Here is a 485,892-nt window from a genome sequence, read left to right on the forward strand (position 1 = left end):
ACCATGTGTAGTTTGTTAAAGTTTGTGGATGATACTAAGATGAGTGGCAGAGAAAGGTGTGTAGAGGACTGTGAAATGTTGCAAAGGGACATAAATGGTTTAAGTGAGTAAGCAAAGCTCTGGCAGATGGAATACAACATTAATAAATGTGAAATCATCCAATAGAAATAACAGTAAAAAGGACTATTACTTGAATGGTAAGAAATTGCAACATGCCGCTGCGCAAAGGGACCTGGATGTCCTTGTGCATGAATCACAGAAGGTTGGTCTGCAGGTGCAACAGGTAATTCAGAATGCTAACTGAATTTTGCTCTTCGTTACTAAAGGGGTGGCACAGTGGCTAGCACTGCTGCCTCATAGTACCAGGCTCCCAGGTTCGATTCCAGCTTCGGGCAGCTGAATGTGTGGAGTTTGCACATTCTCCCCATGTCTGTGTGGGTTTTCTCTGGGTGCTCAGTTTCCTTCCACAGTCAAAAGATGTGCAGGTCAGGTGAATTGGCCATGCTAAATTGCCCATAGTGCTAGATGCATTAGTCAGAGGGAAATGGATCTGGGTGGGTTACTCTTCGGAGGGTTGGTGTGGACTTGTTGGGCCGAAGGGCCTGTTTCCACACTGTACGGAATCTAATCTAATCTAATCTTAAAAAAAGGAAGGATTGACTTTAAAAGCAGGGAGGTTATGTTGCAGCTGTATAGGGTGCTGGTGAGGCCACACTGGAGTACTATGTCCAGTTTTGGTCTCCTTTCTTGAGAAAGAATGTATTGACACTAGAAGGGGTGCAGAGGAGTTGAGGGGATTGGTTTATGAGGAGAGACTGAGTAGACTGGGATTATATTCATTGGAATTTAGAAGAATGAGGGAGGATCTTATAGAAACATATAAAGTTATGAAGGGAATAAATAGATAAGACAGAAGTAGAGAGGATGTTTTCACTGGCGTGTGAAACTAGGACAAGAGGGCATTGCCTCGTAGTTAGAGGAAGCAGATTTAGGACTGAATTTGAAAGGAACTTCTCCACCCAGAGGGTTGTGAATCTAAGGAATTGCCTGCCCAGTGAAGTGGTTAAGGCTTCCATAGTAAATATTTTTAAAGCTAAGATCATTTTTTTGAACAGTAAAGGATTTAGTGTTATGGTGTGAAGATGCGTAAGTGGAGCTGAGGTTACGAAAGGATCAGCCATGATCCTGTTGAATGGCGGAGCAGGCTCAAAGGGCCAGATGGCCTACTCCTGCTCCTAGTTCTTATGTTCTAACATCAAATTAATTACACTAAAGCAAAGTACAAGAACTATATTATACTAGACTACTGGAATTATTGCAATAATGACATTACAAACATAAGAAAGAAGCATTCAAACTTTTATCCGAGCAATAGCCTCACAGAGCGTTACAACTACAGTATAACATCACTCCATTGCCACTTGAAAGCAGCTTACTTAGCTGACATGTATACTTAGCTGTAATCATTTTTCATTGAGCAAATTGTTGCATATTCACTAGATACTATTTTCTCAAATCATAACAAGTATGGACTCATGCAGATAATCTAAAATTGCCATAACTCAGAGGAACATAGGGTTACTCTCTCATTAAAGAGAGAGAGAGACAGACAATTGGTGCTGAGTTTAACCTGACACTTTAACCATGCCTCGGGCAAGGGACGAAGTGAGAAAAGTGGGATCTTCACAGTAACCTCAGCCGGTACAGGAATCGAACCCCATGCTATTGATGTCCCTCTGCATGCAAACCAGCCATCTAGCTAACTGACCTAAACTATACCGACAGAATAATTGCCTCATTATTTGAGTTGAAGGCAATAAATTTGACTGAGATAAATAATAAAATTCAGTGCCGGTCCTGCTCCAAGCAGGAATAATTCCTACTCAGGACCATGGCCTTGTAAATTAAGAATGCCAAAATACTGTAGCACTTCGTCCCATCCCACCCCGCCCCGCTCCGCTCTTCCCACGACTCCCCCCCCCCCCCTCCCAACCAGTACACCCACCTTTAGTTCAGCTCTTGTAAATCTCCCCAAAAAGGTAAAATTTTAAACTTAAATATAGTCAGGTGATGCACAAAGTTAAAAATAACACAACACCAGGATATAGTCCAACAAGCTTAATTGGAAGCACGAGCTTGGAGGCTAGTGCTTCATCTCTGCTTTACTGTTGATCATAAGATCTAACCCATTGTTGCCTTAACACAACTAAGGAAGAGCAATGCATTTTTTGCTGGGTGTTCCTCTCAAGTTACTTATATGACCAAATACCCTCCAGCCCAAATAAAATCTCCATTTGCAGGTACAGGATAAATTTGCAGTTCATAAACTCAGCCAGTTTAACAGCCTTACTTTTTCTAGTATTATCTTTTATGTCTAAGTCTTCCTCTTGGTTTAGTTTCATTTGTAATATTTTATTTCTCATTTCACAATACAAACTCTGTACAAACTCTTCAACAGATGAGTCAAAAATAAGGGGAAACTCATTTAAAACTGAGATGTGTTGAAATTATTCTCAGAGGTACTGCATTTCTTGCTTTAACAACTCATGTTGTACAGCTAGCACTGTTGCAAGCTCAGGCAAAAAATCACTAGACTATGACGAGAAAAATATATAAACTCAGCCACATCTTTTAATTTGGGCATTGATTCCAGTCTCTAACTTTTCTTTCACTTGCCGTAGCTTTTTATTGCTTTTCAGGCCAAAGTGTGCTTTCTTGGATTTCAGGAAAGTACACTTTGTCCTTTTTACGTTCACATTGTGATCACTGAGTCTTTTTAACACCTCCCAAATACTTCAAATCCTTGTCCTTTGTTGCAGTTATGACCAGCACATCATCCTGATTGCATGATCGATGCAGTTATTCTTGTAAAATTTTATCCAGTGTAGTTTGGAAGATTTTTGGAGAATACTTCACACCAAGGGCAACTTTGTGTCAAAGTAGAACCCAATCAGTCCATCTATCCTGAGAGACTGCTGGCTCCTTTTATCCACATTGGGCTGTATAGAAGTGTAAGATAAATACAACTGCATCCTTGGATGTTGAAGGGAGTAGCTAGAGATACTAGACGCAAGCAATTTTCCAAGAATCCTTATATTCTGGGAAACCCTTGAGGATTGGTAAACTGCCAATGTAACACATATATTCAAAGGGGGAAGATGATGAAATACAGGTAACTATAGACCAGAGTTCAATATATGTTATTGGGGAAATTATCATCAACTAGGAGAAAATGAGGACTGCTGATTGTCTGAATGTTGTCCTAAGTCCACGCAGGAGCAGTCGGTTCTGTAGGCAGGCGCTGAGGAAAGAGATGTGGCTCTGGTAGCAAGTCTGCTTCAGGATGTGGCTGAAGAACTTCAGGGCAGAGGAGATGACCTGGGGGGTGCAGTAAGAAAGAGACTCACTGACATCCATGAAGAGGAGGAGGAGAACTTCAAGGTAGGCATCCTTGGAAGAGGCTTCGCAGTAAGGTTATAATCAACTAGGAGAAAGTGAGGACTGCAGATGTCCAGACTCCATGCAGGATCAATGAAGCCTTATGCCTGAAATGCTGACTCTCCTGTTCCTCGAATGCTGCCTGACCAGTTGTGCTTTTCCGGCACCACACTCTTCAACGATGAAAATATTATCAAGGATGTAATAGCACAGCATTTAGAAATACATAATATAATCAAGCAGAGTCAGCATGGTTTCATGAACAGAAATCATGTATGAGAAATTTATTAGAATCCTTTGAAGAGGTAGCAAGCAGGATAGATAGGGAGAACCTATGGATTTATTATATTTGGACTTCCAAAACACATTGATAAGGTACCACATGTTCAGCTACCTCATAAGAGCCCGTGGGAATCAAGAGTTATGGGGGAAAAGACAGGTAAGTGGAGTTGAGGATTATGAGATCAACTACAAGCTCATTGAATTCAGAACAGACTCGGTCAGACAAATGGCCTACTTCCACTACTATATCTAACTGTCTTATTGGTATAGTTTTGCCACCTGGTTTTAGAAATGTTTTATAATAAATAGATTATTTTTGAGTTAAAGGAACCTACTAAAAGTGTCTTTTATTCTGGATATTAGGATCAGAAAAGAAACAACTGATCATTTCAGTAACTAAATCAAAACATTTATATTAACATTGCAACTCAGTAGTCAGGCTTGATTACAAACGCATTCTGCCTACTCAGGTCATAACACCATTAACATGGAATCATTGAAATATCTTACTTCAACAATGGGTAAATTGAGGAATTGCCCGTATCAACCTTTCTAACAATTCACTTAAAGGAACTGTGCTTCTGAGCAAAGAAGGGCCTAAACTTAAGTCATAATATCAACTTAGCCAGATAGTAAAACCACAATAACTGACTTCCATGCCCTTAGATTGACCAGCAATATAACTAAGCAACTTGCCAGAGAACTAGATTGATCTCCAAGACAACAGGGTCTTCCTATCTGTGCAGATTAAGTACAACGGGTTTATATCCCCCAGATTTTAGAAGAATGAGAAGTGATCTCTTTGAAACATATAAAATTCTCAGAAGATTTGACAGGGCAAATTGGCTGTTTTCCTGACTTTGAAAATGTAGAATGGGGAGAGATGGTCTCATAGTCACAGAGTCATACAGCACAGAAACAGGTCCTTTGGCCCAACTCACCCATGCCAAACAAATTTCCTAAATTGAACCATTATCATTTGCCTGCATTTGGTCAATACCCCTTTAAAGCCTTCTTATCAATGTACCTGTCCAAATGTCTTTTAAATGTTGTATATAGTCTCCCAATAAGGAAGGAATCAGACATTTAAGATTCAGATGAAAACTTCTCCACTCAGAAACTTGTGAATGTCATTCTCTACCCCTAAAGTCTGCAGAAGCTCAGTCAATGAGCATAGCCAAGTTTGCAATCTGTAGATTTTGGATTTGAAGGAAATTTTGAATATTAGGATAGATCAAGAAACGTAGACTGGTGTCGAAGATAACCCAAGAGCCTAATGAATGATGGAACAAGCTCAAGGGCTGTATGATCTACTCCTGCTCTCATTCTTTATGTTGTCAATCACAGAATAATCTCACTTGGCTCTTTTTTTAAAATGGCAGATATTCCCTTGAGCAATCTAAGATTAATCACATTGCCTTAAAATAGCATAAGACCTTTATCTATTTAAATATTCATCAAGTTTATCTTTAAACCACACTGCTCTTTCTGCTCCTGGTGACAAACTCAAGCAAACCTTTCAGGAAACAAATGGCTTCTACGCCCTTTTCTCACTCTCTTACTGATAACTTTAAATTGATAACTCCTTATCATTGATTGTCTATCCAAATGCAATAACCTTTCCCTTTAGCCCTTCAAAATGTCTAAAATATCAATTAAGTTTTATCTTAACCATTTTTGTTTCAAAGTCAACATTCCTGTATCCTAAGTATTTCCTATAATATATGGTATAGTTTCCTGTCCCTGACATAATCCTTGAATCAATGCTGTATAATCGCTGTTTGTAAAATTCTTCTAAAATAGCATATCCAAAATTACACAGATGGTTTAATCATTACCTTGTACAAATTTATCATTACTTGTTTAATCTGGTACACTCACACTCTAATTATAAAACTCAAAATATTATGGCATTTTAATTTTTTTTAAAAGGACATTCACCTGCCTGTTTCAATTAGATCACCTTTCATTCTTCTAACTAAAGGTTATACATTTACAGTGTGAGATCACTCTGTTCACCTCCACCCTTACTTTTTTTTATTTCTCGATAGCTCCATGTCCTTCTCAGGTTCCTCACAATTTGACTTGCTGACCAGTAAACCCCGAATTTGTGCTCTCAGCAAATTGAGATTATGCTTTATTTTCACTAGCCCCCTCCTTCAGTCCAAAATAAGAACACAAGAGCACCCAGGATTGATCTTTAATGTACATTACTTTTAACCCTTCTTCAATCTGAACAATGCCCACTAACCCCGAAAAATGTGTTTCCTGTTAATCAATCAACATTTGAGCTTGCACAATATATTACACAAAGCCATTCTCTCTGCATATTCATAATGTCTCAGACTGCACAGTATACAGAGGAACCTCAATTATCCGGCATTCGATTATCCAAATTTCAGATTATCCGGCAAGATCGCAAGGTCCCGATGCTTGGCTGAACCAAGTTATCTGGCATTCAATTATCCGGAAGTCAATTAACCAAAGAAAATAGCTCCCGCTCGTGTCCTTCAGATAATCAAGGTTCCTCTGTATTTTGGACAATACGCAATGTCACAGATCATTGCGTAATGAACCTTGGGTTTTTGCTTACTAAAAGTGTAAAACAATGCCATAGAACATTTAGATCCTCAGTCGACATCATTCTGTATCACGAACATGGAACAGATAGTCTGTTACATCTAAAAATAAAGCAGAGCAAGTGTATAAATTATACACAAAATAAATTTAGAAACATATTATTTTGTAAAATAACTGATGACAAAAAGATTCCCAATGCTGTCATCAAATCTTATCTTTAGATTTTATCTAAGCACTGCTTTCACAGCCTGAGACAACTGGAGATCAGCCTCTGCTAACAAACATTCATCTTGCACCAATCATAACCAATTGCTGTCACAGTGGAGTGAAACCCATGGTGGTAGTCACCAGCAGTGTCTGGCTGTCTGAGGGGTATTCATGCTGGAGGCCAGTCCCTGGCCATTCAGCAGTCGGACATGTTATGGAAACAGGTTAAGGATCAAGTTGGCACAGAATAAGCTGGGGGTGGCTAGCCTGGTGGAATTCAGACATGTGTTATATTAATACATCTATGAACTACTTGAGAAACCACTTTAGGAAATTCTATTTTTTAAACGGTATCACAAATATATACAAATCTTATTACTACAAGTAATGAACACTTGGTTCATTAAATTTTATTCAAGCTGTCTCCAAGGCACAGAATTACACCTTTTATTTTAATTAGTGAAAGATGAATAACATACACTCGAATCTTGGCAGGATACGTTAAACCTACTGGTTATCAAGAAACAGGGACTGGAATTGGTAGCAGCTCTACTCTTGCACCTTAACAGAACTTAACTCTCCATTAAAGTCATGTTGTCAGTGGGTAGGATGTAAAGCTGGTGTTACACTTGACACATCCAGCACATTAGGTTAAAATTGTCCCCCATAATTTTTGTTGGAACAAAAAAATGGTTTAAAATGTTAATGAGTGCACAGGCTTTGTGTTATTAAAATCAACTAGGTGAAAGTGAGGACTGCAGATGCTGGAGATTAGAGGCAAGTGTGAGATGCTGGAAAAGTACAGCAGGCCTATTTTACATACATTTCAATGGATGGAAAGGCAAAGAATTAATTTTAAATAATCCCAACCTTTCAAACGAATGAACAGCAACAAGCATTCATATAACAACTTCAGAGCATTTGAAAATCCTGTCAGTTCACAGGATTGTAATTAGGCATGTACCAAAATCTTGGTCAAAGCAACAGGTTTTCAGGAGTATGTGAAAGGCAGACAAAGAAGTAGAGATTTATGAAGGGGATTTCAGAGCTTACTCCCTTGACAGGAGAAGATACAACATCCATTGGTCAAAAAATTAAAATGAAGTTTGAGACACCAGAACTTGAACAGAACAAATATCTTAGAGGTTTGGGGTTTGAAAGAGATAAGGACAGGTAAATGTAAAGAGGGATTTGAAAACAAAGATAATATTTTTAAAATGGAGGCATTGCTTATTGATCAATAGAGTGGGAGAACCCATCAGTCTATATCATTGACGTAATAATGCAGGTAGTTGGCTCAATCAAAATTCAGGGAACACAGTTGCAGTGGGTGAACAGGACTTTATTACTGTTGTGGCTCAGCTGGGGGAGCATTCTTGCCTCAGAATCCTAGGGCTTGATGACAAAAATTAAGGCTGACATTTCACTGCAGTATTGAGGGGCTATCAGATGTGCTGCCTTTTGGATAAGCTATTAAATCAAGATAACATCAAGCACCTGATAAGGTGGATTTATAAGGTCACACTATTTTGAAGAAAACAGGACAGTTATCCATAATGTCATAGAATCATCGTGTATAAACAGGTCCATTGAGTCTGTTCTGTCACAAATATACTAGCTACGCTGTTTCCCCCTTTTCTGCACCAGGTCCATAGCTTTGAATATTATAACACATCAAGTGCTCATCCAAGTACTTTTTAAAGGTTGAGGTTTTCCACCTCAACACAGGCAGTGCAATCCAGACCACACCACCACCAAGGATTATCCTCAAACCGCTTCTTACTTTAAAATTATGCCACCTAAATATCGGCAGTTTGACTAAGGAACACTGTTTTCTATTCACTCTGCTCTTCATAACCTTAAGACATCTTATCAGGTCCTCCTTTAACCTAACCTTTTTCAAAGAAAACAACCTGAGTTTATTTTCATAGCTGAAATACTCCATCCCACCAATCCTGATGAATCTCCTTTGCAACCCCTCCAATGTAATCACATCCTTTCTATCGTGTGAAGATTAGATAGGTCTGTACAGTCCTATCATGACCTCCCTGCTCTTATAATCTTTGTTGTGGTTCTGTTTGCCGAGCTGGAAGTTTTTGTTGCAAATGTTTCGTCCCCTGGCTTGGCAACATCATCAGTGCTTGGGAGCCTCCTGCGAAGCGCTTCTTTGATGTTTCCTCCGGTGTTTATAGTGGTCTGTCCCTGCAGCTTCCGGTTGTCAGTTTCAGCTGTCCGCTGTAGTGGTTGGTAAATTGGGTCCAGGTCGATGTGTTTGTTGATGGAGTTTGTGGATGAATGCCATGCCTCTAGGAATTCCCTGGCTGTTCTCTGTCTGGCTTGCCCTATGATAGTAGTGTTGTCCCAGTCGAATTCATATTGCTTGTTGTCTGCGTGTGTGGCTACTAAGGATAGCTGGTCATGTCGTTTCGTGGCTAGTTGATGTTCATGTATGCGGATTGTTAGCTATCTTCCTGTTTATCCTATATTGTGTTTAGTGCAGTCCTTGCATGGTATTTTGTACACTACATTCGTCTTGCTCATGTTGGGTATCGGGTCCTTCGTTCTGGTGAGTTGTTGTCTGAGCGTGGCTGTTGGTTTGTTATGAGTCCTAGGGGTCGCAGTAGTCTGGCTGTCAGTTCCGAGATGCTCCTGATGTATGCTCCTACCACACATTCTTCAGTCTGACTCGTCCATGCTGACTAGACATTCTAAATTAGTCTGGTTCCCATTTGCCAGCATTTGGTTGATATCCCTCCAAATACCTCCCATTCATGTACCCATGCAGATGCCTTTTAAATGTTGTAATTATACCAGTTTCCATCCTCATCCCGGCAGCCCACTTCACACACCCACTGTCCCCTTCATGAAAAACTTGCTCCTTCGGTCTCTCTATATCTTTGCCCTCTCAACCTAAACCTGTGTCCTCTAGTCTTGGACTTTTGTTCTTTCTTTCAAAGTATATCACCTCACACTTAGAGTCACAGAGATGTACAGCACAGAAACAGACCTTTCGGTCCAACCCATCCACGCCGACCAGATATCCCAACCCAATCTAGTCCCACCCGCCAATACCTGACCCGTATCCCTCCAAACCCTTCCTATTCATATAGCCATCCAGGTGCCTTTAAATGTTGTAATTGTATTAGCCTCCACCACTTCCTCTGCCAACTCATTCCATACACATACCACCCTCTGAGTGAAATAGTTGCCCCTTAAGTCTCTTATTTTTATATCTTTCTCCTCTCACCCTAAACCTATGCCCTCTAGTTCAGGACTCCCCCTTCTCAGGGAAAAGATTTTGCCTATCCATGCCCCTCATGATTTTGTAAACCTCTATAAGGGCACCCCTCAGCCTCCGAAGCTCCAGGGAAAACAGCCCTAGCCTATTCAACCTCTCCCTATAGCTCAAATCCTCCAACCCTGGCAACATCCTTGTAAACCTTTTCTGAACCCTTTCAAGTTTCAGAACATCTTTTTGATAGGAAGGAGACCAGAATTGCATGCAATATTCCAACAGTGGCCTAACCAATATCCTGTACAGCTGCAACATGACCTTCCAACTCCTGTACTCAATACTCTGACCAACAAAGGAAAGCATACCGAATGGCTTCTTCACTATCCTATCTACCTGCGACTCCACTTTCAAGGACTCTTTGTTCAGCAACACTTCCAAGGACCTTACCATTAAGTGGTCCTACTAAGATTTGCTTTCCCAAAATGCAGCACCTTACATTTATCTAAATTAAACTCCATCTGCCACTTATCAGGGTTAAATTCTATCTGCCACTGATCTGCCCATTTGATCAATCTGTTTATATCCTGCTGGAATCTAATATCTCCTTGTTCACCGTCGAGCAACCAGCCAATTTTTATGTCATCTGCAAACTTACATATCACCACCCCACATTCTCATTTACCTGTGTATCATTTATGAATATTGCAAACAATAAGGGACTGAGCACTGATCCCTGTGGTCTGCCACTACACACTGGAGTCCAGTCCCGCAAACAGCCTTTTACTACCACCCTCTGCCTCCTCTCACTCAGCCAATTTTGAATCCTATTTGCCAAGTGACCCTGGATCCCATGGGCTTTTAGTTTCTTTGTCAGCTTCCCATGTTGAATCTCATCGAAGACCTTTCCTGGCCTGGCCAACATTTATCTCTCATCCAAGAGATGTGGGCGGCACGGTGGCACAGTGGTTAGCACTGCTGCCTCACAGTGCCAGAGACCCGGGTTCAATTCCCGCCTCAGGCGACTGACTGTGTGGAGTTTGCATGTTCTCCCCGTGTCTGCGTGGGTTTCCTCCGGGTGCTCCGGTTTCCTCCCACAGTCCAAAGATGAATTGGCCATGCTAAATTGCCCGTAGTGTTAGGTAAGGGGTAAATGTAAGGGTATGGGTGGTTACGCTTCGGCGGGTCGGTGTGGACTTGTTGGGCCGAAGGGCCTGTTTCCACACTGTAATGTAATCTAAAAAAGAGGTCAATCAAGATCAATTAACTGGTTGTTATTACACTGCTGTTTGAGGGAGTTTATTGTGTGCAAGTTGGCTGCCATGTTTCCTAATGAAAAATGACTAAACTTCAAAAAGCACTTCATTAGCTGTAAAGCACTTTGAGATGTCAAATGGTCACAAAGAGCTCAAAAAGCTCTTTCTAACATCAGTACAAGTTCAAATCTGGGCAATAATGTTTGGATGCTTATAAGTTTAGATAAGAACACCAGAGATTGGCTAGTAGTGCATTGGAATAGATTAGATTTAGATTTAGATTAGATTACATTACAATGTGGAAACAGGCCCTTCGGCCCAACAAGTCCACACCGACCCGCCGAAGCGCAACCCACCCATACCCCTACATTTACCCCTTATCTAACACTACGGGCAATTTAGTATGGCCAATTCACCTGACCCTGCACATCTTTGGACTGTGGGAGGAAACCGGAGCACCCAGAGGAAACCCACGCAGACACGGGGAGAACGTGCAAACTCCACACAGTCAGTCGCCTGAGGCGGGAATTGAACCCGGGTCTCTGGCGCTGTGAGGCAGCAGTGCTAACCACTGTGCCACCATGCCGCCCACAAATAGACAAGCCTAAAAGTCAAAAAGACATGATGAGGGATGGAGCAGTAAATGAACTGAATAAATGGATGGCTGTATCTTAACTATAGGAGCTGCACTTTCTTTTCTCACCTGAGTTGCTTTATATTTTTTTTAACAGCATCTGGTTTGAATAAAAGATTTAATTTCTTCCTTTCACAAAAAACCTTCCTCCTACTTCTAGTTTTCACTCCCCTCACAGATACCCAATATTTATGAAATCTGGCTTGCACGTTAATGTGACCATTTTTGAAGCATGCTTAATAATAGCTCCTGCCTCTGTGCACAAGATAGAAATCCAGTTTGATTCTGTAGAGATTTTCATATCTGAAGGTGTTAACTGCTTGAACAAAGCACTTATCAACCTGCATTATTTGGGGACAAAGGGAAGATTCTCTTTGCTGAAGTTGATCTGACAAACTGAATCCGGGAAAAAGAATGTCATGATCACTGTTGTATTTAAAAACATGAAATGAGGGAACTGAGAAGGGATCATTCCAACTATAAATTTTTTTTCTAATTTCCTCCTCTAGATTGTAGGAACATGGCAAAGCACAGATTCAAGCTCTCCATTTCATTAATGTCCAAGACATCAGCTTGTTTGCTGCCGTTCATTCATTTTTCAATGTAATGGACACATTCTTAACTTGCTTGGGAATACCCAACTCGGGGCAGAAGAGATGGTCTTGCAATAAACATTCCATCGCCCTTAATTTGCTCTCAGGAATGGACACAAACAAGTACAACTTCCAAAATAAAGATAGAGTATAATTGCCCACAATACAATTCACATACCCCCATGATTTAGAAAGGAATCCTGCTGGTGCTCTATATAAAATTGTTGATCAAGTTATCTCCACTCTATCATCAATTCCTTCTGGTGCAGTCTGTTTCTTTTAAGTTTAATTTCTGGATTGTCTTTTCATCTGATTCACTAAATGTCTTTTACAAAGGGAAGCTGCCACTCTTACTTTGTGTGACTCCAGACCCATAGCAACATGCTTGACCCTTAAATGCCTGCTCATTAAGACATCGTATTTTGGTACTCCACTATGACAGTAATCTATATCCTTATGCAGAAAGACTGGACAGCAATCAGGCAGAGGCTAATACATGACAAGGAGCATTCATCATATATATATATATATATATATATATATATATATATATATACTGCAAGTCTAGTGGTAAGACAGACAAATGAATGCAGTGTCCTCTCCCAAGCAAAATGCCCAGCATTGAAGTGCTAGCAATAGGACAAGACAGGTCATTCATAAATGTACATGCTTGATATTGGACTACAAAAAATTGGAGTAGTCCATTTGGTCCATTCAGTCTGCTCTGCCATCAACATTATCATGGCTGACCTGATACTCTTCAACTTATTTTCCGGCCTTATCCCCATAACCCTTCAGGCAAAGCAGAAGACTTCCAGGAGGACAACTGAAATGCTTTAAGGATGTCCTCCAGATATCTATGAAGAGTTCAAACATCCCTGCTGACCCTTGGTCACGGATGCTTTTGGTTTATGACCAACAAAATGGAGAAAATCCATTTAAAAAGGCATGGAGTTTTTCTCAGGAACATTCAAAAGTGAAGTTGGGGCATTCAAAAGAGTGCACAAACCTCCAAACAACTACTACTCTGCATTTTATGCATTGGACTTATCAGCCATCTCAGAACCCATGACCAGAACCATCAAGTCATATCAATCCCAATGGGATGACTAAGAAGGAAAGCATTTACACAACACAAGTAGCAGGTAATGGAAAGTTCCAACAACGCAGATAAACTAACCATGAATCCTTGACAGTCAATTGCATTACCAACAGTCAACATCCTAGGGGGTTATCATCTACCAGAAAATGGACTAACCATATAAATATAGTGAATACGCGACCAAGTCAGTGGTTGGGATTCAGCAGTGAGCAAATCACTTCCTGACTCCAAGCTGGTCTAAAATCTACAAGGCACAAACCAGAAATATGACAGAATAGTCTCCACTTGACTGGATGTGTACAGCTCAAACAACAATTACGAAACTCAACATTATTCAAGACAAAGAGATCTTCTTGAATGCAATTTATCCACTATCTTCAACATTGACTCTTCACCACTGATGCACATTGATAAGTTTGTATCACCTACATAACGTACCACAGTAACTCCTTTGACAATACTTAACAAAACTAAAACCTCAACTACTTAGAAGGATTAGGACTGAAAACAGGGATTACCACTGCCTGCAAATTCCTCTCCAAACACCATTCTGACTTGGAACCATGGTGTCATCCTTTGTCCCTGCATCAATTATCCTAACAACACTATACCTCTGACTGCAACAGATGACCAGCAGCAGTTTGAAAAGGTAACTCGTGCTCTCCATCTTAAATATAATTTGGGATAAACAAAATCTGTTATTATCATCAACCCCCATAAAAGAATAAAACACAAATCTTAAAAATGTGTTCGAATCACTTCAAAGCCTTGAAATCTCTTAGTTGGGGACAGGACCCCAAATGGGGTTACAGATTGCAAATCTTGAGGAAGCATATATCATTATAGAGATGAGACTGCATTCTAACAGTTTTATGCTTTACCCGGCCCCTACCTCACAATCTTCTTTTGAAGAAGCTTTTGGCTTCCCATACATAACATTTCCCTCTTTTGCGATTTGTCAATTTTTGTTTAATTACACCTCAACAAAACATCTGCCTTAAAATTGTTGCACAAATGTGGTTATGTTCGAATAAAGCATTGGATACAAAAGTCAAAATATGTTCAATTACCTACCACTGTACCTACATCCCTGAATTTAATACAAACCCTCCTTTAGGTGAGGAAGTCAACACAAATTTACTGCTGACGTCCCATTAGAAACATGGAATTATACGATAGTTAAAGGATATTAACAACGAAAGTAAACTCTCTATTTTAAAAACTTGAATCCCCACATTATAATGTTTACATTTGAAACTTGTCTTTCCTTTAAGACACTTTTATAAAAGTAGGAACAACATTACCACCCTAACATCCGGGGATTATTCCCTTATCAACATGGCCGCCGCTGACCCCCCCCCACCCGGGCCTTCACCTCGAAACAGCGACTTTACCAACGCTCCCGGCAAACACCGCGCACCAAATAGCTACAGACCAATCGGAAAGAGGGAAGTGGGATTGGCGTGTTCTGATTGGATGGCGTTCACGGAAGCGCACTTTTTAAATGTGTAGCTGAGAGCGGCCGCGGGGCGCTTGCTGGAGCTTTGGGTTTTGGGGTGGTGGGTTTCGAGAGTCGCTAAGGAATCATCCGGACAGGTCTTCATCGAAAAGGATTCGCCAACTTTTCGTCTGCTTTGGTAAGATTGAGTCCAGGCCTGTCTTAATAAAAGAATTAGCTTTGAAGCCTCCCTGGGCTGAAATGGTTGATGGAGACTTTGGCCGCCTTTTGTATTGGATTGAACTGTGTTAAAATCAGGACTGCGATTAATCTGTAAATTAACAGCGCGAGATTTTCCCAGCTTAATTTACTACGTTGACACAATCATAGTAAAGTTTATTGACGAAGTTTGTATCTTTTTAAAGGCTGGGGTCTCGCTTTTGTGAGAAATATTCATTGTTTCCACCTTGGCTTACCCATAATATTCGCTCCATAATGATCCAGGAGTGATCTGCAGCCTGACTTTAAACATCTTTCGTCCGCTGTGAAAAATAAATTAGTATTCTCGAAAAATTATCCCTGCTGGAGTCATAAAGGATTTTTAAACTTGGTAGCAAAGTTTGTTTTCCATTCTCCCCAAAGTGACGTGTGTCCGTCTTTAAACAAAAATTTTGGCGGAGCCCCATTATAGCGAACTGTTTCATATGAAGTTTTGACATTTAACGGTGGAGTGGGTTTTAATTTTTGTTATATAATAGAAACTGCACCCAATTTACCCGAGATTTTAAATCTTCGAAGAAACTAGGATTAATCTTTGTTTGAAACCTAATGTTTCAAGCATAGTTTTTGTTTCAGTAAAACGAATGAAAACTGGGTTAGTGAAAAATAACGAAGTTTCTCAAAATAAAGTAGGAAGTTGTTACCCAAATGATGTTTTTCTGAAGGTTGTCGTTTAAGACCTTCTTTAGATCAGTGTCTATATGTGGAATTTAACTGCATACATGGTTTAGTTCAGCTCCTTTCTTTTAAAAAAAAAACTTACTTGCTCAAAAAGGAGGTAGTTAAATCACCCTGACCAGACGAATTACACCCCAGACTTCTGGAGGTGAGACATGGAGATTGTGTGGGTTTTTCAGGAATCACTTAACTAATTTCAGGAGAGTCGGAGAGGACTCTCCTTGAATTCGTGGCTAATCTAACACCCTTGTTTAGAAGGGAAGGAGGCAGAAAACAGGAAATTATAGGTCTGTTAACCTGAACCTCAGTTGGTGAGATTTTAGAGACCGTTATTAAAGATAAGTGCAGAGTCTTTGGAAGTACATGGTAAAAATCAGGCTGAGTCAGCATGGTTCATTCAGGGGAGATCACATCTGACAAATATTATAATTATTTAAGGAGGTAATGAGCAATTTAGAAAAAGGTGAACCTGTGGACATGATCTATTTGGATTTCCAGAAGGCCTTTGACAGGATGCAAGCACAGGAGACTGCTAAATAAGTTAAGACCCCATGGTAATAGGGTCTAGTTACTAGCATGGTTAGAGGATTGGCTAACTGATCAAAGGCAGACAGTAGTCTTTCTCAAGATTGCAGCTGGCAGCTAGTGGATGTTTGCAGGGGTCAGTGTTGGGACCCCAGCTACTCATGTTGTGTGTTAATGACGTGGGTGAATGAACCAAGGACATTGTTGCTAAATTTACAGATGACACAAAGATAATGGAGGGACAGTGGTGTTGAGGAAGTGGGAAGATTGCAGAAGGACTTGGACAGATTAGGAGCATGGGCAAAGAAGTGGCAAATGCAATACATTGTAGGAAAGTGTCAGATTGTGTACTTTAATAGGAAGAATAAAGACCAGACTATTTTGTATTGGTGGGGGAGGTTTCGCAATCTGAAGCACAACAGCCTTGAGAACCCTGAACGAGGATTCCTAAGGCTAACATGCAGGTTCATGATGGCAGTTAAGGCAAATGGAATTCCAGCCCTCTTCAAATGAATGCTGATATTCAAGAGCAGAGATGTACTGCTGAAGCTGTATAAGACTGCATTTGAAATGTTATGAGCAGTTTTGGGTCCTGTACCTAGGGAAGGGCATGCTGGCATCAGAGGGGGTCCAGAGGAGGTTTGCAAAAATGATCCCAGGATGAATGGCTTGTCATTGAGGGACAGTTGAGAACTCTGGTTCTGTACTTGATGGTAGTCATAAGAACGAGGGAGGATCTGTTTGCAATTTATAGAATATTGAGAGGCCTGGAGAGAGAGTGGAGGTGTAGAAGATGCTTCCAAAAGCAGAAGAGATTAGGACCCAGGGACGTGGCCTCAGTGTGAGGTGATGGCCTTTAGAGCTGAATTTCAGAAGGGTAGTGAATCTGTGGAACTCAATGCAACAAAAGGCTATGGAGGCCAAGTCTTTGAGTGTATTTAAGACTGAGGTAGGTTCTTGATTAGATGGGGAATCGAGGGTTATGGAGCAGTTGAGAAACATCAGCTAGATCGAATACTGGAGCAGACTCGATGGGCCAAATGGCCTAATTCTGTCCTATCTGAAAATGTATGGCTGGAAAAGTGCAGCAGGTCAGGCAGCATCCAAGGAACAGGAGAATTGACGTTTCGGGCATAAGCCCTTCTTCAGGAATGAGGAAAGTGTGCCCAGCAGGCTAAGATAAAAGATAGAGAGGAGGGACTTGGGGGAGAGGCATTGGGTATGCACCTTCCCCTGCAACCGCAAGAAATGCAAAACTTGCGCCCACACCTCCCCCTTACTTCCTTCCAAGGCCCCAAGGGATACTTCCATATCCGCCACAAATTCACCTGCACCTCCACACACATCATCTATTGCATCCGCTGCACCCGATGTGGCCTTCTCTATATTGGGGAGACAGGCCGCCTACTTGCGGAACGGTTCAGAGAACACCTCTGGGACACCCGGACCAACCAACCCAATCACCCCGTGGCTCAACACTTCAACTCCGCCTCCCACTTCACCAAGGACATGCAGGTCCTTGGACTCCTCCATCGCCAGACCATAGCAACACGACGGTTGGAGGAAGCGCGCCTCATCTTCTGCCTAGGAACCCTCCAACCAGAAGGGTTGAACTCAGATTTCTCCAGTTTCCTCATTTCCCCTCCCCTCACCTTGTCTCAGTCAAATCCCCCGAACTCAGCACCGCCTTCCTAACCTACAATCTTCTTCCTGACCTCTCCGCCCCCACCCCACTCCGGCCTATCACCCTCACCTTGACCTCCTTCCACCTATCGCATTTCCAACGCCCCTCCCCCAAGTCCCTCCTCCTACCTTTTATCTAAGCCTGCTGGGCACACTTTCCTCATTCCTGAAGAAGGGCTTATGCCCGAAACATCAATTCTCCTGTTCCTTGGATGCTGCCTGACCTGCGCTTTTCCAGCAACACATTTTCAGCTCTGATCTCCAGCATCTGCAGTCCTCACTTTCTCCCCTAATTCTGTCCTAATCTTGTGTTAAAAATACACAATTTTCAGGCCAGTAAGAAATGTGGAAATGAAACCCAACATTTCCAGAAGCTTGTGATTGTAAATGTTGAACATCTGATTGTAGTGTGATTACTGCTTGAATGCCTATTTGTAAGCAGACCTTTACAGAATCACCAGGTTCTCTAAAGTTCAAAAGAACTTTGCAATTAAGAAGTATCTGACTAAGTTGTTTGGTTATGCGTGTTGCAGTTAGTGTTAAAATTAAGGTATCTTGTATCTACAGTAAGATTTGGTGGATTTGTTTGCATTGTATTGTTGCAGTGAAATTGTTTAATGAGCAAAAAGAACTCCATTACAGTACAATTTGTTCATCTCACAAAGGAAGTCTCCAAAGAATCAACTAAATGCTCGGTTGAGAGGTTACCAAAAAATACACTTGAGTTTAGAGCCTTTCACAGCCACCAAATATCTCAATGTGCTTTGCAGCTAATGAACAGTAAGTATTTAAATACTGGGAGGACCGTAGTAGGCCTGAGACAGTGCTCTACTGAGGCAGAGAGATTTGTGGATATGTTGTCAATTAAGTGCGCTGTTTTATGGTTGGTTGGACAGTATCAAGCTCCTTGAGTATTGTTGAAGCTGAACTCCCCCACACAAGTGGGGAATGTTCCATCATATTCCTGACTTGACCCTTGTAGATGAAGGATAGGCTTTGGGAGTCAGGAAGTGAATTACTTGCTGCAGGACTTTGAGCCTCTGGCCTGCTCTTGAGCCACTATTTATATGGCTAGTCCAGTTCAGTTTCTGCTCAATGGTAACCCCAGGATGTTGATAGTGGGGAATTCATTGATGAAAATGCTGTTGAATATCCAGGGGCAGCAGCTAGATTGTTTCTTATTGGAGATGGTCATTGTCTGGTATTTGTGTAGCATGAATGTTACTTGCTACTTTCAACCCAACCCAAAATTTGACCATGGCCTATTTCAGTACCTGAAGAGTTGTGAATGGTGCTGAATGTTGTGCAAACATCCCCACTTCTAACCTTATGATGGTGGGAGAGTCATTAAGGCAGCTGAAGTTGGTTGGGCCGAGGGCACTGACTCAAAGAAACTTGGGTAGAAATGTCCTGGAGCTGAGATGACCGACCACCAACAACTGCCACCATCTTCCTTTTACCAGATATAACGCCAACCAGCAAAATTTTCCAACTGAGTCCCATTGACTCTAGTTTCGCGAGAGATCCATGGCGTCATAGTTGGTGAAATGTAACCTTGATGTTTTGGACTGTCACTTCCTCTCTCCTCTGGAATTCAGCTTTTCTGCTCATGTTTGCACTAACGTGTAAGGAGAGTGGGGTGCTGGAAAAGCACAGCAGGTCAGGCAGCATCCGAGGAGTAGGAGAATCAACGTTGTGGGGAAGAGCCCTTCATTGACCCCACTCTCGACTCTGATCTGAAGTTCTCACTTTCTCCTGTAATGAGATCAGGAGCTGAATGGCCCCAGTGGAACCCAACCTACTGTCAGTGAGTGGATATTTGCTGAGTCGATGACACTTGATAGCATTTGATGGCATCCTCAATCACTTTACTGATCAGCTGGACAGGATTTCTTTTTTGCTTCTTTGTGTATGGGATATATCTGGACAATGTTGTTGCGTAGATGTCAGTATTGTAGTTGTACTGGAACAACTTGGCTGGGGGGTGACACCAGTTCTGGTGCATGAGTCTTCAGTACTATTACTGTACTATTGTTTGGGCCTATAACTCTTGCAGTATCCAGTGCTTCTAACAGTTTCTTGATATTATGTGGAGCAGATTGAATTGGTCAAAACTGGTGTCAGATGCTGGGGACCTTCGAAGGATCATCCACTTGGCTCTTCTGGTTGAAGATTGTTATGAATGCTTCAGCCTTCTCTTTTGGATGTTTCTAATCTAATAATTCTTCTTTGGATGCTGCTTTTTTTTTTAAGAAAGGCACATGTTTGTGTCACAACACTAGGAAGAGCACTTCCTGCAAATGCTCAGATGCAATGACAGTTGCCTGTATTAAAATGAAAAGTCATTATAGAAAACCCAACATAGGGTTCTGTGGTGCAGTTGCATTAGAAGCCCAACTTCCACATTTGAGGTCTAGTCTATTTGCTATTGACTTGCATCTGGAACAGACAGCAGGGAGTGTAATGTGGAAGCAAAGAGCGCTGAGAAGCTGTGGGGTGGGAGTGGGCTGAGGTTTTGGTCTGCACAATGATACAAAGCTTTAGAAAGCTTTATAGGAGATTTTGCAAGGTTTGTGAAGATTTGTAGGTCAGGTTAAGGTTTCGGGTGTAGGTTTGCTCACTGAGCTGTAGGTTTGATATCCAGACGTTTCATTACCTGACTAGGTAACATCAGTGGCGACCTCCATGTGAAGCAAAGCTGCTGTCTCCTGCTTTCTATTTGTTTGTCCTGGCTGGGGTTCCTGGGGTTTGTGGTGATGTCATTTCCTGTTCGTTTTCTGAGGGGTTGATGGTATCTAGATCTGTGTGTTTGTTTATGGCATTGTGGTTGGAGTGCCAGGCCTCTAGGAATTCTCTGGCATGTCTTTGCTTAGCCTGTCCCAGGATAGATGTGTTGTCCCAGTCGAAATGGTGGTTTTTTTCACCCGTGTGTAGGGCTACAAGGGAGAGAGGGTCGTGTCTTTTTGTGGCTAGCTGGTGTTCGTGTATCCTGGTGGCTAACTTTCTTCCTGTTTGTCCTACATAGTGTTTGTGGCAGTCCTTGCACGGAAGTTTGTAGAGGAGGTTGGTTTTGTCCATGGGTTGTACTGGGTTTTTTAAGTTGTTAGTTTTTCTTTGAGAGTGTTGGTGGGTTTGTGCTACTAGGATTCCGAGGGGTCTTAGTAGTCTGGCTGTCATTTCTGAAAATTCAAAACAAAAATCCGCAGATTCCTCAAGAACAAACCACAACAAGCAGACCAAACACAGCCAGAAACCCTAACCACTTTACCATACATCAAAGTTGTTTCAGAAATGACTGCCAGACTACTAAGACCCCTCGGAATCCTAGTAGCACACAAACCCACCAACACACTCAAACAAAAACTAACAAACTTAAAAGACCCAGTACAACCCATGGACAAAACCAACTTCCGTGCAAGGACTGCCACAAACAGGAAGAAAGTTAGCCACCAGGATACATGAACACCAGCTAGCCACAAAAAGACATGACCCTCTCTCCCTCATAGCCCTACACACGGATGAAAAAAAACACCATTTCGACTGGGACAACACGTCTATCCTGGGACAGGTTAAGCAAAGACATGCCAGGGAATTCCTAGAGGCCTGGCACTCCAACCACAATGCCATAAACAAACACATAGATCTAGATATTATCTATCAACCCCTCAGAAAATGCACATGAAATGACATTACCACAAACCCTAGGAACCCCATCCAGGACAAACATATGAATAGAAAGCAGGAGACAACAGCTTCGCTTCACTTGGAGATCGTTCGAAGGTCCCCAGCATCTGACACCAGTTTTGACCAATTCAATCTGCTCCACATAATATCAAGAAACTGTTAGAAGCACTGGATACTGCAAGAGTTATAGGCCCAAACAATAGTACAGCAATAGTACTGAAGACTCATGCACCAGAACTGGTGTCACCCCCAGCCAAGATGTTACCTAGCCAGGTAATGAAACGTCTGGATATCAAACCTACAGCTCAGCGAGCAAACCTACACCCCTTTATAGGAGGTGCTGGCAGCTGCACTAGGAGAGAGTAGCAGCCAAAACCCTGAATCGTGAAGTGCATTCTCACACTGCACAAATGTTGCCTCACCAGTGGAAATATTCCAGCATTTTCTGTTCTTCCCAAGCTTTTCATCCTGTTCAGATGTGGCAGGCATTGCAGGGCTTGGAGAAATTCACAATCTTGAGATTGAATCTTCTGGAGCAAACAGTTACAGAATCTGCATGTCTGTACGGTAAATGTATGTTTTAAAATGTTTAGTCTTTTTGAAGATATTTCGCATTCTAATTATATACTATCTTTCATATTTTAAATTCCCACCAGCAAACCAAACAAAGCTGCCCGTGAACATGTCTTATTGTCCTTGCAACTTTTGACCGTGATGGCATTCAAAAACCTGTGTATATTTTCAAGCTTCTGAACTTTAGCTTTAGACTTCTGTGTTCCAGTCAGTTCAACTTTGCAATTTGCAATTATTTTGCCATTTAACTATTTGTTGTTAATGTGCTGAAAGGCTTTATAGGACAATGTCAGAACTGAAAAAATTATGACATCAAGAATAACTGAAAAGATAAGAGTTGACTCTTCTGGGGGAGAAAAAGAAAGCCGTAAGAGTTGAGCCAACAAGTAGTTTTTAAGATTAGAATCATAGAATCCCTACAGTGTGGAAACAAACCCTTCGGCACAACAAGTCTGCACTGATCCTCCAAAGAGTACCCCACCCAGACCCTTACCCTATTACTCCGTATTTTACCTCTTGACTAATACATCTAACCTACCACAAGCCTGAACTCTACAGGCAATTTAGTATGGCTAAGAGGTGGTGACCCTCAGGTTAAACCGTCATTAGTTGCCTCTGCTCTAATAAGAGTGAGTAACCCTATGGTCTGGTAACACTACGGTGACTTGACCTTACCGAGCCAACAAAAATGTATTGCATGTGGGGATAGTCTACAGATAAAGGATATAAGTGTAAGCTAGTCACTTTCTCTCAATAGAGAATTCAGAAGAAACCTATTTGCTCAGACCCTAATTGCTTTGTGTTGCATTTATTTTTACTGTCTATTGTTTAAATCTGGTTCTTTGCCTTCTCAAGCCTTCCACCAAGGGGAATTGTGCCCAGACCCATCACAATATTAAACATTTCTGTAAATCTTCTCTTAGTCTTTTATGAGGCGATGAAACCCAGTTTCTTCAATCTATTCCTATAACCAATATGAACCATTCACGAAAATGTTTTGTGACTTCATATCCTTGCTAACTGTGGTACCTAACACTGTATATTTCAGTTGAGGCCCAAAAAATGATTTGCTTATCACCTTCTTGCACCACAACCCACATCCTAGGTGTGCATTTTAAAAATCCATTAAAATTACCCTTCTATCAATTTTATTTTCTGAATACTCCTAGCTGCTGAAAATTGTCCTCAGCAAGCTGGGGTGATCCCTAAAGCCTTTAGCTTGTTGGTCAAAGTAATGCATGGCCATTTAATCATCGTTCCCTTTGTGATCCCACTAGTGACTGGACAAAATGCAGCTTTGTTCTCATTAGTGAGTACTTGCTTGTCTCAGCGGTGACCGTGAACACCCTCCATTCACTGATTTCTTTTGTCTTTGTATTTCTGTCCCTTTGTTTGTGTTTCTTTTACCTTTCCTATAACCAATCATGGCCTGTTCCAAGATTAAGTTACAAAAGGCTAACCTATTCTTCAATTCAATTTACCACCTTTGGTTCTAATCCCTTGTCTAACATCAGGTGGTATCTCTGTCCTAAAAGTTCCTTATTGTGCCAGAGTCTGCAATCTATCAGACCAGATCTTTCCAGATTCGTAGACTCCGACAACACTGAAACAGACACTTTGGTCCAACTTGTCCATGCTGACCAATTTTCCCAAACGAAATGAGTCCGATTTACCCGTGCTTGGCTCCACATCCTTCTAAACCTTTCTGATTCATGTACCTGTCCAAATGTCTGTTAAATGTTACAACTGTACCTGCATCTAACACCGCCTCTGACAGTTAGTTTGTTCCACATATGAACAACCCTCTCTGTGAAAATGTTGCCCCTCAGGTCCATTTTCAAATCTTTCTCATGTCAACTTCAAAACTAAAGGGCTAATTTTAAACTTCCATAGCCTAGGTAAAAGACCTTTTGCTATTCACCTTATCTACGTCCCCCATGACCTTGTAAATCTCTATAAGGTCACCCTTCAACCTCCTACATTCCAGTGAAAAAAAGTCCCAGCCTATCAAGCCTCTCTTTGTAACTCAAATTGTCCAGTCCGGGTAACATCCTTATAAATATTTTATGTACTCTCTCCAATTTAATAATATCTTTTGAGTGGCAGAAATGGCCCCAATCTTTCCCTTAACTGACTGCAATCTAATTTTATGTATATGGCCCTCTTCTCCCCACCCCCAAACCCCCTCCCGATTTCCCCACCAGGGAAGAGTTATTTTCTGAAACCTTGCAAATCCCTTCAAAACTTCTGTAGGGAAAAACCAAAAAGAACTGTTTAGGGACTTATTCTTTTAACTCATCTGCTGTTTTGAAAAGTAATACTCTTGCTGTGTAAATTGCTTTGGTACCTCATGCATGAAGAAAACTTACCCAAGCTTGGAAACAGCACATATTTGTACTGTAGGTGAACAGAGTGAGAAATTGCTAATATCAATTTTTTCTCTCGTGCAGTTCCTCTTGTAAACCAAAACTAAAAATGTCAGTCCCAAACTCTTCGAGCAAAAAAGAAGAAAAGGGCAAGAACATACAAGTGGTTGTACGATGCAGGTAAGAGAAACAAATATCTTGTGTTACAAACTGTGTGTGGTGTGACCTGAGTTGCAAAGGAAAGCTTGTCAAATCCTTTTTTTTTCCAAAAAGGTTTCCTTTTTTAGATGAAGCTAATTGTATTGAAAACTCCTGAGGAAAAATATCTTGTTTTGCTACTTCAGTTACGTGGTAAAGCAAACTTGTGGCTTAGTTAGCCATCTAAACATGTGTGTCCAAGATTTGACTCTGGCTTGGCTCGTGTCGAATTGGCTTCAGTTCAGTTGAGCATCAGAGGCTACAATTGGAATTTGCACTCCTGGACTGGGAAGGATTAATATGCTTCTGTAATCTGGCGAATGTCCTGAAGAGTTATATGTATGTACATAATTGAAGAAGGACTGAAACTCTTCGATACTCGAACTGTGATTAATCTAGAATGCTCTGTGTGTGCACTCAGTGGACACTTTGACCACAACAGAGGGAACCATGCTGCATTATAAGTAGGCGTCTTTCGGATGTCTACTGATAAAATAAATTACTCTGAAAATCTAAGCCCGTGCCTTTTTGGGAGATGTGAAGAGAAATCTCTGGGGAATTGGGGGTTGGTGGGAAGTGAAGATGAGAAGCCTCATGAGTATTGTTTACGAAGCTGTGAGTGAATAGTTTCTTCCCTTTGCAATAAAACAGCAAATGTTAAGAGACAGTTCTTTATAAATTTATCTGCCCTCAAATCTGAAAACAGCAATTAGGAAACTTAAGTTCAGGTAGGATAAAGTTGCCTACAGTCTGAAGGTCAGATTTTCACAGCAGTTTGGGCACCCATGGCTCTCGAGATATCTTGTTTGTATATATCTTTTCAGTTTTGTTGGACAACTAATTTTTTTTTTTGCAATTAAATACAGGATGAAATATGCAAAATGCATCATTTCACCTGATTAATTAATATTGTTATATGTAAAGGAGTCTTGAATTTCATTCTAATTTTAATTTTCTTCTCCACTTTTGACCCATCATCTTGTGTTATCTGTTTTCTTTATTCTGGCTTGCTGATGTTCTCTGCCCGTCATGAGTCTGATCTCCTTTTAGCAAGCCTTTAGTTTCTCCAGTTAATTTCAATCATGGGAGAGGAGATGCAGGAAAATGGTATTTCAAGCCTACCTACCAGGCATGATTTTATATTGATTCTTGTATTGCTTAAGCTTTTAGACTACTTATGATTTGAAAATTCTCATTTGTTTTGCTCTCATTCCTTAGCTGAAGTTGGTAGTTACTACTTTGAGCTGAATAATTTAAGCAGAAATTCAGCTGGTGTCTCATTGGGTTTTACTTCAGTGTTCTCTGTTTTTTTTTGCTATTTTTTGACCGAATTAGCAGTCCTCCTGTCCGAGACCTGATTTTAGGCTGTATGCCCTATGAACTGAACTTTTTTTTTAAAAGGTTTATACATTTCTTTCCTTTGAAGAAAGTTAGCCACTGTAAATATTAAAATGTTGTGCGGCATGTAATGTTTTCCACAGACCTTTCAGTTTAGCAGAGCGCAAGTCAAACTCCACCAGTGTGGTTGATTGTGACACTGTAAAGAAAGAAGTTAGTATACGTGCTTCCGGCCCAGGAGGTGAAAAGGCACCCAAAAAGTATACATTTGACATGGTAAGGACCTTGGTGTTTATCTCAAATACATAAAGCAACAGAATATCCATGAGTGAATGCTTAATAACGTATTTTTAACTCCAGGTATTTGGGCCCTGTGCAAAGCAAATTGACGTATATAAAAGCGTGGTATACCCCATCTTGGATGAAGTAATCATGGGATACAATTGTACCATTTTTGCGTAAGTTGAATCATTTTTCAATACCAATAGCAATAATGTAATCCATCTCATTTGCTTTAGGTGTTGCCTATGGATCACATTTATTTTCCCATTAACATGTTCATTTTTAGTTGATCTCCCAAGATCTCAGACAAAATGATTTTATACAAGATTTTCATGATTTGCACCACTTCTGCACCCCCCCCCCCCCCCCAACATTGCTCAGCTATCTGTCATGTACACTCATGTTCAAAGTTTTGAACCTAGCAGTGATCTTGCTTTTTGCACATTACAGGATGTGTTCCTGAAGAATCAATGATTATGAAAGTGAGCCATAAAAATTTACTTTGTTCACTGACTAATCATCAACCAATCAAAAATGATCACAGATGACCTTCACCAATGCGAATACCAGAAAACTGACCAAGAAAATCTCCTTTTCTCTTCCAAAGCTGCTACTTGCTGAGCACCAAAAAATTCCACTGTTCATTACTTTATTTTCCTTCTGTTTTCCACTGTTGAGTGATCATTGTATGTACATATGTAATACCCCAGCCCAATCCTGTCTTCACCAGTGAATCCTTGCCAACGTTTCCCTTCCTGACATTGCAGGTTGGATACACAGTATAACATGTCTACTGCTGTTCCAGCTGAGGTCAGCTAAGCTGGCTGTAAGCTAGGACCAGTCCAGACTTTGTGATCTGGAGATTAATCACTGCACGTGCTCTGAATGTTTGCTCCTGCTTTACAGTTGTGACTGTTCCTAAAATAGTTGTTAAATTGTTAAATATACTGTTAAATTTGGCTTAGGTATGGACAAACAGGTACTGGAAAAACCTTTACAATGGAAGGTGAAAGATCACAAAAGGAACAGTACACCTGGGAAGAAGTAAGTGGCAGATCCCTATAACGTTTAGTTTTGAAACTTATTTCTCCTTTTTTTGAGTAGTGGGCATTTGAAATTCTGTTAATACTTTTGGTAAAGCCACTATAAATTCATTCATTATTAATGAATGTCCATGACTTTATTTTTCCCTGACTAGTCGTGATGACGATTAAGAGAACTTGTGAAGTCAGCATGGTCATTTCGAACTGGCCTCATTTGAACAGAAGATAGCCAATTTCTTAGCAAATAAATGAATTTAAATTTCAAACGTTTCCATGTAAATGCAAGAATAAATATATAAATTATTACAAGATAGAAAACTTGCCTTTCTATAGGGCCTTTCACTGCTAATGATGTAGGGAAATGGCAACCAAACTCTTAACACGCAAGGTCAAAGTTATCAAGTGCGCATGGATGGTTGGTCCCTGTGCCATGAAGTATATAGCAAAAGTGAAGGTCTTGGAATGAGTAAATTGCCTTTTGACAATGTCCTGTGCTGTATTTGTGTGCTCAACTCTTAATTTACTGGGCAAGGGGAGAGGTCTTGGGTAATGATCATTGCTTGTTTTGTTAATAGGTTTCATTAATCCTATGTTCAAAATTACTTTTGTGTGCTAATTGAATTTAAGGCATGGTGGGATGAAATTAAGGGGTCAAATTTCTGCCATTTGAAGATTTGCTGCTGGAGTTTGCCTTTAGCAGTGAAAGAAATTGTAACTTGAAAACTGGCCTTTCATGGTGAACCTGTGTGTGTTGTTGACATGGTCAGACTGGATGATCTATTTGGGTCTTTCTGATTTTTCATTCCAGTCTGTTGATCCATAGGAAAACTATTTTGATAGAGATCTTGTGGATAAACTATTAAAATAAAGAGCTGTTGAATGAATGGTGCTGTTATTTGCTCTACTGGGTCACAGACCACAGCTGCCTGATTTCCTTGATCACTTTTTTATAAATAAATGAATCTGTAATTAATTGAAATAAGATTTGTTGGATTATTTTGGTGAAGGGTTTCCAACATTATAAACAGTTTTTATACATCAGAAGTACTCCATTTGCTTTTGAGTATGTTCTGAGGTACTGAAAGGTGTTATGTAACTTTTTTAAAAAAGTATGTAAACAGTATCTTTTATTAATCCCTTTGACATTAATTGATTTTTTTTACAATATTTCTGCTCTCTATAGGATCCTTTGGCTGGAATTATTCCACGCACACTGCATCAGATTTTTGAGAGGCTGGCATCACAAGGTGCTGAGTTCTCTGTGAAAGTTTCTTTGTTGGAAATTTATAATGAGGAGCTGTTTGACCTATTGAGCCCCATATCAGATGTTAGTGAGAGGCTGCAGATGTTTGATGATCCACGGAATAAGGTAGGGATTTTAGTAATTAAACTGTGCAATCATTGCCAAATTCGCAACAATATAATGCTTTAAGTAGATTGATCTTCTCTCCAGAATGTAGGTCTCGCTGAAATTTTTCATTTTTCTCTATCTGTGTGTGTCGCTCTCTCCTTGTGATATCTTAGAGGGGAGTTATTATTAAAGGACTTGAAGAAATTTCTGTCCATAACAAAGATGAAGTTTATCAAATTCTGGAGAGGGGAGCAGCAAAGAGAACAACTGCAGCAACTCTGATGAATGCGTACTCAAGGTATGGCTGTTTGAGTCTTGTCTGAACTTCATAGGAATAAATTTTGCGCAAAGGTCTTATGCTGCTGGATGGATCTTGCAATAGAAATAACTTTGCCAATTTTCTAACATTATACAACTGGACATGTTTCAGAAATTCTATTAATTTCAAATTTTGTTGGCTTTTCCTGTGTTACTGAATTTTGAGGTTTGGGTATTTGGAAAGCATTCAGTACCCAGGTTGAAAGCTGTACTAAGAATATCTTAATATTGCACAACAAACTGCTTGCATATTGCTACAACAGCCAAATTGAATCAGCAAAGGTCATGTATTCCAGAGAGTGCTGCTAAGGCAATAAGTAGTTGCAAACTTCCTTTAACTTTCGGTTTACCAACTTTATTTCAGTCGTTCCCACTCCGTTTTTTCCATTACAATCCATATGAAGGAGACGACACTTGATGGGGAGGAACTAGTAAAGATTGGCAAGTTGAATTTGGTGAGTCTCATTTTAAGCAATTTGGCTTTAAGGCTTATGTATTTCCTATGTTGTTGGTGTTGGTGGCACAGCCTCTAACTTGAATATGTAGGCTTCAAATAAACACCAATTTGTGAAATTGCTTTGCTTTGTTAAAATAAAAAGCTCATCAAGGTTTTGGTGGAGGTATTATCCCATGGCTGCCATATGGTAGGCATGTTTTTCCCCCACATATATTCCATTTGCAAAATAAGTCATCAATGATGCTGGAGACTTTGTTAAATTTTTAACATCCAGGGAGTGTTTAATTCCATTACTTCTGGATGTAGGTTTGCTCGCTGAGCTAGAAGGTGCGGTTTCAAACATTTCGTCACCATATTAGATAACGTCAGTGAGGTTCTGAACGAAACACTGGTGGTATGGCCTGCCTTTTATTTGTGTTGAGGTTTCCTTGGGTTGGTGATGTCATTTCCTGTTCTTTTTCTCAGGAGGTGGTAAGTGGGATCCAAGTCAGTGTTTGTTGATAGAGTTCCAGTTGGAATGCCATGCTTCTAGGAATTCTCGCACATGTCTGTTTGGCTTGGCCTAGGATGGATGTGTTGTCCCAGTCGAAGTAGTGTCCTTCCTCATCCGTATGTAAGGATACTAGTGAGAGAGGGTCATGTCTTTTTGTGGCTAGTTGATGTTCATGTATCCTAGCCACAAAAAGACAGACCTACTCTCACTGGTATTCTTTCTTACGGATGAGGAAGGGCACCACTTCAACTGGGGCAACACATCCATCCTAGGACAAGCTGAAAAGACATGTGTGAGAATTCCTAGAAGCGTGGCATTCCAACTGGAACTCGTATCAACAAACACATTGACTTGGATCGCATTCAAACCCCTGAGAAAAAGAACAGGAAATGACATCACCACCCCAAAGAAACCCAAGCATATAAATAGCAGGAATCATCAGCAGTGCTTTGTCTGGAGGCTGACTGAAGATGTTACCTGCGAAACGTCTGAAATGAACCTTCCAGCTCAGTTAGCAAACCTACATCTAGAATAGATACCTTTTTAAAAATGCAGCTAGAATAATGACCTTGGCACACTTATCATTGTTATCAGGCACATTGAATGTGCACCTGCAAGTACAGGTCCCAGCTTCCATCACTGATCTCTTTGCCAAGTCTCCTTCTGCTCTTTGGTGTCCAGTGGCGCACCACAATTCTGCAAAAGCCTCATGTTAGTAAGTACGTAATGGACAGAATTCCTAATTGACATTAACATCTGATGGCCTTGATGCAACTGTATTTAGTGTAACATCCCTTCAGGACTGAAGGGTTTAATTATTTCTCTGATCAAGTAGTCTGATGCTTATTGTTGAAGCTTGAATGATAAATGCTAGCTCTGGTGGGGTACACGATAAGTGAATTAAAATTGGGGACAAACTTCAGGAAAAAATGTGTTGAACATGATATTTTGACTTCTTTTTGAGGCTATATTACAGTTGTAATGATTTAAAATCAATTGCAGAAACTTTTAGCAAAAGAAAAATTAACTTATCCCATTAAACACTGCTTTGTTCAGTTCAGAAGCAACATTTAGACCAAATTGTCAAGTATAAGAATGTTTAATTCTATGAAGCATAAGCCAACAAGCCAAATCATCGGGCAAGATATTCCTCAATGGACGCGTTACACTGCAATATGCCATAAATTGTGCTCAGCCCAATTTGAAAAGGCAAAACTATCATTAGTCTGTAGTCAGAAAAAGTGAGCAAAGTCTTGACTGGATTCAATTATTTCTTGATTCTGCAAAGGTGGATCTTGCTGGAAGTGAGAATATTGGCCGATCCGGAGCTGTTGATAAAAGGGCTCGAGAGGCTGGCAACATCAACCAGTCATTGCTTACTCTTGGCAGAGTAATTACAGCTCTGGTGGAGAGAGCCCCTCATGTGCCATACAGGTAAAAACCAAATCCCAATTCAATAACTTTTAACTGTCAACGGAACCTCTCCAGGAGTTGCTTGTAAATCTAATGGGGATTTCTTGAGAGCAAGCCTTCTGGTGATTGATCTTTGATTGTAATGAGCAGAGTGTGATGCTGGAGGAGCACAGCAGTTCCGGCAGAATCCAAGCAGCAGTTTCAGCCATAAGCCCTTCATCAGGAATGAGGCCAGTAATTGTAATTTGATTACATTGACCGTGGTTTATGTAACCTGAACCTAGAGTATTGCAGTAATGTGCATTTGCTCTAAATATCTGGAAATAATGTCTTTGCACCAAAAATGTTAATGAGATCCTATTTTTATATTTGTGACTTGCGCCAACTAAATGTTGCATTGTTCTGTGACTGAACTTTTAATCATTTGAGTATTGTTGTAGAATGGATGTAACTCAAATATTTCAATGAAAAGTGAAGATGGATCAGAGACAGAAACTGTATAGATTCAGCTTGTTGAAAATACAGGCCTCCTGTTAGAAATGTTTTTTTAATTGGTCATTTGCAGTGTTTACAATACAGAATGGAGGAGGAAATAGGTTGCACAATTCGAGTTTTCTCAAATGGCTGTTTCTTTCTTCTGTATATTTTCAGGGAATCAAAGCTAACTAGGATCCTCCAGGACTCTCTGGGTGGACGGACTAAAACGTCTATCATTGCCACCATTTCCCCAGCTTCTGTGAATTTTGAAGTTAGTATAACCTATTTTTGTTGCAGTGATAGAGTGACAATTATTCCACGTAATGTAGGTTTTAATTCTGTTGTTCTTGTGTGCTGTTTGCCTCTGAAGTAGTTTTCTAATCAATTCATGGACATGTTATCTGCCCATAATATATGTTTAACTGGAACTGATAAGTTTGCATATAATCGACTAATCCAGTCCAAATGTCCCTAAATGATAGGAAACGGTCAGCACTCTGGAATATGCCTACCGAGCAAAGAACATTTTGAATAAACCTGAAGTCAACCAGAAACTCACCAAGAGGGCCCTGATTAAGGTATTCAGCATGCAGCATCTCACTAATGCAGTCTTATTGATTTACTCATGGTAGCGACATACAAGAGTAGTCACGCGGGATTTCCCTAAAACCATCAATTCAATGAGATTCTTATAATACTGGTTAAAAGGTAATGCCAGAATCTCCATTGTTTGATACTGAAAATTCTAATTTAGGGGTAACTTTAATCTGACAAAACTCTTAGTGGAAGTGGACAAGACTTTCTCCCTGTAATAGAGCTAATAGAGGTTGACGTCACAGTCAACCTCCTGGGATGAGTTCTGACCTCAGTAACTCTGAAGTTTGAATAACTGCAGAATTCTATGCCAAGCTGTGCAAGTGCAGAGCCGAGTGACAAACCTATCTGATCAGTGATTTTTATATGCACAGGAATGGCATCTCTTAAAAGATCCAGCATTAGAATACATTCATTGGCTTTTGCTTGTTTTTCCTGCAATCTTTTTAAAATGTAATGCACAATAATGCCCACAATCATTCTCTTTTGTGCTGTCAACTGCTCTTTTTTTTTTGAAGAGTTGTAAATGATTGAGTGCATCTGGTATAATTATATAATTGTGCGTTGCTTTTCAGGAGTACACTGAAGAGATTGAAAGACTGAAGCGGGATCTTGCTGCAGCACGTGAGAAAAATGGAGTGTACATGTCTGCAGAAAACTATGAGTGAGTATATCATCTGTAAGAACAGGTGCTGGGGCTCTGAAAAGCCATGGAAACGATACAAAACATCTGAGCTTTGACTTTTGGAATCTGGTATAATTTCAAATTTATGCAATGTCGGTTGGAGGTTTGCATTGCAATGTGCAATGGTTTCATCTCCCTTTTTAGTCAGATTGCCACATGCCATTATTTTCTTGCAAATAGTAGGTACTAAAGTATAAGTTTGGCATTGTTACTGACTCTACATATTGTACTGAATAATGCATTAAGACTGATCTGATGCTATCACTTTATCTTCAATGTGTAGATGTGGATAAATTCTTAATGTGTAACCGCAGCCATGGGGCTCGCTGCACTGTTACTGACAATATTGCAATTGGCCAGAGCAAGTTGCATTTCAAGTAAGGTGGTATCACCATCAGTTTGCTCAGTCTTGTACAAGATTTTAAAATGTCGAGGTTGATCCCATCCTCTTCTGGATGGAACTGAATTGTTCAAACTGATCTTCAGTATTTGGGAAATGGTCAATAGCATCCTGGAAAGAGATTGCCATTGTGATACTCTGTTTAAATATTTGATAGGGAACAGATGCTCTATATTCTGGAGCCATGATCTAACTACATATTTGATTTCTTCTTAGATTTATGCAAAGTAAGGTGGCTGCTCAGGAAGAGTTAATTACTGACTATGTGGAAAAGATTGCTGTCATGGAGGAGGAGCTGAAACAAGTAAGGAAACCCTATGAAATACTCTGGTCATAACCCGCTCCTATAAGAATGCAAGTTGTAAAGTAGCTAAACATATCCAGAGCAGCATCACTTAGTTAGATATCAAGTCACAAATGGAGGTATCACTTCATAACCAGAAGACTGAACAGAAGTGTATTTGAAGGAGAATGCACAGGTTTGTGGAGGGGATTCCACAATGTGGGGTCAAGGCAGTTGAAAGGCTGTCTACTGTTAGAACAATTGACATCAGAAATATCAAATACCAGAATTGGAGGAAATCCGAAATCTTGAACTCTTGTCTGGATTGGATAGGGTTACACAGATAACAAAGAGTAAGACTAGTAGGATTTGAAAACCGGGGTGAATATCTTATAATTTAAAGATTTTGCCAGAGCAGACTGTCGTTGGGTAAGTGGAATCAAATGTGACTCAGCAGCCAGTGGAGTTTTGAAAGACTGCCATTATAATGGGGCAGAAGGTGATGGGCTGACCTTGAAAAGGTTAAATAATCAAGAATAGAGTAACGAAGGTATGAATGATGGTTTCAACTGCAGCTCAGTTGAGGAGTTGTCTGTCAAATAACCTTATTAATGTGGAAATGAACACTGAACAATGAAGGATGATGGGTTCAGATACAAGCTCCAGGTATCCAACCATTTGTCTGTATGTCAGGCAGTTACTAGGAAGAAGGATGAGAACAGTTCGACAAAAGACAGTGACTTCGATCTTCCAAATATTTAGCTGCAGTAAGTTTCTTCAATACCAGGTGTTAAACAAATAGTTTGTCAGGCCACAGAGAGACTGAGAAAGATGGTGAGACAACTAGTTCTATTAGCATATGTTCAGAAACTTTTTCTGAATGAATATTGACGGGCAGCAAGGGGATGGGAAATATAATGGAGTTGAACACAGATCACTGGAATGCAGGTCTCCTTTCAAAAAAAAAGTTGAATTGACATCTTCAAAATATTGTAACCCTTTGCATACGTTAAAGGTTCACACAGCTTGTTTAAAGTGGGTGGTTGGTTAGGATAGGGAACTCAATAGCATCATGAACTTGCAAAGCTGCATTTTTCTCTTTCGATTCCCAGAGCCTGCACCCTGCAATTCCTTCCCTAAAACACTCCACTTCTTTTTTTGTTAAAGAATCTCTTTAAATCCTGGCCCTTAACCAAGCTTTTAGTCCCTTCTTCTATAATCTCCTTAAGGGGCTTGGTGATGTCAATGGTTGAGACTGTTTCTGGGAAGCACCAAGATATTTTGCTAAGTTAAGGACACAATTTGCCATAAAATATAGGAGTAGGCCATTTGGCCCGTTGACTCTGCTCTGCTATTCAAACATAACTAATGTTTCTGAACAAGCTCATTTGTTGTCTGATATGTCCGAATTATGCTTGGGGAGTCAACCCTGTTACTGTTATCCACAAGTGAGAGATGTTCAATCATTCCCTGATCGCAAACCTGTCTTTGTCTGTGGGCTACATAGAACATAGAACAGTACAGCACAACAGGCCCTTCAGCCCACTACGTTGTGCCAACCACTGATCCTCATGTATGCACCCTCAAATTTCTGTGACCATATGCATGTCCAGTAGTCTCTTTAATGTCCCCAATGACCTTGCTTCCACAACTGCTGCTGGCAACGCATTCCATGCTCTCTCAACTCTGTGTAAAGAACCTGCCTCTGACATCCCCTCTATACTTTCCTCCAACCAGCTTTAAAACTATGACCCCTCGTGTTTGTTATTTCTGCCCTGGGAAATAGTCTCTGGCTATCGACTCTATCTATGCCTCTCATTATCTTGTATACCTCAATTAGGTACCCTCTCCTCCTCCTTTTCTCCAATGAAAAAAGTCCGAGCTCAGTCAACCACTCCATAAGATAAGCCCTCCAGTCCAGGCAGCATCCTGGTAAACCTCCTCTGAACCCTCTCCAAAGCATCCACATCTTTCCTATAATAGGGCGACCAGAACTGGACGCAGTATTCCAAGTGCGGTCTAACCAAAGTTTTATAGAGCTGCAACAAGATCTCATGATTCTTAAACTCAATTTCCCTGTTAATGAAAGCCAAAACACCATATGCTTTCTTAACAACCCTGTCCACTTGGGTAGCCATTTTAAGGGATCTATGTACCTGCACACCAAGATCCCTCTGTTCCCCCACACTGCCAAGAATCCTATGCTTAATCCTGTACTCAGCTTTCAAATTCGACCTTCCAAAATGCATCACCTCGCATTTATCCAAGTTGAACTCCATCTGCCACCTCTCAGCCCATCTCTGCGTCCTGTCAATGTCCTGCTGCAGCCTACAACAGCCGTCTATACTGTGAACGACACCTCCAACCTTTGTGTCATCTGCAAACTTGCTGACCCATCCTTCAATCCCCTCATCCAAGTCATGAATAAAAATTACAAACAGTAGAGGCCCAAGGACAGAGCCCTGTGGAACACCACTCACCAAAGACTTCCAGGCAGAATATTTTCCTTCTACTACCACTCGCTGTCTTCTGTTGGCCAGCGAATTCTGTATCCAGACATTTAAGTTCCCCTGTATCCCATTCCTCCTGACCTTCTGAATGAGCCTACCATGGGGAACCTTATCAAATACCTTGAAGTCCATATGCACCACATCCACAGCTCGACCCTCATCAACCTTTCTAGTCACATCCTCAAAGAACTCGATAAGGTTTGTGAGGCATGACTTGCCCCTCTCAAAGCCGTGTTGACTGCATTTAATCAAGCCATGCTCTTCCAGATGGTCATAAATCCTATCCCTCAGAATCCTTTCTAACACCTTGCAGACGTGAGACGTACTGGTCTGTAATTGCCGGGGATTTCCCTATTTCCTTTCTTGGAGAGGAATTACATTTGCCTCTCTCCTGTCCTCAGGTACGACTCCAGTGGAGAGCGAGGATGAAAAGATCTTCGCAAGTGGCAAAGCAATTGCATTTCTCGTTTCCCAAAGCAGCCAAGGACAAATCTGGTCCGGGCCTGGCAGCTTGTCAATCTTAATGTTTGACAAAATTTTCAGCACATCAGCTTCCTCTATCTCTAACCATTCCAGCATGCACACCTGTTCTTCAAAGGTTTCATTCACTACAAAGTTCATTTCTTTCGTAAAGGTAGAAGTAAAAAACTCATTTAGGGCTTCCCCTACCTCCTCAGACTCCACACACGAATTCCCTATGCTATCCCTGATCGGGCCTACTCTTTCTTTGACCATTCTCTTATTCCTCACATAAGTGTAAAATGCCTTTGTGTTCTCCCTAATCCGTTCTGCCAAGCCTTTCTCGTGCCCCCTCCTGGCTCTCCTCCAACCATTTTTGAGCTCCTTCCTCACCTCCCTGTAATCCTGTAGAGCTGAGCTTGACCCTAGCTTCCTCCACCTTATGCCAGCTACCTTTTTCCTTTTGACGAGAAGCTCCACCGCTCTCGTCATCCAAGGTTCCTTTATCTTACCACTTCTTGCCTGTCTCAGAGGGACATATTTATTCATCACTTGCAACAACTGTTCCTTAAACAGTCTCCACATGTCTATAGTGCCTTTACCATGGAACAATTGCTCCCAGTCCATGCTTCTTAACTCATGTCTAATTGCATCATAGTTTCCTCTTCCCCAATTAAATATCCTCCCATTTTGCCTAATCCTCTCCTTCTCCATAGCTATGTAGAATGTGAGGCAGTTGTGGTCACTCACCAAAATGCTCTCCCACCACAAGATCTGATATCTGCCCTGGCTCGTTTCCGAGCACCGTCTAGAATGGCCTCTCCCCTCATCGGCCTGTCAACGTACTGAGTTAGGAAACCCTCCTAAACACACCTTACAAAAATAGCTCCATTCAAATCTTCTGCTCGAAGGAAGTTCCAATCAATATTGGAAAAGTTAGTCGCCCATTACAACAGCCCTACTACATCCACACCTTTTTCCAAAATCTGCCGACCTATGCTTTCTTCCATCTCCCTGCTGCTATAGGGGGGCCTGTAGTAAACCCCTAACGAGGTGACTGCTCCCTTGCTGTTCCTAATTTCCACCCATACTGACTCGGTAGGCAGATCTTTCTCGACAATGGAAACTTCTGTAGCTGTGATACCCTCTCTGATTAGATTCCCTGAAGTCACTGACTGGAATTTAGTGGAGAAAGCACACAGTATTGTAAAGTACAACTGGAACCTGCAGTGGTTGTAAAAAAGGAACTGCATGAACATTATATAGTTTTGTTGCTAAAGTGATTGATCAGTGATCAAGAAAGAATCCTAGTCAGGATCCACGCTTTTACTTCATTAAATAGGCTTTATGTCACATTTGCAAAATTTCACTTCAGGCCTTATTTGTTTAAAAGAAAAATAGCATCAATCACTAGGATTTTAAAAATATAATTCTTTATCATCTTGTGACATAAAAGGCTGGGTATTGAACTATTTACATCTATGTCTGTCTAATTTAGGATTTATCTGACCATTTAACTACTGTGCAATTTCTTAATACAATTGTAGTTTTCTTTTTAACTATTTGTTTCATTTCTAGATCAATGAGCTATTTATGGAAAACAAGAAGGAGCTTGAACACTGTGCATCTGAACTGCACCAGCGAGAGCAAGTACTTCAAGAGACCCAGCAAGACTTGGAGTTGACCAAAATAAAACTCTCTGAGGAAGAATTTATGTGTGATGCTCATGCCCACAGTGAAGAAAAGCTCTACAATACAGCCAATGAGGTAGGAGGCGGCTTGGTTTCCTCCTGCAATGTTATGACCAGCTTCTGCCGTAAGAGATTCTGTGATCATAGCGAGTTCACCTCATTACAAAACGTTTGAAGGCTCCATGATGCTAGGTGGTTTGGGGGTGTCTTATTCCCTTGAATTGCTCTTTTCACAAACAACTGTGCTCTGTAATGTAATCGTGTTTAGTAACATGCAACTTGCTAGACATAATCTTGGTTTGAAATAGGTCACTTCTGATTTATTTTTGAATTTTGTTTTGTAAAGTTAACTTCCTCCGTTGTATTTCAACTCCACCCACTTACGATTTTATTTGACTGTCAGCAAAACATTTTTGGGTTGAGCTACTTTTGCTCAATAGTGACTTTAAGTCCATTTATGCAGATGTAACTTAAATTTCAATGCTTTTCCAAAAGAAAAGTGATCAAAATAGATATGCACAGGTTGAAATGTACCTTGCAGTTGTTGCAGAAAACAGCATGGTAACATTTCAAAATCTGTTAGCCATTCTTTTTCATTTTGAGAAATGTCATGAACTCAAAGACATCCAGTAGGCAGGCTGGATGGCTGACGATATCAAATGTTAGAATTTCAAAAATACAGTCATAGAGACGTACAGCATGGAAACAGACCCTTCGGTCCAACCTGTCCATGCCGACCAGATATCCCAACCCAATCTAGCCCCACCTGTCAGCACCCGGCCCATATCTATCCAAACCCTTCCTATTCATAGACCCACCCAAATGCCTTTTAAATGCTGCAATTGTACCAGCCTCCACCACTTCCTCTGGCAGCTCATTCCATACACGCACCACCCCTCTGTGTGGGAACAAGACCAGACTGCTAATGTTATGACAAAAATAGAAATGAGTGAAACACTGCAGATTAAGCAGGATTTCTGACTAGCGAAACTGTTGGAATGTCCAATTTCTTCTGACCTTTTATCAGAAGCCTATTCACCGTTTCCTCTATGGTCCCAGATTCAAAAGCACAGGGTGATCACCTCCCGCTGCTACTGATGACAATCATTTAGTATCAAGGAAGTAAAAGGCGGTATTTTGAGTATATCTTCCCAGATGTCATGTCTGCCCTATGCCAGTTAACAATCTGTTTTCAACTTCACATCCAGCAATAAAGTTCTATCTTTAGACATTTTGTATAGTATGTCCATGGCATCAGAAATGAGCTTCCGTTTTAAAGCCTGTATAGAGCAGACGTGGGTGGTTTTCTTGAATGCATCAGAGAATTGTGCAACGCATGATATACTATTCTCTCTGTATTTAAGTTAACTCTACTGATTTAGTGTCTGAGCAATGATCTGTCAATGTATTTTCAGTCTGCATTTCAAAGGTAGGATACATGTTTCAGCATGTGATGCAGACCAGTAACTGCTTGTCAGTCTGAATATTGAGCTGAAATCAGTATTTGTTTCATAGCAGTCTTAAAATACATGGCAACCATTGTCTGTCAGCCTGACAAAATGCATTTTGTTTACAAAATTGTGCAACTTGCAGATTGGTATTAAAATCCTTTTGGTGGATTTCCATTAACCAGTTATTTGGGGAATTCACACTCCAAAGCACTTTGTCCCCACCCCAACCTTTTCTAAACACAAATTTAGATCTTGGGCCACCTGTCATAATGTCTGCCTACTAGATGCTTCCATATCAAATTATTGTTTAATTGCAAATGAAGCTCTGCGGGATGAGGTGATGTTGAAGGTGCTGCATAAAGCTGTGTATATGCTGGGCGTGCCACCACCAGTATATTACAAAGGGTGTCCATTTAGAGACAAATTCCTAAAGCAGCGACCAATCCCCCTCATACTGCCAGAAGTTCTGAAGAAATAGCTTCAAGTGGTCGCTGTGTAAATTTGAGGATTCTGGGTGGCCGGACAAAATATTAGAATCCCTACAGTATGGAAACAGCCGATTGAGTCCACACCGACCCTTAGTGTCTCACCCTGACCAATCCTATCCCTGTAATCCTGTGTTTCCCATGGCTAGCCCACCTGACATGTCCATCTTTGGACTGGGAGCAACTGGAGGAAACTGACACAGCCACTGGGACAATGTGTCAGACAGTCATCGCAAGGTGGAATCTTGTCTCTGGTGCTATGAGGCAGCAATACTGACCACTGAGCTGCCCTGTTGCTGCACATATGGAATCAACAATATTGCCAGGATGTACTTTACAGCACCAGGGGCTCTTCTCCCAATAGAAAGCTGTGACCTTATTTTAAAATGTGATATGGAACATTTGGAGTTAGGAGTTCCCTTTTCTCCTCCCCTGTCCCAGGTTGTGACTCCAGGCTGCCATCCCTTCTCACTTTCACCTTGGTACCTGTGGCAGAATCTTTCCTGGAGTCAGGAAGCTGAGGAGTGGTCGGACTGCTACTCTGCCTTTTTTTATCCCTCACCCCGTCACCACCACATTATCATGGCACCTAACATACAGCAGTGACCCCAGCCCTTCAATATAGCCTTCCATCTCCATAAAGGGCCCCATGCAGTCTGACTGTGCAGCAGAAGTTATCTGAACCCCCTTTGCTCTAAAGAGGCCATGATGCACAGGGACCGTTGGAGAAATGCTGCGCATAGAATGCAGTGATGTCAGCACGAGCAAAAGTGCTCCTCATATGTGAGGGCCTGCTGACACTGGCTCATCTGCGCAAGTACAGGGACCATGGTGTGTTCTGGATAATCACTTGGATCTCATAATAGCAAGTTATTTTGTTGATGTCAAATTCACATACACCATGAGGCTTTCTCCACCATCCCTCCATCCCCTCCCCAACTTATTTTAATTGTGTTCTTGTTTGTAAAGTCTTGCTTGTTTGTTTCAGTTGTTGCAAACGGTTGAAGACAGCACAAAGGATGTGTCAGGCCTCCATGCTAAGCTTGACCGCAAAAAGGTTGTTGAATTTCATAACTGCAAGGCGCAGGATGTCTTCATGAGGCAGATGAATGACTTTTTCGCTGAAATGCAAAAGAAAACTGATGAAACTCGTGCGAAGCAACAGGGAATGCTTGATTTCTATACCAAGTCAATTGGTAAGTTTCTAGGTTATTTCTCTTTTCCACTTTTTTTGGGAAGCAAAGCTGCAAATTTGTTTGAACATGCATGGAATGAATGGCTGATTTCAAGCTGACTGAAGATCAAATCATTTATCCTACTTTTCAGTAACTTCAGTTTAAAATAGTTGACTTAAAAGAGTAAACTCCTTGCTTTCCCTCTTCTCTTCCTTCCCCCTTCTCCCACCTCCAAACTTTTCAGTTTAAAATAGGCCCTCCAAATCTATTGAGGTAAATTGCATACTGACTGTACTATCATTTTGGCAATCTCACGTTTCCACCCTAAACTTAACCATGTATTGCAACAGGTCTCTTCAATGCAGGGGAAAATTATTTTCATACCAGTGATTCTCCAAAGATGCTGCTCAGTCAGTTATAGTGGACACAATCCCACTAGAAGAAAGTCAATAAAGTAATGAGGCGTGTAATATTTGGGTGTGCCTCCAGTGCAGTCACATGGTGTAACTGTTATGGTTTCTTGCTGGTTTAGAGATTGATCTTAGCTGAATCTTTAATTTAAAATTTTGTATTAAGAAAGAATCAAACTTTACAGTGCTCTGCTTAGAACCCTGCTTTGAGTGCTGTGTTCAGTTCAGATTACCATGACCCAAATTATTATTGAACCTGGTGATGAGAAAATTTACCAGTCCTCAAAGTTTGATCTCTTGTGATGGAGATCTGAGTTTTCAGGCAATTGTGAAAAATCTTGTCCTCTCTCGCTGACATTTGAGGAGGTTCCATCGGGTTGTGATGAGTTTTAAGTTAAATTACAACTTGAAACTTGTTTTAAGTTAAGACTCCAGGGCATGTATTTAAACTAACAGGAAAACTTAGTACTTTTCACTTACTTACAGCAGTGCATGCAATTGAAGTTTGGCAGAATAAAAGTGTTTTTTTTAAACAAATTACAGGTTTTGGTTGAAGTGTGAATCACAGTGCATATTTCCCTACTTTTGCACCAGTATCAGATGCTGTAATTGTAGAATCAAATATGATCCATTACAGCCCAATACTCTGATAACCTTGTTCATGAGCCAAATCAAATCTATATCCACCCTGTATCTGCACAAGCCTCTTTATTAAACCAACATTGAAGGCAGTGAATTAACTGTAGGTGATGGGTTGAATTTATTATTAGTATTTCCAAAGGGTGCTCATGTCAGCCACTAACTGGAGGAATCAACTCCTCTATGGGTGTCTGAGGCCCTCTAGTGGAGGGTTTTTGCCACTGCCACATTACACTGAGGCTGTAGTCCATGGAAATGTTCAAAAAGCTAAAACTGATTTTAAAATGGTAAGAAATAGGAACAGGCACAGATTATTCGGTCCCTCAGGCCTGCTGTGCCATTCAATAGGATCATGGCTGATCTGATGTTCCTCATGTCCACATTCCTGTGCTTTTCCTATAACCCTTGATTTCCCCCTACTGACCAAGAACCTATCTACCTCAGCTTTAATTTTACACAAGGATGTTGTCCCTACAGCTCTGTATGGGAAGGTGTTCCAAGGGCACGTGGCCTCAGAAGAAATTCCTTCTTCCCTCAGCCTTAAATTGGCACCCCTGTATTCTGAGACTATGCCCTCCGATCCAGGACACTCTCCCATGAGGGGAAATATCCTCTCAACAGATACCCTGTCAAGCCCGTTAAGATTCCTACATGTTTCAAATGAGATCATCCCTCATTCTTCAGTCCAGTGAGTTGAGTACCAACCAGTTTTAATCTTTGCTCGTAAGACAGTCCCTCCATATTGGAAATCATCCTAGTGAACCTTCTCCAAACTGCCTCCAATGAAATGATATCCTTAAATACGGGAATCAAAACTGCTCACAGTACTCCCGCTGTGGTCTCATCACTGGCTTGTACAACTGCAGTAAGACTTCCCTAAGCTCGTACTTCTCCACCCCCTGGGAATAATGACCAAATTCCATTAGCTTTCCTAATCACCTGCTGCACAGGTGTGCTAACTTTGTTTCACTTCAGGATATTTTCTATGTTTAATAGTCTGTTCTTTCGTTCTTCCTTTAAAAAATGAGCAATTCACATTTCACTGCACTTTATATTCCGTTTGCCAACGCTTTGCCTATTAGCCAATCAATATCTCTCTAAGTTGTTTGTGTCCCTCTGGCAATTAGTTATTTTTGTCATCTGCAAATTTGACTAAAAGACTGGAATGGATAAGTAGTTGTCCATTAGCCACTTCAATTTCTTGAATAAGTTTTTTTTTTGAAACTTCCAGGTGAACTCCTGAGTGCAAATGCCTCTGCATTTAGTTCTATTGCATCTGCAGTGGACACTTCTTTTGCATCTGTCAAGGAAGTAGTTTCTTCCGGGGTATCGCAAAGTCTTCAGGAATTGCTTAAGCAGGAGGCTATGAGTCAGCAGTCACTGAACACGATCCAGAAGGCCCTGGTAAGTTCAGGTGCATGGGGAAGGAGGGAAACCAAGTGTTTTGTCATGATGATTAATCCATTATGCAGGTAAAGGGTCTTTTCTCTATCCATCAGTTTCATATGTCCCACAGCACCTTTACATTTTGTATCTTGTAACAATTTTTTTTCTCTCCGTCCTCATTTCTCAAGGTTTCACATGGAAGCTGTGAGAAGTGCAAAGTTTAGTAGATTGTTTTCAGGGCTTTCTCTGTAATTTTAGTAAAATGAAGGAACAAAGATAATCACATGACCTGTTCTGCATTCTGCCTACCAGCAAGCCCGAGAAATTTAGTTTTGCTTATTTTAAGGTACAGCATGTTCGTCCCTGTAACTAATGACCCAAGCAGCTGACTGTTGGTGTCCAGATTCTGAGTTGTTAGGAATGTCATGTTTTGCTGATCGTTAAACTTTAACCTGTCTAAGTGCAAGGCAGCTATTTAGCATGTCTATTCAAGATCATCATCATTGAAATGGGCTTTGAGAGAGGGAAAGAACAAGGGTCCATGGGAAGCTTTAATAGGATCAGGTTGCAGGTTTTCCTAAAAGACCCTTGAAATCCATCAGACATGGTCGGTCTGCAAGAATCAAAGACTAAAGAGGCTATAGGCAGCAAGTTTGTATAGTTTGCTTCATAGGATGGTGGGAGGTGTGGTGGTGGTGCCTGTGCTCCGATTAAAAGGTGTTTGTGAGGGATTAAGGAAGCTGAAAGATTTGCTAGACTTAGGCTAGAGGGAGAGATTTTAAATGAGCCAACCCTGGGGAAAGTCAGTCGTGGGGTAAGTGGCAGTTTCTGGCCAGAAAAAGCACTGAGCATAACTTTGAATTTGTACCAAGTGAGTGTGGTGCATACTGTAAATGCAGTGTGGTTTATTACTTTGGAAGGGCAATGTTGGATTTTTAAATGTTACATGGGGTTCTTTTCTGTACTTGAGTATTGATTGCCTTCTCATGATGTTAAGTCCATGTTCCTTTCCATTTGGCATAAAGTTTTAAAATGTGACATTTTGACATGTGATCCTCTAATTAATGGAAGCTTAAATTTATTGTTTTATGCAATCTTTAGAGCTCACTTGAAAACAAAGATCCAGATCAGTTGCTGCTGGACACTCTACTTTCCTCAAGTGTACTTGTATATGAGCTGTGCTCAAATTGCCAGGCCTTTAGACCACAGTATCCCATTCACCTGTGATTAGTTTTGGTATTTAGGTTGTGATCAGGAACTCGTGCTCTAGACAGTTTACCTCTCCCAGTGTTCAGTTCAGTTCAAGACAATCTTGTGAGCATTAGTCTTTTCTACGTGTGAACTCAGAGGGTGACCATTTTGTCAGTGCCCTTTCTGTAGATCTCTACATTACATTTAATAAAGTAGCACCAGCGATTTTCTTTCACTAATGTGACCTGTTGATAGTTGCATGGAATTTGCAATGTCTGACTTGTATACTAAGTTTTGAGAAGATTTGTATGTTACTCAGGTTTTAAATCTTGGCTTCCAGACTTGCAGTTTTTGACTCAGGTCAAGCTGGCTGGGATTTCCTGGTTTAGTGAGGTGCGTTGTCATTAAGGTTGGGCACAAAGTTGCAATTTGCTTTTCTCCTGAATTGCAAATTACCTTTTGGACAAACGGCATTGTAAATGTGGGCATCTATTAATTTCTATAAACTGAAAGTTCATATAATTCCCAAACACTGAATACATTTTAAATTATTGATATTGCCTTATTTTTGGCAGGGATGAGCACTCATTTTGTTCATTTCAGCAGAAACCCTTACTACATTTTCAATAAAATGGGCTATGGGAGCAAGAGCTCAAGATTGAATCTTGCATTATCGGCTGAAATGGTGGTCTCCTGTGACGTGAAAGTTTGTTTCCAGATGTATTTGTGTTAACAAAGAGCAAACACCCTGCCAAAGATCCAAGTGGAGTCCTGTGCATTGTACATATTGTTGTCTGATGTTTGATTAACCAGCCTGTATAGGTGGGTCATCTGAAGAGGAGCCTTCTAGATTCATTTGTCAAGCAGTTAACTGTCATTTCAAAACCCATTGTGGATGTAAGTGGGGCAAGCAGCTTAAGAGGTGCTGTGAAATTTGCTCTTCGAGTTCAGGGAAAAATTCTATGTTAAAGTTTTTCATGTCTTTGCTTTTTGTTTTCAGGAGGAACATAAAATGGAAATGGAAAAAGTGCTTAAGAAGAATTTACAGCCCATTGTCATCTCTGTAGTGGAACTGAACAATTGTCTTAAACTGAATTTTCAGACCTTTTCTGGGATAGCTGAGAAGGTTACTAACATTTTCTGTCTAGTTGCATAAGTTTTCAAATGCATGCTGTCCCAAGATCTCTAACTGGTATATTAAACTTTATAATTTTTGGAATTAATTTGCCAAATACTCAGTAGATCTAACTGAGCTTTGACTAACAGATAATTGTGCAGTAGAAAACCCTTGATTTAAGGAGACAGAATAAGGTTGAAAGCAATTTTATTTGAAGTAAACGAGCAAGTATGAAACATTTTGTTTACGTTTTAACGCATTTTGTTAATCAGAAAATCTAACAATACTGAAGTGTAGTCTTGCAATTAATTAAAACTTATGCTCTGATGTTGCTGTTTAACTTGCTTGCCACACATTGAGTATTATGTGAATGTTTTGAATTGTTTCAGCTGGAAGCCATGAAAACAGATACTGACACCTTCTTCGGACAGCACAGCAAGATGCTTTGTAAAATGCAAGAAACCGCTTGTAATGCCCTGGGCAACATTCAAAATGAGAATGAAAAACTCAATCAAGTGGTGCAAAAGTCACAGCAAGAGCAGATGGAGGTTCTGTGAAACTTAATTGATTCTGAAAATATTTTGCTGCTGCTTTTTTTCCAATATATATTAATTGGATTATTTGACTCTTTTTGTAAATAGGGTATTTCAAAAGTCATCTCAAATCTACAGAGTCAGCTTGGTCAATTAGCCCAGCAAATTCAGCAGAGCCATAATAATATTCTAACACAAAATGGAAATATGCATCAGTCATTGACTCTGCTTCAAAATGATGTGCAGCTGTAAGTAACCAGATTTGCTGTTTGGTTATCAATTAAATATGCTGAAATGTACAAATTACTATCCTTTTGATTCTTGCATGTTTACTGAGGTTTTGATGCCTGCAATATAACTTTACATTGCACCAAAAGTCATACTTTTTTTTTAAACTCGGGCTTTGCTGTTTATTTTTAAGATAGAAAACAGTTTTGTATGGCTATCATTTTTATTTTTCCTTAGACAATCTGCAAAGGCTGTGGAGGATGCAGCTTCTCACCAAGGGAAACTCTTTACTTCTTTAAACGGCTTGGCAAATGAAATCCGAGAAGCATCCAGTGAGGGGTTCAAGGTTGCCGATCACTCTAATCTGAAGTGCCAACAGCTCAGTTCTGGTATGCTGACACTTTGCCAGGAAAGTAATCGATGGTGTGAATCAACAGTAGGCACTGTTGACTTGTTCAGTCAGGATCAACAGTGTTTCTTTAATGGCAACAAGAGAATGTTGGAGAACCATGAACAGGTATGTGTTTATAATTGTGACCATTTTGCATGTCTTAACAAACAGGATCTAGTGTGTTAATTGAATTAAGCAAACATCGAGTTATTCAAAAGGCTATCATCCACACAATATTTTTTAAGCTGAAGAAGTGAAGAGCTACTTTTATTTAGCATCGTGGGATGTTTCACTGAAACATTGAGATAAAATTTGACTCCCAGTCACACAGGGAGCTGCTGGCGCAGAAGATCAAAATACTTAGAGTTGCAGGTTTTAAAGAATGAGTTGAGCAGGGCAGGGAATTGAGTTTTGAGTTTTCAAGGCCCAGGCAACTGAAGGTACAGTGACCAATGGTAGAACATGAAAATAAGCGGCAGTAGAAGCGCCATATATAAAGAGCCTTGGAAGCTAAAAGAGATTACATTGTGAAATTAGAAAACACAATTCAGCACTTTAAACCAGTTGTTACTTAACATTGAGCCACAATGGATCATGGGAATCAATGCGAAAAATGTTTATCAGGACTCTGGAATGTCCCGAATACTTGTGAAATAAGAAGTCATTATTATAGATTATTATTCACACTGTAGATTATTATTCACACCTGGGGCGTGGGTAGTGAGATTTTGAACTTTCAAAACAGTGCGTTTGGGTTTAATTTAACACTTTATAAAATTGGAAACAGATTCTTATTCTCAAATTTTGTGGTCGTGCATTTTTTAAAGGCAGTCATTCACTTTCTCTTCAAAGGTGTACCCTGCCTTACTGCCTCTTAGAAAAATCAGAGATGCCTTTTTGGTCTGCCTCATCTGGTCCCTCTGCTGATTCTTCTAATTATAGTTGCAAGCTGGTAATCCTCAATGTAGAAAACTCCGGTGCTCCAGGGATTGCAATTTGATAATGACAGGAATTCACAACTCTAGTGCTGAGGAAGGTGTTGAAATATGGCACCAATTTCAACCTTTGACCAACCTTTGACCAATTTTGAATGTCAGTATCATGGAAGCAAATTGTCAATTTTTGCAAATAGCCACACTAATGGTAGGTAGGAGATTATCTTTATACTCCAGATGTATTTATTGGAATTTAAATTCCATCACTAGTTATGATGAGATTTGAGCCAATGTCCCCAGAGAATTAGTCTGGGCCTGTAGATTGCTAGTCCAGTTATATTAGTTGAAACTTTATTGCTGGAACAGCACAGCAGGTCAGGCAGCATCCAGGGAACAGGAGATTCGACGTTTCGGGCACAGGCCCTTCTTCAGGAATGAGCAGAGAGTCACTCTCTGCTCATTCCTGAAGAAGGGCCTGCGCCTGAAACATCGAATCTCCTGTTCCCTGGATGCTGCCTGACCTGCTGTGCTGTTCCAGTAATAAAGTTTCAACTTTGATCTCCAGCATCTGCAGACCTCACTTTCTCCTCGAACAGTCCAGTTATACTACCACTGTACTGCTAACACGTGCACCCAGTGTGGCCTTGCCAGCCATGCCATTCAAGGGCAATTCTGGCAATAAGTACTGCCTTGCTAGTGACAGTCTCATCCCAAGAAACATCGATATTGGTTTAACCAGCATTTCTTCACCTTGTTAATAATCAAGATTGTCCTTTCCCCTCACTTGTTAGAGAAACTGTGCATCAGTATTCTCGGTTGCACATTTATTGGTGAAATGTTTTGACTGAGACAGAAGCATTCTCTCCGGTCTGTTTCCTTGCCCATTCCGGAAGGCAGCTGCCTTTGCTACCCCTTAATTCATGGATTCTTCCTTTTCCTCTTTTGACATTCTTTTCACACTTTGTGTACCTTTTTATTGTTTTCCTTCCCTCAGTGCACACAATGGCTCTTGAGATGGAAAAAATCATTGTGTGCAAAAAATGAGAAGTTTGAAAAGATCAGAAATTCTAATCTCCATGATCGTGTGAATTTTTGTCCAACTGAACTGATAGCTAGGGAGCAAATTGAGTCTGCAGTGCTGATCAGGTGAAGTCAAATGACTTTTGACTCCGATATTATTCTCTTAAATGAAGCCGCTTGGGGCTTCATTTATGGTATGTGTTGTAGTGAGTTCATTCCGAACTTTTCAATTTTGTGGAAGGCTGAGTCAAATGTATGAATATGCAGTGCAGACAACACTTGGGAATTACTTTTTTGAAAAATTATTTAAAGCCAATTTTTAAAAATTGCAAAACTTAAGAACTTAAATATATTAAGTCTGGGTACTTGTGATTAATATGATACCATGTTTAATTAATAGAGTTGACAGTTTTCTAAATCCATGTCTACATTAAACTGCTCTTGAATGTTGACAGAATAAGTTACCTTCCATATCTTTGTTTCCCTTTCGGTAGACTGCCACTGAGAGTTGTGACACTCTAGTCAGGGACTTAACAGGACAGCTCAATGGACAATCTGTTACTGAGGCAGCAGCACTCTGCACTATCCGTGATCAGGTTAATAGTGACAAAGGTGTGATGATGCAGCATATAACAGAGTTGACTGAGAAAGCCGAGGCAGGACTAAACAATGTCCTAAACTACTTGAATGAACTCCAACAGGACATTCCAACAGGTATGATCAACCACTTTGTATAAAGAAGCGGGCAGGATGATGGAAATGCATATATTTGAGGTTGTTCAATGGTACATTGCAAATAGTGTGTATATTTAACCTAACCAATGAATGAATTAACTGCTTTTTAACTGACTAGTAATCCTACCTTCAATGTTAGAATTCATTTTAGAAATAAGTCTAACTAAATTCCTATGCAAACTAGAGGGTAAACTTTCACTGGCGAGCAGCTAAATTGCTTCCCCCATGTGAATAAAATATGCCTTCCAACTGTACTAAAAAGCTGGTGTGGAGCAGTAACAAATTGCCACAACTTTTCTGAACTGCATATTTTTATAAAGTTGCATGCTAGATTTAGCAAGTAGTTCATAAGCCATTGACATATAGATATTTAAAACTGAAGACTTGGAATTTGATATTGCCTTCTCTCCATCTTGAAATGAATTGCTTTGATTTCTACAATATGCTTAGTCACACCTAAACAAATATTACAGATGAATGGCCGTTTGGTGGCTTTGATAGAGGTTAGGGCATCAGGAGAATTTCCTATTTGACAATATTTCTCTGGCACCTTTTACTTCAGATCATCAGCGATGATGGTTTCTTTGGCCATTCAAAGATAACGCACTGTTCCGATTATGTCACTCCAGCCCTGGAAAGTGTCCTGAACTGACTGGGTGGTGATTGTTTTCTCAATTGAGCCCTATTGAAATTGCATGGAAAAAACAAGAACTATTTCATTTTTTTAACATCATATTTAAGATTTTGTCTTTTCCTAGCATTAGCATTTTAAAAGCTGTCCTCCATCTCTGCAGTACAGACCAGGAAGGTACTAGAAAGTAACTTGAGTACTCCTGTACTGAGAGCAAATATGCTGTTTTTGACACATTTCCATGGTATTAGGGATGGATTGATTAATTGTGTTCCCAACCCTGCTGACTATGCAGCAGTTAGTACTGGAAAGGTGGAGACTATGCATTTGCCTGATTATTGGTCACTGGAGGAAGTACTGAATATTGTCTGCTGGTTTTTAGTCAGAATTGTATGGAAGGTAAAGCATTTTATTCTAGATTTCAGCTGAAATTTTGGGTTTTTCCTGAAGATAATTATTTTGATTTTTCAGGCACCACTCCTCAGCGCAGAGAATATATTTACCCACGAGCCTTTCTGAGAACAGAGCCACGGGATGTCTTGGTTGCTCAGTACAAAGCAGAGCAACAGCAGCTTCAGAGTTCTCTGAATGCTGTCCTGTCCATTCAAGAGGAACCGGTTTGTGAGCAGGTGTGTCTGATTGGTTTAGCTCTTTTGAATGGGTTAACTGAAAAATATCTAAAACTATCTCTACACTTTCCAAACATTGCATGTCAGCAGTGCATTAGACTTTAGACATATATTCTAATAATTTTATTCTAATGTGTGGTAGTGGTGCAAAAGCAAGTGCTTAATCTGAAGTTAAGATCCAGCTGAATTGGATACTATAGTTGGCTGAAGCTTTTCTTGTGCCAAACTTGTCCTTCCCCTTTTTTTTTAACCTGAAGGTACGAACTCTTTGTTGAGATACAGAGTGCCATGCAGACCATGACACTTAATCAGATGTATCCCTTGACTCCAGAGTGTTGACCCAGACTGTACTTGAAGCTATGCCTAATTTCAGAATAGAAATAGAGGCTTCAAAGGTGGTGTCACAGCAGCAGTTTGCCCTCCCTGGTTCTCTAGCCTGTTTCCTGCTGCTGCCATCTCCGCATATGCTGCAATTTTTAATCGACTAAGGAGGATTGACTGAAATTAATCTCGTAAGCTAAAGACGAATTACACGACCGAACAAGCACATCTTTTAAAATCAACTGGTTTATATGGCTGGTTATCAATTCATTAAATTACCAAAGATGGTTTTTGTCAGAAAGTGAAACTGTTTTTTATGGTGACTTCTCTTGGTCACAGGAGCCAGATTCTCTCTAAACTTAAAATGATTCGGGCATCTGTCGCTGAGGTTTTCCTTCTCTTTAGTTAAATAGAAACTGACGCTGAGATGTACAAAACTAGGGGGTATAGGTTTAAGGTGAGAAGGGAAAAATTTTAAAAGGGACCTAAGGGGCAACTTCCTCAGGCAGAGGGTGGTGCATGTATGAAATGAACTGCCAGAGGAAGTGGTGGACGTTCGTACAATTACAGCATTTTAAAAGGCATCTGGATGGATATATGAATAGGAAGGGTTTAGAGGGATATGGACCAAATGCTGGCAAATGGACCAGATCATTTTAGGATATCTGGTTGGAATGGCTGAGGTGGACCAAAGGGTCTGTTTCCATACTGTACAACTGACTCTAAATACTTAACTGCAATAGCAAATCTAATCTGTTCTACACGTCATATCATCTGTTCTTTCTGTTGCTTGTGAAGGTATTTAAAAATGCTTACTGACAGAACAGACAACGATGTGAAGGAAAAGTAGTAGTGTTGAATAAAACCAGTTATTTAGCTGCAGCACCAAAGACAGCCTGTCTTGTCCATGTATATTATCCTTCCCAAACACAGTCTGTGGACCAGCTATTGTAATCTGAGAGCTGTGGGATACCAGACTGGGCTGATGGACTTGGGAATTTCATTCTGATTACATTATCCTGTAGTTCATTTACACCCCTTCGCTCACTTGTGTGACACCTCTCGCTATCTGAGAGCCCTTGGTGACATAGATATTTTCAGTATTTAAGTAAAAGATCATTGATGTGAAAACCTTTTCTCAGGCCTTTACAGAGTGCGGTACTGTTGAGACAGGATTCCTCAACACAGCTTGGCTTTTGTTGGCCTTCAAAAGCATATGACAATCCTGTTTGATGGCCACATTTAGTTTGTCCACAAGCTCTTGATGCATCGTGAGAAAAACTGGGTTAATGAAAATTGTCTCTCATCTGAAGGAGATGGCTGTTGTCTTTGACTTTTTAAACATTTAAGTACATGTCCATATTTTATGTGGGGAGGAAATTGCATGGTTAAAAATCATTAAACTATAATGTTGCAATCTATTTCTTTTATTTTATTGCCATTTTTAAACTGGGGTGCTGTCTGGTTGACATTTTAGGCACCATAGCACTGTGTCTAGAACAATGTTCATCTATTAGCCATTGCTATCAGAGTGGACTAACTGGTCATCCATTTCCATTGGTTGGAAACCTTGCTATGTGCACTGATTATTGCATTTACCTGTAAGGATTGGGGGTCATCTTTAAATTTTTTCTCTAATTATTCTAAAATTCTTGTGTGTGGTAAGTGCCTTACAAGTGAAAATTTATTCTTTCTAATCTGTGAGTAACTATAAAACCAAATTCTGTTTAACATTCAGGAGTCTGTGGAAAATGATAAAGCAAGCATCCAGAATGACAGCATTGCCAGTGAGAAGTTGAGTACTGAAGAGGATTTCTACGTAAATAGTGGTGGTGCCCCATTTTTCAAGGTAAATGAAAGTTGTCATTGAATTGTCATCACTTTCATGAGTGTAAAACAGATGAATGGTGAAATGGAGTGAAAATAAGAGTAGCAAGCAACTATTTTCTTTCATGGAAATTTTGTTTTTAACTACCACACAAGATTTATTTTGTCAGCTGAAAGCACATACTTTGGGTAAAGTCAGCAAAGTGAGTGCACATTGTATTCACCATTTCTCGATGCACTCCAAAAATGCATTTTAAGTCTCCACTGGAAGATAACATACTGTTATGGAACATTAAGGGGAAGTGACTGCATGATTGATTGGATTTCTCAAGTGACCATACAGAAACACAGATAATCTTCTGGAAACCTGAATTTGAGTCCCACCATATCAGATGTGGAATTTGAATTTAAAAATCAATTGGTTGCTTAAATAATGGCCAAGACACCACTGTTTTTATAGAAATAACCATCTGGCCATCTTTTAAAGAAGAAAAATTAGTCAGTATCTGGTCACGTGACTCTCCGGATCCACAGCAATATGGATGACTCAAATGTGGCCCAGCAAGCTACTCAGTTGTATCAGGCTGCTAAAAATCTCAAATGAAATTAAGAGGCCAGACAACCTGGCACCAAGCTAGACACCAATAATTACAATGGCATAAATACCCTTGTTGACCTGCAAATTCCTCCTTAGTAATACTGGGGTCTAATGCCAAATCTGGGATAACTGTGTCTCTAAGTGAAGCAATGACCTGAAACAGTTATACTCACAGAATTTTACTCTGCACAGGATATCTCAGACGACAACATCATCTCTGGGTATGTCCTGTACCACTGAGGGGCCCAGCAAAAGTGATGGCACAATGTATGTCATTGGGAGGGAGTTCTCAAAATTGACTCCAGGTGCCATAGTTTCATAGCATCAGGTTATGGGTATTGCAACCTGCTGATTTTATTGCATGCTGTGCACTTCCATCCCTGACTGATAAATCAGCACACCTTCATGTTCGGAACTATGTGGAGGAAGCACTGATGGTGGCAAGAGCACAGATTCTACCCTGGGTGAGGGATTTCCATGTCCAACTCCAAGATTGTTTCAGCAGCACCACTATTGACCAAGCTGCTTGAGTCCTAAAGCAATGTCAGGGTGGGTCTGCGACAAACCATGAGGGAACCAAGAAGAGGAGAAATATATACTTGACTTCATCCTCACCAGTCTGCTGGCCAGGTGGAACTTGAACTCAGGCCTCAAACTACACCAAAAAACCCCACAAGTTTCTCAGGATAGTATGTAGACTCAATTATCTTCAACTGTTCTTTTGATGCCCTTCCCTCAATCATCAGGTCAAATGTGGTGTTGTTCATTGCACAATTTTCAGCATTACTCATGACATTTCAGATATTGAGGCAGACAGTGTCCAAATGCAGCAAGACCTGGACAATATCCAGGCTTGACCTAACAAATGGCAAGTAGCACAAGTTCCAGACAATGACCATCTCCACCAAGTGAGAATCTAATCATTGCCTCTTGATTGTTAAAATCCTCTCCTAACCTCTTGGGACTTCGCATTGACAAAAAAAACTGAACTGGATTAGCTGTTTAATACAGTGGCTACAAGACCAGGTCAGAGATTAGGATTCCCAAAAAACGTGTCCAGCGTCTATAAAGCACAAGTCAGGAATGTGACAACGATTCAGGACAAAGCAGCCCACTTGAATGGTACCACATCAACAAATGCTTACTCTCTCCACCACCAACCCTTAGTCGCAGCAGTGTGAACCATCTACAAGATGCAATTCAGAAATTCACGAAGCTTCTTTAGATAGCATATTCCAAAACAATGACCACCTACATATTGAAGGGTGAGCACAGCAGATGCATGGGAACACCACCACTTGCATATTCCCTGGAAATATATTGTCATTCCTTCAGTGTCATTTGTCAAATTCCTGAAACTCCCATTCTTAGCTGCATTATATTGTGTGCGTGTACCAAATGGACTGCAGTGATTCAACAAGACAGCTCGCCATCACCAATAAAAGCTGACCCAGCTAGATCTGTCCACATTCCATGAATAAATAAAAATAACTGAATACAATTTTAAATGAATCATCTGGACAATGTTATTGATTTATTTTGCTTTTTTTAAAACAGTTTTTGTTTGCAATTTTATTTCAATATCACAAGTACAAGTCATAGGTGGATGTACTTTGACTCTGAAAGCCTTCAGATGATGTAACTTAGTACAAAATTGACTCAATTTGAGAGGTTCAAATATTGTTAAAGGAGCAGATGGGATGTTCCTTTAGTGACGGAAGTAAATCTTTTGTGTCTGATCCTACAAATCTATAATCTCACTTGTGTATTACCTGAGAGCCAAATATTGCTACATAAAATGCTTATTATTTAAATCTACTGTACTTCATCAGATTCAAAACACAAGGCTTGTATCTGTGTAAATGTATAAAATAGACCACTTTCAATATCTTTACACCAAAAGTCTCAGGCTAGTTTTTAAGTTCTGAGAATTAATTTATTCACCTGTTTACTTAATGTTCTAAATTTGTACTCCTTCCACTTTTTTTAGCATCAGAAAAGATACAAAAGAGACAAAGAAAACAAATCTGCTGTCAGTTTCGACAAATCAAAGTCTTTGGAAGAGAATCTAACCTTCTCAGCATCAAAATCAAAGTTGCCACTCAGAATACAAAATTAGTTCTTTCATTGTTTGTCATAACTTGTAATTTTAGTTAATCTTCATCTGGTTTAATTTTGTTTCAATTGTACATTGCTGTCTATAATTTTGTTTCATTGCTTTAAAACTCCAATGATCCAAGTATTGTTACTTGATCATTACTGTTTCTCTCCACATAGAATCTATTTGAAACACTTCTTTCAAATTATGTTCCATACTTCTCTCACTTAAATAATTGCTTAAAAACTTGTTCTAGCTCTGTAATGTCAAAATATGTATCTCTAATACTGGATAGCCTAACCTTTCATAGGCTTAATCCTAATGTATTTGGTTGTATATACTTCAAAATAAACTGCCATGCTGACTTGGAAACTATATTTTATACAACCGGTGTAAATTGCATTCCTTTGGAACTGCATGTTTTGTTGTTAAACATACAACTAATAAAGTTTTATAGGACCATGTTATTATTGCTACATTTTTCTCTTCCACTACTCCATCCCACCTTCCATAGGAAAAGAAAGTCACAAAGGCAACTCATAAGAGCAGACAGTCTTCCCAACTTTCTCTCGACTTTTGGAATAATCAAACTCCTTCTGAGCCAAATTTATTTAATGAGCTGAAATACCTGAAGCCAAACATTAGGAGCTTCAGTCGCTGTTTAGTCCACCATAGCTGTAGAGGGGACACGCACCAATGAAGTGCACAATTATTTGTTTTGCCACAAGGTGGGGAGGAGATGTGCTAATGTCACTGGACTGGTATTCCAGAGTACCAGAGTAATGGTCTGCAGGCATAGGTTTTAATCGCACCAGAACAAAAGGTGAAATTTGAGTTCAGTTGCCCTCTGAAATGACTTGGAACATAAACTATGCAGCCTTGCCAGTGATGCCCACATACCACACAAGAATAAAAGAATTTGTTTGTTGGGGCCATAGCAATGCAGTTCAACTTTACAGGATTATGGCTTGTGCTGGACCTATTTAGCAAGGGCCAAACTCCATTCAAAAGTATGTGATTTCACAGTTGCAGTTTGACGCAAGAAATTTGTTGGGAGCAGCTGTTTCCCATTCTCTGATCAAACTGGTGCCAATAAGTAGGAGTTGCTCAAAGGTTGGTTCAGATGGGGAGTTGAGATAGAAGGTGGATTGAACACCTCAACATGGAGATGATAAGTGAGGTGTAGTATGGATGCTTTCAATCAGTCTATAAGGTTTTGTCAGCCAATGCAAGGGAGTAATCTATGTTTGAACAGGCAGTTTTCTTTGGGGGACCATGGTCTAGTAATGATGTATGTATTGTCTTTAGATGTTCCCGGAAAAATAAATTTGTCACTAGTGTTACAACAGCTCAGCTAATAAAACCAAACACCCAGAAAAGCTCACCTCTCCTCATAATCTGTTAAAGTATGAATGACTAAGACCTCCAATGTTCCACTATTTAAGGAAAAATAATATCAATTTATTCCTTAACTCTAAATGTGGAACTTAAACAACAACTACTCACAACTCTTAGTCCACCTTTCTCTGAAAGGTTTGTTACCTGCCTCCAACTTTATAAACAATATGCTGTTCCAATAAAAACCCATATTAAAGTGACCAACTTAATTTCAAAACCGCATAGCAACTGTGGTCTCTGGTGTCGTCCTTCTTTCAGCTGAAGATCTCCCTGGGTTGTCATTCTTTTCCTGCAAAGATGTTTCATATGAAAAATGTACCTTTGGTAAAGTATCTTGAATGGCAGTCTCTCTTGATGGCAGTTATTTTTGATCTAGCTTTCAAACTGCCTGCCTCTTTTATCCTTCCAACATCGTATTGTCCCATTGGTTTGATATTGGCAGAACAATAAATTCAAAATTGATTGGGTTTTAGTATCCTGGGGCATAATTTAATGTTTAAATTTGAATCGTTGTCAAAACAGCAATCAACTTAAGCATCTATTTCACAGCCAAATGTTACATATCTTCAAAATTCTAGTACACTGAGACTGTTAGCTAGTCATTACAGGTGCTTGTCAGCTCTCAGTTCAGAACAGCATTCACTCGCTCTTAAAAGTACAGTACACACCTTCAACTTCACAACACTAACATCCCTCTCAGCTAAACTGGGATTGTGCTTCAACAGCAGATGACAACATGAAGCCCATGTAATGCTTACATTAAGAATCTGGTCAAGGCTACAGATGAATGGAGCTTGGATGACACAGCAGATGTCATCAACATAGATTAACTGCGGGACCTGAGTGTTAGCAAGTCATTTATGTGCAATGTTGAACAAGTCTGAAACTGATGCTGATCCCTACAGTAGACAATTGATCCCAGTGCACTTCTCCCTTGACCAATAAACACTAAATTGAAGAAGTGCTTCTACAACTGTACTAGATTGGATTGGAAGGATGCTGGACAGCACTAAGCAGAGGTCAGTGTGCCATCCTGTATCCCAGGCAGTTGAAAGGTCTGATATAGCACTATGACAGTCTTCACGCTCTTTAGAAGGCCTTTGTCAGCATTCAGTACAGCCCTTCTAAAAACCAGCTTGATTGACATTAAGGATACCTTCAGAGGTGTGCATCACTGGTAAGGCACTCAAAGGTCTTAAAACATGTAGAAAGTAGTGGACTCAGTTGAAAGATTTCTGTCAATGTGAGATTTTTATATAGGTTTTGCAGGTCTATGCTGCACCTTTTGGGATTAAGTTTGATCTGATGACCCTTTTGTAGAATTGAGCTAGACACAGAGAACAATTCATTTCCAATGTTCTGGTGCAACATTATCATATTCCACTATTTTGCAACACTTCAATATCCTTAATGCTCTCTCCACTTCTTTAAACTCTCTGGGATCTGGACCATCATGTTCTGTAAATTGCTAGTGCTTTCTGAGTGCATTTTACATTATCCATTCTATTTTTTTCTACTGGCATTCTTGATAAATGGTATAGGTGTCTGATTGGCAATTTAGTACATGTGAGTTTTTAAGACTCTGCCAAGGTGGTGATTCAGGCTCCAGCATGTCAGACTGGAAGAAGTGAACTATGCCCTGCTGCCATTTCTTCCCACTTGATGCGACAGGTAGCTTTGAAAGACTGAGGTGGTCAGCTCGACAGGCTCATCAAGTGATTCTTGTTCTTTTAGCAGTGTTATGCTTTCTGCATCAAAGCATGGAATGTAGATTGGTCAATAGGCAAGATGGATAACTTGAGAAGTAGCTTTGTGACAGAATTAGAAAAGCTCTTGTGAGATTCATCCACATGTCAATTACATTGATGTGGTCAAAGGTCATGCTGTATTTTGGTAAATCTGCTTTTCCAGATGTTCCATCTATATTGGGATGGATTGTGGATTTGCCCTATCACTGGCTAGTCTGATGTCTGATGACGTACCCTTTTCATAAATCAACATGATCACAAGTGGAAAGCAGATTACTGATTTTCAGTAATGTAGTTAATTTGTCCTCAGTATTCGATGCATATTCAAATAACATGACCCATATTTCTAATGCTAAATGACCTATGGTCACGACAGAAGAGAGACTAAAACTGCACAAACATTCAAGTGTGGTCTAACCAAGACACTCTAACTGCAGTAAAGTATCTTTGTCCCAACATTATCAAATTATCTTATAATAATGGCCAACATACAATTTGCTGTCCTAATTGCTTCTTGTACCTGTGTGTTAACTTTCAATGACTAATCAAAAAAGACATCCTAGTCCTGTGGAAGTTCCACACTTCTCAGTATTTCAGAATTTAAAGAAAATCTATATTTCTGTTTATCCTACTAAAGTGGATAACGTCACATTTTTCATCATTATCCTCTGTCCATCGATATTTTGCCCAATCACTTGGCCTCTCCAAATCCTTTTGAAGCATTGTCCTGCTCAAAACTCTCATTTCCACCTAGTCCCGTGTCTTCTGTAAATGTTAAAACGTTATATTTAATCCTTGCATCATTGATAGTGATAGATGGGACACAGCATTGATCCTTGTAACTCAAGTCACAGTCTACCAACATGGAAATGATTTGTTCCTGCTCTCTGTCCACTAACTTGTTCTCAATGCATGACAGTATATTCCATCAAATCCCATCAATGATCCTACAGGTGCTCTGTCCAGTATAGCCAGTGGGTGGGCATATTAATATCAGTCTTCCACTAGGCTTAATTTATTGTCTTGTGTTCTACACCATAAAGAGATGTGTTTGGGAGAGAGGTGAGAGAGAACAGCAATCAATTCTCTACCCAAAAAATGGCAAAGTGAACCAGTTCCTCAAGGCTACTGTCATATACATCGTATAAAACAATGGTTATAGAAGCAAAATAAGCTTAATGAGGAAAAAAAACCAATTGTTTTAAACAGTGCAAAGTAAAAGTTAAAAACCATCCTGCCTTTTATATATGTTCATCTGAGACCCTGGCTGCTCCCTCAGGTGGCCGCAAAAATGATTCTGAAGAGAAACACAGGCCAATGACTTCTCATTAGAATTCTCATCAGCTCTTAACTAAAATGTATTTCATCCCTAATTATCCTGTCTAGTATAATCTGGAGACGAGTGCTGAGAGGTAAATAACACCATATATTCATATATTTACATGATGCCGGCCGCCGGCGAGACTTGCCTGTCTTGCTCGATCCGTGGTTAAGGCATCGATCTACTACGTGTAAATATTGATTATTTGAATTATCTTTCCAAATTAATCATGTCATCCCTGTACCTGACAGTCTTGCGCTACTCTTCAAGTGGAGAATGTCCTGACCCTTAAATGCACTGATTATCACCTATTACACTGCTGTGGACGAACTGGTGAGAAAGGAAGGCATATCAGGAACCTAGGCTACCTTTAAGATCTGGCAATGAACTATGTCACTGGATAAATATCCTGATTTCTTAAAATGCGCATAAGAAAAAAAATTGAAGATTTTGATTTAAATTCGCGGTATTGTATAATTAATTCCATCATATAGTAAGCGTAATTACAATTTTAAAAGAGCATTTAAAGCGCATTTAGCATTTAAAACTACGCCACTTCGGAATATTCAATTGATTTGAATTTAGTTGATTTGATTTTAGTTGCGTGTTTTGAAAAATCTTGCTTAAGGACTCACAGTGAGTGTAAAACGAGGATAATTATTCTAGAAGGATTCTTTTATTGGGTGGGGATTGAACGACTGTTATTTGAATTAATCAGCCATCGATAAAATGAGTAGAGCTAAGCCCTTCCTATATGTGCGATCGGTGTGATATCGAGCTGTGAATAAAAATCTCTTATGTTCCAACGTTTGCTGCTGTAGGTGAGTTGACAGAAGACACCGCCAGTTACATGGTTGTTGAAAAATGTGTGCGATGTATTGATTTTTCTCTGCAATCCAAAACCGTTTAAACGTTATTACTAAATTCAATTAATTAAGAAGTGATCTCAGGTAACAAGAACATTTTGTCAGATGCAAGTTCGTAGATTGGGAATATTTAAACAGCAAACGGATTTTTAAATGGATATTGTCTGGGTGAGTTGAATGAGTACCTATACATTCCAGTAAAACCAATCAAATTGTTATAATAATTTATGACATCAATCTGTGAAAATGTCACTGCTTGAGATTGTAATGTCTCGAGTTAGTATTCAGACTCCGAAATGCACGTAAATAAATCTTCGCTCTCGATGCATATCTAAATAACTTAAATTAATAAAATGCATTGCTCCTCAATACATTTACTAAAGAATAGTAATTTTCTTATTTAGCACATGGGAAACTAACCACACAACATTCTATAATGACAATCCTTAATTTTATTTTGCAATGTCTAATAATAATTAATCATAGTGGCAATCCAATTGGGACGATTAATCTATCTAATTGTTTTTTGATAGAGAATGATATTCGATGTAAAGGTGTGTTTTGAGGAAAGGAACCGTTGGCTTGTCTCTGATATCCATTGAATTTGTTGTCACGATCCGCAGGGCTGAGCGAACCCAGGCAGATCCAACCTAATTTCACTTGGATCCGTCAGCGGCTTATTGTGTATCATTTGCTGGGCCTACGATTTTCAATGGGAACTATACCTGTTTGTATCAACAGCTTGGAATATATGCAGACTCAATCTTGTACACATCCCCCTTCCCACGAAGTGCACCTATGGTGACCTCCGTAATAACAGCTTGATCAGGCTTCAGTCTATGTGTGACATCTTTCAAGACAAATATATTTACGTGCAGAAGCCTCTCTCAATGGGGGAAAAATACTCGATAAAGTTACTGCTCTAAGCATTTTCTTGGCGGGACTGAAGCCTGATCAAGTGTTGACAATGCACAACAGTGGCCTCTCTGCATTTTACAACGCTTCACATGTTATATGGCCCCTAGCACTCTTCCATTCAGAATAGATTACAGTTATCTTTAAGAGGCTGATGCAACCCTCGTTTAAACACCGGCGTGTTTTACCAGTGGCGCCGTCCTGACCAACCATCGTTTGACCCACTAGAATCTTCAGTGCGAATATTCTCAGCTCTTTGATTTGGAAAGACTACAACATAATTTATTTTATCTGTCAAGAGCTGTTCTACGGGCAGGTGCCCATTACGGCGCCAACAAGCAGAGTCATTGAACAGTGAGTGTCTTATAGGGGTTTAAAGAGGCTCTCTTCAAAGTCATTCTTCATATCCAAACTTGTCATTCGAAGCAATATAAATTTATCCATATTTTATAAACATCAAATGACTGAAAATGACCGATGTTGAAAAGATTTGTAAAAGACCGGCTGTTTACAAAGTCCAATGCAGTGTAAAATAAACTCAAAATGTAGCCTTAAGGTGAGAGCCCCCTCTACAATATTAAAACATTGTTGCCAATTGTGTAAGAACGTCACTTATTTATTATACTGGCAGAATTCGATATCCGCTTTCCAGCATTACTGACCACCAACAATTATTCACCAGTTTGTGATTATATTAAGCGGTAATGCCCTGTTGAATGTCCTAACTCATTCGGGTCTCTACAACAGAAATTCGACCACGGGTCTTGGTACACTGAGGCCACTTGCAGCATGCCACCATTTCCAAAGCTAATGAACAGTTCCAATCAGGACAGATGGATCATCAATTCCTCCTGCATATAGCATTTCTCCAAAGATGTTTGCAACTCTCAGAATTTACATTTCAGAAGGGGACCATATATCATTATGTGAGGGTAAGGCTGAAAGGATTACAACAGATTTTTCATTTGCCAATCAGAACAATGCTGTTACTCTGGAGTTAACCAAAATTTGTTAATATCTTCAACTTTTCATAATGAATTCTTTCTGTTTTGTTTTCCTTCTCGAGTTACTGAGTTGAAATCGATTGAACACAGTTTATGTACAGTATTTACAAGTTCACCTCATGGAAAAATCAATGGGTGTACATATCTTGCTGCAGCAATAACTTACCTCCAGGTCTCCGTTTCGGCTTGCTCATGAAAGAAAACTATTCTTTAAATGCACTAGCATTTTGTTTTTGTGGTATGATCTCTAATCGTAACGTAGTTTATTGCTATATCGGACGGAAATTATGTTTGAAATAAATCATTTGATCGGTCAGAAAACGAGCCACTAGCGTCGGTTCTGAAAAGTTCTTGCTGTTGGTCACTGGAAGGATACAACTGAGCAGTTCGGCTAATTCGGTTCTGTTTTCAATCTGTTAATATTTGCAATCGTTATGATTCACCTCCAACAAAAAAACACACCCGTCATCACAAGACCAACAATTAGTTCAAAAGCAATTGTCGTCTGATATATTATTTGGGTCATTTGACGAATTAAATGATTTGATTGTATTTATCAATGCATTGTCTGATATAATCACTACAGAACACTCTACTCACTGAGACCTACAGTAATCGGTGATAATCACCAGATTGGACAATTAATATTAACTACATCAAACTAAAAGACAATGGCCAGGTTAAAGAAGTTCCAATGTTGTAACTTAATCGATTTAAAGTGGGTCAGAATAACCGTTTCAGTGTTAACCTAGATTAGTTTAGGATTTATAATCTTCAAGTTACAAGTGGGTCTGAGTATTGGGCAATTCAACGGTTCCACTATCGGATGGCTTATTCTGACCATCATGTTGATTTTCGAGATTATGTTCGTCATCTTTTTAAAAGAAAGCATAGGCACTGCCACCCACCAAATGATGCCACCCAGCTGCATCATTTTTCGATCTTATTTGCTTCTATTTGATTCCCTCCCGCCCCAGTTTTCAATATCAATCCACGCTGTAAACTCAGCCAACGAGCTCTTGAGAAAACAGATCTGAGTCGTGCAAACGGAATAAGTGTCCTTACACAATATACATTGAAGCGTGTTGCATTTTGCGTTCACAGTTTGAATAAAGCCATCATGCTGCGAAGGTGAAGTAATGTGTCAGAATGCTTCTAATCCCGAACTTGTGGCAGGATAATGAAGAAGCGGGTCCTGTTTAGGCCGTGGTTGTACTTTTTGAAATAAAGTCCAATTACTTAACTTGCGCCTTTTAATTTACTTATTGCCGTAACTGGGCCGAAACATTTTGTAATAAATGACAAACGATGGAAACAAACACATCACGATTTTGTCAGGTGATTAATGTGCAATATTTTAAATTATGAATTTCTGCTTCTTAGACTGGAATTACCTTACTCGTGTTTTAAGGATTATTATGTGAATAAGTAAATAAGAAAAAAAGTGAATTCACTGACTATAATGATAATTTGACCATTTTATGCTTGAAGTCTGAAGTCGCTCTTTTTCTGATATGTTTAAGAATCACGGAAATATGCTCGAACTCGCCTTGTGTATTTTGAACGTGTTTCTTGAGCAATAATTGAGCAGAATGCCGAAATTTTCAAAATGGCAATTCTCCTCGTGTAGACGTGTTTACTGGAAATAACCAAACAATTGTGTATTGGAATTCAGAAGTGTGAAGAGCGACTTTGCTATGCATTTTAAAATATCGCTATTTCACAACCATTCCTTGTAATATGCATTTTCCTTGAAGTATTACTAACTCTCTAATGGAGAAGTGAGAACACTGAAAATGTTGATTGGTTTGTGAGGTCTCACTCCCTGAAGTTAGCGGTCACTGTGAGCTCCAAGGTCGTTTATCATCAGCAGGCCAACGAGAATTGATAACAGTCATTGCAAAGCCTTCACTGTCAGCAACCAACACCGCCGATTGGCTTTGACACCAATTAGTTGCTCAGTTAGAGATGAGACGGTCTCTGTTTACGAAGAACACAAGATACAATTAACGTTAAGATTGTTGGGAATGAAATACTTAAAAGTCTTACAAAAAATGTTTGACAACCTTTTCCTTTAGCTGGGGATGCTGTACGTCTACTTTCCAATCCACTGTTGCAAGAATTTCTTGACCGGATTTGCTAAAGTATTCGGAATGGAAACGATATTCCAAGAGGTACTCCTATTAATGCTGATGATGCAGGCACAAGGTTTTTTTGTGTGTTACAAATGCTGGCTGAAAATTACAGCCTGCCGCCATCTACAGGGACAATGGATGTCAGGATTCTGCCAAACCACTATGAACTGGATGAACTCACTGTTTAGTTTTCACTAAAGGTGACCTTTTTGTTTTTGAGGTGAAACAGTTGCCAAGTGGAAGGTACTGCATTGTACAGATCGCTCATGTGTAGTTGACATAAGGGAACATTGTTAGTAAATAAGCGGTCTCTGTCACCCAAGCTGGCAGTAGCCTGGGTGTCTGTGTATATCTTCTGATTGTCTGCATACTTCGCTCTTCTGTTTACCTGCATTTTCATCTCCCTGTCACCTGAAGGTGGGTCCCTCACGGCGTCTGCGCATTGGGACGAAGGGGGCGGGCCGACAGGTCCGGGCACGAGCCCCGGACAGGCAGCCAATCAGCAAGCGGCCCGGGGAGGGGAAATTGAAACAGGCGCTGTCGCCCCGCCCAGGCCGATAGAAAGCTCCGGCGGGCCGGAGTGGGGGGGGGGGGGGGGAGCCTTGAGCCGCCTCTGAAAGAATCCCTGCACGAATATCGCGCCAGCTCCTGGAGCTGTGAGCTGCACAGGGAGCCTATCCTGAGCCGGACTCACAGCTCTGCACCTCACGGACACACAGGGCACTGGATCGGCGCCGTCATGCAATACCAGCAGCACCCCAGCTCCTCGGCGATGAGTGCGAACCTGCCTCTGTACGCGCCAACACCGATGCAGGCGGTGCACCCGACCCCATTCTACATCGACGACATCCTGGGACGCAACGGGGCTCCTCACCCGACCAGCGTGGCCCCCGGGCCGGCTCTGCCGTCCCCCAATTCCTCCTTCACCAGCATCGCTTCCCCGTACCGGACTCCCATCTACGAGCCAACTCCAATCCATCCCGCCTTCCACCACCCAGCGTTGACACCGTACGGTAGCAATGCCTTCAGCGGACCCCTGTACCCTTTTGCCAGGACTGTTAACGACTACACGCATGCATTCCTCCGACAGGACACTCTGGGTAAGAACCCGTTTCTGATTTCTTCTAGTTGCCAGCGAATGTTCTCCTGCGATGTTAAGTCTTCTTGGGAGTCGGTTCTGTTTTTGTTTTGCTCCAGGAATTGGGGGGAATTTCGCACTGGGTAGGGAGTTTTGATGGAGGTATTCGATCTTTCTCCTAGAGCGTGTTGTGTTCCTTTAGCTGTGCTGAAGGATTAAGAAAAGTGGGGACAATTCGAACAGCGGTTTTCGATCGCTGATTTAAATGTAAAGTTAAAATCCGTTTCCGTGACTGGGGCCATTTGGCGATTCAAGACCAGAGCTTGTGGAATGATACTTTCGAGTACAGTTATCGAAACGAACTGGTCCTACTTTCTGATGCCATGCAGTGAATATACAGCAATGCGAATACAGAGTGAAATCTCTCCCATTGAAAGAAACTAATAAAGCGGATCATATCTGAAGGTTGCTTTAGGGAGCTGAAAATGAAAATGAAAGAACTGCATTCGTATTTATTTTTTACACATTACTTCTACCAGGCATTGTCCCCTGGGAGAAAGGGATTGTCAGCGTGTTTTACTTAAAACCGAACCTAATATTCAGCCGTAGGACGTTGCATTTATTTTTAAGATTGTTGCCAAATTATGTTTTTGTAAAAGCCCGTTTGAAAAAAAAGCATTCGCTTGTGAACGTAACGAGCTTAACTTTTGTAAATCCGTTCATTATATCCAAATCGCACCTTGGGCTCATTCAACAGCTTGAGTTCTGTGTGGCTGACCTTTTTTCGTTCATACAGGAAGTCTTGAGCTCTCGATAGGAGTAAATCTGGTTACAGAACTGTTAAATGTTTTCCTCTCAGTCAGAAGCAGACTCTTCCCCGGGAGTCGTGCACACTGCTGATTATTTTATCGACATCCTCAATACAGACATATACAGGAAACACTCGGGTTCTGATAGCCGGGATACGTTTTTCTGATATTGTTCATTTCCTCTGTGTGGGATGTGACTTGATGGCAGCTAAAATAGCCAGTTGCTTCCTATTTTTTTTGTGGCTGCTTTGTAGCAATTGAAGCGGGGACTGACGCAAGCGAAACTCTCGGAAAAGAACAATTACGCGGAAATTAGGAGCATTTAATCGCGTTTTGATTCTCGCTAAAAGTCCATTTTTGAAGGCGCTAATTTAGCAAACTCGGCGACGCGGATGAGAATTTCGTTTTGTCGCCAGCAAATGGGCGTTTTCTGGGAATAAAGCAGTACGCATCAGAATAAATACAAAGTAATTTGATAAGCATTAAAAATCACATGATGAATTTATTTGACTTTAACTGGAATGTAAATAAAATTACACTGTTTTCTGGTTTATATTCAACTAGACAGAGTTGGGAGTGTACAGTAAACCAGCTGGTCTCCACACGTAGTTTAAAAACCTTCAGCACTTTTTAAAGATTACTTGTCCTATAATGAACTGTTATATAGAAACCATAAAACAGCCGAGCTCGGCTTCCTTGACTCATTTTTGTCAACGAGCAGAAGGAAATAACAGGCCTTTTGCAAGATAGACCAACAGGAAACACATTGACGGAAATGTTGCCATAGTCCTGAGTTGGTAGGTTTCACACAAACCTTCAGGTCTCGTATGAAATCAGTGTTTTATTGTGAGAAAGAAAGAGAGCCCAGACTTTTTAAGTGCCCTTGTCTTAACTTGCTTTTAGAACGTTTAAATTGACTGTCCAAGGGTCAACATGAATAACAACAAGTTTAATAGGTTATAAGAGACAAATAAAAATCAATTTATAGTCATATTTAGCATGTTATATGTTGGTTGTTTTATTTTAATAAAGGATAAATAATTCTGTATTTTCGCCTTCTGCTTACGTCTATATTTCAACATTAAACGAATATAAAAATCAATATTCATATAGTCCAAATAGTCTTGCTGGAATTCAGTATGTCTTGTTAAAACTGTGATTGATCAAATTAGCACTTGGCGTCATGACCAAATACATGTATTATCATTCTTATTGTTTCGGTTGATTATTTTCTCTTGCAGGTAAACCGTTGATATGGAGCCATTTTATTCAAAGGCCGCCGCACAAACGGAAAGGGGGGCAAGTTCGATTCTCAAACGATCAGACCATTGAACTGGAAAAGAAATTTGAGACCCAGAAATATCTCTCGCCTCCTGAACGAAAAAGACTCGCCAAGATGTTGCAATTGAGCGAGAGACAGGTACATGAACAACTGAAAGTGAAGCGATTGAAAAGTGTCCTGACCGAAAATATTTGATTGTTGGCAACTTACACAGACAGCGTGTCTGCATTTTAATAACGCAAATGTTCAATCATTTAAATATTTTTAATAAAAGTAATTGCTAATTTCACGCACAACCAAAACTAACTAGACTCCCCGCCTCCCACTATAATGTGGAATATTATCTCTTCAGATCTTTCCATTTATGAAGTACTTGCAACTGTTTTCAAAATATGACCCCACTGCATTTTTTCGATAATTTTAGTTGTGCCACATGTTTAATAATCACTTCATTTTCCTCATTCTGGAGGTTTTGCTAATTCTATTATATTATAAGCTTATTATAATTTGTTTTTTTAAAATGCAAGAACACTATATATCAATTCCAACGTATATCCCTGAAAGCAGCAGTCACGCTGAGTTACACTTACAGGAGATCGTGAGAAAACTACTTCCTTCACTAAAGCGCGCGGTGTTTTGATTTTGTTTTTCTGCAGGTAAAAACTTGGTTTCAGAATCGCAGAGCTAAATGGCGGCGGCTGAAACAGGTAACGGGGAGATGCTGCGCCTTCCTATTCTGTGTGGGGGAGAAAAGGTTTTCGTTGTCATGGCAATGAATGTTCCAATGAACTTATCTTTAATGTCGCAGCCTATTATATTTTGTGTGCGGAAGTCATTTGGAAGGCTGTTTAACCTCTTTACCTTGATTGAAAAGACAAATAGTCTTATTGGAATTCAGGATGAAGCACTGAAGCTGCACAAATGTTAAAAGCTTCTAATGTAGTTCCGATATCAATTATTTTGGCTGTTTCGCGTTCTCCGCGTTAACAGTCTATTAATTCTCTAGCAATCCCATATGTTGTTTGCCCAATTAATTCTTGCGAACCAGCCTAAATGTCGGCAAAGTATCCTGGCAATTCAAAGAACATTCATTGTTCCTGTGTTGAACGAGCACACCATACATTAACTTACACGCATTACAGTAATAGACGCGGCCGCTTCAATTTCCACCTTCAAACGTAGCCGGTTCGAGCAGAACCTGATAGAAACAGGCTACAACGTTTGCACCGCAACTGGGAACTTTGACCCGGTCTGTCAAACATGTACCTTTTCGCAACACGTCAGGAAGGACTCACTGTCCTCGTTTATCGGTCAGTTTTCAACAGGCTGCGGGGTCCGGTTCAGAGGGGAGCTCCAGATAGTTGATTCAAATCATGAAAACCAAGTCAAAAGAAATCTTTGCCCCGTCTTCACTGACAATTCAATATTTTGCCATTTAAACCTTATTCTACTCGTAACTCCAATTAAAAATGTACTTTTAATATTATTTGAAAACATTAACTTCAGTAGCCTCAAGACGACAAACCTATAATTTAACAGCCGAATAATTTAAGTGGCATAACCTGGACTGTTCACTCTTAATTGAGAACGGCACGGTGGCTCAGCTGTTAGCACTGGGGTCCCGAGATCGATTCCAGCCTCTGGCGACTGTGTCTGCGTGGGTTTCTTCCCACAGTCCCACAATGTCCAGGCGAGGTGGATTAGACATAACGCAGGCGTGGCGTTACAGGGATAGAGTACAGGTGGGTCTGGGATGCTCTTTGGAGGGTCGGTGTGGATTCGATGGGCCGAATGGCCTGCTTCTGCACTGTTGGGATTCTATGGAGAAACAAATTAGTCAAAGTTAACTTAAGTATCAAAACCAGGTTCTTAAAGGCCCTTACTCTGCTGACAGCTATTCCCTACGCTAGGGTAAGTATACACTACAATGGCATTCCTGATATAGTACAAATGCATTTTACCCAGTCCATTTGTAGTTGAATTAATTTTAGCACCGCATGGAGATTCCGTTTCTGTAAATGTGTTGACAATAACCTTATGTGGTATCTGCTAAAAATCTGAAATTGTTCTGTAAGTACGAGAAAATATTTTAAAATTATTTCCAAGTGATCAACTCTAGATAGATATTTTTAATCAAAATGTGCAGAGACACGTCACTGGAACATGTGCGCTTGTCACTGGGACAGTGCACCACAAGAGCCCTGGATTAAGGCTGTGTGTTAGGCTGCCAGACTTGTCTTTGCATGAGGCCAGCAGCCACGAAGCCTGATGAGATTCAAACTCATGCTCTCCTCAAATATTCATAGGAACAGTACTAGGCCATTCGACCAGCTCCAACATCAACTGTAGATAAGCTGACAATTATAATATAACCTTTCATCATTCAATGGCATTCCATCCCAGCCAAAGAGGAGAGAATTCATTTAAAACAAAGCCCCATTGAATTCACATTGGAGGCTCCCTAATGGCGGACTGCATAAATGTGACAGTGATGTAGGAACATGGAAGCAAGGCTGAAATTGCACTATTGCTTTGCTAAGACACCTTGCAATTATATAAGTAACTGTTACTTATGCAAGGATTGCTCTTCGAGTTGACCAACAAGAATTTTTCCTTTTTAATCCTCCTAACTCCACAGGACTATTAGGCAGTGCGGAGGGCCAGGCAAGTGATTCCGTGCCTGAGGGAGAGGAACTCATTCTGGCACATATGTTATTTGTTGCCTTAGCCCATTTGGCAGGATTATTTGTGTTGATTTTTCTACACAGCCCTTCTGAGAAGAAACCATCGATTTGGTTGATGTTACCAGCCTCTTAAGTTTCGGTGTGGCAAAGATTGCATATTGAGATAAATACAGAAAATGTTGGAAATACTCAGCTATGCTCGCAGTATCAGTGAAGAGGGAAACAGATTTAATGTTTCAAGTCGACGACTTTTAATCAAAATCATTGCAAGGTTTCCTGCTCATCCCTGTAGTACTAGGGGCCGCAAACTCACAATGCAACCTGACTATTATATACCAGGAACATGTCAGCGAATTGATTGATAACCTCAGTTGGATCAGAACATTTTTAGTGTCTGGCAATCAAAATGTGCATCAGAAAATGGGCGGGATTGTAACAATTTAAAGCAATCCTATTTGGATATTAATCACAAAGATATAAACAGTCCAGAAGCTTTACGCTCACGCTTCAACATATCAGTTGAACTGCTCTTGCAATTTTGCGCTCAATTTTTAACATTTATATAAATTAAGTAGAAATCTAGCGCATCTCTAACAAAAGGCAGTGGCCAAATGCATTATTTACATAATGGTAATGAATCGTCTAGACTATTTTAAATGTTGTAAAACGGCTATAAATCATGAACTTTCAGTACAGAAGTTGTCTCGACTATGTTACTCTTCATACGCTTAAGGTAAGAATAGAATTTTCTTTTAAAAATAAAAACAGGAAAATCCTCAAGGGGCCAAAAGAGAAGAATCGGAGAATTCTGATCAGTCCATCGAAAGCCAGTGCGAGAAGCGTCGAGAGAGCTGCCTGAGTCCGGATCTGAATAAAGCGGTGTTTTTGAACGGCTCGCAATGCTCGATCTCCCCGGCTTCTCAGCAAAATGAATCGGAAGTGTCAGAGGACAGCGATGAGGAGGTGGATATCGATGACGACAGGAGTACGTATCCTGCAAATGTATAATTGAACCCACTGGGACAAAATTCGGTTGGAGAATGGAAGGATAGTGGTTTATCCTTGCACTTTACTGGGAACCGGACTGATAGGTAGGATCAGTTTCCTACAACCTCAATAATGCAAAGAATGTATAAGGAGTGAGATTCAAAACATTTTTGTATGGATTAATGTTTAGTCAACAGACCCGTACTTGCGGAATCTAAATCCGATTCAATGAAGGATTGTTTTTAACTCGAAATAACACAGTCTTTTATGTATGTACAGTACATAATTTTTGTAATTCAAATATTTTAATACTCATGTACAGGACATGTTTTTGTTGTACTATTCAATTTTGTAAGAAAATTGTTAACTGCGAAAAAAAGGTCGAGTAATTTATACATCCAGCCAAAATAATGGCGTCTGTGAACTTAGTAGCTTTCAGTAAAAGTTTGTCAGTGGTGACATACCTCATACTCCAAAAGTATTGTGTATATTGTGTAAATATGTGTTTTGTTGACGTTCACATGACTAATAAATACAAAAAAAAACCATGAAGTTACTTATCAGTTCAAATGTGAACTTTATTATTCTGACTAAACCTATTTACTGCAGGTACCAGTTACCAAGAAGGTAAGACTTGTGGTCTTGTTCTTTCTTATACCTAGCAATAAACCTATGACATTGGAATATCATTTAGCTTTTGCATTAGTTTACCCACATTTTTATGTGTAGGTGTACATTATATATAGGAGATGGATAGATAGATCCAAAAGTAGACAGAAAAAGTGCATCGAACAGCAACCTAATGAATCAACACACATTTCCATTTAAATAATATTCCAATTATTTTTCAATTTAACAGCATTTCGCAGCATTGGATAAAAACAAGAGGGTGCAGGAAATAAATATTATAGATAAACTGTGCTCAGGTATTTAGTTTAGGAATTGGCCATGTGTCACTACCTTAATATGAGGAGGTTTGCTCTATTTAAAGTCCACAGCATTCACAATTTTTCGAACAGTAACATACATGTGTTGTTACCTTGCAGAATTACAATGCCAGTGAATCGTTTTAACTTCATTTTCTGTAATGTAAGGTAAATAATTTTTTTCTGTTGAAATGACATTAAATAGTATTATGTAGTATAAACTGGAATTTTGGAACATATATTTTTCAGTGCAGTCCAAATGTTTTTCTCATAAAGGCTGCATAGCAAAGCTGAATGATTTTGTTTGATTAGGTTGTCGGATATGAATATAGCTGTAAATTATCTTTGCTCTTTTCGCTCAAGCAACTTGTTTTATGATATAAGAATGGATTATACTAAAATCTAATTCGATTTAAAGTCAAAATCAAATGTTTTTTAAAATGTTCCCTAGTTAGAAATATGCTGCTCAGAATAGACCTGAAGTTAACAGCAATCTATTATTTTTAACTTGCATAATATGAAAAGAGCCACTAAAACTGAGAAATTATTGTTTAGTTAATTATCTGAATTTATTTAACTTAGCTAAATACTAAAAGTTTGCCCTAATTGAATGTCAGTTCAAATCTTGTCTGAAAATTGTCCGAAGGCATCATTTTGTTAAAATTTAAAAATACTTTTTCAGCTGTAATTTTATTTACATTGAAGGAAGGGTATGACAAATAAGCACTTTACAATTCCAGTTCAAATCACCTTGGCTCCAGTACATTGTTACATGAGTTGCTTAGAGCCATCTGAGGCCTCCTTGTTTTCAATTGCTTCATCATAAAGTCAAAAGTAGGAACGTTTGATGATGATTGCACTGCATTTAGTTCTTTTCATGACCCCTTAGGTAGTGAAACAGTCCCTGCCTATATTCATCAAGAACTGAACAAACTTTCAGACTACGGTCATAAGAAACATTAGTTACTCTCTGTAATACGAGAGAACCTAACCAATTTACCAAATCACTCAATAACATTATCATTGGTAAATCCCTTCCATCAGCAACTGGGATGGCATGGTGGCTCAGTGGTTAGCACTGCAGCTCACAGCTCCAGGGATCTGGGTTCGATTCCAGCCTCAGGCGACTGTCTGTGTGGAGTTTGCATATTCTCGCCGGGTCTGTGTGGGTCTCCTCCGGGTGCTCCGGTATCCTCCTACAGTCACAAGATGTGCAGGTTAGGTGGATTGGCCATGCTAAATTGTCCACAGTGTTAGGTGCATTAGTCAGGGGTAAACGTAGGGAAATGAGTTTGGGTGGGATACTCTTCGGAGGGTCGGTGTGTACTGGTTGGGCCGAAGGGCCTGTTTCCGCACTGTAGGTAATCTAATCTCTAATCATAATTGATCAGTAGCTTAACTAAACTAACTATAATAAAACTGTGACTAAAATATCACATCAGAGATTGGGTAATCTGTGAAAAGTGGCTCAATGTCTGATTGCCCAACCCTTTCCACCATATTTAAGGTACAAGTCAGAAATACAATGAAATTCTCTCCAATTGCCTGTATGAGTGCAGTTCTCAAAAATTTGAACACCATCCAAAACATAGCAGTCTCTTTCATCAATACTTTACCCACCACCTTCAGCATTCAATCTCTCCAACATTGGCACACCATCGTTGCTATGTATTCCACCTTCAAGATGCACTACAGCAGCTCACCATGTTTCCTTTGACAAGTCTCTTCTAAATGTACTATTACACATAGAAGTATAAGGGGAACAAATCTTCTCTGGTATAACCTCAATACTTTAGTATCATCCTTGTTTTATTTTGCACTTTCTCAAGTGCAATCATAACATGAAAGACAGAACTATACATGGTACTCCAAGTCTCTGTAGAACAGATGAACTGACAATCTGAAGAGACAGAGCCCTGAACCAAGGCATTATGGAAACTTAATATAATTTTGCTTCTTCAAGATTGGGAATAATGAGTTATGGTAAAATAATCCATTGTGGTGCCTACCTTAGTGTCCATTGTGCCCTGAAAACAAAAAGTCTAGTGGACCAGAAAGTTAAAAATATATTCTGCTTTGTTTGTGTTTAGCTGAATTTCCAATTGGGTCTTGGGTTGGTATCAGTTATCTCCTTTCAGAACCAGAAAGGAGCCCACTAATTAGGATAACATTATGTCATTTGGTTGCAGATATAATTTTCACATTGTTTGCACCTCCATAATTCCAGTTATGAACTTGCTCACAAACTGTAGCTATTACTTCAATTTAGATGCCAAATTCAAAGTACATTTATAAATTGACCAGTAGTTGCTAGTTGGTGCAGTGCTCTGTCCCAGAGGAACACCATGAAATGCAAAGATAAACTCCAGCTTTATTTCTTTTCACCATGAACTATCTTCTTAAATTGGCTTCCTCCGCTTTCACCTCCAAAATTCAGCATAAGAAGCATATGGATTTCTGTCTTGACCATTTTCCTTCTTTCCCAACTCCACGTGACCAAATTCCAATGAGGTTCCCCTCGACCTTTAAGTTGCCTTCTATTGTCTGTCCTCTTTAAGTTCAACCACAGCTCTACATTCTTCATCATCCTAAAGTACTTAATGCCATCAAAATTCACCCATTCCTGACTTCTTCAATGCAGAGTGTTGACAAATGCTTGCTGCTTTTGTGACAGCTGCAGTCATGAGTTTTGCTCATGCTAGTTCTCCATTCTTCTATAATATTACCCTGGGCAATGATTGTTTTGAAACCATAGCTATACAGGGTAGGACTGGTCAAGACACATGTAAAACATTTACATACATCTGCTGAATAGGCATGCAATGAGTTCTAATTTCTTTGATTATCAAATATGCTACAAGAATTGTATAAATTTCTCTAAAATAATAATTAATGTAGATGCTGATGCATGCTATTAGATTCTGAAATATTCTAATGCAATGTAATCTAGTATCCAGAGACCCAGTAATGCTCTGGGTACCTGAGTTTGAAACCCAATTGGGCAAATGGTGAGATTTGAATTCAATAAAAATCTGGAATTAAAAGTCTCATGATGGCTATGGAACCATTATTGATTGTCAGTGGGTCACTGGTGTTATTTAGGAATGGATCAGTGGTGCTGGAAGGCTTTTGCCCGAAACGTTGATTTTGCCTGTCTTCGGATGCTGCCTGAATTGCTGTGCTCTTCCAGCACCACTGATCCAGAATCTGATTTCCAGCATCTGCAGTCATTGTTTTTACCTTATTTAGGAATGGAAACTGCCATCCTCACCTGGTCTACAGACTCACAGAAACATTGTTGACTATTGACTTCCCTCTGAAATGGCCTAGCAAGCCACTCAGTTATATTAACCATTAGAAAGGAATTAAAGAAATGAAACTGAATGGACCACCTGGCCTCAACTAATGCTCCAGAAATAACAGTAGTAAATACAACTTATTGACCCTGCAAAGTCCTCCTTACTAACATCTGGGGCCAAAATTGAGAACTATCTCTCAGATTAGTCAAGCAACAGCCTGACATAAAATAAAGAATTACAGGTGCTAGAAATCTGAAACAAGCAAAAACAGAATTTGTTGAAGAAACTCAGCAGGTCTGGCAGAATATATGGAGACAAAAATGGTAGACTGGGTCTGCACTAGTTGGTGCGGGGCCCACCAAGAGAGAAAAACATAGAGAAATGCATCCTACCTGCCACAGATGCATCTGTGCATGACAGGACAGTAAAAGTGACCACCACACAGTCCTTGTGGAAACTCTTCAATCTTAGAGTACCTTACATGGTGTGTGGCACTATCATTGTGCTAAATGGAAAGGACTTTGACCAGATTTAGAAACTCAAGGCTGGGAATTCATGAGATACTGTGGGCCATCAGCAATAGCCAAAATGTATTCCAGCACAATGTGCAACCTCATGACCCAGTATATCCCCACTCTATTGTTACCATCTAGCAAAGGAATCAAAATAAACAAAATCAGAAATTGCTGGAGAAACTCAGCAGTTCAAGCAGCAGCCAAGGAGAGAAGATAGAGTTTAACATTTTTAGTCTGGTGACCATTCTTCAGAACTGATAGCTACAACGAAAAGACTGTATTTATGCTGATGTCAGGTTGTGTGGGAAGGAAGGCATTGGTGGAGATAGATGCCTGAGAAAGAGGGAGAAAAAGAGGTGGGCAGACAAAGGGATAGTTTATAGAAGGCAGAGAAGAAGAGAAGCTAGATAGGTGATAACAGATGACAATAGGTTCACTGTACTGAAAACAACCTATTTCATGACAGGACCTGGGTTGTGGAGGTGATTAATAGACACGAAAGGAGGTGATCATACTCTAAAATTGTGAAACTTGATATTGAACCCTGAAGGCTGCAAGCAGAAAATGAGGTGCTATTCCTCCAACTTGCATTGAGCCTTTGTAGTAGACCTGAATTAGGGAAACAATCCTGGTTCAATGGAAAGTGCAGGAGGGCATGCCAGGAGCAGCACCGGGCATATCTGAAAAAGAAATGTCAACCTGGTGAAGCTAGAAAACAGGACTGCCTGAGTGTTAAACAGTAACATCATCAAGTAACCAAGTGATTCCACAATGGACAGATCAGAACTAAGCTCTGCTATCTTGCCACATCCAGTCTTGAATTGTGATGGACAATTAAACAACTCAATGGTGGAGGAGGAGGCTCCACAAATATCCCCATCCTCAATGATGAGGGAGTCCAGCACACCAGTGCAAAAGATTAGGCTGAAGTATTCACACCAATCTTCAGCCAGAAGTACCAAGTAGGTGATTCACCCCAGCTTCCTTCAGAGGTCCCCAGCATCCTAGATGCCAGTCATCAGGTAATTTGATTCTCTTGATTTGCTATGAAGACAAGGTTGGAGGCACTGAATCCTGAAATGGCTATGGGCCTTGGCAATATTTGGCAATAGTACTGAAGACTTGTACTCCAGAACTCACTTTCTCCCCTAGCTACAATGTTTCAATACAAAAACAACATCGGCACCTATTTAACAATGCCAAAAATTGGCCATGTATATCCTGTACACATAAGGCAGGACATATCCAACCCAGCCAATTATTGTCCCATTAGTATACTTTTGATCATCAGAAAGTTGATCATCACCAGTTTTATCGAGCAGAACTTGCTAAGCAATTACCTGGTCCCTGAAGCTCAGTTTGTGTTCCCCAGAACCACTCATCTCTTGACCTCATTTCAGCCTTAGTTCAAGCATGAACAAAAAAAACTGAATTCCAGAGGTGAGGTGTGAGTGACTGTCCTTGACATCAAGGCTGCATTTGACCGAATGTGGCATTAAGGAGCCAAAGCAAAACTGGAGTCAATGGCTACCAGGGAGGAAACTCTCCATTGCTTGGTGTCATACCTGGCAAAATAAGAAAATGATTTTGATTGTTGGAGAAGAGCTCCAGGAGTTCCTTAGGAGAGTGTCCTCAGCCCAACCATCTTCAGATGCTTCATTAGTGACCTTCACTCCATCATAAGGTCAGAAGTGGGGATGTTTGCCATTGATTGTGCAATCTTCAACACTATTTGTGATTCCTCAGATACTGAAGCAGTCCATATTCAAATGTAATGAGATCTGGCTTGGGCTGACAAGTGGCAAGTAACGTTCATACAGCACGGTTAATGACAGGCAATAATCATTTCCAATAAGAGACAATCTAATTGTCACCCCTTGGTATTCAATTTTATCAGCGTTACTGAATACATCACTATCAACATCTTGGGGTTATCATTTACCAGAAATTGGACTGGCTTGGTCATATAAGTACTGAGGCTACAAGAGCAAATCAGGGTCTAGGAAATTCGCAGGTAGTAATTTTCCTCATGACTCCCAAAAGCTGTCCACTGTCTGCAAGGTACAAACCAAGAATGTGATGGAATAGTCTCCACATGCCTGGATGGGTGCAGCTCCAAAAACACTCAAGAAACATGACAGTATCCAGGACAAAGCAGCCCACTTGATTGGCACTGCTCCCACAGACATTCAGTACTTCCATCACTGAGGCTGATTAACATTAGTGTGTACCATTTGCAAGATGCACTGCAGAATTGCACTAAGGCTCTTTAGACAGCACCTTCAAATCTCACAACCATTACCAATTATAAGAACAAGCTTAGCACATGCATGGGCTCAGCACCGCAAATTCCTCTCCAAAGCACTCACCATGCCAACTTGGAAATATATTGCCATTCCTTTAGCATTGCTGAACTCCCTCCTTATTGTTGGTGCCCCTACACCAGATGAATTGCAGTAGTTAAAGAAGATAGCTCATCACCATCTTCTTAAAGGTTACTAGGAATTGACACAGCCAGCAATGCTGGGTTAATTTGAAAGAACTACCCAAAGGCCTTTTCCAGTCAGGGTATCATTCATCATCATAATTTGTTTGTGCACACAATGTTGTGGTGGAATTAGGATTACCAATACAGTTAAGAGTGGAGCAGAACCTTCAGGTAAATAAAGAGAAAAGCTATGCATAATGGAGAAGATGTCAAGCATAATTCTGGGGAACAGTAATCAGTTTTCGGAGTTATTCTGGAGCTCTTCACATGGCTCCCTCGTCTTAAGATTCTTCTTCATCCCTGCAAAGATATAGCTTCCACGTCATATGTGACATCTAATCACAATTGTCAAGACCATTTACCCTCAGATTTCAATATTTGCTAGCATTATAAGAAATCTCTCCACATCATGAATGAAGTACCTTTTCAGTTGATTGTTCTATACTTCTCTATTGCTATTTATCTCACTCCTGACTGCATTGCTATAGTGTCTAGCTTAGCACTTCTACAAGATTGTGCCTCAGTAAGTGAAGTGTGAAAAGATACTGCTTGCTAAATCTCAGTTAAAACCTTTGAGATGATGATGCGATATTGTGATTGTTGCTCTTTCTGAGCACAGGTCTGAGATGCCATAGCCGACATTTATTCCTCTTAGGAATATGAGTAATATGACTGTGTGGATTGTTTTGACACCTATATAGACATTGGTAGCTATATGGAATTGCTGTCATCTTCAAACCTGACAATATCATGCAGGCCAGTTATACATCTGTCCTTACTGTCAAGTTCTGTTTCAGCAAATCCATTCATCCGCAGGAGAATCAAGCTAAAGGCAATATTAAATATACAATCTTCTAGACTATGCAAGGTGAAGGAGATAGTAGAGCTCAGGATTGGAATGTCTTCTAAATGAGTATTCATAATGGACAATATTATTAGTATTAGAGAGTCTGCTATGGTCGGCTTTGCTGCAGATGGCTTTGGAGTGATTATATACTCCTTGGTGAATTGAGGAGTTTCAATGTCTTACATCAGAACTCCATTACATGTGCCACAAACTGGTGCAAACTGCCCAGTACATTACATTTTGCTTCTTACCATGAACCAAGAAGAATGAATTATTTGGTGAGCTTCGGGAAAGAAATGAGAATGTAGCATGGATGACAAATGCACAATAGAACACTTTCTATGGCCTTAAAGCCCTGATAATTATTGGCTGATTTAGATACAGCAAATGAGGCAATGACTCAAGCAGATTCTTGATTATTTTATAGAGATGTGACCCAGAAGTTTGGGGATGGAGTAGGATGGAACTTCTTCTTCCATCCAACTCTGTCTTAAAAATGGTCTTCTCCTGTAGAAATTATACAAGGAATAAGTAAAGGATTTTCACCCTATATCATACTTTAGGGCACTGACAATATTATGCAAGCTGACAAGAAAAGACATAATACTATTACACCAGAAAGATAAGTTATAAGGTAAGGAGAATGGAAAGAAAAGCATAAAGAATACTTTTTAAAATGTGCAACAACATGACTGTTTAAGGAAAGATAATGATAAAAGATCTTCCTTTGTCCTTAAAATAATGAGACATTAAGTGGAATTTTGTACCTTAGAACTGTTGAGATCATTAGCTGTGTTCTGCACTACTGCCAGATATTTCTGGTGTATTTTTGCACATTGTTATGGTAGATGTCCAAAATCTTTTCTGATTCTCTAGGACAATACACTCTGAGGAACAGGCTGTGGCTTTTCACCTGATCTTGATCCAACGTGATATCCTGTGCCCAATCCATTGGCATCCTGGTGAACCTGGAGACTGTTGTTCTTTCTCTCTCTACAGGCTAAGTGAAATATGCCTTTATACTGCTGCAGTGATTTGTACCAAACTAGGGTACAGTCAAATGCAACACATGCTCAATTCGAACCACATAATCCCGTTTAAAATTCATAATAAACTATGGTCAATTTTTAAAAATTATACAATAAATTTGAAATGTCTTTGAGATAATCAAAGAAATACAGTTACCCATTACCCCAAGGTGACTAAAAATGCTTTGATTTTAACTGGACATTAATGTCTTACCTCACTCTTTTAAAACACTACTGCTGGAATGTATATCAATAGGACCATAGACTGCTCTCTCATCTGAGAGAAACAACTGACAGTGGTTTAACCCAAGGGTCACCATGCTCCAGGTGAGGGGAAATGGTTAAGAAGGAGAATCCTTTATTATAATGTCAGCCAGTGTAAGACGTGAACCCAAGCTGTTGGTATGACTCGAAAAGCAAACCAGATGTCTAGCCAATAGGCTAACTGATACTCTTAAGTACATGTCTGTTCTTTGTTTTGCTAGTCTGTTCTAGAAGAAAATGAAATAGCTGCAAAAAGAGACACAGACAAAACAAAATGTTAACTCGCCTGCTCTAAGGGAGGTCTTTCACTTTCATTATAATTACTTGAAAACAATTTAGACAATTTCTAATTCCTTTAAAATGAGTCTTATAATTAACATCCTTCAATATGTTAGCTTTCAGATATTGGTGTACATAACGGAACCAAGTGAAGTACCTCAGATTAATGAATATCATTTAATTTTTATTTTGCTCCTGTACACTGTCAAACTAAATGGCTTCTTGTTACGAATAAAAATATTGTTATCAACACTTCTTTCTTTTGCATAATTTACATGCCTTCTTTTGATAAACATGTCTTTGAAACTTGCTATTTAATACAATTTTGATATACACATTGTCATTACAATGAATTACTTGGGGCAGGAACATCTTCATAAACATTTGATTTGATTTTATGTATGTACACAATTAGATGCAGGTACCAAAACAGTGGTGAAATTAGTGAAGAATCCATTTTTGCTCCTCTTGTTTTGGCACCGTCAGTGACATTGACAAATATTAATGATCCAAATATATAAACGTCGACAAAACGAGTTACAGTGGAATCTGAAACTAAGCAGAGACGCCCAATGCAGTGCACAGGGTTGAGTCAGCCCCACACCTCTTTAGCAATTTGTCAGGAGGCGCAGTGGTAGTGTCCCTCACTCTGAGCCAAGAGACCTAGGATTAAATCCCATTTGGAATAACATCTCGGAACAGATCCATTAAACACATCTCAGTTGAGCCATGGATGTTGATCTGATAATCAGCATAGGAGGACTGAGTTGTGGACAGGAAAGTAAAAGGCAATTGGGCACCTTTGGTAATAGTGTTCGTAGCTCTGAGCCAGGAGGCCTGAGTTTATGTCCCTAGAGGTGTGTAACAGCATCTCTAAACAAGTTAATTAGAAAATATCTAAAGCAAAGCGAAAATCCGTTAAAAATACGTAAACATTAAACAATTTTGCTCCTCGGGTCTTTTTTTTACCTTCCGCATGCATCATATATATAAGAAAACTACTAATACTACTGCTACGAATTCAGTTTTCCTGGAAATGTACAGTGCGTTCATGTCATCGTAGAAGCAGTGTTCTAAAACGGTGTGGATTGCAGAGACGAATGATTTATCAGTTCAATCCGATGTACAAAGCTGCTGCCTAATCTCTACAGTTTGAGCGAGAGCTCCTCGTGGGTGAATGAATGTGTTGTACCGTAGGGGATACAAATAGTAATGGAAATATTTTACTGTACGAGGTAGAGACACTGAAAGATATCTGACTCCGTGCGGAGCGCTTGGTACAGCTGCAAGGTTGACCGAATGCAACAAAATTAAAATTCATCAGGAATATGAAATGCTATCAGCATCTCACTTGATAAAGTTATCTTCACTGGTGTATTTTCTAAGGGCGAGACATCATCTAGAAACTAGATGCCAATTTTTAAAATGCAATCTCAGTATTTTGAATCTGACACATTTACTGTTCTGGTGAATAAAAACAAACCTCACCACGTCGCTAGCATTTGGGCATATCGACCTTGAGAAGTGCTGCTTCTTTATGACCAGTAATCGTTACTGAAGAAGAGAAAACTGATTTAATGGAAGACGAATCCGTCTTATTAGTCCACTTCACCCGTGCAGTGAAGTGTAAATAGTTTTAAGCGTCCAGGTGCGTCTGCTGTGAGTGCAGTATTTATTTCTGTTTTCCTGTATGGTCACCGAAGATTACCACTGTATTTTAATTTGGTTTTCGACAACAAAGGTGATTAAACAATTCTCAGCGTGTAGTTTGAGAAGCTATTCCGTTCCAGTATCAGAGACAATTGGTATTTATTTAGTTGTGGAGCACAAGCAGCGAAAAACAAATGCTGCTGCAAATCTGAAACAAAATCAGAGAATGATTCATAGAATCAAGAGCGAAAACACTACTTGAGAACATCCGGCAGGCCAGACTTTGGTACTATTTTGTGTAAAACAAGAACAGAGATGTACGACAGTAACAATGATGTCAGCTTTCATTTCAGAAAACAAAACATTTGATGGACTTGTTTTGTTGTATCTGAAACAGACTTGTCAAATTTGTAGAAAGTCTGGTCGTGATTGTCAGGACCAATGCAACAGGGACACATGCACACACGGGAAATTCAGTAATGTGTCACTGGGCCTGAGCGAGATTGGAAAATGCAAGTAATCTGCTTCCGAAGGGGGCGGATATCACTAGTAACGGATGGATGTAAAATCGCATTCACACAGAGCCGCAAAATGTATGGAAAAATGTCATCCTGCAATGTCTCACAATAAATGGATTGTTCGCTGCCTGTGTTATTCACCACAACGAGCACAAACTTTGTTCAAAAGTTGTGTTGAAGTGGCTGAGAGAGTACTGTTATCGGCCGACGGCACTCCCCATACTGTCATCGACCTTGAACAATTGCAGTTCTATTAACCACTCGGTCAATCCGACTGCGTTCCCAGAAGGAAAGAATGATCTAACTGGAGGGAAATATTAGCTCATCCTTTACAAAACAGATCGTTCCATGTATTAAGGTTTTTTATTACTGTTGAACTGCGGTGTTTGGAGAAGATTAGAATAAATTCGAGTAAGTACACCGCTGTAGGTTAAAAATTAATAGAATTACAAATATTATCTAATACACAAAGTTCGATTACTGATTAGTAAGGAGTAGTTGGACTTCAAAATGCCTATTGTTAATGTTGGATCTGACAGTAATGTGTACGGAACCTGGAATAACGTTATTTGTTTAGAATACTACCTAAAATGATGCAGTTATAACGCACGCCGTGCTCAGGAGAAACAACAACCAGCATTAGAAAAAATTCAAGTAACTATTGGTCACAATTCCACTAAGTGATGACATGCTCGGAGTACAATCTCATTTCCTAATGTCCGTCTTTAGACAGTTCAACTGGTGACTATGTTTTAGACGATGGATTGGATAGGGAAAAGCATTCCCTTCGCTGAAGATATAATCCCATATACAAGCTGCCGTTTTGGTAGTTTTGATTGCCAATATTTACAGATTTTGGTGGCAATATAAGACTGTTTTAGCATGCCCTGTTGTCTGTAGCTAACCAGATACTTGACAATAAAGCTAATTCTATTCCATTCTAACCAGATACTTGGTAAGACAATTTTTCTAACACACTGAGCAGGTAGATTCCTCGCGCCACGTGCCTCAGCCAAAGGGAACAAGAATCCAGTCGCTCAGTCTCATGTCAACTCACCTTATTAATGGTGGAGTAATAGTTCAGATTTCAAGAGACCAGGCAAGCATTTAAATTGTTACTTCATCCCTGTCGCTATAAAGCATAAACATCGTTTGAAGTTATGGCAATTACATAATTGGCATGTTAATTTCTCTAATTAATCGTTCATTTTCAAACACTAAAAAAAAGGTTAACCCATCTGACTTGCAGCATTCTGGAAAATATCCGCTAAGACTTGCACTAAGGTCTCCGCTATTTAGTTGCACATTTTGTTTTAGCAGAAACATTGTGCCTGGACCTAGGAGACTGACATTCCCCTCTGGCTCAATCCCAGCAACATTGATGTCTTCACTTTCAACTCCCGAAGCATTTATTCAGCAAATCTTCAGTATTGAATGCTCAGGAGATTGTCCATTACCAGTTTCCACTTTATTCGATTGAGGATTTTAGCCAGAGATGAAAAATCTAATTGTTAACTGCATGGCTCTTGCGTTGAAACGATGGGACACTCGGCTGCTACCTTCCACAAAATATACTTTAAGAGTTTATTCGCTTTATCGCAAAGGAGCACGAGCTGCTATATTCCTACGCAGCCCCTCGTTCCGATTCAAAATGTGGTCTTGAATTTCTTCCAGCTTCATTTTTCATTCTTCTGCCAATTCCAATGAACAACAAAGAGGTTACCAATGTAAAGGAACAACTACGTTTATTACATAGAAAGGAAAACAAATCCAGCTACATTACATTATACTGGTTGAAACAGTCTTATTGGAAATAAAGATTCAACTCATTTACCTTGCCGAACAACCTAATATATATTCAGATCTCAGTGAAAGTAACTCTTTAAGAGACACAGCGGTATTTTGTTTCTTTTCAGCAAACTTTTATATTCGCAATTCTTCAGTTAATATTTCTTCATGAAATGCTTAGACACACAACTGATAAGTCACACTCACCTGTTCCTTAAGGTAATACATCAAACAACATTGCAGATATCTTCCTGTCTGATATCTTTAAGAACTTTTCTCTTGCTAATTTCTAAGCCACTCAGGATATTTTATTTCTGCTGTGACTATTCTGGGGTCTACCTTGCTGATTTTACAGGTCCTCTCTCTCTGAATGAACCCCTTTTCTCTCTGAAAAGAAGCCTGCACACTCATTAGTGTCCTGTTTAGTTCTCTTTTTCTAAAAGGAAATTTTGTTTCTGTCTCTCCTTTTGTAATAGGACAGCCTATCTTTTCCCCATCTACCCTTGTTTTCTGAGATACTGAACTATTCACCGAAGGGGTTGATTAAACCCTCATTCAACTCAACATATTGTGTTGCACTACCATTGTGCTAAGGGGATATATTTTAAACAGTTCTAGCAATTCAGAACTGGGCATCTATGAGGCATTGTGGGCCATCAACAGCAGAAAAATTGTACTCAAACACAGTCTGAAATCTTATGATTCAGCATACCCCACACTCCACAATGACCATCATGCCAAGGGATCAGCCCTAGTCCAATGAAGAGAACAGGAGGGCATGCCAAAAGCTGCAACTGGTATATCTAAAACTGAGGCGTTAACCTGGTGAAGCTACAAAATCAGATTACCTGTGTGCCAAACAGCAGAAACAATGAGCAATAGACAAAGCTGAGTGATGCCACAGCCAACAGATCAGATCTAAAATCTGCTGTCCTGCCACATCCTGTTATGAATGGTGGTGGACAATTAAACAACTCATTGAAGGAGGAGACTGTAAACATATCTCCATGATAGAACAGCCGAGCATTTCAGTGCAAAAGAGAAGGCAGAAGTGCCAGGTGGACGATCCTTCCTCGAGAGATCACTAGCAACACAGATGCCAATCTTCAGCTAATTTGATTAATTCAGATCTCAAGAAATGGCTAAAAACACTGGATACTGCAAGGGCTATAGTCTCCTTTATTGTTCTGTTCCTCAGTTGGTTGCCATATACCTGTTGACAAGGCCTATGTCCTCATGATAGCAAGATTCTGCAGTATGCAGGATACCACAATATGTTTTGACACATGTTCTGTTATGTAGTGTTGGACTCCTGAAGTATGATCCAGATAGTAAAATGCTGTCCAGGGAATTGTACTCAGTTGTCTACTCAATCATATTTCATGGCTTTCTTATGTGTACATTGTCCATGTTTACATCATGACACATATGGTCAGCCCTTGTCATCCTTTAGTTTATGATGGTTCAAGTACAGAAGGTAGAAATACAAGTGACTGCTGCAAAATGAAGGCTTTGTGCTTGCTGTAAGAACACAGACATTAACCTACAGGAAATGTTGCTCACTATGGTCCTACACCAGCTGGACATCAATGGATTGACATTTCTTCTGACTATGACACATTTTAGAGCTGACCTGAGCTGTTGAAAAACAACGTTCGTGCAGTTAGCAATTCCCTGCTCTTTGGAGAAACTTGCTCATTATGCCATATGCTCATTCTGCCTGCTTCTCTTTGGAAGTGAGAAGGAATTGTTCTGTTGTAATTGCCAACAAGCATCAGTGCACTTCCTTATGTAACTGAGGACACCAACCTGAGAGATTTTGCAAACATTGCCTGCTGCTGTAGAAAAGCAGGGAGATGTAGAAATGTTAATTGCCATGGTCACCTTCACAGTTTCATGGGGCTGATTTCACCCTGTACTGAAGATGCAGCTGTGGTGCCAGTAAGTGGTAGGTTTCAATTGAGCATGTTCTTAGAGAAGTGAAGACATGTCACACACTGTTTATGGCTGAGACTGATGCAGAAGAATTGCTTCTCATACACCCTAGCCAGATATGCTTTCTTTCTGAAGGCTCTTCTCCTCCTCCTCCCTATTCCAGCATCTTGTCATGCTCCGTATCACCTCTCCTCATTCTCCCTGCCGTACTGTCGGCCAAAGGGAATTAAAATTACTATATCCATATGTGGGAGCAATCTGGTGAGCAAAAATGTTTGAAAGCAGCACAAGTTCTTCAGCACATCCTCATAAGCTTCAGTGACTTTAAAGAACAAACACACCACTGGACACTTTTACAAACTCTGAAACAGTCAATGCAAATAAATCAACAATTCGAAAATAATTGATGATCCCTTCAAATAATACTAGTGTGGGGGTCTATCAATGAATCCTGCACTGTCAAATTCCTGTGGTTAGCATTGACTAGAACCTAAACTGGAAGAAGCATATCAATCTTGTGACCACAGAACAGATCAGAGATGGTGAATTGTGCAACAGGATATTTACTTCCTGACTCTCCAAAATCTAACTAAATAAGTTGGATGTGAACGTGGGAGGTATAGTTAGTAAGTTTGCAGATGACACAAAAATTGGAGGTATAGCAGACAACGAAGATGGTTACCTCAAACTACAACAGGATCTTGATCAGATGGGCCAAAGAGCTGAGAAGAGGCAGATAGAGCTTAATTTAGATAAATGTCGGTGCTGCATTTTGGAAAGGCAAATCAGGGCAGGACTTATACACTTAATGGTAAGATCCTGGGGAGTGTTTCTGATCAAAGAGACCTTGGAGTGCAGGTTCATAGTTCTTTGAAAATGGAGATGCAGGTAGATAGGATAGTGAAGAAGGCGCTTGGTATGCTTTCCTTTATTGGTCAGAGCATTGAGTACAGGAGTTGAGAGGTCATGTTGCAGCTGTACAGAACATTGGTTAGGCCACTTTTGGAATATTGTGTGCAATTCTGGTCTCCCTCCTACCAGAAGGATGTTGTGAAACATGAAAGGGTTCAGAAAAGATTTACAAGGATGTTACCAGGGTTGGAGGATTTGAGCTACAGGGAGAGGCTGAACAGGCTGGGGCTGTTTTCCCTGGAGTGTTGGAGGCTGAAGGGTGATCTTATAGAGCTTTATAAAATCATAAGGGGCATTAATAGGGTAAACAGACAAGGTCTTTTCCCTGGGGTGGGGGAGCCCAGAACTAGAGGGCATAGGTTTAAGGTTAGAGGGGAAAATCTACAAGGGTCCTAAGGGGGCAACTTTGTCATGCAGAGGGTGGTGCATGTATGGAATGAGCTGCCAGAGGAAGTGGTGGTGGCTGATACAATTCCAGTGTTTAGAAGGCATCTGGATGAGTATATGAATAGGAAGGGTTTGGAGAGGTATGGGCCAAGTGTTGGCAAATAGGACTTGATTAGGTTAGGATATCTAGTCAGCATGGGTGAGTTGGACCAAAGAATCTGTTTCCGTGCTGTACATTTCTATGACTCTATGTAGAAGGTACAAGTCATGAGCATGATGGAATGCAATCCACTGTTCTGGATGACTGCCGCCCCTGAAATACTCAAGGATCTCGTGCCATCTCGCACAAAGTATCCCACTTGATCAGCATCCCATTCACCACTTTCTCCATCCAGTACGTAATGGCACAGATGCACTGCAGCAACTTGCCATGATAGCACCTTTCAAATTACACCTATCATTTAGAAGGACATGTGGAAAGATCACAGCCTTTAAGTTATCATCCAAGCCACACACTATCTTGAATTGGAACTATATTGCTATTCTTCACTGCTGTTTCTTTAACATCCTGAAACTTCCTCCCTAACTTATGCCATGTGAACTGCAGCAGTTTGAGAAGGTGGCTCACAATCACCTACCCAACAGTTTTTAAGCTTGGGCAATAAAGGGCTTACAAAGGGCTTATGTCCGAAACGTTGATTCTCCTGCTCCTTAGATGATGCCTGACCTGCTGTGCTTTTCCAGACCCACATTTTTCGACAATAATTACTGACCTTGCAATGTTATTCACATCGCATGAATGAATATATAATAAATAACTTGATGGAGCACATTAATTCTATTACTTCAACAAGCGTTCCTCTTTTAGTAGTCGCTCTGTTGTAACCTTTCTTGACCTAGCTTTTTTAGATGCTAATATGATTGGCTCAGATCTAAAGTCTTATGACCTTTTAAACTAAAATATAACTTCCTACAAGCACTTCCGCTTTTCCATATTGTCATTATGTTGAAACCAAGACAGATTAAATGCTTTCTCCCTCTTAATATTTTTCTCTTAAAATTGTGTGGCTTTTTGCCTTCTTCAGACTTTTCTTCCTCCTGCAAACTTTAGACTTGTATTAAAAAAACTTTGGTTTCATAAATTTTGAATTTCCAGATTTATCTTATCTCTTTTGCTGTTCTCAGCATCAACAATGTCTCACATTTTTTAAGTCTTTAAGTTGGTTTCTTAGTAAAGAGATCAAAGTCTAATTTATGTAATGCATATCAAGTGAATGAAACAAAGAAAAGAAAATAGAATGAAAAATAGAAAATGTTTAGGGTAGGTTATGTAGTGACTAAACTTTCAGTAGTCAAATGCAATTTTGAATTTCAGTGCTCTATAGGAGTAGACAGATTCTATGAATTCCCTCCATTCACAGTTCATGTGATAGCTGATATCGGAAATTGTTACTAAGGTCAGAACTTCCTAAATAATTCACTATCCATGTAGTTTTATGAGGAAGGTTGTGTTAGTATTGTCAATCCCTAACATTGAATTCTTTGCACAGTCCTGTACTGAGAACATCAAATTATAAAAGGTTTTGTGGAAGTACTGTAAATTGAATTGGAAACCATTTGGTGCTGGGTACAACTGCACGACCATATCAACTTTGACTTCTCAATCCGAAAGTTATCCATTTTAATAAAGATATCCTATAATTAAATGTAATTTTGCATTCAGTAATTGATGTTAAGTTTTCTACAATGCTTCAATTTCACTGTGGACCTTATTGGTAATTTAATCAAGCAATTCTTGCTATAACATTATCTTATTTTCTCATGCTTATTGGTTCTTAAATGAAACAAATTAATATTTTTTGCTGTTAGCTAGAGTTCCTTGCTGTCTTTCCACTTTGTCTCACATCCTATTGCAGTTATCTGTTTAAAAGTAATGGACAATTCAGGTGTTTCTGTGGAAGTGAGTACCATATTTCTTTTCCTAGAATTAAAATCTCTCTCGTGTTTAATGTCAATATCCAAAGATTGTCTCATTCTGAATGAAGGGATGATGGATTGTTTACACCAACTAACCAGACCTTTATCTCTATTTAGATATATTCCAGAGGTTTTATCTTCTGACCACCTGCTTGTCTAAAACAATCGAAAATGAATCGACTCCTTATCATCCAACTGGTGATTCTTGACTTTTAAACAAACCGATTTTTTCCTTCCAGCTACAATGTTTTATATAACTATTACATGATAATAGTTCAATAAAATTAAAATAAACAGTTTTCCTAATGCTCCTAGGCTAATCACAGTTGTGTCCTGGAGATTAATTTCAATTCCTGGAGACTCCAGGACATTGTTGGAAGGTTGACAACCCTACAATTGACAGATATTTAAAATCTATTAAAACGTCATGTTTATTTTAACTTTAATATGTGGTATAAAAAAGTACATTAGTGGCAGTTGAAGTCAAAATGGAGTGTATGAGGATGAATTAGTATTTGGCAAGCCTGAAAATATTCAATAATGGTTTAAGTATTTCCTGCTTTAGTAAACCTTTTCTAGGAAAAACAGGACAACTCCCTGATGCAAGAGACACTAGCCTCAAAACTGAGCTTGGATTATATTACCAACTTCAAATTGTAAATGTAAGCTCAAATCCACACAAAAATAAAGTTTCAAGTCCAAGAGGAAGTTCTGATTCCCTGGTCAGACTAGCCTCTTTTTTTGTCTCAAACAGAAATGAATAAGAAGATTTAGTTGGATGAGGGATTAAGTGAGGTGGCTCTGTAATGTAATGTGATATTGTTATCAGGTAACATTCATCAGATATGGGAACAATTTAGTATAAAACATTCAGTGGGTACAGTAATATGAAGAGATAATGCTGATTTGGATATGGAACTATAGCATTAACCTTATCTTATGCTTCACTTACAAGAAATTGGCTTACTTCCAAAACAGTAATTACCAATGTACCAGTATGATTAGCAGGTCGTAGATTTTAAATTTTAAGCCATATGTTGATGTTTACCAGTTATTTAACACACATGAAAACTAAGCAACTTTTTAAATACATGGTAACAATATAATAGCATTAACTACTCGTTAAAGGCTTAGTTATGTATTTTACAATACAAATAGTTAACCCATTAACTGCAGATTCTTGATCAAACCAGGTCATCTTCATAAGTTGGGGATAATGTAGACACTGGATCTTTGCAATTGGAAAAAAACAGATCTTGGGAATAATGCATCAGTCACCAATGTCACAGAATGATGTTGTTTGCTAGCTCGACACATTGAAACCATAGAGGGGGAGGCTAATTTGTGCAAAGTACCTGACAGCTTCCAATATGATGGAAGGAAACAGGAAGACCTCCTCTCAGAAGCTTCTTGCAACACCACAAGGATTGACTATTTTCGGGTGAGGTTGCTGGTTTGCACTTGAGCTGGGAATTGCGCTTAGTGTCTGGGAGCAAATACATTTGTAAATGGGACATCAAAGAATGAAACACGAGTGTGCACAAGTATATATTTAACTGACTTTACTAATTAATTGGTAAATACAATCTTTTTATTGTAGTTAGTGAGAATTTGTAAGAAGTGCACTGGCTATACTCAGTTACAAAGGTGAAAAGGTGTATCTGTAATGTGTTGCTGTTTCTGACTTCTTTTCATAGTGCTGCATAACATCAATTGAGCTTGATGTTGACTTTTTCATACAACATGGAAGCAAAAAGTATTTCAAACAGAAAGTGGAGAAGGAGTTAAAGGAAGTTAATCAGGCTAACACAAAGTGGAAAGTGGTTGTCCCACAAGGAACAGTGTTGGGACCACAATTAACCAGTTACAGAAATAATCTGGACTCAGAACGTGTTACTTGTCAAAAAACATGAGACCTCATCTTGAGTCCTGCTTGCAGTTTCACTTCCTATATCTACAAAACAATATAACACAAAAGGAGTATTTCAGTGAGGAGAGGAGGTCATTTAACAGATTTCTGGGATAAGATGGTTCTCTCAAGGACCTTATCATTGAAGCTTAGAGAAGTGAGAGGTGATCTTATTGAAACTTATATGATCCTGAGAGAATTTGACAGGATAGATGCTGCAAGGATACTTTCCTATGATAAGGTAAAAACATTGGTAAAAACAATGACTGCAGATGCTGGAAACCAGATCCTGGATTAGAGTGGTGCTGAAAAAGCACAGCAGGTCAGGCAGCATCTGCGAAGCAGGAAAATCAACGTTTTGGGCAAAAGCCCTTCATCAGGAATACTTTCCTATGATGAAGAGACTAGAATATAGTCTCTATATGGATATAACTTAAAAATCAGGATCTCACATTTAAGATGGAGATGAGAATAAATTCTCTCTCTCTCAGAGAGTCATGAGTCTGTTGAATTCTCTTCCCCCAAGAGCAATAGAGGCACAGTCATTGAATATTTTTAAGACAGATGGAAAAATTGGATTGATGTGAAAATTTAGCCATGATCTTATTGAATGGCCAAGCAGGCTCAGAGAACTACATGGTTGACTCCTGCTCCTTTTGTTCAATCTTCTAACATAACACAGAAACAGACAATTCAACCAGGTAGACTACATTGGTGTTAATGTTCAATCTGAGTTTCCTTCCATTCCCTTAACCACTTTATGGCCTGACTGTGTACCCCTCTATTCCAATTTCCCTCACATTTGCATAAGCACCCCATATTAGTGCCATCTGCTTCAACCATTCCATGTGCCATTGTGTTCAACAGTCTCACCATTCTCCTAACCCTCTGAATTTTAACCCAACATTTCTCCTCACCTTAGTCCTAAATGTCTGACCCCCTCATCTTGAGGATATGACCCTAGGTTCTCTAATGTGGGAAAAGAGCCTCTCAATGTCCATCTGTTTCAAAGAGATTACTTCTTATTAATTGAAATTCATTGACTCTGGTTCTGGTCATTCATCCCTCAGGGCTGGCTATCTATGTCATTCAACTGAGTGGACAATGGTCAGTCCAGGAGGGTCAGTCCACAAAAGGTCAAGGGAGGGGTGCTTATTAGGGAACGGTTCTATAGGAGGGAGGCTGGGGAACTTAATCATGGCCAGTGGAGGCAGAAGTCTGGGATGCAGAGGGAATTATAATTGTGAAGGGGGTAACTCAATATTAAAGGCTCGGATGGGGAAGATGGCAGAGTTTGGGAGGAAAGGGGTCATATGGGAGATAGTTTGTTGGTGGTGAACAACTCTCTCATTTCCAGCAGGGGACAGTGTACAACCAGGCCTGGCATGTTATCATGGGTAGAAGGTGGGAGAAGTAGACTCAGATAGAAGGGCTGGATGTGCACTTGGGGAGGTATGACACCTTGGGATTGACAGGGAGTGCTGTCAGAGAGGGGATATTAGATTAGATTAGATTCCCTAAAGTGTGTTGATGTTTGGGGATCACCTACACAGCAAGACAGAGCCTGGAACCCTGTCTGAGGAATGGCTGCTGTTATGTTACAGTGTTCTGTAAATCACAACTGCCTAATGGAAATGAAAATGGCCACAGCCACAACTGGAATGGTTAGAGTAAGTGTTTGTGAGAGAAAGAGCTGTGAGTTTGAGTGGTAAGGTTCTTCAAAGGGCAACACCAGTATACACATACCCAGTGAAGGTGAAACACATTTGCAAGCATTGCATTCCTTGTAACTCTTAGGCATTATCCTTCTGTGTGTAACCCAACCCCTTGAGCCAAGCCCTCCTAACCATTTCATGCAGGCAAATGGCTGAACTGCAGTGATGCCTGTGATACTGTCTGTGTACATGGAGAGATGGAGTCTGGTTGCCAAGGTTGCAGTCACCTGTAATTCACCCATTTCCACAGAAGTAATTCACTTCATAACTTTGTCTGTGGAACATTGTCTTGGGATAAGGATGGGTGGCTTTAGTGTGATAATGCTTTGGCTTTAAGAGGTGTGTTTTGTCCTGGTTTCTTTTACAAGACATTGGGGGACAGGTGATGTGCAGTCTCTGAGAAAGTAAACAACTTGTGAGACCCTGGGAGTTTCTTTTTAAAGTTGCAAAAATGGAAGTAGCCTGGATGGGTGTGGCCAGCTCTCACAGACCATGATTTCTAGTTATTTTATTATCTTTTACATTAAGCAGAAGCTGCTGGAGTTTTGAAGATGTAGAAGCTATTTTTTTTCCCCTTTCTCGGTTACAGCTAGAAGCTGGGGTTTCTCTTCCCACTGCGGGTGTTGCATGTGAGACAATTCAATTTCTCAATTTGCCTTTATGTCAAGGGGTGTGTTTATGGGATCTTACTATGTTGGAACAGTTAATTAGTAATAGTTACTGCATCTATTACACTGTTAAGTTTTCCAATAGCATTGTTATCCTAAGTTCTTCTTTCTTTTGTCGTATATTAACTATAGTGATTGAATAAATTATGTTTTGCTTAATGCCAAGTAGTTTGACCAGTTGAATCGCTTCTGAAACATAGCACTTTACATTTGCCTTTAAAACAATAAAAAGTTAGGGTCTAGGCTACCTTCTTAAAATATTTTGAAGGGGCCTTGTCTCATTTATAACATCAGAACTTTCAAAGTTGCACTTGTGGCTACACAATCACATAGATGATAGTCAAAACTGAACTTATAAATGTAAGAATTTATTCACAATCAAGTGCCACCCATGCCACTAGTCTGTTCTTAGAAGGTCTTTGTCTCCCTCCCATTACACCTCAGTGTCCCTGATTCACAGTTTAGGTGCAGGGACCCTGCTCTTTAATAGAACCTATTGGCCTTGGAACGTTGGTCAGCTGACCCCTACAGTGTTTGTGTCTGGAGGGCCCAGAAATGCTGAGGATGTCTTTGCCAGAGACAAGTGTATCCTTTCATGGCTTGGTTTCTCAGAGAGCTGAAAGGTGGCAGGGAGCATGGAATTGTAAGACCCTGCCAGCTCTGAAGTATCCTGTGAGAAGAGGTTCTGGATTAGAGTGGAAGAGCACAGCAGTTCAGGCAGCATCCAAGGAGCAGGAAAATTGACATTTCGGGCAAAAGCCCTTCAACAGGAATAGAGCCTTTTTCCTTTTATCCTGAGAGAAGTCTTCTGAGGAGGAGGGCTCTCCTTCTCTGGCTGGGTGCCTAGAGGCAGAACCTTGTCTCTCCCTACACTGCTTGACATTCCTCCAAACCAGGGAGACAGTGTTGACCTGGGTAGTGAACGTAGACCAGGCTGGCAAGGTTTGGGGTGACATGGTCACAGGAAGACATTCCTCCTGTGTCCACCCTGTCCACCAGGACCTTGAAGACATAGTGGAGCACCAATTTCCTCTTCTCTGTCATCACAACCCCCAAACTGTGTATAACTCTGAAATGCCAGTATTTGTCTGGTTACACAATGATGACTCTTCAGATGTGGCACCAACACCAGGGATGTGTCAGTATGTTTTGGGTTTCCCACTCAATGGTGAGAGCTTCCAGCCATAGTGAGAGGGAGAATTGGGATAGCATTTGACAAGAGGGACGCCACAGGGATGTGGTAGGTACTTAGTGAAGCAAATTTGTGATGATAGTGTGAGAACCTGTCATGAAACTCCCAAATATGGTAAGATGCAACTGTCTGTGTCTGAGCTTTGGCCTGCAATTTTTCTTTATTCAGTTTAATTGGTTATCTCACCTCATGTCCATGTATTAGATCAAAACGACTAAATCCTGTGGACTCATTTGGAATATCCCTAATTGCAAATAGTAACAAAGGAATCATTATCTCAATCATGAGGACATTCCTAATAATTAGCTCCAATCATGGTCTTCAAAGTTTGATGCCAAATTTCCAAAGCATCTTGAAATGATGGGTGATAAACGCAAATCGGTTTATTCAAAAACTAGTTGTAATTTATATGAATATTTGCAACAAAAGCATTTGAACTTTGTTCTGATTGCATTTCTTTGAGTGATCTTGCAAAAAGAAACTGAACTGATTTTGCAGTAATTTTTCCCAAAATGCACTGCTTCAGGAAACATTGCAGAAACAGCCATGATCAGATATTGGTTTCCATTCGTGGTTTTAGTTAGGGGTCCTATACAATACTCTACTTTATTAAGACCCTGCTAAATTGTTCTTTAAAAGGTGGCCTCAGAATTAAATGTGTGGGTTTAATTGATGGAACCCATTATTTGACATGTCTGGCAAAATTTGACCATCTTTATGCCAGCCAATAAAGGTCATTTAATATTTTAAACTGCATTTTTCTAATAGCTAAGTGATCTGCTTTGAAACTTCAGGAGCCACGAGTAAAATGCCATTGCTATTCTCAGGTGGGATGACCGCCTGATTGTGCACTGCCCACTCTTCACTGACTGGTATTTGAGGTGATCTCTATTTCCTCAGTTGGTTTTTGTGTTTCAAGTTGTAACACTCAGGCATTGTTTCTGATATCATTTTTGAGTCAGGTCAGAAGTCAGACGACACTAGGTGATAGTCCAACAGATTTATCTGAAATCAAAAGTTTTTGAAGCGTTTTCCCTTCATCAAATGATTTCAAATAAAGCTGTTGGACTATAACCTGGTGTCGTCTGACTCCTGACCTTGTCCACCCCAGTCCAACTCCAGCACTTCCACATCATCTTTGAGCAACTGCTTGGTATAATTCTTTGAATTCTGAATTCATTTGTTTCTTTCCTATTAAAGAAAATGGGTAAAATTTATCAGTCTCATTCTCTGTATCTTCACTCTTTTTAGTTAAATTTTTGAAAATCTTAACTGAAGCTGAATTTCCAAATCATTTCCCTGTTTTGTAGCCTCCTTTTCCAGTTTAATGCTATGACCCTGAGATCTGGTCACTACACAGTAAGGAAACAAATCAAGATGTTCCTCCTGTAACATCTGAATTGCTTTCTCCTCCATCAACATTGGTGAGGCCACTAATTTTGAATCGGCTAGAGTGTTTCTCAAAGTAAAGTCAACTCCTCCTGTAAGAATTTGTTTCGCTACTCCCATTACAACTTCTCCATTCATCAAGTCACCGTTTAACTCTGCATAAACCAACTGGTTTTTAACCTCCAATTAATATTTTTATTCTTCTGGAAGACAAATATATAATCAGCCAGTAACAGTGGTTGATACGCTCTAGTGTCTCTCAATATCCTTATTGGCTTACCATCTGTTTTTGAAAGAATAGAAAATATTTCTCCCTTTGAGATAGAATGTTCAGACTTTCCAGTGGTTTGATTCCCCTTGTAATAGTGAAAAGAAAATCTTCATGACTGCCCTGAGCCATCTGTCCCTTCTCAGTACATTCTAAAAAAAAGTTCTGTTTATGCTATCACTATAATTTTAATATTGATTTCCTTTCCTGACGCACTGTTTTCCGAAGGTTCCTTAGACATTTCTTGCACAGCAATTGGCTGTGGTAGGCCCAGTCTTATTATAAAGGAAACATGTTAATTTCTTCATATCACTTTTTGGTTTCAGCCTTTCCCCTTTATTACTTTGCCATCCTTGTCTGTTCTCTAAAACTAATGATTTGGAGATGCCAGTGTTGGACTGGGGTGTACAAAGTTAAAAATCACACCACACCAGGTTATAGTCCAACAGGTTTAATTGCAAGCACACTAGCTTTTGGAGCAACGCTCCTTCAAGAGAAGTTTTGTGATTTACACATGATTTACAGAAAAATAAAAATATTAATTGGAGGTGAAACTATCATGGTATTCGAACAGATGGAAGGCTCGTCAGACAATAAAGGTATTTTTCAATGTATAATTTCAGTTACATCACACTGTAAATTTTTGCTATAAATTCTGTGCCTTACAATTGTGTCCTCCACAACCACCTGATGAAGGAGCGGTGCTCCAAAAGCTAGTGTGCTTCCAATTAAACCTGTTGGACTATAACCTAGTGTTGCGTGATTTTTAACTCTAAAACTAATACCTCTTCCTTCCACAGATGTTTTTTATTCGTCATTTCCCTACCTGCAATTTTCTGTACAAGATATCAGAGGTGTCTGCCAGAGTTGCTGCTTGTTGGATCTTTAATACTTGACATTCATCCAGATATGTTTTTAATTTTGCAGAAATTCAATTTCTGAATTCTTCCATGTTGATAATTTCCCTTACATTCTCAAAATTTTCCCCTAGCTGCAGTGATCTGAACCAGTGGTCACACAGCATTTCTTTCTCCGATGCAAATTCTATAAATGTCCTATTGATAAACATCAGGTATAAATTCATAAGCATTCAGTTTTGCCTTTTTGACAGCTTTGTACTCTGCAAATTATTTTTTCTTATGAACAGGCTTACAAAGTCATTGTTGTACAACAATGGATAACATTAAGGTTCAAACCTCTGTTTGCCGCTTCACCTGTCCAGCTACTTTCTAACATGAGGTAAAATATCTTTCAGCTCCATCTTCTGTAGATTTAGGCACTAAAAGCATAGATTTGTACTTCAATCAAACTCCTCATTGGAATCAGAATCTTTATGGTATTACCTCCTTTTACCTTTCCTCTACACCTTTCAAACCAACTCATGTTTTCTAAGTTCCATATCCTCCCTTGCCATTTAAATTTTTCTTAAATCTATGTCCCTTTTAATACTCTCTCCTTTTTTTCTCACTTCCCATATTTCTGTGTTTTTCTTTTCAGTGGCTCAGTGGTTAGCATTGCTGCCTCACAGCACCAGGGACCTGGATTCAATTCCAGCCTCGGGTGACTGTCTGTGTGGAGTTTGTGTGTTCTCCCCATGTCTGTGTAGGATTCCTCCGGGTGCTCTGGTTTCCTCCCACAGTCCAAAGATGTGCAGGTTAGGTGGATTGGCCAAGCTAAATTGCCCTTAGTGTCCAGCGATGTGCATGTTAGGTGGATTAGCCATGGGGAATGCAGGGTTGCCGGGTAACGGGGTGGGATGCTCTTCAGAGGGTCAGTGTGAACTTGATGGGCCGAATGGCCTGCTTCCACAATGCAGGGATCCTATGATTCAATTTCCATTACCCACAAATTATCTTCCAACTCAGGTATTTTAATTCCTAACTAAATCCTAGTTAACTTCACTGGTGGCATTCCAATTTTAGATTACCTTTCTTACAATTGCAAATGTCAGATAAGCACTTGAAGAATCTTATCCTTACAAGATCGTGCTTTTACTCTACTCTCAATTTTTATGTTAAATCTCTCATCTTTGCTTGAATCAAAGATGTAAAATGATTCACAGTTACATCTTTCACTTGCAGAAAATTCTTAACGAAATTCACTCCATCTTCAAACTCTCTTTCCTTTTTATTAATCTTCCTGATTTAATACAAATTCACTCTTTTTTATTCACCATTCCTATTTTCCTTTTCAATTTTTAAATCTCATTGCATCAAGAAATGAACTGTTGGTCCCACCATTTACTCAAGGTATGGATGGTTCATTACCCTTGCCACAAGGATTAGATCCTTATGCCAGAATAGAGAGCTCTGTCGGCCTCTGATATTGGTCCTCAGACCTCAGTAGTGTCTTTGGTAGGATGAAGAGTGAAACAAGACCATGCCATTTCTCATTCTGCAGCGGTCCTCAGATAAATGAAGGCCTGGGATAAGGTGGGAACAAATAGAATCTAAGAGGGATTAATGCTCTATGCTGAGAGATAGGGCCTGGGTGGAGTGGGGATGGGAGAGATTGAACCTTGTGGAGGGAGAAACTAGGGAATTGGTGGAAAGTTCCTATTCCTCTCAACTTGACATTCAGGCAAGTATTGGCTTTGATACTAGTTAGCATCATGTTGTACTTTGCAAGTTGAGCACATGGTAGATGCAGCAAGGCATCAGAAATCAGAACTAGGTCGGAAAGATGTGCAAGCAACAAGTTTAAGTGAACTCCTCTGTAGTTAAAATGTTCCTATTGTGCAGTCCTGCCACAATCTAGTTTAACAAATATAATGGGTGAATCATTTCACATTGGTAATATGTGCAAACTTCTTCACTGCTGTATTTAAGGTTCAGGAGACCATTTAATTGCAAAACCTGTAACTGCATGCCTGTTATTTTTAGATCCTAGTATGTAGCATCCATCGTATAATGCTCAATTGAATAGTGTAATTACTTTTATTATGAATTAAGAAATGAGAATGATTCCAACAGAGTTAAATTTTACAAATAACGGTTGTTCATTTCCTCTTCCTGGAACCTCTTGTTTTGTTTGTGTAAGGATTGGCAGAACAAATGAGTTTGTATTGGGACATGAAGTGAAACACTTTAAAATTTCTCTGTAAACCAGTTCTTTTCCTTTGTTTGCTTGTTGGCTATTTACTGTTGAATCAGCATCTATATGACCTTTACAGCACAACTTTGCTCTTGTCTTTGACTTTTTTATCAGAAATTTGACTTGAAAAAGGTTATCATTTAGCAGAAAGATAAACACAGAAGAGATTTTTGTTTAGCAGAATGTTAATGATTCGAAGACCTGCACTGAATCCAGTTTGAAAGTGTGTGAGTAATCCATTGTTTATGTACCAATATTTTGAGCCTTTCGGTTAGTGACCTTTGATAATCCGAACATTTTCTGACTTATAGTTGGGTGATGTACTTTTTAAAATTCTGTGACTGGCGTTTTTAATGAACTATCCTAATTTATTAAAATGCATTCAATTTAAATGGCACTCCAAATAATCGTGATTTGTCTTAAAAGAAAATTATCGATCTGATTTGCTGTATTGCTCTAAAACCTAAACAGTGTACTTAGCAAAGTTATCATAGGATTACATTATACAAAAGTAAAATCCCCTGTCTGCAAATTTAACAGACTATAAAATATCAATGAGAAATATTGATCAAAGTAATGTTCAAAGAGACTTGATACAATTTCCGTAAGTGTTCACATTGTCACACAACATAATTTCCCATTTAATGTAAGTGGAAGTCTTCAAGTACCCTCTTCAGCACTAGTTTAAAGTTGATTGGATTCTCACCTGAGAATGGCCATTTATGAAGAATCACTCTGCAGTAACGTCTTGAATGGAAAGTGCTGTTCAAAGATCAAAGTGAATTCAACTCTCAAACGTGTATTATTGATCACAGCATTACTGTAAATAAAATTGTACACAAAGGAATGGCTTTTCTAGACCTCACACTGAGTGTGTTTTTGGTGTAAATTATGTCGGGTGGATATCCCACCGTCGTCCTGTTCACCCCTGGCCCTTGCCCCATAAAAAAGAGTGTAAGGCACTCACTAACCCATCTACCCTTAGTCCTTGAAGATTTGAAACAATCAATTATTTCATAAAAGGGCCTCACTTTGACTCCATCTCCACAATTCCCTGGGTTGTGGATGGTGCGTAAGAGTGAGAAGAACATTTTATTATCCAAGATGGTGAAATGGTGAGAAGGAAGTTAGGAGTGTATCCTTAGAGGGTGTCCTTTACAACATCAAGAGCACTCTCCCTCTATGATCATAACCCCTTCTTTGTACCTCTCTGGTCTGGTCTCCAAATCCATCCCCCCCTCCCCATCCTTGCTGGGTGCCCAATACCTCTTGACACGAAACTTACAGAGTTTACATGGGTCTGGTCATGACATTTTTCATCCTGGGGCTTTCTCTAAGCAATCAAATTGACCAGCAACTGTCCAGGTAGACCTCCAGATTCCACTCTCCGCTTATTTATACTGTCCCCAGTTTTTATTGCTAAGGGGCAGCCTTATTTAAAGTCAGTTGTCTTAGCACTGGATTTTATTCTGGAAAAGGAAGGTTTCAAGCAGTTCACATCCCCTGACAATAAAGTCTAACCCGAGCTGCATGTGTCAAAGATCCCCTTCACCCATTACTGTCTATATGAAGTCTTGGAACAAAAAGGGATGGGGAGATTCTAGTAATTGTTTGAGTATAATACTTTAGAGGTTTTGGAAATGCAACTTCCACATACGTAGATCTTTAATTAATGTTAAAGACAAGTTTTTGCTACTGATTCTCCTTCAGCCACAGCAAGGAGTAGATTGGGCCAATTGCTGTATGGTATACATCCTCAAGATTGCTAAATATTCACCGGTATGATGTTTATAAGAAGTTCATTCAGACTTAGTTATATCAGGTCTCAGTAGACAAGATTGCCCTGATGAATTAGCATCTAGGTACCATTAGGACAGCCCGTGGGAGCTGACTGACAGGGGACAATGGGAAGTAATGTGCAACTATAGCACTTTCAGGATGCAACCACTACTTAAGGAATGCTGCAAAGTTTTTGCTGGGTGCAATCTGCAAGAGACTTTTCAGGAGATGGAGCAACTCTATTTCATGATACTTCTTCAGAAATCTTTGTGGAGAAACTGTGATAAAGAAAGATTTGATAATTCTATGTCCGCCGACTTAGCATGAAGCAATGGACAAGAGTCAATTCTCAATCTAATTGTTAAGAGAAATGGAAACAGATGAAAAAGAATCTTAACTGAAAAAAGAAATCTGCCAAAGTAAAGCCAACAAATATATAGTATCAGTCCAGAGGATTACGTGTGACACAGAAGCTTCTGCTCGCTTGATTAGACCATAACTGAGGCTGCATGTTAAAGCTTTCCAGAACAGCTGGTTCCAGACTACACATGCATGACCATACTGTAGCAGCGCATGCTTTGAACACCAGCTGTTACAATACCATTTTTATTTGTGAATATTGCAGCATAATGTTCCTGGTTGATAGATGTTCATTTACCCAATTGCAAACTGGGAAGTTGGTAATCACTTGAGATTCAGTATTTACGTGTTCTTTCAGCATCTTAACCACACTCTTCCTCTTGCAGGACAAGGCAGCACACCTCAGGAGGGAGCTAAGCTGATTCGATTTGTGACTTAATTTGTTGTTACATGTATCATGTTACAAAATACACCGAAAGGTGTTTTATAGTGTCACCACTCTCCAGCACCATCTTAAAACATGAAAAATAAACTCAAACATAGGATATAAAGGCAAAAAAAGAAGAAATAAAGAAAGCGTCCAACTTTTACAATTCTTCTTATTAAGTGCTCTGCCATTGGTCATGAGCCTGGTGGCCAGGCATGAGGCACCTTTGCCACACTGCTGCCATGAGAATGGAAGTCGTCACTCTTTGTGCCACATCATCTCCACTGACACCCTCACAATTGAGTTCTCACTGGACCTTGCCAACGCAGATGCCACAGATGCTGCACAGATGCTATTATGAATCAACTCAGGCCCACCTCACCAATGCCAGGTCTCATACTGGGCCCAAACTCACCTGTACCGCAGCCTCCATGAATCTGCACTGGACACAGACACCACTGGGAACCAAAGCTCGCCTCCACTGCAGTCAGCGCTGGGACTCCCTCATCGATGGAGATGTATCCAGGAACCTAAACTCATCCTCCAATACTGCGGTCACAAATCCACGCTTTGTCCCACTCGACTTCACCCTGGACCCCACTCCAGTCCTGATGGGACCCACTCTGATCTATGTTGGGCCCCAATCCAGTCTACGATGGGCCCCACTCCAGTCCACACTGAGCCCCACTCCAGTCCACGATGGGCCCACTCCAGTCCACGATGGGCCCACTCCAGTCTATGCTGGGCCCCAGTCCAGTCCACTCTGAGCCCCACTCCAGTCCACGATGGGCCCACTCCAGTCTATGCTGGGCCCCAGTCCTGTCCACCCTGAGCCCCACTCCAGTCCACGATGGGCCCCGCTCCAGTCTATGATGGGCCCCATCCCAGTCCACGTTGGACCCCTCTCCAGTCCACGATGAGCCCCACTCTAGTCCACGATGAGCCCCTCTCCAGTCTACGGTGAGCCCCTCTCCAGTCTATGATGAGCCCCACTCCAGTCCTCGATGGGCCCCGCTCCAGCCTACGATGGGCCTCATCCCAGTCCACGTTGGGCCCCACTCCAGTCCACGACGAGCCCCTCTCCGGTCTACGGTGAGCCCCTCTCCAGTCTATGATGAGCCCCACTCCAGTCCTCGATGGGCCCCGTTCCAGTCTACGATGGGCCCCATCCCAGTCCACGTTGGGCCCCACTCCAGTCCACGCTGAGCCCCACTCCAGTCCACGATGGGCCCACTCCAGTCTATGCTGGGCCCCACTCCAGTCCACCCTGAGCCCCACTCTAGTCCATGATGGGCCCCGCTCCAGTCTATGATGGGCCCCATCCCAGTCCACGTTGGGCCCCTCTCCAGTCCACGATGAGCCCCACTCCAGTCCATGATGAGCCCCTCTCCAGTCTACGGTGAGCCCCTCTCCAGTCTATGATAAGCCCCACTCCAGTCCTCGATGGGCCCCGCTCCAGTCTACGATGGGCCTCATCCCAATCCACGTTGGGCCCCACTCCAGTCCACGACGAGCCCCTCTCCGGTCTACGGTGAGCCCCTTTCCAGCCTATGATGGGCCCCACTCCAGTCCACAATGGGCTGACTTGCCGCCACGGATGCCTTTGCTATGACTGAGCTCTTCAATGAAAGATAAGTAAAATAAAGAGAAAAGAAGAAACATGAAATGGAAAAAAGAAGGAATTGAAAAAACAAAAAGAAAAGCAAGCGGAGCCGATGAGCTCCAGGCTCAGAGGTCCTTCTCCACTGCTATCTTAACGGAAGTTTGGTAGATTGCTTATAATGTGAGGAAATGTGACGTTGTCCACTTGTCCAGATTATTGCCTAAACGGTGAGAGAATGCAGTACTCTATGCTACAGAGAGATCTGGTATATCAATTCATGGCTCATGAACAGTTAATAAGCAGGTACAGAATAAGTGACCAAGACAACAAATGGAATGTTGGAGTTTATCGAAGGGGAATATGAAAGTAGGGAAATGTTGCTATAGCTGTCCGGGGCCACAGTGATATCGTATCTGGACTGAGCACTGCGTTGATCTTCCTACCTAAGAAATAATACAACTGCATTAGAAGCAGTCCAGAGAAGGTTTACTTGACTGTATCCTGGGATGAAGGGATTAGTTTGTAATAAAAGCTTGAATAAATTGGACCTGTATGCGCTAGCTTAGAAGCACACCTGCTGAAGGCTACTGTAATTTTACGCCTTTGAGTCAGCTAAAACAAGCCAATATATTGGTGCCTAAAGACACAGAATGCACAAATTAAGAATAATCTGGAGACCTCCCTGAATCTAGAATGAGGACTATCCTCTGCCTGTTGCATTTCACTCATTCATTTGTGTAGTTTTGAGCACAGCATTACAAGGCACACAGTTAGCTATGGGACAGTGAATTCAGAAAGATTACAGACAACATTCCCATATGTATTCTCATTTTCTGGCAGTGAACTGAATGAAACAACTAGATAAGTTAGTGGTACCCAAGAAGCTAGCAACTCCCAGGACTCAGTCCATCTGCATCAAGGTTTATTTACTTTGGGGTCTTAGACAGTCAATTTGAGGAGTGACATTGGGGGAAGCAGAGAGAATGAGTGAACAGAAATAGACAATAGGGAAGGGGTAATGAGGCTAACTTTTGAGGGCTATGTTAGCCTCCCTTAGCTGAACAATACTGGAATTGGACCTCTTGCGGTACGTATAAAAGAAAATTATTGCCTGAGTGCCAATATATCTTGCTTGTGTCAGTACGCCAAGCACTCTAGATGGAAGTGGTCATGTGTTTGGAAGATGCTGTTTGAGGATCTTTGGTGAAAAAATAATTCTGTTTCAGAATGTAGAACAGCCCAATACAAACTACTGTGCCGTGATGGACACTTCACAACCATATTAGTGCTCCAGTATTAGAGGCCCTGATCCTGGTTCCATGGTCCCTTCAACAGCACCTTCCAAACCTGTAGCCTCTACCACTTAGAAGGCAAGGGCACCAGAACTCTAACACCTGCATATTCCCCTCAAAGCCCTATACCATCCTTACATGTTATATTCCGGAAGTCACTTTCCAATAGCCTTTGGATGTGCCTACACCACAGGAACTGCAGCTGTTCAAAAGGTGGCTCACTACCATCTTCTGAAGGGCAACTGGGGATTGGCAATAAATGCTGACCTAGCAAGTGACAGCCACATCCCATGAAAGGATACGATCCGGCTGCGTATCTATTGTGAGGGCTCATTATTGACATTGAGCTCCAGCTTCAACAGGCTAGGTTATTAATTAGATAAACTCATTCAGTAGCACTTCATTGTCCTTCCACTCCTACACAGTTAAATGTACAAAATGACCAAATTCTCAGCAGCATTGTGAATGTTTGGAATGACCGAAGATAATTATTGCTTCTCAAAAATGACCTCACATTTAGTTCATCTAGTTCCCTATCAGATTATAGACATCCCAGTCAACACTGAATAGGCATCTCATTAACACCAGTAGTGCAGTGACCTAGCTCAAGGAAATACAACTCCAGTAGCCATTCACTGCCATCCTGAAACTGACCATCTCACTTATCACTGGTGAAGTGATGAGGAGATCACAATGCAGGACACATAAAGCACATGCTATCATCAAAGACGACAAGGTTCCAGTAATCATTGGAGGGAATTACATTTGGTGAATTTCATTTCATTGCATTAAGAATATTCTTGTTTAGATATAGAATAAAATTTTAGCAGATGAATGATTGGCATCTGTGACAATTGTTAGCTCAAAGGCTAATGTAAATGAAGATAGGTTGGCCAATACACCTAAGGTGACTGTTTTGTCCTTTAGGGGCTATAATATTTAGCTGAAATCATTCTTTATAAGAATTTGCTCTTTGACTCTAGCTATTGCAATGATAACAAGAAAAGCCCTTTAATTGATTATCAGTATATAGACTCTCACCTACAGCTGCCATTAGGGATGGATATAGATAGTTCAGCAATTAAATCTGGTTCAGATTCTTTTTCTCATCCTTTCCAGATTATGCAAACAGAATTTCCGTGGAATGCTAATCTCCACTGTGAACAATAATAGGCAATATCTCTAAAATTTACCAAAACAAATGCTGAAACAGTTCACTCTCACCAAAAACTCAATTAAACTTTTACATATAATCCAATTAAGTTGCAGTTCATTTAAACAAAGGCCTCTGCGCTGAATATGCCTGATTGATTAACATCGTCGTCGAGAGTATGTTGCTGGGAAAGCACAGCAGGTCAGGCAGCACCCGAGGAGCAGGAGAATCTCCAGCTCCTTGGATGCTGCCTGACCTGCTGTACTTTCCCAGCAAAACACTCTCGACTCTGATCTCTAGCATCCGCAGTCCTCACTTTCTCTTCCTGATTGATTAACGTGGCTGTTTTAAGAACACAATATATCTGCTACAAATACAATGGGAATTTGTGCCTGTACTGGTTCCATTGCAATTAATGATGAGGCGCCCACACCTATTTTTGCCAAGTATATCAACAGCCTTTCTGGAAGCCCAGCTAGAAAAAGGTTTGTGTTGCACAATGACTGCAGATCCAGTGAAACTAAACACCACCCAATTTCCTGGTGTCCAATCGTGCATTACATGCTGGCCATGCAGAATGGAATACACTCCTGAGACATCTTGCTTCTGCTTGCACATGTGGCCCTCCCACTTCCCCTCCATGTCTAGCAAAGTGGTTTCAGCATCACTCAACTGTGCAAGAGGTTCCGCAACAACTGGGGAAGTAGCGGGAGAGTTGGAACACAGAAATATATATATAGCTTGTTACAGATTTTAAAATAACTCCACACCGGCCAACAGAAGCAGCTTGAACACAAGCAATTGGTCATATTCAGCACACAGGAAGATGCTTGTGGTTGATGAGGGTCCATCATCTCAGCTCCAGGACATCTCTGCAGGAGTTCCTCAGGGTAGTGTCCTAAACCCAATCATCTTCAGCTGCTTCATCAATGACCTTCCCTCCATCATAAGGTCAAAAGTGGGGATGTTCATCTCTGATTGCACAATGTTCAGCAGCATTCATGATTCCTCAGATACTGAAGTAGTCCATGTTGAAATGCAACAAGACCTGGCCAATATTCAGCGTTGCTTTGACAAATGGCAAGCGGCAAGTAACAGTTATGCAACACAAATGTCAGGCAATGACCATCTTCAATAAGAGACAAGCTAACCACTGCTCATTGACATTCGGTGGTGTTATCAGCATTGAATCCCCCACTATCAACATCCTGGGGGGTACCGTTAACCAGAAACTCAACTGGACTTGCCATATAAATGCAGTGGCTACAAGAGAAGGTCAGAGGCTAGGAATACTGCAGTGAGCCACTCACCTCCTGACTCCTCAAAGCCTGTCTATCATTTACAAGGCACAAGTCAGGAATGTGATGGAATACTGCCCACTTATCTGGATGGGTGCAACTCCAACAGCACTCAAGAACCTTGACATTATCTAGGACAAAGGAGTCCACTTAATTCGACCCACATCCACAAGCATCTACCCATTCCACACTGATGCTCAGAAGCAACAATGTATACTATCTACAAAATGCAGTCCAGAAATTCCCCAAAGATCCTCAGACAGCACCTTCCAAACTCATTCCCTCCATGCGACTCACAATCCTGTTGTTCCTTCACTATCACTGGGTCAAAATCCTGGATATCCCTCCCTAAGATCATTGTGGGTCTACCTACACAAGGTGGACTGCAGTGGCTCAAGAAGGCAGCTCATCATTACCTTCTCAAGGACATCTAGGGATGAGCAATAAATGTTGGCCAGCCAGCAACACCCACTCTCCATGAGAGAATTTTTTTAAAAAGTACATTTTTAAAATAAGTTTTTTCATCTTCCTTCAACAATTCTGTTGATTGCTAGAGAAATTGCACAGATTTGAGCAGTGCTGAAGGTTGCTGCTAAGGACGTTTTGGGAAAATCTCATCCAATTAGGCTTCTGGAAACATTTCTTTGACTATCTCTTCCCGCACTCATGTTGTGGCAGTACCTCAGAGTGAAGGCATGTGATTTGCATTTCAGTTGTCATGTGACAAATTGGCCACTTTTCTGTAACAACATTCTGCCAGTTTCACCAGCTAAATTGGTGGCCGATTAATGGACCCCTAAATCAGAATCTTGATTTATGGAACAAAACGCTATCTGTTTGAAAAGAATTTTGTTTTCACAAATTGGTGCTATCTTATAGTCACTGTAAATATTGCTTATTTAAAAGGCTGGTGTGATTATACCATTTAAATGACACCTGGATGGGTATATGAATAGGAAGGGTTTAGAGGGATATGGGCCAAATGCTGGCACGTAGGATTAGGCCAGATTGGGATGTCTGGTGCGCACAAATGATTTGGACCGAAGGATCTGTTTCCATGCTGTATGATTTTATGACTCTATTATTGAAGAATTGTAATATTTGATTAAAGAAAGGTTGCAGTAAGTGTGCATACATCCATCTACGATTCTAAAATAATAGAGTCATAAAGTCATACAGCATGGAAACACATCCTTCGGTCCAAATCGTTTGTGCACACCAGACATCCCAATCTGATCGAGACCCATTTGCCAACATTTGGCCCATATTCCTCTAAACCCTTCCGATTCATATACCCATCCAGGTGTCATTTAAAGGTTATAAACATACCAGCCTTTTAAAGAAGCCTTTATCTTTATAAACTTGTTCTTTTTAAATAAAGGCTGAATTTAAACAATGTTATACTGAAGGAAATGATGATGACCCCTGTCTGATGCAGTTTCTGTTCTGTATCTCCCAATAAAAAATGAAACAAATATGTAATCTGTTGCCAACTTAATGTATTTAGCAACTGCTTGCTAAACAGCAACTTTTGGGGGATTATGTGCACCTTTTAATATTGAAAATTGTCCAAGATATAGTTGGATTTACATTTGAGTTTATGGGGACCAGAGTTCCCAAGTGGGTATTGTGTCCCTGCCACACAAGTGTTTAATTAAAAGGAGAGATGCTAGTGCAGTGGCAAGGTTATTGGACTAGTAATCTAGAACCTCAGGTTAATGTTCTGTGTTAAAGTCCGGTCATTGCAGATAATGAATTTTAAATTCAATAAGCATCTGGTATTAAAAGTTATCCTAATGATAATCATGTAACTACCAGTGAATGTTGTAGAAATCTATCTGGTGGAGTCCTCATCCATGAATCAGAAAAAACTAGCATCCAAGTTCAACAGGTAACAGGGACAACTAAAGGAATGTTGGCCTTCATTTCAAAGGGAATGGAGTGTAAATGTGTGGAGGTTTTGCTAGAACTATGCAAGGCACTCATCAGACTACAGCTGGAATACTGTGAACAGTTTTGGGCCCCTTATTTAAGGAAACATATCGTAGCTTTGGAGGCATACTTCCAAAGTATGTTCACTCGGCTGAGACCAGGTATGGACAAACTGTCTTATGAGGAAAGGTTAAGTAGTTTGGATCTATATTTGTTTGACCTTATTGAAACATAGAATATTTTTAGCAGAATAGATCAGGAAAGGTTGTTTCCCCTTGTGGGAAAGTCTAAGACTAGATGGCATAATCTCTGAATAAGGAGTCACATCTTTGTTACATAGATGTGGAAGAATTTCTTCTCCAAAGATTGTGAATCTGTGGAAGTTTTTTACCACAGAGGGCTGTTGTGGACTAGTACTATGTATATTCAATACATAAGAGAATCGAGGATAATGGACAAAAGGCAAGAAAGTGGAGTTGAGGATTGCTGGGATTCAGCCATAAGCTCATTGAATGACGGAGCAGACTTGATGGGCTGAAAGATCTACTTCTTCTCCTATGGCTTTGTGCTTGGGAAATCATGTCTCACAAACTTGTTTGAGTTTTTTGAAGAAGTAACAAAGAAGATTGATGAGGGTAGAGTAGTAGATGTGGTCTATATGGACTTCAGTAAGGCGTTCGACAAGGTTCCCCATGAGAGATTGATTAGCAAGGTTAGGTCTCATGGAATACAGGGAGAACTAGCCATTTGGATACAGAACTGGCTCAAAAGGAGAAGACAGAGGGTGGTGGTGGAGGATTGTTTTTCAGACTGGAGGCCTGTGACCAGTGGAGTGCCACAAGGATCGGTGCTGGGTCCTCTACCTTTTGTCATTTACATAAATGATTTGGATGTGCGCATAAGAGGTACAGTTAGTAAGTTTGCAGATGACACCAAAATTGGAGGTGTAGTGGACAGCGAAGAAGGTTACCTCAGATTACAACAGGATCTGGACCAGATGGGCCCATGGGCCGAGAAGTGGCAGATGGAGTTTAATTCAGATAAATGCGAGGTGCTGCATTTTGGGAAAGCAAATCTTAGCAGGACTTATACACTTAATGGTAAGGTCCTAGGGAGTGTTGCTGAACAAAGAGACCTTGGAGTGCAGGTTCATAGCTCCTTGAAAGTGGAGTCGCAGGTAGATAGGATAGTGAGGAAGGCATTTAGTATGCTTTCCTTTATTGGTCAAAGTATTGAGTACATGAGTTGGGAGGTCATGTTGCGGCTGTACAGGATATTGGTTAGGCCACTGTTGGAATATTGCGTGCAATTCTGATCTCCTTCCTATCGGAAAGATGTTGTGAAACTTGAAAGGGTTCAGAAAAGACTTACAAGGGTGTTGCCAGGGTTGGAGGATTTGAGATATAGGGAGAGACTGAATAGGCTGGGGCTGTTTTCCCTGAAGCATCGGAGGCTGAGGGGTGACCTTATAGAGGTTTACAAAATTATGAGTGGCATGGATAGGATAAATAGACAAAGTCTTTTCCCTGGGATCGGGGAGTCCAGAACTAGAGGGCATAGGTTTAGGGTGAGAGGGGAAAGATATAAAAAGGACCTAAGGGGCAACATTTTCACACAGAGGGTAGTACGCATATGGAATGAGCTGCCAGAGGATGTGGTGGAGGCTGGTACAATTGCAACATTTAAGAGGCATTTGGATGGGTATATGAATAGGAAGGGTTTGAAGGGATATGGGCCGGGTGCTGGCAGGTGGGACTAGATTGGGTTGGGATATCTGATCGGCATGGACAGGTTGGACCGAAGGGTCTGTTTCCATGCTGTATATCTCTATGACTATGACTCTATGATTCACTGATTTCCTTTCGGGAGGAAGTCCTGCTGGGCTAGCCTACGTGTGACACCAGACCCACAACAATCTGGTTGACTCTCAACTGATCTCCAGGCAATTAGGGATGGGCAATAAATGCTGACATAGCCAGCAACACCAGCATCCCATGAATGAATAAAAGAAAATTGAAATGTAGTATGTTGTGAAATGATTTATGTTATTAAGGTATTGGCTTATTTCATCATGCATTTCACTACAGGTTTGTGTTTTCATGGGAGGAGTGGTTGTTTCATTAGAATCAAAGATTGTTGAATGGTATTAGATGCAGGGCCTCAAGAATTCTGAGTCCAGCTGTTGTTCCAAGGTTAATAACAAAGGTGCAAGCAATGACAAAAATTGAGAAGCCGAGATTAAGATTGCTGTAAGTAAAATCTTGATGAAAAACATGTTCGTTGGAAGCTCTTGAAGGACATGAGTAGAAGACAAGGATATGATCTCAGGCAGTGGAGCTTGACAACTGAAAACACAATAGCCAACAAGGTTGGAGGTAGGGGTTGAACAATAGACTAGCGTCAGAGAAATAGAATTCCATGGGAGTGGTAGGACTGGGATACAGTATAGTGAATGGTGATGCCTAAATGGATTTGAACAGAGGGTAAGAATTTGTAAACTGAGTTACTGAGGGACCAGGAATTATGGACTTGGTGGAGAAGAATTTGATTTGAGATTGGAAAAAAGCAGCTTCATTTTAAATGAGCTGAAATGAGTGCAGCTTGGCCAGGGAAGCACTGAAATAATCTAAGTTAGCAACAGGAAAATGATGGCTGAGGGGTGTAGTGTATTGACAATTGCATTGTGCAGTTTGTTTAAGACCATCATGCACCCATGGGCGGCACGGTGGCACAGTGGTTAGCACTGCTGCCTCGCAGCGCCAGAGACCCGGGTTCAATTCCCGCCTCAGGCGACTGACTGTGTGGAGTTTGCACGTTCTCCCCGTGTCTGCGTGGGTTTCCTCCGGGTGCTCCGGTTTCCTCCCACAGTCCAAAGATATGCAGGTCAGGTGAATTGGCCATGCTAAATTGCCCCTAGTGTTAGGTAAAGGGGTAAATGTAGGGGTATGGGTGGGTTACGCTTCGGCGGGGCGGTGTGGACTTGTTGGGCCGAAGGGCCTGTTTCCACACTGTAAGTAATCTAATCTAATCCATGTACTAGCAGAAAGAGTTGTAATTCTGAATACGTTTGGCTGAATCTTGTTTCTTTTTAAGAACTTTTCAATGGCAACAAAGATGGTGAGGCAGAGAAAGCATCAGAATGAAGCTTTTGCAAGGTTTCACACATAGATCTTATCAAAACAACCATCCAAATAAAGCTTTGATCATTACAGAGAAGATTTTTGTTGTAGCGAATGGGTTCTCAGATCCTCAATCACTCAGTATGGCTAAATGGTTGATCAAGCTGGCATGGTCTTACCTTCAATCTATCACATTTATGTGCATCTAACACCATCGTCCATCGATGGCAAAATAAAAAAAGCTCTACTTCTCTACTGTGGTGGTTAAGAATTAGAAGATATCATGGAGACACATGCACCTGCATAAGACAAAAATGACAACGACTCTGCTAAAATGTACTGACAACATATTTCATGCCCAAGGAATCAACTATGTGTAAACCTCGTGATGCACTAGAAATGAAGCAAAAAAGACAATTAAACAACATTATATATGGCTGAGGCAATTAGTAAGCAATGTGATTTCAGTGATGTTGAGCATGCCAAAAGAGATACTAAAATACAAAAAATCAAAGACAGATGGTGATGGAAAACCTTAGTAGGCCGAGCAGCATCTGTGGTGAGAAAAACAATTAACATTTCAGATTCTTCATCAAAAAGATTTTGAGAGTTGTCAACACACAGTTCCAACAACTTACTTAGGATTATTTCCTCGATAAGTTCAATTTTCTTGAGTTTCTATTTCTCTTTCAATTTGTGTGTTCAGTAAATTCCAGGATGCTACTTATATCCTCTGGAGTAACGACTATTGCAAAATATCTGTTCAATTTATCTGCCATCTCTTTATACTCCATTACGAATGCCCCAGGCTCATTTTGTATAGGCCAAACACTTATTAACTAATTTCATTTTTAAACAACTGAGGAAAATTTTCTTCTCTCTTTTTATATTTTGGCTAACTTTCTCTTGTACTCTAATTTTTCCCTACTTCTCAATTTTTAATAATTCTGTTCAATTTTCTGACCTGCAACCTGCCATTACACAAATATAAGACTTTTTCTTTGAGTTTGATACTACCTTTGACTTTTCAGTTAACCACGAGTGGTAGGTCCATTCCCTAGGATTTCTCTTATTGCTTGGAATGTACCTACTCTGTGCTTTCTGGAATATTCCCTTAAATGTTTGCCACTGAAGGTTTGTGCTCTGGAACCAACTGTGCCCCTTACCAAGCTGTTCCAGTACAAACATCTATCCGACATCTACAGACATCTAGCTGGCATCTATCTGATAATATGCAAAATGATCCACATATGTCCTGCATATAAAAATTAGAACAAATCCAAACTGATAATTTACCTGCCCTTCCAATCTGCTCTTGATCATCATCAAAGTGATGGGCAAGAGTCAACAAAAGTGCTATCAAGCAGCACTTGCTTAGCAATAACATGCTCACTGATGTTCAGTTTAGGTACTACTGGGGCCAAACTGCTCCTGACCTCAATATAGCCCTGGTCCAAGCATGGATATTGAGCTGAACTCCAGAGATGAGTGAGTGACAGCTTTTGATATCAAGGCCAAATTTGACCGCGTATGGAATCAAGGAGTCCTATCAAAATTAGAATCAATGGGGATCAGGGAGAAAACTCTCTCTGGTTGGAGTCACACCTAGCACAAAAGAAGATGGTTGTGGCTTTTGTCAGTCACCTTAGTCCCGGGACATCTCTGAAGAAGTTCCTCAGGGTGGTGATTGTAACAAGGTTAGCCAGCTGAACCTCGGAGAATATGAGTTGCCTGATTGGGGCTGTTAATCTGGGAGTCCTGGTTGACAGATATTAGAATCATAGAATCCCTACGGTGTGGAAACCGGCCCTTCAGTCCAACAAATCCACACCAACCCTCTGAAGAGTAACCCACCCAAACCCATTGCCCTATTATATTATCCTATATTTACCCCTGACTAATGCACCTAACCTACACATCCCTGAACATTATGAGCAATTTAACATGGCCAATTCACCTATACTGCACATCTTTGGATTGCGGGAGGAAACTGGAGTACCCAGAGGGGACCTAGGCCCACATGGAGAGAATGTGCAACTCACACAGTTATCACCCAAGGCGGGAATTAAACCTGGGTCCCTGGCGCTGTGAGGCAGCAGTGCTAACCGTGCCACCCATAAACAGCAGTGTCAGAGATTCTGTTCACTCTGAGAGCTGGCTGTGTAGGAGTTGAATCAGTGTCAAGAACTCCCCATGTGTAAATAAAGGCTGACTTGGTGATGCAATACTGTGTGGAGTATCTGTGGAGTTATTTCAGTGCCCAAACAACTTCAGCTTCTTCAATAACGATGTTCCCACTATCATAAGGTCAGAAGTGGGATGTTTGCTAATTGGATAGCTATTGTTCAGCAGTACTTATGACTCCACAGATACTGAACCAGTCCATGATGATGGATGGATGATGGAGGTGTAATGCATTGAGCAGTGCGTGAGATTGGTGTTAGAGTGGATGAGATGTGGTATTTGAAGAATCATTCAATGACTTTGATGATTCATGTTATGTGATTGAACTTTTTGTGACAATTGCAGATGGCTTCTGAGGACTAGATTACTTACTTTCACTGCTGTGGCCATCTGCCCCTATGACCTTCATAGTGAATGCTGAGAGGACCATATGCAGCAAGATCAGGACAGCACCTAAGCTTGCGCTGATAATTGACAAGTTAATACTTACGCCACTCAAGTGCCAGGCAATAATCATCTCCAATGAAAGATAATCCATTCATTGTCCTTTTGTGTATAAGGGTGTTACCATTGCTGAATCCCTACAATCAACAATCCATACAATGATGTTACATTTACCAGAAACTGAACCAGTCATATAAATACTATGGCTACAAGAGCTGGTCAGAGGCTAGGAATTCTATGGAGAGTAACTCACTCCTTTTCTTCCCAATGCCTGCATCTACAAGACACAGGTTAGGATTGTGATGAAATATTCCTCATTTACCTGGAAGAGTATAGCTCCCATAACACTCAAGAACTTGACATCATCCAAGACAAAGCACAGCTTAATGGGAACCATATCCACCACCTTCAATATTCACTCCCTTCACGATCAATGCTCAGCAGTACATACTGTCTACAACATGTACTGCAGAAATTCTGCAAGATTTCTCCCACTGCTTTTCCCAAACCCCTGATTGCTACTATTTCAAAGGAAAGGGAGAGCAGATTCATGAGAACACCCTTAACCGCAAATTCCCCTCCAAGCCATTCAATACCCTGTCTTGGAACTATATCGTCATTCTTTCCCTAATCCTGAGTCAAAGTCTGAGAATTCCTTCTCTACACCCCAAAGACTGCACCAATTCAGGAAGGCAGCTGCCTACCACCTTTTCCAGAGCAAATGAGGATTATCAATAACTCTGCAACACTCACATCCCACGAACAAAAACAAGAAAGGTTCTCTGATGTAGACTGGAGGTCTTGTTCAAGGAAGTAGAAAGGAAGAGGTTTGTTTCCAGAGGGCCATGAGGTCCTCTAGGCATACACTACAAAAGGATTGGGAGCGGATGGCCAGAGGGGTCAAAGCAAGAACTCTGGCCTTCAGAATCCAACTGTAAACGTTACAGAAAATTCAATTAGCCAACCTGAATCAGCAAGATCAATGAATGCATCTTCAAATGCCATATCTCATCCATTGTAACATCAATCTCACACACTGGTCAATGCATCATACCTCCATTACACACCCATCAACAACCTCTAACAATCAAGACTTATACACATAATCAGCTCCTCGGCCTCACCTTCTCACAACTAAACTTGCTGCAAGGCTCACACCTACATTGCACAGGCTCTACCCACTTCCAGGTATTCAGAATAACTGACATATCACCCAAATCCACTGCAACATGCACTGATGCTTCACTTTCTTGAAGGATAGGATTATCCAAAACAGGAAGTAACAGCAAAGAACCAGCAAAGAAAGTGCAAAATTGCATGACCTGACTCGCTCAGTGGAGACTGTGCTGAATAACTAAGGCCATTGCTACCAGCACTGTTGAAACCATCCAGTATGATAGTATACTTATGCTTTATGCACCTTCTCGAATCCCACTTTAACCTCCACCTGTAATTTGGTATAATGTACAATTTCTGGATGGTTTGATGACTGTGGACCTCTTGCTTTCCACCCATCCTGTCTTGTCCTCATCTCAATCCTTCACAGCTGCAAGAGCTGCTACCTGATCTCACAGTCCAACCTGATAATGAAGAGCAGACATCTGATAAAGAAGCATCACCACTTGACCTGAAAGTTGCAGCCACCAACTCAAAGGTTGGCACTGTAAGATAAAAGCATCTTGACAATTGCCAAGATGGTGGGAATTCACCAACACAGTGCCTGTGCCTAGCCACTCACGAACTGCCTTTTAAGGGAGTGGAACCCTTTACAAAGTTTGTATATCACCCTATGTTAGTGACCCCCAAAACATCTCACCCCCACTGGCATCCTGCATCCCTCTGAACACTGGCCTGTCCTCACACATTGGGTCTCTGCACTTCCCTGATCCAGCAATGCACAGGAATGCTGATGATGTCACCTGCTCCAATCTGGAAAACTCCTGAGGAATCGAAATTGAGGGAGACATTGAGGTTGATAGCCACTGGGAGTGCTATCCTAAACTACTCACTTTCTAATCTGATACCTTTAAAAGGCCTTCTTGCAGATAATTTTAAGTTCAACTACGTGCCTTTAAGAGAGGGCATTAACAGGTCATGTGAGGCCCAAAAGTGTAGGTTGGGTGCGTAATCTTTGTTAGAAATTGACTGACGTAATGATCTAGAACTTCTGCATGCTTTTGGTGACTTGTCGGAATTTGCCATACGAAGCAATATTAGATTAGATTCCCTACAGTGTGGAAACAGGCCCTTTGGCCCAACAAGTCCACACTGACCCCTCTGAAGAGTAACCCATACCCCTCTGACTAATGCACCTAACACTATGGGTAATTTTGCATGGCCAACTCACCTGATCTGCACATCTTTGGACTGTGGGAGGAAACCCACACAGACACAGGGAGAATGTGCAAGCTCCACACAGACAGTTGACCAAGGCTGGAATTAAACCTGGGACCCTGGGGGCTATGAGGCAGCAGTGCTAACTACTGAGCCACCATGCTTTTGGCTCCTGTATTAAAACTGAGTTAAATAATATGGCCACTGGCTTTATTCTTTGAGGGTGGTTTTAGAACCTTGAACAGTTTTGCTGTTTTCCCTCTGCAATCATCTCTAACTGCACCCAGCAAATGTCATCAACTTTTCTGATTGCAAATGACCGAGCAAACTCCCTTTTATTCATCTTCATCTGTATCTTCATCTACCATGCCTTTGGGTTCTAGAATTCACTTCATAAAACTTTCTTCTGTCTCCTGCATTCTTACTACCTCATGTCTGTCCTTTCCCTTGTAAACTGTCTTTGGGATATTTGGTTTTGTGAAAGTGTTAGCTAAATTGGCATTGTCATTTAATTTGCATCAGGATTTCCAATTAATGATTACATTGGATTAATGACTCATTGAAAGCACTTTAAAAGCTAAAAAGTCACGACTGGAGGTGCTAAGGTGGTTATCAAATAGCTGCGAAAACTGTAAATAGACAGTGGTAATGTTAAGTAATTGATGGAAAAACACCACTCAGCTAATGTACACAGTCACAGAAACATTCTCCCAAGAGCCGCTGGTTTGTTAATTTTATTATGTGTTTTTCTAATTCAGCCTTGTTTGCAGTTATCAAAATAAAGAATTCAAGCAGAAAATTCTATAATTTTTTTAAGTGACAGAAGAACATGGCTGGTTCATCACAACACCAAGTGGAACTTGTCTAATTGCAGGACAAACAATGGTGTTAAGTGCACAGTGAATCAAAGCCTTACTTTTCCTTAGCTGCTTGTGGAATCTACTTTAGTGAAGGAGTTCCATTATTTGCAAATTACACCAGACTAATTGAATTAATGATATAGAGAGTGGGCCCTGACTGCCTGTCCAGGAGTGTAGAGGAAGTGGTTACTGTGACAACAGCTAATCAAATATTGACTAGATAGCTGGAATAGAAGCATGTAAGGATGACTGTATTTAATGCTTGACTGTGTTGATTGTTTAATTGAAGGTAAAACATTACGCTTCACTAGCCAATTACCTGATCCAAGTTTGCCTTATATTGTAGAATTTAATGATCACTAATCACAATCCTGGATGCACACAATTTCACTGAAGGGATTGTCAGAGACGAAAAATAGTTTGTAAGTAGTGAGGAAAATCATTAATCTTGATGGGCTTTTAGTAACAGTTCTTTCACACCTACGTAGTGACAACATTAATCAAACAAAAAATTTACTATCTAGAGCTCCTGACTATTGGCTCCATGAAAATTTACATAATGTCAGTTTATTCACAAATCTTAACACTGGGTTGACTCATATTGCCCTGTAGGATAGATCCACCAGAGGCCTTTATAACCAGTGAGCACCACAAGATATGCTTCATAGTTGAATTAATCTTTACACTATCAGTAACTTTTGCATTGAGGGAATTTTTTATTAAGGGAATATGGACTTGATTGTACACACAGAATGTGATTCCCTGAAAATGGTGTCAGGCTGGGATCTCAATCTCATCCTGCCATTTCCAGGTTCTGGTCTGGGTCGTTTGCAGTTAAGTGGGACAAGTGGGGAAACCTTTTGTAAATGCAAGAAAGTCTACTTTGTGGGAAGTGGTGGTGTAGTGGTAATGTCACTGGACTAACAATCCTGAACCCCAGGTCAATATTCCAGGGGTATGGGTTCAGATGCAAATATATTTAAAATATGAATTAAAAAGTCACCCTGATGGCACAGCCATTTTTATTTAATATTCTTTAGGGAAGCAAATCTGCTGTTCTTGCTTGGTTTGGCCAACATGAAATTCCAAATCTGTAGTTGACACTTAAATGCCCTGTAGATAATAAATGCTAGTCTAGTCTGAACACTACATGAACAAATTTAATTTTAAAAAAAGATTAGCTATCATATACAAATAGGTGTTTAGCTGCTGAGGTGTTTTACAGGGGTCAACCAGGCATGTGCACATTGGGAGCACTTCTTCACTGAATTGACAGGCTGGGAAACCTTAAACAGTGAAATCAAATAGCCATGCCCCTGGCAGGACCAGGTGAGGTCCCGTGAGAGCAGCCCCTTCTGAATGTGTGCTTTGAGGGGTGGAAAGGGGGTTGCTGGCTTTGTGGAAACCCCATTTCACTTGTTGTACACCTTGTTTTCCTGCTACCAGCCTTCGCAAAGTCATGGGCAAAGCTTCTGCAATTTGACCTTCCATCTCTGAAGAGGATCGAGGGGGAGTATAGCACCAAGAACTCTAGGAGCAACATGAATAACATCAACAGTCTTCACCCCAGCCACACATTGGATAAACAATTAGATTCAGCTGAGAAGAACTGAGGCCCCTGGCACAGGTTCTACAGATGGGGGATCAGCTTTGTCAAAGTGTCCAAGCATCAGTGCCTCAGGAGACTACGCTCTTTGTGGAGGTCATTACTAACATCTGCAGCCTCCTCAAACATGACCTTCTTTCAAGTGGACCAGCTGAATGGTTGCCAAGTAACCAGCTTTTCCTTGGGTTTGTGTGTTCTCTCACGAAATAGGAACAGACATAGACCATTCAGCCCCTCAGTAGGGCAAATGGTGGCTCAGAGATTAGCACTGCTGCCTCACAGTAACAGGGATGCAAGTTTGATTCCAGCCTTGGGCAATTGTTGAGTGGAGTTTGCATGATCCCTGTGTCTGCGTGGATTTCCTCCAAGTGCTCCAGTTTCCTCCCACAGTCCAAAGATATGCAGGTTAGGTGAATTGGTCATGCTAAATTGCCCCATAGTCTCCAGCAATTAGGTGGGTTAGCCATAACGAGTGCAGGATTACCTAGGTAGGATAGGGATCTAGGTTGGGGAGGGATGTTACTTGGAGGGTTGGTGGAGATGCAATTTGCTAAATGGCTTCTTTCTGCACTGTAGGGATTGTACAATCCCACTCCTCCATTCAATAAGATCATGGATTGTTTGTTTGCATTTTGAAGTTCACATTTCCATCTCCACTGTTAACCCTCGATTTCCCTGCCGACTAAGAATCAATTCTGAGGCAGAGAGTTCCAAATTCACATATTCCTCTAAGACAAAAAAAATCTTCTCATCTCTTCTGCAAGAAGAATAAGTCAGTAAGTACAACTGTTAGAAATTACATTATGGAAAGGAAGCAAGGACAGTATAGGAGGATGACTGTGGATGCAAGAGGACAGTGAACTTCAGTAGAGTGAGAGCATTGACTGTTCAGATGGGTGTAGGGGTGCTTGCAGAGACATTAATGAGCGAAGCTACAAGACGTGCTGTATGTCCATGCATGATGATATCTTCCTCCCTTCCTTCTAGATGTCCTTTATTCTCGGCCTCCGTTATTGGCCACTTCAGATGACTTTCTTCTTCTCTGGGAGCCTGGAAACTACCTGTCTGCCTCTGACATTAGGCCTTTAACTGCCTTTAATTGACTATCCATAACTTACAGATGAGGAAGCTTATCCCACCTCTGGGAAATAGATGGGGGCAATATGAAACCAGGCAGCTCACGTGCTGGCCAGTGGCTTGAATTTTCATCTCTGCATTCACCCCACCAGCATCACTCCACACCAGTCGCCAATAAAACCACCCAGTATTTCAGATCAAAGACCATGCACCATTTCTAATGAAAGCTCATTGACTTAATGCATTAGTTCTGTTTCTCTTATTACAAAAGCTGCCTGGCCTGCTGAGCATTTTCAGTAAGCCTTCCATTTTGGCTTGGTGGCATACTTTGTTTTATAACTCACAGATGAAGCACTTTAGGATGTTTCAATGTGCTAAAGTTTCTATATCAATACAAGTTGTTGTTGTTTTGGATTACATATCTGTGGTATTTTTCAAAGAATTGATATTTATTTTGTGAATAGTGATTATTGTAAGAATGGGTTTCGGAAGAGATGGTGGAAGCTGGACACTTAACTAGGACAGAGGTGTGCTATCCATGGGTTTAGGACCCACAGGTGTGGAAGTCCAATCCAGAAAGAGCTGTTGATTAGCTGGCAAATTTATTGGACAGCAGCACCACCAGGAAGTGGTGGTTGCTGTTGGTACAACACAAACCTGAGGCCGAGTACCATCACAGGATCTCAAGCCGGTTAAATGATGATGGGAAGGGAAATCATGGCAGAAGGGTGAGGCAGTAAGGGCAGGAGGCAAGTGCTCATGGGCACTGCACTTTCCAGTGTGGCTCCCCTTTCAGTGGGCACAGATCTGAGGTCCTATCAATGATCCTTTTAATCTCTGGTAACCTATTGTATGGTATAACTGGCGGGATCTTTACAAATTAACCAAAAATAGTCTAACACTTTTGTGTCTTTTTATTTCATTATTACATCAAACAGTGAATTAGATGCCATCATCTGATGCTGAACAGCTGTGGGATTCCATATGAGTGAACAGTAGTTAGAACTAAATATGATTATTGTTAACTAACCCAGAAAATTGTAGGAATACCATACTTTTGAACATTTTGAACTCTATTTGCTTAAAATGATTAAAGGAATGCTTTTCTATGATAAATGCTCCGCTTGTTAAAGTACACATTCTATTTTGATACAATGTTATCCAACTGCAGGTCACACAATTACATTTGTATTTATCAAACTCTTATTTTAGTCTCTGATTAATTCAATGGCTACAAATAAATACAAAAGCCAACCTCCACAGGTTAAAAGGGAGATATACAGATAATGTCACATTGTCACTGAGACCTGACAGCATTTCTGTTTTATCTATGCTAAACAAGCTGGGAAAATTTAATGGTTTATTTATATTCCTGGAGATTGTAAAACATTATGCCATTTTAAAATTTCTAAAATCTTTCCTGCCCAATGTTTTCGTTGCATTCTGTGCTTTTTCCTTATGTGCCTCTTACACCCCACGTAGACCATATGCTCTCTCTCTATTTCTCAGGGGAGATGCTTCAGTTCTATTGTTATTGTCCTGATGGACTGATCTCAGAAATGTACTGATTGAGTGCGGCATGAGCAACCATTGGGGAGTTTTAAATGTTGTCAAGTCCAAGCTCTTTCTTTTGTGCTCGTTCCCAGGAAACATATGTATTGACAAGATAGCTGTTCAGTGGTGAAACCCACTGTCAGCTGACACGGTGGATTATAAAGAAACCTCCTGTTCAGATGGGGAGGCTCATCAAGGCCACACCCTGCTGCCCAACTCCCTTGCCTTTAATTTGAGTTCAGAAAATTGACAGGGATATTTCCAAATCTAAATTTCACTTCTAAATACTTCACATCACATTTGCTCCACTTTATTCATTTGTGCGTCATTTGTTTTTACTCCTCGGGTCCTCAGTGGTCTGGGCTGTCCTTCTGTCAGCAGCCACAGATTCCTCATTGGTTCTGCAAGAGCTTCTGGTCTGTGATTGGCCAACAGCTTTCATTGAGTGGATATGTCGGGGGTCTTTAATCCAGGTGAAGGTCTAGTGGTGGTCTAATCACTGTCTGATTGGTATCAGATTGATTGGGGTTTCCCTGAAAGAGGCATCACAAGTCTCTGACCAGCCCTTAAGAGCAATCTCAGTTGTAAATGAACAATGACTCTGCCAGCTAACTTCTAATGGACCCACATGTGGACTGTAAATGACAACCCCTAAAGGGGCTGTTTAGGCAGCTAATTTCTCACTGACAATTCCTAATACATACCCTTCAGACCCAGAATACTAAACCCTTCCCCCTCTACTCCTCCATGCCCCCAACTTACCCTTTCAATTCACTCACCCTTACCAAACTCAAAGGGCTTTTGCCCGAAACGTCGATTTTACTGCTCCTCGGATGCTGCCTGAACTGCTGTGCTCTTCCAGCACCACTAATCCAGAATCTGGTTTCCAGCATCTGCAGTCACTGTTTTTACCCCCTTACCAAACTCAAGGCTAGTTCCTAATAATCTTAGTAATTTTGCCTAATTAGTCAATGTGACTTGTTTCTCTTGCTGTCACAGGATAGAGTCTAGCTGGGTCTAGGCCACCAAATTGAGTCAATGTTTCCTTTCTGGTCTGTCTGGCAGAGAAGCTGCTGGAATGAGGAGTAACTGTATAATTGTTCACTGAGTTTCTGAAGGAGTCACCTCTTCTCCTCCTGCACATTTATGGGCTTTGGTCATGGTGCCACTGATCTCTTGATTATTGTGCTAGGCTACAGCAAACAAATTTTTTTAAAAGCAGTGTCCACGCTTCTGAGCTCAATCAGCAAGGACGATTGCATCTTCCTCAATATGAATACTAACTGCACCCTTGAGATGGGGGGATCATGGCAGTGCTTAGTTCTGTTCAATATTGGTGAGTAAATTGAGGGATTTGATTAAGAGTTTAATTTGGTGGGTGTCTAGAGGGTGGCAATGACATTAATAGGACTAGAAAGGAGATATGAGTGAAAATTTCTGAACTTTTAGGAGCTAAAATACAAAGCAGAAACTCCAAGGCAATCATCTCTGGATTACTACCTGAGTTACAGACAAACTGGCATAGGGTAAATAAAATCATAACGCATGGTTCAGAGATTGGCGTGGTTGGAATGGGTTTCAGTTCACAGGGCACTGGAGTAGAAGAAGGGAATGGTTCCAGTGGGATGTGCTTCTGTGCTGGGATCTGTGTCCTGGTGATTTGAATAACTAGGGCTTTTAAACTAAGTGGGGGAGGAGGTGACAATTTGGGAAGGGGGAATTGTAGACTCAGAAAACAAGAGGATGGATAATGAGACCCAGAGTGGGACAGGAAGGGAACATAGAAAAACAGCAGTAGATAGAGCTAAAGGGGAAAAAATTGTAAAAGGGCAAACTTATGACTCTTTACTTGAATGGGTATAGTATTCAGAACCAAATAAATGAATTAATGGCCCACATACAGGCTACAGATCTTACAGCCAGTACAGAGACATGGTTATAAGGAGAAGAATGCTGGGGAGCTAAATACTGTATTCAGGAGTGTATGACTTTCTCAAGGGAAGTGAGGAAGGAAAGAGCAATGGAGTAGCATGGTCAATATGGGCTGGACCAAGTTAGACAGCAAGGAATAATCTTGGATTGGAAAACTGATAGAATTGACATGACAGAGGTAAAACATAAAACAGGGAAGAAAACGTTGGGAGGAACAGTCTATAGGCCCCCTAACTGTAGTTATATTGGTGGGACTGAGAATAGATCAGGAATTGATAGGGCATGTAACAAAAGCAGTACAGTAATCATGGGGTTGGAGATAGCATGGATAGAGGATTGGCTAACTAATAGAAGATGGAGTCATGACAAGGGGAGGCATTTTCAGCATGGCAACTTGTAACTTGTGGAGTGCCACAGGGATCAGTGTACTGGCCATGATTATCTATAATATATAGTAGTGACTTCGATGAGGAAAGTGAATGTACTATTGTCAAATTTGCAGATGGCACAAAAAAGTAAGTGGGAAAGCAAGTGATGAAGATGCCACAAAGAATCCACAAAGATACATAGGAAGGTGAAGCAAATGGGCAAAGACTTGGCAGATGGAATATGATGTTGGTAAATGTGAGGTTATGCACTTTAGCAGAAGCTGAATGTTAATTCGCTGGAGAAAGACTGCAGAAAGCTCCGGCACAGAGGGACTTGGGAATCCTTGTGCATGAATCACAAATGACTAGCAGACAAGTTCAGCAGGTAATAGGGAAGGCAAATGGAATGTTGGGCTTTACTTAAAGGGAGAGGAGTATAAATATAGGGAATTTGCTAAAATTATACAAGGCACTCATCAGACCACAGCTGGAATCCTGTAAACTGTCTTCAGCCTTTATCTAAGTGAACAGAGAGAAGACATATAGAAACATAGGACATAAGAAGCAAATTTTTTACAGAGAGGGTGATTCATGTGTGTAATGAATTTCCCAAGAAAGTGGTGGATGTGGGTACAATTATAATGTTAAAAAGACATTGGGATAGATACATGAATAGGAAAGGTTTGGAGGGATATGTGCCAGGATAGTGGATGTACTGATAGGAATCTTCCAAGAATCCTTAGATTCTTGGAAGATGGGGCTAGTTTAGTTTGGGATCATGTTCGGCATGGACTGGTTGGACTGAATGGTCTGTTTCCATGCTGCATGACTCTATGACTCTTATAGGCTCTTTTTGCTGGAGAAAAGAAGTCGGATCTGTCAGAAGCTCTTCACGCTGCTGGCCCATGACGGATCCCTTGTCTCAGATCTGGAGAGCATCATATCCAAACCTGAGCCTTTTACACTGTTCTGTTCTCTCTAGGTCCATCCAGCTAGCATGCTTGTAGGATTCTGTGGAAAGACCTGCCACAGGTTAGTCTGGGGGGTGCCAGGCATCTAGCTCTCATGCGTATAGAGGAGCTAAACAGCATCCTTGAGCTGTCTAGCTACATATGCCTGTGGCTGGATAGGCTGACCATGGCGTTCAGATTAGAGAGGTGCTGGAAAAGCACAGCAGGTCTGGCAGCATCCGAGGAGCAGGAAAATCAATGTTTCAGGCAAAAGCCCTTCATCAGGAATAGACCATGGAGTTCCACAAGGCATACTAGGACATCCTGGAGACCTACTCTCAGGTCCTAGAAGGATGTTTAGTGACTAGAGAAACAAATGTCCCTTTCTTGCCACAGCCTGTTAGACTAGTTGGGAAATGTTAGAAAGCTGAAAGAAGCACAGAAAATACTAAAGAAGCTCAGCAGATCTGGAAGCAACTGTGGAGAGAGAAAAACATTTAAATTTCAAGGCCAATATAACTCCTTATGGAACAGATCCAAAACATCCCTTGGGGTTGCATACCCCACAGTTTGAGCCATTTTGAGGAAATTCCTTTAGTGCCCTTCCATTTGGTGTGGAGGGAAATCTTGTACAGGTTGCGGCCACACAGCCTTCACTTCCTTACCATAGCCATCAGCTGGATACATCCTGGTGTTCCATCTTGTCGTCCAGTGATAATAGACACTCCCAGCGGGGTGCCCTAAATGTCAGAGTCCTCTCCCTTACCATTGAGGACCATAAATGCAATCATACAAGGTAATATATTCTAGCCCTCCCTTTTTTTTTAAAAGGCTTCTCTTACATTTTTGCTCATTTCTAAAATCACACTGTCTATGGACACACAGCGCAGAAAGAGGCGGGTCAAGTTGGAAGGCCTTCTCCTATGTCTGTCCAATGATCTGACCAAAGTGGCCATTTAGAGACCCAGGCTATGGAAGGGATCATTTCACCAAACTACTTGCCTCTATTCCTGGGTTATGTCTGCACTGATGTGATCCTGGAAAGGCAGTACAAAGTGTCTGCACAGATACGTCAGTCCTTCTGTCAACAGTGTGCACTGCTAAGGCTGGAGTCCATCACTCCCCAAATTGAAACGTTAAATGAATTTGTAAGTTTCATTTGTGCTTTGGATTTTTGTTACAGTCGCCTCCAAGGGGAGACACTTCTAAATTTTGTTGAACTTGAGCAATTTTATAAAACCATAAGGGGCATGGATAGACAAGGGCTTTTCCCTGGAATGGGGGTGCCCAGAACTAGAGGGCATAGATTTGGGGGTGAGGGGGAAAAATTTAAAAGGAAACTAAGGGACACCATTTTCATGCAAAGCGTGGTGCATGTATGAAATGAGCTGCCGAGGAAGTGGTGGATTTTGGTACAGTTATAACATTTAAAAAGCATCTTGATGGGTATATGATTAGAAAGGGTTTAGTGGACTATGGGCCAAGTGCTGGTAAATGGCACCAGATGACGTTAGGATATCTGGTCAGTATGGCCGAGTTGGACTGAAGGGTCTGTTTCCGTGGTGTATGTATGTATGACTCTATGACTAATTGGTTATTATTTAAGATAATAGAAAGGAGGATTGGTGGCTGCACAGTGCCCCTTATTTGGCACTACAATCTCTCATGCCATAGAATTCAACATGGAAGACCTCAGGCACCAGAGCACAAAGCTGCCTCTCAACAAATGTAAACCCAATGCCACAAATCCTTTGTGCACCACTAACATTATACTGAATTTTGAACACAATCTTAAAACTGTTTTAAACCAGTGAGTATTCAGAGCATGCAAATTGTTGCAAGGACAAACCATTAGACTGCGTGAGGTCAGGGCCAACATGCCATGAACATGCCACTGACTCTGTATGTCAGCCTAACTTCCGAAAATGAAAATGGCTGTGTTTGCTGACACCACGGGGCATGTGCAGTATACTCTAGGGAAATGTTTGTACGTGCACTCCTGAATGGGATTCTTTAAAAGTATCCATATACAGTCATAACTGGGTTGACTGCCAATGTGAAAAATGGCAGCCCTGTGAGCATTTGATTGGTGCCATTTTGATTTAAGTGTTGGGCCCAGCACATGAGGAATAGCAATGAGTGGTTTAGGCTGCTGACCCTGCGTTATTTGGAAGAGTCATTAATTTCCCACCCCACCCCAAATGTCACTGCTTAATTCATCAAAGAGATGCGATGGAAGTGGGTGGAGGTGGAGCTGCGGATATTGGAGTGTGGTCCAGACCACTGCACACAGGGGACAGGTAAGCATCAACCTAAAGGACTATCTCCTCAGCCAGGCCAGGGAAACAATGGAAATCACACAGGCACAGTGCCAATGCTCTGTTCATGCACAGTGCCACAGGCTTGAGCACGTGCCAGGTTATTGCCAATCGAAATCACACATGTTACTAATTCTGTCACCTGCATGCCATAGTTCCTGCTCTTGTGGGTCTCTAAAATAAGCCCCCTTTCCACAATTCAAGCTTCACTGTGAGAACCTTAATATTGTGCTGTCTATACCACAGTGAACAACTTCCTGGATACCCAGGCACAGCATTTAAAGGAGAAATATATTTCAGTTACCCTGAACTGTTTAAAGTTACAGACACTGAACATAAGGAAATCATGTTAATGTCAAATTTTCAGTTTCTATAATGCATTTGCTTCTGATATAAGTGGAGGATCCCTTTATCTTTCAGTTAAGAAAACTATTCACCAGTAGTTGAAACATTAACCTGTTTAGAAGGCTTTTAGTGTTAAGATGATTGCAATTAAGAAAACAGGCAATTTATTTTTTTCTCTCTATATGGAGTATTAGAAACAAACATTTCTAAATGTTGATGCTGTTTCATAGATCAATCGCAAGAACTCAGTCTTTGTTAGTTATGGAACCTTGTTCCTTCTTCACTAATTTTCTATTCCTCTTAAGCAACATTGATAAAGATATGACCTCTGTGTCATGAATCACAATTCAAACTTGGCTCTCCTAGATGAGCAGCCAGTGCTATATTAACATAGTCACTATCACCAAGTTCAAAATACATTTGAAAAAATATATAATTATACTTTCCAAAACTTGTACAAAACTTATACAATTTTCCAATTACCAATTCTCTAAATCAACTGAAAAACAAAACCTGAGGAAAGAAACAGATGGTGCAGTATTAATCTGCGACTATCAAACCTTTCTGTTGTCAAAGCAACTTTATCCTCTAATATAAACAGTGACTTATGTAAGCTATTAGTGAGGTGAGTATTGGTATTTTATGACTAGAACCAGATTTTTCTCAATCTTTTTCGTCAAAAGGATAATGTCACTGTAGTCAAGACATTCTTTTTTTTAATTGCAGTCAGTATATTTCACCACAAAAAGTTAATATCCAGCAAATAAAGTTTTGATAAATTATTTCCCCTTCATACTTTATATTATCATGCTAGTGATCAGCTGTTTCGAATTACAATTCAGCTTTTAATGGAAGGACTGCAGGAGGTGAATAGCTCAGTGATCAAATGTTCAATTGCCAGTGTAACTCACTGCTGGATAAAAAGGTCGTCTCGAGCTATTAATGTCCCGATCAGTTAGCAAGGACAATGATTTATACCACTGTTAACAAAAATATTTTCATTTATTAAGCTCTGGTGTAGTTTGCATTAACTCTATCCTGTTGACTCATATCCACTGTGAGTAAACTGAGACTGCCAAAAATTTCTGCTACTGATTATCCATAACAGCCATCAGTGAAGGATGGTGTTTAATGCCAAGCCCCAGGTTGGATTTTAACTCAAGGTCTCTAAAAAGTGAATAGTTGCAGTGTGCAGCCATATAGTCTTTGAGCTCTTATTGTTCTTATTCCTATCAAACATATCTGATATTTTTCAGAAGCTCAGTCACAAAATGAAGACCGAACAGCAGAGTTAAAACTACACTGACAAGTGAACAGACGTTGTTCACACCTATGATCTCCTTGAAAATGCATAACGTATGATTCAGTCAAATTACTTATTAAGTGTTTGTTAATATATTTGATGTCAGAAAGTGACACAGAGTTCTGTACATAAGCTGAAAGTGGGCAATGAAGCATAAAGTGAATGCATAGATTTTACTTCAGTAAATGACAGGAGATTCTTTTGTTGATTGTAGATTTAATGTAAAATTGAACATTTGACTCTCTGTGTTTCAAGCTACCAAACTGACCAAAGTTTGACATATTTTTAAAAGTAATTATTCAAAGCTTTGTTTTTCGTGATGCTCTTTGCTTTAATACAATGAGATAATAAAGATGCATTTACTGTGTCTTAATTGGACAATTTACAGAGTGATGATATACTGTACTTTATCAATGTTTCCTCTGTTTGCCATATATGACATTACAAGTATTGACAGGACTTTAAAAAACAGTAAAAGATACAGTATCTAGGTAAACATTCCCTTTCACTAATTTATCAAACCGACACTACATAATGGTGCCTGGTTACTCAAGGTCAACAGCTACATTCTTCAGTTGTTCGATTATTACAACACATTAACAAATGAGACTGTGAATTAATCAATCTAAACTTGTTCTCTCCCAGTGATTTGTTTAGTGAGAATGCCTTGCCTACCATGTATTTTGTCATTAACCTATAATTGCAATCTTTAATCTGTCCTAACATAAGGTACTCAGCAGGCTGTTACCTTGAGTGTCTCAAAGACATTTAACCTACAAATTAGGTGTACTACTTTAATGTTCAATTTGGCGTTTCTTAAACTCTTGCTTTAAGGAACATGCAAAATAGAAGACATATTTTCCTAATGATATAAACGTTGTAAGCTCAAACATTATGTTAAGTGTAAAGCTTGCACAGCAATTTAAGCATTTTCTAAATGCCTATTGACAATTAAAAATACTGTCTGTCAATGAAAGGGCAACCCTGAGTTTTGTAGATTTGCTTTCAGTTTCTTTCTCTTTGACTCCCAATGTCTCAATAAATGTATCAATTAAAATTGTGATTTCAACTCCTTCATTCAGTAAGAAGTTGTACCCCTCACCACAAGATCCAAATGTTTCTCATGTGATTTCATAGCTTTATTACTCTACCAAACATTTTCATGTTTTATGTAGAAAAGAACTGTGTGGCATTCATTCCAATTTTGCAGTCTAAACCTTTATTCACTTCCATGATTAGCACTTTGCTTTCTGTGTGGTAGAGAAAGTGGTGTTTGTGGTTGCCTTTCTAAAATTTAAGATGTTATCCCATGGAGATTGGCAGGTATTATTTTGATAATTTGACTATATTGCAATGATACATGTTGGATGTCCCATTTACCACAATAGAATCACAGAATCATAGAGTCCTACAGCACGGAGACAGGCCCTTTAGCCCAAAATGGTCCATGCCGATTAAAATGTCCATCCACGCTGGCTCCATTTCCCTGCATTTGGCCCATGTCTTTCTAATCCATTTCATATCCATGTATTTGTCCAAATGTCTTTTAAATGTTATTAATGTACCCCCCTTAACCATTTCTGCTGGCAGCTCATTCCATATGCGTACCACCCTCTGTGTAAAAATGTTGCCCCTCAGGTTCCCTTTTATTCTTTAGCCTCTAACCTTAAGCTGATGCCTTCCAGTCCTCAATTCCCCAACCCTGGGGAAAAAGACTGAGTGCATTCACCCTATTCATGCCTTTCATGATCTTATACACCTCTATAAGGGCTTAGAACTGGCAGACAGAGTTTAATTTAGATAAATGTGAGGTGCTGCATTTTGGGAAAGCAAATCTTAGTAGGACTTATACAGTTAATGGTAAGGTCCTAAGGGGTGCTGCTGAGCAAAGAGACCTTGGGGTGCAGGTTCATAGCTCCTTGAAAGTGGAGTCACAGGTAGATAGGATAGTGACGAAAGTGTTTGGTATGCTTTCCTTTATTGGTCAGAGTATTGAGTACATGAGTTGGTAGGTCATGTTGCGGCTGTACAGGACATTCGTTAGGCCACTGTTGGAATATTGCGTGCAATTCTGGTCTCCTTCCTATCAGAAAGATGTTGTGAACCTTGAAAGGGTTCAGAAAAGATTTACAAGGATGTTGCCAGTGTTGGAGGATTTGAGCTATAGGGAAAGGTTGAATAGGCTGGGGCTGTTTTCCCTGGAGCATCAGAGGCTGAGCAGTGACCTTATAGAGGTTTATATGAGGGAAATGGATAGGGTAAATAGACAAAGTCTTTTCCCTGGAGTCGGAGAGTCCAGAACTAGAGGGCATAGGTTTAGGGTGAGAGGGGAAAGATATAAAAGAGATCTAAGGGGCAACTTTTTCACACAGAGGGTGGTACATGTACGGAATGAACTGCCAAAGGAAGTGGTGGAGGCTGGTACAATTGCAACATTTAAAAGGCATCTGGATGGGTATATGAATAGGAAGGGTTTGGAGGGATATGGGCCAGGTGCTGGCAGGGGGGACTAGATTGGGTTGGGATATCTGGTCGACATGGACAAGTTGGACCGAAGAGTCTGTTTCTGTGCTGTACATCTTTTTAACTCTGTGACTCTATTAGGTCCCCTCTCAGTCTCCTACGCTCTAAAGAAAAAAATCCTAACTTGTCCAACCTCTCCCTAAAACTCAGATCATTGAGTCCAGGCAACATCCTTGTAAATTTCTTCTGCACTCTTTCCAGTTTAATAACATCCTTCCTTTAAGATGACCAAAACTGAACACAATATCGAAGTGCGGCCTCATCAACATCCTGTACAAATGCAACATAACTTCCCAATTTCTATATTCAATGAAGACCAGTATGGTGCCAAAAATCTTCTTTGCTGCCTTGTCTATCTTGACTGCACTTTCAGAGAATTGTGAACCTGAACTCCAAGGTCCCTCTGTTCCATTACAGTCCTTAAGGTCCTATCATTTACCATGAAACTACTACCTTGATATGACTTTCCAAAATGCAAGACTTCAAACTTTTTTTTAGATTAGATTCCCTACAGTGTGGAAACAGGCCCTTCGGCCCAACCAGTCCACACCGACCCGCCGAAGAGTAATCCACCCAGACCCATTTCTCCTCTGACTAATGCACCTAACACTATGGGCAATTTAGCATAGCCAATTCACCTGACTTGCACATCTTTGGACTGTGGGAGGAAACTGGAGCACCCGGAGGAAACCCACGCAGACACGTGGAGAATGTGCAAACTCCACACAGACAGTCACCCGAGGGTGGAATCGTACCTAGGACCCTGGTGCTGTGAGGCAGCGGTGCAGCTGTATTAAACTCCATTTGCCATTTCTCAACCCACTTCCCCAGCTGATCAAGGTCCTGCTGCAAGTTCTGATAACTTTTCTTACTGTCCACGATGCTGCCTATTTTAATGTCATCAGCAACCTTACTAATCATGACTTGTACATTCTCATCCAAATCATTGATATATAAAACAAACAGTAATGGGCCCAGCACCAAACTCTGAGGCATTCCACTAGTCACTGGCCTCCAATCCGACAAGCGTCCTTCCACTGTTACCTTCTATTTCTTACCATCAAGTCAATTGTGTATCCAATTTGCACCCTGGATTCATGCAATCTAACCTTCCAGAGCAGCCTACCATGTGGAATCTTATTGAAGACCTTGCTGAGATCTGTATAGATTACGTCAACCACCCTGCCCTCATCAACGTTTCTGGTCACTTCATCAAAGAACTCTAACAAATTTGTAAGGCATGATTTCCCACTCACATAGTCATGCTGACTATTCCTAATCAAACCCTGTCTACCCATGTATAGCTTATCCCTCAGAATCTTCCCAAGTAACTTACCTACGACAGATGTTATGCTTACAGGTCTATAGTTCTCAGACTTTTCTTTGTATCCCTTCTTAAATAAGGGCAAAATATTCACTACCCTTCAATCTTCCAACACCTCCTCTACTGTGATATGGACTGTCCCCAAGACATCACCACTGAATTCCCTAAGTTCCCATGTCTTTCTCCATGGTAAACATAGAGGAGAAATATTCATTGAGAACCCTACCCATCTCCTGCGGTTCTACACATACATAGAGTCATAGAGATGTACAGCATGGAAACAGACCCTTCGGTCCAACTTGTCCATGCCAACCAGATATCCCAACCCAATCTAGTCCCATCTGCCAGCACCCGGCCCAAATCTCTCCAAACCCTTCCTATTCATAAACCCATCCAAATGCCTCTTAAATGTTGCAATTGTACCAGCCTCCACCACATCCTCTGGCAGCTCATTCCATACATGTACCACCTTCTGCGTGAAAAAGTTGCCCCTTAGGTCTCTTTTATATCTTTCCCCTCTCACCGTAAACCTATGCCCTCTAGTTCTGGACTCCCCGATCCCAGGGAAAAGACTTTGCCTATTTATCCTATCCATGCCCCTCATAATTTTGTAAACCTCTATAAGGTCAGCCCTCAGTCTCTGTTCGCTTTGGTCCTTGAGGGGCCCTATTCTCTCTCTGCTTATTTTTTTTCCTTTAATAAAATTAAAGTACCTCTTTGGATTCACCCTAATCTTCTCAGCCAAGATTTTCTCATGTCCCATTTTCACCCTCCTGATTTCCTTTTTCAGTAAACTCCCGTATTCCCAATATACCTCAAGGGATTCCCTTGATCCCAGCTGCCTGTACCTGAGCCATGCCACCTTTTTTCACGTCAAAGCCTCAATATTTCTCGTCATCCAGGTTTCCTGATTCCTGCCAACCTTGCTCTTCATACACTAAGGAACATATTAACCTTGAAGTCTAGCTATCTCACTCTTAAAGACCTCCCAATTGCCAGAGGTCCCTTTGCTGCAAACAAATTGCTCCAATCAACCCTGCAAGCTCCTGTCTAATTCCATCAAAGCTCACCTTGCCCCAGTTCAGAACTTGAACCTGTGGACCAGTTTTATCCCTCTCTATAACTATTTTAAAATTAATAGAATTATGGTTGCTGGTCCCAAAGTGCTCCCCCACTGTCACCCCCATCACCTATCCTGTCCTATTTCCCAAGAGTAGGTCAGGTTTTGCCCCTTCCCAAGTAGGACATCTCATCTAAGCCCTTAATGCTCCGGCAGTCCCAGTCTGTGGTAGGAAAATTAAAATCCCCTACTATGACAACCTTATTGGTTTTGCAAGTCTCCCCAATCTCCCTGCATAATTGAATTGAACTGAATTTATTGTCAGGTCTACTGAGGCACAGTGAAAAGCTTTGTCTTGTCAGTAATTCAGGCAGATCGCAGAGTTAAGTAGCATAGATAAGTAAATAATAAATAAACAGCGGCAAAAACAAAAACACGGGTACAGGTGAACGTTAAGAGTTTGTGAGTCCATTCAGTATTCTACAGTAGGGTAGAAATTGTTTCAAAACCGGCTGGTGCCTGTGTTCAGGCTTCTGTACCTTCTCCCCGATGGTAAAGGTTGTAGAAAAACATTGCCAGGGTGGGATGGATCTTTGAGAATGCTGCCGTCTTTTCCTTGACAGCGAACCTGGTAGTTGGATTCTATAGATGGAAGGCTGGCCTTTGTGATTGTCCAGGCCCAATTCACCACTCTCTGTAACCGTCTCCGATCTTGAATGGTACAGTTACCATACCAGGTAGTGATACATCCAGACAGAATGCTCTCGATAGCGCACCTATAAAAGTTGCCAAGGGTATTCACCATCATGCCAAACTTCTTCAGCTGCCTGAGGAAGAAGAGATGTTGTTGGGCCTTTGTAGCCAGTGCGTCCACATGAAGAGTCTTAGAAAGTTTGTTGTGGATGACCACTCCCAGGAGCTTGACAGTCAATAATGAGTTCCTTGATTTTGCCCGCATTGAGAGCTAGGTTGCTGTCAGTGCACCATTTCTCCATTTCTTCCACCTCCCATCTGTAGTCTGTTTTGTCACCATCTGAGATTCGACCGACTATGGTGCTGTCATCAGCGAACTTGTAAATGGCATTAGTCTGGTATTTGGCGAGGCGGTCATGGGTATACAGTGAGTACAGTAGGGGGCTGAGTATGCACCCCTTGGGGGCTCCAGCGCTGAGTGTTGGTGAGGATGAAATATTGTCCCCAGTCTTCACTGATTGTGGCCTGTGGGTCAGGAAACTAAGGATCCAGTTGCAGAGAGTGGGGTTTAGTCCGAGATCACAAAGTTTAGTAATCAGTCTTGAGGGGATAATAGTGTTGAAGACTGAACTGTAGTCAATGAGTAGGATTCTTACTTAGCTGTTCTTCATGTCAAGATGTTCTAGGAAGGAGTGAAGGGCAAGTGATATGGCATCTGACATGGATCTGCTGGTCCATTACGCAAATTGGAGTGGGTCAAGAGTAGTAGCAGAACTTCGCATCGCAGCAGGAGCAGGACAGTCCTTTAACCTGCCCAACCCAGGTCATCAGGATTTCTTGGGGTGTTGGAAAGATTGTGGAGCCCCAAGAAACATTTAAAAATCGACTTACCTGTATTTTCAGCTGTCCAGAAATGCCTAAAAAGGGAGGAGCATCTGAGGCCAGGCCTGCAGCAGCCTCAGAGCAGATTACTCTCCAGGACTTGGTGAACCAGCTCTCGAAATCTCACGAGATGTTAGGGAAACAGATTGAAGAGAAGCTGGCTCCAGTCTCTCTCATGCTGCAGAAGCATGAGCAGCAGCTGGGAGGCCTGGAGAAGAGGATGGATGAGGTGGAACACAGGGTCACAGTGGTGGAAGCTGATGCCAGTTCATTTAAGGAAGAGATCCAAGCCCTGAAGACGCAGGTTCGTAATTTGCGTGACCAAGTGGATGATCTTGAAAACAGGGGCCGGAGAAAAAACATTCGGATCATCGGTCTGCCTGAAGGTAAGGAAGGTGAGCGGCTTGCGGAATTTGTTGAAGATTGGCTTCCGAAATTCCTTGACTTGGAGACTGGCATGAGAGGACTGAAGATAGAGGGGGCACACCGGGTCGCAGCACGGAGGTCGGGTCTGGGTCAACGCCCTCGTCCTTTCCTGGTGCGGTTCCATCATTACCGGAATAAGGAGAGAGCCATGGAGGCTTCCAGACTCTAGGGGAAGGATCCAAAGGCCCTAATTTACGAGGGGTCTAAGATCATGTTTTTTCAGGACTTTTCAGCGACGGTGATCCAGAAACGAAAATCGTACGATGGTGTCAAGAGAAGATTGAAGGAGCTTGGGATTCAGTACTCCCCGAGATATCCAGCAGTGCTTCGGATCACCTTAGATGGATCCATGCATCTCTTTGACACATCGGACAAGGCAAGAGACTTTGTGGACAAACTAACCTAAGTTAAACAATTGTAGTATGTATAAATATCATTGCTTGGGTATGTGTTTATCATTCTGTAAAAGAAATGGAGGAAATCCGGTTGGAGCTTTGTTTTTCCCTTCTTTTTACATCTCTTGATAATAATTTAGTTCAAACTATGTCTGGCGGTGGTTAAGATGTACATTTTAAATTTCTAAGTTAGGTCATACCAAAGGATGGGTGGGGTATTTATTCCCCTTTTTTTCATAAAAGAATTTTTTAAAATTCATATTGATATTCTATGGGGTATTTATTCTTTTTAGCATGTGCTTGCAATGCGGCTCTAGCTGGGAGAAGTGAAGGTGGTTGAGATGGTTAGATGCCTATTTGTGGGCAGTTCGGGACGGGTAGTTGCCCCCTCTGGGCAGGGGGTGAGTTCCCCTACTCAGCTCTATTGGCGCTTTATATGTTGGTTTGTTTTCTGGTTTTTGTTGTTTTTTTATTTTTAATAATTTTGTATGTTTGTTAAATGTAGTGGTTTTAGTTAATGTAGTTTTTATATTTGGTGGATCATGCGACACTAAGGCTCAGCAATTTTTGGTTCAGGTTCCTCCTCTCTGGAATTTAAATGTAATTGCAGAAGATTACGGTTAATGATTTGATTAAATGGTGTACCTGGAATATCAACGGAAGTCACTCACCAATTAAGAGGAAGAAGGTACTCTTGAGTCTTAGAAAGGAGAAGGTGGATATTGCTTTGTTACAGGAGACACATTTGGATGACAAGGAGCATCTGAAATTACAGCAGAATGGCTTTGACCGAGTTTATTTTTCATCATTTAATACAAGAAGTAGGGGAGTGGCTATATTGGTTAGGAAAAATCGCTCATTTAAATTGTTGGAATGTGTTAAAGACACATACGGGAGGTTTGTAATTCTTAAAGCCTTGATAAATGGGGAAGAATATGGCATTTTAAATGTTTATTGTCCCCCAGCTCATCCTCTTAAATTCTTGGTAGATGCTTTTTCTAAACTGATAAGTCTTAAGTCTCGGCACATCATTATAGGGGGAGATTTTAACTGCCTCATGGACGCCACAGTAAACAGGATGCCTAAAGGTCCCTCGATATCCACTGCACAAACTAAACAGTTATTGGGTTTGTGTGGGGAATTAGGGTTGGTGGACGTCTGAAGGTGTCTCCACCCTACAGGTAGGAATTTCACGTTTTTCTCCAATCCGCACAGTTGTCACACGAGGATTGATTTTGTTCTGACCCCTGCGGTAACCCTGGATCTGGTGGCATCCTGTACAATTGGTAATATTGCCATCTCTGATCATGCTCCACTGTACCTCATGGTTAAAATTAAGGATGTTACAGTGGATTCAAGGTACTGGCGAATGGACCCCTTTATTCTCATGGACAGCAAGTTTGTGGAGTATTTCTCTAGGGAATTTCAGGCATTCCTAGACATCAACATAGGCTCGATTGATAACTCATCTGTTCTCAGGGAAACTGCCAAAGCTTATGCCAGAGGGTTAGTTATTTCATATTCCACAAGTAGGAAGCGGCAGAAGGGTGAGGAGCAATGTCTCCTTGAAGAACGGTTGAAGGCAGCCGAGAAGGCCTAGTTTGACAGACCCTCGTTGGTCAAACTACAGAGGATTACGGCATTGCTGTCTGCACTAAATTCCGTGCTCACGCAGACGGCAAAGAAGGAGCTGGCTTTTGCAAAGCAAAGGTTATACGAGCATGGTGACAAGCCAGGCAAATACTTAGCATACCTTGCCAGAAAGAGAAGTGCCCCACAAACCATTACAGTGATTAGGGAAGGGTCTGGGAACCTAACACGTGATTCTAAAAAGACTAATATGGCGTTCCAGAGATTCTACTCTAAATTATATCAGTCTGAGAATTGTGAGGAGGGGCAGACCAAAATGGAATCCTTTTTTAGAGATCTGAAGCTCCCGGGTGTGGCTTCCGAACAACAGTCCTTTCTCAATGCCCCGTTATCAGAGCAAGAAGTGCAGGAAGCTGTGAGGCAGCTTCAGAGTGAAAAGGCGTCCGGTCCTGACGGACTTCCCAGTGAATTCTATAAGGAATTTATAAGTATACTGTCAGGCCCGATGCTGAATATGTTTAATGATTCATACAGTCATGTTTGTCTCCCACCATCTCTGAGAGAGGCCAATATTTCACTTATCCTTAAAAAAGGGAAGAATCCGGAAGAATGTGCTTCATACAGGCCCATCTTGCTCTTAAATGTGGACTTTAAGATCCTTTCTAAGGCTCTTGTGTTAAGGCTGGGGACTGTGTTACCTTCTATTATTAAAGAGGATCAACGGACTTCATAAAGGGTCGCAGATCTTCCAATAACGTTAGGAGGCTGCTTAACGTAATTCAAGCATGCCAACAGCAGTCAATACAGGGATTGGTGATTTCTTTAGATGCAGAGAAGGCATTTGACCGAGTTGAGTGGCCATACCTTTTCCATACTCTAGACCGGTTTTGTCTGGGTGAAGTTTTCATAAGATGGGTAAAGATTCTCTACAGTGTACCTCTCGCTGCGGTCATTATCCAACGGGGTATGATCAAGCAATTTTAATATTTCTAGGGGCAGCCGGCAGGGCTGTCCCCTTTCACCATTACTTTTTACGTTGGTGATTGAACCGTTGGCAGAGGCCATTCATGGGGATCTCAATATATCAGCTCCAGAAGTTGGGTCAAAATTACATAAGATCTCGCTGTATGCAGATGATGTTCTAATTTTCTTGACAAATCCAGCAGTTTCAGTGCCTTGCCTGATACAATGCATTCACGCGCTTGGCGCTTTTTCAGGGTATAAGATTAATTTTGCTAAATCAGAGGCTATGCCTATGGGTGGTCTATTGAGTGTGACTATAGATTCCCATTTAGGTGGTCACAGGGGGGTTGTGTGTATTTGGGCACATTCATTACTCCAGTTCTGGATTGGCTGTTCAAAGCCAATTTTACTCAATTATTTGAAAAAATTAAACAAGATCTCCAAAGATGGGAGGCACTTCCAGTCTCACGGTTGGGTCGGATAGTGCTTATTAAGATGAATATTCTCCCTCGTTTGCTATACCCTATACAGATGCTCCCCCTGATTTTCAATAAACAAACACTCAGGAGACTGGACAGTTGGTTCAGCTCCTTTACCTGGCACCATAAATGGCCCCTCATTAAATTAGCCAAACTGCAGTTGCCTCACAGATTGGGGGGAGTAGACCTTCCAGACATTAAAAATTACCAATTAAGCTCCCTTTTGACCTACGTAAGTGATTGGGTTTGTGGGGACCCTCTTTCAATATGGCTAGATATCGAAGTCTCCCAGGCAAGGTGCCCCCTTACCAGTTTGCTGTTTTTGGACAAGAGGAGGACAGTTAGGGAATATTGCCATAACCCAATAGTCATCAATACTGTTAAAGCATGGAGGGCAATTCTGCAGAGGGAAGGTAATATTGGTAAAACATCTTTGTTTACACCTTTAGTGGGTATGCTGAGTTTTCAACCAGGTATGATAGATTCAGGATTTAAACATTGGGCAGCTAGGGGTATATCTTGTATGGGTGATTTATTTGAGGGAGATGTAATGATGTCCTTCGATCCTGGAATTCCCTCCCTAATGGCATTGTGGGTCAACACACAGCAGATGGACTGCAGCAGTTCAAGAAAGCAGCTCACCACCACCTTCTCAAGGGCAATCAGGGATGGGCAATAATGTTGATCCAGCCAGCGATGCCACGTCCCACAAATGAATAAAAGAAAACCCAGGCCAACAGTGCAGGGTTATGGGTTTGAATTCCAACATGACGGAAGGTGAAATTTTAATTTACTAAAAATTTAGATTAAAAACAATTCACCAAGTATGACCATGTAACTACTGTCAATCGAACAAAAAGCCTTTTCGGTTCAGTAATGTTCTTTAGGAGGGAAATTTGCCATTGATTTCCAGACCCATTGTAATTTAATTGATTCTTAACTGCCCTCTGGGCAATTAGAGATGGGCAATAAATATTGGTCTAGTCAGCAATGTCTACATCCCACATTTAAATTTAAAAAATTGCAGAAAACAATATAAATGATTACAACTCACATGTGATTGAGTTAAAAGCTAAAACATATTTTACAAAAGCCATTGACACAGAAATTCCGATGGGGAAATGGTCATTGCAGCAGTATGGATTGGAATTGGACATTGGGACCATGCAGAAATTCCGATGCAGCTAACTGCGTGAATTGCGTGGGAAATTAAAATATCCTGAGGACAATTACCTGGAATCTGGAGGCTTCAAATTAGTCCCTTATAGCTAAAGCTTTCAGAAGGCTCCAACTCATTTAAGCTTAATAGTTACCCAGGAAAAGATCAACGGATTTAAAACTTGCTCTATTACCTGGGTATCTACTAAATTCACTATTGACTCTTAGTCCCAATCCCAATCGTACCAATGTAACAATGCCCCCAACTCCAAAAGAAAAACACGCCACACCCAACAGCCATCACCACACCCCACCCTACTTTCTCTCAGTAGCTCTCGAAGTGACTGTAGGATCTTCAAATCACAGATTTCCTGCTCCACTCCGGCTCCTGAATGTCTCTTCACTGCTTCAGAAGATAAGGTTTCTAATCAGGAAACTCTAGGGGAAAACTATCTAAAAATAAAGTCCTTTTTTTGGTTTGTGAGGATTGGAAGTAAGAAATTGGAAATACTGCAAATTCTGGATTTTTAAATTAGGTTTATTGATATAGATTGCTAATAACAAAGTAGGAGGCATTGTGGCGTAGTAATACATGGGAGCCAGAGGCTGTAGGTTCAAATACTACCTTGAGGTCCTCTGGGTCCCATCATATGACCAAGAGGATTGATTATCTATCCACAAATCCTTATGAGTCACCTATGGCTGGCAGTAAGAGTGGGAGAGATTCCTGGTCAATCAGATCCATATGTAAATGCAGTGCAATAGTAATCCCATATTAAAAGGCTCCATGACCAGGTTCTTACTGTGAGCAATCCTTATTCTGAGGGACTACCACATCCACTAATAGGGATATTTCAATTTAATTCCAATATATGTCTTTAATAGTTCATGATTTAGACATGCTTTCAAGAGCCAAAGGCTTTGATATGGTTAGAGATCTTTTGCAAATTAAATATAGCCAACTATATTATTGCGCTGTAGGATAAATCTATGACTAAATTTGAATTGAGTGGAGTGTGCATTTTTTAATTGAAGTGCCTCTTTATTAGCAAATAACTAATAGGCTTAAATTAATTTAAAATGCATCCACAAAAAAGAACCTGAGCTTTCAGTTGCCTGCCACTTCAACATACCATTGTGTTCCCTAGCCAGCATCACTGTCTCAGGCTTGCTGCAGTGCTCCAGTGAAACTTAGCGCAATCTTGAAGAACAGCACCTCCTTTTTCACTTGGGTACTCAACAGCCTTCTGGACTCAATATCGAGTTCAACAATTTTAGGGTTTCATCTTCTCCCAAGTCCTTAGCCCACCCCCCACATACCAAGTCTTGTTATCACATGGTCTGCTATTACATACCATCCATTGTTAGCCACTTCTAGTCCCTATTATCAGCTATTCATTCTCCCAGGCTGATCGTTTCCACACCCATTTGTCTGTCCAATTGATCTTCTCCCTTCTATCTTTGGGCTCTATCTCCACCTATCCTTTACTCCTTAATCCCTCTCCCCACTCTATCTTTCACATAAAAAGTAACTTTTTGCTAGTTACCATCAGTTCTGAAGAAGGGTCACTGGACCTGAAATATTAGCTTTGATTTCTCTCCACAGATACTGCCAGACCTGGTGAGTTTTTCCAGCAATTTCTCTTTTTGTTTCTGATTTCCAGCATCTGTAATTTTTTTTTGGTTTTCATTATGTTATTAGCTGGTGTTCTTGGACAGGATGAACAAGACCAGGGAATACAAAATGAATAGTAGGACCCTGGGAAGCACTGACGATTAGAGGGACCTTGGTATGCTTCTCCACCTTAAGGTAGCAGATCAAATAGATAAAGTAGTGAAGAAGGTATTTGGGATACTTGCCTTTATTAGCGGAGGCATAAAATTTAAGAGCAGGGAGGTTATGCTGGGCTTGTTAGTTAGGCCACAGCTAGAGTATTGTGCACAGTTCTGGATTCACATCATAGGAGGGATGTAATTGCACAGGAGAGGATGCAGATGAGATGTACCATGAGGTCATCTGGGCCAGAGAGTATTAACTATGAAGAGAGATTATATAGACTGGGTTTGCTTGCCTTTGAGCAGTGGAGACTGAAGGCCAACAAGACTGAGATGATTAAAATTATGAGGAGCAAAAACAGAGTTGACAGGAAGAAACATTTCCTGTTGTTGGAGGAATCAATGACCAGGGGCATACATTCAAGATACAGGGAAGGAGGTTTAGAGAAAATGTGAGGAAATTTCTTTTACTTGGAAATGGTGGGAATCTGGAACTCACTGTCTGTAAGGGCAGTAAAGGTAGAGACCCTCAAAACATTTAGGAAGTATTTAGATATACACATGTTGCACAAACCTGAAGTTCAAATCATGCTAAGCTTTCTCAGACTGCTTTCACTTATCATTAAGGTTGCATGTTAAAATTATTTAAAGTCTGTGAGATATGGATTGCAACAAGATACATGTAATTTAAAATAATACAAAATTGTAGCAAGTTAAACTGGTGAAAGTGCTTATTCTAATAGTCATAATGAAAAGGATCTAATGGTAGGTTTGAGTCTAGTTCTGGGCACTTGTATTTGAAAATCAACAGGGGATGGTTTACAAAAGTAGTAAATATGTGTTAAATGTGCGGCGATGAGATATTTGATCTCCATTTCAATATCTTACATATAGTAACTTACCTAAGTGCCTGATTCAAAATAAAAGTTTACTCTTTCTTCTACCTTTATATTTGAAATAATATTCTTATGTAGATTGTCATTCAATTGAAAATTGTCATGTAAGCATTCTCACTGAAGATTCTTATTCTGAAAAATAATGATTAGGTGTGTCTACTGAATTACTCTTTCTGTCTTTTAATGCCTCAATTAAAGGTTTAATTGGAAGGCTACACCTTTTCCCGAAGTTACTGTTTGGATTTGACAATTTAACACTATTTGAAGAGAAAGCTAATAATTGCACAAAGACAGAAAATTAGATCAGATAATTAGACAGATTATTTAAGAAAGCAAAGAATGACTAAAACATTACCGGGAAGCAGAACATCAGAGTACAAGGCAAAACTAGCTAGAAACATAAAAAACAAGAAGTAAAACAGTTCAATATATATTAAAAAAAGCATTATTACAATGAACATTGGCCATACAGAAAATAAGGCTGGAGCATTAATAATGGAAAATAAAGATATGGCAGATGAATTAAGCAGATGCTAATCAATTTTCACAACAGAGAAAGTGGTGTTTGCATCTTATAAATACTTGTAAATCAGGAAATAGAAGAGAGAAAGGAGCTCATGGAAATTACCCAGCAGATTAATGTCGCCGTGGGCTGACAAATGCTTGGGTCAGATGGTTCTGCAAAAGAAATGACTATTGAGATAGTTGATGCATCAGTTCTAATGTTCCAAAATTCCCTAGATTTGGTGAAGATTCTGTTAGATTGGAAAATAATGTATGTGACTCCTTTATTCAAAAAAGGAAATGGAAAGATGGAAACAGAAACCAGCCAGCTTTACATTTGTCATTGGTATGATGCTGAAAGCTATTATCAAAGATGGTATGACAGGGCCCTTCGAGAAGTATAAAATATCAGGCACAGTAAGTGTAGATTTGTCAAAGGGAAAGCATGTTCAACTAATGTATTGGAATTCTTTGAGGAAGTAATGTGTTGTGGATAAAGGGGAACCAATGGATGCACTGTACTTAGACTTCAGGAAAGCATTTGATAATGTATCACATCAAAGATTATTGAGGAAAATAGAAGATTAGCTAGTTACAGAAAGCAGAAGTAGGCATAAATGGCTTATTTTCTGGTTGGTTGTAATGTGCGGTCTGCCACAGCGGTCAGTACTTGGCCTCAACAGTTTACAATTTATATAAACGACTTGGATAGAGGGGCTGAAGGTATAATTGCCATGTTTATTGATAAAACTAAGATTGGTAGGAAAGTAAATTGTAAAGAGGAAGTAAAGACATTAAAGAGAGCTATATTAAAGTGAATGGGCAAAAATCTAGCAAATGGAGTATAATATTAAAAACAATGTGAAGTTGTCCATTTTGGAAGGAAGAATTAAAAAGAACCATCTAAGTAGTTAGAGATTACAGTGCTCTGAGAAGCAGAAAGATCTGGGAGTTATAGTGCAGGAATCACAGTAGGTTAGTATACGAGTAGAGCAAATAACAAGGAAAGCTAGTAGAATGTTATAGTTTATTGTAAAGAGGGATTGAATAAAAATATAAGGAGATAATGCTTCAATTTTACAGAGTGAAACATTTAGAGTTATGGACAGTATTGGTCTCCTTAGTTAAGGATAGATGTAAATGCACTGGAAGCCATTTCAGAGAAGGTTTACCACAGCATCTTAGAATCCCTACAGTGTAGAAGCAGGCCATTCAGCCCATCAAGTCCACACAGACCCTCCAAAAAGCATCCCACCCAGACCAATATCCTACTCTATCCCTATAACCCTGCATTTCTCATGGCTAATCCACCTAACCTGCACATCCCTAAATACTATGGGCAATTTAGCATGGCCAGTCAACCTAACCTGCACACCTTTGGACTGTGGGTGGAATCCAGAGCACCCAGAGGAAACCCATGCAGACACAGGGAGAATGTGCAAACTCCACACAGACCGTCACTCAAGGCTAGAATGGAGCATGGGTCCCTAGCTCTGTGAGACAGCAGTGCGAACCACTGAGCAATTGTGCTGCCCTTATTAGACTCATTCATGTAATTGGTACTTTGCCTTTTGAGGAACGATTTGATAGGCTAGGCTTGGATCCAATGGAATTTAGAAGAGCAAGAAACATATAAGATCTGAGAGATCTGGACAGGGTGGATGTGGAGACGATACTTCCTTTTTTGGAGGATAGAGACCGAAGGGCAACTGTGTAAAAATAAAGTGTTGCCTATTTAAGACCGGGATGAAGATAATTTTTTCTCACGGATGGTCTTGACAGTTTGAATTCTCTTCCTGAAAAAGCAGTGGAAGTAGAGTTTTTGAATATTTTCAAGGCAGAGGTGGACAGATTATTGTTAAACAAAGGAGTGAAACATTGCCAGGGATAAATAGGAATGTGAAATAATCAGAACAGTCATGATCTTATTGAATGGTAGAGCAGAATTCCACTTTCTACCTCATACCGATAACCCCAATGATGTAAATGCCTTAAACTAAATACAGTTTGTCTACTCTATGTATGTGCAATATATGCTATTTCCAATGATTATCAGTGCAGGTTAGTACTTTTCTTTAGCAGAAATTTACAAGGGGAATTCTATCTCGGTTATTTTTTAGAAAAATTAATTGAAGTCAAGCTGTAGGGCAAATTTCTAAAACTTGATTCAGATTAAATTTGTTTGGAAATTAATTGTAAACAGTGTGAGAGAAATTGTCTCAGTGCCTGAACAGTCTGGGCATTGGTGAGTCAGTTGGGAAAGTATGGTGCGGTGCTAAGGATCAGTAGCTGCAGTTAAAATGGTGGGCAGACAGGTCATGTAAAGTAGCAACATATTTATGAATGTGAGCTTTTATTTACAATGAAGTGACAGCTGTGCCACTTCTGTGCTCTCAGAAATAAAGGGCAACTCCTGACTGGCATTACACAACCTGGTGTCTAGCTGGGCTTTAAAAACGGCACCAGTGCTGGGAAGTCCAGAAGGACCTGGCTATGGAGAAACTTTGCCATTTCTGACTGGATGATATTGTGAGTGGGGAACTATAGTTGCATGGATCCTTACTAATGTGGTAAGCTCTGGGGAGTAATGCAAGAAAACACTCTAAGGCTCACAGAAAGAAACCCTCCATGAAACTCACTGAAATTGACACGTACCCAATTTCTAGTAAAATGTAGTCCTGAGTGTATTTGCAATGATAGACTATTCTGCTTCCATCTGTATTGCTGCTTTTGTTTTATGCTTACATGAAATTCAGAAAACCTATTAAAATGAGGAAGTGGGGAGAGAAAGAGTGGCTTCTTGGATCTTTGTGATTTTAAATCCACCTTAATGGGCTTCAAAAAACAAAGAAATGGAAAATTAAGAGAGTTTCTCATTGTCCATTCTTTTTAAACAACAGATTATGTAAACATTCCAATTACTGGAACCCGTATATGTGGTTGAGAAGTACACCGAATTGGAAAATGTTTGACCATGTGCTGTAATTCCTGCTTTAATCCTCTCCCTATTAGAAAATAAGGCCTTATACTTGACACCATTAAAGAAAGATGCGATGATATACGTGTCAAATGTAATGCCAAAATGTGTGCTGTAATCATGCAATTAAAAATGAACTAATAATATATTGATCAGTCATTTAATCTGAAAAAGAAACGCAGTACCTCCTGCAGGTAGTGATGCATATTATTACTTGGAACTGCTATTAATAAATAGCAAAATCACCAAATTGGCTGTTCTTCGATGTGTTGAAATAACATACTTTGCAAAAGGGTTCATTAAAGCACAACAGGACAGATTTTTTGGGGGGTACATTACTGAGGTGAATTGCAATATGAGACTTCATTGACCAGCTATTGACTCTTCACTTACCACAAGACAAATTTTGAACCTAGAACTGAGATTTGAGGTAAAAAGGAAGGAAATTAAACTTTCTCTAGCCTAAAATGAATAAACGTCAATTCTTGTTGTACTCAATTATTCCATGAACTTTACATATGAGAAATATTAACCTGAGTTTTATGTCAGTGTACCCAATAATAATATCAAACAAAATTTGGTCATGAAAAACTGGAAAAACTGCAGATGGTGGACGTCAGAAAAAAAAAGCAGAAATTGCTTGTAAGACTCAGCAGATTTAGCAGCATCTGTGGAGAGAAAGCAGAATTAATGACCCTCCTTCAGAACTCTCAAGATTTGGGAATATTTGTCTGCTCCCCAATGTTTATAAATGCACAAATGTATTTCTGTTAATCATGCTGCCTGTTATATATCAGTTCTCCACATCAAAGTGCAATGTGTTAATGTGAATCAGACCACAGCTCAAAAAAATGCAATCTGCTTGTGAATTCAAACAATCTATGTATTGATTACACATTAAAACAAGACCATAGAGCATATTTATTGTTTGCAATGTCACCTTTCCTGCATCACACTTCGGGAATCACAGTGTTTGGTTAACTGAAACAGAAGGAACAATTCTCAACTCTGTAACTATGAGCCCTCAGGACTTTTTATGAAAAAGTAGAAACAAAAACTGAGTCAACCTTTCAGTCAAGAATATCAACTTTTGTGTTGAAAACCTACTGGGAAAAATATCATAAGTCAAATGTGCTGATTTCCAAAGGTCTTTTGTTCTACATTTGCTGTCTCAAACTCAAATATATTAAAAATCCAGAAAAAAGGTTCTTACATTATGAAAACATAGAACTATTTGATGGGTTAGATTTTAAACTTGCCACTTAGGCAAAAAACTGAGAGTTGGCTGACATTATAAAAACCACATGATTTTCATTTCTACAGTGATGATGGCCAACACTAAACAACAACACTGTTGAAGCTCCATGAACAATGAATTATTATTGGTTTCATTCAAACCTGTAGAGCCATATGGACATTTCCTATTATTCACTAATGGCATTAAATGCCAACTATAAGTGCTAGTGAAAGTCATAGATCAGGAGACAAGATTTAGCACTGTTCTGATGTGATCAATATCTCTTATGTTTACCTCCGTCACCAATGGTGACCAAAGCCTTATCAAAGTTACACCTGCTACATGGGGTTTACTTCAATCATGAGGTCAGCAGACATTTCTTAATAATTACAATAGCACTTCACAGACGCACTTATCTGGCCTTCAGTAAAATACACTGAGAGCTGAAGCCTGCTTTCAGCTGAAACTTGTTCAGAGTGGATTGATTGTGTGACTGCAAAGCAATGCTAACAGGCCAGTTATGATTAATAACATCAGAATTGAGAGATCAATACTATTGATTGCTATAAAGGCTTGAGTATGGGACTTGTTCCAAAAACATATTAATGGCTAACTTAAATTTACATTTGATAGGGAACTATTCATAAACTTTTTACATTAAAATGTTTGCCTGCTTTATTGAAAACATGTTAAGGAGTCACAATTCTGCTGTTCTAAATTATTGAAAACAGCAACTTACTTTTAAAAATGTGTCATTTGAGTCTTAAGGACATTGTATGGGATGAGATAGATACTAAGTAGGAAGTAGGAAATTAGTCAGAAGAGGTCGGATTGGTACATTATCGTATAGATAAACCTGAAGAGGCTTATGCGGAAAGATGAAGATGAAGACTTCTTGAAGAAAATTCAAACGTGGTGTTTACTGATGGAAAACTCTGTCTTCAATGACCAAGATAGATGGGGATGTGCAACAAACCTGCATCAGTAGAGAAGATGCTATCTGCTGCATTAAGCTAGAGACTGTTACAGATAAGGTGGAAATCAGGCATGGGAGAGACCTGAAGCCAACAATGAGAATTCCAAAGTTAATAGATGAGGAGGCAGGGAGCTAGAAGGTCAGTGAGGATACATGATAATAAAAGAAATACTTTCACTTTTAAACCACCCTTTACAACCTTAGGGAGTCTCAACTAAGGTTCGTCAGAGCCCAATATCTTTGAAGTATAGTTAATGTTATGCTGTAGACAGTCAAATTGTGCACAACAAGATCTCACAAACTGCAAAGTAATATTGACCAGCTCATGGTGTGGCACGGTGGCTCAGTGGTTAGCACTGCTGTTTCATAGCACCAGGAACCTGGGTTTGATTCCAGCCTCGGGTGACTGTCTGTGTAGAGTTTGCATATTCTCCCCGTGTCTGCGTGGGTTTCCTTCCACAACCCAAAGGTGTGCAGGTCAGATGAATTGGCCATGTTAAAATTACCTATACTGTTAGGTGCATTAGTTAGGGGTAAATGTGGGGAATGGGTCTGGGTGGGTTACTCTTCAGAGTGTCAGTGTGGAGAAAGTGAGGACTGCAGATGCTGGCGATCAGAGCTGAAAATGTGTTGCTGGAAAAGCGCAGCAGGTCAGGCAGCATCCAGAGAACAGGAGAATCGACGTTTCGGGCATAAGCCTGAAGAAGGGCTTATGCTCAAAACGTCGATTCTCCTGTTCCCTGGATGCTGCCTGACCTGCTGCGCTTTTCCAGCAACACATTTTCAGAGTGTCAGTGTGGATTTGTTGAGCCAAAGGGCCTGTTTCCATACTGTAGGGAATCTAATCTAAAAAAATGGATTATTCATGGTGGTTTAAGGGAAAGTATTGGCAAGGGTATGGAGTCAAACTCTCCAGTTCTTCTTTGAATTAGTGTAATGGGATCTTTTATGTCCACCTGAGACTAGGCAGAACCTCGGCTTAATGTCTGATCCAAAACCCGGCATTTCTAACATTGCAGCACAACCTCTGTACAGAACTGCAATATCAATCTAAATTTTTAGTTCTGGTCTCTAGAGGAGGACTTGAAATGTCCTTTCTGTCTGGAAGTTTGCAAACAGCACACAATTATGGTGTGATTGTAAACATTGGCCTGTTGACCAGTTCTAGATGTTTGGATTGCTTTGTCATGTTCCTTCTAAAGTTAAAAGCATGTCCTTTGTATAAAAAAGATGGAGATTGTCATTTCTTCTCAGGCCAGTGATTGTTTCCAGGTGGACCCCAGATTTCCAAATCTCATGGAATAGTTGAAGCAAATCCCCCTGACATGGCAACTATGACCAATAGCTGATGGAGGGGTGCATGCTGCAATTCGAGGTTTTTTGCTTCCTGGTATCACAGGGATTTTTCCTTTCTGATTCTGCTATTCCATCTCCACTATTAACAGTTTCTAATGTTTGTGTTGGTTTAATGCTGTAGGTGATTGAGTAATGTACTGAACTATTTCCATTTTATTAACTATGATTCCATGAAGCAGTATAAAATGAACATACGGATGTGGTTTATTATTGTAAATTTGACCCAAGCAAACTTAAACTACTGCTCATAGTGGGTGGTGATTAAAAAAACAAAGAGCACAAGGTTGGAAAAACAACTGTTATATGATTTTTTTTCTATGATGTGTTTTCTTTATAAATGAAGACTTGGTTACATGAATGTACAATAGAATTACTTTAACAAACACCACATAAACCATGATCCAATGATCACAAGATAGGAACGCCTCATAACAAATAAGTGACACAAATGGTTTAGTGTGATAAAGCATAGTTCATAGATTATCATGTTGACGCAATTAATCCTCATGTTGCTGATATGAATGGTACGTTTTTATTGATCTTGACAGTACTGTCGTCTAGAACTGAAACCTATTAAAAGGCATAAATAGTGCACTGCTTTGAGTTCTTTATGAATTTTTTATTCTACCTACAAATATACGATAATAGTTTCTTACATATATGTTTCATTTTCAAATGAATGTTTCTTACGCTCATTTGAAAAATATGCGATCGTTACATTTGTCATCCAACATAAAATCTTGTTAAAAATAATTGCAAAAGTGAAAATATTTTTCTGATAGAGAGTTATTAATGCACAATGCACTATACTTTCTCAACAAAGCATCGTCTAGCTCCAGGATTTAAATACATAATCTATGTTGACACATCAGTGCAGTTCCAAGGGAGTGCTACTTCATCAGAAGTACTATCATTTAGCTAATCCATTAAATCAAGACAGTGTCTTTTCAACAGTTCAGGCAAATGTTAAAGATCCATTGGTTAATACAATAAAGAACTATTCTGGTGTCCAAAATAACATTCTTCCCTCAAGCAAAACCACCGAAGTAATAGTGGCTCATCCTCTTGTTGAAATTAGGTAAAATGGCTGCTGTGTTTGCCCAGCAATGTCAATACTTGTATTTTGTTTTATTCACTCATGGGAAATAGGCGTCACTGACTAGGCCAGCATTTATTGTTCATTCCTAATTGTCCAGAGGACAGTTTAAGAGTCAATCACATTGCTGTGGATCTGGAGTCAGATGTATGCCAGACCAGGTAAGGATGGCAGTTTCCTTCCCTAACGGACATTAGTGAACCAGATGGAGTCTTCCAACAATCGTCAATGGATTAATGGTCATCATTCGAATTCTATCATCTTAATTCCAGATATTTTTAACAATTAAAATTTTACCACCTGCCATAAGCAAGATTTGAACCTGGGTCCTCAAGACATTACCTAGGTCTCTGGGTTAATATTCTAGCTATAATACTCTTGGGCCAGTGCTCCCCTGACTAAATTCATTAGGAGGTTTGCAAGTGTGAAATGTAAATAAAAGACTTGTGTTACTCATTCAACTTTGAGCAATGCATTCATTTGCATGCTTGTGTGGTTTTCACTTCTCTGATTCAATTATCAGTTTAATGGCAGAATAGAATTCCTTTGTATTTATTCATGCATTTAGATGTTATCTTTTTGATTGTTATTATAACACTAAGTATATATGCTTAGTCTCAAATGGTAGGGCAGACTCAATGGGCTGAATGTCCTACGTCTGCTCCTATATCTTATGGTTTTATTATGGTGATCAGTTTGAGATCTATCATGTTTTCTCTTGAGTTTTGAGACATTGATGATCAGTATTTCATGTTACGTGGATAAATACTAAGAGCACAAATATCTCCTTTCTTGATGCAGTACGTTGAAATTTGAATAAGATCTATGGGTTGAAATTTATCAAATTCAGCTAAGTGTCAATTTCAGTGGGTTTCACAGAGAGTTTCTCTCCATGAACTCAAACATGTTTCTTAACAATTCTCCATTGCTCACTTCCTTATGTTTGGACCATGCCTCTATGGCACTGCATTCACACTATTGTGTGCTAACCAGTGCCAGAATTACTTGTCATTGCAGGATTTCCACTACCATTGCTATAACAGGTCAATCACTGCTAACCACAAAATAGTCCTTCACTGTCCATGTAGTGGGAGGGAAATGAAAAAGAGTAGTTTCTTAGGGGCTATAGGCAATATGGGAGCCTCTTCATTGGAAATACAAATGCAAAAGTATTGTTACTTTATGTCATCACTTGTCTGATCAATAGCTGTAAGAGTCAAGCTAAACATCCTTGGCACCATACTACATTATAACCCTTTCTACAGGACTCCTACATTTTTCTTTACTGCCCAGTGTTACAAAATGTTCTGTCATTGTTGAACATGGAAGCATAGGAACAGGGGTATGCCATTCAACCCCTGGGGCCTGTTCAATCATTCAATGAGATCATGGCTGATCTGTGGCTAACTCCATACACCAGTATCACATGTTGGAAAGCCTTCCATTAGTTGAAAATGTTCAGTTTTATTCAGCAACTGAAAAAAAACAAAAGAAGTTGCATTTTCTTCCGGGAACAAATAGATTTGCTTGCCTTTAATCAATTTCACAGTCAATGAATGATCATTGCACACAGCTTAATCAATTGGAAGAGGATGTCAGTTAAGCCCAATTTAGTTTGTTGCACCTTACATTACATCAATGTATCATGCTGACAATTGTATAATTTTTAAATTCATTTTTTGTGGGATGTGGACGTTGCTGGCTGGCCAGCATTTATTGCCTGTCTCTAGTTGCCTCCTTGAGAAGGTGGTGGTGAGCTGTCTTCTTGAACCACTGCAGTCCACCTGCTGTGTGTCCACCATAATGCAATTAGAGAGGGGATTCAAGGATTTTGACCCAGCAACAGTGAAGGAACAGTGATATAGTTCCAAGTCAGGATTGTGATTGGCTTGGAGAGGAACTTTCAGGGGGTGGTGTTCCCATGTATCTGCTGCCCTGTCCTTCTCAATGGAAGTGGTCATTGGTTTGCAATTTCTGCCTGAGGATCTTTGTGAATTTCTGCAACACATCTATCTTGTAGATTGTACAGATAGCTGCCATTGAGTGGTGGAGGGAGTGGATGTTTGTGGATGCAGAACCAATCAATGAGGCTGCTTTGTCCTGCATGGTGTCAAGCTTCTTGAGTGTTGTTGGAGCTGCATCCATCCAGGCAAGTGGGGAGTATTCCATCACACTCTGACTTGTGCTTTATCGATAATGGACAAGCTTTGGGGAGTCAGGAAGTGAGTTACTTGCTGCAGTTTTCCTAGCCATGCTCTTGTAGCCATGTATTGACATGACACTCACAATGTGTATGGTTTATGGTGCCCTACCCCTGGGAGAAGACAGCTATGTTGGCCATGCCTACTCCCATGCTGCAGCACTGACCTTGCACAGGGAAATGAGACAAAGCTTTGTGATCTGTCACAATACCCATGATGCATATAATAGCCATGATGCATTTGTAGGATGTGGATTGGAAGATCTCAGACAGGTCCCCAATGGTCCCTCAAAAGCAGCCAGTTGCATAAAAATTAAGTATAAGATGGCCATTGAGGTAGAATGGTCACCCACTCATTCAGGTCACAAGTAGATGATGCAGTTCTGTCACAGTGTCTTGGGACATCTTCAGTCTGGGGCATCCCTATTACTTGCACATCTGGATGAATTGGAATCAAGGACAGTACACTTTGAGTTTCCTGAACCTTCACCACATCCTGAGGCTACCTTCAGCTGTGACTGCTTTGTATAGAGGTGGTTCTGCAGCCAACAGAGGTTGCTAGCCCTTGGCTGGCACATTAATTGCTTTGTGATTTTTCCACATCATATTTGCACTGCATTCAGAATGATGATGCAAACTGCAACTGAATCTATTGGTGACAGGTCTAATGAATCCGTGTGGTATCATATCAAAAACAGACCAGGTCCTGAGCAGTCAGCATTACCTTCACACATCAATCTCTACATGCATCTTTTACAGAATGGACCTTATTCTGATGGATGCAGCACAAACTGCATCATGCAAGAACGTGGGGGGATTAAGCTTGATAGGATTACTGAAACCTTGACCTTGCATATAAGACTACTGGAGAAAATCAGCAGATCTGACAGCATCTACAGAGAGAAAGCAGAGTCAATGTTTCAGGTCCAGTGATCCTTCATTGTTCTGATCACTGCACACTCCGTGTGGAAATGAAATCCAACCTGTATCTTGAGGGTACTCTGTATCGTTTTGTACGGCACTGTCACTGTGCTAAATGGGACATATTTCAAACAGATCTAGTAACTCAAGACTGGGCATCCATGAGGTGTTATGGGCCATCAACAGCAGCAGAATTGTACTCCAGCACAATCTGCAACCTTATGGCCTGGCATATTCCCATTACCATCAAGCTAGGGGATCAATCCTGGTTCAATGGAGTGTGCAGGAGGGCATGCGAAGAGCAGCACCAGACGTACATGAAAATGAGGTTCCAGCCTGGTGAATCTACCAAACAGGATTACCTGCATGCCAAATAGAATAAGAAACAAGTTATAGACACAGCTAAGCAATCCCACAACCAACAGATCAGATCTAAGCTCTGCAGTCCTGCTGCATCCAGTCATGAATGGTGATGGACAATGAAACAACTCCATAAATAGTCCCATGCACAATGATGGAAGAGCCCAGTACATCAATGCAAAAGATAAGGCTGAAGATTTTGCAACAATCTTCAACAAGATCCATCTCAGCCTCCTCCAATGGTCCCCAGCATCACAGATACCAATCTTCAGCCATTTCAATTCACTCCGTGTGATACCAAGAAATGGTTGGATACATTGGATACTGAAAAGGCAATGGTCCTGATAATATTCTGGCAATAGTACTGAAGACTTGTGCTCCAGAACTTGCCACTTCCCTAGCCAAGTTATTCCAGTACAGAAAAAACACACGTGGGGTGGCAAGGTGGCTCAGTGGTTAGCACTGCTGCCTCACAGCACCAAGGTCCCAGGTTTGATTCCAGCCTTGGGCGACTGTCTGTGTGGAGTTTGCACATTCTCCCCATGTCTGCGCGGGTTTCCTTTGGGTGCTCCGGTTTCCTCCCACTGGCCAGGTAAATTGCCCATAGTGTTAGGTGCAATAGTCAGAGGGAAATTAGACTAGGTGGGTTACTCTTCGGAGGGTCGGTGTGGACTTGTTGGGCCAAAGGGCCTGTTTCCACACTGTAGGGAATCTATTCTAATCTAAAATCTCCCCAACAATATGAAGCATTACCCTGGTTTGTGCTGTACTTGAAAGGTAGGACAAATCTGACCCATCAGTAAAGAGATGGAAGGTATCATTGACAGTACTATCAAACAGCATCTACTCAGCAATAACCTGCTTAGTTTGGGTTCTCAGCTCCTGACCTCAATACAGCCTTGGTTCAAACATGGACATAAAAGCTGAATTTCAGAGGTGAGGTGAGAGTGTCGGTCCTTGACATCAAGGCCACATTCAAACTGAGTGTGGCATCAAGAGGTCCCAGCAAAACTGGAATCAATGGAAATGTGGGGCAAACTCTCTGCTGGTTGCAGTCATACCTGGCAATCTGGTTGTGGTAATTGGAGGTTAGTCTGCTGAGCTCCAGGATATCTCTGCAGGAGTTCCTCAGGGTAGTGCTCGAGGCCTAATCATCTGCTGCTGCTTCATCAATGACCTCCCCTCCATTATAAGGTCAGCAGTGGGGATGTTCATCATTGATTGCATGTTCACTGACTCCGCAGATTCTCCATGTTCAAAAGCAACATGATCTGGCCAACTAGTAACACCACAAAAATGCAAGGGAATGACCATCTCCAATAAGAGACAATGTAGCTATTTCCCCTTGACATTCAATGGTGTTACCATCACTGAATCTCCCACTATTAACATCCTGGGTGTTACCATTGACCAGAATGGATTTATCATATAAACACAAAACAGGTCAGAGATGAGGAAAACTTCAGAAAGTAACTCACCTCCTGACTCTCCAAAGCCTATCCACCATCTACAAGGCACAAGTCAGGAGTGTGATGGAATATTCTCTACTTGCCTGGATGAGTGCACGCTTGATTGACACCATATACACAAGCATCCACTCCCTGCTCAGGGGCAGCAGTGTGTACGAGATCTACAAGATAGAGACACTGCAGAAGTTCACCCAAGATTCTTAGGTAGTACCTTCAAAAACCTCATCACTTCCTGCATGAAGAATAAAGGCAGCAGATACTTGGGAACACTACCACCTCCACACTCCCCTCCAAACCATTCATTATCCTCATTTGGAAATATATCAATATTCCTTCATTGTTGCTGGGTCAAACTCCTCATGACATTTTGGGTCAACCTACAGCACTTGGTCTACAGCAGTTCAAGAAGACAGCTCACCACCACCTTCTCAAGGGTAACTAAGGATGGGCAATAAATGCCGGTCCACCCAACTGACCATGCCTGAGGGAATGAAAAAATCTTTCTGCTTGAAAACACATAACATTTGGCCTTAAACACTTGCTGTGTTGGAAACTACCATAGACCCACCAGTTTGTGGGTGAAGAAATTTCTCCTCATAATTCTTAAACTATGATTCCTGGATTCCCCCACCATCGGAATATCCTTCCCGCAACTAACCTGTCTAGTCCCCTGTTAGAATTTTACAGGTTTCTATGAGATCCCTTTTCAATCTTCCAAACTCTAGTAAATACAATCCCAACCAACTCAATCTCTCCCCATGCACCAACCCTGGCATCCCAGGAATCAATTTGGTTAACCTCCCCCTATAGCAAGAACATCTTTCCTCAGATAATGCCACCAAAACTGGACACAATATTCCATGTGGCCTCACCGCTGCACTGTATAATTGCTGCAAGAATTATTGTTCTTATTACCAAATCTTCTCACTATGAAGGCCAACGTAGAGTTTGCCTTCCTTGCTGCCTGCTGCACCTGCTTACTCTCAGCGACTGGTGCAAAAGGACACCCAGGTCTCATTGAACATTCTCTTCTCTCAATTTACATCCTTTAGAAATTAGTGCAGGATTTGCATTTGCTAGGGTTACAAATAAATTTATTTCACTCTCTGTGGAAGAACTTCAGACTCTGAGGTTTTTAAATCATATAATTGTTCAATACAAGTGATAGTTTTGTTTAAAATAGGCTCCATTGGTCCTGGTGTAATTAGTATGAGAAGACCCAAACTTCTTCTGACATAGCTTGTACATATGTAGATGTGGATATATGAATGGTGCATATATGAATCTTAAACAGATAATCTTTAAAACAGGACTGGGCAAGAAAAGACCATAAAAACAGAGTATTCCCCTTACCGGATTACTTACAACAGTTCAAAAGAAAGTAATGAAATGTATTGATGATGATGTATAAACTAGATACACAAATCTTAAGCGTTTTAATGTAGTTCTGCACTGATGATTGTTATTGCAAAAAGATAATTTGAGACAATGACATGAAAAACAAGATGGGTTTTGTAACATAGTAAAAGATTACCAGTATTATCCTGTTAACAGTCAATAGCATTGCCACCACTGACTTCTCCATTACCAACATCTTGGAGGTTACCATTGACCAGAACTGAAGTGAACTAGACATATAATTACTGTAGCTACAATAGCAGGCCAGACACTGGGAATTGTTCAATGAGTAACTCACCTCCTAATTCCTCAAAATCTGTTCACCACACAGGGAGTGTGATGGGATTTCCTCACTGTCTGGATGAGGCCAACTCCAACAACCCTCCAGAAGGTTGACAACATCCAGTACAAAGCAGCTCCTTTGATTGACATCCCATTTAACAACCTGAACACTCACTTCTTTCGCTAGTGATGCTCTGTAGCAGTAATATACTGTCAAGATGCACTGCAACAACTCACTAAGCCTCCTCCAACAGAACCTTCCAAATCCATGCCCTGTACCATGTAGAAGGACAAGGGCAGCAGGTGCATGGGAATACCATTACCTGCAAGCTCCCCTCCAAGTCACATAACCACCCTGACTTGGAACACATTGCTTTCCTTCTCTGTCACAGGGTCAAAATCCTGGAAGTCCTTCCTGAACAGCACTTTGGGTGTACTACACTAATTGGACTGCAATTCAAGGAAGCAGCTCATCATGATCTCCTCAAGGGCAATAAATGCTGGTCTAGCCATGGCATTCATATTCCATAAATGGATTAAACAAAGTTTTATAGATCTCCTGAATAGATCCTCAAAATAATAATTCAGTTATCATCCATTGGTAAATAATTCCAAGTAACTTCTTCAATTTCCTAATATATGTGTTCACCATTGTTTAATGAATGGCACATTTCCAACTCAATTATGGTTACTGATAATTATTAGGTGACACAGCACGAAAAACATTTGCTCCCACTTCACTTCCTCAGTTGCTGATTATGCTGGTAATCAATATTAAGTAAGAAATACTACCTGACAAAGCAAAAGCAAAGAAAGCATGTAAATTTGTGATGACATTGCTAGTTGGACCTATTTTAATTCACTCTTTCAGTATTTTAGAATGTGAATCTGAAAACCAAATGACATGGAAATTGGTAGGTTGGTAAATAGTGAAGGGGATAACAGTAGACCTGCAGAAGGATACCAATGGACCGATCAGCTGGGCAGAGCAGCGGCAAATGGAATACAACCCAAAATAAGTGTGAGATAATGCTTTTGGAGAGAGATAACAAGGTAAGGGCTTACACACTTAATGTTAGGAACCTAGAAAATTCTGAAGTTCAGAGGGACCTTGGTGTGCACATCCACAGGTCTGTGAAGATAGCAGGGCAGGTAGATAAGGTCAACTAGGAGAAAGTGAGGACCGCAGATGCTGGAGATCACAGCTGAAAAATGTGTTGCTGAAAAAGCACAGCAGGTCAGGCAGCATCGAAGGAGCAGGAGAATCGAAGGAGCAGGAGGCTTATGCCCGAAACAATTCTCCTGCTCCTTCGATGCTGCCTGACCTGCTGCGCTTTTCCAGCAACACATTTTTCAGGTAGATAAGGTGGTTAGATAGGCATGTGGGATACTTCCCTTTATTAGCCGAAGCATTTAATACAAGAGCAAGACATGCTGGAACTGTATAAAATGCTGATAAGGTCACAATCAGAGTAGAGTATGCAGTTCCGATCAGCATATCATTGAAAGGATGTGGTTACACTAGAAAGGATGTTGAAGGAATTACCAGGATGCTGTCTTGGCTGGAGGGTCTGAGTTATGAGAAAGGATTGGACAGGCTGGGATTGTTTACCTTGGAGAAGAGACAGTTGAAAGCTTGATAGAGATGTGTAGCATTATGAAGGGCATGGGCCTTGATTGTTAGGAAGATACTTTTGCTATTAGTAGAGGGATCAATAACCAGGAAGCATGGATTAATGAAAGAGGTAGAAGGGTAAGAGGAGAGTTTTTCACTCAGAGGGTGGTGGGAGTCTGGGAGTCACTGCTTGTCAGAGTAGCTGAGTTAGAAACCCCAATAACACTTACGCAGTGTTTAGATATTTAATTGCATTGCCATTGCTTCTAAGGCAATGGGCCAACAGCTGGAGAATGGAATGAATATAGTCAGTTCTTTAATGTCTGGCATGGGCACAGTGGGCTGAATGGGATCCTCCTGTGCTGTAAATGTCTATGAGTCTACGAAAAAGAAGACTGTTTATCGTCTAGTTTCAAAATGAGTTTGGTTTGTGTGATGATTCAAACAAGCAATGTTTCTGAAGTTCAAGTTTAAATCTATTCCTGAATCTGAAACATAACTTTCAAAAGGGCGGCACGGTGGCACAGTGGCACAGTGGTTAGCACTGCTGCCTCGCAGCGCCAGAGACCTGGGTTCAATTCCCGCCTCAGGCGACTGACTGTGTGGAGTTTGCACGTTCTCCCCGTGTCTGCGTGGGGGTGCTCCGGTTTCCTCCCACACTCCAAAGATGTGCAAGTCAGGTGAATTGGCCATGCTAAATTGCCCGTAGTGTTGGGTTAAGGGGTAAATGTAGGGGTGTGGGTGGGTTACGCTTCGGCGGGTCGGTGTGGACTTGTTGGGCCGAAGGGCCTGTTTCCACACTGTAAGTAATCTAATCTAATCTAAAAATAACACAAATTAGTTTTCTCTTTTGTTTTAATACGATAGTGAATACGTCAACTTGAATTTATCCAGACGCTCAATGTGGTCAATGGCAAGTCAGTTGGGAAAATATGTCAAGATCAAAAAGTGGGATTCTCAATGTTGAGAAAAGTTTGATTTTCTGCTCAAGGTTTGGTCAGTGATATGAGAATCTTCTTAGACAGCACTGAGAGGCTTATTAACATCTCATTACAGAATAACCCCCGTATCCATGGAATCATTTTCTGTGGTTTCAGTTGCCAGTGGTTTCCCGTGGCCCAAACATATAAAAGGGAACATTCCAGAACCAAGGACCAGGAGACTACCAGGAAGGTACATTTCCCATTTAAATGAATAGTTCTCTCCTCTCCATGGTTTTGGCCTTCCGTGGCAGATCCTGGAACATATCCCCGGCAGGTATGGGGGTCTACTGTACTACCGAATCTCATCTATATGCAGTTTTCCTAACCTCCAAGTCAGCAGAGAGGTAAGTCCCAACATGAAAGTCGGAGCGATTACCTGGTGTCTCCAGCTCACCTCGTGTTTCATTGGGCCTCCATTTGGCCAATGTTCCCCAAATCTCAGGGCATGCTCCATAAGCAGCAACCACCTGCATATCTCTTCCGTGGCTGGCATCGGACTTGCCCCATCCTTGCTACATTGTCATAGGCTACATCTCCATCTTATTTAGGAAGCAGTTCTCCAGTTTAATGTTGCACTTTGCAGCTCACTGACACCTTTGTGTTCAGGGCTAAACACTCATCATGCATCAGAACAGGGTACACCTCACAGCTCCTCACTTGCTTTCTTAGCAATTTTTTACTTTGTGCTGAATTAGATGCTCACAACATCTCTGCTCTGCCTTTACACACTTTGATGCCTCATTCAGAACTTACAGACACACAGTCCTCCTGTTGTGTCTTGCATTTTAGGTCAAACACAATGCAGACACGATACCAGGTTGGATTCTAGCAGTAATCAGTCAAGGGGATGGATATGATGTTGTCGTCCATGCTATGTACTGTCACAGCTACAGCAGGTGCCAGAAGCTTCTGTAACAATAATACTGAATGCACTGCAGCCAAATTGACCACTTCTCAGAGTGGAGTGGGAGTAGTGTCTCAATGAAGTTGAGGGGTTGGGGGTAGATACTGTGGTCAATAAGGGACTGTCACCATACTTAGTCAGGGACAGCATTCAAGCTCAATCTAAGGACCATCAGTCAGTCACTTGGGGCAGTGAGTGTGAGGAGTGGGCCACAGCCATTCCTACAGGCTTAGTGCAACCAGTCAGGGAGTTAATGACAAGCCAGTCAGGGGGTTAATGACAAGCCAGTCAGGGAGCTGCACAGGAATCAGTCAGCATTCTGGTCACTCACCAGTCATGGCTCTCTGTTCAAGTTACTTGGGAGATGGGCCATGGTCTTTCCTGGGGGTCTGTTCACAAAGCTCAAAGCAGGTTATGTTGAAGACCCTGTTTTATGTAGGCAAAAGGAGTTTGTACATACATTGCACCCTTTTTTCAAAAACTAGGGATCATAGACACAGCCCAACATTGCTGTTACCCTATGGTAATGCCCTCACCAATTGGAATCAATCTGCCTGATCTAAGAATTAAGATTGACAATTAACTGCTCTTACACTATTTCCATATCAATTATGGCCAAACCAATCAGCACCTTTGCCTCATGCTGCATAAAATAATGCTTTTGTTTTTCAAGTCTGCCTCTGTGTTCTAATTTTGATGAGTGAGTGCAAGATGAAAAATTTCAATTTCTAATGTCTTCCTAACAATATTTGAGTTCTGTATTCCCAAGCATTTCTTTAAATATTCACCAGGTCATTACAGACCAATCATAGATTAGATCCCTTATAGTATGGGAGCAGACCCTTTGGCCTAACAAGTCCACACCAACCCTCCTGAAGCGTTAACCCACCCAGACCCATTCCCCTACCCTATATTTACCCCTGACTAATCACCTAATACTATGGGCAATTTAGCATGGCCAATTCACCTGACCTGAACATCTTTGGACTGTGGGAGGAAACCTACATAGACAGAGGGAGAATGTGCAAACTCCACACAGACAGCCATCCAAGCCAGGAATTGAACCTGGGTCCCTGGCGCTGTAAAGCAGCAGTGCTAACCACTGAGCCACTATGCCAGCCCAGACAGGTCCTTGAAGCAGAAGTAATTCACAGGTAACCTTAAAAGTGTCCCCAGTGGGGCACAATTCACAAAGACAGTCCAAAATCTCACAGGCTGCATGAGGACTTGGAACTGATTTTTCTCTCACCTTGAACTGAAAAGATTTGACAATATAATCTTTAACGCAAAATAAAGCAAAGAACTATGGATACTGGAAATCTGAAATAAAAACAGAAATCGCAGGTCTGGCAGCATCTGTGGAAAGAAAGTGAGTCAACTTTTGGGTCCATTGACAGATGCATCTGCAGCTGGCATATTGCTGAGAATGAGGTCAAGAATGTTTTTCCCTCTTGTTGGTTCCTTCACCACATGTCACGGCCCCCAGTCTAGCAGCTATGTCCTTAGGACACAACCAGCTTGATCAGTAGTGCTGCTGCTGAGCCACTCTTCTTGGTGGACATTGAAATCCCCCACCCAGAGTACATTTTGCACCCTTGCCACCCTCAAATGTTGTTCAACATGGAGAAGTACTGATTCATCAGCCGAGGGAGGGCAGTATGTCATAATCAGCTGGAGATTCCCTTTCCCCTGTTTAACCTGAAGCTATGCCACTTCATAGGATCCAGAGTCAATGTTGAGGACTCCCAGGGCAACTCCCTCCAGCCTATGTACCACTTGCCGGTGGGACAGGACATACCCAGGGATGGTGAGGGTTGTATTTGGGACATTGTATATTATGATTCCGTGAATACGACTATGTCAGGCTGTTGCTTGACTCAGGTTTGTGTAAAGACTTGTAGTTCGGGTGCCAGTTGCCATATTTGTGGGTATGTTCACCGAGCTGGGAAGTTGATTTACAAATGTTCTGTCCCCTGTCTAGGTGACATCTTTGGAGTGTCTTGTCAAGCACTGCTGTACAGTGTCTTATGGAATTTATTTTGTTCCGTTCCTGCTGCTTCTGGTCACCGGATCCGGTTGTTCTTTGTAGTGGCTGGTATATTGGGTCTAGGTCCATGTGCATGTTAATGGAGTCCATGGATGAGTGCCATGCTTCTAGAAATTCTTTGGCTGTCCTCTGTTTAGCTTGTCCTATGATTGTTGTGTTGTCTCAGTTAAATTTGTGGTCCTTGTCATCTGCGTGTGGGACTACTAAGGTCAGCTGGTCGTGGTATTTAGTGGCTAGTTGGTGTTCATGGATGCAGATTGCTAGTTGTCGCCTGTTTGTCTTGACTAGTCTGTGAGAAGCCCTTCCGATCCCCAAGATGTTAATAAGGAGGTCTTTGCCTGGTCAGACAGGGTTTTTTTTGCCTTTGATGTTTCCGAAGCCTAGTTGATGCCAAGTTGGCAATCCAGTTTCATTTCTTTGTTGAGACTTCATAGTGATTGATACAACTGAGTCGCTTGCTAGGCCATTTCAGAGGGGAGTTGAGTTTCAATCACATTGCTGTGAGTCTGGAATCATGTGTAGTCAGACCAGGTGAGGATGGAAGATTTCCTTCCCTAAAGGACATTAGTGAAGCAAGTGTTTTTTTTCTGAAAACTGACGATGGTTTCATGGTCACCATTATTTCCTTCAGATCCTGGCAGCAAGCAGGATGCTCCTTGTACCTTTCCATTGTTAAACTAAATCTTAACAAAACTGAACATTCCACTAATGACGTGTGATTCACTTGACCCATTTCATTTTCCGGAGTCAGATCCAGCATTTTCAGCAGCAATTTCCCCCTAAGTGACATGTCCAGGGCAAATATCATCAACTGTGCAGGTCAGCACTGGACTGCCACTGCTTGACTGGATGTACAACAGCCTTTTAAAAATGGTACCAGTTCCAGAAACCCTGCAATGCCCTCGCAGTGATGAGTACTTCTACCGATGGAAAGTGGAAGAATTGGACCAGCATTGGATGCGAAGGGCACAGTATCTCGTTATTGAGATGAATTTGGAAAGACAGTGTAATGAAATTCACTAGGCCTATAGGAAAAAAACGTCAGTGAAACTTCATAAAAATGACATTGATATTGATTTCTGCTCAGATTCAGCCCATAAAGTACTGGCACTGGGGGTTTTTAATTCTCCTAAATTCAATTAAACAGCAATAGTTTTGATCTCAAGTCCGGAGAGATGCAAGAATTTCTAAAGTGAATTCAGGATGTTTCTCGAGATCATTATGTTTCGTCCAATTGGAAAGACAGTGAATAGACGGTAAGGTGAGCAGAAAATGGTATAAGTGAGAGAATTCAGTTCATAATGAAAGTAAAACTCAGGCTGAATATATCCAGCATATGGTGGCTTAGTGGTTAGCAGTTAGCAGTGTTGCCTCACACCACCAGGGACTTGGGTTCAATTCCAGCCTCGGGTGACTGTCTGTGTGGAGTTTGCACATTCTCCCTGTGTCTGCGTGGGTTTCCTCCGGGTGCTCTGGTTTCCTCCCACAGTCCAAAGATGTGCTGATTAGATGAATTGGCCATACTAAATTATCCATAGTGTTCATAGTAAGTTAGGTGCGTGTAGGGAAAATGGGTCTGGGTGGGTTATCCTTTGGAGGGTTGATGTGGACTTGTTGGGCCAAAGGGCCTGTTTCCACACAGTAGGGATTCCAGTTCAAAGGGAAGTAAGAAAGAATGACAGAGGAGCCTGGTAGCTGTTGACAGTTAGAAGATAATACAAAGGGTTTCCATAGGCTTATGAGTATTAAAAGGTTAGTAAGAAGATGAGTGGGGGTGATTAAGGACTAAAAAGGAGATCTATGATTAAAGAATAAGGATGTGGCTGAGGTACCGAATAAATAAATTTACCAAAGAAGAAGGTGCTGCAAAGTCATATTGAAAGAGGAAATAGCTGAAATACTGAATGTGTTAACAATTGATAAAGAGGAGGTATTGGAAATAAGAACAGAAACAGAAATGCAGCAGGCCTCTAGAGTGAAGCAGGGTTAATGTTTTGAGTCCAAGATGACTTTTCTTCAGGAATATTAATTATTAGAAAGGTTGGCTGCACCTAAAATTAAAAAGCCACCAGGATTAGATGGGATGCTTTAGAGGATGCTGAAGTTAGTAGGGGGAAATTGAAAACAAACTGGCCATGTATGGAGGCAGTGCTAACGTCACAGGATTAATAATCCATAATTCAGGTAAATGTTTTAGGCACATGGGTTTGAATGCAAACATAGCAGCTGGTGACATTTGAGTTCATTTAAAAGCTGGGATTATAAAGCTGGCTTTATGATGACCATGTAACCACTGTCAACTGTCATAAAAGCCCATTGGTTCTTTCATGTTCTTTAGGTAGGGAAATCTACCATCCTGACCTGGTCTGGTCTGCAAGTCACTCAAGGTCCACAGGAATGTGGTTGACTCTTAATTAAACTCAGGGGAGTATCCCGATAGACTTCAAGAGACCATAGATAGAGTGGTAGAACGGGTGGACATCTGGAAGATGAAACTTAATGCAAATGTGTGAGTAGATTTTTAAGGCAGATTCTGGAGCAGAGAAACCGAGTGATTTTTGTGCATAATTCGTTGAAGGTGGCAGGATAGGTTGAGAAAGTGGTCATTAAGACACATAAGATTCTGAGATTTATATTAAAAGCAAATGACGGTGATTCTTTGTTTGATTTCAATTCATGTGTTGTATCCAATTCTGGGCATGATGTTTCAGAAGGGCTTTAGACGGGTGAAATATCTAGAGATGGTGTGAAAAAGATTTATAAGAGACGGTCTGGGATGAGGAATTTCAATAATGTATCAGGGTTTGACCTCCTCAGAGAAGAGAAGATTGGGAGGAATATTGCTCAAAGAATTCAAAATCAAAAGGCAGCCAGACAGAATAGATAGAGTGAAAGATGTTTCCATTGGCAATAGAAATGAGAACCAGAGGACACTGATTTAAAGTTTCTAGCAAAATGAAAATAGATCAAATGGGGAAAATCCTTTTTATGCAGCAAGAGATTAGAACTCGGAATGCACTGCCTGAGAGACAGATTTGATCATGCTTTAAAAAGTACCTAAAGAGGGAAACTTTGCAGGGCTACAGGGAATAGGTGGGGAAATGGGTTAACGAGGCCAGTATGAGAGGCCAAATTACCTCCTTTGGTATTATAAGCTTTCCATGATTCAATGATTTGACATTCCCAGTTACCTGCTCCCACTTCCTTCAGAGGATTCCAGTACCATGTAACCCTTCACTTAACTGTAAATCCTTGGCATCTCTCACTGATACCTCCAGCACCACATTCAGAACCTTCTGCCTGCTCTGACATTTCATTTTTAATGGTTTAGAATTACAGCAGTAGCATTCAGCATTAATCACTTATAACTTAGCACGGGCTCTCTTCAAGGTGGGTACACTACCTTTACAAAGAGAAGGCTGACTGCACTGTTTGCATTATGCTGAGACAGCCATCAGTATTCGAGCTAATGTTATAGTCGGGTGAATTTGCATGCTGCCCACCTCAATGAGAAGTGTCATGCAACACTTGGATATAAAAGAGAAAGAGAGAGCTGAGAAGGAGGCAAAGCAGGAGTTGTGCTTTTTTTTAGTTCATTCATTCACTGGCTAAACCAGCACTTATTGCCCATCGCTGGCCATGCAGAGGGCAGTTATGAGTCAACCACGTTGCCGTGGGTCTGGAATCACAGATGAGGATGGTAGTTTCCTTCCTAAAGGGCATTAGGGAAACAGATTGATTTTTCCTGACATTTGACAATGGATTCATGGTCATCATTAGATTCTTAATTCCAGATATTTATTGGATTCAAATCTAAGTCCCTAGAACATTACCTGGGTCCCTGAATTAACAGTCCAGTGATAATATGACTGGGCCATTGCCTCCTCTTGATGGTGTATGATATGAGGGGAAGGGGTAGAATTTACTTTCGGTATTACATGACTGTGACCCCAGCCATATAACATTTGCCAACAACTGCTTTTGTGATGGTGCTATTTGAAAGTCTATCTGCATGTCCAGATGTACTGAAATAAGAAATCACTCCAGTTTCGAATGCCTGTGGAAAGTCTCGGGATTTTATGAGCTGAATTATATCTGTAAATGACACTTACAGACAATGCCAACTCCCATGAGTTTATTGTATCTGGATTTTCCCCAGGAGAATGTATGTGTAAGCAGCTTTCTTGTTCCAGCTGACTAACATCAATGATTGGCAGAGATGGAGGTCATTGTCTAAATGACTGGGATCTTTTCTAATTCTCTGTAACTTAAACAAATAGCCCATTTATCATTTTAGTTTTAACAGCTGAACCGCTCATGTTGCCTAGGGAGATTTGTGGAACAGGAAGTCAGGAGATCACATGTGCAATCTGATATACATGCATATCACTTTTGGTTATAACTTCTATTACATCACTTCTGGCTTTTGGTAGGCACTGAAGGAATTAGTTAACTTCTACCTTCAATACTTTCTACACCCTGTTTCTGCTGATAGTTTTTCAATCATCATGATTCTATCAAAGAACACATTTTAAATTTTAATCAAGAGAGTAAGTGCCAATCTTGTTTAGCACAGTATTCCAGTTCTAATCTTGGATCTGCTGTGGTCTCCTACATATGCATGCACACCAAGCTGCAAAAGTGAGTGGCTGCGAAATGCAAGGATTTTAAACTGTAATGTTTCACAGGCAGTTACTGATTCATATCATAAGCAGTCTTGTATTTATATTGGTGTAAAATCCTGTGTATTAAAAACAGTATAATTTAGTATATTGCCTCTCTACCTGATTTTGTTCCAAAAGGACGCTTCTTAAACCCTTACACTGCCTAAATTTTCAGTCATCCTTAGCACTTTTACGTGACTAGACATCATTTTTTGATTCAAAATGCTTCTGTTGAACACCTGGAAAGGTTTCAAGACTTTAAAGGTGCTATATAAATATAGATTGATTTGTAATTGTTAAAAAAAAGAACTGCCTAAATTCAGTGGGAAATATATGTATTGCCAATTTGAATTTTCTAGAAACGAACCTAAGGTTCGTGAGCATTTTAATGAGTATAATGGAACATCTTTTAATATTAATATTTTCAGTTAGCTATGAAAATGAGGTTCAATCTACACATTTTAGGTGCCCTTTTAACAGTGTATCAATAAAGAAACATGGAAGCATTTTATATCTTTTTTTAAAATTTGTGATAGGACGATAGCATGCGTACTTGTGACCAGGTATGTTCTATGTAGAAGGTTATTTGTACAGCCCCAAATTTCTAAAACCAAAGAAAAGTTATTATTAAAAGCTCATCAAACATCATAACAGAATTTAAAATGATGACAACATTCTCTTTTCAAAGAAATTTAAATGGAGTATGTTGTTAACAAAATAATAAGGCATATAACACATTTTATTTTTTCCTGTTTTGTTTGAAAATAGCCTAATGTGTAAATGAAAACAGGATACAGAAAATTCTGACTTAAACTGATTAACTAGATTTTTAACTTTCAGCTATAACTGCTGAATTTGACAGAATAAGCATCAAGTACTTAGCAAACATGAATTGAGGTTCCAAAATGCATTTAATCATTTTCACTCAGGAAGTTATTCTTGTGTGTATGTTTCCACAAATAATGTTATCAGAAAAACTCAAGGGTTTTAACAATGCTGTCTAATTTGACATGTTTCCTTTCTGCAATACCGAACACTGAAAAAACAAAGATGAAAATGTTAAGGGAACTCCCTCAGTTGGAACAAGCATGGTGCTGACAGAGATTTCTGATGTGATGTGCAGCAGTGTTATTGTGGACTAGGAATAGCATTGTTACTGGAAGGAAAGAATCCTTTTTTGTAAAATAACTCATGGTTTTCTTTTTTTTTGCTTCATGTTGTGTTTCATGTCAAAGATGTTGCTAGTTGTCTAGACTCAAGATATCTAGAAGTCAGTTACTTATTAATTAATTATAATACATATGAACAACATAAAACTAAGCACAACATTGAATTAAAGGGAAAAAAACTGGGAGAAATCAACAAATATGCATTTGATGGGGCTGTATTAGTCATTGACATTTTTTATTCACCTTACTGTTCCTTCCAGTGACATTTCTTATATTTACACTACATGTTCACCTACAAGATTATTACATAAATTTTGTTTTGAGTATGAAGCCATTCACAAATTAATATGATGAATGAACTCCCGTTCTATCAAAAAGATCTTGAGTTACTTTATAAACAATTCCCTACCACAGTTAACAGAAGCACCATAGCAGTGCTGTAGTCTTATAAGTGAGAAAAAGGAATGGGGTAGAGCATTCAATCCGACATTCCTCATATCCACTTTCCTGTCCTTTTTCCTTAAGCCTCGATTCCTCCACTGAACAAGAATTTATCTATCACAGCCTTAAATATGGACAAGTGCTCCGCCCTCACAGCTCTCTGTGGCAAAGAGTTCCAAAGACTTACAATCCTCTGAGAAAATAAATTCCTCCTCATCTCAGTTTTAAATTGGTTCCCTTTTATTCTGAGACTCTGCCTTCTGGTCCTGGAGTCTCCCATGAGAGGAAATATATTCTCAGCGTTTACCTGTCCAGCCCCTTATGAATTCTATATGTTTCAATTAGATCATCTTTCATTCTTCTAAACCCCAGTGAGTAGAGTCCCAACCTGTTTAACCTTTGCTCATAAGACAATCCCTCCATACTAGGGATCACCCTTGTGAACCTTCTCTGCACTGCCTTCAATGAAATGATATAATTTCTTAAATAAAGGGACCAAAGCTGCTCACTGTATATCATCAGTTGTTTCCGACCCCTTGAAACATCTGGTTTATGTTAATAAAAGTAGGAATTGTTATAATTAGTTAACAACACTTGCTGTTTCATACAATTTCTTGTTTAATCCCTATGTAGAATCCCACACTTGTTACTATACAATCCTTCTGGTGAGATGACTGATCTTACCCTCTTTAGATCTTGAACAGTAAAGCTTTCATGTTGTTTCTGTTGGTTGTGCTATTAATTGTTCATCACCTCACCACTCTCCTCTTTTTTAATTTTCTACTGCAACTACTTAGAACACATGACAACAGATAAAGACCTGCTTCTCACTGAAGGCCATTTCCCACTCACTGATTTTCTCCTGATTTGTGTTTATGTTCACCTCACTAATTGGTGACTTTACTTGGTGATCAGCCAGCACAGAGTATATGTCATTTTTCATTTTCAATGTTATCTCAGGAGAAGTTGAATTGGGCATCAATTTTTCTGCACCCTCCTCACTGCAGAGTAAATGAGGAAGGGCACTTATTGCACAGACTTTGATTCAGATAATTGTCAGATTCAGTTAATAATCGTGTACTGTGAGAGCAGTGTGTGCAATACAGAGTTTCTGATCAGAACTGGTGTCAATTGGAGCACAAGGCTGTGTGCTGCAAACCTACAGCTTTTTACTGTGCGTAGCTGTGGATTCAGGTAATGGGGGAATCTTCCCCTATTCACTAATAGAGTGAACTCCTGCAGCGCAAAGATTTAGCTCCATAGAACCTGTTACACCCATTTGATTAATTGAAAGAAATTCACTTCCTCAGATCTCTAGGAGCAACTCAGCAAATTCTAACACTTAATTTTGAGCTCCTCTTTTGAGGCTGCTGTGCACAAAATCCTGCGTAATGACAAGCAAATTATGACAGTACTCCTGTATTATTTCCATGCACTTTAAAAGTATTTCCTCTTGGTTGAGGTGGAATCATTCTACACCCCATCTGACAGATAAACATGCCAAATATAGAGAATACCTAATGATGCATCTACTGCTGGTTCATTCTTCAGGCAAGAGTTTTAGTCCAAGGAAACTTAGTCCCTTCATCTTTTACTTTAATTTTTGATGGTTTTGTCTACAGCTCATCCTTATGCTATCAAAGGGTTCAGGATGGAGCTAAACTTTCAATCACCAGCATTGGAACACTGTAATTGGACCATCTTGCTGCCAATCATGAAAACAATCTGTAAGTTGTGGGCACCAATTCCCTCTGGAAACTATAGCCTACAAAGTTGTAAGTTTAATCAACTGAGACTAACAGCTGTGGGAATCCCCATGAATTCCACTTGGAGGGGAGATTTCATTAATATCCAACTTGAAAATATGACCACATCCACAGCATTCTAATGTGTGGGTAAGTTTGATCATCACATTGTATGTTTTGTAATCCTTACACCTTTATAGTTTAGAAACCTTATTTCCCAGAACAGACTTCAGTTTAGAAAATCTCGGATGATAACCAAAACGATTATTACAAGCACCTTCAGTGAATTCATTTTCTCTGATGCATGTTGTTTTGCCTGACTGCTCATTCTAATTATCAGCCTTCATACATCTACTAGCCATGTTTCAGTTGAAATTTTATACCTCCTTCTCAGTTTACAATTGATAAAGTCTGTGTATCAAGGTGCATAGCACATCGTCTGTTATGGATATAAAAGTTGATTCATACAAATAATGCAAGTAACAGAAGTGCATGTATGATTTAGACATTTCAATGTAAACACATGTAATGCCAAACTAAATAAGATAGTTGAAACACACACATATGAAATGTACATCCATTTAATATTTATGAGAGTATAGAAAAACACATGTAAAGCACAATTTGAGGTGATGAAATGGATGGTTAGAAGTAGATTATTCGTTAAACAGTGATGACAGCTTGTATACAAAATTTGTAATATTACAACAACCCTAACTTCTCAAAGAATTTTTCCCTAGGTAATAATGAATGTATGGCATTGATTTCTTTTGAAATGTGATTTATGACAATCTCATTAATGAATGGCCAAAGGGTTACAGGGATAAGTATAGAGAAAGCAGATTAAACAAGCTATGGAATATTGTAGTTCCAGTTCTTGTGAGAACAACAGAAATTGGACTGTGGATTGGAACTAATTAGAATTGAATCATGAAATTATTCACAGGTTTTTGCCTGCTTACCTTTAGAGCTTGCAGGTAAAATCCAAATGCTTTTTCGTCTTGGAAGCTGAGCTCTTGATTATTCATCTCTCTTCAGAGATTAAAATGAAGTAGAGATGGATCATGACAATGCAAGTTGTAAGTAGTTTGTTGCAAATAGGGGCAGGCTTAATGGACTGGATTACCATTGTTTCTAAACCTCTTTAAGTCAAGAGTGTGCAGACACATGGTGAGAGCCCAACAAGTGCATGGTTGTACCACTACCATTTCTGCTTATGTCTTTTGCCCCCTCATTTGCAGGTATCGGTCTCTGGGATCAAGGCTGTGGAATTCCGTTTGAAGGCAATGTTTTCCTTCATCCTATTTCTCACCTCCACTACTGTCTTGAACTGAATTTTCCTGTATTGCCCCACATCTTCACATTCTTTACCCTTTTCATGGGTTTTTGTAGTCATATTAGTTACACTTAAACCAGTCCAGATGTCGTTAGCAATTTGATATATTAACTTTATTAGTGATAAGACATGCTGAACAGTAACAGTCTTCTGTGAAAGCAATTGTTTGCAAAATGTTATTGACAAAGCTAAAATACAGCACACTTGGGAGAGGAATTCAGGAATGTCGGCACTTGTTTCAAATCAACTAAAAAAACGTCCTAATGGGAACTAACACATAACTGTAGGTTATCTATAATGGCCAACTTTAGAACTTACCTTTTATTTGATAAAGCAGGCTGTCTGCCGACACAGCTTTAAATCTGGGCTATGAATACATTGGTAGGATTGATATCAGGCAGTTCTATACAAGAGTGGTCTCTCCAGACAGTTGGTCTATAAAACACGTTTCATTTTATACAACATGTTCTCAGCGCTGCCTACCTTCAAGGTAAAATTTTAATTGTTCAGTGCTTTTGATATTAGAGAGAAAAATGGGGAGATTTTTGCAAAGTGTTAAAATGTTTTTGTTTTCAAATATGTATCTTAATCTCGCTCAACAAAAATGTGAACGAGTGCATCTGTTACTAAGAGATTCAAAGTATATACAATCACTTCGACAACTTGCCCTGGCAATGTATAATTTGTACAAAGGCTGGCAAAGGGTCCTGAATGAACATTAACATTGTTTTACAACTTTGTTGTAAAATGAGGCAAATTGTTCAATCCTCTTTCCTTAAACATAAAATGAGTTAAATTATTCAATCCTCTTTTTTCTCACATAAGGTAAAAAGGTTATGCATTTTAAAAGTAAATGTAAAGAAGTTTGTGTCGAAATCTGTTTTAAAGTGCATTTCTCATTTAACCTGTTTTGTTTCAAAATAACTGAGTCATTTTTAATTTTCTCAAATTTGTACTTAATTTTATTGTATATTCCACATTTCATGACAAAAATAGAGCATCTCTTTCAAAGGATACATTTTAGCATTTAAATGAATTGGTTACTGGGGCTCTGCCACTGGTTAAAAGTAACATAACTGGTAGAATAATCAAGATGCTCAATTTAGAAGAGGAGCTAGCACAACCATTTTCCATTTCCAGTGCACATTTCAGAGTCTCATTAATATGAAAGGTAAAGCAGGTCACACTAAACATGGTGAGTCTCTGGCTCAACCTGGCTTCCTTAAACCTCTAAGTTCTGTACTTCCTTGCATTCCCTGTAAAGCCCATCAATGCTGAGCTTCCACACATGTTCCCAACCATCTCCACAAATTAGGATTTCATCTCCTTGTATTACTCCTTGACCTTTGTCATGTCCTCCCATTAAAACCTGGGTGTTGTGACTGTCAATGTGATCCTCCTTCCTCAGTAAGCTACACCCTTCAATGCACTATTTTCTCCCTCCCATAAATGTTGAGTTTCTCCCCTTCACAATTATTGTTTCCTCTGCAACCCAACATGCGTGTAGAACCAAGAACCAATAAAAAAATCATACTATCTAATTCCAATAACATGTTCAATCAAAATTTGCTACAATTGAAAGGAACAGTCTGGCACATGAAGCCTGCATAAAATAGATGTCTTACATAATAAGTATTGAAAATCTGTTCCAAAAAAAAGGTAATTCATGATTTGGGGCAAGAATTTAAAGCCAGCCTCCTGGTAAAAGCATGACTGTAAAAGATATTGGACCAGGCACCATAAGTGCTTAGGGTTCCAAGGAGACCAGTTGCTCTATTGCTCATCCATCGTCTGTTGCTGTCAACTGGTTTTATCTCACTATTTAAGGAAGCAAAGATTTGTTCTTCTTTAAACAGTCCTATCAATGGTGATATTTTCAAAAACTAATGACACCAGCTTCCAGTAAATAGCTAACATCCCACATGAAAGATAACAGGAGACTAAATCATTGTAGACTGATAGGGAGAGAATGGAGTATGGAACAGTAGGCTGACAAGTGCTCAGCCTTTGCTGACATCTGCCACTCTAAATAGCAGTGTCTGGGAGAGGAAAACACCTACTTAAAATAAATGGGTGATGCTGCTGTTAATCAAACAAAAAGCCAGTCATATGTATGGATTTAGTATTTGTATGTTATTACTGCTCATATCAATTCCTGGGCTTTATATTAGGTAAGAGGACTCATCTTTCATGTATTTCACAATATGTTACTGTGCTAAAAGGATTGATGTGTGTGGAATTAGACTGTCCCCATTTAAGGCCAGAAGGCGTGGATTGCTATTCTATATCCCAGGATTTTCTCTGCTTTGGGGTGACTGTGAGATCTTTCAAAAATAGCAGGCAGGTTGTGATTCTGGGACTCCATACAGCATTACTAAGGTTTCTGATTTTTCAGGATTGCCTTTTAAGGAAATGGATTTATTTGGGTTTCTAGCCTTCACCTCGCATTCCAAATTGATGGCCTCCATTGCATAGGTGGCCAATTTTCATGAAAATGCAAGTTTATTTTAAAGTTATGGTTCATGGCATCTTGTAGATGTTGTGAACCATATTTTCTATGAGGGAGCCTTATGAGAAGTACATTTAAAAAGTCGTCATACAAGACCAAGTTTCCTTCTCTGTGCCCCTGCCGTCCAACTCACTCCATATGACCCCTCATGTCCCCATGTCAAGCTATGCCTTTCAAACACCCCCTTTGGCGCCCCCCCCCATGCCCTCCATGCTTTCTAGAACCATTCAACCACCAGACTATACAAGTGACAATGGGATGTACAAAAGAGCTTTAAATATGGTTATTCATTACCTTCTACTAAAAACTGCTACCAGGCAATAAAAGTGTGAATCATCCCAACCCTTTCAAATATTAATTGCTGAAACTGCAAGCACTAAAAACTTCTTAACCACATGTAAATAACTACATGACAACAGAGATCAGGCAGCCAAAGCTATCAATCAAACAGGGCTACAGATGTTTAACAGTCCAATGGATGACTGGGTTCTCAGCCATGAATCCTTGGCTGAAGTCATAGATAACTGCACCTTGCATACTTTTGAAATCCAGGGAGATGCAAACAAAATGTGGATTCTCAAATCTTGATTGAAGAGTGAGAAAGAAAGTCTAAAGGCAACTTGTATCTGGGGAAATTCATGACCATGAATCATTGATTGATATGACATTCAAATAAGTACATCATAAGTCTTTGTTCATATTCCTATCCTACAACACACAATATAATTGACTTCACCAATCATGCAATCTATTGCAATCAACTAACCTCAATCATCATACCCAGCAATCAATGGTTTTCTCTCGAAAAACACAAGCTCAGGGGGTTACATAAAATAAAAAAAATTAATCAGATTATTTCTTGACTAGTTTTCAGTTGGGAGCTAAGAGGAATACAGAAAGTAGGGCAGCACGGTGGCATAGTGGTTAGCACTGCTGCCTCTCAGTGCCAGAGACCTGGGTTCAATTCCCACCTCAGGCGACTGACTGTGTGGAGTTTGCACGTTCTCCCCGTGTCTGCGTGGGTTTCCTCCGGGTGCTCCGGTTTCCTCCCACAGTCCAAAGATGTGCAGGTCAGGTGAATTGGCCATGCTAAATTGCCCGTAGTGTTAGGTAAGGGGTAAATGTAGGGGAATGGGTGGGTTGCGCATCGGCGGGTCAGTGTGGACTTGTTGGGCCGAAGGGCCTGTTTCCACACTGTAACGTAATGTAATCTAATCTAAAAAAAAAGTTCAGCAGGGAGTTATACAAACATATTAAAGTAGCGAAGAGGACTTAGGAATAAAAATTGGTTGCCAACATAAAGGAGCATGTAAATAATAAAAGGGTGGTGAAAGTGGTCATGATTAAAAAGGGGGTTTACAGATGAAGACAAGAGAAATGGCTAAAGTGTTAAATGAATACTTTGCTTCCATCATTATCAGGGAGAAAGATCTTGTGGAGATAATAGAGGAGGGACTCCTGTCACTGGAATGTTTTAAAGTTGATAAAGATGAAGTGTTGATTAGGTTATCAATACATCAAATTGACAAGATGCCAAGATTGGGTGAGCTGTAACAAAGCAGTGAGAGTGGAAATTACAGGGGCAGTGACCATAAGCTTTTGATTTTCCCTGGACTTGGCGGAGCTACCAGAGCACTGGAGAATTGTAGACTTTACAGCCCTATGCAATAGAAGTTGTAAGGATAAGCCCAGTAATGACAGGCAAGTCAGCTGAGCTTCAGTGCTGGGGAAACTTGTAGAAACAATTATTTGGGATAGAATTAATATGGAGAAAGGGTGGGTTGTTTAGTAAGAGCTAAGGGGAAATCATATCTGCTTCAGCTGCTGGGATTTCTCTGAAGGGTTTACAGAAAGGTACAATGACAGCAATAAAACTGAAAGAACTGCGGATGCTGTAAATCAGAAAAAACAGAAATTGCTGGAAAAGCTCAGCAGGTCTGGCAGCATCTGTGAGGAAAAATTAGAGTTAACATTTCGGGTCCGGTGACCCTTTTTCAGAACTGATGGCAATGTTATTGATGTGTACATGACTTTCAAATACCATTTGACACGACGCCACACAACAGACTTGTGAGAATAGAGATAGCTCTTGGAATAAAAGGAACATACTAACACAGGTTTAAAATTGGCTGAGTCATGGGAAGCTGAGCGTAATGGTCAACAGATTTTATTTTGGGCTGGAGGAAGATTGGTAGTGGAGTTCCACAGGAGCCACTATTGGACCTTTGCATTTTCCATTACATATTAACAATCACCTGGTGTGCAGATGTCAATTTCCAAGTTTGTGGATGGTTCAAATCTTGGAAGAATTTTAAATTATGAGGACATTTGTTTGAAGCTCCAAAAAAATTTGGACTTCTTTTTATTTTAAGTGATGTAGACATCCCTGGCTAGACCAATATTTATTGCACATCCTTAATTGTGTGAATATAGTTAAGAATCAGTCACATTGCTGTGGTTTGGCATCACATGTAAGCCAGACTGGATAGGTCTAAACTAGACAGGTTTTTATAACTATCATTACTATTGAACCAAACTCTTTTCAGCATAAATTTCACTAGCTGTCATGGTAGGATTTCATTGTGTCCCCTCAGGACCTTAGCCTGGAGATCTGGATTACTAGGCCCACAAATTGCTCCAGCACCTCCCCTGAATTGGTGGAATGCACAGATTTGGCAGCTGAAGTTTAAAGAGGAAAACTTTCTTTTTGGTAAGAAGACCATGGACGGACAATGTAAACGAGGGGTACAATTCTTAACTGGGTGCAAGAGCACAGGGACTTGGATGTACACTTTCATAAATCACTGAAGATGGCTGCATAGATGGAGACACAGTTGTTGGATTAGATTCCCTACAGTGTAGGAACAGGCCCTTTGGCCCAACAAGTCCACACTGGCCCTCCGAAGAGTAACCTCCCAGACCCATTTCTTTTTGACTAATGCACCTAACACTATGGACAATTTAGCATGGCCAATTCACCTGACCTGCACATCTTTGGACTGTGGGAGGAAACTGGAGCACCCGGAGGAAACCCACGCAGACACAGGGAGAATGTTCCCAAGGCTGGAATTGAACCCGGGTCCCTGGCTCTGTGAGGCAGCAGTGCTAACCACTGAGACCCCATGCTGCCCCTATAGGGAGAAACTATTCCCACCCGTAAAAAGATTAGGAATGAGGCAGCAAAAAATAAAGTGATTTTTAAATATGGCAAATTTGATATGAAAATACATTTTTTCTCACATGGCCTGGAGTGCACTGTGGTGGAGGCAGATTCAATTGAAGCATTTGAGAGGGCATTGAATGATGAATTAAAAGAAACGATGTGCATAGGTCTTGGAAAAAGGCAGGTGATTGTTACTAAATCATGATTTTTGCTGGAGGGACAGTCCAGTCATGATGGGCCAAATTTCATCCTTCAGCACCAATGCGATTCTGTGTCTCCATATTTGGATTAGTACCATTCCTTCCCCTTGTGCTTCCCCTCGATGTTAGTTTATGTGTATGCCCTCCACATGATAATCTACTCCACCTTCCAAATTATGGGAGAAGTGTACTGTTAGTTTGCTGCATACTAAGAAGATCCTCATGAGATGGTTGTGACCCAGTGCCTGTTTATAATGCATCATAAAATAACCCTGACTACTGCAATAAGTCAGATCTAATTCTGCCTTGGCACTTCTTTCCGCTGTCTGGTGCTGCTGGAATCCTTTGGACAGGCTGGCTGACCTGGATGGTTGAGACATTCCATCTGCATCTTCTCTTGCCATTTGTTGTCCACCAGCCATCCATTCAGGATGACCAGTGATACACCTGATACCACACCATTTAATGATCACTGTGGAAGCTGAAATCTGCCGTCAGGACACTCAGTTTGGTTCTCTTAATACATCCAAGTCAACACTGAGAGTCTTCAATGGAATAGAGCCCCAGATTTCAGTAGCTATAGATGTAACATTCATGAACAATGCAGCAATGCTACAGACTTATAACATCAATAGTGCCCTTAAAGGTGCCAATGGAGTTGACACTCATTTCATGCTGGTTTGTGGATCTTTTACATTCTGCTGCACTGATTTGGTTGTTCTCCTAATGTTGGAGCTTCATTTTTCTAGACTTTCAGAAATACCAAACAGGTTGCTTTACTCCAGCTGTGGCGCTTGCTTGCTTTTCTTGCTGAATCATTTCAGATTGGTCAGTGCTTTTTATTGCCTTGTGATTATAAACAACTTCTTTAAAATTATACAGCATTAAACAAAGGTTGGCTTTTCTGATACAAGTGGCTCAGCATGTCATTAGGCAATGCTTTTAACCACTGAGCTCTAGGAGGATGCTGTTTTAAAATAGTATTAGATGTCAAATAAACTTTGCAGCTCTTGCAGTGGGTTATTTAACAAAAGATAACTGGATGGTAACTTAGGCAGACAGAGCAGCCAGCTTCAGATTCAGTTCCTGAATAAAAATTAGTGAGGTGAACCTTAAAGTGGAAGGAAAGATGCATTAATTGGTTTCAGTAACTCTAGAGGGCTAAATCATCCAGATTTTCTATTCCTTACTGCTATCTATTAATAGTTGTTGGAAGGTGTGTGTATGTGTGTGGACTGTATTGTGTTAGATTATATTCTCTGTGATGTGAAGTGGTAAAATAGCCGACCAGCAGTGTTCCTGCTTCAGCCTGCAAGAGGAATGACCCAGCTGATGAAACATTGGCAAATGTCTTGTGATTGTGCACCTTACTAGGAAGTCACTGCCTTCAGGAGAGGAAGGGGAAATTAAAAAAAAATCCTAATAAATGCAAAATACAAATTCAACAATTGGAGGAAGCTTTAATGCATCAATCAAACCATCTGAAAAATAACTAATAAACTATTTAATGATCCTCCAAAAAAAGTTTCAATGTATTTTTTTCTTTCTAAATGAACCTTTTGAATGATCAACTGTTGGAAGGTAGATCTTTTCTAACCATTGATCCATATTATACACAAAGAGTTCTTGTTCTGTTTCCTCCACTATGCATTGTGCGCATAGATATTCCCTGTTGTATACCTCAGCAATATTAGAATCTAACAAAAGATTACAATCACAATGAACAAACAGTTTCAGAGCTGACTGTTAGTTATTAGGTGTAAAGACTGCTGTGATAGCACTGCTATAATAATGTTATATCGGGTATAAGAGATTACTGCAGTCATTGTTTCACCTTGTTGTATATAATGGGTCCATTATGAGCAGCCTCCACCCACCATCGAGCTCTACACTGTGTAACTATTCCCTGTACTTTTATACAACTTCTGTACTTTATATGGCAGTAACTCTGTTTCAGGGCACACATTAAATGCTGCACCTGGTGTCCTTCAACTTCCTGGAAGATTAAAAATTAAAAAGAGCAAAAGTCAATAGGCTTTTTTTGCTGCTGTTTCACGGATGGAATTAAAAGGCCACTTGACATGATTATCATATTTACCTAATGTCAGAAGCAGCTTAAAGCAAAGATGATGTTGTGGATTAATTATTTCCTTTAGTTGTAGAAGACAGCAAATGTATAAAAGTAACATTTAATAAATGGTAAAGCTCAATATTTCCATTAACTATCTACATGTCCCTTTCTGTGAGAACTGAGGGTTGAGGGGTGGTATGGAGGCACATAACAAAGTAATGCAAATGTTGAAGTGTGTGAAAAGAAAGACAAAAAACATTACTGTTTAGCTGCAGCAAACTAAATTTTGCCGTAGTTAGTGTACAGTTGTTTTCTCAAGAATACTTAAGATGATTGTACCAAGTTTTATTTAATGTGACTCTAGGAACACTTTGTCTTCTTTTTATTTTGCTTTCAATGCATTTGAAAGATCTACTTAATATTTTGTATCATCACGGACAGGTTTATTGCTTTCAGTTTACCTGTATGCTCCCTTTTTTACGCTAAACATCCTTATCACACAAAAACCAATGCTCCTGTATTTATTTTCTTATCCTGAGAAATGCACACATTATGTTTAATATTGTTGTATAAAATACTAAAATTAAAAATAAAAAGTACTAGTAATAGGAGTAAGCTAATCACCCCCTTGAGTCTGCTCTGGCTCAAGTTCACAATTTTTAAATTCTATGTATAAATGCTTGATTTTGGTTTCATTAAGGATCCCAATTGCTAGTTCAATGCAAAGCCTTCCTATCATTGCTAAAATTTACAAAAGATGTCAAAATTGAGAATGTTGCACAAAATGTAACTGTTAGTTAATGTTCTTGTGTTTGATGCTAATTATCTTCAGCAGAGAAATATGGTTTACTACTTCCTGAAACAACCGTATTAAAAGAAGGTTTTCAAAGTCCAGAGGCCTAGACGTAATTTCACAATATGTGCACAATGTCTGACTAATAACTGGATCTTAGTGGTTTTATGATGTGTTTTGCTCATCATCTATCAGGAGCTAGACCTTCATTACTGAAGCTGGTAGCTTGAGTTGGGAAATTTCCCGACTTGTAGACGGACCTCAATTTAAAGGGCCCCATTAGGACCCAATCCTCATGTGTTCTCTACACCAACTCATGCCACCATCCATTCCCCTTGATCCCTTAAATCCCAAATTCGTCCTCATACCCAATGCCCCTCCATAGCCACTTTAACAATACACACAATGGACACATCTCAGGAACCATGTGGAAATGCAAAAAAAACTTGTTTTGCTCTCAGCTGATGTTGATACTAGAGTCAAGTCAGATCCCAAAATCAAACATGGCTTGATAGACCATATTTTAATTTTTTACAGTTAGTTAACAATATGGTTAGTCACTGAAATATATTTACTCAAGGCTGTAAATGTTCTTTAACACCATAACGTAGGTTTATTATACAAATTAAACAAGTTACCATCAGAAAGATCTCAGCATAAAGATCAAAACAAAGTTTAACCTACATACCAAGATAAGACTCAAATTCAGAGAAGTTACCATGTAATCTCAACTCTTTAGATTTATACTGAAATAACTCCTTCTACACTCTTTTCTCTGGACTACAGTGACAATTTGCTGATTCTTCTTGTCTGTTGTCATGAAATTTTTCACAAATCTGAAGGCTGATACTTCCTCAAGACTACTAACTTGCAGTTTCTGTTCCAAGCTCACCTGAACGCCTGCTAAGAGAGAAACCATACTTTAATGATGAGTTCAACTTCAGCAATTTCTGAAGTGAACTGAGAAACTTTCATCTGAATTCAACCCTGGTGTTTTCTAAACTGAACTGTAAACAAAACAAATAGCCTTAAATGCATTTATACTGCTTATCATAAACTCAAAAGTAAAGACGTCTTTCCATTAATATCACATACCTCTATAGCCAAATGATCTTTGAGAAATGCTGGATGTATGTCATTGTTCCAGAATACCTTACTGACCATTTTCAAAACAAAACCTTAACAGATTCAACCCACATCAATTTATCTCGCTTTTCAAAAAAAAATATCAGTTTCCAAAATTAATCATCATTAATTACATTAATAATCTTTCATCACAAAATTCTAAGACACTAGTGGAACTCTCACTCCTACATTCTTACTAGCAATAAAATAGTCCCATTCATGAAATTCATTCAAAGATTTTAAATCCTGTGGGGTGTTCAAACTATTATGGAAACAAGAAATTTCTATTCAGAACCATATCAAAGCCACCAATAATTTCTTCCGGTCTGTTAAAAAAGTTCCAAGCTTTCAAGTATTCGTATTTATATTTTCTCATGAAAGACAGCATCCAAGAAAATTTGCACTATACCCTACTATTCCATCAAAATCGCTCTAATAATAGGGAGATCAAACTTGCAAACAGTGCTCTAACTGTGACCTCAATTAGCATTTGAAAAATCAAATTAACTTCTGCACTTAACATATTCCATACCTTTAACTTAAAATTCAGTATTCCATTAGCTTCTTTACATCTTTACATGATTGAAGTGTAAATTTTATTGTTGAGTGAACCTCAACACGTAAGTTCTCCTGCTTATCCATTTCAGATTTCTCTAATAATTACTTCTTTAAATGTGAGGTGGTATGTTTTTGAAAAAGTGACACTGGATTGAATTCCATTTGTAGCTTTTTTCCTATTACACTATATTCTCATAACCCTTTGCATTTTTCTTTGGCTTTTGAAGTTATATATTGTGGTTCTTAATTTAGATTGTTTATAAATTTGGACATGCTCTTTGTAACCAATATCCAATTTATATACATATTGAAGTGATCATACAATAGAAGCAGGAGAAAGTGAGGACTGCAGATGCTGGAGATCAAAGTCGAAGAGTATGGTACTGGAAAAGCACAGCAGGTCAGGCAGCATCCGATGTGCAGGAGAATTAACGTTTCAGGCATAAGCCCTTCATTAGGAATGAGAGATAAATGGGAGGGGTGTGAGACTGGAGGAAAGTTAACTGGGAATGTGATAAGTAGATGAAGGTGGGGGTGAAAGTGATAGGTTTGAGAGGAGGGTGGAGCAGATAAGTGGGAAGGAAGATAGAAAGGTAGGACCGTTCAAGAGGGCAGTGCCAAGTTGGAAGGTTGGGACTGGGATAAGGTGGGGGAGGGGAAATGGAGAAACTGGTGAAAGCCACATTAATCCCATGTGGTTGGAGGGTCCCAAGGTGGAAGATGAGGCATTCTTCCTCCAGGCATTGGGTGGTTAGGGTTTGGCAATGGAGGAGGCCCAGGACCTGCAAGTCCTTGGCAGAGTGGGAAGGGATTTAAAGTGTTCAGCCACTGGGCGGTGGGATTGGTTAGTGCGGGTGTCCCAGAGATGTTCTCTGAAATGATCTGCAAGTTGGCATCCTGTTTCTCCAGTGTAAAGGAGACCACATCAGGTGCAACAGATGCAGTAGATGGTGTGTGTGGAAGTCTGTTGGATGTGGAAGGATCTTCCTATCCCATTCTCAGCTACCTTCCCCCAGCCCCATTTATCTCTCAGCCCCGTTGGGCTACAAGCCTCATTCCTGCTGAAGGACTTATGCCTGAAACATTGATTCTCCTGCTCCTCCGATGCTGCCTGACTGCTGTGCTTTTCCAACACCACACTCTTCGATGCAATAGAAGCAAATTCCGATAGCTATCCAATGCCAACAATTCTGAGAAACTGTTCTGAACAAAATCAAGCAAATGTGTTAATAAATTTGGCCAGATTATTTCACCAGGGCAGCATGATCGCTCAGTGATTAGCACTGCTGGCTCACAGCACCAGGGAGCCAGATTTGATTCCAGATTAGGGTGACTGTCTCTGTAGATTCTGCACTTTCTCTCCGGATCTACATGGGTTTCCTCTGGTGCTCCAGTTTCCTCCCACAAGATAAATCGGTTAGGTGGATTGGCTATGCTAAATTGTCATTTCAGGGATATGTAGGCTAGGAGGGGTATCTATGGTAAATGTGGGATTACAGGGATAAAAAAAAGCTAGTGCTTCCAAATAAACCTATTGGACTATAACCTGGTGTTGTGTAATTTTTAACTTTGTCCACCCTAGTCCAACACCGGCTCCCCCACATTGGGGATAAAATAAGGGGCTGGTTCTGGGTAGGATACTCTTTGGAGGGTCGGTGCAGACTCGATGGGCTGAATGTGCTCTTTGGGAGAAAGTACGGACTGCAGATGCTGGAGCTCAGAGTCGAAACATATGGTGCTGGAAAAGCACAGCTGGTCAGGCAGCATCCAAGGAGCAGGAGAGTTTTGAGCATGAGCTCTTCATCAGAAATAAATGGGTGACCCCTCATCGACCTATCGCATTCCCAGCTACTTTCCCCCCAGCCACCTCTCCCACCTCCTTTTATCTCTCAGCCTCCTTGGGCCACTCTCTCATTCCTGAAGAGCTTATGCTTGAAACATCAACCATCCTGCTCTTCGGATGCTGCCTGACCAGCTGTGCTTTTCCAGCACCACACTTTTCGACTCTGAATGTGTTCTTTCCACACTGTTGGTATTTTATGATTCTTCTTAGCTGACATCTTGCTATTCCCGACATTCCTATCAGCTTTCATTTTGACATGGACTTTCAGATGGCCGTCCAAGATGGTGCAGTCCTCACTGATGCATTCAGATAATCTTCTTTAGTAAACAGTGAATTATATAAAAAATATAAAAGTGAAAATGTACAATTTTCATTGAGTGAAAAACAACACTTACGGTATTGGACTTAAATTGGAGTTGAGAACTTGGGAATAATATGAAGTATGCTAATTGGCTGCTACTAAAGATGTCCCACAAGGATGTATGAAGAGACCCCAGTTGTTCTACTGATTTGTTGATAATTTAAGTGATGCAGTAGAAAGCCATGTTTCAAATTTGCTGACAACATTGTAAAGATTATATTGTTTTACTTCTGTTTTTTTAAATTGTGGACTGAAATAGGAGAAGAACAGTTTTAGCAATCAAGGAATATTGAGGGATTGGTGCACTTTTTGAAAGCAAGTAAACTGACACCCATTGTAGGCATTGTTTATAGTTGCCTGAAGGAATAGAAGATGGTTTGCAGTAAAGTTAAAACCAAGAGCTTCATACAAATGTAGATTCAGCTGACAAGAAGTAGCTGATTCATCCGTAAACTATAGAAACATTCTCAATGACAAAGTTTATCTGCCTGCTGACAACAGTGTAGATGGCTTCCAGAAAACTGAACAGTTTGGGGCTGTGAACAAGATACGGAGAACCACCAGAACTCCACAAACTCAGAAACCTGTCGTTGTTCTCTGCACTTTAAGCCTGGAGAAAATGTATTCATTTTCCCCTCAGTAAATGTTGCAGGCTATGACTTCTATGTAAATAAATTAGAAGCCTTTATAACCAGTCACCCTGTGCCTTCTGCAAACATCTAGAGAAGAAATATTGAGCTGTGCACTAATCAGCATAAGATCATCTCAGCAAATTCTGTGAGCAGGGACAGGTGAGCTGCTTTCCTAGACTTTCCCTTTACTCATTTAATTCATGTTCTTATACATGTCTGTAATGTGGAGTTTGTAAAGGGGTTAGTGTTTTAATTGGTCATTATATGCCAATGGTTCATAATTGTTTACCTGTATCTTGAGTACCTGTATATTTATTTGTAATAAATAGAAATTCTTGCTCAGTCTGCACGTTCTGACAATTTGGATCTGAAAGTCAGGTAAATTGGGGAATTCTGCATAGTTGTTTAAAAGGAAATTCCAACTTTTATGCTGACTTCAGGAATAGTGAGACTTGATTTCCAGTTTGTCACCCAGATGAGGCATAACAACATGAAGATACATGGAATTATAAGGAGTGAAGGTGCAAGCGGGAAGTTGGAAAGAGATTGGCTAGATTAAGTAAGCAGACAAAACACTAGCAAACGTATTTCAGATACCTCTAGCCATAACACCTTTTGAGAGTTTCCTTCTCCTAGGTGTGTAAGATTGCTAGGTTTAGCCACACATTAAAGAGAGATTCTTTACTTACTTTCCTATCACAAGGGAGTGTTAAGCAATCATGATCCATTATTCATGAAAACTTCCAATGAGAAATTGTAGATCAAGATTTCATACAATAGTAGCTAATAATAATAAAAATTACTGTTAGAAGCAATTGTAAAGATATTTTAGCATCTTAACAAACAACAATTTAGTGAATTGTGCAATGTTAACTGATCTGCACATCATATGGAGTAACATTTTCTGCTTTTTCTCCCAAAGTATGTCACTTTAATTTTAAGACTTTGATTTTGAACCAATCTTTTTTGTGTTGTTATGCATGAGCATTACCTTGGATTTTCTAGTCTGTAATGGTTACCCAAATTAAAATAACTTTGTGAAGGAAATCAAGGCTTAACATAACCTTAATATTTCAACACAAGTCAACATTGGTGACCATTACCAATCAGTAAATAAATAATGTTGTAACCCATTTAACAGGAATTGGTTGTACAATTTGTAGAATATTCATTACATCTTATGTAATAGCCTGGAAATGAATCAATTCAAACGGAACAGTTAAACTAATCTGCTCTGACTCCAATGATTTGAGACTGAACTTTCAAGAGCAATGATAGATTTTGGCTCAGGGTTATGCAAATTGTTACTGAAGCTTTTCACATAATTAGTAAATACTGTGATAACTTCGAATAAATAGAGGCTATGCCGGAAAAGCTTATCACCTGATACCCACTTACCTTCAACCCGAACATCAAAATTTGTTGTTATTCCTCTTTCATTGATATTATTGTTATCTTTGCTCCCATGAGCATTTTTTTTCCCGCTCCTCCACGTGGGGTTGCAAATATGAGAACATTTAGTGCAAGGCTTTTGCCTATAACGTTGAATCTCCTGCTCCTCGGATGCTACCTGACCTGCTCTCTACCACACTCTAGACTCTAACCTCCAGCATTTGCAGTCCTCACTTTTGCCTAGGACACAGAGAGTCTGGCCCAACATTAGCATCCTGATTACAAACCAATTATTAGCTCAGCCATATGACAGATATCAGGATTTTCCCCATAATGTGACTGAATGACCTCAGCAGTGATGAATGGTCAAAGGGAAGCAGCAACATTATTAACATTAAATTTCTGGCTCTTTTCCAAATCCCCTTGCTGTGCTCAATGTTCCCATTGCCACAGCTTCTTGCTCCTATCAAGTGTTCTTTATTCTTCACCCCAAAGCTGGTGGTACTCAACAAAGTGTCGCAGATATTCTCACAGCTTTATAAGCCATGCAACCAAATACTGGAAAGTTTTACAAATAACCTAGCCTTGTGACTCATATCTTTGGCTCATGTGTTGCTGATTCATATATTTGTATTAGTCATGTCACAACCTGCATAACCCCATTGTCACCATCTGATAGATGCTCGATCCACACTGCCAAAATCAACTATTTGCTCTATCTCTACTCTAACTTTTTCTTTTCCAGAACTTCAGAACTAAGCAACCCTTTATCTCTCCCTTTTTAAAAATATATTCTTTAGATTTTTGTGTCACCTAATCAGTGCTTCCTGACACATCTTCCTCCTCCTATTTTCAACCTTGGTTGTGTCCTGCAATTCCTTTTACTTAACATTCTCGCAAACATTACTTAAAAGGGATTTTGCTTCTCTGGTAGCCTGATGATAGAATGGGCCATAGACTGCAACCATAGACTTGATCCATTTAGGTTAGCTGACCTGGGGTTAGTGTGGTGGATTCAGATCTCCTGGGCTAAGGTTGGAGAAATGAGATACAATTATTGCTCCAAGTCATTGGCCAGTGAATAGTTGTTGGAAAGTACATGTATGTATGCTGGGTGAAGCCACAATTAATGTTTACTGTCTAATTTACTGGGCAAGGGGAAGGTACTGAGCCACAGGGAGCTTTTGTATATAAGTCCCAATATGAATTCTAAGCCGGGGAGAAAGTGAGGTCTGCAGATGCTGGAGATCAGAGCTGAAAATGCGTTGCTGGAACAGTGCAGCAGGTCAGGCAGCATCCAGGGAACAGGAGAATCGATGTTTCGGGCATAAGCCCTTCTTCGGGCATAAGTCCTGAAGAAGGGCTTATGCCCGAAGAAGGGCTTATGCCCAAAACGTCGATTCTCCTGTACCCTGGATGCTGCCTGACCTGCTGCGCTGTTCCATGAATTCTAAGCCCACAAACATGTTACTACCTATATTGGTGTGTTTATTCTAACTCTGGTTTGTACTTGTTCCCCAAATTTGGTATAATAGATCATAAATGTAAGTACATTATGTAAGACATTCAAACACTGTTTGAAAACCAACTAACTGTCACAACATGAACAACATCGTGTAACAGAGGAAGTATTTTCCTTCACATTCTTTCAAAGTATCTCTTAATGTCATTGGGACTAAGTCCTGAAGTCTGTGTTTAGTTTGGCTTGATAAATATGCTGCTTTGCACTCCATCATCTCACATTGTTGGCAATGGGTCTAATGGACAAAGTCTGAAAAGGAAAGGAAATAAACACAAGAAAGTAAACCAAGGAACAAAAGAAATGATGGCTAACATTAAAATCTAATTATGTTCTATGGGGAATTTAGCTAAATACGTAGAATACTCCCATTGCTTAAATTTATGATTAGATTAGATTCTCTACAGTGAGGAAACATGCCCTTTGGCCCACACCGACCCTCTGAAGAGTAACCCACCCAGACCCATTTCCCTCTAAATTATGCACCTAACATTATGGGCAATTTAGCATGGCCAATTCACCTGACCTGCACACCTTTGGACTATGGGAGGAAACCGGAGCACCTGGAGGAAACCCACGCAGACACGGGGAGAATGTGCAAACTCCACACAGGCAGTCACCCAAGGCTGGAATCTAACCTGCGACCCTGGTGCTATGATGCAGCAGTGCTAACCACTGATCCACCGTGCTTTTGATGAAAGGTCTTTAACAAGAAGTGTTAACTCTAGCTGATCTGTTGAGCATTTCCAGAAGTTTCTATATTAACTTTAGATTTCCCATTTCTCAAGAAAATGTATAGTCAAACAGGAATAGACCACTCAGAAATCTCAAATGATTTCTGTTTTGAATATGCTCAATGATTGAGCTTTCACAGCCCTCTGGGGTAGAGAATTCCAAAGAGTACCATCCTCTGAGTAAAGAAATTCCTCCTCATCTCGGTCATAGATTATTTTCTCCTTACCTTGAGATTATGTCCCCTGGTTTTAAACTCACAAGCCAAGGGAAACATTTAAACTGCACCTACCCTGTCACATTCTACAAGAATTTTATAAGTTCAGTGTGGTCATCCCTCATTCAGAGAGCACAGGAGGGCGAGTCTTTTCATCAAATAATCCCAATCTGGTGAAGCTCCATTGCAGTCCCTCCATGATATGTGTATCCCTCTTTAGTCAAGGGGACCAAAACTTCATACAATGCTCCTCATCAAGGTGACTCCTCATCAAAGCTATATAAAATTGCAGAAAAAAAATCTTCACACCAGTACGCAAAACCTTTTGCAATGAAAGCCATAATGTAATTTGCCTTCCTAATTGATTGCTGCACATGCATGCTAACTTTGAGCAACACTTGATTAAGAAGAAACACGACCCTTTGAATACCGACATTTCCTAACTTCCCAACACTTTAGTAGAAAATAAAGGTAAAATAATTCTTAAGTGAATAATTTCACACTTGTTCACATTAAGTTTCATCTGTCATGTTCTGCTGTGTTCACTTAGCCTGTTCAAGTCCAATTGAAGCCTCTTTACGTCTTCCTCACTGCATACTTTCCCACCCAGTTTTGTGTCATGAGAATTTGGAAATATTGGTCTGCAAATTTATATCATTCATGAGGCTTACGGACAGCAGTGACCCTGGCACTTGTGATGCTCCACTAGCAGCAGCTTGCCATCCTGAGAATGATCTTTCTTTTTATCTTTCTGTCTGCTTTCTGACTGTTAACTAATTGTCAACTCATACCAATTCCACACTGTCTAATCTTATTTATTAACCTCCTTCATGTGACTTTTCTGAAAATCCAAATACATCCCATCTAATGTTCCGTCTGTACCAGTGTCTACCACCCACCAGTCTCCTCAACCAACACATCATCCTCAAACACTTCCGCCAACTCCCTACAACAAATAGACCCTACAACATCTTATCTTCCACCTGGGTGCCCTACAACCTGGACGACTCAACATTGAGTTCTCCAATTTCGAATAATTTCCTTTCCAATCCCCCGATTCCCTTCTAGCCCCTCCCATCCCTTTTCACTACTCCCTGCCACCAACTAGATTCATGTCTCCCATTGACCAACCAAGTTGTACCCTCTACCTGTCTTCACCTATCTCCACTTCACCACCCTGCCCTGCCTCCCTCTTTATCTGCAGCTCCCCCTACACTCACCCCCATTCCTGAAGAAAGGTTACACCTGAAACATCAACTTCTGCACCTCCTGATGCTGCGTGGCTTGCTGCGTTCTTCCAGCCGCCTAACTGTCTACTTCAATGCCTCAAATAACATCCTAAATAAACTGCAACAAATTTGTCAAACTTGATTTTTTTCCATAAATCCAAGTTGATACTGCCAAATTTTATAGTTCTTTTCCAAATGTTGTTATCACATCCTTTTTGTAATAGATTCCAACATTTTCCCACTATGGACGCCCAACTAACAGACCTGTAGTTCTCCATCCTCCCTCTTACACCCTTCTTGAATCGTGGAGTTACATTTATGAGTTTGCAACCTGTAGGAACCTTTCCAGAAAATCTGTAGGAGTTTGAAAGAGATTCATCAATGCACCTTTCTCTAACCACCTCCTTTAAAACTCTGGGATGAAGCTCATCTGGTTCAGGAACTTATCACATTTCATTTCGGTTAATTAAAAAAAAATTAGATGAGAATGATTCAGTTGTGATAACACTTTTCACACATTAGATTTGGAGCAGGTTACCAGGGACTATTGTATGCACAATAAAATGAGTTCAAGAGGCCATTAGAGTATTTATTGTAGAGAAATAATGGACAGGTCTGAATGAGAGGCAACTAGCTGAGTTTGGTCCATGAATCATTTTCTTTCTATTTCATAACACTTTCTCACACTGTCATGTCCCAGGAAGATATTTCACACAATGAATTTCAAAGTGCAATGAATGTTTTATAGACAATATAGCAATAATGTCCTTTGAGATAAGTGACCAGTTCACCTGCTTTTGCTGGTGTCGGTTATGCAAGGAATGTTGACCACAACAATAAGAAAGCTCTGTATTGTTCCTAACGGAATAGTGCTATGGACTTTTAACATCCAACTGAATGAGCAGTACAGTGCAAGCTGAAGTGACCAAGTACTTTATCCAAAGCTCTGATGATGCAGCTCATTCTTAGTGGTGTATTGAAGTGTTCGTTCTGCTCATAAGTCATATTTTGTTGGGGGCAGAAAGCTTTTTTAAATACAAATTCAGTAGGAGTACCAATTGAAGAAAGTTGAGAAAAAGGAAAACCTAAAATAGAGGTCAGATTTTACAAATGCTTAAACATTTATAGAAGAAGATGTCTTCTTAACCCACCTCACTTAATCAAAGACTACTATCTACTACAAATTTCTGTACAAGTTTCTTAAAACTGAAAATGCAATACATGATATAGTTTCACAACTTTTTTTTGATCAGCACTATTCTCTTCTATGAATAGTTCAAAAAGCTGTTTGTGAAGTAAAATGCAGGATGTTGAGTTCCAAACTGTAATTCTTGAAAAACCAACTCCGATTCCTTCTGAAGTGTTTTGGCTGGTCCTTTCTTTAAACTGAGATTTGGTCTGTGGTACTTAATTTAACCCCAAGGGGAATGGGGTATTGCTGTCTTTCATAAAATACTTTTGTTTTGATAAAAGAATAAGCTAATAATTTCCATTAATCATTTGTTAATCTATTTTTGCTCAATGAGAAATCCTTGATCATTGCACAATTATTTTTTAATTTATCCAGATGTACTCTTACGCATAAGTGAAATCTTTTTCTTCCCATCACTAAATCACCCACTTTTTTCCATCTATTAACCACTACCAGTAAATCCGCCCTGCTTTCCGATGATTAATTTACATGGAGGATAGTGGGCTAGTGTAGGTTAGGTGGGCTTGGATCGGCGCAACATCGAGGGCCAAAGGACCTGTACTGCGCTGTATTTTTCTATGTTCTATGTTCTATGCAAAGCCTGTTAAGGGCATTAGAGACCACCAAAGGTAAGGGAGAGGTTGGAGGTTCGGCAAGGAAGTGGGGGGGGGGGGGAATGCAGGTAGCTAAATCAAATTGCACGGTATTTGAATTGTTGACACCTGTAACCTTACTTTTTAAACACAATTAAACTTTTAAAAGCACAATGAGATCATTAAATCATGACTCAATGTTGTCATGAAGGGAAAAGGAAGTGTATGCAAGATTAGAGCTAGAGCTGTCTGCATGACTGAAAATAAAGAGATTGAAATGAAATAGGGACAGGAGCATATACTGCATGTAACTTTCATAATTCATAGATAATCTAGAGTTCATTATAAAGAAAATCTAAAAAGGGAAATAGGAGGTATAAGGAGAGCGCATGAAAATAGATTCATGGACAACATGGAATGGAATGCATACCTTTGAAAAACATATAGACAGGAAAGGACTTGTTCGAGGAAGGGTGGTACTGATCAGGGATTATTTTCTGAGCATGAAGTGCATGGGTAAGGTAGTAAAATGGCCATTTGCTTCTGTCATCTGTAAAGAAGATGCTTTCAATACCTTAGGGTAATGCTAAAGGGGATGCAATTTAAAAGTTGGCATCACTCAAAATAGAAATGTCATCTGATTTGAATCCGTCAAAGACTGCTGGGGAATGTAAATGAGGACATTGGAGTAGTGCCTCAGCGAGCTATATTTACTTCTCAATGACCTGCTCAGTTTGGGTTCCATCAGGGCTACTTATTTCCAGAAAGTTATGATGGAATTTGTTTCAGCCAACCTTTCAGGCAGTGCTTTCCAGACCATAACAACTCGCTGCATAACTAATTTTCCACGTTTCCTTGATAATTTTGCCAAATAGTTACTAATCCATCACACTGCTAGAAACAGTTGCTCCCTATTTATACAATCAAAATACTTCCAAATGTTGAATAACTTTATCAAACCTCCACCAACCATGTCTCCTCCAGGGAGAACAATCCCAGTTTCTCTTATTTCTCCAAATGGGAAGTCCCACATCCCTGGTACCATTCTTATAAACTAATCAAAGTGACAATAAATTCTGTTCCAGTTTACTGGTCCCAGTATTAATTTGGAGACGTAGTGTGAGTGAGAGTCTGATGTCATGCTGTCTGTGTATGGCAGTATACCACAGCCAGCTCATTACACTTTGTAATTCCAGATATCCCATGCAATCAGGTGGATTGGGGAATTACATGATTCAATTCCAACCCCACTATTTAAGGTGCAATCCAAAGATGCAGTTTCCAGAAGGTTAGAGTTGGAAGTGACAGAGGAGGGACTCAGTATGGAAGCAGGGCATTTGAAGACTGTGCCCTGCTTTGATGTTGCCATCCTAAATATGATGCATGGAGTCCTGAGGATTCATTAATAGGTATCATTCATTAATATTAGTCCAAACATGGAAAACAGAAATTATTCCACATGTGATGAAACTGCCATTGATATTAAATTTTAAATTCTTCCATGATCTCATAACCTTCGTATTTCTCTAACATTCAGTAGCCCTTGGAGCACTCATACCCTCCCCATCCCTCAACACTGCCCATGCACTCTTGCCCTCAAATTCTGCCATTTTGTTTGTACAACCCCTCCTCCAAATCACCATTAGCATCCATTCATTAAGCTGCCTATCCCTCTTTAAAATGTCTCAGGGATATTTTTTACATTAAAAACACTATATAAATGCATCTAGTCATAAATTAGATGAGGCTTCTGACTACTTCGTGACCTAATTTTGGAGTTAATTAAAGGGAACTGCAAGATATATTGCTTTGATTGTTGTAGAACCATTTATTGATTCTTTAGTCACTTATTATCTTTGTTAGCAGACAATTTATGTTGGCAAGAAAGAACGCTGTCCCTTTCCTGCAAATGATAAACATTAGAGAAACCTGTTGTATTTCACAAATTACTAACCCATTCAGTTCTTGGCAGGAAGGACTGGTAGCAGAAAGGCCAACAAACTTCAAAGAAGGGCAGCCTTGTGCAACCCTTATTGTTATAAGGCAGACATTTTGTGAATATTATACATGTATTAACGAGCTTGTCTAAAGGGATTTTTATACATTTTAAAACAGCTACTAAATATGTGTTTCCTGATTAAGGGAAAATCTGAACTTGATTTAGAGGTAACCCAAATGTATATGTTATATATTTGGGTTAAAACGATAGCATGAATATGCATTGCTGCAGGCAGATCAGTATCATTTGAAATAAGTGGTCAGCCATCGTTTCCTCTGTTTGGAAATCAAATTGAGAAAATTATCTGCCTTTCTTAGAAATTTACAAACCACCAGCCTATAGGAATATTTGAAATGAATTCCAAAAATATCACTCAATTGTAATGCACTTCCTGAACTGAATGTAGAGGAATGGAAAGGAGTGCTTTCTCTTTTGTTATCGATTTGAATAATTTAACTTAGATCATTTATTTCATTTCTACAAATGTTCAATATTCTGGTTAACATTGCGTCTGCTACATTATTAGAAAAAGAGCACTTGTCTCCTTGCCTACACAATTATCCATGCCATTTCTTTGCAGCAAATTCAACATTTTCTTGACTTCTTATACCTTAGCCACATTGGGACCACATTGATTGATTGATTGTTTCTGTGATATCTGCTTAGGTTTTTCACTGGTTATTTTCAGGAGTCTTGATACAACATGAATGTCACCAATAAAGCCTAGAAGGAAGCCTAATAAAAACGTCCTCCTTTCCTAAGTATTTTTCTTGGCAAACAAAGCTTGTACATCCTGTCTGGTGTTTCAGTGGACCAAACTCTGACTGATATTGCAAATAAGGATATTGCATGTTGCTCAAAAGGATCTGGTTGCATAAAAGCCTTGCGAAGGATGAAACTGTTTCTGTATCAGATCTTTCAGTCTCAACCTAATGCCAGATCCCAAAATTGAGCACAAGTTCTCCTTCCTGAATAAATCAACACTACATTTCCTTCTGCATTGTGAATAATTTCCTTATCTGTTTATCAAAGGGTGAGAGCTCATATTACTTTAAAGTACACGATTTAATGTTTTGGGAGCTACTCTGTTGAGGGCTTTGCCTCCTACACAGATATGCATCTTCACCGTGTCGTACATAGTTACAATTAACACTGGAAAAATCTGAAGTAGCAACGAGTACCTTTTTAATTCCAGGTTTTGCCATAGGAATGTTAGAAAGCTGAAAAGAGCTCTTGTTAAAAAAAAAATTCTGCACATTGTTGACAAGCTATAATAGCTGAGGATTGAAGGGGGTCGCATCCCTCTCATTAGTTTCATTCTGTAATCATCCTGTGATGTCATACAAATCAAGGAATGAGGAGACAAGTGGTTCTTTTAAATGTGTAACAGATATATGTTAACCAGGATACTGTAAGAGTTGTTGAAATGAAACAAATTATCAAAGTTAAGTTATTCAAATTATGATGAGAAAGGGAAAGCACTCATTTCTTCTTGAAAGTATTCACCTATTCAATCTAAATATCAGAAATAGTATAATTAAAAAATCTATTAAGCTGTAAATGAAGCAAATGTTAAATGAGATGGCAATGAGACATGGTTCAAGCTCTCTTCACTCTATCAGGACACCCCTTCATAAAGGCCAGATTGTCAGGGTTGGGCAGTAGCAGCAGGTGTTTTCACATTGTATTACATGCAAAATTACTTTTACAAATCAACTTAATAGAAGCAGCAAAGAATGCTCAATGCATTGGGAACATCGAGCAGTGTTTAACTTTGAAAAATGTGAAAGTGTGTAAGAGGATGCAGTATGTGCAAATGCTACTGTTTTAACACTGAATTAAATTGGACAGCCTAGTTCCTTTTAAGTGTAGGAATCACATTTCTTTGTTGCAACCAGTGTGAAGTGTTATCACAGGCAGCCTTGTGCAGGAAATTCTGTTTCTCATTTCCTCCCAGTTGCAGTTTCTTTGGGACACAAACAAGCACTATTAGATTAGTATCTTAATACGTAACGTTTTGCAGCCTGCTCATCAAAACCCCTGTCTTCTTTTGGAATCAAACACCATTGTGCTACCACTTCACTACATTTCCTTTCTGAAAAGCAATTTGAAGGAAATTGACTCCTTCCCATTATGGATCGGGTAGTTGTAAACACAAGACAATTAATGCATTCACAATTCTACCAGTAATTGAAAATAGGATTTTTGCTTAATCCCTCAATAGGAACAGGACCTACAATGTGTACTATTCAACCATTGACAGAATTACAATTTGCAACTTCACAATTTCATCAGTAAAAGCAAATTAAAATGTCCTCAGTTAAAGATAATTTGAGGTAAATTTGATTTTTTCATTTGCGGGGAGAAAGTGAGGTCTGCAGATGCTGGAGATCAAAATTGAAACTTTATTGCTGGAACAGCACAGCAGGTCAGGCAGCATCCAGGGAACAGGAGATTCGACGTTTCGGGCACAGGCCCTTCTTCAGGAATGTTCCTGAAGAAGGGCCTGTGCCCGAAACGCCGAATCTCCTGTTCCCTGGATGCTGCCTGACCTGCTGTGCTGTTCCAGCAATAAAGTTTCAATTTTTTCATTTGCACAAAGGATTTAAAGCAAACAGCAATGCCTGTTTTCCTTAATTGTGTCTTTCATCAGAAAATAAAGATTTATGATAAAATGGAATATGTAATTCTTGGCAGCCATGATTTGGTTGGGGCTGATGAGAGTGTGACAAAGCATCTGAAGAACTGGAGAAATACACTGGAAGAAAGGACATTTGGTAATCAGTCAACCAAAGACACTATTTATAGACTGTCAGTTTGAACCTAGGGAAGGCAATCAGAGTTAAGGTGTAAAGAGTATGCATGAAGACTTCAAAACAGTGAGTGATTTCAAGTACTTGAAGTCAATGGTGGAAAAGATGGAAATACAGTATGGAAGCAAAAACCAACCAATGTTATTAGCTCTGACTGAAGTATTTGGAAACTCTGCAGTGCATTGCAAAAGTGTCACTGAAACTGAAAGGAAGAAACTGCAAGATGTTTGTGAGACTGGCCTTGTTCTATGGTGCAGAAACTCAAGGAGCAGAAGTTAGGCCATTCAGCCCATCAAATCTGCTCTGCCATTTGAACATGGCTGATGCATTTTTGAACCCCATTTTCCCACTTCCTGCCCTTTGATCCCCTTGGCAACCAAGAACTTATCTATCTCTGTTTTAAATATACTCAATGACCTGGCCATAAATTCCACAGAAGGCTGTTGAGTTTGGCCAGAAATTAGCTATGTGTCACTTTCATTACGTTTCATGGAGGGTTCTCCTCGGAATATACTGAGATTTGTGTATAATTGTCCCAAACACATCTCATTAACTAGCAACTCTGCTCCATTGGCATTCCTGTCACCCAATGATAGCCTGTTTACTCACTCAAGAAGGCAGAAGTACTCAAGACTGCGAGGATACCCCAAGATGTCTGGTGCCCGTACCATCTTCGAACCCTGACTGTGCACCCTGTTAAGTGTTGGAAGCCTAAAGCTGCCCTTCACTGTCAGTGTGGTGGCCCAGGAACCACAAATCAATGCTTGTTATGGCATATGCGAGGTATGGTTGATATCTCCTTGTACATGCAACTATGCATTACTACTCCAATCTCCATTTAGGCACCAGGCCACACAGCCTATATTCTATTATATTAAATGAATAAATACATTAACATTTTATTAAATGTATACTTCTGATATATTTAGTAGAGTACATGATGTACCATGCATTGTTATAAATGTGAGAGTCCCAGATTCCTTAAGTGCTACTGGTCCCTAGCTACCAAAATTAGGTGTTGTAGCTTTAGTTACCAAAACCCTCTGGAAAAACAGCAGAGTACTCCTCAGGCTACGTGGGGAGCTGCTGCTGCTCCTGGGTTTGATGTTGGCCGTCATCCATCTTTACCTTTTTAGGAAAGCAACATCCTAGTGACCAACATCCAACTCTGGATGGAAATGACCTTTGCCCAGTATACAAGGAACAAAATGCATCGTTATGTTCCAGAGAGTGAATGGTGACCTACGGTGTAGGTAGGGTAGGCCACATATTCTCCTCTAGACATTGAGACATGTTGTACTCTGAAAATGAGGGCCATGTCTCCTTCATTCACTCAGCTTCAGCCTCACTATGCACAGCAACTTGGTAAATGATGGTCGAGTGACCAGCATGTTACCTAAAAGGGAGTGCTTACTGCACTCTACTCCTTTCTTATCCCAGATACCCAACATCCATTCAACTGCTCACAACAACCAGTACAGACCATCTTTAAACTAGAGACTAGGAAGTCAGATGCTAACACAATGGTCAGCACCTATGACTGCAGCCTGAGAACTTAGAGATTAATGTGTTGTTTTTGGACAACAATTGCCTTTTTTAAAGTCATTACTGAAAACTTCACCATCATGGAATTGCCAATGTTCAATTTGTAAAGAAAATAAAAGTAAGCAAATTACTGGCCTTTGTAGCGAGAGGATTGGAATACAGGAACATTGTTATTTTTTGCAATTGGACAGGGCCTTGATGAGACCACATCTAGAATATTGTGTGTAGTTTTGTCTCTTTATTTGAGGAAGGATACTCTTATGACAGACAGACTGTACAAAAGGTTTCCCAGACTGATTCCTGGGAAGGCAAGACAGATGTATTTACGAAATTGGATTGGTTAAGTGTATATTCACTGAAGTTTAGAAGAATGAGGGGGATTCTCATAGAAACCTATAAAATTCTAACAGGACTAGACAGAGTAGATGCAGGAAGGATGTTCCCAGTGATTGTGGAGACCAAAACCAGGGGCCATTGTCTAAGGATACTGAGTAGGCCACCTGGACTGAGATAAGGAGAAATTTCTTTAACCAAAGAGTGGAATTTTCTGCCACCGAAAGTACTGGGGCCAAAACATTTAATGTTTTCAACAAAGAGATACAATTGCCAGGGCTAAAAAAACAATCAAGGGGTACGTATATTAGGTATGATCAAATGGCAAGCTGACTTGATGAGCAGAATGACCTAATTCTGCTCTGTATGGGCTTGTAACAAAAGCAGGAACAGGATACTAAGTTGGATGATCAGTTATAGAGTCATAGAGTCATAGAGATGTACAGTACAGAAACAGACCCTTCAGTCCAACTCGTCCATGCCGACCAGATATCCCAACCCATTATAGTCCCACCTGCCAGCAACCAGCCCATATCCCTCCAAACCCTTCCTATTCAGATACCCATCCAGATGTCTTTTAAATGTTGCAATTGTACTAGCCTCAACCACTTCCTCTGGCAGCTCATTCCATACACGTACAACCCTCTGTGTGAAAAAGTTTCCCCTTAGGTCACTTTTATATCTTTCCCCTCTCACCCTAAACCTATGCCTTCTCGTTCTGGACTTCCCCACCCCAGGGAAAAGACTTTGTCTATATGATCACATTGTATGACGGAGCAGGCTCAAAGGGCCAAGTGCTCTACTCATAGAGTCATAGAGTTTTACAGCACGGAAACAGACCTCAGAAACCTGACTGTCAGTGCTACATTCTCCCCCCAAAGTCCATCAGCCCCTACATTTTCCAAAACAGCATAGTTGTTTGAGATGGGGATAGCCACAGGAGACTCCTGCATTATCTTCCTCTCCTCTCCTACCTGACTGTATCTTTGGTTTATCTTCCTTTCTGCAACTGCTATCCATCACATCCCATAGCTCCTATAAATTCTTCATTGCCTCTAACTTCCTGTTCCAACTGATCCATGTGAACCAATAAGATTCACAACCAAACACATTTCCTGCAGATATAATGATCAATAACATGGAGACTCTCCCTAATCTCCCACATCTGACAAGAAGAGCACATCACTTTGCTGAAGGCCAGCTTTGCACCTTAACCATCTACAGACTCAGAAAATAGCACAGTCTTACTGCTCTAAAAACACTGCTCCAGACTTACTTAGTACCTATGTTTTTATATTTTTAAGGTTTAATCAAGACACAGATCTCAACAAAAACATATAATCAAAAAAGAATCCATTCTACTCACTATTGTAGATTTACAAAAAACAATAAGGTTACACTTAAAATCTAGCCATTCAGCGTGCTGTGAATCAACCCATACAGGTTTCTCCAAGGTCAGCTGTGACTTTCGGTATTTGTTAATATTTTTTAGAAGAAATCCAATGTCCAGAGATACTTGAAACCAAACAGCAGAGGCAGTTAGCTGTGTAGCTTACAGCTGGACAGGGTTGGACAGCAATGCAAGTTTACCACTCTGTTTGATTCACTTCCCATGTGGTCACTGCCTTTGTCCCTCTTCTCCTTTTTAAAGTGCCATTGTTTAGACCAATTTTTTTCCCTAAAGTTCCAAAACAATGTAACAGCTTAAAACAGTAATTACTGCTCCGAATTAGAGGAAATCAGCTCCAACACCTCAAAAAAGGAGCAGCTCTTACAGTCACTGTTTCTTCCTATCTTCCATCTTGGATTACCCAGAATCATCTTTCCTATTTTCTAAGTAAGGATCAATACCATAGTCCAGATTGCCATTGACCTGAATTGTACACTCTGCATGCATTGCAAATGGATGATGAAATAACTGCAAATTATATGGAGCTGTAATTTGCAATCACTTGCTTCATATATTCATCCCTTCACTGTCCAAGTGTCCAGTAGACGTAGAACCTGTTCTTTCACTCCTCAAAATGACATTGAACTGCCCATCCTGAGCATAGTCCCAGCACTTCCCAGCTGCATTGTGCACTTGGAGATGGTAAGATGTGAACACCACCAGCACAGGCTCATGAGCGTGCAGGAAGGTGCAAATGAGTAAGTGGGCCGCCCAAAGATGCAGCCTCATCCAATCCATGAGCTGAGTGCATGTCTGTGTGCATGGTGTCCCCACAGCAGCCTTTCAATATTTGTTGCTGGTGCTCCTGCAATGCAGGTCTGTGCTTCCTAATGTTCGGTATGTGGATTGGAAAGATGACATGATGGTCATGAGGATTGGCTAGTGTTGGATGCCAATGTTTGTAGATGAGGGGTACATGCAGCTGGTGCCCATAGAAGGTGACCTGAGGTAGTGGGTAGTTGGTAATGGGTAGCATAAGGGTTTCTTGAGCCACTGGTGAGCTGAAGTCAGCTCTCTGCTCTGACTTTCATGTCAGGAATTCTCAACAAATAGCTGTTTGAATGCATTTGGTAAGACAGGAGGCAGATTACTAATAAGCTGAGTTGAGCAGTAAGTTATTTACAAGCAATAATCTCTCCAAATTGATAACTCTTCTGTCTAGTGAGCAACATACTTTTGTTTGGAAAATGCAGAAAAGACACAATACGATGTACCCAGTGTTGAGTTAGGCCTCGCTGGACTTCTTGTATGAACCTACCACAAATCTCATATTCGCCCATGTCAGTCTATCAGGATCCATCCTAGATGACTGCTTTACAGAGCATCTCTGCTCAGTCCTCCAGCATGATTCCAAGCATCCAATTGCTTATCATTGTTAATTTACCACCTTGTTCACACACTCACATTCTGTCCTTGGTCTGCTACAGCGCTCCACTAAAGCTCAATGCAAAATCAGAGCATTGCACCTCATCTTCCCATTAGGTACTTTACAGCCTGCTGGATTCAATCTTGAATTTAATAAATTTGATTCTTTTTTTTTGCCATCGGCTGGTATGAATCTTGCAGTTCAAAATTTTGCTTTCAGCTGGTATCCCGTCACCAAGTCACCCTTTATTTGCGTGTGGAGAGTCCTTGACACTGATACAGTTCAGAGTGAGCAGAACCCCGAACACTCCTATTTATATCTGTCAGCCAGTGCTCCCTGTTTGAGACTGTTAATCTGGTCCAGTCAGGGAACTTGTATTTTATGGGGTCCACTTGGCTTACCTCGTTACAATCATTACAGACTGTTGTTCTACCATTTATGCTCACTCTGGCCAAATGCTTTATTTCTTTATTACAGCCATTACCACTGCCTTTGCATGTGTTCCAAGATCATCCTCATCTTCACACTCATTACAACTAACTGTTTTGCAACAACATGTAAAGGTACCATCGTGTCAAGTTCTTTAAACTGGGAGACACAGGGAAGTTGACACTCTATCACACTAAGCACAGGCCAAATACCATAATGGAAGAATAAACAGCAATGTGCTATGATCACACTGACTTAAATAAAGGTTGGATATGATATCGAGAAAAATGACAAGGAGAATACCATGATTACAAATCTTTAACACCTCTTCAATGGTGTTATATTTACACTTCTGACTCAAAAAGCAAGTTTTGCCCACTGAGAAATAAGATTGAATAAGCAAGCAACAAAGGAAACTCTTCAAACTAAAAAAATCCTACTCTCCCAGGTTGGGCAGAATTATTTATCTAAAGGAGTTAGTTTTAAACTATACTCAGTCTACTTCAAAGTTTAGCAATGGCATTTGGTATGTACACTTGGAAACCTTTGAGGTGTGTGCTTTTACGTTGAACGGAGTAGACAGAGTGACCTATGAATGTGGAAGCCATCCTGCTGGTGGGCTTATTTGATGCCAGATCTAAATTGATCTGCAGATTTTGAGGTTAAATGAGGCTTTTGTGCCAAAATAGAAACCAAAAGTCAGAGTGTTTCATATCATATTTTTGGAACTCTACAGATATGCACAATCTATAGAAAGTAAAATAAATTTGCTTTAGTATATTTATTTCCCCTGATTTAAGATAAATATCACCTGCTGATCTGATCAAATCACTCACATTACTGGCAGTTCTTTATTCAAATGAAGACAGAATATGTCAGAAATGCTCAGCACATCAGGCAACCTCTGTAATGAGACAAGAAGTTAATGAGGGCTAAGTTAGATAACCCACCAACTCAGCTCTGGCAATCATGGGAGGTGATTACTCTGTGCACACTCTTTCCAATGTAGGCGGCAAGTAAACTTCATGACCACGTGCTACTTGCTCTATACCACAACTGCAGGGTAAGCCAACACGCAAATGTTGTCTGAGCAGAGTCTTAAGATTTTGTAAGGTTTGTAACACTGAAAACAAACTTGCACTGCTAAAACCTAATCTTAAAAGGGAGGCCCATTCAGGCTACACTAAGTGTGGTTGGAGAGGAGAGATCGAACAGGGAGAACTCGGATTAAAGGTGCATCAGAGAAGAAAGCAGACTTTGAGCTTCTATAAGAGAGCTCTGTGCGCCGTGGTGTAAGACATGGTCAGCAGGAGAGAGATTCTCTATCCACAGGGGACCAGGAGGCTCTCCAGACAGACACTGGTAAGGCAGTGGTGTCAGACAGTAGTCATGGATAATACCAGTAGTGTATTATTGAGGACTGACATGCTGTGCCACAAGAAGTTCAATTATCCCACATGAGTGATCAAGGCAAGATTCAAATGCCAACTGAATCATTAGCCTCACCCACTGTTCAAATCACCACACCCGTATTATTACTTGTAGAGGTTAAATTAGATCAATGTTTCAAAACTAATTTTCATTGCTTCATTACAAGCTTCACATATTTCATAGTGATAATCACACCTTTTAGCCTGTTTACATATGCCTGTCAAGGTTGAATAGCTGGCAGTCACCCAAACTACATTTCACCATATTCACTGACAAATTGCTCTTGTTTTTGAGGGACAGGATTGTGTTCAAGAAAAGGCAGTAACACCAAAAGATATAGGACAAACATGGTGACATGCTCCTACCCCATGGAGTATAAGGTTCTCACTATCTTTAGATTGAGACCACAGCCAGTGCTGTTTAACAGAACAATATCCAAAAGTTGGATTAGGCAGTGAAAGACTTTCAGAGATTTACAAAGTTTATTGTAAACCTATAGTTTATCATGAGCAATGGCTTCCTCTTCTCCCTTCTGGATCCATTCCCTGCCCACAAGTGAACACCCACTGGGAAAGAACCCAGTACTTTTCTTAGAATAAAAGAACAAATCAACAATAAAAAAATCCACCCGCATTGGGCTCCGTAACTCTGACCAAAATCTCAACAGCAAAATGGAGAAACTAAGGGTGGTGCGGGTGTACTAAATCAAAATGTTGATGGTGGGGAAGAACCCAGCTCTAATTTTTGACAGATAAACCACCACCAAATTAACAAAAAACCCGATCAACAAACGCTGGCCAGTAGGCGCAGTGAGATAATAACAAATCAAAAAGGGAGGAAATCAAGATGGGGGGAGGCATGACTAAATCAAAAACAAGGTGGGGGAAGGCATGACTAAATCGAAATTATGTTGGTGGGGAGATAATGTACTTCAGCCTGTGTGGAGCTCATCTTTGCCTAGAGGCCTCAAGGCATCTGGTGTGTTCCTTTTCCAAGGACATGTAGGCAGGAAAGGGGACTTATGACCCTTTCCACAGCCCGCTGCTTAGACCTATTGATGACTTCTTTACCTTGATCTAAGAGGAAATGCTCCAACCTGACCCCTCCCCCTCCTTGCACAGGGTGCCCAAAGATCAAGACTGTGGGACTGCAGTGCATCCAACAGGATGACAAGAAGTTTGTTTCCAACCATAGGAAAACAGGATGGAACTTCCTAAAACCGAGCTAGCTATTATACAAGTAAACCTGCCACCAAGTTAACAAATCACTCAATATAGAACCCAACTTTTGGTTTTCTTTCCATTTTGATAATCCACTACCCAATTACAGACATTGCCTACCAATAACAATAACAATAACAAAGATAAAAGCAAAATGGAATTGGTAGAGAAAATAATATACCCCACCCCCACAGTGCCCACCTACAGGGACCCAGCTCTTAAACACAAAGTCCACCATCACCTGGTCTCAGTCAACTCTTGGACTGTTGTGGTTGAAAGTTCTGAATTTCGACAATTGACATGTCATTGAGCTGAGAGTATCAAAGTTGATTGCAGCCATATACAATATCATGCTTCATACATCCTCCTCCCCTCTTATCCAATTATCTCTTCTGATTTGTAAATTACAAATTGTCTAACAATGTGCCACAACCCTACCCTCTTATTGATTATCGAAGAACCTGGCCAGTTTGCTAGAGTGCCTGAGTTCTGCCAAAGCGGACTCAGATGACGATGTGAATGAGGCAGTGCACAAAGGCTGACAGATAGTCACACACTTGGTGTATTGACAGACCTGCTGTGGTCATGATGAGTCCACCACCCACTAAACACACACCTTTGCACAGAGCTTGATGCCTATTCTTTTTTAGCATGGAAATTGTGGTGCTAATTCGATCAGTGCACTTGTGTACTCAACCGTACTGATGTTTAATTGGCCAAAGTCTCAGTTTCCATTACAGCACAAACAGAACCCACTGATATTGGAATACAGAAGCTACAGGTAAAACTCAGCTTGCCATCATATGTGCTCTTTGCAATCTCACAAGCTCAGATTACTGGCACCATGACTGCAAAAACCTATACTCAGACGGGCTTGAAGATACTCAGAGCAGTCCAGCCAACGGTCCTCTAACATATTCACAGGATTGTTGAGGCCCTCTCCCTCCTAGGTGCAGTGTTTCGTGGTGCAATAACCTACTATCCTCTCCGTTGTGTTGCCAGCACTATCACTTTGGTTCTTGCTGATATCAAAGCGATGTCTGTGCAGGTCAATGGAACACTGAAGCATGGGGAAGCCTGTCATTTGAGCAAAATCTTGTGTGTTCTCATCTTCCTTCGTTCTGGAAAGGGAGAATGCAATATGTTATTTTCCCTTTGCAAGCAGGATGCCACTGATCAGTGTAACACTGAAACTGGTATCATGATTTAGAGATGCCGGTGTTGGATTGGGGTGTACAAAGTTAAAAAGCACACAACAGATTTATTTGGAACCACTAGCTGATGAAGGAGCGGTGCTCAGAAAGCTAGTGCTTCCAAATAAACCTGTTGGACTATAACCTGGGTGTTGTGTGATTTTTAACTTTGAAACTGGTGAGATTCACCTGTTCCAGCTTGAACAGGGCCCTATGTGAAGACATTCATGGTGCAACCTCTGGCAGCACCTTCCTTGTCCTCCTCCAAAGCTGCAATCATGAATGTAACAGTGATAGATTTCAGTGAGCATCTCCTTAGTCCAACAGATAAAACCAGAGCTGTATGTATGTTATTGAATATGTGGAGATCAAAGTTAAAAGATCACACAACACCAGGTTATAGTCCAACAGGTTTATTTGGAAGCACTAGCTTTCAGAGTGCTGCTCCTTCATCAGGAAGCTGTGGAGCAGGATCACAAGACAGAATTTATAGCAAAACATTACAGTGTCATGCAACTGAAATGATATATTGAACAAACCTAGATTGCTGTTAAGTCTTTCATCTTTTAGAATGGGTTGCAGGTAAATCCCAGAACTTAAAGAGTCATAAAATCATAGAGATGTACAGCATGGAAACAGACCCTTCGGTCCAACTTGTCCATGCCGACCTGATATCCCAACCCAATCTTGTCTCACCTGCCAGCACCCGGCCCATATCCCTCCAAACCCTTCCTATTCATATACCCATCCAAATGCCTCTTAAATGTTGCAATTGTACTAGCCTCCACCACATCCTCTGACAGCTCATTCCATACACGTACCACCCTCTGTGTGAAAAAGCTGCCCCTTAGGTCTCTTTTATATCTTTCCCCTCTCACCCTAAACCTGTGCCCTCTAGTTCTGGACTCCCCGACTCCAGGGAAAAGACTTTATCCTATCCATGCCCCTCATCATTTTGTAAACCTCTATAAGGTCACCCCTCAGCCTCTGATGCTCCAGAGAAAACAGCCCCAGTCTGTTCAGCCTTTCCCTGTATCTCAAATCCTCCAACCCCGGCAACATCCTTGTAAATCTTTTCTGAAGCCTTTCAAGTTTCACAACATCTTTCCGATAGGAAGGAGACCAGAATTGCACGCAATATTCCAACAGTGGCCTAACCAATGTCCTGTACAGCCGCAACATGACCTCCCAACTCCTGTACTCAATACTCTGACCAATAAAGGAAAGCATACCAAACACCTTCTTCACTATCCTATCTACCTGCGACTGCACTTTCAGGGAGCTATGAACCTGCACTCCAAAGTCTCTTTGTTCAGCAACACTCCCTAGGACCTTACCATTAAGTGTGTAAGTCCTGCTAAGATTTGCTTTCCAAAAATGCAATACCGCGCATTTATCTGAATTAAACTCCATCTGTCACTTCTCAGCCCATTGGCCCATCTGGTCCAGATCCTGTTGTAACCTGAGGTAATCCTCTTCGCTGTCCGCTACACCTCTAATTTTGGTGTCATCTGCAAACTTACTAATTGTACCTCTTATGCTCACATCCAAATCATTTATGTAATTGACAAAAAGTAGAGGACCCAGCACCGATCCTTGTGACACTCCACTGATCACAGGCCTCCAGTCTGAAAAACAACCCTCCACCACCACCTTCTGTTTTCTACCTTTGAGCCAGTTCTGTATCCAATTGGCTAGTTCTCCCTGTATTCCATGAGATCTAACCTTGCTAATCAGTCTCCCATGGGGAACCTTGTCGTACGCCTTACTGAAATCCATATAGATCACAACTACTGCTCTGCCCTCATCAATCTTCTTTGTTACTTCTTCAAAAAACTCAATCAATTTTGTGAGACATGATTTTCCTCACACAAAGCTATGTTCACTATCCCTAATCAGTCCTTGCCTTTCCAAATACATGTACATCCTGTCCCTCAGGATTCCCTCCAACAACTTGCCCACCACTGAGGTCAGGCTCACCAGTCTATTGTTCCCTGGTTTGTCTTTACTGCCCTTCTTAAACATTCTTTTAAGTCACATTCTTGAGATAACTTAAGGTTTTATAAAAAAAAAGGTGATAAGGCAGTAAAAGGATGAGGTTAGAATCTGTGAATCCCAATCTTGAGTCAGACTGGTTCTATTTCCAAAGTAGGAATTTATAAAATATTACATGGTTTGACTGTCTGCAGATTGTGTGCTTTTTGAGCAATATAGAATGTATCTGCAATATAATTCTGCAAATGCAAATTCACCCCAAAGACTTATATGTGTGTGTGCGTGCGTGTGAGTGCACCTGAGAGAATGTGTGTTTGCATGTGTGCATGCTTGCTAAAGTGTAATGGAGCATAAGCTTGTGAGAGGGTTTGTGTATGGGGTGTGCATGGGTGTGTGCGTATGAGAGAGGGAGCGCATGTATGGAAGAGGATCTGCATGAGTGTGTGAGTAAGAATATGTGTGAGAGAGTGTATAGTGTAGTGGGGTCACTATAGTGTGACATGAACCCAAGGTTCCAATTGACGCCACCCTCATGGGTTCTGAACTTGGCTATCAGCCTTTGCTTGGCCACTGTGCATTGTTGCATAACCCAAAGTCCACCTTGGAGGATGGTCACCCAAAGATCCGAGGCCAAATGTCCCTGATCGCTGAAGTGTTCCCCGACTGAGAGAGAACACCCATGTCTGGCAATGGTTGTGCAGTGTCTATTCATCCATTTTCATAGCGTCTACTCGGTCTCACCAATGTGCCACACATCCTTGCCTGCAGTGTATGAGATAGACAACGTTGGCTGAGTCACATGAATATCTGCCACATTCATGGTGGATGATATCCCCACGTGTAATGGTGACACACTGACAGATCTTGCAGCGGTTGTCATGACAGAGTTGTACAATGTTGCAATCCATGTTGTCCTGAAGGCTGAACAGTTTGCTGTGAACAATGGTCTGTTTAAAGTTTGGCTGTTGTTTAAAGGCAAGAAGTGAAAGCGTAGGGAAGGTCTTGACGAGGTGCTCATCCTCAATGTGTTGCAGGCTGCGAAGAACAAGGCGTAGTTTCATTTCCCGGGAAGTACCAGACAACAAAGGGTACCTATTGGTTGCATCCCATGTCTGTCTCCTGAGGAGGTCATTATGGTGTCTCATATGTGGAGGTGGGAGAGTTGTATCTCACAATCATGGTTGGATATAGCCTGCTGGAGAAATGCCTAGTCCCCTCTCTTCACCCTTCAAGCAGCTTGCGCTCCTGTTTCACTTGGCTCATTCTCTCTGTCATGCTGTAAGTCAAAAGGGAAATGACAGCATCCAGGACTGGGAATAAGAGGTCAGGGGAGAATCCTTGGATTTACAGCCAAAATGTTCACAATGTACTTCTTAATTCTAAGTAGACTTTCAGCAATTTTAAAAGCACAAACCAACAAACACTTCTACTAACTCAGCAACAGACAGTTCAACAATCACTGATTAAACTGAGATGGTTCATTAATGCTTTCAGCAGCATTGATGGGTAGTCCAACCTGCTACCAAATACATGTTCAGCTGTATCAGGTTAGATAAGCTTTGAAGGTGGAGTTTTGAAGTTGGAAGTGATATCAGAATTTCAATCTCACCTCATGGTTTGGTACCCATGTCAACAACAACTTACCCAAAATGACATCTAAAACAGGCTGCACTGAAAGTGGGCACAAATACCACAAATTAAAACTGCTGCATTTGGTGCGTCAAAAATGCAGGTGCTGCTGAACCATTTTTTCATTCTTTGAATTTATTGCCAATCCCTAATTGCCCTTGAGGATGTCATTTGAGCCAACATTTGTTGCCAATATTTTAAGCTTTCTTCAGCCTGAACGTAAGTGAAAAAAAACAGAAAATGCCAGAAATACCCAGCAGTCAGTCAGGGCTTGACCCTGTCTCCAGAGAGAAAAAAAACTTGAATTTAACTAACATCCTTCATGATAATTGGACATCTCGATTCACCATAAAGCTAGTCGCTGTTGTAACATAGGAAAGCACAGATTTACACACAATGAAAGGCCCCACAAGCGGTAATGTGATAACAATCAGATGGTTCTTTTTGTGATGTTGATTAAGGTATAAATATTGACCAAGATTACCACGGATTACTATCTTGCCTTTCTTCAAAATAATGCGGGGGGGTTATTTTGCTGGTGAGTGGGGAGAGAGGGTCCTCGTATATGTCTCAATCAAAAGCCAATATGTCTGTCAGTGCAGTACTCCCTTAGAAACGTCACCTTGATTTTTCTGTTCCAGGTGTGTGATTTGAACCAAACAACTTTCTCAATCAGAGGCTAGGGTCCATTAATGGAACCTGAGTTTTGTTTTCGACACCTTCAAAAGTGAATAACAAACTGAACAAACTGGCAAATAATGTTATATTATATTCTTCTGAATGACGCTGATGCCGAGAAATGGATCACTTTCTATTTAAGGAATGGACTACTCTCAGGTCAGACAAGTATGCTGCAGGGTAAATCTACCTTGCGGTTGTAATTGTACAAATTTAGAGTGAGTTTTTTTATAGGGCCATGTTCCTAGAAACTGGATTGAGGTTGGCCATAAACATTGTTAATATAACATGCATACAGGCAGGGATGACCTTTATTCAGCCATAGCTGCTGCATTTTTAAAAAAGGCAATGGCTTGCATCTCAACTGCTTTACCTTCTTCTGCAAATTCTCTGCTGTTAACTTATAGTATCCTGACTTGTTACGCTGTAGGTATACTAAAACTTGCTGCGAAACATCTAGCTATTTAACCAGTTTGTTGTATTTTTAATCATAGAATTCTAACTTGTTTTAAAATTTCAAAATATACTTTATTCATAAAATATTTTGATGATCTGTACAATTGGTCATGCCATACATCCGTAAACATTCAATTTCTTGGTATACAGAGACAGAGTAATCATTCATATATACAGGTCTGTACGATTACATATTTAACTGAGGCGTCAGCAGCGCCCAAATGACTGTGTGGGCCCCCTGTTCTTCTTAGGCAGGCAGATGTTACACAGTGGTCTTTCCCCATCGCGCCTTGGCGGCAGCTGCCCCAAGCTTCAGCACATCCCTCAACACGTAGTCCTGGACCTTGGAATGTGCCAGTCTGCAACACTCAGTCGGGGTCAACTCCTTCAGCTGGAAGATCAACAGGTTTCGGACCGCCCAGAGAGCGTCCTTCACCGAGTTGATGATCCTCCAAGCACAGTTGATGTTCGTCTCGGTGTGCGTCCCGGGGAACAGGCCGTAGAGCACGGAGTACCGCGTCACGGCGCTGCTCGGGACGAACCTCGACAAACACCACTGCATTCCTCTCCAGACTTCTTCTGCGTAAGCACAAGTCCATCAGGAAGTGGTCAGCACGTAGTGTCCTTGAGACCCTTCGGGAAAATGAGAGGGCGGATCCTATCGAGCGGTTCCCTGAGCAGACTGTCAAAGCCATTTGGCAGAATGCCTCATTGCCAGCTTCCACATTCCCTTCCCAGCCCGCTGCTCTTCCTGTAGGTGACAGTCAGCCAGCAGGAGGCAGTGGTCAGAGAAGAACACCGGCTTGACGTCGGTGGATCTGACCGAGAGCATTCGGGACACAAACAGGTAATCTATCCTTGAGCGGATAGACCCGTCTGCCTGTGACCAGGTGTATCTACGCTGTGCTTCGTCTGCAGGGTGCTGAAGACATCGTGCAGCTTGGCATCTTTTACCGTGTCCATCAGGGCTCTGGACGTGGCGTCCAGTTTACTGTCCCCCCCGCTGAATCGTCCATCTGCATCAATGATACAGTTGAAGTCTCCGGCCAGAATGACCGGCCTGGACGTAGCCAGCAACAGTGGAAGCTGCTGCAGGACGGCCAACCGTTCACTCTTACCCACTGGGGCGTACACATTAATCAGTCTCAGGGGAGCGTTCCTGTACACGATGTTGGTGACGAGGAGGCACCCACCCACCACCTCCTTACCCTTGGAGATGGTGAAGTTGCCTCCTCTCAACAGGTTACCCAGGCCGGAGGCGTGGCTATCGTTGCCCCCCGACCAAACTGACGGCCCATGGGCCCACAAGCTCGACCATCTCCTATAGCTGCTGAGGTGCGGTATCCCACACTCCTGCAGAAACAGGACGTTGGCTTTAACGTTGGCCAGGAAGGCCATCGTAGAAACACATCGCGTAGCCGATTTGATGCTACGCACATTGATGCTGGCAACTCTTATCCCCATTTTAACAGTTTATGAGGTTAACAGTGTCCATTTGCTGCTGGTCTTGCCCCTCTGGGGTAGCTGTGTGCATTCCCGTGGTGATGGCAAACTGCTGGACCTTCCCAGGGCTGAGGTAGCTGTCTGGCTCCACGCTGGAGCCATTTCCCCGCTCTGGTGTCTTCGGGTCGGGCCCAGGGTCCGCATGGTCCAGTTCTCCATCTGACAGCGGGGCTGTCACAGGACCGCTGCTCCCAGTTACCTGGAGCTGTGGGCCGGTGGGTATCTCTTGGTTCTCACCGGGTGGGGGAGGCCTTTACCCATCCCCTCAGAGGGATTGTCTTTTCCTGCTTGGGTGGTGCTGCTCTCCTTTTTCCCCACGGCGCTCTGTCTCTTCCTCTGGTGACGACCCTCCTTGCGCCCATCCTCACCGTCGGAAGAGCTGCCTGTATCCTCATCGTGTCGGTGTCGCTTCCCCCTTCGCTGGGTGGCTTTGGAGCCTTTGAGAGGTTTCCTCTTCCTGCTTTTGACAGTAGTCATAGAATTCCTACAGTGTGGAAGCAGGCCATTTGGCCCAACAAGTCCATACCCACCCTCTGAAGAGTAACCCACCCAAACCCTACCCTATTACAATACATTTACCCTGACTAATGCACCTAATCTACACATATCTGAATACTATGGGCAATTTAGCATGACCAATTCACCTAACCTGAACATCTTTGGAATGTGGGAGGAAACCAGAGCACCTGGAGGAAACCCACAAAGACACAGAGACAATATGCAAATTCCACACAGATAGTCACCCGAGGCTGGGATCGAACCCAGATCCCTGGCACTTAGGGGCAGCAGTGCTAACCACTGAGCCACCATGCTGCCTCATTTATACATTATGACCACAGATTTATATTTATCATACTTTATTGTATGTTTTGTGGAACATTTGAGAAATTTAGATCATAAAAGAAGTTATCAGGAGGAGGTGTATTAGCAAGTTTGGTTAATTTGCCCCTTGGCTCACCTTGCCATTCCACTTATGCTATCCCAACCCCACCCACCGCATCCTTTGCCAACCTGTAGCTACTTGTCTTACCCCTATCTTTGCCATTTCTCACAGTTGAGAAACCCACCATTCCCTGCAACCCCAGATCTGAGGAGTTGTATACTGTAGTCTGAAATAAACAAACACTCTGTTTCCAGTTTAATTCTCTCAATGATGGAATTTTTTGCCTTGCAAGAGCATCACAGCATAAATATTTAATAGAATTAAGAGCAAAAATATATTCAGATAAAATACAAAGTCATAGATTAAATTCTCTGATATTTCAGGTTTGCTTTTGTATATCACTAACTAGTCTTTCTTGATTAGGTTTATCATTTTGTGTTTTTTTGATATCCTAATGAAATGCCTATTGTAGATTTTAAGGTGAAAATGACAATCAATTAACTCTCTCACAATTAACATTTTTGTCTGTTTAGATTCAGGGATACAGAGTACAATGTTGCACAGTCAGTTCTATTTTCAAATCTGTACTGGGATAGAGGAATAACATATAAATCTCATACAGCTTTCCTTCACAATGTTTAAAAGCTTATTTTTGACATTGGCTAGCCAGCAAACAAGTCCTTTAAGCAATAAATGCATTGCAGCAGAAAATCCCTCAATTACCATAACTCAATTAAAGTAAAGTTAAACATTTTAGCTAGGAACCAAACCCTAATCTAGTGAAACCTATTCCTGACTTAATGCAGTTCTATTGCCAACAAACAGATGTTTGAGAACTCACTAAAGCAGGAAAAGTATTGTATAACTATCCGTAAAGGCCCATAAATATTGTCTGGATAGCATTAGCACTTTGAATGATTTTATGGTCAAATATTTGTTGGGTGCTTCTACGTACAACAAAGCAATTAAAATGATTGAATTCTCTGATTCCTATCCAACTCTTCTTTCAGATTTCATCTTTTCCTCTTGCAGGTGCCATCTAGAAGTTGGAATAAAAACAATTTCCCTCGTTTCTTCTAAATGGATTTGACAGTTCAAATTGATTGAGTAAATTGAAGGCAGGCAACTGAAATGTAAATAAATTGGCCTTGAATGCCCAATTGTTTTTGAAGTTGAATCAGTGTCAGAGAGAAGGAGTTTTGCTTTTAATTGCTTTTTAAGTTCCAGGGAATGCAAGGTTTACCCAATTAAGTGTGCGGCATTTCAACAAGAAATATAACGGCAGCATCCAATGTAGTTAAACCTGCCATTTCGATCCTGGGGTGTTTGAATCTTAGCATTTGTTTGGAAAATGTTTTTGAAGCAGATTTAGGGTTTTCTGCCAATGTGCTAACAGGATGGTCATCAATGTATAATTATCAAATAATTTCGTGGGACTTGAGGCACTCAGAATATTGGCCACTAAAAGGGAGAATTTCATCAGTTTGTTACCAAGATCAAATACAAAACGTTGCTGCAAGAAGAAGAAAAAACAAATATAAATTTAGCTGATATGTATAATGTACACTTCCTACTGTCTAAACACATAACAGTAAAGGTAGATTTGCAAAGGTTTGCTTTATCCAGTCACCTTGATAGAGGAGGATGTGTAGCAGTATGTCACAATCGGCAAGCAGTTTACAGCAAAAACATTAACCAACAAAATATAATTTATATATTAAAATAAGCAATATAGAGGACAAGTGACATAGACATCCATATTTCACCAAATCAGTTACCATCTTGCGATGTATTTTCCTGGCATATTCTCTTATAAACAGTATTTCTGTAGTCAATAATGCAAAACTCTATTTGCCATTAGAGTCACTATATTTGTCATCAATTTTGAATCAAGATGAAGTAGGAATGTTGTGAACCAGTTTTGATTCAATTGACCTCAAACTCCTATATTGCATGTTGTAATATTAGAGGGTTGGTTACCTCAGTTGCCTTGACAGCTGGTTTGCGATACAAAATTCAATTGCCACACCGGCTGAGGTCACCATAAACGCTCCCCCTTCTCAATTTTGCCCTTTGCCTGAGTTGTGGTGACTCTCAGGTCAAACCACCATCAGTTAGTTGTCTCTATCTAATGAGAGAGCAACCCTATGGTGCTCTTGGGCTATGGCAACTTTACCTATTGTGATATTCATGCACTATGACAACAATTCCTTCTAGTCATAGAAATAAGGAAATCTTGCACCTTCATCACTTGGCATTTATAGGAACAAAACCTGTCATGCAATTCTAGCAGCATTTATTATTGTAGAATGTATTAGTCCTTGTTTGTCTCCTTCCCACCCTCGTCACCTTTCCTTCATCTCTCTCTTCTTCAATATGACAGATATCGAACGTAATCATTGTTGGATTTAATACTATGATACCAGAACAATGAAGGAAGGCACCATTGAATCATTCAGCAAAATACTCAGCTATGCCAAATACATTTCCATTTCAAGGAGTCAAGAATTCATCTTTATCAGTTTGGTTTTTCTTGGTGGAACTCTGGCATCGGCATTAGATGATTGCTCGTTCAAATTCCCTTCCAGAATGTGAACACCTAACTTGAGACTAACACTTCAGTGCAATTCTGGCATAGCACTGTGTAAGGGGTGATGTTTTTTGTATGAGATGATAAACGGGAGTACTTTATTCCCTTTCCTGTAACAATTCAAGATTCTATAGCATTTTCAAATAAAGGGAAAAAAATGATATTATTGACCCAGCAAAGTGCAATGCAAGTGCTTCGTTCAGAAGGTAACATAGGATGGTAAGAATACAAGTTCCTATGATAGGTTGAAAATTGTCTCAACTAGAGTAAATAAGTAACTGTTGCCAGATCAAAGGCTCACTATGAAACCACAGGTCAAATGTTAGGGACATTGCTATTCATGAATTGTGCCAATTATTTCGAGCTTGGGACAAAAACAAACTTTTCCAAGTTTGCCTAAAGGATAATTGTGGGTATAGGGTTCAAATATATGGAACAGCAAAGCCAGATGCAAAGGGATATTTAACATGAACAAGGGCAAGGCAATGAAACTGGGGGATGGAATTAAACTGTGAAAATACAAGACGAGATATTTCAAAATCTGGACCTAAAATTGGACTTTGCAAACTGCAAGAGCATTTCAGATGGTGGCGACCCTGGGCTAGTAATCTAATTACCTGAAAGCATGAGTTTAAGACCCAATATGGAATTTGAATTCATTTGATAAATCTTAAAGATAAAGCTAACCTCAGTAACAATAACCATTACTTGTCATTGAATCTGGTTAAAAACCCATCTAGTTCACAAATGTCCTTACCTGATCTATATGTAAATGTTGTTGACTTATATTGCCCTCTGAAATGTCTAAGCAAACCATTTAGTTTGAGAGCAATTAGGGATGGGCAACAAATGCCAATGTCATTTGAAAGAATAAAATAAGACATTGATATATATTTCCAATGTTTTAGCTGACTGAATACCTTATATTCACCATCCAGCTGTAGACAAAAGCGTACAACACAACAGGCGTTAGCAAGTTCATCAATAGTTCATTCAAGCCAACAGTGCAATATATGGAGGCATAAAGAAAATGGTCTAGATCTTGGAGTGTCCAGTCAGAGGGATGGAGCATAAATCTTTGGGAGATTATGATAACTAGATACAAGGAAATGGTGCAGCTGCCAAATGGAAAAAAAGAAAGCACGAGAAATACTGGGCAGGTCTGGTAGGATCTGTGAGAGAGAAAAAGGGTTAACATGTCAGGTTCAATATGACTCATCCTTAAAACTGGCTTTTGCTTTTATTTATGAGAGTACACAATATCCGGGGATTTAGGCAATACTGCAAAAACAATTAAATTGATATATAATTCAGTGCATTTGAACCAGGAGGAGAAGTGTAAAGTCTGGGATTACTAATGCTAAAGAGAGAGCATCAGAGGAAATTTTAAACCATTATTATCTGTTTCCACGCTGTATGACTCTAACTCTGATAAAAGGCTCAATTTTAGCTCTGCATAAGTGAATGAGTTTTAAATGAATTAAAAGCCTCACCCATAAAGTCTAGATGTAGGGACAAAGATTCTAGCAAATGATTGGATTGAAACTATTCAAAGGGTGAAGCATGAGTGAATTTTGTATGCAGGGCAGCGATGAAGGCAGATACTGTGGGGAAAAAAATCATAGCAGATATTAGAAGGATTTGGTGATTGATGTCTTGCATTTTGGGTTTGGCCTTTTTTGATCCACTACTCTCCAATGTTCCTAGGCAACAGGAATTTCAGCTTGGTGTAGGAAAACATTGCAACAAAGTGATTTTACTGATGGACAAACTGACTTTTACATTAACTTTTCATGCTGGTGAATGTTACCAAAACTACAAAAACAAGTCATTTGATTATCTTTATATTGCTGTAATTGGAATGTCATTGTGCGTAAATTGGCTGGGGCATTTATGATGATGCAGTAATGAGAACACTTCAGAAGTATTTTATTGGCTGTAAAGTGCTTTGGACATCTTGAAGTTGTGAAAGGCATTGAATAAATATAACTTTTTGGCACAGAATAAGCAATGCTATTGAGGGAATCTGCTTAAGTATTAGTTACCAACTGCTTTCACATTTTTACATTTCATCACAGCGCCATCTGCTGTAAATAGACAGAGGAGCACCACAGGGAAATTGCCAGTTAATAGAATTACACAGTTTGTAAGACTTATCAGGAACACAGAAATAATGAGTTCAATGTTTGCAAGGTGCCAATTAGTTTGTGAGTTTGATAATGACTCCAGACGTAAATAAATACATGGGGCTTGCTGCACTGCGAGGAGGAGCCAGATCAAACTTCCTAATCTTTGGAATGACAGGGGACACAATGAGCTCTGACCTAAACCCATTCAAAGTAAAACAGAAGCCGCTCAATACTATTTTGATAATCAAACGTCTTTCATTCAGTTTTGATCATAGCCTAAGATTTGTCGAGCAGAGGCTTTTAGTGAGCATCAAGTGGCTCCAACATACCTATGTTTACATAATTAGCACACCAATGTATGGTTAGTCCAAGGATTTTGTTAGACAAGAAAAACCTGTTAGAGATAGCAAATAAACACTATGACTATTTTTTACTTTGTTTGGTCAGCAATAGTGTTTTACACTGCATTATGTGCACATTTAGTGGTCAATAAAATGGCAGCTTATCATGATTTTCCAGTCATTAATTTCATGAAACATGAAAGATGAAAAAAAAATCAATGAAGCAATAATCCTCCACATTTAAAGTTTATTCAGTTTTAATAGTGAATATCTTAATTATCGAACTGTTCTGTGTGAAACAATGACCATTGCTTTGAAAGGCTGGTTTATTGCCAGCTTTACTGTCAGGGACATGTGAAGAAATTTTCTCTTTGTTCTGTAGCAAAAAATAGCAAGGATTGCTTTAAGAAATCAGGTAAAATCAGCACCTAATTCAGTCACAACTTGGCAAAAGCTCCACAATATTAAAAATATGGATATTTCATCATTATTCTGGGAGGAATAATGATGTGGTGGTGATGGGGAATGAGAATTAAAAATAGAAACGTCATGGAACAAGAAGTCAAAAGGATTGGTAGTGATAGTTGTCAAGAAAAAGGCATTGATTCAGGTTAATGTTGATAGCAGAATAACTATCTAAAAACAAAAACATGAAAACAAGATACGGTAGATTCGCACTTTGGAGAAAAAAGTCAAAAAGAAGGGCAGAGTTCATAGTCTAATGTTATTCAGATCAGTGTGGAGCCCAGAAGGCTATAAATTGCCAAGTTGGAAGATGAGCTACGTTTTCTCAGATCTCCAGCTGCTGCCATATTTTGCTTTCATTTCACTAGCAGCGACTAGATTCGAGTTCTTTAAAGAGAGCTCAGGTGACATATTAGATGCCATATTGTTACCACTTGAACCAGAACACATTCGTGGATAATCATCGTAAAGACATACCATTGCAGGTATCTAACAAATCATACGATGTATGATTGTTATGGTGCTTATTGTTTGTTCTGTCTCTGCATGCATCTTATCCTCATCAAGCTCAATGTTTTCAAAACCTTTACTCCTAATTAAATTGAACAAGTCTGTTTAATCTCTAGTTAATAGTTTCCCCGAAAGACTCCACCACCTGATGCTATCCTTACATTCTGATTATATTCACTTTGCCTTTAACATGGATTAAGATAAGATGAGTGGGCAAATTGAAATTCAGACATTGCTCTCCATCAATAAGAACAAGTCCTTTATAGTTTATCAAACATGCCCATATTAGAAGAGGAAATTTTGGGACAATGGATTTGTCGTTTTTTAACCATCAAGATGAACAAAATGAATTTTATCATTCGCGTATAAGTTTGACAATACAACACCTTTGACTATACAGCACTCCACTGAAGTATTAGACTAGAGAATGTATTGATTCACTGAATTTAACTTACACACATGGGGTTTAAAAACACAAAAAACTGGGACAACATAGTGGCTTAGCAGTTAGCACTGCTACCTCACAGCACCAGGGACCTTGGCTCAAATCCAGCCTAAGATGACTGTCTGTCTGGAGTTTGCACATTCTCTCCATGTCTGCATGGGTTTCCTCACACAATCCAAAGACGTGCAGATTAGGTGAATTGGCCATGCTAAATTGCCCATAGTGTTTAGGTTAGATACATTAGTCAGGGATAAAAGTAGAGTAATAGAGTGGGAGAATGGGTCTGTGTGGCTTACTCATTGGAAGGTTTGGTGTGGACTTGTTGGGCCAAATGGCCTGTTTCCACACTGTAAGGATTCTATGACTTGTTTTTGGGGAGACAGGAATTTCTTACTGTTTTCCATTGTTGGAATTAAGGGCAAGCTTGGCAAAATGTTGGCAGTAATAAATATTTCAGGTGATTTTTCTTCACCATTGAATATAAAACAAACACAATGTTTTTATGCTTAAACTAGCTCAGTTCATCAGACTGATATTCCTCACTATGACAGAAATAAATGTTAACGCTGCAGATCTGAAATGAAGTAGAAGATCCTAAAGCAACTTCATATGGTTAGGGAGCACCTGAGAAAGAAAAATAAGTTAATATTTTGGATAGAATCCTCGGTCAAAATGCATTTTGGTATTCAATGACTCTTTGAAAAGCTGACATTAAAAGTTAAGGCTGATTAATGGAGGTTTGTGGCAGTGCCTGTTGGACTAGATTATTTCGTATCATTTTGTGAGGTCAAATGACTATAATAATCCGTAGTGATCTATAATACTCTTAAAAGGTGCTACTTGCGTTTGAAGGGTAATATTGCCTCAGCTCTTGAAAATTCAACTTTTTGTCTTGTGTCAGCCATACAAAACCACACTGAATATCTCATCTGAAAGACAATGCCACACTCCACCAGCACTGCATTAGAGTGTAAGTATTAGTTTTTATACTGTAGCCCTTGAATAGTACCTGAACCTCTAAACCTCTGAGTCAGAGGCAAGAGTGGCATCAAATGAAACTGAGTTCCTGTCTGATCTTTCAACTAAATGTAGAAGTTATATTTAAAAGATCCCATGCTACGATTTGAAAGAAGGGCACCAGGTGTTATCCTCAGTGTCCTGATTAATATTTATCTGTCAATCAAAATAGCAAAAGCAGATTTTCTGATTGTTGTTGCATTGTTATTGTCGGACCTTGCTGTGCGCAAATTGCCTAAGTTACACAGAATGTGCTTTAAAAATACTTCATTGACTGTAAAGTACTTTGAGACATCTGATGATCTTAAAAGTCACTAAAAATGCAAATCTTTCTATTTCTTGTGTTTTATATATATGATTATGAGAAAACGTTTCAGAGAACAGGTGAGAACAAATACAGAAGGAATGACCCTTCGACTCTCTACTTGGAGATTGCCCTCCAGATTCTGGGCAGGAGGACATTGCAGAAATGAGAATAGGACTCCAATCCTTTGTTTATTATCCTCTCTCCTCTTCTGAATTCACTCACTGACATATGCAAACATTGCACTTCAACAGAATTACATTTCTCGCTATAGAAGCATATTTAGGGGAATGTCTCAATAGTCTAATATGTATCTCCTTGTTTATGTGGTTGAGAAGAGTCCAGAAATAACTAGATGCCGCATGCTTAGTGCTACATTGTAACTTAATGCCAATCATTTCAATTCCAATACTTTAGTCGTAGGTTCCCGTGCAGGCACTGGGTCAGTCACAGAACATGAGCAAGGAGTAGTAGAAGAAATGTAAGTATAGGAACAAAAATCTTTGCCTAGGTCACTAGACTTTGGTTTTACTTTTTGAAGGCTGCCTACCAATGGAATTTAACATCAAAGCATCTAATGTATGTATACAAAAGGATATCAGGCATCATTCAAAATATGGCTGCAAATGTAGGGAAGCTCAACATCCACATCAGCTCATCAAACCTCAGAACCATTGAAAATATAAAATGTTCAGAACCTTCTACAGCAAAGACTTGAGTGACTGAGGTCTTACGCGCACTATAAGTTTGTCTGACAAGGGCAGTAGAAATGGGAGCTTCAGTGTACAACAGTTTTGCTAATCTAGATACAATATGCTAAGGAATTAAACTCAGACTCTTAATAGAAACCTTAATAACCTCATTGCTGCCACATCATCCCCAGAACACAGCACTGGACAGCAAGACTAGTAAGGAAGACTTGAGATGAATTGAATCTAATGGCATAAAAAGCATGGATGACAGTTTTAGCAATTGGAGCATGGGGTAGGTATAAAGATGGGTATTATTGATGATAAGTATTTAGTAATCTGTGTTAAGTGAAACTCAAAGATCAAGACTGTGTGGAATGCAATGCAATGTTTTGTACAGTAAAGTTCAGATTGAACAGATGGTTTGGAAAGGGAAGTGGGGTCAGTCAGTAAAGAATGGAGTGCATAGCAGCAGTCAAAAACTAGGACTTTAGTCGTCCCATTAGGAAATAGGAAATTTTGACTCATCCACAACTTGAGGCATATCAAACAGCATTGTTGGAAACGGAATCATGGAAAATAACCCTTTACCTACAGCTGATGTAAATGAAGGGCAGAATTAGTGTTATAGAGATGTACAGCACAGAAACAGACCCTTCGGTCTAACCCGTCCATGCCGACTAGATATCCCAACCTCATCTATTCCCATTTGCTAGCACCCGGCCCATATCCCTCCAAACCTTTCCTATTCATATACCCATCCAAATGCTGCAATTGTACTAGCCTCCACCACTTCCTCTGGCAACTCATTCCATACACGCACCCCCTCTGCATGCAAAAGCTGCCCCTTAGGTGTCTTTTATATCTTTCCCCTCTCACCATAACCCTATGCCCTCTAATTCTGGGCTCCCCCAACCCAGGGAAAAGACTTTGCCTATTTATCCTATCCATGCCCCTCATGATTTTATAAACCTCGATAAGGTCACCCCACAGCCTTTGAGCTTCAGGGAAAACAGCCGTAGCCTGTTTAACCTCTCCCTATAGCTTAAATCCTCCAACCCTGGAAACATCCTTGTAAACCTTTTCTGAGTACTTTAAAGTTTCACAACATCTTTCTGATAGGAAGGAGACCAGAATTGCATGCAATATTCAAAAAGGGGCCTAACTAACATCCTATACATCCACAACATGACCTCCCAACTCTCATACTCAATGCTGACCAACAAAAAATATACCAAATGCCTTCTTCACTCTCTTACCTACCTGCAACTCTACTTTCAAGGAGCTATAAACCTGCATTCCAAGGTCTCTTTGTTCAGCAACGCTCCCTAGGACCTTACCATTAAGTCCTCCTAAAAATTGCTTTCCAAAAATGCAGCACCTCACATTTATCTAAATTAAACTCCATCTGCAACTCCTTAGCCCATTGGCCCATCTGATCAAGATACCATTGTAATCTGAGGTGACCTTCTTCACTGTCCACTACACCTTCAATTTTGGTGTCATCTGCAAATTTACTAACTATATCTCCTATGTTCATATCCAAATCATTTATATAAATGACGAAAAGTAGTGGACCAAACACCAATCCTTGTGGCACTCCACTAGTCACAGGCCTCCAGTCTGAAAAACAACCCTCCACCACCACCCTCTGTCTTCTACCTTCAAGCCAGTTCTGTATCCAAATGGCGAGCTCTCCTGTATTCAATGAGATCTAACTTTGCTTACCAGTCTCCCATCGAGAATCTTGTCAAACGCCTTACTGAAGTCCATATAGATCATGTTCACTGTGCTGCCCTCATCAATCGCGGTGGCTCAGTGGTTAGCACTGCTGCCTCACAGCACCAGGGTCCCAGGTTCGATTCCAGCCTTGGGTGACTGTCTGTGTGGAGTTTGCACATTCACCCAGTGCCTTCGTGGGTTTCCTCCAGGTGCTCAGGTTTCTTCCCACAGTCACAAAGATGTGCAGGTTAGGTGTATTGGCCATGCTAAATTGCCCTTAATGTTAGGTGCATTAGTCAGAGGGAAATGGGTCTGGGTGGGTTACTCTTCAGAGGGTCGGTGTGGACTGGTTGGGCTGAAGGGCCTGTTTCCACACTGTAGGGAATCTAATCTAAGTCTAATCCTCTTTGTTACAATTTCAAAAAATCTCAATCAAATTAGTGAGACTTGATTTCCCACGCACAAAGCCATGTTGACTATCCCTAATCAGTCCTTGCCTTTCCAAATATGTGTAAATCCTGTCCCTCAGGATTCCCTCCAACAACTTGTCCACCTCCAACGTCAGGCTCATTAGTCTATAGTTCCCTGGCTTATCCCTACCACCCTTCTTAAACAGTGACACCACGTTAGCCAACCTTCAGTCTTCTGGCACCTCAAATGTGACTATCGATGATACAAATTGTTCAGCAAGGGGCCCAGCAATCACTTCCCTAGCTTCCCTCAGAGTTCTAGGGTACACCTGATCAGTTCCTGGGGATTTATCCACCGTTATGCATTTCAAGACATCCAACACCTCCTCTGTAATATGGACATTTTTCAAGATGTCACCATCTATTTTCCCACATTCTATATCTTCCATGTCCTTCTCCGCAGTAAACTTTGATACAAGGATCAGGAATCAAGTTGCGCACAGAGCTGGCCTCCTCTTTCACCTGCTTCATGGTAATGCTATCATGGGTAAAGTTGTCTAACATGCAGATTAGAATGCAATCTTTGAACTGGGAGGCTCTTTGATCTGGCCAAATACTGAACGTTAATTTTAACATAAGACTGATGAATGTGTGCCTTGCATCACTGTTCAACTCTTGTTCATGATGGGGAAGCAGATGTGGCCACCTGTCCAATGTTCCTTCCCCTTTAAATAATGGAGACCTGATAGGACAGTATAATGTGAACATATTGTTAACATGACCACATTAACAGGTCTTTGTTTACATAAAGGTGGACTCTTCCTCTCCTGAAAAATAGGGGATCGGCATCAAGGAAATACCTATTGTCTTCCCACCACCACAAGGCTGAAGCTTTAGGTGAGATTGAGGCATTTAAATGGTTAATGAATATCATCTCATCCTACCTGGTCTACAATTAGTTCAGCGCCAAGAAAGAGTTGGCCAGCCCAACTGGTAAAGCAGTATGGACAGGCTGTTAGCCAGGTGCTGGGGGATGCTATTGGTGGAGGTCCCTTGATCTATATTAATTTGTGCAAGACTGAAAGACCAATCCTAAAATAGAGGTATGGCTGCTGACAGTAACCTGATCTCACCAGTTGTTAACAGTTCAAGTGAGACTAACAGACTGGAACAACCACAAGAGACAACGAGAACTGACTAGCTCCTCCCAGAGACTGTCATATGTATGTGAGGGAGAGGGAGAGGGATAGGAACAGACAGTATGGGAAGGTATTTAATTGGGAAGGGGAAATTATACCGCTATGAGACAGGAGGCATAGAGTATAAATTCAGAACAATAGTTCTATGGGAAATGCACAACAGAAATGTGGAGGCTGGTTAAGGAGAACTTGTTGCGAGTGTTGGATAACCTTGTCCCACTGAGACAGGCAAGGAATGGTAAGATGAAGGAGTCTTCAATGATAAGAGAAGAGGAACTTCTCGTCAAAAGGAAGAAGGAAGCTTACTCAAGATTGAGAAAGCAAGGATCTTACACAGCTTTAGAAGGTTACAGGGTAGTGAGGAAAGAACTCAAAATGGACTGAGGAGAGCTAGGATGCCAAATGAAACAGTCTTGGCGGGATGAGTTAGGGGAAACCTAAAGGCATTCTACACTTACGTGAAGAATAAGAGAATGGTCAGAGAGTGGGTAGGGCCGATCAGGGATAGTGGAGGGAGCTTGTGCCTGGAGTCTGAAGTAAGGAAGGCTATAAATGAGTTTTTTGCTTCAGTATTCACTAGAGAGAGGGACCTTGTGGATGTGCTGCAAATTCTAGGAAGCATCAAGATAGATACGTCCCAGGACCGGACCAGATATATCCAAGGATACTATGGCAAGTGAGAAATGAGATTGTTGTGCCTTTGGTGGTGATATTTGGATCCTCACTCTCCACAGGAGTAGTAAAATATGATTGGAGAGAGGCGAATATTGTTCCTTTGTTTAAGAAAGGGAATAAGGAAATCCCTGGGAATTACAGACCAGTCAGTCATTCTTCTGTGGTAAGCAAGGTACTGTAAAGGATTTGAGAGTACTTGGAAAAACATAGTTTGATTAAAGATAATCAGCATGACTTTGTGAGGGGCAGCCATGCCTTACAAGCCTTATTGAGTTTGTTGAGGATGTGACGAAACAAGTTGATGAAGGTTAAGTAGTGGATGTGGTGTACATGTTTTTCAGTAAGGCATTTGATAAGGTTCCCCATGGTAGGCTCATTCAGAAAGTTAGGAGTGTAATTTGGCTGTCTGGATACAGAAGTAGCTGGCTGAAAGAAGACAGCAAGTGGTAGTGGATGGAACATATTTCGCCTAGAGGTCGGTGACCAGCAGTGTCCCACAGGGATCTGTTCTTCGGCCTCTACTCTTTTTAGTTTTTATAAGTTACTTCACTGAAGAAGTGGAAGGGTGGGTTAGTAAGTTTGCAGACCACACAAAGGTGGGTGGTGTTGTACTTAGTGTCAAGGGCTGTTGTAGGCTACAGCAAGTCATTGACAGGATGCAAAGCTGGGTTGAGAAGTGGCAAATGGAGTTCAACCTAAATAAATGCGAAGTGATTCATTTTGGAAGGTTGAATTTGGATGCTGAATACAGGGTTAAAGACAGGATTCTTGGCGGTGTTGGGTGACAGCAGGATCTTGGGATCCATGTACATAGATCCCTCAAAGTTGCTGCCCAAGTTAATCGGATTGTTAAGAAGGCATATGGTGTTTTGGCTTTCATTAATGGAGGATTGAGTTTAAGAGCCGCAAGGTTTTGTTGCAGCTCTATAAAACTCTGGTTAGACCACACTTGGAATATTGTGTCTGGTTCTGGTTACTTCATTATAGGAAGGATGTAGATGCTTTCAAAAGGGTGCAGAGGAGGTTTACCAGGATGCCGCCTGGATTGGAGGGCTTGTCTTATGAAGAGAGATTGAATGAGCTAGGGCTTTTCATACTGGAGAGAAGAAGGAAGGGAGGTGGCTTGGTAATGGTGTACAAAGTAATGAGAGGTATAGATAGAGTAGATAGCCAGAGACTTTTCCCCAGGGCAGAAATGGCTGTCATGAGGGGGTCATAATTTTAAGGTGATTGGAGGAAGGTATAGGGGAGATGTCAGAGGTAGGTTCTTTATGCAGAGAGTGGTGGGTGTGTGGAATGCACTGCCAACAGTGGTGGTATAGTCAGAGACATTAGGGACATTTAAGCAACTGCTGGAAAAGCACATGGACAGCTGTAAATTGAGGGCTGTGTAGGTTAGGTTAATCTTACATTAAGATGAATGCTCAGCACAACATCATGTGCCGAAGGGCCTGTACTGTACTGTACTGTGCTGTTCCATGTTCTATGTCAGTAGGCAGAGCTTCAGGGTTGATCCTTTCAGGCCACCAACCTTGAAGAGTGCAAAATGGATGTACATAGTAATTTTCAAAATGGTGAACCTGTTTTAAAAGGATGCATCACAGCACTTGTGTTTCAAATGGAAACTTTAACAAATGGCAACCAGCAGTCACATGCATTCATGAATTCCAGCCTCTAAGTGAATTTTCATTGATGCTAAAGGCATTTTCAGTTCAGTTTTACAGTGACCTTAGCATTTATTTCCCATCCCAAATTGTTCTTGAGAAAATGGTGGTAAGCTGCCTTCTTACAGTGTTACAGTTTATGTAATGTCGGTACACACACAGCGCTTGTCTAGCAGTACAACTGAGCACTTTGCTGTCCCATTTCAGAAGGCAATTAAGAGTTATCACATTGCTATGGATCTGGATTCACAAGTAGGATGGCAAATTTCCTTCCCTTAAGGACTCAATGTTCTATGACAATCTGCTCATTTCATGACCATGAATAATGAAAGTAACATTTTATTCTAGACTTTTAATTAATTGAGTTTAAATTACCCATGCTGTTATGATGAGAGCTGCAGGCCTCTTATCACTGTGCCGCCCACTGCTGCCTCACAGCGCTAGAGACCCGGGTTCAATTCCCGCCTCAGGCGACTGACTGTGTGGAGTTTGCACATTCTCCCCGTGTCTGCGTGGGTTTCCTCCGGGTGCTCCGGTTTCCTCCCACAATCCAAAGATGTGCATGTCAGGTGAATTGGCTATGCTAAATTGCCCCTAGTGTTAGGTAAGGGGTAAATGTAGGGGTATGGGTGGGTTGCGCTTCGGCGGGTCGGTGTGGACTTGTTGGGGCGAAGGGCCTGTTTCCACACTGTCATCTAATCAAAAGTGGGTGGCACGGTGGCACAGTGGTTAGCACTGCTGCCTCACAGCGGCAGAGACCTGGGTTCAATTCCCGCCTCAGGCGACTGACTGTGTGGAGTTTGCACGTTCTCCCCGTGTCTGTGTGGGTTTCCTCCGGGTGCTCCGGTTTCCTCCCACAGTCCAAAAATGTGCAGGTCAGGTGAATTGGCCATGCTAAATTGCCTGTAGTGTTAGGTAAGGGGTAAATGTAGGGGTATGGGTGGGTTGCGCTTCGGTGGGGCGGTGTGGACTTGTTGGGCTGAAGGGCCTGTTCCCACACTGTAAGTAATCTAATCTAATCTAATCACCACTACCATCCCGACTTAAACCATCATTGACTCTGCAAATGAACCTTGGCAGGGGCAGAATATATCACACTGGGCAGGATATTTTCAGGTGGTGGGGCTCCCCAATCCGCCACTGAAGGAATTGATGGGGAATGTAATGTAGTCATTTATTGCTCAAGGAGTCAAGGATTAGGTAAGTGCAGATGGAAGGGGAAGGAGTGGAGAGGCCCAGGAAGAGGGCTCTTAATAGAAATGCTATGGAGGAGAGAGCAGCTGGTGGTGCAGTGGAAAAATGGAGAGTGCCCAATATGGAAAGGGGGAATTGATGAATTGATGACTGATGCCAAACTGGGTTACTTCCCATTCTCCTACCCACCCACCCAAACCACTGTCTCTGAGCGCCATCACTAGCCTCAAAATTGAGGCCAGACAAGAACTGATCCTTAAGTGACCAATAATTGGGCACTTCAGAGCCTCATTGTGGTGAGGCAAGTAGGCCATCCCACTCCAGACAGGCTAGGGACAGGCAGGATGGTGGTTAGAAGGCCCCACACCCAAGGAATTTAAGGGGTCTGTGCCTGCAAAATTCTGTCCTTTGTGTTTGGGTGAGAAGTCCTCAATCCCTTTTACTGATTTCCTGAATCTTACCTTGTTAATCAGGCTGGTGATACCAGAGTACCTCATGTGGAAAGTGATACTAAATAATATTCAAAATGTCTAGCTAGTTCACAAAGTCTCCATTCTCCTTGGAAGAAGGTATTGTGGGACTAACCCTGCAGATGAACATATATATATATGTTTACCTCAGAAATTAAGTTTTGAATTGATCTCAGACGTGATGACCTAACAATCGTCTCTTTTTTGTTATATGTCACAAAGTTAGAATTCATTGTCATCTGTTGACCAATGCACTTCCACTACCTGTGGATAGTGTTGCAGCTCACCTTTCATTAAACTAGGGCTCTGAGCCAATATTTTGATAAATTGCAGCACTCTACAAAACTAGATATTATCTCCTTGGGCTGAAGCCAGATGAAATCTGGATTTCTTGACTGGTATAAGCTGTTTGAATAAGTGTTGTCACACAGCCAACCCTTGAGGTTGGTGCTCCTTTCAAGATACTAATGAAAAGCTGTCTGGATGCAGACTGAGTGGTGATCATATTTGCGAACTGATGTCTTATTGTGTAATTTTAAGCAATCAAGGGACTGTTTGATCTAAACAGCCAGTACCTGTAGTTGGAGAATGAATCCACTTGATGACGCTACTGGGGATTGGAACTACACACAGTAGTCTGTATTTTGCAACCAGGTCATTCTTGTGGTGAAATCATTAATGAAATATTTAACTGGATTTGATTTACAGATTCCAGTAAAACAATGTAAAATCATCAACCGGAGAGATGCAGCTAACTACTATTAAAATATCTTTCTTTTCTTGTGTACTGTGTCCTAAACAATGGATAATTCAAAGTTTGTGCGAAGATTTGTAGCTCGGGTGCTCGTTGTTGTGGTTCTGTTCACCGAGCTGGAAATTTTTGTTGCAAACGTTTCGTCCCCTGTCTAGGTGAAATCCTCAGTGCTTGGGAGCCTCCTGTGAAGCGCTTCTGTGGTGATTCCTCCGGCATTTATAGTGGCCTGTCCCTGCCGCTTCCGGTTGTCAGTTTCAGCTGTCCGCTGTAGTGGCCGGTATATTGGGTCCAGTTCGATGTGTTTGTTGATGGAGTTTGTGGATGAGTGCCATGCTTCTAGGAATTCCCTGGCTGTTCTTTGTTTGGCTTGCCCTATAATGGTAGTGTTGTCCCAGTCGAATTCATGTTGCTTGTCATCTACGTGTGTGGCTACTAAGGATAGTTGGTCGTGGCGTTTCGTGGCTAGTTGATGTTCATGGATGCGGATCGTTAGCTGTCTTCCTGTTTGTCCTATATAGTGTTTTGTGCAGTCCTTGCATGGGATTTTGTACACTACTTTAGTTTTGCTCATGCTGGGTATCGGGTCCTTCATCCTGGTGAGTTGTTATCTGAGAGTGGCTATTGGTTTGTGTGCTGTTATAAGTCCTAATGGTCGCAGTAGTCTGGCTGTCAGTTCTGAAATGCTCCTGATGTATGGTAGTGTGGCTAGTCCTTTGGGTTGCGGCATGTCCTTGTTCCGTTGTCTTTCTCTTAGGCATCTGTTGATGAAATTGCGCGGGTATCCATTTTTGGCTATATAGGACAAACAGGAAGACAGCTAACGATCCGCATCCATGAACATCAACTAGCCACGAAACGCCACGACCAGCTATCCTTAGTAGCCACACACGCAGACGACAAGCAACATGAATTCGACTGGGACAACACTACCATTATAGGGCAAGCCAAACAAAGAACAGCCAGGGAATTCCTAGAAGCATGGCACTCATCCACAAACTCCATCAACAAACACATCGACCTGGACCCAATATACCGGCCACTACAGCGGACAGCTGAAACTGACAACCGGAAGCGGCAGGGACAGGCCACCATAAATGACGGAGGAATCACCACAGATGCGCTTCACAGGAGGCTCCCAAGCACTGAGGATTTCACCTAGACAGGGGATGAAACGTTTGCAACAAAAATTTCCAGCTCGGCGAACAGAACCACAACATTTGATAATTGTTTGATTGTGGAATGTGGAATTGAGAGTGATCTCACCATCACTTGTTTAGTGGCATTATTCTGAAGTGATGAACAGGTATTATTCATTATGCAGTCAATGAAGGAAGAGTCATGGTATACATGCAGATAGACATAGATTGTTCTGCGACATGCAAAATTTATGGAGAGTAAGTTTACATGATAGACACTTCATGTTGTTTGCACAGCCAAAAGGTTTGTTTCCATTCACCTCTGGTGAGAATATGGCCGAATGACCAGTGAAATTCAACCCTACGCTGGATTCTCCGGATTATCCAGTGCCCTTGCTTCCCACAGTGGTTCTTCCAGGTGGTGGTCAACATGAAGTAACACTAATTCATCAGCTAAATGGGGGCAGTAGATGATAATCAGCATGGGGTTTCCTGACCCATGTTTTATCTGATACTATAAGACTTCATGTTGGGAATTGTAACGGTGGCTCAGTGGTTAGCACTGCTGCCTCACAGCGTTAGGGACCTGGGTTCAATTTTTACCTTGGGCGACAGTTTGTGTGGAGTTTGCACATTCTTGGTGGGTTTCTTCCAAGTGCTCTGGTTTCCTCCCACAATCCGAAGATGTGCAGGTCAGGTGAATTGATAAATTGCCTGTTATGTTAGGTGCATTGATCAGGGGTAAATATAGGGTATGGGAATGGGTCTGGGCGTGGACTTGTTGGACAGGAGGGCCTGTTTCCATACTGTAGGGAATCTAATCTAATCTAATCACTGTGCCGAGGAGAAAATGAGGACTGCGGATGCTGGGGATCAGAGTCAAAAAGTGTGGCACTGGAAAAGCAGAGCAGGTCAGGCAGCTTCCGAGGAGCAGGAGAATCTATGTTTCAGGCATAAGCCCTTTATCAGCCTGCCCGAAATGTTGATTCTCCTGCTCCTCAGATGCTGCCTGGCCTGCTGTGCTTTTCCAGCGCCACACTTTTTGACTTAGTATATCACTGTGCCTCCACTTATGGGTTTATTCTTCTGATAGGACAAGACATGATTGAACTGAATTGTGGAGCAGATTGACGAGGCCAAATGACCCATTTCACAAGAACATAACAACTAGTAGGAGTAGACCATATGGCCCTTTGAGCCTACTCAGCCTTTCAATAAGATCATGGCTGATGTTTTTGTAGCCTCAGCTCCACTTACCCATCCACTCACCATAACCCTTAATTCCTTCACTGTTTAAAAAAAATCTATCTTAATTTTAAAAACATTTACTGAAGTCACCTCTTCACTGGGCAGGGAATTCCACAGATTAACAAACCTCTTGGTGAAGAAGTTCCTTCTCACTTCAGTCATAAATCTGCTTCCCCTAATCTCGAGGCCCTCTTGTCCTAGTTTCACCTGCCAGAGGAAACATCCTCTCTACGTCTATCTTATTTATTCCTTTCAAAACTTTATATGCTTCTATAAGATACCCCTCATTCTTCTTAATTCCACTGAATATAATCTGTCTACTTAGTCTCTTCTCATAAACCAACCCCATCAACTCTGGAATCAATCTAGTGAATCTCCTCTGACCCCCTCCAGTGCCTGTACATCCTTTCTCAAGTAAGGAGACCAAAACTGCGCTTAGTACTCCAGATGTGTCCTCACCAGCACCCTGTACAGCTGCAACATAACCTCCCTGCTTTTAAGCTCTAGCCCTTTTGTAATGAAGGACAAAATTCCGTTTGCCTTCCTAATTACCTGATGTACCTACAGACCAACCTCTGTGATTCATGCACAAGGTTAACCAGGTCTCTCTGCACAGCAGCATGCTGCAATGTTTACCATTCAAGTAATAGTCTTTTTTACTGTTACTCTTACCAAAATAGATGCCTTCACATGTAAAAACATTGTATTCCATCTGCCAGACCTTTGCCCACTCACTCAATGTATTGATGTTCCTCTGCAAAGTTTCACAGTCCTCTGCACACTTTGCTCTGCCACTCATCTTAGTGTCATCTGCAAACTTTGACACACTACACGTGGTCCCCAAGTCCAAATCATCTATGTAAATTGTGAATAATTGCGGTCCCAACGCTAATCCCTGAGACATACCACTAGTTACTGATTGCCAACCAGAATAGCATACCGTTATCCCCACTCTTTCCTTCCTGTTAATTAACCAATCCTCTATCCATGCTAATATTTTACCCGTAATGCCATGTATCTATCTTATGCAGCAGTCTCTTAGAGTCATAAAGATGTACAGCATGGAAACAGACCCTTCGGTCCAACTCAGCCATGCCAACCAGATATCCCAATCCAATCTAGTCCCACCTGACAGCACCCGGCCCATATCTCTCCAAACCCTTCCTATTCATATACCCATCCAAATGCCTTTTAAATGTTGCAATTGTATGAGTCTCCACCACTTCCTCTGACAGCTCATTCCATACATGCACCATCCTCTGCATGAAAACGTTGCCCCTTAGGTCTCTTTTATATCTTTCCCTTCTCACCCTAAACCTATGCCCTCTAGTTCTGGAATCCTCCACCCCAGGGAAAAGACCTTGGCTATTTACCCTATCCATGCCCCTCATGATATTATAAATCTCTGTAAGGTAATCCCCCAGGGAAAACAGCCCTAGCCTATTCAATCTCTCCCTATAGCTCAAATCCTCCAAACTCGGCAACATCCTTGTAAATCATTTCTGAACCCTTTCAGGTTTCACAACATCCTTCTGATAGAAAGGAGACCAGAATTGCATGCAATATTCCAAAAGTGGCCAAACCAATATCTGCACAGCCGCAACATGACCTCCCAACTCCTGTACTCAATACTCTGACCAATAAAGGAAAGCATACTAAATGCCGCCTTCACTATCCTATCTACCTGCGACTCCACTTTCAATGGAGCTATGAATCTGCACTCCATGGTCTCTTTGTTCAGCAACACTCCCTAGGACTTTACCATTAAGTGTATAAATCCTGCTAAGATTTGCTTTCCCAAAATGCAGCACCTCGCGTTTATCTGAATTAAACTCCATCTGCCACTCCTTAGCCCATTGGCCCATCTGATCAAGATCCCGTTGTAATCTGACGTAACTTTCTTCGCTGTTCACTACACCTCCAATTTTGGTGTCATCTGCAAACTTACTAACTATACCTCTTGTGCTCACATCCGAATCATTTATATAAATGACAAAAAGTATTGTAGCAATCCTTGTGGCATTCCACTGGTCACAGGCCCTCCACCACCAAGTCAATGATGGGCAAGTTATTGGAGGGAATCCTGAGGGACAGGATGTAGGTGTACCTTTGAGCCAGTTCTGTATCCAAATGGCTAGTTCTCCCTGTATTCCATGAGGTCTAACCTTGCTAACCAGTCTCCCATGGGGAACCTTATTGAACGCCAAACTGAAGTCCATATAGAACACAACTACCGCTCTGCCCTCATCAATCCTCTTTGTTACTTCTTTGAAAAGCTCAATCAAGTTTGTGAGACATGATTTCCCATGCACAAAGCCATGTTGACTATCCCTAATCAGTCCTTGCCTTTCCAAATACACATACATCCTGTCCCTCAGGATTCCCTCCAACAACTTACCTATCATTGACGTTTGGCTCACCGGTCTATAGTTCCCTGGCTTGTCCTTACCACCTTTCTTAAATTGTGGCACCACATTAGCCAACCTCCAGAGTGCGGCATCTTGTCAAAGGCCTTTTGGAAATTTAGGTACACCACATCTACTGGGTTCCCATTGTCCACCGTACTCCAAAAGGTTTATTAAGCATAACCTGCCCTTCGTGAACCCATGCTGCATCTGCGCAATGGGACAATTTTGGTCTAGCAGCCTTGCTATTCCTTCCTTGATAATAGACTGAAGCATCTTCTCCACTACAGAAAGGTTAAGCTAACTGGTCTATAATTCCCCATCTTTTGACTACTGGTCTTTTTAAAGAGTGGCATCAGATTTGTTGTTGTCCAATCTGCTGGAACTGGCCCGGATTTTTGGAAAATTACAAGTGCACTTGCTATCTCTGCCACCATCTCTTTTAGTACCCTGGAATGCATTCCATCAAGACCAGGAGACTTGTCTATCCTTAGCTCCATTAGCTTGCCCAACACTAACTCTTCCGTGATAATATCTGTTTCCATCTTTGTTTCTTTGTCAATTACTGGAATGTTATTTGTGTCCTTCATTGTAAAGACCGACACAAAATACCTATTAAATGCCTTGGGCCATTTCATCTTATTCCATGACTAAATGCCCCTTCTCATCCTCTAAAGGACCAAAGTTTACTTTAGCCACTCTTTTTTGTTTTATGTATTTATAGAAACTTTTGCTATGTGTCGTTATATTCTGTGTTAGTTTTTTTTCTCTCATATTCTTACTTTTCTTTATAACACTTTGTGGCTTTCTTTTGACCTTTAAAGCTTTTCCAATCCTCTAGCTTCCTGCTGATCTTGGCCACTTTATATGCCTTCTCTTTCAATTTGATAGCCTCCCTTATTTCCTTAGACACCTATGGCAGATTACCCTTGTCTTACAGTTCTTCCTTTTCACTGGAATATACTTTTGCCAAGCACTTTGAAAAATTGCTTTGAAAGTCCTCCACTGCTTGTCAACTGTCCCACCTTAAATTCTTCCTACGTTCCTATGACCTATAGAGGACAGTGATGTCTTGGAGCTGGATGCCACAGGTTCATTTGGATTATTGATTTATTTGTTGAGCAAGAGATACATTGCTTGAAATATCATGGCTTTAATGAAGACATGATTGAGATGATTTTCCAGATACCAGTGAATTCTTCGCTTGATTTTTAGCAGATTAAAAAAAAACTTTTGACCATGTATTTTCTATTTTACAGTATTTCTGTCTGGATTATCTGTCTGCAGAGGACTGTCACACACAAGATTGTGTGCCAGGCACCTCAGTATGTCTTATTTAACGTTCCATCAACGTGGCACAGTGTTCCTGTTTTGACGTCCATCAGGGTTCACAGTTAAAGATAAAAGGAGCTACAACAGACAGCACTCCAGGCACCATCAGATCACTGATCTTTCAGGTCAAATGTTACACATTTGAAACATTTTCACCTCAGGGTTGCATGGCACAAGGACACAAAAGGCAGTTGTTTTCAGTGTGAACATCTCACAGGTATCTGATGATATATTATTGTCTTCTACACACTGTTATTATTCAACCAAACAAAAGCACCACCTTTAACTCTTCAAATACCCCATACCACAATCTTCCAAATAGTAATGTAAAAATTGACATTCAAAGTTCTAGGGATTGACATCTCAATCTGTATCTATGAATGTAGGGCAAGTGCTCTTTAGCCATGCTGATGTCTCTCAGTGCCTCTGTGTATCTACTGGAGATGAATATACAAACTAACACAAATCACAGAATCCCTACAGTGTGGAAAGGCCACTTGGTCCATTGAGTCTGCACCAACCCTCCGAAAAGCATCCCATCCCCCTACCCAATTCCCATAGCCCTGCATTTCTTAGGGCTAACCAGCTATACATCCTTGAACATTACCAAACGATGTAGCATGGCCAATGCACTTAAGCTGCACATCCCTGAGCGGTGTGCAGTTCTAAAGCACAGCCCGTCCTCAGACACCTCTCCCTTGCCGGAGCTGGTGCTCAGGGGACCTACATTGCGCAGTCACTGGTTAACCCAAACATCGCACAAACAATGCAATGACTGCCACAGGAATTACAGAGCTTGGATTAGCTACACTTTGTGCTGAATGGGACGGCCCTTGCCAAGTCAGAGCTGTGCTAATGGAGCCTGAACTTTTTCCACAACATTTGGAACAAATGCTGATTGTGGGATCTTCCCATGTAGACATGATGACAGGTTCCGTTCCAGAACCCGGGCTCTCGTTACCCTTTTGTTTCTGTTGTTGGGGAGGGTGGTTATAATGACTGATGACTGGTTATTTTATAATCACTTGCTTACTACCATTTCTATTGGGCTGTAACCTGGGAGGGTAGGCCAGAGCTTTAGCAGATTTATTGGGATCATGTCTTTTCCAGAACCACATTCAGTCACCTTGTAATCCGTGTATTGGTGGGGAGCTTTCTTTTTAAAGAGAAGTATATAAAAGGGTAGCCTTGTGTGGAGAGGGGAGATTCGGACACGAACAGATCTGTAGGACACCTGCCAACTTGCTCATTGCAGCAACTGAGAGAATGTGTTCGGGTCTCACTGCTGTAAAGCCTCTGACCTCCTTAAAAGGAGCAGGAAGTAGAGCAAGGCGTTAGGGCCTGGACTGAGGAGGAGATTAGGCATATACACCTATCCAGTGAAAAAGCCTTCACTCTGCTACACCCAACTGCACATGAAGCAGCAAGATCTTTGAAACAATTTGGGCAAGGGTGGTGATTTGTGATGCTAATCTGCATGTTTTTCTATGCAGCTTCTGATCCCACTCCCATTCCAGTTAACTGAAAGGAAAAGCCACATCTTTCTGCTAGTACCACTTCAGCACTTTCAGAAGATGCACCATTAAGGCTTTTCTTACATGCTTCAACAGCCCAGGGACAGAGATATTCGTCTTGGTGGGTAATCTATCCAGAGTCGGCTCAGGGTCACATTCTGATCTGTATAGCATTGACATGGGCCTCTCAACTAGTGCAAGACATTGCTGCTGAGGGCTTTGATGCTCAGGGCCATTGGAGAAGAGACCTCAGCTGAGCCTATTACAGATGATGACCCACTAGAGTTAGCCATTGAATGAGTAATGGACAAGCAGGGAAATATCTTGCAAAAATGCCAGAGATTATGTGCAGATTGGAGCAAAGGTCAGAGGAGTGTGCCCAAGTTCTGTCTAACATCACAGCTCAAGCATGCAAGCACATGGCTACTTCCATGGATTGCCTGGCTGATGTTAAAGTCCAGCAGAATAATCAATATCTGCTAGGCATGCATGGGAACGTTCTTCCCATTGTTCAAGTCAAGATGGAAAGGGATAGGGCCACTTTGACCTCCCTCCACGTGTCCCATTCCTTCAATGGGTAAGGGCAGTGCTCTTGTGCATTGACAGGTAGGAACAGAGACTGTCACCCTCAGAACAGTTCAGTAAAAAATCATGTGTCTCCACCTATCCCTGTCAGAGATCTAATTGCCTCCCTCAAGTCAGGCCAAGGTTGGACCAGCATGTGAGATCTCCAGCAAGCCAGAACCCTCTAGAACCATCCAAGGATACCTACCAAAGACATTGGAGGGTTCCTCAAGCTCAAGCTCACCTGTTGTCAGGTAGCACCGGATGTAATGACTGAGAAAAAAAGAAGATTAAAGAACGTTGAAATCACTTTAGTAGATCATAGAAAGTAGATGGGTATCAATGTTATGTAAAATGAAGCACTGTTATTCAACACAGAACTTTATATATAGTACTACAGGTACACAATCCTTTATCCAAAATTTTTGGGGCCAGTTGTTTTTCAGATTTCAGAGTTTTTCAGATTTCAGAATAAATGACATTTTCATAGTGAAATTTTTAAAAATTACCCAACACCATAGCCATGTGTGATTAGTACGAAACGCTAAGACACAATCGATGCCTGCCAGTGCTGGGCCATGCTGCCACATGAGTCAAGTGGGTGTGGAGTTGGGTCACCTGTTCGCATGACAAACAACCTCGTTATACAGAAAAAAACTTCACAGTAGAAACTTCGGATTTCTGAGCTTTTCGGATTTTGAAATTGCAAATACAGGATTGTGTACTCATAAATTACTATGGATTCTTCCTATCTGTTAAATCTGTTAAATCTTTTGGATTGATTTGGTTCCTCTTATAGCTAACCTTGAAGGATGTTGATTACCATCATAGCTTACATGTACATTAACTATGCCCAGAGCACTGAGGCTACTTGGCCTTAAGAAAATGGGACTTTAGGTGTGTGGTCTTGGTGCATCACTTAGCATTGTGTAGGCCCTTGCTCACAGATGTTTGAAGAATGTGTACACATCCTGCATGTATTCCTGCATAATTCCATCTTGATAGTCTGGTCCTGAAGCTAAGCAGGTTGTCAATCAGGCAAGGCGAACAAATCACTTTCATTGAATGTCAAACAATGCAGTGTAAAGTATAAATGTTAGAAATCAAATCCCTTCAGGGCAGAACACCTCTCAGCCAGAGTTGGTTCCTAACTCTGATTGGAAGCAGTTCAGGACGGACTTAATATGGATCAATATGTGCCAGAAGAAGGGTTTTTTTTCTGACAGGTAATGCTGGCTTGTTGAAAACAAATAGATTGTTAGCACCTTGAAAGGAGCACGGCAATTGACTAGGTCAGATTGCTGAAAGGAGCATGGGGATTAGTTCAGGCTTGGTTACCATTTCAGAAATAATGTGGAGGTGCCGGTGTTCGACCGGGATAGACATGGTTAAAAATCACACAACATCAGGTTATAGTCCAACAGGTTTGTTTGGAAGTACAAGCTTTCAGACTGCTACTCCTTCGTCAGGACTATAACCTGGTGTTGTCTTTTATTTCTGAAATGAGAAATCACACAAGAATTACATTTCAGTCAGTTTTTATGGGAACATGAGGAACCAAGTTGACTTTTATTTGAGATTTCCTCAACACTGCAATTGCTTGCAAATATAAACACAGCGATTGCGGGTTATCTAATCTTAAAATATTGCCTGTTCCTCTTGTACTAAATCACTATGCTCAATTCACATCCTTTCTGATGATTCAGCAGGAAGTCAACACACATTGTCTTTCTGAAAGCTACTGGAACAATTTATGCTCAGCACATGTTGCATAGCAATTAATCAAGCAAAATCCACACATTTCTCTCATATAGTGGGCTTGGTTTCCACTTTGTTTGGGGCTGATTGTAAACCTAATATTAAAGGAAAAGAAATGGCTTCATAGTCACAAAATAATAGAAAATGTTGATTAAAACAAATTAGACAAACAACTATAATGGGAGTCCTTTCCAGCTTTCATCTAAGAAAGGAGACTTCCAGTTTTCAGACTCTCCTAGTATTTTTTTCCTCAAATGCTCGAAGAATGGACAATCCCACAATAAAGAAGCTGTGTTTGCATATTCATGAGACAACAGCAGGGATTTAAGAAGAAAAAAAATTCCAGTGCAAATAGATATATAATTTTAAATATTGTGGCATCATGGAACAGAAACAACAATGCAGCATAAAGTCTTATTATTCATAAAAGCCCAAAAATAATTCTTCTGCGCTGTCACACTCTGCATCACTAGTGTTATCTGAGCTGTTACTTCTTTCAAATAGTACAATATCATTAATGCCAATTAAGGAATTGCTAATACCAGATAGAAGCAGAAATATAGAATATAAGACCAAAAAATAGGCCATTCAGCCCTTCGATCCTGCTCTGGCATTCAATATGATCATGGTTGATCATCCAACTCAGCAAACTGTTTCCATTTTACACAGTATCTTTTGATGCCATTAGTCCTACGAACTATCTTTCTTGAAATCTTCAATATTTTGACATAAGTTTCCTGTTGCAGAGAAATCCACAGGCTCACCACTCTCTGGGTGAAGAAATTTCTCATCTCTGTCTTAAAAGGCCTACCATTATCCTGTGATCCAGGGACTGGGACTCTTGGTTCTGGACTTCCTAGTCATCAAGAACATCCTTCCTGCATCTACTCTGTCTACTTCTGTTTTTTTTTAATATATAGGTTTCTGTGCAATTTCACCAAGTTCTTCTGAATTCTAGTGAATATAATTCTAACTAATCCAGTGTCTCTCTGTACATACATCTTGACTTTCCAAGAATCAGACAGGTAAAGCTTTTTTGCATTTCCTTAATAGCCAGAACATCCGTCCTCGCATAAGGAGCCTAAAACTGCATACAATACTCCCAGTGTGATTTTTACCATGACTGAACAAGACATCCATGCTCCTGTACTCTAACCCTCTCACTCTGAAGGCCAACATATCATTTGCCTTCTTCACTACCCGCTGCACCTCCATGCTTACTTTCAGCGACCAGTGTACAAGGACACAGAAGTCTCATTGCACCTCACCCTTTCACAATTTATCCACATTCAGATAATTAATTCCCTGCATATTTTTGCTACCAAGGTGGATAACCTCTCATTTATCCACATTATCATGTATCTGCCCTCTATTCACCCAATTACTCAACTTCTTCAAATCACACTGAACCCTCTCTGTATTCTCCACACAGCATATCCTCCCACCCAGCTTTGTTATGTCTCCAGGTTTGCATATGACTCAATAATTTTCACATCTAACTTATTAACATATTTTGTGAATAGCTAGTATCCAAGAACTTATCACTATGGTACCCACTAGTGACTGTCACTCAGAAAAAGACACGTTCATTCCTATCCTTTGTTTCCCGTCAGCCAGACAGTTCACTTTCCATGTCACTATGCTATACCCAATCTCACGTGCTTTAAATTTTACATGTTAATCTCTTCGGTCGGACAGTTATCGAAAGCCTTCTGAAAATCCAAGTAAACCAGATCTACTAGCTCTCCTTTATCCACCCAATGATTACATTCACAAAAGATTCCAGCAGATTTGTCATGCACAACTTCCCATTTGTAAATTCATGCTGACTTTGTCTGATCCTGTCACTACCTTCCAAGTGCTCTGCTATTACATCTTTTATAATGGACTCTAGTATTTTTCCCCACTACCAATGCCAAACTAACAAAATTATTTGAATGATTTCACAATTGTATGTTGTTTTGTAAGCAAAACAAACTTTTCATCAAGCTCAAAAAGTGACTTGCCTGTCATTCAACTGATTAGTGTCAAATTGTGACTTGGAGCCTCTGTCTACTTGGTCTGTTCCTCACTCACAAATGCTTTAGATAGCTTGCTTAATTGAAAAAGAATTAGAAGCTAGAAATGGCTTGTAAGATCATCTAAAATTACTGATAGCAATATCTTCAATTCCTCAACTTTGCAATCTCAGTTGTGTGTGCCAGAACGAGTCTCTCACTAACAGAGCTATTTTTCTTTTCAGAAGACAAACATTTTTAGAAGGATGCTTCACCATTTTTCATCAGCCACAATTGCATGTGCCACTTTTTCATTCAGTAATACTTTTAAGATGAACTTGAACTGGAATTCCACATAAAATTTCAATCTTGTACAGTTGTGACAGATGGTTACCTACACTTCCTTAGTTGTTATGTCTTGTTTTTTCCTTCAAAACTGATACAAAAGTGACATTTACCTTGACATGCAGTGAAATCCTACTGTCACCCTTCAACCCAGAATGCTATAATAACATGATGCGTGCCACATTCCATAGAAGTTTCTTAGATTTAATGGACACAAGAACACAAGTGAAGAAATATTACTTCTTGAGAGTACAAAGGAGTCTTTATTATCTTGAATGCATTTATGGCAAAATGCTTCAGCAGTTTAGATGAAGGTCATTACAAATGGCAGACAGTGTCATCTTGATAGCTGCAATTGGTTCCCCTTACTTTGACTGATCTGATGATGTCATTTAACTTTTTCTTGCACTACCTGGTGCTGCATGACCTGATCGCTTCCTTCATGGTCTATGGCAGCATTCATTAGGATCCTAAAGCACTTTTTACCAAAGAATACCTCCTTTCTCTCTTGCTCTTCTTCCAACATGATCTTCATTAATTAAAGTGAGAACCGGGGGACAGTCTACTCTCTTTCAGACCTACCAGATGAGCTTTGTTTCCAAAACTTTGATTCCTGATGCAGCTCTTGAAAGCTAGCTGGGACACACTATTTTCCCAACACAGAAACAATAGCAAGGTTAGTTCTACTAACATTATCCTGCCAAGAATTACACTTGCCCTATTTCAACTTGGGTTTGCACACAATCACAAAATCACTTATTTTGTGTGTTTTACAGAGATAGCTTATGGAAGTAAGAAGAACATTGTTTGATAAATTTGGCAATAATTCATTTGCAAAGACCTCAAATTCCTGTGATGCATAATTAACTGGTAAAGGACTGGATTTCACCATTGTGTTTCTGTTAACGGATCCCTTCAAGCTGTTTTCCCTTCTTTGGCTGCTGTGTATCCGCAGATAAGTGTAGCCAAGGGGAAAGGTCAGCAAAACTTTGCAAGCACTTCAACATCATCAACACAATTCAGTGCTGTAACTAACGGATATCATTGAGCTCTTTCATTCTTTGAAATAAATCAAAATGTCGAAAGAGTTTCCTTTACATGGCCTATTGTTAATAGTGTTACCTTGTGTCAGTTCCTGTACAAGTTTCCATGAAATAGGCCACCCCTTTTGCAGCATATATATCAGAATATTCAGATAAACACAAAGACAATAATGTTTTCAAATTGTTGAAATTGTAAAACAGCCGCAGAATTGTTGACAAAAGAAGTATTGCTTTTGCACAAAATCCAGATCAGCAGAGTGCTAAATTGACAAGGAAGTGATGCTAAGTCATCTGATCTTATAAGTAACTGAGGTCTTTTTAACAACGCAGGATTTTAAAAAGATTTTGTAGTTATGATTTATCAAATTTGAATTTATTTATTAAATAATAGGAACACATTTGTTTTTAATGAGTGAATTTGATGAGCTTTTTGTTGATTATGTAATTATTCATAATTTACATTTACTGATAAAATAATAGATTCTAAGATTAAACATTTTTGTGTCTAGAAATATAGGTCATAATTTGCAAATACTTCAAGAATGAATTGATTGCAACATTGCTAAAAGGAGATACAAAATCAAAGCCTTTCATCCTACAATCATCAGGACCAGCATGTATAAAACAGACTTGAACAAGGGACACTAATTTATAAAGCACGAAAAGACAGTGCTAATTGACAGAGCTAACATAACATGAAAATACGGCAGTTAACTGCCAGTCTTGGTTCTCAGACCAGACAGGTAGACTCTGATCAGTTGAAATGGGAATGCAGCAGATATTGGCAATCTCCATTATGTTTTTTCTCCCCCCAGTGTGAGAAGGTACAACATATGCACAAATACTTTTGCCTATATAGTCCCAAGTTAACATACATAGTTTCGAGCATTTGCAAATACATTGCACTGCAAGCCCAAATAATAACCTTAAAGTTAATTTTTGATGTCATTCTTACCCTGGTCCAGATTATTTAATAGATGTTGCCCAATATTAGACTTATATCCACTGTCGGACATGGTGTTCTAAGGTTTGCAAACATAGGCCAGCTGAGTACAAACAACAAGCTGCCTGCACGATAGTCAACAGGATGTTGTTTGATATGGTCCCCAAGTCATTAGGACACATGGCCTACATACCAGGCATCACACTAGCAGTGAAACACAAACCACAACTGGAGCATAGCGTGACACCCAAACCTGTACACAATATGACTATGATCCCTACGCTTGAGAGTGCAGAGGTGCTTTACAAGAATAGTTCTAGTGATGAGAACTTCAGTTAACATGGAATCCCTACTATGTGGAAGCAGGCTATTCAGCCCAGCAAGTTCACACTGACCCTCCGAATAGCATCCCACACAGATCCACCCTCCTACATTTTTCCCTGCATTTCCCATGGCTAAGCCACTGGCCCTGCATATATAACTGGTCTTTATGGGCAACTTATCTTGGCCAATTTACCAACCTGCACATCTTTGGACTGTGGGAGGAAACCAGAGCACCCGGAGGAATCCCACATGGACATGGGGAGAATGTGCAAACTCCACACAGTCACCCAAGGCTGGAATTGAACCCGGGTCCCTAGTGCTGTGAGACAGCAGGGCTAACCACTGAGCCACTGTGCCACCCCGTTATGAGGATATCCCAATTTCTTTAGTGTTGTTCTCCTTGTTGAGAACAAAGTAAAGCAGAGGTCTGATAGAGGTTTTCAAAATCATGAGCAGCTGATTAGAGTCGATAGGGAGAAACTGTATCCCCTTATGAAAGGAATGAGAGCAAGTGGGCATAGATTTAAAGTGATTTGTAAATGAAGCAAGGGTTATGTGCAAAATACAATTTCCGTTCAGCAAGTAGTTAAGAATGTACTGCCTGAAAATGTGATGGAGGCAAGTTCAGTTGAGATATGAAAGACGGCATTAACAATTATTAGGTAAAAATAATGTGCAAGAGTTTTGGGGGGGGGGGGGGGGGGAGAAAAGCAAAATTTTGGCACTAGGTAATGATGCTCTTTTGAAGAGCTAGCACAGATACATTGGGCCAAATGGTCTCTTTCTGTGCTTTAACTCTTCCGTGATTGCTCATTTAAGTGGTAGACATTGTCTTTTTGGCTGTAGCATCTGGTCTGTAGAAGAAACTATTTGTGCAGCATGAGGTGGCTAGCTTTACCTGTTTGTCAAGTGTTTGAGATACTTTCAGTTTCCAGGGCAATTTGAGGTAGCCTGGTCGTAGGCCCTTTCAGGAGTCTGTGTGATATACAATGAGTGATAAACTGATCAGGGTGGCCATTATCATGCAGGATACTTTCGACATGCTCTGTCTCAGCATCAAGCTTACACAGCTGAGGGTCCTATTCACAGCTTTGCCAATCAGATTGATCTTATAGTGCAAGGAACTGTAGGAATTCAAACACATATTGAACAATTAACATAGGCGTTTTGGTTTATAGCAGTAGAGAATGCATTGGCATATTGTCCAACTAATACATTGAGAAAAGGGAGCTTTGTTTGATTACTCTACTTTAATTATAGATTTGAGCACAAGGTAGAATTTGCTAAGCTGTATAAAGAAATTCTTTGAGGTGGTTGTGGATTGAAATATTACAATAGTGTTATCTACATATTGGAAGTATGGAAGGGGTAGGGGGATACTAGTCATTTCATCAAGCATGGTAACCAATGAAAATGTTACCAAGAGCTATTATTTCACTTTTAAATATCAAAAAAGATCTGCAGTCGATCAATAGACTAAAATACACAAGATGTATGACTTGAAGTGGAATTCTTATCACAGAATCAGTGCATGGTTGTGGCACTGCTGAAGGCCATTCTGCCCAGTATGCTGTCCTTCTGTAGCTGTAATTTACCTAGCGCTGCGCCCCTGCCTTAACCTCAGAACATGGCAAATTCCTCCTGGTCTTTATTGAACAAAATGTTCTTGAGAATTGTTGTAATTTATTGGTTGTTAAGCTTATTGTAACTAGTGAGAATCAAGAATTTTCAGAGTTGAGAAGGTAAGTTAATATTCTACAATGGCTCATTGATTTACTCCAGTTGTATGGACTTGAAGATAGCTGAAACTCATGACTTTCCTCATCCTATCAATCTTGTCATCAGCTGAGTAATGTTGACATATATTTCTGAAAGCAGTGTTTGCTGCCACCACAATTTGGTCGGGGCAACCCTTTCTGTCAGCAATGTCACAGATAACTGCAAGCATCAAAAAAAAGGAGCAATTAAAGGAGTTATTTTCTAAAATTTTTAAATCCATTCAATTAAAATGCCTGGAACTGAAATTTACACAAACCCACTTCCAATACTTGTCCAACCTATTTGTGCCGCATGAGGTGGCTAGCTTCACCTGTTTGTCAAGTGTTTGAGATACTTTCAGTTTCCAGGGCAATTTGAGGTAGCCTGGTCGTAGGCCCTTTTATGAGTCTGTGTAATATACAATGAGTAATGAATTGATCAGGGTGGCCATTATCATGCAGGATGCTTTCGACATGCCCTGTCTCAGCATCAAGCTTACACAGATGAGGGTCCTATTCACAACTTTGCCAATCGCATTGATCTTATAGTGCATGGAACTGTAGTACAGAATGTCTACCACTCTGCCCTCAATTGTTTAGTTACTTCCTCAAAAAACTCAAACAAGTTTATGAAATATGATTCCCCTTGTACTAAAGCATGCTGACTATCCCTAATCATTCCTTGCCTCTCCCAACACATATAAATCCTATCTTTCAGAATTACCTCAACAACTTACCCACCCCCCAAAGTCAGACTGACAGGTCTATAGTTCCCAGGCTTCTCCTTACAACCCTCTTTAAACAAAGCCACAATGTTAGCCATTTTCCAGTCATCTGGTACCTCACCTGTAGTTATAAAGGATATAAATATTTCTGAAAGGGGCCTGCAAATTCCTCCCTGACTTCCCACAATGTCCTGGGATATATTAGATCAGGTCGCAGAGATTTATCAACCTTTATAATTTCTTAAAACCCCAGCATATCATCTTCTGGAAAGTGAACTGTTTTTTAAAACATCAATATTTATCTCCCAGAGTTCTCTAGTCTCCAGTTCTTTCTCCACAGTAAAAATTGATGCAAAATATTCATTTAATTTCTCTCCCATCTCAGAGGATTCAACAACCTCTTTGATCTTTAATAGGCCCCACGCTCTCCCTCTAGTTGCTCTCTTGCTCTTAATGTACTTGTGGTATCTCTCTGTATTACCTTCACCTTCTCTGCCAATGTTATTTCATATACCCTCTTTGCCTTCCTGATTTTTTTCTTTAAGAACGTCCCTTCATGATGCCTTCTGCAATCAAACACCTAATAACGAGGTTGAAACCTGAACAATGGTTAATGAATGAAAATGGTACTAGCAGGCCTTTGACCGATATCCCTCCACACTCCGAGACTTTGAGTTGGTGTCATACAGGCAGCAGCCACCACCTCCTGGTGGCACTACCATTCAGTAAAACTGCCAGTGGTGGCACTTCTGCCCCAGGGTCTTTGATCCTAAAGGAGGCTCACAGCTGACCTGTCAAGTGCCTGAATGACATTTAATTTGACAGGCCTTCCATAACAGAAAAAAAACCCTAGTTCTCAACAGCTGTCCACCCGCACCCATCCCCCACCCCCAACCTTTGATTCCATGAAATACTGACCAGAGTTCATCAGTTCAGAGGAGGTAAAATCACAATGGGAATTGTTATTGCCTGCAAATGAGAGGCACATAGGTCAATAAAGGAGAAAAACAAAGGATCAGGGCAAGACTAAATAAATTTAACAATTAATCAGAACAAATAAGGAGGAATATTCAAGGATATAAATCTTATAGGCAAAAGATGGAGTTCTAAGATTGATATAGAAATATAACAACAGAATGTCAAAGAAGGATCTGTATAAACTAACAAGATATAAAACAACAGAAAATTATTATTTTAGTAATACAACCATAGATAGCAAAAAGATAAAAGGAATTGAAATTGAACTCAAGAATGTTACAATAAACAACTTACATACATAAAACCTTCTTTAAAGTAATAAAATAGTTTGTAGCAGCATTATAAAACAAATTTGATAATGAACACATAGGGAGCTTTAAGTTAATTGACCAAAAACATGTTCAAATAGGTTTTAAGAGTGTCTTTAGGGTGAGATGTGGCATAGAGGACCAGAGAGGTGTATCAAGGGAATTCCAGAGATTAGATCCAAGGCATTTGAGGGTCTGGCCAATGGTAGTGCCAAGAGAAAATAATTAGGATCGTGCTCTCCCTCAATTGTGATATTCCAATTAAAACTAACAAGCAAAAAACAGCTGAAAACCTAAATCAGGGTCCCGTACTTCCCGCGGGAGCCTGTGCCCCACAACCTGAGCTGCCTCTGAAATTTTAATTTTGTCCCTTTCAAAGATGTAAAAAGGAGGGCCCTGTATAGACTGCTGCTGCACACCGTCCACCTCTTCTCCCTCATCCACCGTCCGAACACGCCTTGACGTGCCCATTTGCCACCGGGCGGTGGGGATCCCCAGTGGAGGACTCTCTACACGGGAGTCCTCCCCCTTTCTCTCGGGGATCTGGGGTGGAGGGTGCTGCACGCAACAGTCCCCTGCAACCGCAGATTGCGGTGGTTCACGGACTCCCAGCCCAACTGCTTGTTCTGTGGCGCTGTGGAGTCCGTGGACCATGTATATATTGGGTGTGGGCGTTTGCACTCCTTTTTGATTTTCTTAAAAACCTCTTCCTCTGCTTTTGGCTGCACTTCAGTCCCACGCTCCTGATCTTTGGGCACCCGGTACGGAGGAAGGAGGGCAGGTCTGAAGACCTCCTCGTGGGTCTGCTCCTGGGCCTGGCCAAACTGGCCCTTAACAGGTCCAGGCAGCGGGCCGTGGAGGGGGTCGTTAGGGCCGACTGCTTGCCCCTCTTCTGCGGTTACGTTAGAGCCCGCGTGTCCTTGGAGAAGGAGCACGCGGTGTCCACCAACACCCTGGAGTTGTTCAGGGAGAGGTGGGCGCTACAGGGAGTGGAGTGCATCATTTCTCCCTCCAACTCCATTTTGATTTAGTCCCTACCCTCCCCTTCACTGTTTTTGATCACACAGCACTGCCCTTTGATGTGAAGGGCAGTGTTTTTCACTGGCCACCCGGGTGTTTTCCTATCTTGCTGGTGGTGGAATTTGAATAAAGATTCGTGCACTTTGTGTCTTTCACTGTGTCTCACACCTGCACACACATACCATGGGTGCTGGGGAAAAGATAAGCACTACCGCAGCTAGGCGGTAGTGTGGGGGTTAAGAAAAAAAGAGGGGAAAAAAAAAGAAAACCTAAATCAGACTAAAAGGATTCAAATAATTTTCTGTGATTATCTATCTGAGAATAGTGAGAGTGCCAAATGAAGGAGATAAGTGAAGTATTGATGGTTATTTTGGGGTGATTAATTTACTGGGGGGGAGGGGGAAGGCTTTATAAGCTGATGTTAATTTAAGTATAGCTGTCTCAATCATGCTGCAGACTCAGTTTCCTGGCCACCATCCCTAATCACGCAGCAAATGAATCATGTTAATTAGTCATGTCCTGTAAGATTCAACTAGAGAGCAGTAAGTATTCTATCTCTCCAAGATTGACCTGAATCTTCAGGAATTGAAGAATCCAGGACACTGCTTATGTGCAATCCTGGCAATAAATCATAGCAGCATTAGAAAGATAGCTTTCAAGTAATTTTCCTTAAACATTTCTCCTTAATGAATCTAAAAATATTGAAAATATAGTGGAGAAAATGCTTGACTGGCAGCTAAACATCATCCAGGTGGGTAAAGGAGCTTTCTACTTTTCAGTTGGTTTAGAAAAGCACTGTATCACATGGATGGATATATTGGCTGACAAAGGGGGCTCTTGTGGTGGAGTGATAGCATCCCTACCCCTGCAGCAGGAGGCCTGGTTAAAGTCCCACCTGTTCCAGAGGTATGTAATAACATCTCTGAACAGGTTTGTTTTAAAAAATAAGTACAAATACTGGGTAACATATGACTGAAGTAGTGGGGCGGGTGATGTAATGAAACTTCAGAAATAGATTTAATCACAGTTGGCAACCCCAGCGGGCAAACCATTGGCATGAACAGAGCTAAAACCTGGAAATGGTCCCAACACTGTGGAACTTTCTAAGACCTGAAGATTCCAGCCCAAATTTCATAGGTTGAACAAAAGTCTTCCCACATATACAGCCTCATATTTCAAAAACTGGACACATACATCCTGTTCAAACATTAGTTGATCAGGTTTAATCTCAGGCTTTTATTTATTTCGAAAGGAAACATTTTGCATCTTGTGCATTAATTATTTTGTAATCTGTTTTTGCTTCCCCGATGTTGTTCTTTTTACCAGTTGTTACTGTGTTGCACATGCATTTCAAATGTACAATGCAAGAAACTAAAATGGATGAGAGAATGGAAGTCCATTAAGTCAACTCCCATATGAGAACAAACAGATGATGACTTCTTCACAATGGGACACCATTTACATGCGGAAAAACACCTCAGGCAGTGTGTCTGCTTTAGCTATGATGCTCCAACCTGGGCATGTCTCAAGAGATTTACGTTTGTTGTACAACCTGCATAATAACCTGTAGACAACAATGGCTTAGAGGAGTTCTTTCTAGAGAAAGTGAAAGTCATCAACAGCATAAAGCAAATGTTCTATAGATAACATTAAGTACCCTTGGGTCATCTGCACAGCAGACAGTTTATAGTTCACAAGCCAATAGGTGTGCATCACTCTAGTACCTCTGGGATCAATTACCTTTCCCTTGCTTTATTAAATAAGGTTTATTGATTTGAGTGTCTAGACTTTAGAGAGCATAAACACAGGGGTGAGTTGAATGAAGTTTTTAAAACAATGCAGGAACTAGACGGTTTATGCAGACCAATTATCTTTAATGTACAGTAGATTAGAGAATACCCAGGGTCAAGTTAACATTTTTTTTCATAGCAGAACGAGAATTGGTAAATGTGTGATATTGCATTTTCCCGAAGAGCAATGGATCTATGGAAAAGGATGCCAGCTTATGTGGTGTACACTGATTTGAAGTTTTCATTCAGCTGAGAATTAGATAGCTTGAATGCATGAGTTGGAGTGGGGAGGCCAAAGAAAGATTTTCAAGCTTTTATCCTTAATAGGTTTATGTGTTTTATGTTTCCTTCAGTCAATTCCATGTCTGAGAAGTGTACATGTTGTGATTGTTAGTATCCATTTGGAAAGATCTGCTGACACTTGAGCACCACTATTCCCAAGATAGTCACAAAAGTTGAAGATTTAATCTGATTTACCTGTGTGATGGACTCAGGTTAACAGAAAACTCTAACCAAATTTCTATGCTCAACAAGAACTACCATCTGATACAAATAAATAAATTCTAAGCAAATAACTATGATGTATCAACATACCACTTTAATAGTTAAACCATTCACCCTATTTAAAACCCCAACACACATACAAGCAGACAAAAAACAAAATGGCGTTACAGGTGGTGGAAAAAATCACTATTCAATAGAACAAATTCACAGGCTTTGATAGGTATTTCTTTTTATTCTCAATACCTTCTGTTGTGTGTAGTCCTTCCTTCCTAATTTTCAGTTTTTTGGCAAAGGCACAGGAAAATTTATATATCAGTTATTCAATTTCATTGTCTCTAGTTAGAGGCAGCAACTAATTGCTGTCTTCAAGTTTGAGTTACTTTCTGAAGGATAGAGAGGCAATCCGTCCTTCCTGTCTAGAAATCGTATGCACCTCTAATACACAGGAGTTGTCATCAGACTGACTTTCACAACTAATTACAGTTGTTCAAATCAATTACCTATCTGTTTGCCAGCCAATTGTAGTTCCATACCATCTTATCTCACCTCCCCCATTGCTTGAAAACTAACAGTGCAAACACAACTCACCATGAGTTCCAATAACATGTTTTCAAAAGTGAGAAAAATTCCTTCCCCAGTCAGACTGGGGTGTATTTGAGATCTGCCTGCTTGCCCTAGCTATAATAGAGCTTGCAGGTATTTTAGGTTAAACCTGTCCTTAGGCAGACAACTGAACAAGAAAGACTTTTCTAAATATCGATGGCTGCTGACTCCATGGAAAGTAATTGTTTAAGAGCGCAGAGATGGAATCTTGAGCATCAAATTTCCATATCAGCCTCTTCCACTGAAGCAACATGTCTGGTCTGACTTTCCATTATATACAATAGTAACCTTCATAATGCTGTTGTTTCTCCAGCAAATTCTGCTTTTTTTTCTCCAGATCTTCAGAATCTGCAGTCCTTTGTTTTATTTTAGCAAATTTCTTTCTCATCTGCAGTTATATATGAATGGCATGAGTAGCTGCATTGATTTGATCATCAACATTTCTCCATGTAGCTTGCAGTAAGACTCCAGTTATTTAGGATTAAGGGCAACCATGTTATTCACATGTCTGTTCTGAACTGTTGTAAATACATTGCCCCTTTTGCTGTTATCACCACAATATATCCTTTAATGGTAGTTTGTTATCCCAAAGAGCTACAGCCCATCAAAATTATTGGAAAAGCATTAGACATAATTGTAGTGTGTAATAAAGACCAAAAATATCCTTAAGGTTTCTAACCTACTAGTATAAGCCTTGTACATTGAAGTCCATAGTTAAACTGCACTTGCTTTTACAATCCTTTCAAAATATCAAATCCAGTTATATACAGTACTTGTACACAATGATAACAGTTTGCACTTTTTTTTATCTCTCCAGATAATACATCATTTTCCAATTCCATTCCATACAGTACAGCAGACACTGCCACTGAAGAACAATGACAGATACCAGACAGCCAGGAATCATTTCTCATGGTCATGGAGAAGAATCTCACCCAGAGAAGAGGGTGTACTGTATATCTTGTTGTTGAACAATAGAAAGACCCACGCCTAGATGTCATATTGTAATATGAACTGATACATTCCTAAAAATCTAAACAGAATTCTTTACATAATAGAATCCCACATAGGCAATAACGATTATAAAATTAAATCGCCTGTGAGAAATAAATTCCCCAAATGTTAAAAGCAATGAAAGATACGTTTTACTGCTTTATTGAAAAATGCTGATATTATGGTAATGTGCTTCCGTGGGATAACAGTTTACAAATTGTTTTATCTGCCTCACAATATTGACTGCAATTATTTTGGATTTCTAATCTGAAAGTAGATGCTTTAAATGCAAATAAAAGCCAGAAAGACGACAAGAACGGGTTGAAAATCACACTGTCTAATAGAAAAGGCAATGTTAATATATGTATATGTAAATGATGAGTCTTGCTTATCTAGCAGCTATTACCAACAATACAACACAAAATATTAAATGAAATACTCACCTGACTTGTTGGATATTTCCAGCAGTTTTTGTTTTCACTTTTCAGGAGATGTGACATTTTATTTTAGCAGCTACTTTGCACTGATAGAAGGCTAGAGGTGGAAGAACGTTTTCGGTAATACCGAAAACTGACTAAGTTTATAAATTGTACCCAGAAAGCGAATTTCAAATCTGACCACATCAAAGTTATGTTCTTCATAGTGCTAAGTTCATACAAGGTGATCTCACATTACCTACTACAGGACATTCAGGGCCAGATCAAGATCTGTCTCTAACATTTTGTTCCACAGTTATCTTTATATACATCCAATTTTTGTGTAAATATAAAACTGGTATTACAAATGCAATCACTAGGAAGCAGCTTGTCTTACTATACAATGGGAAACTGTAGAATTTATATCCTTAACTATGCTAGCTATGGCTCAGTAATAATGCTTTCCACTGGGTCTCAGAAGATTTAAACGTTAAGCTCTACCCCAGAGACTTTGTCCAAAATCCAGGCTGACACTCAAATGCAGTACTGATAGAGTGCTGCAGTGTCCAAAATGCCAATTTAGAATGAGACTTTGAACTGAGATTTGATCCAAAGCCGCAAGCTCACTACTTCTCACACAAACATCATTAAAACAAGTTATACGGTCATTTTTATATCATTGTTTGTGGAACCGGTTTGTTCAAAGTTGCACCCGCATTACCAATGTGGCAACATTGCAAAAACATTTAATTAGTAATGACTGGGACACTGTATAAACGTAATGCTTCCTCTCTCATCGACGCATAGTCTACAATAAGATGTACCACATTTCGTCATAATTTCACAGCTCAAACTCCGTCATAAGCCTTCCAATATACAGACTGAATTTTAGTCTAAACACAAATTTGTGAAACGTGATGATCAATTCCACAATGATTAACTGAGTCGTTCCCAATCGGATTTGAGAAATAAGTCGCTGACAGGCTTCAATATCCGGAAGTATTTTCCTGGAGAAATAGTCACTTAATTGTTATTTTTTTTCTTAATTGTTATATTAGACCCTTGTGACAACATTAGGGAATCCTGTATCGTGTTTTCTTATTATTCTATAAAATGATTAGAAAGGATGGCATTTTCAAAAGTGTTGTACAGAAAGCAAAAGTTATCATGTTGGTGTTGTAAAAGGTTAATCAGAGGGACTGCGAAATATGATAGTCTTTAAATAACCATGAGCTATAAATAAGTTATCTCCAGTCACCTCTTGCGTTGACAGACTGTATATAGACCGTCTCTTTTTTTTTTGCATTAAATCGTAATACTACATTTAGATTGATAGCTCTTGAATCACGAGATCATTGTTGTCGTCGGCAGTTTTTTGTTGTCATCCCTTCGGTTGAGTCTACGAAAATTTCGCTCCAAAACCTAAGGACGAAGGTATTGAAACAATGGCTCAGATCAGCAAAACAGTTACTTCGAATGCTTCTAAAGGCGAAAAACGTGAAAGCCAAATTTATGAAAATGTTTTTTCTGAGATTGAAACGTTAGAATTGCCACTTGGTACGAGTTTACGGTAGGTGACCTGACTTTCTACTGTCGTGTTTACTTTTTTAAAGTAACATACGCAAAATTATTGTCAATGATTTCTCTGCTCACTTTTCCAGCTACTACTTTTGGAATACTGTCTATGAAAGGTAAAATAATGCAAGTTTAATCTGGGATGTTTGATTGTGGGGCAAAATGCAATTCCAGTCGCCTAGTTTAGTAGACACATGACTACAAAATTAGATCTATGTTGGTGAATGTTGTTGGTAAAAATAGGTAGTTACTAATCATGCAGCATCGTAAGAAGTCATCAGTATGTGAATTTAAAAACATGTGATTGGCTAAGAGTAAAAATGATTCTCGCCAGGACACTGCATACTAGTTCTACAACACGTGGTTTTAAAAAGTAGCTCTGGGGATTCTCAACAGGTCTGGAAACGTCTGTGGAGAGTGATATGGCTCCGAACTAATAAGTGGACTCGAAACATGACCTTTTTATCTCAAACGGATTTTGTCAGATCTCTTCAGTTTCTCCAGTATTTCGTTTTTAACTTCAGATTTCCAACATTCGCAGTATTTTCTTTGTTTTTGATTTCAGAAAGTTAGTTTTGCCTCAGTTTCTCCTGCGTTTACTGCTGCCAGCGACTTCACAGGGCGGCAAATATGTTTTGTTCTAATTTGCATAGCAGTTCTGTTTTGAGCTGAATTGTTATTGTACGTATTTCACCGACGTGTATAAGTATCGGGTGAAGAAGCATGATTATGGTCGTGAATCAGCTTAATTTTTTTCGCTTGCGACGTTTGTGGGGCGAGAAAGTATATCTTAAAATTTAACTTTTCGGTCGTTTTAAATAAACTTTATTAATTGAGACTTAACCAAGAGATTTCCAGCTGTGTATTCAGTCTACGAGCTTCCACTCCCTGTTAATTGAGCCGACTTTTTAAAAAAAAAACAACTTCCTGTTCTCTTAAACATGCCTTGGCTTTTCTTAAGGGGCTTGTGAACTGAAACCAGTGTCCTCGAATAGCGGTTTTTTGTCAGGAAATACGATAAGAGTCCAACGCTGTCCAATGTTCCCATCTTTTTTAGTAAGAAATACTTTGGCAAGAGAGTCAGCAGTTTTTTCCGTAACGTTTTAAAGATTATAACTTGGAATATGCCTAAGTAAGGGAAGGATTCCAGTGGACTTGCACGGTCTTGCTCATCTGTGTGGGGATGTAATCAAGCACTTACAACTGTCATTAAAATCTGGCATTTGTGGTAAATAGCTTTTTTCCCCCGAGGGAACTCCTCTCTATCCTTAGTTCAACTAAGTTTGCTACTCTTAGTGTTTCTATTACTGAAAGCTACTAGAAACTCATCACAATTTGATTTTCATATCTGCAATAGACTAGATCCAACAAGGACTGCAGATGCTGGAAACCACAGTCTAGATTCGAGTGTGCTGGAAAAACACAACAGTTCAGGCAGCATCCGAGGAGCAGGAAAATCGACATTACGGGCAAGAGTCCTTCATCGGGAACAGAGCTCCCTTCCTGATGAAGGGCTTTTGCCTGAAACGTTGATTTTCCTGCTCGGATGCTGCCTGAACTGCTGTTCTGTTCCAGCACACACCGTCTAGACTGTAGATCCAACAAACTCACTCCCAGAATTCCGAAATGAGTTCTTGGGTTTGTCCAATGGGGATGGAAAGGTGCATTCTCTCTGTTTTAGAGCTTTCCATATACAATACTAAGGATTAATTTTCCTTTAATTTGATGCACTTCACCAACCTTATTTAATGTGATGTTCGAGATTCAGGAACATGAAAGGAAACTCTAGTTCCTCTTTGAGCGGCTTTCGAACAACTTTAATGAAAAATGTTCACATGTCAGTACTTGAATGTCATGTGCAAAAGATGTCGGTGAAAGCTGACTATATTTTTAAAACAAAAATTAAATGTACATTTGTATACATATCGCATACCAACTAGGACCCGTGGATTTGCCGCAGGTGAAATCGGGCGGGCGGGTGCTCGCACGCGCGCGCCCCCGTCCCACTAGCTGGCCCGCGCGCCGTCGGGAGCGCGCTTACCGGTCGCTGGTGGAGATGGGGATGGGCAGGAAAGTGAAAACGGGCCCGGAAGCGGGTTTGTGAGGGACGGGTTGTCGTTGACATTAAAGCGGCCGGGCCGGGCCGAGCCGAGCCCGACGCCCGCCAGGAGGCCAGGGCCATGAGCCGCCGTTAGCTGCAGCAGTGCTGCTGTCACCGCCCGGAGCCGAGCCGAGCCGAGCCGGGGCCGCTAAGATGGCAGACACCGCGGCTCTGGAGACGGTGACGGAACACGAGCGGATCCTGCAGGAGATCGAGAGCACGGACGCGGCCTGCGTGGGCCCGACGCTCAGGTACAGTGCCGCTGCTTGTGCTGTGGCCCGATGCTGTTACCCTCCCGCTCGCTTTGTAGGCCCGGCTTTGGGACTGCCCTGGTACCCGCGGCCATTCGGGCCCTTTAGGCCGGCCGGGCCGGAGTGAAGCGGCTCCTTCTCCATTCTGGTTGGCTATGGGCCCAGAACCACAAGGCTCCCTCTTCAAAAGTTTGCGCGTGTATTTTTTTCCTTTTTTTTCAAGGATGTGGGGCTGCCAGCCGTTCTGCGATTAACCTGCAGAGAATTTGGTGGCAGCTTCCCCCACCCCCGCCGTGGAGCTTTCTGCCACCCGGGGGGGGTGGGCTGCGACATTTTCCTGGTGGCTACGTATTGACAGTCACTGGCACTCGGCCCATTTCCAACTTGCAATGCATCTAGTCTCAGGGTTACAGGATAAGTATATTACTGTAGGGCTGTGTGCCTGTGTCTCCATTGCAGGGTCACATAGCCTTCTCCAATCGAGGTTATAACAGTGAGACTTCCCCACACCCAGGATTATCATTTGTTACAGTGTGATTGGGTGTACTACTACGTGTAGGAAGTTCTGCCTTATACTACTCAATCCATCTTTAACCTTTTTTGGCACTACCAGGTTACAGAACGCTACATTCAGTGGTTAAAAAACACACTACACCAGGTTTATAGTCCAACAGCTTTAATTGGAAGCACAACCTTATTGTCAACCACCTGTTGAAGTAGTAGCGCTCTGAAAGCTAGTGCTTCCAATTAAACCTGTTGAACTATAACCTGGTTATGATTTTTAACTTTTTACACCTCAGTCCAACACCGGCATCTCCGAATCGTGACATTCAATTGTGTATGCCATTTGAGTAAATTATGCACATTGCTAGCACATTAGTTAGGTATTTTTAGTGGTTTTATAATTAGGGATTGTTCTGAAAACCACATGAAAATTGTTGACATGATCTGTTTTGAGATAATTTGACAAGTTGTGGTTTATTGACTGATAATTTGTCCTGGGGCCATGGAGGATGTTGTAATGCCAAAGCACAATATCGTGCAGGCTAGAAATTTGGAAATTCTCAGCAAATCGGGCAATAACAGTGGAGAGATTAAACCATTGACGTTTTGAGTCCTTGCAGAGGGTGGTGGCGCTGGAAAAGCACAGCTGGTCAGCCAGCATCTGAGGTGCAGCAGAGTCGACATTTCGAGCATAGGCTTGAAATGTCAACTCCGGATTGAAGCTTGTCGGCCAAGGGGGCTGAGAGATAAATGGAAGGGGCTGGTGGCGAAGATAGCTGGGAATGTGATAGGTAGATGAAGGTGATGGGTAGATGATGAAGGTGATGGGTCAAAGAGGATGATGGAAGGATAGGTGGGAAGGAAGATGGACAGATCAAGAGGGTGGTGCTGAGTTGGAAGGTTTGACCTGGGATAATGTTGGTGGAGGGGAAATGAGGAAACTGGTGAAATACACATTGCCAGGGGTTTGGAGGATCCCAAGGCAGACGATGAGACATTCTTCCAGGCCAGTGGAGGGATTCTGTCCTTGTTGCAATTGGAGTGTGGTTAAAGGGTGGAGATGTGGGAAATGGATGAGATGTGCTGGAGGGCATCATTGACTGTGTGCATGGGGAAATTATGGTCTTTGAAGAAGGAGGCCATCTGGTATGTTCTGCAGTAGAATCAGTCCTCCATGGAGCAGATGCGGCGGAGGAATTGGAAATAAGCGATTATTTTATGAGGCAGGGTGGGAGGAGGTATAGTCCATGTAGCTGTGGGAGTTGGTGAGTTTATTTAGATATGTGTTTCTCTCAATTTATTTTAACCTTATTGCAAAGCCTCTTGCAAGGATGCCTGCCTCGAAGTCCCCTCTCTACAAGGATCAACTTTCTGTTTTGAGTCATTTGTCTTTCCTTTGCAAATGGATTTTAAAACTTTTTGTTAATGGGATGTAGGTTCCATCAACAACGTCCTTAATGCTATGCTTGACCATGTTTTCTGTCATTTGAGATTCCTCCAATATTTAAAGCAGTCAATGTCCAAATATTTCTGCATTTGGACAATATCCATGCATGGGCTGATGAGTGGAAGTAAACTTTATGCCACACGAGTGACCAACCATGATTCTTTGACATTGCATGCTATCACTTTGCTGAATCTTCATAATCAACATCCTGAGGGTTGCCATTGACCAGAATCTGAAGAGAGCCAACTATACAAGTACAAGAGCAGGGCATTGTATAGGAATCCTGCAGTGAATCTCCCTCTCGAGCATGTACGCCAAATTGTCTGCAGCACTTTAAGAAGATAGATCACCGCCACCTCAGTGCAATTCGAGATGGGTCACCATGTACCACTCAGTGAAGCTCCATTTTTTGTTTAAACCTCTTCTTTCAGTGGTACATTTCTCTCTCAGAACTGATCTTTTGTTATGAAATTTGTGATGTTTACAGTGTCAATGTTACTGATATAAACATTTCATTGTCACTGGGATGCAGACTTGCTCAACAAGATTAAAAAGATACTAGGCGAAAGTGCCGACTGCAGATGCTGGAGACTAGTTGAGCATGGTGCTGGAAAAGCACAGCAGGTCAGACAGCATCCGAGGAGCAGGAAAGTCGACGTTTTGGGCAAAAACCCTTCAGGAATGAGGCTGGTGAGCCTTTGGGTGGAGAGATAAATGGGAGGGGGGCTGGTGGTGGGTAGGTAGCTGAGATTGCAATAGGTGATGGAGGTGGGGGTTAATGGTGATAGGTCAGAGGGGAGGGTGGAGTGGATAGGTGGAAAGGAAGATGGACAGGTCATGAGGGTGGTGCTGAGCTGGAAGGTTGGAACTGGAATAAGGTGGGGGGAGGGGAAATGAGGAAACTGGTGAAATCCACATTGATGCCTTGGGGTTGGAGAGTCCTGAGGTAGAAGATGGGGCTCTCTTGCTCCATGTGGTAAGGGAGTGGCGATGGAGGAGGCTCAGGACCTGCATGCCCTCCTTGGCAGAGTGGGAGGGGAAATTGAAGTGTTCAACCACAGGGCGGTGGGGTTGGTTGGTGTGGGCGTCCCGGTGATGTTCTCTGAAGCCCTCTGAGTAGGCGTCCTGCCTCCCCCAATGTAGAGGAGACCACATTGGGAGCAACAGATACAATAAATGACATGTGGAAGTGCAGGTGAAACTTTGGTTATGGAAGGCTCCTTTGAGGCCTTGGATGGAGGTGTGGCTGCAGTCGGCAGATTTTTCAATTCCTGCGGTGGAAGGGGAAGAGTGGTTTGTTGGGTGGCATGGACCTGATGAGGTAGTCGCGGAGGGGACGGTCTTCACTGAAAGCAGATAGGGGAGGGAAATATGTCTCTAGGGCCAGTTTGTAGATGGTGGAAATTGCAGAGGGTGATATGATGTATACGGAGGTCGGTGTGGTGGAAGGTGAGAACCAGGGGAGTTCTGTCCTTGTGTAGTTAGAGGGGTGGGGTTCGATAATGGTGCGGGAAGTGGATGAGATGCACTGGAGGGTATCAACCACGTGGGAGGGGAAGTTGCGTTCTTTAAAGGAGGAGGCTATCTGTTCTGTAGTGAAACTGGCCCTCCTGGGAGCAAATGAGGTGGAGGAATTGGGAAATAAGGGATAGCATTTTTACAGGAAGCAAGGTGGGAGGAGGTGTAATCTTGGAGTCAGTGGTTTTGTAGCAAATGTCTGAGTGTCAGTCTAGATTAGAGTGGTGCTGGAAAAGCGTAGCAAGTCAGGCAGCATCCAAGGAGCAGGAAAATTGCCATTTTGGGCAAAAGCCCTTCATCAGGAAAGGTGGTGCCGACGCAGTCAATGTAGCGGAGGAAAAGGTGCAGAGTGGCACTGGTGTAACTATGGAAGATAGACTGTTCCATGTAACCAAAAATCTCCTTCAATGGTGACCAACTGAACTCTGACCTTTATCTACAAACCCACTGACTGCATCCTCACCTCTGTCCAAAGCCTCAAAGGAGCCTTCCACATCTGTCAAATCTGATGCGATCTTCTCTACATTGGGGAGACGGCGCCTACTCGCAGAGCGCTTCAGAGAACATCTCTGGGATACTGGCAGCAACCAACCCCACCGCCCTGTGGCCAAACACTTCAACTCCGCCAAGGACATGCAGGTCCTGGACCGCCTCATCGCTACTCCCTCGCCACCTGACTCCTGGAGGAAGAATGCATCATCTTATGCATTGGGACCCTCCAATCCCATGGCATCATTGTAGATTTCACCAGTTTCCTCACTTACCGCCGCCCCTCCCCCTCCCAAACCTTAATTCCAGTTCCAACCTTCCAGCTCGGCACCACCCTCATGACCTATCCCACCTATCCATCTTCCTTCCCACTTGTCCACTTCACCCTCCCCTCTGACCTATCACCATTACCTCCACCTCCCATTCATGTATTGCACTCCCCCACCCACCTCCTGTTTCTCTTCACCCATGAGGCTCCCAGCCTCATTCCTGATCAAGGGCTTTTGCCTGAAACGTCTTTTATTTCCCCTGCTGCTGGGATGCTGCCTGACCTGCTGTGCTTTTCTAGCACCACACTCTTGACTCAAGATAAAAAAGATGAGTACTCTTGCTAAACCTAAACTCTTGAAGCAAATGATCAATTGTGTTTTGAATCCTACAAATACCTCCAGTAAACCTCCTACTAAAATGTTATCACATCGTCAGTTACTCTGCCTCCTCTTGGAAGCAGAGGCATTCTACTCCAGGACATCTCAGATGTTGTCCTACTTTAGGGACCATAGTTTCCCACTTTATAATTAAGGATGCCTTCAACTGCACTTCTGCCCTCAAACCCCCCCAAAAAAACCGAATAAGGATAGAGTGCCCTTAATCCTCACATACCCCCCTCCACCAACCTCTGAATGCAACTCATCATTGTCCAAAGTTTCAGCCACCTCCAATCAGAACCCACCACCAAAAAGATGTTTCCTTCCCCAACCCTGTCTGCTGTCTAGAGACTGCTCATTCTGCAACTTCCTTATCAATTCCATACTCCCCACTGACTTCACCACCACACCTGGTACCTTTCCCTGTAACTGCAAGAGGTGCAACCCCTGCCCCAACTTCTCACCCCCCCCCCCCCCCCCCCCCCTGCCTCCAAGGCCCCAAACAATCCATCCAAATCACATGCACTTCCTCCAATCTGATCTATTGTATCCACTGCTCTCGATGTGGTGTCTCTCAAGACCAGAGAGAACAAACACAGACTCTGATCAGTTTGCAGAGCATCTGCACTCTGTATTCATCAACTAACCTGACCTTCCATTTTAATTACCTCTCCCATTCCCCTGGCAACATTTCCATCCTTGGCCTTTGCCTCTGTCTGAGTGAGACCAAAGTAAACTGGAGGAACAACACCTGACATTCCGTTTGGGGAGCTTACAGCCCAGTGGTCTCAATATTGACTTCACTAGCTTCAAAATCCCACCCCTAGCCTTACTCCATGTCTGGCTCTCCTCCCTGACCTAACCTGTCCATCTTCCTAATTCGCTTGTTTGCTCCACCGTTCCCACTGACCAATCACAATAACCCTGTAGCTGCATCCACCTATCGCCATCCCTTCTCCCTTCCCACTCCTCTCTCTTTCTGTTTAGTTCTGGGGTCCTCTCCTTCTCCTCCCCAGTCCTGACCTAAGGGTTTTGGCCTGAAACGTTGACTTGCCTGCTCCTCATACTTGTCTGACCTGTTGTGCTTTTCCAACATCAGATCTATTGACTCTGGCTTCCAGCATCTGCAGTCCTTACTGTCTCCAAGTGCTTTAAATCCTACTCTCCTTTAGTGCTCTTTAACTGGTTTGCAATACCTCTTTGATAACTTGTCCATCACTATTTCTAAGGCTGGTGCATTTAACAGAATTTGCAAATTAGTGTGAATGCAACTAGGCACAAAGGAAACTGATGAAAGATTTAAGAAAAATGAGGCAAGTATAGAAGATCACAGTAATGAAAACTGTACGCTACAGAGAGGGGGAAACATTACTTCAGTCTTTGACTAACTTTTTTTGCTTCACATTAATGAATAGGATCAAGTTCTCAGTCTGTAGTACTACACCTAAAATGTAGAAAATGAATCATTACTCAGAATTTTGCTGCTCTAAGATTCATTTTTTTTTATGGGTCGTGAACCTTACTGGCAAGGTCAGCAATTATTGTCCATCTCAATTGCCATTGAAGGTTGTGGTGATCTGTTTTCTTTAAACCTCTAAGTTCTGTGGTGTTGGTACACTGTGGGGAGTGAGTTGTGGGTTTTTTAAGTGAGGGAACAGCAATTGAATTTGAAGTCAGGATAGCACGTGGCTTGGAGTATGTGCACATATTTCCATGTATCTGAAACCCTTGACAATTGAGGTTACTTTTTTCAAAAAAAAGTAACAAATAATTAATGGGAGCCAATATTTATTGCCTATCTCTGCATTTATTGCCATCCCTAGTTGTGTTTGACTCTTTTCGTGAGCTGCCGCCTTGGACTGCTACAGTCTGTGCTGTGGGTAGACCCACAGCAACATTAGGGAGGGAGTTCCAGAATTTGACTGAGCAACACAAGGACAGCAATTATATTTCTAGAGTGATGTCTTGGGGGAATTTGCAGGTGATGGTGTTCCCATGTATTTGCTGCCTTTGTCCTCCAAGATGGAAGTGTTAGTGGATTTGGAAGGTTCTGTCAAAAGAACTTTGAATTTCTGCCATGCATCTTGGAACGAGTGTACACAATCTACAAAAGAGGCTCAGTAACAGTGTTTGTTTATGGATGTGGTGCCAATAAAGCAAGCTGCTTTATCCTGAATGGTGTCCAGTTTCTTGTGTTGGAGTTGTACTTGTCTAGGCAAGTGGAGAGTATTCCATCATACATCTGACTTGTGCCTTATAGAGTTTACAGATAGGCTTTGCTGAGTTTGGCAGGGAGTTAATCACTGAAGGCTCCCTAGCCCCTGACCTGTGTCACATACTTATATGGCTAGTTCAATTTGTGGTCAATGGTCAACCAGCAATGACACAACAAAGTGTTCTCAATAAGCTACGATGTAACATTTTCTGGGGTAGCTAGGGTAGCTGGTTGCCTGGAAATGACAAAACTAATTTGAATTAGGCCAATCAGTTTAAATTATACCCTGAAAAATACCAAACTCCAATCTAGTTTGAACTTAGTATACTGACAATCTTAAAAGCTAATTACACAATCTGATGCTTTGAGTGTATAAGAATGGGGGAAATTTGAACAGTTGAGAGGAGAACTACCAAGCTACCAGTATGTAAAGACTACCTAGAAAATATCTCTTTTTTTTAATATTATTTTTATTAAGGAAAAATAGATTTTTAAATATTATAACAAATACAAAACAATGCAATTCAAAACAGTACAAAACTAAACCCAAATAATAAGAAATTCCCCAACCCACCCTCCTATACGAATGTATAAACATATACAGAGAAATATTTTTTAAAAAAAACCTAAACTAGCTATTTAACTAACTAAGTACCTAACAACAAACAAATAGTAATAACTCAGCCCAACCAAACAAAACACTCATACATTCACAGTTCCTCCTCCCTGGATATTGGACCCATGAAACACAATCGTTAGTTATGTAAAAGCCCTTGTTAGTGTGGCAGATAAATCTGTGTCCAGGTATTTCAAAAAGGGTTGCCATGTCTTGTAAAAATTCCCAGTTTTGTGGTGTACCATATTTGTGAGAAAATCCAGGGGAATATGCTCCATAACAATCTTCCGCCAACCCGACAGGCCTGGGGGGTTTTCTGATATCCAACCTAGCAAGATATTCTTCCTTGCACAGAATGTAAGAATACTGAAAAGTTTTGCCTTATACGAATCTGCAGGAAATACAATGGGTAGGCCCAAAAGGAGCGAAATACGGTCCTTCTCCACCCCAACACCTAAAATTCTCTCCATTGCACCCACCACAGCGCTCCAATATGTTTGAAGCCTGTCACAAGACCAAAGACGATGGGTAAGAGTACCCGTACAGACCTTGCACTTGGGGCATGCTGAAGATACCCCTGGTTTAAATTTTGACAAACGGTCTGGGGCTAAGTGGAACCTGTGGAGAATCTTCACCTGTAAAACATGGGTCCTATTGCAAATTGATATCTTCCTTGCATTCTCCCAAATATCCTCCCATGCCTCTGAAGAAACTTCAACACCCAGCTCTCTTTCCCACATCTTGCAGAGTCGATCAGACTCCTCTGAGGTGGCATCCCCAATTGGTGATCTAGAGTACTGACAGAGTGTACTCTTAGCCCTTAGTACCCCTCTTTCTATGTCAGATTTGTAGGGATCAGTCAAAAGTGTGGTCCTTTTTTGAATAAAATCCCTAACTTGAAAAAAACAAAAGAGGTCTCTATTAGGTAACTCGTACTTCCGTACTAACTGATCGAAGGACATCATTACATCTCCCTCAAATAAATCACCCATGCAAGATATACCCCTAGCTGCCCAACGTTTAAATCCTGAATCTATCATACCTGGTTGAAAACTCAGCATACCCACTAAAGGTGTAAACAAAAATGTTTTGCCAGTATTATCTTCCCGCTGCCAAATTGCCCTCCATGCCATAACCCAATATTGATGACTATTGGGTTATGGCAATATTCCCTAACTGTCCTCCCCTTGTCCAAAAACAGCAAACTGGTAAGGGGGCACCTTGCCTGGGAGACTTCGATATCTAGCCATATTGAAAGAGGGTCCCCACCAACCCAATCACTTACGTAGGTCAAAAGCGAGCTTAATTGGTAACTTTTAATGTCCGGAAGGTCTACTCTCCCCAATCTGAGGCAATTGCAGTTTGGCTAATTTAATGAGGGGCCGTTTATGGTGCCAGATAAAGGAGCTGAACCAACTGTCCAGTCTCCTGAGTGTTTGTTTATTGAAAATCAGGGGGAGCATCTGTATAGGGTATAGCAAATGAGGGAGAATATTCATCTTAATATGCGCTATCCGACCCAACCGTGAGATTGGAAGTGCCTCCCATCTTTGGAGATCTTGTTTAATTTTTTCAAATAATTGAGTAAAATTGGCTTTGAACAGCCAATCCAGAACTGGAGTAATGAATGTGCCCAAATACACACAACCCCCCTGTGACCACCTAAATGGGAATCTATAGTGTCACAAGAGCCAACTCCTTTTTTTGGTAAGACCACCCATAGGCATAGCCTCTGATTTAGCAAAATTAATCTTAGACCCTGAAAAAGCGCCAAATGCGTGAATGCATTGTATCAGGCAAGGCACTGAAACTGCTGGATTTGTCAAGAAAATTAGAACATCATCGGCATACAGCGAGATCTTATGTAATTTTGACCCCACTTCTGGAGCTGATATATTGAGATCCCCATGAATGGCCTCTGCCAACGGTTCAATCACCAATGTAAAAAGTAATGGTGAAAGGGGACAGCCCTAGAAATATTAAAATTGCTTGATTGTACCCCGTTAGTAATGACCGCAGTGAGAGGTACACTGCAGAGAACCTATACCCATCTTATGAAAACTTCACCCAGACCAAACTGGTCTAGAGTATAGAAAAGGTACGGCCACTCAACTTGGTCAAATGCCTTCTCTGCATCTAAAGAAATCGCCAATCCCTGTATTGACTGCTGTTGGCACGCTTGAATTACGTTAAGCAGCCTCCTAATGTTATTAGAGGATCTGCGACCCTTTATGAAGTCCGTCTGATCCTCTTTAATAATAGAAGGTAACACAGTCTCCAGCCTTAACACAAGAGCCTTAGAAAGGATCTTAAAGTCCACATTTAAGAGCAAGATGGGCCTGTATGAAGCACATTCTTCCAGATCCTTCCCTTTTTTAAAGATAAGTGAAATATTGGCCTCTTTGAGATGGTGGGAGACAAACATGACTGTATGAATCATTAAACCTATTCAGCATCGGGCCTGACAGTATAACTTATAAATTCCTTATAGAATTCACTGGGAAGTCCATCAGGACCGGACGCCTTTCCACTCTGAAGCTGCCTCACAGCTTCCTGCGTTTCTTGCTCTGATAATGGGGCATTGAGAAAGGACTGTTGTTCGGGAGTCACACCCGGGAGCTTCAGATCTCTAAAAAAGGATTCCATTTTGGCCTGCCCCTTCTCTCAATTCTCAGACTGATATAATTGAGTAGAATCTCTGGAACGCCACATTAATCTTTTTAGAATCACATGTTAGGTTCCCAGACCCTTCCCTAATCGCTGTAATGGTTTGTGGGGCACTTCTCTTTCTGACAAGGTATGCTAAGTATTTGGCTTGTCACCATGCTCGTATAACCTTTGTTTTGCAAAAGCCAGCTCCTTCTTTGCCATCTGCGTGAGCACGGAATTTAGTGCAGACAGCAATGCCGTAATCCTCTGTAGTTTGACCAGCGAGGGTCTGTCAAATTAGGCCTTCTCGGCTGCCTTCAACCGTGCTTCAAGGAGACATTGCTCCTCACCCTTCTGCCGCTTCCTACTTGTGGAATATGAAATAACTAATCCTCTGGCATAAGCTTTGGCAGTTTCCCTGAGAACAGATGAGCTATCAATCGAGCCTATGTTGATGTCTAGGAATGCCTGAAATTCCCTAGAGAAATACTCCACAAACTTGCTGTCCATGAGAATAAAGGGGTCCATTCGCCAGTACCTTGAATCCACTGTAACATCCTTAATTTTAACCGAAGTACACTGGAGCATGATCAGAGATGGCAATATTACCAATCATACAGGATGCCACCAGATCCAGGGTTACTGCAGGGATCAGAAAAAAATCAATCCTCGTGAAAAACGTGAAATCCCTACCTGTAGGGTGGAGACACCTTCAGACTTCCACCAACCCTAATTCCCCCCACAAATCCAACAACTGTTTAGTTTGTGCAGAGGGTATCGAGGGACCTTTAGGCAACCTGTCTATTTTGGCGTCCATGAGGCAGTTAAAATCTCATTACAAACCTCCCGTATGTGTCTTTAACACATTCCAACAATTTAAATGAGCGATTTTTCCTAACCAATATAACCACTCCTACTTCTAGTATTAAATGATGAAAAATAAACACGGTCAAAGCCATTCTGCTGTAATTTGAGATGCTCCTTGACATCCAAATGTGTCTCCTGTAACAAAGCAATATCTTTACCTTTCTAAGACTCAAGAGTACCTTCTTCCTCTTAATTGGTGAGTGACTTCCCTTGATATTCCAGGTACACCATTTAATCAAATCATTAGCCATAATCTTCTGCAATTACATTTAAATTCCAGAGAGGAGGAACCCGAACCACAAATTGCTGAGCCTTCGTATCGCATGATCCACCAAATATAAAAACTACATAAACTAAAACCACTACATTTAGCAAACATACAAAATTATTTTTAAAAATGACAAAAACCAGAAAGATTTACAGGTCAGGTGAATTGGCCATTCTAAATTGCCTGTAGTGTTAAATAAAGGGTAAATGTATGGGTGGGTTGCGCTTCGGCGGGTCAGTGTGGACTTGTTGGGCCAAAGGGCCTGTTTCCACACTAAGTAATCTAATCTAAAACAAACCAACATATAAAATGCCAATAGCGCTGAGTAGGGGAACTCGCCCCCTGCCCGGAGAGGGCAACTACCCGTCCCGAACTGCCCACAAATAGGCATCTAACCATCTCAACCACCTTCAATTCTCCCAGCTAGAGCCGCATCGCAAGCACAAGCTAAAAACAAAACACCCCATAGATTATCAATGTGAATAAAAAAAATCCTTTTATTATCAAAAAGGGTGAATAAATACCCCACCCATCCTTTGGTATGTCCTAACTTAGAAATTTAAAATGTACATCTTAACCACCATCAGACATAATTTGGTTTAAACTATTATCAATAGAGGTTTTAAAAAAAGGGAAAAACAAAGCTCCAACCGATTTCTTCCATTTCTTCTACAGAATGATAAACGCATACCCAAGCAACGATATTTATACGTACTACAATTGTTTAACTTAGGTTAGTTTGTCCACAAAGTCTCTTGCCTTCTCCGATGTGTCAAAGAGATGCATGGATCCATCTAAGGTGATCCGAAGCACTGCTGGATATCTCGGGGAGTACTGAATCCCAAGCTCCTTCAATCTTCTCTTGACACCATCATAAGATTTTCATTTCTGTATCACCGCCGCTGAAAAGTCCTGAAAAAACATGATCTTAGACCCCTCGTAAATTAGGGCCTTTGGATCCTTCCCCGGGAGTCTGGAAGCCTCCATGACTCTCTCCTTATCCTGGTAATGATGGAACCGCACCAGGAAAGGACGAGGGCGTTAACCCAGACCCGACCTCCGTGCTGCGGCCCGGTGTGCCCCCTCTATCTTCAGTCCTCTCATGCCAGTCTCCAAGTCAAGGAATTTCGGAAGCCAATCTTCAACAAACCCCGCAGGCCGCTCACCTTCCTTACCCTCAGACCGATCCGAATGTTTCTTCTCCTGCCCCTGTTTTCAAGATCATCCACTTGGTCACGCAAATTACGAACCTGCGTCTTCAGGGCTTGGATCTCTTCCTTGAATGAACTGGCATCAGCTTCCACCACTGTGACCCTGTGTTCCACCTCATCCGTCCTCTTCTCCAGGTCTCCCAGCTGCTGCTCATGCTTCTGCAGCATGAGAGAGACTGGAGCCAGCTTATCTTCAATCCGTTTTCCCAACATCGCGTGAGATTTTGAGAACTGGTTCACCAGGTCCTGGAGAGTAATCTGCTCTGAGGCTGCTGCAGGCGGAGCTGCAGGCCTGGCCTCAGATGCTCCTCCTCCCTTTTTAGGCATTTCTGGGCAGCCGAAAATACAGCTAAGTCAATTTTTAAATGTTTCTTGGGGCTCCACAATCTTTCCAACACCCCAAGAAATCCTGATGACCTGGGTTGGGTGGGTTAAAGGACTGTCCTGCTCCTGCTGCGATGCGAAGCTTCTCAGATCGCCGCCATCTTAGATCCTGAAAATGTCTGTCTTCAAGGTACCTTATTGATTAGTAACCTGTGAGGCAGAATCCCCAAGAAGAAGAAAAGACGAGAACAAAAGCTGCCTAGTTTTGAGAAGTTTTTGTTTTGTAAAGCTTAAAGCTTTCAATTATCGGACTAGTATTGTGGTAGAGGAAGGAGTTGTAAATAGTTATTTGTTCTGATATACTTCCAAGAAATTTGTTAATTTTTACTTTAAATAGTTCTTGGTCTTAAATTTTCAGATTACTGCATGGGATAAATCTTGCGTTGCTATTTTAAATTAAGCAGGTGTGTTTACCCTGCGTCATAACAGTTTTCCTTTTGTAATGGCAATAAAAGCAACCGTAACTACCACATTGTCTCTAAAGCACTTGAGACATTTGAAATTGCAAACTGTACTAAATTAGTGCAAATATTTTTACTGCTGTTCCTATATATAGCCAAAAAAATCAAAATTAACATGCAACTGTTACCTGCAACCAGATAAGTACCTCCCTGCAATATCTTATGTTCTCAGGTGCTACTGATTCGTCCAGACTCTGCCCAGCTCTTCATTCTTTCCCAATTTAAATTGATACTGCCACTTTTTTTCGCAACACTATACAAGTGGTTTTAATTTTTAAAAAAAAACCTCTATTCCTTTTCATGATCATTGTCTAAAACCTGTCAGCCAGTGGAGTGTTATTAAAGCAGTCTGTTAAACTCCACGTTGTAGGAAATATGGCAGCCAACTTGTGCATTGTCTTTGGAAACTTCTTGTTATAAATGACCCATATAAATTTTTAATTTTGGTATTGGCAAGGACATGGGGAAATGACACTTTTTTTTAGAAATCTAATAATTTTAGATCCACCCAAGCAGACAGACTGAGCCTTGGTTATCTCACCTGAAAGATGACTTCAGAGAAATTGAGGTGAATTATTAGTGGTTTCTTTCACTTTTTTTTGGTTATTAACCACCTTTTATACCCATATGCCTCCAAACAACTCTTTTTTTTAATTGTAGGTTTTATTATTTTAGTCAATATATTTATAGACTAAAGGCCTTAATATTACCCACACTTTTTTTTTAATGTTCTGTTTTACTGTTTAACTTTCAAATCTGGAATTAGTACCTACTTAAGCTTTAGTTGATGCTTGGCAAACTTTTCTAGTGGTTTCCTTCACAATTATAGAATGTTAGACTATATACCCTTGTATGCTGTTATATTATCATCTATTCAAATGAAAACTGAATTTGAATTCAAACTCCATTCAAAATGCCAATTAGTTATGGTTATGAATTTCTCGAAGAAATGAGAATGGACTTGGAGAAATGTGGAATGGAAACAAATGAGAAATATTGGGATTTAATGCAGTTCAGTATGCCCGATTGCTTAGTGCAAGAATCCTAAAGCTCAGATAAATATTTTAGAAACGGGCCCTTCGGCCCAACCAGTCCACACCGACCCTCCGTAGAGTAACCCACCCAGACCCATTTCCTTCTAATTAATGCATCTAACACTGGACAATTTAGCATAGCCAATTCACCTGACCCGCACATCTTTGGACTGAGAGGAAATTCAAACAGACACAGGGAGAACATGCAAACTCCACAAAGACAGTCGCCTGAGGCTGGAGTTGAACCGGGGTCCCTGGTGCTGTGAGGCAGCAGTGCTAACCACTGAACCATTGTGCTGCCTGCCTCTTGCTAGATTTTGGAAAGTTTTCTTATTAATGCCATTTAATTTTGGACCCCAATATCAGTGTTAAAATCAACTTCTGTGAATAGAATTGAAAGATAATAGGAAGTGATCACGTGTTGAGTAAGAGTGGAAGCTGAAACCGAGATCATAGTGTTTGAAATTTAAGCAGAAACCACTTTTTATGTGTAATGAGACATCTGTAGTTCTTTCTGCCCTTCTAAAGCTTCTCTACTACTGATCTTTAAGTGTCTACAGTAAAGAGAATCAGAAAATCAGTAGCTGGACAGAAATATCTGATATACATGAGTGTGGCCAGATTGAGTAGTTCGTATAATTCCAGCTTTCTTAAAGCAATACTGAATTGATTGTGTAACATAGCATTTGAATACTTTTATGTTAACTTATTTTACCACTTTGAAGGCACTAATTGACATTTGTTTTAACCCCCACACTACCGCCTAACTGTGGTGGTGCTTATCATTTTCCCGTGTGTGTCCTTCAGTGAAAGAAACAAGGTGCACAAATATTTATTCAAATTTCTGCCACCAGGAAGAAAGGAAACACCAGAGTGGCCAGTGACAAGCAGTGCCCTTCACATCAAAGGGCAATGCTGCGTGATCAAACAGTGATGGGGAAGGCAGGTATCAAATCAAAATAGAGTTGGAGGGGGAAATAATGCACTCCACTCCCTGCAGCGCCCACCTCTCCCTGAGCAACTCCAGGGTGTTGGTGGACACCGCGTGCTCCTTTTCCAGAGACAGCCGGGCTCTAATGTAACCGCAGAAGAGGGGCAGGCAGTCAGCCCTAATGACCCCCTCCACAGCCCGCTGCCTGGGCCGGTTTATGGCCAGTTTGGCCAGGTCCAGAAGCAGACCCACTAGGAGATCTTCAGACCTGCCCTCCCTCCTCCGTACCGGGTGCCCGAAGATCAGGAGCGTGGGACTGAAGTGCAACCAAAAGCAGAGGAGGAGGTTTTTAAGAAAATCAAAAGGAGTGCAAATGCCCACACCCAATAAAAACATGGTCCACGGACTCCACAGGACAAGCAGTTGGGCTGGGAGTCCGTGAACCACTGCAATCTGCGGTTGCAGGGGATCGTTGCATGCAGCATCCTCCACCACAGATCCCTGAAAGAAAGGGGGAGGACTCCTGCATAGAGAGCCCTCCACTGGGGATCTCCACCGTCCGGTGACAAATGGGACTAATTGACATTTTTAGATGTTATCATCACCTAATTATGCAACATCTTTATGCAATTATGCAAAATATTAGTGTAGCAAGTACTTTATTGTAAAATTGTATTGAAACTAAATATCATTTGTCACTTATGGTGTTGTGTATAAGAAGAATGCAGTTGTCTACTAGATTTTTTAGAAATCCAAATTTACAATTGTGTGGAACTTTTTAAAATCCTAATGGTCACTTAGTTGTATTATGTGCTTTTGAACATACTACTTTCCTGCCTGTTGTGAACAATGGAATTACTGTAAACTTTTTTGGATTGTAGCAAGAATTTGATCTCCTAGTAGATGTGAGTTGCAAACATGCTTGTACAATTGTTTTTTCAATATTGGATAAGTTGCAAAAATATTATTGGTAGTAATTGTAATGCAGCATTTGTTTACATTGACCTGTTTGAACAAAATACCTTTGTTAACTGAACTATTCTGGCTAATTATAAATGCTTTATTAGTACCAGATAAATACACACACCACACTTGGCACTGAAAACAAGTAACATAGGAAAGGAACCTAATAAATTTATGTAGGAGGAAGTGTATTGACTATGCAAAGTCTCCACTGTCTTACTAGACCAGAATTGCACACTCATTATATATACAGAGAGAGAGATGGGTAGAAGTTGGTAACCTTTTGCTAGTATGGGAATTGAACACCCATTGTGTTACTCTGACACAAACTGGCCTCCAGCTCGCTGAGCTAAACTGTACTTTAACTTGTTGAATGTTCTGTGGAAGGGTCACTGGACCTAAAACCTTAACTCTGCTTTTTGTCCACAGATGCTGCTAGACCTGCTGAGTTTTCAAAGCAATTTGTTTGGTTTCTTGCATTCACATTTCTTTCTGCACCAAGGGCACCCTAGATGATCACAGCCAACTGTGCACAAAACTTACCAGGTGGGTTGGGGAGGGAGAGAAAGAGACAGGTAGTGAGAAGAATTGCCACTGAGGTTCTTTCATCTTAGTTACTTCTCCGTTTTGCAAAACAAGTCATCATCATTGACACTTTTCCCTGATGTCAAGTCTTGAGGTGTTCGACACCACCTTCTGAGATGCTTGTTTGTTTGGACAGTCTTGGCCCAGTGATTCCCAGGTATTTTTGGGGAAAATTGCACTTCACCGGTGAGGCCTCGAGAATATCACTGAAGTACTTCCACTGTCCACCTGGGGCTCCATGTCTCGAAGCTGAGAATAGAGCACCTACTGAAGTCTCCTGTCAATCATGGAGATGATGAGCCCAGCCTATCGTAGCCAATCCAAGATGAGTGCTTCGAGGCTGTTGGTACATCTTTTCTCCCAGTGGATTTGCAAGATCTTGGGCAGGCAGTGTTGCTGGTACTGCTGCAGTGCCTCGGTGTCTGCTTTGGATAATCCACATCTCAGCCATGTCCAGGGTGAGACATGGGCTCACATATGTCTCCATAAAGGTGCTGACAATAATCTGGAATGCGTTCTGAGATTAAGCATGCTAATGTATGTGCAAAGAAAAAAATACACTTGAGACATGTGAAGTGCTGACTTGTTACAGCCAGATCTGATTTTTGTTGCAATTTTAGATGGGCTACTTCAAACCATCAGACTCCCAAATGAGAAGGGATAATTTTAATTTCACCCATCACCCTTGTTTGTAACAAGGTTAACTTAAAAGGTCACTTGTGGATCCCTTTTTCTTTTGTTTTTTAAAAGCAAATTAATTTGAGTCGTAGATTCTTAAAGGTATACAGCATGGAAACAGACCCTTTGGTCCCACATATCCATGCCAACCAGATATCCTAAATTTAATCTATCCAATTTGCCAGCACTTGGCCCATATCCTCCTCAACCCTTCCTATCCAGATTCCTCTTAAATGTTGTAATTGTACAAGGCACCACCACTTCCTCTGGCAGATCATTCCATGCATGCATCACCTTCTGTGTGGAAAAAGTTGCCCCTTCGGTCCCTTTTTTTAAATCTTTCCTCACTCATTCTAGCCCTCTGGTTCTGGACTCTCCTACCCCAGGGAGAAGACCTTGTCTGTTTACCTTATCCATACCCCTCATGATTTTATAAAGCTCTAAGGTCACCTCCCTTCACCCCCCCCCCCCCCCAAAATCCAGGTAAAACAGCCCCAGCCTATTCAGCCTTTCTATAGCTCAAACCGTCCAACCCTAGGAACATTTCCTGATCCCTTTCAAGTTTCACAATATTCTCTTTTATTGGAGGGCACCCAGAGTTGCGCACTGCGTTCCAAAAGTGGCCTAACTCTCATGTCCTGTATAGCCACAGGGTGACCTCTCAATGCACTGACCAGTAAAGGAAGGCACACCAAACACTGCCTTCACTATCTTATTTATCTGCAACTTCACTTTCAAGGGACTATGACCTTGCACTCCAAGGTCTTCATCCAGTAACACTCCCCAGGACCTTGGCATTAAGTGTATAAAGCCTGCCCTGATTTGCCTTTCCAAAATACAGCACTTTGCATTTATCCAAATTAAACTCCATCTGCCACTTCTTGGCCCAGTGGTCCATTTGATCAAGATCCTGTTGTACTGAGGTAACCTACTTCACTGTCCACTACACTTTTTCATTTTGGTGACATCTGCAAACGTAGTAACTATATCTCCTGTGTTCACATTCAAATCATTTATATAAATGACGACAAAAAGCAGTGGATCCAGCACCAATCCTTGTGGCACACCACTGGTCACAGGTCTCCAGTTAAAAATCAACTCTCCTCCACCATGCTTTGTCTTCTCCCTTCGAGCAAGTTCTGTATGCAAATGGATAGTTCTCCCTGTATTCAATATGATCTACCCTTGCTAGCCAGTCTTCAAAAAACTCAATCAAGTTAGTGGGACATGATTTCCCAAGCACAAAGCCATGTTGACTGTCCCTAATCCGTACTTGCCTATCCAAACACATGTAAATCCTGTCCCTCAGGATTCCCTCCAACTTGCCCATCACTGATGTCATCCTCACCATCTTTCTTAAATCGTGGCACTGCATTCCAGCACCTCACTTGTGACTGTCGATGACACGCACACCTTAGCAAGGATCCCAGCAATTGTTTGCCTGAATTCTGGGGTGCAGCTGGGTCCGAGGGATTTATCCACCTTTTTTGTGTTTTTAAGACATCCAGCACCACCACCTCTAATATGGATGTTTTTCAAGACTTCATCTATTTTCCTACATTATATAACACTGATGCAAAATACTTAGTATCTTACCCCAACTCCTGCAGTTCCACACACAGGGTGCCTTGCTGATCTTTTGAGGGCCCTTATTCGTTTCTTAGTTACTCTTTTGTCCTTTTTATCATATAAAATCCCTTTGGATTCTCCTTAACTCTATTGGCCAAAGCTATCTCATGTCCCTTTTTGCCCTCCTGATTTTCTTAAGTGTTCTGCTGTCTTTATAAACCCTAAGGATTCACTCAATCTGAGCTGTCTATACCTGACACTTGCTTCCTCCTTTCTCTTGACCAAAACCTTAATTTCTCGAGTCATCCAGCCTGCTTTACACCTTCTAGCCTTGCCTTTCACCCCAACAGGAACATACTATCTCTGGACTTTTTGTTTTGAAGGCTTCCCATTGTTGAAAACTGTCCCTATAGCTGTGAACATTCAACCCCAATTAATGTTTGAAAATTCTTGCTGAATACTGTCAAAATTGGTCTTTCTCCAATTTAGAACTTCAACTTTTAGATCCCATCTATCCTTTCCCATCAATTTTTTTTTAAACCAACAGAATTATGATCACTGGCCCCAAAATGCTCTCCCACTGACAAAGCAGGCTAAGTGACTGAGTGAGTTATTTTCCAAGAGGACAGGTTTTGTACCTTCTCTATACTGAATCCAAAAATTTTCTCACACATTTTAAGAAATTCTTCTCCATCTAAAGCCTAAACACAATGGCAGTCCCACTCTGTTTGTTGTGAATGTTAAAATCCCCTGCCAATACCACCCTATTATTCTTGCAGACAACTGTGATCTCTTTACAAATTTGTTTCTCACTGACTTGGAGCTTGGGTGAGGGGGAATCCTACAGTGTCATCCCAATAAGGTGTGCATCCCTTTCTTATTTTTCAGTTCCACTGAAATAAACCTTCCTGGACATATTCTCAGGAATATCCTCCCTAAATATAGCAGTAATGCTATCCCTTATCAAAAATGCCACTCCTCCCTCCTATCTCTCCTCCACCCCCCCCCCCCCCCCCCCCCCCCCCCCCCCCCCCCCCCCGCCTTCCATTCTTTGTATAGCATTTGTATGCTGGAACATTAAGCTCCCAGTCCTGTCTCTCTGAGCCACATCTCTAATTATGATGTCCCTGTCCATGTTGCTGACCATGCTGAGAGTTCATGTGCTTTCTCTGTTAGACTTCTTTGCATTGAAATAAATGCAGTTTAATTGATCAGACCTACCTCCATTCTCTGCTTTGCTCGAGAGAGACACGGCTGCACCGGCCCTGGACAGGCCTCCGTCCCCGCTAGCCGCCTGGGTGTTCCAATGCTCCAACAATGTGAATCCGTCTCCCCTGAATTAGCTCCTCAGCCACTCATCCATCTTCTCTACCCTCATGTAATCCAGATAATACTACCCTCATTAAATTCTTGCCTGAATTCCTATATTTTCTTTTTCAAAATCGCATTCATTTTCTGTTCCAATGTGTACAACGACATCCTGTTGGTCCCTTTTTTTTTCCTTTGAGAATATACAGCATCCGCTCAGGTATCATTGATCCTATCACCAGGAAGGCAACAAACTGTCCTCATTTTTCATTCGGTGGTAGACACATCTGTGCCTCTGACTAGAAAGTCCCCATCACAATTGATTGCTTGGAACATGATGTACCCCTTGTTACATTAGAGCCATTCTCAGTACTGGAAACCTGGCTGTTCGCACTACATTCCCCTGAGTTCATCACATGTAGGCACCCCCTCTCTTACCTTTCCTAGAGGTAACCCATCTACCTGACTATCTGTCATTATTTTTTCCTCCCTTCCTATAGCTGCTATCCATCACACCCACTCTGGAAAGTAAATTCCTCACTTTCTCTAACTGTCGCTCCAACTGATCTATGCAATCTGATAGAATTTGCAACCAAACGTACACTTTCTGCAGACATAATAAGTAACATGGAGACTCTCCCTCATCTCCCATATCCAACAGGAAGAGCACATCACTCTACTAAAGACCATCTTTGCGCCTTAACAATCTGCTGAAAATAGCACAGTCCTACTGCTCTTTTTGTTTTAAAAAAAACACTGCATGCTAAGTTAGTATCTATGTTGATTATAATTTTAAAAATATAAAAGACTCTCAATCAAACATATCAAAAAAGAACCAATTCTACTCACTATTATAAACTTGCAAAGAAAAAGAACAATAAGCTTACACTTAAAAGCTATACACTTAGCTGTTGTAGTGTTTTGAGCTCTCCCATGCAAGTTCCTGTGGATTTTACTGTTAATTTTTCTTAGATGCATTCCTGAGATACTTGGACTCAAACAGCAAAGGCAGTAACAGTGCAGATTCACTGCTGTGATCCCTGTCTCTCTGTCTGTCTGTCTGTCTTCCTCCTTTTTTAAAGTGCTGTTGTTTTGATCTTTTTTCCCGAAGTTCCAAAATGATGCAACAGCTTATAAAACATTAGTTACTGCTGCTGGAATTCGGGGAAATCAACTCTAACACCTAAACTACCTCAAAGGAGTTGCTCTTACAGCCACAATTTGTTCCCATCCTCAATCTTGGATTAACCAAATCTTTTTTGTTTTAAGTCAAAATAATGAGTTGGTCACCAAATGGGAGAAGTACTAATGCAAGCATGTAATCTATTGTTAAAAGCTGTTGATTAGGAATAAAATGTAAACACTTTTTTTAAGAAAAAAAAAGTACAGATCAACTCGTGAGTTGTTAGTAGAATGTTGCAGCCTTTACCTGGTGGGGACATTTGCGGAGTCCATTTTCATGACCCTTCACTTATTTGCAGGTTCTCGCAATTCTGGCTGGCAGCACTTGATGTGATGCTGTTTTCTCTTTGCCTATCATGCAGGAGTGTTTTAATGACTTTCTCAAACTGATGATCACAACACTAGTCCACACAGAGAAGCATACCAGTCCCCTAGCACTCTAAATCGGGGTTGTATTCAGTTCTCGTACAAAAAGAAAGTCATCACTGGAGGGGTTAAATGGTCTCCTGTTGAAGGTGAGGTTGTGGTGGTGTCCTTATCTCTATCCCTAAGTCTGTTAAAAGTTTACCTTGCTGTATATAGGTGTGGCGTGGGTCTGGATAGAATTATGCCAGGCAGTCTTACTAGATTTACATGGATTGGTGTTTTTTTTAATATATAGTTACAGCAGTCCTCAAAACGCATGTTGGAATTAACTTGAACACCAGTAGTTCAGGGTTCTGAACCATCAGTGTGGTGATTGTCTTAGACCATCTTGTCATGGAGATCTAAATAACGTTCATTGCCTTTGCACTCTAAGGGTAATTTTGCTTTGGTATTGTTTGGGAAGAATTTGTTTAATGGCTCATCTCTTACAGTTGAATTGTCAAGTAATTGACAGCCTTGGAAATGTGACAGATTTGGGTCTGTTGCATTCTTTTGAAGGTGATTCTTCATTCTAAACTCTAGAATTTAGTTATCTGTAATGCAAATTGGGATGGCCATCTCTGGCTCTGATTTTCGTTAGCTTTTTGTTAATTTTTAGAACATCACAAAAACTCAAATTTCCAGCTGGTATATTCAAAATCATTATCTGACACAACCATATTATTAATCTTCCTGATGTTTTTGAGAATTTAAGAATTTTTATATTAAAAAGTTGCAGTTGAGCATTTGCTAGTTATGCAGTAACTGTGTGGATGCTTGCGTCTGTCTGACTGAATGAACTAAAAATGTTGCTGATGCTGTCAGAAGAAAGGTACCTTGTAGCCTTGCTGCAAGTTTGACTGCAGCCACTCCATGACTGTGTGAACTTTTTATTACACCATATTACTCCTTTTTTTGTGTGTGTGGGGTGTCAAGCCTTTCCATAAAATTGAAATTTATAATTCGGGCTAGCATTGAGAAAGTTCCTCTGGGTTTTTAACACTCATTACTATGACTGTCTTCACTCTGCATATAAACTTATAGCGATCAAAATACTTGTGGTAATTTGTTGAGGGATCAATACTCGTCTAGGAACATGAATTAATATCCCTCTTATTAAATCCGAAATGGCTAGAAAACAAAGCAGCCAATTAGCCTGTCATGTCCATGCCATCTCTGCACGAGAGACAACCCTTGTCCATGTCCTTCACCATTTTCTTTACCTTGTAGCTCAACATTTGTTTTTATCTCCAGCTAAACCAATTTTCTCTTTTCAGTGGTCACTTTGCTTTATTAAGTATTTTGCTCCTCTTTGGGCAGGACGTTTTTAACCACTTCTGCAAAAGTTTATTCCCTAGTTTCTGTGGGCTGACTCTTTATTATTTGCTGATCTAAAATTGTTTTATTCTCCTACCTTGGTACATGGTCTTAAATGCCAGTATATCTTTATTGACATCAAATGTTTTGTTAACTTATGTTAGCTCTTATTTCCATTTCAAACATTTGTTATCTTGCTTGGGTGTTTTTAATTTTTTGCCAATGTATTTAAACTGTTTTTTGTTTTCTTGTACGCCTTAGCTGTTGCTTCAGATCAGAGCCTAATCAATCCTGTGTTTTTCTTTCTCCATACCTTTTTTTTCTGGTAATTTAACTTCTTAAAGTGCCACTTTCTGTTTCATTTTAAAATGCTTGTCCTGTACCATGCACATTTTCTTACAATCTGTCTCCCTTTCTTCCCTCAGAATCTACATGGAGAAGCTTCTTGGCACAGATTTATCTTTTTTGATTTTTATGTTAACTAAAGATGAACTTATCGAAAGATTTCTTTTTCTCTCCTGGATGTCTACTGCTGTCCATTCCTTCAAGTTGGTCCTCCTTTTTTTTAAGAAAAATGCTTTCCTCTATAAACTTTCCATTCCAGAGCACCACTATCACCTTTCTTTTGTATTAGACTTGCTCTTTGGCCTCTATCCCTCTCTCTCATTTTTATTGTCACTGAGGCAATTTTTTTCTGAATTCTGTCTTCTTGTCCTCGTCCTCCTCCACCCAGGGTCTGACCCAGAAATAAAACTCTGCTTTAGTTGTTAGCATCGCAGTCTAACCTCTGGGCTCTGTCAACATTTTTATGGTTGTGCTAGTTAACCAGGCATGATCTGCTGAGGTGCTAGTCCTGTTGAAAACTTGAATTGGAGATAATCTGAAGATGGATCCTAAGGAATCATGACTGTTTTCTTTGGCAGCTTGTTTCCTTGTAAGGTTCTTTTGAAAGAAAGATGTTATTGCACTGTCTTGGAAAAAAGAATGCACTTTTGTGGTTTGCAAGGATGTCTGTTTTGTCATGGTCAGTCTTTCTGTTAAGATTCTCTTCCTTAATTTCTTTTTAAGTGGTATATTTCTCACTGATTTTGATTTTGACAGAATTGTCTCTTTGGATCACCTTCTTTAATATTCTGTTGCCTCCTTGCTGTAGAAGGATCCTGCGCACAACTTGCATGCACCCAAAGTTGATTTAAAGAAATGTTTGAAAAGCTTTATTTCCAGAGCCAAACTATTAGGCTCCTGGGTAAGCAGGGATAGACTGATTTTTTTTTCTTTCTTTAAAAAAAAATTCCACTACCTAGTTGCAAACCGGCTAATTTAGAAACCGATCCTTTCCTTTCTGGACTTTTTAAAAATCCAGACGTAAATGAACTTGTCTTTTGAAAAGGAAAATTTTTAACCATGTTTTTTTGAGTTAACAAGAGGAGTTCATTGATTACTAAACACAACAAAATTATTTCTGCAACACTGGTTAGAAACACAAGGGAATACCAGATGTACAGACCAGTCTCTGAATTTTCATGAGCAGGTAATTGAATGTTACAGTACAAGTTACTAGTAACATTGGTAGCTAAACAGATGACTTCATGGTTCAGTGTTTCAGATTAGTTGACGTTGAGGTTTTTTTAACCATGTTGGAATTTCAGCATTCTGGGCTTTTTTCTTCCTATCTGACTTATTTCCTTTTGCTCAGTGTTGCAAATCAGATAAGAGTATCTTACTTGCAACACCAGGGGTAACAAAGGGACAGCTGTTCTGCTGTGATCCTCACAGTGCACTAACGTTTTGAACCTAAGCTGGTGTATGCTAAAACATTCAGTTCCACTAACCTTCTCCAATAAAGTTGGAATTTGGTTTTGTAACCAAGCTGGGGAGTTTAGAATCCAGGGACATATAAGGAGAATGCCGTTTAGGTCTGAGATGAGAAATTGTTTTACTCAGTTGTGAATCTTTGGAATAGTCTATAGTAGAGGGCTGTGAAAGCTCTGCCATGGAGTATATTTGAAGCAGAGGTTCAATGTAAAAGCGTATAGAGATATTGAGTAAAAGGTATTAGTGTCTGATTGGTCACAACTGTGTTAAATGAGAGAATACCTTGATTGGACTGAATGGTTTGTATTCCTTCCGAACTACCAGGAGGTGACTCCACAAGCATCCTGATCCTGAACAATGGGGAGCCCAAGAGATGGTACAAATGATCATGCTGAATTATTGCATCCACATTCAGCTGAAAATGCTGAGTGAATTCTTTGTGTCCTGTACACAAGGATAAATCCAACCCAGCTAATTTCTGCAGTCAAGCAAGACTTGATTATTAATGAACTTGACACTAACACTCCAGTTTTGGTTCTGCTGGAATCATTCATTCTGCCCTCCATTACAGCCTTGGTTCAAATGAACATCCTTGACATTAAAGCTGTGTTTGACAGAATAAGGCATGAAGAACGAGTAAATCTTTCATCCTTGCTTCCCATAATGTTTTTCCTTCCCTTTCCATGGTCCCCTTCAGCTGCCCTCCCCCACCATCGCTATCTCTTTAATATAGGTGCATGGGGCTGCACATCTATTTACCCAAATTGTAATCTGCCACAGTTGTAGATGTTGTGACTGAAATTCTCACTAGATGGAGCCAGACATTTCATGATGATTAATACTGTGTGGATGCTGGTGCTCTTGAGATAAGTGACTAATGTGTTAAAACTTTTAAAATTCAATATTGTGTATACTCATTTATTTTCTAGGTCTGTCTATGATGACCAGCCCAATGCGCACAAACGATTTATGGAAAAACTTGAGGCTCGCATTCGGAATCATGACCGGGAGATTGAGAAACTGTGCAACTTTCATCATCAAGGTTTTGTTGATGCTATTACTGAATTGCTGAAAGTGAGATCGAATGCAGGAAAGCTAAAGGTAGGAAAATATCCTTTTTTTTTTCTTTTAGTTGAATGAGTAATGACAAATGCTAGAATGCAACCTTCTGGTGAAAGATACTTTGGGATATCCCATTCATAAGAAGTAATATGTGGGAGGATTTAAGTAACATCTCAATCAGTAGAGAAGTAATATTAGAGAAACCTAATTGCTCAAGTACTGATGGCATCTATTCTTCTTAAAAGTAGCTACAGATATAGTGGATGCACTGGTTGTAATTTTTCAAGAATACTTTGATTTAGGACCAGTTCCAATGTATTAGAAAAGTACCAATGCAGTGCCTCTATTCCAGAAAGAAGGGAGGCATAAAAACAGGTAATATTAGGCCAGTTCACCTAATATCTAATTGATGAACAATTGGAATCAATTGCTAAGGAAGTAATAGCAGAAAGTTTGGAAAATCATCTAACCAAGCAATTAGTTAGCATGGCATTATGAAAGGAATATGGTGTCTGATTAACTTGTTACTTTTGAGGAAGTTCCAACCAGAGTGGCTAAAGAGGAGCAAGTAGAAGTTTTCTTCAGACTTTTTCAGAGGTACTTGACAAGGTACCTCCAAAACATTGTCATGATTTTAAAGCCCACAGTGTTGGGACAGCATATTAGTGTAAATAAGAAATTGAGTAATGGGCAAGAAATAGCAAATGGAGATAAAAAAAATCCATGCTTGGAGGAAGGAAGCAAATCTACTGTAGCAAAACCTGTAGATAAGACAAATAGGTGGAAAGGCATGTTGCGAGAGGGATACAGACAGTTCAGAGATATTGATAGGTTAAGTGGACAAAAAGTTGACAAATGGAGTATGATGCAGGAAAATGTGAAGTTCATTTTGGGAGAACAAAGGAGCAGTACTATAATATTTCACCATTTAAACAGAAAGCTACAAAACAGGAGAACTTGGCCGTACTTGTGTATAAAATGCAAAGCTAACATAAAAATCCAGAAGGACATCGGGGTTGGAGTGTGAGAGGAGGGAAATATTGCAGCTGTTCAAGGTGCTAGTGAAATTGCATCTGGAATACTGTGAACAGCTTTTGACCCATCTATCTAAGGCAAGATGTTAATTCATTGGAGGCAGTTCAGAGAAAGATCACTATGATGAATCCCCAGTATGGAATGATTAGTCTTTGCCCATAAGGCAATCAGTTAGGGACTCTATTTGTTGGAGTTCAGAAAAATGAGAGGTAAATGTTTTGAACATAAAGGATCCCTAAGGGGCTTGACAGAGTAAGTGCTGAGAGGATGTGTCCTTTCATGCGAGAGTTTTAAACCAGAGGGCTTGGCCTCGGAATAAAGGGATGCTAATTTCAAAATTATGACTAAGAGGAATTTCTTCAGGTTGTCTTTGGAACTCCTTGTCATAGAACTTTGGGGCAGATTCTCTTGTGTACATTTAAGGCACAGAGAGCGCGAGTGTGATTCAGTAGGGGAATCGAGGATTATGGAGAATGGACAGGAAAGTGGAGGTAAGCGTTGTCTGATCAATCATGATCCTGTTGAAAGCACAGCAGGCTTGAGGGGCGGAGAAAAAGCTTACTCCTATCCCTGTTATTTCCAGACTTTTTTACAATGTATATATTTGAGCATTAATCTTTCTCCATGTCGTCCTTAATTATTTTAACTTTGCAATTTTTGTGAATCATGTATTCCACTTGAGTTTCTTTCCTACTTGAGCTCTAACATCCTGAACTGTCCCCACTTATTTTACTCTACCAGTTTCGCATTGTGGTATGCTGTTCAGTGAGCTCAAAAGTTATCCAAAATACTCCAGCTTGAAACAGCAATAAGATTAATTACCATGTTGTCTTCATTCATGAATAACAAATATTGGCTAGAATATTGACCTTCCATTTTTGAATAATTCCATTTAACCTACCAGAAATTTTTGGCCTTCAGTTTTTCTCTTGTAAATGGCATGTGACCATATAATACTTTCTCAGTACTGCACTGGTAGTCAGCTGAAATTACATATTTTAGCTGCTTAGGCTTTGGGTTAAACCCAGACTTATTAGCTTTGAGATTTAAGTGCTACTGCTAGGCCAGAGCTGACATTTTTAGTACCAAAAACAGAAATTGCTGGAAAAACTCAGCAGGTCTGGCAGCATCTGTGGAGAGAAAAGAGTTCATGTTTCAGGTAGAGTAACCCTTCTCCCAAACACCCTTTTTTTTTTAATGCACTTGTGTTTTTTGTAAACAGGAGACTGGCGATTGGGAGCACATCTGTATGGAAAGTGCATTGTGCAGTAGAAACATTTTAAAACCTTTTTGTCATTGACTGTCTCACCCTGAGCAGATGTCACCCAAGTGAAAGTGCCACGTGTCTTCATATGACTGAACTGGTTATTTCTCAACCACATGGCATATGGAATAGAGTCTCCCTTGAGATAGTGGAATCCAGAGAATTGTTTCCTTTCCTCTATCCCTCACTATCACTGTCAAATCCATGCAAGGCATGTGAGTTCAAAGCATGATGCAACTTGAAGTTGTTTTGAAAAATCATCACAATTTGCAAACTCCTACCAGTCAATTTACCCTTGCACTTCAATAGGAATTTGTGTGCTTTGTTTTTTTTTCTCCTTCCTTCCCATGGTCTCTGGAACATTGGCTATTTGAAAGTTGAGAAAGCAGAATATGGCAAGATGATTTTCTTTTTTGTCCATGTGTACAATTTTTGTGTCCAATCCATCATTAAGTGTTTGCCAGTATCTTGCTCAAAATGCTAGTAGAGCAATGTACTTCTGGTAAATACTTGCAAATGGGGCAAGGTCAGACTGGCATGTCTGGTTGGCAGGGGTGGGTCTGTTTTGTGCTGTATGAATCAATGACTCTGTATGATAGATGAGACACTGAAAGCTAGTTTTATGCACACAGGAAAACTGTGCAGGGCTGCTATTTGGTATTTAGAACTCAAAATAACACTTGCGTTTTGGAGGTTCTACCTTGGAAATTGTTATGCAAATCCAACAATAAAAAATGAAATTTGCTCACAACTGAAGATTGGTGAGCATGTTATCTTTCATTGTGGAGGCTGAAAGATGATCTGATTTGAGGTTTTCTAAGAAATTGGATTAAGTGATAAAACCAACAAGGAACTCTGAACAATAGAATTTGGGTTAAAGTTTGAAATCGTGTATCTAGGCAAAACAACATCATAGAATGTGGGACGCATCACTCGAAGGCTACACAGTCGGGGTAGTCAACTGAGCTCTTTAAAAGAGCTAAGTTTCTATCTGAAATAATGAAGTAGCAAAGGCAGGATTTTGTTTTGAGTTGTTAACTGTGTGCAGTTTTCAGTCTTCTCACACTTTGGTTGGCAATGGTCATAATTCTTTTATTAATTCTAACTTTTACATTTTCAGTTGTAGTGGGTACTGGTCCTGAGTAGAAGTATGTCTGTTGCTTGAAATCAGGAGAATTCCTACTTAGAATAATTTCACTGCATAGATATAATAAATTAGTATCCATTTTGTTCCAAAATGGCTTTTAAAATTAATTGTTTAGGGTTATACTAGTGGTTTTATAAATGTCATTGAATACAGTCTGAATAAGGTATATTTTTATAGTTGCCTTATTTAACTTAAATGTTCATGCACTGATTTATCAGTTTTAAGTTTTTTTTCAATTGAGACTCCAAGTACAAATTTTGCAGCCAAGCACCCTTCTAAATTAGTAATATTTTAACAATGCAGCCATGTAGTTACAGTATTTGGATATTGAGGGGGTAAACCCATTGAAACAAAACTGAGTACTTTTGAATTAATGACATAAATGAGCTTACAAATGGTGATGACTTGATGAGCTTATGTGGGAAAAGATGTGTAATTCTTTTACCTGCATTCACTTGATATGGCATTGCAATTTGATACTTTTACTTTTTAGTAGTAGTATTACATTTCTGAAAACAGAATTGTTTCAGTATGCACTTTTTTAATCTGAATACTTATCCGTTTACTGAATTAAGTTACAAAGTAATTTTTATTTTAGGTTCAAGTAACTGACACCAATCGGCGACTTCAAGATGCAGGAAAAGAGGTGAGAACTGAAATTAAGTGTTCCATTCACTGTAATGTTAATGTTTGTTAACTTATGTATAAATGAAGAGGTATATGATTTGTGTTCAATTTTTTAAAAAGGTGATTAACCAAAGTGAAGAAGTGATTCGATGCAGAGTGCAGCAGAGGAACATTGCTACTACAGTAGAAAAACTTCAGCTCTGTCTTCCTGGTAAGCAAGTTTTTAATTACAAATTTGATCGCATTTTACAAAGGTACACTACTGTAAATAGGATGTACGCTTGGACTTGTTTTTGCCATGAAGGTTTGAATATAAGGATGAATTCACAAATTTTATTTTTAATGGGAGGCAAATTCTAAGGGATCACCTAGCTATGAAAAGGCTGCAACACTACCATGCATTATGTAAACTTTTTTTTAATATACATGCATCAGATCATCTTGATTTTGGGATGTGTAGATGGTCATGTTCCAAATGATCTTCCTTTGACTTTATTTAATCAACATTGCTCCTCCCAAATCCCTTCCCCAAAGTGCAAAATCCACTTTTTTTATACAATGGAAATCCGCCAATGGAAGTAGTCGCATTGAACTTTGAAGTGGTTTCAAAGTAAGCAATTGAAAGTAATTTTGAAGCAAATAAAATTGCTTTCAGTTCCTTACTTTGAAGCCACTTCAATGCAACTACCTCCATTGCCAATTTTCAATGTTTTTAGAAGTGGATTTTGCAAATTTTCAGTCACAAAGGGGCCTTTGGGTGCATGTGCATTGTTCCTTAAAGGGGGAATTGCAGGTAGTTGGTGGTGAAGAAGGTATTTTGGTATGCCAGCCTTCATTGGTCAGAGCATGGAGTACAAGAGTTGGGAGGTCATGTTACAGCTGTACAGAATATTGGTTAGGCTGCTTTTAGAAAAAAACATTCAATTCTGGTCTCCCTGCTATAGGAAAGATATTGTGAAACTCAAAGGTTCAGAAAATACTTGCAAGGATGTTTCCAGTATTGGAGGATTTAAGCTATTTTGAGAGGTTGAATAGGCTGGGGTTTTTTCTCCTGGAACGTCCAAACACAGGGATGATTTTCCACCTTTTTTTTTAAAATCATGGATGAGTGAATAGCCAAGGTCTCTTTCCCAAGGTAGGGGAGTCCAAACTAAAGGGCATAGGTTTAAGATGAGGGAAAAGATTTAAAAGGAGCACCTTGTTCACACAGCAAGTGGTGCAAGTATGGATAAAGCTGCCAGAGGGAGTGGTGGAAGTGGGTACAATTAAAGACTTTGGAAGGCTTCTGGCTGGGTATGTGAAAAGGAGGGGTTTCGAGTGAAATGACTAAATGCTGGCAAATGTGACTAGATGATTTCTTAGGATATCTTGTCAGCATGGACATGTTAGACTGAAGGGCCTGTTTCTGTGCTGTAGAACTCTAAGTAACAATTGTCATTTAGTTTTTTCTTCTAGCTTTAAATTTCATCGAATCTGCACTGATTGAGTACCTGGAAGTGAAGAATGAAAAGGGAATTGAAGAGTAATACATTTCTGAGCACTTAATACATTAGGAATCATTATTTGGGAATGTGAACAATTATCACATTTTCCTTTCATCCAAAGCAGTTCAGTTATTAAGAAGCTTCAATGCACTCTTTAGAAAAGTTTTCCTCTTCAGTTTCAGCAGATTCTGATGTATTGGACCCAAGGAACATTTAGGGGAAAATGAACGTATCTTGTGGAGGTAGCAAGCTGTTTGTTTTTAAACCTGCAGGACCATTGTTTGATCCTGGATGAAGCTGATGGAATACAATTTTTACCTATGACTAAAAATTATACCATATATGCAAAAATGTTGGTGACACTCCATGCTCCTTGCATATATGCATAAACTTGTTAATGATGTCAGTCAGTATAGCTTAAAAAGTAAATGTTCTGAAAATGTTATTTGTGAAAGCCTCCAAGAAAAATCTGATTTTGGTTTGACTAGAGATGTTTGCATTCTAAGTGTCTGATTTTGAATTTTTTTTAAAAAAAAACAACTTTTCCTCACAAAGAATATTTGTTGTTCTAGTGAGAACAGCAAACAAATTGAATCTAGAATTTGCAATGAAAATTTGGTGACCACTTTGTGGGCATCTCTGGTCACTTCACAAAAATGACCTTCCTTCTAGTTGTTTGCTATTACAATAAGACATGTTGCTGCTATGCAAACATTTATCCTTTGCCTGGTCCACTGAAACCAGAGGAACAACATCTCACCTTTTCTATTTGAGCACATTACAGCCCCTCTGACTCAATTCCACAAGTTGAGCATGTCCTCTATCTTTTTCTTTAATCCTTCTTCCCCTGATCCCCTCCCTCCCCAACCATGCTTTATGTCTGGATGGTTTTTACTCAGTAGACCCATTTTCTGTTTCACAGCTATCATTTACATCTACTTTTATGCATCTCTATCTTCATTTCTGCTGTTAGTTCACTGCCTTTCGAGTTTTGCACTGGGCATGCTCATCTATTCCACTTGCTGATCACGCCCTGTTGCTAGCTTTAAAAAGCACTACTTTCTAGCCCCTTTAGTTTCCAAAATAAACCACCTCTTTTATATTTTAAAAAAAAAAGAACTTATGGCATTGAATAGATCTATTTTCCAAAGTAATAGAGATGAGGTCAGTAAGAGATTTTGCTATCTTTATTGCATTATATAATGCCTTTGAAGATCTCAGGCACACTCTAGTGCTCACCATTCAATGAAATACTTTTCTCTAAGAAATGCGAATTCCAATTCATGCACTGTGGGTTACCACAAACAGCAAGGTTGCAATCTGTGAAGTGAATATTTCCATCGTTAATCATATCGCTAGAGAGAACTTACCCTTTTTTTGAAATAGTACTGTGTGATCTTTTCATGAGCGCATGAGTCCATGGTCTAATGTTTCATTTGAAGATCCAAACTCTGTGCACCATTTCTACCTCAGTACTGCACTAGCATGTTAGCCTGGGTTTTAATTTGTGGGAGAGCACTATTAACTGAGCTTGCTGATTAAACGATTACACAATGAGGTACGGTTACGTTGCAAACCAGTTAATGTGATATTGATTTGCAAAATGAATGCCCACAGTAGCAAGTTCAGATCTAATTTGTCTATCTTAATTATCATCTAGAGTAATGGACTTGAAGCTTGACATCATCTAGTACCAAGCAGCTTGTTTTGTGTGGCACCACATACACAAACATTCACTCCCTCCACAAGATTCTCAGCAGCAGGGTACCATTTCCAAGGTGTCCAGCAAAAGTTCTTCGTTCCTTAGCTCCTTACAAATCCATGGCTGCCACCATTTAGAAGGACAGTAGGTGCTTGCAATTTTTGAGAAGACTTGTGGTTCAGGTTGGAAGTTTGCTCGCTAAGTAGGCAGGTTTGTTTTCAGATGTTTTGCCACCACACTAGGTAATATCAGTGAGCCTCCAGTGAAGTGCTGGTATTCTGTTCCACATTCTATTTGTCTTGGTCTGTTGAGGTGGGTGATAGCATTTCTGGTTCTTTTTTCCTGAGGTTTGGTAAATAGGGTCCAAATCGATGTGTTTATTGATGGAGTTCTGGCTTGAATGCCAGGCCTCTAGGAATTCCCCATGCATGTCTGTTTAGTCTGTCCTAGGATGGATGTGGTCTCTCCTTCGTCTGTATGTATGGATACTAATGATAGTGGGTCATGTCTTTTGGTGACTAATTTTTTGCCTGTCTGTCTGATGTATTGTTTTGCAGTCCTTGCATGGTATTTTGTAAATGACTTTTGTTTTGCTGGTTGTTGGTACAGGGTCCTTTTTTTTAGGTTCATCAGTAGCTGTTTGTGTGTTGGTAATTTCGTAGGCTACCATGATGCCAAGGGGTTGGAGTACTCTGGTAGTTATCTCAAATGTCGTATGGTAGTGTTGCTCGAGTTTCTGGGCATATTGTCTACTTGTTTAGGTTTGTTGTTTAAGAATCAGCGGACTGTGCTTATTGGATATCCGTTCGTTGTCTTGAATATGTTGTATAGGTATTTTTCTTCTCGATTCCTGGGTGCTGCAGTGTTGTGGTCTATTTTAAATAATGTCCTGATGACAGCAAGTGCATAGGAACATCATTGTCTGCAAGTTCTCCACCAAACCATTAACATTCCTGACTTAGCAACGTTGCCATTCCTTTTTTACTGTTTCTGGTCAGAATCCTAGAACACCCTTCCGAAATGTGGATGTATTATTTATACCCAAAACAATTGGGGATGGGCAATAAATGATGGCCTAAATCTCACCGAACGGGTTTTTAAATGTTGCATTAAAAGTAATATTGGCATAATAGATTGGCAAAATCTAGTCAGCATGGATTTTGAAAGGAAAGTCTTGTTTGACCAACATTGTCTCATTTTATGGAAGTAACACTGAATTGACTGTGGAAAAATCCACTGACTAATCACTCAACCTGATGAGGTAATGCAAAAAAGTGTAGGATAGGCTGTCTAGGATTTATTTGAATGCCAAATAGTTAAGTTAGAAAATTAGAAACTGATCATATTGGATGTTATTTTGGCATGACGTGCCTAGTGTGTAGCACTAGATTTCTTTTATTTCTCAACTGCTTGTGGGTGACTCTTCGGAGGGTCAGTGTGGACGTGTTGGGCCGAAGGGCCTGTTTCCACACTGTAGGGATTCTATGATTCTGGTTTGTCAATGTCTTGGATAGTTTAAAAACTCCATGCAAATTGGTCAATTATGTGGATGACACTGTAAAAGGCAGTTGATTTGGAGAATATAAATGAAAAATTAGTTGGAAAAAGATTTAAAACAATGGTTGGTGCAGCTTAGCTCTGCTTTAAATGTAAAGTACTATAATTAGAAACAATGAAGGATTAAAATTGGAGTAGAGCTGTGTGTAGTCAGTTGACTGTGCTTTTGGATAATGCCACTAAGGGGCAGTATGTATATGTGAGTAAAGACTGAGCCAAGAACATGTCCTGAGGAGCATTGGAGGTAGTGGAATGGGAAGTGAAACTGCTACAGATGATTCTTTGGCTGAAACCAATAAACAACCAATATTAAGGCTAGTGTTGTAAACTTATTTTAAACTAGTAACATGTGAAGCAGACTTGAGTGGAATTCTAGAGGTGTAATTTCCATTTTCACAATAAACCAGTCGATGTTACAACATGGGGAGACCACAGTTTCTAGAAAAGTCAACTAATGTGGGTCAAGCGATCTTTTCATCCTTCCACAGTTTTTCCATTATGCTTGGCTGAAAGTTTGGATCACAGTATAAAGTGAAGCGAGACATCAGGGTAATTTTATGATATGGAATTTATTTAACTTTTGAGACTTAGCAAATTAAACTTATTATGTCCTGTTACTTTGTCTCCATGAAGCACTGTCTGTTGGGCTAGACTGAAAGTTGGTTTGTTTTTATGGAATTTATTTGGATATCAGGTTGACATTTTTTCCCTAAAAAATTTTATGGCCATATTTGCAAGGTTGTTTTTTTCTTTTAAAATCAATCACAAGTAATTAGTTATGAAAAACATTTTTCATATAAAAGCTAAATGCTAAAAATATGAATTAACAAATAGAGCATGTATAATAGCTCAGCATTTGTCAGAACATGGGTGAAAAGATCCTGATGCAATTTAAATGTTAGATCAGGCTGTCCATTTTCTAAAATTTCTGTTCTTATTACAGAAGTTGGGACTGTTACTTATTGCCTATTGCAATGGATAAGGCCGTACTATATTTTATCATTTTTCTTTCCTTATCAAACAACTCATCTTGCCTATCTCAAGGCTGAATTTGATCCCCTGATACCTGCTTTTATGACAGGCTAGTTTTAGGATTTGCCACTTTTTTTTAATTCCCCCTCCTGAAAGCAAAAATGAGTTGAAAGTACTTTAACCCACCTTTTTAAGAAAATAACAGATTCTCTTGTGTTCACACTAGGGGCCATTCAGTTTAACAATGCAGGAGAAGATTTGTCTGTCCCATCTCTTTACTGCAGAAATAGATGCCAGTTCCCAGCTCTTATCACCATAGTAAATATTCATTTATTACTTTCTAAAAACAAATCCAATAACCCCTGCCTCGAGCATTTCCTGTGGCAATGCAATCCTTGTAAGTAAATTTCTCCTAATCTCCCTCCATGGTCTTTTTAAAAAAAAAAAATCATTTTGAAATAGATGATATTCATAACTGATTCTGAAACCTGAAGAAATTATGTTTATACTTTGTTTTGAGACCTGTCAAATTTTTAAAAAATTTCTAAGGAATCTCCCTTTTAAGCTTCTGTATAGTAGTCAGTGTATCTGTGCTCTACCTTCAATATTCCTCTCTTTAAGGTGCAAGAATGTGCTGAGTCCTGCAAGCACGGAGTGCGATCATGTTGACAGTGGCAGAGTTAGTCTTGTATGTCAGGGGGTGGAGGGTGCACTGGATTACAAAATTAGGTTTTGGGTTTGGTGAGGAAAAGTGTGGTTGGTGCTCAAAAGCAGGAGTTTGGGTTGTTCCTGGATACCCTTGATCTGGGATAGGGATGACGGTCCCCCACCAGCAACAGCTGATAATTTGGCCCAGACTACAGTATGTCAACAGGTCTGCTTGGAGTTTAGTTAACCCCAGCCTATCACCCTCACCTTAACCACCTTCCACCTATCACATTCCCAATGCCCCTCCCCCAAGTCCCTCCTTCCTACCTTTTATCTTAGCCTGCTTGGCACACCCTCCTCATTCCTGAAGAAGGGCTTATGCCCGAAACATCGATTCTCCTGCTCCTTGGATGCTGCCTGACCTGCTGCACTTTTCCAGCGACACACTTTTCAGCTCTGATCTCCAGCATCTGCAGTCCTCACTTTCTCCTAGTTAAAGATGACTGTCAAGCTTGGTTTAAATTTTAAACTCAGCAAGTAAATTCTGATCAAGACATTGCCCTGAGAAATGAACCAGAAAGTAGTTGTCATCTATCTTTGCTGAATGAATGTATATATTCTTTTGATCTGCAAAGAACTGGGCCCTGTGTATTATAAATATTCAGTTTACAATGCATGCAATTGCACCAAGCACTGCCAGACTGACAATTAAACTGGTTGATGTAATTATTCACACAAAGTAATTTCACAAATGTTCAAATAGAAAATCAAACGTAATAATGGGCGCAGGTGTGTTTTTTGGGTAAGTATGAGCTAAGTTGGGTATGGTCATACCTTGCTTGTTGTGAACAGCAGAAGGGATATGCTGTTTAACTTTGATTTGCCAGTCTAATGTTGTGTTATCAAAATTTGTATACCACTGTACTCATTTCATGTGATACGCAGAATATCTTTTGGCTTGATGGCAGCCTCCTAGCAGAGGCAAACACTTGGAGTTGCTACAGCATAGTAACAGCATGAAACAGTAACTGTTGCTCAAATATTTTCAGGATAATCTGAAATAGATTGATCTGATCAGGGTAGGCATTTTCTTGCAGGATGGTTTTGTACCCTTGTTTTAGCATTATAAAAAAGGTAGGACATAAAGGAATGTCACTTTTCTGCTTTGGAAATCCATACATAGACACAGTAATCCATGAGGATGAACTCATCAAGTATATGATTAGGCAATATGTTGGACTGGACAATATTCAGGAGAAAGTGAGGACTGCAGATGCTGGAGATTAGAGCTGAAAATATGTTTTGCAGGAAAAGCGCAGCAGGTCAGGCAGCATCCAAGGAGCAGAAGAATCGATGTTTCGGGCATGAGCCCTTCTTCAGGAATGAGGAGGGTGTGCCAAGCAGGCTAAGATAAAAGGTAGATTAGATTAGATTAGATTAGATTACTTAGTGTGGAAACAGGCCCTTCGGCCCAACAAGTCCACACCGACCCGCCGAAGCGTAACCCACCCATACCCCTACATTTACCCCTTACCTAACACTACGGGCAATTTAGCACGGCCAATTCACCTGACCTGCACATCTTTTGTGACTGTGGGAGGAAACCGGAGCACCCGGAGGAAACCCACGCAGACACGGGGAGAACGTGCAAACTCCACACAGTCAGTCGCCTGAGGCAGGAATTGAACCCGGGTCTCTGGCGCTGTGAGGCAGCAGTGCTAACCACCGTGCCGCCCACCGTGCTGCATCCACTGCACCCGATGTGGCCTCCTCTATATTGGGGAGACAGGCCGCCTACTTGCGGAACGTTTCAGAGAACACCTCTGGGACACCCGGACCAACCAACCCAACCACCCCGTGGCTCAACACTTCAACTCCCCCTCCCACTCCACCAAGGACATGCAGGTGGAGGAGGGAGGAGGGACTTTGGGGAGGGGCGTTGGAAATGCGATAGGTGGAAGGAGGTTAAGGTGAGGATGATGGAGCGTAGAGGTTAGGAAGGTGGTGCTGAGTTCGAAGGTTGGGACTGAGACAAGGTGGGAGGGGGGGAGGGGAAATGAGGAAACTGGAGAAATTGGAGTCCATCCCTTGTGGTTGGAGGGTTCCTAGGCGGAAGATGAGGCGCTCTTCCTCCAGCCGTTGTGTTGCTATGGTCTGGCAATGGATGAGTCCAAGGACCTGCATGTCCTTGGTGGAGTGGGAGGGGGAGTTGAAGTGTTGAGCCACTGGGTGGTTGGGTTGGTTGGTCCGGGTGTCCCAGAGGTGTTCTCTGAAACGTTCCGCAAGTAGGCGGCCTGTCTCCCCAATATAGAGGAGGCCACATCGGGTGCAGTGGATGCAGTAAATGATGTGTGTGGAGGTGCAGGTAAATTTGTGGCGGATATGGAAGGCTCCCTTGGGGCCTTGGAGGGAAGTAAGGGGGGAGGTGTGGGTGCAAGTTTTGCATTTCTTGTGGTTGCAGAGGAAGGTGCCGGGAGTGGAGGTTGGGTTGGTGGGGGGTGTGGACCTGACGAGGGAGTCACTGAGGGAGTGGCCTTTCTGGAACACTGATAGGGGTGGGGAGGGAAATATATCCCTGGTGGTGGGGTCTGTTTGGAGGTGGCGGAAATGACGACGGATGATACGATGTATATGGAGGTTGGGAGGGGTTGGCAGGGTGGGAGGAGGTGTAGTGTAGGTAGCTGTGGGAGTCGGTTGGTTTATAGTAAATGTCCGTGTTGATTCGGTCGCCCGTGATGGAAATGGAGAGGTCTAGGAAGGGGAGGGAGGAGTCTGAGACGGTCCAGGTAAATTTGAGGTCTGGGTGGAAGGTGTTGGTAAAGTGGATGAATTGTTCAACCTCTTCGTGGGAGCATGAGGCAGCGCCGATACAGTCATCGATGTAGCGGAGGAAAAGGTGGGGGGTGGTGCTAGTGTAGCTGCAGAAGATGGACTGTTCCACATATCCTACAAAGAGACAGGCATAACTGGGGCCCATGTGGTTGCCCATGGCTACTCCTTTGGTTTGGAGGAAGTGGGAGGATTGGAAAGAGAAGTTGTTCAGAGTTAGGACCAGTTCAGTCGAAGGAGGGTGTCAGTGGAAGGCTACTGGTTGGTACGGTGGGAAAGGAAGAAGCGGAGAGCTTTGAGTCCTTTGTGATGGGGGATGGCGGTGTACAGGGACTGGATGTCCATGGTGAAGATAAGGCTTTGGGGACCGGGGAAACAAAAATCGAGGATATTCACTTATGATCAGCAGTAGTCTAATGGATATGAGTTTTTAGATGCTCATTACAAATTGATTTCAGGATGTGTTGAGGATAATTACTCCTTCGTCAAGTTCACTGATTTGTCTGTTTACCTTGAGCCCTTGATGTTACCAGATATTCATGTGGAGCAACATTGCTAGGCCTCCAGGTAAATGCATATGACACGAGTATGTCGAATCATGCAGTATATGTGCACTAGATCAGCTGCCGTGCTTTTGAGGATTCACCAACTTCAGTGACCACTGATTTGTCAACATAAACTTGTAGAGGAGTTTGAATTTGGTGAATGCCTCTTCCATTTGATGCAGTACAAAGGCATAACAAACTTCTTTTGGAAAAGAGCTTTTGTGTTTAATGGCACTGTTAATTGCAAGTGGCTTTCACTTAAGTGCATTTACAGTGCAAACATAGTCTTTTAAATGGGTTGGCTTTGTGGTGTGGTAATCTATTTCAGCAATACAGCAGAATCTGTAGCTAGATGTTTCATGTTGCTAATATGCAGTAACAGCACATGTTTGGCTTGGTGGCAGTGATTTTTATTTTGTGTGGCAAAGAGATGTTCTGCATTATAAACAAGTGAGTAAAGTTGTATGTGACCTTCAGCACAGATGTGATGCTGGATAACTGGACTGTATAGTGTGGTAAACAATATTAAATAGTATATTCCTTTTGGCTGTTATATGCTAGGATCCTAAAAGAAATCGGTACAGATACAATGGATATGTTGGCTTTCGTGTTCTAGAAGTCTTGGATTTCTGGAAGTAAGGGCCTGTGCCCGAAATGTCGAATCTCCTGTTCTCTGGATGCTGCCTGACCTGCTGTGCTGTTCCAGCAATCAAGTTTCAACAACGATTTCTTGAAGTACCCCAGAGGATTGGAAAACTGACCATGTGGCACTCCTATCCCAAAAGGGAGTGAGGAAGCCTCCAGCAGAATTGATAGAGGGTGTAGATGTATTATATTTGAACTTCAAAGTATCCATCAAGGATGTCATAAGAACCCACAATGTTGACAATGGTATATTGGTGTGAATACAGAACTGGCTAATGGGTTCTTTTTTTCAGGTTGGTAATCTGTGACCAGTGAGGTTCCAAGGGGATTAGGGCTAGGATGAAACTCTTTACAATCTATATTAATAACTTGGAGGAAAAAAAGCACATGTACTGCAGCCAAACTTGCAAACCAAAATGTTAAGTGGAAAGGTAAGTTGTGAGATGGATACAAATGGTTTACAGTGAGATATTGATAGGTTGTGGGCAAAACGTTGGCATATGGAGTATGATGAGGGAAAGTGAAGCTGTACACTTTTGGAAAGGAGAATAAGTATTTTAAAGAGGAAAGCTGCAAAACAAAAGGACTTGGGTGTACTTGTACATTTAAACAAAGCTAGCACAGTTGCAGCAGGTAATAGGGAGACAAATGGCATGTTAGCCTTTATTTCAATGGGGTTGGAATATAAGAAGTCTTGCAACTGTATAAGGTGCTGGTGAGACCACATTGAGTACCTTGAGCATTTTTGCCCGGCCCTCATCGAAGGAAAGATATCATTTTGTTCGAAGCAGTTTAGGGAAGAATCACTAGGATGATCCCCTGTGTGGAGTGATTACTTGCTGCTCACAAGACAGAGTCCCAACCTTAAATTTTGGAGTTCAGCAGAATGAGAGGTGATCTCCTTGACACCTGTGGGGTTCTAAAGGAGCTTGACAGGGTAAATGGTGAGAGGATTGTTTCATAGGAGAATCTAGGAGCAGAGGGCATACACTCACAATAAGGGGCTGTTCATTTTAAGACTGATGATGAATTTCTTCAATGTCTTTGGAACCCCTTATTGTAGAGACAGAGTCCTTGTATATATTGAGGTTCTTGATCAGTAGAAGAGTAGAGGGTTATAGCTGGGAAAGGCAGGAAAGTGGATGTGGGGAATGTTTGATCAGCCTTTGTCTTATTGGACGAAAGTAAGGACTGCAGATGGTGGAGATTAGAGTCAATATTAGAGTGGTGCTGGAAATGCACAGCAGGTCAGGTAGCATCTGAGGAACAGGAAAATAGACATTTCGGGCAGGAGCCTTTCATAAGGATCATTGCCCTCATTATCTTATTGGAGCAGGCTTGAGTGGTTGAAAGGCCTACTCCCCCTGTTCTTACTGCTTATGGTGAAGTACTAACTGTACCCAGCTAACCTGTGCTTTCAAAATGCACCAACAATAGCTGTGATGTATAATTGAATAATATTTGCTAAATAATTGAGTCTACAAAGAATTATGCTGACAAATTTAGGATTGTCACTTGGATATGCAACTGCACTTGTATTGGAACTTGCACGTATACTAATATTAAGGGCCCTATTCTTTGCACACAGAAATAATGTGTACGCTATAACTGTTTCAACTCCACAAAACAGGTGATGGCCATTCTCTGGTCCAGGTATTACCAAGAAATTAGTCAACCTGTTTTTAAACCGTAAATGAAGCTTTACCATGAACTGTCAGTTATCACTGATGCATGCCCCATGGCAATGCACCCATTAACAGTCAATTCCTTAAAAAGTCAACATTCTTATATCTCAATGATTTTTTTCCCATCTTTGTTTTCTTGCAAGTTGTCCTGATGATTTGCAAGACTAAAAGCTTTGATTTTATTTCCAGAAATGCTCTAATTCTGTACAGTAAAGATGCAGGAAGCTGGAAGAACTCAGGCCAGGCAGCATTAGGAGGTAGACTCTTAATGCTACCTGGTCTGCTGTGTTCTTCCAGTTTCCTATCTGTCTGTTGCAGATGCTGGAATCTGCAGTATTTTTGTCTCTAACTTAGTTCTGTACAGAACTAATCAAACTACCGTTTGTAGTGTTCATTCAGTTACAGCTCTAAATTATAGCTTGTGTCGAGCATTTTCAACTTGCTACATCCCCTTTCCTAATTCCTACCCTGCAAAGTGTCTAGGATGGAATATATTTTAGTTATATTTATTCATTAATAACCACCCTCTGACACTCTCGTTGTCTTTTCTTTTGTACTTTTTAAAACAGCAGTTTGTAATCAGTTTTTTTTTTAAAATAACACTTCTAAATGAAATACTGTACACTGCAAAAGTTTTGAGATCCAGTTTTGTTTCAAAACATTACTAGGAATGAGAAGGGACCACTATCCTAAATATACTAACATCTGTTTCTCTTTTCCTGGTTCCTGCTGATTACAGCTTAAAACCAGGTGTGAAGAGCAAAGGTCAGCATTGTAAATACACAAACTTGTTGGATTTTAAAAAAAACTGTTTTGTGGGAGAAAATCTGTTACATACCAAATAATTCTTGTCCCTTCATTGAAGGTAAGCAATTTTTAAGTGAGGTTCTGTGCTTTCAACGAATTTTCCAACCCTTTTATCTCCATTTTTATAAAATCTGAAAATCTGTTATAAATGGGATAAATAGAAGCGTACTGTTGCTTTCAGTACTGATGCAGACTTGGATATTAGAATTTTTTAAAAATTCAAAGTTGTACCATTACTATAATAATGTAACTTGCTGTTCAGTCTGTTCTTTTTATTCGCCAATTAGATTTTGTTTCGCTCATTTAGAACACTTCCATTGGTGATTTCTCTGCTTGTTTCAATGTTCACTTCATTATTGAAACTGTTCAGATTTTTATTTTCCTACCTTTGTCCAAAAATTTGTTCATGCATGTTATTAATATTTAACTCCTCTTACAGCAAGGTTATGCACCAGTTCGATTAAAATATTTGTCTCCTTGGGGTTTTATTTTCATTCCTAATTTTCATGTTTCTCTCTATCCTGAAAGCCCTGCTGAAATTCCCTGCATCATACTTTGTGTGAAATTGATTTGCATAAAAGTAAGATACTATGGATGCTGGAAATCTGAAACACTATACTGGGAAAACTCCTCTTCCCCACAGATAGTGACAGATAAACAGTTTCATGATTTTTGAATCCAGTTTGACTCCTGTTCAGAACTGACTATTTTTGTTTGGCATTGCACTTATCTCAGGATAACAATTGAAATTGTACCTCAGTGAAAGTTAGGTCAGTGCAGCTACATGTTTATGTGACAAACAATGATGAAACCAGTTTGAGATGCTTGTAAATCAGTACTTCTGATCTGTTTCCCAGTATGGTGTGTCCTGTAAGGAAAACACAAAGTTCACTCTCTGTATGGTAGCAACTTGTCCTAATGTCATCCAAGTGACTCTTGTATCTGGTCATCAAGTACTGCAGTATTATCATTGGTTGGTTCAATACTTTGAAACTGTGAGATTGCCTGACCATACTTGTCCCTAAAATACTCAGCTTGCAACTTTATGGTTGTTAAATGTTCAGAAGCCCAATTAATGAGTAAGAATAATGGATGACCCTATATCCTTCATGGTTTTCCCCATTATTGGATTTGAGTTCAATTTTCATGTATTCCAGTCTCTCTAGCCTTAATTCCCAGTCTGGTTTGACAAGCAACTTGGTTTGTTTCAGTGCTATGTTATACCCTTTGGTCTTGGTGATACTGACCTGGTCAACAATTTATTAAATAGCCAGGACGTTCTTGTGTAGCTGTCAGGTAGAATATTAAGTGACCTGTGTGCCTTTTTAAAATTACTTCCCAATGCTTTTCTTCAATTATATAATAACCATTTTCTGTATATTGACTTAAAGAAAAACCATGCCAAGTATTCCACCATTTTTATTTGTAATCTTATCTTCAAAAAGTTTGAATAGATTTAGTTGTTAAAAGTTGTATTAATTTGTATTTTCTTTGCTTCTAGTACTGGAAATGTACAGCAAAGTAAGAGAACAGATGAAGGCCAAAAGGTAGTTTGTTTCTGTGCACTAATTTTTCATTGCAACTTTAATGAGGGGCCTTTAGCATGAGCCCTTTACTACAATCTTGTAAATGTGTGTACAGTGTTTTTCCATGCTTGATAGCAGTATTCGAAGAATCGTGAAGATTTTGTGGAAAGCTAGTAGCTGTACTCAGAAGTTAACTATTATTGTGACATTCCATTTTACATCCATTACTTTCCCTTCACGACAAACACTCTGCCTTTCGGTCTGTGACTGACAATGTTGATACACAGGACGATAAACATGTCAGTAGTGGCAGTTGAATGTGAATTGTTTTGTTTTTGATTTTTGAAGTGTGTATACATAACTACTATCTCTGACATTTCAAGAATTAATCCTGTACTAATGATTTTATGCACTATCAATAAAGTACAGTAAGACAAACTTGCTGCACAGTTTAATGATTTTATCAAATACATGTTTTTGTACCAAGTGATGCAGTAACTTGCAGAATGGTGAAAACTGGCATCTCTTAAATACAACAACCACTGCACTATAAATGGATTAATGATGTCAACAGGCAAAGAGGGAATTGTGATCAAATAAGTTCTATAGCGCAACAACTGAAAAACATGCATGTGGAGCAATACTTTAGTTTGAATGCACAACTGCCAAATGCTACCAACTATTCCGTTGAAGACTGTGCAGTCTCTGGCATAATCTGGTAAGTCTACGATAGTGCTTTGTAAACATCTGTCCTGTATGGTTAATGCGTGGACAATTTTTTTTCCACAATGTAAACCATTTTCACTTAAAATAACTGGAACTTTCCTGTGTCTTTATTCAGTTGGATTAAAAAAAAATTAAATCAGGTATTTGATGTAATTGTCCTATCAAGTGAAAGGTCATTAATTAAAGTGGTGTTATCTCTGCAGGTGAAATTTCATCTATTTCTGATCCTGCCACCACCTCGAAGGGCCACTTGTTGAGCAGGAATGAACATTCAGCATGAAAATCGTGACACACCTGGGAAATACAGATGACATTATGGCAGGGTTTTCTGCAAGCCCCTCTCTTATGTAAACTGGAAGATTAAGTGGTAGATGAAAGGATGGCTATCTTATGACACTAGCTGGCTGTTGAATAATTGTATACTAGATTTATGAAAGGAGGCTGTGATCTGATTCCTCAAACTCGAAGAATAAATAAAAATATAAGCAGTTGGCTGGTCTCACTATTGGTCATGTTGCTGTAAAGCTAGCCACCATCTTTCCTGGAATGTTGTCATTCAGACCTTAGATTACTTAGTGTGGAAACAACAGGCCCTTCAGCCCACCAAGTCCACACCGACCCTCCGAAGAGCAACATTTACCCCTTCGTCTAACACCATGGGCAATTTAGCATGGCCAATTCACCTAGCCTGCACTTTTTTTTTTTGGACTGTGGGAGGAAGCCAGAGCATCCAGTGGAAACCCATGCAGACCCTGGGAGAATGTGCAAACTCCACTGAGGCGAGAATTGAACCTGAGTCTCTGGCGCTGTGAGGCAGCAGTGCTAACCACTGTGCCACCCTTAGGAATTCATGGGATTCCAAAACGTTTGGATTCCAATGGTTTTATAAACCTGCAAAAAGAGCAGGATTTTAAAAAAACATAATAGGTCATACTGACATATTGCAACTTGATGAACTAGGTTTAAATCTTTTGTTGGTTTCTCAATAGCCTAGTAGTGTCCAGAATTAGTTGGACTTGTAATTCCATGGAGGGAATTTACAACCATAACTCTGTTAATTTTTATATTGGTTGTAAGCTTGTAATATTTTGATTAAAATATTTTCATATTTACTTTGTCTCCAGTATTTAGTTTTGTGCTAATTCTTCTGTTCCAGTACATGTGTAACAATTCCAAACTGCAACATCTGAGAGGCAGGCTACTTGGGGAATTTTTTTTAGTCAGGTGTTCTGCTGCTTTAGTTTATTAAAATGAAGTGTCTTTAATTTGTAAATCATTGTTTATAACTAGACTTAATGTTGTTGTGTATTTTCAGCATGTCCATGCTTTTATATAATCTGCTGATTCATTGCATATTGCTGTGGAATATACAGTGGTAAAGTTCATTTCACTACATGGGCAGAGGCTAATCTGTAATTGTTTAAATCTACATGTTATGTTAAATGATTAAGACACCAATGCATTTTCCTGGATGTGCCTATTATTAGGTATATTTCCCAGCAAATTTACAACATAAACTAAAATTAGACATGGTCCTCAAGGTAAAGCCAAAACCAGAATGTCATTGGACCTAAAAGAAAGTAAGTGTTAACGTTGTCATCAGTCATGGTACATAACCTGATTTTTAGACTTAAACTGGTATCCTTTTTTCCCTTGTTTGCATTTACTAATATACTAAATGGGTGTAATACATGCATGCAACACTAATTGTGTGCCACATAAAGCTATGCTTTAAATCGTATAGCTTAATCTAATATCAGAGAGATCTCAACTCAGTATTTCAGGCTTTAGTCATCTCCTAGTCACATGAACTTATCACCATAATTACTGTAAAGATGTTTGCAATGCCAGCGAACCTTAACTTCTTTTCAACATTATCTGAGGCTTTTTGCTTCAAAGTATTTTAAAAATTTAAACTTTTGTGAATTTTCCTGTTAGTTCTCAAGATTTAAGTCGGTTGATGGTAAATGTAGAGACATCTTCCCAAATCATCTGCAGCATTTTGTGTATGCTTTAGCTGGGAGGGTAGTCAGTATTTAAATTAGGGAACCAGAATTTAGCTACTGTCAAGTTACTCTTTGTGGACAGAAATTCCAACATTAGGATTTGAGGGGGTTTTGAGTGGTAGTGGTTACAGATTACTACTTGGACTTGGGTTTCCTTGTTCATACTACTGAAGTTGAATAGAAGATTTGCTATTGCCCTCCTGTTCCTAATTTTTTTTTGTCTCTTTTAACATCAAAAGCATTTAAATAAAAATGAGCTTCTAAGATCTTTGAAGTCGGTTGCTGTGTTGCACGAGTTGTATTTGAAGCTCCAAGTATTTGTTCAAAATTCAAATCTGGCCAGTTGTCATCTAGAAATGAGCAGAACAAAGACCAAGCTGAGAACTTTGAACCAAGTTGAGTCTTTGTGATTGTCAAGCTGTCTTGATGGTTGCAGATTCTCTTTTTTTTTTCTTTTTTTTTGCATTAAATAAATTTCATTTAATGGTTCAGTTTCCTATTGTCCTGCTGCCAACCTAACTAGGCACATTCACTGTGTGCAGTACTAGATTTGTACCCCAATACTGAAAAAATCCAATTTCTAACCCTATTGGTGGTGATTACAAGGTGGAAAGAGACCAAGATGTGTTAAGAACCTAAGAATTAGTATATTCAAATGCAGAGCAAGTGTTTTAAATGATCAATTTTGGGATTTATTGCCAAAATACAAAATTAGCTGTTTTATAGTTAAGACATAACTTTATAGCATTTTGCACTGGTTTCTAAGTGACTCTATATTACTCATTCAAGTAAAAGTCATGGAAACCGCCATAGCTGACTGAGCTATTAAGAAAAACTGGTAAAGGTGGGACTTCAGTGTTGAAAAGAGATGAAATTGGAGGAATGTTTCCAGGTAAATATTAAGGGGAGAAAAGTATAGAAAATTGACTATTGAGCAAGCTATGGTGACCTTGGAACAAATTTAATGGGAAAAAATAGGGACTGATTTGTCCGGAAGTGGGGCTGTAATAAAGATAGTCTTCTCAACAGATCATTGGATTCTCAACCACTAAATTATTGGACACTGCGATTTATTGGATTATTCAGCCTGGGACTAACCTGGCTTTTGGTCCTCATTTAAAATTTGTGATTTTGCATGGGGAGTAAAATGGTTTGGAATCAGGCTGTTGTGGGAATCTGTTAAAGCTAGAATTGGGTTTCTTTGTTCTTTTCCACATGAATAATTTGTAAAGTGCAAGTAGAAATACTCTCTATCAAACACATGCAGCACTGTGCTGAAATAAATTGCAAAAAAACGTATTCAAGACTTTATTGCAAGGGAATGGGTCAATTTGTAGTGTGACAACTATTTCAAAGAGCCAGTGCAAGCATGATGGACCACATAGCTTGCTTCTGTCATGTTACCATTTGATTTAGCTGAGGAGAGGCTCTGAATTCTGGTCATCTGACCCTACAAAACCAGTTTTTCCTGTAAGGTATAGAGACCTTGTCCCCTCATTGTGTTTTCTTTTCTGCACCTCTTTCAGTCTTGCAGCTAATGCATTTTAGTAGCTTTTTGATCCAGAAATGATATGTTTTCATTTTTGCTTTAACTGCATATTACTCATGAAAAATTGAGGCAATTAAATGTATTCTTCACTCTTTTTGAAATCCTTTGTGACTGGTGAATGAATTGCTTCATTCCCCTTTTAGATGGCATTCTCATTTGCCTGAACTTCTATGGATCCAAGTCAATGGGATTTCTGTTCTACTTGTAGTTCAGCACAGTGTTTCTATCAAGACACAGCTCTTAAATTATTGATGTAGAGTTAGTTTCATAGCCATGAACATTGCAATGAACATTGGAAAAACAGACCCTAAACAACACCTAAAAGTGAAGGTTGCTATAATTATTTTGGAGTCAGTTAGCCATTAAGGAGGCCATATGTGCCTGCTGGAGTGCCCAGAGAATTGATGACCTGTTGTCTGTCTTGTAATCAATAATGCTGGCTAGCAAAGTTGGCACTGGCACTTGCCTTTTTAAAATATATATTGATGACCTTACTATCATCAAATTGCAGTATCACATTGATTGCCAGAAGTTCTTGAACAATTTCATAAATTGTTTGTAGTGATAAAATGTAACTTAATTGTGTCATGCCCATCAAAGACTTGTCTTGTTCAGAACTTAAAACCTGCATTATTGTGTCCATATGGAAGCTTAGAGTCAGATGTACAGCATGGGAACACACCCTTTGGTCCAACCTGTCCATGCCAATCAGATGTCCCAACCCAATCTAGTCCCACCTGCCAGCACCCGGCCCATATCCCTCCAAACCCTTCCTATTCATATACCCATCCAGATGCCTCTTAAATGTTGCAATTGTACCAGCCTCCACCACATCCTCTGACAGCTCATTCCATACACGTACCAACCTCTGTGGAAAAACTTGCCCTGTAAGTCTCTTTTATACCTTTCCCCTCTCACCCTAAACCTATGCCCTCTAGTTCTGGACTCCCTGACCCCAGGGAAAAGATTTTGCCTATTTACCCTATCCATGCCCCTTATAATTTTGTGAAGCTCTAAGGTCACTCCTCAGCCTCTGACACTCCAGAGAAAACAGCCCCAGCCTGTTCAGCCTCTCCCTAAAGCTCAAATCCTCCAACCCTGGCAACATCCTTGTAAATCTTTTCTGAACTCTTTCAAAGTTCACAACATCTTTCCGATAGGAAGGAGATCAGAATTGCATGCAATATTCCAACAGTGGCCTAACCAGTGTCCTGTACAGCCGCAACATGACCTCAGTACTCTGACCAATAAAAGAAAGCATACCAAATGCCACCTTCACTATTCTATCTACCTGCGACTCCACTTTCAAGGAGTTATGAACCTGCATTCCAAGGTCTCCGTTAAGCAACACTCCCTAGGACCTTACCATTAAGTGTATAAGTCCTGCTAAGATTTGCTATCCCAAAATGCTGCACCCCTCATTTATCTGAATTAAACTCCATCTACCACTTCTCAGCCCATCTGGTCCAGATCCTGTTGTAATCTGAGGTAACCCTCTTCACTGTCCACTACACCTCCAATTTTGGTGTCATCTGCAAACTTATTAACTGTACCTCGTATGCTCTCATCCAAATCATTTATATAAATGACAAAAAGTAGAGGACCTAGCACCGATCCTTGTGGCACTCCACTGGTCACAGGCCTCCAGTCTGAAAAACAACCCTCCTCCACCACCCTCTGTCTTCTACCTTTTGAGCTGTCTTTTTATTTTTGAAACTGCCATCAACAGACTACTTATACTCGTGACTAAGGCTAGGTGACTTGTGTGCTCTGTCTCAAACGTCCGTTCCTGACAGTAACTATGAGGTGGGGAACCACTTCCCCCAAATTAGATTAGATTCCCTACAGTATGGAAACAGACCCTTTGCCCCAACCAGTCCACACCGACCCTCCGAAGAGTAACCCACCCAGACCCATTTCCCTCTGACTAATGCACTTTGACTACCGTCCCCTACTGTGGGTAATTTAGTGTGGCTAATTCACCTGACCTGCATATCTTTGGACTGTGGGAGGAAACCCATGCAGACACTGGGAGTTTTAATATTTTGATGCTTTTGGTGGAACTTACACGTTGTTGTTGTCATCGTCTCAAAACCAGTTCAATCTGTCACTCCTGAATTGGAACTCAAATACTAAGAGCTGTTCAGAAACTAGTTCATTCTGAGTAAATGTGAACAACTTGTCCATTATCAATGGCTTAGCCAAATTCTGTCCAAAGATAAGGAGAAAGTGGTCCACGTTGATGTTGTGAAACTATTTACCTCGAGGCCCAGATAAAATGGTCTAGGGATGTGGGTTCAAATCTCAGCATGACAACTGGTGAAATTTAATTCCATTATTAATTCCTCAGTTGTCATAAATATGCACCTGGTTCACAATGCCATTTTACAAGATGAAATTTGCCATTCTTATCCCATCTAGTAATGTGGTTAACTGACCTGTGTGGCTTAATGAGCCATTTGGTTCGAGGGAAATTGGCCATGAAATACTGGCCTTGCCAGCAATGGCCACATTACATGGAAAGAATCAAGGGAAAGCATTGACCACCTTCCTTTTCTTGATCATTGAGTAGACTGGGATGTTGATTGGTCAGAGATTTGACCTATTGACAGTTTATTCTGACAGACTTCCAAATTGTTAGGCACTGGCATTTTATAGCTGTACAGGGACAGCTTTGTGAGGAACGCACAAGTCATTGTACTACAGCTGCGATGTTGGCAGGGTGCATAGCCTTTTCACCGTACCTAAGTACTTGACAATAATTCAAATTTAAAAATCATCTTGCTGTATTTAATAATATACCAGTGAATATACTGTCACTTGGAAAATTGAAATGTGACTCTCTCAAGAAGATTCGTCTTGTATTATTGGGAATTTAAAATTACTACACTTCAGTGCTCTTTGCAGACGTCAAAATAATATCACTGAATTAGTTTGCCCTACCTAAGGACCGTGTTGAATGCAAAATAAAAATTAACATTTGCCATCGAAATCCAATATGCCAATCGATGCAGTTCAAGGAAATCTTTCCTTAATTTCCATAGTTGACCTTTCTTGAGAAAATAGCATGATCAAGTGTTGTTTTCTTAAATTCTTGGCCGGTGGAAGCTATAATGTACTTAAATGTAAAATTAGTAATGAAATTTGTACATAATAAACTTGTCTATTAACATCAAGTCTGACATAAGGATTTACTAATATTGGGTTAATGGCTTATGATATAATGTATAAATTATTCATTACTGGTGCCACGGAGCCAGTTGGCTCTTGCTTTCATAGTTTCAAAAGGGGATGTTTTCGACAAGTAATACCAATGGTATACCACTTCCAAGTTCAGTTAACAACTGGGCAGGTTGGGAACCAATTTTGTTTTTGGTTTGTTAAATTAAAGTAGATTTAAGTTTGTCTTGTTTAACACTCATTTTCTTTTCATTACTTGCTTTGAAGAACAATATAAAGTTGCAATGACAAACTTGTTTGGTTATTTGTGTAAAATGTGCCCTCCAATCATTTGAGTTTTTTATGGAGTATCAACATAAAGCATTTTATAGCTTTGCACATTTATCACTAACATTTTATCACTGCCAAAAGCATCCTAAGCTGTATGTTTATGTATAACAAAATAAATTAAACCTTGACCTGCTGTTGACCTAAAATTAAAACAATTTTTTTCACTGGAACAGATGTTAAAAGGTCAAGGCCCTGATCTACAGACAGATATAATGAGAGGTTGCAGAATGGATTTGAAAGATGGAGTGTCTATCTCAAGTCAGGCTTTTTGCACATGATCTAACAGTGCAAAGCTAAGATCAGTGTAATTTGAATAAATCAGTTTATATGACTTCAATGTTATTATGAATATAGTTTCTTGAAGCTGCATTATGGGGTGCATGTTTCCATTGCTCTTTTTGATATGCTACAAAGGCATACCCCAACAAATCGGCCATTCTATGTTGCACCAGATTCAGTGTCATCAGAATCAAAATTCTTCATTTGAGTTTTTAGCCTCTGCTTATAATCCTAAGTGAGTCCGAGCTATTCAAATGTACTGTTAACTCAGAGCTTTACTGGACAGGCCGATTGTTATACATTTTACTTGCATAACTTGATTCCTTTAGTATTGAAAATGAAAAACTTTTTTTATCAGCATGTTTTTGGCTTAATCATTTTTGAACTCTTTTTTTTCTAATTGCTTTCTAATACTTAATCTCTCTAGTTAAGCAGAATAACAGGGATTCAGACAATAACAAGACAATTTTGAGCTTTTAGTAACACTATAGCTTTTCATGTTTATCTCTTAGGATTTGGAACTTTTTTCAATCACACAATATCAGGTTGTGACAGCTGGAATGGTGCTGTGGCACTTAATATTTTAATAATTTTTATGTCACTGTCATGAACATTTTATAAGGTTGAATAGTTTTTTGCTAGGATGTACGTCTTAAGAGCACAAGAGAAATTGCTAATTTTTAGAAATTCTTTTGTTACAATAAGTATTGATTTCTTGGTGAAACAAGTAGGCAGTTCAGACACTTTGGAGAAGATCAGTCGGGATAATGAACAAAACATTAACGAGTTTCAAAAGGAAAATGGACAAGTTGCATCAGTTGAGAAAAATCATGCTTCCTGATTTTCAAATGATAGTTATCTCACCTGGAAGAGGATGGTTGTAGGGAGATTAATACTGAAATTCTTATGAACACTGTATTGGGCCTGAGATGTTTTCTAATTGTTTTAATTTTGTTTTATTTTTAAGTTAATGGCTCATTCTTTTTTTAAAAAGTAATCCTTTTTTTGGAGTAATGAATGTGATTCGATGCATATTTCTTTCCCCCCCAGATATTATTCTGCTTTGAAAACTATGGAACTTCTAGAAAATACCTATCTTCCACAGGTTTATCAATATCGTTTCTGTCAGATTATGACTGAAAATATTCCCAGGCTGCGAGAACAAATCAAGGAAATTTCCATGTCAGATTTGAAAGATTTCTTGGAAAGTATTCGGAAACATTCTGATAAAATAGGAGAGATGGCCATGAAACAAGTGAGGAAACATTATTCCTCAAGTCTTTTTGAGAAAAGAGTAACATCTAATTTTCTTTTCATTGTAATTCTATGTAATGTGATTTGTATAAACTCGCTCATTAAAATTCAGTCTAAGCAATTCCATGGTTAAATGTAACTATTGGAGACTAGTTTTATTCCCTGATCTTTGTTCTTCAGCTGTCTAGCTGAACTTGGGGCCCCAATAGTTGGCTTAAATGCTGAAGAGAAGTTATTCTTCTTGCACACGATTTCTGCGGTTTTGTTTTCCCGAGGGGACAGGCAGGCACATATGTATAACCAATAAGGACAGCTTTCTGGTGATCAGAGACTGCACTGATTTGCATGAGCTAGGTTTTCACAATATTCAACTGGTGACCCCAAAGAATATTACTGAATTTTGGTGACTAGTTTACTTGAAGCTGGATTCGGAGCTCTGATGCAAGTTCAGATCATGGTTTTCTATTTGAATTTAGAGATATTTTGGCATTTTGTACACCAACCTATTTTCTGCTATATTTTGTGTGCGGCAATGTTTTTGTAAAACATTTCTTCAAAGTAATCAAATTCCCTGTTAATGAAAGAATCTATGGCACCTAACTGAAGTGTGGAATTTTGTAGTATAATAAATTATTACTTTTTTTAAAAAAAGTGAACTTTGATTTTTCTCAAGATTTTAGGAGAAAAATGTTTTCAGTGTATCGTGCTTCTGTGCTTTAATGAAACTATACATATCTCCCCAGAAGGGAAGAGGTTCAGAACAATTTCAGTCTGTATATAGGTGCGCAGAATCCTAGTAAGAGTCCTAGAAAGACCCTCTTAGTAGAGGGTCGCTTAAGAGTACCTCAAAGTCACCTAGGTATATCTATTGAGCAGGAAAATCAATGTTTCTGGCAAAAGCCCTTCATCGGGGATTCCTGATGAAGGGCTTTTGCCCAAAACTTTGATTTTTCTGCTCCTCAGATGCTGCCTGACCTTAATCTCCAGATTTTTGCAATCCTCACTTTTGCCTAAATATATCTATTGCTGAGGCATTTGGAGATGGATTGTCCTTCAAGACCAAATTAATATCTAAGTGTTGGAATACAGTTGAGAACATAACATAATACTTAGTCATGACATATTAAATTTTTGACAAAATCTAAGTCAAACAACACCAGGTTATAGTCCAACAGGTTTATTTGAATTCACAAGTTTTCAGAGCTCTGCTCCTTTTGTCAGGTGAAGTCACTTCACCCGACACCTGATGAAGGAGCAGTGCTCCGACAGCTTGTGATTTCAAATAAACCCTTTGGAATATAACCCAGTGTCGTTTGACTTGTAACTTTATCCACCCCAGTCCAACATGGCACCTCAACAACCTAATGTTTGAGTTACATTTTAGCAGTGCCTTGGTGTATACGTTTGCAGTGTATGTTTCTTTTGAGAAGTTTATTAATTTTTTTTTATTGACTTGTCAAACTATTGTTTGGCTGCATTAGATACTGATCTCTTTTTTTTTAGGAAGAGCTAAGACTTAAACCATTATCTAAGAAAAATAGAAGTAATATTCATTTGAAATGTTTTAAGACTTCTGACTTTATATTGCCAGATAAGTGACAATGTGTTTATCTAATTTGGTACACTTGATACTAAGTTAATTTTATAAAAGTTAGATCCAGAGAGATGATGAATTTCAAGAGCGAGTAATTTGTAATCTGTTATGCTGCATAGTGTTAGATCCATAAACCTCTTTATTTTTAAAAAGTCTCAACAGCAGAGAACTTTTAATAGTATTGTGAAGAAGCAAACCAATACAAGCCATGAAAGGAAGTTGTGCATTGCCAGCGGTATGGTTCCTGACCGCATGGATGAAACCATGTTAGAACAGTTCCAGGATGAAGAAGAAGAATATGAAGAGGAGGTAATTTTAAGGATTGTTCCTTATTTAGACTGATTATAGATGTAGTTGCTAATTATATGACTAAGTACATGTTTGTAATCCAAAAATACAATTTTTAATCAATTCGTCTTTTTTCCATTTACTTTCTACTTTGTACTAATCTAAATATTGTAAAGGTTTAGAATGTTTGGTGTAAGACATTGTGAAGGCTGTTCTCTTCCCGGTGAGTTCCATGGGCGGCCAGAGTTATAGGTTAATCTTAATACTTTAAATGCTCATCTAAGATCCAATATGTGCTGATCCAAGTAGTTATTTGCCATAAAGTAAGGTTTAATTTTCTGACAGGGGAGCATGAGAAGAGTACAGTTCTTTCTCAGCATCTTGATTGGACAATTGTACTAGATCTCAAGATCTAAAGTGTGCTGGTCGTTTAGCTGTCAAAACGTAAAGTTTGAAATTAATTGTACTAGTGCAACTGGATGTTTGGTTTAAAGCTTTGGTATGTGCTCAACAGGTTCTCACTGCCCAGGATCTAGTGGATTTTTCTCCTGTTTACAGATGCCTACATATATATACCATTTTGGTAAGTTTTCCAAATTTGAGTATTTCTATTATGTTTAAACTTGTTTGGTTGTACGTTGTACAGGAAAAATGATTGATTATTGTTAATTAATTGTCTTAGTTGAGATTAAGTACATTAGCAATGGAGGGTATTAACTGAATAGAGACGTGAGGGTACAAAGAGACAGTAACACGAGAGTGTGGAGTCAGGAGATAAACTATGCTTCAGTCTATGAATAAATTTATTCCAAACTTCAGAAGTATGATCCCGTTCTGAAATTTGACTCGATAGACTTTTTTAATTTTGTTTTGGTTTCAATGAGAGAGCCTCTTTTTGGAACATAAGGGTACAACATTGCACATTTGGTCTGAATGATAAAATGGTAATTTCTTGAGCAAAAACAATTGAATCAACCCAACTCGTTTAAGACAAACGTGAAGATTTTGAAATGTGTGGTCATATGTAATTCCATTAATCCCGCAAAAAAAAACTCTATAGTCCCCAAAATACCCAATACAATGGCCAAAAGCACCCATTGTACATTAGTTTGGAGAAAACCTCTTTCTCTCTCATTAGATTTGATTTAACTGTTTGATCTAACTGTGTGATTTCAACTTTGTCTAGGAAATGTGATGGCTGCATCCTGGAGCTGATATACACCTAAGATTAAGTGTTCTTAGTTTCCAATACTACTTTGGGTTTTTTATCAAAACACTTCTGGTCTGGACTATTACAAAACTCCCTTTCTGTATCTTCTTTTGTTAAGGCATGCTTTTACATACATCTTCATCCAAGGACTTCTGCAGAAGTGCATCAAAATTATACTTTTTATTTTTTAAAAATTTTCTTTACAAGCAATCGGTATTTTCCTCAAGCTTCATTTCCAGAAATTTCAGATAGAAACATTGGTACACAATTGTATTACCTTGGTCATTCGTCAGTTCTTCTAATGTACTCAAAACCCATTTGGTCTGAAAGCTACTTCTGTAGCAAGTTGTAAAAGAAACCAACATGTCTACAGAAATATTTCGAAGTTAATAGTTAAACTCTCCAGATGCACAGGAAAAACACATATGCATTTGATTCAAATATACAATTTATTTTAAACGTGGATTTTTTAAAAAAAACATGAATCTCTTACCCTACATCACAGCATGGGCCATCTGAAAATCACGAAGCAGGGATTCATTATCCCACTGGCATCAGGTCTTTGGAACCATGAAGGTGCTGGGGGCCCTGTTTCACAAGTGAACACTAAGTCTGGCTTCTTCTTTTTTAACAACAGGATTATATTGCTTGGGTTTGTCAAATAAGAGATTTGTTTTTGTTATTTCCCATTGTCACACTTTGCCTAACTCTTGTCAGTTTCTATTGTAAAGTCATTTAAAGTAGAATAGATCAAACATCCGATAAGATCATGGTCTCAAACCACTTCTCTGCATGATTTTCATCTTCATTGATTTTTTTTGTTTAACCCTTGGAGTCCAAAAAGCTTTTTGCCCCAGTCTTGAGTATGCAGTTCTGAAGCAAGGTCACTGACCTGAAACTTTAACTCTCGATCTCCACATGTACTATGTGACCACCTGAGTCTTCCCAGCACCTTTTGTTCATTCTTGTGCTCCAGAACTAGCTATTACCCGAGCCAAGTTGAACAAGTACAGCTACAATACCTGGCATCAACCCAACGATGTAGAAAATTGCCCATATTTATCTTGGCTTTTGTGTACAGGACATATATAATCTGGCAAATTGCTACACCACTGTATACATGCATTAACAAAACGATGGAAGATGATCTTGGTGTTAGACAGCAACACTTATACAGGAATACACTTCTTACTGATTTCTTCCATTTTGTGTTCAGCCAAGCCTGTTTGATTCCAGACCTCTTTACAATTTTGGTTCAAATATTGGAAAAATAGCTGAATTCCAGAGATGAGTTGAATCACTGACCTTGGCATTAAGGCTGTATTTGACTGAATATGGCCTCAAGAAGCCCTATTAAATTGAAATAAGTGGGAATCAGAGATGACTCTTGAATAACTGGTGCCATACCTACCACAAAGGAAGGTAGCTGTGGTTGTTGTAGGAGGTCAAACATCTCCATCGCAGGACAGGAGTTCCAAAGGACAGTCCTCTAGGCCCAATGATCTTCAGGTGTGCCATCAATGACTTTCTGTCCATTATAAAAGTAGAAGTGGAGATATTTACACAATGCTGAAAATGTGTTGCTGGAAAAGCGCAGCAGGTCAGGCAGCATCCAGGGAACAGGAGAATCGACGTTTCGGGCATAAGTCCTTCTTCAGGAATGACCTGCTGCGCTTTTCCAGCAACACATTTTCAGCTCTGATCTCCAGCATCTGCAGACTTCACTTTCTCCTCAGATATTTACACAATGTTTGACCTCCTTTATAACTCAGCACGGGAAACCATCTACACCTGCACAGCATTCCTTTGGGCTGATAAGTAAGAGTTACATATTTGCCATATAGAGCCAGACCATCTCCAAGGAAAGAGCATCTAATCATCTCTGCTTGTTATTCAGAACCATTAACATCCTGAGAGTTACCATTGGCTATAAATTTAATTGGACCAAATACAAACTGTTAACTACAGTAACAGATAAGAGGCTGGGAAGTTGCAGGGAGTATTGACACCTCCTGTCCACCATCTATATGGCTCAACTGAGGAGTGTGAAGGAATTCTCCCTGTTCCACAGATCAGTTCAACTCCAAGCTTGACAAAGCAGCCAGCTTGATTCACACACCATCCTATTTTTTAAATGATTTTGGTCCCTCACAACCACAAGCAGATTGGCAGTTGCAAGTACAATCCTAATACTGCTAAAGCTGACATATTCCCTAGACCTGAAGTATTCATCCTGGGTTATTAAGAGAAGTTGAAACAATATACAAAGTATAATATTCTAAGATTCTCTCTAGGTTCTCCTGGAAATGAGACACTTCAAAACCACAAATGCACTTGTTGAAGAAAAGAGAGAGACAGAAAGCAGGGTCCAAAGATCAGATCGATTAATATCATTCATTGGGACAATTGGTGGAATCCATTAAGAATGTAGTAACAGAAACTTTAGAGTATTATCCAATCTGAATCACCATGCTTTTATTATGGGGACTTCAGTGGCAACTGTCTCCCAACTGTAGGTGCCATCACCTCTTAGAATTCTCTCCTGTTCGTACAGGATATATTGGTGTCTGACATATTTTCTATAACAGATCACTATCATGCTATTACTTAACTAGTCTCTTAATCAGAATTTCCAATTTTAGTGTGCAAAACCCAGATGTCAACAGGATTGTGTGCATCTTAGTCCGTACCAGTTGTCCATTTGATCTCATTCCTTTTTATCAGAATATGTACCAATTACATGCACCTGAGTGGTTTTCTAGGCCATTTCTGGAGAAGTTAAGACAGCACATTGCTATGAATCTGAAGTCTCATAAATGCTTGACCAGGTGAGGATAGCACATTCCCGGTTCCAAAGAACATGAATTAAACAGATGAGTTTTTGACTGTTGAAAATTGGTTTCATGGTCACTATGCAACTCTCCTTTAATTCTAGATTTGTTTTGTTCACTAAATTCCAATTTTTGCCATCTGTCATGGTGGGATTCATCTCATGATTATTAGCCTAGAGCATCAATTGGAGTGTGCTGATTAGTAGTCCATTGACAATACCAGAAAAACACCCCCTCCCCACTTCAGGCTTGTGGTCAGTGTTCCTTTTAATTTTCATGTCAGCTGTGTGGGCCTTTGGAACCAGAAGTTGATGCCATAATTTGGCATCAGTGCAAAACTCTGTGTATGGGTAGTTGGAACTGCAGCTGAGAAGGAATGCTGCTGTGGTGAAGAAATTTTACTTTTTCTTTTGGATTGTCATCTGTTTGAAGAAAAACACAAGCACTGTACAACTGAGTTATTTTGGAATATCCCAGAACAAAAGAGGTGTTTGTTTTTTTTAAGATCTTAATTAAAGATTTATGTATTGCAACTCCAGTTGACTGCCTGGAGAAGCTTTATCCAAATTTGTTTTCTGTTTCAAAGTGATTTAGGTATAGCATAATGAAACAGTAAAGTTAATTTAGGGCTGAAGTAGTATTGAAGGATGTATTTGATGCAAACAAACACCTGGTCCAGATGGTACCTTCTGTTTCTCAGGAAGGTGTATTCTTAAAATAAGATGTTGTGAATGGAATGAGCTAAGCTTTTCTATGTTTGGTCTCTGAAGTTTCTTCAGAGACTCTGTCATAAGTCATTTTCCATCAAATCTCTCCAGTAACATCTGAAGATTCCGGAAGCCCAAGGATCAAACCTTGGCCTTTAATAATCAAAACTTTGCTAAGTATCATCATAAGTCCCAATTTACAAGAGAGTACATGCCTCCCATTTTTTTAAACTGAAAATTCATGGTTTGACCATCCTCTTGTAAGTCAACTTTCAATCCTAGAAAATACTTTAATGGCGGTACGAGTGATTTCTTGATATAAAATCATGCTTTTTGTTTTAAGTTGAAACAAAGATTTTCCACACTGTATGCTTTTGTCCCAAATGTTGACAGCACAGGAGGAGGGCATTTGGCCCATGTTGCCTGTACCAGCTTTTTGGGAGAGCTATTCAATTGCACTGTTCCCAAAGTGCTTTGTTTTAAATTCCTTAATTTCTTTTCAGTGTCTCTGCTTCTGCCAGTCTTTGAAGCAGTCATGGCAATTCCTCCAGTAGCTTTTGGGTTGTTTGCCAATGCTTTTGATTTAGTACCGATCAGTTAGTCAGTTAAGACTGCAGGAGAAACTCATCAGGTCTAGCAGCATTGTAGAGAGAAACACAGTTAATGCTTCAAGTCCAGTGATCTGATCTGCACTGTCTACAGTTCTTTGTTGTATTTGAGAGGAAAATTGAGGTGCATTGTGGTTTGACTCTAAATTGCCCTCTGAAAAGGCCCACTAAGCCACATAGTTCAAAGATGGCTACTGCTGGGCAATAATGTTGGCCAGTCAGCCACACCCACAACCCATGAGAGAATGAAGTATAAGCAATTGGAAGAGAGCAAAAAAGGGCAAGGTGGTTTCAGTAAGAGAACATTCAGTAAATTGGGTTAACAGTGCATGTCAGTGAATTAGTTTGGTGAGTTACTGGTTTGGATAGCCATATCAGCATATGACCTTGTACAGATGGGGTGAACAGAATTGAGTTCTAAATGTTCTTGGAGAAAAGGCCACCATGAATTATGGAAGGAAGGATGATAGTATTGATTTTAATTAAAGTTTAACTGCTGGAGGCAGGCTGTCTTAGTGGATACAAGGACCAAACCAATTTGGTTAATTCGAAGAGATAATACAAGTCTCTTTCACACCTTGCTCTATTTCATAGGCCACCAACTATTGGAGAAAAGTTATGGAGGAACAAATTTGCAAATAAATTGTAGAGTAGAACAAAAGCTCAAGAGTAGTGACAATGAGGAATGTTAATTATCCCAATGCAGATTGAGATTATAATGATGTAAAGGGCCAGAGAGAAGGAATAATTGCTAAATTATGTTCAGGAGAATTTTCAAGAATGTGTCTGGCCCAATGAAGAAGCTGGCATTACTGGATTGGTTTGATGACTAAGGTGATTTTAAGTGTCAGCAAAATGTTTTAAGGGACAGTGATCACCCTTAACTTAGAAGGACAAAGACCAATCCAGATTTTAGAGAAAATGAATTGCGGAGTTCAATTTCAATGGACTAAGATCCAATCTGGAATGGATAAATTGCAGACAAAAACTGGCAGGCAGAATTAATGGAAAAATGGGTTGCGTTTTTGAGGAGATAATTCACGTATTGGCTAGGTACATTCCTGAGAGGGGAAAAGATAAGGCAAACAAAACCAGGGCTCAGTGGATGATGGTTTGTCGATAAGTGAGAACTGAGCTGAACATAAACTTCTGAGGTGCATTTAAAAAACCATGAGAGCTACAAAGTAAATCCTACAGATTAGGGACCAAAAAGGAAATGCCTCCCTGGAGACGGAGGGCATGGCTGAGTAACAGTATGACTACACTGCATATTCCTTCTATGAGAAGGAAGGTGCTGCTAAAATCAGAAAATAGGACAGATCGTTCTGGTATAATGTGCGTTTTGTTAACAGAAATCAGCTATAATGTGATTGAATTATGGATGCTGTTTGGATGACGCAAGCTTTCGATTGAACTGGCTGAGCAATTTTCTTTAACAATCATCCACAGAAGGTTTCCATAATACAATTGGCTATAGCACGAGGTTGCTGAGGGACACAACTGTTGTGTTCTAGCAGAATGACCTGTAGTGAAATACTGGGCCAAAAATGTTGTGGTTCTGTTCGCCGAGTTGGGAATTTGTGTTGCAGATGTTTCATCCCCTGTCTAGGTGACATCCTCCATGCTTGGGAGCCTCCTGTGAAGCCTACGGGCGAGAGACGCTAAGACAAGCCAGGAAATGGGAATCCTGTGCCAACCGCCTAAGACTTCACAGGAAAATGAATGGATTATAATTTAACTTTGTGGATAACAAGTGGAAGGCGAGTGGTGAACATGACAGCTTGCAGATGGATTTTGACGAGTGAGCGGGGAAAAAGCTTGGCAGATGGAATACAATATAGGAAAATGTGAGATTATGCACATTTGCAATTTGAATAGAGAGACTATATAGGAAATGGAGAAAGACTGTAGGAAGTATTGAAACCAAGATTTGGGAGTTCTTGTTCATGAATCACAAGGTAATATCTAAATTTATTGGGTAGTAGAGAAGAGAAATGGAATATAAAAGGGAGGTATTGCTAAAACTATACAAGGCATACATCTGCAATATTGTGGACTATTTTGGGTCCCTTTTATCTCAGGAAAGATTATGGTCGTATTGGAGGTAGTTCAGAACAGGTGGTCAGCCAGATTGGTTGCGGGGGGGGGGGGGGGGGAGGAAGATCTATTTTTATGAGGAGAGAATGAGTCGATTGGGCGTGTACTCATTGGAATAAAGAAGAATGAGAGGCAACCTTATTGAAACGGATAATATTCTTGGACTTAATAGGGTAAAATCAGAACGATTGCTCTTTGATCAGAAGGCATAATCTCTCAATCTGGTTTTTATATAAAACAGGAATGAGGAATTTCTTGAAGCTAGTGGATCTGTGGAATTCTTTGCCGCAGAGGATTGTTCAGGCCAGGTCATTAAGTATTTTCAAGGCTGAGCTAAGTGGATTTTTAACCACAGCGAGAGAATTCTGGAAAAGGCAAGAAAGTGGAATGAGGATTCAGTTCAATGTGATCTCATTGAATGGTAGAGCAGACTCGACAGACTGGCCAGTCTCTGCTCCTATGTCTTGGGAGGTAAATTAATGGAACTACCAATTTTCCTTGAGTTTTCTGGAGTTGTGTAACCCTGGAGATTTAATTTCATGGGTGATGGTTTTCAGGGATTGTCTACCAGAAATGTGTTCGTTGTGGGATGACTTAGTGCCCCAGTCCCCCTAATCAGCTTGAGCAACAGACTATTTTGGGATCCTATGATGTACACCAGACCCTAAACATACCAATTTCTGCTGCAAATGGTCAGCATGTTCGGCTGCTAAGAGACTACCCAATGATGGAGTCTGTTATTTTAGAGGTTGACCAGCTCAGTTGGTTGGATGGCTGGTTCGTAATGCAGAGTGATGCATCAACATGGGTTCCGTTCCTGCACTGGCTGAGGTTACCATGAAGTGACTTTATATTTGGGCCCTCTTGTGAGACAGTGGTGGTATCCCTATCTTTCGACTGAGGCCTGGCTTCAAATCCCATCTGCTCCAGAAGTGTGTAATAGCCAATTGACCATTTTTTTTTTTCTAATTGCATTTCCTGCCTGATTAAAAATCAAAGCACATGCCAAATCTGTTTACAGTTAACAATCTAATGATACAATAAGAAGAACTGTATTATCACAGTGCATTGAGTATAGGATTGGATTAGATTAGATTACTTAGTGTGGAAACAGGCCCTTCGGCCCAACAAGTCCACACCGACCCGCCAAAGCACAACCCACCCAGACCCATTCCCCTACATTTACCCCTGCACCTAACACTATGGGCAATTTAGCATGGCCAATTCACCTGACCTGCACATTTTTTTTGGACTGTGGGAGGAAACCAGAGCACCCGGAGGAAACCCACGCAGACACGGGGAGAATGTGCACACTCCACACAGTCAGTCGCCTGAGGCGGGAATTGAACCCAGGTCTCTGGTGCTGTGAGGCAACAGTGCTAACCACTGTGCCACTGTGCCGCCCAAAGGAGTTGGGGGTAATGTTGTGGCTGTATGGGACATTAGTTAGGCCAGTTTTGGAGTACTGCATTGAATTCTGCTCTCCTTCCTATCAGAAGGATGTTGTGAAACTTGAAAGGGTTCAGAAAAGATTTACAAGGATGTTGCCAGCATTGGAGGGTTTGAACTATAAGGAGAGACTGGATAGGCTGGGGCTATTTTCCCTGAGTGTCGGAGGCGGAGGGGTGACCTTAGAGGTTTATAAAATCATGAAGGGCATTGGGTGGATAGTCAAGGTCTTTTACCCATGGTAGCGAAGTCCAAAACTGGAGAACATAGTTTAAGGTGAGAGGGGAAGGATTTAAGAGACCTAAGGGGCAACATATGGAATGAGCTGCCAGAAGAAGTGGTGGAGGCTGGTACAATTGTAAAATTTAAAAACCATCTGGATGGGTATATGAATAGGAAGTGTTTAGAGGGATATGGGCCAAATGTTGCAATTGGGGCTAGATTAATTTAGGACATCTGGTCCACATGGACAAGTTGGACCAAAGGTTCTGTTCCCATGCTGGCCAGCTCCATGACTAATTGAGTGAACTATCAATTGGAGCAGGCCATGTAGCAACTCAAATCTGTTTTGCTATTTAATGAGATCATAGCTGATCTGCAACCTGATTCCACATAACTACCATTGCCAATATCCCTCAGTTTTGGATTACAATTCTGCCACATTTAGATTTAATGAAATAACATTGTAATTTTCAGAAGAAAATTCCAGACTTCTGCAATCCTCGTGCTTAAATGTTTTCTAATTTTATTTCTGTAAGGTCTGGCTGAACTAGGAATCTGCTTGCCAAGGCCAAAGAAGTCCTGCCTAAAATGTTGTCCCCAGAACCCAGTCATCCAGGTGTGGTCTGACCAGGCCCAAGGACTTTTAACTCTCATTGTAAAGCCCAGCATATCATTAGCTTTTTGAATTTTAGTGTACCTTTCTATGATATTTTAACAATTTGTGCACAATAGGTCCCCAAGGTCTCTGGACCTCTATCCTTTTCATCATTTTAAAAATACCTGATTCTGTGCTTTTTCGCTCCAAAGTGGATGATGTCACATTTTCCTGCATTTGAAATTTGGATATCTGCTGCTTTAACCCATCACCTTATTAATGACTTCAATGAATAGTTGAGGACCCAGCATAGATCTTGGGGGACACCACCAGGCATATCCTGTGCATCGACTCGATTATTCACTCTGTTTCCTGTCACTTATCAGCCTGTATAGGAAATTAGCTAACTTTCTCTCAATTTTAACAATGGAAATAATTGCAGAAAAAGAAAGTTAAATTTATTTAGATGTGACATTTATTTAGGCATGTGAAATTAAATTATTTGGAATTGATCATTTCTAATGTTTTTGCTGTAGGGTGATCGAGAAACCTTTGAAAATTATTACAGGAAACAACGAAGGAAACAAGCAGGACTGGTATTGCAACCACAGTCAAACATGGTATTGTTCACAGTGATTACTGAGACTTGCATGTTGTTGTGCATTTCATATTTTGTGATCATCTGTTAAATTTCTTCCCATTTCCTCCTCTCATATTAGCATGAAACTGTTGACGGCTACAGAAAATATTTTAACCAAATTGTTGGGTAAGTGCTTGTGACCTATTGAAGGCTTAGTAATTCATCTGTGTTGGGTAAGAGTGTCTTAAAAAGTATTGATGCTTTGCAACTTTATGCATTTGCTCCAAAGTAGGTAAAAGCCTGCTCCACCTATTCCACAATTTAACCAGGATAACTTTTACAGTAAATGTGGAAGCTGGTATAGCTTCAATTCCCACACCAAAAGGTTGACTCCTTAGACGAGACTGACACTTCAGCTAATAGGTTCACATGCAAATAGATACCATTCTTAAAGCCATTTTTCAATAATACAGAACTAATCTTAATTACTGTCACATTTATAGATTACACAGAAGCCATGAACATAATGGGTGGCATGATGGCTCAGCAGTCAGCGTGCTACCTCATAGCACTGGGGGACCGAGGTTCAATTCCAACCTCGGCTGATTGTATGGAGTTTGTGTTCTCCCCGTCTGCGTGGATTTTCTCCAGGTGCTGCAATTTCCTTCCACAGTCCAAATATGTACAGGTTAGGTGTATTGGCCATGTTAAATTGCCCTTGGTGTCCAGGACTGTGCAGGGTCGTGGATTAGCCATGGGAAATGCAGGGTTATGTAGATAGGGTGAGGCACTGGGTCTGGATGGGATGCTGTATGGAGGGTTGGTGTGGACTCGCTGGGCTGAATGGCCTCTTTCTGCACTGCAGGGATTCTATAAAAATACATAGGAAACAGTTTACATATTAGAAATATACAGTGTTTGATTCTGTAATATAGTACTATATTTAAATCTGACCTTTTCGATTTTAGATTTTTTGTGGTGGAAGATCACATATTACATGCAACACAAGGGTTGGTGACCAGAGCATTTACTGATGAGCTGTGGAACATGGCGCTTTCAAAAATTATTGCTGTCTTAAGAACTCATTCAGTAAGTTATTCAGTTGCAGTGTTTTAAAACCATTTAAGAAACAAAATAAACATCTTCCCAAGTCAGCATAGTTTCAGGCACATCATTTGAGAATTTGACCTCCTTACCTTTTTTTTGTTTAATATGCGATGCTACTCCAAATTCAAGTCTGGTGCACTGATTATATCGATCTTTTTGTAAATGCACATCTAAAGTCCGTGCAGGAATAGACAGCTTTCTCTGATTATCTCAAATCTGCTTGTAGTAAATGATGAAAGTTGAGGATTTACACTTTAAAATGAATCATTTAAATATGATTTGCTCTAGTGGTATTTGGAACTAATAATGAAGGGGTTGTCTCACTTATGCTTGTGCCATGATGCAAAGTAAAAGTAGATGGTTTGTGTATTTAGTGGATTGTATAGGAGATGCACATTCTAACATCACATTCATGTCAAAAATCCAAGTCTTTGTTCTTCAGAAATCGGAAGGTTATCTCTTTCATAATTGTAATTGTTGTTGATTATGGGAGGCTGTGTCTGTTATTGGTAACTCTATCAACAGATAAGCGCCTCATGTTTGTTGATAAGTATACACCAAAGTGATGTATGGTTGCACCTCTTTCTTTTGACTCTTTTTGTAATTCAATTACTTAAATTTGGGAAAGGGCCTGCCCGGCTTTTGTTTATCTCAGTAGAATTGGGCTTTGAGCCACAGCCCCAGGCTATTTGCATAATCCTTAAATGATTTACAATTGGCTAGCCTTCCAATCGGGTTTTAGTCTGGCAGTTTAGAATATTCAGAGTTAATCTGCTTTTATTGTTGCAATCTGTCCTCATTAGTCTCAGTTGACCTCTTCATTAGATCTAATTGAATAGTTCAGTATTGAAAGCACCACCAGGCAATAGTTCCTAATTGTCATTCTAAATGCACTGTTTTCAATATACACCCAGTTAAACTAGCAATGTTTTCCTTTATATACTAAAGTAAACCTTCGCCATACAGTAGAACACTATCTAGTCCATAAACTGAATAAGTATTGCTGAAACATACATCAAAGTTAATTTGAATTGTGCTTAATTTAAGATCAAACTAATTATGCTTTTGTGATATTGTGTAAACTGCAATTAAATATTATATGAAGTTTAGCATTATAAATGCGTACTGTCCAACTGGTCTACCTGCACACATTTCCAGTCATACTACTTTCAGTTCTATTTTAGTGACTGTAGATTTTGCCACTAGTTCTATAATAAAATATGTAAAGAGAAAAGACCAGAAACGTAATTCAGTTGCGAGGGCCTTTGCATGACCATTGCCCTATGCAGGCCATTGTTTGCCTGCTTTTGTTTTGGATAAAATACCCACAAAGTATTTAGTTGTAAATTTAATATTCTTTTAAAACTAGGAATTTGAGAAGTAAATGTAAATAATCCCTTCATTGAGGAATGTGGATAATATAGAGTTATTTCATTTTTATATTATATTGCCTTTTTTCTATTAGCTCATTGATATCAAGTGATACGATGGATGTAGACTAATATGCTACTATTCTTACATGATGCCATCCACTTTTGCAAATGATTAGTTATGGTGGTAAAAGTACTGCAAGTAATAATTGTACACTCATTTAAAAGCAATAATAATTTGTGGTATTATCATGTTGAGTCATTTACAAATTGTAATTGAAAATAACAGCGACTGCATAGTCACATGTATATTTTTGTAATTCTGCTCTCTCTGGGAGAGCACAGTTGCGTGTTTTCTAGAAAATATTAACTTGACTTTAATCTTGTACTCCTAGTCGTATTGCACTGATCCTGACCTTATTTTGGAGCTGAAGAATCTTATTGTGGTTTATGCTGACACTTTACAAGTAGGTGTTGATTCATATTATGGTTTTCTACATCCACTGCTAAATTATATTGTAATCAGCATTTTCGAAATTTCAGAATCTGGATAAATCCAGTAGCATTGAAGGCAAGGGTCTCGAACCTAATAGACTCAGTGGGTGCAAACAAGTGAAACTTTTTTTTCAGTTTTAGTGCTAAGAAATGTTACAATAGAAGACATTCCACTAAGTCTTGTTTTCAACACCTTGACAATAGAGGAAGTGCCTACAGGCTTTCTATTTGAAGCTTGGCAGGAATAAGAAAGTAATGATCAGTAATAGCCATCATACTACTGATAAAAACAAAGACACAGAAGACTGCAATGAAGAACAACATACTAAGGGAAGTGTAAGGGAGGTTTCTGGGTTTGAGGTAAGGGAAAATATACAGATAGAAAAGGGTGGATGGATAGGAGGACTAATTAACCAACTCTAGGAGTGGGAGAGAGGTTTTAAAACTGTCCAGGGTATGATATAATGTATAACCCTCTTGAAGAAAGTTTTACAAGGTATATAAAAGAGAAAACAACTTTTTTCATGGATGTGTTGTTAAAGATGTTGGGACAATTTACTTAGTCTTTTAATGTCAGTTGTAAGCAATTAAGCTAAAATTAGTTTGATAAAATTAGACTTAGTGTGCTTTTTGATAATTCTAATTTGTTAAAACTGGTCAAATAAGTTTGTCTGTGGAATGTAAAACCTGGGACAGAGTAATACAGAAGTTTTAGTCTAAGACTGTTCAATTACGAAACAAAATATGTAAATCCAGCTTTGCAGATGATATCTTGTCAAGTAGGATATTGGATCAAGACCAGGAGACCTACGTTTTAAGCATTTGTTGTATGAATTATGTTTGTCAGAAAAATAGTGAGGATCTTGCAGTTGATTTCACTGTACTTGGGCCCGATTAGAACAAGTTGGATACCTCCATATCTCCATTAATTTACGGAAAGTGCATTTGTACAGCTTATCAACCATCTTCCCACAGCATGAATTGTTTATCTGTCGGGCATTGAGCCACAACACCAGCATTTTTTTTTTAGTCTGTACAATACTGTAATGGAGAGCAACAGAAATTTTTGATCTAGCTTCCCAGCCGATGTTATCCCCTCTTCATTTTTGAAAATATATTTCTACTTCCGTCCATTTTCTGCCTTAATATGTTTAGTTTCAGATTGTCTTCAAAATTGATCCCTCAGTGAACACCATATTTAGCTGCGCTCTAGTATTGTGACTGTAAGGCAACCATTACTGAATCAAAACTTTACATATGAATCCACCTTCAACATTATGGCTGTCTTATTTGTAATATTTATTAGAGATTTGTTTTTTTTTTTGGGTAGTATTGGTCCCACTCACTCACTCAACCCAAGTCTTTAGAATGACCTCCCCTTTTAATAGGATGCTGCAAACAGATTTTTGCCTCAATTTTCTAGGATTTTGGAGCAAAACTAAGGACTTGTACTCTTGAGAACAGAAGCCCAACCTTTCCAAAATGTATCTGCTTTTGCTTTGAAAAGTTGAATCTTGAGCCATATTTGCAAGACATTTTAAGAAGTTGAGATGGACAAGTATTCTACTTTTTCTTTAGTTATTATTGCAATAGACTGTATTCCAATAGTTGTGAAGATCATTAAAAATCAAATTAATAGGACTTCTTTGTTTCACTCCTCCATAACTACTCCAAAAGAATTGAGCAAAACTTTTAAAAAATAAAAACTAGCTTGATGTCAAACCTAACCAGAGCAAAAAGGTATCAGAGTTTGCAGAACTATTCTGCAAACTCCAGCTATCACTAATCCTGCATGTCACTCTTCAATGTTCAATTTTTGTACTAAACTTCAATTGGCAAAACTTGATTAGTATTTGTCATGCTGTTCTTCATTTCAAACAACTGATTCAATTTTGTTACTGCCTGCCAAATGTTCATGTGTTCTCTTGATTTGAATTTTTTTCCAGGGTTATGGATTTCCTGTGAACAGACTCTTCGACCTGTTACTTGAAATCCGGGATCAGTACAATGAAACTTTATTAAAGAAATGGGCAATTGTGTTTAGGTTAGTAATGTTTATGAAACTTTTTAAATATTTTTTTATATCAAAGCATTACCATTTATTATTGTTATCTTCACTCATCCGATTTTGAACTCTTAAGTATTTTCTGTCTAACAGGATGATTCTCCTCTTCCAGATAGAGTTGCCACCTTCCCTTACAAACTTGCCTAAACCCTAGGCTTGACTGTAAACTAAACAAGGAAGTGAAATCTTTTACTGGGCTCAAACCAACATTGATTTGATCTAGGGTTAAGGATGTTAACTCAGCAGAGTTGACACACGTTTTCTTTTGTTTTTCTTTTTAATGATTTAAGTAAAGCTGCATTTTACAATTTATTATTAATAGTCCATAATAGGCAAACATTTCTAATACCAAGGTGGACATTTAACCTTCAAGGTAGTAGCCTAGTGTGTACATAAGGATGGCTGTGTGGTCAATGAAATAGCATAGGCTATTCTTGTTTTCAATAGGGCTTGGTTCTATTACAGGGTAGAAGGTAGAGAATAAAAATTATTTTTCCTGTGGTTCATGTTAACCCTGAGCTTTACTCATTTGTTGCTGACATTGGATGCAAAAGATTAAGCACTGCATTACGAGCAGTAACAATCATCACTTAAAATTTCCCTAAGCCCCTAAATAAATTATTTAAGTTTAAAATAAACCATCTACCACCACTTCATTAATGGAATTATTAATGCATGGTTATGTTTTCTATCTAGAATTTGCATGGGTGAATATGGTATTACTTCAGAGTCATTTAAATCTTACTTTAAACAGGGAAATCTTTGAGTCTGACAACTGCAGTCCTATTCCAGTTGCAAATGAAGAAGAATACAGAACGATAATAAGTCGATTCCCATTTCATGACTTGGAGCTTGAAAAGGTCAGTGACATCATTATTATATTTTAGATTTATTTTGTCAACCACTCGAATTTGATTCCAGTTCATTTACGCTGCAACATTAATGAAATTAAAAACAGTTTCTGCAGAACAGTTTTAATTTTCCAAGTAAAGCTCTGAGTGAGGACTTCCTCTGATTCCAGGGAGGGGGGGGGAATATTGTGAAATTACTTCAGGCAGCATTCTACTACTTGAGTTGAAAACCAGACAATCTACTGAGAATTTTATGTTCATTTTTGTACTTAATATAAATAGCAACATGGTGGGAATATATTGCTTAAAACCTTGACAATTGAGTTGATTGATTTTTGAATTAAGGAACAGATTGTAGAAACCTTTTACCAAGTTCACGAAAAGTTGATCTAACTTTGTGGAGCTGATGATCTGAAGTGTTGCTAGGTAGTTTATTAACAAGATTCTGCCAGTTCTGAATGGATACTGTAGTAACTAATCTAAAAGCCTTACAGAATAACTGCACCAAAAATATTCAGAAATACATTAGATTGTTTATATCTATTTCTTAGTTGGATAGAACTGAGAGGTAAGAAATGGTTTGATCACCTTATTGGGATTGTACTACAGACCCTTCAATAGCATACAGGAAATTGAGAAACAAATTTGTAAGGTGATCTCTGGTCTCTAAGAATAATAGGGTGCTAATGGTAGGGGATTTTAACTTTCCAAACTTGGACTGGGACTACCATAATGCTAAGGGTTTAGATGAAGAGGAATTCATGTATACAATAAAGTTTTCTGATTCAGTAAGTGGATGTACCTACTAGAGGTGCAAAACTTGACCTATTCTTGAGAAATAAGGCAGAACAAGTGACTGTGGTGTTAGTGGAGCCAGCAACCATAATTCTATTAGTTTTAAAATTAGTGATTGAAAAGGATAGACAGGATCTAAAAGTTGAAGTTCTAAATTGGAGGAAGGTCAATTTTGACAGTATTAGGCAGGAACTTTCAAAAGCTGATTGGAGATGGATGTTCACAGGTAAAAGGATGGCTGGAAAATGGGAAACCTTCAAAAATGAGGAGAGTCCATGCTGGATGACTGAGGAAATTGAGATTTTGATCATAGAAACGAAGGAAGCATATGTCAGGCATAGATTGAGTGAATCCTTAGAATATAAAGGCAGCAGAGGTATACTTGAGGGAAATCAGGAGAGCAAAAAGGGGACGTGAGATAGCTTTGGCAAATGGAGTTAAGGAGAATCCAAAGGGATTTTATAAATACATTAAGGACAAAAGGATAACTAGGGAGAGAATAGTACTACTTAAAGATCAGCAAGTCAGAGTATGTATGAAACAGTAGGAGATACTATATTTTGCATCAGTGTTTACTGTGGAGAAGGACATGGAAGATATAGAATGCAGATAAGTAGATGGTGACATATTGGAAAATGGCAATTTTACAGAAGAGGAGATGCTGGATGTCTTTTAAAAACATATGATGATTGATAAATCCGTAGAACCTGATCAGGTGTACCTGAGAACTCTGAGAAGCTAGGGAAGCGATTGCTAGGCCCCTTGCTGAGATATTTGTATCATCAAAATTCGCAGGTATGGTGCCAGAAGACTGGAGGTTGGTTAACGTGGTGCCACTATTTAAGAAAGATGGTAAGGAAAAGCCAGGGAACTATAGACCAGTGAGCCTAACATCTATGGTGGGCAAATTGTTGGAGGGAATCAGAGGGACAGGATTTACATATATTTGGATAGGCAAGGACTGATTAGGGATAGTCAATATGGCTTTGTGCATGGAAAGTCATGTCTCACTAACATGATTGAGTTGTTTTTTTGAAGAAGTAATTCAGAGGATTCATGAGGGCAGAGCAGTAGACATGATCTATATAGACTTCAGTAAGCATTAGACAAGGTTCCTCTTGGTAGACTGGTCAGTAAAGTTAGATCACATGGAGTACAGGGAGCTATATCAATTTGCATGCAGAACTGGCTTGAAGATAGAAGATAGGGTGGTGGGGGAGGGTTGCTTTTCAGAATGGAAGCCTATGACCAGTGGTGTGTCACAAGGATCGGTACTGGGTCCACTGCTTATTGTTATTTGTGTAAATGATTTGGATGTGAACGTAGGAGGTATAGTTAGTAAGTTTGCAGACTGCACCAAAATTGGCGGTGTAGTGGACAGCAAAGAAAGTTACTTCAGGGTTCAAGGGGACCTTGAACTGATGGGCTGAGGAGTGGCAGATGGAGTTTAGTCTAGATAAATGAGTTGCTGCATTTTGGAAAGGCAAGTCAGGGCAGGGCTTATACACTTAATGGTAAGGTCCTGGGGAGTGTTGCTGAACAAAGACATTGGAGTGCAGGTTCATAGTTCCTTGAAAGTGGAGTCACAGATAGGATAGTAATGAAGGTGTTTGGTATCCTTTCCTTTCTTGGTCAGAGCACTAAGTACAGGAGTTGTTGCTGTCCAGGACATTGGTTAGGCCACTTTTGGAATAGTGAGTAATTCTGGACTCCTTCCTATTGGAAAGATGTAAAACTTGAAAGGGCTCAGAAGAGATTTACAGGATATTGTCAGGATTGGAGGGTTTAAGAGGGAGAGGCTGAATAAATTGGGGCTATTTTCCCTGGAGCATTAGAGGCTGTCTGGTAACCTTAGACGTTTATAAAACAATGAGGGGCATGGATAGGTTAAATAGACAAGTCTTTTCCTTGGGTTGGGGGTAATCCAGAACTAGAGGGCATCGGTTTAGGGTGAGAGGGGAAGCATTTAAAAGGGACCTAAGGGGCAACTTTTCATGCAGAGGATGGTGCATGTATGGAATGGACAGCCAGGGGAGGTGGTGGAGGCTGGTACAATTACAACATTTGAATGGGTACATGAATAGGAAGGGCTGAGAGGGATATAGGCCAAGTGCTGGCAAATGGGACTAGATTAATTTAGGACATCTAGTTAGTTTGGACAAGTTGGACTGAAGGGTCTCTCTGACTCTAAATATTTCTTTAAAGTGAGGAAAAACTTAGAAGGTTTCAGTTTTGGTGCGAATCCTTTGTAACTAGCATAAAGTTTGAAATCTGAACTACGCTTTTGCCTCTGCTTTAGTGCTTCACGTCAAGCAGACATGAATCTTTGCAGAATTTAATATTGAAATTTAAATTGAGAGCAGAAATTTTGTTCTGAAAGTTTGGAAGGCAAGTAATTTTGCCTGGAAACGTCAACTCCTTCTACACCTTAGTTTGACTTTCAAAATCACTGCTATTTTTTGTAGTGGTGGACAGATAACGTAGAGGAGTCTCCAAGCTAAAGAATGGATAAACAATAGGCTAGCCTAACAAAAATGGAGTAGGCATAAACAGAACCTTTTCTTGTTGGCAAGATATAACAAGTGGTAAATTAGAGGGATTAGTGGAGGGCCTCTACATTTTACAATTTTATGTAAATGGCTTGGATAAGGGGACCAAAATATTGGTTGCTTCATTTGATGGAACAAAGATAGGTAGAAAAGTAACTTTGGAAGAGGACACAAGGAGGCTACAAATGGATGTTAGGTCCGTGTACAAAAATCTGGTGAAGGGAATATTATATGGAAAATGTAAAATTGTCCATTTTAGTGAGAAAAATAAACATTTTTATTATTATATTGAGATTGTGGAGCACCAAGATGCAGAGGAATCTAGGTATCTTAGTGGATGAATTGCAAAAGACAATTATGCAGGTAGAGCAAGTAATTAAGAATGTCAATGTTTGAAGGGGAATTTGATGCAAAAGGAGGGAAGTTGTGCTTCAGTTATTCAATACACAAGTACTGGATCTAGAATCTAATGTACATAATATTGATTTCCTTATTTAAGGACAGATAAATGTATTGGAAGCAGTGCAAAGAAGATTTACTAGACTAATAATTGGAATGGATGGGTTTTAGAGGGAAGATTGGACATCTAGGCTTGTATCTGCTGAAATTTAGAAAAGTTACCTCTAACTTCATTGAAACACATGATCCTGAGAAGACTTGGGAGGATGGATGTAGAGAACCTCAAACTAAGTGCCACCATTGAAATCTAAGGGCCACCCAATTAAAACCAAGATTAGATGAATTCATTTTCTCAACAGGTTATATTGGAGAATTCTTCTTTGAAAAGGCGATGCAAGTTATCTTTGAGTACTTTTAATGCAGAAGTGGCTAGATCCTTGGTAAGCAAGGAGATGAATATTTATCAGGTTGGAAAAATGTGGAGTTGTGCTTACACTTCAGATAAACAATGATCTTATGAAATGGTGAAGCAGGCTCAAACAGCCAAATGGCCTATTCTTCTCCTAACTTGCATGTTTGTATATGAATTTCTTGTTGAAGCGGACCAAACTCTCCTGAGTGACTCTGTAATTGACTTATTGTAGTTAACTCATGCATGTGAAATTTGTCCAGTAAAGGAAAATTTGATTTTGAATGGCCTGTGTGTTTCTAATTTAGTCTTCTGAATATATGTGGAATAAACCAAGATTTAATTTCAACAAAGCAAATTATGATCATTCACCTAACATTTGAATTTTGAGTATATTCTTTAGTGATCTAATCAAATAGTTTCAATTTTCCTATGTTTGGTTACTTGTTGACTATTTAGCCAGCGATCTTGTGGTGTTTCCTCAGACTTCCATTTTAAAGTGCTCCCCTCTTATCAGGGTGATTAGTGTGTCTACCTTCTCAGTCACTTACTATCTGGTAGTTTCAGAAATTTGTAGCTCTGCAGTCCTGACCTGTTTGGAGAAAGTGAGGTCTGCAGATGCTGGAGATCAAAGTTGAAACTTTATTGCTGGAACAGCACAGCAGGTCAGGCAGCATCCAGGGAACAGGAGATTCGACGTTTCGGGCACAGGCCCTTCTTCAGGAATGAGCGGAGAGTGTTCAGCAGGAGAAGATAAAAGGTAGGGAGGAGGGACTTGGAGGAGGGGAGTTGGAAATGTGATAGGTGGAAAGAGGTCAAGGTGAGGGTGATAGGTCGGAGTAGGATGGAGGCGGAGAGGTCAAGAAGAAGACTGCAGGTCAGGAAGGCGGTGCCGGGCTGGAGGGATCCGGCTGAGACAAGGTGGGGGGAGGGGGGATGAAGAAACTGGTGAAGTCCAAGTTCATCCCCTGCGGTTGGAGGGTTCCCAGTCGGAAGATAAGACGCTCCTCCTCCGACCGTCGGGTTGTTGTGGTTTGGCGGTGGATGAGTCCAATGACCTGCATATCCTCGGTGGAGTGGGAGGGGGAGTTGAAATGCTGTGCCACAGGTTGGTTGGGTTGGTTCGTCCGGGTGGCCCAGAGGTGCTCTCTGAATCGCTCGGCAAGTAGGCGGCCTGTCTCCCCAATATAGAGGAGGCCACACCGGCTGCAGCGGATGCAGTAGATGATGTGGGTGGAGGTGCAGGTGAATCTGTGGCGGATATGGAAGTTTCCCTTGGGGCCTTGGAGAGAAGTGAGGGGGGAGGTGTGGGCGCAAGTGTTGCACCTCCTGCGGTTGCAAGGGAAGGTGCCGGGAGTGGTGGTTGGGTCGGTGGGGGGTGTGGATCTGACAAGGGAGTCGCGGAGGGAGTGGTCTCTACGGAAAGCTGATAGGGGAGGGGAGGGAAATATATCCTTGGTGCTGGGGTCTGTTTGGAGGTGGCGGAAGTGACGGCGGATGATGCGCTGTACATGGAGATTGGTGGGGTGGTAGGTGAGGACCAGTGGGGTTCTGTCCTGGTGGCGGTTGGAGGGGCGGGGCTCAAGGGCAGAGGAGCGGGAAGTGGAGGAGATGCGGTGGAGGGCACCGTCGACCACGTCGGGGGGGAAATTGCGGTCCTTGAAGAAGGAGGCCATCTGTGTTGTACGTATTTTGAACTGGTCCTCCTGGGAGCAGATGCGGCGGAGACGAAGGAATTGGGAGAATGGGATGGCGTTTTTACAGGGGGCAGGATGGGAGGAGGTGTAGTCCAGGTAGCTGTGGGAGTCCAACCTCATAGTCCCACAACCCCGCACCGCCCGTTTCTACCTCCTGCCCAAAATCCACAAACCTGACTGCCCCGGACGACCCATCGTCTCAGCCTGCTCCTGCCCAACCGAACTCATCTCGGCATACCTCGACACGGTCCTGTCCCCATTAGTCCAAGAACTCCCCACCTACGTTCGTGACACCACCCACGCCCTCCACCTCCTCCAGGATTTCCGCTTCCCCGGTCCCCAACGCCTCATCTTCACCATGGACATCCAGTCCCTGTACACCTCCATTCCCCATCACGAAGGACTCAAAGCACTCCGCTTCTTCCTTTCCCGCCGTACCACCCAGTACCCTTCCACCGACACCCTCCTTTGACTGACCGAACTGGTCCTCACCCTGAACAACTTTTCTTTCCAATCCTCCCACTTTCTCCAAACAAAAGGAGTAGCCATGGGCACCCGCATGGGCCCCAGCTATGCCTGCCTCTTCGTAGGGTATGTGGAACAATCCATCTTCCGCAACTACACTGGCCCCACCCCCCATCTTTTTCTTCGCTACATTGATGACTGTATCGGCGCTACCTCGTGCTCCCACGAGGAGGTTGAACAGTTCATCCACTACACTAACACCTTCCACCCAGACCTCAAATTCACCTGGACAGTCTCAGACTCCTCCCTCCCCTTCCTAGACCTTTCTGTTTCTATCTCAGGCGACCGAATCAACACGGACATCTACTACAAACCTACCGACTCCCACAGCTACCTGGACTACACCTCCTCCCATCCTGCCCCCTGTAAAAACGCCATCCCATTCTCCCAATTCCTTCGTCTCCGCCGCATCTGCTCCCAGGAGGACCAGTTCAAAATACGTACAACACAGATGGCCTCCTTCTTCAAGGACCGCAATTTCCCCCCCGACGTGGTCGACGGTGCCCTCCACCGCATCTCCTCCACTTCCCGCTCCTCCGCCCTTGAGCCCCGCCCCTCCAACCGCCACCAGGACAGAACCCCACTGGTCCTCACCTACCACCCCACCAATCTCCATGTACAGCGCATCATCCGCCGTCACTTCCGCCACCTCCAAACAGACCCCAGCATCAAGGATATATTTCCCTCCCCTCCCCTATCAGCTTTCCGTAGAGACCACTCCCTCCGCGACTCCCTTGTCAGATCCACACCCCCCACCGACCCAACCACCACTCCCGGCACCTTCCCTTGCAACCGCAGGAGGTGCAACACTTGCGCCCACACCTCCCCCCTCACTTCTCTCCAAGGCCCCAAGGGAAACTTCCATATCCGCCACAGATTCACCTGCACCTCCACCCACATCATCTACTGCATCCGCTGCAGCCGGTGTGGCCTCCTCTATATTGGGGAGACAGGCCGCCTACTTGCGGAGCGATTCAGAGAGCACCTCTGGGCCACCCGGACGAACCAACCCAACCAACCTGTGGCACAGCATTTCAACTCCCCCTCCCACTCCACCGAGGATATGCAGGTCATTGGACTCATCCACCGCCAAACCACAACAACCCGACGGTCGGAGGAGGAGCGTCTTATCTTCCGACTGGGAACCCTCCAACCGCAGGGGATGAACTTGGACTTCACCAGTTTCTTCATCCCCCCTCCCCCCACCTTGTCTCAGCCGGATCCCTCCAGCCCGGCACCGCCTTCCTGACCTGCAGTCTTCTTCTTGACCTCTCCGCCTCCATCCTACTCCGACCTATCACCCTCACCTTGACCTCTTTCCACCTATCACATTTCCAACTCCCCTCCTCCAAGTCCCTCCTCCCTACCTTTTATCTTCTCCTGCTGAACACTCTCCGCTCATTCCTGAAGAAGGGCCTGTGCCCGAAACGTCGAATCTCCTGTTCCCTGGATGCTGCCTGACCTGCTGTGCTGTTCCAGCAATAAAGTTTCAGTCCTGACCTGTTTCCCTACATCTAAGGACTCTAAAATAATGCTATTATAGGTTTTTCGATGAGTTTTATTACACTAGTGGAATTTGTCAGATCTGCTATTTTTTTCCTAGTTCATTGTTTTTAAGGTATAAAACTATGCTGCATTTGCTATTTTTAAGTTGGTCTAATAAAATATTTTACTTTTTTTTTAAACCGTATAGCAACCTTTTCCAAAGCGGTTTCCAGTGTCTCAGTCAGTACCTGAGATCTACAAGGAGTTCAAAGAGTTCATTTATGCAAGCCTTAAATTTTCAGAGTCTCTTCATCGAAGGTGAGCATGAGATAATTCAAATAAAAATGCCATAATACATGGCTGGGAATAAACCAGAGAATGTCTGCCAATTTCAAATTTGTTGACACTTGTGCACTTTTTGAAGTTTTACTAAAAGTAAACATGGGTCAGAAGTGTCACAGATTAGAATTCTATACCTGAAATCTTAACATGGTGTTGTTGTGAAAATGTAACAATTATTAATGAGTAGTTTATGTAAAATAGGTGCAAAACAAGTGCAGACTTTGCAAGAAATTGATTGCTATGAAATATATTATGTTTTGAAGTCTCTTTTTAATGGTAATTTCCAACAAAAGTGGCTTTCAATGTGAAACCTAAGCTATGAGTTTAGACATTATTTTCAGATTCCGCTGTGTTGGGTGAGAACACGAAAGCTAACCGGTTCAGTTGTTCCACATAACTCTAAAGGAAAGATTTGAGAGTGAGTGAATCTAGGCTTACTTAGTAGGTGCACCTGTAGCAAAACTAATGAATAGGAGATGCATCGAGAAACTATATTTTTAGTATTGGTGGTTTTTTTTTTAGGTAAGTTTGGCTAAAACAAGAGTTTTCAACTGTTTCTTGTGGAACTTGCCTGAAAAGAATCAGCAGCTGCCATAGAGTAGAGGGTTCCTTTTCAGACTGGAGGCCTGTGACTAGCAATGTGCCACAAGGATCAATGCTGGATCCAAAGCTTTTCTTCATTTCTGTAAATGATTTGGGTGATAATATAGGAAGTATGGTTAGTAAGTTTGCAGATGACACCAAAATAGGTTGTGTATTGGACAGTGAAAATGATTATCTCAGTACAATGGGACCTTAATTAGATGGGCTAATGGGCTGAGGAGTGACAGGTGGAGTTTAATTTAGATAAATGTGTGGTGTTGCATTTGGGAAGGCAAACCAGGGCAGGGCATATACACTTAATGGTAGGACTCAGGAGAGTATTGCCAAGCAAAGACTTAGGAGTGCAGGTACTTAGTTCCTTGAAAGTGGAGTCAGAGGTAGGCAGGATGATGAAGGCGGCATTTGGCATACTTCTCTTCAGTGGTTAGTGCATTGAGTAGAGAAGTTGTGATATCATGTTGCAGCTATAAAGGACATTGGTGAGACCCCATTTAGAATACTGTGTTCAGTTCTCGTTGCCCTTTAGGAAGGATGTTATTAAGCTTGAGTGAGTGCAGAAAAGATTTACAAGGATGTTGCTGGGACTAGAGAGTTTGATTGATAAAGTGCTGAATAGACTGGGGCTTTTTCCCCTAGAGCATTGGAGGCTGAAGGTTAACCTTTTTGGCAGCTCATAAAATCATGAGGGCATGGATAGGGTGAATAGCCAAGGTCTTCTCCCAAGGTGGAGGAGTCCAAAACTACAGTGCAGAGGTTGAAGGTGAAAGGGAAAAGGTTAAAAAGTAACTTTTTTCCCCCACAGAGGGTAGTGTGTGTAAGGAATGAGTTGCCAGAGGTGGTTACAATTAGAATATTTAAAAAGCATTTGGATGGGTATATGAATAGGAAGGGTTTAGAGGGATATGGGCCAAATGCTGGCATATAGGGTTAGGCCAGATTGGGATATCTGGGCAAGTGGACTGAAGGGTCTGTTTCCGTGCTGTATGAATAAGTAGTTTGTGTCCTATTTCGATTAGGACAGATGATAGTTAAAACCCTGCTGAATTTCTCTTTTTTATTTATCATCATTTAAGATTTATTTAAAGCAACTTTTATTTATTTGCATTGAGAATCTGTACACACTCAAAATGTTCGTGTGCCAACAATTATTTCTTTCCTGTAATTGCATGCACTAGTTTGCTGGTGGAGGTTGGTCACTTATCCAAGTTTATGGAAGGCATTGCAGTTAATGTAACTCCTGATGCAACTCATTGCATCTCTATTGATTTGCTTGTGGACATTAATTAATAACTTTTGAAGCATGTCCGGTCCCTTTTAGAAATGCTTATGAGAAACTTTGGATACAGGTTTGTCAACATAATTTAAGATTGTGATTGGTTATTTGAATGCATTTCAAATAACCAATCTTACTGAATGCATCATATTAATGCAAATTAATTCTGATTTTTAGTTCAACAGAAATAGATGATATGCTCAGAAAATCTACCAATCTGCTGCTAACTCGAACTCTGAGTGGATGTTTGCAAAGCCTCATCAAGAAACAGCACATAGGTTTGACTGAAGTATGTATTTAACACCTGGAAGGGTTTGTTTCTGAATACTGCTAAACGGCTGGTTATGGAATATTTTCTAACCAACCTGTTCAAAGATGTTATCACCAACGTTTGAAGCAGGTGAGACTCAGGCCTCCTAGTGTGGAGGTGTGGGCACTACCACCACAAGAGCCCAGTTACAACCAAACCATTGGTATCAAATTAAGCAGTTGCAATCTCATGCTGTGTAATGGGTAGCCACTCAATTCATACTAATGCTTTAACATTGTTACTTATTTAGCTGTTCACTAAGGTGATCCCATAAAAGGATATTAATGACGATGGTTGACAGCATTGTCACCAACAAGTGACGACAATGATAGGTTAGGTACAGAGTGCAGTAGTATTGTCCCTATCTCTGAAACAGGAGGCCTGGGTTCAAGTCTCACGTGCTCCAGAGATATCTTTTAACATCTCCTAAGTAGCGTTTGTTCACTAACAGCATTATAACATCAAACACTTTATTTACAAACAGCTCTCAAACTAGTTTTTGAACAGAAATACTTTTTCATTAGTTTTGTATTATTGAGGAGTTTACAAAATTGTACACAGTTCAACAAGGATGGTGTTACCATCACTGAATTCCTCACTATCAGCATTGTGGCAATTATCATTGATCAGAAACTCCACTGGACTTACCACAAATGCAGTGGCTACAAAAGCAGGTCAGAGGCTAGGAATACTGTGGTGACTAACTCACCTCCTGACTCCCGAAAATCTGTCCACCATCTACAAGACCCAAGTCAGGCCAGTGATGGAATACTTCTCATTTGTCTGGATGAGCGTAGCCCCAACAAGAAGCTTGACATTATCCAGGGCACTGCATCCACAAGCATCCAATTCCTCCTCCATTGATGCTCAGTAGCAGCAGTGTGTACGATCTACAAGTTGCACTGCAGAAATTCACCAAAGATCCTCAGACAGTATCTTCCAAACTCCTGATCGCTTCCATCTAGAGGACAAGGGCAGTAGTTATATGGGAACCCACACCACCTTCTCAAGGGCACCGAGAGACTGGCAATAAATACTATCCAGCCAGCAACACCCTCATTCCACAAATATGAATAAACTATTTTAAAACTATTAGAAAATGTATCTGGGTTTTTCTGTTAGTGAAACATACTTTTTAAGTGTGTTATTTCTTAGAAAGTAGGAATGAGAATAGGTTATTAACAAATAGTATAATACTTGCCTTTCCCTTGTACCTTGCTTGGACTTTGCTCTTTTGTCTTGGAAAAACTCTTGTTCTGAGTGAACATGATCATTGGTAGGGCTTCGGTACTCACTCAAACTCAGAATATATATACCACAACTAGTTTAATCATTGCCACTAAATCAAGCACCAGTAGGCTTTGCTCTCTTGGGCCAGACTATCATGCCCTTGCCCTCTCCTTTCCACTGCCCTAATTCTGAACATTTCTTTGGTTTTTTTCATATTTTCCCCATACCCTTTGCGTTCATCTCCTTCATTAGATCCACCTCCTGCCCCCTTGACCTATTCTCGTTTAAACTGCTAGCTTTTCACCTTGACTTCCTGGTCCTATGAGAGCTGACTTCCTCCATTTCAAAGCTACCACCCAGGTCCCTTTAAAGTCTTTTGTCAAACTGTAAAGTCTTTGAATGTGTTGTCCTATTTTTATTGTCAAGCTTTTCATAACTTCTTGAAGCAGGTTTCTGACCTTGCCATGGTTGAGCCAGCTGTAGTCAAAATCTCAAAACTAGCTCTGACTGCAACCATGGGAAGCAATGCCAGTCATTCTTTTTGACCTTTTTGCAACTTTGATATAATTGAGCGCACCATCCTTCATTGCCTGTCCACTTGCTCGTGATCCATTCACAGCAGACAAATCTCTGCCAGTGACTTTTCTTTTTGCACTAGTATTACTTGTGGTCGTTCCCCCCTCCAAAAAAATCTTTTCTTCATTTTCAATTCCTCATCTTTTTGGTGATATTTGTTGGTGTTCTCAGAAGACACGATGTTGAACTTACAAGTAAGGAACAAGAATAGGCCACATAGCCCTTCCAGCCTGTTCTGCCAGTCAATATGTCAATATGATCATTGCTAATCTGATTTTTAACCTCAATTCTACATACCTGCATACCCAATAAGCTTTCATCCCTTTGGTAATCAAGAATCCATCTACCTCTACCTTAAAAATTTTTTAATTCTGCATTTTCTGCCTTTTAAGGAAGTGTATGCCAAAGACACTTAACCCTCTGAGAGAAAAAAAAGTGTTACCTCATCTGTCTAAATGGGCAATCCCTTATTTTTAAACTATGACCCCTAGTTCTAGATTCTCCCACAAGAGGGCTCCATATGTGCACTCCTAACACCCAGCTCCATCTTATTCCTTCCACTACTTGTTAGACTGCTTGTCTGTCATCCAATCTTTGGACTGAATTTCCTTACTTTAAATATTAGAAAGACCAAAACGATTCCTAGAATCCCTACAGTGTGAAAACAGGCCCTTTGGCCCAACAAGTCCACATCGACCCTCCAAAGAGTAACCCACCCAGAACCATACCTCTATCCTATTACCCTATATTTACCCCTGACTAATGCACCCAACCTACATATCTCTGAGCGCTATGGGCAGTTTAGCATGCCAATTCACCTAGCCTGCACATATTTGGACTGTGGAAGCATAGGATAATTGGACATGGGTGTCCCAGAAAGACAGGTCCTACAAAATGCAAACAAGGGAGGGAAAATAAATGTGATACTGTTGGTCCTGCTGGAGATGGCAGATGGTAGCTTACAATCCTTCATATGTGGGAGCTGGTGGCAAGGAAAGTGAGAGCAGGGAGACTCCATCATTGTTGTGGGAGGGGAGGGGAGGGGGAAGGTTGACAGCAGAAGTGTGGGAACTGGGTCAGAAACCGCTTAAGGCCCAGTCGACCATCGTTGTAAGGAATCATTGATTGTGGAAAGAAGTGAGCATGTCTGAGCACCCCTGTGGAAAGTGGTACCATCAGAACAGATAGAGAGAAAGAAATTAGGAGAATGGAATAGCTTTTGTCAATGGGTTTTTGAGTGTCAATGGCCACAATAACAACATTGTAGGTTCACCTATAATGGTGCAAGAAGACAGTTTATCAGCACATTCTCAAGGTCATCTAGTGTTGGCAAAAACATCCTAGCCCAGCCAGCATTGCCTGCATCCCAGGTATAGATTTAAAACAAAATACTTAACATTGCTTGTGGTATCATGATGTTGCACCATCCTGTTGGTCACCTATGTTTTGTTCTGTGGTCTATATGGCCTTTGGAACCAGACCTGAAACATCTCCATGCACAATGAGCCATGTTGGTAATGTTTTATAAGTATGAAGAGAAGCTGGACAGTTTAAGGAGCCTAAAAAAATTGTTACAGATTTTCTGATTTGATGACTTGGCTGACTGTAGCAGTAGTATTAACTGTGCTTCGAGGACATGACTGTACTTTGTCTGCCATTAAGGTGCATTCATTTTCACATAATGTACCTGTATCTTACAGAAAATTGCGTTTGGTTGATTTTCTCCAACTGACTGTCAATCTATTCTGCCCACCCGCCATGCCTTCCTACTACAGTTTCAGACTGAATAAGTCTGCTTGCAACGTCTGAATAATATGTGGCTCTAAACTGGCTTTACTCCTCTTCATCATAAAGAAGACAAGCTTCCATCTCTGCAACAGCACCTTGTCTATGACCCTCCTGCCATTATCTGCAAATCTTCGTGTTTTTTTTCAGTATTCCAATTCACTGGATGACTAGTAACGTTAAGCTCATCCAATTCCTCTATATCCTAACTCTGAATCCACTCCAAATCCTGCTCATTTTATCAGTCGGTGTGTGCTGGATTACGTTTGATTAAACAATACTGTTATTATTGTTCTCAATAAAAGTGTAACTTACGCTGCTATTAGAAAACAGTAAAATATATTCCCATCTGATTAGCATTACAGTGTCATTCAGAATCTAGTTAAAATTCACCAATTCTTCCCCGGTCAAGGTCATGCCTTCTAGTCTTGTATTTTGTCCAGCCGTCCAACATCCAAAGAACACTGCTCCTCATTCTGGTCTCTTGTGCATTCCATATTCTTTCACACTGCCATTACTGACTGTACATTCAGCTGTTAAGTTCTCAAGTTCCTTCCTGAGGCCTCATCGTCAATTGTTTTAAGACCATTCCTTTAAACTTGCCCTGTTGATCTAACTTTTAATTACCCCTTCAAGAAAGGAACTTGACCAGTAGTTCTTGCAGCTGTATTATTTGTGTGTGCTTATCAGTGTCTCTGCAGTATTAAACAGCAAGAGACATAAACTAAATCTGCTGTTTCACCTCCATCTTATAAGAACACATTTCCAGGAGAATCATTGGGTACTGGTTTAATGAGGTTTATAAAAGGATTAACTGAGCCACGCAGAAGAGCTCATGTTTCAGTTATTGATCTGTGCTTAGTTGGCTGGTGTTGGTCAGGGTGGTAGTAGGAATTCTATAATTGGTCTCAACTTCAGCGGATTAGAGAAGGGAAATGCTCACAGAAATCCCATTCCTAATTACAGTCTGTGACATACAAAGCAGCATGTGTATGGACCTCAGGCTAGACTAAATTGGACTGAGCAGTGAATGTGAATGCTTAATAATTTTTTTTAAAGGAAGTACCAATACTTGCTGCTGGATCCGACATGTTCCTCATCCAGATGGTAATTGTAATTCCTAGAAGCTGTCCACAGCAAATACTCTTTCAAGTGGCAACTGGAAAGCTTGTGTAGTTAAAAAAGAAATGTGCTTGTTTGGCATGTCACTTACATTAGGATAAAACAATAGCCGTAATGCAATCTCTCGAGTAGAAAAGGGAAACTATTTTATAGATTCAACTGACTGCTAACATTAGAAAAGAGTAAAATATACTCTAACATTAAAATTATGGTACGATCTACTTAGTGGTCACAGCTCGTGGTATTGATGTGAATGTGATATTTATGTAACTTTTTGTATGAAACTTGGTTTCCTGTTGTGTTGATCAGTAAAAGTTCATTGAATTGATCAATTGTTTATTAATTATACAGAATCAAGTTTCCACAACTTACTGATCAGTCCTAAGCTGTACAGTCCTTCGAAATTCAGTGGTAGGTGGTGGTGGACTATTGAACAACTAATATTCCCATCCTCAATGAGGGGGCCTAGTCCATCAATGCACAAGATAAGACTGAAATATTTACATCCGTCTTCAGCCAGAAGTGCTAAGGCAATGATCTATCTCCTCCTGAGATCCCCAGTATCATAGATGCCAGTGTTCAACCGATTCAGATCACCCCATGTGATTATCAAGATAAGGTTGGAGGCTCTGAGGGCTGCACAGCCTATGGACCCTGGCAACCTTCCAACCATTGAACTAAAGGTGTGCTCCAGAATTAGCCATTCCCCTAGCCAAGCTGTTGCAATTCAGGTGCAGCACTAGCATAAGCATTTCCTTATGATGGAAAATTGTCCAGGTACACCATGTGCACAAAAAGCAGAACAAATCCCAAATCAGCTAATTGCCATCCCATTAGTCTACTTCAGATCACCAGTAAAGTGATGGAAGGGATCTTAAACAGCATTATCAAGTGTCTGTGATGAGGCTCGGTTTGGTTTCTGCCATGCCATCTTGGCTTCTGGACCAAGCATGAACAAACAAAATGAACTCTAGAGGCAAGGTGAAGTGTCTGTCTTTTATGTCCCAGCAGGATTTAACCAAGTATGGCATCAAAGAGCTGTATAAAGAAGGTGGTGATGGTAGTTGTGATTGGAGATCAATGCTCTCAGCCTCACAGCATTTTTGCAAGAGTTTTTCAGGCCTGTGGCCTTCAACCATTTTCCACTACTTCATTTGTGATCTTCTGTCCATCATTAACATCAGAAGTGAGCACATTTGCTGATTACACTTTGTTCAACGTCCTGTGTTGAGTGTTGTTCAATGGCATCACCACCTTAATGCCCCACTATCAATACCTCAGAGACCATTGACCAAAAACTGAACTGGACCAGCTATATAAATATTGTGGCTACAAGAGCAGGTCAGAAGCTGTGAATTTCCTCCCATCTCCCACCTACGAGGCAAATGTTAAAAATGTGATAGAATTTGCCTGGATGAATGTGGCTCCAATGACAATCAAGAGGCTTGACACCATCCAAGACACAGCCCACTTGGGGGTTTGCACACCAGTAATGATATGTTCACTATTTCCCTGCATTGCTTTACAGTGAAAGTAGAGTGTAACATCTACAAGATGCACTGCAGTAACTGACCAAGGCTACTTCATCAAAGCTTTCCCAAAATTCCACCTCTACCACTAAAGGGGCAGGACAGCAGATATGTTGGAACATCACCATCTGCAAGTTTTTGTTAAAGTTTTGCACTATCCTAATTTTGAAACTACATCACCACTGTCATGGATTGAAACCTTGCTTCCTAAGAACACTATGAATGTTGTTTTGAATCCCTTCTCACCATGGCAGTTAAAGATGGCAATAACTGCTGGCAACCTAACAGTGTCCTTACTCTCTCTCATTTGATCATGTGGCATCAGTAAAGGTTTGATACTCTTTGCATGTAGCTTAATTTGTTACCTAAGTGAGCTCTTTTTGGAGACCATGTAAACTCCCTTCACAACTGATGCAGTATGTATATTCTGTAGAATGCAATTCCTCAATTTAACAAGATAATTTTAACCTATCTCAGTGTGACTGTTGTTAACTGATGAAAGGACAAGCAGCAATCTAGTGGGAATAGATTGCACAATATTCTGTAATTTCCTCCTCTTCACCTTAAACCTGCAGTGGTTTAAGGTGAAGGCCCATTGCTGTCACCTTAGGATGACCAAGGTGTGCACTGAAGCACCACTATATCGATATCACCCACATTCTAAGAGCAAAATTATCGTTGCTCTCATGCAATTCCTGGTTCCTGTCATTTCAAGTTTAATTTCTGGTTCAGTGCTGATTAACTGCTACGCATGAGAAGTTATCACTGAAAATTGGTGTTGACTGTAGCAAAACAATTTAAATTGCCAGTGAGTAGCACTGTTAAACTGCTTGATCGCTCTTCACTAGTTCTTTTCAAATAACTGAGCAACCTATGATTGGCAACTCAAATTTTAAGCTCTGGGGTGCTGGCTATAAGTTATCTGCACGAATTTTAGAAGTGGCATCAGTTGAATGAGATTTTTACACTTTTTAATCACAGTTTAAATTGTCAAACCGCATTGCTCAGTTGTTCAGCAGTACTACTCATCAGCATTGCAAACAGTTCAGTGTCAGTCTTTCAGTGATATTAAACTTTAAAGTTTATTTTTATTCCATACCCCTTCTCCCACTTTAGCCTATTTCTGTGTGCTATTTTAGGTAGATTGTTGGAACCATAGGATTGACACTGTTTGAATTATTGCAGTTACAACTCTGTGATCCACTTGAGTCCAGAGGAGTTGATCACTGTTCAGATTGCACTCCTATAAATTCTCTTGAACAAATTGAAAGTCTGTGCCACTAATTTCATAATGAATCTTTTGGGTTGAAATGATTTGCTACATTAGCTAACAAAGAAGAAATAACATATTCAGCTTAAATATGTAGTGCAACAATAATTATTCTTAAAGTTTCAACATTTGAATCTTTTTTACCTTGCTATGCCCACCACACACCAACAGATTGCATGTGCAATCTCCCTGCCCAATCTTGGGGGGGGGGGGGGGGGGGGTTAGGGAGGGGTGTGGGGAGTTGGGGTGAAAGAAGGGGAGAAGTGAGCAGAGAGGTAGAAGTGGAGACCAGAGAGATATGACAGGGGTAGGTAAACAAAAGGTTAGGAGAAAAGTTTAATGTAATAATAAGAACTAAGTAGAAGAAATTTGGAGCTGTGCTGAATGCAGCTCATATATTAATGGGCTTTCGAGTACATTAGAATGGGTGACTGTGCTTAAAGCAACCCAAGTCATAACATAACCATGTGTGCAGTAAGTTGTTTTTAAAAAAGGACTGAATCAATCAGGCTCTAAAAGTACTAAACTGGGTGTTGCGTCCTACAGGCTGTAGGGTTGCTAGGCAAAAAACGAGATGTTGCTGCAGGGCACATGTAGAGGCCACCTTTGCCTTGTGTCTATTTCTATGGACAGCGGTCCATTGCCCTCCTACAGAGTACACAGTTCCTCCACCTGGAGCCCTCCCTCTGGCCTTTTCACTGCATTTGATCTGCTCGTTGAGAACAGTCAATGAACCTTAAGTTCTCTGCCGCTGCCACCATCACCACCACTCCCGAACTGCACTCTGTGCATTAGGATGCAATCCTGAGTTTGCCATCAAGCCTGCTGACCAAGGGTGGTACTGTTATTATCTGGATATTGACCTACGTGGCAGAGGCTGAGCGTCAGCTCTCAGACAAAACACCCCCTGTGGATCATTACCCCATCATCAAGCATCAGGCCATTGTGTCCATGACTGTCTCCAACCTCTGCTGCCTGGCTTGCTGTGTTCTTCCAGCCTTCTGCCTGTCTACTTTTTATTTTCCCACAATAGCCTTCCAGCTCATAATTGCCCAATCCCATGTAGCCCGTTTCTACCTCCTCCCAAAATTCACAAATAGGACTGCCTTGACAGATGCATGGTTTCTGCCCCACAGAACTTTATTTCTCCCTCCTTTGACTTTTTTTTTCTCCCTTTGTCCGGTCTCTCCCCACTTCCATCCATGATTCTTCTGACATTTTTGCAAAAGTTTCAAAATTTCCTGGTGGCAGGCTCCAGCTGCCACTTCTTCACAGTGGACATGCTGTCCCTTTTACATTTTCGGTCCTCTACTTCCTGGAAGGAAGATCTGAACCATCTCCATCTACCATCACCCTCCTTCACCTGGCCGAGTTCATCCTCACTTTGAATAGTTTTTTAAACTCCTCTCACATTCTTCAGATTAAAGATGTGGCCATAGGTATCCACTCGAGCCTCCATCATATCTGCCTCTGTGAGGTAGATGGAACATTCCTTGTTCCAGTTTTACTCTGGTCCTTCCCACAACTCTTTCTTTGGTACATAGATGACATCAGTGCTGCTTGCCCCTCTCATTCTGAACTGGAAAAATGTATCAATTTCGCTTCCAGTTTCCAGTCTGCCCTCACCTCCACCTTGTCCATCTCGGACTCCTCCCTTCCCTTCCTCAACGCCCCCATTTCTGGGGATAGGCCAGGCACTGATGTCCAGTTACCTACACATCCTCACACCCTGCTTCCTGTAAGGACTCCATCCTATTCTGTTTCTCTGTCTCCATTGCATCTGTTCTGACGATGCCACCTTCTGCAACAAGGCCTCAAATGTCCACCTTTTTCTCAAGCGAGTTCCCTACTGTCATGATGGACATGGCCCTTAGCCTTATTTGACCCATCTCCATGAAACCCCACCCAACCCCAAATGCAATCATCGAAAGTGTAATTCTTGCCTACTTAACTCCTCCCTCCATTACCATCTAAGGCCCAGACATACCTTCCAGTTGAAGATGTGATTTACCTGTGTTTCATTCAATCTAGTAGACAACGTTTGCCTCTCAGTGTGATCTCCTCTACGTTGGGGAGATGAAATGCAGATTGAGTGACTACTTTGCAGAACTCTTACTTTCTGTCAAGCTTCCCTTTGCCTGCAACTTCAACATGCCACCATGTGCCCTCGCCAATGTTTCTATTGCATGCCTCTTGCAGCATAAATACCACTTTTTCCTCACTGCTAACAGACCTGATGAAGAGTCACTGGACTCAAAATATTTACTCTTTATTCCCACAGATGCTGCCAGAACTGCTGAGTTTCTCTAGCAGTTTGTTTTTGTGTTTCAAACCTCTAGCATCTGCAGTTCGTTCTTAATCTGTTCAGTTTAAGATTAACATGGCTGAGACTAGAATCGTATGAAGTTAGCGGTTGTCGATCCTGGAATAATCAGGTTTTCAAAGTGTTTGAAATGCCTCTGCCCATCTTAATGTGGGCACTGAAAGTGAAATGATATTTAACACAAGGTATGCTGTTCCATCCTTACTGCAATATAGGGTACTACTGTAAAACTACCTGAAGAATTACCAAAAAAAACCTAATATTTATGGGCGGCACGGTGGCACAGTGGTTAGCACTGCTGCCTCACAGCACCAGAGACCTGGGTTCAATTCCCGCCTCGGGCGACTGACTGTGTGGAGTTTGCACATTCTCCCCGTGTCTGCGTGGGTTTCCTCCGGGTGCTCCGGTTTCCTCCCACAGTCCAAAGGTGTGCAGGTCAGGTGAATTGGCCATGCTAAATTGCCCGTAGTGTTAGGTAAGGGTAAATGTGGGGTATGGGTGGGTTGCGCTTCGGCGGGTCGGTGTGGACTTGTTGGGCCGAAGGGCCTGTTTCCACACTGTAAGTAATCTAATCTAATCTAATCTAATCTAATTTGTTTTGTAACTTTTGAAATCTAATCAACTGCAAAGTAAATTCAAATGTATTTTTTTCTGTTGAGTGGATTTTAGCTGTGAGGCTAGGCATATAAATTACTATTAGTTGACACAGTTGGGATTGTAAGCTTATTGCTTTTTATTTAAAAGATGTTGCTTGGAATGAATTGCTAGAAAATAGGAAAAACAAAAGTCTCAGTAAATGTATTTTGCATTTCGCAGCTTGTACAAATCATCATCAATACAACGCATCTGGAACAGGCCTGTAAATATCTTGAGGATTTTATAACCAACATCACAAATGTTTCCCCAGAAACTGTGCACACCACACGACTTTATGGACTGTCCACATTCAAGGTATGTACGAGTTGAGTATGTTAGCAGTGAACATTGGAACATTTCCTACTGAGGTCATGAGTAAGGCAATTCTGTACTTTAATAACTGTAGTATTGTGACTTCATGCTAGACCATAAGGGCCTGCACACTTCTAGTCACGCAAAATATTAAATTCAGATTTTTCTTGTAATCTGAAACTTTTGGGAAAAGGTATTAAATGTTCAGTTGAATGTCTATTGGCTCCCTTTTTTTTTGGGTGAACCAGCCATTGATCTGTGCTGGAAGTAAATAATTGACTTGCTTTCAAGAGTTTATTATGTAACTAAATGTAAAACTTTTCATATGCATTTTAGCTTTCAAAGGTGCAAGTTAATGCTTATGTTTTAATGACTCATCACTTAAATTTGTGAACTGCTATGTATTGAATCACTTCTAAAACTTTGTAGAGTGCCCCAGCAGTACAGTATTTGCAGTATCAACATAAATATATCGATTTGTGTTGTAATTTCTTTGAAACAAACTGGAAATAATTGCAATTCAATTTTAATAGCTTATTTTTCTTTGAAATTTGCTTCATTGAGAATTATGTTTTGTCTATATGTGAAGTGAAAATTTTGCAAAGTGATAAAGCATTCTAATATTTACTGATCATTGAAGCTGGCTTGGGGCAGTCTTTGCAATAATAGAGATACATATCTAAAGTTTAAATAATGGATTTTTGCAGGATGCTAGACATGCAGCAGAAGGAGAAATATACACAAAGCTTAACCATAAGATTGATGAGTTCGTACAGCTGGCTGACTATGAGTGGACTATGACAGAACCCAATGGTCGAGCCAGTGGTTATTTAATGGATCTTATAAATTTTCTCAGAAGCACTTTTCAAGTTTTTACGCATTTGCCTGTGAGTATTATATCTGAAAATGAAAATCCTAAAATAATAGTCCCAAGTATATTTTTTCTTTAAGATTATTCCATAGATCCTTAAAACACTTCAATTTTGACTGTTTTTATGACCATGCAGATTATTGTTTTATTTACACTTGGCTTAAACAAGAATTAAAATGTCACTCTTTCCAACTGACTTCCTTGAATGGTTCTTGAATAATGAGCTAAAAAGCAAACTGGCTTCACTGTTGGAAGAGAATTTTAATTAGCTACACAGGAGGCGTTAATCCAATTTTCAAAGACATCCAAGTGAATGGAGCAAACAGTAGCTGTACGTATAAAATGCTGCATTCTGACCAAGCTTTGATATTTAACTCCTTTTAAAAATCAGATGAAATAATGTTTAAAGTAATACCTTTCATGATGCAGTAGAACTGAGCAATGGAAGATACCTGTTCATTTGGGATATTTTAAAAATTTGCCACATTAGCACCAATTGAAGTAAGAGAAGCTGATTAGTACTTATCACTATGGATGTTAAATGAAAGGGATTGATATGGGCACACTGTGACTTTTATATTGTGAAGATGTCCACCTAGCAACTTATCTAAATAATACTATGTTTTGATTTTATTTTCCTTTTTTAAATTATTGGTGTTTACAGTTCTTTCCACATCTGTTTACATTTGATTTTTTGTTTTGATTTCCTTGCTGGGTTCCTTCTCAGAATAACGTCAGTCACCATGCAGCAATGTCGGTGAGTATCTGAAGAAAGCATGCACATCTGAAGGCTATGAACTGGCTACAGACTTGTTGCTCAAGTTGAGTAACCCTTGATATAAATTTAAGTCAACAACTAAACCCTTCCCTCCACTACTGGCTTTTGCTTGGTGTGTACAGAAAAAAATGGCTGAGAAATAATAGGACAGGCAGAAATTATTTAACAGAAATATTACAATGGAATACCCTTCAAAATGCATCTCTTTGTTGAAGTGGCCATTGGCTGTATATAATTAGCCCTTCTACTCAAAACAGAAAAATCTAAAACTGGTTGTTTTGATTTTGGCTTATAACTAGCATATAGCAGTGTAGATTTGTTTGAAAGGATAAGCTTCAGAGAGCATAAGCTTTCAAATTTTTATTAATGTGGCGTGGTTTTTTTTTTGCTGTTCATTGAACTTGTTTTGTCCAGTCTTGTGTACTTCAGAGAGAAAACTATGAATTTAAGATGAAACTTGAAATTCACACATTTGAAAGCTTATCAAAAATTTTCTGTTTGTCCCAGTTTATTAAATTGTATTGTGTGTATACTAACACTTGTAGTCAAAACGTACCAGTGCAATCTTGTCTATCTTTAGTAGGAAATCATTGTTTTCTGTTGTAGCTACTTTTCTCAAGGACTCTGCTTCTGGTTAGAAGTTACAGCATTGAGACAGCATTTGCATTAAAGATCAATATTTTTGCTTATTGCAGACATCATTGGAAGCTAATTTAATATTTTCATCGGTTCTTAAAGTATTGGATGAGATATTAGTTATGTTACTAAATTTTCATGATATAAAGCAATTAACCTAAAAAGTCAGTATTGCTTAAGAGTAACCTTCTGTCCAATATATCTGAAGAAACCATATGGTAACATAATTTTTAGGTAGTTAATTTAATGCCTCTTAAAATATTGCATTTAGTGTACAATTCAAACAATGGATGGCCCGTTTTGCATCATACAAAAATTATGAATGAAACCAATGATTAGTGTATTTGTGTGCATGAAAGATCTGTTTCTAACTTTTTCCTTTCCATACACTTCTTTCTAAACCTCTTGATGGTGCAATATGAGACACCCATGTGGCAACTTGCTGCATTTTGCAGATACTCAACACAATATTCAAAGCTTTGAATTTACTGCACAATTGTCCACTTTTATAGATCAAAGTAGAGATTTTGAACTTTGTAAGCTTCACTCAAGTCTCCTTGAGTCATTTGACCTCCATTGTAATGCATGGATTGTGTCTGTTTCACTTGCAACACTACCCACCTACATTTTCTACCCACTTTTTCCAAAATGAAGTTGAACAAAAGCATTGTTTTTAAGATTTGCTAAAATACAATTCAGATGGTCCAGTTGCCTGAAGAAAAGGTGTGTTTGTTTGTGGGATGGTGACATTTGGAATCCTTATGCGCAATGTGAGGTAACACTTCATTGCCCTATGTGGCAATAGCAGTAAAAAAATTAAGGTTTGTGATGAAGGATGAATTGGACATGAGACCTCTTAAGGGCTGTAAGAGGGAAAAATATTCTGAATTGTGAAAGGAGAAAAGTACATCCTTCAGCAAGGAGGGAGAGTTTCTGTGAAATGATAGGAGGAGAGATGAGTATTGGTAGGAATCAAGGAAAGTGAGTCAAGAAGATAGTTTGAAATGGGGCAATAGAGCAGCTTTGTTGTGCAATAGAGAATGTCGGCATGAAGTGAAGGAATAAGGAAAACCATATTGAAAATACATTGCAAGTAGCATAGAACACCGATATATATGAAGCAAGAATTCTTCTGCAAGCATTTGGGGAAAGCCATGGCCGTCGTCTGCTGTACAAGATATGTTCATGGCTTTATTGGACTTAGCAGCTTGCTTGCATCTGTGACAATTTTATTGAATCTCTTAAAGTATTTGCTTTAGCTATACACCTTTTAAAAAACTAAACATTGACTAAATTGGTATAAATGATAGCATTTGTCATTCGTTTTTATTTCATGTGAAGTGACTTTGAAATCTTGCATCAGTCAGTGCATGTCATATTTTGTACACAGTAATGCAGGTACAAGAGGTTCACGTCTTAATGGAAAAAATGCATGGTGTGACGTCTTGCCCTTTCTATGTCAACCAAAATGCAATGACTGAGTGACTTGGGAGCACAACACCAGCAAGGTTCAAGTAATATTACAAATTTATATAAACAGTAGATGATCTATTCACCTTCTCCCTCTTCCTAGTCTCCTGATTAGTTTGTTATATAATGACTTGCTAAGCTTTCAGTAAAAACAGAAAATGCTATGAGTACTCAACAGTATCTGTGGAGAGAGAGACAGACAGCAGTAGACTCAATGGACTGGACGTTTGTGAAGGAGATGGGAAGCCTTGCCAACAGTGACATCTTGCATTAAAGGTGGAAAGCACTGCCTGATGATTCCATTCCAGGAAAAAAAGATGGAAGACTTTATTCTTGCAGACACCATGTTAGTCCCTTGCTTGATATCGATCTCTCCTGCCTATGTTCCTGGGGTTACTTGCAAGAATTTGATAGATTAATGCATACATGTTGTGGTAATGTAATTGATTCCAGAGTTTGCTGTTTGTGCTATGACAGATTGTTATAGAGATATACACAGAAACAGACCCTTCAGTCCACCTCAATCATGCCAACCAGATATCTTAAATTAATGTACCATTTGCCACCATTTGGCCTATATCCCTCTTAACCCTTCCTAGTCATGTACCCATCCAGATGCCTTTTAAATGTTGTAATTGTACCAGCCTCCATCACCACCTCTGGCAGCTCATTCCATACGCACCTCACCTTCTTTGATACCTTATCAAATGGTTGCCTCTATCTTAAACCTATGCCCTCTAGTTCAGGACTCCCTCACCCCAGGGAAAAGACCTTTGCTTATTTATCCTATCCATGCCCCTCCATGATTTTAAAAACCACTACAAGGTCACCCCTCAGCCTTCGACGCTCCAGGGAAAATATCCACAGGTTATTCATCCTCTTCCTGTAACTCAAACTCTCCAATCCTGGTAACATCCTTTAAATTCTGATCCCTTTCAAGTTTCAGAACGCCTTATAGAAGAGAGTCCAGATTGCATGCAATCTTATAAAAGTGGCTAAACCAGTGTCCTGTATAGCTACAATATGATCTCCTAACTCAAGCTCTAATCAATAAAAGCAAACATTCAAAATGCATTCTTCACTACCCTGTCTACCTGCACTTCCACTTGCGAGGAACTAATGAACCTGCACTCCAAGATCTCTTTTTTGTTTCCCAGCAACACTCCCTGGGACCTAATTATTAAGTGTCTAAGTCCAGCTCTGATTTGCCTTTCCAAAATACAGCCCCACACACTTATCTAAATTTGCCACATCTATCACTCCTTGGCCCATTTGCCCATCTGATCAAGGTCCTGTTGTATTCTGAGGTAACCTTCACAATTTTAGTGATATCTGCAAACTTACTAACCATACCTGCTATATTTACATCCAAATTATTTAAGTGACAAAAAGCAATGGACCAAGCTCCAATCTTTGAGGCACACCACTGGACATAGGCCTCCAATCTAAAAATATACCCTCTATCATCACCTTATGTCTCCTACCTTTGAGATAAATGTGTGGGAGTTTATGTAGAACAAAGCTGGTGAAGACAGCCTCCTCTGATAGTGCAGAATTGAGAGTTTTGGTATGAGTTACTATAATAAGTGCACACCAGTCACTGCTTGTGTTTTGACCGTGGCATTTAGTTCTCAGATGCTCAATCTCCCTGACATAATGCATAAATAGTATAATTTAAACTCTTAGCAAAATAAAGTAGTGAAGAAAGGCAAAAATGCCAGAGTACTTAGTGCAAAAAAAAGCACAAAACCAAAGTTTCCCACTAAACTCACCATATAAAAGGACTACCCCTGAACGGAGACCCCCAGGTTCAGATCCCACTTGGTCCACAGGTGTCATAGCATCTCTGAACAGGTTGATTAGGAAAAAAGGTTAAAATTTTCAAAAGTATTCTGGCAGAGGACATCATAAGGCTTTTCTTTTGTAAATCTATAGAGGCTTTCATATATCAAAACTCAGTTTTGTAGCCTTATTTATGCTTTGGAGAAAATTGGTCTTGTGTTCAGGCTGAATTATTAAATGAATTAGAGATCCTCAATATTTGCAGTCTTTTCGTATTCATAACTAAAGGATCTTCATTTTGACACATTATTCCAAAGGTATTAATATATCAAATTAATACTTGCACTGTTTTGTCACACTAACTATTGTAATTCAGTTATGACTCCGATCTCCACAATCAGTTCAGCAAGGGTGAGTTTGTTGTTAGGGTTCCCTGTCCTTCCTGTTTTTGTTCCCTGCCAACTCCCCACCTTCCTTCCTAGGCAGACAAAAACTAATTTGTTTTCAGTAGAATCTCTGATTTTAATAAAGTTTGATCAGTTTCCTTGCTAGAATGGATAATTGGTGAAGTGTAAGCATAATGTCTGAAATCTCTGGACATTATAGACAGTTTTGAATTCAAGAATTAAATTGTCTCTCCCCTCTTTTTGAGCAAGTGAGTGAAAACAAACAATTCCTGCAGAGTGAAACAGGCTTCATTTGTGTTTATAAGGCTAGAATCTCTTTAGCCTGTTCTTAATTTGCATTTTAAGATCATTAAGATTTGCATATTAAGATGTTTGGATAGCTGGTTTGTGCCTTGTACAGATACAATCTCAAAGTACAAATGATTTGAACGTAATATTGAAAAAGTACAAGTCTTGAACATAGTTAAGTCTGTAGATTTGTTTTATAAATTGTGGGATAGTGGGGCATGTAATTGTGCTGTTGAGTTGTTTTGTGTAGCTCGAATTGCAATTTACAAAACCTCTTGCATTAATCAGTTTGCTGAGGCATAGAATAAACTGCTAGCTATTTGTATTCTGCACTGTTTGAAGCTAAATATGTATGAAACATTTTAGCTTTCAATTGCAGACTGATGAAATTAAAGCTTTACTTCTGTTTTGAAGACTATGCTCTTCTTGAGTAATGGATGTTAATGCAATATTTTTGTTCATTAAGGATCCAGGAATCATTTATACAAGAAGACACCATTTTTAAAGGCCTATTCTTAACTGCATTTGGTTCCAAAGACTGTCACTAAAGTCCAGATAGGCAGAAAATGGGCTTTGTTATAGATTCCACCAAATGTTATCTTCTGTTTTAGATTGGCATATCTTGGCAGGGAAGATGGATGTATCTGTCACTGGCTGGTTAATTATGTTGCCGATTTTTATTTTTCCCTGACAGCAGGTCTTTGACTCTTAAGTGGCTCAATGCAAAATGAATTAGCAGACTGTAGTCATGTTTCTCATTTGCTATGCCCTGACTGGTGAATGGAGCTCATAAATCATATTGACTGGCACTAAACAGAATGATGAAAGCTGCTTTTTGTACAGCTAGTGCAGATAGAAGTATCCAACATTGGTGACGTACCATCAAAAATGTATACATTCCCCCTTTTGGGAGTCTTAAAGTGGCAACTGTTCTTAAAGCTTTTGGAGCACCTGGGTCTGAGCCAACTCATCATAGATATTTTGAGTTAATTATTTTAGCTTAACAGCTTTTCTGTTCAGTTGTGATTCAGCAGAAATTCTTAACTCTGTGGAAAGATGCCCTGTCATTTGTTCCATCTTTGACCTGATCATTTGATTAATGAGTAGAACGAGAAACTGAAGTCTGTTTTTAACATTTTAATTCCTTAAGGCAAGTAGATACCTTAATGTGCCAATTTTACATTGATAAATAAGCACTATTCTAAAGATCTCCATTCTGTTCCTTCCTTTCATGTTATTATTTACACACCTTTTAGTATGTTGTCAGGTGTGGGTCAGTCTTTTTGATTTCATAGGGCTTCTTTATTCTCAGGTCTTAACCTTGGCTTAATATTAATGAAGTTAAAGATATGAAGTTTACCTTTAATGTGTTTTAATAGATGACAACAATTTAGGTTGATGGTTTAGTGCTTAAATGCTCCTTGTTTCAGGAAAATTTCCTGTCTCTCTTTTATTAGTTAGCATGTAATCATCCCTAGGCTAATCAAATTAATAATTAATTCAAGTATCAATGACATTTTGAGTTACTCATTTAGTAATAAAAATTTTCTCATCGTAATATTAAATGTCAAAAACTTACTTCTCCTGTTGTCAAAAAGTGTGGTGTTAGAAAAGCACAGCTGGTCAGGCAGCATCCAAGGAGCAGGAGAGTTGACGTTTCAAGTGATGAAAAGTTTATGCTCAAAACATCGACTCTGCTGCTCCACCGATGGTGCCTGACTGGCTGTACTTTTCCAGTGCCACACTTTTTGCCTCTGATGTCCAGCATCTGCAGTCCTCACTTTCTCCTACTTCTCCTACTATGCCAATTTTGATTGACTTTTTTGACCCATAGAGATCACCTCTATAACTTTCAATATAGACAAACCTGAGCATTCCAAATTCTGTTGTTATCCTGCAGTGCAGCAATGCCTGTTCTGTATCAGAGATTTTGCTTGGCTAAAGCAGAACCCCTGCTAGTAAGGTTTCCACACAATCGAATTGGGAAGCCTCCCAAATGGGAGACGGCACAAATAGTATATATACAACACTTTTTTGGAGATGTGCTTTATCCTGATGTTTGTTTGGTTTTAATATTACTTTGCATGTAATGGGATGACAGAGCGGGGTACAGGCATGGTGTAGGCATGGTTGGACAATAATTTTACGTACCAGTTTCTGCGATTGAATGCCGGTCTCCTTAGTTTTATGTTTGCTCGGAGATTTGGGGGGAGTTAGAATGATTCCACTAAGCGATGGATTAAAAATTGCAAGGCCTAATGGGCCTTTCTATCATGAGTAGGTAGCAAAAGGCAACTTGGGGGAAGGTTTTTTTTTCTGAAACGTGATTTTGCACAGAGTAGTTATTTGCTGTATTTTGTGCACTTGACTTTTCAATGTAAAATGTAGTTTATAAACCATTAGACTAGTGACGTGCATACAAAGTTTAGTTGGATGAAAATACTGAAACTGAAATTAAACGTTCTAAAATAACAGACGTTACTGCATAACAAAAGCAAATTGATAAAGTATCCTTTTAGATTTTTTTCAGTAAACATTCCATTGTATTTTATTCTGTGGAATTGCTTATTTCCTAACTTGCATGCTGAGCTTTTATGCCCTTATCTTTTTAAAATCAGTGAAATAAGGTTTACCACCACAAAATATGTACTTCCTGTCACATAAGACTTGACAAAATACCCATCTCAAAATTTGTAACATAATATTTGTAAACAAATACCCATCTCAAAATTCTGTCTTAAGACATGCAGTGCTATGAACTTCAGAAGTAGACTTTGCATTTTATTTTGAATTTAGTTTCTCATCTGAATTAAGTAGGAGATCATGGACTATGCTTTCTAGTATTGACCCCTATTTTTGGAAGGGTATCTAGTAGTGAGAGGATTGATAGTCCCTTCCTTGTTGGCATACTGAATGCTGACTCCCTGTTAAGGCTCACATGAATATTTGTTTGAGGTAGTTGGTGCCATCTGTTAAAGTTTACCCGGTTAAAAAGCTACTACCTTCATTTGGAGGAAAACTCAAGCAAAAGTGCTTGGAAAAATTGTCAAAAATAGCCAAGTGCTTTTGAGATATAACAAAATATTGTATTTTTTAAGTCAAATTGTAGCAGGAATGAGTTTAGTTAAACAGTTTATTGCACAATTTAACCTAGTTATTAATCTTGCTGTGATAATGTTGATCCTCTAATTATGATTTGATGTCAGTGATTTTTAATATTGCTTTTGTATAAAAACAGGAAAGCAAATTGTGGCCAGCTGTAACGTAAGGATGATATGAGGTAGACCCAGTGAAGTACTTAGGTGGAGAGAGAACCTGAACTGTAGTTTTGAAAGTTAGTGCAAGCCAGCTTCAGTTACAGGCCACTCTGAATGCTGAATCTTCACAGGTCATCTTTGCACTCTTCCAGTGCCCAAAATTTAAGACTGTCTTTATGTGGATATAACATTGCTCACCACCAATGGTATCAAGCTACAAAGTGACTTTTAAAGACAAAATATGTTGCAGTGCTTCACTGGAGCATGATAAAGCAAAATGATGGCAGGCCACATAAGGAGTCATTTGGTCAGATGACCAGATGCTTAGGCCTAGGATGAAAGCAGAGTTATTTTTGGAAAGAATTGTTGATCATTTTCAGAGCTTAAAACTGGTTAAGTTGGGAGTTTATTTTTTTAAAAAACTGTCAGTTAATAAAGTGTATTAATACAGCTGTAATTGACCTCATTTAGCTATTGATTTAAATAATCCCCATGGTGCAGGCTATTCAGCTTCATGTACTGTTTTGTTTTTCCCCTTTGTTCGCTTCGTTTATCAGTGAGGCTTGTTTCCAGGCTCCATCTTAGCCCCAGTCTCTCATAATTCTTACAGCTGTTTTGAACTTTGCCACATCATCTGTACTTGTGCATTCCCTGGTTTGTTTCTCCAATCACCTTTCCATCCTTTAATCCAGCACAGACGCTCCCCCCGCACCCCCCTCCCTACCCCTTTCTTTCATAGTGTAGGTTGGTGATTCCTGCCTTTTCATTCATATCCATTTGTCATAACCAGGCAATGCCTTTTCTTCCCCATGCCCAAACCAATACTCTCCCACATATCTGTCGCTATCCCTTTCTACATGCTTCTCCTAGGTGATAACATCTGCAGGCTTGGGAATCATTTTTCTCATGTACGGTGTATGACTACATCAAAACCTTTTATCTCTATTAAACATTCCAGTACCATTAGTGCAGCTTGCACATCTTTCCTACATTGTCTGAGTCAATTTCTTATTTTTTGTTTAAGTTGCTTATCTTTGTAACCTTTGCTGTTTTCTCTGGAGTGTCGGAAGCTGAGGGGTGACCTTTGTAAATTTAGAGTCATGAGGGGCATGAGTAAGGTAAGACATGGTCTTATCCCTGGGGTGGGGGAGTCAAGAACAAGGTGTAGGTTCAGAGTGAGAGAGCAAAGATTTGTAATGAACCTAAGGGGCAACTTTATCACGCAGAGGGTGGTGCTTGTATGGAATGAGTTACCAGAGGAAGTGGTGAGACGATTACAATATTTAAAAGGCAACTGGATGGGTATATGAATAGGAAGGGTTTGGAGGGATTTGGGCCAAGTGCTGATAAATGAGACAAGATTAATTTAGGATATCTGGTTGGCATGGACCGAAGGGTGTTTCCGTGTTGTACGTCTGATTATGACAATGCTGCAGTTACTTTCTTTACCACTAATTTGAGACAATTTATAAATGCAAGTTATGGATCTGACAGTATAAACAGTGTCTCTAGTAAAGTTGATTTTCAAGAATTAGTTCTTTTTAACATTTTAAAAAGGATTAATTATCATCTTGGACCTCCATAATACAAAGTTTGCTGTGAAATTCTTTGTAATAGAGTATGTTTCCAATTTACTTGTCTGGTCGCGTGTATCCAGCTTGCAAATGATTGCTGTGTTGTTGGAAGCCCAGTGTGCATGATTTTTGTTCAAATCAATGACCTTGTTTTGAGGAATACACCAGGTTGTTGCTCCAATTGTAACATACATCTTTGTTTTGCCTTTTGCGGGGAGTTGATGGAATAAAATAAGTGATATGCAAGTTTACCTAGAAAAAGGGAGTTGTCTGCACTGAGGTAACTCAGCACAGATGTATTGTTAACATTAGCACAGGTTATACATACAGCTTTGTATATTATCTGGATTTCTGACATACTTCAGAATTGAATATGATGGAAAAATGAAATTAGTAAGAATACATTGCTCAGCATACTTTTAGAGGAATCAAAAGCAATTCAATGCATGTTGCATTGAAATACTTTTATTTGCAAATTGGCCAGTATATTTGTTTTGTCAAAATTATTTCAATTATATTACATTTATACATAATTAAAATTTCTGGGTGTAGTGACTTTAAATTTTTTAAGTTAAATGTTAGTCATAAAGATGTATTCATTAAAGTTATTTAAAATGCTGCTACATTATATAAATTGAATGCAAGAATTTTGGTTGACAATCTATTAATCTGCTCATACAGTTATTACATTATATAGGTAAAATAAATAGGTCATGGAGCTGATTTGATGGAATAGTATGTTATGCTGAAATGCCATACTTAATCCATTAAATTAAAATTACATCCCATTAAGTACCTCAAACCTCTTACTCTGTAATTGAATGAACTGCAGGCATTGATTTTTAAGTTTCCTTTTCTCATTCATATCGAGATTGCTTGGGGAGGAGAGCTGCTTATCTTACAATGTGATTAAGCTTAGGTTTGGAAACTCTTGAGCATGCTGGTTTTGCATTGTCATACTTTTTTTTTCATTGATTTTATTCAAACTGTTTTTAAGATGTCTTCAATTTTAAAAGAAGTGATATCCTCTAGGTAGTTTAAACATGCAACATTTCAAATAAAAATAAAGTCATGCTTTAGAACTTTCATGACACCATTTCCAATAAGGTAGTATGGTGAAGACTATAATTTTTCTGTGCGTGAAATAAATTTAGCATAAGGGTATTAAGTTTTAAGTGGTAGTTTTGAGTAAGAAAGCTGGGGTGGGGGGTGGAGAAAGATGTTTCGATGCATGCTGGAATTGTGTTGCAGTAAGGAGGTCACAGGGTTGATGCTTTCTTGATCTGAGGGAGAAAATGTGTTTTTTTTTAAGCTTATAGATCATTGTACTCTATAAATCATTTCCATTCAATACTTTTTTATAGATGTTCAGTTTCATGACACATTTCAGCCATATACCTCCTGGGGGAGTACCCTCAAATATTGTTATTTGATATAGCAAGAATAATTCAATTCATCTGGATTTCAAAAAATACTGGAAGTACAACGTTTTTATACGCTGCATATATGGAATAAAAGGCACAGATATATTTTAGTGATATGCTTTAAGGTAGTATACTTATTGATAATTAATACAATGATCACATCAAAGCCTTGAACTCTAGGTAGAATTTGTTTAGGAATGATGCATATGATGTTCCTTATAGCTTTTCTGGCAAGAGATCTGCGGTCATGGTTTCCCACCCTGATTGATCTTGCGCATCTGCTACCACTCTGCGACATTTTGTAGTTTCTCCTACACTTAAATCAGCACTTCGTGATATTGTTTGTTCCTACTCCTCTCCACTTTCCCCTTTACAAGAGATCTCTGTAAATTTTCAAATAGCCAAGATATGACATTTTCTTTATTGGAATCCACTCTTCAGAGTTCTTTTTAGTTTGCAAAATTTAAAGTACCTCTTCATTATCTGTACATACAATTTTTAGCTTGTCCACTCATCTACAATTTAAAGGTTTTCATTTTCTTCGACTGAAAGTTTTTGTCCAGGGTTTCTGAGGCACACAAGATGGATAAAAGTAGTATCTTGTAACCTTTTTTTCCTCCTCATAAATCTGAGCTTGTTCACAAAATTACTTCTGCCTACATCATCTATCCTTCTAACATCTACATTATTACCGGTCATCTTCTGTTACCTTTTGCAAATAAAACTGAAGCATTTACATAGGCATTCTTGGGGGAAGGACTGAGTGGATGATCCACTTCTCTTGCGGTCCTTAGCATCACAGATGCCTATCTTTAGCCAATTGGATTTACTCCACATGATATCAAGAAAAAGCTGAAGGCATGGACACAACAAAGACTATGGGCCCTGATAACATTTCAATAATGATACTGAAGACTTGCGTTCCAAAACGAACTGCATCCTTAGCAAGCTGTTCTAGTACTGTACTCTGTACTACTCATGACAACTCAAGATACTTCAGTCTCGATGTCCAAATGCGGCAAGACCTGGACAATGCTCAGATTTTGATGAGTGGCAAGTAATATTCATGCCACATGAGTGCCAGGCAATGACCATCTTCAACAAGAACAAATTTATCCAGTGGCATATTGACAACTAGTCTCAGTAATGGTGACTGTAAGTTTTGCCAATTGTTATATAAAAACCCATTTTTATTATGCATTAACCCATTAACAACTCCATCCAATCAAAAGTGTGTTAACTCTTAACTGCCCTCGAAAGTGACTTTGTTAGCTGTTCAGTTCAAGGGTCATCAGGAATAGGCATTACATGCTGGTCTTGCCAGCGATGCCCAAACCCAATGCAAGATTTTTTTTTTTTCAAAAATAGAATAATTTCAGCATATACATAGTTGAACACTTTTTTTCTTTTGCACAGCCTACAAAGCACAAAATGTTCTTCACTACTTCTAGATATTTATCAAAGGTTGTTCTTCGGTTAAATATTCCTCCTCTTATTCTGAATCTAAATCCTGACTGCATTTTACTAATGACTGCTTCAAATGCTTTGTTTTTTCTTCCTATAATTTTTACGTTGCCTTTTAATGAGCCACTCCTTTAAAGTTTATAGTTTTAAATGATTGCTCACCATTGCTACAGATTTAAATAACTTTATGCATAATGACTCATTTGGAATCTACCCTCTGGTATTTATTTGATAAATTTGTTATTACAATTTTCTGAAGTATTGGTTTCATTTGTGCCTTAATTTTTTAATGGCTTATATTTAAAACCCTGTTGGCTAACGTGATGCCACTGTTTAAGAAGGGTAGTAAGGACAAGCCAGGGAACTATAGACCAGTGAGCCTGACATCGGTCGTGGGCAGGTTGTTGGAGAGAATCCTGAGGGACAGAATGAACATGTATTTGGAAAGGCAAGGACCGATTAGGGATAGTGTATGGGCAATCATGTCTGTCAAACTTGATTGAGTTTTTTGAAGAAGTAACAAAGAGGATTGATGAGGGCAGGGCGGTAGATGTGATCTATGTGGACTTCAGTACGGCGTTCGACAAGGTTCCCCATGGGAGATTGATTAGCAAGGTTAGATCTTTCGGAATACAGGGAGAACTAGCCATTTGGATACAGAACTGGCTCAAAGGTAGAAGACAGAGGGTGATGGTGGAGGATTGTTTTTCAGACTGGAAGCCTGTGCCACAAGGATCGGTGCTAGATCCACTACTACTTGTCATTTACATAAATGATTTGGATGCGCGCATAAGAAGTACAGTTAGTAAGTTTGCAGATGACACCAAAATTGGAGGTGTAGTGGACAGTGAAGAGCGTTACCTCTGACCCATCTGATCAAGATCCTGTTGTAATTTATGAGCTGAGAAGTTACAGATGGAGTTTAATTCAGATAAATGCGAGGTGCTGCATTTTGGGAAAGTAAATATTAGCAGGACTTATACACTTAATGGTAAGGTCCAAGGGAGTGTTGCTGAACAAAGAGACTTTGGAGTGCAGGTTCATAGCTCCTTGAAAGTGGAGTTGTAGGTAGATAGGATAGTGAAGAAGGCGTTTGGTATGCTTTCCTTTATTGGTCAGAGCATTGAGTACAGGAGTTGGGAGGTCATGTTGCAGCTGTACAGGACATTGGTTAGGCCGCTGTTGGAATATTGCATGCAATTCTGGTCTCCTTCCTATCGGAAAGGTGTTGTGAAACTTGAAACAGATCAGAAAGGATTTACAAGCATGTTGTAAGGGTTGGAGGATTTGAGCTATGGGGAGATACTGAACAGTCTGGGGCTGTTTTCCCTGGAGCGTCGGAGGCTGAGGGGTGACCTTTATAGAGGTTTACAAAAATGAGGGGCATGGATAGGGTAAATAGACAAAGTCTTTTCCCTGGCGTGGGGGAGTCCAGAACTAGAGGGCATAGGTTTTGGGGTGAGAGGGGAAGGATATAAGAGACCTAAGGGGCAACGTTTTCACGCAGAGTGTGGTATGTGTATGGAATGAGCTGCCAGAGGAAATGGTGGAGGCTGGTACAATTGCAACATTTAATTGGCATTTGGATGGGTATATGAATAAGAAGGGTTTGGAGGGATATGGGCCGGGTGCTGGCAGGTGGGACTAGATTGGGTTGGGATATCTGGTCGGCATGAATGGGTTGGACTGAATGGTCTGTTCCGATGCTGTATATCTCTGACTCTAAAATGTGGACTTACCTGCTTTGTTTTAAATAATCAATGTTGACTACTTTTTAATTTCACTTTCACTGTTGTTTATTTGCTGTCAATGTCTTTGGCTGACATGGTGAATCTGTCCAGCAGCCTTGAATGAGGCTAGTGGTTGTCCTGGGATACTTAAAGCTGAACCAAATGTTGATCTGATTTTCAACAGTTACCCCTAAATCCCTTCCAACCTCTTCACCTTATTTGAACAACTGAATACTGATGAAACCTCTTAAAATTTATTCTTTTCAGAATTGACAAAAAAAGTCAATGCTAACACTTGTTACCAGCTGGGGGACATGTTGGGATAGTTGACATGTCATGAGAACAGCAAAATATGACAACATTTTGAAAACGTTGGTTTGTATCTCATTATGGCAGATGGTAAAATTTGATTTCTGTAAAAGTTGGATGGATGGCTGGTCTAATAACCATTTAACTATTGTCGATTTGTTGTAAAACCCATCTGGTTCATTAATGTCCTTTTCTTAGAGTTGGAAATCTGCGGTCCTTACTGGCCAAACTAACACTCAGACTCTTAGCAATGTGGCTGAGTTTTAACTGCTCATGGGCAATTAGGTATGGCTAATAAATGCTGCCCTGGCCACTGATTACCCACATTCCATAAAGTTATTTTTTAAAAAACTCTACCTCTGCAGTTGCAAGGTTACTTTTTGTGTTAGCATTATGTTTGAAGGCCAGTTTCTAAGATCATCCAAATAGAAAAGTCAGTCATTCAAACTGCCACAAACCGTTTTAAAAATTCTTATAATTTAGGAGTTAAGGATTTACTTTTGCAAATAAATGAATTTTGGAACCCTGGGTGCGTATGAATATCGTCCAATAAGAAATCATTGTCCAAAACCTGTAAAGATGTTTTAACAATTAATACTTTGCCACTGTAAGTCCAGAGATAGCAGCAGAGTCATGACAGTGAAGTTGTGTGTCAATGTGAGAGGTAAAGCTGTGTATTCACTCAGGATATGAGGTTAGATTAGATTCCCTGCAGTGTGGAAACAGGCCCTTTGGCCCAACAAGTCCACACTGACCCTCCAAAGAGTAACCCACCCAGACCCTTTCCCGTACCCTAAATTTATCCCAACTAATGCTCCTAACACTATGGTCAATTTAGCATGGCCAATTCACCTGACCAGCACAACTTTGGATTGTGGGAGGAAACCGGAGCACCCAGAGGAAACCCATGCAGACACAGGAAGAATGTGCAAACTCCACACAGTCACCAGAGGCTGGAATTGAACCCAGGTCCCTGGTACTGTGAGGCAACAGTGCTAACCATTGAGCCACTGTGTTGCCCCATAAGTGAAGGCTGTCGTTTTCATGCTGAGGAACATCATCTAGTAGAGGGCAAAGAAGGGGTACTAGGGTGGAACCTTGGATTGTAAACATAGAATAAGAACAGAAACCATTGCAGGAAGTGTTCTGACTATATAGGAACCAGCAGCATGGGATTTGACCGTTGAATGAGCAGAAAGCAGTGAAGGAAAATGGAGTGTCTGTCTTTTTAGTGCTGTGACATAGTTGATAAAGCTGAGGGATTTTGTGTCTTGACAGTTATAAAGAACATTGGTAAAATTTGAACAGGAAGTTGTGACACAGCAGGCTGCCTGAAAAGTGTGTGGAAGCAGATTCAGTAGTAAATATTAAAAGGAAATTGGGTAGATATTTGAGGGGGGTGAAAATACAGTTGTTAAAGCAGGAGAGTGTCTTTCAATTCTGATTTTTGTATGGAAAAGTACTGGCTTGTAAATGTTTTGTTGTGTAAATTGTTCCCCTAAGCTGAAAGGAAGTTAGGATCAAGGATAGCTAATCAATATTTTTATCCAAATACAAGGTTACTGTATTTCATCTGGTATGGTGAAGAGAGCAGAGAAAATTGTTTTTAATTTTTCAATGAATTTTTCAAAAGTCAGTGAAATCTTGTATTTTACCAAACCGCTAAACTGTCACCCTGTGAATTCAAATGTTCACCATGAAGACTTCTAGTTAGCTAAAAGAATGACCAGATGGGTTTTTCACATTAAAGTGTTTACTCTAACAAATTACTTTGAAACCTCTTCAATAAACATTTTTTGCAAGAACCATGTTGGAGGACAATATCCATCACACCATATCACGTCTTATCAGCTGTCTCCATTTAATTCATACCTCGCAACAGCCATTCCGAAGTTGCACCCAACTTCCAAAGGGTTCCCATAACCTCCCATTACTGAGTAGTAACAATGGCTGACCAGATCAATGTGCTTTCTTAATTTTTGGGAGAGTTTCTTAAATCCAATGCCAGCAGTAAGGCCGACTTCAATGATTCACCTTCCCCAAGATGAATCACCCCAAACTTATAGTTGGGTTGTAGGATGTTTCTCTTTAAACTATAGACTATTTCCCTCCCACATCTGGCTGTGACAGTTTGAAAAGTCAAGCAAGTCTTTGTCAGTTGACCAGACAGAATCCCTGCTCTGTGATGTTAATTGATTTGTAGGGAAGATGTAATGTGATGTCAAAAATGGCCTTTTCTACCCATGTCAGTGCATTAACCTTGTATCTATAGCACTCTCCTTGATTGCTATTTCCTTTCACTGTAGAAATAAAGGGACAATTCCGAGCACAACTATTGACAACTTGAGTGCCTTGGATACCTTCTTGAGACTGACTTTTGACCCTATTTGTAGCAAACCCAAAGGCTACTGCCATTGTTTCCAAATAGAAATACCCTGCTTTACTGAGAAGGAAATGCAATCTCGATGACCCTTTTGATCTCCACATACAGCCAGATTTCCTTACAGAATTCAGAAAGTTTCACCTGACCCCTTTCATATACCCTACATTTAAAACTGAACTCCTAAAGTATACTAATTTTTTAAACCTCAATTTTAACAAGTGAAATTAATTGAACAACTCTTCCAAATAGCCAGTGCAGACAGACTGGGCTGAATAGCCTCCCATGTTACATTATGTTGTAATTCTGAACTGTTGTAAGTGCATAGTGGATTAATCAACATTTCTATACTAAATGCTTACCAATATTTTAAAAACAAATGAAGGTATATTCTGACAAACTGCTCAAATAAATGTAAGTTTGTTGTGCTATTTCATGCCATCACAAAAATGTTTGTGACATTAACATGGATGTAACAAGATTATTTGCAGTGGTACCCAATTTTAGATGTTCTATTGCCAACTCAGGATTCTATTGTTAGGAAGTTCCATTTATAGGTTAGTAATGCTGATCTGTTAAATTTGTTTTTTGACAGACAGAAAAGTACACTTTTAAAGGAAAGGAGTTAATATTAAGTTCAGTTGCTATGAAATATATATTCACAAATCATGTGTTGTAATGGTTAGACTCGTGAATGGCTTAATACCTTAAAAACAAAACTCTTGGTCATTACTTGAAATTTGGCTGCAGGATAAATAATAGGAGTCACAATGGTTCTATTTGATCATAAATGTTTTTGAAGACAGAAAATGCAGTTTTATCTAGTTTGAGTTAGATAATTGAAAAGGTAAATATCATAGTCATAGAGACGTACAGCATGGAAACAGACCCTTTGGTCCAACCCATCCATGCCGACCAGATATCCCAACCCAATCTAGTCCCACCTGCCAGCACCTGGCCCATATCCCTCCAAACCCTTCGTACTCATATACCCATCCAAATGCCTTTTAAGTGCTGCAATTGTACCAGCCTCCATCACTTCCTCTGGTAGCTCATTCCATACACGTACCACCTTCTGTGTGAAAATCTTGCCCCTTAGGTCTCATATCTTTCCCCTCTCACCCTAAATCTATGCCGTCTAGTTCTGGACTCCCCCATGCCAGGGAAAAGACTGTCTATTTCTCCTATCCATTCTCCTCATAATTTTGTAAACCTCTAAGATCACCCCTCAGCCTCTGACACTCCAAGGAAAACACCCCCAGCCTGTTCAGCCTCTCCGTATAGCTCAAATCCTCCAACCTCGGCAACATCCTTGAAAGGGTTCGAAAAGATTTACAAGTTTCACATCTTTCCGACAGGAAGGAGACCAGAATTGCATGCAATATTCCAACAGTGGTCTAACCAGCGTAACATGACCTCCCGACTCCTGTACTCAATACTCTGACCAATAAAGGAAAGCATACCAAACGCCACCTTCACTATCCTATCTACCTGTGACTCCACTTTCAAGGAGTTATGAACCTACATTCCAAGGTCTCTTTGTTCAGCAACACTCTCTAGGACCTTACCGTTAAGTGTATAAGTCCTGCTAAGATTTGCTTTCTCAAAATGCAGCATCTCTCATTTATCTGAGTTAAACTCCATCTGCCATTGGCCCATCTGGTCAAGATCCTGTTGTAATCTGAGGTAACCTTCTTCGCTGTCCACTACACCTCCAATTTTGGTGTCACCTGCAAACTTACTAACTGTACCTCTTATGCTTGCATCCAAATCACTTATGTAAATGACAAAAAGTAGAGGACTCAGCACCGATCCATGTGGCACTCCACTGGTCACAGGCCTCCAGTCTGAAAAACAACCCTGCACCACCACCCTCTGTCTTCTACCTTTGAGCCAGTTCTCCAAATGGCTAGTTCTCCCTGTATTCCGTGAGACCTAACCTTGCTAACCAGTCTCCCATGGGGAACCTTGTCAAAAGCCTTAGTGAAGTCCATACAGATCACATCTACCGCTCTGCACTCATCAATCTTCTTTGTTACTTCAAAAAACTCAATCAAGGTTGTGAGACATGATTTCCCACGCACAAAGCCATGTTGACTATCCCTAATTGATCCTTGCCTTTCCTGTCCCTCAGGATTCCCTCCAACAACTTGCCCACCACCGATGTCAGGCTCACTGGTCTATAGTTCCCTGGCTTGTCTTTACTACCCTTAGCAAGTTTTGAGAAGATTTGTAGCTCAGGTTGAGGTTTTGGATATAGGTTTGCTCGCTGAGCTGAAAGGTTCACTTCCAGACGTTTCTTTACCTTACGTTACCTTACCTTCAAGATCATCAATAATACCCTTACTGGCGCAAAATTCACTAAAGAGGAAAACAACAACAAACTGCCATTCCTAAATGTCACTGTAGAACAAAAGCCAATGGGGAACTTCAAACCAGTGTCTACAGAAAAACAACACATGCAGACCAAATTTTGAACTACAGAAGCAATCATCCCAACACCCACAAATGAAGTTGCATCAGAACATTATTTCATCAAGACAACACAACTGCAGCACAGAGGAACTATGCAGAGCAGAGGAAAATCACCTATACCGTGTATTCAAAAAGAATGGGTACCCAATGAACACAGTCCACCGATTTCTCAGCAACAAACCCAAACAAGCAGACAAAACACGTCCAGAAACCCTAGCCACTCTCCCCTGCATCAAAGACATCTCGGAAATGACTGCCAGACTACTCCAACCTCTTGGTATCATGGTAGCCCACAAACCCACCAACACACTAAAACAGCAGCTAATGAACTTGAAAGACCCTATACAGACAATGAGCAAAACTAACATCATTTACAAAATACCGTGCAAGGACTGTAACAAACACTACATTGGACAACAGGCAGAAAACTAGCCACCAGGATCCATGAACACTCACTAGCCACAAAAAGACATGACCCTCTCTCACTAGTATCCTCATATACGGATGAGGAAGGACACCACTTCGACTGGGACAATACATCCATCCTAGGACAAGCCAAACAAAGACACGCATGAGAATTCCTAGAAGCATGGCATTCTAACCGGAATTCTACTAACATACACATGGAGTTAGACCCGGTCTACCACCCCCTGAGGAAAGGAACAGGAAGTGACTGCACCACAGGAAATAACATCACTAACCCAAACATATAAATAGAAAGTAGCAATTTTCAGCATTGCTTCGCATGAGGTCCACTGAAGATGTTACCTAGTAAGGTAGCAAAACATCTGGAAATGAACCTTCCAGCTCAGTGAGCAAACCTACATCTTTACTACCCTTCTTAAACCGTGGCACCATGTTTGCCAACCTCCAATCTTCCGGCATCTCACCTGTGACTATTGATGAGACAAATATCTCAGCAAGAGGCCCAGCAATCACTTCTCTAGCTTCCCACAGAGTTCTAAGGTACATCTGATCAGGTCCTGGGGATTTATCCACTTTTATGCGTTTCAAGACATACAGTACTTCCTCCTCTGTAATATGAACATTTTTCAAGGTGTCACCATCTAATTCCCTACTTTCTATATCTTCCATATCCTTTTCCACAGTAAATACTGATGCAAAATACTCATTTAGTATCTCTCCCATTTTCTACGGCTCCACACAAAGGCCACCTTGCTGATCTTTGAGGGGCCTTATTCTCTCCCTAGTTATCCTTTTGTCCGTAATGTATTTGTTAAAAACCTTTTGGATTCTCCTTAATTCTATTTGCCAAAGCTATCTTATGTCCCCTTTTGCCCACCTGATTTCTCTCTTAAGTATACTCCTATTGCCTTTATACTCTGCTAAGGATTCACTCGGATCTATCCTATCTTTACCTTACATATGCTTCCTTCTTTTTCTTAACCAAACCCTCAATTTCTTTAGTCATCCAGCATTCCCTACACCTACCAGCCATTTCTTTCACCCTAACAGGACTATACTTTCTCTGGATTCTCGTTATCTCATTTCTGAAGGCTCCCATTTTTCAGCCGTCCCTTTACCTGCGAACATCTGCCCTCAAACGGCTTTTGAAAGTTCTTGCCTAATGCCTTCAAAATTGGCCTTTCTCCAATTTAGAACTTCAACTTTTAGATCTGGCCTATCCTTTTCCATCACTATTTTAACACTAACAGAATTATGGTCGCTGGCCCCAAAGTGCTCCCCCACTGACACCTCAGTCACCTGCCCTGCCTTATTTCCCAAGAGTAGGTCAAGTTTTGCACCTTCTCTAGTAGGTACATCCGCCTTCTGAATCGAAACAATTTTCATCTCCACACTTAAATTAATCTCCATCCAAACCCGTAATACTATGGCAGTCCCAGTCTACGTTTGGAAAGTTAAAATCCCCAACCATAACCACCCTATTATTCTTACAGATAGCTGAGATCTCCTTACAAGTTTGTTTCTCAATTTCCCTCTGACTATTGGGGGGCCCACAATACAATCCCAATAAGGTGATCATCCCTTTCTTATTTCTCAGTTCCACCCAAATAACTTCCCTGGATGTATTTCTGGGAATATCCTCCCTCAGCACAGCTGTAATGCTATCCCTTATCAAAAATGCTATTCCCCCTCCTCTCTCGCCTCCCTTTCTATCCTTCCTGTAGCATTTGTATCCTGGAACATTAAGCTGCCAGTCCTGCCCATCCTTGAGCCATGTTTGTTTTTTTTCAAAATTAATATGAAAAGTAAAGTTTTGAGACATATTTGCCTTTTCTTTCAATAAAATTTAAATGCAAAATCTATTGAAAGTAGACAAATCATTTTCAGATACAATCAGAGTTCCTAAAGTGCAGAAAGACAATTGAGCCCATCAAGTCTGTGCTGACCCTCCAAAGAGCATCCCACCCAGCTTTGGTAGCTTTGCCCATATATCTTGAATGCATATTTAAAAATCTCTCTGGCATCATTAATCTGAAATGGTTAAGGCACCTTTTGAAGTGAGAAACCAATGTGAAAAGATTAGGACAGCTAGCACTATATGTTGGGCATGGACAGATTTTGTTTTAACAAGCACTTTAAGAAACGGTATGCTCGACGAATGGGCAAAAATTATAAAACTCAAATACTGCAAAGTTTGTTGTATTATTCTGTACAATTGTTATAGTTTTTCATTTATTTACCTCAATGTAAGTATACTTGTAGTTCAATGGAATGATCACATGAAATATGAACATTTGATGCAATTTTGAGTCAATTTCTCCTCAAATACTGCAAATCTACCATGATGTTTGAGTAGTCATTTGAGAGTGAGAAGGCTCTTTGCCAGTAAGTTTTACTTAAAGCAATGTTGCATTATTATTTAAGTGGTTTATGCTGTAAATAAAATGATACGTGATATGTGTATCCCCTGGTTTACATTTACATTAGCTACTGTGTGTTTTTGGACCTCTTGAGTATCCAGAATATTTGATCAACAGCACACTTCTGGTCCCATAGGTGCTGGTTAATAAAAGGCTTGCTGTGATTATCTAATCTCACTATTTTTCACTAAAATAAGAGGGCACAGGAGAATGCAGCCTCCAGGGCATGTAAGTTTTATTGTATTCATCCGAGAGCTGTGGATATTTTATACCAATTTAGAACAAAGGAAATTTATAGCCCAGGAACAGGCCCTTCGGCCCTCCAAGCCTGAGCCGATCCAAATGTACTGTCTCAACCTGTTGGTCAATTCCTAAGCATCTGTATCACTCTACTCCCCATCTACTCATGCATTTATCCAGACGCATCTTAAATGAATCTACTGTGCCTGCTGGCAACTCGTTCCAAATACCCACCGCCCTCTGTGTGAAGTACTTGCTGCGTGTGTCCCCCTTAAACTTTCCACTCTCACCTTGAAAGCGTTCCCTCTCATGGTTGAATCCTTCACCCTGGGGAAAAAGCTTGTCTCTATCCACCCTGTCTATACCCTTCATGATTTTATAAACCTCAATCTCCTTTTTTCTAATGAAAATAAACTTGACCTACTCAACCTTTCTTCATAGCTAGCACCTTCCATACCAAACAACATCCTCGTAAACCTTCTCTGCACCCTCTCCAAAGCGTCCATGTCCTTTTGATAATGTGGCGACCAGAACTGTACACCGTATTCTAAATGCGACCGAACCAATGTCTTGTACAATGTTAACGTGACTTCCCAGCTCTTATACCCTATACCCTGTCCAATGAAGGCAAGCATACTATATGCCTCCTTGACCACTCTATCCACCTGTGCAGCAACCTTCAGGGTACAATGGACCTGCACGCCCAGATCTCTCTGCCCATCAACTTTTCCCAGGGCTCTTCCATTCATTGCATAATTTGCTCTAGAATTAGACTTGCCTAAATGCATCACCTCACATTTGTCTGGATTGAAATCCATCTGCCACTTTTCCGCCCAACTGTCCAGTCTATTTATATCCTCCTGTATCCTCTGACGGTCCCTTATGCTTTCTGCTACTCCACCAATCTTCGTGTCATCTGCAAACTTGCTGATCGTACCAACAGTGTCCTCTTCCAGATCACTTATGTATATTACAAACAACAGTAGCTCCAGCACTGACCCCTGTGGAACACCACTAGTCACCTTCTCCATTTTGAGAAACTCCCTTCAACTACTACTGTCTCCTGTTGCTCAACCAGTTCTTTATCCACTTAGCTAGAACACTCTGCACACCATATGACTTCACTTTCTCCATTAGTCTACCATGAGGAACCTTATCAAACGCCTTAGTCAAGTCCATGTATATGACATCAGCCCTTCCTCCTTTTATCAACTTGGTCACTTCCTCAAAGAACTCTATGTTGGTAAGGCATGATCTCCCCCACACAAAACCATGTTGCCTATTACAGATAAATATCAAATTTTGATATAAATATAAATAGATCCTATCCCTCAGTACTTTCTCCAGCAACTTGCCCACCACCGATGTCAGGCTCACTGGTCTGTAGTTACCCAGAATATCCCTACTACCCTTGTACAGGGGGACAACATGAGCAGTCCTCTGGCACCTCACCTGTATTTAAGGATGTCACAAAGATATCTGTCAGGGCCCCAGCTATTTCCTCTCTTGCCTCCCTCGGCAACCTGGGATAGATCCCATCCGGTCCTGGGGGTTTGTCCACCTTTACCTCTAGCCTACCCAACACATCTTCCCTACTTATGTCAATGTGATCCAGACTAATCAAACTTCTATCTCTAATCTCAGCATTCTTCATGTTCCTCTCCTCAGTGAACACTGATGCAAGGATTCAGAATCTCACTCATTCTCTCAGGTTTGACACCGCCTTCCTTCGTTATCCTTTAGTGGACCAATCCTTTATCTAGTTACCCGCTTGCTGCTTATATAAGAATAAAATGCTTTGGGGAGTTCTTTCATTCTGAATGCTAAAGCTATTTCATGATCCCTTTTAGTCTGCTTGATTCCTCGTTTAAGACTTGTCCTACTCTTCTGCTGTTCTTCCAGGGCCCATTCTGTTCTTAGCTGCCTAGACCTTATGTATGCTTCCTTTTTCCTCTTGGCTAGTTGTACAATTTCTCCTGTCATCCACACTTCACAAATCTTGCCCTTCCTACCCTTTGCCTTCAACGGGACATGCCTATCCTGCGCTATCTTTGACCTATCTTTGAAAACTTCTCACATCTCAAATGTGGACTTCCCTTCAAATAGCTGGGTCCAATCCACATTTCTGAGCTCCTGCCTAATTTTGATATAATTGGCCTTGGCCCAGTTTAGTACTCTTCTCTGAGGACCACACTCTTCTTTATCTACGAGTATTCTAAAACTTACAGAATTGTGATCCATGTTCCCAAACAAATCCCCCACCGCAACGTCTACCACTTGTCCTGGCTCGTTCCCCAGTACCAGGTCCAATATGGCCCCTTCCCTAGTCAGACTATTGACATACTGCTTTAGAAAACTCTCCTGGATGCTGCTTACAAATTCTACCCCATCCAGACCTCTGACGTTAAGTGTATCCCAGTCAATGTTGGGAAAATTAAAATCTCCCATCACCACTACCTTATTGCCTCTACATCTTTCCAGAGTCTGTTTACCTATTTGTTCTTCTTCCTCACGCTCACTGTTGGGAGGCCTGTAATACAGCCCCGACAGTGAGACTGCACCCTTCTTATTTCTCAGCTCCACCCATAATGCCTCACTACCCAAGACCTCCATAGTGTGTTCCTTTAGCCGTGATATCATCCTTGACCAGCAATCAACTCCAACCACCCCCCCCCCCCCCCCCCCCACTGACTTCCCTCCCTGTCCTGTCTGAAGTCTATATCCTGGAACATTTAATTGCCAATCGTCATGCCCTTCCTTTCAACCAGTCTGTGACTGCAATAACATCATACTCCCAGGCACCAATCGAAGCCCTAAGTTCATCTGCCTTACACACTATACTCCATTAAAGTAGATGCATTAAAGTAGATGCATTTCATGCCACCAGTTTCGTTGCACTCATCTACTCTCTGCCTACTCTTCCCTTTTATTAATACTATCTTCATAATTCTTACAGTCTCCAGTCTCCACCTCACTGTCTACTTGTTTTCTCTTCTGGTTCCCAGCCCCCTGCCACATTAATTTAAAACCTCCCCAACAGTAGTAGCAAAAAGTCCCCCAAGGACATTGGTTCCGGTCTAGTTCAGATGTAGACCATCCATTTTGTAATAGTCCCACCTTCCCCAGAACCGGTCCCAATGTCCAACAAATCTGAACCCCTTCCTTCTCCACCATCTCTCAAGCCACATGTGCATCCTGTCTATTTTTCCTTTCTACACTGGCTAGCACGTGGCACTGGTAGTAATCCCGAGAGCACTACCTTTGGAGGTCCTTCTCTTTAACTTCTCTCCTAAGTCCCCAAATTCTTCTTTCAGGACCTCATCTCATTTTCTACTTATATCATTGATGCCTGTGTGCACCAAGACAACTGGCTGTTCACCCTCCCCTTTTAGAATGCTCTGTAGCTGTTCAGTGACATCCCTGACCTGAGCACCTGGGAGGCAACATACCATCTGGGAGTCCAGTTTATGGCCACAGAACCACCTATCTACTCTCCTCACAATAGAATCCCCGATGACTATGGCCCTAAGAGTCTTTTTTCTCACCCTTCTGAACAGCAATGCCCACCACGGTGCCATGATCCTGGCAACTGCTGCCCTCCCCTGGTGATCCATCTCCCCCAAAATGTATCCAAAACGGTATACCTGTTTTGGAGGGAGATGACTGCACTGCCTTCCTACTCTTTTTCTGTCTTTTGGTCACCCACTCACTGTCTCCCTCAGCAACTCTAACCTGCGGTGTGACCAGTTCACTAAACGTGCTATCCATGACCACCTCAACATCGCAGATGCTTCGCAGTGAGTCCATCCGCAGCTCCAGAGCTGTCAAGTGGTCGAATAAGAGCTGCAACTGGGCACACTTCTTGCAAGTGAAAGAGTCAGGAACGTCAGACACGTTCCTAAGCTCCCACATCAAGCAAGAGGCACCTGCCACGGGTTGGAGGTCCCCTGCCATTGAAAGCTTAGCTTTATATGAACAAACTAAACCCAAACAATACACTTTTATGAAAAAGAGAAAGAAAAAATAAAAGCCTTACCTTAGTCTTTTTCTTCCGGTTAGAGGAGAGGGGCAGGAGGGAGATATTACACGTGTAGTATTACACGGTTTCGCCATTGCCCAAATATAAATTAAGCCCTTACCTTCCCGGCAGCCCTCGCTTCACTCCTCATTCTCTCCTCGCTGCTCTGTGGAAATTTAAAATTGTTCCACGTCATAGGATGGATAAGTTTTTTTTAGTTTCAAAGACTGTGTTTCACTAGAGAAGGAAGGTAAGGCTACAAACCTAAAAATGGAATTGATTTGTATGTACTTGATGCTCCAGGAGTTATACCTTTATGATAATGTCCTCAGGGAATCCCAATCATTTCAGACTCTCTACAGTTGAAATCCAATCACATATATAATGTGAACAAACATCGTAACCAGAAGGGTTTGACAACCAGCCAATGAGATCAATGACTAGATACTTCAATTTCCCTTCTAGTGCTATTGGTAAAAAGAGAAGTTTATAGAGTCATAGGGATGTACAGCATGGAAACAGACCCTTCGGTCCAACCTGTCCATGCCAACCAGATATCCCAACCCAATCTAGTCCCACCTGCCAGCACCCGGCCCACATCCCTCTAAACCCTACCTATTCATATACCCATCCAAATGCCTCTTAAATGTTGCAATTGTACCAGCCTCCACCACATCCTCTGGCAGCTCATTCCATACAAGTACCACTCTGTGTGAAAATGTTGCCTCTTGGGTCTCTTTCATATCTTTCCCCTCTCACCCTAAACCTATGCCCTCTAGTTCTGGACTCCCCCACCCCAGGGAAAAGACTTTGCCTATTTATCCTATCCATGCCCCTCATAATGTTGTAAACCTCTATAAGGTCACCCCTCAGCCTCCGACACTCCAGGGAAAACAGCCCCAGCCTGTTCAGCCTCTCCCTGTAGCTCAGATCCTCCAACCCTGGCAACATCCTTGTAAATCTTTTCTGAACCCTTTCAAGTTTCACAACATCTTTGCAATAGGAAGAAGACCAGAATTGCATGCAATATTCCAACATTGGCCTAACCAATGCCCTGTACAGTCGCAACATGACCTCCCAACTCCTGTACTCAATACTTTGACCAATAAAGGAAAGCATACCAAATGCCGCCTTCACTATCCTTTCTACCTGTGACTCCACTTTCAAGGAGCTATGAACCTGCAATCTAAGGTCTCTTTGTTCAGCCACACTTCCTAGGACCTTACAATTAAGTGTATAAGTCCTGCTAAGATTTGCTTTCCCAAAATGCAGCACCTCGCATTTATCTGAATTAAACTCCATCTGCCACTTCTCAGCCCACTGGCCCATCTGGTCCAGATCCTGTTGTAATCTGAAGTAACCCTCTTCGCTGTCCACTACACCTCCAATTTTGGTGTCATCTGCAAACTTACTAACTGTAGCTCTTATGCTCGCAGCCAAATCATTTACATAAATGTTAGGACATGAGAAAAAAATCTCTACTTTTTTTTTCCCCTTAGTAGTAAATTGTCATTACATAAGTGTGTTCGTACTGTGGCTTTAACATTCAAATCTTTTCCTTCTGGCAAACACTGCCAGCTGTGCCTTTTTATGCAGCTAAATCAAGGAAACTTGCAAATAGCCAGAAAGTAAGTCTTGAGATGTAAAGTCACCATCAGAAGTTTTTTGTGCATTAATTTTATAGGAGAAATTCCCTCGTATTGGTTTTTTTATTACCAAAGATTAACGAGGATATAAAGTTTTCACAGCTTCCATCAAGCATGGAAGCAGGTCGAAGAGTATCCCACCTAGACCCACCCCTACCCTATCCCTGTAACCCCACATTTTACATGACTACCCCACCTAGCTCACTGACTTCCCTGGATGCTATGGGCAATTTAGCATGACCAGTCCACCTAACCTGCACATCTTTGGACTGTGGAAGGAAACCGGAGGACCCAGAGAACACCCACTCAGACATGGGGAGAATGTGCAAAATCCACACTGACCAAGGGTGGAATCAATCCTGGGTCCCTGGTGCTATGAGGCAGCTGTGCTTTCACTTGATTAGGATCCTGCTGTAATTTGCTTTGTTTGGTTTTCCAATTGGAAAATTTAACTTTGTTAAAAAGATTTACAATCAAGAGGTTGTTGCTTGTGTGTTTGTTTTTAAAGTTTTCAGTAAATAGGAACAGATTATTTGTAAAATCAAGTTGTACAGTTGATGTTGAAGAACGTGCTAAGTTAAAGAATATAGAAAAACATAAATTTAGTTCGGTTGGAAAAGGGATGCCAGCTTTGTGCACTCAGTAGAGTTGTCCTGTGTTTTAGCGTCCAACAATATGGGGGCGGGGGCCAGGAGGTTCACAAATTGGGGGTAGAGACTTCAGTTATGTATTTTATCAGTTAGACTTTGATAATTTTCTGTGTACTTTAAAGTAATAATCATGATGCTGAGGAGAAAAAAAATTCAAGAGCAACTTGTAAGTAGCCAAACAATTTCCTGTAATGAAGTTAAATTTACCATTAATTCTGGTGTTGTATACTGTATGCATTCAGCCCATTCAGTTTGCTGTGAAATCTTAACATGCATGGTTTAGCAGCTGTAAGAAATGCAAATCTTTTCTGACTTAAAGTAGTTGTCAATTTGCTATGATGGTTAATGCATAATTCCATAAGTTTGGTACTTTGACAACTTAGCATTAATGATTACCTGCATTTCAACTAGAGGGAGTACTTGTGTGAGTGTTTTTGAACTGCAAAATGCTGCATGTGAGTGGCAGCATCCATTAAAAATACTACTTTCACAAGTACTCATTAGTTTTCTTCATGAAACAAAGGCATATTGCATGCATGAGAGGGCTGGAGGAACTTGTAGATATAAACACAGGCTGATTTGAAGTTTTTGAAAAGTTTATGGTATTTTTAAAACCTATATTAAATTTGACGATGTTAGAATTGTATATCCATCAGCACCAACTCATTGAAGTAATAGTGATTTGAACTACTTTGTATTCCCTAATTAGAGCAACATTTACACATAGCATTGTATAAACAATTATACATAATGGACTATCAACACTGTTTGCGAATCTATTTCATCAGGATAGTTAGATTTTACTGTGGCTGGAGTTACTGAAATCTTACAGCCCTACTTTATCTAAATTACATCCAGCCTTATCTCAGTCTCCTCTAATTTCATGACACTGTCATGGTATGACAATGTATTGCATGATGATCCCTAATACAGCATTTTTCATATAGTTTGCATAATTGTTAATTAACTGTAATAAAATTTAAATATTAGCTTCTATTGACACTGAGCCAAAAATTGAAACTTGGTATTTTCACCGAAGGATACAGATATTTGTTCCAGTTGCTAAATTTTTGTAACCGATGTAAGCATGCATTCCAGCAACAGTTGCAAAACTGAAATTGTTTTTTGTCTTCTCCCATAATCAAAGCTGTTGTTTATTACAATTATGGTGTAGAATTAATTCTATTTTATTAATGAAAGGAGGTTCATGGCATACTCAGATACTGTTCAATTACGATTAGTGTTAAATCCTGGAGTCTTAAATTTATAGTGCCTATTTAAATTAATATACTAAATTTGCAGGCATATCAAACAGCTATTCTTGTCTGAACAAAAGCATTTAAATGAAAAGTAATTAAGTTACTTCAGCTCTTGAAAGTGGTGCAGTGCAGTTGCTGGAAGAGGTTCTGGTATTTCATGCATACCATTTCAATCTCTCATGCATTTTGTGTATATAGAAATAATGTGCTTTCATATGATCATCATTTGTCATGAACGGTCAAATCATAAGCCACTCTGTTTTCTAATGTGCTCAGTCAGTAGAGGGAGAGAAACCACACTTCACCATTCCGAGGTGTTTTTGTTGTATTTGTTCTTAAATTGTGTAGGGTTTAATCCTTTTGAGGACGACTACAACATTTCACTAATGAAATGTATAATCCATTTTACATTTAGATTTTTTTGGGGATAGAATTTAAATCTTAAATGTAAAATGATCAGTCTTAAGTACAAAACTCCAATTAGTAATCTTGGTAAATTATTTTGTCCTGAAAGGATTAAAGGTTTATTTTAAGATGAATTTCTGTAACTGTTGTTTGCTCTTGGATTGATTTTGTGCAATACTTTTTTTTTCCAGGGAAAGGTAGCCCAGACAGCATGCATGTCAGCCTGTAAGCACCTATCCACATCTCTAATGCAACTGCTTCTGGATACTGAGGTCAAGCAGATAAGCATGGGAGCCATTCAGCAGTTCAACCTGGATGTTATTCAGTGTGAATGTAAGTAAAATATTATTAGCCTGGAGTTGAGCAAATGACTTAATTTGTATTTGTTTGATCACATTGAATTCATGCTAATGGTAGATATGCAGAAATCTATTACTTGAAGCTAAAAAGCTTGCAGGCTTGTGCGACCTTAGTAGCAGGTATGATGCAGCTCTATTATATTGACAGAATAATGACCTACATAGTGGTTTCTTTGTATAAAGAGATGATCCGAACGTAAGAGATACAGTTAGTAAGTTTGCAGATGACACCAAAATTGGAGGTGTAGTGGACAGTGAAGAGGGTTACCTCTGATTACAACAGGATCTGGGCCAATGGGCTGAGAAGTGGCAGATGGAGTTTAATTCACATAACTGCGAGGTGCCTGCATTTTGGGAAAGCAAATCTTAGCATGACTTATACACTTAATTGTAAGGTCCTAGGGAGTGTTGCTGAACAAAGGGACCTTGGAGTGAGGGTTCATAGCTCCTTGAAAGTAGAGTCGCAGGTAGATAGGATAGTGAAGGCGGCGTTTGGTATGCTTTCTTTATGGGTCAGAGTATTGAGTACAGGAGTTGGGAGATCATGTTGCGGCTGTACAGGATATTGATTAGGCCACTGTTGGAATATTGCATGCAATTCTGGTCTCCTTCCTATCGCAAAGATGTTGTGAAACTTGAAAGCGTTCAGAAAAGATTTACAAGGATGTTGCCAGGGTTGTAGGATCTGAGCTACAGGGAGAGGCTGAACAGGCTGGGGCTGTTTTCCCTGGAGCGTCGGAAGCTGAGGGGTGCCCTTATAGAGGTTTACAAAATTTATGAGGGGCATGGATAGGATAAATAGGCAAAGTCTTTTCCCTGGGGTGGGGAGTCCGGGGGGCAGAGGTTTAGGGTGAGAGGGGAAAGATATAAAAGAGACCTAAGGGGCAACTTTTTGACGCAGAGGGTGGTACATGTATGGAATGAGCTGCCAGAGGATGTGGTGGAGGCTGGTACAATTGCAATATTTAAGAGGCATTTGGATGGGTATATGAATAGGAAGGGTTTGGAGGGATATGGGTCGGGTGCTGGCAGGTGGGACTAGATTGGGTTGGGATATCTGGTTGGCATGGACAGGTTGGACCGAAGGGTCTGTTTCCATGCTGTACATCTCTGACTCTGCTGTAAATGCAGGTGTAGAAGAAGACAAAATCAGTAGAACACTTTTTTTAAAAAACTGTGATTGATTATCTGTGCTATTACTCAAGTATCCTGTCTTTTTGTAAATTTCTTACTCCTCTGCTTTTTGCTGAAATATTGTTTTGTCTGTCTACCTTTATGTCTATCTCAGTTTTATCATTTTGTCCATCTTTTTAGTTGTGTCTGACTTCTTTCTCTCACTATCTGTAAACTTCTCTTTATTTATGAGTGTCTAGCACTTTGAAAGTTTCTATGGCCGCAGTAAATGTGGAGGAAGTGAGGTGGCGGTGTTGCGGATATAGGACTATAATTCGCCACCTGAATATACCACCAAAGCTTACTCCCTTGAATGTTGCAAGAAGGGAGTCCAACTCTAAGTCCAAAGGAAGATGAGTTGGTGCTGTGGCATATTCAACAACTTTGAATAGCTATCTGCTTTTTTTAAGAAATACCATTTAAATCTATTTAACTTTGTGTGGAACAATACATGGATGACTGTAGCTAACCTGAAGAGTAAAAGCACATCCAGTTATATTGAGGAGAGACATGAATGTATGCAATGTGCAGTTTATCTTTACTGTTTTTATATATTAATGTGATTGGTGCTACTCTGAAACATTTCATTGGAGTGTAGAGTGGTGTTCTCTCTCGGCCATGTGTGCGCAGTGGCTCCAAGGTTCCCACGCATGGCGATTGGCATCAGCATGTTCATCACAGCGTTGAATTCCGGTTCCGGAAGTCATGGCCGTGCACAGACATTGGAAACCAGCACAGCCATTAAGAGCAAAGTTTGCTCCCCAAGTAGTGCATATAACTTAACAGGATAGTTGTCAAGCCCTAAGACTTCCCCCAAAATGGGAATTTCTACTGGTTTAAGCATGTACCATCCACAAGATGTGCTGCAGAAATTCACCTTCCAAACTCATGAAAACTTCTGTCTAGAAGAACAAGGATGGTAGTTACGTGGTAATATGCCACCTGCAAGTTCCCCTCCAAATCACTTGCTATCCTGACTTGGAAATAATATTGCCATTCCTTCACTACCGCTGGGGTCAAAATTCTGAGACTCCCTCTCTAATGGCATTGAGTGCCTGCAGCGCATTGACTGCAGCACTTCAAAAGGCAGCCCACTTCTATCTACTCACAGGTAGGTAATTAGGGATGGGTGAAAAATACTGGCCCAGCCTGTGATATCCACATTCCATGATTTTTTTTCAAATTCCTTGGCTTAAAAACAGGAATCTGCATTTTCTGACTTTATGGAGTAAGAAGTTGCATAAGTTCTATGCAGTTTCTTGTGGCATGTATGGAATTCAAGGGATAAGATGAGGTGCAAGGTTGTTTATCTCTATTGAGTCTAAGTTGAAATGACTATTGACCTGCATTCTTCATCTTTAACTGCATCCAATAGACTGAGGAGGTTCCTCACCATGTCAATCTGTCGAGTTAAGTTTCGATTATAGTAGAGAAGCTTTTCAGCACCCATTGATAGGAGGCTACTTAATTCTTTCTGTCCTGCATCTTCACCTTTTCAGGGCTGTCTGTTCAACGCCTTTTGTTCAGTTCCTAAAGCCTATACCTTTTGTTGGGGGTCTCTCTAGGTCTGAAGATCTTTATGCATTTTAGTGGAGGTGAATGTGATATGACCCCTGAGGACTGCTGAAATAATTTTCTATTGTGGTATAAATGAGGTGGAGTTTAATATGGTGAAATGTGAGGGTATCCATTTTAAATCCAAGAGCAACAAATTAAAACATTTTCCTCATTTGTTTGCTTCTTCACTGCTCTGAGGCTCAAAGAGATTTAGCTCCACAGATCACTAAAAGCTGGTGCAAGGGTACAAAAACTTGTCAGAAAGGCAAATGAATGTTGACTTGCATCTTGAAGGAGTTAAATGACACAAGTGAGGAAAGAATCCTTTCACAGAGCCTTGACCAATATTATTCAAATACTATTCTGTTTTGAGTACTGAAAACAGAACTCAGTACTCAAAGTCTGAGTTCTGACTTTTACTGGCCTTGGAGAATACAATTCAGAAGGCTTTATAAGGAAGACATTGCTTGGGTTTGGAGGGTTAAGGAATAACTTAAAGTGAAGAAAGAACTTTTCATAATCTCTGGATGTCTGGAAGCACTTTGCAGCTTAAATATTTTTAAAGTATAGTCACAGTGGGATGAAAGTGTCAGACAATTTGTTCCACACTGCCACAGGATTTCCTGCAGATGTTGTCTTCGGTGCAAACATCATTAAAAGGTTTATCAATAACCTTTCCTCCCTTTAGAATATCAACAGTGGAGATTTTCACTGACTGCGTAGTGTTTGTAAGTACTTTTTTCTTTATTCTAAAGAGTTGCAGTCTCTGTCCATGTTCCACTAAACCTGAACAATATTCTAGCTCCGGTTGAAACGTTTGAAGAGAACATTTGTGCTAATCTACCATATTGCTCCACAGCCAGTCTTCGTCTACTGTTGTGGAAAATCTGACCAGTGAGGCAGAGATAGGCGAGTAGAGGGGGTATCTGAACACTGCCACATCGTCCACCAAGAAGACAGCTATAGCTCCTCTGGGGGTCACATACAAGCATAGCTCTGCCTGAGACTGTAATTTGTAGGCCTGTACTTAAAATGGTGCTGAGTCAACCTTAACTGTGCGCACATGTATGTGAGGAAGAGAACAGGTACACGAATATCAATGGACAAAATCTTGCACGTGCTCTTTTTCCTTTAGAATGGCACATATTAATTAAAAACTGCCAGAGTGTATTTAAGATAAGGTTGTGACTAACCTGACTTAAATATTTTAAGATGGAAATGTGTTGTTGGAAAAGCGCAGCAGGTCAGGCAGCATCTAGGGAACAGGAGAATCGATGTTTCGGGCATTAGCCCTTCTTCAGGAATGAGGAAAGTTGGTCCAGCAGGCTAAGATAAAAGATAGGGAGGAGGGACTTGGGGGAGGGGCGTCGGAAATGTGATAGGTGGAAAGAGGTCAAGGTGAGAGTGATAGGTCAGACTGGGGTGGGGGCGGAGAGGTCGGGAAGAGGATTTCACCAGTTTCCTCATTTCCCCTCCCCCCAGCCTGTCTCAGTCAAATCCATCAAATTCAGCACCGCCTTCCTAACCTGCAATCTTCTTCCCGACCTCTCCGCCCCCACCCCAGTCTGACATATCGCCCTCCCCTTGACCTCTTTCCACCTATCACATTTCCGACGCCCCTCCCCCAAGTCCCCCCTCCCTATCTTTTATCTTAGCCTGCTGGACCAACCTTCCTCATTCCTGAAGAAGGGCTAATGTCCGAAACGTCGATTCTCCTGTTCCCTAGATGCTGCCTGACCTGCGCTTTTCCAGCAACACATTTCCATCTCTGATCTCCAGCATCTGCAGACCTCACTTTCTCCTTAAATATTTTAAGCCATATTTGGGAACCTAAGAGCCTGTTGGAACATGAGAGAGAGCACTGAGCCAAAATGTCAAAGAGATCAAATCTTGTGGTAAGCAGGTATCTTTGTGACAGTAAGTCTTTTCAAGATATACATTGCTGGTTCAATCTTAAACTTGAAAGGCAAGGTTAAGATGTTGTAGATGTTACAAAAATTGGGTGAGTGGTTGATGGTGAAGAAGAAAGCTGCAGCAAGTAATCAATTGTCTAATTGGAGGATCAGAAGAGTGGCAAACTGAATTTGATTCAGAGTAGTGAGGTAATGCATTTGGCAAGGCAAACAAGATTATGGAACTGGGCAAAAGTGAGGTCTGCAGATGCTGGAAATCAGAGTCTTGATTAGAGTGGTGCTGGAAAAGTACAGCAGGTCAGGCAGCATCCAAGGAGCAGGAAAATCGAAGTTTCGGGCAAAAGCCCTTCATTGCTGATGAAGGGCTTTTGCCCAAAGCGCTGATTTTCCTGCTCCTTTGCTGCTTGATCTGCTGTGCTTTTCCTGCACCACTCTAATCAAGACCATGGAACAGACAATTACTGATACTATACTGAGAAATGCCAAGGAATATTGGAGTGTAGATCCACAAATCCTTGGAGATAGTAGGATAGATAGTATTTAAAAATAGAGATGAGAAATGTTTGCCTTTATCCGAATTCTGCCTTCTGCCTCGCCCAGGGCACCATCAGTTAGCATTCCTTTTTAATATACTGCCAATCTGGGTTCTTTTCAAGGCTGCCTTCCCATAGGTTCTACTCCCATATGCAGCCTTCAGACCTTATTCCTTCATGGGCCCAACCTCCTGGAGCTGCTGCCATTGACAGAGGATTGTATCAGGATCAGTATGGGAGATATAGACTATAGGGAAATAGGTGGTGACACCTTGAAAAATGTCCATATTACAGAGAAGGAAGTGCTAGATGTCTTGAAAAGTGTAAAGGTGGATAAATCCCCAGGACCTGATCAGGTTTTACCCTAGAACTCTGTGGGAAGAAGTGTGTGAGAAGTGATTGCTGGGCCTCATGCTGAAATATTTGTATCATCGATAGTCACAGGTGAGGTGCCAGAAGGCTGGAGGTTGTGGTGCTACTGTTTAAGAAGGGTGGTAAGGATAAGCCAGGGAACTATAGACCAGTGAGCCTACTTCGCTGGTGGGCAAGGTGTTGGAGGGAATCCTGAGGGACAGGATGTACATGTATTTGGAAAGGCAAGGACTGATTAGGGATAGTCAACATGGCTTTGTGCGTGGGAAATCATGTCTCACAAACTTGATTGAGTTTTTTGAAGAAGTAACAAAGAGGATTGATGAGGGCAGAGCGGTAGATGCGATCTATATGGACTTCAGTAAGGCGTTCGACAAGGTTCCCCATGGGAGACTGATTAGCAAGATTAGATCTCACGGAATACAGGGAGAACTAGCCATTTGGATACAGAACTGGCTCAAAGGTAGAAGACAGAGGGCGGTGGTGGAGGGTTGTTTTTCAGACTGGAGGCCTGCGACCAGTGGAGTGCCACAAGGATCGGTGCTGGGTTCTCCACTTTTTGTCATTTGCATAAATTATTTGGATCCGAACGTAAGAGGTACAGTTAGTAAGTTTGCAGATGACACCAAAATTGGAGGTGTAGTGGACAGCGAAGAGGGTTACCTCAGATTACAACAGGATCTTGACCAGGTGGGCCAGTGGGCTGAGAAGTGGCAGATGGAGTTTAATTCAGATAAATGCGAGGTGCTGCATTTTGGGAAAGCAAATCTTAGCATGACTTATACACCTTAATGGTAAGGTCCTAGGGAGTGCTGCTGAACAAAAGAGACCTTGGAGTGCAGTTTCATAGCTCCATGAAAGTGGAGTTACAGGTCGATAGGATAGTGAAGAAGGCGTTTGATATGCTTTCTTTTATTGGTCGGAGTATTGAGTACAGGAGTTGGGAGGTCATGTTGCGGCTGTACAGAACATTGGTTCGGCCACTGTTGGAATATTGCATGCAATTCTGGTTTCCTTCCTATCGCAAAGATGTTGTGAAACTTGAAAGGGTTCAGAAAAGATTTACAAGGATGTTGCCAGGGTTGGAGGATTTGAGCTATAGGAAGAGGCTGAACAGGCTGGGGCTGTTTTCCCTGGAGTGTTGGAGGCTGAGGGGTGACCTTTATAGAGGTTTATAGACTTGAGGGGCATGGATAGGCTAAATAGGTAAAGCCTTTTCGCTGCGGTCAGGGAGTCCAGAACTAGAGGGCATAGGTTTTGGGTGAGAGGGAAAAGATATAAAAGAGACCTAAGAGGCAACTTTTTCACAGAGTGGTACGTGTATGGAATGAGCTGCCAGAGGAAGCGGTGGAGGCTGGTACAATTGCAACATTTAAGAGGCATTTGGATGGGTATATGAATAGGAAGGGTTTGGAGGGATATGGGCTGGGTGCTGGCAGGTGGGACTAGATTAGGTTGGGACATCTGATCGGCATGGACGGGTTGGACCGAAGGGTCTGTTTCGATGCTGTACATCTCTGACTCTATAACTGGTCAGGCAACATCCGAGGAGCAGGAGAGTCGATGTTTCGAGCACAATGTCCTGTTGCCAGTGGAGCAACTTGTTCCTGACAACTGCAGTTTGCCTATCAACTTTAGGCTCCAGCTCCAGTCATGAGAGTGAGATTCCAGCTACATTTGGTCTTGATCACATCAGGCGCTCAGCAGTTGCTTTGTACTGTCTAGGTTTGGCCTACTACTGTATATATTGTGTTGTTACGCATTTTCTGTCTTGCTTGGTTCTGAAACTCCCAGGGCCTGAGCTTGGAGAGATGGCTCCTTCATTCAGTGTAGTCCAGATCTAACCTCCAAGGAAGGAACACAACTGATAGCAGCACAGTGGAGTGGCAGTAATATAGGCCCTTCAAGCCTGCTCTGACATTTGATGACATCTTGGCTCATGTGGTTGTAGGCTCAACTCCACTTTCTCATCTACAATTGACTATACTTAGGGCAGCATGGTGGCTCAGTGGTTAGCACTGCTGTCTCGCAGCGCCAGGAACCCGGGTTCGATTCTAACCTCGGGCGACTGTCTGTTTGGAGTTTGCACATTCTCCCCGTGTCTGCGTGGGTTTCCTCCCACAGTCCAAAGATGTGCAGGTCAGGTGAATTGGCCATGCTAAATTGCCCATAGTGATAGATGGGTTAGGAGGGGAATGGGTCTGGGTGGATTACTCTTCAAAGACTTGGTGGGCCGCACTGTAGGGAATCTAATCTAATCTATGAAACAAAACCTTAAATTCAATGGCCCAACCTCCACTGCTTTCTGTGGAAGAGGAATCCATAGACTAACAGTGGAGTTCATCTCAATTTACAAACAGTGATTTTCTCTTTCTTAAACTGGGACCTCTAGTACTAATCTCTCCACGCAAGAGATACTGGAGCAATTGCTGTTCATGCATATCGCTGAAATGGTTGTAGGCTACGATGAGGGCAGGGGAATCCAGAGAAGTGTGGCAAAGCCTGGAGGTTGGAATTGGAGTACTGAAGTTTTGGACCCAGACAACTGCTGCTTTCCCTCATTGATTTGTTTTATAAAGGTTTAAGATTTGAATCTATTTTATAAAATGTTTACATTGTATTCTTTTGTCCATCATTATTGCTACTTTTCCACTCCTTCTACAAGGTGGAGAATTCCAAATAGAGAGGGAGTGGGGAATGAGAGAATGTGGGGTCTCATTAGAGAGGGAGTGAGTGGGGATGAATGAGGGTATGAGTGAGTGAATTGTGACTGGGGACTGAACGAATGACGGGGCATGAGTAAGAAAGAATGGGAAGTGTGTGTGGAGGGAGTGGAGGGTAGGAATATTGGTGTTTGTGCGGTGAAGGTGACAGCTTATGTCAGGCTGGAGCTGGGAGGGGGTTTCTTTTGAGTTGTCTTGGAATATGGAGGATATGTTTGAAATCTATATGATTACATTAAATCGTTTACAAAATACTTTAAAAGCGCAAACTTTCATACAATACCATGTTGATTTATTTAATGCAAACTTTAATGTATCAGTATGCTTTATTGTTTGTTTTGCTTGCTCCAGGGGTCATGGTAATTTTACTTGTTTTTAAAAATATAGGTATTTTAGATTTGGTATTGCTGGCATGAGTAGACTTTGCCCATCTCTAGTTGCCCTTGAATGTGATGGTAAGTTTAAAATGTGGTCACACTGGGAGTGTTTCATAAGCTATTTTCTATAATCCTTTTAAAGTAGTTCTTCTATAATGCGATGGTTTCATTCTTGTGCAACCCCATGGCATAGAAAAATCACGCTTTACAAACAGCACTTAAAGGGTTGGCAATGTAATTGAGTTACAGCCAACACATGTTTTAAAAGTTTGCATTTTAGAAGGTGTTCCCAATTCGTCAATCGCGTTATAGCAAATTTGCATTAACCAAAATGCATGTTATACCAGAACAACTGTAATTTGTTTTCCATGTACATAATCCAGCAAGGATTATTTTGTTAGAATAGACTTTATCCTGTGTTGCATGCACTAATTGCATTAAATGCTGACGTATCTGATTATTTTCAACTGTTTTGATAGTAACAGAAGGTAAACAAAAGGAAAACTAATGTTTCCAGTCACTTGGAAGCCTAATACTTCCACCATTTGAATTGGCTGAGAAGTATTTCCATTTTACTGCCAATCATTATTGCTATAATTACATGATTCCTTTTCACAAAAGGATTTCAGACCTTTTTTGTCCTTCAACTGCATTCATCCCTGAAGGAGACATGCAGAATATTAGCTGAGGCATAGAATATAAAAGCTGGACGGTTACGGTGGAACTGCATAAATGAATAGTTAAGTCACATGAATGAATTATGTACAATACTGTTCCCTGCTTAATAGGAAGGTGTGATCTCACTAGGAAGCATATGGAAAAGATTCAGAAGGCAATTTCCAGGCGCGCACAATCGTAACACAAAGATTGGAATGGCTGGAGTTATGTTTCAATCGAACAAGATTGAAGGGAGATTTGATTGAAGTACATAAAATTGAGGTGCTTAGATAATGCAGATAGGAACAACCTATTTTCATTAGCAAAGAGGTCAGCGATCAGGGCCATAGATTTGAAGTCCTTGGATCATTTAAGAAATGTTTTCACCGAGAAGGTGGATGGGTTCTAGATCTCACCTGAAAGGCTGATGGAGGCAGAAACGTTTTTTTGGTAAGTAAAGTTGGTGTTGCACTTGAAGTTCCTTCTAAGTGCTAAAGCTACAGACCAAAAACATGGCCTGATGGTGCTTTCAGATACTCCGACTCAGTGGGACAAACAACCTCCTCTCCTCTGCATAAATGCGTTGTGCTGCTGTGTTATAGAAGTATCAGGCAATGAGCATTTTAATAGAATCTAAGCAGCTTTGCTTGACTTACTACAGTACTGCATCAATGAACTCTGTCACTATCAGCATATGGACCAGAAACTTAACTGACCTAGCCATATATAGTTACAAGGCTAGGGATTAAACCAAGTAACTCATCACCTCTTCAATCTGTACACAATCTACAAGGCACAGGTCAGGAGCGTGCTGGAATACTTTCCCCTTTGCCTGAATGATTGCAGCTCCTAACATTGCTCAAAGATGCTTGACTCCACTCGAGGCAAAACAGCTAACTTGATCAGCATTTCCATTCCACCATAAGCATTCACTTCCTCCATCACTGGCACAAGATGGCAGCAGTGTATGCTATATAGAAAATGTACTGAAGCATCCACCTGAAGCTGCTTTCGACAGTATATTTCCAGCTTATGACCTTTTGAAACCTGGAAGAATAAGAGTAGCAGACAAGTGGAAAAAGCACTACCTGCATGTTCCAGTCAAGTTGCACACCACCCTGGTTCAGGTTGGTATCACTGTTCCTTCAGTGTCACTGGGTCAAAATCCTTGAATCCCCTCCCTGACAGCACTTTGGGTGGACCTACGCTACATAAACCACAGCAGTACAACAAGGCAGCTCACTATCATTTTGAGAGCAATTGGGGATGGACAATAAATGCTAGCCTAATCTTGATGAGTATCAAAAAGAAACTACAATTTTAAAATACACAAAGTATGAGTAGCAGTCAGCCATTCACATCTGCCCCACCGTTCAGTTTTGATCCTGATTAATCTATTAGTCTGTCAGCTCAGAATTTTGTATTTCTGTGCAATCCAATAACCTTTGATTCTCTTGCCTAACAAGATACTATCTAAACTCTACCTGTTTAAAAATATTCATGACCCTCTCCCCTCCATCACCTTCACGGGCAATATTCCAAAGTCACAGAATTGTTGAATATTCCCCTTTTTTTGTCCTGAAAGGGCAAACCCCTAATTTTAAAATGACCTTCCCTAGTTCTGGACTTATTCACAACATTCTTTCTACGTTGTCAACATTATTTAGAACCTTACGAACCTAATCAAATCACTCTTCACTCTTTTGAACTCTAGTGGAAACAAGCTCATAACAGAACCTGCTTATTCCAGGTATCAAATTACGAAATCTCCTCTGAACTGTCATTAATGCGTTTACATTCTCCTTTAAAAAAGGAAACTAATACTGCACACTATATATTCAAATTGTGGTCCCACCAATGATGATGAATTATGCAACTGATTTATTTAAAATGCAGGATTTCAGCTCTTTGTTTTTAACACCAGCAGTTTCTGCCACTGCCTTTTGTGATTGCTTAGTTCACGTAGTTGTGCCTGCCCTGGATCCACAGTACTTTGCTCGAGTGGCCAAGTTATCAAGGAGTCTGTTTTGCGATCTAATGGCCCCAGTTATTAAGGATAATGCGATTTTAGTACCCAACAAATCAGATCCCTGGAACAAACCTGGCTGGATAATTCAGAATTTTTAAAATTTTGTTACTGAAGTGATCTTTTATTTTAAGTAAGCACTCAAAGTTGCATCCTCATAATAAACTTTTGTATGTTTTATTAACCAAGAGAAATGAATCGGAGGTGCGGTAACCAAGGAAAAATAAAACACACTTCCCTTGAAACAGATTCAAAGATTTATAAACTCATAGAAATAACCCAAGCACTCTTGAAAGACCTGAAAAGGTTTTGAAATGGAGTCAGTATACCAAAAGGTACACCTTACAAACATTTTGCACTACTTAGAACATTTGTGCTGTATTTGTAGCAAGACCCAGTCCAGATCATTTCAGATAAACTCTTTTATTTAATAGTTTCATTTTAAAGTTTCAACTTATCTGCTGCAACTGTAAATAATTCCATTACTATTATGCTCCAGGCACTGCATTTTTTAATTTTCAAAAACTACTTTTCCACTGAATGTATTCCAACACTTATTAGTCTGAGATTAATAACTTTTATTTTAAGATTTCATTACTTTATGCCCCTTTTATAAATGCTGCTTAGCACATGCTACTTCTTGAAAAGACAACTTGCCACTTCAGAACTTTAATACATGCTTCTGTCTGAAAAGATTCTAGTACAGACTCAAATGAAAGCTTGTAAGGTTTTTGTTTATTTCCATTGGAGTAGTTTCCTCTCCCTTGGAATTGTGGGTATTGCATTTTAAAGAAAATCAGATGTACAGGTGGAAACACCCTTTGGTCCAACGCATCCAAGCCAACCAGATATCCTAAATTAATCTCGTCCTATTTGCCAGCACTTGGCCCATATCTCTCTAAGCCCTTTCTGTTCATGTACCCAACCTGATGTCTTTTAAATGTTGTAATTGTACCAATCTCCTCCACTTCCTCTGGCAGCTTATTTCATTCATATACCACCCTTTGCGTTAAAAATAATTGCCCCTTAGGTTCCTTTTACATCTTTCCCATCTCACCCTAAACCTGTGCCCTCTAGTTCTGGACTTCCCTAACCCAAGTAAAATACCTTGTCTACTTACCCTATCCATGCCCCTCATGATTTTATAAACCTCTACAAGATCACCCCTCAGCCTCTGACACCCCAGCCTGTTCAGCCTCTCCCTATAGCTCAAATCCTCCAACCTTGGCAACATCCTTGTAAATCTTTTCTGAACTCGCGCAAGTTTCACAATATCCTTCCAATCAAAGGAGACCAGAATTGCATGCAAATTTCCAAAAGTGGTCTAATCAATGTCCTGTACAGCCGCAACATGACCTCCCAACTCCTGTCCTCAATGCTGCGACCAATAAAAGAAAGCATACCAAACGCTACCTTCACTATCCTATCTACCTGTGAGTCTACTTTCACAGAGCTATGAACCTACACTCCAAGGTCTCTGTTCAGCAGCACTCCCCAGGACCATACCATTAAATATATATGTCCTGCTCTGATTTTCTTTTCCAAAATGCAGCACCTCATGTTTATCTGAATTAAACTCCATCTGCCACTTCTCAGCCCATTGGCCCATCTGATCAAGATCCTGTTGTAATCTGAGGTAACCCTCTTCGCTGTCCAATACTTCAATACGAGATTGTGAAGGATCGATTGGAATTGCTAGATGCTTAAAGTTTTTTTAAATGCTGAAGCCCTTTCTCTGCTCAACCACAAATTATTAGACTAGGAAGGCAGAATTGTTGTCAGTATGAAATCTCTTGTATAATTTATTAAAGGTTTTAAAAGAACTCTTTGGAAAATAAAGATGGTGAGGTCACTGAAAGCCCAGGGTATGATTTGCTAATCATTTAGGATAGACTGTATTCTAAAAGAAATTAAGTAGCTGTAAGCATAAGTTAAAATCACTCAAATTTGATGAATCGTTTGAAATTTCTTATGTAAACAACTACAGTAATAGCCTGTCTTTATATTGCATTTTGTTTAATGTAACGATATGTTCCACTTCACAACATTATCAATCAAGCATTGACATTGAGTCACTGAAGAAGCTATCAGAACAGACCAAAACTTGGTTGAAGATGTATTTTGAGGATTATTTTAAATGTAGAAATAGCTGGGTAAAAATTACAACTGAGGTAGTTGCAAGTGTGGCTGTCTCTGATGGAATGATTAAAACTGGGATGCGCAAAGACCAGAAAGGAGAAGCAGAGAATTAGTCGATAACATGACAGAGCTGAAGAGGAGGAAAGGATAGGAGGCATTTGAAGAAGGATAATAATTTTAAAATTGCGGTGGAGCAGGTAGAAGAGCCAATGCCAATCAACAAAATAGTCTCTAGGTGACCAGGTCTTGGAGAAAGTTGAAATAGTTTTAACAAAATACATCATGAATGGCATTAACTTTGTCCTGGTGTTGTGCTGTTGTTTACTTTGCATTCAAGTGAAAATTCCTTATTTTGTCCTATGAAGAAAAGCACATAATGGAAAGAGTCATTTGCATAAATATTCATCAGTTTCCTTTTTAATTTTTTAAAAATTACAATTTCACACAAGCTAGAACATCCCAGATTCAATACCTTGTATGTGCTGTTAATTATGAGCATTGGTGGTTACTAAGGTTGGCCTTAGAACTCTGAATTGTATCTCTGAGAAAATAGGCAGGATTCCTTCACCACCTGTTGGGTCTGTGTGGATATTGGGCAAGTGCAGGAGCATTTGCTATTTTTGCCTTTTCCATCCTTTACGCTCCCTTCAAGAAGTAAAATAAACTGGTGACACTAGAGTGGATGCTGCAATAAAGTGCCAAAAAGCAATGGGCTTCTTTGGAGTTGTAGCCAAACAAGGTCAGAAGCTGGGACTCTTAGTTGGAGCAAGGAAAACTGAACTTGAAGTATAAGTCAAGATATATGTGTTGTTTTTAAGCAGACAGTAATTGTGTTTTAATTTGTTGTTTAAAATCACCAGGCTTTTTAGTTAAAGCAAATATTTTCAGTGCAAATGTTTCAGTATGGAATAGGTCTTACAAAATAATTACAATTTATTGGAAAAGTTGTGTGATTTTAAATAATGAATTTGACTTAAGATGATATTGCCTTATTTTTTTCAAACTTGTGTTTACATTTTTTTAACAAACCTTAGACATATTGACTAAAGTTTGTGTATAGCTGCCAGCACAGTAAATAAATAGTTGAAGTGTACTTTAAGCATTTGTAGCTCCTGTCATATGTTGCCAGAAATCACTATGTTGCCTGTGATTTATGTTTGAACTTGGTGCACTCCTCCAGCCTTTGTATATGACAGTTTCAGGATTAATGGTTATAGGAGTGACGTTTCCATTAGCACCCTATATGTGCAAATAACTCCCAAATGGCAGGTAGCTTCCTTTTTATTGCAATTGATAAATGTGCTTAAGGGTTTAACTTGCACAGGAGGAACAGTATCTGCTGAAAGTCATGTTATGTTTTAAGTGTCAGTGAGACTCCAATCCTGCTACTTTTCTCATAAGCAATTATTTCATGAGGCAATACTAAATGCAGAAGTGTTATGGACCAGATCAAACCCCCTCAAAACATATTGAAGAGATGGCCTAGACCTTAACCGTAATCTTACTTAAAGACAAGCGTAAGGTGGTGTGTTCCAGATGTGATTTTGATTGTTCAAACTATTAGACTTTAAGCAAAATATACTTTATTGTTGCACCACAGTTAAAATACAAGCATGAAAAAATTTGGCATAACTTTAACCCTATCAAAATAATAATAATATTATTTAACTTTTAGGCCACTTTTGGAATTCTGGCCTCCCTGCTATAGGAAAGATGCTGTTAAACTCGAAAGGGTGCAGAAAAGATTTACAAGGATGTTGCCGGGGTTGGAGGATTTGAGCTAAAGGGAGAACCTGAATAGGCTGGGGCTATTTTCTCTGGAGCATCAGAGGCTGAGGGGTGACCTTATAGACATTTATAAAATCATGAGGGCTATGGATAGGGTGAATAGCCACGGTCTTTTTTTTTCCCCAGGGTATGGGAGTCCACAACTAGAGAGCATAGGTTTAAAGATAAAAAAGAAAGATATAGAAGGGAGGGTGGTGTATGTGTGGAATGAGCTGCCACTGAAAGTGGTGGAGTCTACTACAATAACATTTTCAAAGCATCTTGATGGGTACAAGAATAGAAAGGATTGAGAGGGATATTGGTCAAAAGCTGGCAAGTAAGACTAGATTAATTTAAGTTACCTGATCGGCATGGGCAAGTTAGATCAAAGGGTCGGTTTACTTGCTGTGCAACTCTGACTCTAGTACTCATCAACTGTTCCTATAAAGCAGCATCCCAGAAATCCACCTTCTGGCAAAGGCAAATTCAGCAAAACAGATTTCCCTCACTTGCTATCTCTTCCAGTCCAGGAGAAGGAAGACCAACAATGAATTGAGCAGCACAGCAAGAACTCCAGTTTTGCAGCAGCAAAGAAGCCTAGTTTTTAATTCCGCTTGTTCAAAAAAATGCCGTTTGTTAATAATAAACTAAATGTTTTTTCAAAACAATAGATTGCAATGTTTGTCTAGTAGAATTGGGTCACTAGCTCTTCAGTAATGCTGTTGTGCTGTGGAAAATCTACTTACCCACATTGTTTTTACACCATGGAGGTGACACTTGTTCAGAATCCTAAATGTGTTCCTTGTTGCATCTCTCAGGGTAGCAATAAACAGTGTGGAGTAAAACTGTGGAACACATGAAGTGTTTGTAAAAATGATACATATGGAAAGATAAATAATTGGTGCTCAACAATCAAAATGGACGAAGAAAGAAGGCAGCTGAGCCTTTGGCAGGAGCAAGAAAATGAAATGACTTAGTTTTTTTTATCATCTGCCTGGTGCATGATTTAGATATATTAGGAAAAAGTTGCTTTTGTGGGTAAACAACTTTTACTATGTTTTAAAATGGGAAATTGGGCTATGTATTCCAATTAGATGTTAACAGAAGAGACCCTATGGGAAACCGGAATAGCTAATTTCTCTTCATAGTAAGAATTTAGGAATTGAAGTGTTGATCCAAGACAGTATAATAAATATGCTCCTCTATGGATCATTACCTTGACACAGTGGAGAGGCTTGAGTATCCAGTGTTTTTTTTTGAGCATTGCTGTCAGTCTCCTCCCTCCTGTAGGGCCAGCCAATCCAAATGCGCTATGATTGGCAGGTAGGGGAAAAGGAATATGCCAGACAAATATAGAACAAAGAGTCTTCAACAATAGAACAGAGGTAAAGAGGAAATATGTCTGACCAGCTATAAAGGCAGAAAATGAGGTGTTCTATTCTATGCCAGATGTGCAAGCAATTCGTGATCTCTTTGATTCTGCATTCACATAACTTAACTGATTGTCGCCATCAGTCTATTCCTGGTCAACCGTTCCATCTTGTACTTCCGGTGAAGAAGAAACTCTGGAATATGTTGAGCACTTCGCATGTTTCGACAGCCTTCTCTCTCAAATGATCACCATTTGACACTAACACCAGATCAGTTGTCAGTTCAGTCGTCTACAAACTGTGGCACTGAGTATTTGATGGTAAAAACCTCAGGATCTCCAGTCCCACAGTTCAGAGCAGTTGTCATCACCACATTCTTGTACTTCAGTAAGATCTGGTCTACATATCTGCAACATATGAGTGCTAAAAGAATGCAGTCAGCTGTGACTCCTCCACAACCTCCTCAACCTCCAGCTAGTGTCCTCTTGAATCCAGGTCAGCATGTAATTAAAACATTAGATTGGACATTGTGTCTGAATATGTCATTTTCTGTCCCGATTTCAAGGACGACAAAGAAATAATTGAAATGCTTTAGCCAGAACCCATGGGACTTCCATTATCTGCACCTCACATCTTCCTCTACAAAGGTCTTCACTGTCTATCAGTATTGATTCCTTTCCTTACATGTTGGAAAAAGGACATAGTCTTCAGACTTCTGTCAGCTGAAGTGCTTCAATATTTTCTCCTCTGACTACGCTTTAGAAGTTCTATTAAAATGTTTCATCAGTCCTTTATGTTCTTTGACTTGATACTCCCTCCCTATTTAATATTTTGACTGAATTAATAGTCGATCTAACTCAAAGTAATCCTGTTGCTCTGAGCATTTGGTGTTTTCAAGTGCCATTATGCCTGAGTGGAATATGCCTTTTGATGACCATGTCACTAACATCTTTGGCAAGATCCAGTCTGTAAGACTGGGACAGGAAAGGAGATAAATATCAGACATTGCCCATTCTCTGAAACTTCAAGCATCTGCAAGTTGTTTGGGTAACTTCTGGTTCATGACATGGCATACTTAAACCTAAAATAAGGGTATTATTGCCAGTTTAATGTAGCTATGGCATCAGTGATCTGTTTATTGCTTGCTTCCTTGTAATTGCATACCATATTTTGTTTTTCTTCAATCCATGCACTTTGTCTGTTCTTTTGTAATTCTATTTTGATTTTTGAAAATATTCAGTTTGCAAAATCTGTTTCTCTCAATTGTTTGAAATAATAGTTAATCTATTAACAAAACATAACAATGAAAAGGGTAAAATCCAAAGATATGTTAGAGAATGCTTTGATGCAGCGAGCAATTAGGATTGGACAGTCTTACCTAAATATGCCTATGTAGTCTGCGTACTTAATTTTGTTAATTCTATCCATTCTTCTGGATTCAATAGTCTACTCTTCAGTGCCAATAAGATACCTACTTTGGTACATTCTGACGCCGAGCCCTGCATCCCTGTTGTTTTACTTTTGCTGCAGACAGTATACTTTGAACAAGATCTTATTTTGACTCATGCTTGTTTTCAGTAGCCAGCATTGTGGCACTTCTAGCAGCAGAAATCGTATGCCTCTTTCTTGCTAGCCAGTAACAGGTATAAGTGGCTAGGGCAGAAGCTGACTCTAAAGCTCTGTTCATGTGAGCACGTGAGCTCTTTTTTGTTACAACATAGTTTATTGTCATTCTTTTACATTGTAACAACAATATTTTAGGGTGCTAATCCTCCTTATCTGTGTAATTGCATTGCCTGATGAAGCATAGAGTTCTGCTTCACAAATGCATCTCATTGACTGCCACTTGCATTGAGGGCAAATTCTATAGTGGATTGGCAAGCTGCTCATTAATTTTTTTTTTGTGGATTCCTCATGCCACCAATTTATTCTGCATTTACTTTTGAAGTCCTGAACTTGAATTCATGACCTAATTATCCACCCCATGGGTGATAAAAGGTCAATTGTTCCTCCAAATGAGGTCTCTTTCAGCATTGTCAACCTTCTGTTTAAATAGTAAAATGCTATGGTTCACCAATGCCTCCTTTTCTCCAATTATGAGGTATTTTAGCAACTTATCATTCCTGGTTCAAGAGCATTTCTATTTTGCTTTGATACATCAAGTTGCAATCTATGTAATAAACACCTCTGTTCTATTGCCCAACAATCATAATCTGCTAGTTGACCTGATTCCTTTAACTGCAGCATATTCCTTTTTTAACTAGCTGTTTCGAATGGGAAATGGAGATGTGGACAATGATTCCTTTTTCGCAGCCACTAGAAAAGTGGATGAATAGCTTTTTAATCAACTTTGTGACAATATGGCAGTTCATTAAACCATCACAAGGATTTGTTCAAATCAAATTATTGGAATTTAATGTAATTCTATTTAATTACCTGGAAACCTTTCACTTAATCCATATACTTATGGCTAAGCTAGATGGCCTGTTGAATAAGTGATTTTGAAAAAGCAATTGCTCCATTTAACATCACTAGCTGCTTTCAAAGTTAGTGTAGACAGGGTTTTTCAGGATGGTAGAATCTATGACAAGGAGTTGCTCTTAAACCCCCTACAATCGTCAAATAATGTTGATCCACTGATGGTATAATTGGTGGTGGTATAATTGCTAGATTGTTAATCCAGAGACCTAAGTAATGTTCTGGGGACCTGGTTTCAGATCCTGACATAGCAGCAGCAGCAGATGGAATTTGAATTCAATAAAAAAAAAACTGGAATTAATAATCAAATGATAGCCAGAAATCCATTGTCAATTGTCAGAATAACTCTGGTTACTTACTTGAACTGGTAAGTAACTGGTTAACGCTGTCCTTACTTGAAATGGGCTACATGTGATTCCAAATATGTTTGGCTCTTAATTGCCCTCTGGGCAATGGGAGATGAATAATAAATGTTGGCCTTTCCAGTGACACCCACATCCCGTGAATGAATTTTTAAATATTATTTGAAATATAAACTCACCTACCACCACCAGGCCCTATTGCTGTGTGTGAAACTCAAACTCAGTGTCTTGGTTCAACAAGGTAGTTTGGAAAATAAACCCAAGATAGATGGTGTTTGGTCCAAAATTAATATGTTAAAATGGTTTTGAAGATTAGTGACTTTTTTTAACTTTTGAACCTCTTATCACCTATGACTTTGAAGTTTCTCAAATTTAACAGTAGTTTGCCTCAACTGAATTAACGTTCTACATGTGCAGCATTTTGAACAGAGTTTCATATTCTGCCAAAAGTTTATTTGCATTAAGGACTTGTGATTCTGAATTTAATTGGCTTCAAGTATTAGTGTAACTGAAGGCATCTAAATGATGTTAGCTTTTACTTAGAGCATACCAAATCATCCAAGTTTGGCAAGATGACTTGTTAAATATATACTGCATTCCAATTAGAGTCCCTACAGTGTGGAAACAGGCCCTTCAGCCCAACAAGTCCACCCGACCCTCCAAAGAGTAACCTGCCCAGACCCATTCCCCTACCCTATGCAGGTATTTATCCCTGACTAACGCATCTAACTCAGATCCCTGAACACTATGGGCAACTTAGCATGGCCAATTTACCTAACCTGCACATCTTTGGATTGTGGGAGGAAACCCATGCAGACACTGGGAGAATGTCAGTGTTGAGTTTGCACAATCACCAAGGCTGGAATCGAACCCGGGCCCCTGATGCTGAGAGACAGCAGTGCTAACTTCTAAGCTACCGTGCTGTATCCACTCTAGCATTTCTTCGCTATTTCCTGTGTGCGCCTAAAACCAGTTATGTTGGATGCCATAGATAAGAGAGCCTCCATACTTGCACCAACATTTTTCATTTTAACAGCAATAGGAAACATTTTATTTGGCTTGTTTGAGTTGTCAACTGGTGTAGCTCTTGCCTTAGAAGAAACTACTTCTCTTGAATCTGCTTATTACATGGTCAGTCAACAGTGTGGAAGATTTGGTTTGGAGAAGGAAAGGAAAAGAAATTTATTATCATTAGTTTCTTCAACAGTCCTGACTTTCACCCACTTTGTCCCTCATGGTTGTAGGGAATGCAAGTGATGGATTTTTCTTTCAAATGTTTTGAGGCCCAAATAATTCAAATTTCGTGACATGATTCACCTTTATGTATTGCACATGACTCAAAAGAGTCACATAGAAGCATCACTCTAGTCATGACATTTGAAATGTTTTGCAGGAGGGCATGCCTCCATGTGACTATTTAAAGCAAACATGGCCTAATGTTAGCCTGCTCTGGATGTGGAGGATACCGTGTGAAAGGTGTTGTTTACAGAATGTTGGGAGGGGTGGATAGGTGCAGGAGATCAAGCAGGGTAGGTCATCTTTTTAAAATGGGCATACTTGCACATGACTTAAAATAACTGATTTATGGAATGTAAAAATACCAATTGCTCCTGATTCCAAGTAGCATCATGCACACTTTTTGCCAAGACACTATTTTTAACTCAATGTCTTGGCTTATCTGAGGATAGATGTCTATTTTACCAGTTTGACTGCGTTGTAACTGTCTGAAAGAAAAGTGTTTTCATAGCCTTTAATTGTAGGATTTCCAATTGGTCAAGCTTTCTTTTCTTTTCAAACATATTGAAACAGCCTTCTCAAACTGACTTGTATTAAATTCCATGATTAGAAATGTCTTGGATTGTAGGAACGGACGTTCCAATTAAGTACAGATTGTAGTGCTTAGAGCATTCCACCTGTTGTCTGCATGTTAAGCTAGTTCCCACCCTATGTCTGTCTTTAATTGCTGTTTGGCTAGAGGTAGGATTTTTATTGAACAGATGCTGCAACAAAGCAGATGTTTTAAAAAAAATATGTTGGCAGCCATGGAATTGGTACTTAAAATGCTTTTGTATACCCTCACCCTGTAACCCAAAAAGAATTGTGAATAAAATTGTGAACTCATTTGTCTCAACAGTATTACAAAAGTGGTAAAATTTGTGTGCCATTGCACAGAAACATTATATGACCATCAAAGAGCACACCAGAAATCAAGTTATTTGCATGTTACAACCATAGTATAACAATTTGTTTAATTGATTTGGATTTAAATTTCTTTGTGTCATGTAAACAAAAAAAAATTTTTAGGCCTTCATTTGAGTGTCAGGGTTGATACACTTCATAAAATTACATAAAATTATTTGGATTTGCCACAGTTCTGCCTCAGTTAATTTTTTTTTCTGCTTAATCTGTACTTCCAGTGTTTGCTAGCTCGGAGCCAGTGCCAGGATTCCAAGGGGACACCCTGCAGTTAGCATTCATCGACCTCAGACAAGTAAGGCTTTGAGATTATTTTTCCTTGATGAGTGATGTTGAAACCATTGGTAAAATATCAGTCATTGCTGCCTTTTTAGATGGCTTACTTTTTTTTAAAAGAAGGTATTGTGTCTAGGTCATCTTCACTGGATTATAATGCTGTGAACCATGTTAAAAGTTACGCCCACTGTTTGTGATATGCTGAACAAAATATTTTTAATTAAATAAACCCAAGATTTAACTTTTCTCATCAGTGACTCGTTTTACTGATGCTTAACCAATTTTTTTTTTAAATTACATTATATTTCTAAATCCTGACTACTCAGTCATAGTTGTGGTTTTAATTATATGCTACTTAACCATTCTACTAAATGACAAATAACTAGTATGATGTATGACCACAAGATAACATGGTGTATATATTATATGTAAGTATAAAAGGGTAGAAGAATTGTGGATTTTTTTCCCTCAAAATAGGATACTGGATGCTAAATAAACTAAAATTTAAGCCAAAAGTTGACAGACCTTGTATCAAGAGTGAAGGGATTAAATGTGGATAAATGGAATTGTATTGCTGATCACCCATGATCAAATTAAACAATAGAGCAGGCCTAACCAATGGGAGCAGTTCATGCAATCCTCAAGTGTGTTCAGTCATTTAATTAGGTGATTAATGCATGAACATGAATATTTATATCTGCCAAAGTATTGAACAAAGGGAATCCAAATCAGGCAAAACAATTGGGTTAAGTGGGCTTGAGGCCAGGCAGAATTGGAAAACTGGTTAAAATCAAACAGATTCAAGTGAGATTGGCAACGATCAACTTAGTAATGCAAGTAGAGGTGCTTTTGAAGGATCTGAACTCCAGTAGAAGGACAAGGGGATTTTTAATTGAGAAATGCAGGCTACAAGTACGTATGCTTAAGAGGTTGGAGGGGTAGGGAGGTACCATGTCTTCGGAGGTATTAAGTGTCAAACACTGACATAATGCAATGGGGTCACTACGATAGAAAAGTAATAGGCTGGTATCTGCTCATTGGTGACTAGGGAATGTTCAGTGCTGGGATGTTCACGTTGATTGTAAGTTAGTGAGTCTGCTCACTGTTGAGGATGTATATGGATTTCTTGTGGCACAGCAAGACAGCAGCTGTACTTCCGAATCAGAGATTTTGGATCAGAATCCCATCTGAGGACTTAGTAGCCAAAAAAGATGCAATCACAAAGCAACCAAGCAAACCAGTACGAACCTGCAACTGCTTCCAACAAATGCTAGGGTCGGGAACCTTCTCAATATAGTGAGAACAGAAGAGATTTATAGTCCTCTCTATCCAAAGATCCAAACAACAACATACATGTAAATGTGTAGACCCAATGGGAGTAGACCATGTTCAGTTATTTCAATAGGTCGTAAATGAACCTAACTTCAACCGTTATATCTCCCAAACGTCTGTGAAGAGATACTCCCTCACAACCAAACACAAGAATCAGATTCTTGAGGACAGATGTAATGTGGTTATTATTGAGAGGGGGTGGTCAAGGGAAACCAATGATAGTGGCTACAATCGGCCTAATGTTGCACATAGTGGTTGTTGCAGAAGCAGCTGAGCTTAGTTCACCAAAACTATTGAGATGAATGAAGGTACATGTGCACAGAATAGCTGCGTGCAATCAACCATTAAACGGTATGCATGCGTTATGGTTTTTAGATTAGATTACTTAGTGTGGAAACAGGCCCTTTGGCCCAACAAGTCCACGCTGACCTGCCGAAGCGCAACCCACCCACACCCATTCCCCTATATTTACCCCTTCATCCAACACTACGGGCAATTTAACATGGCCAATTCACGTAACCCGCACATTTTTGGACTGTGGGAGGAAACTGGAGCACCCGGAAGAAACCCACGCAGACACTGGGAGAATGTGCAAACTCCACACAGTCAGTCGCCTGAGGTGGGAATTGAACCCGGGTCACTGGCGCTATGAGGCAGCAGTGCTAACCGCTGTGCCACCGTGCCGCCCACACGTCTAATACTTCTCAATGTTTCTCTTCAAGTGATCAACTTGCATAATGTGATAAAGCATTAGCAAATTTTCACAGACTTGTGGAAGCAACAAAAGTCGTCTTTTATGCACTTTTACTGACACATTTGACATTCAAGGAGAGAATTATTGTAGCACCACCTGGTGGAGTAAGTTATGAATCCCATTGTAATTTCAATTGACCAATTGGTCAACCACTTAACACTAGGTAGGTTACTGCTTAAAGCACATTATAATAGTTTGCACCATCTACAAGTGCAATCAAATTACACATTATAATTGTGCATCAGTTTTGTTAGTCAATGTTCCATTCTAAAATCCATGCTTGCCTCTGTCATAGCTCCATTTGAGACTCAAGTTTTCACTCTCTGCATCAATATGGCCATAAACAACTTTGCCTATAGCTGTAACTAGGATACATTGTCCTCTGATCTCTTCGCAACTTTTTACGTGGTCAATGACCACGCTACTACTCCATTATCACTACTGTTTATAAAGTTAATGGAACCTCCATCACCTTAGGTCAAATCAAATTGTATTCTATTGTAGCCAAATAATTTCTGACAATAACTGCTCTTCTATCCCTCACCGTTACTATTACTGCTGGAATTTCCCAAGGATCAATTTCTGGCCCTCCTCTGTCTCCGCTTTAATGCTGCCTCTTGCAATATAATCCGCAACAAAAGTTTAGCTGCCAGATAAATGAATGTGAAACCCATTTGACAAGTATGTCCTAAAGTATAGTCACTGTACCTAGGCAAGTTCAGCAACCAATTTGCACACCATAATGTTAGCAAAGGGCAAAGAGTTAAATGAATAGTTAATTTCAGTGTTGAAGGGATTCATTTGAAAAAATTCTTGATTAAACAATGTCAGATTATTTTACACTTTGAGAATGCAGCTGGGGTTCATCTGAAATACAAACCACAAACCAAATACAGTATTCCCTTAGTCTGGGTAATTCTATAAATTTCTGGAATGATTCTTGAATTCTCAACTGACTCAAAGTCTGCATCGGTACCACTGAGGCAAGGATAGCACATGTGCAGGGATAGCAGCTAGCTGTATCTCTCTATCACCTCTCTTCAAAACTCTATTGCCTGTACTGTCAGTTGGCCTGGTTAATGTCCATCATCAGAAACTCTCTACTGTCAGTTGGTCCATTTCCTTTCCAGACTTAGTCATGTACTCAGCCAGGCTATTTACAACCTTGGCATCCTGTTTGATCTTAAACTGGGGCTTCTCACATTTCCTCTGTGATACAACACAAAAGGAGGCCATTGTTCTTTGAAAGAGCTAGCCAATTACACCCTTTCCCCTGTTCTTTGCCCCAGACTACTGCAAAATTTGTTCCTTTTCAATTTTTATCCAGTTCCCTGAATGTTGTTCACTTCACTTGCACTGTCAATTCAGACACTGCATTCCATATCACAAAGGTTCATGGTTTTCAAAAAAGAAAATCTTCATGTCACCAACTAGTTCTTTTGACTATGTTAAGTCTGTGACCTTCAGTTATAGAACCTTTGGCTTGTTCGACAAAAGTTACTGAGTCTACCCAATCAGACCACATTTGCAAAACTCCAAAACCAAATCAAACATTAGATGTAACCCAGCAATTGGGTACTATTTGTAAAATAATCCTGTATGCTAAGAATTGCTCTGACAACTAAATTAAGGTGTGGATGTGCCAGTGTTGAACTGGAGTAGACAAAGTTTTTAAGAAATCACAACACCAGATTATAGCCCAACAGGTTTATTTGGAAGTACAAGCTTTTGGAGTGCTGCTCCTTCGGCAGGTAACCAGACTGGTAGGATGCTCTTCAGGGAGTTGGTATGGATTCAATGTGCCAATTGGCCTGCTTCCATCTTGTAGGGATTCTGATTCCATCAATCAGGCTCTGAGTGGCACATGAGTGTCCTGCAAGCTTCATATTAATGCTTAGGGCAAGCAGAATGTGTAGATACTAACCCTGTTTCAACTGAACAAAGTAAATGGCACCCATTCTCTGGTCAAGGCATTGCCCTGAGAAATAATTCAACCTATCTGGTTTAAATTTAAATGAAGCTTTGATTGACAGTCGTCATTTAACTGGCATATTCTCTCTGTCAACCCTTCTAATAGCCAGAGTCTACTTGCCAACCAATTAACATTGTTTTCTCATACACCATAAATTGTTGTTCCCCTTTATATTGGTAATCTTGAGTGCAAAACACAAAAGCTTCAATAAAATAACTTTCTCAGCAATACATTTTGTGGAAAAATGTTAAAGTGCTTAAACAAAAACACCTAAGTTGTACATACAAAACTACACACAGTTTCTCCTCACCACCTCTGCTGTAAGAGGAGATGTCTTGGCTGTCATCTGCATCTTTTTTAAGGCCTTGAACCTTTTTGAAGTATGGAGCCTGAATTAATGCAGTACTCCAGCTGAAACCTAACGAGTGTTTTTAAAGTATAGACAAGCATCTCAAATTTTTTTCAGCATTCTTCTTAACTTGTCCAGCTACCTTCAAAGATATTTGTAGGTACATCTTTGTTTGTTCTGTTCATGCACCTCTAAAGGTTTTGCCACTTCATTATCTCTTATCTGTCTTTGTTCTTCTTTCCAAATTATATCACTTCAGACTTCTCCACAAGTTTTGTTGTGTATCAGCCCATCTCACCAGTTGATTTATGCTCTCCTGAAATCTGTTAAAATCTTTTTCAATATTTACAATCTTTCCAAATTATGTAACCTCCATACGTTTGTATTATGTCCTGCATAAAGTTGTGGAACAGGCTTAACAAGTTGAATGATATACTCTTGTTCCTATGTATATGCCCAAGTCCAGAGCATGAATGTGTATCAAAAAGCATATTGGTGGTCCTCCTGAGCCTGAAGAAATACACTCAGCTTTTCTTAAATATATTAAAACAAAATTCATCGCTGCTTTCTGTTTTCTTTTTGCTTGGTCAAGTTTACATCCATGCTACTGCATTTCCAATTCCATGAGCTTTAATTTTGCTTGCAAGTCTATAATGTTATCCTTTGTTAATAACATGTAGAATTTGCTCCTCTACTACTCTCTATGTGATGGCCTTCAATCTTCACCCTGTATATAACAATTCTCCAATCCTTCCAGAAAACCTTATAATCTACAATGTTGGTTCAAAATCATTGCCTCCTTTTAAACAGGTCTCCACATCCATATGTACTTATACTGCTTAGCATCATTAACCCCGATCTGATTCCACTTGTTTCTGAACTATACGCTGATGCTGTTCCTTCTGCACCCTGATTCTCCTATCACATGTTTTATCCCAGAGTAGATTGTCTTGCAAAATTTATTTAAACCCTCCCTTCAGCACTTGATGCTTATAGTGTCACTTTATTTGTATTTGGTGTGTTTCATATGTGAAGGTAGTGCTGTTTTGTTATAAAAATGTCATATGTTCTGTGTATATCTCTTCATGTAGCAATTTGTCTAACGATGATGCTTTAGATTTAATAGCTCTTGATTGTTATAGAGCAGTTTTAATGCCACATCCTTATAAGGGGTCTTGTCATTTTCCATTAATCAAAGCTGAAAACATTCATCAGTTACTCTGCTTTATGAGTGACTATAGGTTGGGAATGCAAAATAACACAAGCGTTTGTGTAAATCAGCACCCACCTGCAGTAGAAATACCATGTGCCAATTTCCCTGTCATACAATCCTATGATCCATTTATTTTTTAATGTGATGGATGACATTTCTTTTCAAACACACTGCAGGAAACTGTGCCTTTTATAAGGATAGTCTCTGTCGGGTCATCTGGCTGTTTCATGTACTGTTCTCCAGTTTGAATTTGATACTCTGCTATGCCTCCGAGGTTATGAAAGATAAGGAAGTAGGTCCAGTGGTCAGGTTTTGCCTGCCCACCCTGACTGTGCCCTAGGGTTAGGCTCTTGATACTTGCATTGCTTTACAGAAGACTTGATGACAGGGAGAGACTGATACTAGGGAAAGCTTGAACCAAATCAAAGCTAACAGGCAAGAGACTTGAGATTGGATGAGAAACTGTGGCTAAAAGATGGATCAACAGGATTGCCCTTTTTAGAAAAGTAGGTGACCCAAGATTGAAAGGTCATGATCTCTCTGCCAATCTCCTGATCACTAATGGACGATGGTTGTCTCACTAACAGCTTCTTTATTTCCACTTACTTTAGGCTGAGGATGTAAAAGAAAAAATGGAATAAGGGAGTAAACTCCCTCAATTCTGAATGCAAGCATATTTGTGAAAAATACTGGAAAATCTAACATTTACACATCCATATGTGCGTAAAAGTTTTGAGTTTCATAAAGTATAGCATATGTTAAAGAACATGTTTCAATTAATTTTCTGATTATTTAACTGATATAGAGTCTATACCACTGATTTACAATGTTTCTTTTACACATCATTGTTAATTTTCAAATTAAATGTTAATTTATTCACTGTTCTTGTATGCCATCAAATCTGTATTTGATGGGAGAGTCAGAGCACTAACTATCCTGTCCAGTTCTGAGACAATCATTGATTTTTTTTTAGGCTCTGAGCGACTATTTTGAGTGACATCAATCCATTCCTCCTAACACAAGTTGTCATTTTTGTTGAACTACACTGTAATCTTGCGCCTTGTTTGACATCTTCTGCTGGCAAGCATGAGATGAGCAATTGTCAGTGGAAGTCAGCAGGACAAGATTCAGTGGTGAAGGTGAGAGGATGAATTTTAAGAAACTTCAGAAAGGCTAGGATCAAGTTTGTGGGGCTGTAAAGGGTGCAAGAGAAGAGAATATAATTCAAAGGTTGTAGCTGTGGAAGGAAGGAAAATTGAAGTGAGTTAATGTAGACCGTTGCAATTATTCAGCAACTTGCATTTATACAATGCCTATAATGTACAAGGTATGCATGCAAATCTAGGAAAATAAAAGTCTGACCACTGAAATCAAGCCATTAAAATAGATATTTTAAATGCATGAACTTAATTGATTAAAGAAATACATGGGTTTTTGAAAACTTGAAAGAAAAAGCGAATTAACTATTTCAGGTCAATGACCATACACCAGAACAACTCTTCCCCCGGTGCTGCTTTGCCTTGTCAATATTTCTGGCATTTTTTATTTATTAATTCAGATTTCCAGCATCAGTAATTTTTTTTGATTTTGTATTTGTGACAGGAAAATCACTTTTTTTTCACAATACTGTCAATCCTTCAGTTTCTGCTTTCATCTAATTTGCCATTTATCTGTCTTACCTGCAGACATGTTGATGTTTTCCTCTGTATTTCTTTTGCAGTCAGCAATGTAATTAGATTTACACGTCCATTGCTTGGAAATTTTGGCACTATAAGCTCTATTTTGTAAACCCAGATTACTAAGAAATTTAAAAGGTGGGCCTGGAGTGAGTCCCTGCAAAATGATGGTGCCTGATTCACACCTTCATTGTCTTTAGTAAGAGAAAGTATCCTAGTTATTATAGGACTAAACTACTAATCCAAATATTACCCACTTAGCGAGAACCAATTGAATAAATAATTTATTACAAATGGCATGTTTCTGAAGGGATTTCTAGGAATGAACTTCTGGGCATTGATGAATGCTTTATAGTCTTCACACAGGAAGTTATGCTCTGTATATATACTTTCACGTGACTCTTGCTAAACATCAGTTCATACTCCTGCACTGTGCTGCCTGATATTGACTATGGGTATCTGATATTGACTATGACTTGATTATTGTTTCTTCATTACCACATACAAGTGATCTTACTGCACTACACTTTTAATAGTATAAATTTATGTGCTCACAACTGAAGGAATTTTTACTTGCCTCAGTTATGCTGAAAAATATACTGTGGCATATCAAAATTTGAATGCAATAATACCAAAAACATCATGTAACATAAATATCTCCGTACAAGCTAAAGGCTTAAATTCCATTGTAAAATTTGGAATTTTGATCACTTGCTCAAAACTTTCTCTATTTTATATAATCTAAATCCCTCAATTTATTTACAACCTTGTAATTCCAATAAGCTGTTGTTGAATGTGCTTTTTTAAATTAGGAATACCAACTTCAAAGATGAAAGATGTGTTTCACTTTTTGAAAAAATAACTAAACCACTAGAAATAAAATGGGGTTTTCGTGTGCTTAAGCTAGTAAAAATTAAATTTGACAACTAAATTTACTGTCAAGATTTTTAAATGGGGGAAAAGAATTTTGTTCCTGACAGTGCGATAATGTAACCAAAGCATTTTTGGCCTTTTGCATCTCTGGTTTTGATCTGACTCTTGTAACTCCAGATAACTTTAGTCTGGTCAACTATGTATGATCTATTGAAAGGTGTATTAAACATCAAGTAAATGCTAATCTTCTGTGTTGTCTACCCACATCTGTCCAATTAACCTTCCATTAAATCGCGATTAACTGAAAGTTTTAAATTCTGCTCCCAGACCAAAAGACTTCATTCACTTTCCCAGACCTCGCCTCCTTACACAAAACCAAAAGATACCACTGGGGTGCAGGCATTGTTTATTTTTCTCTTTGAGGAACTCCTTCAAATAGGACTTATTCTCTGATTTTAAATACCTTTCTTGACTGCCTGAACTAAATTGAAAAATTTAAGACTATGCAATCGATGATCTCCTTTTTCAAGATCACCAAAAAGAGCAAAAGGAGTGTGTTTGTGATTAAGAAGATATATCTTCTTCAACTCAAATATCTTGAGTTGGATTAAATTTAAAATTTGTCCTTGCATCTGAAAATCCTAACTAACCCATATTGACACTACAGTGGTTATTCAAAGTATTTACTAAGCATATCTCTGACAGATGCATGTTTTGAAATAATTCAGCACTCTTAAGCTTCCTAGTCTCTCATTTTGTCCCTCCAATTCGCAGTCTGTTTTTTTGTACCTCCAAAGGTGCATGTATTGTAATAGCTCTTTATTCTCCAACTCTGACCCCAGAAAAATTTCCTTCACACGGAAAGTCCATTCAATACAGTACACAAATTTACCTATCAGATTAGAGTACTTTGCAGGCCATCAACCTTTTTTCTTCTAGAGGCTGAAAACTTAAAAATAGATTATTTTTGAGGAGGAGGGATTTTTGGCTTCCTGCCAAACTGATTGCAAAAGTTGATTTTCATGTTCCAAAGATATTTTCTTTGATATTTCCATTCAAGGATGTCATTTCAGATTATCTTGCTAGGAACTCTTCTCATGCTTCGTAAGAATTTGGCCCATTTTTGAAAATTTCCTGCATTTTGTTATTAACTGATTGAACTCTAATTACCTGCAGTAGATAAAAATGGAAGGACTACACCACTATTATGGAGGAGAAAATTAACCTGAATTTCCAATCACTACCTAATGAGCCCCTTCAAACTCCTGTGCATGAGAGGGCACCTAACTCCACCCTACCTCAACCCATCTGCTGAAATCCTTTTCAAACCTTTGTTACCTCTCTGCACCTGTCATGTTCTATTTTCTGTAATATTTGAGGTCATCCTAAACTGTCAAGTCCTAGCTTATGACCAATTCACCCATTACTCCTGAGATATGTGGTTTTCTGCTTAAGCAATGCCTTCATTTTTAAATGTTCATCCATTTGTTTTCAAATCTCCCCAGTCTTGCCACATCTACTTCTCCAATCTCCCCCTCCCTAGCATTTTGCAAGCAACATTCTTTTCCATTTTTATTTCTGCTGCACAGACCTCTGACCCATGCTAGGCAGCAATCTGCAGAAGCCAATGCATCTGCACTCTGGTTATTGTGTGCAGAACTTCCCATTGGTTGTGTAGCATAGAGGAATTACCTCTAATTCTGGCTGCTTGAGCAACCCAGATTTTAATCACTGCCATTAATCACCTTTAGCTTGATAAGCACTAACTCTGTAATTTCCTCCATCTACCTTGTTTTTGCTTCTTTATTGCTTTTGACCAAACTTCTGATCATCTGCACATCTGGTTTGGGTTTGGATTGCACTTCCTGGAAGTGTAGTGGAGGTGCGTTCAACAGAGGCTTTCAAGAGTGTATTGGATGATTATTTCTATTTAATTAATGTGCAGAGTTACCATGAATAGGTAGAAGAATAGCATCAAGTCATGGTGTGCATTTCGAGAGCTGAGACAGAGTGCCCTCCTTCTGCACCACGACGGTTCTGTGACGTTGGGTGTCCAATTTTGTTTTGTAATTTTTATGGTGTTTCATGATGTTTTGAATTCTATTGAAAGACAAGTTATTGTTATTAACTGTTGAGTGAGGATAGTGTTGGATTTGATTGTTCTGGTCTCCAAAGTGGAATAGGCAGTTAACAATTATTGGCTTGAGCCACCATAGGTTGCCCAACTTGCATTTGCTTATGGAATGTTGTTGCTAAATTTGAAATTTCATCTGCAAAATATATTCTATATTTTATTTACTAATGTAAATTTATATTTTGTTAAATCAGTATTCAGTCTTGGCAAATCTAGATGCTCTTTTCAAGTCTTGAATGGGTTTGCCCAACAATATAATTGAAGACTAAGTACTTTTAAAAGTAATCAAAGGGATCCTGTCCAATCACTCAAGTATATCTTTGTGTAATTATGGCCATCTCAAATCCTTTTAATCATATAAAAATTGAAATGCTAAAATTCTAAAACCATATATAAATAATGTTTGCATTTTTTAAAAAAATGTTCCCTTTGTTTTCTTGTTCATTATCCCAGTCAAAACACCCCGGTCATCCCAGCAAAAGGAAGCAGATTTGATAGAAATTCACTTCTCTCAGCTGGGAAGAATGACATCAAATCTATTCAACTTCTCCCTGTAGAGAATTTATGCTACCCCATGCAAAATCCACAGCTAGTAAGGGGCCAAGTTAATTAATACCCTTGTGTGTAGGTTATGTTGCTTTTATCAAGATTGCTCTTCACAAATGGGATGATATACTAACAAGTTAATCACACAAGCAGGGAGAAGAGATTCATTGAACCGGTGTTGGGTAACTTTTTAAATTGATAAATGTGTAATGAAATGGGAAACTTATCAGGCTAATGCATAACTACAGTATTGTCTGGTATCCTGGCATTTGATACATTAATTGTAGCATTGGTGCATTATTATGTTGATTTTGGTTGATGAACAGTATCTCTTGCATGCATACAAATTGTCAGCTCCTAGGCTTGTTAATTTGCCTATTTATAACTTTTTTTAAGCACATTTGTTCTCTGCTAACATTTAAAATGATTTTAAGGCATAGTGACCTTCACAATGGTTAGGAGTTGTGCCACACTGAAACAAACCCAACTATATTAAGGTCACATATACCTTTCTTATCCACATCGCAATGCTATATCTCTAAAATAGCTTTACATCAGCATGAATGTTGGTGTGTAATGCCAATGTTTCTATCACATAAAATAACGTACTAACCTTTTTTATATGTTAGGTACCTCATTTGTAATATTAATGGAAAATGTGCTGAGATGTTTTTGATTCATTTTATTTTTTCTGCTTGTAACATTTTCCAGTCCAAGAAATAACAGTTCAGGTTCAACAGAAAGATAACTGTTGGGATATGCAGTTCCCACAGCATGTAATTTTTTTGCCCTTAGGGGCTGGTTACATGGGTGTGTCAGATTAGAATGCATTGGTGCCATTGGGTTTAGTTCTGAATACAACAAGACCAGACTTCCCACAGTGCTGTAGCCTGAGGGTTTGGTTTTGGGAAAGTATGCTGCTTGTGGGAAGAAATGAAGACTGGATAAGATTAGTGTGAGCACAAATACCAAGGCTGCTGCTGCTTCAGAAAAATAACAAATCCCTCTGCTCTAGTTGCCAACATTTTACGCGAGCTTCATTCCCTGCATTCTGCCAATGTGTGATTCTTTCAAAATTAAGGCAGCTTTACCTTTGTATTTTGCAGTAATGATTTTAACATCGGAAGCTAACACGATCAGTTCATAATTTTTGTTGAGTAAATGCTGAAGACTTGTTTTAAGGTGCACAGTTTTTGAAAGATGTGTGTTGCAGGCTTTGAGCACGCAGCTTATTTTATTTTCCTTTGATGCATGGTCCCCTGTGCATTCATTGTGCTACAGTGAATGCTTTTGTTTTTACTTTCCTGTAAAAACCTGGGATCTGTTAGGAAGGTTCTGAAGAATTTACCAATTAGCAGCTGTCCTGCCAACCACAGCAGGTGGCTCACATATCCCTCAGAGGCTGTTTGCACCTCTGATCAAAGTGAATGCAGGTTTAACAAAAACAGTCAAGGATTTTGTTGGATTTTTGGTATGTGACGCAAACCCGTGAAGTATAGGTAATTTTTGTAGCTTGGCTATTGAACTAGTAATAAATTGCTGCCATTGCAGGAAGTGTTAACTTTGTTGTGTGTATAACGGTGTTACGAGTTTACATTCATTTCCTGGATAGTTGCTCTCATTAGGGAATGAGAGGGGATGGGTACTAAGAGGAGTGAGTAAATAAGTCTGAGAGCCAGTCGATGCCTGATTTTTTTTTTAAAAAAACTTGTCTTAATTGAAAGATCACTTGTGAAAAAATGCTATTTCATGTCTGTGGTAAATGACATTCTGTCATAAACATTTTGAAGTTTTAAAAAGAACATTTCAAATTATTAATTAGCATAAAATGCTAATATTTAAGAAATGACATTAACAAAACAAAGTTTCTCATGATTATACAGCATAGGCGTCCAATTAAAATCTGTTTTTGAACTTTTTCACCTTTTGTGCTCCCTCAGATTTTGGGCCTCTTTCTCTATGGCATTCACAAAAAGCATTTACAATGCTTGGCTTAAGAAAGGGTATAGAAATAATAGCAATGCTGTAATAGCATAACAGTCTGCCCTCATTAGCCTGTGTAAGAACTGTATGCATGGTGGCAATGGGAGCAATTGGCCAGGTTGTGTGTGACGGCCTGCTTGTTTGCAACTGGGCTAATCTCCTGCTTGGGTTATCCAGAGGTCAGGTGAAGATTTTTTTTCAGCCTCCTTTAGTGCTTTAGCTCCTATGTGTTTTATAACAACGGTCCTCTGGTAATTGTGCCCCTAGGCTGTGGATGGACAGCAGTTATCTGTTGAAATAGACTAAGCAGCAAGTGTTCTGACATGTTTATCAGGCAAATTGTACCTGACAAAAAGGTAATTACACTTACAATTGGGTTCAAGAGCAGCTGGATGATTAAGGGTTAATCAGCTGTGCTGGTTAGTCATGTCCTATGTTTAAAGCCAATGGTTTAGCCTTGACTGTTGGAAATCCTGAGCAGTGTTTACAATGGAGTAATAAAAAAAACTATTCACTCCTATACTACATCTTCACAACTCCCAAGTAAATTTGATATTACCTTCCAACCAACAGTCTTTCATTTATGTAGTGCTTTTCACAACCATCGGATGTCTGTGTTTTATAACCACTGAAATACTTTTGAAATGTAGTCACTGTTATAATGTAGAAAGGGTGCTAGCCGGGTTGCTAACAGCAAACTCCCACAAGCAGCAATGTGATAATGACTAGATAATCCGTTTTTGTGATGTTGATTGAGGGATAAAGTTGAAATTCACATGACACCCGTTTATAGTCCAACTTGTTTATTTGCAAATAAAAGACTTCAGTGCGCTGCTCCTTTGGATAATTCTCATTCTGTTCTTCAAAATAGTGCTGTGGGATCTTGTACGTGCATTTGAGCAGGTAGTGGGATGTGATTTAATGTCTCACCTGAGACTGTGCACTCAACATTCCCTGTACACTCTGTGGTGCACATGCAGCTGCTTCAATGTTCTGAGATCAATGTTAGTACAAGTTGTGAAATTGACTTCCAGTTCCAGAAGTCACTGCCATGCACAGACTTCTGAGATTGTGCAGCCAGTAAGAAAATGAGGGAACAGTGTTGCATTAGAATGCCAGCCTTTGATTTTCATGCTGAAGTGCTAGGGTGTGATTTGAACCCAGGATCTTGTTACTCAGTAGAGAATCCCAAATTTAAAATTGTTACAAGCTTAAATTGTATTTAAATGCTGAAAGTTATTAACTTTTCTATTTAGGTTTAAAACCTACTTTTTGAAGCATTCTTGCTTTTCTCCAAATTAAACTCTCCACATGGATTTGGTGGGATGCTTCTGTTGGAAATCAGAACTTGATGCATATATTTGAAAAAAACACATCTATGATGCCAGGTGAGGAATAGAATCTGTACAATTCTCAAATCATGGGATGTTGCTATCTGGCCACATCACTTTGATTTGAGTCCAACATAAAGCCCATTCGAGCTACATATGGTATAGTTCATACTACTTTCAGTTATGAAACACACTGAATGATTTGGAGCCCATAGTTAAATTAATAGAGCAATAGATGTTCTGTGTTTTGAGCCAAATTGTGAAACTCAAAAATCAAAAGATTGTTAATTTTTTCCCCATTTCATAACTAGTAATCATTGATTTTTAACAAAACATTATGTCCAAACAATTACACAACCTAGAGTATTGTATTAGTATTTTATTACATAATTGTACCTGATTAAGTAATAAAGCATTTATGACCCATGTAACAGAAGTTTAAATCTCTCTGTTTCTGACAAGCATCCTTTAGAAACAATGATGAATGTTTGTTTGGAAATGATACAACACCACCACAAATTACCTAAATGTTGACAGGTCACACCTCGCATTTGGGCAGTTTGGCATGAAAAAGTGGATAGGTAAAAACAAGGACTGCAGATGCTGGAAACCAGATTCTGGATTAGTGGTGCTGGAAAAGTTCAGGCAGTAAAATCGACGTTTCGGGCAAAAGCCCTTCAACAGGAAAAGTGGAGATAGTTAGTGATTGTACAGGGGAGAAAGAGATTGGTTTGAATTGTGACCTAATTACATGCGATATGAATGAGAATCATTGCCACCGCAATAAATCCTGCAATGCCAGAGCAGTGTTCAAAAGCATTTATTTTAGTAGATGGAAAGACAAGATTGAGGATGTGGAGGAGAAGAATCAAATGCTTGCAACAGAAATCTCTGACAAATCCAAGTTTTGAATTTAATTGAAGGTATAAAATGTTTATTTTGTATATGTGAAAACTCAGTGCATGGTAGAGTTGTGTTGGCTGAGAAGTGATGTAATAAATCGTAAGCAAAAGACCTAATTTAGTTTTTTAAAAAAAGGCATGGCTGAATTTGAGGTCGAGGTTTTCTGACTCAGCAAAAGTCCTTTCCAATTTTTTTTTTAAAAAAGTGTAATGAAATTTCTTTATACATAGTGAACTCTCATCCTGATTGCTGTCAAAACAAATTACTTTATTGCCCAGATCTGCCAGTAGGGCAATGATCATTGCTGAAGTGTGAAGTGGGGTTTTGCATTCAGAAGTTCCAACACAACTGAGAATTGCCTGGGACATTGCTGCTTCTGATGAATAATTACTTGGCATCAGGATCCTTCTGAAAAGTTCCCACTTTTGAGTTACTTATCTAAATGGTTGCCAGGAGAAGTTACAGGAATTAAAACCTGCTCTAACTCCTGTTTTTCATTTCTACAATCAAATCTTTTATTTATACCTGTCTGCAAGTTTCACATTTTGAGATGAAAATTTCTTGTAGGTTAACCAGCTGGGGGGAAAAAAAAGCTAGGCACTGGAATACAAAGTTGAATAGCATTTCAGGCAAGAATTTTTGGATGGAGAGACAGAAGAAAATAGATTTGTAACATCTATACTGGAAGTCACTTGCGCCCATTCTCACCTACCCTTAAGCGTTCAACCATTCAGGAGAAAGTGAGGACTGCACATGCTGGAGATCAAAGTCAAGAGTGAGATGTTGGAAGAGCACAGCAGGTCAGGCAGCATCCGAGGAGCAGGAGAATCGACATTTCAGGCATAGGCCCCTCATCAGGATGCTGCCTGGGATCTGCTGTGCTTTTCCAGCACAATACTGTTGACTTTCAACCATTCAGTCTGTTTCAAGGGAAGCAAAATGGAGAAATGTTCTTTGACCTGCAATCAACAAATTGTTGGGAGTGCAAGACACCAATTAAACAATCATGGTCTTAGGTTAAATTCTGACTCTGAAGGACTCTAAGTTTTTTTTTAAAACTATCTTTTTTGTATTTGAAAATCTGTTTTAACCATTACACTATTTATATATGTATTGAGCGTCGTAGTGACGTACAGCACGAAACAAGCCATTCGGTCTAACTTGTCCATGCCAGCCAGATATCCTAAATGAATCTAGTCCATTTGCCAACACTTGGCCCATATCCCTCTAAACCCTTCCTATTCATATATCCATCTAAATGCCTTTTAAATGTTGTAATTGTGCCAGTCTCCACCACTTCCTCTGGCAGCACATTCCATACATACGCCACCATATGTGTGAAAACGTTGCCTGTTGGGTTCGTTTTTTAAATCTTTTTCCCCCCTTGCCCTAAACCAATGCCCTCTAATTCTGGACTTCCCCACCCTAGGGAAAATACCTTGTCTATTTATCCTATCTATGCCCCTCTGATGTTATAAACCTCTATAAGGTCACCCCTCATCTTCCGTTCCAGGGAAGATATTTTATTTTTCTTTGGTTTAGAAAGTAATGAAATTCCTCTCTTTTTTTCACTCAGTCTTGTAATTGACTCCTTAATTCAGACGACTACTATATTGTAATTGAAAAATGTGATATAGCTGCTAAATGTCATATTGTTTTCATACGCTGTTAGAAAGCATTTATGCCTGAGTTACTGGAAACAGGATCTAGATCATTGCAGGAATGTTACTGCTTGATGTGATAAGTTGGTGGCAACAGCTTGTTTCTTTGAGGCAGCTTTGTACCTTTACATGTTATGTTTAAATAATTACAAATGGGCAAATAAATTTGTATCCAAGCAGTTTTTCATTAATAACCCCAAGCTATAGAAATAAGCATAATGTTAAGTTTTTGTAGTTATCTGCAATTCTACATCTAAGCCTCCCCATGATTGGTTTGGACTTCCCCCAACATGTTACCATGCCATTTAGATCATGAAGTTTTAATTGCTGGTCTGTACTGAATTAACTGATGTCAGTATAATTGTTGTAGTTGAGTCTGACTATCTTGTGCAGAAGAGGAAAATAGCAACCTGGCTTTCCATTCTTGCTTAATACCTGGTTCCCCTTGTTGGAAAATGTACATGTGAATATCTCAACGATATGATCAGGCCTATCATGCCTTTTGCTGTAAAGTAATTCGACAACTGTCCCTGTTCATGCTCTTTCTCATGATGTGATTCAAAAGTACTTGCTTCTGAAATACTGCTTAGCAAAAATAAAGATTCCGAATTATGTATGTGTTAATTGACATTTATTTTAGTACAAAATAAAAGATTATATTAAAACAATTATTGACGTGGCCAAAGCTCTAATATACAACTTGGTTTAGATTATATAGTGTCCACTAAGCTTTTTTTAAACAAATCTCTGATTGAAATATGAAAAGGAATTCAAGTAGGGCATTCTGATACATTTGCTTGCATTGAGAGCTCTGTCAGAGGGAAATATCGTCTTGAAATTGATTCCTTTAAAATCTTTTGAGCTTCAAGTTACACATCTGGAAATGCATAGAATTTTTAGTATAGGCTCAGACTATGATCCCAACTGATTTTAGTGTTTGTTTCACACATGTTATGTTGGTTTTTTTCCAACCGTTTCTGAACAGTCAGCTCTCCGGTTGCAGTAATTCTCTGCATTGTAGTGAAGCATTATTTTCTCCAGTGTGCAGTATGTTCATTATTCAGAGGTTCCACCAGTCCTGGTCACAATGTGGAGGAAGACCAGGCACCAACTTTTTTTGTAGAAAAACATCAAAGATGTATGACACGCAGATCACTTGACCTGTTCTCCCCACGCTGGTCAAAAAGAAAGTTATCTATCTGAATTCCACTTTGCAGTTTTGGTTGATTACCTTTTAAGTGTATCTCCAATTATTTACTTTAATTGTGTTGAGGGTTTCTGACTCTGTTCCTTCCTGAACTCCAGTCTAATTCTTCTACCACTTTAAATCAGTGCCACCTGGTTGTTGATCATTATGCTAAGGAAATGGATCCTCTTTATCAATTCTATCTAGGCCCCTCATAATTAAATCTTCCTCAGCTTCTGTTACAAAGAAAATAATTCTATCCTATTCAATCATGCCACAGAGCAAAAATTACCCAATCTTTGGAAATTCAACTTTGGAGATCTCTTCTACTCTCCCGAGATTTAAATCTAAAATTTAAATCATTCTTATGTGCCAGCAATTGAGAGCTAGTACTGAGCCCTGCAGACCCAACTAGAAATTATCTTCCAGTTACAAAAATATCAATTAATCATTAATTACCATTTGCTTCCTGTTAGCACCTGTTGTGTATTTAACTTCTCAGTTTCCAATGGATCCCATGGGCTTTTATTAATCTGGCCGAACTGCCATGTTAAACTGTTTCGGAAACCTTGCTGAAATCATTTAAATTAAATTCAAATTGATCTCCGTATTATCTCCTCAAAGTTTTAAATTACAGACATGAGTTTCTCTTTTTAAAAAAAAATCTTTGTAGTCTTTGTTCTTTAAAAATCTATGCATGAATCACTTCATACTGTCTCTCAAACCTTTCTGGTAATTTGCCCACTATAATATTCTCCTCACTAGCTAACAGGCAAGATGCTTCTAATAATGTGCTGTTGCTTAAAAAGGGGGAGGAACCAATTCAGTCCTTTCAGATGATTGGTCCAGTCTTTATTGGGCCTTTAGCCAACCTCTGTCCTGTCTCAGACACCTGCACTCTTCAGTCCCACTGCCAACATCAGAGACAGCAGTTAATGGAGGGACTAAGGAGTGCAGTGACTGCAGCCAGGATGATAATTGTGATGGTGGAAGAATGTTTTTGCTTTGTTAAAATTTCACAAGTTGCAGCCATTTGTTTGTTAATGGACTATAATTATTTGGCAAAGCTTACCCTTTAGTTTAAATTAGTTATTGTCAGCCATGACTCTTTGTAGGAGGGGTCTGTGCAAATTGAGGGCAATTGGCAAAGTTTGTGCGAAGACTTGTAGCTCGGGTGCTTGTGGTTCTGTTCGCCGAGCTGGAAGTTTTTGTTGCAAACGTTTCGTCCCCTGGATAGGTGACATCATCAGTGCTTGGGAGCCTCCTGCGAAGCGCTTCTTTGATGTTTCCTCCGGTGTTTATAGTGGTCTGTCCCTGCCGCTTCCGGTTGTCAGTTTCAGCTGTCCGCTGTAGTGGTTGGTATATTGGGTCCAGATCGATGTGTTTGTTGATGGAGTTTGTGGATGAATGCCATGCCTCTAGGAATTCCCTGGCTGTTCTCTGTCTGGCTTGCCCTATGATAGTAGTGTTGTCCCAGTCGAATTCATGTTGCTTGTTGTCTGCGTGCGTGGCTACTAAGGATAGCTGGTCGTGTCGTTTCGTGGCTAGTTGATGTTCATGTATGCGGTTGTTAGCTGTCTTCCTGTTTGTCCTATAGTGTTTTGTGCAGTCCTTGCATGGTATTTTGTACACTACATTAGTTTTGCTCATGTTGGGTATCGGGTCCTTCGTTCTGGTGAGTTGTCTGAGCGTGGCTGTTGGTTTGTGTGCCGTTATGAGTTCTAGGGGTCGCAGTAGTCTGGCTGTCAGTTCTGAGATGCTCCTGATGTATGGTAGTGTGGCTAGTCCTTTTGGTTGTGGTATGTCCTCGTTCCGTGGTCTTTCTCTTAGGCATCTGTTGATGAAGTTGAGCGGGTATCCGTTTTTGGCGAGTACCTTGTATAGATGTTCCTCCTCTTCTTTTTGCAGTTCTGGTGTACTGCAGTGTGTTGTGGCCCTTTTGAATAGTGTCCTAATGCAGCTTTGTTTGTGTGTGTTGGGGTGGTTACTTTCATAGTTTAGGACTTGGTCTGTATGTGTGGCTTTCCTGTATACCCTTGTAGTGAATTCTCCGTTCGGTGTTCTCTGTACCATCACGTCTAGGAATGGGAATTGGCTATCCTTTTCTTCTTCTCTCGTGAATCGGATTCCTGTGAGTGTGGCGTTGATGATCCGGTGCAGATATCAACACCTACCAAATGAAGGAATTTGACCCCACACCACAACTCACCAATAGGATAAATAACACACTAAGGAATCTACAAAAAAACGGACAGATAACCAGAGCTGACCTACAAAGAATGAAACCGGAAAGCAACAACGCCCCCAGATTCTATGGATTACCTAAAGTACACAAACCAGACATCCCACTCAGACCCATAGTATCACTACCAGGGACACCATCATACAAACTGGCCAAAGAACTACAACAGAAACTGAAACACCTGGTCAGTGGATCCAAACACTCTATACAATCAACACAGGAATTCTTGGACATCATCAGAAACATACACATAGACAAAGAAGAAACCATGATATCATTCGACGTGATGGCACTGTTCACTTCGATTGACAAAACCTTAGCCAGAGAAACAATAGCCAACCTACTGGACATACAGAACAGAAAACAGGACACTGAACCTATCAACAAAGACGGCATACTTAAACTACTGGACTTGTGCCTCACAACACACTTCACATTCAACAACCAGATATACGAACAAATCAACGGAACACCCATGGGATCACCAATCTCAGGACTCAGCAGAGGCAGTTATGCAAAGGTTAGAACAAACAGTCCTACCATAAATTCAACCCAAACTCTGGGTCAGATATGTCGATGACATGTTTGTAATCATTAAAAACACGGAAATAGAAAAAACACACCGGATCATCAACGCCACACTCACAGGAATCCGATTCACGAGAGAAGAAAAGGATAGCCAACTCCCATTCTTAGACGTGATGGTACAGAGAACACCGAACGGAGAATTCACTACAAGGGTATACAGGAAAGCCACACACACAGACCAAGTCCTAAACTATGAAAGTAACCACCCCAACACACACAAACAAAGCTGCATCAGGACACTATTCAAAAGGGCCACAACACACTGCAGTACACCAGAACTACAAAAAGAAGAGGAGGAACACCTATACAAGGTATTCGCCAAAAACGGATACCCGCGCAACTTCATCAACAGATGCCTAAGAGAAAGACCACGGAATGAGGACATACCACAACCAAAAGGACTAGCCACACTACCATACATCAGGAGCATCTCAGAACTGACAGCCAGACTACTGCGACCCCTAGGACTCATAACAGCACACAAACCAACAGCCACGCTCAGACAACAACTCACCAGAACGAAGGACCCGATACCCAACATGAGCAAAACTAATGTAGTGTACAAAATACCATGCAAGGACTGCACAAAACACTATATAGGACAAACAGGAAGACAGCTAACAATCCGCATACATGAACATCAACTAGTCACGAAACGACACGACCAGCTATCCTTAGTAGCCACACACGCAGACAACAAGCAACATGAATTCGACTGGGACAACACTACTATCATAGGGCAAGCCAGACAGAGTACAGCCAGGGAATTCCTAGATTCATGGCATTCATCCACAAACTCCATCAACAAACACATCGACCTGGACCCAATATACCAACCACTACAGCGGACAGCTGAAACTGACAACCGGAAGCGGCAGGGACAGACCACTATAAACACCGGAGGAAACATCAAAGAAGCGCTTCGCAGGAGGCTCCCAAGCACTGATGATGTCGCCTAGCCAGGGGACGAAACATTTGCAACAAAAACTTCCAGCTCGGCGAACAGAACCACAGCAATTGGCAAAGTTTTCAAACTAATTCTTGCTTGAAGAACAGCTTCTATTATAAGCCACCAATGTGGCCCCATTCAGGCGCAGTACACTCTTTGATTTTCAATGTAGATGAGCTCATTGGAAATTTCTGTGCCATTGCACCCCTCAGTAGTGGCAAACTTATCATCAGTGTCTTCAGCACCATCTTTGATTATGGATGGACTGTCAAGGCTAGAAGACCAATTGGTGGCTCACCAACAATGGACAATTGGCAGCCCCAACATCTCTGGACTGAAGGTGCGTCAATATGGTGAGAGCTCTCTGGAGGAAGATGTTGGCTTATCTTGAATTATGGAGTTGGCCCAACTCCATTCTGGTTCACTGCCAGGAGGCCAGCTCTATCTCTCCACCTTATTTCAGCTTTGATGTCTGGGCAGGTGTTCACATGAGAACCGAAAAGTTTAGCATATTTAATTGGCTAACCATATCCCAAGTAGCAAGTTTGTAAAAATGATCAAAGACAGGAACAGGGATGCAAATTGCACGACATGAAATTTTAGGTCTATCCACCTTGTCCTACCTCTACTGCTGTTTGAAAATTCAGTTCCTGTTTCTGTTGTTCTTATTATTATACTGTTCTGTGATCATTCTGTGCCAACCAAGATACATGTTTTGTCAGATTTTTTTCATCTCTCATGTATTGATGCATGAGGTTTGAGGATATTTCTTCGGTGTTGTAAGTAAAAAGTTTTTGTGATAGTTTCAATATCCATTTCATGAAGTTTCACAGTCACTATAAAATATATTTTAGAAATGTGGGCAGTTACAAAGCTGACGTTATGCTTTTGTGTTTAGTCTTAAAGGTTGAGAGCTTTAGGCCATATACTTCTCTCCAAATATTTACACTCCTGCTCAATCGATGGAAATTGTTTATTTCAGACTAATGAATAATGAGTTTTTTCCTACTCCATGCCTCCAAAGTGCCCCACCTAGTGATCCAAACTAAAACTCAACAAATCTTAGTACGTTACTGTTGTTAAAGCAATTTTTGGAATCCAATAAACCATTTTAGGGATTAAAACCAACTATTTTAGGAAGTCCCAAAGGTCACGATGTTGTTGATTTACAATCAAAGTACTCTTTCTCTCCATGTTCATACTGCTATCAAAAGACCAAGAATGTCTTTAACTTAGAAAATACTTTTTCCCAAACCATAACTGTTCTTGTTTGTTACTGATTATCATTAAAAATTCCATTAAATACTGTAATTAAATTTCTTAAAGCAAGAATGACTTTTAAACTCATGAGAAATGCATCCAGTTTAGCCAGTTAGTTTTATTTGAAATAATCAATTATAAAGTGAATCCTCTTTAATTTATTCCAGTCATCCTCTGTGTATACTCTCATGTAATTTTATGGAACGTTTTCTCTGACTTGGCTGACACAGTATCACAATTTTCTTGTACACTGTTTTCAGCAACATAATGAATTATGAATTTTTAAAATCTGCTATATACTATATATTTGCACAACTGAATTTATAAGTACTGATTTTGAAGTCTATTACTAATAGAATTATTTAGTGCAGTGACACCAATTAGTTATAGCTGTAGAAAGCAATTGCACCTGTACATTTATTCCAAAAGATTTTGTTATATGATGCTCTTATGCTTGAATTGTTCCTTCCATTAAAGATGAACCAATGATCACCTGTTCTTCATGCTGTGTATTACAGTTAAAAATATTCTGTGGATACAATCCCAATTTAGAAAATCCAAAACCCTAATTAAACACTAGAGTATGTTTGAGTTCAAAAAATCTAGTTCAAAGATTTCCCATGATCAATATTGTGCTTTAATAAATTCTGGCGGCAATACTGCTTAAATACTTGGTGTCCTATTTTTGGCATTTATCCCTGAATTTAAATGTTGTGAAATTTTTGCTGTACTGTTACTGAAAGTGTTTGTAAAGTATATTAAAATATATTGCAAATTATAGTATTATTGCTTTTGCAAGCTTTGATCAATTGCATTAATTGCAGGTTTGTGATTATAGCAAAATTTATTGCAGTTAATTTATGCTAAACTGTTTATGGACATAATGTCCTAAGAAATGCAAGAAAATGCAAACATTTAATTTACTTGGAATTTGAAATGGCCTGTTCTATATTTGTACGTACTGTTGATTGTATTTGAATTTGTTTTGATTCTCGACTCTTTAACAAGTGTGAATATGTGATTTATGGTTTAGTAGCAACATAGTGTGCCAATAGAAATGGAAAATGAGGCACAAGTAGTAGAAATTTTTTGAAAGGGTAGTTTTTGTCAGAAGACAATAGTTAACTCATGAATTCATTGACTTGACATTCTCAATTCAGCAGAATATACAAAACAATAGTTTTAAAATATGTTTTCCATTTTAGAGGCTATACTTTAATCCCTGACTTTTTGTTTCATTCCTCATCTCCTTCCGTCCCCTCCCCCCTCCTAACAACAAAAATGTTGAGAGAACATAACACACCATATAGCCTGTTTCCATTTGGAGGAGAGGATCGTCATGGATGTTTGGTACTCTATGTAACTATTGTCAGTACCTTTCTTTAATTGTTTAATAAGTGCCAAAGGCCAAATCTTTTCCTGTCTTGCCCAAAGAAGCTGTTTATTACACCAAGGTGCTTCATCATTTTACTGCCATGTCTGAGAATTGTGCAATTCTAGGACTCCATTCCTTAAAGTAGTTGAGAAAGAGGTTGAGCTGGTAGACCAGGAAAACTAGACTGCTTTAGGTTTTAGAATTGCCAATTTATAAAAGAAAGCATCATTATTGCTCAAATTTCAGTTTTCTTTCATATATACAGATGACTTATTTTCTGTTTTGAAGTGATTTAAGCTCAAAGAAATAAATGAGCAACTTCTATATTTCATTGGACAAAAAAAAATCAAAGAACTATGCATGCTGGAAATCGGAAACAAAAACAAATTACTGGAAAATCTCAGCAGGTCTGGCAGCATCTGTGGAGAAAAAGCAGAGCAGACAGGTGGCTAAAAGCAAAACATTGACTCTGTTTTCTCTCCACGAATACAGCCCTGAATTTTTGCTGAAGTTTTCCAACGGCTTCTGCTTTTGTTTCTATATTTCAAATGCTTTTCTCACTGAACCTTTTATCAAATTTTCAAATATGTTCATAATGGCTTTTATTCTGTAAGGTTTTAGTCCTGTTTACCCCTCCTATTGCCATTTTTCTACTTTTTTTAAAAATCATCAACCTATATGCTGTTGCATTGTTTTGGAACTTTGGAAAAAAAAGTCAAAACAACAGCGGTTTAAAAGGGAGAAGAGCAGACAAAGGAAGCACGTGGTGAAGACAGTGCAGTAGACAGAGAACCTGCACAGTTACCGCCTTTGCTGTTTGAATTCGTGTATCACTGGACATCGGAGTGCATCTGGGAAAATTAACAAACAGTGAAATTCACAACTGATCTTGGAGGAACTGTTGAGCGAAGTTCACAGCACAGAATCAGATAAGTTAATTGTTGTTTTAAGTCTGTCCAAGAGAGACGCTGCAGTAGTGAGTATAGTGGACTCTTTCTTGATTATGTTTTTGGAGATAAGTTTCTTGATTAAACTTAAAATATAAGCCATAGTTATTAATTTAACCTGGGGCAGTGTTTGTAGAGGAATAAGACGGTGTTATTTTCTGGGTCTGTAGATTGTGAAGGAGCAAAAATGGCCTTTGCAGTGATATGGAAATGTGTTGCTGGAAAAGCGCAGCAGGTCAGGCAGCATCCAGGGAACAGGAGAATCGACGTTTCGGGCATAAGCCCTTCTTCAGGAACCTGAAGAAGGGCTTATGCCCGAAACGTCGATTCTCCTGTTCCCTGGATGCTGCCTGACCTGCTGCGCTTTTCCAGCAACACATTTCCAGCTCCGATCTCCAGCATCTGCAGACCTCACTTTCTCCTTTGCAGTGATATGTACTACTTGTCAGATGTGAGAGTTTAAAGAGAGTTTAAGGGTTACTGCGGATTATATCTGCCATAAATGCTGTTGGATGCGAATCTTATCAGATTGAGTGGATCGGTTAGAGAGACAGATAGAAGCGATGAGGAATTTGCAATAGCTACAGTATGTGATGGATGGCAGTTGTAGGAAGGGGGGAAAGTCTCAGATACAGTCACATAGATGGGTTAACTCCAGGAAGGGTGAGAGAGGTCGGCACCTAGGGTAGGAGTCTTTTGTGGATATACCTATTTCTAACAGGCATGCTGTTTTGGAAAATGTAGGGGTGATGCGTTCTCAGGGGAACGTAGCACAAACAGCCAAGTATCTGGTATTGAGGCTGGCTGTAATGTAACAAGGGGTATGTCAGCTTCCAAGAGATCAATTGTGTTAGGGGATTCTGTAGTCCAAGGTACAGACAGACGTTTCTGTGGCCAGCAGAGAAAAAGCAGAATGGTGTGTTGTTTCCCTGGTGCCAGGATCAAGGATGTCTCCGAGAGGATGCAGAACTTTCTCACGAGGGAGAAGGGCCAGCAAGAGGTCATTGTCCACATTGGAACCAATGACATTGGAAGGGAAAAGGTTGGAGACTCTAAAGGGAGATTACAGAGAGTTAAGCAGAAATTTAAAAAAGGAGGTCCTCAAGGGTAGTAATATCTGGATTACTCCCAGTGCTGCGAGCTAGTGAGGGCAGGAATAGGAGGATAGAGCAGATGAATGCATGGCTGAGGAGCTGGGAGAAGGATTTACATTTTTGGATCATTGGAATCTCTTTTGGGGTAGAAGTGACCTGTACAAGAAGAACAGTTAGCACCTAAATTGGAAGGGGATTAATATACTGGCAGGGAAATTTGCTAGAACTGCTTGGGAGGATTTAAACTAGTTAGGTGGGGGGAGTGGGATCCAGGGAGATAGTGAGGAAAGAGATCGATCTGAGACGGGTACAGCTGAGAACAGAAGTGAGTCAAACAGTCAGGGCAGGCAGGGACAAGGTAGGACTAATAAATTAACTGCATTTATTTCAATGCAAGGGGCCTAACAGGGAAGGCAGATGAATTCAGGGCATGGTTAGGAACATGGGACTGGGATATCATAGCAATTACGGAAACATGGCTCAGGGATGGGCAGGACTGGCAGCTTAATGTTCCAGGATACAAATGCTACAGGAAGGATAGAAATGGAGGCAAAAGAGGAGGGGGAGTGGCCTTTTTGATAAGGGATAGCATTACAGCTGTGCTGAGGGAGGATATTCCCGGAAATACATCCAGGGAAGTTATTTGGGTGGAATTGAGAAATAAGAAAGGGATGATCACCTTATTGGGATTGTATTATAGACCCCCCCCCCCCAATAGTCAGAGGGAAATTGAGAAACAAACTTGTAAGGAGATCTCAGCTATCTGTAAGAATAATAGGGTGGTTATGGTAGGGGATTTTAACTTTCCAAGCATCGATTGGGACTGCCACAGTGTTAAAGGTTTAGATGGAGAGGAATTTCTTAAGTGTGTACAAGACAATTTTCTGATTCAGATTGTGGATGTACCTACTAGAGAAGGTGCAAAATTTGACCTACTCTTGGGAAATAGGGCAGGTGACTGAGGTGTCAGTGGGGGAGCACTTTGGGGCCAGCAACCATAATTCTATTCGTTTTAAAATTGTGATGAAAAAGGATAGACCAGATCTAAAAGTTGAAGTTCTAAACTGGAGAAAGGCCAATTTTGACGGTATTAGGCAAGAACTTTCGAATGCTGATTAGAGGCAGATGTTTGCAGGTAAAGGGACGGCTGGGAAATGGGAAGCCTTCAGAAATAAGATAACAAGAATCCAGAGAAAGTATATTCCTGTCTGGGTGAAAGGGAAGGCTGGTAGGTATAGGGAATGCTGGATGACGAAAGAAATTGAGGGTTTGGTTAAGAAAAAGAAGGAAGCATATATCAGGTATAGACAGGATAGATCGGGTGAATCCTTAGAGTAGAGGGAAATCAGGAGGGCAAAAGGGGGACATGAGATAGCTTTGGCAAATAGAAATAAGGAAAATCCAAAGGGTTTTACAAATATATTAAGGTCAAAAGGGTAACTAGAGAGAGAATAGGGCCCCTCAGAGATCAGCAAGGCAGCCTTTGTGTGGAGCCACAGAAAATGGGGGAGATACTAAATGAGTATTTTGCATCAGTATTTACTGTGGAAAAGGATATGGAAGATATAGGCTGTAGGGAAATGGATGGTGACATCTTGCAAAATGTCCAGATTACAGAGGAGGAAGTGCTGGTTGTCTTGAAACGGTTAAAAGTGGATAATGACGAGGGCAGAGCAGTAGATGTGATCTATATGGACTTCAGTAAGGTGTTCGACAAGATTCCCCATGGGAGACTAATTAGCAAGGTTAGATCTCATGGAATACATGGAGAGCTAGCCATTTGGATACAGAACTGGCTCAAAGGTAGAAGAAAGAGGATAGTGGTGGAGGGTTGTTTTTCAGACTGGAGGCCCATGACCAGTGGAGTGCCTCAAGCATCAGTGCTGGGTCCAGTACTTTTTATCATTTACATAAATGATTTGGATGCGAGCATAAGAGGTACAGTTAGTAAGTTTACAGATGACCCCAAAATTGAAGGTGTAGTCAACAGTGAAGAGGGTTACCTCTGATTACAACAGGATCTAGACCAGATGGGCCAATGGGCTGAGAAGTGGCAGATGGAGTTTAATTCAGATAAATGAAAGGTGCTGCATTTTGGGAAAGCAAATCTTAGCATGACTTATACACTTAATGGTGAGGTCCTAGGGAGTGTTGCTGAACAAAGAGACCTTGGAATGCAGGTTCATAGCTCCTTGAAAGTGGAGTCGCAGCTAGATAGGATAGTGAAGAAGGCATTTGGTATGCTTTCCTTTATTGGTCAGAGCATTGAGTACAGGAGTTGGGAGGTCATGTTGCGGCTGTACAGGACATTGGTTAGGCCACTGTAGGAATATTGCATGCAAGTTTGGTCTCCTTCATATCGGAAGGATGTTGTGAAACTTGAAAGGGTTTAGAAAAGATTTACAAGGATGTTGCCAGGGTTGGAGGATCTGAACTACAGGGAAAGGCTGAACAGGCTGGGGCTGTTTTCCCTGGAGTGTCGGAGGCTGAGGGGTGACCTAATAGAGGTTTACAAAATTGAGGGGCATGGATAGGGTAAATAGGCAAAGTCTTTTCCCTGGGGTGGGAGAGTCCAGAACTAGAGGGCATAGGTTTAGGGTGAGAGGGGAAAGATAAAAGAGACCTAAGAAGCAACTTTTTCACGCAGAGGGTGGTACGTGTATGGAATGAGCTGCCAGAGGATGTGGTGGAGGCTGGTACAATTGCAACACTTAAGAGGCATTTGGATGGGTATATGAATAGGTGGGGTTTAGAGGGACACGGGCCGGGTGCTGGCAGGTGGTACTAGATTGGGTTAGGATATCTGGTCAGCATGGACAGATTGAACCGAAGGGTCTGTTTCCATGCTGTACATCTCTGACTCTCTGACTCTATAACCTAGGGTTAATTCCTTTGGTGTCCTCTTGCCATCCATTCCCTCACAGCTCCTGTTGGTCTTCAAAAGAATTAACTATGCCTCTTACTTTGGTTATCAGATTTTCTCTCTCTTCCCTATCTAAATCATTGCCACATTAAATTTGCCATAAAATTTAACCTTTGTAGGAATCAACTATCACCCAACTATTCTAGGGAAAACTTCCTTTAATTCCTGCTCTCTCTTTCCTGCATTCTAACCAATTCCTAATCCCAGCATTCTATTCCCATCCTATTTCACACCTCTTGGTCTGATCTGCACTGACTGATACTTTCAGTTGCCTAACATTTCTGTAGGTTCCTGGTTTTTCCCCTATCTTCATATCCGTTACATCCTCAAAGGAGATCTGTCATGTACAATATTTCCTTTTGAATTCTATGATGGCTTCTTTTTAGCTGTTTTTCTACGTAGATACATGATAATTTAATCTTTAGTTAAAGGTCAGGAGTTCCCCACCACAGATGTTAAGATGACTGACCTGTAATTACCTAGATGAGCTCTGAAGGAGCACATGTATAGTGAAAGACCGATGACACATTCTGCAGACCAGCCTCTTTCAGTGTGTGTGCAGTTATCTGAATTTTAGTGCATTGGTGCATGAAGCCCTAAAAAAACGTAAATGACCTGAGGCTTTCACTTGTAATTTGCACAACGATTTTTGTATTGTGCTGGAATGTATTTGTAGGACATAGTAACTACTGTAAGACTGCGAATTCAACTGGCCAGCCAGCCTTTGTAGATGATGGTGATGGGTAATATTTTGAATCATATTACCATTCCAGCATGTCAAGTCTACTGTCTTGTCTTATCATTGTCTCCCACAATCAGCACACTGAAATCCTTGATGTGCTGGCGTGACATTTCATGTTGTTTTGTACAACATGGTTAAAGTTTTTTTTTTCTCTCAAAACCCCAAGCATAAGCAGTTTTTATCTAAAACTAGTATGAATTTGATAGAACATACAGCATTCCTTGTCATTCGTGGTCATAAAGTTACAGTAGAGGAATAAAGGCCATCCAGCCCTCTGCACCAGCTGATTAAACTAGCCATTCACTCTAATTCCATTTGGAGTCTTAGAGTCACAGAGATGTGCACCACAGAAACGGACCATTCAGTCCAACTCGTCAATGTCGGCCAGATATCCAAACCTAATCTGTCCCATTTGCCAGCATTTGGCCCATCATATACCCATCAAGATGTCTTGTAAATGTTGTAATTGTACTAGCTACCTCCACTTCCTCTGGCAGCTCATTCCGTATGCGCACCATCCTCTGCATGAAAACGTTGCCCCTTAGGTCCCTTTTTAAATCATTCCCTTTCACCTTAAATCTATGCCCTCTAGATTTAGACTCTTCCACCCCAGAAAAAAGGCCTTGTCTATTTACCTTGTCCATAATCCTCATGATTTTATAAACCTCTATAAGGTCACCCCTCAGCCTCCAACACTCCAAGGAAAAGAGCCCTAGCTTTTTCAGCCTCTCCCTATAGCTCCAATCCTACAACCCTCGCAACATCCTTGTAAATCTTTCCTGAACCCTTTCAAGTTTCACAACATCCTCCTTCATAGGAGGGAGACCAGAATTGCGCACACTTTTCCAAAAGTGCCCTAATTAATGTCCTGTACAGCCGCAACATAACCTCCCAACTTCTATACTCACTGCTCTCCAGGAAAACATACCAATTGCCGCCTTCACTCTCCTATCTACCTGCAATCACTTCCCTAGCTTCCCACAGAGTTTTAGGGTACACCTGATCAGGTCCTCGGGATTTATCCACTTTTATGCGTTTTAAGACGTCCAGAACTACCACCTGTGTAATAAGGACATTTTTCAAGATGTTGCCATTTATTCCCCACATTCTATATCTTCCATGTCCTCCTTCACAGTAAACATTGATGCAAAATATTTGTTTAGTGTCTTCCCCCATCTCAGCCTTGCTGATCTTTGTGGGACCTTATTTGCTCCGTAGTTACCCTTTTGTCTTTAGTGTATTTATAAAATCCCTTTTGGTTTCTCCTTAACCCTATTGCCCAAAGCTTTCTCATGTCCCCTTTTTGCTGCCCTCATTTCCCTTTTAAGTATACTCCTACTGCCTTTGTATTCTAAAGGTTCACTCAATCTCTGCTGTTTATTCCTGACACATGCTTCCTTATTTTTCTTGACCAAAACCTCAATTTCTCTAGTCATCCAGCATTCCCTACACATACCAGCCTTGCCTTTCACCTTAATTGGAACGTACTGTCTCTGGACTCCTGTCTCATTTTTGAAGCTTTCCCATTTTCCAGCCACCCCTATACCTGTGAACATCTGCCCCGAATCAATTTTTGAGTTATTGCCTAATACCAAAATTGGCCTTCCTCCAATTTAGAACTTTAACAGGTATATCTTTTTCCATCGCAATTTAAAAGCTAATAGAATTATGGTTGCTGGCCCCAAAGTGCTCCCCACTGACACCTCAGTCACTTACCCTGCCTTCTTTCCCAAGAGTAGGTCATATTTTGCACCGTCTCTAGTAGGTTCATCCATTTGCTGAATAAGAAAATTTCTTGTACACACTTAACAAATTCCTCTTCATCTAAACCCTTAACACAATGGCAGTCCTAAAATGTTTGGAAAGTTAATCCCCTACCATAACCACCCTATTATTCTTCCAAATCCCCTTACAAATTTGTTTCTCAATTTCCTGCTGATTGTTGGGAGGTATGTAGTACAATCCCAATAAGGTGATCATCCCTTTCTTTTTGCTCCGTTCCACACCAATAACTTAGCAGCAACCTATTGTGTAACCTTGCAGATCCATATTCCTAAAAAAGGAATCTGCCCTCAATCACAACTGGAAATCGAAGATGACAGGCTAGATGACTAAAGAGTCCAACCTTGTATCTGCAGGATTTTCTGCAGTGGTGGCAGTGTTGAGTTCAACAGTCTTACCTGTAACCAACTTGACCTATGGTCAGTCAGTTGCTATGTGTTTCATGAGATTTTAGATATATTTGTCTTTCACTCCTCAGCAGATGGGGACCATGCTGATGTGCACTGCTCAACCTGGAATCTGGGCTACAAATGCACTTGACTGACCCTTGTAACCAAGTTTTACATGACAAGCACCTCCAAATTAGGATTCTAGGCCTTCTAGTTGAAGGATAAGTACTCCACCACTTGAACATCAGGCTTATTCCATTTCCCTTTGGAGTTTCAATGTTACAATGTAATATAAGAGGAGGATTCTTCAGCCTATAATGATCTTTGACTTTTTTTTAATGAACCTTAATTTGTTACATGTGCATCTAAACATGGCAGACAGGGAATGTTGATCAGCTTGATAAACAGCCTTGATCCCTTACCCATCACAGTACAGATACTTCCTATCCATCTGGTTGCATATAATCTCCTAGGAGAAGTGAAAAGTTAGAAACCAAAACCGTTTAGGGTAAAAAAAAAAAAAATTCAGGATAATTTATTTCTGACTCCACTCCAGATGATGAACCCATCACTGTTTACATAAGTGAGCATCTGTTCCACATGCATACAATGAACTGTCCAGTCTTCAACCCAGTTTTGCCCTGTGTAACAAAACTCAGTCTCTCAGCTATCACAGTCACCTAAAGATATCCTACAACAGCCGTGATGAATGAACAGCTAACTGGTTTCATATTGGTTGATGGTGTGATATTCCCCAGAACCCCAGTACAGTGCTGTGCCCTCTTTATTTTTAAATATAGGAATATTTAACACCCACTTTAGCAGTCAAACAGGAAGTGGTTTCATATTAGAGTTGTATATTCAGCATTGTTGAAATACTTCATTCGAATGTTAGTCAATACTGAATGTTTTTGCCAGAAGTAATTCAGGAATTAAGGTGCTATTGAAAGGAACTGCTGATATTGACACAAAAACTGAGTCATTACTTTGCACCTCAAATTTTCAGAAAATCATGGCAGGTAGCCACAGGGATAAAATATGATGCTGAACCAAAGTCAAGACCAGGAAAAGTAAATTTCATTGGCCAGTAGCATACAAGGTGCAGTTAAAAGTGGGTCTGATGCTAACAGGTATTAGGTTTCCAGTTCAGTGCCCTCCTAGAACCCAAATACCAAAGTAAAAATGCCTGCTCAATATCTGGATTAGGCTCATCAAGAAATAAATGGGCATTTGAAGCAGACTGTTCACACTTGTCCAGTTCAAAGTTTGTTCATTTGAGGTCTTGACTTTGTTTTGAAGTGACTTGGCAACATACAGTACTTGGAATTTGGAGAAGTTTGTTTTGCATGCTCAGTATTTTGATTCAAATTAGCTTCTAACAATGGATTAATGTTAGATGCAACTAATTGTGTGTAAAAAGACTGGAAGTAACCTGCTTTCAGTTCAACCTTACTATCTCACCATGAGTTGCTTTCCTTGCAGCTTGGTGCTGGTTTAAAAAATAAATCTCAAGAAGAAAATCACAATTATGCCAGCACTTGTAACAGTACCATGTGTTTATTTGTCTTTTGCAGCTCCTTGACCTGTTTATGGTGTGGGACTGGTCAACATATCTAGCTGATTATGGACAAGCTACATCCAAGTATCTGAGGGTGAATCCCAGCACAGCTCTGATACTCCTTGAGAAGTAAGCAAGTTTTGAAAGTTTGTTTTTGCAGGTGTCCCTAAGTACCATGAAACAAGGTGATTTATATCAAGATGACTCATTATTTTAAGTCACTTATACTCTGAAGAAAAGTATTAGTTTATTTCATTTTTACTTTATTCTTCTTACAATTTCCTGGATGTTAGAACCATTTTGTTTTTCAAATAAAATGGCATTTTTGTAAAACTATTGCTGTACTGTACATTACCATTACCTAGTACCTTTAGTGGCAACATTTTACAACTTTCTGATTGCTTGAAGTGGCATTTGACTGTCTCATCATTCATTATCTCATCATTCCTTTTTTGGTAAATTGCTCCAAATCAGAATCGACAGAGGGTAAGTAGTTGCATATTCTAGGTAGTGCTGCTTATTCATTGTTGTGATTTGAGACTGCATTGTTCCATTGGGAATTGCATCTTATCTTTTAGAAATTATTTAATGTATGCATATTTAACACATGACATGCTTATGTCTGAACTGGTTTGATTTTTGCATTCCTAAACCTGTTTGAGAAAGCAGTGTCTGTCCAAAGTAATTAACCTCCAACTCCATGGCATTGGAAGTTGTCCCTTGATAATTTAATAATATTATTTACTTGAAATCAGAGCAAGTTTCCTCTTAAAAGTCAATTTTTTATCCACTTTGAATAGGTAATTTATTTATCTATCTTTATACAAGATTGCTTTCATAGATTTATAAAAGACACTGATCAAAAGCAATTAGGAGTGATTCAGTGCATAATTTGACTAGTGGTTAGGCTGGGTGGAAGAAAACCCTGGAAAAACAATCCTTTGAGTATGAGAAAATGAAATAAGCTCACGTTGAAAGAAATAAACCCTGCATTTAGTTAGTGTCTTTGATAACTTTTGGGATTTCCAAAATACTCCTCAGTGCTTCATGGCCAATGAAATATTTTTGAAACTTCAGTTTTGAAGTGCACAACAGATTTGGGGAGATGGTATAGATGGCATAGAGGTAATGTCGATGGGCTAAAATTCCAGAACCGAGGTTAATGCTGTGGAAATATCGGCTTGAATTTCTCCATGGCAGATGGTAAAACTTGAATTTTAAAAAAGAACTGGAATTAAAAAGCTAGCCTAATGTGACCACATAACCACTATCAATTGTCATAAATACCCATTTCATTGACTAATGTCCTTTTATAAGCAAGGGAATCTACTATCCTTATCTAGTCTGGTCCACGTGTGACTCAGACCCAGTGTAATGTGGTTGACTGGTTATTGTCCTTTGGGTCTCTAGTCATTTCAATCAGGTGCATCAAATCTCAAATCTCTGCAAAGTTCAAAGAAAGGAAAGAAATTAGACAGAGCACCTGACGTTGACCTATGCACTGGAGACAACCACAAACCTGGCCCTGTTAATTCTACAAAAATCACCATACCAATACACAATCAACTAGGAGAAAGTCAGGACTGCAGATGCTGGAGATCAGAGTCAGGAGCGTGATGGTGGAAAAGCACAGCAGGTCAGGCAGCATTGTAGCAACAGGCGAATCAATGTTTCAGGCATAAGCCTCATTCCTGATGAAAGGCTTGTGGGCCAGTGGTGGCTGAGAGATAAATGGGAGTGGAGTGGAGTGGGGTGGGGCTGGGGTGCAGGTAACTGGGAATGTGATAAGTAAAGGTGGGGGTGTGTGAAGGTGACAGGTCGGAGAGGAGGGTGGAGCGGACAGGTGGGAAGGAAGGAGGACCGGTAAAGAGGGCGGTGCCGAGTTGGAGGCTTGGGACTGGGATAAGGGAGGGGGCGGAGAAATGAAGAAACCTAGTGAAATCCACATTGGGACCATTCAACCACATGGGATCAATGCGGAAGAGTATTGGGCGGTTAGGCTTTGGTGATAGAGGAGGCCCAGGACCTGTATATCCTTTGGAGTGGGAGGGGAATTAAGATGTTTAGCCACAGGACAGTGGGGTTGGTTGGTTCAGGTGTCCCAGAGGTGTTCTCTGAAACGATCCACAAGTTGGAGTCCCGTCTCCCCTATTTAGAGGAGACAACATGTGTAGTTAGATAAGATTCCCAACAGTGTGGAAACAGGCCCTTCAGCCCAACCAGTCCACATCGACCCTCTGAAGAGTAACCTGCCCGGACCCATTTCCCTCTGACTAATGCATCTAACACTCTGGGCAATTTTGCATGGCCAATTCACTTGACCTGCACATCTTTGGACTGTGGGAGGAAACCAGAGCACCTGGAGGAAACCCATGCAAACACTGGGAGAATGTGCAAACTCCACACAGACAGTTGCCGGAGGCTGGAAGCGAACCTGGGACCCTGGTGCTGTGAGGCAGCAGTGCTAACCACTGAGCCACCGTGCCACCCCAGTGCAATGGATATAGTAGATGATGTGTATGGAAGTACAGGTAAATTTCTGTCGGATGTGGAAGGATCCTTTGGGGCCATGGACGGAGCTGAGGAGGGAGGTGTGGGCGCAGGCTTTGCATTTCTTGCATTGGTAGGGAAGGTGCAGGGAGTGGGGTGTGGGCTGGTGGGGGTCGTGGATCAGACAAAGAAGTCACAGAGGGAATAGTCTCTCCGATGTGCAGATGGGGTGGGATGGAAAGGATACAATGATCCCTTGGTAGGCAACTTCAGACTTGAACACCAAAAGTGACTTGGGAGCACCACTACTGAGTTGGCTGAGTCCCAAAGAGCATAGCTGCTGGATTAGGTTTGCAGCAGGTCTGAGGTAAAAATCCTCTTGACCTCGTTCCCATCAGTCTACCTATTGCAGTTGTTCCGTCCATGACTGTATCAGTGGAAGTGACCTTCACACAGTCCCTGTGGTGACAAGGTCATGACTCCACGTTGAGGATACCCTCCCTTGTGTTGTGTGGCACTACCAGACTGTTAACAGACCTAGCAAGTCAAAACTGGACATCATGAAGTGCTGTGAGCCATCAGCTACAGTAGATTGGATTTGCTCACAATCTATAACCTCATGGCACCAGCATATCCTCACTTTACCATTACCATCAACCAAAGAGATCAGATCTGATTCTTAGAGTCCAGGAGGGCATACCAGGAGCTGCACTAGGCATACTCAAAACATGCTACAATACAGAACCATTTGTAAGCAGCAAGTGATGAGATTGGGCTAATTGATCCCATAACTACCAGCTCAGACTGTAAACTCAACAATCCTGCCACTTCAGTCATTAATGGTGGTAAATAATTAAACTGCTAACAGAGGAGGTGAAGGTTCTACAAACATCCCCACCCTCGATGGGGGAGCCCAGCACATCTCTGCAAAATAAGAGGTTTGCATTCGTCTTCACCCAGAAGTGCTGAATGGATGATCCATCTCTGCCTCCTTTGGCAGTCCCCAGCACCACAGGTACCTGTCTTACAATTCAATTAGCTCCATGTTTTATCTAGAAATGACTGAAGACACTGAATACTGTAAAGTCTATGTGGTCCTGACAATATTCTAGCATTAGTGGTGAAGACTTAGCGAATTGTTCCAGAAAATCTTGCACCCTTGGCCAAGCTGTACCATTGTAGCTACAACACTGACATCTACCTGAAATGGACAGTATAAAACTGCCTGAGATGTCCTTTGCACATAAAGCAAGATAAATCTAACGCAGCCAATTACTGCCCTATTGGTCTACTCTTGGTCATCAGTAAAGTGTTGGAAGGTGTTATCAACATGTTATCAAGCAACACCTGCTCAGTGACTAAGTTTGAGTTCTACGAGGACCACACAGTTCCTGCCTCATTTTAGCCTTGGTTCGAACATGCTCAAAAGAGCAGAATTGCAGAAGTAGGGTGTAAGTGACTGTGCTGGACATGAAGGGCACACTTGACTAAGTGTGGCATCAAAAGTGCTAGTAAAACTGGAGTGAAATGGAATTGAGAGAAAGCTTTTCAGTTGGAGTCCTATCCTGCACAAAGGTGTAATTGTTGAAAGACCATCATTTGTTAGAGTTAGCGTTATTGTCTCACACTCCAGTGAGTAGAGTGGAAAATTCATATTGCTACTTATGGTGCCATCTTAGGCACAAAGGTAGTTGGGTACTAATTCTGCGGTACAAATTCTTAGGAGAAAGAAAGAGAAGTTTAGAATAACCCATCCTCCCACCTCAGTCTGTCAGTACCTGGCCTCCAGACCATGCAAGCTTCACCTCGAGGCTGGAATTCTATGCTGAATCTATGCCATGTCCACGCTGAGGCTGGGGGTTCAGAGCATCGCCACACAAAAAAAAGAATAAACACAAGAGAAAAAAGAAATGCAAGGAGCAGATGAGCTCTGGCTGGAGAGTCCTAATTTGCTACCACCTTGAAAGAAGCATCATCTCAGCTCCAGGATATCTCTGCAAGAGTTCCTCAGGGTAGTGTCCTAAGCCCGATCATCTTCAGCTGCTTTACCAATCACCTTCACTCCATCATAGGGTCAGAAGAAGTGATGCTTGCTGATGGTTTAGTATTCACCATTTACAGCTCCTTGGATACTGAAGCAGTCAGTGTCCGTGTGCAATGAATCCTTTACAATTTCCAGGAATGTACTGATAAAAGCAAGTGGCATCTGTGCCACACAAGTGTTAGGCAATGACCATATCCAACAAGAGAGAATCTAGCCATCTATCCTTTAACATTCAATGGCATTATCATCACTGAATTTCACATTATTAACACTTTAGATGTTACCTTTGACCAAAAACTGGACTGGACCAGCTGTACAAATACAGTGGCTTCTGGAGCAGGTCAGAGGTCCAGAATCTTGTCACCTGCAAGGCACAAGTTAGCAGTGTTTTGGAATACTCTCTACTGCCTGAATGTAGGTCCAAAGAATTGAAGAACAAGACAAAGCATCTCACTTGATTTGATTTTCCATCCACTACCCTGAACATTAATTCCCTTCACCCTTGCCATGCAGTGACAGCAGTGTGTTTTATGTGCACAACACATGGTGGTAATTCACAAAGACAACTCCTACAGTTCCTTTCAAACCTGCAACCTCTACCACTAATCAGGACAAGGGTAGCAAGTGCATGGAAAACCACCACCTGCCTTTTCCCCTCCAAAAGGGTGAGGGCAGTAACAAATTAAAAATACTATATATGAATGCACGAAGCATTAGAAATAAAATGGATGAGCTTGAGGCTCTTTTGGAAATTGGCAGATACGATATTGTGGGGATAACTGAGATGTGGCTTCAAGTGGACAGGGCCTGGGAAATGAATATTCAAGGCTACACGTGCTACCGTAAGGACAGACTGATGGGCAGAGGGGATGGGGTGGCCATGTTGGTAAGGGATGATATTCAGTCCCTTGCGCGCGGGGGACCTAGAATCAGGGGATGTAGAGTCAGTGTGGATAGAGCTGAGAAATTCTAAGGGTAAAAAGACCCTTTTGGGAGTTAGCTACAGGCCCCCAAACAGCAGTCTGGATGTCGGATGTAAGTTGAATCAGGAGCTGAAATTGGCCTGTCGCAAAGATGTTACTACAGTTGTTATGGGGGATTTCAACATGCAGGTAGACTGAGAGAATCAGCATGGTATTGGACCTCAAGAAAGAGATTTTGTGGAGTGCCTCCAAGATGGATTCTTGGAACAGCTGATGCTGGAGCCTACCAGGGAGAAGGCAATTCTGGATCTGGTATTGTGCAACGAGCCAGAATTGATCAGGAACCTCGAAGTGAAGGAGCCATTGGGAAGTAGTGACCATAATACAATAAGCTTCAATCTGCAATTTGAGAGGGAGAGGGTACAATCGGAAGTGACAATATTTCTGTTGAATAAAGGGAACTATGGAACTATGAGGGAGGAGCTGGCCAAAGTTCAATAGTGCAATACCTTAGCAGATATGACAGTGGAGGAACAATGGCAGATATTTCTGTGTATAATGCAGAAGATGCAGGATCAGTTCTTTCCAAAAAGGAAGAAAGATCCCAGGAGGAGGCATGGGTGGCCGTGGCTGACAAGGGAAGTTAAGAAACATATAAAGTTAAAAGAGAAAAAGTATAACATAGCAAAGATAAGTGGGAAAACTGAGGACTGGGAAGCTTTTAAAGAACAACAGAGGATTACTAAGAAGGAAATACGCAGAGAAAAAAATATAAAGGAGGATAGTAAAAGCTTTTTTAGGTATGTGAAAGGCAAAAAAAGGTTAAGACTAAAATTGGGCCCTTGAAGACAGGAACAGGGGAATATATTACGGGGAACAAAGAAATGGCAGAAGAATTGAATTGGTACTTCAGATCTGTGTTCACTGGGGAAGACACAAGCAATCTCCCGGAGGTAACAGTGGCTGAAGGATCTGAACTGAAGGGAATTTATATTTGCAGGAATTGGTGTTGGAGAGACTGTTAGGTCTGAAGGTTGATAAGTCCCCGGGGCCTGATGGTCTACATCCCAGGGTACTGAAGGAGGTGGCTCGAGAAATCGTGGATACGTTGGTGATTATTTTCCAGAGTTCGATAAATTCGGGATCAGTTCCTGCAGATTGGAGGGTGGCTAATGTTATACCACTTTTTAAGAAAGGTGGGAGAAAGAAAGCAGGAAATTATAGACCAGTTAGTCTGACCTCCGTGGTGGGAAAGATGCTAGAGTCTATTATAAAGGATGAAATTACAACACATCTGGGTAGTAGTAACAGGATAGGTCAGAGTCAGCATGGATTCATGAAGGGGAAATCATGCTTGACTAATCTTCTGGAATTCTTTCAGGATGTAACTCTGAAGATGGGTGAGGGAGATCCAGTAAATGTAGTGTACCTGGACTTTCAGAAAGCTTTTGATAAAGTCCCACATAGGAGGTTAGTGAGCAAACTTAGGGCGCATGGTATTGGGGGCAAAGTACTAACTTGGATTGAAAGTTGGTTGGCTGACAGGAAATAAAGAGTAGTGATAAACGGCTTCATTTCGGAATGGCAGGCAGTGACCAGTGTGGTACCGCAGGGATCAGTGCTGGGACCGCAGCTTTTTACAATATATATTAATGATGTAGAAGATGGTATTAGTAATAACATTAGCAAATTTGCTGATGATACTAAGCTGGGTGGCAGGGTGAAATGTGAGGAGGATGTTAGGAGATTACAGGGTAACCTGGACAGGTTAGGTGAGTGGTCAGATGCATGGCAGATGCAGTTTAATGTGGATAAATGTATGGTTATCCACTTTGGTGGCAAGAACAGGAAAGCAGAATACTACCTAAATGAAATCAATTTAAGTAAAGGGGCCATACAAAGAGATCTGGGTGTTCTTGTACACTAGTCAATGAAGGTAAGCATGCATATACAGCAGGTAGTGAAGAAGGCTATTGGAAGCATGCTGGCCTTCATAACAAGAGGGATTGAGTATAGAAGCATAGAGGTTCTTCTGCAGCTGTACAGGGCCCTGGTGAGACCACACCTGGAGTATTGTGTGCAGTTCTGGTCTCCAAATTTGAAGAAAGACATTCTGGCTATTGAGGTAGTGCAGCATAAGTTCACGAGGTTAATTCCTGAAATGGCGGGACTATATTACGCTGAAAGACTGGAGCGACTGGGCTTGTATGCCCTTGAGTTTAGAAGACTGAGAGGGGATCTGATTGAGACATATAAGATTATTAATGGATTGGACACTCTGAGGCAGGAAACATGTTTCAGTTGATGGGTGAGTGCCGAAGGACACAGCTTAAAGATACGGGGTAGACCATTTAGGACAGAGATGAGGAGAAACTTCTTCACCCAGAGAGTGGTGGCTGTGTGGAATGCTCTGCCACAGAGGGCAGTGGAGGCCCAGTCTCAGGATTCATTTAAGAAAGAGTTGAATGGAGCTCTCAAGGATAGTGGAATCAAGGATTATGGAGATAAGGCAGGAACAGGATACTGATTAAGGATGATCAGCCATGATCATATTGAATGGTGGTGCAGGCTTGAAGGGCAGAATGGCCTACTCCTTCACCTATTATCTATTGTCTAAAACCACATACCAGGTTGACTTGAAACTCTGCTGCCATTCCATTGGATCAAAATCCTGGAACTCCGTTCTTGATAATATTGTGTTCCTACACTCCCAGTGCAGCAACAGTTCAAGAAGACAGCTCACCAATCTTCTCAAAGGCAATTGGGGTGGTAGCAATAAATGTTGGCCTAACCAGCAAGGTCCACATCTTCAAACAAATAATAAAAAATGAAATTGATCAAATAATCTGTTTTTGATTGGATGAGGAATTGATATTGACTAGGATTGCAGAACAACCTCCTTGTTGATCTTTTGAGTGGTGTTTTAGGAATTTGTATGCTCGGGTTACATTGTACTTTGCTTAAAAACTGCATGCATTCATGTAGAACTCCGTTCTCTCACTTAGATTAGAATCAATCTAAGCATCGTGGCATAGACAGAGAACACGGGGCCAACACCTTCAACATATTGTCTAGCTATCACCATTGTTAACAGCTAACCCGAGAATGCAACATTTTTTATATAAAAAAGGTTTTGTGATTTACATGAAAGAAGTGAAACTATCACTGTATTCTAACAGATGAAAGGCTTAACAGGCAATCAATTTTTCAATATATAATTTCAGTTACATCATACTGTAAATTCTTGCTATAAATTCTGTTAGGATTGAGCCCTTCATTATCACCTAATGAAGGAGTGTCGCTCCGAAAGCTAGTGTGCTTCCAATTAAACCTGTTGGACTATAACCTGGTGTTGTGATTTTTCACATCTGAGATGATTAGACCGTTATCTGCATGCATGCAGATGTCAGTTCAGTAACACTTTAGAATATCAACCTAGATTGTCCGCAAGTCGCTAAGGTAAAGCCAGACTTCAATCTTCTAATTCAGGAGTGAGAGTGCAAATAAAATTTGAGAATTTTCTGCAATGAAAGCCTTTTGATTGAACATGTCACTTTGAGTTCTCAATATTGAATTTACACTTTTTAAATGTTACAGCATAGTTCAAACTAATGCTTTTGGCTGCCATAATTTTTTTTACACTTCTTTATAATTTCAGTTCTTACAAGCTTATTTTTCACTTCTGTTCCAAATGAGGATGAAGAGGATACTGATCTTTTTTTTAGTCCCATTCTTCCAGTAATTGATTTAAGTTTTGCCAGACTGGTGATATGGTCAGTAATACAAGTTTTAGATTGTATTTGGTATAGTATTGAAAAACAATTTACAGGTTTTTTCTTCTAAAAAAAACTTGTTTATTTCCAATAAAATTTTCCCCAAGCATGTAAAAATGATTGATAAAAACAGACAATGTGCAAAATAGATATGACTTGTATTCTTACGGCCCAAACGTAGCATGAGACAAAAATGAGTCACAGGCAAACACCCCACGGAACACGTCAAGGAGAAAATATGATTGTGATTTTACTCATGCTGTTCTTCTGATATTTGCAGAGAACGTGTCCTGTGAAGTCCACAGCCCATTTGTTAATTGTCAGCTGCAAATGTAACTCCATCTTTAAGTTAATTTGTTGAACTGAAACCTAGTAATCATTTTGACTAAAACTGAGAATTTACTTCTCTCTTCAAATCAAAATCCCTTTCTGCGGCTTAAAGTATATTATTGCAATGCTTTTTGAGTTCAAATAAGTGTATTTCATTCCTTTTAATCACTGATCATTTCGAGATTTTTTTTCTCTCTCCTGATCCCATTCTGGATGTGCCTTTTTTTAATGTTTTGAGCAATATCTGTGGCTTCCTCATTCTAGACTTGCATTTTCATTTACAATATTTTTAGTCTTCTCTGCAATTCACTTCACGTCCTCTTTTGGTTGACCTTTTCTCCTCCTTTTCAAATCACTGTGAAGCGCATGTATATCTGATAAACCAGTTTCAAAATTATCGTAATGACTTGTATGACCCATTTTGATTTTTAATCTCTTCATTCGAGTAATTGTTCTGGTTCATCAGCAATTCCTTTCCCTGTTTAATGTATTTTTCATACTTAGAGACTTCTAATACTTTGATTAAGATCTATCTTTTAGCTTGTTCCACAAGCTTACCATTGAGATATTTTAAGGCTTCATTTAAATATTTTATTTCCTGTGGTCATTGCTCCAAGTATTCTCTCCAAATTAAATTTTACATTAACAAATTAATCTTTCTTCTGTGAATATTAGTTCTCAGCATTGATCACTTTTTCCTTTTTGCTGCAGTAGTTATTGTTATCATGAGGAACAGAATTTGACAAACCAATGGGGCAAGTCGCCAAGACCTGATGCCCTGCATCTAACAGTTTTAAAGGAGGTGGCTGCAGAGATACACTGACAAATGGTCCACTATTCTGAACTCACTAGATCCTGGAGGCTTGCAGTAGTTTGGAAAGCCATTAACGTAATGCTTCTGTTCAAGAAGGGAGGGAGCCTGCAAATGGGAAACTATTGGCCAGCTACCCTAACATCTGTTGGGAAAAATGCTAGAATCCATGGGACATTCTAGAAAAGCTTAACACAATCAAACACATTTCCCTTTGCAAGAGTTCTTTGAGAATATAACAAGTAGAGTTCATAAGGGGGTGCAGGCAGGTGTAATGCATTTGGATTTTCGAAAAGGAATTGATAAAGATGCCCCAAAAGATGATTACATAAGATAAGAACTCACTGTATTGACAATAATGTTTTAGAATAGATTGAGGTTTGGTTACTGCACAGAAGACAGTGTCTAGATTTGAAAAGCATAAATATTAGAATGTTACAAGGGTCAGTCCTGGGGCCTTACTTATTTCCTGTATCTATATTATTAATTGGAAGAGGGGCTGAGTGTATCCACATTTGCTGAGATCCAAAACTAGGTGGAGGGGCATGTTGTGATGAGAACATAAGGAATCTGTATGGGGATATACATAACTGAATGGGCAAACATGTCAGAAGACATTTAATGTAGGAAAGTGAGGTCATGCACTTTGGTAGGAAGAATCAAAAGGGAGACTTTTTAAATGGGGAAAGACTCCTGAAATTGTAGTGCAGTGGAATTTGGGTGTTATTGTGCATGGAGCACACAAAGTTAGCATGTAGGTGCAGTGAGTAATTAAGAAGACAAATTGAATTTTGGCCTTTTTATTTCCAGTTGAAGTTTAAAAACAGGGGCAAAAACTGAAATTGCTTGAACTCCTAAGGTCTGACAGCGTCTGTTGAGAGAGATGATTTTGGTCCAGTGGAATTTTGGGACTGATGTTAGCTAGGAAAAGATTGGTATATATGCTGGTATGGGGGGAGAAATCTACAATAATGGATTTAGAACCCAGAGAGAGAAAAAAACAGTTCGGCAGACAAAGGAATAGGTAAAGGTCAGCCTGAGAGCTGGAAATGGGGACCACTAGTGACTGACAGTGGGTTATTTGTGATAGCAGCCCATGTGATAAAGTCTGGTGTGTGGAGTTTGGGTGTAAGGAAATGGGAGAAGGTGCTCAGGCTGTAAAGTTATTGAACTCTATATAGAGTCCTGAAGGCCCCCAAGTAGAAAATTAAATGCTGTTCTTCCAGCTTGTACTGAGCCTTGCTGAAGCACTGCAGTAAGGCTGAAACAGATGTTGGCGAGGGGAACAAGGTGGCAGGCCACAGGAAGCTCAGACAACTCTATTTACTAAGTTTAATAACTTAAATTTGTACAATAGAGCAGATTCTTTAAATCTTGACTATCCTAAGCTACATTCCCCATTCTGTTAGGTTCTGAGAGAATGCCGCTGGTTTAATATTCTGCTTCCAACACACAGGGAGCTACCTTTATTAGTAAGAAATGAAATACATTGATAGCAAGAAGCAATATAGATTTAGAAGACAATCTATGTGGGTAGAGCTGAGGAATCACAAAAGAGATAAAGATCCTACTGAGAGTTATGTACAAGCCTTCTAGCAGTACTCCGGATGTGGGGGCAGGAAATAAATCAGGAGAGAGTGCCTTTCTTACATTTTTCTATTACAGTAATCATGAGGGACTGGGAAAATCAGGTTAGTAGTGAATCTCAAGAAAAGGAATTTGTGGAATGTCATCTTTTTGGAGCAGTTTGTGGTAGAGCCCAGTTGGAAATGGCCACTTCTGGATTTGGTGATTTGTAATGAGGCTGACTTGATTTGGGACCTTAAGGTGAATGAACGCTGTGGGGGCACTGACCAGACTATGATAGAATTCACCCTGCAGTTTCAGAGGGAGAAGCTGGAATCAGATCTAGTAGTATTAGAATTGAATAAAGGTAACTATAAAGACAAGAGGGAGGAACTGACCAAGGATTGGAAGAGGGACCAAGTGGAGAAAACCAATGGAGCAGCAATTCAGGAGTTGCTGGGATCAATTCAGGAGACGCTGCAGAAATCCGTCCCAAGGTGGAAGCAACATACTAAGGGGAGGATGAGGCAGCGATGGTTGATAAAGGTAGTCGGGAACAGCATAAAAGCAAATGTGAAGACTAGGTGGAAAACCTTTTAAAAACTGGCAGATGGCACGTTAAAAAAAACAATAAGGAGCAAAGTTGTTGAAATAGGAGGGTAAGCTAGTTAGCAATAAAAAAAATTGGAAGAGATCTTTAGATATTAGAAAAATAGGATTGGAGATTGGACTGCTGGAAAGTGAGGTTGGAGAAGTAATAAAAGGGAACAAAGAATCAGTAGAAGAACTGAATAAGGTATTTTGCATCGGTCTTCACAGTGAAGGTTACCAGCAGCGTATCAGAATTTTGAGAATCAGAGCAGAGGTAAGTGTAGGGGTCATCACTAAAGAGAAGGTTTTGAGGGAAGCTGAAAGTGGATAAATAACCTAGACCAGATGGGCTATACCCCAGAGTTCTGAAGGACAGAGCTGAGCAGATTGTGAAGGCTTGGTGATCTTTCAGAAATCACTGGAGTCAGGGAGGGTCCAAGAGGACTGGAAGTGGTTAATGTGGAATGTCATTAACCATTAAGTGGTTAATGCCCCTCTTTAAAAAGGTAGGGAGGCAGAAGATACAAAACTATATAAGTTGGTTCGTCTGGCCCTTGACATAGGTAAGATTTTAGAGTCCCTTAATAAGAATCAGATTGTGGAGTATTTGGAGGTGTGGTAAAGTAGAACTTTGACAAGGGGAAGTCATGCTTGACAGATCTATTAGAATTCTTTAAAGAGGTAATAAGCAAGTTAGAGAAAAGCCAGTGGACATAGTCGTACAGCACAGAAACTGATCCTTTGGTCCAACCAGTCCATGCTGACCATAATTTTAAACTAAACTAATCCCATCTGCCTGCGCTTGGTCCAATTCCCTCCCAAATTTTCTTATTCCGTACTTATCCAAAAAGTCTTGAACATTGTAACGTACCCACATCCACCACTTGTCCGGAAGTTTATTCCACACAATCACTACGTTTTTTTTTGAAAAAAGTTCCCCTCAGTTCTTTAAATCCTTTTCCTCCCACCCTAAAAATATAGCCCCTACTCTTGAACTCCCTCTTCCTAGGGAAAGGCAGCTGGTTTGTCATAGTGGAGTTATAGAGCTGTGCAGCATGGAAACGAACCCTGCGGTCCAACTTGTCCATGCCGAATAAATATCCTAAATTAATCTTCCCAGTTGATACTCTTAAACCCTTCCAATATGTATACGTATCCAGATGTCTTTCAAATATTGTAATTGTACCAGCTTTCTCCACTTCCTTTGACAGTTCATTCCATACACTCACCACTCTCTACATGAAAAAGTTGCCCCTTAGCTCCCTTTTAAATCTTTCCTCTGTCACCTTAAACCTATGCCCTCTAATTTTGGATTCCCTCACCCTATGGGAAAATATCTTGACAATTCATCCTATCCATGTCCTTCTTGATTTTATAAGCCTCTAAGATCACCCCTCCAACCCTGGCAACACCCTTTTAAATCCTTTTTGGAACTCTTTCAAGTTTAAGAATATAGTAGGGAGACCAGAATTGAACCAGTATTCTAAAAGTGGCCTAACCAATGTCCTGTACAGTCACAATATGACCTCCCAACTCCTATACTCAATGCATTGACCAATAAAGGCAAGTGTACCAAACCTTCTTCGCCACCCTGTCCACCTACAACTCCATTTCCAAGAAAATATGAACCTGCTCTCTAAGGTCTCTTTGTTCGGCAACACCCCCCAGAACCTTAGCATTAAGTGTACAAGTCCTGCCCTGATTTGCCCTACCAAATGTAGCATCTCATATTTTTCTAGATTAAACACTCATCAGCCCATCTGATCAAGGTCCCATTGTACTCTGAAGTAACTTTCACTGTCTATTTAGATTTCTAGAAGGCCTCTGACAAGACTCTCCACGTGAGGTTGCTAAATAACAAGAACCTGTGGTGTTAGCGGCTAGGTACTGGCATAGAGGGAGGAATGGCTGACTGGCAGGAAGCACAGAGTGGGAATAACGGTTCTTTTTCAGGATGGCAGCCAGTGACTGGTGAAGTTCCACAGGGGGCACTGTTAGGACCACAACTATTAACATTATGTATTAATGATCGAGATTAAAGAACTGAGGGCATTGGTGCTAGCTTTACAGATGACACACAGATAGGTGGAGAGACCAGTAGCGTTGAGGGAATGGGAAGCTGCAGAAGGACTTAGGCTAGGTGAGCGGGCAAAGAAGTGGCAGATGAAATGCAATGTGTGTATGAGGTTATTCTCTCTGGTAGGAAGAATAGAGACATAGCCGTTTCCCATTTTGAAAACAGTCTTCAGAAATCTGAAGCACAAAGGGACTTACAAGTCCTTGTTCAATTCTTTCAAGGTTGGGATTTATGAAGGCAAATGCAATGTTAGCGTTGATTACAATAGGCCTAGAATATAACTGCATGGATGTACTGCTGAGGCTGTATAACACTCCGATCAGACCACCTTTTGGAATATTGTAAGTAGTTTTGGGCCCCGTATGAAGGATGTGCTGGCTTTGGAGGGGGTCCAGAGGAGGTTTAGAAGAATGATCCCAGAGGTGAAGGGCATGTCATCTGAGGAGTGGTTGAGGACTCTGGATCTGTACTTAAAAAGATAAGGGGGGATCTGATTGGAACTTAGAGAATGCGGAGATATCTGGATACAATGGGCATGGAGATAATGTTTCCACTAAGAGAGACGAGAAACCGAGAGCACAGCCTCAGAGTGAAAGGTTGACCCTTTAGAACAGAGATGAGGAAGAATTTCTTCAGCCAGAAGGTGGTGAATCTGTGGAACTCATCACTGCACAAAACTGTGGAGGCCAAGTCACTGAGTGTCTTTAACACTGAGATAGGTCCCTTATTAGTAAGGCGATCAGAGTTATGAGGAGAAAGCAGGAGAATGGGGTTGGGAAACTTATCAACTTGAATGGCAGTGCAGACTTGATAGGCTGACTGGCTTAATTCTGCTCCAGTATCTTATGGTCATCTTATTTGCGCAAACATAATCTATCTAGTACCTGAATAGACACTTATGTGCTTCTGGGCATCACCCATACTCTGTCCTTGACCTGAGAGTGGGGTCCCTTTTTCTTTATTTCCAGCTTTTCCTTTTTGCTCCTAGCTGCTTGCTTTTCATACTCCCACCGTCGGTCCATTTTTGGGTTTGAGGGAGTGATAGAGAAGGCTGTCAGCCAAGTTGACTGTTTGTCTGGGTCTTGGAACCATTTGATCCTCTGCGTGAATTCTTACTGTTGTAGAGAAGGAATTTTTTCATTCCTCCAAAAGAATTACCTCCCTGTGGTCCTGGTACATGTGTCTAAAGTGCCCATACTCAACTATTGAAAGTCTGTTGTTTTACCCTATCAAACTCTATGTAAGTCTGGCCAGGCTGCTTCTAAAATGTCAAAATGTCTGCATGCAAGTCTCCAGGACCTATTCCTAATCACAGAAAATGGCCGCCTTGGTCTTTTTACAATTTGCAGAAGGCCTCTCAGAAATAGAGGTATAAACTTCATCAAGTTCAACAGTCAACTTGCTCTGCTTGAGAAGCAAACAGCTTTCTTTTGTCCACTTAATCAGTTGGTTTTTTCTAAATGAAATGATAAAATGCCCTCACATACCATTCCTCAAACTTTGGGAGTTCTTGTACCAACTTAAGCAGCTCGACATATGACCCCAATTTCAATCTCATACTATCAGTGAATTCAAGAAATGCCTTATAATTTCTAGTCTTTTTTAATCCAGATATACTTTCTCAATTTCTTCCTCTTTCCTTGACGACTTTCTTTTTCTCTTGAAATGTTCTTTTTTTTTGTTCACCCAGAAATGTTCTCTTTCTTTCCAGTCTTCCCCTCCCATTTCAGCATCCAACTGCTTTCTTAAATAACTTCTGGCTCCAGTACACCACTCCATTAACTGTATTTGTGTGAGGAACTTCCAGATATTGCGAGTTTACCATGTAGAGTTTAAACCTACTTGCAGTTGCTGTACAAAACTTTTTTTTTACTTTGTTTCTATCCGCCAGAACTGCAACAATGCAAGATTTAGTTCCAAGCTAGTCCCTTTTTCAAGTGGTCCCCTTCTCCCTGCCACACGGGTGAAATTTCCAGTAGCTTTCAAAATGTTCCATCAGCCTTTTGAGTATTTTAGAGCCAGTTTCCATTGGTAAGGTCCACTTCACTGATTCCTTGCACCTTAAATCTCCAAAGATTGTGTTCGTCATTTTGTTGTTTTCACAGAAAGAATCTGCTCTCGCTAGCATTCTGCTTGGTTGCTCACACAAAAATGGTCTTTTCTTCTGATCTTGACAATGACAGATGCACCCATTTATTTTTGTTTCACATAGCAGCTATGTCAGCTCTGAAACCTGTCACATCTTTTTCAGTAGATTTTGGTTTGGGTTTCTTTTCCCATGAAAAACAGTTTACATGACCTGTTTCTGAGCATACTTGGGATAATCATCATCACCCTTGAGCAAAGCTTTCTAATTCACCTTAAAGGGCACATCTTGTAAAGTCCTGCATCTGAATAGCTAGTTTGTTTCTGAATAGCTAGTACTCCGAAGGTACTAAAGACATAATTGACTAAAAGAGCATTCAGTTTGTACATGTAATCCATTGACTATTCTCATATCATTTTAGCCTATTCTCAAAACCTCACAGCTTATTTTAATGGTCCAAAGTAAGTAGGAAATGACAATCTGATCTTCTATGCCTCATAATCATCTATTTGGGAAGCATTATGTAGACCACTCTTGCCTACCAGCAGCAGTATAATTTTTTTGGGATATATAAAATACTAGTATAACGCAACGCAAGACCAATTAGGTGAAAGATGTCTAGAACATTTTAACCCAGTTAGGGATTGGCTAGCTTTACTGAAGGTTTGTAGTGAAATTGCACTCCGTGGATAAGCTGGTAACTTTTTCCAAATGGCTTATGGTCTTCTGTGAGATCTAATTTATACTTACCTTCACTTAAACTTTAGGCAAAAATCACTTTCCCTGCCCAGGTCTTCCCATTCTTAACATTGAAACACACTCTAATCGCAAGGACGCAATCTAGTCCTTTATATTTTAATACACCTTAATTAAGTAATCTGTGTGCATTGTTATGAAGACAGTTTATATTTAATATTACTTGGAGGACTTGCATTTCAAAAGATTGTGGGAAATTAATTTATTTCAAGTTTTGTGGTAAATATCAGAAGTGATTAATTTAAGAGGTCATTGAAAATTTACTGGACATCAGAGATTTTAAAATAAGACGTGGTGCGGTCTTGCTTTGGAGTATTGTGTTCAAGTTTGGTCACCTTGTTATATGAAGGATGTTATTAAATTGCAAAGTGTAGAAGAAATTTACAAGAATGTTGCCTGGACCCAATCATCTGAGGTATAGGGGGAGGTTGGACAGATTGGACTTGTTTTTTTTAAAGAGTGTGGGAGACTGACGGAGGTGGGGGAGGGGGTGTCTTTATAGAAGTGTATAAGATTAAGATGCATGGATACGGTAAATGCGCTCAGTCTTTTTCCCCAGGTTTGGGGAATCGAGGACTAGAGGGCATCAGTTTAAGGTTTGAGGGGAAAGAAGCAAAAAGGAACCTGAGGGGCAACCTTTTTACACACAGGGTGTTATTGATATGTTGGTCGACATGGACCAGTTTGGGCCAAAGGGTCTCCGTGCTGCAGGATTCTGACTTCCTGTAAATCACATGACTGGTAACAACTGTTTGCTTGGAGCTGTTTTGAGCAGTGATTGATTTGGAGAGGTCTTTGATCTATCTGGTTCAGTTGAAAGACAGTCTTCTAAGAACAAGCTTCCCAGCTGATCTTATTTTTGAAAACAAAATCCTCCTCTTCAGTTCAGGTTGAAACTACTTCTCTCTTTTGAAACAGAGTGAATTTACATTTCAAGATGATATTTCCTAAGCAAGCAATGTCCACAAGACTTCAGAAAATGTGAAATTAAGTGACTTAACCACACCAGCAAGAATATTGGAACAGCAGGCATTAGAACATTCTATTCCTTCTCCTTTTGCCTTTAAGATTAACTCATTGGCCAAAGGTTTTTAAAACATTTTGTACATATTTGGAGATCTAAGCATTCATATTAATGTATATTAACCAATTATTCCATCTTTATTGAAAGATTTATGATCAAAACAAAAACTGTTAAATCCAAATCTTGATGATTTTTGCTTAAATCTAGCTATAAATATATTTCATTGTCATCTTTGTAAATGGTGTAAGTATTTTTATGTTGTGATCTATGAGTAACGGGATTACAATGGTGCATTCCTCCAGCCCTGGGTGCAACAGCATCAACTTAAGCTGGGAATAAATCTTGTGACTCTCTTAACCTTTCCATAGCTTCTAATTCACGCATCATATAAATGTACCAAAGTGACCACAGTTTCTTACATGTGATTTAACCGAGGTCTCATGCAAAGATAAGATTGCATTTATGTTCATTAACCTCATTAATTGTACCTCATACTACTTTTTGCTTTGGCTACAGCTTCTCTGCATTAGTCCTGTGCAAATGAATAGTTATGGGTGTGTTGTGGCTCAATGGTCTATAATGCTTTATTGAAAGCAAGTTATTTTCAACAAAGTAAATTCTGAAATTCTTAAATTCTTAATAGATTTCAGTTCCCAGTCTTAACTAAATGATCCAGATTGGGAACTACATTGAGTGGCAACCAGTAAAATCTGATCAGCTGAGAGTGAATATTTGTCACCTGTAAGCACAGCTGGTGGAGTAAGGCCAGTGGAGCCGGTACACAAGGCACCTTATCTCTCTGAATCTAGAAGGCACGCTGGTATTTAGCATGAGGTTTTATAATGAGCTCATGGGAATCAGAGATAGATGTGTTTATTTACTACTCTTCTGAAATGTGCAACCCTGTAACCTTCTAATGTAATTGCTGCAACTTGTCAGTTGTCTCAAAAGTCGCATCAATTCCTCAGCTTGTACTAAGATACAGAAACTTGGCACGCGTGACCAAAGGTTTAATCAGAGGTAAGATTTACAGAGCATTTAGGAGGAGAGAGGTTTGCAGAGGAAATTCCCAACACTTTTTCTATGGTCATGATAGCTTAAAGGCTCAACCACCAGTGGAGGAGCAAGAAAATTGAGGATCTGGAAGAAGCCAAAACTGAGAGAATGCACAGTTCTTTAAGATCTCTAGAGCTGTCATAGAGGCATAAAGATTTGAATGCATGGGTGATCATTTTAAATTTAAGTTGCTACATCAGCAAACATGGGGTTGATGGGTGTACATGAAATGGGCAGGAAAGTTTTAGATAAGCTGAAGTTTACAAGGTTTGAGATCTGGGAGCCATGCTTTATACTCTTTAACATGTACTATACCAGGTCCAAATACAGAGTAGTGTTCATTTCTACTTGTTTCGGCGAATGGAGAGCTGTTTTATTAATAGCTTTATGATATGTAATAGATTTATTTGATATTCAGAAAGACTTGGAAGCTATATATACAAATGTGGTTTATTTCTTTTGCAGAATGAAAGAGACAAACAAAAAGAACAATATATTTTCTCAGTTCAGAAAAAATGACCGTGACAAGCAGAAACTGATTGAGACAGTCGTGAAACAACTGCGTAGTTTGGTGAATGGTATGGCCCAACACACATAAGACTGTTGTCCTGATTATATTATTGCTAGCCTGTATCAGTCTTCAGCCAGCATTCACATACAACAGACTGCCAAAAGACTTTCTTAAGGATGAGACTGCATCAAGTACAGAATGAATCATTCAGGAATGTAAAGGGTAGAGTGGAATAAAAGTAAGAGAAATGGGTGGCAACTCTTTTGTATGTATTTTTCAAAATATGCAGAATTTGGTGTGTTGAGATTTTGAGTACGTGCAATGGCCTTTACTCAATACCAGAAATGTTTGTCATGTTTCAAAACAACTGGAAAAATGAACTAGAAAGCTAAAAACTAGAGAATATTCTCAATTGTTGGGCAGTATCAACACAGAAGAAGTTGGATTGGATAAGTTAATATTTCACACAAGTTTTTACTAGTTGCAGCTGCAGTATCACTTTGCTTTAGTCTAGCATAACACTGTGCTCTCTCATTTTGTGCAATGGGTCAAAGGTGACATTACTTACTAAATAATTTTTTAAAAATTAGCCATGGTGTTCCAATCTTGCATACAGAGTTGGCTGTTGTTTCTGTTTTACTTTTTTTATTAAACAGATATTTTGTATGTTTTACCATTGTTGGGTTAATGTTCAGTCTAACTTGGTTTTCATTATTCACATTGTGAAAAAATGTTCAGGACTGTTTTATTCACATTACAGATGTCACTGCACAAAAATTTTGTATTTTTGATTTTTACTCAGGGCTGTACTATGTGAATTTTGTTGGGTATTTTGCAGAAATATAAAAATGAACTTGAAGCACTAGCCTGTAGCAATCACAAGTGATATGAAATTACTTTTGATCTGCTTCAGCATATTTCCCTTCTTTCTGTTTGATACATTTCACGTGAGACGTAGACTATTGATGAATAATGATGCTGGTTTTGTTTTGATTGTTCCTCTGCACTCCCAATAGGAAATGTAGTGTATAGTTGTCTTCACTATCTTACTGTATGACCTCTTTGTTGACTCCTATTTGTAAGACAGGCAAAAATGAAGGAAATTTAATTATGTAAATTGATCAATTGCAGTACTTTATTCTTACTCTGTAATAAAAGTAACCCTGAGCACTTTTTAATTGCTATTTTCTGAAGTCTCAATTTTATTTCCCTCATTGGGTACTAACATTATTTTAAAGGTGATGTGGAATTAATGGTGTATTTTCAAATTATACTAATTAAAACCTTGTGTTTGCTGTTTTGATTGAAGCATCTATGAATCACCTCACCCTGGAGTTGTTCAGGGAGAGGTGGGCGCTGCAGGGAGTGGAGTACATCATTTCTCCCTCCAACTCTATTTTGATTTAGTCCCTACCCTCCCCCTCACTGTTTTGATCACACAGCACTGTCCTTTGATGTGAAGGGCAGTGTTTGTCATTGACCACCCGGGTGTTTTCCTATCTTCCTGGTGGTGGAACTTGAATAAAGATTTGTGCACTTTGTGTCTTTCACTGTGTCTCACACCTGCACACACATACACCATGGGTGCTGGGGAAAAATAAGCACTACCACACTTAGATGGTAGTGTGGGGGTTAAAAAAGGGAAAAAAAGAAGAAAAAAAAATCACCTCAATGTGTTGCATATAACCCTCTCGTGTAAGATTCACTCATGAATGCTTCCAATTCAACATGATTCTTCATGGCAACCGGACTCAACAGAATATTTTTCATTTATTTATGGATTGTAGGTGTTGCTGACTGGGCCAGCATTTATTGCCCACTTCCAGTTGACCTTGAAGGTGTGGTGGCCTACCTTGAACTACTGCAATCCATGTGCGATAGATACATCCGCAACATTGTCACAGGCAGAGGTCCAAACTTTTAACCCAGTGACCGTGAAGAAACGAGGATATATTTCCATGTCTGGATGGTGACCGGCTTGGAGAAGAACTTGCAAGGGTTGATATTCCCATGTAGCTGCTGCCATTGTCCTGGAGGACTTGGAGATGGCCAAGAGGTGACATGAATGGTTTCCCAGAATCACAATTGTCTGTCTTTGTGCTAGGTATGACTCCAACCAGTGGAGACTTCTCCCTTGATTCCCGTTATCTCTAATTTTGCCAGGGTTCCTTGATACCAAGGATGTGTATTTTTGTGTAGAATCTCTACAGTGTGGAAGCAGGCTATTTGGTTAATTAAGTCCACATCGACTCTCCGCAGAGCATTCCACCACCGCGCCCCCCCCCCCGCCCCCGCAAACCAAATTCATGTAATTCCATGACTTATCCACCTAGTCTGCACATCCCTGGCCACTATGCACAATTTAGCATAGCCAATCCACCTAACATGCACATCTTTGCACTGTAGGAGGAAACCCACGCAAACACTGGGAAAATGTGCAAACTCCACACACACACAACCCCCCCAGGCTGGAATCAAAGCTGGGTCCTTGTGAGGCAGCAGTGCTAACTACCAAGCCACTGTGCTGCCCTTAATGTCAAGGACAGTGACTCCTCTGACCTCACCTCTGGAGTTCAGCTCTTTTCTCTGTTTGGGTCAAGGTTGCAATGAAGTCAGAAATTGAGTGGCCTTGGTGGAGCCCAAACTAAAGACCCCTCCCACTGCTTTACTGATGGTCAGGAATAAACTGGGGGACAGAAATTGACCAGATTGTTTTCTGTCCTGCTTATTGTGTACATAATACGTCTGAGCAATCTCTCCTATCAGATGCTGTTCTTGTTGCTGTACTGAAACTGCTTAACTGAGATGGCAGTAAATTCTGGAACAGACCTTTCCAGGACAATTGCAGGAAATATAGCAAGGCTCATAGCTTTTGCAGTATCCAATGCTGTCAGCCATTTCTTGATACCACATGGAGTGAATTGAATTGGCTAAAGAGGGCATCAATGATGCTAGAGAGCTCTGGAGGTGACAGCGATGGATTAATTCAATTGAATGGTTTCCTCGGTAATTTCAGAGTCGACCACATTGCTGTAAACCATACCTGTCAGACCAGGTAAGGACAGCTGTTTCCGTTCCTGCAAGGGCATTAGTGAACCAGATGTGTTTTGTTATCATTTTGTGGTTATTAGAATTTTAATTCCAAATTGTATTGGATTCAAATTTAACAATGTGCTGTGGTGGAATTAGAACCTGTGTCACTCGAGCATTACCTCAGTCATTGGAATGCTAGTCCAGAGACCCATTTGTCTTGATGTTTGCTACCTAAACGAAACAAGTCATGTTTAATGTGTAGGTAAAATGTTTTTTTAAAAAGGAAAATATACCAGTAAATGAATTCAAGGAAGTAAGATTATTCCAAGATTCAGACAGCATTATGGATCAACTTGGCATAATGCTGCCTGTTTCATACCTGTTGAGTGCTTTTATTTCTTCTTGCAATTCTCTGTATCCCTTTTTTTTGGTGGGTTTTAAAAGAACTCAACAGAGGCTGGTATCCTGTCACCCAGTCCCCGTTTTATTTACATGTGCATTGTACATGACACTGGTCCAGCTCCCTCAGAGCCAGCTCTGAGTGAACAGAACCTATGACACTCCTGTATCCCTTTATTACGGAAGGACCTGGTAATTGATGTAGAGAATTATTTTGTACTGCCAAGTCTGCTTTGCTCTCTGGCATTATAATTCCATTAAAAGTTAGCAACAAGCCTTGGGGCAATCAATATTGTGCTAATATGTTTTAAAGTTCACATTTACATTTTAAGAAATGTTTCTGAATATACTGATGCACAGGATACAATCATATACTTTATTAAATGTGTTTTTTAAAAAAACCAAAACATTTGATTGAATATTACAGAATTTACAGCATGTTTCACTCAATACAACTGTATTAATTGTTTTATTACTTATAAAATAAGTTCCACGTACGGTATAAAGCCCAAACAAAACTTGGAAGTTCAATTTGGAAGTAGCCAAAAATAAGATTTTTTTTTTCAAATCAATACACCATGTCCCATTCTGGGGGTGCCTCAATATATTTTCAATCCTCTTGATTCACAATTTACCTTAATTGTAAGACACACGCTGAGGGCTATATTATCGAGAGGCTTTAGGCAGTGATCTTTTTGCATTGTGTTACTGCAGCAGCTGCCCAGATTTTGTGTGTGTGTGTGTGTGTGTCAACACAATTCTGGATCTTGGAATATGCCAGTCAGGAAAATCGGAGGTCAATCCTTTACAATGGAAGTCCAGAAAGTTTCAGCCAGACCAAAATGTTGATAGTCCTCCAGCTGCAATAGAGGCTTGCTTCTGTGTATCTCTGGGAACAGTCTGTAGAGTAGTCTTGTGTTGTGGAGCTGCTTTGGATGAACCTTGACTTAAACGGTTGTATCTCTCGACATATCAGCTGGTTCCCTCATCAGAAAATGATGGCTGGTGGTGGTTTAACCTGAGGGTCACCATCCCTCTGGCAAGGGGAGAGGTTGAGAAGGAGAATCCTTCATGGTGACCTCAGCTGGTGTAGGAATTGAATGCGGGGAGAAAGTGAGGGCTGCAGATGCTGGAGATCAGAGCTGAAAATGTGTTGCTGGAAAAGCGCAGCAGGTCAGGCAGCATCCAAGGAACAGGAGAATTGACGTTTTGGGCATAAGCCCAAACTGTTGATGTAAATGGCTTGCTGACCATCAATATAACTACTTAGGCTGGTTGTATACAATTTTTTTTCAAGGCAAAAAATCAAAACATTTGGCAACTGATGATATGCTTCCATGTTGAATCCTCCCAACTAGTGACAGAGGAAGTCTTTGAGAACTCTAATGTGGCGCACTGTCCCACAGCTACTCCCAATGTATTTCTTTTTATGCTGTAATCTTTCATGGGCTAATTGTTTTACTACTTGCATCGATTTTTCACTCTGTCCTTTGTTTCTGTGTCCCACAACCTTGACTCGATCTCCCCAAAGTTCCCGTTCTCTCATCATTCCAACCACACATACCTTGGCTTGGGTTCCACTCTCTGAACATGTCTCTTGAACAATAGGCAATAGAACACTGTTCCTTTGCCATTGATATGTCTTTTTCAAAATCCCTTCAAAATTTAAAATTGGGAAGGCATTGTGGTACAGTGTTTAGCCCTGCTGCCTCAGTGCCAGGGACCAGGCTTAATTCCAATGTTGGGTGACTGTGTGGCATTTGCACACTCTCCCCTGTCTGCATGGTTTTACTCTGGGTTCTCTGGTTTCCTCCCACACTCCAGGTGGGTAGGCCATTGCAAATAATGTCCAGGGAACTGCTGGCTAGGTGTATTGGCCACGGTTAATGCGGGGTTATGGGGACTGGGTGGGATGCTCTTCGGAAGGTTGATGTAGACTTGATGGACTGATTGGCCTTTTTCTGTACTGTAGGGATTCGATGATTCGTTACAACAATGCATGTCTCTTCCTGTGTTTAATTGAACTATTCTGTGCTATTTGAGATTTCTTTTCAACTTTTTTAGAAAAGCAAGATACAAAAATCTATCATGTTTATTAAATTTTAAAAATTAATGGAGTTTGAAACTCAGTGGATATGAAGACCTCACAAATCTCTTCCGAAGGGTCTGTTTCCATGCTCTACATCTCTATGACTCTATAATCAAATAATTATTTGAATTTTAAAAACTACCAAAGATAAAATAGTGTTAATACTGAAACCTTTACAGAATTCTCAAAATCAAACAAATATAAAAGTAAAAATAGTGATGCTATTTTTACATTCTTTGGGTTGCTTTCTGGGTATTAAGTGATACAAAAATACAGTGAACCTTGTAATCTGCTTCATTTGACTGTATTTTAATTCTTCACATACATTTATCACTACATTTTAAAACCACACAAATTCATTTTCAAGTTGCATTCCCAATCCAAAAGCTAATGATATTAGTAGGACTAACTTCCCTGTTGTCTCAAAAATTCTCTGTCTTGATGTAGGAACTTTTCTTAATAGTGCAAGTAAGTTTGCAACGATTGAATATTGGGTTTCAAATGAATTGTCCACAGTTTATTTGATGTCTTTCTTTTGAACTATCGATGAAGTGGCATGTGTCCTTGTACTGTCAACTTGAAGATTAAGGTTGCAGGAATGGCTCCCTAAAAGAGTTTCTAAAATTATTAAAAATAGATCAACTGCAGAGAAGGCTAAAATTAGTCAGCATGTATGATTTTAAACATAAGTTAGTTTTGAAGAGCTAAGGCCTTGAATCACACTTGGAATGGTTTCTGGTAGTACTGGCAGGAAGGAGAGAAGTTGGCTTTTAGTAAGTAATAGGTGTGAAGTCTTTAATGTGCTAACCACTGCCTCTTGTTGCCTACAATACGATCTAAATCCATAAAAGACCATCTGCATGTTTTGACCATCAATAACTCTGGCCCCGCTACCACTCAGTGGTTAGCACTGCTGCCTCACAGCGCCAGGGACCCGGGTTCGATTCCACCGTCGGGCGAGTGTTTGCACGTTCGCCCTGTGTCTACGCTGGTTTCTCCTCTCAGTCCAAAGATGTGCAGGTGAGGTGAATTGGTCGTGCTAAATTGCCCATAGAGTTAGGTGCATTGGTCTGGGTGAACAAAGTTAAAAATCACACAACACCAGGTTATAGTCCAACAGGTTTAATTGGCAGCACTAGCTCTCGGAACGACGCTCCTTAGTCAATTCATTGGTCTGGGTGGGTCACTCTTCGGAGGATCGGTGTGGACTAGTTGGGTCGAAGGGCGTGTGTCCAGACTGGAGGGAATTTAATCTGATCTAAAGAAACTGATGGTAAAAATTTTTGTTTGCAGATTATTATTTTACTGAATCGTTAGTTCCTACTGGGCTTTCTTCCCTTCCAACTCCATTTTGATTTAGCCCCTTGTCCCCCATTACATTTGATGGTCTATATCGCCCTTAGTGGACTTTGCGTGTAAATTATTCAGTCAGAAACATGGGTGATTTACTGGTGGTGGTGGTTAATAGATTTCTTTTTTAAAAATGGGTAATTTAGTGATATCAGAAAGTAGTTGTGTGTGAGAGTACTTTGGATGTAAATAAATATATATATAACAATATATAACAATCTAGAATATAAGAGGATGGTTTCGTTTTTTCAAAAAGAAAACCTCTGGCGGTATTGCCAAGATAAAAAAGCTCTTGTTTTGCTTCAGTAAACAAGCTTTACAATGTTTCAATAACAAGAAGAATGGCATAAACGTGTCTGCCTCACTGCAGGTTCAGAAACCAGTCTAGCACTGTGTGTGTGTGTGTGTGGCCTGAAGGCTCACTCCGCTTGATGAGTGTCTGCAGGAAAGAAATGTCTCCGCAAAAAACAACAGTGTAATAGAGTGCTCCCCCCCTAATCCCTGGCGGCTGTTTGTTTTCTGTGCTGTGGTCGGATGGTATCGGCTCATGTCCGGTAATTCTCGAGAGAACCTGCGAAAGCCGAGGAGAGAGCGCATTCCCAAACCGGCAGCAGATTGGGAAAGCTGAATGGCCCGGCCGGTACTTTGACCCAAAGATGAAACAAGCCGACTGTTAATTGGTGCTGAAGGAAAATCCCAGAGAGAGAGAGAGAAGAAAAGCAGGGGAGGATCGAATCCGTTGCATTTCTCCCCAGCCACGGGAGAGCTCTTCTGTTGTAAAATAAACCTTTCCTTCCGAGTGGATTAGACTGAAAATACCCAGATTTCTCCAGTTTATATAGGGCGGTATTACTTGGGGTTTTTTGGTTAAAAAGGCTGAATAAAACAAAACTTTTTAATAGAATCCCTACAGTAGAGAAACAGGCCCTTCGGCCCAACAAGTCCACCTAGACCAATTCCCCCTCCCCTATACTTACACCTGACTAACCCGGACATCCTTGAACACTGTGGGCAATTTAGCATGGCCAGGTCACCTAACCTGCCCATCTTTGTGACTGTGAAAGGAAAAGGAAACTCACGCAGACACGGGGAGAATGTGTAAGCTCCACACAGTCACCCGAGGCTGGGCTCGAACCTCGGACCCTGGTGCTGTAAGGCGGCAGTGCTAACCACTGAGCCGCCCACGGAACTCTCTTAAAGAGAATAAGTCTTGTGTTGTTGATTAATAAAGTCTATTTGATCAGATTTTTAAAACGAGTCGGTGTATCGTGATTTTTTTTAAAAGCAAAGTGTGCTGTTTCCATTCGGTAGTTCACAGGTAACAGTGTAGTTGGGGATTGATGTGGATTCCTGGGGGAAGTGATGCTAAAGGAGTTACTGTTGTAACGAATTCACTTGAGTACAGTTCTCCCGCCGCCCCGGGAAAGGGTTGTGTGCGGTATGTGTTAATGCTGGAAATGAGTTACACGCGCAGTTCCCTCAAATGCAAGGACTCGGAAGCTTATGCAATGAAGGTACGCGGTGGCACATGCCCAGGACTCTCCTCGGCTGGGAGACTGAATGGGAACCGGGCAAGCGTCTCGAAATAAGGCTCGCAGCTCCAGAATATGACATTTCTGTGCGACTGAGAACAAAGGTAACACCCTGCACGGCCAACTCGGGATGTAAACGGATGGCATATTCGTGTTTAAACCTGCATTTGTGGCCAATTGATCCCGTTATATTTGCTGTGCGTGGCTGATCTGACAAAGTGGGCTCGGATGTTACCGTGAATATTCCCTGCTGGTTGTTTAATTAAACAGCTTTGAGAAAATGGTCACGATGTTTCAGCCAGAGACAGCCAAGACCAAGAAAGTGTGCCGTTAGCCGCAATACACGAAACTGGTCAGGATGTTAATTCAGAAGCCATATAATTCTAAGTCCTTAGGTTTCTAAAACAAAAGGTGCATTTCAGTTCCCCTGGACAAGTTTTATTCTAACTTTACAAATACTATTTAATACAAGGCCTGTTAATTACTGTTGCTATGTGGAGTTAAATGCATTTGAGGGGGAAGCAAAAAATAAATACATCCCATGTTAATAATTCCGCCAGCTCATGTCCTGTGCCGTGTCTGTATGTTCCATGAACTGTTTAAATAGGCGTGGGACTCCCTGCAAGGGAGTCTCCTGGAAGGGGATTGACACTATTTGAAGGCTTAAGCTATTTTCAAAGAATGATAACTGATTCAATTGATTTTTAATTGCTTTGGTTTGGAAAAGCTGCCTCCCCGAAATCCAGAAAACGATTTATCAGGAGGGCTTTCTGGAGGTGAGCCGAGATTTAAAGAAAAAAACCCTCATCTCCAGAGGGTCTCGCTGCTTTTCTTTCTGCTAAAGGGCCAGTTTCGAACTGGCAGGTGTCTTCACTATCCAGCCGGGACTAAATGATAAGATACACCTGGAACTGAAGGCCGTTCCATTCCAGGAAATTGCTGATCAATTTATCAAAGTGATGAAGATGTTCACAGTATAGAACAGAACCTGGACCATAGACTTGGCATATCAACAGGCTCGGCAGAATCTGTACACTGCCGCCTGGTTTGGGATGTGTCAAGTTCTGTTTATTTCTAGGAAATAAATTTGATTTTGAAAAGTCTCAGCGTCTGTAAGCCATAAAAATAATAACTTACAAACAGTAACTAGCGGACTTTCTGCTTTACGTAGCATTTTAAGGATTTAGAAGCATAAGAGGCGCACAGTTGGTGGTCTAGGATTGTTATAAAGACAACCCCCCATTGCGGATAATTAAATCCCAAACTACTCCAACCACTGCTTGGGAGAAAGCAAACAAATGTGGGCAAGAGGAACTATGTTACAAGGTGAAAATAATGATGTGGTGAAAAGGAAATCTTCTGCAACTAAGTAGCGAACGTGGCAGCGAGCAACCAGGGCCTGGTCAGAACTGGGACAGTCACCTCCCAGTCAGCAATGAACAGCTATGCCCTGAATCTCATTGATTCACTAACACGATATCAAATACCTACCATGCAGCAAAGAAAAATACCGGAAGCAGCTTAACATTAGGATTTTGAAGTTTATAAACAAGAGTAAAGTAATAATGTAGTTTGCACTGGAGATTGTTTCTGCTGGTCAATATTTTAACACCTGCCGCCGCAGTATTGCCTGGTCCTTAGCTGCAGTTCATTTCCACTCCGAGTCGGTGACTTCCAAGGGCCTCTATTTTAGATTTTATTTTGTACTGAGTAATTTAATCAGTATAAATCAGTATAAATAATTTATACGAATTATTTCTGTAAGCAATTCAATCGGATAATTAGAATTGGAGAGGTAACACGCTGTCATACTTAACAACTTCCTGGTTGAGTTTTATGAAAGTTAGGGCCATTGCTGACGTTAGATCCACAGGTATTCCCCCTTTTTAGATTATACACAACAGCGAGAATACGATTTTAGATGGGGGGGGTGGGGAGGGTGTGTGTGTGGGGGGGTGGGGAGGGTGTGTGTGAGGAGGGATGAGGGGTGTGTGTGGTGAGGGATGTGTGTGGGGGGGTGAGGGGTGTGTGTGGGAGGGTGAGGGGTGTGTGTGGGGGGGTGAGGGGTGTGTGTGGGGGGGTGAGGAGTGTGGGGGGGTGAGGGGTGTGTGTGGGAGGGTGAGGGGTGTGTGTGGGGGGGGTGAGGGGTGTGTGTGGGGGGGTGAGGGGTGTGGGGGGTGAGGGGTGTGTGTGGGGGGGTGAGGGGTGTGGGGGGTGAGGGGTGTGTGTGTGTGGTGAGGGGTGAGTGTGGTGAGGGGTGTGTGTGTGGGGAGGTGAGGGGTGTGTGTGGTGCGGGATGTGTGTGGTGAGGGGTGTGTGTGGGGGGGTGAGAGGTGTGTGTGTGTGGGGGGTGAGGGGTGTGTGTGTGTGGGGGGTGAGGGGTGTGTGTGTGGGGGGGGTGAGGGGTGTGTGTGTGTGTGGGGGGGTGAGGGGTGTGTGTGTGTGTGGGGGGGTGAGGGGTGTGTGTGTGTGTGGGGGGGTGAGGGGTGTGTGGGGGGTGAGGGGTGTGTGTGTGTGGGGGGTGAGGGGTGTGTGTGGGGGGTGAGGGGTGTGTGGGGGGGGGTGACGGGTGTGTGTGGGGGGGTGAGGGGTGTGTGTGGGGGGGTGAGGGGTGTGTGTGGGGGGGTGAGGTGTGTATGGGGGAGGGGTGTGTGTGGGGGGGGGGTGTATGGGGGGAGGGGTGTGTGTGGGGGGGTGTGTATGTGGGAGGGAGTGTATGTCGTGGGGTGAGGGGAGTGTGTGAGGAGCGTGTGTGGGGGGGATGAGGGGAGTGTGTGTGTGTGGGGGGTGAGGGGAGTGTGTGAGAGGTGTGTGTGGGGGTGAGGGGCGTGTGGGGGGTGAGGGGCGTGTGGGGGGGTGAGGAGGGTGGGGGGGGTGAGGGGTGTGTGTGGGGGGGGTGAGGGGTGTGTGTGGGGGGGTGAGGGGCGTGTGTGGGGGGGTGAGGGGTGTGTGTGGGGGGGGTGAGGTGTGTGTGTGGGGGGGGGTGAGGGGTGTGTGTGGGGGGGTGGGGGTGTATGTGGGGGGGGGTGAGGGTGTATGTGGGGGCGTGAGGGGTGTGTGTGGACGGGGGTGAGGGGTGTGTGTGGGGGTGAGGGGGTGTGTGTGGGGGTGAGGGGGTGTGGGGGGGTTGAGGGGTGTGTGTGTGTGGGGGGGGTGAGGGGTGTGTGTGTGGGGGGTGTGGGGGTGTTGAGGGGTGTGTGTGTGTGGGGGGGGTGAGGGATGTGTGTGTGGACGGAGTGAGGGGTGTGTGTGTGGGGGGGTTGAGGGGTGTGTGTGTGGGGGGGTGAGGGGTGTGTGTGTGGGGGGATGAGGGGTGTGTGGGGGGGTGATGGGTGTGTGTGGGGGGGTGAGGGGTGTGTGTGGGGGGGTGAGGGGTGTGTGTGGGGGGGTGAGGTGTGTATGGGGGGAGGGGTGTGTGTGGGGGTGTGTGTATGGGGGAGGGGTGTGTGGGGGGGTGTGTATGTGGGGGGGAGTGTGTGTGGTGGGGTGAGGGGAGTGTGTGAGGAGCGTTTGGGGGGGGTGAGGGGAGTGTGTGTGTGTGGGGGGTGAGGGGAGTGTGTGAGAGGTGTGTGTGGGGGTGAGGAGGGTGTGGGGGGGGTGAGGGGTGTGTGTGGGGGGGGTGAGGGGTGTGTGTGGGGGGTGTGAGGGGTGTGTGTGGGGGGGAGTGAGGTGTGTGTGTGTGGGGGGGTGAGGGGTGTCTGGGGGGGTGAGGGGGGGTGTGGGGGGGTGAGGGGGGTGTGGGGGGTGAGGGGAGTGTGTGAGAGGTGTGTGTGGGGGTGAGGGGGGTGTGGGGGGGGGTGACGGGAGTGTGTGAGAGGTGTGTGTGGGGGTGAGAGGCGTGTGGGGGGTGAGGGGCGTGTGCGGGGGTGAGGAGGGGGTAGGGGGGTGAGGGGAGTGTGTGGGGGGGTGAGGGGTGTGTGGGGGGGGTGAGGGGTGTGTGTGGGGGGGTGAGGGGTGTGTGTGGGGGGGTGAGGGGTGTGTGTGGGGGGAGTGAGGGGTGTGTGTGGGGGGGGTGAGGGGTGTGTGTGGGGGGTCGGGGTATGTGTGGGGGGGTGAGGGTGTATGTGGGGGGGTGAGGGTGTATGTGGGGGGGTGAGGGGTGTGTGTGGGGGGGTGTATGTGGGGGGGTGAGGGGTGTGTTTGGGGGGGTGAGAGGTGTGTGTGGGGGGGAGGGGTGTGTGTGGGGGGGTTGTGTACGTGGGGGGGAGTGTGTGTGGTGGGGTGAGGGGAGTGTGTGAGAGGTGTGTGTGGGGGTGAGGGGCGTGTGGGGGTGAGGGGCGTGTGGGGGTGAGGGGCGTGTGGGCGGGTGAGGGGAGTGTGTGGGGGGGGTGAGGGGTGTGTGTGGGGGAGGGTGAGGGGTGTGTGTGGGAGGTAGGGGTGTGTGTGGGGGGGGTAGGGGTGTGTGTGGGGGGGTGAGGGTGTATGTGGGGGGTGAGGGTGTATGTGGGGGGGTGAGGGGGGTGTGTGGGGGGGTGAGGGGGGTGAGGGGGTGTGGGGGGGTTGAGGGGTGTGTGTGTGTGGGGTGGTGAGGGGTGTGTGTGTGTGGGGGGGGTGAGGGGTGTGTGTGTGTGGGGGGGGAGTGAGGGGTGTGTGTGGGGGGATGTGGGGGTGTTGAGGGGTGTGGGGGTGTGGGGGGGGGTGAGGGGTGTGTGTGGGGGGGTGAGGGGCGTGTGTGGGGGGTGAGGGGTGTGTGTTAGGGGGGTGAGGTGTGTGTGTGTGGGGGGGGTGAGGTGTGTGTGTGTGGGGGGGGTGAGGGGTGTGTGTGGGGGGGTGGGGGTGTATGTGGGGGGGGTGAGGGTGTATGTGGGGGCGTGAGGGGTGTGTGTGGGGGGGTGAGGGGTGTGTGTGGGGGTGAGGGGGTGTGGGGGGGTTGAGGGGTGTGTGTGGGGGTGAGGGGGTGTGTGTGGGGGTGAGGGGGTGTGGGGGGGTTGAGGGGTGTGTGTGTGTGTGGGGGGGGTGAGGGGTGTGTGTGGGGGGGGTGAGGGGTGTGTGTGTGGGGGGTGTGGGGGTGTTGAGGGGTGTGTGTGTGTGGGGGGGGTGAGGAATGTGTGTGTGGGCGGAGTGAGGGGTGTGTGTGTGGGGGGGTTGAGGGGTGTGTGTGAGGGGGGGTGAGGGGTGTGTGTGTGGGGGGATGAGGGGTGTGTGTGGGGGGGTGACGGGTGTGTGTGGGGGGGTGAGGGGTGTGTGTGGGGGGGTGAGGGGTGTGTGTGGGGGGGTGAGGTGTGTATGGGGGAGGGGTGTGTGTGGGGGTGTGTGTATGGGGGAGGGGTGTGTGGGGGGGTGTGTATGTGGGGGGGAGTGTGTGTGGTGGGGTGAGGGGAGTGTGTGAGGAGCGTTTGGGGGGGTGAGGGGAGTGTGTGTGTGTGGGGGGTGAGGGGAGTGTGTGAGAGGTGTGTGTGGGGGTGAGGGGCGTGTGGGAGTGAGGGGCGTGTGGGGGGGTGAGGAGGGTGTGGGGGGGTGAGGGGTGTGTGTGGGGGGGGTGAGGGGTGTGCGTGGGGGGGTGAGAGAGGTGTGTGTGTGGGGGGGGTGAGGTGTGTGTGGGGGGGTGAGGGGGGTGTGGGGGGGTGAGGGGAGTGTGTGAGAGGTGTGTGTGGGGGTGAGGGGGGTGTGGGGGAGGTGAGGAGGGTGTGGGGGGGTGAGGGGAATGTGTGAGAGGTGTGTGTGGGGGTGAGGGGCGTGTGGGGGGGTGAGGAGGGGTTAGGGGGGTGAGGGGAGTGTGTGGGGGGGGTGAGGGGTGTGTGGGGGGGGTGAGGGTTGTGTGTGGGGGGGTGAGGGGTGTGTGTGGGGGGTGAGGGGTGTGTGTGGGGGGGATGAGGGGTGTGTGTGGGGGGGGTGAGGGGTGTGTGTGGGGGGTAGGGGTATGTGTGGGGGGGTGAGGGTGTATGTGGGGGGTGAGGGTGTATGTGGGGGGGGTGAGGGTGTGTGTGGGGGGTGTGTGGGGGGTGAGGGGTGTGTTTGGGGGGGTGAGAGGTGTGTGTGGGGGGGTGAGGTGTGTATGGGGGGAGGGGTGTGTGTGGGGGGTTGTGTACGTGGGGGGAGTGTGTGTGGTGGGGTGAGGGGAGTGTGTGAGAGGTGTGTGTGGGGGTGAGGGGCGTGTGGGGGTGAGGGGCGTGTGGGGGTGAGGGGCGTGTGGGGGGGTGAGGAGGGTGTGGGGGCGGTGAGGGGAGTGTGTGGGGGGGGTGAGGGGTGTGTGTGGGGGGGGTGAGGGGTGTGTGTGGGAGGTAGGGGTGTGTGTGGGGGGGTAGGGGTGTGTATGGGGGGGTGAGGGTGTATGTGGGGGGTGAGGGTGTATGTGGGGGGGTGAGGGGGGTGTGTGGGGGGGTGAGGGGGGTATGTGGGTGGGTGAGGGGGTGTGGGGGGGTTGAGGGGTGTGTGTGTGGGGTGGAGGGGTGTGTGTGTGTGGGGGGTGAGGGGTGTGTGTGTGTGTGTGGGGGGAGTGAGGGGTGTGTGTGGGGGGGTGTGGGGGTGTTGAGGGGTGTGTGTGTGTGTGGGGGGGTGAGGGGTGTGTGTGTGTGGGCGGAGTGAGGGGTGTGTGTGTGGGGGGGTTGAGGGGTGTGTGTGTGGGGGGGTGAGGGGTGTGTGTGTGGGGGGGTGAGGGGTGTGTGTGTGGGGGGGTTGAGGGGTGTGTGTGTGGGGGGATTGAGGGGTGTGTGGGGGGGTTGAGGGGTGTGTGGGGGGGTTGAGGGGTGTGTGTGTGTGGGGCGTGAGGGGTGTGTGTGTGGGGCGTGAGGGGTGTGTGTGTGGGGGGTGAGGTGTGTGTTGGTGGGGGGGTGAGGGGTGTGTTGGTGGGGGGGTGAGGGGTGTCTGTGTGGGGGGGTGAGGGGGGTGTGGGGGGGTGAGGGGGGTGTTGGGGGTGAGGGGGTGTGGGGGGTGAGGGGAGTGTGGGGGGATTGAGGGGAGTGGGGGGGGTGAAGGGAGTGTGGTGGGTGAGGGGCGTGTGGGGGGGTGAGGGGTGTGTGGGGGGGTGAGGGGTGTGTTTGGGGGGGTGAGAGGTGTGTGTGGGGGGGTGAGGTGTGTATGGGGGGAGGGGTGTGTGTGGGGGCTTGTGTACGTGGGGGGGAGTGTGTGTGGTGGGGTGAGGGGAGTGTGTGAGAGGTGTGTGTGGGGGTGAGGGGCATGTGGGGGTGAGGGGCGTGTGGGGGTGAGGGGCGTGTGGGGGGGTGAGGAGGGTGTGGGGGCGGTGAGGGGAGTGTGTGGGGGGGGTGAGGGGTGTGTGTGGGGGGGGTGAGGGGTGTGTGTGGGAGGTAGAGGTGTGTGTGGGGGGGTAGGGGTGTGTGTGGGGGGGTGAGGGTGTATGTGGGGGGTGAGGGTGTATGTGGGGGGGTGAGGGGGGTGTGTGGGGGGGTGAGGGGGGTATGTGGGTGGGTGAGGGGGTGTGGGGGGGTTGAGGGGTGTGTGTGTGTGTGTGGGGGGAGTGAGGGGTGTGTGTGGGGGGGTGTGGGGGTGTTGAGGGGTGTGTGTGTGTGTGGGGGGGTGAGGGGTGTGTGTGTGTGGGCGGAGTGAGGGGTGTGTGTGTGGGGGGGTTGAGGGGTGTGTGTGTGGGGGGGTGAGGGGTGTGTGTGTGGGGGGGTGAGGGGTGTGTGTGTGGGGGGGTTGAGGGGTGTGTGTGTGGGGGGATTGAGGGGTGTGTGGGGGGGTTGAGGGGTGTGTGGGGGGGTTGAAGGGTGTGTGTGTGTGGGGCGTGAGGGGTGTGTGTGTGGGGGGTGAGGTGTGTGTTGGTGGGGGGGTGAGGGGTGTGTTGGTGGGGGGGTGAGGGGTGTCTGTGTGGGGGGGTGAGGGGGGTGTGGGGGGGTGAGGGGGGTGTTGGGGGTGAGGGGGTGTGGGGGGTGAGGGGAGTGTGGGGGGATTGAGGGGAGTGGGGGGGGTGAAGGGAGTGTGGTGGGTGAGGGGCGTGTGGGGGGGTGAGGGGTGTGTGGGGGGGTGAGGGGTGTGTTTGGGGGGGTGAGAGGTGTGTGTGGGGGGGTGAGGTGTGTATGGGGGGAGGGGTGTGTGTGGGGGGTTGTGTACGTGGGGGGGAGTGTGTGTGGTGGGGTGAGGGGAGTGTGTGAGAGGTGTGTGTGGGGGTGAGGGGCGTGTGGGGGTGAGGGGCGTGTGGGGGTGAGGGGCGTGTGGGGGGGTGAGGAGGGTGTGGGGGCGGTGAGGGGAGTGTGTGGGGGGGGTGAGGGGTGTGTGTGGGGGGGGTGAGGGGTGTGTGTGGGAGGTAGGGGTGTGTGTGGGGGGGTAGGGGTGTGTGTGGGGGGGTGAGGGTGTATGTGGGGGGTGAGGGTGTATGTGGGGGGGTGAGGGGGGTGTGTGGGGGGGTGAGGGGGGTATGTGGGTGGGTGAGGGGGTGTGGGGGGGTTGAGGGGTGTGTGTGTGGGGTGGTGAGGGGTGTGTGTGTGTGGGGGGTGAGGGGTGTGTGTGTGTGTGTGGGGGGAGTGAGGGGTGTGTGTGGGGGGGTGTGGGGGTGTTGAGGGGTGTGTGTGTGTGTGGGGGGGTGAGGGGTGTGTGTGTGTGGGCGGAGTGAGGGGTGTGTGTGTGGGGGGGTGAGGTGTGTATGGGGGGAGGGGTGTGTGTGGGGGGTTGTGTACGTGGGGGGGAGTGTGTGTGGTGGGGTGAGGGGAGTGTGTGAGAGGTGTGTGTGGGGGTGAGGGGCGTGTGGGGGTGAGGGGCGTGTGGGGGTGAGGGGCGTGTGGGGGGGTGAGGAGGGTGTGGGGGCGGTGAGGGGAGTGTGTGGGGGGGGTGAGGGGTGTGTGTGGGGGGGGTGAGGGGTGTGTGTGGGAGGTAGGGGTGTGTGTGGGGGGGTAGGGGTGTGTGTGGGGGGGTGAGGGTGTATGTGGGGGGTGAGGGTGTATGTGGGGGGGTGAGGGGGGTGTGTGGGGGGGTGAGGGGGGTATGTGGGTGGGTGAGGGGGTGTGGGGGGGTTGAGGGGTGTGTGTGTGGGGTGGTGAGGGGTGTGTGTGTGTGGGGGGTGAGGGGTGTGTGTGTGTGTGGGGGGGGAGTGAGGGGTGTGTGTGGGGGGGTGTGGGGGTGTTGAGGGGTGTGTGTGTGTGTGGGGGGGTGAGGGGTGTGTGTGTGTGGGCGGAGTGAGGGGTGTGTGTGTGGGGGGGTTGAGGGGTGTGTGTGTGGGGGGGTGAGGGGTGTGTGTGTGGGGGGGTGAGGGGTGTGTGTGTGGGGGGGTTGAGGGGTGTGTGTGTGGGGGGATTGAGGGGTGTGTGGGGGGGTTGAGGGGTGTGTGGGGGGGTTGAGGGGTGTGTGGGGGGGTTGAGGGGTGTGTGTGTGTGGGGCGTGAGGGGTGTGTGTGTGGGGGGTGAGGTGTGTGTTGGTGGGGGGGTGAGGGGTGTGTTGGTGGGGGGGGTGAGGGGTGTCTGTGTGGGGGGGTGAGGGGGTGTGGGGGGGTGAGGGGGGTGTTGGGGGTGAGGGGGTGTGGGGGGTGAGGGGAGTGTGGGGGGATTGAGGGGAGTGGGGGGGGTGAAGGGAGTGTGGTGGGTGAGGGGCGTGTGGGGGGGTGAGGGGGGTGTGGGGGGGTGAGGGGAGTGTGGGGGGGTGAGGGGAGTGTGTGGGGCGTGTGGGGGGGTGAGGGGCGTTTGGGGGGTGTGGGGGGTGAGGGGAGTGTGGGGGGGGTGAGGGGAGTGTGTGGGGGGTGGGGGGGTGGGGGGGGTGTGGGGAGTGTGGAGGGGTGAGGGGGGTGAGGGGAGTGGGTGAGGGGAGCGTGGGGGGGTGAGGGGAGTGTGTGGGGGGTGAGGGGTGTGTGTGGGGAGAGTGAGGGGTGTGTGTGGGGGGGTGAGGGGTGTGTGTGTGGGGGGGGGTGGTGAGGGGTTTGTGTGTGGGTGGGGTGAGGGGTATCTGTGTGGGCGGGGTGAGGGGTATCTGTGTGGGGGGTGAGGGGTATCTGTGTGGGCGGGGTGAGGAGTATCTGTGTGGGGGGTGAGGGGTATGTGGGGTGGGGTGAGTGGTATCTGGGTGAGGGGGGTGGTGGGGTGAGGGGTATCTGTGTGGGGGGATGAGGGGTATCTGTGTGGGGGGTGAGGGGTATCTGTGTGGGCGGGGTGAGGAGTATCTGTGGGGGGGGTGAGGGGTGTGTGGGGGTGAGGGGTATGTGGGGTGGATTGAGTGGTATCTGGGTGAGGGGGGTGGGGGGTGAGGGGTATCTGTATGGGCGGGGTGAGGAGTATCTGTGTGGGGGGGTGAGAGGTATCTGTGTGGGCGGGGTGAGGGGTATCTGTGTGGGGGGATGAGGGGTATCTGTGTGGGGGGGTGAGGGGTATCTGTGTGGGGGGTGAGGGGTATCTGTGTGGGGGGGTGAGGAGTATCTGTGTGGGCGTGGTGAGGGGTATCTGTGGGGGGGTGAGGGGTATCTGTGTGGGGTGTGAGGGGTATCTGTGTGGGGGGGTGTGGGGTATCTGTTTGGGGGTGTGAGGGGTATCTGTGTGGGGGGGTGAGGGGTATCTGTGTGGGCGGGGTGAGGGGTATCTGTGTGGGGGGTGAGGGGTATCTGTGTGGGCGGGGTGAGGAGTATCTGTGGGGGGGTGAGGGGTATCTGTGTGGGGGGGTGAGGGGTATCTGTGTGGGGGGGTGAGGGGTATCTGTGTGGGGGGTGAGGAGTATCTGTGTGGGGGTGTGAGGGGTATCTGTGTGGGGGAGTGAGTGGTATCTGTGTGGGCGTGGTGAGGGGTATCTGTGGGGGGGAGAGGGGTATCTGTGTGGGGCGGGTGAGGGGTATCTGTGTGGGGGGGTGTGGGGTATCTGTTTGGGGGGGTGAGGGGTATCTGTGTGGGGGGGTGAGGGGTATCTGTGTGGGCGGGGTGAGGGGTATCTGTGTGGGGGGGTGAGGGCTATCTGTGTGGGCGGGGTGAGGGGTATCTGTGTGGGGGGTGAGGGGTATCTGTGTGGGCGGGGTGAGGAGTATCTGTGGGGGGGTGAGGGGTATCTGTGTGGGGGGGTGAGGGGTATCTGTGTGGGCGGGGTGAGGGGTATCTGTGCGGGCGGGTTGAGGGGTATCTGTGTGGGCGGGGTGAGGGGTATCTGTGTGGGGGGGGTGAGGGGTATCTGTGTGGGGGGGTGAGGGGTATCTGTGTGGCGGGGTGAGGGGTATCTGTGTGGGGGGTATCTGTGTGGGGGGGTGAGGGGTATCTGTGTGGGGGTGAGGGGTATCTGTGTGGGCGGGGTGAGGGGTATCTGTGGGGGGGGTGAGGGGTATCTGTGTGGGGGGGTGAGGGGTATCTGTGTGGCGGGGTGAGGGGTATCTGTGTGGCGGGGTGAGGGGTATCTGTGGGGGGGTGAGGGGTATCTGTGTGGGGGTGAGGGGTATCTGTGTGGGCGGGGTGAGGGGTATCTGTGGGGGGTGAGGGGTATCTGTGGGGGGGTGAGGGGTATCTGTGTGGCGGGGTGAGGGGTATCTGTGTGGCGGGGTATCTGTGTGGGGGGGTGAGGGGTATCTGTGTGGGGGGTGAGGGGTATCTGTGTGGGCGGGGTGAGGGGTATCTGTGTGGGGGGATGAGGGGTGTGTGGGGGGGTGATGGGTGTGTGTGGGGGGGTGAGGGGTGTGTGTGGGGGGGTGAGGGGTGTGTGTGGGGGGGTGAGGTGTGTATGGGGGGAGGGGTGTGTGTGGGGGTGTGTGTATGGGGGAGGGGTGTGTGGGGGGGTGTGTATGTGGGGGGGAGTGTGTGTGGTGGGGTGAGGGGAGTGTGTGAGGAGCGTTTGGGGGGGGTGAGGGGAGTGTGTGTGTGTGGGGGGTGAGGGGAGTGTGTGAGAGGTGTGTGTGGGGGTGAGGAGGGTGTGGGGGGGGTGAGGGGTGTGTGTGGGGGGGGTGAGGGGTGTGTGTGGGGGGTGTGAGGGGTGTGTGTGGGGGGAGTGAGGTGTGTGTGTGTGGGGGGGTGAGGGGTGTCTGGGGGGGTGAGGGGGGTGTGGGGGGGTGAGGGGGGTGTGGGGGGTGAGGGGAGTGTGTGAGAGGTGTGTGTGGGGGTGAGGGGGGTGTGGGGGGGGGTGACGGGAGTGTGTGAGAGGTGTGTGTGGGGGTGAGAGGCGTGTGGGGGGTGAGGGGCGTGTGCGGGGGTGAGGAGGGGGTAGGGGGGTGAGGGGAGTGTGTGGGGGGGTGAGGGGTGTGTGGGGGGGGTGAGGGGTGTGTGTGGGGGGGTGAGGGGTGTGTGTGGGGGGGTGAGGGGTGTGTGTGGGGGGAGTGAGGGGTGTGTGTGGGGGGGGTGAGGGGTGTGTGTGGGGGGTCGGGGTATGTGTGGGGGGGTGAGGGTGTATGTGGGGGGGTGAGGGTGTATGTGGGGGGGTGAGGGGTGTGTGTGGGGGGGTGTATGTGGGGGGGTGAGGGGTGTGTTTGGGGGGGTGAGAGGTGTGTGTGGGGGGGAGGGGTGTGTGTGGGGGGGTTGTGTACGTGGGGGGGAGTGTGTGTGGTGGGGTGAGGGGAGTGTGTGAGAGGTGTGTGTGGGGGTGAGGGGCGTGTGGGGGTGAGGGGCGTGTGGGGGTGAGGGGCGTGTGGGCGGGTGAGGGGAGTGTGTGGGGGGGGTGAGGGGTGTGTGTGGGGGAGGGTGAGGGGTGTGTGTGGGAGGTAGGGGTGTGTGTGGGGGGGTAGGGGTGTGTGTGGGGGGGTGAGGGTGTATGTGGGGGGTGAGGGTGTATGTGGGGGGGTGAGGGGGGTGTGTGGGGGGGTGAGGGGGGTGAGGGGGTGTGGGGGGGTTGAGGGGTGTGTGTGTGTGGGGTGGTGAGGGGTGTGTGTGTGTGGGGGGGGTGAGGGGTGTGTGTGTGTGGGGGGGGAGTGAGGGGTGTGTGTGGGGGGATGTGGGGGTGTTGAGGGGTGTGGGGGTGTGGGGGGGGGTGAGGGGTGTGTGTGGGGGGGTGAGGGGCGTGTGTGGGGGGTGAGGGGTGTGTGTTAGGGGGGTGAGGTGTGTGTGTGTGGGGGGGGTGAGGTGTGTGTGTGTGGGGGGGGTGAGGGGTGTGTGTGGGGGGGTGGGGGTGTATGTGGGGGGGGTGAGGGTGTATGTGGGGGCGTGAGGGGTGTGTGTGGGGGGGTGAGGGGTGTGTGTGGGGGTGAGGGGGTGTGGGGGGGTTGAGGGGTGTGTGTGGGGGTGAGGGGGTGTGTGTGGGGGTGAGGGGGTGTGGGGGGGTTGAGGGGTGTGTGTGTGTGTGGGGGGGGTGAGGGGTGTGTGTGGGGGGGGTGAGGGGTGTGTGTGTGGGGGGTGTGGGGGTGTTGAGGGGTGTGTGTGTGTGGGGGGGGTGAGGAATGTGTGTGTGGGCGGAGTGAGGGGTGTGTGTGTGGGGGGGTTGAGGGGTGTGTGTGAGGGGGGGTGAGGGGTGTGTGTGTGGGGGGATGAGGGGTGTGTGTGGGGGGGTGACGGGTGTGTGTGGGGGGGTGAGGGGTGTGTGTGGGGGGGTGAGGGGTGTGTGTGGGGGGGTGAGGTGTGTATGGGGGAGGGGTGTGTGTGGGGGTGTGTGTATGGGGGAGGGGTGTGTGGGGGGGTGTGTATGTGGGGGGGAGTGTGTGTGGTGGGGTGAGGGGAGTGTGTGAGGAGCGTTTGGGGGGGTGAGGGGAGTGTGTGTGTGTGGGGGGTGAGGGGAGTGTGTGAGAGGTGTGTGTGGGGGTGAGGGGCGTGTGGGAGTGAGGGGCGTGTGGGGGGGTGAGGAGGGTGTGGGGGGGTGAGGGGTGTGTGTGGGGGGGGTGAGGGGTGTGCGTGGGGGGGTGAGAGAGGTGTGTGTGTGGGGGGGGTGAGGTGTGTGTGGGGGGGTGAGGGGGGTGTGGGGGGGTGAGGGGAGTGTGTGAGAGGTGTGTGTGGGGGTGAGGGGGGTGTGGGGGAGGTGAGGAGGGTGTGGGGGGGTGAGGGGAATGTGTGAGAGGTGTGTGTGGGGGTGAGGGGCGTGTGGGGGGGTGAGGAGGGGTTAGGGGGGTGAGGGGAGTGTGTGGGGGGGGTGAGGGGTGTGTGGGGGGGGTGAGGGTTGTGTGTGGGGGGGTGAGGGGTGTGTGTGGGGGGTGAGGGGTGTGTGTGGGGGGGATGAGGGGTGTGTGTGGGGGGGGTGAGGGGTGTGTGTGGGGGGTAGGGGTATGTGTGGGGGGGTGAGGGTGTATGTGGGGGGGTGAGGGTGTATGTGGGGGGGTGAGGGGTGTGTGTGGGGGGGTGTGTGGGGGGGGTGAGGGATGTGTGTGTGGACGGAGTGAGGGGTGTGTGTGTGGGGGGGTTGAGGGGTGTGTGTGTGGGGGGGTGAGGGGTGTGTGTGTGGGGGGATGAGGGGTGTGTGGGGGGGTGATGGGTGTGTGTGGGGGGGTGAGGGGTGTGTGTGGGGGGGTGAGGGGTGTGTGTGGGGGGGTGAGGTGTGTATGGGGGGAGGGGTGTGTGTGGGGGTGTGTGTATGGGGGAGGGGTGTGTGGGGGGGTGTGTATGTGGGGGGGAGTGTGTGTGGTGGGGTGAGGGGAGTGTGTGAGGAGCGTTTGGGGGGGTGAGGGGAGTGTGTGTGTGGGGGGTGAGGGGAGTGTGTGAGAGGTGTGTGTGGGGGTGAGGAGGGTGTGGGGGGGGTGAGGGGTGTGTGTGGGGGGGGTGAGGGGTATCTGTGGGGGGGTGAGGGGTATCTGTGTGGGGGGGGTGAGGGGTATCTGTGTGGCGGGGTGAGGGGTATCTGTGTGGGGGGTGAGGGGTATCTGTGTGGGGGGTGAGGGGTATCTGTGTGGGCGGGGTGAAGGGTATCTGTGTGGGGGGTGAGGGGTATCTGTGTGGGCGGGGTGAAGGGTATCTGTGTGGGGGGTGAGGGGTATCTGTGTGGGGGGTGAGGGGTATCTGTGTGGGGGTGAGGGGTATCTGTGTGGGAGGGTGAGGGGTATCTGTGTGGGGGGTGAGGGGTATCTGTGTGGGGGGTGAGGGGTATCTGTGTGGGGGGGTGAGGGGTATCTGTGTGGGCGTGCTGGGGTGAAGGTGAGTATTAACTCGTGGTCCTTTTTCTGTTTTGAAGATGACTCTAAGGGAAGACTCTATGTACTCGCTGGGCGCCGGCCAGTCACGCTGGCCACACATTCCGGACGCGCATAAATCCCCGATACATTATATATCAATCCCCACATTGACCCTGACTCGGTGCCTAGCGGTTCGGATGCACTGCTGCCCTCTGATTAGCCCCATCCGCAGGGTTTCTCTGTACGTGCAGTAGCTGCCTCTGCATTTCAGTGAGGGCGGCAGCTCTTGAGGAACAGGGCGAAATTTGCAAACAAATATTAACGAGACTGGTACCTTGTGCCCTTGAGCAGAATGCCACAGTGGGCACCTAGAAAGGACTGTGCACTGTGGGCCTGTTATTCTTCCAGAGCAGGAGAGTGAATCCTTACTACCTCCCAATGAAGAAAAATCAGGTTCAACGACTCGCCTCTAGGCACGGCCTTTACTCCAGGGCTGTACGGACTAATAAAGGATAA

At 41.0% G+C, this 485,892-nt stretch overlaps 3 protein-coding genes and 2 long non-coding RNA genes across 10 annotated transcripts; 4 read left to right on the top strand and 1 right to left on the bottom strand.

Annotated features, from left to right (window-relative positions):
• The first annotated feature begins 14,861 nt into the window (after window positions 1–14,861).
• On the top strand, window positions 14,862–56,806 carry kif11 (kinesin family member 11). The gene is made up of 24 exons (XM_043712495.2): window positions 14,862–14,961; window positions 24,635–24,730; window positions 26,230–26,362; window positions 26,447–26,544; window positions 27,334–27,412; window positions 28,595–28,780; window positions 28,936–29,060; window positions 29,445–29,535; window positions 31,319–31,464; window positions 32,095–32,191; window positions 32,403–32,498; window positions 33,090–33,178; window positions 33,816–33,903; window positions 38,430–38,618; window positions 41,467–41,674; window positions 43,934–44,106; window positions 46,280–46,405; window positions 46,786–46,944; window positions 47,038–47,177; window positions 47,395–47,674; window positions 49,998–50,217; window positions 51,341–51,498; window positions 53,558–53,668; window positions 56,235–56,806. The coding sequence occupies exons 2-24, from the start codon at window positions 24,660–24,662 to the stop codon at window positions 56,361–56,363; spliced, it is 3,192 nt and encodes a 1,063-aa protein (XP_043568430.1). The 5' UTR covers window positions 14,862–14,961; window positions 24,635–24,659; the 3' UTR covers window positions 56,364–56,806.
• A 9,514-nt stretch (window positions 56,807–66,320) lies between these two features.
• On the top strand, window positions 66,321–72,742 carry hhex (hematopoietically expressed homeobox). 2 transcript variants are annotated; one of them, XM_043712494.2, is made up of 4 exons: window positions 66,324–66,829; window positions 68,858–69,036; window positions 69,555–69,605; window positions 72,351–72,742. In XM_043712494.2, exons 1-4 carry the CDS (start codon window positions 66,469–66,471, stop codon window positions 72,588–72,590), a joined length of 831 nt encoding a protein of 276 aa, XP_043568429.1. In that variant the 5' UTR covers window positions 66,324–66,468; the 3' UTR covers window positions 72,591–72,742. The 2 variants fall into 2 exon arrangements, with proteins under 2 accessions (XP_087855127.1, XP_043568429.1); XM_087999001.1 differs by lacking the exon at window positions 69,555–69,605 and having other exon boundaries at window positions 66,321–66,829.
• Window positions 72,743–73,177: 435 nt separating this feature from the next.
• LOC148145983 (uncharacterized) lies at window positions 73,178–256,562 on the top strand. The gene is made up of 3 exons (XR_015760950.1): window positions 73,178–73,196; window positions 73,616–73,663; window positions 256,441–256,562. It is a non-coding gene; the product is annotated as an uncharacterized LOC148145983 (long non-coding RNA).
• A 1,769-nt stretch (window positions 256,563–258,331) lies between these two features.
• LOC148145984 (uncharacterized) lies at window positions 258,332–261,420 on the bottom strand. Its single transcript, XR_015760949.1, has 3 exons — window positions 261,215–261,420; window positions 260,348–260,422; window positions 258,332–258,454 (listed from the first exon to the last, which is right to left on the bottom strand). It is a non-coding gene; the product is annotated as an uncharacterized LOC148145984 (long non-coding RNA).
• On the top strand, window positions 258,352–463,289 carry exoc6 (exocyst complex component 6). Of its 5 annotated transcripts, none has more exons than XM_087999000.1 (23): window positions 258,352–258,466; window positions 286,952–287,123; window positions 291,129–291,176; window positions 291,278–291,368; window positions 305,533–305,578; window positions 314,678–314,882; window positions 316,629–316,784; window positions 317,278–317,346; window positions 327,019–327,102; window positions 327,202–327,248; window positions 328,031–328,151; window positions 329,935–330,006; window positions 331,981–332,078; window positions 332,854–332,959; window positions 341,018–341,127; window positions 343,205–343,316; window positions 353,989–354,123; window positions 354,828–355,007; window positions 355,719–355,748; window positions 386,221–386,362; window positions 408,253–408,326; window positions 442,086–442,198; window positions 462,062–463,289. In XM_087999000.1, the coding sequence occupies exons 2-23, from the start codon at window positions 286,992–286,994 to the stop codon at window positions 462,192–462,194; spliced, it is 2,304 nt and encodes a 767-aa protein (XP_087855126.1). In that variant the 5' UTR covers window positions 258,352–258,466; window positions 286,952–286,991; the 3' UTR covers window positions 462,195–463,289. The 5 variants fall into 5 exon arrangements, with proteins under 5 accessions (XP_087855126.1, XP_043568418.1, XP_043568423.1 ...); XM_043712483.2 differs by lacking the exon at window positions 258,352–258,466 and adding an exon at window positions 258,472–258,602; XM_043712486.2 differs by lacking the exon at window positions 258,352–258,466 and adding an exon at window positions 260,671–260,959.
• The last annotated feature ends 22,603 nt before the right edge of the window (window positions 463,290–485,892 follow it).

The sequence above is a fragment of the Chiloscyllium plagiosum genome, unplaced genomic scaffold, assembly GCF_037043375.1.
Source record: "Chiloscyllium plagiosum isolate Xiang-an unplaced genomic scaffold, Cpla_swu_hap1 HiC_scaffold_22, whole genome shotgun sequence".
In the NCBI taxonomy this organism is placed as follows: Eukaryota; Metazoa; Chordata; class Chondrichthyes; order Orectolobiformes; family Hemiscylliidae; genus Chiloscyllium; species Chiloscyllium plagiosum.

Bases quoted from the DNA above. Each gene is read 5' to 3' on its own strand.
- kif11 (XM_043712495.2), top strand. From the start codon at position 24,660: ATGTCAGTCCCAAACTCTTCGAGCAAAAAAGAAGAAAAGGGCAAGAAC. The intron at 27,413-28,594 runs GTAAGTGGCAGA...TGCTCTCTATAG, and splicing joins AACAGTACACCTGGGAAGAA to GATCCTTTGGCTGGAATTAT. The intron at 44,107-46,279 runs GTAAGTTCAGGT...TTTTGTTTTCAG, and splicing joins ACACGATCCAGAAGGCCCTG to GAGGAACATAAAATGGAAAT.
- hhex (XM_043712494.2), top strand. From the start codon at position 66,469: ATGCAATACCAGCAGCACCCCAGCTCCTCGGCGATGAGTGCGAACCTG. The intron at 66,830-68,857 runs GTAAGAACCCGT...TTTCTCTTGCAG, and splicing joins CCTCCGACAGGACACTCTGG to GTAAACCGTTGATATGGAGC. The intron at 69,037-69,554 runs GTACATGAACAA...GTTTTTCTGCAG, and splicing joins TGCAATTGAGCGAGAGACAG to GTAAAAACTTGGTTTCAGAA.
- exoc6 (XM_043712483.2), top strand. From the start codon at position 258,478: ATGGCTCAGATCAGCAAAACAGTTACTTCGAATGCTTCTAAAGGCGAA. The intron at 330,007-331,980 runs GTAGGTGTTGAT...ATTTTTTTCCAG, and splicing joins TTTATGCTGACACTTTACAA to GGTTATGGATTTCCTGTGAA. The intron at 408,327-442,085 runs GTAAGGCTTTGA...TGTCTTTTGCAG, and splicing joins CATTCATCGACCTCAGACAA to CTCCTTGACCTGTTTATGGT.